Here is a 528,025-nt window from a genome sequence, read left to right as displayed (position 1 = left end):
TCTGAGTACAGCATAGCTGTTTTTGTAACCTGTGGCTTTAATTGCAAATGAGCTGCTTCTCCCTGCCCACCTTTCACATGTGCATGTCTGCTTCTCCTGCGTTACATCAGATAAACAGTAGTCAGTGACAGAGAAAAAGCTGAAATACAACTCAGTCACAAATGCCAGGTAAGTTAATTTGATTTAACTGTGGTAGGGTTTATTCAAGCCTTTCGGAAATGAGTCTCACACTAGTGTCATATGCAGTACATACACACATATTTAGCATTTACTGACACTATGCATGATGATAAATATAATCACATGGTGATTATAGCGGTTAAAAATTAGATAGTGGTTTCGCTGTCTTTATTACAAACATGCCATGTCTGGTACCAGCACCTAAGCTTTTGATGTGCTGATGATGATGTGACAATAAAAGTTATTTGATTGATTTGATTTGATGCTCTGTTTTAAAATTGTTTTCAAGAGTTCACACTTAGCTGATGATTGATAGTAAAGCTAGTTTGGCGTGCTGTCCTGGGAGAGAGCCCTGAGCTTATAAGATCCTCGAGCCCTGGGCTCCCTCCCATTGCAAGGCGAGAGGGGAGTTTGAGCTCAGGTAGTTCTCGATGACTCCCCTTCTTGCTTGTTGTAGCTAAGTGTCGGATATGCATGCTGAAAGGTGTACTCAGAGTTTAGCTAATGTATTTTGATTAATTGTTTAGAGTGCTTGTTTTTGAACTGTGGGAGGAAACCGGAGGACCCGGGGAAAACCCACGCGACCACGGGGAGAACGAGCAAACTCCGCACAGAAATGCCGTCTGGTTTGGAAAGGAATTAAACCAGGGCCATTCTTGCTGTGAGGCAACAGCGCTAATCTCAGGCCACCGTGACGCCTGTTTGAAAGGAGGGAAAGTAGGGTTGGAGGGGGGGGGGGTTTCTTCAAGACGAAGATATTGAGATGAGAAAAGTCTGTTTATTTATAGTGAGTTAAGGATCGTCTGATAGGATAATCAGTCATTAGCTAAAGTTGGAACAGCTGTGAACAATCATAAGCACGTGATTCTCTCAAAATTTGTTTATGAATAAACTTCACTTCAAGAGTTCACACTTAGCTGATGATTGATAGTAAAGCTAGTTTGGCGTGCTGTCCCGGGAGAGAGCCCTGAGCTTATAAGATCCTCGAGCCCTGAGCTCCCTCCCGTTGCAAGGCGAGATGGGAGTTTGAGCTCAGGTAGATCTTGATGACTCCCCAAAGAAGCCTTTTACGCACGGGACAGCAGCCGCGTATCGAAGAAAACCCCCCAAGAGGCATAACACAATACTATATCCGGCTGCTGGATATAACTTTGTGGAAGGAAATAGAGGAGAGATGCTCTGCTAGAGCAGAGTTTGAAAGCTACTCCGTGGGAGTCTAGGCAGTGGTGTGGGAGGGGTTGGGAGTGACTCCTGCGGGAGTCGAGACTCTGGGGGGCTCCTGCGGGAGCCAGAGCCGGGGTGGGCGAGGATTCCGTGGGAGTCAGGAAGGGTTTTTGGGCGGTGTTGACTCCGGTGGAAAAGGGGTGTGAGTTGGGGGGGGGTAGGAACTCCTGTGGAGTTGAAGCTAGGGGGATTCCGTGGGAGTCTGAACTAAGAGAGTGAGGGCCTATGCGGAAGGAAGAAAAGGATAGCAGATGACTCAACACTACAAGAAAGAGCATTAAACTTATGCTGAAGGAAGAAAATTAGCGGAGGAACTCAATGCTGTGAAAGGAGGGGGAATGGGGGGAGAAGTGGGAGTAAAGGTTTAGGGGGGAGGTAGCAGAAGCGCTCTGCGCTTTAATAAAGAAAAGGAGGGGTGCATAAATGCCGGAAGGGAGATAGAAAGAGGGACGGAGGAAAAGTTAGGAGAGAGATTTTTTTTTTCTCTCTAGTGGCCGGGGAGGGGAAGTGATTGACTCCTGCGGGAGTCGAAGCTCAGGGCAACTCCTGCGGGAGTTAGAGCTGCGGCGGCCATACTCTTGCTGGAGTCTGGGAGAAGGGAGGGGGCTGGTGAAGACTCTAGTGAGAGGTAGCCGTGGCGTGAATCCTGCGGGAATCGAAGCTCGTTTTAGTCACTCCTGCGGGAGTTAGAGCTGGGGAATGATGGCCTAAAGAAAAGAGGGAGAGTAGCAGAGGAACTCAACACTAGAAGAAAGATAGTATTGCAACTGAACTGGTCCCTAAAGAGAAAGGAAGCGGAGGAACTCACGCTGAAAAGATATGCGGGTGGGGGGGGGGAGAGATGGGAAACGGAAAAGGGGATCAGAAAAAGGGGGGGACGGAAAGCAGAATTACTCAACGCTGAAAGTAGAAAAGAAGTGGCTATTAAATGCCGTAAGGGAGATAGAAAGAGGGGCTGAGGATCTTGAAGCCGGAAAAGGTAAAGGAGTGGGGGGGAACTTGTGGCTGTGTGAGGGGGGGGAGGTGGCAGTGAGACCCCTGCGGGGGTCGAAGCTCGGGGCGATCCCTGCGGGGATCAAAGGCGTGGGGGAGGCAGGGTCAAGCAAGAGATGGGAGGAAGGAGGGGGCTGTGAGGGCTCTTGCTAGCGGGTGGCTGCTAAGAGTTGGGCTGGGGATGGGCTTGGCAGGACCCCTGAGGGGTAGAGGTTAAGAGTAACTCCAGAGAGTTGGAGCGGTGGAGGGCAGGGAATGAGGGGGAAGCAGAGTATAGCTCGCGCTTGAGAAAAGATAGTAAGAAATGTAGCTAAGAGGCTACTTAGAGGGAAAATAGGAGGAAATGGCAGAGTCGTGCTCGTGCCCTTGAACTCTGGTGGTTGGGTGTCGGCTGGAGAGGATCAGCTGGGCTTCCTTGAGATGGTAGTGGCTGAGGCGGATGTATGATTTGAAGGCGTCTGATGACCATCGTCCAAGGGTCTGGATCTGTTGTTGGGAGAGCCCATGGTGAGCTGCTGTGGTGGCTGCCCCTATTCTGAATGAGTGGCTGGAGAAAGGTTCCGGCGGGAAGCCTGAGAGGCGGAGTATTTCTTTTAAGTGTTTTTGGAACCAAAAATGTGTTACTGGACGGTTAGCGTCATCAGTAAACAGGGGGGCGAGAGGGTTGGGTCCTTCATGTGCTTTTCTAAAGTGTAAAAAAGCTAAGAGTGTTTGGAAAGGGAGAGTGGGGGAGGGGATGTCAAAAATGTAAATGTAGTGCCCCCTCCCGGTCTGGTGTGTTTTACTTTGCTTAATAAAAAAGGAAAGAGTTTCCTTATTCTGCAAAGTCAGATCGGACCCAGTGGGGTGGATGGAGGGGTCAAAATTAGATGTTATTGTTAATTCGGAACATCTTAGGAAGCCGAAAAAGCCAGGGTGAACATGGCATCGAGTGTGCGGGCTGTGTGTGTGGAAAGGTATCCTTTGCGTAGTGTTTGTATGCATTTGGACAGTATGTGGAGGGTAATGGGCTGTCTGGGGTCAGGGGGGAGGGGTGATTTTTCTGGATACCTTTAATGAGGAGGGTGGTTTGGGAATTAGTGATAGTGTCTAAGGGGGAGCCATGGATCAGTTTGTGAAAAAACTGGATCTTGCTGAGGTAGCTTCAAATTGAGCTGGCTTGGATGTTTTTTGCTATGTGTAGGTAAGAGATAAATGAGGTGATGGAGATAAGGGAGAAATCTGAAAATGATAATTTGTAAAGTGAATGGAAGTGCTTGAATGAACTCCATGCAGTAAGATAAGACTGGATGGTTCTAGGTGCTATCGCCTGGAGAATAAGGGATATGGAGGTTGTGTGTAGGTGATAAAGCGGGTGATTTATTGCAATATCATTTCTGAATAGTGAGGGACTGGTGTTGGATGGGGATCCGCCTCTGGAGCCAATCGCCAAAACTTCTGGAAAGAAAAGTGAGACAGAGAGTCAGCAATTTGATTTTTGTAATCTGGTACATGTTCAGCAACTATACAAAACTGTTTTTTGGCTGCGGTCCAAATTAAGCGTCTTAAAAAGGGCATGAGTGTCGGAGCTTGGGAACACCCTTTATTAATGCATTGGATGCTGGATGCTGCCCATTCATCGCCCCATAGGATGGCCGCGGCGACGATGGGGTATAATTCGAAAAGGGCGGATGATTATTTACTCTGAGGGATTTCAAGCATTTGGGGGGGCCATGGTGAAGCGAACCAGCGACCTCGGTAATATGCCCCAAAACCGACTGAAGGGGCGGCGTCGGTGAATAACTTAATATCTACCAGCGACTCTATCAGGTCGCTGTAGAAAAAGGAACAGCCGTTACATTGCTTAAGGAAGGAAATCCATAAGCTGATTTCGTCGCGGCTGGGTTTAGAGAGAAGGATTGTATCTTCTAAACCGGAAGCTGAAGTGGATAGCTGCAGGAGGTGAGTAATAAATGGGCGGCCTTGGGGAATTATTCGCATAGCGAAATTGAGATGTCCAAGAATAGAAAGGAGCTCGCATTTAGTGTGTGACTGGCTTTCTAGGAAAATTTGACATAAAGATATGATGAGGTCGATTTTTCTTTTGGGAGAGACGCTTCGAATTTATTGGAATCTAGCTTGATGCCCAGGAATTCAATAAAAGTGCCTGGTCCTGAGGTTTTTTCCTCTGCGAGGGGAATTCCTAGATCAGCGAAAACCTTTTGGGTGATCACTAGATGCTTAGCAGGGGGGATGACGATGGAGAAATAATGAGGAAATCGTCTAGTAAGTGGATGAGGAAAGGGATGCCGTAATTATTGGATAAGATCCAGCATACGGCTTCAGAGAGCATGTCGAAAATTTTGGGGCTGCTTTTGCAGCCGAATGTTAGTCGGACTGCAAAATAGAATTGGGAGCGCCAGTGGATGCCAATAATCGGGGTGAATTGGCATAATTTTGAATGCAGATGCAATGTCTATTTTTGCAAGCCACGTGTTACGGCCGGCTATTTTGATGAGTGAAATCGCTTGATCTATGTTGTGGTAGTGTAATGAATATTCGTCGATTGGAATTGTACTGTTTACGGGTGAAAGGAGGGTGAGGAGATCGATATCTGCACCTGAAGTAGAGATGGGCGGAGGTTCCATTGCTAGAGCGTTAGAAGGCATGGGAAGGGGCGTGGCTGTGGAAAGAGTGAATGGGGGGCATGGTGCAGAAGCTTGTGTAGGAAGGGTGGAATTATGAATGGGAATGGTGCTAGAGTGTGGGAGGAGTGACTGAGGCAAAGAGGAGGGCGGGACTTGAAAGGAGGGGGGTTGGTTTTGAGGCATAGAGCGAGAAGCAGCGGGTTGAGGAGGGAGGGAAAAGGATAGGGTTTGAGGATGAGCTGGAGTAGTAGGAATATTAGGGTGAAAATGGGATACAGACGTAGATGGGATATGAGGGCTAGGCAGAGAGTTAGAAAACGGAGTTGAAGGCCAAGATAGAGCAGGGTAGAAAGGAAGGGAAGAGTTAATGTTTTGGCTGGTTGCCTGGTGATGGACGGTGAGAGGCGTGGCTTGTGGAGACTGGGTGTCCTGAGGGTGTTGTCTTGGAGGCGTGTGGCTTGCTGTGTGTTTCTGTTTGTTTTTCTTCTTTCCAGGTTGAGAGGTGTGAGGATACGGAGTGAAACGGGAGCTGGTTTTCTGGGTGGTTTGACTTGCTGGTGGAGTGAGAGAGTGATGCAAGTCCGAGGTGGCGTTGGAGTAAAGTTTGAGGAGTTCCGGTTTGTTCAGATGATGTGGAGCGTGGATGACGAGATCGGACAGGGGCTTTCAGAGTTCGATAACGGTGATTCTTTTGGCTGGTTGGACGGATGAAGAGGCTGAGACGTATGAAGTGGTGGGTGAGATGTTTTGGATTCTAGCTGTAGATGGAGTTGGTGATCCTTGGAGGCGTCTTCTACTTATTGAGCAAGTCAGGCGGCGGCCTCTTGTCTGAGATGCGGGCTCGGCTTTAGGGCCATAAGAAGCTGAGATTTCTTGAGTTGTTGGTGATCCAGAGATAGGGATTTCATCTGAGGGGTTGTAGTTATTAGCTGGATTGTCGATAGGATTATTGCCGTTGTTGTTGTTGTTGTTGTTTTCCATTGTAGTGGAGTTGGTATGCTGCTAGTTTGCAGGGTTCGTTTCTTCAAGACGAAGACATTGAGATGAGAAAAGTCTGGTTATTTATAGTGAGTTAAGGATCGTCTGATAGGATAATCAGTCATTAGCTAAAGTTGGAACAGCTGTGTACAATCATAATCACGTGATCCTCTCAAAATTTGTTTATGAATAAACTTCACTTAAAAATCACAGAAATGGAACAAATATTTTAATCCTAGTTTCTTTGCATATAATGTTCTGCGAATGTGTATACGTGTTATTATAGAAACATGGCACCTGTCAATCAATTCGGTAGGCAGGGAAAACCGCACTCCTACTTTGTTGCAGTCGGCCTCAAAATCACTGGAATTTAGGTCCTAATGTAACTTCAGGAAATTAAAAAAAAAAAAATTTTAAAGAGTGACTTGTGTTTTTATAACTCCAATATGACAGTGGACACACTATAGATACACCCAGTTCTGTCTAAACAGCTTGAAAATTTAGATTTTCATCATAGGTGCTTTTAGGACATTTACTAATAGAATCGTCTTGGCTCTTGAATACACAGACCAGATGTCAACAAAGAAAAGTGCCAGAGTTTCTTTACCTTTATGTTCCACAGGATAAAAGCACAGAGATGTTTTGTCCAGAGAGTATCTGAAACACAAGCTGTAAAGACTCCGCCTTCCTCTGGAAGCTCATTTCCATTTCAAGAAAACAGTTTGTTTTCGCTTCAACAAAAAATCTTTAGCATAGTATCATAAATGAACAGGGGAGCATTCTGAGCTGAAACTTTCAGACAAAGTCTGTCAACTCCAGATACAGATGTGTATATAAAGGGCCTTCTTTAAACAAACAGCACATTCTGAAACATCACTGATGACATTTTATTGAAAAAGGCCACATAAATTAGATAAGTTCCCCTTAAGCATGAGGTTTGAGATACATTAAGACAAAAATCTATAAACATTCTGTTTGCTGTTGGAAACACAGCAAATCAAAGTACTTCACTGAAGTCTGATACACCAATAAAAGTGTTATTTTCGCTTGGGTTGATTTGGTCCAATATACTTTATAGGAGTGTATTTAGGCTTTTCTATCACTTCCATGCCGATGTACTGCTGCAACACCTCAGGAACCTGAACTGTTCCTTTCTGATGGAACACAAACGGAGGGAAAGATTAAATTAATAGCATTAATACTGAAAAAGGTATATATAGATAAATATATATAGATAAAGGGCTAAATATAGAATTCATCTGATCACAGGGATGTGGATGTGTTTGCACAAGCTCTGCAATGCATGGCAAGATATCAAATCGATTTATATAATTTGATTATGAATGATATTTACAGATATACTGCAGACAACTTATTTTTTCTTTTAACGATGCATCAGCATCAAAATTATACCATCTAAATATATTGTTTGTATAAGCTGTTCACACATTGGCAATAAAAAAAGCGTTTCATACAAGTTTTCTCTAAATGGTACCTTGGTTTGGTATGTCTCCAAAATAGCAATGATGGTACGTGGAATAGCACAAGCTGTAGCGTTCACCTGAAATAATGAACAAAAAATTAAAACAAACAATGCTCTTTATTCTATACTATGATCCAACTTAATATTTCACAGCACAAAAATGGAAATATGAACCTCAACATGGTGGTTTTACCACACTAGAAACACTCTTACTGTATGCGCATATTGAAGTTTTCCATCTTCTCCCTCATATCGAATATCAAGACGGCGGCTCTGGTAATCTGTGCAGTTTGAGGCACTGGAAATCTGTTATTATTTAAGAAAGAAAGATGATATTATAAACTAAGATGCAAAGCAGACAAGTATTTCTCCCAAAAAATATATATATATATTTTTAAAAAACAGTGCTTGCTGCAACTCGTTGACTTCCATAGTATTTTCTTTTTCCTATTATGGAAGTCAATGGGTGCCAGCAACATTGTTCAAAATATCTTCTTTTTTAGTGTTCAACAGGGGAAAGCTTTTTAAACCAAATTATTTTAATTTTGGGTGAAATAACCTTTTAAGATTTTTCCCATTTACTTTCATTAATCAGTTTCTTGTTTTTCAGAATTAAAGCTAACATTATATTATATTAGCTCTGTAGTCTTCAAATTTACAATATCATTCTAACCTCTCCAAAGCTGCCTCTGCCTGGCATCCATGCCTCAATATCAAACTTTCGATAGGCAGGAGGCCCCAGTTCTTGAGTGGGCATATCCAAGACCCTATGAGGGGAAAAGGGTCATATCATTATTACATTACAACCCACAGGAGAGGGCAAAATCTTCAGCAGGATAGCGCTCCTTCTCAAACTTCAGCCTCCACAGCAAAGCTCCTGAAAACAAAGAAGGTCAAGGAGCTCCAGGATTGGCCAGCCCAGTCAACAAACATGGACATTATTAAACATGTCTGATGTAAGATGAAGGAGGAGACATTGAAGATGAATTTAAAGAATCTGGATGAACTCTGGGAGTCCTGCAAGAACGCTTTGAGTCATTGCAGAGATATATGGATGCAGTTGTCTAAACTTATGGGAGTCATACACAATAATAATTATTTTCCGCTACACTATGACTTTATATTCTATACTATACATTATTTCTGTTAAGTGACAAGACTTGTTTAGGCAAAGTCAGAACTTTCTGTCCTAATTAAAAAACTAAATATAAAGGCATGATTATATTCTATTTTGGTAAAACAATTATCTGGAGGCCTTTACATTTGATATACGCCACTTCTGATACCAAACGATCGACTAGAAGTCAAGTTATTATTTGTTGTTCGAAAAACTTGATAGGCAACAAGATTTTTCTCAGGTTAGTTAAGTTTTTCAGGCAGTGTATGCTTGTTTGTTTGTTTATTTGCTTGCTTGTTTGTTTGTTTGTTTATTTATTAATTTATTTATGTTTTATCACAGCTTTATCAGCTGCATTAGCTATATTCATGGAAACAGTGATAAAACATTTTTAATAAATAATTTACAATCATAATTGTTTCTTAATAATCATGCATTATACAAAAACATACATAACAACACTGATTAAAAAGTCAGACAATATCTTTCAATTTGATCAATGACAAATATTGTAAAATTCCTCCAAAAGACACATTTAGCATTTACCTTAAAATATTTCCTGAATAAAAATGTTCTATAATGTCATTTAAAAACATACATTCTATTAAACTATGTTTTTAAAGTAAAAATATTCTTTACACAAGTTACAAACAGGTCGTTCTCCCTTTGAAATTTTACATCTCATCTGTACAACCTGGACATGTATATTTTCAAAAAGCTAAATATTTCTTTCATTTACAAATGGATTCATTTCAGACAATTTATTATTTACAGATTTCAACCCATTCCATTTCTCATTAATGTTGGTTCCAACAAAAGAAAGTCTTATTTCTTTAAAGAGTGCACTATTTCTATTATCTATGCTTAGATGCAATCTGTAAACAATGGTTGGACTGTAGATGCACCTGTAGTGAAGCTGTAGAGATGAGAAAATCTCTTTCTGTAACGTGACGAACTGATCCAGCAACTGCGAGCTCTCCTCCCCAGTCTCATTTGCACTCACACCGAACATCTCAATCTGGGAGAATAGAAAGAAAGCACAGTCTTAAACAGGGCATCTGCAGGCCTTTTAAAATCACATTTAAGATTTTTTAAGATTTTTCTTTTTACTAAATAAAAGCCTTTTGATTTTTTAATGGGGCGGCGAGGTGGCTCAGTGATTAGCACTGTCGCCTCACAGCAAGAAGGTCGCTGGTTTGAGTCCCGGTTGGCCCAGTTGGCATTTCTGTGTGAAGTTTACATGTTCTCCCCGTGTTTGCGTGGGTTTCCGCCACAGTCCAGATATGTGGTATTTGTGAATTGGGTAAATAAAATTGGCCGTTGTGTGTGAGAGTGTGTCAATGTAAGAGTGTATGGGTGAAATAGCTGGTTCATTTTTTTATAATAGAGTGCATTTTCAGAGGCATAACTCTGAACATAATTTTATCTATTAAATTTATCATTAAATTTATTATAAATAAAGTATTTATCAGTGTTAAGTCAACAAAACCAAGCAGGTGACTTTGATTTGAAGCTAAATATTGTTTGAAGGCATCACAATGGCACAGTGGGTAGCACAATCACCTCACAGCCAGAAGGTTGCTGGTTCGAGCCTCAACTGGGTCAGTTGGCATTTCTGTGCCGTTATTTTTGCTGTGGCAACCCCAGATTAATAAAGGTACTTTGCCGAATAAGAAAATGAATGAATGAATATTGTTTGAAAAGCATACGAAGTAACAAGACAACCCTATGAAGCATTGCAAATAATTAAAGATAAAAAACTATTAAACTGTAATACTTTAAAAACATTATTAAAAGCAAAATCTGTCGCAATCTAAAGATCAGCATACAGCGATTAGATTTGCAATACTTTTAGCACATACATAGATTTTACTTCACTGGAAACAAAAAAATAATAATCCTCCACACTGCTGAAAAGGAAAATAAGTTATGTCCTGCATGCAGCTTGAAAAGCTCAGGCTTTCCCTTAAAAAAAAAACTAAGAATGTTTGGAACTTATTTATTTGAGTACTTTGAAAGCAGTACTTGAACCCTAACAGAAACAGCACAGCATATTTATGCATTTTCCCCTTTTGTCTCGTTAATAACAACAAGTATTGATATGATAACTTTGTTCCTATTTTTTCTTTTTTTTCTAAGAATTAATTTTTTCACATCTCCTCATATACAGTACATGACGTTAAATACTGTTGTAAACACATGTAAAAGTTTGTATCAGAATTTTAGTGCCAATTAATGTAAAAAAAATAATTAATAAAGCAAAATGTACAACTGTGTGTACAAGCACATCTGTAGATCTATATATTCTAAGAACAGACAGACAGATGCATGCATACGTGTATATATACAAATACATCCGTTTTACGTGCATCAAAATAAACTATAAAATACAGCAGCCACAAAAAGTATTAAAAAAAAAATACATGCGGCGCAAGGCGTGACGCAATTGTTGTTTCCAAGTTTCAGCTCGACGCAAGTCCTTTTGACGTTCTGCACCATGCTGTTTAAATAGCAAATGCATTTGCGCTCATATGTGTGCATATAGGTGTTCAGGTCTAAAAAAGGAGGCGTGTTAAGGCGCATTGCTGGTGCGTTGCTATTTTGAGGAACTTAAATAGACTGCACAATAGACCAGCTAAGAGGTCTAAAGTCCAGTGCAGAGCGCGTCAGTTGTGCGCCTCACTTAAACATTGCTTAATACACACTGGATGTACAGCAATATACAAATATATTTAAAAATGAAAAAATAAATAAAAGATTGAAATATTACAAATATTATTATTTTCAAAAATAAATATAAAAAAATACTGCCTTTATCCCTTCTTTATCTCAGGGAGCTTTTTCAGTTTATTCATGACAATTTGTTTTTGTATAATGTTATTATTATTAGTAGTAGTATTTATTATATATATATATATATATATATATATATATATATATATATATATATATATATATATATATATATATATATATATATATATATATATATATATATATTTGTTTTATTAAAAACCTTAGATTTATCCACCTGCTATGTTTTAGACCATATGAGGCATAGCATGTGTGTTTGGATATAACTCAGTTTTTTGAGCACACTCCGTTATTTTTGTTCATTTATTAGTTTGCTGAAAATTAGAACTAAATTTAGAAATAGTTTTGAAACAAACCTTTGCGCTTAATAAACAAAATTAAAAATGTATAGGCTAATAGATGTCTGTGCGTACAACAATTTTCCTTAAAGAAAGTAAAGAATGAGGAGGCTCGTTCTCTCATTCTTGCGCTGCAGATGGTCGTTTAACTGTTTTCTCGCAAGTGAAGTTTTCAGTTTTTCCACTTACAATATCTGCCATGTAACTAGCAAATGCATAACATGATTTCTGACAACTACTAAAATCTCCAGTTTTAGTCATTTCCATAAATCATGTTTTTTTGCAATTGTACTCTTCAATGCACAACATAAAACATGACCTCTCTAAAAAATAGAGTAATCACTTTTTGCAAATAAACTCTTCATATATATCCTGCTGCTGCTGTGTAACGAGAGTCTGGAGATTTTGACCAGTCTGTATAGACAGGAGTATTATTAAATATGTGTGTCTAATATACTGTATTGTGCCACTTTGACATCTTTAGACAGACATCTTTCCTGTTAATCAGTTACTGTTATTTGAAACAGGCAATGAAGTATTGTAGGAATCGCCACCGTAGGACTTATTTTAATGTTGTTTGCCTTATTTTCTTCACATCTACATTAGCAATACATCTAAAACTACTATTATTTGTACAGTATACTCATTTTCTCAAAATAATTTCAGTTCTTCTTTAACTGGAAGAGTCTTAGTTTACCCTCTTAGTGAACACCAGTACAGTCTTTAGGTGTTTTTTAGTTCTAAAGTTCCTCTGCCTTTCCACCTGCAGCACTAAGACTGATAATGATTTTGTGCTGAAGGCATCCTGTTCTTAAGGACTGATATTTTATTCCATCTCATTTTTTAAGCAAATATGCTTTTGCATTGTACACTAAACTGCCATTAATTATGACTGGTCCTAGCATTGTGCAGTATACTTTTCCAATGATTGTTGACTTGCTCCCAAATATACCCATGCCATTTATCAGTCGTTATTTTTTATGGTTATTGCATAATTTCCGTCCATACTCCAAGCAATGACCACCTTCTTAATCAATTTTCTGGTCTGATCTCAAATAGGCAAATAATTAATACAGCACCAATCAGAGGCTGCATTTTTATGATGTCATTATAGACTTCTTACCAAGTACTTTACAGTATTTTGAAAACACAAAATACAAGACTAAAGTATTTTAATACAAAATATTAAAACCCATTTTCACAAACCTTATGAAATACAAATTACAAAATACTATTTTGTATTTAAAATAGAAAGAAATACTGCCCATCCCTGATAACAGTTCTAAAAGACACAAATGGTAAAACATAACAACAACAAAAATGTTCTGATAATCCAGATATTGAGAGCAAGTGATAACTCGCTTATCTTTTTCTTTCAGGCTCTACGTAATCCACGCTCTCTCCTGTGTTTTCTGCTCACCTTGGTAAAGTGGTGAACTCTGTAGAGCCCCCAGGTCTCTCTGCCAGTGTCTGTTTCTGCTCGATAGCATGTGCTGCTACAGACTGTCCTACAACATAGAAAAACTACGGTTTTCATGTACTGTAGGATTCAGACAATCAATTTATTAATTAATCAATAGCTATTTTATACAGTACCTGACAGGTAAATCCTTAAAATTTACAGCATGATCCATGAAATATCCTAAAAGTTCAAATAAAAAAGAAGTTCCAATTTAATTTTACAACTATTTCTGAAAACATTGAATATTGGTGCCTCATGGTTTACTGTAATTCATTTTATTTTAATAGTACATTTAGCTCAATTGAGTATTTTCAATTTAGAAATTAGACTTTTATTGTAATAATCGAGATACACAAATATGTCTAGTCATTTTTTTCTGTGTGCTTTTCCAGAGATTGCAACTTTTTTGTTTTCTTTTTGGTCTACCTAGTCATCAATACTCAGTACTTATAGATAGTATCTTGTTTTTTTTTATTTTTTTTTTATCTATATATTTTCCCTCCATTTATTTATCGCATTATTTTCTTCTTCAAATTTGCATTATTTACATATTTGTTAAATTATTAGTTCATTTATTTGTTATTATTTGTTTATGATCTGATTTTGAAGTTCATTTTTCAAGTCGTTATGTCTTTAAAATTGCATTTAATTGATTGTATTTAATTGAAGTACACAACACATTCATCCTAAAAATTTAGAATAAACACGTCACTAAAAAATTATTTTTTATTCACACATTTATAATATCATAATTACGTTTTAATATACAAGTTGATGTTTTTCTCACCTGCGACTCCCACTTCTCCTGTACCAGCAAGATTAAGGTCAGGAGAGCGTTTGGGATTCAGAGAATAAACCTGAGATTTCTGAGCATGAGGCTGCATCCCACAACCCTCCTGAAAACAGATGGAAAACAGCACCATATAACACTTTTAGTTACTAAAGTATTATACACATCACTTTTTGAACATGGTTCTATTATGAATCCTAATATGAATACAGCTGCATCTAAACATCAAGTGTAAATTCATTTGATTGTAGAATATACTGCCAAAGCCTTTAATCATAGTTGTTTAATCATGAATGCCTTTAATTTCATCATCCATTTTTAATGTATAACATGGTTATTCTGCATCTATAAGCCATGTCCTGCCTATATTGTATCAATCCTAGTCCCATTATTATTTCAGCAAACGTCTACCTCACAAGTTTACATAATAGCTTATTACACAACTTTCTGATTTACTTTTTTGATTGAAATTTTCTAATTTACTGAATACTTTTGATTGGTCAGTCACAACATTCTAAGGTATGTAATTACCACATAACAACCACTGAAACTATTAACACAGGCTCATTTGTGTACTACGAATCCTTTTGACCGTTGGGGAGTATATTTATATCCATATTTTAAGGTTCACGAAACCCTCTCAAGTACTTTTTTTTTTAGATTTTAACAGATTTGTGTGTTGAGCATCAAGCATCAGTTAAGACAATGTTAGCTCCTGTAAGCTTTAACTGTGGGGAAAACTGGATAATTTTAAGCTTTTGTCAGCTAATTTTAGCTTCCGGGTTTAAAATGATTTTTGGGGCGGGATCAAAATCGGCGACGTAGCGTAGAACTGCAAGTGCAATGATGATGTGTCGGTTTCTCATTATTATTCATAGCTGAGTTTTCTTATCCTATGAGAAAACCCTCCTTCTTAATTATTCATGACTACATGTGCTTTCCTAAGGCAAGGCAGACCTGCCAGTGCAAAGCTGTGAGACAAGTTGATGACTGGGTGAGACCCATGGCACACAGTATTTAGCTGTTCAAGAAAGGTTGTATGTGTTTGTTTCCATGATCCACAAGGTTTGTTGCACTTTTGTTGCATTTTTCTCGCGATGCTGTCAGGGCCAATACAGCAAAGCTGTTTGTGTGCATCAAGCATTTTTTTCAGGAGAGCAGTACGAGGATCGGAAAATGGCGGAAGTTGTCTTTTATCAGGAGTTTGTTTACATTTAGACACATCGGCGTGCTGCTGTGTTTGCCTAAATCCTCTAGATTACCAGCAGGGCTAATGGTAAAATAGACAGGGCAAGAGACCTGATGCGCTGAGTCTGCATTCAGACCCGGGGATTGAGGGAAATGTCCTCATTTATAGTGTTTATATGAACATGATTATCTTTATAATTATATAAATTGTGGTTATGTGTATATGAAATTACAAATAACAAATGTATTTCTTTGCATTTCAACTTTAAAAACTATAAACTATATAGTATACTATAAACCAGTGGTTCTCAAACTGTGGTACGCGTACCATTAGTGGTACGCGGGCTTCCTCCTAGTGGTACGCGGAGGAACCGCTGAATAATGAAAGAAACAATTAACACTTAATCCTTTAATGCGTCATATAACATTGATGTGATCAGCATTGGCTGTTTAGTGAAGCGTACGATCACAACGCTGTGCTTAGAATGTTTATTTTAGTGCACTGTGTCATAAGCTGCTGAAAATCAGTTTCCAAAGTTTAAGAATTGATTCTGAAGCGTGATTTGACTGACATGAAAAGTAGCCAATCACAGTCGACCTTGTCTAGTTGCGTGAAACGTAAGGGCGGGACAAATGCTTTCTGTGTTGCAGAGACAGAAAAAACAACTTAAAAACAAATGTTTTGTTGGAATAATGCTTCTCGGATGTTTTCACTGTAGATATGTTCAACAGAGTAATTAAACCGCGGACATATGTCCTGCCTTTTTGATGATCTACATACACGTTTCGCTCTCCGACAGCCAGTCTGACCTGTCACTCCTCCAAACACATTCTGAATGGCGGCGCGGGAATTGAGGTATTGCGCAATTATTCATTTCTGCAAATGCGGCGAGTGCTTTATTTTAACACGAGAGCGCATTCATGTACGCAAATCGCTAAAACAGATATGCGAGCTCTTAAATATGCTTTTTTCAAATGAACTGCAAGACCTCTCATGATCGCCTGTGTGCTCAGATTGAATACAATCGCGATCTCTCCACTATTAAAGCAAACATTATTTATCTTTGCTCCTTGACTAAATTTAGTCAAAAGTATTAAAAGTTATCAAATATTTAGAATTAGATTGATGCATGATCGATGACAATGCTAATGGTCTTCTTATTTGGCTGTGTTGTGAAGTGAAACTTACTTTTAGCAAAGGTGAAATTTTTTTTATTTCTTTACGACAAAAGAATTATGCTGGAAATGTTTCTGGATGAGGTATTTGTGTGATTTACACATTTAGCTGTATTCTGATCTGTCCTAAAGCATTACAGGTCAAAGCAATTCTTTGTTTCTTATTGTTTATTTATCAAAATTAACAATAAGGCTCTGAGGCTTAAAGCACTGTTTTGATAAATGTATTGTTGTCATATTTCAAATACCTCAAGTAAAATGAAGCCATTTGTTTTATTTTTTTACTGACAGTGTACTTGTATTTTTTTAAAGTTCTATTTTAGATTAAGATCAAGTGTAAAATAAAATCTACATGTGATGTACAGCTATTTAAGAAACAAATTTGTCATATTGTAAAGAAAAATAGTGTAAAATATGTAAATAAAAGGCCAAATTAAATCTTTTTACCATATACTTTAATTTAACCTTTCAAAGCTTGAAAATATCGTTTATAAAAATGGGCAAAAAGTGTCTCTATGGCCTTAAAGATTATGTGGTAGTTTTACCAGTGCTATTGAAAAAGATTAATTGTCATGAAAGGAAAAATCGACCATACTTCCTTTGTTAGTACAAATTCCTATACATGTAGCTTTGGATTTAAGCAATTAAACCATTCAATCAGGTTTAAACTTAAAAAAAGTGATTTCATAATGAAAATCTGATTTTTTTTTTTCAAAAGTAACCAACTAGTACTTTTTAAAAGAGTACTTTGTACTTTTACCTAATATTAGTATTATTTACTAACATTTTTGTTATTTTAGCAGTGTAATAGTACTTGAGAAAGATTTCACAAGCATTTAATGCAGGTTTATTATATTATTAATATATGATTCATAAATATTATTATTAAGTGTTTTTATTTGTATCTATTCATATGCAATGTTTTATGGGTTGCTGAGAATACATTTCAGGTCTTCAGTACATAGCATGTCAGTCTTGAAAAAAAAAATAGGTGCTGGAAAAAGTGCTTAAAATTCCTTGATTTTCATAAGGCTGTGCCTGTATGAACCCTGTCATATGTACATTGACCATATATTTCAAGATTTGTCTGAAAGTGTAGGAATATGACATATAGCCTATATTCATAAGGTCCAAGCAACATGTCCAGCTTTTGATGAATAGGCTACTATGAATACTTTAGATTTAAGTACAGCAGTTTTCCTTTTACTTTTTATCTTTTTACTTTTTTTCATTTTTAATGAACTTTTAAAAGCATATTTTAACTAAAACTTTTTTTTTTTATCTGCAAGCACAGTTAATGTTCAGACTATTTCAAATGTTTAAAGTGATTGACAATAATACATATTCTTAATAATAGGAATTAATTTGCATCATTTTTAAACTGTGCACACCTGTAGCTGCTTAATTAGGCCTACGACGCTATTTTTTAATACTGGTTAAAAAATAGCATCGTAAGGTGGTACTTGGAGAGACAATTTTTTTCTAAGGTGGTACTTGGTGAAAAAAGTTTGAGAACCACTGCTATAAACTATAAAATCATGCATGTTCTCACGGTTTGTGTCCCATTTTGTGAGCCAACTGACAACAGTTGTTTGCTCCCCTCCTGGCCAAGCCCACTCCTGCCCTTTGTTTGCGGAGCTCCATGCCCATTATGATGCATCTTTTAAAAAAATTTCTGAGGTAGACCTGAACCGAAAGTGGGGGGCTTAATGGCCCTTTAAATTACTGATCTAGACCGTTTGGCACCATCTTGTGATTGAATAATGCATAGGTTTGATTGGGTTTCCTTCAACTGTTTCTCTTTGTGCATTCTTTGTGTTTAATTGAAGACTTAGAAGTCATTTATTACACAGCTCAGATTGGTGTTTTAGGTCAAATTGTACTTTTATGGCAAATAATAAGCAGGGTAATGTACATCTAGGCAGTTGTTTTCACATAATAAAGCCCTTCAGTCTTTTACAGCCTATCAGACTTTATTCTGCAAGAACAGCCACCTAAATGTGCTGACAACAATACACAAATAATGTTTTGCTCAAGTTATACTTGCAAAGTTGCTTCTGAGAGATCTGTCTCATCATTTGCATTGACAGAATCTGACTTAAAAATAATAAAGGACAATACTGTGAAACAAACACCATTATCAATAGTTTGTGTTGACTGTCGCTTAAGGTGCTTTCACACCTGCCTTATTTAGTTCGATCGATTCGCACCAGAGTTCGTTTTCCATTTTGGTTAAGTTCGTTTAGGCAGGTGATATTGCAGCAATTGTACTCGAGTGCGTACCAAAAGCGGACCAAATAAGCATACCGAGACCTACTTGAAGAGGTTGTCTCGGTACGCTTTCAAACAAACTCTGGAGCGGTTCGTTTGTGGTGAGAATATGATCCGTACTAAAACAGGTCCAACTGCAAAAAGTACTGCACCTTTTGGACTAATCCAGCTGCCGTAGGCCGATGCGCTGTGCATTATGGGATATTGAGGAAAAATATTTTTTGACAGCACTTTACCAACAGAGAGAGAGGGGGATAACATTACCTGATGGATCGTTGGTAATATTTGCGAAAGATGACCATGTCGCAGTTTAGCTAAATTAATTCACGCCGCCTCCTGAAGTGATGAGCAATGCATTAAAACACTGTTTTCCAGCCGCAGCCGCGCTTTATTCTCGAAATGTTTAACGTTAGTCTGTCTAAAGCAGGCATACAATCAGTCAGCGCAGTCTTCCCTCCAGAGTAACGACATTTTGTGTCTGCCGGTTTGTTTACTTGCGGGAGTTCACTGGCATTTCCCCGCATGTGAATTTCAACCAATCAATAAGCAGTTTAGGAAATATGTTCAACAACATCTGGTCAATGAGTGATGTGTTTTTTATCAGATGACTGCATTTTGGTTCGTTTCAACTGATTTGGACCAAAGCCAGCAGTGTGATGTAAAAATGACCCAAAGACGGCAGAAAATGCAACAATGTATCATTTATTGCCCTTGATCCAGACCACATGAAGCGAACTACAGATGTGAAAGCACCCTTAGACACTTCCCTAGACCTGGAATATTTATCACGAAAACTTATTGTGCGAATGTGCCCTCACAATGTATTAAAAACAGTTGCCACATAATGAATAAACATACAGCAGTAGATAAAACAGTACTTACAAAAACAACTGATTTTAATATGTCAGGAACAACCATAGGAATAAAGCCCTGTAGAATAAAGCAAATTCAAAACAGTGAATTAAGTGATTTTAACTTCCAGGAAGAAACTTAAAAAGTTTTTCCGGAAATACTTTTCAAGTTCCATGTGCTTCAGTGAAACAAAAAATTATTAAAGTACATGCAATTAAACCTAAACTAACTGGCATTCCAAGCCTATAACAACAAAGTAAGTCCATGTAATTAATTAAAGGGTTAGTTCACCCAAAAAATTTTACTAATAATTGACTCTCATGTTGTTCCACTGAGACCTTCGTTCATTGTCAGAACACAAGGTAAGCCGCATTTAAGCTGCAAAAATACTTTTGTGAGCATGTGAAATTAAAATAATGACTTTATTCAACAGTTTCTTTTCTTCAGTAATGGATGCATTACTAAGGAATAGGGAAAATAGGGTGCATGTTATAAAGAGCGATGTGCTCTTTATGTGTGTACCAATATAGACAAATATACTTTGGATATATACGATATACTTTTTTGCTGCTCATGTTTTGTTTTGTTTTTGTTGCTCATGCGCACCCTATACTGACACTGAGAACGAAAAGTACTGTTGAATTATGTCATTATAATATTAATAATATACAGATTAGACCACTGAATGTGGCATACTGTCTGTTTGAAGATGTTTTTTGTATCTTTCTGGACTTTTATTGAGTCTGGACCATTGATGTCTATGAAGAATGAGGAAGCGCTCCGTTTTCATCAAAAATATCTTTTAAAAATGAACAAACGACATGAAGGTGAGAACTTAGTGAGTTGAAAATGCAGTTACTAAGTTAAATAAATAGCCAAACTAACAAGGACACCTTACAGTTTTTTTGGATTGCTTAAGCACGATTTTCAAAACAGGGCCCGTGTTTTCAAAACAGTACACACAATTAGCACAACCACACACCCAATTAGCAAAACATTACAGATCCTTTGCATAATTAAACACTCTTATAAAAACTATAGACTTATGTTTAAAAACCACACTTTTTTACCATAAGAAACACACATTTTCACATTTACTATACACTGTTTGCATGAGTTACACACTGCTGTGATAAACCTAAAACACTTTTAGCACTTCTGCTTCCCTATGATTAGAGTAGGCTACCATCAACAAAGTACAAATATAAAGTTAATTCACCAAACACTACTCAAGAACAATGTTGCACCTTGAAGAAACTCATTTATTCCTCAACATGTCCAACATGTTGGCATGAAGATTCAAAGTACTGTAACATGTCACTTTACGTATTGAACTGTTAGATAGATCTGGCACGAGAATTATCAATTGCAATGTTGTCCTCAGCAAGACACCTTGGAAAGAAGTGTCTTGAATGTACAATCTTGTATTGCTGCTACCTCCATCTGGTCACAGGCCTCCTCCATGGCTTGGATGCGGGGTACCTCAGCTTGGAGACGAAGATCATATACTTTCCACCACCATGCTGAGAAAAACTCTTTAATAAGGATGAGGAATGAGAGTATGGTGGAAGATATACATGTAGGACGGTAAAATGTGGATGTTGCTGAAACCAGTTCTGAACCAGAGCAGAACGGTGGAAAGACACCATGTCCCAGACAACAATGTATTGCGTATGATCGATTTCATTTGCTGCTGTTATGTTGTGCAATTGGTCCAAGAATGTAAGTATATGTGTTGTGTTGTAAGGGCCTATATGGTCATGGCAGTGGAGGACCCCATTCTTTGTAATGGCTGCACAGAGTGTTACTGTATATTTCCCCTATGTTGCCCTGGGACATTGACTATAGCCCTGTGGCCAATGATGCTTCTTCTACTCCGTGTTCACGTCAGGTTGAACACACCTTCATCTACGTAAGAAAACTCATGCTAGATCTCCTCTCCATCCATTCGTAAAACTACCTGAAGAACAGTGTCAGGCAAAATTGTGTAGTTCAGTGTAGATCTAGTATTACAGTACAGTAAAAGATTATGAGACAGTATGCAAGATCACACTGCTAAAGTGAATACATACCTCTGCATAATCATGCCACAATCTTTTCACCCTTTCGAAATTGTGCTCGAAAGGCACACCATAAATTTGCTTCATTTGAATATATATATATATATATTTTTTTTTTTTATGGTGTGTGACAGTATTGATATTGAGACCTGATGGTTTTCATTGAAACTGGCATTTTATAGTGCTTAAACACCTGATTGATGTGTCTACAATAAATCAAACAAGTGTTTGCACACCTGACGACTGTGTTGAACCAATTGGTTGGACAGTGCAGTAATTTGACAGTCTGTGCTTTGGTATTGCAAGGAAGTGACTTCATGATAGATTTTAGTGTGTAATGTATGTTAAGTGTGTTTAGTGTTTTGAAAATCACTGTGTGTAGAGATTTGCAACAAGTGTTAAGTTGACAATGTGCTTATAGTTGTGCAAATATGGGCGGATGTTTTGATACTTGTGTGTAATATTTTGCTAATAGTGTAATACTTTTAATTTTAGTGTGTAAGCAATCCTAAAAAACTGTAAACAAATAATAAAATAAAGTCAATATGAAATCAAAACTGACCTTGACCTTGTAACCTGTTTAGATATTGACAGTCCAATACTGGTCTTACAGTATGCCATTCATGAATGTAGATGAAAACATACTTACCCGTTTCTGAAGAAGATCCATAGCGAAGTTCTGCAAGGCAAACTGCAGTTGAGCCCCTGCCCCTCTCAGATAATAAGATCTGTGTCCTGACACGTGAGACAGCCGTCTACCAGGAAACAAATACAAAAGTACTTAAAATAATTAACTAAATTAAATCAAGAGAATCAGAAATGATAACTAACCTTTGTCTTATGATGTCAAGACTCTCTCCAATTTGCAGGTGGCCTTTTGGTTTAAAATCAAATTCTATGATGGACAAACGTAAGAGTATATTACAAGTTATCATGCACAATTTACATACAACATTTCATCAGCTCTATTCAGTTCAATTCATCTTAATTTCTGTAGTGCTTTTTACAATGTAGAATGTGTCAAGGCAGCTTTATATAGATGAAAAAAAGTAATAGACATTATATTTCAAACTGTGGAACACTACAGTGGGCGACGTGGTGGCGCAGTAGGTAGTGCTGTCACCTCACAGCAAGAGGGTCGCTGTTAACTGTCACTTAGTTGATGTTTCTGTGTGGAGTTTGCATGTTCTCCCCACATTCGCATAGGTTTCCTCCGGGTGCTCCGGTTTCTCCCACAGTCCAAAAAAATGCAGTATAGGTAAATTGGGTAGGCTAAAATGTCCGTAGTGTATGAGAGTGTATGGATGTTTCCCAGAGATGGGTTAAGGCTGAAGGAGCATCCGCTGCGTAAAACATATGCTGGATAAGTTGGCCGTTCATTCCGCTGTGGTAACCCCAGATTAATAAAGGGACTAAGCCGAAAAGAAAATGAATAAATGAATGAATGAATGAATGAATGAAGGAACACTAAAGCAATTCAGGCGGCAGGAGAGTATTGTAGAATGCGGGTTTAGTTCTAGTAAATTGAAGCTGTTTCAGTTCAGTTCAGCTTTGTATAAATGTCACTGTTGAAGTTTAGTTGAAGTCATTAAAATTCAAATGACACTGCTGAAGGTTGATTCACTGAAGAACAACTCTATCAATGAGCTATACATTGGTCTAAAATATTGAAAGTAGGTCACACTGCATATTGACTGAAATAGAAAAATTGCAAGCAGAAGCCATAGAATTTGTTTAAAGATAATACAATATAATTGTATTATACGTTTTATTAAATAATTGAATCGCATACATTTAGTACTGCATGAATCAACAGATATGCAACACATATTGACAAAAAAATACTGCTTTAAGTACATCTCTCACTGATGTTGAAAGAAAAAATAAAAAAATAAATTTCCTCAGCATTTAATCATACTCAAGTGGTTCCAAACTTTAAAGTATTTCTTTCTTCTGTTAAACACAAACAAGGATGATATTCTAAAGAATAGCAGCCACTGCCTTCCATAGTAAAACAAATGGCAAAAAATCTTCCTTTGAATTCAACAGAGAGAAAAAAAACTTAAACAGGTTTAAAACAAGAGGAGGATTAGTAAATGAGGAGGGAATTTAAATTTTTGGGTGATTGTTTCGCTTTTTCGCCCTCTTGTGGCAACTGCAAGGTACTTGATTATAATTTAACCATTGACGTTTCTAATGAATATAATGTAAATATCTAAAACCAAATGACCCCATTACATCTAAAATAAAAGCATTGCTGGTTAATCGACATAATGTTTTAAAGTAATTATTCCTGCCATAAATACCCACAATTACAGACATATTGCGGATAATTATTGGTAATTCTAACCTTGTTTTCATAGTTTTTCTTAGATTACATCAGATCCAGTTAGGGAGTTGATTGCATGATCATTTTACACAGAAGTTTAACTATTTTAAAACATCCAAAGCTTGTAATGTCTTCCAAACAAGTTTTAAACTAAATTTTACTAAACTGGTAGTTTGAAATAGATTACATGGTTTATGGCTTTATTTAAATAAATAAATTATAATAATCACCTCGTTTCTCACCAACTACTTCAACCACTCTTGCCTGGCTCTCATCTCCAATGGGCTAGAAGAAAACAGAGAATTAAAAAAGACATTACTTTTAAGTAAACGCACACAATTCCTGTTTTTGTCCACCAGTTATTACAAAATATGTTGTGAGCATTCATTATCATGCTTACATTTTTATATACTACTATTATTGCATATTGTGTTGTTGCATATATAATAACTGGATTTGATTAATATATCATTTATACTGATGTTTAAATGATTGCAATAATTGCAATTTTTTATGTTGAAAAAATAAAATAACTTTCAATTTTATAGAAATAATGTGGATAAATATTGGTAATTCTAACAAAATCCTTCAGAAGTCAGATATTAATTTACCATTATTAATATTAATGATCAATTAGTAATAATAATGGTTCTTATTAACATGTTAACTTATTAACAATGTTTATTTTATTTGCAGATACTGGTACTTTTTTTGTAAAATTAGTATTTTATTAATATAGTAGTTTTAACATAGAAATCTTTTGTAACAACAACAAATGAACACAATTAAATTGAAATTAATTGTAACTCTACATTTGGTTGTATCTAAAACGTTCTTGAAACATTTGATTTGAAGAGAGTCAAAGTGTACACAAAAATAATCAGATCCACAACTGTTTATCAATAATCTAGTCCTATTAATATAGTGAATAATACAACTTGAATGACTGCCTTATTCCCAGGGGCTTTAATTTTAATCACGATGAGAGATCTCGTACCACACTTGGATGAGTTCTGTTGGGCAGTCTTAAAGCACGGCAGTAATGCTCTTTCTCCAGCTCTTTCTCTTGCAGATACAGCTGATTGAGTTTCTCTCGGATCGCTCTGCCCTCTTCTCTAGCGTGACCGTACTCCTCAAGCTGTCCTCCAGAAAAATAGAAGTGTCACACAAATATCCCAATACATATTACACAAACAGAAACAAAAACAAGCACTAAAATATGAAAAGCTTTAAACTATTCTAAACTGATTTTACAAAAAAAAAAATCATATATTTAATTTTTACATATATAATTCTTATGGCTACATTTAACTAATAATTATCATATAAAATAAAATATTAAATTAAAAGCATATTCAAATAAAAACATTTAAGCTTTATACTACTCTAAAAAAACTTATTTTAACAAAATAAGTGTAATTTAATTCTTTAAACTACATTTAATAAATAAATAAATAAATAAATAAATAGCTGGAACTTACACTAGACAAGGTGGATTTGTCGTGTTTACCCTGTAAAATAAAATGTGAGGAAAATTAAGTACAACATTTTCAACAGTTTTATCCAGAATTAAATAACAAATGACATCAACATCCATAACATCATGATTAACTTGAAAAAAAAAACACATTATTTGCCAAAAAGCAAAACATACTGTATAAAAGTTATGTAAAAATATCACTTTCTTCCCACCACAATGTGTTTTTTAACCTGATTACCACAAATGTCGGTCCCTATACACAAGCTTTTATAGTGTTTTAACTAAATAATCATACTACTACTACTACTACTACTACTACTAATAATAATAATAATAATAACAACAACAACAGCAATAATAATTCGCACACAGTTTCTCAAATCGTTAAAAACCTTCAACATCCAAGTGTATAAAGTAACAAGTCAGAAATTTACCTCACATCTACCTAAAATGAGCAGATAAAGTATATTTCAAGTATAAATATAAATAAATAGGAAAATACAAGCAAAAAATAACATACAGACAGATAAAGTACTACAACCTAATAAGTACTTATATTGAATGAATAAAGAATCTAGAAACTGATTAATAAGCACTTGTTTGGGCATAGTTCACCCAAAAATGAACAAAACTTAACGCTATACAATCTCTCTCAAGTGGTTATAAACAGGGCTTGACATTAACTTTTTTGATCACCAACCCCTGTGGCTAGAATTTTCCAACATTACTAGCCCCTCGCCATTTTCACTAGCCACAATTTTAATGTTGGGAAAATATATTTTATACACATAAATATGACTTTGACTAAAATGACTTGATTTAGATTTTGTGTTATCTCCACATGCCTCCTCATTCATTTCACGTTTTTTGTGTTGTGTATGAGCTTGCTCAAAATAATCACGAGCAAATGGGTCATGGTTTCATAGTATTACAATTAGTTTTATTTCACATATTTTCAAAGCTCAATATAAAGAATTTTCCATTTTTTTTGACTACACAAACATAAACAATTAATTATTTCTTCATTCAACATTTTGAATGTGCCGAAACAGGCAAAATATAGCTGTATATCATACCTTTGATTTAACAAAACATATGCACAGTAATCTGTCCTGGCTAGAAAGCATCCTGACCAACTGCATCACAGTCTGGTATGGAAGCTGCTCTGTTGCTGAGTGTAGGGCACTGCAGCGGGTGGTGAAAACTGCCTAACACATCACAAGGACCACACTGCCAGCCATTGAGGACATCCAGAAGAAACGCTGTCTGCACTGAGCACACAGTATTCTTAAGGATTCCTCTCACCCTGCTCACAGGCTGTTTTCTCTCCTGCCTTCCAGCAAGCGCCTCAGGCTACCCCAGACAAAAACCAGCAGACTGAGGAACAGCTTTTTACCCAGAGCTGTATCCCTTTTGAACTCTGCCCCTCACTGACTCTTTTGCCCCCCTAATACACCCCACACTCTCCTCTAACCACTCTAACCACTATCCGCCACCGCTGAAATCTACCCGCATTTGGCGGGGTTAATGTCAAGCCCTGGTTTTAAACCTTTATGATTATCTTTCTTCTGTTGAACACAAAATAAGTCTGTAATTCAGTCTGTAACCATACTTTGATACTATTTGTTTTTAAAACTACAAATGTCAATGGTTACATGTTTTCAGCTTTCTTCAAAATATCTTCTTTAGTGTTCTTTAGTTAGAAATTTATAAGGGTTTGAAACCACTTAGGTGTGAGTAAATAAATAGTGAGATGTTCATTTTTGAGAGAACAATCCTTTTAACAGATACTAATATGTATGTAATAACACAAGGAAAACATAATAATCATATTTTATAGATTACATACAGTTGAAGTTAGAATTATTAGCCCCCCGTCTTATTAGCCCCCATGTTTATTTTTCCCCAATTTCTGTTTAACAGAGAGAAGGTTTTTTTAACACATTTGTACTCATAATAGTTTGAATAACCCATCTCTGATAACTGATTTATTTTATCTTTGCCATGATGACAGTAAATAATATTTTACTAGATATTTTTCAAGACACTTATATACAGCTTAGTGACATTTAAAGGCTTAACTAGGTTAATTGGGTTAACTAGGCAGTTTAGGGTAATTTAGGGTAAAACTTATTTTATAATGATGGTTTGTTCTGTAGACTATTGAAAAAAAATAGCTTAAAGGGGCTAATAATTTTGTCCTTAAAATGGTGTTTAAAAAATTAATAACTGCTTTTAATCTAGCCAAAATAAAAAAATAAGACTTTCGCCAGAAGAAGAAATATTATCAGACATACTGTAAAAATGTCCTTGCTCTGTTAAACACCATTTGGGAAATATTTAAAAAAGAAAAAAAAAATCTAAGGGGGGCTAATAATTCTGACTTCAACTGTATACAGTACGTATACCACTAATAAACTGAATTTTGAGCATGATGGACATAAAGTATACCCTAAATATATACTTGAATATGACATCTGCGTATTTTCGCAAATGTGTGGGTCAAACTTTACAATAAGGTTTAATTAATTAATTTACTTACTAACATAAACTAATAATGAACAATACTTGTACAGCATTTTTAAATCATAGTTCACCATTTACTAATGCAATATTAACACCCAAATTCATGCTTGTTAACATTAGTTAATGCACCGGGAGTTAAAAAACAAACAATAAACAACAGTATTTTCATTATGTTAGATAACATGAACAAATAATGTAATAAATGTATTCATCATAGCTAGGGCTGTAACGATACACGATATAAAATCGAAATCGCGACACTCAGATCTACGATCCTGTGTCGCGGTGTGATAAGGGAGAATCGCGACACACCCACCCCGTGATACCTTTCCAATAACGTCACGTGTGCCTGCAAAAGTTGAGCTAATTAACACTTTTTTTCGTTCGACATTACAAGCACTGCTCCGTTTAAGCCCTCGCAATATTTAGCCGGGAGAGCTCGCACGGAGCTCTTAGTAAGGGGCCGTCTGAATGTGTCAAGAATATCAAAAACAAAACCAACTTAACCCCGCTTGACAACCGACAACGCCAGAAACATTGCCAGTGCTGTCAAAGCGACCGGATTTTCAGCGCATATACGATGATTTGCTCACACTGTTAATGTGGCTGCGCAGAGAGGGATGGGCGTTCACCAGATGTCAGGTAACAGACAAACTTTTCTGTAACCGTGCTGTGCGCTTTCTGTTTGAACCTTTGAGAGTGCTGACTGACAGGTGCGTGAGGTCAGAAAACACGACGAAGCTTTCAGTTAAAATAAACACAGTTTCTATAGTTATAGCCTACTTTATTTAGAGATAAAGGTATATGGCTCTGCATACAATCACTCTATCTTGCTGGAGTTTATTGCCGTTTCGCTTTACTTCACATTAATGCCGCTCTGACGGTCTAATCGCTGTTTTAAGTTATCCAGAGCTGTATGAATATACAAATCTTGAATATCACAATAGTATTAAATATTAAAATTGTAACAACACAGACAGCAACACTTTTGCACAATCGATACCCAGCTGATTCAGTCGTTTCATAAGAGGACCGCGCCTCTTCTTTTTTCCTTGTCAACATAAAGGCAGTTAGGTGCGCCTCGTTTTCGGCCACTTGTTTAACTGCAAGGCATACTTAATTTGCGGGAACATAACGTATAACCCGTGCCTACAGACTCATTTGCCAAAGAAGCAAAATGGAAGAAGAATATTGCTGTTTGATACAGACCTGTTGATACTAAACCAGCGCTTATGTTGACCTGGATCTGCGTAATAAACGCAACAAATAGGCTTTACTTTTTATTTTACAGCTTAAAGCATGTACGCAGATTAATGCAATATCATATTTAAACAACAAAACTGTTTACAAAAAGTCTACATATGCGCGCGTGTTGTTGTCTTTTCATCAGGCAGCGCGCGCACTTGAACCGCGAGGGAGAGAGAGGAAACCATAGGCTATATCAGGACATAATCTTTAAAATAATGATTTCTATTAAAAATGTAAAGGTTTTGTGATTATAATAATAACAGCGGGGCATTAAATAAATGCATATTTTCCGTGGAGCAAGCAATTTGAGGAAGTCAGCTATTTTTATTTGACGGAAGAAATAAACATATGATTGGAAAAAAAAGCCTATGCCGGTTATTAAAAAGAATCAGTCAGTATTTTCGTTTTGTAATATAAATTAATTATTTAAGTGAAAATAATTTAGGGCAGTCCTATTTATTTTATTCATTTTATTTAGATTATTCTGCTCTTCTGTGCTAAACACTGCAGATGCGTGAAGATGCTCTGTTATTCTGTTCTATTATTAATATGCTAACATATAAAAAATAAATCAGTATTTTAAAATGCAATATTTAATGTGTCAGACACAAAATAGACACGTCAATTTGTTTAATATAAAATTAATAGTAATCTGACCAGTTAACCGTTAATAACCGATTAATGAGCGGCGGTTGTCGGTTAGCAAAATTAACGAAATGAGCATCCCTAGCTATTTAATTTACTTTTTCTTTGTAAGAGAACTTGATTGAAAAATAATTTTCAACATGCTTGAACCATCTAAACAATGGAGTTTAGTACTGTTTGGTTTTTCAACAGTATTTTGTTACAAAGAAAACAGAAGTGGTATAGCTTTGGCTATTTATTTATTTTATATATGGCTATTTATATTGTTAATAATATGCATAGTTAATATTGTTCTTTGATGTTTAGTTTATAAAGATTTTTCAAATGTTATTTAATTAAAAATAGTTTTAAAAATCTTTTTTTTCCCACCCCACACGAAAAAAATAAAATAAAAAATCGTGATACGAATCGAATCGTGGGTCAAAAATCGTGATACGAACCGAATCGTGGGTTTGGTGTATCGTTACAGCCCTAATCATAGCTTGTTCATGTTAGTAACTGCATTAACTAACATTAACTAATACAACCTTATTGTAAAGTGTTACCAATGTGTGCGTACACTTACCACAAGCTCACGGACTGTAGAACTGACCACTTGCTTTCTGCCTTCTAAATGTGATATTTCTTCTTGCACCTTCTGTAGATTCTTCCAGACTGAAATCTATTTAAAAAATAACACTATATTTAAGTATTCACATTGATGAACTGAAATTTTCTGAAACAGTACTGTTTTAATGTGTATGTTGTGCTGCACTTAAAAAAGATTTTTCTTGCTAAAGACTTTTTGTCTTGTTTCAAGTCCAAACATCTACAAATTCTTAAAACAAGAAGCCATTTCTAGACAAGCAAAAAATATTGTCTCGTTTTCAGAGATAGTCAATTATATTTACCTTTTTCTTACAACAAGCAAAAATAATCTGCCCTTATACCCAGAAAACTTAAATTATAATAGAGGCAGACAAGTATTTATAGACCTCAGCTTGCTTCATGGCAAAAGATGTGTATCTTTGGACAAAGATGCAAAGACCGAAAATAGATAGATTCAATAGATAAGACAGATGTTGTCAAGCCTACCATTAAAAAGATAACTTGTAAGATAGCATTATCCCTGATTGTATCACCTATTGTTGTCTATTTATTTATTTTTATTCTTTTTATTTAATAAAACTTTGCAGTTTTTTTCTTAACCAGCCTAGGCTGGTTTAAGCTGTTTTTTCAGTAGGGTTGTGAATATAAAACCAACTTTATCCCAATGTGTGGTCTTACTATGAGCGGGACATCTGCTGGCCTCAGGTCTCCTCTGCGGTCCTCCAGCTCTGCTGTCAGCGCCTCCGCCTCCTCGCACACTCGCTTCATGTCCAGCTCGGGTTTGTGACTGTACCCGTCCAGCACATGCTCGTAGAGGCTGCTCTTGACCGAGGCGGAGGAGCAGGACCGGCCGGACCATCTGCAGCCACTGCTGACACCGTGTCTCGAGGACAAAAGCAGATAGAAAGAGCAAACCCGTGAAGCTACCCTTGCAGAGGACGCCATGCTGGATGGGATGACAGTTGAACTGTAGGGAAGCCGAAAGGGTTCATTTCGTGTAAAGGACTTTACCTACAAACATAAACAGCCCTATATAACTATAATTTCTGTATTTTTTTATCAAAACAATCCGGAAAAAAATAATCTATTATATAATCGAGTTTTTGTTATTATTGTTTTTATTATTGTTGAATTGATTTATCAAACTATTCACAAAATTATCAGATCTATCAAAATACATCACTATAATATTACAGGACTGCAAAATTCATACTAATACCTGTAATTTAAATAATAAAATAATAATAAGTGTTGTTCTTGTTATAATTATATAAAACAGTAATAAACACCTTACTAACGTTATGACGTAGGATAATGCATAATATATCTTTAAATGAATATTAAACCATAATGGAAAAAAATAAGCAATTATTCACATTTTAAATTGTATTTCTTTAGCTTACAGAGTAAACTTTGTGAATTGTTTTACGTCTGCAACGGAAGTAAATACTCTTCGCATCCGGTTCCAGGGCCGATGAGAAAAGCGGAAGTTTAGTGTGTTGTTCCGGCAAGTGACAGAATCCCTCAGCTTGCTTCGCCTCCAATCATGGAGCAATTCTGGCAGCTGTGAGCAATAGTGGACGTTACCGATCAAACCATCATATATTCCCCGCGGGCCTGCGCTCCCTCCACCGATCCCGTGCTCCGGCCTCTGCTAATCTGCATGGAGCGGCGGCCGTCGCGCTGGATTTATCAGGCGCGCGCGTGTTTTTCTGTGCTCGTGTGCTAAGTATGGTCAACGCACCGTAATGAGCCCGACAATTCGCGCTGAAACTACCCAGGAAGGTCAAGGCGTTGTGAACGGGCCGAAGGGTGTAAGGCCGACCGAAGCAGCGAGGCACCCGCAAAGCCTTCAGGCACAAAGTCGAACTCAAGAGTACCGCAGATTGAGGAAAATCTCCGCCAACCAGAGCTGAGCTGAACTGAGCTAGGCTGCTGCTGGGTCAACTCGCCGTCTGAGGCACATCTTCACTTCTCATGGTAATGTTTTCTGTAAATGCGTTTGGCTAATGTGTTCTTGGATTGAGGCCTTTAGCATATTTGCTAAATAGCAGTATCGCTATTTATTGAAATGTGACTGAGGACGGTTCAATCCAAACAGCTCTAACCTAATTATATATTCTCTAGTTAGATAAAGTCTAGTCTGAACTAAAATATAAGATTGATGTTAAGTTGAATTTATATTTACACTTTCAGACTTTCTGTTTAACGTTAATATAATTTCAGAAATTGTTCTTTGCGAATGCTAAATAGTAAAATAATATTAGCAGCCAATAACTAGCAAAGCACAACATTGTTTACAGGCAAATTTACTGTGCTAATGTTGTTTTCAAGTCGTACTTGCATGTGACCTCAGACCGAATATTAAAAATACCATGGTAAACGGTGTAGGGACTGTCACAAGTTGTCACTGAACCAGTATGCGAATATGAAACCAACTTTACCTTAATCTTTTTGTGGTATGCACAAGTTTTAAAACTATAAATCAAAGCTTTGCTTCTCAGTTTTGTTTGTAAACCGCTACATTTCTTTTAAATATTTAATTTGTATAAGACTAAACAAAATTGAAAAGCCAAACATGCTCAAATCATTGAACTGAAGTATAAAATACAGTAATCTGTGTATCAGTTAAAGGTGTTGTCAGCTCTGGCATTCTCATCTCAGGGTACTGATGGTCTCAGTATCTGATATGGAAAAGTCTTAATGATTTATACTCCTATTGACCTCATCTTCACTGATGTAATTTGAAATCTTCCAAAATGGCCAAAGTTTTCTTATCAACTTTAGTATGCTGAATTAAAATGGCTGATGTTCATTTAAAGGGATAGTTCGTCTAAAAATGAAAGTTGTCATAATTTACTCACCTGTAACTTGTTTCACCAGTTTTTTTTATCCGAACAGTAAAGAAGTGAAAACCTGTAACCATTCACTTTCATAATATTTGTATTGAAGTCAATGATTACAAGGTTTTCAGGGCAGTTTCTTCAAAAATATCATATTTTGTGTTTAACTGATAAAAAAATATCTCGCATTGATTTATAACCACTTTGAGGGTGAGTAAATTTTCATTTTTGGGTGAACTAGTTTTTAAAGTAAGGTGTAGAACCACTTACACAGACACACACACTTCTGTGTAATGCAGTAAACCATTTAATCCTCCTCATAAGCAGCCATATAAATAACGAATACTGTAAATATCTGCCTGTACATGTAAAAGTATGTGTAAAATCATTCAACATAGAGGCAGAAAAATATAATTTTCCTAATATTGTACAACAGTGTACTTTAAGTAAGGGTGTGTAATACTTAAGGTCTGCTATATTTAATAACGTAGTTAAGTGAGGTTAAAACGGATGTTATCAAATAGACTTTGCAAAAAAAACATACAAAGCACAATTTAGTTTTCTAGGTATATTCACTGTGTGATGAATCAAATTAGAAAGCAGTTTATATCAATTTAAAAAGTTTTATATAGGTTAATAAAAGTAAACAAGCTTTGATATTTTCGTAATCACATTGACGTTATACAACTTTTTCTTTTAATATTACTACTATTACAGCTATTGAGTGAATGCAGTTTTATTTCTGTGTAACAAAACGAAATAGTTTTAAACAAAGCTAGAGCAGTACATTAGAGCATCTCAGAACAACACTTCAGAATCTGGTATTGAAGGATTCATTTGAGTCAAAGATTCAATGACCCATTCATAAAAACAGTCGCTTGTTTTGAGTCTAAACGAATCAGCCATTTTGAATGAATCATTTGAATTGATTATTTAATGAAACACTCATTAATACCTACTGATAATTTTAGTGTAGTATTTATCCATCAGTGACTGATGTAAATCTGCCAATGAACCATAACAAAAACACACTCAGGATTTGTCTTATTGTCATTGAAAAATGTCAACAACAAGTTACTATTGTTTCCTTTGAAAAAACAGAAGTAATATTCATGTGTTTGTACATCTCCATAAATTGGGTTAGTATTATTCATCTAATTATCAGCTTATAGCTTTGTTAATGAAATTGAGCACTTTATTTTTGTATCTTGATATTTTGTTTCTCTGCTACAGATGAATACAGTCAGAGGTGGAGGGGTTACATGGAGACCACAGCCATGGAAGGATGCAGACAGAGGTGGTGGAGAGCCTCTTTCAGACAGTGACTCTGAGGAAGAGGATTTTCCTGATGACTACTCCACCCCCCTGGGGGAATATGTAACTCAGGGTGAGAGTATGGCTCTGTTTTAAAACATTGATTGATTAAATGATCTACATTTTCAATATTGGTCAGACCTTTTGGACTCCACAGCTTTAGGGCTCTATTTTGACAATCTATGCGCAAAGTGCAAAGCACAGAGCACAAAAGCATTAAGGGCGTGTCAGAATCCACTTTTGCTTTTTTAAAGATTGAAAAATCCGCTTTGCGCCATGGCGCATGGTCCTAAAGGGTTGAGCTTATTTTCTTAACGAGTTATTGGTGTGTTTTGAGAATAAACCAATCAGAGTCTCATCTCCCATTCCCTTACAGAGTCAGTTGCGTCGCACCATAGCCCATTTGCTATTAACATGGTGGACTTTTTAATTGGAAAAAATGTGCGTTTCACTAGCAAGAAAACCGTTAAACAGAGCTTCTACAGTGTCAGAATGAGAGATAAGCCTCCTCATTATTTACTTTCACTCTCAGGAATAGGGAAACTTCTGTTATGCACAGACATCTGATAGCCTATAAATAATTATTTTGTTTGTTAAGCGCAAAGATTTGTTTCAAAACCATTTCTAAATTCAGTTCTAATTTCCAGCAAAAGAATAAATAAACAAAAATAACTCTTGTGCCAAACTGAAACTAGCAAACAACAATTGCGTCGCGCCTTGTGCTGCATTGCGCCAGGTGTATGAAAGGGCCCCAAGTTTTCACATTATGAACCAGAACGGCAACAAATTCATACCATCTGTTGATTTGACTTTTACTAAGGAGACTAAATGAATGAGCTACTTGAATGAATCTGTCTTGTATTCCCTCTTTTTTAATGAATTTAGGGTTGAAGCAGCTTCTTGATGCTCAGCAGTTGTGTGATGTCACTCTTTTGGTGGAGGGAAAAAAGTTCATGTGTCACAGGTGGGTTTTGTGTTTTCTCTGAATATGTTGTGCATAAATATTATATTTTATAACTTGGGCTATTTGAAATTGTAATGTGCACTGTGCCAGTCCAAACTTCTGTGTGAGGGCCCCTGTCAGCACGTTTCTAAAAACCCTAAAATGACCCTCAACTAGGAGCAGTGTGATTAATTGAAATCGCAATTTGTACATGTGCGATTTCTAAATCGCCTTACAGCTTGATTTTTCCTCAGTATGCTTTTTAAACCAATCATAACGAGCGAGTCTAAATAGAGCACGAGAACAGGGCTTTATGACAAATAGCCTGCATAAACAGGGATGATTTGTTTAGCATGGGTGGACTTGGTGCCAAAAAAACTCAACATCTATGGTGTGGGATTACTTTGGATAGAAGGCTGGTGCATCGCAGAATCAGGTAATTTATTAGACCTGTCAGTCACATATTGCACCCTAAAAGCGCATAGAAATTGCGAGGAGCAGCACTTGCTTCAGCATTCAACGCGCTTTGCGTTCGTGCTTTTTTGTCATTACTAGGTGACCATCAACAGTTTTCTCAGAGGATGACAAACTTACAAAACATTAAAAACCACTGGGTGTTTGGGTGTTCTGTGTTTATCTGCAGTAATTAGTCTACCCAAATGTGTATATTCCATACAAAGTATGAAGCTGATCACTCAGTTTTTGTTATGTGACTCGTGGTGCGATTGCAGCATTCTGAAAGTAGAGATGTTTTCAACTGGAAGCGCCTGGAATACACGCAAGCGTCAATCCCTTTATGCACGCAAGCCGGGCGTCTCCATTGAAAAGAAACTTGTATGTGCAAAAGATGTGATATGTGAACGGCCTACTTCATGGCAGCATCACAAAGAGGTCTATGATCTATGCATGGCAAAAAAAATCTGGACACACACAAGTAAAAAAACTGCTTTTGATGTGGTCTAACAGAACACTGGAGCCTTGTGTTTGATGTCATGCGCGCACACACACAGTAGTCTATTAATTTGTTGGGTTTTATCTAGAGACAATTTATTACACCTTCACTAGGTGATTTTTACTTTTTTTTTGCCTTATGTCTGTTTTAGAGATATGTTAACAGTCTTTGATAGATTTGTTTTACTTTTGAAATAGGTTTAAGATTCACACTAAAACATCTGTGTGTTTCAAAATTGTGATTAAAATCAAAATCGCGATAGTGTTCAAGAAAGTCATGATAGGTTTCTTTGGCCCATATCGCACAGCCCTGCCCTTAACACTGTAAACGGATCTTAAATGTTAACAAATAACGGTGAATAAAACTGTAAATAAATTAAAAATGTTAAAAGCACAAAGACAAAAGATGAGACACAACTATTAACATAACATTTACATTTACATAAAAACACTTTACATTTTTACATAAATTGAATCAAATAGTTTAATGTAAAAACACTGCATAGTCTTCACAGTATGAATCAAATACACAATGGTTCTTATTAAAGTTTCTGTGGTTATTCAGTGAAGAGCAGTGAATAATTTCTTCTAGATTTCTTGTGTAAAATGCCACGGTCACTTACAGACTCAATGCACAGACCTGTACTGCAAGCATTAATTACTTTTCTAAGTGTTTATGCTATGTTTGAGTTAAAACAAGGCAGGACCAATGTTCTGACCTGTGTTTTGTATTTTAAGCCCACAAAGTAACTGTATATGTCCTCAATGCAAAAATGGCAGCTAGGAAACAGGGTTTTTTTTTTTTTTGTTTTTTGTATCAACACATTGTCAAAATGTTACATACTGTAGTAAGGGCAACATCTTATCACTTCAAAAAAAGTTATTGAAACTAATATTAAGATTTTATAAGCATTAAAAGGAGAAAATAAAACAAAAATTGTATCAATTGCCCAGCCCTGTTCAATAATCATAGAAAGGGGGCCCCTGTAGTGGTTTGGCAAACTTGCACACTTTGCCTTTATTGTGGGCCATTACTGAATATACATACAAAACTGTTTTGTTTTATGTGCACTGTTTTTGTTTTTTCAGAGTTCTTTTAGCAGCAGTCAGTCCCTATTTCCGTGCCATGTTTACCAGTCCTCTGGTGGAGTCCCGTCTTACTGAGATCCGACTGGAGGAGGTGACGCCCTACGTTATGGAGACCGTTATCCACTTTGTTTATACAGGGGAAGCAGGTCTTAGTCTCGACACAGCGGAGGATTTGTTTGTAGCAGCCCATCGTCTTCAAGTGATGCCCTTGCAGGACCTGTGCTCTCGGTAATGTGTAGATGTGATTTCAATAGCCATGTTTCCATCCAAAATGCGGATAAAAGCATAGTTTTCATCCAATAAGTCAAAGTAAACAAAATCATCACTTCCAGATAAACTGGTCCCAAATATCAAAAGGAAAAAGGGAATTTGCAGTGGTAGCAGAAGCCACGGTCTGCATTTTCTTATATAATAAATTACTTTAGCCTCAGAAAATAAAACGCAATAAACATGCGTTGGCTTTTGGAGTTGCAAGACTCTCTCTTTGGAAGCACTGGGAGGTAATAATACTGAACCACTGTGATGACGGACTTGGGCAAAGGGATTTTAAAATTACATTTTGGATTTTAGTCGGTCTGCTGGTTTGTTCATCAATGCCATCCCATTGTGACCGTATTTGTTGTCTCATGATCTGTTAAAACAAAATGATATTATGTTTTTAATGCACATGCTGGAATTTATTCAGTTAATGTGTTTACATTATAGTTTATAGAAACACACACACATAACACCCTGCAGCCCAAGACCAGTTACTTACTAAAGCTAAGCAGGGCTAAGCCTGGTCAATACCTGGATGGGTGACCACATGGTAAAACTAGGTTGCTGTTGGAAGTGGTGTTAGAGAGGCCAGCAGGGGGTGCTCAACCTGCAGTCTGTGTGAGTCCTAATGTCACAGTATATTGATGGGAGACACTATACAGTCAGTGGGTGATGTCTTTCGGATGAGACGTTAAACCGAGGACCATTGACCATTAAAAGACTCACAGCACTTCTCGCAAAGAGTAGGGGTGTAACCCCAGTGTGCTGGCCAAATTTTCTTCATTGGCCCTTACGCCCCATTCACACAGGGCATGAGCGTCAACGCTTTCCATTCACTTTGAATGGGTGATGTCAGTCATAGCCGAACTGCATTGTGGATCTGTCGGTGCCACTTCAAAGCCCTTACTCGCTTCAGAAGTTGGGACTAGCTTAACTTTTCAAGTGCCGACTGAAGCGTCAGCCAATCAGATCGCTGTATTAACATACACTTGCTAGACAGTGGCCTATTGCTGACTGAATTTCATTGGCTGACGCTGCTATGACCATCGGGTCAGCCCAACTTGACACTGAAGTCCTGTGTGAATGGGGCGTTACCCATCATGGCCTTTCTATCATCCCCATTCACTGAATTGACTATCAATCTCTGTCCACTCGACCTATGGCTGGTGTGTGGTGAGTGTGCTGGTACTGTTGTCCTGTGGCTTCTGCACAATGGTGGTTGTGTGGAGAGACCCCTCTCGTAATTGTGAAGCGCTTTGGGGGTATTGCAGGGGTGTCCAAACTCGGTCCTGAGGGGCCAGCGTCCTGCATATTTTAGTTCCAACCCCAATTAAACACACCTGAACCAGGCTCTTTGTAGATATACTAAAAAACTTCCAGGCAGGTGTGTTGAAGGAAGTTGGAGTTAAACTATGCAGGACACCAGCCCTCCAGGACCGAGTTTGGACACCCCTGGTGTATGGCCATATAAATATTATATAAACACACTTTACATTACATTGCATTGTTTGTTCCTATTGAAAAAAAAGTTTGTTGTCCTTTGCTGTTTTTTATGTGCAGCTTCCATCAAGCAATTGTTTTATGTGAGATTCCAAAATGAGCATAGAAATAGGTGGATGGAAACAGCTTTTGTGGTCAATCTGTAATCATCTTTTGTCTGGAGCTCATTTTGATGCCTTCCTGTTTTGTAGATTTCTTTTCGAACACCTGTCTGTGGAGAACTGCCTGGGCATGTACTCTTTGGCTCGTTCCCATCATGACCAGCTGCTTCTTCGGGCTTCTCTGAGGCTGGTGGGCCAGCATTTCCCTCGAGTGGCCCGGCAGCAAGACTTCCTCCTTTTGGACCCAGGAACTCTTGGCAGTTTGTTGGAGTCTGATCGACTGGGTGTCGAGTCTGAGACTGAAGTTTATGATGCAGCAAGACGCTGGGCTGAATTCCAGCCCGCTGATCGCTATATTCACATGCCCAATCTGCTACGCCATTTACGCCCTGGTCTTCTGGGTCCCGATGAGAATCACAGAATGAACAAGGAGCTTGGGCCTCGAGCTAGTACTGAAGGCATGGGAGGACCGCTAAAGCCTCGAGAAGGCATGTTCGAGAAGAAAATAGTCTGTGTAGATCTCAAGCCTAGAGAGGACGAGTCTTTACAGGAGAGGGACTTCACGGTGGACTGCTTTGACCCTCGTACTGGGAAATGGGAGAAGCTGGCGGCCTTGGGATCATTGCTTTGCCCCGGCTGCACTGCTGTTGGAGGTCGATTATTTGTGGCAGGAGGTATCCTAAGGAGTGGCCAGGTCTCGTCATCACTGCATGAGTATGACGTTGTACTCAACCGATGGATTTCAAGACCGCTTATGGCTGAACCGAGAGCGATGCTGGGTCTTCTTGGCTGCGGTGGGTTTTTGTACGCTCTTGGTGGCTGCAATCGAACCGCTTTTCTGGATACGTGTGAAAAATTTGACCTTAATGCACTGACCTGGGCATCGGGACCTCGTTTGCCATTGCCATTGCGCTCTTTCGCTTGCGCTGCCCTTCGATGTCGCCTCTACTTGCTAGGTGGAACCACATTGGAGCAGAGCAGGGCTGTGGTGCATGCTGGCGTGCTAATTTACCACACTGTTACAAGGACCTGGAGCCGCGTCGCTCTCGACTCTGGCGCCACCTGCCTGGCAGGAGGAGTAGCAGTGCGTGGTGGTGTTTGTGCCATAGGAGGTTACTTGCGTGATGCCGCTAAGTTCCTCGACGGCAACTACACCCAGGCAGAACCACTGGATGCCACAGGACGTGTGCTGTTCTTCAGAGAGGGCCGAGGATCAGGAGTAGAGCGGGAGGTTGCGGTCGGTGTAGAGCGAGGCGGTGGCGGAAGCGATCGCGCACCGAGTCCTGTGGTTTTCCCAGGCCTACCGAGGCGCATTGCTGCCGGTGGTGTGGCTAGATGGAAACGCAGGATTTACGTTTTGGGAGGTGAGAACGGATCAAGATTTTATGACAGTGTGTACTGCTGGAAGCCTGGCTGGCGAAGCTGGGTCCAGAGACGGGAGAAACTACCCGGTGATACCGGAGGGGTTAGCCAATTTGGATGTACCACCCTGAAGTTCCCCAAAAAACACATTTTAACACGTCTCCGTGCTGCTCAGCAGAAACGGGGCAAGGAGAAACGGCCAACCAGGTCATGCAGAGTCCTGCGGTACGACCGGGCAAGTCAGGAGGTGTGATTTTTCAAAGAGACAAGTAGGCATTTCGGACTCGTTTATGCACCTACTTCTACATCCTTTACTCATGGTTGATGTCTAGATGTTTTGAAAGTCATGATTTCATTTCTGCAAGCTGAACGCAATTTTTGTTTACTAAGTATTGATAGAAGATGTGCATATGATTTCTTATTTGTAAGTTCTTCACTGATGCCCAGTTAAGGTTTTGGATATGGTGTCATCTTGGAGAATAATAAAAATGTTTGACTCACAGCAAGAAAACAGGTTGTAAACCAGTTTGAAGAGTACAGTCACTGAAGTTTTGGAACATTTTTTATTTGCTTAATTCCTGTGAAGCTAAATTTATCTTTACTGACATTAATTGCTACCCTAAGATCAGTTGTTTCTACTGTGAAGTCACCATTTTAATAGGAGATCTTGAAGTAGAATCGCTTACATTTTTATTGACTACAGTGGTGATAAATGACACATATCAAAGCAATGTTGAGCAACATCATATGATTAAGCCAGGTCTCTGACATTATAGATGCCAAAATTTGCGTTTAATGCTGGATGGAAAAAGCAACCATAATGCGCTTATTAAACGTTGCTTGATGTGGATGATTTTTCTTTTAGATCAAATTTTTTGACATGCATCCCTCATCTGAATGAATAATCTATTTGAACGAAAAAATTATTCTGAAAATTTGGAAATTTTACCTTGATTGTGAACAAATTCATTTTAAAATGCAGTGCATTGTTGCTTCTGTGCACTTTAAAGCAAATGTAATTTATTATAAATTTATAAAAGGGAAGCGAGTTTCCTCATTTGCTACAATAGCCATGTACACACTAAAGTAACGTTTCAGGATTGACAACCACATTTAATTTTATTGAATACACATCGTGCACCCGCTATTTTTGCTAATGTTACTGCGGTGTCAATGATACAGCAATGTCAATTTTAACTAAAGCATTATCAAAAGAAAATCTGGTTACCCGATGTCCCAAGGCTATTGCTTATTCAAGCCCGCTACCAAACTTTATCAACAGCATTCCTGGCAGGCTACCTAGATTGCCTGCTGGGCACGGTGTACATCGATTTTGGTAGCCAGACTTAAAAAGCAATAGCCCCGGGACTTCAGGCTACTAGATTTTGCGAGGCCTAGTTTGATATTAATACGTTTCCAGAACTTTTGAAGTGCAGAAGAACCAAGTTGTATTCCACAAAGAATGCTGAATCTAATGAATTTTACAGATGTAAAAGCTTCTTCATAAAACCTTTACCAATAAAGAAATGCCTTTAAATAGTGTCAATTATTCTTAGGTGACTCCGTTTTGGAGTAATTTAATTTTCAATGACATTTTAATAGTTTTTTTTTTTTTGAAGATCTGACAACATTAAAGAGCTTAGACATGCTCATCCAATGTGATTTTGCATTGAATTATCGCGCCATTGACAACTAGTTTTAGTTGTTTAGTTAGTTTTGTAGAATTTTTCAGTTTATTTTGTAAAACAATTTAATGACTAAACGATGACCTGGCAACCGAATTTCCCTACGACATGTAATTGAGCAATTTGCAACATTTAGTTTGTCCTCTTAAGCATATGATGTGGAAACAGTTTGATTTCTAATTTATTGGTTCATTATTCAGTTTGACATACAGATTCATCTGCGATGGAAAGACAATTGCTAATAAACATCAATGCGCTATTAAACAATGCTGTTGCTAACTCTGCTGTATCTCAAATGATATTAACAAGTTGAAATGTAATTCTGCAATGCATTTGCTATACCTGTGCTTTTTTTATTAAGGTGATGAATGATATTCAAGAAACACAACTTTCGGAATGAGGTTTCTGTCTTTGATTCTTACATAAACTAACATTGAACAATAACGCAGTCATAACATTAACACTGTCCATGTGTTGATTCTTCAGTATCTCGTGTGATTTCTTTTTTTCGTAGGATTGCGTTAATCATAACATAGTGATTGATCATTTTCTGCACATGGTTTTAACGCACTGTTCAGCTTGCCCTCAATGCCGTGGATCAGTATGCGTAAATGTAACGCTTTAATGGCATCTTTTTTGGGTTTAGCTGCTCATCATCTCATCAGAAAATGTTTTAAATCTAGAATCGCAATAGAAACCAAATGACTGCTCTTTGTCTGACTTCATTTTCTGTTCTTTTTAATCTCTAAGTTATTGTAGCTTCGACTTACAGTAACATTGCTTTCTCACAGACAAAGGGGACTCTGTATTTTCATCTGATGTCAAGCAGGTCTGTTTGTTTTTAAAGACCTAAAATTGTCAAATATTGAACGTCGTTTGAATGGAAAATTCTGTGCTCTGGTTTGCATTAAAATAAACTGATCGCAAGTAGTTCTTTTGTGGCTTTTTCCATTAAAAGAAGTGAAGTAGTGATATACTGTCACACACCAAAGTTCAAGATTATTAACTAGACCTGGTGACACAACTGATTCATTCAGGACCTGCTCATCCATAAAAGCGTTTCAAACACTTCTTTGTAGTGATTTCCAAATAAGGTAAAGGTAACAGAACTGTACTGCTGGGAATTTATTAGTTTTAAACTAATAAATACTAGGTATTATTTTTAAATTGGCGACAAACAAGTGCATTTTACCATAGTTAGAACAAATGAACAAACTAAACTAGTAATACATCATATAATCTGCTAAATTATAATGTTTAAAGGAACACTCCACTTTTTTGGGGTTTGAGTCCCCTAGCACTGAACAATTGAGTTTTACCTTTTTGAATCCATTCAGCTGGTCTCTGGATCTGGTGTCAAAACCTTTAGCTTAGCTTAGCATAAGTCATTAAATGGGATAAGACCATTAGCATTTGAAAAAGTTTCGATAATATTTCTATTTTATTCTTAACTCTTCTTTTGCATCGTGCACTAAGACCGATGGAGTTAAATGTTGGTGTTTTCTATGTCAATATGGCTAGGGATTATATTCTCATTTAGGCATAATAATTGCAAGACTCGAGATACCACAAATATTTTGATCTCTTTGACAATTCAAACATGAGCTTAAAACACAATCGGCTCCACAACACACTAGGTGGGAATGCGGAAAAAACTAGCTCCTCTCCTTTCCTTGATTTACATTTGAAACATCTCCCGAAACCCCCTGGTCACTCGGCCCCTTTTCACTCTACTCGCACAGAATTATCATTACAAAATATGAATGTTCTATATTAATTCAAGTGACTTTATCATGTTTGATATCATTTGAAATGTCTCAGTGCAACTGGTACAATGGTCTCATTCGCTCAGAAATAGACATAATCAAAACAATAGATATATAACTTCAGGTATCTGTTGAATCACTGCCAAGGGTGTGCCTTTCCTATAACTCTTCCACTAAATGCAAATATTTGACACACCCCTTTCCTCAAGGAGATTCTTGGAATGACTTCTTAAGGTAAATTTTCTAAATGTTCAAGGCGATTCTATAATGACCCCATTGTGTAGAGCTCCACACTTCATGCTATGTGTCTTCTCATCTTCTGAGAATTTGATGTCTTAAATTGATTGTTTATTAATTGAATGAATAATTGGCATAGTATTTACCTGACTATTAAACTGTTATGTTTGAACATATTTTGCTTACTCTGTAATTATTCATTCTAGTAGATTACGCTGTATCCTTGTTTCTCCTGTGTCAGGTCATTAAACTGACTAAAGTCCAGTTGTAATGGAGCATTGGGCACACTAATTGTATTTTAGGGATCCGACTGATTGTTGATATTTATTCAAATGTACTTAGGTGGAGAGCGCGTTAACTTCGTCTAGGACATCATGGAGTTGCACGACTAACCTACCTGACCCTTGTTTGAAAGTAATGTTAATCTAAATCAAGTGTATATGGGAAACCATGGGCTTGGCTAAATCAAAATTATAATAGAGTACAGTAGTCGGTTACATTTAAAATAATGGCCCTAACCTCTGATTGGAAATGATATTGTCTACCTCTGTTTAATATTCAAGACTGACAAGAGTGTGACCGTGAGGGACGCAATTGGCCGGGGCGAATACTCTTGAGTGACATGAGCACCTGAATGAACAAATCCAATAGTTACGTGCGAAGACAGAAGGTTCAAATATTGATCTAAATTATATATTGATATAATCTTCTTAATGTTTTATGATTGGAGTCAGATAAAATGAAAGATAAATATATTAATATTCTAAACCACCTCATATTCAAATTGGAGTCAGATATGAGTTAAATTTGAAGTAAATCATCATTGAGCACTGGTAAGACCGAACAGGCAGTGAACCTGCAACCACCTGTGGAAACTGCCATTTGGCCAACTAGGTGGACTTTACATAATCAACTTTGTTGCCGTACCAGGGCTGCAGCAGATGCAATGATATTTTGCAGCACCTGAAAATAGATTCAATTAAAATCATCTTTATTTCTATAGCGCATATACTATGTAATTTTTGTCAAAGCAGCTTAACATTGAATTTCAAGTAAATTGAAACTGTCAGTCCAGTTTTCATTGTTCAGTTCAGTATGGTTGAATTTTCAAAACAAAGAAGAGCAAATCCATCGATGCGCAGCTCCACAAATCCTAAACCAAGCAAGCCAGTGGCGACAGTGGTGAGGTAAAAAACTTCACCAATTGGTGAAAATGAAGGAAAAAACATTGAGAGAAACAAGGCTCAGTTGTACACAACCATTTCTCCTTTCCCAACTATACTGTAAAGTGCCTTTATTAATATGCCGTAATGAGAGTATAGTTTCTTTTCCCATAACAACACAATAAGTATAAGTCAAAAGTATTAATGTATTACAAACATCTATTTAATAAGTATGAGTGAACCCTGCTAGTGTTATGTTACACTAAATCACTCATCTTAAATTTGAAGCCCATGGTCAATTTTTGTAATGAGAGATAAATGGCATATAATGGCCATATACATTTGTGAGATTGTGTAGTGTGACGTGTGTTCTTTGGCGGTTGAACAATAAAAAAGTTGAATTACAAAAAAAAAAAAATGATGAAATTCATTCATTCATTTTCTTTTCGGCTTAGTCCCTTTATTAATCCGGGGTCGCCACAGCGGAATGAACCGCCAACTTATCCAGCAAGTTTTTACGCAGCAGATGCCCTTCCAGCCGCAACCCATCTCTGGGAAACATCCACACACACATTCACACACACACACTCATACACTATGGACAATTTAGCCTACCCAATTCACCTGTACCACTTGTCTTTGGACTGTGGTGGAAACCGGAGCACCCGGAGGAAACCCACGCGAACACAGGGAGAAAATGCAAACTCCACACAGAAACGCCAACTGACCCAGCCAAGGCTCGGACCAGCAACCTTCTTGCTGTGAGGTGACAGCATTACCTACTGCGCTACTGTGTCGCCGAAATGATGAAGTTACCATATATAATTCACTCTCTGTGAAAGTCTGGCCTCCTCAGCGTCCAGACCTAAACATTCCCAGACATTGTGGGATTACTTGGACAAAGGGAAAAGAAATAAATAAGACGCCTAAAGCTGAAGTTTATTTATTGTTTACTGTTATTTTCTTAAAAAAATGAATATATGAATCTATGTATATATACTTGTAGCAGTGTGATATGGCTGTATATCGGCACTGGTGGGAGGCGTGCGTTGGTTCGAGGCCGCAGGCCAAGTGCCTTTGTGCCCTCCACTAGTGCCGATATACAGCCATATCACACTGCTACGAGTGTGATATTGCGTTTATACAACAGTTTAACACCATAATCATGTATATAAAAAGAAAATTAAACACAGAGAGTCTCAAAAACCCTTTTGTATGAGGAACTACTTTCTTCCACCATTCATTCATATCTGCAGCCGACCGTCACAACAGCAGTCATCGTTGCTACTTCAAAAACGTCATTTTAGAGCTAGTGTTTGAATGATTCTCCAGCATTATGTCTTAAGTAAAAACAAAACAAGTGATTTTGCTTCACATAAGATTAAAAGGCTGAACCTGACATGAAATGCCATCAGTCTACAGACATTTCCCAGTATTTCTTTGTTGCAATCAATCAGCACATCACAATAAAAAGCCAAACCAAATCAGACACTACCAGTTTCTGTTGAATAAATACAGCACAACAAAATAAAAAAGAGAGATCGACTTAAAATAGCACTTACCTGATTTATAATGATTTGTTCAGATGTAGTTTGAAACTTATACTGAGAAAATGAGGACTTATTATACGTTGTCTGTATCATATTATATTATATCTGTATTATCTTATATTATATATATAATATTACAAAGGACTTATTATACTCAAACAGGCTGATGGCGGCTGATGCAATGAATCCAATGCTCAGAAATTATAAATACTTTAAAATAGGTACTATCCTTATAGCGATTTAAACAAATGCCTTCTTGAATAAAAAGTCTCAAAAGTACGTTAAGTTGTCCAGCAGAAATATTTGTCATACTGTAGTGTCATCTGCTTGTCGCTGTATGTGGGCGAAGTCATACACAAAGGGTGAAGAGGCGGTATGAGTGCTGTTATTTGCAGAATATTGCACAGCTAACTGTTTTGTGTGTGTGTGTGTGTGTGTGAGTGTATGTATATATATATATATATATATATATATATATATATATATATATATATATATATATATATATATATATATATATATATATATATATATATATATATAGTTGAAGTCAAAATTGTTAGCCCCTTTTGAATTTTTTCTTTTTTTTTAATATTTCTCAAATAATGTTAAACAGAGCGAGGAAATTTTCACAGTATGTCTGATAATATTTTTTCCTCTGGAGAAAGTCTTATTTGTTTTATTTCAGCTAGAATAAAAGCAGTTACTAATTTTTTAAACACCGTTTTAAGGACAAAATTATTAGCCCCTTTAGGCTATTTTTTTCTTGATATTCTACAGAACAAACCATCATTATACAATGACTTGCCTAACCTGCCTAGTTAACCTAATTAACTTAGTTAAGCCTTTAAATGTCACTTTAAGCTGTATAGAAGTGACTCAAAAATATCTAGTCAAATATTATTTACTGTCATCATGGCAAAGATAAAATAAACCAGTTAATAGAGTTATTAAAACTATTATGTTTAGAAATGTGTTGGAAAAATCTGCTATATATATATATATATATATATATATATATATATATATATATATATATATATATATATATATATATATATATATATATAAATGAATAAATAAATTCATGGCTGAATTAATACTATTGCTGTCTTTTTTATGTTATAAATTAACATGTAGGTTTAATATGTCATTTTCTGCAGCATTTATAGAGCTTTGTGATATGTGCCATTTTTATTCATGTAACTAAACAACTGAATAGTTTTTTTTCCTCGTAAAAGTACCACAGCATAACGTTCCATTAACATTAGATGCTGTACACTGTTCCCCCATGAGTGCCTAGTAATAAGTTAATTATTGTTGTTAATAATATTCCTTCATCAGCTTTTTTTTTTTGTCATGTGAGCAAAGATCATGGATTTTACCCTCAAATGCGGTATGAAAAACACTTTGCCTCATCCATGGGATTTGTTTTGTGCCATTTCATGAATGAAATCAGCAACACATCCGTCTCTCTTCAAACATGGAAAACACTACAGCGAAACACGTCACCATCAACAATGCAGCAGACATCAGTGTGATCATCATCTACTTTCTGGTGGTCATTGCAGTAGGAATTTGGGTTGGTGAAAACTTGTTTTTATGTGACTTGTTGCTAATAGATATAACTGGGAAAATGTGTTAAAATTTTTCTATATTTTTAATCCTAGTCTACATTTAGGACTAATCGTGGCACAGTAGGCGGCTACTTTCTTGCAGGTCGGACGATGGTGTGGTGGCCTGTGAGTATAAACTAAATTAATATTTTGATAAAAATTATTTTAGATTTTAACACTTATTGTCTCTTATTATATGTATTTATTTTCCCAACATAGGTGGGAACATCTCTTTTTGCGAGCAACATTGGCAGTGGACATTTTGTTGGTCTTGCTGGAACAGCAGCTGCGAGTGGAATTGCTGTCGGGGGGTTTGAGTGGAATGTAAGCTGTTTTAAAAAATAAAAATACATTATATTTTGTCACTGATATAAAGACAAGACATACCACTTTGTTGTCCTCATGTTAAATTACAAAAATGATTTCAAATAAATTTAAATAATATTAAATGCAGGCAAAGTGTCTTTATATTATAGTGTATTATAGTGTCATTATTATTTCAAATACCTTAATAAAATGGCAAAACATCACTGAAATAATGGCATTTAGTGTACATATTTTTCTAAAAGTAAAACCAATGTAATTATTTAAGAATACTTATTGAATGCTATTGAATTATTCTAAACTGTGTTATATTTAAAATATTTTAATTATGTAAAACTCACAAATGGGTAAAATGTTGTATTTTGTATTGGTATAATATATAAATATATGTATAAAAATATATAATATGCTTATTTTACAACTACCCCAGAGTTAAACTGTTGAGTTTTACAATTTTTTAATCCATTCAGCTGATCTTGTAAATATTATGAAAAGCACTTTGAGTTGCCACTGTGTATGAAATGTGCTATATAAACTTACCTTGCTTTGCCTTGCCTTGCCTTGATCTCCAGATCTGGCAGAAGCATTTTTTTGCTTGGATTAGCAATTGGATTAGACCATTAGCATCTCACTCATAATAAAGTGTTTTGATAATCTTTCCACTTGAAGTTTGACTCTTCTATAGTTACAGAGCGACGAAAAAAGAAAAAGTTGGCAATTTCTAGGCCCATTTGGCTAGGAACTAAACTCGCATTCCAGCATTATAATCAAGGAACTTTGTTGCTTTACCATGGCTGCAGCAGGCGCAATGATATTGTGCAGTGCCTGAAAATAGTCCCCAGCGGTTACAGCGCTGGTAAACTGGGTAAATGATGCTAACAGTCTAATCCAATTCAATGATTTATGCTAAGCTAAGCTTAAAGTGTTCTTACCACACCTGCTGAATGGATTCAATAATGGTAAAACTCAACTGACTTTTTTTTGTTCTATTAGAGTGACCGATTAAATATAGTTTTTGATTAAGACATCAAATTATTCTTGTTCCAAATATGCCAAACAGTATTTTAAGTATATTGTTACACTCACTGAATTACATTTGTTTTTCAGCGAGTGTTTTTCAGAGTGTTTTTTGTCTGTAAATCCTGGTAAAAATGCTAAAACCAAACAACAAAAACAGTTAAACAGGACATGTTCTAACCTTTCTTTAATTGTTCTTTGTTTCACAGGCACTATTTATTGTTTTGTTGTTGGGCTGGGTGTTTGTACCAGTTTATTTAACTGCAGGGGTAGGTTCATTTTATGTGTATTTTATGTGTATTTATAACATGTCTTTTATGATTTTTGACTTATTTAACATACCCAATCTTCTTTTTCAAAAGGTAATTACAATGCCGCAGTATCTCAAGAAAAGATTTGGAGGGTCTAGGATTAGCCTGTACCTCTCAATCATTTCACTCTTCCTTTACATCTTCACAAAGATTTCTGTAAGAACACTTTTACAGTCAATTTAATTCATGACAAAGAATCATAAATAACTGTTGTCTTTTCTACATGAGAAATGTAGAAATGAGAAACATGATTTTAACTCTCCATGGTTTTTCTCTTCCTGTTCGAGCGCAGGTTGACATGTTTTCAGGAGCGGTTTTCATCCAGCAGGCTCTGGGCTGGAATATCTATGTGGCAGTGATTGCTCTGCTCTGTATAACAGCTCTATATACGGTCACAGGTAACATCAGCCACTGATTTGTCTCATTTATTTTACATTTAGCACAATCTTTTATCTAAAACAAACTACATTAAAGAAACTGTATACATTACCTGACAAAAGTCTTGTCGTCAATCTCAGCTGTAAGAGCAAAAACTAATAACATGACTTAGTTGATCTTTTGGAAAAGTGGCAGAAGGTAGAGTTTTCTGATGAATCATCTGTTGAACTGCATCCCAATCATCACGGATACTGCAGAAAACCTATTGGAACCCGTATGGACCCAAGATTCTCACTGAAATCAGTCAAATTTGGTAAAGGAAAACCCATGGTTTGAGGTTATTCAGTATGGGAACATGCGAGAGATCTGCAGAGCCGACGGCAACATCAACAGCCCAAGGTATCAAGACATTTGTGCTGCACAAGACTTTTGTCTAAGCAAAGTCTGACCTTACTGTATTAAATAAATAATTAAAAATCAAGGCATGATGATGATCATATTTTATTTTGGTAAAATAAGTGCAATCTAGAGGCCTTTGCCTTCCACTTCTGATACCAAACGATCAACTAGAAGTCAAGTTGTTATCTATTGTTCCTAAAACTTGGATAGGCAACAAGACTTTCGTAAGGTATTTGTCATCTTCTGTGTGTTCCATGTGCTCCTTTCTTCTGTTTTCCCGCTACTAGTTAATGTTCATTAGTTCCACCTGTGTTCCTCCCCTGTGAGTTATCAGTGTCATCATGTCCTGTGTATTTATACTCCTGTGTGTTGTTCGGTCCTTCGTCCAGTATTCTACGTTATGTTCTGTCTACACCCCATGTCATTTCTGAGTCTCCTGTGTTTCCAGGATCCTTCTAGTGAGTGTTTGTAAATAAATCTACATGTTCCATAACTCCTGCAATTCTTTGGCTTTCTGAGAGAGCCCTGGTGTGACATAATACTGGACCAGAACAGAACAGAACAGAAAAAGTTAGCGGCATCATTTTCCCCATTTTATTTCTATAGTCTTCTGGCCCCAGTGTTTTCTTTTCCCTCTCCCTCTCGTATCCCATGGACTCTATCTACATCCTTGAATACCTCATCCTAATGCTGTAGCAGGGGGAAAGCAGCCTCTAGGACCACATAGGACAGTTTCTGTTACTAACAAAACACTCCAGCTGGCTGGACGATGTGCTTTGTGGGTTTTACAACTCCAACCTGAACACCGATTGCAGAGCACTGTCCGAAGATGGTCCTTGTGGCAGTCTTGCCGCTTTTGTAGTGTGGACACTGGTGAGGAATGGATCATCGTTCACGGTCTGTGTGGAGGACGCCCTCGTAAGTGCCAGTTCAGACCCAGGGACTATCCAATCACCAGCCGCAAGTGTTTGCCAGAGCCCACTGCAGACCACCAGAGGCACCCGCGGTGTGTGAGCCATCACCATCATGAGCAACAGAGCGGAACAACACGAAGCAGGAGAAGATCAACAACCTATCTGACTTGGTGCATGAGCCGACAACATCGCCAAATTTCCAGACTGCAAATGTTTAATTTCGAGCTGTTCCCAGACAGCATCCCAGCCTCGTTGATCTCCGAGGACGATAGCTCCAGCGTCATGAGCAGCATCCCACCCAACCCACCCTCTTCACCTCCGCTGATGTCACCGGCTACAGCCATGCAGCCAAATCCAGCACTGCTGCAGTCAGCCAGTCCCCCAGCTTACCCTCCAGCTCCAGAAGAAGAGGTCTTAATAAGGATCTGCCTACCTGCATCACCAACCAGAGGTTGTCGCCTGACATCATCTTTTCTGCCCTCCGAGCTACAGACTCTACCTTGGCCCTCTGACTCTATGGCTCTACGTTGGCTCTCTCCTCCCTCATCTCCTTTGTGGGCCGTCAGCCCACCAGCTCCACTATGCTCCCTCATCCCTCCGGTTCCACCTTGGTTAGTGGTCGCCCTGCCTCCACCTCTTGACTACGCTCCTCTGGCTGCGCCTCATCACTCCATCCTTCTAGCTACGTTGAGCTCCTCCTTACCTCCAGCTACGTCTTGGTCCTCTGTCGCTCTGGCTCTGCAGCGGGCTTCCAGACCCTTCCAGACCCTTATTATTATTGTCTAGTAAGCCGTCTGCTCCACCTCGGCCCTCCAGGACCTCAATGTCACCTTCCCCCTTCGGCTCTCCGTCTCCTCCTCAGGCTCCAGCTACGGGGTCTCCCAAGGTGGGCCAACTGTAGTCAGCAAACATTACCACTCCATGGCTCCTCCCTCTATTGACTCCACCCAGGGTCATCCTGCTGGCTCTGTCCTGGGTCCTACGCCTTCTTCTTCCTGTGACTCCTCCTTGGCCATCTCCTCCTTTCCACGTCCTCCAACTCATCTCCTGGCTCCTCCCTCCTAAGAATCTTCCCCGAGCGGTGGGAGGGGGGGGGGGGGGGGTAATTACAGGTTCTGTGAGTTCCATGTGCTCCTTTGTTCTGTTTTCCAGCTTCTAGTTAATGTTCATTAATTCCACCTATGTTCCTCTCTTGTGAGTTATCAGTGTCATCATGTCCTGTGTATGTATACTCCCGTGTGTTATTCAGTTCTTCGTCTGGTATTCTACATTATGCTCTGTCTACACTCTATGTCGTTCCTGAGTCTCCTGTGTTTCCAGTGTCGTTCTAGTGAGTGTTTGTAAATAACTCTACGTGTTTGATAACTCCCTCCTGCGATTTCTGAGAGAGCCCAGGCGTGACAGTATTGTGCAAAATAATACCACTTGAAAATTCTCAATTTCTCTGGACTTACTACATTAATTAGCCATATGGGTTTTTTAATATTATATATAATGTTATTATTTGTTTTATTCAATCAAATTCATTGCTTCTTGTTCAAACTACTTATTTAAAACAAGCTGAAACATCACAATTCCTGAAATTTTTTTTGGGAAACTTAATTGTTTTATGTACAATCCACATAAATCTGTAAAAACAATTTAGCAAAATGAATCCGTTCGTGTTGGGAAAACAGGAAGGAAGAGTGTGGAATGCTGAATTTTTTACATTGTATAAAGTTTTGATAATACTTCTTCCACATTTAAAAAACAGTGAAGTTTTGAGTGATCTCAAATTGTTTTCTACTCATATTCCACAGTATATGTAAATGTATATAAACAGATGTCACATTAATTGCCTTTTTTTCATCTTGGGAGATAATTTTGCTGAAGTAACAAAATACAAGACAAAACATGTTAGTAAACACGGCTTTAAAAAGTTACCTCTGTATAAAAAGACCTGTACTGTTGATTTAATTAATACATTTAAAAAAAAAACACAAACCCTATTATTGTAAAAGGTTGTCCAATTTCTTGAAAACTGTTGTGGCATCTTGAAAAACTCTTTATTTTACTAAGTGATGATATGCTGATGTGTGTATATGAGGCACCTGTGCATTATATATACAGCTGAAGTTAACATTATTAGCCCTCATGTGATATTTATTTTTTGTTTTGTCAAATATTTTCCAAATGATGTTTAACAGAGCAAGGATTTATTCACAGTATTTCCTATAATATTATTTTCTCCTGGAGAAAGTCTTATTTGTTTAATTTCGGCTAGAATAAAAGCAGTTAAAAAATAAAAAATAAAAATACATAGTTATACAATAATTGCCTAATTATCCTAACTTGCCTCATAACCTAGTTAAGCCTTTAAATTGCACTTTAGGCTGAATACTAGTATCTTGAAAAAATATCTAGTGAAATTTCATGTACAATGGCAAAAATAAAAGAAATCAGTAACTTACAATCTTTGTAATATGATCACTTTTGGACAGGCAATTTTTAGAACAATAATCTATTAAGCTTTCCCCATTTATGAAGGTCAAAAAAGTGTTATTACTTGACACATAATGTCTCTGTAGGAGGACTCGCTGCGCTGATGTACACAGATACGGTACAGACCTTTGTTATCATCGCTGGAGCCTTTGTCCTCATGGGATTCTGTAAGTACCCGTTGTTCGGAATTCAGAACTGATCGGCTTATTACGACTCAGGTATTTTGGTGACAGTTTGTACTTTGGCAAAATCATATTTCTGACAACACATTGGACAGCATCTTTTAATGGTTGTTTTTTTGCAGTTAAACATTATCTAAGTTTATTGAAGGGGAAAAACGGTTTTAACAAGTAGAACTGAAAAGGCATTCAAATATAAAGTCCTAAAGCCTGTTTATATTAATTCATTTTCTGTGTAGATTTTTTCACCACAGTTGAAACAATGGAGACGACAAATAAATTAACAAATGGAAGAAAATTACCCAGACCTTTTCCACCGTTCTACTTAGCTTTCTTAATGTGTTATTGTACAAATTAAACATTCAATCTTCACTTATACACAAAAAAAGGGTTTAAATAGGACACTGCAGGCACAACCTTTCTAAAGCAATGCTTACCCTGCATCAAAGCAAGTTTGTCAGCACTGTAAAAAATATTAGGACAAAAAGCCATCATAAGAAAAGCTTTTATCTTTTTTCTTTAACTTATTTTATGAGATAATTGGGTTTTAATTAATATTTTTTATAAGTCGTACAAAGTTTAACTTAATATTTTTAGTCAGTTTGACTGATGTAATTTGAAATGGCAAGAAAAAATAATTTAATTTAACTTAAAAAAAAGGGCATTAAGAATTTCTTACAGCTATTTGTAACTTTTTGATTTAATGACTAATTTGCATGAATTTATACAATCTCATTTACACATTTTAAAGTTTCCATGAAATCTAAATGTACTCTTCCTATTTTTATATGAAAATTAATTTGCCCTCATAAACTTCAAAAGATAATCAAATACCATCAACTTCCCTCACTTCCTGGTCACATGGAATGGCTTTAGGGAAGGGTTATCAGTCTCGTTTTTGCTCTGAATTTGTCTATTCTCCAATCGTACTTCATTTAGTTAGAAAAGCACATTTTTCAACTATCCAAACATTGGTTCCTAAAAAAACCCACATTTTTTCTCAATTGACCCTTCGCTAAGCCACACCCAAAAACCGCCAGACACCAATCGTGGCTTAGCAACCATAGCTACACGCAGGAGGCCTGTCAAGCTTTCGAGCGAGGGAAACAAGTTAAAGCATTGTACATACGGATTGTGCAAATCTGATACCCGGTATCCTAAGTTTGGACGGTGTGAAGGAATTTTTTTCCCTTTCCAAAATCTAAAACCAAAAGGGAGAAATGCCAGCGTTTCCCTGTTTCAAGCTACACATATTTAGATCACATATTAACAGAACAAAACAGAGATGTGATCACTAACTGAGCACTTGCGATCAATATACTTCACCCGCAGCTGTTTTTCAGTCATGTCCATGTCAGAGCTACAATTCACCAACGTTTTCATCTGTCTTTTGGAGATTTAGTCATTGGTGATGACGTTATAGCCCAGGGGTGTCAAATCCAAACTTGGTAAGGACCGAACTGAGTGTTGTGAATAAAGTCAGGGGGCGTACATACACATTTTTAAAATGTATTTATTGAAGAAAATAAAAGTGTATTAACAACTGTATAACATCTCTATAACACTTAAAACCACATTTATCAAAATAGTAAGGTTTCACGTTTAATTTTAATTTGGTCCACATTTGTGTCACAGCAGGTTTTATCTCTATCAAAACACGAAATATACAGTACAGTAGGAGGGAAACTGTTAAACCAGGGGTCACCAACCTTTTGGAAACTGAGAGCTACTTCTTGGGTATCGTTTAATGTGAAGGGCTACCAGTTTGATACAAACTTCCTAATAACAAATTTGCTCAATTAATATTAATAATTAATGATATTCATCTATGTGAAGACACTGATCATGTTAATGATTTCTCACAATAGTTGTCAACAATGACTGGAAACAGATAAATATCAATATGCAACACTTCATTTGTCTGAAATTGTTTTTAAAGTTTTTTAAATATATAATTTAGTCATTTTCAATTTTACACCAATGCAAGTGTGATTTAAAAAGAATAGCTACAAAAAAAAAATATTAGATGCAGCTTACTGGTATGTGGTGCTATGGTAAGCTAATTTTATAACAGGCCCAAAGGGCAACTCATGTGATCCTCTTTAACACAGGGGTCACCAACATGGTTCCCGCGGGCACCAGGTAGCCCGCGGGAACCATGTTGACGACCCCTGTGTTAAACAGTACATTTAAGGAAAAAAATAAAGCAATATATTTATTAGTAGGCTATTATAGATAAATGGTGGCCTATGTAAAAAAAAATAAAGTAAAAGTAAGAAACTGTATTATGTAGATTATTTTGCTCCAAAGGACACTTGAACTATTATATGTCAAACCTAAGAAAATTAGGGATTTTTAACTTACCAGACACTCTGCATCATTTCCTAGAAACAATCTCATCTATTTTAGGTGTAATGTCCCTTGCCACGGCTACACTGTAAAAAAAAAACACCTAATTTTACAGAAAATATCTCAAATTTTTTTACAGTAATTTTTATGTCATTTCAAGTTATATTTAAAACTTAGTAAAATGACAAACAATCTCTCTAAATTAACAGTTTGCCTTTCATTTTAGGTACTTTTTCATTAAAGACAAATTACTGACATTTTTGTTTTCATACAGGAAAATTACATTATTATTTATACAGTATTTTTTCTGTAATTTTAAATTATACTCAAAAGTCCATAAAAATTACAAACAATATCTGTAAATTAACAGTTTGACTGTTATTTTATGTACTATATATGTACTATGTACTATATATGTACTATATAATTAATTTTAAATTAAAACATTTTAAATTAAAGTTATACATTGTAATTACTTGCTCTGTAAAAAAAAAAAAAATCATTAAATGTAAATCATTAACAAACAAAGCAAGGCAAAAAGAGAAGCGTATCATAATGTTCACAGTAACAGTATAACAAGACTTAGCAATTGGTGCGTGCATCTGTGCTGCTTTTAAAGTCCATGTCATCAGTTCATAACGATCCTTCAACTATGTGTGTGTGTTTGTGTGCACTCAAGCATACATCGGAATCCGGAACAGGTGCATGTGAGCGGATTTTATCTATTTTATTTATTGAACAGGTTTGATCAAAATAATCTAGGAAAAGTCTGTAAAATAGTGTTTTTTCTGTAAACTTTTATTGAAAATATCTGTAGATTTATTATTTTTTGCACTTTATTTCAACAAAGAAATTTTACCGTAATATTATGTTTTTTGTTTGGCAGCCATAGCTGCCAGTCATTTGACCTTTTTTTAAAGATTTTTTTTTACAGTTTACTTTCCTTACAGACATAATATGGTGGTCTGTGAGGCGTGATCTGTGGGATGTTTTGGTCAGCTTCATTATTGAGAACAGCACCCCCTGTGTCTCATTATTGTATATTATTATCACAGACCTTATATTTAAAGTGAGCGTGGGCCACTTGAACATCATTACCAAAACTTGTTGTCGGGCCTAATTAAATGTTTTGACGGGCTGCATTTGGCTCGCGAGCCTTGTAATTGACACATGTGTTATAGTGTGTTAGTGTCTGCTTTTAAATTTGGTGTTTGATTAATATTTGCTGGTAAGGAAAATCTATTTATTCACTTCTGCTATTTATACTTTGATTTGCATTTCAATTACTTTTTTTCCACTTAACTGCAAATTAAAATAGAAACTAGATAAAGAGCACACACTACAGGTACTTGTTGCTAATCAAAGCTAGTCAATGATGCTAATATTTGGCACAAATCCATCAATTTTGCCTTTTTGGCTGTTCTAATGGCTGTTTTTACTGTAAATTTCTGTAATTTAACCTCTGTTGTTTTACAGTAAGTTTCCTTTAGTTTAACGTCTGTTATTTTATAGTAATTTTCCTTTAATTTAATGTCCGTTATTTTACAGTAAACTTCTTAAACTTAACGTCTGTTGTTTCACGGTAAATTTCTGTAATTTAACTTTTGTTATTGTCTGCAAAATTCTGTAATTTAACATTTGTTAATTTACTGTAAATTTCTGTGATTTAACATCTGTTGTTTTACGGTAAATTTCTGTAATTAAATTTTTTTATTATTTTATGGTAAATTTCTGCAATTTAACATCTTTTGTTTTATGGTAAGTTTCTGTAATTTAACTTTTTTATTTTACTGAAAATTTCTGTAATTTAACATATGTTATTTTACAGTAAACCTTTCTTTTGATTTATTGTCCATTATTTTACAGTAAATTTCCTTTAATTTAACGTCAGTTATTTTCTGGTAAATTTTCTTAAATTTAACATATGTTGTTTTACGGTAAATTTCTGTAATTTAACGACTATTGTTTTACGGCAAATTTCTATAATTTAACGTCTGTTGTTTTGCGATACATTTCTATAATTTAATGTCGGTTGTTTTTACAGTAAATTTTATCGTAAATTTCTCTAGTTTAATGTCTGGTATTTTACAGTAAATTTCCTTTAATTTACTGGCCCTTTATTTAGAGTAAATTTCTGCATTTTAACATCTGTTATTTTACAGTATATATATATATATATATATATATATATATATATATATATATATATATATATATATATATATATATATATATATATATGTAATTTAACTTTTGTTATTTTATGGTAAATTTCCTTTAATTTAATGTTTGTTATTTTACAGTAAATTTCTGTAATTTTACATCTGTTGTTTTTTATGGTAAATTTCTGTAATTTAACTTTTTTATTTTACGGTAAATTTCTGTAATTTAACGTCTGTTATTTTACAGTATTTTTTTTTTTTATTTATTGTTCGTTATTTTATGGTAAATTTCCTTTAATTTAACATCTGCTATTTTACGGTAAATTTCTGTAATTTAACGTCTATTGTTGTACGGTAAATTTCTATAATTTAATGCCTGTTGTTTTTACAGTAAATTTTACAGTAAATTTCCTTTAATTTACTGGCCGTTTTTTACGGTAAATTTCTGCATTTTAACATCTATTAATTTACAGTATTTTAATTTTTTTTTGTAATTTAACGGTTCTTATTTTATCTTTTTTTCCTGGTAGCCCAGCTTTTTTTAACAGTGTAAAATAAACTTATCATTGTGTTGTCCCGCACAGCTTTCTATGAAGTTGGAGGCTACAGTGCTTTACTGGAGAAGTATAATTCATCACTGCCATCTCAGACATTGTCCCTAAACCCTAATGAGTACAACATCTCCCAACATTGTTACATGCCACGAGAGGATGCCTTTCATTTGCTTAGGGATCCCACGACTGGTGATCTGCCATGGCCCGGTGTGATTTTTGGCATTGCAATTATTGGTAGCTGGTACTGGTGTACTGATCAGGTAACGACAGGGTATTTCAGAATTATACATAATGTTGTCTACTTCTTTGTTTAACTCTTTGAATGCTGTATTGTGCAGGTAATTGTGCAGCGCTGTTTGGCCGCTCGCAGTCTAACGCATGTAAAGGCTGGATGTATTTTGTGTGGATACCTCAAATTGCTCCCAATGTTTCTAATGGTGTTTCCAGGCATGATCAGCAGAGTGCTTTACCCTGGTGTGTGTTTTAGTAATGTCTCCATTTTTAATATCTTATGTTTTTATAGTTGCACTTTTGATCAGAGTAAACAACAGTAACAATTTTTTTTTTCAGATGATGTAGGTTGTGTGGAGAAAAGCGTCTGTAATAAAGTGTGTGGTACTGAAGTAGGATGCTCCAACATTGCCTATCCAAAACTGGTGGTTTCAGTCATGCCAACAGGTAATCAAAAAGCTGTTTTGATATTGAAAGTGGTTTTTAATGATTAGCTTTCATTCCTCAGATTACCCAAAATGAGTTTCTTTCTTCTGCTGAACACAAAGGAAGATATTCTGAAGAATGTTGGAAACCAGCAGCCATTGGCTTCCATATTGTTTTTGGTTCCAAAGTATGTCAATGACTGCTTTTTTCAACAATCCTTAGAATATCTTGTTTTGTTTTTAATAGAAGAAAGTAATGGATCCTTTTCAAAAGTCCTTTTTCATCAGCATCTTAATTCCTTGAAAGTTTTTAACCTTATGAAAATATCTGTACATTTATGCGTTATATCATCTTTGCATTAAATTACAAAAAAATAATTACCCTATATGTGAGGTGTTTCTAATGCAGCATCTATGGGAGGGACATAAAATTTGACATTGTTTTGTCTTCTGGCTGTCGTTATCAGTCACAAGTTTTTCTTTTAATATTGGATCAAAGAGCAATAGGGGGACGAAAGTAACGTTTATCATGAAAAACTAATTTTAAAGATAATTTTTTAGCAGAAATCATTTTTTGCTGTGGTTACTAACTCAAAAGAGTGGTCTATCAAAACCAGGTGTTATTTTGTATCAGTGTAAAACAACTCCAGTATAACTGTTTATTTTAAATACATCTGACTATGACCTTGTTAATGACGGGAAGCTAGCTCTTTGAAACTCTTACATGTTCGCCCACTGAAGCTAAGCAGGGCTGACTCTGGTCAATACCTGGATGGAAGACCACATGGGAAAACTAGGTTGCTGCTGGAAGTGGTGTTAGTGAAACCAGCAGGGGGTGCTCAACCTGCAATCTGTGTAGGTTCTAATGCCCTAGTATAGTGAAGGGGACTCTACTGCTCAGTGAGTGCTGTCTTTTGAATTAGATGTTTGACTGAGGTCCTGAATCTCTCTGTGATTGTTAAAAATCCCAGGATGTCCTTCGAAAAACAGTAGGGGTTTAACCCTGTGATCCTGGCCAAATTTACCTCCTGGCCTCTGTCCATCATGGTCTCCTAACCAACCCCATATTATAATTGGCTTCAACACTCTATCTCCTTTTCACTAATCAGCTAGTGTGCGGTCCTTTGTCCTTTATTTTTGCAACAAATAAAAATTGAACTGTGTTTTCATTTTCAATTTCACTTCCACTAAAAATTTCAAAAGCAATTTAACAATGCAAAATATAAAAAATTCTATAATTCTTGAATGTTTTTATTATTATCATTGGCAATATCCATCAGTCATAAAACAAATATGTCAAAACACTAAACACTAATGTGGAAGTGAAAAATAAGGCATGGCTTTAAGCAGTGGGACATAAATAGCAGTGTTACTTTTGTCCCCACAGGAATTCTTGCCATTTAAACCTGATTTACTTTCAAACTGAAAAGCTTAGGATGTGTTATTGCACTAAATATCCTGTAGATTGATCTGTAGTGTGAAACATAAAAAGAGAAACACAACTTGTAATAAAAAAACAACCATTACAATAATTTACTTTTTTGCACTTAAAAACAGAAATTCAGACCTAACCACGGGACACGGTCCCAAAATCACATGATATTTGACAGCTCCATCAAGAGTTGCATGCTGAATTTGCTGTTATAGCCTGGAAATTAAATGATGTCAGGGCTTTGAGGAAAATCGCTTTGTTACTTTCATCCCACGTTACTTTCGTCCCCGCTCTCTCCTACAAAACATTTATTTCTGGCACTCTCCCATTGACTGCTCAATAAGTTTACCCGACTGTTATGTCTTCTGCTGCAGAGATACCCAGAAACATGGAAAGGTTCAATACATAAAAGTTTAGAACCACATGAATGTGAGAAAATGTTGAGGAAATAATCATTTCTGGGTGAACTATTCCTTTAATTTCTGTTCTTATTTCTGTTGCCTCTGCACAGGTCTCAGAGGTTTAATGCTGGCAGTCATGTTAGCAGCTCTCATGAGCTCACTGGCATCTATCTTCAACAGCAGTAGCACCTTGTTCACCATGGACATTTGGACTCGTATCCGGCCTCAAGCTAGGGATAAGGAGCTCATGGTAGTTGGAAGGTTTGGCATCATTCAGCCAGTATCAGTGGTATATTCATCGCCAAGGTCTGCCTGTGCAATAGCATCAAATTCTGCTCTTCATTAATGAGAGGAAACATTATGACCACCTATTTAATAGGCTGTCTGTCCCCTTCGTACTGCCAAAACAGCACTGACCTGATAAGGTATGGACTCTTTTTGACCCCTGAAGGTCTGTGGTGTCTAGTACTCAGTCATGCAAGTCCTGTAGATTTTACGGTGGAGCCACTATGAATGGAACTCGTTGGTCCAGCCCATTCCACCAGGTGCTTTATTCAATTGAAATCTGAGAAATTTCAGAAGGCCAGAGCAACACCTTGAATCCTTCATCATGTTCTTCAAACCAATTCTGAACAGTATGTGCAGTGTTGCATGGTGCATTATCAGCTTTAAATGTCCACATCCAACAAGGAACACCATTGTTATTGAGGGTAGTTGGTCTACAACAATGTTTCTCTAGACCAGAAGAGCTCAATCCTGTTGCAACTGAAATCTGAAAGAAGGTAGATCTACAGCAACAGGGTTGTTCACCCCTGATCTAGATAGAAAGATACATTTCAGCCTGAAGGTTTCCCTGCAGTAAATTGGCAATAACGTCAAACTCTCTCCATTGGTTAACCTTTATACACTGCTCTAGCGTCCATTTCCAGTGCTCGCATTCACATTGTAGTTACATTTGATAGTGGACAAGGGTCATTGTAGGCATTCTGAAAAGTCTGGGACCCCATACAAAACAGGGTGATGGACTGTGACTTGAAACATTCCTCACATAACTATCATTAAAGTTTTGCATGACATCTGCTAGCATAGACCAGATGGGACTGTCTCTCTTTAGAACACCACTGTTAAATTCTCAACACTGTAACACCTTGCTTTACCAGAGACTCCTGCATTGTTAAATAACAAATTGGTTCTTGTCAAAGAGGCTCAGATCATAATTCCTGCCCTTTTATTCTTTTCTACTGCATTCAACGTGGTGATTACGAGAACTGATTGCTTTCCAACTAGATCAATATGAAGATGATCAATATTCTCTTCACCTTTGACAGGTCACAGGTCAGAATGTTTTGTTTCATCAGTGAAAATAGCATGAAATTGTTTCTGAATTTAACCAGTTCTGCAAAATCTGCTAATGGGCATTAATGGGCTTGGGTTTAGAGACAGGCAATCAACATAAAGCAGCCCTGATTAAAAGAACTGCTTAAACCAGCCTAGGCTGGTTGGCTGGTCGGCTAGCCTGGTTTAGTTGGTCAGGCTAGAAAATGACAAGCTTAAACCAGCTAAAACCAGCTTTACCAGCCTGATTTAGGCTGGACATATCTGGTATTGGCTGGGCTCCCAGCCTGGCTATGTTGGTCAAGCTGATTTTAGCTGGTCATCTCCCAGCTAAAACCAGCTGTATTACGTCCAAGTTCCATTAATACTACTCACATTCATATTGTATAGAACGTATTTTCTAACTGTCTAGTAGTAAATTCAAATGCAGTACCTACTCCTAAGCTGCAATCACACTGCACTTTTCTCCCCGATAACACAAGCTCGTGCGACACGTTTCACAGTTCGCTGCATTGAAAAGTTCAAGCTTGGTGAACTCTGACATGCGAAATCGCATCACATGATTGCATGAGACCAATTGAAGATCAAATTATGACCTCTCTGGACAGGAATTTAAAACATGGACCAATCGCTCACTTTTTAAAATGTCTAATCACATTGTTCGCCGCTTTTCGCAGCGCTGTATGACAGAATTTCGCACACAAACCCTCGTGTGACCTCAGCATTGCTAGGATTTCTAGAAACATTCTTGCAGTTGTGTTGAGGCAAGTTGGAGCTAAAATCTGCAGGAAACTCAATCTCCAGGACTGATTTTGAGAACCCCCAACAAAAAGTATAGGTAGATTACAAACTGTAAAGTAAATAAATCAGGTTAACATTTTCATGGTTGTAAATAATATTACTGAAATTAATTTAAAAATTAATTCATTTTCTACCATTTTTCTGGGGCCGGGTCACGGGGCAGCAGTATTAGGAGACAACTCTAGACTTCCCTCTCCCCAGACACTTCCTCCAGCTCCTACGGGGGATCCCAAGGCATTCCCAGGCCAGCTGAGAGACACAATCCCTCCAGTGTGTCCTGGGTCTTCCCCGAGGCCTCCTCCCGGTGAGACATGCCTGGAACACCTCCCTAGGGAGGCATACACGAGGCATCCGAAACAGATGCCCGAGCCACCTCAGCTGACTTTTCTTGATGTTGAGGAGCATTGGCTCGACTAAGAGCTCCTTCCGGGTGTCAAAGCTCCTCACCCTATCCATAAGGGTGAAACCTGCCCCACAGTGAAGGAAACTTATTTCGGTCGCTTGTTTCCGAGATCTTGTCCTTTCGGTCATGACCCAAAGCTCATGACCATAGGTGAGAGTAAGAGCATAGATTGACCAGTAAATTAAAAGCTTTGCCTTTCGGCTCAGCTACTTCTTCACCAAAACGAACTGGTAAATCAACCGCATTACTGCTGCCACTGCACCAATCCACCTGTCAATCACACGTTCCATCCTTCCCTGACTCATGAACAAAACCCCAAGATATTTGAACTCCTTTACCTGCGGTAAGGACTTTCTTCCGACCTGGAGATGGCAAACCACCTTATTACTGTGGACCACCATGGCCTTGGACTTGGAGGTGCTAATCCTCATCCCAGCCGTGTCACACTTGACAGCAAAACACCCCAGTGCATGCTGAAGGTCCATGCTTGATGAAGCCAACAGAACAACATCATCTGCACCCCCTCCAGCCCAAGGTTGTGCCTTGAAATTCTGTCCATAAAAAATTATGAACAGAATTGGTGACAAGGGCCAGCCAGAGTCCAACATGCACGGGAAACAAGTCTGACTTATTGCCAGCAATGTGAACCAGACTCCTACTCTGTTCATACAAGGACGAGACAGCACTTAATAGTTATAGTTATGTAAAAACAACAATAATTAGTCAGTTCTTTGTCATTTTTAAACATATTACTTAAGTTCAAAAATGAATTTGGTACTTGGAGTTGAATGTGCATTTGGATTTATTTTATGTTCATGATTTTCATTGTTTTAACATTCCTTAACAGGGTGTGGATACTCTGCATTGTTGGCATAAGCATATGCTGGATCCCAGTCGTCCAGGCAGCCCAGAGTGGTCAGTTATTTGACTACATTCAATCTGTGACTAGTTACTTAGCCCCTCCTATAGCAGCAGTCTTCTTCCTTGCCATTTTTGTGAAGAGGGTTAATGAGTCGGTAAGAAATTCTCTGCTTACCTATTCATATCTTTTTCTGCAACAAAATGTACCAAAAGCCTACTGTTCATTCCTCAGGGTGCTTTCTGGGGCCTGATGGGAGGACTGGTTATGGGTCTGTGTCGTATGGTACCAGAGTTTGTATTTGGCTCAGGAAGCTGCCTTAAACCATCCAACTGCCCAAAAGTCATATGTGGAGTCCATTACCTTTACTTTGCCATACTGCTCTTCTTCTGCACTGCTATTCTTGTGCTCTTCGTAAGCTATAACACACCACCTATAAAAGACAAACATGTAAGTTTTTTATCAACTGCTAAAGCTGTTTTAGACTACTACTTTTTAATAATAGCATTCACCTTTCACTCTTTACCTAGCTCCATCGCCTTGTCTTTACCCTGCGCCATTCTACAGAAGAAAGGGTCGATCTGGACTGGGAGGAAGAGGAACGAGGAAGGAAAGCTCGAAGAGAGGCAGATGAAAAGAGGAGGGCCAAAAATGATGAAGATCAAAGTAAGATGACCCACACCATTTTAGTACATGTTTGTGTTGTAGATTACTTGTCCAATCCTGCTTCTGAAAGGTCGCTATAATGCAGATATAAGCCCAATCCTAATTAAACACACCTCAAGTCATCCAAGCATGACTTTAAAGATAAATACAAATTTCTAGTTGTGTGTTGGGGTAGGCTGAAGATAGTGGCAGCATACTTTGTCACCTTGGATTTATAAGGTTCTAGCAACAAAAATGTTGACAAAAATGCCAGATAGAACCTTATAATTCTAAGGTGACCACTTCCCTATTATCAGTGTTGGGGTAACACATTACAAGTAACACGAGTTTCGTAATAATAATACTTTTCTAAATAACGAGCAAATTAACGCATTACTTTTAAAGATTAAGCAATATTCTTTTTGTTTAATTAATTTGTAAAAAATAAATAAATAAATAAATAGCTGAATTTAAATGAATGTAGTCATGTTGAATCCTGCAAGCAATTAGAAAGTGCAGGAACAGACAGAAAACAAGATGGCAGAAGCTTACATGTCTGCAATGGAAGTTTTCTTAATATTCTGAACGTATCAAAGAAAGGAAAATGGGGATTGTCTCGATGGACAGTGATCTTACTTCACTAATAAGACAAAAAGTACAAAAGTAGCAAATACATTGCTTTACACTTTCATTAATCTCTGTATATGATATGGATACTGTAGCTCGAGAGTCAGGAAGTTCTCAGAACATTAGATTATCCTACATTATTATTTTTTGAGGTTAATGAAGGTGTATTGCATTGTTAATTGCAGAGCTAGTTATAAAACAGATCAAGCCTCAGTCAGGTCATAAAACGTAACGCAAAAGTATTGTAACACATTACTTACCATAAAAGTAACCAAGTAATGCAACTAGTTTTCTTTTTGGAGAGTAACTCAATATTGTAAGGCATTACTTTCAAAAGTAACTTTACAATAGCAGTTTTCATCCACATATTTTATACACAATTTGGAATACCAAATAAAAATGCTTATTAAAAAGCCAAGATGCACATACATTTAGAAACCAAATAAAATAAACTTTTTATCAATTAGAAACACTATGCATAATCTATGATGGAAACAGATTTGCAGTTGTGCATCAAAAAAGTTATGATTTTGTTGTAACAGATCATGTGATAACAAAAATGGGTGATGGGCAGCATTAAAGGTAAAAACAGCAAATTTTTCTAAATCTAAAAAATCCCTTAGCCACTACCTATGTTTCCATCCAAAAGATGCATATTAAATTTATGTGCAAAACCTGAATATTACGTGCAAATAAAGCAGTGTTTCCATCCAAGGAGTCAAAGAGAACAAAATCGTCACTTGCTGAATAACTGGTGCCAAATATCAATAGAAAAAAGGTAACTTGTTGCAGTAGGAGAAGTTGCGTGAACCTTTTTTTTTAATTAATAAATGACTTAGAAGCCATTATGCTGACATGCAATGAACGCGTAGTGGTGTTTCAAGGCACAAGATGCAGAGCGCAGATGCTCTTGACAGTTCTCAAGTATGAATATAATATGAGATGGTTAAGGCATTTTAGAATGACCAAAACAACACTTCAAATGTTTTACAGTGTGCTCAACCTGCTGGTTTATTCAGTCACACACATCTTTATCATCACATGAGCCCTTAGAACAAAATCACAAGACTTTTTTATGCGCATAATGGAATTTGTTCAGAAAAAGTGTTTCCATCATAGTTTATGCACATTTACACAAATAAAAAGTTTATCCTACTAATTCATGTACATTTTCAAAATTTATGCGCAAATCCAAAATGTGCATAAAAATAGGTGGATGTTAACTTAGCTACTGTCATTGTCAAAATGGTTGGTATTATTACCTCCAGTCTTGAGTGAGGTCTTGCACCTCTAAAATTTACCACATGTTCATTGCGTTGTCTTTTGAGGCACAAGTAATTTATTACTTAAGAAAAAAACACCCACAGTATCATCTCCTACCACTGCAAATTTCATCTTTTTTAAAATTTGGCACCGGTTTATCTGGAAGCAAATCTTTTCATTAGATCTCTGATTAATTGGATTGAGGCATTGCTTTATAGGCAAAGAGTATGTGCAATTTGGAGTTTTGATGGAAATAAATACTGACCTGTGTTGGGGGTAACGCATTATAAGTAATGCACGCTATGTAATAATACTACTTTTTTAAAATAACGAGTGAAGTAACGCATTAATTAAAAAATAAGTCATAATATTTGAGTTACTTTCTACCTTGCTTAATTGGTTTTTAAAAAATATATTGTGGAATAAAAATGACCTTAGCCAGGTTGAATCACACACCGAGAGCATGTGGCGAGGGAACAGACAGTCGGCTTGCACTCATCATCAACGCTGTGTACGCACAAAAATTTTGCATACGCCAGGTTTTGCACTCATGTTTGGATTTACTAACGATGAAATTAACATGGTCCATGCCAACTTCATGTTTGGCGTCCGTGTATTTATTTGTTTGTTTTATTTCCATATGCGACTCCTAGAGGCAATTATGTTCAATTGTACACTAAAGTATCGCACCAACACATGTGAAAAACATTGCTATTAATTTAGTCGATGGTCGATTCTGAAGAAAACGCATTTTTAGGGATCACAGTGATTTTCTGGCCCACGATGATGACTGGCTTATTAGCCGTTTCAGATTTCAAATAGCTAAGCTCTTGGAGCTGTGTGCTGGGAAAGAGATACAGCGAGGAGGCTCCAAGGTGGCAGGGTGCGAGATGGGTGGCTTCTTGGTGAGTTATGTATTTAAAGATATTATTCTAGCTAAGTTTTTATTTAATTTTATTTTATTGAGCGTAGTTATTTAACTGCATATCGGGCAGGTTATACCCACGGTTATCCATTAAAGACGTGGCTGTTAACCCCTTAACAACCCACAAACTGTCCAAGAGCGCAGATACAATTGTGCCCATTTTCGCACTCGGTCAGTTGTAGAGTGGACGATTGGGCTGCTGAAATGCCGATAGGAGCACCTCCGATTCACATTCTGTAAAGTTTCTTTTTTCTTGCTTTTGCCATTGCTTTTTCATTTGATTTTGCCAAAGTGGATTACCATATTTACCATATTTTCAGGGGAGGAGGCAGGGAGGGGTTTTGTGCCTGTGCATGTTGCACTCAATTTCACGTTAATTCGGATGTACAAAGAGAATATGCATGGGATTCCGCGTACGCAGCGTTTCCTACATCTGATTTTTTTTACTGCATACGGCCGTACGCACATTTACAGCTTTGTTTGTACGCTATGTTTTAGTATTTATTCAACGTAAGTCTTTGTACATGAGGCCACTGGTCTCCTTTTTCACAGCAGATAAGTGTACTGTTCTAGTAACTGAGTAACTTAGGATGTTGGTTTATATCGAGTCAGAGGGGGTATCCAGATATGTTAAAAAGTAAGTAAGTACTTACTGAAGACGCATACTGTTTCACAAAAACTCAGTTCAATTTAATGAACTGGTTCGATCGGTTCACTAGAAGATCCAGTAAAAACAAGTGAATCATTCGTGAATCGCCCATCAACACTACATGGAGTCAAAAACAGAAATAATGGCAGGCTGCAGACTTACATTTTCGCAATGGATTCTTGTTATTTTGAACTCATTGAAGAAAAGAAGTGGATTGTCGTTAAGTGTAGATTATGGCAAGTAAAACTGTTGACAACTGCAAGAAAAAAACCTAAACTAAGCGCAAAGCACTACACCTGCACCCCATCTCCAGCTAAACAACAAATGATTGACATCAGTTTACATTATTGTAATGTAAACAAAGGTTATTGTTTTTATTGTTGAGGAGATGCAGCCACTGTCGACTGTAAAAGCCACTACGTTTTGTAATATAGTAAGAATTTTTCTCTTTTAAGAAACAATTTACACATTTGTTAAGGCCTCGTGAAGCAAATTATTTAGTGTATAAACTTTGAAGATTTATTTTGATTTGGGAATGGTTTTATTGTCTTACTGTTTAATTTGTTATTAAACATTTTAAAGATTTTAAATCTGTTTTTGTTTCAATATAAATTATTTTATTTTAGTATTCTTAGGCTTTATTGCAGTCTTTATCTCAATGAACAGTGAATTTACTTTACAAATAACACAAATAATACAAAAGTAGCAAACACATTACATGCTTTCATCAATCTGTAATTTTATTCTACATATTTAAAGAAAAATAAAGGTGTAGGTTATATAGGTGGTTGTTAAATGCAGAGCTTCTCAAAAAAATGCTGAACAAACACCTTCAAGATCTGAGAGATAAAACCTCAGCCAGGTAAGAGAAACTAAAACAAAAGTTATTCAAATGTAATATAACATTACTTTCCATAAAAAACAAATTAATGCAATTAGTTACATTTTTAGGGGAGTAACTCAATATTTTAATGCACTACTTTCAAAAGTGACTTTCTCGAACACTGCTACTGACAATACCCTCATCAAGAGGTTAAGCAGTTTTGGAAGTAGACAAACATTGCATGTTTGAACACTTTGTTAGTGATCAAACTAAATTTACTACTGTTAATAAACATCATTCTTTGCTTTTGTCATAGTTGAACGAGGTGAACAATCCATCATGATGAAGATTATTGGCTGGTTTTGTGGCATAAGTGATACACAAGCTCCAGAGCCTACAGAAGAGGAAGTGACTGAAGCATCAAAACAATTACCCGATATAAGTGAAAACCCACTTTGGAAGAATTTAGTCAATGTTAACGCACTTATAATGATGACTGTGGCCGTTTATTTTTGGGGATTCTATGCATGATGGGGAACATGCTAACCTGGCACATGAATCAGTGTTTCCCAATCCTGGTCTTGGAGTAATTCGCAACACTGCATATTTGGTAGATCTCCCTATTCAAACACACCTGATAAACTCATCAGTATGTTATTGGCGACTGTGGAGACAAGAGTGTCGGATAAGGGAGAAATCTAAAGTGCAGACTTTTAGGTGTGCAGATCAAGGTTGGGAAACACTGAAACTCTTTGAATTCTTCTACACAATCTGTTAATCAGCGCATTTGATAAAATCTGCCAGTGAAAATACTTTATTAAATCACTGAAAATGCAATGGAATTATAATTTGGTATGTAGAATTTCACTGTTGAGATTGTTAAACAAAATAATTTGTTTAAAAACATGAGATTTTTGTCAATGAATAAAATGTTTGTCAAATAAAGTAAAATAATTACCCTCCCCCACCAACCCTCAAGAACATTTCTATAAAATAAAAGGTTCATTATTGAGTATTAAATATAACAATATAATCATTTGTTCTAAATTCAATACTTATAGTTCTAAAGCACAACAAACTGAAGAAAAAAGTTTAATGATTCGACTAAAGATAAATAAAAAGACAATAGTGTGCTTACCCAGACCAATTCAAACTCAGTATGTCCCAATTCATATGAATATTGCATTGGAATACAGTGGTCCCTTGCCATAACGCAGCTCACCTTTTAACGGCCTCGCAGTTTTGCTGATTTTTTTTAGTGCATTGTGTTTTCGTCCTGATTGGCTGCAGACCAGGACGACCCAGGACACTGTTCATCTGCTGCGCCACAGAGCACCCTTTGAATAATTTCATTTGAAATAACATGTGAATGTGAGTGCATTCACTGTGCGACCCCCTTAAGGCCTGGTTTATACTTTTGGTTTATACTTTTGCATCGACTACTCAGCGTGTCCCACAAAACATGCCTTGCATGTTGCTCTGCAATAACACTTCTGAAACGCTTTAGCTTTGTGGATCAGTGACTGCAGGAAAAAGAACATTACACTGGATGCCAACATTATCTCACAAAAGCTAAAAAGCTTTATGAACCTTTTGCAGACAGAAATGAATGAAAAACAGGTTTTGATATTTGGTTTCATTCTATAATACGATACTAATCTTATTTTTCTACCAAAGTTTGAACTTTGAGAGTGTTTAAATAGAGAAACGTGTAAAAATGGTAATGCCTGTCTGGGAAAAGTGTATAATAGTTGTAAAAAAATAAAGCGGACAACTTCATGGATTGCGGGTAACTTTTAGAACGTAACTTTCGTGATAATCGAGGGACCACTGTATTTGACTGTTGAAATACTAAGAACTAGGGCTTAGCTCGGATTTATTAACCAAAAATCCGATTTTGACTTCTAATTAGTATGTAAAACCATTAATCAAGATAAACGTTTACTGCATCATATACTGCCCCTTTTCCAGTTGTACACATTTGTTGCTCTTAAATGCGTGAAAGGCTGCATGCTTCTGTGTGTGTGCGGCGCGCACGCAGTCAGAAGCATGCGGTCAGCATTCGGTCTCATTCGCACTGAGACGAGCAGAGCGCACACATCTAAAATCATTTTAACATGAGCGCTTTATTGGTCAAATAGGTGTCAAAATGCGGTGTTTAGTGATTATTCATATTAACCTTAATTTTTGCAAAAAAACAAACGAGTTGAGAATCAAAAGACGTGTAAAGGAGTGACAGCGTGCAAAATTCCTGCTGCCGCCTGTTTTTATCATTAATCAAACTACAAAAGGACAAAATCCCTCGCTGCTCTTGACTGAAGGACTTTTGTAGCTAAAGTGTTTTTTTTTTACGGTAAAGATGCTTAAAGCACAGTTAGTTTCATATTTTTTATTCTATTGTGTTTATTTCTCTTTTCTTTGCAGGGTGGAAAATAACTATATATACAGTTGAAGTCAGAATTATTAGCCCAACCCTATTCCTCCCCAATTTCTGTTTAATGGAAAGAAGCTTTTTAAAATTTATTTCTGAACATAATAGTTTTGATATCTCATTTCTAATAACTGATTTATTTTATCTTTGCTATGATGACATTACATTTACATTTTGATGACACTATGATATTATATTTTACTACATATTTGTCAAAATACAAGCATTCAGATTCAAAGTGCGATTTAAAGGCTTAATTAGGGTAATTAGGCAAGTAATTGTATAACAGTAGTTTCTTCTTGCAGACAATTAAAAATATATTGCTTAAGGGGACTAATAATATTGACCTTAAAATATTTAAACCTGCTTTTTAATTCCAGCCAAAATAAAACAAATAAGCCTTTCTCCAGAAGAAAAAAATATTAGAGGAAATGCTGTTAAAATTCCTTGCTCTGTTAAACATCCTTTGGGAAATATTTATGTAAAAAAAATTCTCAGGAGCGCTAATAATTATGACTTCAACTGATAATCATTTTAAATAATCGTGATCATAATTATGACCAAAATAATCTTGATTATGATTTTTCCCAAAATCAAGCAGCCCTACTAAGAACAGCAATGGCACAGACTCCAGTTTTAAATAACTTTTATTCACTTTAGAGGCAAAGATTCCCAATAGCAGATTGACGGTGAAACCTATAACGGTCTCCCAAACCATAGGGATCAGCATCAATGTTTCTGTTTGTAAGATTTCACAGACTGGTGGAATGAGCAGAACGAACAGGGTTAAGGCTAGAATCAGGTTGAGTTGTCCTGTTCTTTGTTGTTCTTCTTTCAGCCACATGAAGCTAATTACTGCTTTGGCAAAAGCTGCCTTTGCCAACAAGCACACAGACAGCCTGGCAGGCAAAGAGATAGAAAAGAAGAAAGGTTTGGTCAAGAAATAAAGACTGATTTCATAAATCAATTTGAAGGAGAGGAAAAATGAAGCCCACCAACAAGAAAAAAAAATATTATTCACTCACATTCACACACGAAAACAGAAAAATCCAACAAGCAGTCAAACTGTTGATTACAAAGTGACATCAGGGATTTGTAAAGTGACATCATTTTGCGCGCTTTTGACCAAAGAGACAGCAAATTTTAACTTGACAACAACCCCACAAAGTTTTACTCACAAGTCCTGTGTCTAGCCTGCAGGTTATTTTTTGCAAGGTTGGGGTCAGAATCAGAGCTGGTCTTTAAAGATTGCCAAGCCATCAGAATTTCCTAACCAAATCAAAACACTAGTCCCATGCAGCAGACTACCTCATTTAGGGTTTTCAACTTCCAGAATACTCATCTGCGCCCGAGGGGACAGATAATTAAGTATGGTGCACTGATAAGAACTGATACTGACAATGATAGCAAGGTTAACAAGCTAAGATAGGAGAGGCGAGCTCAACCATAAATAGTACAGTGGCATGAGGTTTCAGTAGAGCAAAAGCAGGGAGAGTAATGACAATCCCCCGACCCAATCCTTTACCTCGCATCATCTCTTTTGCGGGCCTGAACCAGCTCACATGGCTGTACCCAGTTGTTATCATGTAGCCCAACTCGACAGCCAGGAGTGTCCTTATCTGTGCGCCGACAACACATCCAGTAGGAGCGTCCATAAGGCAAGTCGTGGTGGTAAGGTTTCGGATGCCAGCGACAGAGCGACACATCTCCTCGCTCATACTGTCGCTTGCACTGCTTGCAGGGGTCGTCACGGTACAGCGGGTCCTGGTTCCAACGAGAGTCTGTAGCACGCACACCGTAGGTCTCAATCAGGGTCTTGAAGTCATGGCAGGTGCATTTGAGGGCTGCTAAAGAATGGGTGGGCAGATAGCTGAAGATGTTGACCATGATGTGGTCCGGAAGCGAAAGCATGTATTGCCGTGGCTCCAGAAGCCGCTGGATCTGAAAGCGAATCTCGAGGAAGTCATGGGAAACGTGACGGTAGAGGCGGCACAACGGAGGATCAGAACAATCATCCACAGTCGCCAGTGGGGAGTCTGGCCTCTCAATAGTAGCCCCCAATGGCCCATTGTTGTTTGCACAGTCTAAGGACCGCATCCCACCGTTTACCGCTGAACAATTCTCATCTTCAGTAGCTGCTGACTGCAGAAAAAACAGCTGGCCAGGAGGTGGGTCCTCTGAGGCATCAGTTGATTTAGCTCCATTGGGCATAGCAAAGCATACAGTCTCTTCTTGAACATTCTCTGTGCTGTCTTTCCCATAGAAGACACATTGGTCTACTGCACCTGTGACCACAACCTCAACATGGAAGCCAGTCACCCGCTCTCGAGCAACTGTTGCTTTCTCTCCTGAGGCAGGGTCTTGGTTAGGATCTGGCGTTGTTGAGGGAGGCCTATCAGTGATACCTTCCCCAAGAGGATCGGCCTTGGGTGACCCAGCCAGGAGGGCACCTGGGTCTCGAGATGAGGGACTAACCAGTTGATAAAGGTCACAAGTGATCTTTTCTTTGCCTCTGGCTGCTGCCTGCCCTCCTCCAACTCCACAACTCATAAACATGCATTTAGGGCGGCCAACAGGTTCAGACTGGGTGCGAGGGTCCAAACTCGAAACCCGAAACGCGATCCTTACTTCCCCTCTGCCATGGCTTGGGGTTCCAGACTCACCAGTCTGTATGCAGTCTCTTCCTGAACCATTTAGTTCAGGCCGCAAAGTTGTACTGTCAAGATTCTGCTGCCGAGATTCAAACTGCGCAACAGTCTGAGCAACGCGTCTAGATTCCTGTTGTTGCTGCAGCAGATCAAAGTCACTTTGAGAAGCTGGTGTGGATGAAGGAGGTTCTGAGAGGATTACAACAGGTTTCTGATGGACTGTGTAAGGACTAGTTTGACCTTGTGCAACCATGCCCTGAAGGGCCAAGGCTGTACGCTGTTCTACAAGAGCCACCATTTCTGCCACTGAGAGCAAATCAGTCTCACTAACTACAACACCATCATCCGTCAAGTTAGGTTCTGCTGGTACATCAACTGTAACATTTTGCGCTTTAGTGGGAGGATCGTAAGAGGAGCAGCGACGACGGCGCTTGGCCTTGGTACAATCAGTAGCCCAGTTTCCCTTGACTTTCATGGCACTAGGCCTGGGAATTCCAGCACCATTACACTGGTGAGCTACAAAGAAGGCAATTTTCTCCTTAGTGTTGCCTGGTTTGATGACATACCAGGTATCAAGCAATACTCTGCCATCTTCCATCTGTGAATTAGGAGAGGGTGATGCAGGTAGTGGTGGGGCCAGAAGGGTAGATGAAGCAGCTGGTGGGGTGTTTTCAGTGCCAACATCCTCCTCTTGCTCCTCACTGACTCCATGGGTCTCTATAGCTGTAAGTCCTGAATCATCGGCCTTGCAGTGGGTGGTAGTTGTTCCATTGAGAACTGTACCATTGCTGTATGGCTTATTCTGTGAGTAGGTGCCAAAGGGGCGTGGGCACCACAGTCGGATATGGGAAAAGGTGTCACGGTTCATTGTGAGCCCATGGGGAGCATACCTGCCTCTATGCTGGGCAGCTACTTTGCATTTCACCAATCATTCTCACTTTTCAGGTCTACAAGTTCCAGCTCAAGAGATTACTCCATCTGAGGACTGAGAGGGAAAAAAGGACAAGATTTAGATTTTGTGCATTTATCTTAATTGTTAAAATGTCTTAATTACAGCAATATTACCAGTAAGAACTCTCTAGACCACAGGTGTCAAACTCAGTTCCAAAAGGGCCGCAGCTCTGCACAGTTTAGTTCCAACCCTAATTAAACATACCTGATCAAACTAATTTAGTCCTTCAGGCTTGATTGAAACCTACAGGTAAGCGTGTTGGAGCAGGGTTGGAACTAAACTGTGCAGGGCTTCGGCCCTCCAGGAACTGAGTTTGACACCCCTGCTCTAGACCAAGGATCACCAACCCTGTTCCTGGAGAGCTTCCTTCCTGCAGATTTTAGTTGCAACCCTGACCAAACACACCTGTTTGTAATTATCAAGTGCTGCTTTAGGTACTATTAATTGGTTCAGGTGTGTTTAATCAGGGTTGGGACCGAATTCTGCAGGAAGGTAGCTCTCTAGGAACAAGGTTGGTGACCCCTGCTCTAGACACTCATATGAGTGGTGAATCATCTAAAACGAATGCAAACAATATATACATTTTGTATTACCAGTGTTTGAAATTATTCTGTTAACTAATATTACAATTAGCAAAATAAAAGGCTTCAAATCCCTCTTACTTTGGAGGCTAGAGAAATGTCAAACAAAGATTGTGAGTTAGTTTCATCTCTATAGGTGTCATTGCAATAACTTTGTTTGATTGCATGACATCACAATTGCTCTACGAACAAAGATTGAGGTCCTCTGAGCCAGCTGTCACAGCTCACAAAGCATTACAGAACAGTTACATGAATCTGAAATAAAATAAAGCCTTACTGCCATCTACTGTTCCAGAAAGACAAAGGTCTACAATCTATTCTATTAATTTAACTAAATGTCAGTGGACTTTACAAGTCACCTAAAATGACATATCCTCCAAGCTAACAGAAAGAGGCATGGGCATGTTACTGGAATATCTGTATTTATCTACAAAAAGCCATTCATGTATAACTGAAAATTAAAAATCAGTAAAACTGCTTGCTTTGAATATTTACTTGGTCTAAAACATTTTAACGGCATCTCTTAGATATGCTTGCATGCCAACACATGTGGTAACTATTAGTTTAATTTAGCCTTTTCATTTTTGGTGTAACAGAAGTTCGTAAAATCCATTAAAGACGTGCATTCAACCTATTGACAACAGACATAATATTACTTCAGACAAGTCTGGTCATGTCAAACACACTGCTTTACTTATCTCTTTAATAAACTCTATTATTGTGATACAGAAAACTGAACGACCATAAAAAGTCTTGTTTCTAACTATACTGCATGCATGTTTTGAAAGACCATACAAAACCCTTCAAAGCACTAATGGGTACAGCCTTCTGGAGTGCTTTCAGGCTGCTATTTTTAACCTACAACATATTTTAAAAGCATTTATATTGGATTTGAAAGATTACACCACATGTCTACTAAGATACAAACGAATATGAGAAAATCTAAACTGGTTGAACTAAACAAGAGTAAAGTTTTACCAGGTTAAAAAAAAAATATATATAATACCATTTGGTTTGGGTAGTGCTCTTCCACAGCTGACAATAAAAATTTTATATATCATCATATTTACATCTATCTATGTTTAAAACGCAATATCTATACACATGTACAGTGCTCAGCATATAAGTACACCCCTCACAAATCTCTCTTTTAAATTTATATTTTTAATAGGAGGCTATACAATATTATGTATACATAAGATTAGTAGCTAAATCTGGAGCTTATCTCATTAAATAACTTATGATAACGGTCCAAAAACAAGTACACCCAAATTTATGTTATACAAAAATATATTAATTGTATTATCTTTCAATTTCTAACTTGGTGGCTAAAATATTATTTTAATAAATATATTTGTTTAACTCTTTGACTGCCACTCTAGCAAAGGGTTGACCATGTTTTTAATGTTTTAAATAATGACTGTTAAAGTAATTTAAAGAATCACTGTTTTAAATAATGGTTTACACACAGCATTATTGGTTAACAAAATAAATAAATCAAACAATCCTGTTGCACTACTACACGTTTTTTTATTTATTTTTATTTTACAATAAATCCAAAATCAAGAAAACATGATAAATGAGAATCTGAAATATTTTATAGCATACTTCAAAAAATGAAAATGATTTAATAAAAAAAATATATATTTTAAATATTTTTTTAATAAATTGGTCTTACACTTCATATTTTCGGATTTTTCATAGTATATGTATTAATTCCAGTACTTTTCCTATAAAGCGACAAATCAACCATTTGGTGAGGTTGATATTTAAAAAAATTATGGGATATGTTGAAAAAAAATGCATTGACTGCGTTAACTGGTGACATTAAGAGTTAAGGAATGCAATTCAAAAAATTTCTTGGTGGGACAGTTCAAGGGTTAAAGTTTTGTTTAAATCCACCAAAATACATTTCCTATATTGACTGAGAAATAGTAATAAATATTAGTTTTCAAAACGGGGTGTACTCCATTATGCTGAGCACTGTACATGCAGTTGAGGTCAGATTTATTAGCCTCCCTGAATTATTAGCCAACGTTTAATTTTATCCTCAATTTCGGTTTAACCGAGAGAATATTTTTTTCCAACACATTTCTAAAGATAATATTTTTAATACCACTTTTAAAATAACTAATTTATTATATCCTTGCCATGATAACAGTACAGAATATTTCTGTACATTTCTGTACAGCTTAAAGTGACATTTAAACTAACTTAACTAAGTTAATTAGGTTAACTAGGCAGGTTAGGGTAATTAGGCAAGTTATTGTATAACGATGGTTAGTTCTGTAGACAATCAAAAAAATAAAAATAAAATAAGCTTAATCACTTAATAATAGCTTAAAGGGGCTAATAATTTTGACCTTAAAATGGATTTTTAAAAATTAAAAACTGCTTTTATTCTAGCCAAAATAAAGCAAATAAGACTTTCTCCAGAATAAAAAATATTATCAGGCATACTGTGAAAATTTCTTTGCTCTGTTAAACATCATTTGGGAAATACCTAAAAAAGAAATCAAAGGGGGGCTAATAATTCTGACTTCAACTGTACAAACCACAATTCTCTGTGTGTGAGAGAAAAAAATATACATGAATAAATAAATTCAAGGAAGTTTGTTGAACCGGTGGAATGTATTTTGTTATTATCAGGAAAAATATCCTATCATAAAAAGGAATCCAATTCTGTAGAAAAATAATCTCATTACGTGACAAAGTACCGTAAGATTTGATAACTCCAGTGTGCTTACAGATAATGACGACAAGCAAAATGTTTAAGGACTTGTTAAACAAGTCATTCGACGAGATGATTCACTCAGAAGTGAACAACACTGGGGAATTTGCATAATATTTTCTGAATGCCTGCCAGTTTTACTTTATAGAGCAAAACGTTCTTTATCCATTTAAATGTTAATATGATACAAATATTAGTCCCGTACACAATAGCAATAAACATAAAAATAACATAATAAAGATAGCAAATACTCTCATAGTGCCAATGATTAACCCCAAAACCACCTTGATCCAAACAGGAAAGTAATACAAGTGATTTAACATGTTATCCTACTAACATGATAAATATCAAGTGAATTATATTGTCATTGATTACGTGTTTTTCCTCAGCTTCCCCTTTTTACAAGGCCTTACCCATCAAGTTAATCCATGTCTTAACATAATCGCTTGGCATCTTCGGTACTTTAAATTCAATTTAACATGTTAACTAAAAACATTTTAAACTGAAAGACAAAGCATTTGTGCTCGTTTGACTTCACGCAGATTACACGTTAAGGCTAAAAAAACTGACCAACGCTAGTAAAGCTATTGCAGACGATTAGCTTCCTCTAAACAACCGAAAATGAGTGAACTTCTCTGATTTAGGTTCAATTAGCAATCATGTCAACCAAAATAGTCGGAAGCAAGATAGCTAATACTAATATATTCTGTACTAAATAACCGCATATTATTGCTGTTGGTATATATCTGCGCCAGTGTTTAATTAGCATATGTTTAGCTTGGTTAGCTAAGCTGTGAAACCCACGCTGGCTGACAAAAGTGTATTATCTTGTCTAGTACTGTATAGAACAATTTTAGAAACTATAAAAAATAAAAAGTGGACATATGTGCTTGTATAAAAGGTTTTGAAGTATTTCAACTAGATGTCATCATCAACAATAAATTAAAATGTCTGGCTAAAGCAATAGCAGGTCTGCTAGAATTATATCTCCGCTTACCTTGTTCTCATTTTGACAGCGTTACTTTTGTAACCAAAAAAGGGGTTACTCTGTTGAATTTCAACCAGCAGTTGTTCAAATTTCACTGCGGGGTTTTAAAAACAATCACACCGATGAAAGCTGAGGTCGATGGGGGTTTGCAGGTAGACTGTTAGCTCCTGTTAAGCTAACTCGAGAATAAAACCAAAAACCATAACATTCATGTGGACAGACCAACAGTGTCTGTCTTTTATGAACACAGCAATGAATTGACAAATGCTGTGTTTTAAAAAAAAAAAGAATGCTCGCCTCTATTGTTCAACCAGATATCAGTACTGTTTTACCAAAACAGAAGTAGTCAGTAGGTCCTCGAAAAGCAATTGAGGAAGGCCATTTTGTTGACAAGCAGCTGCAAAACGCTAGCAGCCAATGGGGAGAGAAAACTGATGGCGTGCCCATATATGGATGTTCAGACTCCCCCTCTGTCTCTACACCTCTACCCACAAAGAGGAAAATTCTTCCAGCTCATCATCATAATGATCGGCAGCATCTTTCACTTTCGCTACAATTCACCGCAAGTGAAATATGAGCTCACAATATCACTGTGGACTCTTTATTGCTTGGCATATTTATGTAGCCTACTGTATGTTGACACAACTCGTATGTCGACACACCGATTTCAGATGTTGCAGTCTGCAGAAAAATCTTTACAATTGAATTATATGAAGTTAGGTTCACAGACTAACATTTACAGCACTACTTCAGCACAATCTCAGCACTTATTTAACACATATATATATATACTATATATGTACTATTTCACTATTACAGTAAAATTAATCACACAAATTCTGAAGAGTAAATTGACTTTGAAGCAAACATGATTATTTGTTTACTTATTTATTGTTAAGATTAATCTTAGTAGTTAATCTCTGACATCAATAAATAAAAAAGATAACACTTCTGAAACACTTGATAGATAGATAGATAGATAGATAGATAGATAGATAGATAGATAGATAGATAGATAGATAGATAGATAGATAGATAGATAGATAGATAGATTATATATTTACACACAGATAGACACATACAGGCCAAAGCCATTACATGCACACTTAATGCAAATTATACAATAATGTTTAAATATCTATGTTTAAAATGAAATGTTTTTCCCAGTGGTGAGTTGCAGCTGAAAGGGCATGCGCTGCGTAAAAAATGTGCTGGATAAGTTGGCGGTTCATTCTGCTGTGGCGACCCCAGATTAATAAAGGGACAAAGCAAAAAGAAAATGAATGAAGAATGTTATTCTTTGGACGAAATAATGTTCCTTTTTTGTATAACAGATATATTTAAATAAAATGCAACAATATAAACAAATATTGAATTAAATTTATTGTTAAAACATACGTGATCACACTAAAGTTTATTGTTAAATATGTTTTACACGAGAAATGTTAGGAATGGGTGAAAGCTAGAGGTCTGTAGGGTAACTAAAATATTATGTATTTAAAATGAAAATTGAACAAAAATTTTATTTTAGGGTTTTACTGTGATCATTTAGTCTTTTAATCTGTCATTAATTATTTTTAATTATTTATTATATTATTTTATAAATTATTTATTCATTCTTTCATTTTTTTTTCAACTAAGTCCCTTTATTAATCTAGGGTTGCCACAGTGGAATGAACCTCCAACTTATCCAGCATATATTTTACCCATCACTAGGAAACACCCATACACTCCCATTCACACACAAACAAAACGGACAATTTAGCCTACCCAAGAAATGCCAACGGTCCCAGTAGAGGCTCGAACCAGCGACCTTATTGCTGTGAGGCGACAGAGCTACCCGCTGCGCCACCGCATTGCCCATATATTATTTATTTCTGTCTAAATTTATCTAAATAATATTTTGGGGCATACAAATTCTTGTTATGGTTAAATTTTAATTTGTGTTATATCACTGTAAAAAGTGCTGTATCTTTTTTTTAAATGGGTTTTAAAAAGTTATTAAAAACTAATTAAAATAATCAAGCATATATTCAGTTTTAACAAATGCTTCTCAACTTATTCATAGAGAAGAAAAAAATCACAAACTTATCGAGTAAAGGTACAAATAAGTGAAAATTTTCATCATTTTGCACCATCTGAATTGAGTTATTTTAGTAATGTTTTATTTCAAAGAGTAAATGTTTGTTTCAGCATGGATATCAAGTAAACTGAATAATATTTAACTAGATAACCACACTCAGAGCTGTTTTGTAGTAAAATTCTTCTTATTCATCTTGAGTGTCACGTGAAAGTCACTTTACCGTTACTCCACGTGCTGTGCTTCACTCAAAACATTCACGGAGACAGATGGCGTTATGCTACATTGGGCACGCCCCCTGCTAAAATTCTATTGGTCCATATCAAGAACAAGTCAAAATGTTAAACATGATTGGTTGTTAGCAGAAACATTTTTATGGCAAGTCATTTTAACATAATTAAAAAATATATAAGCATTTATTAATATTTATTATTATTTTAATAAAACTAGTAGCCTACCTTTTTTTAGATAGGCATTTCCCCCATTCAGTGTTTATTCTTTAAGTAGCAGTGCATATTCAATAGTACATTTTTAGTTTTTTTTTAGTTTTACAGTTTTAACTAGTATGCAAACTTGACACTAACAAATAATAATGATGATGATGATGATAATATTAATAAGAATAAGAATAAGAATAAAAATAATAGTATGTTATTAATTATTATTATTACGTATTTTATTATTTTTATTTTAGTTATTTAAGTTATTAGAGCAGAGCATTGTGTTTATTTAGAGAGTACTTGATCATTGCATACAACGTATTTATTTGAAACTCTAACCTAATAAACAGCTGGTGAAAACTAGAACTGCTGGTCCACATGGCTGGAACTGTTTAGGGCTCCCAAATCACCAAATCTGCCCCAACTAATGAATAACTACTCGTATCCATTTAAAATGATTTACTATTATGGTGGTACGTTTTTTAAAAGTTTTTTTTGTTTTTAGAGCCTTTTAGTTATGTGACAATTGGATTAATAAAAGGTGTTGTTTAAATCCGTTCATAAAAACCCCAAACATAGGTCTGGAGTTAGAAAATTTTGACTTATGAATGTGAAATTTAGCAAGCAGTTCATCACATAACACTTTTTAATTTTGGGTTTTTATTTTTGGTGCTCATACGCAGTAAAGCCCAACACTACATTCATTATATATAAACCGGCTTGCCATATATCGGTTAAAACCCACCCTCCTTTGACGTTTCAAATCCTGATTGGTTATGTCGGCTGTCAATCATCAGGGCCTTTCCGTGTCCGGTAGTGTTGCAAAACAGAGGTTTGTGGAGTGAAAGGACACTTCATAGAGACGCTGAGGAGACTCTAAACTCTCAATACGAGTAAGTAACGATAACATTACTGGTAGGAAACTACACTGCTGTGATAATTTATGAAGACTATGAAAGCAACAGTGTAGTTTGACGTGCACGTGAGTAAAAAATGCAATGTTATTCAAAACTTGTGTGTTGATACATATTGGATACATGGCCTGAATGGATTTATTTTAATAATGCAATATTTTTACACTATCATAAACACATATGACAATGTATGGATTGGGTAAATAATCTGTAAAGCGTGTTAACTTTACATCAAACGTAAACTTAGTTTTATCCAATGCTTCTCAACTCAGTCCTTGATAAGGGTGAAAAAATATTCAGATTGACAGAGGTAGAGTGAGTGAAGCTAATACGTTTCTGACTAAAAACATTCCTGAGTAAAAGTAAAAATAAGGACAAACCTCGACTTGTTTGTTTAAAAAAGCAGCCTTACAAATATGAAACAGTGAAAGGTCATAGTAACTTATAGAAATAATATTGTCATAAGTATTCGTTTTCTGAGGTAACGTAAGATTAATATAATTATTTTATTAATAATTAAGATTAATAATTAAAAATATTACATTATATATTTAGTCAGGCAGACATAAAGACATTGAAGTAAAGTTGGTTTCTCCTTAAAATAATTTCAGAAAATAATTCTTTGCAAACTCATTCATTCGTTTATTATCGGCTTAGTCTGTATTTTTAGATGTCTTCACAGCCGAATAAACCGCCAACCCTTCCAGCATATGTTTTCTGCAGCGGATGCCCTTCCAGCTGCAAACCAGTATTGGGAAACACACACACACACACACACACACACACACACTATAGTCAGTTTAGTTTGTTCAATTGACTCTTTGCTAAGCCACACCTAAAAACTGCCACCCAACAATCATGGCTTAGCAACTGTAGCTACGTGCAGGGGCTCTGTCAAGCTTTCGAGCAAGGGAAACAAGCCACAGCGTTGCACATATGCCCTCCCATATGGCCTCCTAAAAGTTTGGACGGGGTGGTGGAAGTTTTACACTTTTCAAAACCAAAAAAATCAAGGGGAGAAATGCTGGCGTCGATCAAGCTCTGTGAGTGGAGCGGAGTTAAGTTGTGTTGTTCTCGATATTCCTGACACATTCAATGATAGACGACAATAACTCACACACCTCTTACCCTAAACAGATCTAAACTGTGTTTCCTACAAAAATACAAAGCAGGTTATGTTTCATAGCTGTCTTTTTTTTTTCGCCGCTGATATTATAAGCACCGCTCCGTTTAAGCCTTCGCCATAGGAATGTAAGTCATACTAATATCGAATAGGTCATGAGTTATTGATCCGGAAAATACAAATCTGCTGCTAACTTTACTGAACTTCATTTTTCCATCTGTTTTAAGCTACGAATAATTGAAATTACAAATCAACAGAAAAAAACATAACAGAGATATGATACAAACTGAGCACTTGTGATCAATATACTTTACAAACAGCTGTTTTCATTAATTTATAAAGAGCACACAAACAAACTGACAGTAATGGGTAACTTACTGTACAATGTTATGGGTCAATGATGCTAAGTTAATATTCAGCACTAATCTATCAGGTTCCCCTTTCTGGCTGTTCTTTCCATGCGTGTTTCCTCGTCGGTTAGTAACGCTATATTTCATTGCACAACAACAGTTTATCAGGCTTTTTGGCTAAAAATAGAGAAAACACGGTTTAATTTGTTATTATTAGATTATTTTCAAATTTCTCTCTTGCTGTGCATGAACTAAGCTGTTGAATGATCAGCGTATGAGGCGGCTAGGCTAAGCTAGCTTAAATTTTAATTGTATTATTCTCTAATTGGTCGCCAATTATGTGGTAAATATACTCCTGTAATGCATATGTAGCAAGTACGATTGATTTGTCGCGATAGCGTATTTTTCAATGTGGGCCAATTGGTCAGAAGAGAAAGAACGGCTACTGGAGAGAGAAAAGCAGCACAGCAGGTGAGTGAATAATCAGACACAGTCAGTTTTTTCCTTCAATATAGTTTATATAATTAGAAATATGTTATGAGTTTGTGAATTTCTGTCCAATAAGCATAAGTATTTATGTATATATAGGTTCGATTATAAATTATAATAATAAAAAGTAAATAATTTTCTCTTTTTTTCTTTACACAGATGAACGTGAAGTCAATATACAGTTAAAACAAAGTTGTGATCAAGACAGTTGAGAAATTTCAAACACTTGTACAAAATGAAAATAAAAATCTTAGAAAGCTACAACACTGTGTTACCCTTTGTATAAAACAAAGTAAAGAAGGCAATAAATTTGTGATAAAAAATACTCTGTATTCTCAAATGTAATAAATAAAAGAAAATAAAGAAATAAATCAATAATAAATATACCAACTCTACTCAAATGCAGGCTATAATTCAATATTCACACTTTTAACTCAATAAATCATTAATGTGCTCAAATAAATCACCTCTCTGTTTAAAGAATCAATACACGGTTCAAATGAATCACCTCCCTGTTCAAAAGATCGCTACTCTGTTAAAATGAATCACCTCACTGTTCAAAGACTCAAAACTCTGTTCAAATGAATCGTTCGCTACTCAAAAGATTCGTTTTGCTGTCCAAAGGATTTGTTTCGCTTTCAGATGATTCGTTCCACCGGTTGCCGTTCACAGTTCAATACCAAGGATTTCGTGAAAGAGAACTGTTGATTCTCTTAGCTCAGTTCCAGTAAAGGTTTTCAGTTGAGGATTTTAGGAAAAGTAAGAAGGAAAAGCGGAAGGTCGCGATGAGTCCGAGTCTCGTTTCTCCAAACAATCAAAAGAACTCTCCTACCAGTCCGGTGGCACAAACACACAGTCTAACAGGAGAGTCGGTTGCGTGGGTGGCTCGCCGTAAGTTTCTCCTCGAGTCCAACGTGAATTAGGGACTCATCACAGATGCTTCGACACACACAAAAAACCCAGCCTTGCAAAACACAAGGCAAATATCAATTAATAGAATGTCTTTAACAATAAATCTCATATGTACACGCTTCATATGCACATTTACTTAACATATATACACACATTTTTGACACTACTTGAAATCATGTTAAAATGAAAACAAAAATAAACACAAACTCACCAAGGAAATCACTCAAAATCAAAGCGAAAACCCAGGAAAACTCCAGGTGGCACTCGTGTGCAGATTTCACTCTCATATACAAATGACGCTTTTTCTCTCAATCCTTCATCAAAAATATATTATATAAATCATTGCAGCATCTTATTAACGGTAAAATTGCACAGTTAATACGAATTTAGAACATTAAAAGATATAAATCTAATAGTTTTCTACTGATAATACAATAACAACTTACTTCTCTCACTCCCTTGCAAACACTGAATCACCATAGCAACAGTAAACACAAACTAACAGACAAGAGAGATTTGTTATAGTTTGTAAAGTTGTTCTGCTGCTATAGCAGAAGGCACGATGATGTCATTCTAAAGCAATACTCCCTTGAATGCTGTATAATACTCTTTTATAAATTATTTATATAAATAAATAATTTTAATGTATATTATTTAATCGAGTATTCTGCCAGTGTTTTTTCTCATATTCATAAGGGTATTTCTATTTTTTCTATTGCTGTGTACTACCAACTAGTAACCTGGGTTATCCGGGTTACATTCTCCCCGCCTGGAATCTATGCAGGTCCCTCTGCATCTTTTAGGCTGCGTAACGGCAGCAGAAGGGAACATTTTCTGCATTAAAAGAGAGGCTTCTCTGGGGCAATCAGACTCCTCTAAAGATGCAGTGACTGCTGTACTGAGACCTTGTAGTAAGGATTGTATAACCAGAGAAAGAGGATTCCCTAATTGAGAGTACTGTAGCCTTTGTGGTGGCTCACGGTGTCTTTGCGAACGTCTCAATGTATTTCTTTCAACCTGGTCGATCACTGCCTGGCCACTGTGAATATTTCTCTGATCAGCTTCATCATCTATTTCACTCAATATTTCCAGTTCATCTCTCTGTTCCAATAGTTCTTGATCATTTACAACAGGTACGTTTCTTAACATATCTGGTCTAACAGAATCCATTACAGGTGTGTTCTCTCTTTCAGGTTCACTCATGGGACAGTTTTCATCTTCAGGTAAGTAAGGTAAGTTCTCTTGTGGTATCTCTATTGCAGGACAGTCATTGATTTTACTTTTCACGACTCTTGTTTTACTAGAAAGTTCTGCAATCGGCCTGTCTCTTGAAGGCTTAACATGTCTTGGATTGAAGAGGATTCTGCTCTCTACTTTTGGTAAGTGTCTACGTGAGTAGTGATCCATTGAATCATCCTCAGAGTCAGAACTCTCAGTCATAGTATCAGGTTCTCTTGCACTAGTGTTTGCTCGAGTTCTAGGTCTGCGGGGTGGTTTAGGTTTTACTGGCTCAGGCATGCTTTCTTGTAAGAATCCACAGGGCAGCAGCAAGTCTCGATGCAGTGTGCGAAGTGGGCCATCCCTGCCTTCTGGACTAACAGTATAAACAGGTAAGTCTCCCGCCTTCTTTAACACAACATAGATTTCTTTCTCCCACTTATCAGCCAATTTATGCTTTCCTCTTAGCTTGACATTCCGTACTAGAACACGATCTCCAACCTCAAGGAATGAGGTGACTACTCGCTCATCAAATCGTTTCTTGTTCCTTCTTGCTAATTTTGAGGCATTCTCAGTAGCTATTCTATAGCTTTCCTCTAAGCGATCTTTCAGATTTCTCACATAAATGGAATGAGATGGGGATGACCCAGTAGCAGGTAAACCAAATGCTATGTCTACTGGCAGCCGAGGCTGTCTCCCAAACATCAGCTCGTAAGGTGAGAATCCTGTTGTGTCATTACGAGTGCAATTTTAAGCATGGACTAATGGTTTAACAAAGTCTTTCCAATAGGTCTTTTGTTTGTCCTCCAGGGTCCCTAACATTTGGAGCAATGTTCTGTTGAAACGTTCTACAGGGTTGCCTCTGGGATGGTAAGGCGTAGTTCTTACTTTTTGTATTCTTGCTATGCCACACAGTTCTTTGATTATTCTTGACTCAAAGTCGGGCCCCTGATCACTCAGAATTCTTTCAGGAAACCCGTAATGGATGAAAAAGTTGTCCCATAAGCATTTGGCCACAGTTTCAGCTTTCTGGTTTCTAGTGGGCACTGCAACAGCATACTTGGTAAAATGATCAGTAATTACAAGGATGTCTTTAGTGTTGCTTCGATCAGGCTCTAGTGACAAGTAGTCTATGCAGACTAGTTCAAGGGGTCTGCTGGTTGTGATATTCACCAGGGGTGCAGCCCGCTCAGGAGGGGTCTTTCGTTTTACACATCGCTCACAGGTCTTTACTTTCTCTTCCACAGTTATTGCCATTTTTGGCCAGTAAAAACGGGCTCTAGCCAGGTCCAAAGTCCTTTCAATTCCGAGATGCCCCATGTCATTGTGCAGATTTTTTAATACATTTCCTCTGAGCTTTTTGGGCAAGGCCAACTGATACAATACGCCTCTTGGGTCCTGTCTCTTTCTAAATAAGATTCCATTCTTGAACTCAAAGCGGTCCCACTCTCTTAGCCACAAAGCTACTTCTGCAGGCTCTACTTTCCCATGAGGTTTCTTTCCAGAATCAAGGTGCCTAATTACTTTTTCAAGCACTGGATCAGTTCTTTGACATTCTTTTAACTCTTCCTCTGACATTTGGGGAAGTACTGGAAGGCCTCCTGCCTCCTGCTGGAATTCTTGGGGTACTGCATCAACACTTTGGGACAGTGATTCTACCACAGTAAGTTGAGAATACGGTAGGTTAGAATCACCACAGCTCTGATATACTTGGTGTCGTTCACAGAGGGCTTTTACTGCATCGGGCAAGATAACTTGTTGTTCTGTCTCAGCTAAGTGATGGAGAGTGAATTGTTTGATTCTTTCACGTTCTTTCTGAGAGGCGAAATCATCAATCTGTTCATCATGGGGCCGTCTTGAGAGTCCATCTGCATCTAGATTTCTTTTGCCTGCACGATACTGGATCTTAAAATTGAATGTTGACAGGCTGGACAGCCATCTGTAACTGGTTGCATCGAGTTTTGCAGATGTTAATATGTAGGTGAGTGGGTTGCTGTCTGTAATCACAGTGAACTCTCCTCCATACAGATAGTCACTGAATTTGGCTGTGACTGCCCACTTGAGTGCAAGGAACTCTAATTTGTGAGCGGGGTACTTTGCTTCACTTTTAGTTAGTCCCCTACTTGCAAAGGCAATCACCCTCATTCGACCTTCCTGCTCTTGATAAAGAGCTGCTCCAAGTCCAACAGTGCTGGCATCAGTGGTCAACACATAGGGGAGTCTAGGATCTGCGTATCCTAGGACTGGAGCAGAGGTCAACTTCTCTATGATTGTGTTAAATGCCCACTGACAATCCTGGTTCCATCGCTCTCCAAACTGTTCTTTAGGATCCAGGTAAGGTGTACTTTTTGTGGGGTTTCGTTTCTGATTTTTCTGCAGTGGGGGATATCCAATAGTAAGGTCATTAAGGGGTCTTGTGATTTTTGAGAAGTCTTGAACGAACCTTCTGTAGTATCCTGCAAATCCAAGAAAAGATTTCAGTTCTTTAAGGTTTTTAGGTCTTGGCCAGGTTTTGAGAGCTTCAATTTTGGTTGGATCTGTTTCAACACCATTCTGAGAGACTATGTGGCCTAAGTACTGGACTGATGTTTGGAAAAACTTGCACTTCTTGGGAGAAAGCTTTAATCCGTATTCTTTTAGTCGTGTCAGGACTTGCAAGAGTTTGGCTTTGTGCTCTTCTAATGTCTTGGAAAAGACAATAAGGTCGTCTATGAAAACTAGGACGTCTTTTCTGTTAAGATCACCCATGCATCGCTCCATCAGCCTCTGAAATGTACTTGGTGCATTAGTGACGCCTTGAGGCATTCTGTTGAATTCATAGAATCCTAAAGGACAGACGAATGCAGTCTTTGATTTATCAGCCTCTTCCATCTCAATTTGATAAAAGCCTGATTTTAAGTCGAGAACTGAAAACCATTTGGAGCCAGATAGAACAGAAAAGGCTTCCTCCAAATTAGGCAGGGCATATGCATCTTTTACAGTTTGCGAGTTTAACTTTCTGAAGTCAATGCAGAGGCGTACATCATTGTTTTTCTTTCTTACTACTACAATTGGAGAAGCAAAAGAGGATTCAGATTCTCTGATGATGTTTGCATCAAGGAGTTCTTTAAGATGCCGTCTTACAGCATCGACATCCTGGGGATGGATAGGCCGAGCACGCTGCTTGAATGGGGTGCTATCACTGAGATGGATATGGTGTTTTACTTTGTTTGTGTGGCCATAATCCAAGTCATGAAGTGCAAATACATCCTGCATGGAGTTTACAAGATCAGTTATCTTTTCCTTCCAAGCATTTGATAACGGAGAGTCACCAAAGTCAGGGATGATTCTATTTTGTGCAGGATTTGTAACTTTGCTCACAGAAGCATTTACTGGTTTTCTTCCCTCAGTCACACTTTGTACAGCATGTACTTCGGCCAATACTGCTTTTGGAGGAATAGTTAAATCAATTTGTGTCTCATTTCTTAGCACTATTGGTATTTGGACATTGCGTTTTGCAGGTAGAGAATGCAAACTGCTTGCCACAAGTAATCCACCAGGCAAAGATGACGATACTGAGGGTTCAATTGTAACACAAGTCTCTGAGAGTGGCCCAATAACTTTGACGCATCCATTAAGAACTACAGTACTTCCAGCTGCTATCACTTCAGGCATGTCTCCTTTTACTTTCACTTGGCCCAGGACATTCACACCAGCCTGCTGCAGTCTTGCTTCTAGAACTCTTATCACAGCTTGATACCCTTGATAACGTGTCATAACTCTGGGCTTGACTGTTTGAGCATGACCAGCATATAAGACATCTAGGGTGTTAGTGCCAATAAGGATTTGGGGTGTTTGTGTCAGGTCTGGGACAACTAGGGCCAATGTTGGAACTTCGGCCTCAGATCCTAAAAACTCTTGTGGAAACTTTAGAGTCAGTTCAACATATCCAAGGTAAGGAACAGCTTGGCCGTTTGCCCCTTCAACCTCTAACAGATGATTCAACGGCTGCATAGGATGCCGTGACAGGTAGCGGTTGTAGAAAGACATGGGGACTGTTGTGACTTGAGACCCTGTGTCTAGCAAGCAATTCACTTCCTTTTCTTCAATTTTGACTCTAGCAGTGCACTTCATTCCCACTAGTCCGGCTGGTAACTTTAAGGAGTTCCTGGTATCTGTATGCTTATTAAGTGCTTGTTGATTATTTGGGCTTTGTTTTCTCTTAGTCCCCATCCGCCCTGCGATAGAGACTGATTTTAGTTTAAAGGCACTGTGGCTCCTCAATTTCTAAGATCCCACTCAGCTTGTTTCTCTCTTAATTTTTGTCTCTTTTCTTCAACTCTTAATGGGTTTGGTGCATTTTCACAGTAAATGGCAAGATGACCATCATCTCCACAGCGAAAGCAATACCATGGTCTGGGTCGATTGGTTCTTAATTCAGTGTTTTTTTGCCTTTCATTTCTCTCTCGACTGACACCAAAATCACTAGGATTATTACTCTGTTGAGGGGATTTCTGAAACTGCTTTCTCTGTGCTCCAGAAGTGGCAAGTTGGACTTTAAGCTCTGCTATCTGTCCTTTTAGTTGCTGAAGCTCACTTGCCTCAGTTCTCTCCCTTGCTTCCTGGTCAGCTGCTGTTTTAATGGCAGTGATTTGGCTTTGGAGAGCTATAATCTCCTTTTTCAAAGCATCAGCTTCAGATGTTTCAGGACACTGGGTTTTACTTTTCTGTTTAGAGACTTTCTGTTTTGGATTGTCAAATGCTAGAATATTAGTTGCATCCACTTCAAGTGAGTTATTAAAGTGAGCAGACTGTTGGTGAGTTATTGTTCTTAATTTGAGTGGGGTTGGTGAGGGTCTGCCCAAACCAAGATGCTTTCTCATTCTCTCTTCTTTTGAAGTTTTCTTCTCCTCAGCTGTTCTTAAGAGTACTGCTAACTCAGCAAAGGAGAGTGGATCAGCTTTTATTCTCTCTAGCTGCAATTCAACTATCAAGGCATTGTCCCAACAGCCACGGCAGAACTGTTTCAGGAGATAACGGTCTCGTTCACTCTCCGCAATCCCTCCACGCCTAATGGTAGTGCACAAGAGCACATACAATCTATGAAGATAGGCAGATGATTTTTCACCAGGATCCTGCAGAGTGTTTATGAACTTTGCTAATAATTCATCTCCATCTTCCACTGAACCGTAAACAGACTCTAGTAACCTCAGACACTCTGATGCTGGAGCATTGGGGCTCACATGCTTAATGACATCTGAAGCAGGCGGTAACAGGCTGTCTAGAATTTTTTGCATTTTATGTGACTCAGAAAGGGATAACTCATTCAACAAATAGTCAACGCTTGTCCGCCATGTGTCGAAGTCAGGCTCATTACCTGGACGAGGCATCCGTCCAGAAAAGGCTTTTAAGCGGAAAGAAGCACTGTGTTGGGGCACTGTTTCACTCATCTTCACAACATGTTCCATAATTACTCTCTGAATGTCAGGGGGGTGCATAGAGGATATAGGAATTCTCACAGATACAGAATTGGCTTCTGTTAAACTATGGGGCGATGTAGTACTCATGTTCACCTTGGCTGGGTTGTTATTATCAATTTTTAGAGCAGATGGCTTGAAACTTCCAGTTCGCTGAGGGGTGTTAGTTACACTTGTCAAGACTTTTGTGCTGGATTTTAAATTTTCAAGTCCACAATCTTCTCTGTGTGATGCATCATCCAAATGTGTCACTCCATTCATTTTCATTGAATTTTGCTTAATGATATCTTGTTGGGATTCTACATTTTTATCCTCTAGTGACTTCAGTTGCTTTGCTGTGTCGCTAGATGTGGCTGTGCTGTAAGCAGTACTCAATTTGTGTATGCGGAATATAACGCTCATATCAGTAGGGCTTACGATAGTCAAAGGCAATTGAGGCTCAATGTTGCAAATGGCGGAGTTGTGTGAAAACTCAACAACTGCATTATGATGAAATACAGACTGCGGATCATCAATCAGAAAGTTTTGCCGTATAGAACCAAATCTCAAAAGGTAGGATTCTACGACTTCATCTGTTTCAGTTAGGGTTAAACCACTAATAATCACTGCATTTTCTATTTTAACGTCTTCTCGTTCTATGACATCCATTGTAATGTTATATTTTCACTATATATGCGTATTTCAATAATTATTCACCTCAAAAGCTGCTGCTTTCTCGCTCCTGGCTGGCTCGCCAAGATTGTAGCAAGTACGATTGATTTGTCGCGATAGCGTATTTTTCAATGTGGGCCAATTGGTCAGAAGAGAAAGAACGGCTACTGGAGAGAGAAAAGCAGCACAGCAGGTGAGTGAATAATCAGACACAGTCAGTTTTTTCCTTCAATATAGTTTATATAATTAGAAATATGTTATGAGTTTGTGAATTTCTGTCCAATAAGCATAAGTATTTACGTATATATAGGTTCGATTATAAATTATAATAATAAAAAGTAAATAATTTTCTCTTTTTTTCTTTACACAGATGAACGTGAAGTCAATATACAGTTAAAACAAAGTTGTGATCAAGACAGTTGAGAAATTTCAAACACTTGTACAAAATGAAAATAAAAATCTTAGAAAGCTACAACACTGTGTTACCCTTTGTATAAAACAAAGTAAAGAAGGCAATAAATTTGTGATAAAAAATACTCTGTATTCTCAAATGTAATAAATAAAAGAAAATAAAGAAATAAATCAATAATAAATATACCAACTCTACTCAAATGCAGGCTATAATTCAATATTCACACTTTTAACTCAATAAATCATTAATGTGCTCAAATAAATCACCTCTCTGTTTAAAGAATCAATACACGGTTCAAATGAATCACCTCCCTGTTCAAAAGATCGCTACTCTGTTAAAATGAATCACCTCACTGTTCAAAGACTCAAAACTCTGTTCAAATGAATCGTTCGCTACTCAAAAGATTCGTTTTGCTGTCCAAAGGATTTGTTTCGCTTTCAGATGATTCGTTCCACCGGTTGCCGTTCACAGTTCAATACCAAGGATTTCGTGAAAGAGAACTGTTGATTCTCTTAGCTCAGTTCCAGTAAAGGTTTTCCGTTGAGGATTTTAGGAAAAGTAAGAAGGAAAAGCGGAAGGTCGCGATGAGTCCGAGTCTCGTTTCTCCAAACAATCAAAAGAACTCTCCTACCAGTCCGGTGGCACAAACACACAGTCTAACAGGAGAGTCGGTTGCGTGGGTGGCTCGCCGTAAGTTTCTCCTCGAGTCCAACGTGAATTAGGGACTCATCACAGATGCTTCGACACACACAAAAAACCCAGCCTTGCAAAACACAAGGCAAATATCAATTAATAGAATGTCTTTAACAATAAATCTCATATGTACACGCTTCATATGCACATTTACTTAACATATATACACACATTTTTGACACTACTTGAAATCATGTTAAAATGAAAACAAAAATAAACACAAACTCACCAAGGAAATCACTCAAAATCAAAGCGAAAACCCAGGAAAACTCCAGGTGGCACTCGTGTGCAGATTTCACTCTCATATACAAATGACGCTTTTTCTCTCAATCCTTCATCAAAAATATATTATATAAATCATTGCAGCATCTTATTAACGGTAAAATTGCACAGTTAATACGAATTTAGAACATTAAAAGATATAAATCTAATAGTTTTCTACTGATAATAACAACTTACTTCTCTCACTCCCTTGCAAACACTGAATCACCATAGCAACAGTAAACACAAACTAACAGACAAGAGAGATTTGTTATAGTTTGTAAAGTTGTTCTGCTGCTATAGCAGAAGGCACGATGATGTCATTCTAAAGCAATACTCCCTTGAATGCTGTATAATACTCTTTTATAAATTATTTATATAAATAAATAATTTTAATGTATATTATTTAATCGAGTATTCTGCCAGTGTTTTTTCTCATATTTATAAGGGTATTTCTATTTTTTCTATTGCTGTGTACTACCAACTAGTAACCTGGGTTATCCGGGTTACACATACTGCAGTCCTTTTTTGTCTGTCTGTCTCGTATGTCTCACCTGCTCGCCAAAAGTGACTAATTATATCCCGAATGTCTGACACCAGCGCATACACATTGAAAAAGACGTGCCAGGTACGAAAGCTTGACAGGCGTAGCAACAGTAACTAAGGAGGGCGGGGTTTAGCAAAGGGTCAGTTTGTCTATAGACCAATTACCAACCTACGTCACACGGGTCCCCGGTTGCAAAAAAAAGACAGGCTGCAATGGGAAAGATGTCGTGTTGTGCGGTAGGATGCCGAATTCGAGTCCAAAAATAGAAAACTTAACTTAACTACATATGTATATACACACAAACACACATACTAACACACACATCCTATTAAATGTCCAGTTATAAACCTTGACACCGGTGATGTACAATGTAAATTTAATTGTAAAATGGCTTTTACAATATTTGCAAATTTGTAAATATTTGTTGCAGCACCAAAAATTATTTATATTACAATAAGTATTGCCTGATAAGTTTATATATTGATTACTGTGACGGGCCTATAAATGAGTGACACACAATACTCACTTCCTCAATAATCACTTCCCTTTCAAAAATTACTTTTCTTGTTAATTTGGCACAAACATATTGATAAAATGTGATATTTGAGTTTTGATATGATGATTGAAGGGCCCTATCTGCACCTGTGTTTTCAGTGCTGCTGTCTGAAGTCCTCCAGGTGTTGAGGGGGGCTGGTAAGGTGGGCGCTGCGTTTACCAGCACTCAGGGTGAGCAGCTCCGACTGATGGCCTGCAACTCCACGTTTGGCGCAGGAATGAAAGCTGCAGCAGAAGCAGTCGAGGGTGTGATGGGAACCGTCATGGGAGGAGGAGACATGGTTAGTGAACACAGAGATTTAACCATATGCATATTTATCCACCTTTTTCGAAAACATGGCCACTGCATTTTACATTATAGATTGCACTTTTAGTTTGGGCGACTTCTGTTTCAAAAAACTGAAACAAATAATTTTAAACAATAAGGGCCCTATCATACACTAGGCGCATCATGTTTGCTAGTTTCAGCTTGGCGCAAGAGTCGTTTTGACGTTTTGCGCCACGCTGTTTAAATAGCAAATACATTTGCCCTCATGTGCGTCCATAGCTGTTCTGGTCTGAAAAGGGAGGCGTTTTGATACGCATTGCTGGCACATTGCTATTTTGAGAACCTATAATAGTCTGTTCTTTAGATCAGAAACAAACCCGGTCTAAAGTCCAGTGCAGAGCGCGTTAAGCCTAGTTCACACTACAGGATTTTAAACATCAGCAGATCGCTGTGCTGTTCACACTACATGACTTGACTTTGTGTCTTTTGATCTCTGTGGTTTTCACACTACGCAACACTCCGTGAACGATCCACAAGAGGGGGGTCACACACTACATGATCTGACAACATCTCATTTCCCATCAGCTCATTCAAGCTACCAAACCACAGCCAATGAAAATTTGAGGGAGGAGTCGTCAGAAAAAAGCTGAACACTATTGGCTGCTTGTGTGCTGATGACATCACTGACAGCTTTTCAAGCTTTGGAGAAAGCATTTAAAAACATCAAATCAGCTGATTTATCAGTGGATTAATCACTCATCTGCAAGGTTTGAGTGGATAGATACACAGAGAGTTTTTAATTTTTGTAGTTTTATAACTCTTTGAAATAAAACTAACATATTTATAACACCCTGCCGTTTTCTAACTATCAGTGTATTTCTTTCTGACATTGTCATTTTTTTAAATTACAAAACAGTAAAGAACTGAGCATTTCTGCCTTAAATTACCATATTGGTCAAAATGACTGCATGCATGTCTGATACTTTTCGCTGTGACTTTAAATATGTGTGCATTTTCTTGCCTGGCAACTTCCTGCTAACATAAACAAAACTTTCTGATGGCAAAAACATCAATTTACTTCAGATATCTTTCAAAACAGCATATTCTGTGCTGTTAAATAGCTCCTGTTTGAAAGTGAAAATGAAAGCCAAGCCTTTAAGTGTTTTAGTATCTTAACTACATATTTATAGGCTGTATTGCCAAAAAAATATTATATTTTTAGGGTAATGGTGTCATTAAATATGATGCCAGACATTCAAAGCTTAATTTTAATATCTCAATAATAGCTTTGAATGTAAATATGTTGTGACAATATGGCGTTTCATATGAGAACGATCAGAATGAGCAGTATGGTAATTCTAATAGTTACAGAATTCTAGTTCCACTGTTAATATAGCCTACTCTCATGTCTGTGCTAACGCAGAATGAAGTGAGTGCACTGATGCCCATTCTGACCAATCACAGATGTTTCTGCTGAGCTCCTGAACACACAGGCACGCGGCTCATGCTGATATGCTCTCTCATTGGCTGCAGCTCGTCACTACATCTGACCACACGTGGGGTTGAGTCGGCCGACTGCTCTGGAATATTTAGCATGCTGAATGTTGGATTTCCGTCTGCGAGGTTTCGGCGACGCGTCAGCGAGCCTCGTTGATGCGTTGCTCAGTAGTTCACACATAAAGAGCGGCGAGCGCCGAGCACCCGCAGATTTCTTCCCGATCACAGCCCGATCCTTCGGCGAGCTCGTTAACTTCCAAATCGGGCTCAAATCAGGCTTAAAATCCTCTAGTGTGAACTAGGCATTAGTTGTGTGCCTCGCTTACACACTGCTTAATACACACAAGATGAAGAGCAATACGCAAATATCTTTACATATGAAAAATAATTTATATATTAAGGATATAATAAGGATATATATAGGATATAAGTATAAAGGATTAAAATATTACAAAACATATTATTTTCTAGCCTACATAAATATAAAAACCTTTCATGCCTTCTTCATCTCGGGGGGGCTTTTTCAGTTTACTCGTGACAATTTGCTTTTGTATAATGTTATTATTATTAGCAGTATTGTTTATTATATCCATATTTATATTTGTTTTATTAAAAACAAGCTTAGATATGCCCACCTGTCAGTTTTTTTTTACCAAATGGGGCACAGCTGTGTATTTGGATATAACTCATTTTTTTTACCACACTTTGTTATTATTGTTCATTTATTCGTTTGCTGGAAATTAGAACTACATTTAAAAAACAGTTTCGAAACAAATCTTTGCGCTTAACAAACAAAATTAATTATTTATAGGCTAATTGATGTCTGTGCGTGCAAGGTTTCCCTATTCAAGAGAGCGAAAGTGAAAGTAGATAATGAGAAGGCCTTATGACTCTGATTGGTTTATTCTGAAAACACACCTATAACTCATTAAGAAAATAAGCTCAACCCTTTTAGACCAGTGATGGGCAAACTTTTTAGACCCAAGGGCCACATCAAGTTTTGCTAACCAACTGAAGGGCCACATGTCAAATCCTTTAAAAAGCAACTTTTATTTATAGTGGACAGAAACATGTCACATTAACACAAAATAGATGTCAAATGAATTTGCACTGCTATTTATATTTACTTATCAATCATCATGAAACAATACAATAATCTCTTATAAAATATAATGATGATAATAATAATAATAATAATAATAATGTAATACTAGAATAGAAAAGATATTGTCTAATAGAAAAAAAATCTTATATTAACACATTAAAAATAATTCTTAAAGTTTACTATTCAGTCAAATTTACAATTATCTAATCTGCACCGCTTTTAGAATTATACAGATCAATCATCATAAAAATGGATAAAGCAACAAATCTTTGATAAAATAACTTTTTAAAGTGGATGTATGCTTGGAAAATATATTATATGACAAAATTAACACATTTAACCAGCAGTTATTATAAAATTTGGGTCAATATCACAATAATCTCATTTGAGCTTGTATTAATATGCTCATATCAATCAATCATAAAACTATGAGATAAAACAGAAGAAGAATCTTAGTCTTTGTTTTTCCAAGTCATGTTATTATAAGTGTGTTAACGTGAACAATGAGCTGATTGCTAACGTGAAAAATACCCAGCTGATTCAGTTGTTGCCGACATGAAAAAGCGCACCTAGCTGTGTGCTCGGCCCCTTAGGTTGTAGTCTTTAAAAACAGCAATATTTTCTTGGCATATTAGACTTACCGCTTTCTGCCCGATATTGGTGAGGTATTTTGTTGTCCATTTTTCCTTAAACAAATGACATTCAGAGTCCATTTTTTTGCCTGATTTTACATAGGGTTCACTTATAATTGCTTAATTAATTTACTAATTCTGGACCAAACCGTTACTCAGAAGCAGCATTTTTAAAAGTTCCTTGTGGGACGGACGAAAGTGTTCAGCGGGCCACATATGGCCCACTGGTTGTAGTTTGCCCACCTCTGTTTTAGACCATTCGCCACGGCGCAAAGCGGATTTTTCCTTCCTTATCTTAGCAAAATTGGATTCTGACACGCCCTGCGCTTTGCACTTTGCGCATGGATCGTCAAAATAGAGCCCTTCGGTTGTGGATCAAATAATCCATATACACTACCTGACAAAAGTCTTGATGTTGTTCCCAGTTGTAAGAGCAACAAATAATATTTTGACTTCTAAAGTTGATAATTTGGAAAAGTGGCAGAAGGTAGATTTTTCAGATGATTCATTTGTTGAACTGCATCCCAATCATCACAAATACTTGCAACCTGCATGGACCCACAATTTTCACAAAAATCAGTCAAGTTTGGTGAAGGAAAGGTGATGGTTTAGGGTTACACTAAGTAAGGGGGTGTTCAAGAGGTCTGCAGAGTGGATGGCAACATTAACAGCCCGAGGTATCAAGACATTTGTGCTTCCCATTACTGTACATTACAAACCAGAGGTTAGGGCAAATTCTTCAGCAGGATAGAGCTTCTCCTCATACTTCAGCCTCCACATCAAAGTGCTTGAAAGTAAAGAAGGTCAAGGTGCTCCAGGATTGGCCAGCCCAGTCACCAGATATGTTGAGCACCAGATTATTGAGCACGTCTGGGGTATGATGAAGGACTCATTGAAGATGAATCCAAAGCATCTTGATGAACTTTAGGAGTCCTGCAAGAGCGCTCTTTGCCATTCTAGATGACTTTATTAATAAGTTATTTGAGTCATTGCAGAGATGTATAGATGCAGTCCTCCAAGCTCATGGGAGTCATACACAATATTAATTCTTTGTCCACTGCACCGTGACATTATATTCTACACTGTATATTATTCCTGTTAAATGACAAGACTTTTGTCTAAGCAAAGTCAAACCTTACTGTCCAAATTAATTAATTAAAAATCATGACATGATCTTATTTTATTTTGGTAAAAGTCATATAAGCCACTTCTGATACCAAATGATCAACTAGAAGTCAAGTTGTTTTTTGTTCTTAAAATTTAGATAGGCAACAAGACTTTTGTCAGGTAGTGTACAAAGCTTGGTGCTTTTTTTTTATCCGTCATGAAAAGAAACGTATGCTTGGTATTTAAGTATGACCAAAAGCCTTTTGAGTTCACCTTTTGTTCTTCCAAATTATTTTCTCATTTTTTTCCCTGCAGTACAGTTATGTTTAATATATGTGAATAATATTGCTGCAAAAAATCTTGTGTTTTTGTGGTTATTTATAGTTTTCTCAATTTTTAAAAATAATTTCTAATAAGTAGTTTTTTCCTGTTAAAGGAACAATCTACATTTTTTGAAATAGGCATATTTTACAAGTTGCCTAAAACATTTGTGTTTTACCATTGTTTTTTTTTTTGTCCATTCAGCCAATTTCCTGGTCTGGCAGGAGCACTTTTAGCTTCGTATAAATCATTGAATTAGATTAGATCATTACCGTCTCATGCAAAACATTTTTTCCTGTTAATGTTTGATATTTTCTCCTGCTGCAGCTATGATACAGCAGCAAAGTTCCTTTATTATTACACAAGAGTATAGCTCCTAACCATATTGACCTAGAAAAGAAGCAACATTTAATTTTCCATTGCTTTTAGTACATGATGAAATTACGGAAGTGTCAAGCTTTAAATGGGAAAACTATTAAATCTATTTTGGATTTTTTTTTTTTGTGAGATGCTTATGGTCTAATCCGATTCAATGATTTATGCTAAGCTAAAAGTCCTGGAGTATGACTTAATCGATGTAAAAATAGTAAAACTTAACTGTATAACTCTAGGGGACTTTAAAAGTAGCCTAATTTCAAAAACCGTGGAGTGTTTCTTTAACAATTTATTGGACGTTACTATCATAATTCGCAAAGAGCAAAACGGGGGAAGATATAAATAGACAGAAATAGAGACCACTTTGCTGATTATATCTTATTTTAAATGAACATTTTCAGACTTCTAAGACTGATGAGTTTGCTGGAATTGAGAAGTGGGAGGAGATGGACCTGGATGAAGCTGCAAAGTGGTCGGTCGCCTCAGAAATGCCACCAGACTTTTCCAGTAAAGACGGAAGGGGTGAAACATCAGAGACACCTGTTGGTGCTGCTACTGGCACCATTAAAGGAGCCGGCTGGCCTGCTCAAAACACTCGATTCTTGCATGTTTCAGCATCTCAACACCATTTTAGGTTTGTCCATGACTCTATAGTGGCCAGGTTGAGTCCTGAAGACATTCAAAGGGCAAGGGAGGCAAAACAGAACATTGCCAGGCCTGTTAGACAAAAGGTGAGGACATCTGAATTTTTTTTTTTTTTTGTCAAACATTACAAGGACATTTTAGCCAATAATGAAAAATGAACTCATCCTCAAGTGGATCCAAACATTAAATGCAAAAGATGACATTTTGAAAAAGTTTAAAATGTCCGTCCTTTGACTGCCCTAGTTGGGAAAACAAATATTGAAAACAAATATTATTGTCAAGTCATGGTTACAGTTCTCCAACTTTCTTTAAAATATCTTCTTTGTGTTTAACAGAAGAAAGAAATGCATAGGTTTGGAGCAAGTCTAGGTTGTGTAAATGATGACAGAAATTAAATGTTTAAGTGAACTATTATTATTATTATTGTTGTTATTATTATTGTTGTTGAACTAATATTATTGTGGAGAATAATAAAAGGAGAACAAGGTAATCATATTGAGAATCATTATTCTTATCTAAAACTTTTTTAGGAAACCTTTACATCAAGGCCTTTTTGTTATAAATAATTACCCTTTTAACTTGCATTGAGCAATTTTATTTAGTTTAATTTTTTATGTAGCACTGGTATTTTCGAATGTATTTGTCAAAGAACCTTGTTTATTGTCTAATCTGTTTACATTTTAACTTTTACTACTTTTTTGTTAAATTAAGTTAGTTTAGAAACTGCTTTAATGTGAATATTTTATTGCTTTTACTTTTTCAGCTTAATGAACGAGCCAAAGAAAGGAAGGTACCTGCTACACGCATTAGTCGACTTGCCAATTTTGGGGGTTTGTGATTTTTTTTTTTTTTCATTGGTAGAACAATGTTTTCTGTGTAACTTTTATATTTTGTGGCAAGTAGCCATGTAATAAGTGGGATAAGTACATCCAAGACCTGTTTTTGCAGAATAAAGCTTTTCAGTCTTTATTTTATTTACTTTACTTAGTTTGGCTTTACTCGGTGATAACCTCTTGGATGTACTTTATCCTTAACTTAACAAGCATCAATCTGGATTTTAATAATCTATAAGTAAATGCCAAACTACAATTGATACTTGCCATGCAAGTATTGTTCATTTTTTGTTATATTAGCAGGGCTTAAAGTATTCCGGCATTATTTTAGAGCCTGTGCATGGGGTTTAATTAGGGATGCTTAAAATATTCGATGACCGTTAATGTAATTTGTAACCAATAATGGCATCAGTTTTACTATTAAAAGAAAAGTTAAAGTTTGGCTGCATAAGGAACCGATCACAGCGAAAGTGCTTTTTGCGTTCAGAGGGGCATCTTTTGAATTGTTTACTAATAGGCGCAAGTGTTTTAACGCTGCTTATGCACCGTGCACCTTACATTTAGCTGTTGCACGCTGTGTGCTTAAGCAGAAAAAGCATGTTACATCAGTCGCATCTCTTCATTCTTCAATCCATTGAAAGCACTGCAGGGTTTCTGTTGAGGTGACTGCAGTGTTTGTGTTGTCAAGGTCGACTATGGGCAACTTTTAATGATGTAGGAGAGAGACTTGTTGCTGTTTCAAGTTATCCAGACTGTATATACTTTACAGAGCTTGAATATCACAATAGTATCATTCATTCATTTTCTTGTCGGCTTAGTCCCTTTATTAATCCGGGGTCGCCACAGCGGAATGAACCGCCAACTTATCCAGCACGTTTTTACGCAGTGGATGCCCTTCCAGCCGCAACCCATCTCTGGGAAAATAATATTATTAAAAATTACAATTATACCAGACTCGCGCACAATACGGGTCAGCTGATTCAGTCTTTACCTAGTGACATACAAAACAGCATTGCGCTTCTTTTTTTTTTCTTGTCAACATAAAAGACAGTGCAGTGCCCCTTGGATTTTTAGAAAATAAGGCGTGTTCTTTGTGATTGTCCCCTACATGTGCAACAAATATTTGTTAACTCTTGGGACAGTAAAACATGCAAAATCACGGGTCTACAGACTTATTTGCCAAAGAAGCAAAATGAAAGAAGGATAATTCTGGTCAGTTTGACACAGAAAGATTTGACATATACCAGCGCTGATGCTGATCGCCTGGAGCCGCGTCATAAACTCAACAGACAGGCTTTTGATGATTTAGTGTAGACTACAACCAACAAACCAACCTTTTTTCATTTATAAAATGACAGTTATAAATAGTTCTTATATAATATCAGTTTTTAAAATGGCCTACATAATCTACTAATCAAACAAATCCAAAGATTTTCTTGATTTTTGTATAATGATAACTCTGCACCAAACTGAGCTTCATTTTACAGCTTATAAAACGTGTGCAAATTAATGCAATATTATATGTTAACAACAAAATTGTTATACAAAAAGTCAGCATATGAGCCTTGAGGTTCATTGTCATTTTCTTTTCATCACGCAGCGTGCGCACACATGAACCAAGTCATAATCACATATTAAGTCATAATCATAATACATAATCTTTATTCCAATGACTTTTGTTAAAAATGTTGATAGAGGTATTGGAAATAATAATAACAGCAGAATATTAATTAATACATTTTTTCCAGTGAAGTGATCGATTTGAGGTAGCCTGATATTTTTATTTGACGGAAGAAAAAAACAACAGCAGACCATCAGCCTCCTCCACTGTACCAGCTCCATCTACTGGTCCAACTGTTTTAAAAAGAAAGAGTTTGCAGGACGTTGCTTACAAACCAGAAAAAAAGTGATAATAGCCTTGATTTCCCTTCTAATCTTTAGTATAGCAGTTCAGGTCTTTAACACTAAACTTGTTATTTAAGCACTTGTTTAACACACCCTCTTACCCCAAAAGGCTAATGAATTTTATTTATTTATTTATTTTTTTAACTTAAAGCCCTGTATTAGTAAATAGACAAAAACTCTTTGGCTTGAGAGTTAAAACTGTTTGAGACATGTTTCTTACATAACAATTTACTGTAAGAATTATTTTAATTCCTTGCTCCAAGGTTGTGAACACATTTTAGTAATACCTTAGTAGTCTTCACTGCAGTAATGCTTCAACTATCTTTTGTAGGATTAGCTGTTGGGCTTGGCATTGGAGCCATTGCTGAAGTGGCGAAACAATCTTTTGGTGGAAAACGCTCTGGTAGTATATGTTTGTTAGCTTTTGTGTAGTTTAATATTTCTTGTCTTGTTACTTTGATTAAATATTTGACACTTTATTTATATCTCTTGTGCCTTTGTCTTTTAGAGGTGGGGGCTCTTTTAGACTCTCCTCTGCTGTCGGAGGCCAATGCAGAGAGAATAGTGAACACGCTGTGTAAGGTTAGAGGAGCGGCCCTCAAGATTGGACAGATGCTGAGCATTCAGGGTACATGGTTGATTTTATTGTGAATAATCTGATACTGTGTGCAATTATTTGTTCATATAACTGATAATGATGCATAAATATATTTTCAAGAGACCCAAGTAATGAGAAATTTCATCCAAAAAGAAATTTTTCACTCGCCCTCAGGTGGTTCTAAATATTTTTAGGTTTCTTTTTTCGGTTGAACACAAAAGATTTTTTAAGAATGTGACACAGATGGTGATTGAAAAAAAAAATACTATGGTTGCTGGTAGTCTGTGGTTTCCATCATTTTCTAAAATATCATCTTCTGGGTTCAACAGAAAAAAAAAAAAAAAAAAACACTCACGGTTTTGGAAAAAAAAAAAAAAAAGGTGAGGCATTGAGGACACTGACAGTTTTTGTTTTGGGTGAACTATCTCTTAAACTCCAGATGTTTTCTGTGTTGCGCAATACTATTTGGAATAAAATAAATATTATATTACAATATTATTTCAAAAGCACAAAAAGAGCTGTATGTGTTCGATTGTTTATGAGTAGGAAAATGCCCACTGTTATGTTTCTAATTTTTGTGTTGCCTCAATAGACAATAGCTTCATTAACCCTCAACTTCAGAAAATATTTGAGAGGGTTCGACAGAGCGCTGACTTCATGCCAGCCTGGCAAATGCATGTAAGTTACTCAAGCTATTACATTGCTATGTAATATATTACATATCAATATTGGTACATATTTACATAAATAAATGCATAAACGCACACAAGCAGGGTTTTGTGAAATATTTACCACATAACTAAAACTCAAAAAACATTAGAAAACATTAAGAGACCGTTCTATTAGTCATGGTAAGATTTTTAGGTTTCATAATTTCTAGTTCCACCTCATTTATATATTTGTATTTATTTTTTCATAGCTTTATTTCAATAAATGCTCAAATTAGATACTTTTTCAAGTCCAACCCTTTGTAGGAAGAAATTCAAAAGGTGCTCATGGACATTTACTTAAAGAAGTAGTTTTTCCAAAATGTCATTATTACAATGCAATAACATTTTCAATGTAAAAAGCTTCCCTTTAGTATGGCCTATTTTCTTATGTAAAAAGACAATGATTTATATCTTTAGACACTATATGTGAATTTTTATTAAATCTTCGATTTTTATCTTATTCTTTATATTATTTATTTTTGTTGATGTCGTTTTATTGTTTTAAACCCATGTAATATAGAAAGATGTAAATTTGATCTGCTTTTGCTAGGAAATATCCATAAAATCTGATATGGCTATATATATATATATATATATATATATATATATATATATATATATATATATTTTCACACACACACACACACACACACACACACACACGCATACACACTCTCTCACTCTCTCTCTCTCTCTCTCTTATTTAAATGAAATATAATTCTCTTTATAGCTTGCAGAAATAACAACACTTTCATAGATAATCTTTTTTCCCCACTCTGTCCGCATGAGAGTGCTAGTGCATTTTTTCTTTTGCCTAGTCCCTTTATTAATCAGAACTCGCCACAGCGGAATGAACTGCTAACTTATCCAGCATATGTTTTACACAGCGGATGCCTTTCCAGCTGCAACCCAGTACTGGGAAATACGCATACACTCTCACATTCATACTCCTACACTACGGGCAATTTAGTTTATTCAATTGACCTAGACCGCATGACTTTGGACTGTCGGAGAAACTGGAGGTCCCAGAGGAAACCCATGCGGTCACGGGGAGGACATGCAAACTCCAAACAGAAATTTCAACTGACCCAGCCAGGACTCGAACCAGCGACTTTCTTGCTGGTAGGTGACGCTGCTAGCCACTGAGCGACCATGTCGTCGCTTGTGCATTTTGTACATCATGGATGTACAGTATTGATGCCTCATTAGTTGCTGTTTCTTAGTAAGCTGGTATTTGTAAGCTATCTGATATATTTGAAATGTCAACGGCTACTCTGTGAAAACTTAACAGCAAGCTGTGCATCTTCAAACTATAGTTAAACACACATATGAATATCTACATCTGCAAAACCCACAAAAATATCTAAATAAATAGTAATATATGCAAATGTCATGTGCGACATACAAGTTCATATTTGGATTTCACATATATTAAATAAACACTCACCAGCCATTTTATTAGATACACCTGTCCAACTGCTTGTTAACGCAAATTTCTAATCAGCCAATCACATGCCAGCAACTCAATGCATTTAGGCATTTAGACACGGTCAAGACGATCTGCTGCAGTTAAAACTGAGCATCACAATGTGAAAGAAATGTGATTTAAGTGACTTTGAACGTGGCATGGTTGTTGGGCTGGTCTGAGTATTACAGAAACTGCTGATCTACTGGGATTTTCACGCACAACCATCTCTAGGGTTTACAGAGAATGGTCTGAAAAAGAGAAAATATCCAGTGAGCAGCAGTTCTGTGGGTGCAAATGCCTTGTTAATTCCAGAGGTCAGAGGAGAATGGCCAGACTTGTTCATTCTGATAGAAAGGCAACAGTAACTCCAATAATCACCCGTTACAACCAAGGTGTGCAGAAGACCATCTCTGAACACAACACATCGAGCCTTGAGGCGCATGAGCTACAGCAACAAAATGCACCACCGGGTGCCACTCCTGTCAGCTAAGAACAGGAAACTAAGGCTACAATTTGCACAGGCTCACCTAAATTGGGCAATAGAAGATTATAAAAACATTGCTTGGTCTTATGAGTCTTGATTTCTCCTGCAACATTCTGATGGTAGGGTCAGAATTTGGCATCAACAACATGAAAGCTTTTATCCATCCTGCCTTGTATCAACGGTTTACTGTTCTCAAATGGCCTCCACTGTCACCAGAACTCAATCCAATAGAGCACTTTTGGGATGTGGTGGAAAAAGAGATTTGTGTCATGAATGCGCAGTCGACAAATCTGCAGCAACTGCGTGACGCTATCATGTCAATATGGAGCAAAATCTCTGAGGAATATTTCTAGTAATTGTTGAATCTATGCCACGCAGGATTAAGGCAGTTCTGAAGGCAAAAGGTGATCCAACCTGGTACTAGCAAGGTGTATCTAATAAAGTGGCTGGTACTGGTACTGTATTTGCATATATTACCAGTTCAGAAGCCAAAAAATATGATTTTGGTAAACTAATACAATACAAGATGACGGTGTTGAGTAACGCAGCATGAAAAAGTGAACACGGTTTTTATCAGAACTGCCATTTCAGACGTTTAGTTGTTGTTTGCTGATATTAACTGATTTCTGCAGAAAGTGCTTGAGGAGGAGTTAGGCTCTGGATGGAGGGAGAAACTCTCATCAATTGAGGAAAAGCCTTTTGCTGCTGCCTCCATTGGACAAGTTCATCATGGAGTTTTGCCTGGTGGGAAGGAAATCGCTATGAAGATACAGGTCATAGACTCGATTTTTTTCTAGATTAAGAATATGTATCGATATGACACAGCTAAACAATACTTTTTTGTTTGTTTGTTTATACAGTACCCTGGTGTTGCTGAAAGCATTCATAGTGACATCAACAATCTGATGTCTGTTCTGAAGATGAGTGTTGTTCTGCCTGATGGTGAGCACTGGCTAATGCTTTCACTTTTGAGTTTCAGCAAGATGAAGTGTGCATGTCGTAAACCTTAACATGAGAGGTAAGTTCTGGTGATTAATTTCTGCAGGTCTGTTTGCTGACAGTAGCCTTGAGGTCCTTCAGAGAGAGCTGGCATGGGAATGTGACTATGAAAGAGAGGCGAAGTGTGCCAAGCGCTTCAGGTATACTTGACTATAATAAATATCTATGATATCATATCTATGTGGGCAACTTGGTGGCTCAGAGCAAGAAGGTCACTGGTTTGAATCCCGGCTGGGTCAGTTGGATATTTTCTGTATTGAGTTTGCATGTTCTCCCTGTCAGTTGAAGATTTAGGCATAGGCAATAAAGACGATCGCCCAGGGCAGCATCTTGCTAGGGGCAGCACAAGGAGACTGCAAACAAAAAAACGTGCCCCAGTATAAGCTTTGAGATACGATTTACTTTATGCAAATATTAATTTAGAGTAACCCCAGAATAAAGACTTTAGGGACCATTCACATTGGTTGTCTTTTGCATGTGCAAAATTGTTACTGTATGTGCAACCAAAACAACACTGATGAAACCAAACTGATGCATGCGCGTAGAGAACCATTCACGAGCACATCACGCGTTACTTCTGTGGATCACGGTTGTTTACATGCACAGGGATAAAATACGCGCCACTCTGGGGCTGTGAAACCGGAGTAACAGCCTTTTATGCAGAGATGTCGACACACAGCAAGTGTTGCAAGTCAACAAAACTAAAGTTACATATATTAAATAGGTTATTGTATATGTTATAGATAATATGAGTTATATGCAATTGAAGTCAGAATTATTAGTCCCGCTGTTTATTTTTTTCCTAATTTCTGTTTAACGAAAATATTGTTTTTTTTCAACACATTTCTAAACATAAAAGTTTTAATAACTCATTTCTCATTGAACTCTATCTTTGCCATGATGACAGTAAATAATATTTGACTAGATATTTTTCAAGACACTTCTATAAAGCCTAAAGTGACCTATTATATTGTATAACAGTGGTTTGTTCTGTTGACTATCAAAAAAATTGCTTAAAGGGGCTAAAAATTAAAAACTGCTTTTGTTCGCCCAGAGTAACACTTAAACCAGAACCGCCACTGCTCCCTGTTTTGCCGTTGGTTTTCTCCGGGTGTTCCCGTTTCCCTCACAGTCCAAAGCCATGCAGTACAGGTGAATTGAATAAACTAAATTAGCCGTAGTGTATGAGTGTAAATAGATATTTCCCAGTACTGGGTTGCAGCTGGAAGGGTATACGCTGTTAAAAACATATGCTGGATAAGTTGGAGGTTTATTCCACTGTATCGACCCCTAATGAATAAAGGGACAAAGCCGAAAGATGTTTTTAGAAAGATGTCTTTTAGGCCCTCATTAAACTTTGTTTTAAAGGGATAGTTCACAAAAACAATTACTCATTATCTCTCAAGTGGTTCTAAACATTTATGCGTTTCTTTATTGTTTTAAACATAATAAGATATTCAGAAGAATGTTGAAAACCACTGTCCATTGACTTCCATAGTATATTTTTTTCTACTATGAAAGTCAATGGCTGCTGTTTTCCTTTTTTATTAACATTAATTGTAATTTTAAGGGAGTTTTCACCTTTATTGGACAGGCCAGTGCAGAGTATAGACAGGAAAGTGACAGTGGTTGCCATATTACAATATTCTTCAAAATATCAGCTTTTCTTCAATAGAATACATAAGCTCCTTTGAAACTACTTGTGGGTGGTGAGTAGATGATGAGTAAATTAAATATTTTTGGGTAAACTACTTAATTTAGATTTTGAAAGAAGATTTTGTCAAAACTAAATGCAGGTGTAAATAGAGTAAAAAAAGCTAATAATAAACAAGTAATTATTGACAGAATTAGAATTTTTCAACAAAGTAACCCTTTGATTTGTAGAAACTGGAAAAGCACAGTTGAGTGGTCATGAACACAATTGGTTCAGAGAAATGTATTTGCTTAATGTTTTTCTACAGTGCTGTCTTTTCTTTTGCATGGTTCCTTGTGTCTGTTTTTTTATGTAAACCGTTCTTGGTTTGTTCATTGGCCTCTATAATTAAAAACTAAAACGTATTCTTTTGTTGCAGTTCTTTATCTTAGCCCTGTCTATTGTTGATTTGTGTTGCTTAAAAAGATATTAGAAGACTCTTTAAAAACACACATGTATGCTATATTAACATTATGTGAATTTTCTTCACTGTCACAGGAATTTGCTGAAAGGAGATCCAGTGTTTGTGGTGCCTGAGGTGTTTGATGAGCTGTCGGCTCGTCGTGTGATCACTATGGAACTAGTCAATGGAGTTCCTCTGGATCGCTGTGTTGATCTGGACCAGGAGACTAGAAATGAGGTAAACTGAATGCTTTTAGCTTGACATTTAATAATAATAATAATAATAATAATAATTATTTTTTATTATGTTATTATTAATGCTATTTTTGCTTTATTGGTTTAATTTCGCACTTATTATGTTTAAATCAGATGTACTATTTTAATGTGTAGTAATCAATTGTTAGAATTTAGTAAATACATTGATTGTCACTATTTCTCCTGGTTTACAGAGATTTGTTTGCCTTCTATGTTGTTTTACTGTGTTTTAGGAGGAATTTATGAACGAATAATTCTCCTGCAATTGTATTCTGTAGATCTGTTTTAACATCCTGCAGTTGTGTTTGAGAGAGCTGTTTGAGTTCCGCTTCATGCAGACGGACCCTAATTGGTCCAACTTCTTTTATAATAGCGAGCAGAACAAGGTGAGCAACCACTACATCAATGATGGCAAACTTGTGTATGTAAATCTAGACATAGTTGATCTACGGTATCTTTATCTACACCTTTAGTCACAAACGGGCTGCTATTACATTGAAAATTATTAAACTGAGCAGTTTATGTGGATAATGGTTGTGTAGAAATATCCACAAAGTTTTGGAAAAGCCATGGAAAACGGATATCTGTTTACTTGAATATAGGTTACTTCTTTACTGTCCTTGGCCAATTACATACTCTCACATTATTGGTGTGGTGTAAGCATTATCGAAATCAATTTTACATGGATATAAATGTAAATTGAAACTAAATAGATTGTTGTGTGTTTTACGATATGCTGTAATAAATTTGAACATGCATTGTTTTTCTTTTACAACGCAAATGTAGACATTGCATGAAACATTAGGTCATGAAAATTTACTTGAAAGTCATGGAGAAGTCATTGGATTTTAGTAGTAAAAATTTATATGAACCCTGGGTCTAACCATTTCCTTTAAGAGTAAGTTACGTCGCGCCATGGTGCATTTGCCATTTACATGGGTAAATGTGTAACTTTGTAAGTGTAAATATGGAACGCTTCACTAGTGAGAAAACAGTTAAACAGACCATCTGCAGTGCAGGGATAAAGAACGTGTCTGCTCCATTTGGCTTCTTTACTTTCTTTTTACTTTACTTTTACTCTTCACTCCTTTACTGTCGTGGAGTAAGAAAACAGTGTTGAACTCACTACACTGAAGACATCCATCATTCAACATATTCTTTACATTACACAACATACATTTATTATTTCCTTTGTTAAGCGCAAAGATTTGTTTCAAAACTATTTCTAAATTCAGTTCTAATTTTCAGCAAACTAATAAATGAACAATAATAATGAATTGCGGTCAAAATTATGGAAGAATTATACAGTGTCATATCCAAACACACATCCTGTTCTTATGGTGATGCATACGTCTCCAAAACCTGAGAGGTGGATAAATCTAAATGTGTTTTTATTGAAGCAAATATAAATATGCATATAATAAATAATGCTGCTAATAATAACAATATTATCATAAAAATGCAAATTGTCATGAATAAACTGAAAAAAGCCTCCCGGGCAAGAAGAGGGCATGGAGGTAATGTTTTTTATATTAAATATTAGTTTCTGTAACAGTTTAATTCTTTATTTTTTTTTAGATATTTGTGATATTAAGATATATTGATATAAAGATATTTGTGTTTTGCTGTATATCCTGTGTGTATTAAGCGTTTGAACCTGGATAGTGCCATAACTAATGCCGAGTTCAGACTGCATGATTTTCAAACTAGTCGTGTCACAGATGTTTTCACACTGCATGACTATCTGGGCTTGCGTTTCGTCGCTGCTTTGTTTACACTGCAAGATTGTTCGGCGACATGGACATTCACATTGCATGACTTTACTATAGGGAGAATCGCAGACAACTTCGTCCAAACTACGTCTCACAGCCAAAAACATGTAGTATATCTTTTGTTATTAACTACATAATGAGAAAGAAGCCTTTAATGGGGTAGAACATGTACATGTTTGCTCACCTGGGTTTAAAGGGAATTAGCCATTTCTCCTCAACTTAAGTTGATAATAAGCTAATTTCTTTCTGTATGAAACGTCAAACAGACACGGTTGCTCCTGAGTCCTGTCAAACCTCCACTAGTTTTTCCTCCATTTCGTGGGTCCAAATAAACCGAAAAAGAGCGCTTTTAACTTCTCCCCCAGCTTCCTGCTGGCCTGCAGCAGGTACACACACGCACACACAAGTGAAAGCTGCTCTCTCATTGGCTGTAGGCGATCGCTGATGTTATTTTCAGTCAAAACTCAATTCACAAGGCATGATTTGAATCGCCGACAGCTCCAGATATTTAGCACGCCAAATATCTCACTAGCATCGGCGACTCATCGGCGATTCTCTCAAATCGCGTCTTTGATAGTTCATACTGTGTGATTGTCACTCACGTGCACGAGCAGCGATTTGCCTGTGATTTCAGGCATTTGTCGGCGATTTATCAAAACCTGTCGGCGAGCCAAAATCAGAGGTAAAATAGGCATAACGCGTTCTTTGCCCTGCACTTTAGGCCTGCTATTGCTTGGTCAACGGCACGGTCTAATTCAGTTTCTCAAAATAGCAACGCGCCAACAATGCACCTTAACACACCTCCTTTCTAGACCGGCACACCCATGAGTCCACAAAGTAGTGAAATTGGATTTGCTATTTAAACAACATGACACAAAATATGAAATTTAGGGTTGCGTTGGGCTTAAAATAGCAACAAATCGCACCAAACACATCTAGCACCTTATTATGACAGGTGTATGATAGGGCCCTAAGTATTTAAAAAAGAATACGATAGCCATTTTCACCATTACTAAAAAGTAAATCATCTTATTTAAAGCATTTCTGTAGAATCATGTGAATTTCAGTTTAAATGAACAATTTTAAATAGAAAATTGTATTAATTTGTAATTTTGGTGTGGAGTTTGCATGTGTTCCCTGTGGTTGTGTGGGTTTTCTCCGAGTTATCCGGACAAAAGTCTAAAGACATGTGGTATAGTTGAATTGGGTAGGCTAAATTGTCCATAGTGTATGTGTGTGAAATGAGTGTCTGGATGTTTCCCAGTGATAAGTTGCAACTGGAAGGGCATCTGCTGCTTAAAACATACGCTTGGCGGTTGGCGGTTCATTCAACTTTGGCGACCCCAGATTAATAAAGGGACTAAGCCAAAAAGAAAATGAATGAATGAATGAATAAAATAAATTCTAATTCTGTTTGACAGTGTTACTCTTTTTGCTGCATGTTAATATTTCCAAAAACCTGTTAGCATTTAAAATCTTTTTAACCCAAACATTTTGGACCGCAGTTTCTGTTGCCAAATTTCTTTAGGTTCTTAATTGCACGTCTGATATCTGTGAGCTGGTATGCTTTTCCATCTCTTCCAACGGAATCCTTGTTTTTTCTAATGTGAAACTTTTGTTCTCCACCGTAACAGATATTCTTGTTGGATTTTGGAGCCTGCCGGGATTACCCAGAGTTATTCACAGACCATTACATAGAGGTACTTTGAGAATATTAAGTTATAAAGTTATTACTATGTGATGTGATATGAAGACTTTTTGCTGATGGGGGAGAGTATACCCAAAAATAAAAATAATTTCTTGTAATTTATTTACCATCACATCATCCAAGATGCTTTGATGATGTGAAACTTTAAACTTATTATCAGCTGTAACTGGTGTCAGCATTTTGATAGTCAAAAAATTGTTTGCAGGCAACACACAATAAATACAAGTGTGTGTTGATGATACATTGAGACAATGGCTATACATAAAGGTAATAATGTTGTAAATACTGTTTGATTTATTGGACCTCAGTAAGACCTCATTGTATCAAAAAGAGCCACTGGTAATAATTTTGTTGCCTGTAAATGTTTCTTTTTTAATACTTCCATTGGCTTGCATTTAATAAATCAACACAGACACCATTTTTAGGTGACATTTTTGATAGTTTACCCAAAAATGAAAATTCTGCCTTCTTTTACTCAGCCTTCACTCGTTCCAAACCTGTTTGACTTTCTTCTGTTGAACAAAAAGCAAGATATTTTAAAAACTATAAGTAAAGCTATATAAAGCTATAGTTTCTCTACTATGGAAGTCAATGGTTGCATCTTTCTACCCCCCCCCCCCCCAAATATCTTCTTTTGTGTTTTAAAAAAAAACATCTAAAATGCATAAAGGTTTGAAATCACTTGATTAAATAGAGAGTAAATTTTCTTTTTGGGGGTTAAATGTTCAACTGAAGAAAAAAGTTAACTACTGTACATCTTGGATGGCATAAGAAAATTAAACAGCACATTTTATTTTGGGGTGAACTATATCTTTTAACAGGACTTCTATTATAAAACAGAGTTCAGATCTAAATATATATGCATTATTTAAAAATTCTAAATAAAGCTGACAATGTAAAATAATGCAACACTATAATCTAGACTACTATTTGAGTATATGAGTCCAACTCTTTGCACAGAAAAGAACATTACTACTATTATTCTCTCGTTTCATGTACCTTGTTTGAAGTGTGCACATTATTATATCATATTTCCTTTAAAATTATGACTATTTCAAGGTGGTACATGCCGCATCAGTCGGAGACAGAGCTACAGTTCTGAAGAAATCTAAAGACCTGAAGTTCCTCACCGGCTTTGAAGCCAAGGTTTGTGGATTTATACAACATTCAATTATTTCTCAACAATATTATATCTCTAAGGAATCAAAGCTATTAATTTCTTAAAGGGACTGTTTATGCAAAACTGAAAATACTGTCAACATTTTCTCCCCCTTCACCTGTTCCAGATCTCTTTGTCTTTCTTTTTCCTGTTGACAGGGTATCCGCGGGGTCTTGAAAAGTCTTAAATTCATTGAAATATTATATTGTAGTTCTTAAATCATTTTAAACTGGTCCTAATTTTCCTTTGCCTATATTATGCTACCCAATCAGGCTGACACCCACCCAATCACTATCATTCCATCTCAATAAAAGATTTAACAAAGTAGCCTCTATGTATTAACTCTATTTACCATCTCTATTTCTGTTTATAAACATGTAGTTAAATTAGCTTCCTTATAATAACATTTAAAAAAAAATGCTTTTTAAAGCGTTTTAACTGGACGGAAAAGTCTTGTGTAAGTCTGAAATTCCATTATGATGGCTTTAAAAGGGTCTTAAGTTTTAAATTTGACTTTATGAAACATGTAGCATCCATGTGTTGAACACCAAAGAAGACATTTTGAAGAATGCTGAAAACCTGTAACCATTAGCTGTGTCCCAAATGGCACACTATACACTATGCACTCATGCACTATGTACTTATGCACTTACACACTCAACAGGGTAGTATATGTATGTAGTGTCGTCCCAAATGGCACACTAATGTTATTTTTACTAAGCGAAAATTCAAACCGTTTCCCTGATGACGTTTGACGGTTGCCAAATCATTTAAGTAAACGGCCGAATTATCAAATAATACCTGCCGTGAGTGTTGCCGCAATCACTATCGGGAGGCGCTATAATCACTCTCGTAAAAGAATTTTGCTTTCACCATCAAAATTAAATAAAGTTATTCAACATGTGCGTCCGATAGCTCCGCCCCTTCCGCTACGTAAGCAAACCTGCGGTCGTTGAGTGCGTGAAGTGTCCATCATTACATCATTACTTTAGCGGCTGAATCAATGCATCATCCGGGTAATTAAAGTGCACTTATTATTTTTAGAGTTTTTAGTGTGAACGCACTACTTACACTATTTATACTACAAAATGGCGTAGAATAGTGTATAAGTATGCGATTTGGGACGCAGCTATTGACTTCCACAATACTTGTTTTTCCTAAACTGTATAAAAAATCCATTCTTTAAAATTATTAGTTTTATAGTATAGTATATTTTGTGTTTCACATAGTGTTTTCTGTTTGTTTACTATTGGGAATTGCATGATAGCAGTTTTATCTCTGCTCTGTTGACTTTCAATGTTAAAAATTATTATTTAATATTCTTAGTGTCATGATCACTAGCGATGCAGGCTTGCTGGTAAACATGCAAGATCACACGGACTACAATTCTGTCACTTTATGAACCACATGTCCCATCATGCACCTCACACACTCCTGTTTCCGGATCTCTGATGATCACACACACACACACACACACACACACACACACACACACACACACACACACACACACACACACACACACACATATACCTGGTATCTGATCAAAAACTGATTACATGGACTATTTATACAGCTCACATTCCCACATTCTTTGCTGAGTCTTGTTTTGCTGTTACATTACAAAGTTTTCTCTGTGTCAAGTCTTTCTGTGTTTTTTAACCCTAGCCTTCATAGTTTGCTTCTTTGTTATTGCCGCCTGCACTGATCTTATCGCCTGTGACTTGAGCTAGGACTATGCTTCTGGATTGCCTTCATGCTACTGTTTGTACCTGTTGTCCGTTGACTACCTGACCATTCTCTGTTAACTAAAGGTGTGCATTGGTCCTCATTCCATTGTCACCTGACTTCCTGGTTACAATTAGATTACAATGTTAGATAATTGATTAGATGTTATTTCAGAAGCATCAAAACATCAAGATCCCATAATGCAATTTTAAAGCAAAGCAAAAAAAAAAAAAAAAAAAAAAAAAAAAAACACACCAAATAGGAAAAACTGCTATTCTAAAAAAAATTTTACAGTGTACTATGGAAGTCAATGGTTGCAGGTTTCCAGCTTTCTTCAAAATATTTCCTTTAGTGTTTGTCTGAAGAAAGAAACCACTTTGACGGTGAGTAAATACAGAGTACATTCACATTTTTGGGTGAATTATCCCTCTTCTGTTTTCCACAGGCATTTGAGGATGCGCACGTGGAGGCAGTTATGATCCTGGGCGAAGCGTTCGCATCTGCAGAAGCATTTGACTTCGGCACTCAAAGCACCACGCAACGCATCCAGAGCCTGATCCCAGTCATGCTCCGCCACCGCCTCACTCCTCCACCAGAGGAGTCCTACTCACTGCACCGCAAAATGGCCGGCTCCTTTCTCATCTGCTCCAAGCTGAAGGCCCGCTTTTCCTGCCGAAACATGTTCCTCGATGTTTATAACGCATACAAGAGACAGCAACAGGAGAGACGCAGCCAGGTTTAGAGTTGTTTTCTTGTGGACGTTAATTAACTGAACGGACTTTACTGCACTACATGTGCAGTATTTTCTTTTATGTGTGATGGGAGTGAATAATTGGGTGGCTTATTTGTGTCAAACAATTAAGATGTTTATTTAGATTTACACACTACAAGACAAATTTTTGGAAAGGCTAAGATTTGTTAATGTTTAAAAAAGACAATTCTGCTCACCAAGGCTGAATTTATTTGATAAAAATAACAGTAAAATCAGTTTAAAACATTCAATTTTTTTAATTACTAAATTATTGAATGTAGTTTCAAATGTAATTTGTTGCTGAATTTTCTTCATCATTAATTCAGGTTTCTGTGCCACAATCCTTCAAAAATCATAATATAATGATTTATTACTATTATTATTATTATTATTATTATACTATTATTATTATTGGTACAAAAACACTGATATTAATGATTCTTACAGTTATCAGTGCTGAAAATGTTTTTTTCTTGCTTCATAGTATCATGGAAAAAGATGCATTTTATTTTTAGGATTTTTTTTTGATAAAGAAGAAAATAATAGTTTTAATTTGTGTTTTTTTTTTCATTTAAAATATTAACCATGTGTAAAAATATAGAAATAGTATAATATAAATAATAATAATAAACTTTTAGAATTTCAGCACTGTTAATTATAAGATTTATTGGTATTAGTACCAATAATACTACTATTTACTAGTACTATAATAACTGATCATAAATAAAACCGCAAATCATCATATTTTAATGATTTGTGAATGATGTGACACCGAAGACTGGACGGAAATTCATCTATGACTCACTGAAATAAATAAAAATTGAAACTCCATTCAATAAGAAAACAGCTATTTAAAAGTGTAATAATACCTCAAAATTGAATAGTTATTTGATGAAAATTTTATTGTATTTTTCTTCAAATAAATGCAGTCGCAGTAAGCAGAAATGGTATCTGTTAAAACATTGAATAAATCTTGCTGTTTCCAAACTTTTGACTGGTAGTGTACAAGTGAGGAGTTGAGTTGTTCAGTACTGCGCTGCTGTATCTATGTGCTTCGATAGTTTCTCTTCTTTCCACATTCTCATTCACTTCTAATTGAACATCTCGCTGAGCATATTTGTTTATACTGTAGGCTGTTAGTATCATTGCAAAAAAGCTTTTAAAATCTGGACATTGCAACTAATTGAAGACTCTAGCTCCAATTGAGTGGCTTGAAGAAGTCTGTGATGAAAGATGTGCTTCTTACAGTGGAATTAAATGTAACAAATTGAATTGTACCATAATTGCAATTTATCTTTCACTGATTTAGCAATAAAAGTGACTGTCATACTCCAACTAAAATCGAAGTAAGTAGCGATATTTGAATATGAAAATCATGATCATCCATACTTTAAAGCTGGACTTTGCAAACAGGCTAGGCATAAATAAAACACTTGTTTAAGAGATTTGTTTGATCAAATATTTGATCACAATTAAATATGTTTGGATTAATGAAATTGAAAAAGTTTGACTCATTTACTCTACTTACTAGTTATGATTCATATAGATAATCACACATTTGATTAAATACCAGATTAAAACAAACACGCAAGTTGATTTCCCATATTAAAATGACAGATTAGAAAAAAGAGGGCGAGGCAGTGGCGCAGTAGGTAGTGCTGTCGTCTCACAGAAAGAAGGTCGCTGGTTCGAAAATTGGCTCAGTTGGTGTTTCAGTAAGTTGGCAGTTTATTCTGCTGTGGCGACCCCGGATTAATAAAGAGACTAAGCCGACAAGAAAATGATTGAATGAACAGAAAAAAAACTTAAGATAAAATTGAACAAGATATAAGTAAATTAGTAAATAAATAGAAAATAATAATAATTGAATACTAATATATTAATGTAAGTAAAAGATTGCAAGATTAAGGTGATAAATCTGTGGTAATACACAGATATTCTGGGTATTTTCAGAAATATTTAAAATAAAAAATAAAAAACAGTATTTAATAATTGTTTTTATGTTATGTGGTTTTTGACCCTTCATACGATATTATGTTATGCACTGTATTTGTATTTAAATGCAACCTTTTTTTAACCAACATCTGTAAATTTTGAATAGGAATAGGCTGTTTATTATTAAAAAGAATCCTGAAAGCAGCAATTGAAGAAAAAAACCCCACTGTAAACGTTGAGAAAAGCGCTCAACCGTTTGGCCTCTAGATGACGGTGTTTTACTCCTACCGCCTGATCCATTGCATCCCATTCAGACTCTTGAACATCAGCGGGAAGAGGATAATTTGCATAAACGCCCGTCTGCGCCAATGAGCGGGCCGAGAGGGCGGGGCACGCGGGTGGAGCCGCGGGAGGAGCGCAGTCTATGCGCCAGTGGCTGCTGCTCACTGAATAACAAACGCAGAGATTATCCCCAAAAAATCCGTCCATTTCTTACGGCCGTTTTACTAAATTTACGACCGTCCGAAACGCCTTAGTCCACGTGCCTCCAACCGAGCGTCAGTTTCGCGAGGGATTCTCATGTAGATTCATCTGAAGTTATTTCCCCCCTCATATTTCTGTGGATTACACAAAAGGCGGCACGGACACTCATTGTAGTATTCTTCTATTCGGTAAGTGTCTGTGCTCTCATTTTACATGCATTATTTATAGTTTCGGGATATCACAACATGCGGCTCATGTGGCTCGAGATGGCATGATTCTGATTTCATATATCTATGCTGAAGTGTGCAGATGTGTGTTCAACAATAACAAATAATGCTGTTATTACTGTTAGGGTTTAGGATGAAAAATGTAATTAACCATTAATTAACCACTAGGGTCCGCGAAGACTTGCTGAACAAACAAGAATGTCAGTGCGACTACAGCCAGATGTTTCTGAACACATTAAACAGAACCTTATGTACATCAAAATAGCTCGATAGTGTAAAATTATGTAAGAGACTCGTAGTGTTTTAGAGAGTGATTATGTGTTTATTAGCGACGCTTTACATACGGGAGCCTCATTAATAATTAGATGACTGTTATTGATCCATAATGGTTGGGCCTTTCACTGAGGAGTTTGTCACTGAAATAGTATGAGCAAGACTGCAGTGTTTAGAGGCTTTACATGTGGGCTCTATTGACAATAAAAATGTTACAACCGGCGAATAATGTCCATTTCCATTCCACGAACGGTTGTTGTAGTGGAAAAATGAGTTTTAGAGTTTTAGACTGTTATTTACAGTAAAATATTGATTGTTTAAAGAACTGAAAGAAGACCCAATATTGAAATATTTTAAGAGTTTCTTTGGTCACACTTTACAATTTAACGTTACTTACGTGAACTAAGAACGAACAAAACATGCACGTGATTAATTAATTCTACATTTATTATGCATTATTACAATACAAAATTCTATTCATTATAGTTAATAATGTGCGAGCTAACGAGAACTAACAATGAATGACTTTATTTTCATTAACTAACTCTAACAAAGATGAATATATACTGTTATAGACGTGCTGTTTATTGTTTGTTCATGTTAGTAAACACATGAACTTACATTAAACTAATGCAACCTTATTGTAAAGTCTTAGCATCTTTTATGTAGGCTACTCAACTTAGTTGATGGAGTCATATCTAAATGTATTGTTATGGTGATGAAATAAACTTATGATTAGAATGTTAATTTTGACCATTTTAAATCTGAAAGTATTTGAAATCAAATGTGGATACATTCAGAAATTCAGTTTAAGTTTTATGCTAATTACTTTTTCGAAAGATGTTCAAAGAAAAAGATTTTTGGCGAATAGATTACTCTTTCAAATACGGAAATTGCTAGTAAGCTGTCACAAAAAATGGCTAATAACATCAAATAAAACATGAAATTTCGAAGTAGAAACAATTTTCAAGTCTTGTATGTTTTGCCTGATTACACTATACGACATTAGCAAATTATTCACTTGAAATGAGAGTTTCCTTTTTGAGTTTCTGTCTCCCGTTGAACTCAAAGAAGATATTTTTAAAGATTGCTGGTTGGTGATATCTACAGTAGAAAAAGAAATACTTGCACCAGCTGCTGAGTGCCTGGAGTTGTAACGTGTGCGTATGCTGCAGCGCATGTGTGTGTGTGGTCACGTGATGTGCGTTTTCAGTGGTATAGTGTTGACGGAAGGCTGTTCAGAAATGTTCAATGAAACGCAAGTGTGGACGTGGATTGTTTTTTATTTTAAAATGGCATTTTGAAACTAAGACGTATTAGTGTAAACAGGGACTAAGTGTGTATTTTTCACGAGCGGGTCGCTGCTGCTTGGCCAACTTGGTTGGTTAAAAAAGGTCAACAACCAACAGGAACTAACCAACAGAATCTGAGGTTTTTGCTAAAATTACTAAGTACCAGCGTGAAAGTGAAAGATTGAAGCAGTCTACTGACGCTGTGACACGTTAGCTGGTACATCCTTGATAAACTGTTCAACATGAACTGCTCTCTAGCGTGATTGCTGGAGCTCAGAGTCAGATGCGTGCATAGCCTTCACTGCAGCGCATTACAGTTTGTGGTCACGTGATGTGTGTTTTCAGCGGTATTGTGGAAGGAGGGCTTTTCAGACATGGTAGGTAATACGCCAGTGTGGACGTGAATTGTTTTCATTCTAAAATGCTATTTTAAACTATTGACAGTAGGGTTGGGCTGATAGACAATGTCATTGTTCATCGCCGATGGCCAACAGACACCTGTCACGCTTGTACTTATTAATTTTAGTGAAAACTTCAGATACTGTTGGTTGTTTCCTGTTGGTTGTGCACCTTTTTTACCAACCAAGTTTGTTGATGCCATTATAACAACACATCATTCGGCCTATTCACACCTATTCACGAGTTCTGAGGATAAAGTGATTGACAGGTGGTAATTATGTTTGTAACTTATCTTTATTAATTTATGATTTGGTTATGGGTAAAATAAAGACCATGCGGGTCAGCTAGTTAAAACGGTAGGCTACAAATAATTAATTTGTTATGAATTAATTAATTATTCATAATTAATTCACCGCCACCAATGACGAGGATGCCATCGTCCATCGTGATGTTTCATATTAGACATTGTACGATGCCAAATTGGTCGACATCGCCCAACCCTAATTGACAGCAGATCTCTCAATGAGAGAGAGAGAGAGGGATTGTTCAATCCACTTAAATTTGTTATGTTAACTTCATCAATTTGTGTTGGGACAACATGAAGCAATTGTGTGGGACTCAGTATTTATTTACAGTGTAATTCACCACCCCCCAAAAAACTGCAAGCGCCTCTTCAAGCAACTTTTCCGGGTTGCACTATTTAATCACCTGTCACACACCGTCTGAGAACCGTCTGTTCTGCTTGTCTGTGGCATAAGTCTGCGTCTCATTGTTATCCAGATGGACGAACAAGAGGACACAGCAGCTGAAACTGCAATAGCAAGAGGGCAAAGGGCAATTAGAAGGCTGCCAGTTAATCTGTGATGCTGGAGAAGGATGCGATTTTCTGTGTAATAATAAGGGTGTGACTTTGGAACAATGGACTACAATTTTAAGCCACACAGAGAGTTGCTGCTTGAAAAAAAGCCATTTCCGTATTCCCTGAGCCATTCATCAATCACAGTGGCTGAGTTGTGAAGAGGGATTTGCGATTTTGTGATTTGTTTTTCTTTTAATGGTCATTTCTTTTATTTGATGAAAGATTTTGGCTTATCTCTTCAGAAGGCCTTTATAATGTGTGAAATGATACAATCAATTTTGTTCAAGACACCAGTTGACAGCGATTTGTGTGGATTGACTGCTTGATAGATTGTATTTCACATTTGATGCACACAGCAACATATTGAAGTGATTCGTTAGATTTTTTTTGTTGTGTTCAAAGCCATTAATTACGTTCATGTCTGTCTAAAACTATCTTGCTGCCATATCTAAAACTGCAACATAGGCTCATCCTGAAAATGTAGTTCTATACACATTTCTGGAGATTGCGAATTATGTAGCCAGAAGTATGTATGGCTGCATTTCGTCTTTAAAACGAACACTACAGGGCGATATGACACTGTTGTTTTTTTGCGCTTACCAGCTGACCGCTTACCTCCGTGTGGACAGCATTCATGCTGTTACCAGTTTTACCAGTAGCTTGCCATGTATGTTGGTGGACTTGAGATGCAGAGAGGAATTGACCATGAAGACGGGGTTCGAGTCCGGCAAAGAACAGTTACAAACAGCAGGTAAAACACAAATAGAATCCAAAAAAATTAAATAAACAAGTAAATAACAGGGTGAGAATGTGGTAAAATCTGAAAATGTGGCAAAAATCAGGCGAGGGTTATTTTTTTCTAGATTGCTTTTTAAAACTGTCGGTTGAGTTTAGAGAATTGGGTGAGCGGGTCAATCTGTGCTTATGAAAACACTATTGGTTGGATTTAGGGAAGGAGAAAGGTGGGTCAGTCGATTATTCTGTCAGTCCGTCGACTTCGGCTTCTGGTGGATTTACACAAAAACAGCAGGCAAAATGGCACTTGCAAGAGAATTTTGAGATCAAAAAAGTGTACAAAGCGGCCTCTGGTGGATTTGCGAAAACAAAAACTATAACAAAACATAGGTCCTGGGACAAATTTGCTACTCTCCAGAAATGTATAAGTGGTACGTTTTCAGAATGAGCCTGGGTTGTAAACATGTGATATATGTTGCTGTTTGTTATAGTTCATCACAGTTTTAGATGGCAGCAATCAGTTATTATAAAGTATTAGTATTGCTTATTGGTTGCTGATTATATATGTGCAGTGGCGTTGAGGATCCCCCCCACCATATTTAGGGTCAGAAAATGCTTTTTATATGTATGTGAAAAGTTCAATTGCAAAATCCTCTATGCTCTCTGAAATTTCTATTGAAAATAAACATTTTTCTCAGCCTCTTTTGTTAATGTTGAGATATATTACTTTAAAGACCAGGAAAAGGACTTATTCTTTGCTATAAAAGTGATATTATTGAACATACATACAGGAGAAAATTTCAGACGGCATTTAGAGGTTTTTGTGTATTTATAGTGTTTATACAGTATAAACAAGTACACCCCTTTTTATATTATTTATATTTTATATTTATATTTTCTCATAAACGATAAACATAACAAATTTAAATGAGGGTTTGCAAAAAACAAATAAACAACAACAGCAACAAAGACCTTGAAAATTTAAGATAAATGTAATATCTTATGGTTCTTTTGATTCTTCATCTTTATTAAAATGTTATAGGGGTAATATTTACCCCTAACATATTCAATGGGTGTACTGTGTAAGGTCCAACCAGTTAGTCCAATGATGGTGTCTACTGGTGAAGAAGGTTCACTGAATGTTCGGTGGTTTAAAATATTAATATATTTATCCTCGTTTTGTCTGACTCCATTTATAAAACATTGATAAGATTATTATTTTTTTTAAATATTACTTTGGTTTATGATTGAATATTCTCTTTGATTCGTTATTTTATATTGTTCTCGTTTATTTGGATCCCTATAACATCCTGAGTCTTGTATTGACCAAATATTCAATCTCTTAAACACAAGCATGCCAGTCTTGGTCATTAAACTGAGGTGCTTAACCACAATTCTAAAAAGGCAGAACCCTACTAAAACTCAGTTTAGAATATTTTGTTGTGTGGTCCCCATAGATCTGCTATCTACTAAATCAAAGCAAAACTATTTAATCATGCCATAATCATTACTATAGAATCAAGCTGACTAATTTACTTAAAATATTTGTAACTTTGATATATCACCATATGATTTAAATGGTATTATAAGTTCAGAGATGAAGTCCCACCCACATTTAGATTGATCCCAACAATATTTTGTTGTTCTAAATAGAAAACCCAATTTTGGCCTTTTACAGTCTAAGTACACTTGAATTAATGCCAATGTGTTAGTCGGAGCTCTAAGAACATCTTAAAGCGTGTCACACTGCTCCTTCTACCGTGTTTTAGTCCGTTACTAACCTGTACAGCAGCTTGTGGTGTTATGGATTTAACGTAATCTACTAAAGATAACAACACAAAGTCTGTTTCAACAATTCAAAACATAACAATTTATTAGTCAGGTAAATGTATATTATGCCAATTCATTTAGTCAATTCATAAACGATCAATAAAAGACATCAAATTATCAAAGATAAATGCAAGATTAAAAGATGCATACCTGACTTCAAAATTTAAAATCAAATCAAATCACTTTTATTGTCACTTCATCAGCTGCACGTGTGCTATGTATGATGAGTGAAAAGCTTAGGTGGTGGCTCCAGACAGTACAAAATACAGATAGTGTAAATACAACTGCATACTCCTCAAAAAATAAATAAATAAATAAAATGCAGGACAGTGTAAAATTGACAGCGATATGTACAATGAATAGGTGTCCTCATAGTTGTAGGACATATACACATATACATAACTACGGGTCACACTACGGGCTGATTTGAACTGAATCGCCCTGAACAATTAGAAACTTTACCTTAAGTTGTCAATCCAAGAATCTCCTTGAGGAAAGGGGTGTGTCGAATATTTGCATTTAGTGGAAGAGTTTCTGCCTATAGGAAAGGCACAAACTCTGTTTGTGAGTAAACCTGTTGTTAAAACTGCCTACTTACTCACTTTTTTTAAGTAAAGGCAACTTAAAAAGCAATAGATTTACACATTTTTAAAGTAAGGTCAACTAACCACTTTTTTACTATGATAATGATACTACAAAACATAGAAATAGCAGTATTTTGTTTTTATCATTCATTTTCTTTTATCTTAGTCCCTTATTTATCAGGGATTGTCACGTCGGAATGAACTGCCAACTATTCCAGCATGTTTTACGCAGCGGATGCTTTTCCAGCAGTAACCCAGTACTGGGAAACACCAATACACACCCACATTGTCACACACACGCTCATACAATGCAGCAAATTTAGTATACCCAATTCAACTTGTACCACATATCTTTGGACTGTGGGGGAAATCGAGAACCTGGAGGAAACCCACACCAACATAGGGAGAACATGCAAACTCCACACAAAAATTCCTACTGACCTAGCCGGGACTCAAACTAGTGACCTTTTGCTGTAAGGCGACAGTGCTACCCACTGGGCCGCCCCTATTTTGTTTTAATTCATTGATTTTCTTCTTGGCTTAATCCCTTTATTAATGTGTGGTCGCCACAGCAGAATGAATCAACAACTTATCCAGCATATGTTTTAAGCAGCAGATGCCCTTCTAGCTGCAACCCATCACTGGGAAACACTCATTCACACTCATACACTACAGACAATTAAGCTTACCCAACTCACCTACAGCGCATGTCTTTGGACTTATGGGGTAAACCGGAGCACCCGTAGCAAACCCACGCCAACACAGGGAGAACATGCAAACTTCACAAAGAAATGCCAACTGACCCAGCTGAGGCTCAAACCAACGACTGTGTTGGCCATTTTGTTTTTATATTATATATATTTTGTTTCAATAAAAACTTTCACAATATGAGGCTACATCTACTCTAATCTGGATAAATTTGAAAACAGAATTTTTGTCTACAAAACTTCCATACCGACACTATCATTTCTATTCTTTCTGTTATCCACACGAAAACGATACAATAGTGTCGACATGGAGTGTTTTATGGAGCAACATGGAATGTAATAAGATTTTACCTGTGTCATATACCTGCCTGGGGTTTATTTACTTTTTGTCTCTTTAAAACTTTGTAGAATGTGACTACTGTGGTCTGCTTCTGCTGCTAAACAACAGCTTCCAGTAAACATTCCGTACCCTGTGAAGAGAGGCAATATGGAGCATGTACAAAGTGACATTAACCTTTAATAAAGCTATCAAAACAAACAGCATCAAAAACAGCTGCTTTACAAAGTCGTCGACCTTGGTAGCCAAATTGATCACATGACTCCGTCACATGACTAAAATACATCATTGTTTTCGAAAGCCTCCTTTTTCATAGTCCACATTGCAGCACAAAAGTGGTGTTTTTTCAAATTGAACCTATTTATACTTTTTTCAATAAAATATGTTTTCATTTAGCTTATTAGTGTGGACATTGCCTTGAGTTACTCTATTTGGAAAGATTTCATCATTTTACAATGATTGAGATGTTTTTTTATGGGAGTGCATCTGCAAAAATACAAAAATATAAAAGAAAACAATAGAACATCGTAGAGCTGCACGATTCTGGCTAAAATAAAAATCACAATTTTTTTTGCTTAAAATAAAGATCACGATTTTCTCACGATTCTGTTGATGTAAAAAAAAGGTTAATATGAGTCGGCTATTATTATTATATTACTATAATAATATTATGTGCAGGTCTACTGTTGGTTACAATGCTACATTTTGTATAGACTTGAAATGGTGGACTTGAACAGACATTAAATTTGTCCTGGTCATTAATGCACAGTAAAGTGATGACATCAGAATATAACTATTCATAATTCTGATGTTAAATTATTGTGTTTGAGACATGTGCGTGTAATCTGTCATTGACAAAATTATTAGACCATTTTTTTCTACTGGTAAAATCAGACATTTTGTCTTTGTCAAATTCCCTCTTGCGTTATATTCAACATTATAGGCTGGAGTAGTTATACTTACAATGGTAAACATTCATTCTCATGGTCAACACTGTGTTCGCTAAGAAAGAAAAGAAAACATATCAAATGCTTGTCGTAATCATAACTCTATAATGCAACATGATTATTTAAATGATGTGTGCGCTTTCGGTTTCATTTTCACTGCTAACTGCGGTTCATACTTCCTGCGCAGCTCCCAAATGATCACTCTTTGCAACAAACTGAAAATTTTTGTTCAGTTTGCCAGTTATTCACAGCCTTTTCAGGTTCTGTTCACTAGACTTCATTCACAGGCGTGCACCCACCCTCTCTGTGGTAACAGGTCACGGTCAGCTTGCGTCACGTGTGATTTCCCGGCTGTGAATAAGTCATTACATGAAGACAGAAATGGCATTTTTGGGTGAATTATATCTTATAAATACAGTATTTGACTCTTTCAACACCATTGGTGTCCACGTTGCTGAACAACAGATGTAAAACAATGTGAAGACTTGTGCGGCTGCCTTTGGTTTTCTCCTGAACTTAAAAATATGATTGGCAGAATCGTAAAAATGCTGGATTAAGATCGTCTAAGAGGTCGAATAGAGATTGCGATCTTTTTTCGATGAATTGTGCAGCTCTAGAACATAGATAAAAATAAAATAAAGAATGCTTCATGTTTTATGGTTTTTGGTGGCATTTAACAGTACTGAAGTAAAGAAATGCAATAATTAATTTTAAAATAACAGTCTTTTAACTTTGTCATTATTTCTTATTTTTATAAATAATTAAACACAATCAGTTTTTGTTAAACTTTGTTAAAGTGGCAAACTTTATTATTTCTTGTGCCTAATTTCTTGTGTGTATCAGTATTGGCTGACAAAAGGTTTAATCAATTTGGTCCCACTAACAAAAAATGCATATTTGCTGATGGCTGATGAATTATGGATTATATCCTCCAGTTGGCCCATTTTGGATTTTGGATGTGTGCTACTGGCCACGAGGGCTTTGACTGGTGCCTTTCACATGATGTGCCACACACTACAGAAGAAAGACAAGATGTCAACAGTTTTTGGAATGATTCACTGTGAAAAAGAGGACAGCAGAAAAATGTAATTTATCAATCATTTTGTGGAAAGAAAGATCTGGAAGTATATATGCAGTTGTCCACTGTTTTTGTTTACATTTATTTTTTGTAATCATGCTGAGAATGTCACTTTACAATTAAATTCTATTAGTTAATGTTAGGTATTGTATGTAATAATAAATTTATTACACTATTTTTGTCTTTGTTTAGTCAAAAGCATAACATTTGATTTTAATAATGCAGTAGTAAAATGTTGAACTATGATTATTAATTCTATGCAAAAATTGTAAATTCTTAGTTCCTGTTAGTAAATACCACATTAAGGAATCGGTTAACGCTAGTTTAGGTCACAATTTATCGTATTAACAAACCATTAACTAACACTACTAGCCTAATAAACTACTAATTAGCTCTTTATTAATAGTTAGGAAGGTAAAAGTTGGGTTTAGGTTTTGGGTAGGATTAGAAATGTAAAATAAGATCATGCTTTATAACTACTAATGAACAGTTAATATATTAATAATAGGCAGGTCATAAGCAAGTAGCTAATAGCATGACTTGTGAAGTAATCTGAAGTCTTACCATTAAACTTTATTGTAAAGTGTGAGCATGGTTTATTTATCACCTTACATATTTGTTATCGGCTTCCAAATATAAATCCTTCAACGCAGGCTCATTGCGTATATGTACCCATCCAGGTCTATATTTCTGGGGACAACGAAATGGCGAGAGGCCGCTGTGTCTGCTTTTTGATAACGTTCGAGGTTACAGAAGTAACCCTTCGTTCCCCGAGGAGGGGAACGGAAGTGCCATGAATGGGAGGATTCGGATCAGAAGCCGCTTATCTGGAGAGTATTGAACGGGCCAATGAATGAAATTAATTGGCAGCGTAAGCTTGCGCAGGTGTGCGACATCTGCAATTATCTCAGCATATAAGCACACCTGAGCCAGCAGACGCCATCCTTTTAAGCTGAAGAGACTTTCAAACAGCTAAGGGACAGTCATTATGGCGACGGAATATGGCACTTCCGTTCCCCTCCTCGGGGAACGAAGGGTTACTTCTGTAACCTCGAACGTTCCCCTTCGGTTGGGGAACTTCAGTGCCATGAATGGGAGAATATGGAAAGCGCCATAATGACTGCACCTTACCAACACCCCCGATGAGGAGATAGTCAAGCAAGCGTGACGCACCCACATCATGGGGGGCGCGGTCCTCCAACGTGTCCCTGGCCCTAATTTATCCTACTTCAACAGAAGTTTTACGGATTTAGATATATTTTTTGGGAAGTCGTGAGCATCTAGATAATTCTAGGAAATACGACAGTACGTTGGGAAGCGTGCAATCCCGATAGGGAGGACGCTGCGGAGGCCATCCGTTACCCAAGGGGGGGATAGATGGCAGAATTTACCTATGGACTAGCCCTAAAAAGGGGGAGTACGCATAGCAAAGAGTGGTTAGCGGAGAGGGAAGACACGGGTCCGCCCAGGGGGGGGACTTAACCGTGGCGGAATAAGCATATGGGATCGCCTAGTGGGGATCACGCATAGCAGGCACCTATACCCAAAACGCGGGCTGACCAGCGGGCAGACCTACAACGTAGTGGGCCAGCAAGTGACTCCTCCGCTGAGTCAGTGCTGGGGGCCACGGAGGAATCTGCAGGGCTCACCTGACGGGGAACTTTACTGACAGATAAAAAAGGCGCACGTACCTCCGTGTTAGGGAGAATGGCGCAGCAAGCGTGTTTCAACACCCTACCGAGTTGCCTCCTCAATCACCAAAGGGTTACCTAATACCCTTGAGGAAACCGGCTCCACTCGCAGATTGTAAAACCTTGCAAATGTGTTGGGTGTCGCCCAGCCCGCAGCTCTACAGATGTCTGTTAGAGAGGCGCCGCGTGCACGCGCCCAAGAGGATGCAACGCTCCGAGTGGAGTGTGCACGTACTCCCGGGGGACACGGCTGACCTCGACTCGAATAAGCGAGTGAAATGGCATCCACAATCCAGTGGGATAATCTTTGTTTCGATACGGCACTTCCCTGCTGCCGACCGCCATAACAGACAAAGAGCTGCTCAGATGATCTAAAATTCTGAGTACGGTCCACATAAATGCGCAGAGCGCGAACTGGACAAAGTAAAGAAAGGGCTGGGTCTGCCTCCTCCGGGGGCAGTGCTTGCAGGTTCACTACCTGATCTCTAAAGGGGGTGGTAGGAACCTTGGGCACATAACCGGGGCGGGGTCTCAGGATAACGTGAGAGTAATCCGGCCCGAATTCCAGGCACGAGTCACTGACCGAAAATGCCTCCAGGTCCCCGACCCTCTTGATGGAGGCCAACGCAACCAGCAGAGCTGTCTTCAGGGACAGAAATCTTAGAGATACTGATTCGAGTGGCTCAAAGGGATCGGATCGCAGACTCGTGAGAACGAGGGCGAGATCCCAAGAGGGCATGAGAGGGGGGCGAGATGGATTAATTCGCCTAGCACCCCTAAGGAACTGGATGACCAGGTTATGCTTCCCACGGTGCCGCCAGCTACCGCGCTATGATAAGCGGAGATGGCGGCCACGTAAACCTTGAGAGTGGAGGGCGACAGCCTGCTGTCCAACTTCTCTTGAAGGAAAGAGAGCACAACACTAATCTGGCAATTTCGGGGGTCTTCTCTGCGAGAGACGCACCATTCAGTGAATAGACTCCACTTCAGGGCGTAGGCGCGCCTCGTGGAGGGGGCTCTAGCCTGAGTGATGGTATTAACCACCGCAGTCGGTAGGTTACCTAAGTCTTCCTCGCGTCTAGGGACCACACGTGGAGGTTCCAAAGATCGGGGCGAGGGTGCCAGATGGTGCCCTGTCCCTGAGAGAGTAGGTCCTCTCTCAAAGGGATCCGCCAGGGGAGGGCCGTCGCGAGGAGTGAGAGCTCTGATATCCAGGTCCGGTTGGGCCAAAGGGGCGCAACTAGCAGAACCTGTTCCTCGTCCTCCCTGACCTTGCACAGAAACTGCGCGAGCAGGCTCACTGGGGGAAACGCATACTTGCGCATGCCCCGAGGCCAGCTGTGGGCCAGTGCATCCGTGCCGAGAGAGCCCTCGGTCAGGGAAAAAAACAACTGGCAGTGAGCGTTCTCGGGGGAAGCAAACAGATCGATCTGGGCCTCCCCGAATCGCGCCCATATCAGCTGAACAGACTCGGGGTGGAGTCTCCATTCTCCAGGGCGTAACAGCTGTCGTGAGAGCGCATCGGCTGCACGATTGAGCGTGCCTGGGACGTGAATGGCGCGCAGCGATTTCAGCCGCGGGTGACTCCAGAGGAGCAGACGGCGGGCGAGCTGAGACATGCGGCGAGAGCGCATACCCCCCATGCGGTTGATATACGCCGCCGCCGCCGTACTGTCCGTCCTGACCAGCACGTGTTGCCGCTCCAGCACCGGTAAAAAGCGGTGGAGAGCGAGGAACACTGCCAACAGCTCTAGGCGATTGATATGCCAATGCAGCTGGGCACCCTTCCAGAGGCCCGCAGCCGCATGCCCGCGACACACGGCCCCCCAACCCGTGTTGGAAGCGTCTGTTGAAACAACAACATGGCTGGACGCCTGTCCTAGAGGCACACCGGCCTGTAGGAACGAGGGGTCGTTCCAAGGGCTGAGGGCGCGGCGACACAGCGCAGTAACCGAGACCCGGTGTGTGCCCGCATGCCATGCGCGTCTGGGGACCCGATCGTGAAGCCAGTGCTGAAGTGGTCTCATATGGAGCAACCCGAGCGGCGTGACGGCGGCTGCGGATGCCATATGCCCCAGGAGCCTCTGAAAGAACTTCAGTGGGACCACTAGTTTGCTGTCGAGCTCCCTCAGACAGTTCAGCAACAGGCGAGCGCGTTCCTCGGAGAGGTGCGCTACCATGGTGATCGAGTCCAGCTCCATCCCGAGAAAAGAAATCCTCTGCACGGGGGCGAGTTTGCTCTTTTCTCGGTTGACCTGAAGCCCCAGTAGGCGGAGATGCCGAAGCACCTCGTCCCTGTGCATAATCAATTGCTCCCGCGAGTGGGCTAAAATCAGCCAGTCGTCGAGATAACTGAGTATGCGAATGCCCGCGAGCCGAAGGGGCGCTAGGGCACCCTCCGCGAGTTTGGTGAAGACCCGCGGAGACAGAGAGAGCCCGAAGGGGAGGACCTTGTACTGCCACGCTCGACCCTCGAACGCAAACCGCAGAAATTGGCGGTGGCGTGGAAGAATGGAGACATGGAAATACGCGTCCTTCAGGTCTATGGCTGCAAACCAATCCCGAGGACGAACGCATTGGAGAATGCGCCTCTGCGTGAGCATTCTGAACGGCAGCTTGTGCAGACAGCGGTTCAAAACGCGCAGATCTAGGATTGGCCGTGACCCACCGCTCTTTTTGGGTACGATGAAGTATGGGCTGTAAAACCCACTCTCCATCTCGGCTGGAGGAACCGGCTCGATTGCACCCTTCGCCAGGAGGGCAGCAATCTCCTCTCGCAAGACAGGGGCGGACAGGGGGTTGACCCTGGAGAAATACACGCCCGTAAACTTGGGGGGCCGTTTCGCGAACTGAATCGCGTAACCGAGTCTGATTGTGCGTATGAGCCACCGCGAGGGGCTGGCCCGCGCTAACCAGGCAGGCAGAGCCCTCGCTAATGGAGTCATCGCTACAATCGCTGACGTACCAGCGGTGGGGCAGCGCGGAGTGGGTGTGCTGATCCGGGAAGCACGAGGGTCCCGCGGAAAAGCTGGAGGAGAGCGATTCGCTCTGGCTCCGCACCCTGACTCCGGAGAGGGGGCTGGAGGGCTGAGGGAAGGGAGACCGTCCCCCCAGCGCTCGTGAGCCACTGGCGAAGCACGTAGAGTCTGCGAGCCGGAAGGCAGCGCGTCCCGGACTGGCAGAACTCGTGCATTCACATCCGGGGAAGGGAAAAAGTGCTCTTTTACTGATGTTTTGGTGGCACTGAAAAGTACCGTTGTTATCGGGGCCCCGCCCTCCAGCGGGGAAAGAGCAAGTTTCCTCTTCTCCGGATGGCCTGTCTCAGGGACGCTTCGCGGTCCGTTTACCGGACTTAACGGCGCCCTGGGCAGGAGGGGCTGCCTGCTTTCGAGGTGAACGCCGCGCCCGCTTGGCCGGAGGCGCAGGCGGGGGCGGGGCAGCACTCGTTGGCGGGCGCCCTCGGCGAGGAACAGCGGAGGTGGATGGCTCGGCGGGCGGAGCGGGCTTACGGCCACGCCGATAGATGACATTGCCCATCGCATCCGACTGCTCTTTCACCGCCTTGAATTCCTGGGTGAATTCACCGACGGTGTCGCCGAACAGGCCAGCCTGGGATATGGGCGAGTCAAGAAAGCGAACTTTGTCAACGTCGCGCATATCGGCCAGGTTTAGCCAGAGGTGGCGTTCCTGAACCACAAGTGTGGACATCGTCCTCCCCAGGGCACACGCGGCGGACTTAGTAGTCCGAAGAGCATAGTCGGTCGCGGTGCGCAGCTCATGTAATAAGCTTGGGTTGGACCCGCCCTCGTGCAGCTCGGCCAGCGCCTGCGCTTGGTAGCGCTGGTAGGTGGCCATCGCGTGCAAAGCAGAAGCAGCCTGGCCCGCAGCCTTATAAGCTCTGGCTCCGAGGGAGGCAGACAACCTACAGGCTTTGGACGGGAGGCGGGGCAAACCCCGCCACGTAGAGGCGCCGCGCGGACAAAGATTGACCGCGATAGCGCGCTCCACTGACGGGATCGCCTCATACCCCCTGGCAGCTCCGCCGTCAAGGGCGGTGAGGGCGGAGGCACTCGCAGCACGGGCAGAGAAAGGTGCCCTCCAGGACTGCGTGAGCCTACTGTGCACTTCCGGGAAGAAGGGGACGAGAGGCTTCGAAGGCTTCGCCTTCTGGTCCTCTACGTAGCACCCATCTAGTCGGTCCGGCCGCGGAGCTGGGGGATAAACCATCTCCAACCCCACGGCCGAAGCAGCCCGGGAAAGCACGGCTAACATGTCCGCTTCAGGATCCGATTTGACAGCGCTCACCTGCCCGGAGGGGGCGAGCGGGTCCGGATCTTCGTCGGACAGTGAAAGCCCACCCTCCGATGCCGCGGAGGACATCTGATCTCCGGTGTCAGCGAGTGTGAGAGCTACCATCTGGTTAGACGGATCACTCTCACCACCCGAAGCTTGGATGGAGCGCCGTGAGGAGCGAGAGGTCCGCGAGCCCGTGGGCGGCGGATTAGCTCCCGCTGAAACCCTCAGATCTGCCCGAGCGCCCGCTGCTTTTTTAGAACAGGAGGCAACTGGGGTGGCTCGCTCTCTTGCGAAAGTTAGCCGCGATCTTAGCTGTGCAACGGTCATGGCATCGCAATGACGACATGAACCGCCCGCGAGCACCGCATTAACATGCTGGACCCCCAAACATGCAATGCAGTGATCGTGTCCATCATCCGGAGACAGGAAACCCCCGCATCCAGAAACGCACAGTCGGAGCGCCATCCTGAAAAGGACGTGCTGCACGACTGTGTTGCTCTTTTAGGAAAGTTGCAACTATACGCACCGCTCTGGAGGACCGGACCCAAAGAACCGCAGGCAAGGGAGTAACCCAGCTCGACCGTCTGCCACCGCGAAGACCCACTCTGGACCGGGAGACACACTCGTTCGCTCTGAAGTGCTGATCAGCAAGAGGAACCCTCATCGACTCACTCAGAAAGGATCTGAAGCGAAAAGGATGGCGTCTGCTGGCTCAGGTGTGCTTATATGCTGAGATAATTGCAGATGTCGCACACCTGCGCAAGCTTACGCTGCCAATTAATTTCATTCATTGGCCCGTTCAATACTCTCCAGATAAGCGGCTTCTGATCCGAATCCTCCCATTCATGGCACTGAAGTTCCCCAACCGAAGGGGAACCTAAAATTTCTCTTGTATGATAGTGTTTTCAAAAGCAATCTAGGAAAAGAATAGCCACCCGGCTGCATGATTTCACCAGGTTTCGCAGCCTGTTGTTTATTTATTTATCTTTTTTTGCTTTTGTTTTACCTGTTTTTTGAAATCGTTTTTCACCGGACTCAAACCCCGTTGTCGTAGTCAACTCAGCTCAGCAGATGTACGTGGTGACCAACTGGGCAAACTGGTAACATCGGAAAGGCATCCTTACGGTGGTAAATGGTCAGCTGGTATTGTTAAAAAGAACAGAATCTGTCAGCGGCGTCATACCACCCTGTAGCGTTCATTTTAAATTCTAAGTATTCATAATTTGCGCTCTCTAGAAATGTAGACGGGGTACGTATCCACAATGATCCTGTGTTGAAATCATTAGCGGTATCGGCCAAAATTTGCATATCGATTCATTCATAACTTCCTGTTTCGGTAATGATATTCAAAAAGTCGTGTAACCATTTTGACAGGAGAAAATTTTACATTAAACTGGAGAAATATAAAAGATTTTCTTTCCTGGCAGTCATCTTAAAACAACTGGCCCATGTGCTTCTTTATACAAAATTAAACTTTATTTAAACTCTTTATATGTGTTTAAACAGCACTTTAAAATGGTTGCGGAGGATGAGAACATCTGTCACGGACAAATAATTTTTCATTTTTTTCTAATTGTCATTATACATGAATATTCTGTAAACTATTTGTTTTGTCATGTAAGATAATCTATTAAAACAACTCATTTTTTTATTCAAAAAGTTTTATGCTAATTTATTTAAATTACAACATAACACACGTTCAAACATGCATGGACACATTTCGGTAATGAGAATTTCAGTAGAAAATGCAGTAAAATGATTAAAAATAAATAAATAATGTTGAAATTACACATTGTGCTTCGTAGAGAACAGCGTTGTCTTTATTATAATGTTTTTTTGTTAACAAATTACTAAGTTTTATATTTAAAATCTTAAGTGCCACGTTGTTTTACTGGTTTCGTGAGAATAACCAACGAAGGGGTACTTATTAGGGGTGTCAAAATTAATCGTTTCTTCGGTGCACCGCGATGCAGACACGGACAATTCGGTATCGGTTCAGTAATAATTATAACCTGTTTATTACTGATGTCATTTTACAACGCTCTAACTACTTAAAACTCATAAACTGTGCACAATTTCACTGTGTGTGTTTGCTGGATCAGTCTTTCACTGACATGTACAACAAAAGCCCCTATTTCACTGAGATCGAGAGAATGAAAGTACTCCATTTCTCTCTCTCTCTCTCACACCACACACAGTGGCCCATTTGACCTGCTGGCGTGGCTTTTCTTCTCCTCTCGGCTGTTTTACACCGTTACTTCTGGATAAAGAAACGAGAGCGTGTCTGCAGAGTTTTCTCCACCGTGTCTATCATACATCAGCTGTGATCGCCGCTGCCGCCTGCCACTCAGTGTCACTCATCTATGAAGAGCGCAGCGTGCAAGAGCCAATCGCAACCGTTTTTGTTGAGGGTGTGACCAATCAAAGAGGTGTAAGAGAACTAGACAAGGATCAGAAAGTGAGCTGGATATTTATATTTGTTTATATTATTTGCTAAATGCTCGTTTTGTTTAAAGTTACAGTTTATATATCTGACTGTGTGTATTAAATGACAAAATTGTATTACAAATAATATATAAATATAAATATATTCATACATTTTAATACAAGAACTGCTGCTGAGAAGAAAAATTAAAACTGTGTTTGAAAAACACAGTTAATGCACCGGGATGCACCGAAATATCGAATTGAGCCGAATCGATGGCATGATAATCGTTACCGAACTGAACCATGAGACCAGTGTAGGTTCACAGCTCTAGTACTTATTAATAATAAGCTTGGGTTGGATTAAAAATAAGATTATTTGTGTTAACACAGGTATACAGTAAGTATATGTTAACCTTAAACACTCAAACTCCCCAATAATCATTTATCTGTGTAGAATTGAGCAATTGCCCTTTTTTACCAATTTCTATAGAAATCTTAATCAGCAGTTGCAGATTGCATGAAGAAATGATGCAAAACCGAAGGCAGAACGAATTGAGCAGCTTGTTTCAGTCATAAACAGAAGTGCTTTACAAGAGCTTGTGCACTGCTATACTCTTATAAAGCGTCTGCAGCAGTTCTGTTTGTGTATTTATGTAAGAGCGAGAGGGGACGAGAGCTAGAGGAACAGAAGTCGGATAAACATAGTAGCGTCTCTGTGTTTGTGCCTCAGAGAGCTCCCCTGTGTGGCACAACTTCAAAGTCAGGGACAGCGTAATTACGAAATGAAATCAAATTCCCCGCTGATTACAGTGCTGAGGCGCTCCTCATATATGAAGGAGCATCTCCTGTCTAACGCTTTTGTTCTTTTTAGCATCCACATCACAAATCCTGAAATAGCAGGATGGCATTTTTTTTTTTTGAAGATACATTGCTGTTATCTATGCTTTTACTGCATTTCCATCATGTCCAAAATGCTTACAAGATGGAAAGGAAACATGCATTATACGAAGATGTTGATTATTTTCTTTTGTTATTCATTATTGGCATCAAATAGGAATTTTAATGGGTTTTTGATGAAATGACAAGGATAACATAATCGTTCATATTTTTAAGTTGGTCTTGATTTTTAAAAGATATATTTGAATATAAGGGTGATGCGGTGGCGCAGTAGGTAGTGCTGTCGCCTCACAGCAAGAAGGTCGCTGGTTCGAGCATCAGCTAGGTCAGTTGGTGTCTGTGTGTGGAGTTTGGCATGTTCTCTTCACGTTAGCGTGGGTTTCCTCCGGGTGCTCCGATTTCCCCCACAGTCCAAAAACATGTGGTACAGGTGAATTGGGAAGGCTAAATTGTCCGTAGTGTATGAGTGTGGATGGGTGTATGGATGTTTCGCAGAGATGGGTTGCAGCTGGAAGGGCATCCGCTGCCTAAATAGTGCTGGATAAGTTAGTGGTTCCGCTGTGGCAACTCTGGGTTAATAAAGGGACTAAGCCGAAAAGAAAATGAATGAATGAATATTTAAATATTTGAATATATTGATCATGATTTATGTATAGATACAGTATTGATGTGTTGTATTCTGAATAGTGATACTAGACTACTTTTGTAACTTGTAAGGATAGCACATAATCCACCTATTAATGGGGTCATGAACTAAGAAACCAAAATTCCCTTGATCTTGAACATAATAGAGATTACGGTAATAGAAACACATTCTGTAGTTTTCAGAGCTCAAAACTTTGTGGTTTCTCTAAAATCGGCTTATATTGAAGCGAGTCTGACTAAAACCACAGGTTTTGTATTGTTCTACTCTGTGATGCATTTGGCTGGAAAAGCTCCGCCCCTGTAGAAGATCTACACCAACTTTTAATTTATTGCCTGTTTAGTGCTGTTAATATGCAAAACTTGGCTAATTAGGGCAGTCTACAATCGGCCACGCCTATTAAACAAATTGTCAAAAACAGCACAGAAAAGAGTCAGTTACTTCTAAATGATGATGTTATTGCGTAAGAGTTTTGATAACATTATAAGTGGATCTCAGAGAACAGTACAAAAAACTGAGATAGTTCATGATCTCTTAAAAGGGATAGTTCACGCAAAGCTGAAAATCACAATCCACATTACACTCACTGAACACTTTATTTGGTACGCCTTACTAAAATTGTGTAGGCATGGGCTGGTATAAGATTCTGCCGGTATGATAACCTTGGATAAACAGCTAAATTGTCCGTAGTGTATGAGAGTTTGTGAATGTGTGTGTGGATGTTTACCAGAGATGGGTTGCGGCTGGAAGGGCTGCGTAAAATCTTGCTGGATAAGTTGGCGGTTCTTTTTGCTGTGGCGACCCCGTATTAATAAAGGGACTAAGCTGACAAGAAAATGATTGAATGAATGAACACAATATATTTTGGAGCAGTAAACATGTAAGGCTAAATAATTAAAATGAGTCATTAACTTCTGCTGTCTTTATTTCAAAAACACAGATTTCTTTACAATCTAAAACAGCATCTTTTGAGATCTTTTTTGCTAGAGATACTGTTGTCTCAAAAAAATGTAAATAAAAAAACAAATATCCTAGAAGTGGTATAGCAGTAAATTTTGGCGGTTTTAAAACCTTGACTTTTACATACCGTGGTATACCTTGAAAATGGGTATCGTCCCATGCTTAGTACAGAGTTGGACCCCCTTTTGCCTTAATCCTTCATGGCATAGATCACAGGTGTCAAACTCAATTCCTGGGGGACCATAGCTCTGCACAGTTTAGTCCCAACCTTAATTAAACACACCTGATCAAACTAATTGAGTCCTTCAGTCTTGTTTGAAACCTACAGGTAAGTGTGTTGGAGCAGGGTTGCAACTAAACTATGCAGGGCTGTGGCTCTCCAGGAACTGAGTTTGACACCCCTGGCATAGATTGAACAAGGTACTGGAAATATTCCTCAGAGATTTTGATCCATATTGCCATGATAGCGTCACGCAGTTGCTGCAGATTTTTCGGCTGCACATTCATGATGTGAGTCTACCGTTCCACCGCATCCCAAAGATGCTCTATTGGATTGAGATCTAAAGACTTCTAAGGCTATTTGAGTACAGTGACCTCATTGTCATGTTCAAGAAACCAATCTGAGATGATTTATGCCTTATGCCTTGGTGCGTTATCCTGCTGGAAGCAGCCATCAGAGGATGGGTACATTGTTGTCATAAAGTGATGGACAAAACTGTGGTGTAAACACGATGCTTAATTGGTACTAATGGGCCCAAAGTGTGCCAAGAAAAATATCCCCCACATCATTACACCACCACCACCAGCCTGAACCATTAATACAAGACAGGATGGATCCATGCTTTCATGTTGTTGAGGCCAAATTCTGACCCTACCATCCGAATGTTGCAGTAGAAATTGAGACTCATTAGACCAGGCAACGTTTTTCCAATCGTCTATTGTCCAATTTTGGTGAGCCTGTGCGAATTGTAGCCTCAGTTTCCTGTTCTTAGCTGATATGAGTGGCACCCAGTGTGGTCATCTGCTGCTGTAGCCCATCTGCCTAAAGGTTCGACATGTTGTGTGTTCAGAGATGCTGTTCACGGCATACCACGGTTTTAACGAGTGGTTATTTGAGTCACTGTTGCCTATCTATTTGCTTGAACCAGCCTTGCCATTTTCTTCTGACCCCTGGCATCAACAAGGCATTTGCACCCACAAAATGCCACTCACTGGATATTTTCTCTTTTTCAGACCATTCTCTGTAAACCCTAGAGATGGTTTTGCATGAAAATCCCAGTAGATCAAATCTCGTCTTGCACCAACAACTATGCCACTTTCAAAGTCACTTAAATCACCTTTCTTTCCCATTCTGATGCTCAGTTTATACTGCAGCAGATCGTCTTGACCATGTCTACATGGCTAAATGCATGAGTTACTGCCATGTGATTGGCTGATTAGAATTTTGGGTTAACGAGCAGTTGGACAGGTCTGCCTAATAAAGTGGCCGGTGAGTGCATATCATTTGTCATATTGTTACCATCTCACAAGTGCTTCTCTTTAATGTTATAGTTATTGACCCAATAATATTCAAATACTGTTTAATAAATTATTCAGTATATCTCTTACAAATCTGTTAATTCAGACTCTTGCTGCCTGCCATTTGTATCAGGAGCTGTGTTTATATCAGTTTTTGGCTTCTGAATATTTTTAAACATATTAAACATTTTAAGAAGACGTTTAATTAATGGATCTACAACAGACTAACAGCCTCTGAGATCACAAGAGGTTTGTCCTTCAAGGTTTATCAGCTGTTGTTAAAAATCTATTTCCCAATGAAGAAAATCAATAAAGTTTATACATACTGAACCCGTCTATTGTGCTCAATAGCAGAGCTTTATTGGCTATTGACCAATCAACATCAAGGACTGGAACTGTCCATTATATAAACTACATACACACCAAATAGTCTATAAGCCTATGGATTTGCTTTAATGAATTATTTACTATGAGGGGATAGAAATCTTCCTGCTCTCCTGGCCTGGTCCTCAAACTTACGCCACTTCTTGAGTCAATGTGGTTCTGTCCACGGAAATAAAAAGAGCAATGTTCAAAGTGCTCGCAGTGTTTACACAGCATGGATATAAATCTACCAATGGCTTAGTCATTAGTTTCTTATAGTCTCTGTTCAGTGAGCTGGAATAGGAAAGTAATGTATTAAAAAAATGTACCGAAAATGATGGCATATGCACCTTGATTGCCAAGGCATTTAGATTTTTTCTTCGGACTTTCCACAAATACTCTTCTGAAAAGGTTATAGGTTTCGGATGTCTGTGAGTCGGTTGGAGATGGGCAGGGTTTGTAATTACTCTGACTCATGCCGAATGCTAACATAGACAAATGACGGAGGGTGTGGAGGCTTTTTTCTCCTTTGCCTATTCTGACATTGCCTCGCTTTCAGTCCTCCCCTTTCCAAACATCTGTCAGGAGGAGCGTTCAGCTGTTGAGCAGATGTTGTGGATCCTCTCATCTGTAACCGAGGATCCCGCTGGAATGAGGGGGAGGAGGATAAGGTGGGGGAAACAAACAACTGCCTTAACATTTGCTGGTTTTGTAGTACAGTTTAACTCAAATATGAAAACAAAAGTGATGGAGCATGAGTGATTCTAGTAATCTGAGGGTTTTATACTTTAAAGTGTTCATGGGACGTGAGAAATCAGTTTTACATTGATTGATAAATTGGTATTGGCTGATAAAGGATTACATTCATTGTTATAAATATTGGTAAATAAATGATTGGCTAATAAATTATGGATTATTTAAATTGGTTGATCTTTATACATGTTAGGAATTTCAATTTATACGTTATTTTAAGAAAGGAATATTTCATGTTCTTTTGGTAAATATGAGTTAAGATGAGTAAACCATTGAGTCTTTAACATTTTGCTCAAAATATTAAGCACAAACTCTGCTGCGTTTTCATCTGGGTTTCTAAGAATTGCATGAGAAACAAGTGATGTAAACGCCAAATTTTAATAAAATTAGAAATGTACAAATTTCACCAATGTAATTTCATTATACTTGCCTTTTTTACTGTTGCTTGCTAGGTTACCAATACTACAGTCAGCTGCTCTAACTTCATGGAAACACATTAAAAGTTCACATTTGGCTTTTTATTTTTATGATCTTTGAAAAGATTTGCTTCACATTAGAATCAAAACCTGGCTAATGAGAACAAACAGATTTGTCAAAATACAATTGTTATTGTTAGACATACTGTTAAGGGCAAAATTATTTTTCAATAATAAGTGATGTGTAATAAAGCAAGGAAATGTTCACAGTGTTTCCTATAATATTTATTCTTCTGGAGAAAGTCTTAGTTCTTTTAGTTTGGCTGGAATAAAAGCATTTTTTATAAAAAAAAATACAAAATTAAGGTCAATATTATTAACCACCATTTTTTATTTGCTACAGAACAAACCACTGTTATCCAACAACTTTCTTAATTACACAAACTTGCCTAGCTAACCTAATTAACCAGTTCGTTTGACAAGTGTGAGTGATCCGAATCGGGCCCAGGCGCAGTTTAGCTGGCCGGCTCTGGCCTGGTTGGCCAGTGTTGTCAAAAGTATCGAGTTTGGTACCTATAGGCACTAAAATTAAAAAAAAATTCCATTTCCTGCTAGCATTTGAGAATTGATGACAATCACTGTCAAATATGTTGCACACGTGCAAGCACAACGGCTAATCAGTGGTGTTTAAGAACGTGCTCAACATCGCTTAAATGTTAGCGGGAAAATGGCTTTCTAAAAATTTTACTACAGATTGGTACCAACGTCGCTATTTTTGACAACGCTATTTTACAATCCCTTAGCCAAAGTCTGTCATCAAAGCGGTTCAATATTATTATCAAATGCCACTGAGTGTTTATTCCATTTTGTTTTAGTCTTTTAGGGTCAAGGAATTTATTATATTAGGAAAAAAATGAACAGTGGCTTCTCCTAACAGGAGAAATTTCGTTTTTTTGTTGTTGTTTTTTTATATTCGATGGCAGTTAAACAGGAATTGACAATTGACGATAGAAACTGCTTTATTCGCATTTTTGGATGGACACATACAGTAGCTACTGACACATGCAAACACCAGCTGTGAGCACTGCATTGCTTCAAAAGCTAATAAAATTGATTATTTATAATCACACACTGCCTACAGTGGATACAGATCCCAGTGTCAAGAAGAAGTGGAAGGTTTATTTTTAATGCCATCTTCAGTTTAAATCAGATTATTTTAGTGATACCAATAAATTGGTATCGGCCTATAAATGCTTGTTTTCAGTGTTATCAATATTGGCCTGATAATTAAACAAGTTATCGGCAGATACATTACTGATTATTTCTGTTGGTCAATGTTCTATATTCATGCTTTAAGGCTTTATTGAATTCATGAATCATTTTAGAAAAGGAAAGTTCTGAATGTTTCTTAAGTTCTTCACTTAAGGTTTTAAAATAAAATGTTTTTATTAATCAAGCTTTGGAGCTTTGAAAAATCATATCAAGTCTTATGTTCTGTATTTTGGCTTGTGTGTATATATCGGTTATCACCTTCAAAATACGAAGAGTTATCGGTATGGGTTATATGTAAAAGGCTCTCACAAGTAAACTTATTAAAGACATTTTGTTTGTGAATGGAGATTTAATATGTATAATATTGTCAAAACACTTCAAACACTAGTGATTTAATATTGTTTCTAATCAAAACTATGTTCATTTACTGCGAAAAAACATTTTCACAGTATGTCTGATAATATTTTGTCTTCTGGAGAAAGTATTGTTTGTTTTATTTTGGCTAGAATAAAAGCAGCTTTTATTTTTTTTAAACCCATTTTAATGTCAAAATTATTTAAGCTATTTTTTTCTGATAGTCAATAGAACAAACCATCATTATACAATGACTTGCCTAATTACTCTAACCAGCCTAGTTAACCTAGTGAAGCCTTCAAATGTCACTTTAAGCTGTATAGAATTGTCTTAAAAAATATCTAGTAAAATATTATTTACTGTCATCATGGCAAATTTAAAATAAATCAGTTATTAAATATGAGTTATTAAAACTATTATGTTTAGAAATGTGTTGAAAAAATCTCTCCCTTAAACAGACAATGGGGAAATATACAAGGGGGGCTAACAATATAGGGGGGCTAATAATTCTGACTTCAACTGTATATTTGCTTTGTGTTTCTTTTTGATTGCAATGATCCATATCATAACAACTTTAACAGAGTTTTGCAACACAATAGCATAAAAGCAGGATGAAATCCGATTCAAGTGCACCATATCTGTCTTGTCTGACCATGTCTGATCAAACCACATGATGGCGGATGTGGAGGTCAATGAGGTTGTATTTGTTTTTGCTGCTCTCTTTTCATACCTCTCTCCAGTATCATTCCCACAATCCATTGGCTAAAGTGTCAGGATGAAGTTTATGGAAAGTTGGATTTTTTGTAAACACAGAAAGTGTAAACGTCTTAGGGAGGAATCTTGCCGTCAAAGTCAGACATTGTGGAAACTATTAAAGAACATCTAGAGTACAAAATAAAAAGAAAAAAATGCTTCATGCTATAGAAACGTAGCACAGCCGGAGAATGCTGGATTTCTTCTTTTCTTCTGTGGTATGCTAAATCACATCTGTCTCTCCAGTTTTCTGTTTAGCCTCCTGCCCTCGATCAATACTTCTTGCGTGGAGCCCATCTCATTCATTATTGCAGCACTTGCTCGCTATCTTGGTCTAGTGGTTTCACTTTTTCATCAGTCTGAGAGAAGCTGGAAAATGAAAATACTGTGTTCAATTCCACTTAAGATTTCCCTAACAAGAAAACCTGCCAATGGGTTTAGTGGAAATATTGAAAAATATGAAATAAATGAGAGAGATGGCAGTAAAGTCGATGAGTTGTGTTTCACATCAGCCAGAACACAAACATATGCTAAACCACTGCTAGGCTACACATAAGCTAATGTTAGCCTGTTAGCTTAAAATATACTATGCACTTCTTACTCGCTCTTTGTCAAATACAGTAGACCTATATGCATTTTGAATAAGCATAGTCTAGTTTTCTAGCCTAGGCATTTTTTTCTTTCAGCAGGGTGCTTAATTTACAAACTAATTTGCTTAGCATGCTCATCAATGAAGCATACCTCATCTGTGCATAACAAAAGACAGATGATGGACAGAACTCTGATTGAAGCCAATTCTTTACTGACAATAACTTGTCGAGTCTTGCCAAGATGAGTGGGAATGATTCATTTATTTATTTTTTTGGATCTGATTTTTAGCTGGAAAGAACAAATGAAGTATTTCAAGACCCTTGGTGCTTGCCAGAGCTTTATCTATACTGTTGGTTTCTGCAACTGCATCCCATACTAGACATTGTTTGCTTGTTGTATGCTAAACCAAACCCTAAATGAGACATTCCAGGCTCATTGGAATTAAATGCCTCAGCCTACTTTTTTTATACAAAAAATATATTGAAAAAGTTCATTTAGACTAGGGTGATCCAGTCTTTTTATGCCTTACATTTGCATAAAATCAAATAAATTAAGCATAAATATGACAGAGGTTAAATAAACAGTATTGTGGTTATCTGGACTAACAGATAATTTTATTCAAACACAAAAATTAAACAATCCAACATAAAATAACTTGGTCATTATCATTGTATATATCTATATATAAATATGCTGGACAAGTTGCCGGTTCATTCCGCTGTGACAACCCCAGATTAATAAAGGGGCTAGGCTGACAAGAAAATGAATGAATGAATGATGAAATATCTGTTATTTTTCTTACCCCTTAACCATGGTTTTCAGGCATAAAAAATATCAGTCTATACAGGTGTTTTATATTTAAAATGATGGCAAAATGAATGTGTTATGGACATGAAAAAAAAAAGAGAAGTTTTGTGAGTTAACATGCTTTGTGGAAATTCTGTGAATAAAAATGCAGAAGCCAAAATATATATATAACAGTCAAAAGGATAAGGCTTGGCTCTGCATGTAACATATATAATTTGTTTTATTTAGTTTTTCATATTTACGGACGTGACTTGTCTTCGTTACAGACATTACTTATCTTCGTTATGGACATGAACTGCTCTGAAATTGACAGTTGACACATGAAAATCAGATAAATACTTTCAAAACTTTAACAAAGATCTATTTGTGGATATCTTTTGGGTATGTAAACCAACAAACTTTAACCTCTGAATGTTAAGGTTGCACAATTAATCACACTTAAATAAGGGTGTCACGATCCTCCAAATCCTCGATTCGATTACATTTTCGATTCTAAAGTCACGATTCGATTCAATTTTCGATTATGAATAATTAATTAATTAATAACGAACTAATTATTAGTAGCCTACCGTTTAAACTACCTGACTTGCATGGTCTTTGTTTTACCCATAAACAAATCATACAGTAAATGAATAAAGGCAAGTTACACACATAATTACCACCTGTCAATCACTTTTTTTCTGCGGGACTCGTGAATAGGCAGTGATCTGTGTCGTTATAATGGCGTCGGTAAAAAAGGTGCACAACCAACAGAAACCAGCCAAACAGTATCTGAGGTGTTCGCTAAAATGACTAAGTACTTGTGTGAAAGTAAAAGATGGAAGCAGTCTACTGACTCGCTGACTGCCTTGACCCGCTGTCTCGAGCGCATGACAATGTGTGTGCGTCTGTATCTGTGTGTGAATAAGTGTGTGGTCACGTGATGTGCGTTTTCAGTGGTAGTGAGGAAGGAGGGCTGCTCAGAAATGCTACACGCCAGTGTGGATGTCCATCGTTGTCGTTCTAAAATGCCATTTAAAAACAAAGACATATTAGTGTAAACAGGGCCTGAGTGTGTATTTTTCGCGAGCGGATTTGCAACGGGTGCAGGGCGGAGGATCACGATGCGCCCATCATCTATCATCCCAACCGTAATACGTACATAGCAAAGCTTGCAAACTGTGTTTTTTTTTTGTCGACAACACGAACGTTGTCAACATAACTAACTGGAAATCCAAAATACTTTCACACCGGCGACTTCATTGAAAGAGGAGAGGATTTAAGCTCTGTCGACGGGTCTCCTGCGTCTGCAGTTTAACAAGCACTTCAACAAGCATGTTTTTTTCCCGCTTGGCAAGCCAAGCTAACGTGACATGGGGGCGTGGCAGCATCGACGATTCTATTTTTTGATTCGATAATCGAAATTGAGCATAAATTTCGATCGAATCGTGACACCCCTACACTTAAATAAATATTACCTTGTTATATTTAATTTGTATTAGGGCATGTGTGTTGTTAAAGGTTAACGCACGTTAAAATGTTTAAAACTCAATTCGGAAACAATGTTGCATGTAAACATGGAGCTTTTATACCCTGAATAATATAGAATTGCTAATAAACATAATTATCTAAAATAGACCTATGTTTATCAAGCTCCTTATGTTAGTGTTTTCAGACGAACTTGAATTGAATCATTGGCCGACTGTGCATGTGTGCTCTAGAGGAGGAAGCATGTTACCTCAGTTGCGTCTTTTTCATTCTTCAATTAAATGAAAGCAGAGGCGGGATTTCCTTTGAGGTGACAGCAGTGTGTTGTCAAGATAACAATGGCGAACTTTTATTGATGGAGGAGAGACTTGTGGTCGCTGTTTCAAGTCATCCAGAGTTGTATGACTTTACAAATCTTGAATATCGTAATGTTATTAAAAATAAATAAATTCTGACAACATTGACAGCAACACTCGCGCACAATACGGCTCTGCTGATTCAGTCATTTCCTATAGTGACATACAAAAGAGTACCGCACTTCTTTTTTTCTTGTCAACATAAGGCAGTGAGGTGCGCCTCACGTTTTTGGAATGGAAAAGCGCGTTTGCTGTGATCGGCTCCTATGTGCAATACATATTTGTTAACTTGCAGGACATTAACACGAGCAAACACAAGTGCCTACAGATGTATTTTGCCAAAAAAACTAAATGAAAGAAGGATATTTGACACAGAGGAGTTGACAAACCAGCACTGATTTTGATCGCCTCTGTGCTGCCTGGAGCCGCGTCATAAACTTAACAACTAGGCTATATGATTTAGTGTAGACTGCAACAAACAAACCAACCTTTTTCCATTTGTAAAATTACAGTTATTAATAGTTCTTAACTTCTTATATAATATAAATTTTTAAATAGCCTACATCTACCAATCAAACAAATCCAAATATTTTATGGTAACTTCGCACCAAACTGAGGCTTTCATCTTACAGCTTATAAAACATGTATGCAAATTAATGCAGTATCACATGTAAACAACAAAATTGTTATATGCTTTGTATTAGCCTATACTTTACAAAAAGTTCAAAGCCTTATGGTTTATTGTCATTATCTTTCATTTAACGCAGTGCGCGTGCACATGAACCACGAGTGAAACAAAGGAAATAGGCTAAGTCATAATAATAATTAAGACATAATCTTTAAACTAATGACGTCTATTAAAAATGTTAACAGGTTTTGTAATGTGATAACAGCAGAGCATTAATTAAATGCAAATTTTCTGTGAAGCGATCTATTTAAGGTAGCCTAATATTTTTATTTGACGTAAGAAAAAAACATGATTGGACAAACAGCCTATGCTGGTTCTTAAAGAGGATTCAGTCAGTGTTTTCGTTTTGAAATCTAAATTTGTCACTTAAGTGAAAAAGATCTAGAGCAGGTGTGACGCAGTATTTTAGTGCTGTCGCCTTACAGCAAGAAGGTCGCTGGTTCGAGCATCGGCTGGGTCAGTTGGCGTTTCTGTGTGTAGTTTGCGTGTTCTCTCTGCGTTCGCGTGGGTTTCCTCCGGGTGCTCCGGTTCCCCCACAAGTCCAAAGAAATGCGCTACAGGTGAATTGGGCAAGCTAAATTGGCCATAGTGTATGTACAGTATGTGTTCGATTGAGTGTGTATGGGTGTTTCCAAGTGATGGGTTGCAGCTGGAAGGGCATCTGCTGCATAAAACAGATCCTTACACTGTGCGGACCCCAGATTAATAAATGGACTAAGCAGAAAAGAAAATGAATGAATGAATGAATGAATAAATTAAAAGGGCAGTAATTTTATAAAAAAAAGTGAGGGTAATTATTTATACTACAGAGCCCAATCCTTCTGCCGAATGATTACTGTTAACATAAAGCATAGAAAATGTGGGTCTTTAACCCTTTTTTTTAAAGCATGAAATGTGGTTGGATGAAAATGAAATTTACCATTGGCACAATCCTCACATTTCATGGATAAACAAAGCAATTTCCTTAAAAATTTGACAAGAGCACATCAATAAAATATAGACCTTAATGAGCTAATTAAAATTGGTTTTGTTAGTTTAGTCAAATGTTTAGTTTTTCATGATAAGGTTGACATTTGACATTTTCATGAAATATATATATATATATATATATATATATATATATATATATATATGTGTGTGTGTGTGTGTGTGTGTGTGTGTGTGTRTATATATATATATATATATATATATATATATATATATATATGTATACGTGCTACCAATTACATTACAAACCACCGGAGAGAGCACATTCTTCAGCAGCATAGCACTCCTGCTTATACTTTAGCCTCCACAAGTTCTTGAAAGCAAAGAAGGTCAAGGATTGGCCAGCCCAGTCACCAGAATAAACATTATTGAGGATTTCTGTGGTAGTGAATTTAAAGAATCTTGATGAACTCTGGGAGTCCTGCAAGAATGCTTTCTTTGCCATTCCAGAGGCATTTATTAGTAAGTTGTTGCAGAGATGTATGGATGCAGTCATTTAAGCTCATGGGAGTCATACACAATAATAATTGTTTTCCCGCTGCACCATGGCTTTATATGCTATACTGTACATCATTTCTGTTAAATGACAATACTTTAGTCTAAGCAAAGTCAGACCTTACTGTCCTAATTAAGTAATTAAAAATCAAGACATGATGTTATTTTATTTTGGTAACATAAGCGTAATCTAGAGGCCTTTGCCTTTCATATAAGCCACTTCTGATACCAAATGATCAACTAGAAGTCAAGTTATTATTTATTGTTCCTGAAACTTGGACAGACGACCAGACTTTTTTCAGGTAGTGTATTGTTCAAGTTTATTATTTATTCAAAATAATTATTGTTTCAAAGCAGTTTTTCAAGAGATGCACATTATTGCATTACAATCAAATTCAGAAAAGTAAAGCTTATTAGTTACCATAACTTTATTAGTTACTAATACATTTAACTAATTAACAAGTGACTAATTACTTACAGATTCTAAGAGTTAAAGTTATTATATATAAGCATAGTTAACCTGCAGTTATATAGTATATAGGTGATGTCTATTAGAGCTGTGAACCTACACTGGTCTCACGGCTCGGTTCGGTAACGGTTATCATGCCATCGATTCGGTTCAATTCGATATCTCGGTACATCACGGTGCATTGACGGTGCTTTTCATACACAGTTTTATATTTTCTTCACAGCAGCAATTCTCGTATTTAAATGTATGAATAAATGAATAGACTATTCATATACAAAAAAGACTGTATTAAGCTCTTAGCTTATCAGAAAAGGAAATGACTTGTCATATTGCCAAGCCTTAACCTAAATTGAACACATATGTATTTATTATTTGTTATGAGTTGAGCAAAATGCTGATGGGTAACGGCTTTAGCATAATGATTAACACAATCATTTAAACAAAAAGGCATTTCACTTTGTAGGTGGCTCAGACTCTGTAATTGAGGTTTCAATGAAGTGGAGATTTTACATTTGAGCTTCCTTTTTAATACTAGCCTGCAAATGAAAAGTGTTGAGCTGGATTTCAGAAGACAATTTCAGAGACTCGATTTAAAAACTAAAGTGTAAATATGCTTAATAGGGTCTTTCTAGTTTATACGTGTCATAGGTATTCCTCATGCTCAAGCACTCATTAGCAATCCACAGTGCAGACCTGACTTGCAAATATATCTGTAGTGAAATGGTGCCTGCGGGCTGTCATTGCAGAAGTCTGGAAACATGATGTAGTGTAATAAGAGCTCTGCTGGAACTCTTCTTGCATAATATAGCGAATAAGCCTCTCCATGCTCCTGATTTTACAGGACATTCTACAATCTAACAGCTCGGCGTATGGCCACTTTAGCATCCATTATGGAGTTCCTATAGACCATAAGCAGACCTCCAAATGGTTAAGTGAGATGCGTCTATCAATAGTGCCAAGTCTTTCCTGACAATGCACAGCCTCTGCAAGCCTTGAATGTAGCCTCTGGTTTACGGGCAGGGATGCTGGGATCAATAGTTTCACTTTGTAAATGTTTTAACAGCTTTTAATGCTGAAATAAAACGAATCGTTCCTAGGTAATCTGGTGACATGCATTATGGATTTAAGGCAGATGGTGTCAGATGGCAGGAAGTGGATTGCATAAGAATCTTTTACACGTCGTAGACCTCCATAAATCATGTATGTTTGCTCTCATTATTTGGCGTAGAATTTTCTGTTCAAGTGTTGCACTGATTATTGGCCAGACAACATCATTTTTGTTCAACGTGATATAAATGTATATTGCTAGAATCACCAATTATTGGAGATTTAAATCACAATTACTTTGTTTTTATGGCTAGCCATCCTTCTAATACTAACACTAACACACACACAAAAGAGTTATAAAATAACTCTTAAAATGAATTCAAATTACTTTCAAAAGTGGAATAGTGGCTCACTGATTTGCTGCTCAAAAAACATTTCTTCTTATTATTGTATTCATTATAATGCCTAGATTAACTTGTAGTGTTTGAATTGACTGATTTACACAGTGCTTGACTTGATTTTTGATCACCAGCTACTGTGGTTAGTAGTTTTCCAACATTACTAGCCACTCGCTATTTTTACTAGCCACACTTTACTTGTTGGGAAAATAAATTTATACACATAAATATGACTTTGACATGCTAAAATGACTTGATTTAGATTTTGATCTCCACATGCCTCCTCATTTATTTCGCTTTGTGTGTCGTGTATGAGCTTGCTCAATAATTATGAGCAAATGGGTCATGTTTTCATAGTATTACAGTTAGTTTTTATTTCACATATTTTTGACGACACAAACATAAAGAATTAATTATTTCTCAGCCACAAATTTGAAATGTGTCAAAACAAGCTAAATGTAGCTGTATACTATACTTTTTATTTAACAAAACATATGCACAATAATCTGTCCTGGCTAAAGGTCCCAGTTAACTACGCATAAATGGGGAGTTAATTTCCTACTAAAGCAACGTTATTGTAAAAAAAAAAAAGGATAATTAAACTATTGACACAAAAGAAAGCAGGTAAAAAAACATACCGTGTGATAATGAAAGGATAATCACACACGCGAGACCCATAAATAATCTGCCGCTAAAGTGAAAGCAACCGGTGCTGCTTACAAAAAGACAAATCTGTAAGTCTTGAAAGCAGCAAAACTGTGGGTGCATGTTCATCACTTTTTGCTTAGTCTATTTGAAAGAGAACAGATCACATCAGTTGTGTTTCTAGACACACTTGCTTAATGCTAGAAAAAGGGAGTGCGCATCACCTCAGCTGTTAGCGCAAGTGATTATGCTCTTATTAGGTATTCACCTGCTTTCTATTGCTCGCGCGAACACAATTATTTTTGTCAGTCGTGTTGCTTACCAATTCTAAGATCGCCTTTGCATGCATATTGGAACATCCTTATTGTCGAACCCTGCTTTTAAGAATTATTATCCGGGAAAATTATTTTCAACCAGCCAAAGTGGCTAGTGGGAGTGTCTGTCTTACCCGCCACCGCTAAAATCTACCTGCATTTGGCGAGTTGGCGGGTGTTAATGTCAAGCCCTGGGTTTGCATATATGTCTATATTAAATATAGCTTTATCAAACTAATTTTCAGTCAAGAGTTTCAGTCCATGATTCTGATTGGTGCAGTTTGCAATCGCAGTGGTTTTGTTGACCTCATCTTCAACAATATTGCATTTGTACATGAAAAACTTAGACTTTTATTTTGTTGGCACTGGCTTCATTTGATTTAATTTGCCTGTTTTATGTTGTCTAAAATGTGTGGTTAGTGAATTTTGCTAAACAATGTTGATATTTAAAAGGACCAAAACAAACGCATAACTCAAGCAGACATTGCCCCTTTTTGATATATTCACTATAATTTTTAAACACATCCCTTACTACTAATTGGCTGAAAATGTGTTTTGGAACTGATGTTTTTTAAAGTATTGCTTAGTGTACCGATAAGGACAAGGACAAACCAACACAACCATCGACGGTCAGCCATTAGGCAGTGTCAAGGCATTGTGTCTGTCAGGATAGTTTATTTGGCTGTTCAGCTTCGAATTAGAGTAAGAGAACAAAAACTAAAGTGACAAAACTAAGTAAACAATACCAATAAGTCAAAAGAAAACACAAAAAACAGCTGTTGTTTTGTCATATTTAGTAAATATTTTAAAACTATATTGATTATCAAAATATATATAATTGCACGAGTGATTTTCTTTGTGGTGAATGAACAAGTAAATAGTATGTAAACACTGGTTTGTCTGAAATCTGTCTGTGTATAGTTTCATTTTGTGGAATAACAATATAGACAACTGCCCCCTGCAGGTATAGAAAGATACATCCTCTCATGCAAGTGTCCAGTTGGTGTGTTCACATGCAGCTTTTTAGTCCAGACAGGACCAGAATGTTACAACAAAGTAAAATTTTGTCTCCGTTATTCTTTGAAGTCAGCTTGGTGTGTTTCAGAGCAAGTCCAAGGATAGTTACATCTTCAGGAGGAGAAGTGAGGTACAAATCATATTCCCACATTCAGAAGTAAAGCACACACATTAAGAATAAATTTAGGGATTTCCTGAATCAGAATACTTTTTAAAAATAGTAAAAGTATTAAAATTGAAGAATCAATATTTTTTCCCAGCCCTAAAGGGATAGATCACCCTAAAACGAAAATTTCTTGTTAATTTGCTCACCCACAGGTCATCCAGGATGTAGGGCCCTTTCTTTCTTTGCAATTACAGCAAAAAGACTACAATTGGACTACGTTCACACATGCGTCGACAACTGTTTGACCAGACTGTGAATTAAAGCTAATAATATTGTAATAAATGTACATTTTTTACACGCACTTATTATTTCGCTCTATCAGGAGTCACTTGTGTGTGTTTACATTTAATCTCAAAAGACTGTTACCCTCGACTACTATTAAGGCTAATTTATACTTCTGCAACAAGTGCATGTGTATGGTCCGTTGCAGCCTTCGTGTGGTTGCAGACTCCTCGCCATGGATGATGCCGATGCTGACACGCACCTCTTTAAAAATATAATTACATGTCGCAATGACGCATAACACAAGCTCTGTGATTGGACGGCTTGGTAGTAGTGAGGAGTGTGGGCGGTGCTAAGCCCGACGAATCAAGTGTTTGCAAGTGTCAAGTCCTGCGAAGAAGCTCTAGATGGAAAGTTTTGTTTTGTGTTTACCTTATGTTTAAAATTGTTGCACGTTTGCCAGTTCCCGCGTTTTAGCTACTTGTACATTAAGGTAGCGTTCAGAAAAAACAAAACACCCACAGAGGAACATAAAAGCCTACTGCCAGACAGCATTTCGCAAGAATTGTTGCAGAGCAACACAAAGAGCGCGCAGAAGTATACTGTAAATGCATGACTACGTCCAAGACATGCTCCATTGGGTCATGCCAATCACTCAACGCAGAAGTGTAAATCAGCCTTAAGAATTACCAAGGACTATAGATTCCGCTAAAAATCTTCTTGAATTTTCTACTGAAGAAAAAAATGCATGTACATCTTGGATGACCTGTGGATGAGTAAAATAACAGGAAATATCTTTAATAGAACCTAGTGAAAAAAGCAATGCGTCCTGGCTGACCACTTGCGATTAAATAACTGAAAAGGTGGAAAGGGCCTTAGATGTGAGACATATCCTAAGGTCTGGACACTGTATGGACACCTTCCCCCAAACCGAGTGAAATCCCAGACTCCTCCCTTATGCAGCTGGTTGTGTTTGGTCAGGGAGCGGGATGGGGGACGGGGGGGTCAGTGGAGGCACAGCTGGTCTGACCTCCCCTAAACCAGCTGCCGTAACAAAGGCCCCCTGTCAGGCTTCTAGAAAGGTGGCCCGTCTACCCATCTTTTTTTTTCCTGTCCCATTTCTCTCCTGCCGCTCCCCTCCCCCACCCCGACTCCATTGTATCCCTGTAGATCTGTCCCAGCTGTTAGGATCTTTTTATGTTCCTTTCTTTTGGCGTGACCTCCCTTCCACTGAATTAACCCCGCGTCCATATGCATTCACGTCTCATACGCAGACACGCTTTCACAAAACTGTTTGCAGTGCTATTTTTAAGGGGCTCCATCAGAATGACAACAATTTGGGTCTTGTGAGAATTGTCTTTTATTGTATTAAATGCTGTTAAAACTGTAATATTTAATTATTTTATTACAGTTAAAGAGACCTTTACTGTTTTTTTTATAAAATGTATACTCTCAAAAAATATTTTTGCTGCTTGTTCAAACTCGTTCATTCATTTTCTTTTCGGCTTAGTCCCTTTATTAATCTGGAGTCGCCACAGCGGAATAAACCACCAACTTATCCATTACATGTGTTACGCAGCGGATGCCCTACCAGCTGCAACCCATCACTGAGAAACATCCATACACACTAAAGGCCTACTCACACTATGCTATTCGAACCATGCCCAGGCCCGTTTCCCGGATAGTTTGAGAAGTGTGAGTGCTCTGAATCGGGCTCAAGCACGGTTCACTTGGCCGGCCCTGGCCGAGTTGGAAGTGGTGTGTCAGAGCGCTTTTCATGTTGGCTTTGGCGCGGTACAATTGTGAGTGCAAAAACTGAAAGTAAGACGTAACTTTTAAGAGACTGTTTTATATGGATTAATTAATCGTTCTTACTGTTCAATGGACACAAACTGTAATAGTTTATTAAAGATGCAAAGCCCTCACTGCACAACAGCTGCGCCTTCAGCAAATCTCCCAATTCCTGCAGCATGAGGACTTTATGATTGTTTATGAGCGTCAAAAGTGGCTGATCTGTCCGGTGAAATATTTGACTGAGTGTCATTGCATATCAAACGACTAAAACAATATAACTATAGAACTCCACTGTGCTGAGCGAAAGCGCTTACCGAACAGCGCATCATCGATGACGTAAGCGTGTGAGTGCGAATTTTTGTGCGAATGTAATGTGAGTGCGGGCTGTCGGGGGAGACAGGAGGGGGGACATGCGTGCTTTGGCCCAGTTCAAGGCCACTGTACATAGTGTGAGTACGCCTAATTCACACACATACACTATGGACAATTTTCAATTCACCAATTCACCTATAACGCATGTCTTTGGACTGCTGGGGGAAACCCAAGCAAACACGGGGAGAGCATGCAAACTCGACACAAAAACGCCAACTGAACCAGTCGGGTCAGCTCGAACCAGCGACCTTCTTGCTTTGAGGCGATTCTGCTACCACCGTGCTGCCCTCAAACTACTTTTGTAAAATAAGTCGAAACAACAGACTTCTTAAATTTTTTAGTTCAGTTAACTTTTGTTTTATAACAACATGAATGAATTGTGTGGAACCCTGCATTTTTTACGAGGGTTGGTTACCCATTTTACCAGGGTTGGGTATCGGTACCTATGTAACCGATATGCACCAGACCGAATCAGCATATGAATTTTGGTGCCTGATTTCGGTGCCAATGGTGCTGTCACAAGGACATAAGAAGCATCAATGGGTGCATTAAAGTCACACATAGGTATGCGTTGTATTGTACCATCTCTAAGTATTTAATTCTAAATAACTTTTAGGGATATGGACACCATCTACGATGTTGGGCGTTTGTTATTGTTTAGAGCAGGAATCTTAAACTGCCGGCCCGCAAGCCACTTACGGCCCTCCCTCGTCCTCTCTTTATTTCACGTGATCATAAGCATCACCCAACCCCACCCACCAAAACCCCCTGCCCCAGTCTTCACTTCATGCAACCATAAACATAACTTAAACAGCCTAACCATCCACCCCCCACCCGTCTTCACTTTGCGCGATCATAAGCATCACGCAAACACCCAGCTAAGTTAAGGTTGAAAAATGTAAAATGAAAACACCTGAATTACATGAATCTCCTGAGGACACGTGTATTGTGTGGTGACGCAATGACGCTAATTGATCTATGTGCTAAAACATGTAAAACAGGATCATAAAAAGGAACATTCAAAAAGCAACTCATATAAACACAATAATATTACAGTCTTATTCACAGGTAAGTAGTAAGCTCATGTAATGTTAATTACAAAATGCGAATCTCAAATTCATACTAACAAACAATTGATTAAAAGAAATATATTAATGCAATCCATATATATAAAATAGGGATTGATGTATACTTTAAACTTTTATTTATATTGTAAAAATAAAATTTTCAAATAAAAGATTTTTCTAGAGTCGTCCACCATTATTTTGTGGCCCAAAAGTATCGGTTCAACTTCAGGCCACGTTTTGGCACTGGTACCATTTTAAAAGTATCGATTTAGCACCGGTATTAAAATAACCCCAAACCCAACCATATTTTTTACAGTGTAATATATCATTTCATTCATTCATTCATTCATTCATTCATTCATTCATTCATTCATTCAAACAAAATATAAACTTCTTTGGCTTGTTGACAAAGAAAATATTTCTCATTTCATTTAATGTAACCTAAAACAAAAATGCTACAATTTTTCCAAAACTATATCAGTTACTCTCTGATTTTTTGTTTAAAAAACGTTCATTTTCTGATTATTGAAATCAGTTGTAAGTAGGGTTGTAACGGTATGAATTTTTCACGGTATGATAATCGTCTAAAACAATACCACGGTTTGACGGTTTCGCGGTATACGGTATGTTACAAATGTTACAAAATAATAGAACAGTGAAGCAAATTTGACTTTTTCCAAATAATATATTTTTAGTTACTATAAACAACACCACTTACAATGAACAAATAAAAAAATAAAAAAATAATAAATAATGTGTCAAAGTCCAAATAAAGTCCAAATAAACATGGTGCAAATCCTCAGTAAAAAATAGATATAAATATTTACTATACTATAAATAGTTACATAACGAAACTAGATTCAATATGGAACATCCTTAGGTTTTATGTGCCAGCATGGATATGGTTGTCTATCGATATGGATTTGGATATGGTTGTCTGCAATGCAGACAAACAGCTGCATCTTCATTTGCGTCTTTTGAAAACAGCAAGAGCAGCAGTTCGTCTTTGCTGTGTCACTGTTTTGTCATGTTTCTGTGCTGCTGTGCATGCAAAAGTACTTAGTATGAGAATTATTTCATGAAAAACTTTTTTTTTGCGTTTTATTTAGCCGCGCATAAATGTATGCCTATCTCTCAATCCGTGTTGTTCAAAAAGCTTGGTCCACAAACAAAAGCGAAACCTATGCTTATTGGTTTTGATATAGCGAGTTTGAACCAATCTGGGCATGGAGGAGGGACAATGCATCAATGTATCATGTCTGATTTGTCCGGAGACACAGTGACGAGCGTTTCTTTGTCAAATCAGCGTTGTCAAATGTTGATGACGTAACCGCACTGATTCCGGAGCCTCTGAAAGTCCGCAAATGTTATGTGATACAGCACTGGAAAGCTGAGATTCTCTTCTTTATGCCAATCTTTAAATTGTATGAATCGGATCAGCGGATCAAAAGTTATTAAACATTTAAGAGCAATACTTATTTTTAGCCGCGGGCGGCTGTCTCGGTCTTTAAGGGTTAAAACCGTTGATATGCAATTGTTCATGGTATGATAATCGTGCACGTTCAAATCGTGGTAAACCGTCATACCGGTATATTGTTACAACCCTAGTTGTAAGGCTTAATATTGAAACCATGATTTTTCAGAATATGTGATAAATTTATTAGCTTTTATTTAAAAAAGGTCTCTAATAAAACATACTCATTTTATTTTTATTCAATTTAGAGCATTCTTGATGTGAATAAAAAAAAAAAAAACAATTTGCAAAATCTGTAAGGCTGCCAGAATGTGGCCCGACAGAATGCTGATGGTTTTTGGTTGGAGAGCTTGAGGGTGGGCCATGTGTCGGCTTGATGCCACCCAGTACCCGTCCCGTTCCCTATTGTTCCAAGTTACGCGTGCCTTGCAATTCAGAGGGCTTGTGTTGGTGACAGGAGGCCGGCCGTGTGTCTTTGTAGCCCAGCCATTGTTCCCCGACACACGCCTGTGTTTGACAGACGCACGTGCTGACAAAGGCCCCTCAGCAATACCTCCGCTAATGATTTGCTGGGGCCCAGTGAAAGATGAGACGCGGTGGCCATCTGTGATCCAGGCTTTAATCGCAGTGTGCCCACCAGTCCGGCCCCTTCATATCCTCACATTTGTCAGGCCACACCTTTTATATCTTCTCCAGTCTCTTCTGTGTAGAAAATGACCAAGTAAAATCTAAATCTGTTTGCTCTCATGTTGAAGACCTGCATTAATTAGCATAATAAATACTATTTATTCTTTTAAGTTAACATATATTTTTCAAATATATTGCAATTCTTTGCTCTGAGCTTGGTTGGTAACACTTTAATTTAAGGTCAAATTCATTCTATTAACATACCATTAACTAGGACTATTAGCTCAGTAAGCTACTAATTTGCTGCTTATTAATAGTAAGTTAGGTTGTAGTTGGGTTTAGGTATTGGGTAGGATTAGGAATGTAGAATACAACCCTGGCCCATTCTGATTATGTAACCCTATATAAATTTCTGGAGTGTGCCCAATGGCGACGCAGTGGCGCAGTAGGTAGTGCTGTCGCCTCACAGCAAGAAGGTTCAAACCTCGTTTCTGTGTGGAGTTTGCATGTTCCCCTGGGTGCTCCGGTTTCCCCCACAGTCCAAAGACATGCGTACAGGTGAATTGGGTAGGCTAAATTGTCCGTAGTGTATGAGTGTGTGTGTGTGTGTGTGTGTGTGTGTGGATGTTTCCCGAGATGGGTTGTGGCTGGAAGGGCATCCACTGCTGTGGCAACCCCGGATTAATAAAGGGACTAAGCCGACAACAAAATTAATAAATGAAGGAATGGAGTGTGCCTAATACGTCCTAGGAGCTACACAAGTGCAATTTTGTTTTTGTGAATCCACCAGAGGCCGCTGTGTAAGCTTTTTGAGATTTCAAATTTCTCTTGCAAGTGCCATACGTGCCTGCTATTCCCAGTTCTTTCCCTAAACCCAGCCGATAGTGTTTTAAAAAGCACAGATTGACCAGCACCCACCCACTTCCCTAAACCCAACCAACAGTGTTTTCAAAAGCAATCCTCAAATCGAAAATCCTTCTTTTGAAGCCTGATTTTTACCAAGTTTTTAGATTTTACCACATTCTCACCCTGTTATTTACTTGTTTTATTTATTTTTTTGGCTTCTGTTTTTTCTTACCTGCTTTCTGGAACCGTTCTTTACTGGACTTGAACCCCCTCATCCCAGTCATCTTCTTTTTGCTTCTCAAGTCTGCCAGTGTATGTGGTGAGCCACTGGACAAACTGGTTTTAACAGTGGAAAAACCGTCCATATTCAGATAAGCAGTCAGCTAGTAGACGCGAAAAAGAAACGTTCATTTTAAAGAATACGTATCTCGCGATCGCCAGAACTGTTTATGGGGTACATTTTAAGAATGAGCCTATGTTGGTAGAATAAGATCATACTTTATTAATATTAATAAACAGTTTATACCTTAACTTTACAAAGTTAATAGTTTTCACAGATCTGAGGATTGTTTGGACAGTGTTATCACCTGTACAAGAAACTTTCTAATAACATGAAGCCAAAAAAAATCAGTTTTTAGTACATTGTTTTGTAAAAGTAACCCAAATCTGAAAATTCACTTATACGTTCAGAGATCTCAAAATATCTTATGAAATAAAATGAAGTAACCAAAAACAGGCTGGGCTTCCCTGACAGAAATTTGCCCTCATTTATGCCTTTTATCGAGTGGGGAAAATTCACAGGAAGCATCTCAGCCTGCTCTGAATGAGTTTTTGTTAAGTCAGAGGCCCCTTTTCTCTCGCAAGTCTTTGTTTCCTAACAACCAGACAAAACAGTCATGGTAAGGTGCGCTTCCCCGGCTTAAATGACTTTCACTGACTGGTTGAGAGGTGGAGATAACGACTGTCTCGCTTGTCCATGGAAGGCTAACTTCATTCTGTCTGCTGCGCGTTTTAGTTTGAATCAATATTTTGTATCTGCCTAGCGAAGGCCATCTGATGCATTGGGTAAAGTGTGTACTCAATATAGCTAAAGCATAATCCATCCAGTCCACAAATAACAGACGTCTGTTACCTCTTGATCTGGAGTATTGAAGGATGAGGAAGGCTTTTAAACGGATATTTTGGTTTATTTTGAATGTTTTCAATGGTTGGTCTAATAGCGTAATGGATTCTACTTGTCAGTGTAGACGACAGCTGCGTATACTGCACATATGGCAAGGAAAATAAGTATTGAACGCGTCATGTTTTTCCAGGGAATAATATTACTAAAGGAGCTGTTGACAGTAGAGCTGCACGATTCTGGCTAAAATGAGAATCGCGTTTTTTTTTTTTTGCCTAAAATAAAGATCACGATTCTCTCACGATTCTTTAGATATAAAATAAAGCTTAATATGAGATTATTGTTTTTTCTCAAACATATGATAAAACAACAATATTAAGTGTAGGTCTACTGGTTTCTATAAATAATTATATTCTACTTTTAATAATTCTGATATTGAATTATATATATGAGATATATGCTTGCAATCTGTCATTGACAACATTATTAGACCATTTAATTCACTGGTAAAATCAACATTATATAGGCTAGAGTAGTTATACTGACACTGTAAACATTTATTTTCATGCACAACTGTGTGCTCGCTTTGAAAGAAAAAACATGTCAAATTCTTGTCGCAGTCATAACTCTGAAATGCGATATGATATTTTAAATGATGTGTGCGCTTTCGGTTTCATTTTCACTGCTAAGTGCTGTTCATACTTCGTGCGCGGCTCTCAAACGATCACTCTGTGGCACAAACGGAATATTATTTACAACTTCATTACCTGTTACTCACAGCATATGCGGGTTCTGTTATCTAAAGTAGACACGCGCGTCTATCATTAAGTTGGTTGCACGCCCGGCTGCAAATACATCATTATATGAAGACAAAAATGACATTTTTGGGTGAATTATACCTTCTAAATACAGTATGTGGCTCTTTTAACATCATTTGGAGGTGTGCATGTAACTGAGCAACGTGTATAAAACAATGAAAAGACTCGTGCAGCTGCCTTTGCTTCTCCCCTGAACTTGAAAATATGATTCACAGAATCATAGAAATAATGGATTTAGATCGTCTAGGGGTCGAATTGAGATCGCAATCTTTTTTCGATTAATTGTGCAGCTCTAGTTGATGGCGACGCTGTGGCGCAGTAGGTAGTGCTGTTGCCTCACAGCAAGAAGGTCGCTGGGTCACTGGTTCGAACCTCAGCTCAGTTGGTGTTTAAGTGTGGAGTTTGCATGTTCTCCCTGTGTTCAAGTGGGTTTCCTTCGGGTGCTCTGGTTTTCTCTACAGTCCAAAGACATGCGGTACAGGTGAATTGGGTAGGTCCGTAGTGTATGAGTATGTGTGTGTGTGTGTGTGTGGATGTTTCAATTAGAGTTTCCTTGCCTGTGTTTTAGATCATTGTCTTGCTGACATGTCCATCTTCATCATCCTGCTGATGTAGATGTTGAACAGGAGCAGCTAATATTCTTTTACAATGTCAGAGGGTTGCTGAAAATCTACCGAAAATTTCTTCTGCAGTCTAAGCTTTAACTGCCTATTTACACATCCCTTTTTTCATGTCTTCAATACTTTTTCCATGTGCCGTTTTATTTTATTAGGCATAACTAGGCCCACACGGAATCTGTGCTCTGAGAATTTCGCAGATTTCCACAGATATTTAGCCCATCATTAATTTTGTTTATTTACTTGAGTAAATGTGTGTAAATCTATAATTATTAAGTTTTTTAAATTAATTACAGTAATATTAATGACTAATGTGAAAATGTTTATCTGATTTTTGTACAATGCAGTTTGTAAAGTACTATTTTCTGTCTTTTAGTAGATTTATTATATGAGAGACTTGCTTTGTTTACCAAATGAAGTGAATCTAATTGGATTTGCATTTTAAACATTAAATAGAAGTTAAAAAAATATTATTTTTAATTTCACATATTAAAGAGCCCATATTATGGGTTTTTGAAAATTCCCCTCCATGTAGTGTGTAACACAGCTCTAAGTGAAGTGAAGTATCCAGCTAAGGCTTAAATCTGTAAGAATACAGTGTTTAAAAGGGTTGATTCATCTATAAAAGAGTCGATTCATAGTGCTTCAAACGAGTCGCCTTGATACCGATTCATTAGGTGTTTCGCCATGACGTACGAACGAAACCAAGTTATTCACGTGCACGCGCAAACCCGGGAGATTTCAAACCTGAGGCCCCGCCCTCTGACGCAGAAACCCAGACACACACACACCCACAAACACACGCACACCCACAAACACACGCACACAAACATGCCGGTCGATTGAAGTCACACTGCAGATGGATATTATATTGAGTCTCTACCCAAAGATGAAACATCAGCATTATAACCAAGCAGTTGGAAACTTCTGGAAGCTACATGCTACAAAGAATACTTCATCTGAGTTTGTTAAAGGAAGGATCAGTAAAGAGTAACTGATGGACATCAGGATGGGTTTCTTCCATTTCTCAAGTGTAAGTACGTGCGGTTAAAGTTGTTGCCTCGTTTACTCTAGCTTGCAAATGTATTTAGTTGTGATTTGTTACTTGTAACCGCGTGTACTGTATCAGGTTAACTGGATATATTATCTTATCGCGTGCAAAGTCACGTTAAAAACGCGACGCGTGCTGTTTGTTTATGGAGCTCCGTGCTAGAGTTCTGCTCCCGCGATTTATTCGGAAATTTATTCCTGCGCCGCAGAAATCTGGCGCGGGGACAGCCGCGGGAATAAATTTCCGAATAAATCGCGGGAGCGGTCGGTAACGGGTTTAATTTGGGACGGGAGCGGGCTGTCTACCAATATCACGGATATTGCTATGCGAATTAGAAAGAGTCTGCTTGGTGCTTGTGTGTGTGTGTTAATGCGCACGCGCGCGTATGAGCGAGAGAGAGAGAGAGAGAGAGAGAGAGAGAGAGTTTCACAAATTACCATTAATCTATTTTTATTTTTATTAATATTTTTTAGTTTTACTGATATATTGTTGTTTTTATTAATCTATTTTATTTTTTTACATTTCTTTTCTTTATTTCTATATTATATTTTATGTTCATATTTGTTTGCACTACTGCCCTTTTTGCACCGTCTTGTCTGTACGCAGCGACGCTGCACTGCTTTGGCAATACGAATGTACAGTTATTTGTCATGCCAATAAAGCACCTAAAATGTGAAAATGTGAGAGAGAGAGAGCGAGAGAGAGCGAACGAACGAGCTTTGTGTACTTTGTGCTGTGTGTGTGTGTTTATACCAATGGTTTATACAGACAGCTTGGCTGTCTGGACTGTATACTGGGTGATATTTGGTTGTGTTCTCCGCTCTAGCGGGACCGGGCGCGGCGGGCAGAAAACGGAGCGGGTTCTCAGGCTAAAACCTGGCGGGTGCGGGCGGAAGCGGGAGCGTTGTCATCCGGAGGTGTGTGTGTTTTTGTGTGTGTGTGGTATGGCGAGTACACGACTGTCTCCTTCGTTCGGTTATCTGTGGCACTATCAACTCGCCATAGTGTGGCAGCTAAAATCCACGCCTACACTATCGAGCGAGTATGAACTGTGATTACTTTTTAAATTGCTGATTAGCTATTGGCCATTTCCCTCTCTGACTGAAGGCAGTCGACCAATCGCGACAGACTGTCATCGGTCCAATCAGCGCAGATTAGCTCCGCGCTAAGGAGGGGTTTGGGAACAAATGAATCACTGGACGATTCATACAGGAGTCGCTGGGATAATTAGGTAAAAATAAATGCAGATTATAAGACCATGAAAGTGTTTTTTGACCTTGCATGCATATTAAACTGTTGTTGGAGACCCTTACAACCAAGATATGACCCTATTTCATGTATAATATGGGCTCTTTAAGGTTTTAGTTATGATAGAAAATAATTCCGCAGAAATTCACAGATTCCGTCTGGCCCTAGACATGACTCTGTATTGTTATTATAAGTTATTTGCAGAACTTTTGAATTTGTAAACTAGTTCATTTTGGTTTATTTGCATATTATGGTTTCTTTGGTTGTTACCAACATCTGGAGAAAATTTCAAGTCAACAGCACCTTCAAAAAATATGTTTTCTGAGAAAAAGGATGATGTTATCAATATTTAATTTCCCGGCTACACCTTTATTTCCATTGAAAAATTGACATTTTAAATAGTCTCTGAATAAAAGAAAATTTTGGAATTCAGCGGATATTGTAAAAATCACAATTATAAGATAATGCACATGATCATCATCAAAAGTTGATGTTTATGTGAGAAAACTGTAAACTCTAAACTTAAACCCTAGTTGTTAGAAGCATATATTAAAATGGCAATTCATATTTCATTGCACTTGGCATTGTGCTAAGGAGGAGTATGGGAACAAATGAATCACTGAACGAATCATATGGGAGTCGTTTTTAAAAGTGTTTTTTGACTTTGCATGCATATATCAGACAAGGGCTTTGCATTTAATCGAATCGCAATCGCGATTAAAAATGTTGCGATTAGCTAATCGCAAGAGGCTGTGATATGAAAGAGATATCAAATATATATAATCAAATTGTTTTAGGACAACAAGAATGAATTGTGTGAATCCTTACATTTTTGCAGTGTAGTGGATTAATTAAACAAAGCTAAGGTAGACTGATTATTGTGTACACCATATGCAAATAGGTTGAACTTTGCATGAAATAAATCACACCTAAAAACTATCATGACTAAAGATACATCCCTAAATTAAAAGACATTCTTTCCTCATTTAAAGGCACACATAGGAACCATGGTCATCTATGATCTTGATGATGATGGGTTCATCAGGGTTTTTTCATTCCACTCATGCTCTGGTGACGTTGTAAGTTCATCTCGTGACCCCGGGCAGCTGTCTTATTCCATTAGCATAACAAAGTTGTCCACTTCTGCACCCTGTGCTGGATGCCATGAGCTGTTAAGGAGGAGCCATAATGTGGCCTGTCCCGGCCCTGCTGTGGGCCATCTGTGGGCCTGTCCTCCTTTCCTTACACTATTCCTGACTCATTCCTTTCAGTGTGGTGGAAACCTCTACAAAACATGCTGTCCATCTGACAATCGTGGGTATTATTAATTGATTAAAACTCTAGTGTTTAGAGGTCCTGTCACGCTGATATTTGTCAGTCACTAGCCTTTTTCTTGCCTTCCAACTGTGCATTGTGTATTTCCTGTTATGAGCGTACTGTAAACTGGTCACCCAGCGGCATTTAATTACAATTTTTTCAGGAAATGTGGCCTTTATGGGGGAGAATCGAATGGAAATTAAGTGTTAGCTTGTCGGTGAGCACTGTTGATATTAACTGTCAACTGCCGCCTTGACAGAATCAAGAGACAGAATGATTCACTGAATGGTATTTAGATGTTTTTTGGAGATTATCAGATGATTAAAATGCCTCAGATAAATGTTGCTTTGTCTTTTATTACCGCATTTATGTCTCGTTAAAGATTGCAGTTTTGTCAAAAAAAAAAAACTTTATTAATCATTATTATTTGACTTATTCTTTGTCTGATTGAAATACATACACTTTCACATATTTTAGAATCGAAATCAGATATTTCACAACATACTTATGAGGTTTCTAAAATTTTGGAGAAAAGGGAAATAGAAATAAAAAAGCAAAATATGTATAAATCCTGTATAAATATGAATAAATATGAATAAATCCTGCAATAGGATGTGGAAATACTAACATGTCGATATGGAATCCTTATAGCCATGCATTCTAAATAATGGGGATGGAGTATTTAAAAGTTACATGTAAAATAGAGCTGTAATCGGGCCTTAAAAGTTAGGCCCGACGGAGCCCGAGCCCGACAGAATTCGGCACGAGCCCCATAACTACATTTTGATTGACTGCTTTTTAAAAGCTCAAACCCGTTTACAGCTTGACATTATTCAAATGTGCAGCTCTTCTGCCTTTTTTTTTTTTTTTGAGAATGAGTTGTTTATTTGTGTTTTAACATCATTTATTATAACAAACGTATAGGCCACTTAGAGTCCCCTGCAACATCATAACATCTTAGCACTCTAAAAAGGCCTAGGTACATACATTTACCTTTAAAGTGGCCAGCACATTGATAAAAATAAGTCTTTCATAACAAATTCAAATAAATTCTAAATTATGATGGGTATTTGGCAATAATGAAATTAAGATAAAGGCTCTGTGGGTTTGTTTCCCCACAAACTGCCATTAAGGCAAAGGTGAAGCTGATTAATAAAGAATAATGGCAACATTAGTCTATATACTCTGTCTATATTATGCATTTAGGATTTAATTAAAATTTAGTTATAATTTAAAATCTTTACTTACCAAGATTAGGCTAGGTGTTTTTGTGGAGGAATGTTATTAAATTCACTACGCGGTTTTAGCGCTGTCCTAGATTCACTGATGGTGCCTCCAGCTGCACTGAACACCCTTTCACTGCTGCTGCTACTGGCCGGGATGCATAGTACTACTGATCTGGCTAATTTAATTTTGTTCCTTCGGGTTCGGGCAAAGATTTTCAGCTCTAATGTGAAAGGGTTAAAAAGGTCCAACACTCAAAAAATGACTTTTTCTGCTTGTACGGACTACTTATTTAAAATTGAAAAGTTTTATGGGGAGAACTTAATTCTTTATGTTTAATCAACTTAAATTTGTAAAAACAATTAAGCTAATCGATTTGTATTAGACAACATGAAGGAATTGTGTGGATCCCAGCATTTTTATAGTTTAGTTGAAAATTTGTTGAAATTGTCACTTATTACGAGGAAACTATTTAAAAGTAAATATCACTTGGGCAGTGAAAACTGGGTTGCAAATTAATTAATTTCTGAAACAACCAGAAACCTCATTTTCTACTTTCATTGTTTTCACATAAAATAAACACTGAAGTTCGCATGCATTTTCCACAATTTTGTGCCTGATGCTCTTAGCCAACAAAAACCACAGCACTTTGCCATTTTCCAAAAACACTCTCAGTCATTTGGCAAAGAGATTCTGTGTGTAAATATTATTGTTAGGTACGTTAAACTTTCTCCTGACACTTTGAAGTAGCTAAACTGTGAATTTTCCTCCACCATGTGCCAGGAAGTAGTGTCAAGACAACAATTATTCAAAGGACGTTTGCAATATAGCTGTTCTCCTGCAGCAGGCACTGGTTCTGGAGCGGTTGCCATGCAGCCGGAGGTGTGTGTGTGTTGATGTAGACCAGAGTGAGGGATGACGAACAGCGAGGACTTTTAGCGTGACAGACCTCTGGGTATGATTATGCTTTCCGTCTATTGTCAGATCCAACGGGGACTGCACTCACACCCGAAGCGAAAATAAGAGCGAGCGAGAAGCTGCATTAGGGATAATGAGTTGTTTGAGAGCAAGATTTCGAGATGCAGTGGAGTGAAAGCGAACAAACAAGGAAGTGGCATCGCTACTGGTTTCAGTGGGTCTTCGGGCCTTGCCTGAGGCTCTCGGATGCCTGATATCAGTGCTTATGCGTCAGATAGGCTGCTTTTTCTGCCTTCCGGCTCTGAGAATAAGCACACAGGGCCAGTGTGCATGTGTTCACATGAGCCTGGGGCTCCCCTCCATGGTGATGTGACTGAATGCAGGAGAAAAGTCTCAACCCGGCCCTCTGTTCAGATTATCAGAAACACTGCTGTTTAAAGGCACAGTTCACCCAAAACATTTAAAACCAGCCAATATTTACTTGTTCAAGCACCCTTAAACTTCCAAACATTAGTTAATGTATTTACTAACATAAACAAACAATTAGTAATACATTTATTACTGTTTTTAGCACTATATATATATAAATACCTTTCTTTCTTGTTTAAACACTCTCAAGACTCTATTTCAAAGGATCAAGGCACAAATGCTGAAGTGCAGGGTGCAAAAGCATTAAGGGCATGTCAGAATCCACTTTTGCTATTTTAAGGACAGGAAAATACGCTCTGCGCCATGGCGCATGGTCTTACAGGGTTGAGCTTATTCTCTTAACAAGTTATAGGTGTGTTTTGAAAATAAACCAATCAGAGTCTCATCTCGTGCCATTGCACATTTGCTATTTACATGGCGGACTTTGTAAGTGTAAAAACTGAACCCTTCAAAACAGTTAAGAAAACAATTAAGGCCCAATCCCAATTCTATTTTTTTAACCTCTACCACTTCCTCTTCCCCTTGGCTGTTACAACCGGAGGGTTAAGGGGGAGGGCTTCAAAATGTACCAAAGAATTGGGACAGCACTACAGCACCTGCACCCATCATCATATGTCATCGCCATCTCTTGCTTCATATGAGATCAGACGATGATCACGACTGCTGTAGTTATTCTATTTTTTGGTATTTATATTCAGGAGATCACTAAAGGCATATATTATGTCATCATAATGATATAATGTGGAAATACAATCGTAACTGTACTGTGCATTTACACAGTGGCCATATTCATCTATGTAAACACACCAAAGGCAACATTAACACTATAGTAGACACTGTAAAAGGCTCGTTTCCAGCCACTCGACTTTTCTGACAGGGAATGGGGGACTGCTATACAGGAGTCATTATTAGGGATTATAGAGAGCGAATAGATAGCGAAATTTAGCGGTTTTTATTTTAGCGTTTTTTTTAAAGCATGACAGTTAAACATGAACGTGGTTATGAATATATTAAAACGTGAATGTTTGTTGTAAAAATGCATAATAATGACAAAAATACTTATTAGTGGATCTCCTTACTTTGAATACATCAATACAGCTGTGGCTGGTGTATTCTGGGAAATTTTTCTTACCCCTTGATTTTGAGTGTGGTCCTGAAAAATCTTCATTTGAAGGGGTGTATACCCCTTGCCCTTAGCCCTACGCCTTTAAGCTAAAGAGATTTGGGACTCCACTACCCCTTCACTGGCACGCGCAAAACGAGGGAGTAGGGGTAAGGGGAAGGGCTAAGGGGTAGAATTGGGATAGGGCCTAAACAGCATCTGGAGCCAGAAGAAAATGAGCCTCTTCCACTCGGCCTTTACTTTCACTTTCTTTTGTGGATAAGGATATGGTGTTGAATGCTCTCCACTGAAGACATCCTTTAGCCTACATAATTAATTAAATGGGCGAAGCAGTGGCACAGTAGGTAGTGCTGTGGCCTCACAGGAAGAAGGTCGCTGGGTTGCTGGTTCAAGCCTCGGCTCAGTTGGTGTTTCTGTGTGGAGTTTGCATGTTCTCCCTGTGTTCGGTTGGGTTTCCTCCGGGTGCTCCGGTTTCCCCCACAGTCCAAATATATGCGGTACAGGTGAATTGGGTAGGCTTAATTGTCCGTAGTGTATGAGTGTGTGTGTGTGTGAATGTGTGTGTGGATGGTCCCCAGAGATGGGTTGCGTCTGGAAGGGACTAAGATACTAAGCCGACAAGAAAATTAATGAATGAATTAATGAATTAATGAGAATAATTACATTAAACAAAACCAAGCTGTCGTAAATAAAATGAAAAAAGCCCCCCGAGATGAAGAAGGCATGGAGGTTCTAGTTTTAATGTTTTAAGAAAATAATAATTTTTGTAACATTTTAATCCTTTAATTCTTTTTCATTTGTAAAGATATTTAATACTACTAATATGCTCTGCGCTGGACTTTAGACCTGCTTTCAGCTGATCTATTAAGCATTTTATTTTAGTTTCTCAAAATAGCAACGCGCCCACAATGCGCCTTAACACACCTCTTTTCTGGACCAGAACACCCATGAGTCTATGAAGTGGCGCAAATGGGTTTGCTATTTAAACAATGTGGTGGAAAACGGGAAAATTAGGGTTGCGTTGGTCTGAAACTATAAACACGTTGTGATAGTTCAAACCTTTGTAGAAAAATAGGTCTTGTATTATACAATGAAACCAAAGATCAAAACCATTTGATCTTCATTTAGGGTGCCCCTTTATCGACATTGTGGGAAGAAAACTTGCAAACATACATAACAGCACTTCAGAATCACACTGCTAGCGTTTAAAGATTTATCTCAATTTGATTGAAGTTGAATGCATTCTGTACTGTACAAGAGACACGGTACGGAGGAGATGGATTCACAATGTTCTACAGTCAATCAGGATGCAGAACACAATGCGATGCAGAAAAAAGCATGTCAAATTGTATGAAAAAGTGAACCGCGAAAAGTGAACTTCATTATAGCGATGTGTGTTTGTGTGTGTGTGTGTGTGTGTGCGTGTGTGTGTGTGTGTGGGAGGGGGGGGGGTGAATCATATAACCATATGATTTTGTTAGTTCACTTTGCTATTTTTGTTATTAACAATTCCTCTGTGCATGTCATAAAAAAAACTATAGTTTGCCCTTTTAATGACATCAAACAGAAATGGTGAAAAGGATTTGTCTATTAGGTTTTTGTGACTCTTCCGAAACCCTTGGCCTGATCTTTATGAATCAAATGAATCAAATTTCTCTAGGAACTGCGTCACTATGCAGGGGGAAAAATGGTCACAGTTTCTGGTCATAATATCACACATATAATATTACAATCAATATCACACACCCCTGTACAGTTAAATAGTTGATTGTTTTTTACTTTTGCACAGCATTCTTCATTTATCAAATTCATATTTTGATGATTGTTACAGCAGAATATGCAGCTTGCATTGATAATTTGCAAACTAGATGACCACAGTTGTATATTATGAGGGATTATAAGTGAAGTTGTTTTGATTTTAAACATTAATGCAGTATGGTTGAGTTTAATAAAGGTTATGTGTTAGCACACCCCATTCCAGCAATAAAATGATCTAATAAAATAAAAAAATGCAATGAATTTATAGTTTAACCCTACTGAATGGTTTATACAGATATTTTGTGTGTATTGGTATATAATATAAAGCTGAAGTGACAGATCCTGACAGCTCAGTGACGATAAGCAGGCTTTTGTTATATTGCCGCTCAGTGCAGGTAGAGGGCAATGTGCCACTGAATCATTGTGATTGTCACTCTCTACTGTGCGGCTCATACAGTCCAACTACATAAATCTGACCCCACTTTTCACTGACCTACTAGAGAGGAGGACACATTGACCGACTCTTATTTAACAGACTGGCAGTTGAAAGCGTATTTGTTGTAACACGATTCTGTTCATATGTGGGGAATTACTTGCAGAAATTATCATTTAGTTTTTAGAGTGAAGTCATTATTTGTGAAATTGTAATTATTCATTTCAAATATTTCACAAATCCACTGATAAAAAAAAAACAATGATTCAGTGGATTTACACATTTTGTTTGTTATGGTAACTATTTCAAATTCTTAGTATTTATATTCATATTTAAATAAAGAAATGAAGTTGAACATTAGTAAGTTTACTTTGCTTGTTTAAATTCAGCTTATATAAATTGTTTGCAAACCAGTTACCTTAAAAAAACTGAGTAAATCCATTGAATATTTTTTTTCAGTCTGCTGTTAATTTAGAATTTTATTAACACATTAAAAGAATAACTAATAATAGCTAAATTCTAATATTTTTTTTTGCTTTTGCCATGATGATGACTTTACTAGTTATTAGTATTCATCTTAAAGTAAAATTTAAAAGCTTAACTAGGTTAATTAGATTCTCCCCGTGTTTGTGTTGGTTTCCTCCAGGTGCTTTGGTTTCCCCCACAAGTCCAAAGACATGTGCTATCGGTGGATTGGGTTAGCTAAATTGTCTGTAGTTTATGTGTGTGAATGAGAGTGTATGGATGTTTCCCAGTGATGGGTTGCAGCTGGAAGGGCTTCCACTGCGTAAAACATCTGCTGGATAAGTTGTCTGTTCAATCCGCTGTGGTGAACTCTGATAAATAAATGGACTAAGCTGAAAGAAAATGAATGAATGTAAGTTTGACACCTAGTGGTATTCCTTGCCAGACTGAGGACCAACAGCCTGACTATCGAGCCTAAACGCTGATTTAAATTGTGTTTTAAATAAAAGCAACGGCATGCGATAGAAAAAACATTTTCATTTTAAAAGTTTTTGCTCAAACCAACACCTGAAATTTCTATTTTAGTTTCTATTTTTTTGCAGCTGAACAACATAAAACTTTGACAATGATCAGCACAGGTACACTTCACTTGCTTTTTACAGTGTCAAATGCTAATAATGAGTTTGACTGCCATTTTACATTTATTGCCATATAATGAAAACAGCAGCGGCAGATAGTTCACCTCAGTTCTTGCAAATAAAATAAACCGTTTGAAATTGAACTTTAGGCCTGTGAAATAATGCAAACCAACATATATCAGTGATTCGATTTTAGCATGTACATTTAAGAATGCTAAAGAGGTTTAATATGTATTAATCATAATATAAACTTTACAATTTCGTTAATGAGTGCATATTTTGTGCTTCTGAATGGCTGTATTTAAATTTCTGTTGTGTTGTGTCTGGTGCAAACAGCCAAATTGCTTATCACGGCAAATCTCATCACACATCGTGTGTTAGGACACAGGGCTTACAATGTAACCTGCTAATGTTTACGGTCGTAATATTAATATTTTATTTGCTAATTAATAACCACCTAATGGAGAACTCTGAGTCTGTGTCTCATTTTGGAGTCTGCTACTGTACACCAGAGGTCACATTTCGGTCACAGACGCATGCTTTGAGAGCCTTTCTTAATAGGGTCGGGCAATGTCCTATTTGGCATTGTACGATGTCTAACGTGAAACATCACGATGGCATTGTTGTCATAGGTGGAAGTGAATTAACTATTTATTTGACCATTAAAGCTCTCACATTAAGATGGCAGTAAATGTGTGTGCTCTGCTCGTCTACGAGCCTGTCTGAGACTAAACGCTGTGCACACACACACACAAAGCATGTGCCCTTTCATGCTTTTAAATATGTGAATGATGCGCATCCCGTGCTGCAAAAGTTACAGTACATGCTTTTAGTCCTTTTCATGTGGAACTGAGCTTTGCAGAGCAACAAATGTGTTTCAATCTATTGGCGATGGACGATGGCATCGTCTATTGCCCAACCCTATATTTCTGAATGAATGAATGAAATACGCTGTTTTCCAGCTAGGCAACCCAGGGTGCTGAAATATAATTGGCTAAAGTGGCATTGGCTAAGTAAGATAACCAAAACAAAGACAGAAGTTCCGGCACGTAACGCTCATTTTCGAATCAGAATATCTGACTTAAGCATTATTTTTTAGATAAACAAGAATGTTCACTTATTTCCCTAATATCTGCAAACATAGTATGGTATTTTTTATACTTTAGAAAAGTCAAAAACCTTCATACGGCAGTAACGGCACCTTTAAATAAACTGAAACTATGCAATTCTTAAGTTTTTTGGGAACAATCTAATTGTTTTATGTTCAAGTTAACTTAATTCCTTCATGTTATTCTAACACTAATCGATTGTTTGAAAACCAGCATTTTTTACAAAGTAGGCAAGTTATTGAAAAAATGAAGAGGGCTAATACTGATTTATTTTAATTCCAGCCAAGTTAAAAAAAACACGACTTTCTCTAGAAGAAGCATTATAGGAAATATCTTATCTTATTACTAAAATAATTGAAAAAGAATTTTAAATAATTTTGTCTCAACTGTATGTACATCTTAATTAACAAATAAATGACCTTATATAAATTGTGTCAACAAAAGTGTCAAACTGGATAGCTGTATAACCCTAAATGGCTTCACTAGATATGTGTATAAACATGTGGAGATTAAAATGTGTGATAAAAATATACAAAGTGTTATTTAATTAAGTTTTATTTCAGACCTAAATAAATACCCTTGGGAAACTTTGTACAGTATGCGATTTTCGGAGCTCAAGTTCCCCTCAGTTTATTGACTCCGGTTAAAACAACTAGACAAAAAATACTGGACGTGATTAGACTGGTTAAATGTCCATGTGAACGCATCGATCTGGCCTGCTGGTGGACTCTCATTTGGGTCATAAGAATTTAGGACAAGTTCAGTCAACAGAGCATGATCAATTCAGAACCAGAGGGGAGCTCCACCAGCCGGCTCAGGCCAAGAGACTCTTTTCCAGACTAGAAAAGCAGCAGCAGCATGATTTAAAAGATAAGCGACGATATTATACAGTCAGCACAAGTTTCTGCTGCCTTCAGAGAAATTTTCAATAAATAATAAAATAACAATTGTGAGGCATAATCAATATTTAAAATGTTTTTTTTAACTTTGCACTGAGATCAGGAAGAGTTTTTTGTAGAAATATTTAACACTGGAACTACCAGAATACTATAACTATACTGTAAAAAATGCTGGGTTCCACATAGTTTTCCCCCACACAAATCCATTATGTTAACTTAATCATTTTTACAAATGTAAGTGGATTTAACATAAAACAATTAAGTTGTCCCAAAAAAGCCTTCACTCTACATAAACACAAACTAGGGGTGTGACGGATCACAACCCCCAGTTCGGAAAACACGTAACCCACGGATTAATAACATTTTTGAACTCGTAGGTTAATCCAACATTTCTAACAATTGCAGATTGATTGCCTCTGCGTTATTCAAATCGCATGTATGAAAATATAATGATGATGGAAAAAGTTGTGTGCTTTCTTAGATTATAAATCAAAGGTGTTTTCTGTCACTGTTTGTTTTGCAGTTAAACATTTGTTTAACAGTTAAACATTAAAAGATCTAAATTCAAACCTGTGCAACATGAATGATTAATGATTTGCATATGTTTATGAATGGAATAATGAAGCATTGCATTCAAATCTGCATTTGATTGAGAGAGATTTAGTTTTTACACGTTTTCAGTTTGTTACAAACAATTAAATAACACAAAAGTACTGCGAGAACAGTTTATCAGTTTATAGTTCAGATAAAAACACTGATGTTCATGGTAAAGATAAAAATCACAGTTTAATCACAGTTTAGGGCCGTGAAACCACCTTGTTTCAGCAGGGTTTTTTCACACCTCTACTTTGAAAAAACTCAGAAAGGTGGGCATGTCCAGCTCTGTTTAGGGGGGAGTGTCAGAGGAGCAAAAGAGGGAGGGTCTGTAAAAATTTGCATAAAAATGGGAGTGTCGAGTTGGTCACACGCTGATTTTCACAGTCAAAACACACACACACACACACAGGGGAGTAAGACAGTGACTGTGTTTACATGGACATCAGTAATTGAATTATTTGACAAATTATTAAATGGTGGACTTTACTCCAGTTTGGCTCTTTTTATTCAGGGAATTCATTCATGCCCCTCGTGACAAACGAGATAATCGATTCGAGGAACTGCTCTAAGCGTGTATTTTTCATGCAGTGTTTGATAGCGCACGCGAATGAGAGAAAACCCTCCGCATTTCCTGGAAACTTAGATGCATTCGGCAGATAGCGTCAGAAAACTGTGTGTGTTATTCCTGTCACAAAATTCGGTAAGTTTGATTGTGGTGCTAACATGTTTACACTCTGTGTAATAGTTAGTTCAATACAAACTAACTTTGCCATCTGAAAAAACAAAGACCACTGGTCACTCACTTAACAAATCTGTAGAGTCAGGACAATCAAAACCAACTAGAGCAGCATCTTCTTTATTAAGAGGAGACGAGCAGCAAATCCAGATCTCACCGTTTCCAGATGAGAAAAGCTCTCGGGTAAATAATGTTCCTTAGACACGTATTGTCGAGCGTCGAGTGCACTGTAATCAACACGAGAGTCCAGCTGTGCTTTCATGGAGAGAAAATGAAAACAAAACCTTCACTGCAGCAAATTATAAAAGCAACACTGCACGCTTGTTTTGGCAACACAACGTGGCATCTCTCTGCCGGCTGAACACTGTAAGTTGCACAATAGAGTGCGCTGATTGGTTTGAACCAAGTCTTACTCATGCATTAATACAGCACACTCAGAGATGCAATCAGGCATTCCTAGTTACAGACGTCCAGTCTACACTCTGGAATGCATGCTAGGATCTCCTGGCCGTGACGCAGCTTCAAAAATTTGTTTCATACTGGAAGTATGAATTTGCTCAAAATAACGCAAAAACAACCAATTTTCACTTTTTAGTGAAAAATAGGTGTCCTAATAGTGTTTTTAGCAGTATGGGACACATATATGACTGTCGACAGCTCAAAAATTTAGATTTTAGATTTAAGTGTTAAATGTCTGTATTTTATGTCTGTCATCATTACTCTAAAAATACATTATTTTTGGTAATAAAGCTTAATATTGTGTACAAGTTACTAGAACATGGTGAAGATATACACATACCTCACTTTGTTTGGTAAGCGGAAGACCAAAGATTTTTCAATGTTTCAATCATATAGGACCTTTACTATCCTTTACTGTGAGGTGAACCTAGAGCTGAAAATATATTGTAATTCTAGGGAAAAGCAAGGAAAATGATAACAGCCCATAAGAATTGGAATTTCAGTCGGTTTTCAGTCATTTGTGGTGTTTAAAAGTCTAAATGTTTGCATCTTGACATTGTTTTTAATTTAATCAGCTCAGAAAATATCTATAACCTGTTTATTTTTGTATGATCATGACATGAATCATAACATGAATGCAGAAAAAATTGCATTTTTCAAGTTAGAAATACTGTGAGATATTGTTTGCCCAACACTCAACAACAATATTGCATATCGCATATTTTCCCAGTATTATGCAGCCCTAGTCTTAAGAAAAGTTTTTGAGTTGTTGCTAGATCAGATATGGTTGCGGCTGGAAGTTAACGAAAATGATTTATATTCATTCATTCATTCATTTTCTTTTCGGCTTAGTCCCTTTATTAATCCGGGGTCGCCACAGCAGAATGAACCACCAACTTATTCAGCATGTTTTTACGCAGCGGATGCCCTTCCAGCTGCAACCCATCTCTGGGAAACATCCACACACACTCATTCACACTCATACACTACGGACAATTTAGCCTAGACACTTCTGGCCGGCTGCATATCCTTTCAAGAGTTTACTTTGTTTTTCCTATCAAAATGCTATGTTTTGGTTAGCAGAAAGTTGCTAGGCAACAGAAGCATGCATATTCATAAGCATGCAAAAAAGTATCGGTCACTGAAATCGAAGAGCAAAGAATCACCAAGAGGCGACACTCTAGTGCGATTGGGTAAACAGCCACTAGATGGCACAGCAGCCATTTTGGAATGAAAATTCCAATAGAACAACAGCATATTATAAGTCTGTAAAATAAATAAACTATTAAAAATGCTGATGATTGGGAAGTGTTGTATTGTCGTCTTTCAAGTTGTATCTCAGCTTTAATGCAGTTTTTTAAATAAATAAATAAAAACAAAGCAGCTGCTTGCCATCGCGGCGGCAATAAGATACAATGGACGAACGATCGCTTTCACTTCACAATGGCGGAGTCGTGGGGCTGTTGCTGGCGCTGCTGTTGCAATGAAACGTTCTATTAAGTGTCGCCTCTAGGTCATTCTAAGCTCCTTGCTAAAATGCATCTGGTCAATTTGACTGTTATGTCATTCAAGATAGAAATACTCAGAATACTCTATTGTGATTTGTAATTTTAATAAAATAACAATTTTAGAATAAAATACACACACATTTAGGAAAAATCTGGGTACCATGGTTCTATGGGCTTTATTTTAATAAAGTTATTTAATTACAAACAGTCAAAATAATTGCCTGGTTAGTTCTAGTGTTAATGGTATCTCACACTGCTTTGAAACATGCCAACTGAAGTGAGCAATCTCCAGATAGCAGTGTGTCACGTCTCAGACAATCACGACCTGACAAACACTGACTGAACATGTAGAATCGGCTAAAACCACTGCAGACCAGCAGCAACAGACATTAATGGTGATCCTACAAAAGCTGACAAAGTGTCTGTTGTTGTTTGCATCTGTCGGTGCAGTGTGAACTGACCTTTACAACATAAAAAGGATAAACTTTATTTGAACGCTTTCTCAGTTGATTGTGTAAAGATGGCTATACATACAGTATGGTTGTTTGAAAAATAGTAATATCAGTTTACATTTAAGTTTACATTTAGTCATTTAGCAGACACTTTTATCCAAAGCGACTTACAAATGAGGACAAGGAAGCAATTTACACAACTATAAGAGCAGCAATGAATAAGTGTTGTAGGCAAGTTTCAGGTATGTAAAGTGTAAGATGCAGAACATTAGTCTTTTTTTTTTTTTTTTTGTAATACAGTTAGCGGTAGAACCAGAGAGGCAATTGCAGATTAGGAAGTGAAGTGGAGACTAAATAGTTGAGTTTTTAGTTGTTTCTTGAAGACAGCGAGTGACTCTGCCGTTCTGATGTAGTTAGGGAGTCCATTCCACCAACTGGGCAGATTGAAAGCGAGAGTTCGGGAAAGTGATTTCTTCCCTCTTTGGGATGGAACCATGAGGCGATGTTCCTTCACTGAACGCAAGTTTCTGGAGGGCACATAAATCTGCAGAAGTGAGAGCAGATAAGAAGGAGCAAAGCCAGAAGTCGCTTTGTAAGCAAACATCAGAGCTTTGAATTTGATGCGAGCAGCAACTGGCAGCCAGTGCAATCGGATGAGCAGCGGAGTGACATGTGCTCTTTAGGTTTATTAAAGACCACTCGTGCTGCTGCAATCTGAAGCAGCTGAAGAGGTTTGATAGAGTTAGCTGGAAGCCTGGCTAGTAGAGGGTTGCAATAGTCCAGTCTGGAGAGAACAAGAGCTTGAACAAGGAGTTGAGCTGCATGTTCAGATAGGAAGGGTCGGACCTTTCTGATGATGTAGAGTGTGAATCTGCACGATCGAGCAGTTCTAGAAATGTGGTCAGAGAAGTTTAGTTGGTCATCAAACGTTACTCTAAGGCTTTTCACCGTTTTGGATGCAGTAATGGTTGCCCCATCCATCTGGATTGAAAAGTTATGATGTTGAGTCGGGTTGGCAGAAACTTCAAGCATTTCTGTTTTTGTGAGGTTAAGCTGAAGATGATGATCTTTCATCCAGTGTGAAATGTCTGACAGGTTGGCTGAGATGCGACTTTTAATTTGCAAGTAAACCTGGGTTAAGTGCTTCCGTTGAACTGTATGTCACTGTTCTTTAAAAAATCAGCAATCTCAACTGGTTGAGTGATATCCGATATAAAGTGGGTCTCGGATTGTACAAGAAGCACTGCATTAAATTTCATTTTTCCTCACCATGTCTTTGTCATATGAGCATTTATTTTACCCCAGTATAGTCAATGAAGCTTTTGCGCAAGCCTGCCAATCCTGACGGGCATGTGCAAGTAAAGGTCTTTTTGTCTTGTTTTATGATTGAGCAACTAAATGAATCCCGAAGTCTGTTTAACTGATTGTATTTTAATTACATTATAACATTGATGCTGTAAAAGGAACCGTATAAAATGAAAAAAAGTCACAATAACCGGTCACCGGAAGTTTATCAGTGTGGGAAGAAACACTAGCTCAGCATATACCCTATAGCGTGTGTTTGAGTGAAACAGATTTGTAAACATGTATATATACTGTATATGCAAATGTTATAAGAGTACTTGAGAAACCTGTTATAATTTCATTTTGCTCCACTCATGCAGAGTTTACTTGAGGACTTTGACTTTATATTTACTTTTGTTTCACAATTCTTCATTGGGTATTGGATTATTGTGTTTCCATTCGTGTAGGCTACAGAACCAATAATAAAAAATGAGGGAGGAGGCAACGATCTGTAAGTTATTTTTAAAATATAGTTGTCCCTTGTCATAACGCGATTCAACTTTCACTAGAGCTGCACGATTCTGGCTAAAATGAGAATCATGATTTTTTTTTGCTTAAAATAACGATCATGATTTTCACCCCGATTCTATAGATGTAAAATAAAGATTAATATGAGTAGGCCATTATTTTTTGTCATTATATTTCTCAAACATATGGTAAAACAACACTAATAATATTAGGTCTGTGTGACTGGTTGAATAGACTTTGAATAGTGGACTTGAACAGACCTTAAATTTGTTCTGGTCATTAATGCACAGTAAAGTGATGACATCAGAATATAACTATTCATAATTCTGATGTTGTATTATTATGTTTGAGGCATGTGCTTGCAATCTGTCATTGACAACATTATTAGACCATTTTTTCTACTGGTGAAATAAGACATTGGTCATTATCAGATTCCGTCTTGCATTATATTCAACATTATATAGGCTAAAGTAGTTATACTGACACTGTTAAACATTTATTCCCATGCACAACACCTTGTGTTCACTATGAAAGAAAAACATATTAAATGTTTGTCGCAATCAAAACTCTAAAATGCGATATGGTCATTTCAATGATGTGCGTGCTTTCGGTTTCATTTTCACTGCTAAGTGTGGTTCATACATCCCGCGCAGCTCCCAAACGATCACTCTGTGCCACAAACTGAATATTATTTACAACTTTTTACTTGTTATTCACAGCCTATGCATGTTCTGTGGACTAAAGTAAAAATCATTCACAGGCGCGCGCCTACTCTCTCTGTATGTAAAACAATGTGAAGACTTGTGCGGCTGCTTTTGCTTCTCTCCAGAACTTGAAAATATGATCGGCAGAATTGTAGAAATGCTGGATTAAGATTGTCTAGGGCAGGGATGTCAAACTCAATTCCTGGAGGGCCGCAGCCCTGCACAGCTTAGTTCTAACTCTGCTCTAACACACTTACCTGTAGGTTTCAAACAAGCCTGAAGGACTCATTAGTTACATTAGGGTTGGAACTAAACTGTGCAGGGCTGAGTTTGACATCCCTGATCTAGGGGGTCAAATCAAGATCACAATCTTTTTTCGATGAATCGTGCAGCTCTAACTTTCGCTGTTTTGTAGTTTCGCAGATATTTTTTGTGCAATTTGATATGCATTTTTTACAGCGCTTTGCGTTCTGCATCCTGATTCGAGCATTGTGTTCTGCGTCTTGATTGACTGTAGACATTGTCAATCAATCTCCACTGTGCCGTGTCTCCTGTACAGTACAGAATGCTTTCAGCTTGCCAATTTGACATAAATCTTTGATCACTAGCAGTGTGACTCTGATGTGCTTTACTGTATGTTTGCAAGCTTTCTCCCCAACAAACCTCATAAAGTCGATGAAACATTCTGCACCATCAAAGGCAACCGCTGTAGCACCGAAAAGGCAGAGGAAGATGCTAGCCATCTCACAAAAAGTTGGACTTCTGGACATGCTAAAGAAAGGTTGAAATGCAAGTGTTAAACGGGAAAACTGTTTGAAAATGTTAATGCCTGTCTGAGAAAATAGTGTAGGGACGAGGGGTTTTACAACTGTAAAATATCTATAATGATTGTAAAAAATAAAGCAGAATACATTGCGCATTTCACTTATTGTGGTATATTTAAGAATGTAATTTCTATGATTAACTAGGGACCACTGTACCTAAAAATAATCATCCTGCAATATTTTGAGATTGTTATTTTGTAGTAATAACTTTAAAATAACCATGATGGAACATTATGTATGTTATTTTATTTAAATATAACCTCCCTGCAATGTTATAGAAATGTTATTTTACAGTTGTAAAAAGATACCCTTAAAATAACCATTAGGGAACGTTCTATGTAAGTGATTTCAGGATATATTTAATAAGAAGCATAAAAGAACAGTATTTTGTGCTTACAAAAATAAAGAAAGTGCGTTTACCAGAACTTTACTGTTTAGTTTTTTAAAGAATCACTAAAGAGGAATTAAATGGAAATTTTTGAGAAATGTTTGGGAGAACATGTTTACACAAAAATTTGCAACAACAAACAGCTAATTCGAACGTTGCATGAGAGAAAAATCATAAAATGGGCCTTTAATAAACCCCCCTGGTGGTTTGTGAGGGAACTGCGAGTTGATTAACTGGAATAACTAATAACTAAATTGCGTAATGAATGTATAAATAAATACACTCAAATAATTCCTCATAATATTGTAAAGGTTTTTTTTTTTTTGGTCTGCATGTCTCGTGATCATTAACTGACTTAAAGGGACAGTACACCCAAAAATGAAAATTTACTCGCTATTTACTCAAGTGGTTCTTACCATTAATTTGTTTTTTATATTGAACACAGCGGAAGATATTTTTAAGAAATCTGAAAACCAGAAGCCATGGATGCCTATAGTAAGAGAAACAAACACTATGGAAGTCAATAGTTACAGGTTTACAACATTTTGCAATACATCTTTTCATTTTTGGGTCAGCTGTCTCTTTAAGACTATCGTAAACATGCACATACTGTATAATAATACTCATATTAGTGTATTATTAACAATATGTTTGCAGTCCAATAGGCTTACAAAATACATATATACAGAAAATATCATGTTTCCTTTTAATAAAAAAGTTTTAAAAAATCACATCTTTAAGTTTTGAAGGCGTTTTGTTATGTAAGTTCAATCTTGAGAAGTGTCCAGCACACTGAGGTCATTCTCCACAACCATAGCATTAATAGGCTTATAGCCAATGTGCACACCATGTGCCCTCTCTCCACACAAACTAATCTTCTGAAATAACACATTTATTTAGTCATTTACATAATCCAAGTACAAATGATGCCCAGGAGTGATCTGAGTACAGCTGAAGAACACAGCAAGAGTACAAGCGCGACAATAATAATAAAAACGCAGACAACTGGCACTGCAGATGGGCGACTGAAAGTGTGTCATCACCATCTCCAGTCTAATCACCTCCGCCCGCGCTGCTCCTCCTCCCTCCCCGTCACTCCATCTCTCGCTCTCCATCCTGCCGTCGCTGTCTGTGCAAAAAGACAAAACACACACAAAAAAGAAAAGTTTATTCGTCCCTCAGAGGCTGCAGCTCCAGATCCGCGTGTGTTTCTGTGGGCGAGGACACATATGGTGATGAGCACATGAGTGTTATTGTCGCCTCCTCCAACTTAATCTCTGAAGAGGAGGTGCGGCTGCATCCTCTTTTTTTCTCCTTCCTCCCATCGGATACCAAAACTGAATATTCAACAGCGTTTTTGTGCCTCAAGCTCATCTTGGAGCATCAGTTTCGACTGGGAAACACATCCTCCGGTGGCTTTGTTTTGATACTTTATCTAGCATCGGTCTAAAATGAGTTTCAGCAGTGACATGGATGAGACTGAAGATGGGAGGTGAGTTTTTTTGGTATTTTAAACACTGGATGTTTTGCTTCGGGTTGTGAAATATGCGTTTTGTTTAGGAAGAATGAATCGTGTGGGCCTTTAAATTCATTAATAAGCAAGCTTATTCTCAGGGCTTGTGTTTGGCTAATAGTCTTACAGGAAGTAGCTGTGTGAGCCTCCATATGGCTTAGATTAAATGATAAATTTATGTACCAACTGAACGGATTAGCTGATACTTATCTGTCTGTCTATTATTAGGTATATTAGTTGTTGTTGTCACACTAATGTGCAATGTAGGCTGGTTATAATGAACGGAAAACAAAATGAATTTTGTGTCCTGAAAGAGCATCATTACTGTATTCTCATGTCTCTCTACCTATCAGTTTCTCTTACTGGTGGCCTTAAAGGGCCACAGTTACACACATTGTATGCAGAAGGCAAACTAAACTAGGTCATTTACATTGTGTGTGAGGAATCAGCATTTTTTACACAGAAAGTCCCAATCCCAAAATTTTACTTCCTTAGCTAATGGAGATTTATAGCTAATGGAGATATATATATACACAGTGTATTAATTTAAAATGATAATACTATTATAGTGAGCAACAGGAAGGTTCCAGAAGTTAAAAGTTCCTTCGTTTTCTCAGTGGTAATTTATTGTTTAACAATAGCTGATAAATCTTTAAAAACAGGACATGTTGTTTATTCATTGAATTTGTTTGCAATATGTGAGATTATTAAAAAAATTAAGTTTAAGTAACAGAATTGGGGAGAAAAAATCATAATGCATTAGCTCAAAATTCCACCAATAGGAAAGTCAGTAAAGAAATGAAACAGATATGTAACAGATACAGTTAGCTCCACCCACATCCATAGATTGTTCATATTTTTCTATACACTTATACTTAAACTAGATGTTTTATATATATTTTACTGATAAAATTAGTAGATTTACATGAATAATCATTTTAAATTTCTTTATAGATTTTAATTTGATGTTAGTTCTTTTGTGCACACTCTTGTACGTTTGATTTTTGGCTCTGATTGTCAGAATAAATGGGAATAGTACTTACTGCAGAAACATTGGATGAGCACTAATATAAGATTTGCAATATATTTAAACTATCAGTAAATTTGTTCGATTTTTCCAAAGGTTTTTTAGTCTTTTGCTCTTGTAACATTTGTGCCAAAATTACATAATTTTCAAAATAGCGTTTTCTGTAAATATATTCAAACATTCTTAAAACAAGATACAGTTGTGTGCTTCCAATGTTAAATGCGTAATAAATAACTTTGTTTACATGTAATAAATCTTGAATTAGGTTTATTATTATGCAATTTAATGCTGAAAAATGTGAGAAATTTGCAAATGAGGAAAGAGATATGAACATTTTCAACATATAATCTCTGAAAACGAGTACTAAATGTCTGCAGGGAGAAAATTATAAGAATTTATACATTGTATAAAGCCCTAGAAAATATTTACTTAATATTTATTTATAAGTATTAAGTTATTTTTCTTTTAAAAAAACTTGAGTTAACCGCTTACCTTAAAAAGTTGACTTTAAAAAGCTGACTTTACTTAAAAAAATGAGTAAACCTATTGTAACTATACAAAAAAAAGGAAAAACATTGACTTAACTTAAAATTGTAAATGTGACTTGCTGCACAGTCTTTTTGAGTTGACTCAACTTTTAACCCAAGTACTGCACTTGACTCGATTTAAGTTGAGTCACCTAAAAAAAAAACTCTGAAGCAAGTTGCCTTACAATTTTGGAATTGTTAAGTTAACTCAATTTTTAAATTATGCACACAGTTCATTTACAGTGGTCTCTCGTTGTTTGGAGGAGTTACGTTCTAAAAATAACCAGCAATAGGCAGAACCCACGAAGTAGTCTACAAAAGTTTTAAGGCTGCACTTTATACACTTTTCCTCAGACAGGCATTACCATTTCCACACTTTTCTCTCTTGTTTTAAAACTCTCAAAGTTCAAACATTTGTAGTAAAATATGTCCGGTAGAATGAAACCAAAGATCAAAACCTGTTGAGGTGCAAACATTCATTGCTGTCAGCAAAAAGTTCATAAAGCTTTTTAGCTTTTGTGTGGATATAATGCATCCAGCGCAATGTTCTTTTTTCTACAGTCAGCTAAAGCTAAAAGGGGTCGCACATCGGATGCGCCGATTGGCGATGCGTCACACCAAGCAGCACCATGCATTTTAGAATTCTAAACACAGATGTCTATCGGGGTATGCACAACAATGCCGCAAGTTGGCAGCTGTCCACTGAGCCCAGCTACGACTCAGGACACAGATCAATTTTCTGCCACGCCACAGAGCGCTATACAAATAGATTCATAGTAAATAACTTGCGAATGTGCGAATGTCGTGTCGCGGCACCGAGCAGCACATCCGGTGTGCGACCTGCTTTAAAAAGCGTGTTTGAAGTAACACACACCGAACATGCACATTCGCATGTTATTTACATATAATTTATTCAGATGATGCTCTGTGCCACAGCAGAAATATGAACAGTGTCTTGAGTCATAGCTGGGCACCACATAACCACTCACTTGCGGTGCCAATGTCCGTACCTTGATATAATCATATGTTTACCATTCTAAAATGCGTGGCGCAGCACCACTGGTGTGTGACCTCCTTTACGATGGTCTTGCTGCAGACAGTTCCTTCATGTAGCTCACACTGCTAGCAATCAAAGATTTATGTTAATTTGGCAAGCTGAGCACATTCTGTACTGTTCAAGAGACACAGAGGAGATTGATTGACAATGGTTTGCAGCCAATCAGGACACAGAACAAAAAAAGCATGTCAAATTGCACAAAAAAAAATCTGAAACTGCGAGGTCAACCTTGTTATAGTGAGAGACTACTGTACTTGATGGGTTTAATCACTTTTTTAAAGTAAAGTCAACTAATAACAAATAGTAATACTAACTAATACTTTTTTTTTTAGGAAATCACTTTTTTACAATGGAAATTATGAAGTTTTTAGAGGGGAAACCAAAAAAATCTCAAATAAATTTTAAATCAAAATTCTTTAATTTGCAAAAAAAATATTTTTTGTCTGATGGAGATGGAAACACATTTGCTGAATAAACTGACGAAGCGAACATTACACCCGTCTCCTTGCTTGCATTGTTTACTGTTGGTTGCTAAGTTACCAATACTACAGTCAACCTCTCTAAAACAAAAATAATCACTAATAAAATGTTACTATTTAAATGTTTGAACAATTCTTATCTGAATACTGTTTGATGTTGATCCACAAGACAAATTGATGTCATGCAGCCATGATTTGGCCAAGTAGGACAACATCCTGGGTCAACATCTTCTGTTGGTCTTAAAGCAACAATCACGTCAACAAGCCATGGCCTTAATTCATTTACCAACCATTAAACTGCAAGGAGATGATGTCGTTCCAACCTCTGCCCTGAGCTTAACCCTACAATCTGATTAGTTAACAGGGATGTTGTTTCTGGTCTAACAGTGATGTTGCTCCAGTAATATATCCCAGAAGCCAAATCACAGTAAACTACTTTGAAGACCTCACTGTGTATTACTGTTGAGAAGAACAAAGGCTGTTTCACCCTATAAACAGATCATTATTTGTTCAAATTATATTATACTGTAGCTACACTCAATGTGATCATGAATTGGTTTGAAAAACCAAGGTGTTAAATTTTATATGAAGGTCGAAGTGTTAAAGGGCATCTCACGCTTGTCTGGACCGCATCAGAATACAGTAACCAGTCCACTGGCAATCGATGACAGACTGTGGACAAGATTGCTGTTTTGTTGGAAAAGGAACCTCAGAGCTATTTTCAATGTCTTGCCCTTCACCTAAAATAAACAAAATCAATAATTCAAGTGAAGACTCCTGAGCGAGACCTTCACTATTCTTACACTGCAGTGCTGGCCTGATTGAGGAGAAGTGTTTTTTATTTCATTTGGTTTTTTAATACACTTTATGACTACAAGTGTGCCATTCACAGGTTAATTTATTGTAACATGAATGCTGTGGCTCCAAAGTGCAACGTTTTTTTTTTTTTTTTTTTTGGAGTACTGTTACTCATCAGTTTTCCTTCAATAGCATGGTGTAAACAGCATTTTTGTCTGACAAATCCTTGGCTTACATTCTTTCTGGGAATTTCAGTAAAGCACACGCTAGCTGTGTGTCCATCTCTTCCAAGTATCGTATGATAAAAAAGTTTAATGTAAACGTCAAATTTTAGATGTCTGTTGATTTCTCAGTTTTTTTTCCTCTTGTCTTTTGATGTGAGATGTTTTCCACGATGTGTCTTTGAGTTGTTTCATTATTGATTCTATTGACTGTGTTTTTTCCGCACGAAACCCTTGTTTAACCATGTCTATATAGGCCTCTTCAGCTGTATAATAGGTGTGGACTCCATCTTCATAGTACACCCATAATCTTGCTGGATATGGGGTTTGGAATCGGATCTTCTTGTCTTTGGGTACTTTTTTCACCTGCGAGTAATCCTTTCTTTTCTGGAGAACTGCGAGAGGATAATCATGATCGAAATAGATTTTTTTGTTCTCCCATGAAGATTTCTTTTTTCGTCCATGTAATCAATCAACTGGAGAAGTATGCTGCTAACTAATAGTTTATTTAAAAATAAATCTTATTCACCTGCAGTGTCTTACATTAGCAAGATGCTAATAGTCTCTGATTTAATTATCTATGCTAAGCTATGCTAGGCGAAAAGTGCTCCCGCCAGACTCGCAGATGGGCTAATGGGATTTAAAAATGGTAAAACTCGACATTTTAACTCTTGGAGACTTGTAAAATGAACCTATTTAAAAAAGTGGAGTGTTTCTTTAATAAAGCACAATGCTGGTCTCTTTTATTGTAGTTTGTATAAATGTAGAATTCTAATACAATACATATTTTTAACCCTTTAACTACCCCATCCAGAAAACAATTTTGGATTGCATTACACTCCTAATGTCGCTAGTTAACACACTCAATGCACTTTTTTCAACACATCCCATAATTTCTAAAATATCAGCCTCTACCAAATGGTTGATATGTCGATATTGGTTGATATGTTGATATGTTTTTTAAAGTATGCCATAAAAAATTTAGGATTCTCATTTACCATGCTTTTTTTATTTATTTATTTTTGCCAATAAAACCAAAATCAAGTGTAGTTGTGCAATAGGATGTCATTTTTTTATTTTGATTTTGTAAACCAACAATGCTGTGTGTAAGCCATTATTTAAAACCATAAAACATGTCAAAGAGCCAAAGATTTAAAGACAACTTTTTTAACACTTTGTAAATACGATGGGTGTTGATTTTAATCAAGTGTTAATCATATAAATCAAGTTTCACACTAGTGTTCGTGTTGATTATAATCAAACAACTGGAGAAGTAGGCTGCCAACTAGTATTATTATTTTTAAAATTGTATTCACCTGCAGTGTCTTACATTAGCGAGATGCTATTGGTCTAATCCGATTCAATGATCTATGCTACGCTAAGCTAAAAGTGCCACCACCAGACCCGGAGATCGGCTGAATCGATTAAAAAATGGTACAACTCAATAATTTAACTCTTGGAGACTTGTAAATTGAGCCTATTGTGTAAAAAGTGGATTGTTTCATTATAAAAGCACAATGCTGGTCTCTTTTATAGTAGTTTGTATAAATTTGTGCCTGTAGATTTCTATTACAATACTACAACATTTTTAAAGACATTTTTTTAACACTTAGTACATGTGGTGAGTGTTGATTATAATCAAGTTAAAATCATATAAATAAAGTGTATAATCAACACTTATGTTAGTGTGAATTATAAACAAACAGCTGGAGTGGAGAAGTATGCTGCTAACTGTTAGTTAATAGTTTTTTTTTTTTTTTATTCACCTGCAGTGTCTTACATTAGTGAGATACTATTGGTCTAATCCGATTCAATGATCTATGCAAAGGTAAGTTAAAAGTGCCCTCACTAGACCTGGAAATCAGCTGAATGGATTTAAATTGGTAAAACTTCACAGTGTAACTCTTGGGGACTTGGAAGCACAATGTTGGTCCCTTTTACAGTAGTTTGTATCAATTTGTGCCTTTAAAATTCAATTACATATTTTAAAGACCATTGTTTTAACACTTAGTGTAGATTATAATCAAACAACTGGAGAAATATGCTGCTGTTTCTTTATTAAGTCACAATGCTGTTTTTTCATCAGAAACATGAGCCGTATATTTAAAAAAAAAAAAAAAAAAAAAAAAATATATATATATATATATATATATATATATATATATATATATATATATATATATATATATATATATATATAAAAAGCTGTGGGTTAGTAAATAATGACTAAATAGTCATTTTAGTGTGAATTTTTGCATTAATCAAGTGCTACTAATAACCTCTTATTTAGCCATCCCTAAATACACTTATCCCACCTCTTAAAGTAAGCCTTGTTTAAGCTTGTGGTTGATTGAGAGGAACTCTGGTTTGGAAAAAAAGCTGCAGAAAAGCCGCATTGCTTAGACAAAACGTCAGTCGAGCAGCGCAGAAGACTCAGATTCAGCCGTCTCACCGCATTACAGTCTAACAACATCCATTTTCTAGGGAGATTGTTTTACTGGGACATGGCTTGACTGAGCACATTCATCAGCTTATGCCAGTGAATTCTGATCGAAAACTCCTACGCCACTGAATCGACATGTACTGCAAACCCACATTTTCACACTGCATGGCTGGTCACTGTGTCACTGTCTTTCTGTATTGATGATATTAGGAGGAACGTTTGGTCTGACCCCCTTTTTTTTACCCTTCGTCATCTGCAAAAGCAATTAGTCAGGTCTGTGTTTGACGCATACGGGTGTCGTGTTCATGCGGGCATTAAAAACCTCGGTCTGAGCAGGTGTGATGTGCTGGAACTGCTTTAGACGCGCCGCGGCAGATGGCCAGAGAAACGTGTCGCCTTTGCTCTCTGGGTCAGATGATATTTGCAAACAGGGTTTAGAAGGTCCTGAAACTGGGTCACTGGTGGGCAGCTCTGCATCGTCGCTTTGCAAAATGTGTTTGTATTTTAGCTCCTATTGGACTGAGGCATAAAATAAGGCAGAATGAGTAATACTGTCAAATATTATTACAGGTCAGAAGAGTTTTGTTCTAATTTAATATATTTTTGAAGGGAATTTCTTTGTTGGATTTGTTTTAGCATAATTCTCCAGTTTTCAGTCACATGATCCTTTAAAAATCTTGATTTGATGATAAAGAAAAATTTCAATCATTTTTTAAAGAATGTTTAATTAATAAGTTATCAAAACAGCATTCACAGAATGTGGGTTATAAATATGTTGTAACATTTCTGCATTGCATGTATCTTTATTATCGCTTTAGATCAATTTAGGTTGGCGTTTTTTTTTTTTTTTTGTGAGGAATTATATTCACTCCAGATATCTGAGCTGTGTATACTGAATTTGGCCAATATGATTTTAGCCAATATTTATTATTTTTTTATCTATTGTATGAGTTTGTATTAGGGCTGGGCAATTAAATTGCTATCAATATTTATTGACTGAATTTCATTGTCAGTATTGATAAAAAAAGATTCGATATGAAGTTTCAGTTTGAAGCGCTATAGTTTAAATAAAATGTGGCTGCTGAGCGTGTGCTATGGAAGCAATGCTAATAACAGGGTGTCCACATTGTCTTAAAAAGTATTAAAAGTTGATAAATCAATAATGAGAAAATTAAGGCCCTTAAAAGGTATTAAAAAATCTTAATCACGTTTTTAATGAGGTCTTAAAATTTTTTCAAGCGTTGTCCAAAGTGTTTGACTTCAACAAAGCATAAACATATGTATTTTCCTCTTAATAATAACAACGGCATGCTCAATCCAAAGGATTGCTTTGGGCCGGGGTGCATCCAGCCAAGCTCCTCCATCCAGGTGGTATCACGTAATTTGCAACAAACGAGGAAAGGTGAAGTGATGTGATGCTCTTCACATGTTGCGAAACCATAGAGCAAAACAGATGGCAAAATGGGAAAATGTAAGTTTGCATACTCCTGTTTGGCGAAAGACGAGTTTTAAACAGGGGCTGAAGTCTGTCGATGAAAACAACAGCTTAATTTATTCTTTCAAGCTTTGTTTCTTCCAAGCTCATCTGAGTTCTGTTGCATGGTTTTGCTCTATTGATTTATTTAACTACCACTGTGTATTAACAGCTGTTTATTAAGTTAAAGGTTTGATACTGATTAGTAGATGAAGTGGCAATGAGGCCTTAAAATTCAAGGTATATGGGAGCAACGCTCACATGTTGTGCAAGTGGCGCACACATTACGCTAGCTGAAAAACATCTGAACTTTTCTGAATGCCACGAGCGCATCAGGATTGATGTTAGTAGAACAACTAATCTACTTCACGCTTTGTTTGGAATATACACATTTCAGTAATAACCGCAGATTAATTATCTCAGACAAACCCAGCGCATCCAAACACTGCAGTAGTTTTTACTTTTATCCATAAACTTGCATCTGAGCTGTAGCAATGGTTTCTCCATTTAACATCCTCTTGATGGTCACCTAGTTACGAGAGACGCCAGGGAAGTGTGAATGCAAAGCCCATTGTAAATGGTCAAGGAAACCAAAACCGCACACTTGCGCTTATTATCTCAGGTCAGAATAACAACACATGCGAAAATGAGTGTGCTTGCTAGCAACAGTGAAGAGATTGTAAATAAAAAAGGATGTCACCAGAGTGGCTTTTTGGTTTCTTTTCTTGTGCATCCCAGCCACTAGCGCCCCATGTGAAAGAGCTTTTTTAGCATAGGGTGTAATAGTCACTTATCTTCGCAACTTGTAAAGTTGTAGTATGTATTTGAATAAGGATGGTCGGTTCTTTTACTTGAATGCTCAGACTTGATTATCATTATTTATTTTGCTTACAGAGTTTGAGCTCTACTGTATCATTATTATTCACACCTTAGAGATGTTGACCTTAAAGTTTGGTTTGATTGTTTAAATATTTTTGTTTTTGACTATTAAAAGTATTTGCCTTAGTAATATTGGTAAATTAAAATGAAGTAATTAAATAAAAAAATCCTAATTTTCCTAAATGTATTGTTTTAAAATATTCAAAAATTATTTATATAGAATCACATTAAACATGAAAATTTCTTTGCAATATTGCCCAGCCCTAATTTGTGCTTAATTGTGCAATTTCTTGTGTAGTTTTACATTTATATTATCATTTACAAAACAGTCAAGTAACTGTAAAAATGCATCAGATTAATAGTTTGATTTAATTCAATTTAAATATAATATAGTTTTTACATTTCATACTGTACATTAGAAAGTTGCAACATCTAAATTCACATTTAAAGTGATTTATTTTGTTCAATGTAAATTTGTTTTTTTAGTCAAACTAGTAGTTAGTTGCAAATAAAGACTGATTACTCAGTCATGTCATTTTCAAACTTAACATAATAATAATTACATTTTTCAACTTTTGTGATTCTGAAAAAAATCTGTCATGATTAGGGTTGCAAAGTGGCTGAAAATTTCCAGTAATATTACAGAAAATGTCCAAGGGCAAACTAGTCTCGGCAATTTTGGGAAGTTATATAAATTACTTAGTAATTTAGAGGAGATTATATAAACTGTATATATTATAAACTGGCGAGGCAGTGGTGCAGTAGGTAGTGCTGTTGTCTCACAGCAAGAAGTTTGCTGGGTTGCTGGTTCGAACCTCGGCTCAGTTGGCGTTTCTGTGTGGAGTTTGCATGTTCTTCCTGCCTTCGCGTGGGTTTCCTCCGTGTGCTCCGGTTTCCCCCACAGTCCAAAGACATGTGGTACAGGTGAATTGGGTAGGATAAATTGTCCATAGTGTGTGAATGTGTGTAAATGTTTCCCAGAGATGGGTCGTGGCTGGAAGGGCATCCGCTGCGTAAAAAAAACTTGCTGGATACGTTGGCAGTTCGTTCCGCTGTGGCGACCCTGGATTAATAAAGAAACTAAGCTGACAAGATAATAAATGAATAAATTATATTATAAACTTAAAACTACAAATGTTTTAGTCATAAGCTGACACAAACAAATCCGTATTAAAAATGGCCTGATATTCAGCACAGGGAAAACGGGGTAGTGGATTCCTCTTAAGTGACTTTAAGAAGAGGATGGTGTCTTCTTGGGGCTTATTTATACTTCTGCGTCGAGTGATTAGTGTGACCCATGGTGCCTACCTTGCACATAGCTGTGCATTTAAACAGTACTTCTACGTGCTGTTTGTGTTGCTCTGCAAAAACACTTCCGAAAGTCTCCATCTGGAGCTCTTTCACAGGACTCGACACTTGTAAACAACTGCTCCATTGGGCTTGTGGCTCTCAGCACCGCTCACACTCATCACCGCTACCAAGTCGACCAATCACAGAGCTTGAGCTACGCGTCGTTGTGACGTGTATTTACATTTTTTGAGAAGTGGGCGTCAGCACCGGCTTCAGCTGTGGCAAGGGCTATGCGGCTGTGCGAAGGTTGAGCCAGCCCATACGCATCCGCTTGACTCCAAAGTATTAATCATCCTTTATTGTGTGTGTGTGTTTTTCACCTCTATGTTCGATCAGTCAGTGTTTTTGTTTATACAATGGTAAATTATGGTGCACAATAGCTTACAGCACAAGCACATTTTATGTTTATAGAATAAATGTAAGTAATTTAAATGGACAATTGACAATTATTTTGTGTGCAGAATATAAGAAAATATCAGTGCATGCAGTGATTTAAGGAATATGCAGGGTAGAGAACTGCATTAAATCTGGTTGTTTTAACTAAAATTATGCAGCAAGACATTTTTTTAATTTACAATTAAGTTCCCTGTTTAACTTCAGTCAACCAAATTCACAGTTTATTCCCATTAATTTCTATATAGTCCCATATTTTCTCATGGAAAGTTTCCAGCCCAAAAAAATTCCCAGAATTTTGCAATCCTAGTCATGATTCATTCTTCTTCATGTTCATCAAAACCTGTATGACTTTTTTAAATGAACACAAAATAAGATATTTTGGCAACACTTTATTTTGATGGTCCATTTGAGTATTAGTAGACTGTCTGCTTGATATCTGTTGATACAGACATTTAACAGGCATTTAACTGACTATAGGAAACTTTGCAAGAACATGTCAACTTACACTAACACTAACCCCAACCTGATAGTCTCTAATCTTCAATTTAATGAGAATTAGTTGGCATGTAAATGCATCTTAAATTTAACAAACGAACCATCAAAAGAAAGCGTGACCAATATTTTGAGAAATATCCGATTTGCTGTTTGCTATGCATTGAATGCATTCTGAATTCAGGAGCTTTAGAGCTGCAAAAAGATCAAACCGGTCAATATAGAAATGTCCTTAATGGAGCTCGACATGCACGATTACTATTCCTGTTCACTGAGCAACATTTATCAAAATATCTTCTACAGGTGAATTTATATATGTTTGAAACAAATAACGAGGGCAGACAATATTATAATGAAATCACAAGTAGCCCTTTCTCCATCTCTCCCCTAAATGCTTGTGAAGAGGCCCGAGCACAGCCTCCCATAAGAGACTGAGTGTCACGCTACAATTACTCCCTTTTTCAGAAGCACCCAAAAAGCCTCTATTACTCTGTCCACCCACAGTGTCTTTGAAATGAGCGCAGGCAGCTGCTGAGAGCATTGATTTCAACAATAATGAAACTCGTCTTACTGCAGGCTTTGCCTCATCGGGATCAGTACAGTCAGACTGAAATGGCGCAGGAAGCTTAACATGGTCTGTTGCAGATTTACTGCCTCTTGCTCGAGGGATGCTTTCTGAATGGTTGTTTACATGCGTCCTGTGTGAGTTTTTAGCTCCTTCTCTGCACTGGTTCTCTTGCGTTTTTTATTTATAAATGAGAATAAATTAAAGGGTTAGTTCACACAAAAAATGTACTTTATTTTATTAACCAATTATCCTCAAGTGGTTCTAAATTCCTAAGATCTTCATTTGTTTTCAGAACACAAATCAAGATATTTAAGATGAAATCTGAGAGCCCTTGCATTCTCTATAGATAGTAATGGTCCTGAGGCATTCAAAGTCAAGAAAAGTAATCAGTCAAAACAGCAGTGCTAATAATTAAACTATTTTTTCATTTGAAAAGGACACAAAACAATACAGAAAGCGCCAGTTGAACTCATGCAGTAGATAGTAACTAGTTTTCTGAAGCCAAAACTCCTAAACACCAAAAAAACAATAATTATATTAGCATCCACGCTAACAGTATTTGCTTTGTGAGGATATTGAAATATTTTTATCTACATCCATTTTTTTAAAATTCACTTTAAACACGTCAAGTATCCAATATGTTGTTTACATTAGTTTTGGTCTAAAATCATTTATTTAGATGGCAGGGATAGTGTACAAAAATTGGCATTGCTGCAAATGCACCAGAATTAGTCAGAAGGCTATTTTTCATCCATTGTCACTGGACAGATTTTAAAATTGTCATCCTAAAAAATATATATATAAAAATTATACAATCAATCAAGTTCATAGTTAAGAAGCACTAAAATAGATATAGTTACATAGATCCTAATAGAAATATGTATATGTATTAAATAAACTATGTATATGTATTAAATACATATGTATATGTAATAAATAAACTAAAAACACCAACATTATGCATCCGGTAGGGGATTTTTTTATTATTGATATGGTTGACTATCAGGTTTTGAATGGTATGTTATTAAAATTATTTGAATAATTTATTATTTTATTGAAAATAAAATTATTTTGACTTGCCATTAATTGCTTGTAATCCAATATAAATTTATTGGGAATCGCATTTACACATTTAGATGCAGGTAAGATGTCATATACTGTATGTATGTGATTTATAACCACATCTGAAAGTGGCTTAAGACAGATGTAATTTAAAAATTGGATTTCAGACAAGTTTTTATGTACATGTCTAACTAATTCCAATCTGCGTCAATGTGAGTTGAAAAATCTGAAACCAATTTTAGACAAGTCTAAAGTAGCCAAGGTAACAGCACAATGACACAAAAAATGTGGCCAAAATATTGTTTATTATTGTTAGTGGAGAAATCCCCTAAAATATTTTTGACCGTATTGCAAACCTCTATTTGTACATCATTTTTTATTCAGTGTATGCTTTCTAGAGAAGCCAAGAACATTTGCAATGTAAAAATGCAATTTTTTATGTGCTGTTTATTCAATTTGGGGGGGTTTCTGATGGGGAATGACATTCAGACACATAAAGAGAAATGATCTGCCAAATGTTTTGTGTATGAAGTCTTGGACGTGTTGTTTTGATTTAGTCTTGGTTCGCTCTACCCATGTTATTGCTCCAGCTGGTTTTTATTTGGTGATGAAATAATTTCCATGGAATGACTTGGGTGGCTCTTATGGCTCTTGTGTGACTTTCACATGCATGTTTAGGAATTTTTTTCCAGCGAGTCTCATAAGAACGGTTTAGGAACAGATTGTTTTCTTTGCCATGTATTTGTTGATGAAGACACCAAAATATTTGTAGACAACTGCAAACTGCACGATTAACTAAACCACTTAAGATACCACAGCGCAAAACAACATGTTACTAAAGAAACTATTATATATTTTTAGTTCTATATTTACTTGCAGAATTAAAAATTCCTTTAAATTTTCTGTTTGACCAGTAACCAGGCAGTCAAATATAGATTATAGGAACACAGGAAGTGTTGACCTACATTTATGACAGTGCCGTATTTATGCACTCAAAACACCAATTTTGAGAATTTCAATGTGCATGTGTTTGAAAATGATGACATCATGGATGTATAATGGGTTCAATCTATCTGCGAGTATGCAAATACTTGACAACAATAAAGTAGTGTAGTCACGATACTGTAATTTGGTAGCAATCGGTACAGAAATGTTAAAACCGTTCTCCTGTTAACATTTAAGCGTTGTTGAGTGCATTCTTAGACAGTCCTGATACGCCATTGTGTTCACATGCTCAACAGAAAAAATTACTAAAATTGGCCATGACGGTCATGAGTTCACAACACTTCGCTGTTTACTGAGAGCAAACACAAATACAGGGACACTGGAGCATTTTAAAGCAGCAAAGATTGACTTGTCTGTCTATGAGCATTACTAAAAGTGCTGGCAACGAATTTCATAATCGATTCGTTGTGTCGCGCGACAGGACTTTTGATTATTAAAAAAAAACACTTTAGTTCAGCGCGGATTGGAGTGAACACGGTCTCTCTCGCACACTGATACAAAGTTCGGCACCTCATAGACTCCGATGAGGTGGAAGGGAGTTCAACAGCAGAGTCCTTTTTTGTTTCGTTTTGTGTACAGTCCCTGATGCTGATGTTTTACTCGTTATCTAGCTCAACATGAAAAATGGTGTTAGCTCGTTTACCTATAGAACAGCAAATGAGAACACTGAGCTTTGGCGCGGTGTTTGGTGCTGAACCAGGGAGAGCTCGCGCTGAGCAGAGCTCTCAGTAAAGGACTGTCGGAAAAGTGCTTCTTTTTTTTTCAAAAACAAAACCAACTTAACGCCGCTGAGAAAGACGTGTCATATTATCACAATTATGCAGCGTTTAAACCGCCTAATGCTTATTTTATTATTTATACATGTATAAATGTATTCTTTTACTAGTACATGTATGTAAATACAAACATGTACTAGTAAAAGAATGCATTTAGAGTTCGTAAAACAAAGAAGGAAATCTAACAATCCATTCAAATATAATTTGCCGATGTGTTTTATTCATATCAGATACACATAGTGAAAGTAACTATAAAGTTGAATCTACCCTTCTCTAAGTTCACCAGCCACTTACTTGCATGTATTTGGGGAGTAACTGGTGAATTTAGGTGCTGAATCCTGCGTGTTCTGCTTTTCATGTATGAGGCAAACGTGCGGCCGCAAGTAAACATGGCAACAACCATCTCACGTTATAGATCACGATCACTTACCCATTTATGTGAACTGGTAAAACTTCTGTTTGAGATTATATCCCACTAAGATTATTTTTAGAGAATATTTTACCCAATTCACTAAACATTTAACTTGTTTTAAGCAAACAATCACTTAATTTTGAGATGTTTTTTTTTTCTTTAAGAAAACAAGACATACATTTTTATGCTATTTCATGTGTCTAGTATGTATCTTGATATAATAATATTTAGATATTTGTATTGAAAAAAGGACAAAACTACTTTGTTTTTTTATTTTATTATTATTATAATTATTATTATTACTATTAATAATAATAATAATAATAATAATAATAATAATAAGGGATGATTTTTTTGGATAAACGGTTGGAAATTAATGCTTTTCTTTTTTTTTATCCGATTCATCAATTAATCTAAAAATAATCAACAGATTTGTCGATTGTTAAACTAATCGGTAGTTGCAGTCCTACACTAAAGTCACATCTCTTGTTCAGTACATTACATATGCACTAGCAGCAATTTGTGGCTGCAGTCCACTTAATGGCCACTGGTGTCACTAAGAAAGCTGTCTGAATTGTATAAATATAAAAACTGATTTGTCGTTTTGTCGTCTCAAGCATTGACGATCGGTGTTGCAGCATCAGTCAGGACATTAGTGTGTGAGCGACACACATTAGGACAGTGACCTCGATTGGATTCAACGAGTGTGTTTAGCGCTCATCTCCATCCCCTTCAACAGCTCAAGCTCCCTCTTTCTTCTCCTCATAAAGTCTCTTCTCTTTCTCTCTCTCTGGCATTTTGCCTGTTCTCTATCTCCAAATGTCTTCTCGCTCTCTGCTGATCTGTAACTTTGGCAGCCGTTCAGCTGTTAGATCAATCCAGAAAGTGGAACAGAATCTCGGAAGTCCCTCCTGTTCCTCTCCTCTCGCAGAAGCATTGGTCATCTTTTTGGCCATTGTATTAAATTAAGCCGAGCAATGGGTGTTATCTCTAATAAATGTAATTAAAATGTTCATATCACCAGATATACAGTTGAAGTCAGAATTAATAGCCCCCCTTTGATTTTTTTTTAAATTTTGTTTCCCAAATGATGTTTAACACAGCAAGGACATTTTCACGGTATGTCTGATAATATTTTTTTTTCTGGAGAAAGTCTTATTTGTTTTTTTTCCAGCTAGAATAAAAGTTTTTTTTAAATCTTTTAAAAAACATTTTAGGTTAAAATCATTAGCCCCTTTTTTCGATAGTCAAAACAAATCATCGTTATACAATAACTTGCCCTATTACCTTAACCTGCCTAGTTAACCTAAATACCCTAGTTAAGCCTTTAAATGTCACATTAAGCTGTATAGAAGTGTCTTGAAAAATATCTAGTAAAATGTTATTTACTGTCATTATGGCAAAGATAAAATAAATCATTTATTAGAAATGAGTTATTAAAATTTTTGTTTAAAAATGTGTTGAAGTAATCTTCTCTTCGTTAAACAGGAATTGGGAACAGGGGGCTAATAATTCTGACTTCAACTTTAAATCAAGTCAATAATTATATATTGGTATAATTATATTGATATATATTGATATATTGATATATATATATCAGGGCCTAATGCAGTCAAAACCTGTCTGGAACTACTTTAACTGTGCATTTATCTGAAATTATTTCACACCTTAGAATGTTCATCAATCATTCAGAATGAAGAATTGAACAGCCCTGTAGTGTAAATTGCGATAAGTATAATTATCCTCCTCTTTATTAGTTGACTCATTAAAAATGCCTTGTGGTTTATTCGGCTGTTTGTTCCTGGACAGACGGCAGGTGTAAAGGGTCTAAAAGCTCAGCAACAGGCACGTGCCGGAGCAGAATAAACCCTCTGGAGAGACCCAGACGCCAGAGAAATAAAGCACACTCATATGTAGCAGCATGTGGCCTGAGTTGAGTATGCGGGTGTGTAATGGGTGCGGGTATTTGGGCTGCGGGCCAGACATGTGTAATGGTACAGGACTTCCGGTGCTCCGCGCCTGCCACCTGTTAGCCTCAACGCTTCAGGCTTCTGGGAAACGTGCGCTTGTAGACACTGACGTGATGCTATAAAAGTAATGGTGGCATGTGGTTTACATCAAGAAGACCGTACAACAGTTTGTGTTGCGGTTTACAACTTCTCAACGGGAATATTCAATGGCAAATTGTGCGAGAAGATGGTAATGATGACATTAAACTTTTAAGACTAGCCTTTGTTTTTGTTTTTTTACATAAAAAGTAAGAATATAGTGTCTTTTCATCTTTCTTTATTTCTATAGCGCTTTTACAATGTTGATGGTGTCAAAGCAGCTTAACATAGAAGTTATAATAAATTGAGACTGTGTCAGTCCAGTTTTCAGAGTTGAAGTTTTGTTCAGTTCAGTGTGGTTTGATTTTCACTGCTGAAAGTCCAAAGACTTAAGAGTAAATCCATCGATGCACAGCTTCACAAGTCCCGAATCATGCAAGCCAGTGGCGAGGAACAAACTTCACCAATTGATGAAAATGAAGGAAAAAAAACTCTAGAGAAACCAGGCTCAGTTGGGCACGACCATATCTCCTTTGGCCAAACTTCTTTGGCAGAACTGCAGTCTAGGCACTGGAGGCTGAAGAACACTGGACGTCCATCATGGAGAAGCTGCAAATGGGAGTAGGCTGCTGTACAAGCTGGCCCTTCAGGATCAATGCAAAGACCCTTCTGTCACTGGAGTCGTACAGGAATCAGTCTTATGCTCTTCACTCCTCCATGACCACCACAGCATCTGCTCAGGATACGGCCTGGTCCAGGATTATGGAAACCTCTGGAAAAATAAAAACAGACTAAGATAAGCGCAGATGTCGTTCAATTTATAATGTCTTTTGGGAAGTGTTCCCAGCTCCGGTTGCCCTAAATGATGCAGACTAACAATCCTTTAGAGGATTTGGATTTCAAAAGCATTTGTGTTTTATGTGTATGCTAATGTAAAGAGATGCGTCTTTAATCTAGTTATCTAGTTTTATCTAATGTACTGTGGATTTAAGCTGAGGTATTTGAAATAAAGTCAAACTGAAACTAAAATTAAAACTAGTTTTAAATAGTTTTCAAAAGTCTACAAAATTACTAAAATTAAAATTTAAATGGTAACTGAAAATACACAGTTACATTATATGTTACATTATATAATAATATTTAACAAATTGAAATACTGTAATAGCATGTACACTGTAAAAAGTGATTATTCACTTTAAAAAAGTGAGTAAACCACTTGTCTTAAAAGCGACAAGATAACATCACTTAAAAACCCATTGTAACTTTTTTTGGAACTCTTCTCTACAAAAGGCGTCCAGCGTCTCTAGCCTCCTGTGCCTAGACTGCAGCTCTGCACAAGCAGTTTGGCCAGAGGAGAAATGGTTGTGCCTAACTTAGCCTGGTTTCTCTTAAGGTTTTTTTTTTTTCTTCACTTTTGTCATTTGGTGAAGTTTGTTCCTTACCACTGGCTTGCTTGGTTTGGGACTTGTGGAGCTGCGCATCGATGGATTTGCTCTTCAGTGTTTGCACTTACAGCAGTGAAAAATGTAACCACACTGAAATATAATTATATATATTTATATTTCACTGAAATGAAATTTAAATATTCTCCTTAAACTTCATGATAAAAAGCAATAGCTGCACTGTAAAAATCCAACTTACAAATTGTTAATTCAGTTTAAAATGATAAGTTAGGTGGACATGTTTGTGAGCTCAGAGTTGAATTTAGTCATAAACACTATTTAACTGCATGTTTGGAACTGTTTGTTCAATGAAAGTTAAGAAAAATCAGTTGAGGGGACTTTGAATTTAGATTTTTTAATTTGAGCATTTACCACTGTAAAAACTTTAAAGCTAAGTTAACTTAAAAATTGAAAGCAATTTTGATTTTATTAAGCTTCAGTGCATGAAGTTATGCCAAATTATTCCATAAGGTATACTTGACTTTAAACAGCCTTTTCAGTCAATAAAAAAAAAAAAAAATGCCACAACTTTAACCACTGAAGCTTAATAAACTCAAAATCTTTATGTTGCTTTAAAGTTTTAAGTTAACTCAAATTTGTATTTTTTACAGTGTGGGTCTTTAAATAATTGCCTTCTTCCGAGCGGCCTTGCTTTCTGAATTTGAAATTACCAATGCAAATTAAGGCTAGAATGAATGACCCAATTATGCTGCATAAACAGGGCTCTTGGGCATCAAACAATTGTTTTGAAAACAGAGGCCAATACATTCTCTGCGATTTCAGTTTAATCCAATACGCCATGCTGCTTTTAATTCCATAATAATACTCAAAAAATATGTTTGGATTTAATTAGTGTTGCTATTTTTTATTTTGGTTTTGATCCAAATCAGAGTGATTACTCCCCGCTTGTCCAGCATGACTGTAAATAACTGTATAAAACATTCAGCAGGATTTGTCCTGACGATAAATTTAACTAATAGTCTCTAATTTAGAAAAAGGGCTGTTTGTTGATGTGTCTTGTTTCTTGTCCTCAGCACCAGAGAGTTTGAGAGCGTGGAGATGAATAAGCTGCGTCAGAGCCTGCGCAGGAAGAAGCCCACCTACGTGCCAGAGGCCAGTCGACCACACCAGTGGCAGGCGGATGAAGAGGCTGTGCGAAAGGGCAAATGCAACTTTCCTGTCCGGGTGAGTTGAGAAATTAACTTGCTCTTTGAAAGGGCTTCGATTATGCTTCTTACACTTCCTTTAGTGCCTAAAAATGTGCAAAGCTGCAAAGCACAAAGTCTGTTCCTGAGGGTATGCAGTTACATAAATATTATGGGCCATATGCAAATTCAGGATGCATAAAATTGGCCTAAAACTGAAACTTTGCTTTGTAATGATTTATTATTTATTATAATATGAAGTAACATGTAGGACTGTTTACATTTAACTCGGTAACTGAAAATTATACTATTTTTACCCCTTGGTTAAACAAAATAATGACCTCAAATCTGAGGTGAAGGCTCCGCCCTCTTCTGAGGAGCAGAGGCTCATTTGCATTTAAAGAGGCACCATGTGAAAATATGTGAAAACCTTTTGACTTTCACCCAAAAATGGCCATAAACATGTAAAATATGTAAAATGTGAGGTATTTTAAGCTGAAAATGTACAGATGCATTCTGGGAACACCAGACAAATGCACCATATGACTGCTTTAAGGCCTTGTCAATATATTTTTAAATGAAAATGGACAGTGCATGAAAAATGCTGATGGCAGGCTTCCAAATTCATCAAGATTGTTTTTAATAGACAGATTGCTTTAATAATTTATAACAATGAATATGATCTGAAAGTGGGGTCACAGAAGGCCTTTAATATGTGAAATTACTTCTGGCTAGTACTGGCTAGAAGATTCTAGGTCTTTTAGATTAAGTATTTCAAAGATGCTTTCTTGTTTTATTGATGCTTTTTGGGTCACTTTATTTTAACGTACACTTCAAGCTATTAACAAACCATTAACGAACCATTAACTAAGATTTTTGTTCAATAAACCTCTAATTAGCTGCTTATTAGTAAGATAGTAGTTGGGTTTAGGTATTGGGTAGGATTAGGAATGTAAAAAAACATACTTTTTAAGTGATAATAAACAGTTAATGTCTTAATAATAAAGCAGTAGTAAATGAAATTAAATGAGCTAAATAAATAGTGTTTGTTTCATTTTCATTAAACTCATTTGAAATAAACTCAGCTAACATAAAATATGCGTAGAAATGAGAGGGTTCATTAAATGATATAATATATTTTCGGCTGATACATTTTCGGTGACTGATCTCTAATATCTACACACTTTTAGATTTTCATTGTTGCACATTTTTGCGGTTTTAGAACAATATAGAGTAAAAATTAATCTAACGTAAGGGGTCATAATCCAATAATTTTTTTTTATTATTAACTACTACTGTTTTTTAATATTTTGTAAAATATTGATCAAAGTACTACTAATAGTTTAATAAAAATGAATTAGATTTTTTCAGAAATCACCAGGCGACCCCCAACACTGTCATTCGAACCACCATTGTTTCTCAACCCCCACTTGGGGAACCACTGTTCTAGACAAGCAAAAACATCATCTTGTTTCAAAAATAATAGATCAAAATCAAGTGAGTTTCTCATTAAAACCAGCATGACAGTTTGTTTTTTGCTTTTCCAGAAAATGCTTCTTGGTTTAGGCTTTTTTTATTTTTTAGATATTTAGACTAGAAAAAACACACACATACATATAGGTAGGGCTTGACATTAACTTTTCTGATCACCAGCCACAGTGGCTAGTAGTTTTCCAATGTTACTAGCTTTTCTGCATTTTTACTAGCCACAAATTTCTTGTTGGGAAAATATCATTTATATGCATAAATATGAATATGACATGCAACAATTACTTGATTTAGATTTTGTGTTTTTGTCCACATGACTCCTAAATTATTGCACGTTTTGTGCGTCGTGTATGAGCAAATGGGCCATGGTTTTGTAACGTTGCATTACAATTAGTTTTTATTTCAAATGACTTTTCAGAACTCAAAATGAGGGATTTACACAAAGACTTACAAAAAGACACATTTGGAGCTCTTGAAAGCAGCAAGACTGTGGGTGCATTAGCATAACATTTTCTCTGTTCTAAATGAACGAGAACCTATCACAGTTGCGTTCCAGACACGGTTGCTTCAAGCAAGGAAACAGGAGCACGCACGCGCTTTAGCAGTCGCGCGCATCACATCAGCTGTGTGCGCGACTGATCATCCTCTCATTCTGTATTCACCTTCTTTCTATTGCTTGCATGAAAGCAATTGTTGTAAGTCGTGCTGTTTCTCGATTCTAAGATCACATTTATTCACACAATTTGTCATCCTTATAGTCGAACACTGCTTTTAAGAAAACCACTATTTAAAAATTAATTCAACCAGCTAAAGTGGCTAGTGGGAGTGACTGTCTAACCTGCCAAAGCTGAAATCAACTTGCATTTGGCAGGTTGGCGGGTGTTAATGTTAAGCCCTGTATATAACATGTATGTACACTGCTATTTACCAGTGGTGTAAAGTAACTAATTACAAATACTCAGACAAGTGTAAATAGTAGTGTTTCTCAGATACTGTAACATATTAAGTAGTTTTTAAAATGTGTACTTTTACTTTTACATTTTTAGTGCTGTATCGGTACTTTTACTTTACTATTTTCCTTCAACCTGCAGTTACTACTTTATTTTTTCTTGTCTATGGGGATTAGAAAAATCAGTCCTGTGATTCCTGTCCAATAAAATCGCATATAAAAGGTGAATCGCCTCATAATGAACTACCTAATGGACATGGGTGATTTATAATTGCAGCAAACTTTTAAAAGCATTAAAAGTGTTCAAGAAAATGTCCAAAATCTTTACACGTATTGACCCAGAAACTGTTTAGAAGCATGTCACTGATGAGAAGATGACAGATCTGTATGATGACTGAAATGGCCTTAAACATCTAGCAGGCACAGGACGTCCACATAGCTTCAGATTGATGTTGTACCTCAATTTTATAGTGAGGTTGCATTTTGTTTAGAAAAGAAAATCCGGTTGACATCAGAACCCTACATCAGGCTGACGTCAATGTCTTAACGGCCAACCTATAATAATGATGTTACAGCTTCACATTGTGTGGACGCTACCACTATGACGTCTGTCAGACGTTGGATTTTGGTTGCCTTACCTGACGAATAAATGTCAGTATTTGACATCAATATGATGTTGGTTTAAAATGTTGGTTTGACGTTGGATTGTGTTCACTTTCAAACAACCAAAAATCAACCAAATAACAATGTCATTTGACGTCGTTATTGGGCATCAAAATAACGTCCTTAAATGCTGGCTAGACGTTGAATTTTGGTCACATGAGATCACAACCTAAATCTAATCTAATATTAATGTCTTATGACGTCATGTGCCTGCTGGGCAATAACTAAATGCAAACTAAATATGTTTACAGTACACACATGCACAGGTTACATGTAAATGCATCAGCTTTTTACAGCGTAATACTCAATACTCACTACTCTTGAGAACTTTTGAAATGTCTACTTTTTACTCATACTTTCAGTAATATTCACAACAGATACTTTTACTCTACTTGCACTACAATTTTAGGCAAGTGATGGTACTTTTACTTAAGTGTGATTTTTCAGTACTCTTTCCACCTCGGCTATTTAGCAATCAAGGAAATTGAAAAGAAAAAGGACAGCATAACAGTCATATTTAACCTAAAAAACTAAGACAAACAAAGAAGTGGACTGACTTTTTATCATTTCTATATGGGTTTTCTCTCAAAATATTGATAAACATACTTAACGTAGTCAAAATATTTCTTAATTAATTAGATTAAAATCATTTGACAGTCGGATTGTGTAATGAGAAGGGGCTCTTTGAAGACCGAAGAAGGTCTTTATTATTAAATAAAGTGGAGGAAGTATTGCAGTGAATCTTACATAATTAAATTCGTCCTAATTCCGCTGTCCGGCCTGAGGCATCAGGGGTCTGATATGTGTGCTTCTGTAATGGCCTCTGTCCTCGCGGTCCCTGTAATCACATAACTCTGGCCTGATGACTATTAATTGTGTTCCTGTGAGGACATTTTGATTGGTTTACGCTGGAGAAAATGTCACGAAAAAACATCCTCATCTGCATGTTTCTTAAAGGGGCACATCATGAAAATCTGACCTTCAGCTATTAGCTTAAACAGCTATTAGCAAAATGTCATAAAGATATCATAAAAATAAAAAAATTGATCAGTCTAATCCGAAACTAAAGGAAAAAAATTGACTTTTTTCAATAATCGGGAGCATCTACTGTAATAATAAATGTGAAAAAAAAACACAAGTAATTATTGTCTTGATTTCAGCAATTCATTTATTAATTAATTTTCCTTCGGCTTAGTCTCTGATTGTCACCACAGTGGAATGAACCACCGATTTCAGAAATATTATGTCAAATTTAAGTGAGTTTTTTTTTTAAAACAAGCAAAATTACTGGCCAATTTAGGTGTGCAAAATTTGTGCCGATTTTTTTGCTTACTCCATTGGCAGATTATTTTGCTTTTAATGCTGTAAAATGCCAGTCTCCATGAGGATCATTTTAACTTCAAAACACTGTTTTAAAACAAAAATTCACCAATGTGAACAGAAATGTCATAAAAATATCATTAAAATATTAAATTGATCAGTCTAATACAAAACTAAGGGACAAAAAAATCTGACTTTTTTCTATAAGTGGGTGCATCTAAATGTGAAAAAGCACAGCTATTACCTTTGTTTTGGTAATTATTTCTCTGCAGGAATGTGTATAAAATGAACTGTTTAGATTGTGCACTTCTAATGATGAAAGAATTTGATCCTTTATTTTATCAGCCTTTAATTTGCACCACCATTGCAGCAGTTCTACATTTCTGTTTTTCTCGCTGTAACAGCTGAAGATTTACAATGAGCAACATCCAAATAAGGAATACATTAAGATTAGATTTCAATATTGAAGAAAATGTGTTGAAAAATGTTGGTAAAGTGTCATATATTTGCTCAGGATGAACAAATACATTGTTAAATATCTGTGTGGTTCAGATTTGTGAGAAGAAGCGCTGTAAAGTCTCTGGCAGCAAGGAGTAGGCAAAAGATGCCATGTTCAGAGGAACTGTTCATAATCTTCACTCAATGTTCTATTAATGTTCAGGACACTTCATGTTCAGAAGAAATAATTAAAACTGTTAATAATGACATTTGAGGACTTTTTTTTGTGAAATCACTTATGCGGCCCAGCCTCACCCAGACTTTGCCTCCTGCGGCCCCCAGGTAAATTGAGTTTGAGACCCCTGAGCTAAATAATCTGCCAATTTGGGTGAGCATAAAAATATTATTTCAAAGTGGGGATTAAAAGTGATTTAAAAATCTGACTTTGTTCTATTATCGGGTGCACCTACTGTACAAAACAATGTGAAAAACTATTATTTTTGTTTTGGTAATTCTTTCTCTGCAAGAATGTAGGGAACTGTTTAGATTTTGCACTTCTAATTATGAAAGAATTTGATCTTTTTATATTTGATCAGCCTTTAATTTGCACATTTCCACTCACAGCACCAGTTCAGCAGTGCACAACTTGGCATTTATGTGTGGAGTTTGCATGTTCTCCCCATGTTCGCGTGGGTTTCCTATGGGTACTACGTTTTCCTCAGCAGTCCAAAGATATGTGCTATAGGTGAATTGGATGAACTAAAATTAAACATAGTGTATCAGTGTGTGTGAATGTAAGTGTGTATGGGTGTTTCCCAGTACTGGGTTGCACCTGGAAAGACATCCGATGCGTGAAAAATATGCTGGAGTAGTTGGTGGTTTATTCCGCTGTGGTGACCCCTGATAATCAGTGACTAAGCCGAAGAAAAAATGAATGAATTAAGTTAATTTTATCCAGGAGTATGTTTAATGTATTTATAAGGTATAATTCAACCAAAAATACAAATATTGTCATCATGTACTCGTCCTTATGTTATGTTTCCAATCTGTATGATTTTTGTTGATCTTCCAAACACAGATAATACAATTTTAATGAGACCTGAGATTATTTTCCCTCCATTTTAGGTGATTCCTCTAAGGTGCCATTTACACTAGTGCATTTTCACTTTAAAACATTTACGTTTTGTCTGGTGCTTAAACTAGTCTGCCATCTTTCATACACAAAACAAAACACCAAAAACCCAGTATTTGTTTGGAATAGGTATTTCCATTTCAATATAGTCTAACTTAAATGCAGAATTTTGAAAATGGAGGCATAGCTAGCCACAATCCCTCTTATGGATGAAATTTCTTGTCTTAATTTACTATTTGCATCTACATATTATGCATCTTCCATTTATGCATCATGTACAGTTGAAGTCAGAATTATTAGTCTTCCTAAATTATTAGCCGCCTGTATATTTTTTTCCCAATGTCTGTGTAATGGATAGATTTTTTCAACACATTTCTAAACATAATAGTTTTAGCAACTACTTTCTAATAACTGATTTCTTTTATCTTTGCCATCATGACAGTAAATAATATTTTACTAGATATTTTTCAAGATACTAGTTAGTATTTAGACAAAAGTGACATTTAGAGGCTTAACTAGGTTAATGAGATTAACTAGGCAAGTTAGGATAATTCATTGTTAGGCAAGTCATTGTAAAGACAATCAAAAGAAAAAAAAAAAAAGAAAAAAAAAAATATATATATATATATATATATATATATATATATATATATATATATATATATATATTTCCTAATGGGGCTAATATTTACCATAAAGTTAAAAAACTAAAAAACTGCTTTTATTCTAGATGATTTAAAACAAATAAGACTCTCTTCAAAATAATACAATATCACATGAAATACTGTGAAAATTCCTTGCTCTGTTAAACATCATTTGGTAAATGTTTAAAAAAGAATTACATTTCAATAATTCTGACTTCAACTGTATGCATGTAGTGATAGATTCATAAAAGTCTGTATGAAGAATTTTTGTGAGTATAGAGCATGAGAATAGAATGCATTTAAGTCTGTGTGTTCACATGAGAAAGCACACTATCTGTTCGAAAATGACCATGAAACCGTATTGTATTATAACAAGTCCCGCCACGGTTAGGAAACAATGAAAGGAGTTTCAGCACAGATGGCGTCTGCCAGGAAGAGGAGAGAGATAATGGTGGCAGGCAGATGAGAACCACTAAGGAGTAATACATGTTTCGATAAAGTATCAGAAAAGAAGGATTTGTGTCATTAAGTTGACGAAGACCGGCTACAGTCAAAGAACTAGAGGTACGGTTTAATTGGGGAGAAACAGAAGACTCGGAGAAATGGGAAAAAAACTCAAGATAAGAAGACAGGTGCAGATAGAGGAAACATACAGTCTTGCAAAAGTAATGCAAAAGTCTTAGGCCACCATCAGCTTTGGGAGGCTATCTATCTAAAATGAGCAGGTTCATTACTTTTGTGTGAACAACTGAATACCTATAAATATACAAACAGAAAATATGGGAAATATGGACACACTGTTCAGAACAAAATTACTTTTGGAATCAAAATACTTGCATCAAAAATCTGTGTTTAACGTGACCTCTTTAGCACCAAGCAATTTGTTGTTGAGTCTTTTCTGAAATGATGTGCTATTTACCTAATATCAAACATCTTTCTGCATTTCTAAGAGTCCTTCCTTAGATTTAGCATATTGTATCTTTCTTTTTTTCTCTAGGTGAATCTCATACTCCCTATAATTTTGCCTATGCATACTGTACATAATATTCAGGTCTGGACTTTGTGGAGGCCATTTCATGACTGTCTTTGCTTCATCAGCTGTTTTTCTCTCCAAATATGATTTCATTACATTAGCAGTGTGTTTGGGATCATCATTCATTCATTCAGCAATGCGTGACCTAAACCAGCAACTTTTTTTGCTGTGAGGCGACAGTGCTAACCACTGAGCTACTGTGCTGCCCGTTGATCATTATCATTTTGATATATAAAACTATTACAAATTAGATATTTCTAGCAGGAATTACATGACGGATTAAAACCTGTCTGTACTTTTCAGCATTCACAGAAAATGTAAAACACTGTTAGTAAGAAATTAAGTAAGTAAGTAATGTGCATTTATATAGCGCGTTTATCATGTATGGCCATACACCCAAAGCGCATTACAATCAGACTCCTTCTGTTTTAAAACAAAATGGCACTGGAGTAAACTACCTAAAATGTCATGAAAGTATCATAAAAATAACAAATTGATCAGTCTAATTCAAAACAAAGGGAAACAAGGTCTTGATATGATAACATGTCTACATGCACATATTGCAGTAACCACACATTCAAATGTGTGAGTGATGTTTGATAGTAACAGGAGAGTAAATGGAGACAGAATAAAATTTGTAAATGAACTAACCCTTTAAAGATTAATAATAGTCATGTTGGTTTGCTTTGGAACTAAAGAATTGTGATGTATTCAATCAGCTGAAGTCAAACATGTGCTGGATTCAGACTTCGAAAAAGTAAAAGCAGACATGTCAGTTAAATTACCATATCACATTGTAAAAGTGTAATTATTAAAGGCATTTAAGGTGGTTTATTCTTTCATATGAACACTGAGAGTTGTGCACAGTATTCATTCATTGCTTTTCTGCAATTATGGCATGAGAACAGAAGAATGTTTATGGTTTCAGTGGCCATACTGCATTAAACTAGACTACGTAACAATAAATATAATGTTTAATTATGCAACAGGTAGTCTGATGCTGATAATTGTCTGATTTTACTGAGGAAATGCTTTGTAAATACAGTATGTTGTCACTGACAGATTGCAAGCTTATGTGTCTTTAATAATTCATAATTATTATATATATATGTATATATATATATATATATATATATATATATATATATATATATATATATATATATATTTTTTTTTTTTTTTTTAAATAATTGTTTTAGGATTTTTTCAACTATTTATTAGACAGAAAAATTGAGAGTATAGACGGGAAAGTGTGATATTTTAATTCAATTGTAGGCCATTTTATTTATTTATTTATTTTACCAGATATTTTATTTCTATTATTATTATATTTTGTTGTATTTGGAGTGTCAGAATAGGAGGAAAGGCTCCACACTTTTCTGAAGAGGAGCAGCTCATTTGCATTTAAAGTGACAAGCCCAAAAACGGCGTGTTTTTCTCACTCCCAAATAGAGGCACATTTAACAAGCTCTAAAAAAGATATGTGGAGTATTTCGAACTAAAAATTCCCTCGCATTGTTTCAGACGCATTCTAGGCACACCAGAGATGTATTTCACATCTTATGAAAAAGGCATGATATGTCCCCTCTAATAGAATCCTCATTGAAATCCAGACTAGTGCTGTTTGTGCCAAGACAGATTTCCCTAAAGAAAAAAAAAAAGTGTTTCTGTCATTTCTGTATGTTCTTGTCAAAATAATAGCCTCAGCAAAAATAACGCAGAAGAGTGCTTCCTTTTCTGTTCAGGGAGCTAATAGTGTGGTAGGTGTAGAGCATGAGATATAGATAGTGTGTGTTTCGTCATGCTGATCTCTTGTGTTGTGTGTGTGCAGTATCTCGGGCTGGTGGAGGTGGATGAATCCAGAGGCATGCATGTGTGTGAAGAGGCAGTGAAAAAGCTAAAAGTGGTGAGTATCGGATCCTCACATTATAAAACATACGCTTGCTGTAAAAAGCAGACTGGCAGCAAATGAGCCAAAGCCCATTTTTGGACGTACAGTCAATTTTCTGAAGCAATAGAAACATTTTATGATTGTTATGCACATTTGTGTAATCAGCAGTAAATGGGGCTTTCAAAAACAAGATGGAGCTGCATTTACACATAGCCATAGTTATATATTATAGTTATTTATATTATAGTTATATTATTATGTAATGTTATTTAATTAATATCACATTCATTACATTAATTTCTGTGATCATCTCTGTGAAAATATCACTTTGAATAAGATGTTTTACCTTACTTTAACATCAGTCAAGTGTTTGAAATAAATACTTCTGTAAGATTAAGCTGTATTCATGTGAATAAATGTCATGCTGAATCAATAAATGTAGTTAAATCTTCTGTTTATTCAGCAACTGCTATGGGGATTTTCTGGGTTTTTCCTTTTTCGTGGTGTATTTCGAAGTGTCCACACATGAGCGCCCTCTGGCTTTTAGAGGACATATACTACTGATTACAGAACTAGAGATCTGTGCGGGACTCATTTTTTAGTCCCGATCCTGCACGGTTTTATTCCGCACTCGACTGCTCCTGCTCCTGTTGTATATTCAGCCTTTGTTCACCCACACTGCCTGAGTCTTGTGACTGCTAAAGAATTAACTTTGAGGTATTATCACATCGCGCAAAGGGTTATCTTTTTATTTTTTCCAATTTGCTTATGACTCATGAAAAAGACTCCCATACATTAGACTTGCCTGATGTGGGTTTCCTAACAGTAAACTGGCCATTTTCTAATGCAGGCTGAAGGACAGCGCATCTTCACTTAGCCCTCGCATGTTGGTAAAGCCCGCTCTGGGGACAGTTATGTAGACGATGCACACACAGACATGCACCTGCAGAAATCACTGGTCAAGCATTCATCATGTGTAACAGTCGTAAGCACTAGCTGTACCAGTGCTCAAAAAGAATGAGGAAATCACAGATATGCTGTTTCGAAATACCGTTGGGACTCGGGAGCGATATATTGTTAGAACGCCCACTTCCATTCAAATTACACTAGAGTTACTAGAGTTAATAAGTTAATGTGTGTTAGAGTAAGAGTTAGAGTTAATGTGTGTGTGGATGTTTCCCAGAGATGGGTTGCGGCTGGAAGGGCATCCGCTGCGTAAAAACTTGAGGGATAAGATGGCGGTTCATTCCGATGTGGCGATCCCAGATTAATAAAGGGACTAAGCTGACAAGAAAATGAATGAATGAATAATATAATATAATATAATATAATATAATATAATATAATATAATATAATATAATGTAATGTAATGTAATGTAATGTAATATAATATATATTATGAAATAAATTAAATAAAAAAGATAATATAATTACTTAAAAATGATAAATGATAATTTAATATAATATAATATAACATAATATAATATAATTAATAGAAAATTATAATATAATATAATGTAATTAAAAATAATAATAAAAAGCATAATATAATGTAAAAAAAATAATATAATGAAATAAAAATAATAATATAATTAATTAAAGCTATGATAATTTAAGTTAATGTATAACATAATAAATAAATAAATAAAAGACTGAAACACTTTAATGCATAATTTTGCATAACCATTAAAAACCAAAACCAGACACTAAAATCAGCACTTCATTAGTGAGGACTGATGATTTAATGCTTTGAGAGTCTACAGAGTCTCCTTTGTTTGGAAAATCAATGGATATGGAGCGTTTTTGTACTGTCAATTGTCATATCCTGAGCCTACAAATCTCGTAGCAGACCAGTAACACAAGCATTCTTTTTGAAACACACTTTTGTTTGTGAATCTTGTCTTGTTTCCTCCTCTGTGTGTAATTCAGACAGTGTGTGTGTGTGGGACTCTAATGTTTTGGCGCTCCTCCATCTGTCCATGCACACTTTCCTCCTGCAGAGTCTGTCTACACACACAGTGACTTGATTTATTTTCTGTTTTTTCCCCAAACCCCCAAACTCTCCACCTCGTTCAGTCTCATCTCTCTTCTGCTGTCTGCTCAGGTCTCGATTCTGACTTTCAGGCTGTTTGTACCGTCGACTGAATCTCCTCGGTTCTCTTGATTTATCCCAGTCCTTCACTTTCACTTACTCCTCCAGTTGTTTCCAGATTAAAAGCATATTACAGTGTCTAAAGCTTTGGTCTCTGGGTAGACAGACTCAATAAAAGATTTAAAGCCTTTCGGTAATGTGCACTATACACTAAAAAAGATTATTCACTGGATTTACTATGTTATTTTAAGATAAGGGGTTGCAAACAATTTATATAGGCCGAATTTAATCAAACAAATAAATGTATGAATATTCAACTTAATTTGTTTGTTTGAATTTACATATTTATAGGTAACTAGTGCATTGTAACTTTGTTTTGGTGCTCTAATAAATGTTTGTTTGTTTGTTTGTTTGTTTGTTTGTTTGGTTGGTTGGTTGGTTGGTTGGTTGGTTGGTTGGTTGGTTGGTTGGTTGCACCAAAACTATATAAATATATTTCAGTTTTTGGAGAAATTTAACTATAAGGTTACTTTAGTTAATGTTAGGTAATGTATTAATTTTTAATAATGAAGTGGTGAATCAATTCATGCTGTAGAAATGTTGTTAATTTTTGTTAATTCGTGTTAGTAAATACATTAATTAATGGAACAACATTGTAAAGTCTTACCAAGTTTTTAATATAAATATAATTTGAAACATATACATTATTGTTTAATACACTCAGCCCTATATTAGATACACACGTCCAACTGCTTAACGCATATTTCTAATCCGGCAATCACATGGCAGCAACTCAATGCATTTAGGCATGTATAATAATAATAATAATAATAATAATAATAATAATAATGCATTGTCATTATTATAATTATAGGTTCAACAAAACTAAAAAAGTTATTAAAATGTTTAAACTTACAACAAGAGCTGCTAATAATAATAATAATATCAATAATAATAATAATAATGATAATAATAATAACAATAATACATTTTAAAAATTAACATTATAAATAAAAAATTATCATTTTTAAAACCCATTTTACATTTTTCAATTTGAGAAATGTCAAACTTAGTAAATAATAAAGGCAGTAGTAGTATTAGTACAGTATAGAATGTTAACCAATAAGCCCTCATCACTGAAATGTGTCTGGTTTCTGCATTTCATCACAGCTCAGCATGTTGTTGGACAGCTCTATGATAAGTTGTAGGAAAGAAATCGAGCTGACAAAAGCTGAAACTTTCACAGAATTTTTTTATGCTAGCAAATCAAAAGCTCTGTGGTACTGCTGAGATCCCAGTGTGTCTAAAGATTGATGTTGTTTCAATTTTTCTACCCTCAGAGTGGGAAAAAGACAGTGAAGGCTGTGCTCTGGGTGTCTGCTGATGGCCTGAGAGTAGTGGACGACAAAACCAAGGTAAGTGTGCTTTGGTTTTTTGTGCTTAAGCTTGTTTTGTAGAGCGTTCATTGAAATCCATTAAAGAAGCCATAAACTCTAGAATCACAATTCCCTTGATTTTTTGATATTTAAGAGGTCACTGTACTACAAAATCATCCTGTATGTTTCAGAGTTCAGAAATTTCCCGTTTTTATAAAACAGCTTATAATTAAGATATTATATATGCAATTAAGTGGATACTACTACTATAAAAGTTAAACATGCTAGTTTTTTTTATCTTTTTGGTGATGATCTGAAATGAAACCGAAATTGATATTTTAAGTGTGACGCTGTTGTCATGACAACCAGTTAGTATAATCGAACCAGTTTGTTGTAACTGGGTGACACTCTTGATTGTGTTCAATTTGCTCCTGTCCAAAAAAGCGTTTTGTTTGATTTTTAAGAAATAGTTGTATTTGTTTATAGGGTTGGGCGATGTCGACCAATTTGGCATCGTACAATGTCAAATGTGAAATGTTGCGATGGAAGATGGCATCGTCATCTTAAGCAGCGGTGAATTAATTATTTCTGAATAATCATTTAATTCATAACAAATTAATTATTTGTAGCCAACCGTTTCAACTAACCTGGTTTTTGTTTTACCCATAACCAAATCATACATAAAGATAAGTTACACACAAATTACTACCTGTCAATCACTTCCGTGTGACTCTGGCATGAATAGGGTTCTGTGTCGTTATAGTGGCGTCAACAAACTTGTTTGGTAAAAAAGGTGCACAACCAACAGGAACCAACTAACACTATCTGAGGTATTTGCTAAAATTACTAAGTATAAGCGTGAAAGTGAAAGATTGAAGCAGTGTACTGATGCTGTGACACGTTCCCTGACAGATTCAAAAGACCGAAGAGTCACCTGCTGACTGCTGGAGCTCAAACGCGCGCATACACTGCAGCGCATGCCTGTGTGTGTGGTGTGTGTGTGTGTGTGTGTTTGTGGTCACATGGATTGCGTTTTCAGCAGCATAATGCGGAAAGAGGGCTTTTCAGAAATGCTAGATGAAACAGCAGTGTGGATGTGGATCGTTTTCATTCTAAAATAACATTTTAAAGTTAAGATGTATTAGTGTAAACGGGGACTGAGTGTGTATTTTTCACGAGCAGGTTGCTGCTGCAATAGGGGCGGAGGATTGTGATGCCGGCTCAGCATGGTGAAATCTATTGGCCATAGGCGATTGACGATGGCATCGTCTATCGACCCAACCATAGTTGTCCAAAAATTTTTCTTTGATTTGGTTCCTTATTTACCATGGGTCGCCACAGCGGAATGAACCGCCAACCATTCCAGCATATGTTTGAGGCTAAAGATGCCCTTCCAGCAGCAACCCAGTACTGAGAAACACCAATACACTCTCACATTCACACACACTCATACACTACAGCCAATTTAGTTGATTCAGTTTGCCTGTAGCGCATGTCTTTGGATTGTGGTGAAACCGGAGTACCCAGAGGAAATCCATGCACAGGGAGAACATGCAAACTCCACACAGAAACGCCAACTGACCCAGCCAGGGCTCAAACCAGTGACCTTCTTGCTGTAAAGCAACAGCACTACCTACTGCGCCTCCGCGTCACCTATGTTATATTATTTTATATTAATTTGCTATGAGGGAACTAGGGTTGGGTGTGTTGACCAATTTGGCATCGTAGGATCTCTAATGTGAAACATCGCGATGGACAATGGCATTGTCGTCATAGGTGAAGATGAATGAACTTTTTGTAGCCTACAGTTTCAACTACCTGACCCGCATGGTCTTTATTTTACTCATAAACAAATTATAATTAAATAGAGATAAGTTACCACTTAAATTACCACCTGCCAATCACTTTTTCCACGGGAGGTTGGTTGGTAAAAAACCTCAGAGGGGCTCATGACACTGTGTTTGGCTGTGTGTGTGTGTGTGGCTGTGTGTGTGTGTGTGTGTAGTCACGTGATGTGTGTTTTCAGCAGACGGAGGGCTGTTCAGAAATGCTAGGTAAAACACGGTGTGGATGTGGATCATTTTTGTTTTTAAGTGACATTTAATACTAAGACCTATTGATGTAAACAGGGCCTGTTGTGTGTATTTTTCGCAAGTGGGTTTGCGACAGGGCGGGGCTGAGGATTGGCTCAGCATCATGTTATCTATTGGCCATTAGCAATGGATGACGGTATTGTCTATCAGCCCAACCCTATGGGAATGATGCACAAAAAAGCCCCGCCTCTAGTTTTATGTCATGCCTACACAATGACATAAAAGTCAACTTAAAAACTTTCGGTTCACACTGATTTTAAATGAATTATGACTTGTTTTTCAGAGACTTAAAAACCTGTTATTAATTTATTTTTAAATACAAAACACACTTAAAAATGATTTATGTTTATGCATATTTATTTAAACCAAGTTTTGCTATAATAAGCAATTGTTCTAGACATTGATAACTTTGATAAAATTAACAACCCCTGATGTAGACCCTCAGACACATACAGACGTTTACATCGGTGGGCATGCAGCCATCCTGTCAAAAATGTTACAAATGCAAAACTGTCAGCTAACCATAGCAGTGGGTGTTTACCTCTGATCTACACTCAGCCATACCTATTTATTCAGTGTGTTTAGAAGAGGAGTGCTAAAGCAGGACAGAGACATTCGTTCATTTTTCTTCAGCTTAGTCCCTTATTTATCAGGGGTCACCACTGTGGAATAAACCGCCAACTATTTCCCCATATGATTTACGCAGAGGATGCCCTGCATAAACACCCATACATTCTAATTTTAGGCTAATTTAGTTAATCCAATTCACATTTACTACATGTTTTTGGACTGTGGGGGAAACCAGAGCACCCGGAGCAAACCCACACAAAAACTGGGACAACATGCAAATTCCACACAGAAACGCCAACTGACCCAGCCAGGACTCGAACCAGCAACCTTCTTGCTGTGAGGTGACTGTGCCACCGTGCCACCCAGGACAGAAATATTTGCTTCTAAATAAAGTTTTTCATAAAAAAATCTAGATTCCATCAAAAGTGAACCACAGAGAACAGTACAAACTAAAAAGGCAGTTCATGACCCCTTTAATAAGTTTAAAAAGCCTTTAAAGACCCAAAGAGCCGTCAATTAGCCGAGTCTGTCAGTGCAAGAGAAAAACTGCAGGAAACACACAACAAGCGGTAGGAGGAAGCTGGCTGAGCTCCAGAAGAGCCGTCACATGATCGTCCCACTCCATGATGCATCACTCAGACACGACATGACTTTTAAGGCCAAGGGTTCCCATGCCTCTCACGGCTGGATTTTTCCTTTTCAAAGTTTGGGGATTAATGTAACATCCTTCCCTCACACAAAACCCGGAAAGTTAACCAGAAAAGGTCAAAGGCCTCCCATAATAGCTTCAATTATGCCCTGTTTTTCCTTTTCAATGCACACAGTCAAAGGCGGAAAGCCACAAAGTTCTCTTTTTTTGTTTCTCGTCAGGCCTCAGACTCCAGCATTCACTTGCTGTGCTCTTCTGGTAATCGTCCTGTATGTATGAGTCAACAGGGACAAATAATCCTTCCTGCCGCCGTCACACACACACACACCACCTGTGTGTCCTGTTCTGCTCCTCCACTCTCTCCTGATAAACTCACGATTAATCAAATTTTGGTTACATTCTGATTCTGTTTAAGCTTTCGTTTTAGGTCAGGTCAGGATCTCAAAAAACATGACTGCAGCAAGACTGTATAAATCACAACATATTGCAACCCCAAATCACAAAAATGTTGGGAATGTATGGAAAGTGCAAAAAAAAAGAAAGTAGGGATTTCCAAATTTATTTTGACTTGTATTTCATTGCAGACTATATGAACAAAAAATATTTCATGTTTTGTCTGGTCTACTTCATTTGTTGACATCAAAATTTCATTGTAAATGTACAGTGCATCCAGAAAGTATTCATAGCGCTTCCCTTTTTCCACATTTTTAATATTACAGCCTTATTCCAAAATAGATTAAATGAATTTATTTCCTCAAAATTCTACACACAATACCCCATAATGACAATGTGAAAAAAGATTTTTTTTAATTGTTGCAAATTTATTAAAAATAAAAGACGTGAAAAATCACATGTACAGAAGTATTCACAGCCTTTGTTTAATACTTTGTTGCTGCACCTTTACCAGCAATTACAGCCTCAGATCTTTTTGAATATGATGACACAAGCTTGGCACACCTGTCTTTGGGAATATTTGCCCATTCATCTTTGCAGCACTTCTCAAGCTCTTTCAGGTTGGATTTTTCTGATCAATAGGATTAAGTCTGGGCTCTGTCTGGGCCACTCAAGGACATTCATCGAGTTGTTGTGAATCCACTCCATTGATATTTTGGCTGTGTGCTTCGGGTCATTGTCCTCCAGAAAGATAAACGTCGCCCCAGTTTGAGGTCAAGAGCACTGAAGTAGGTTTTTTTTCAGGATGTCACTGCACATTGCTGCATTCATATTTCCCTCTATCCTAACCAGTCTTCCACTTCCTGCTGCTGAAAAACATCCCCACAGCATGATGCTGCCACCATCATGCTTCACTGTAGAGAGGGTGTTAGCCTTGTGATGAGCGATGCCTGGTTTTCTCCAAACGTAACGTTTGGCATTAACTCCAAAGAGTTAAATTTTATCCTCATCATACCAGAGAATTTAGTTTCTTATGGTCTGAAAGTCTTTCAGATGCCTTTTGGCAAATTTCAGGCGAGCAGTGGCTTCCGTCTGGCTCCTTTATCATACAGGCCTGATTGGTGGATTGCTGCACAGATGGTTGTCCTTCTGTAAGGTTCTCTCTCAACAGAAGAACACTGGAGCTCAGACAGAGTGACCATCGGGTTATTGATCTCCTCCCTGACTAAGGCCCCTTTCCCCCGATCACTCAGCTTAGATGGCCGGCCAGCTCAAAGAAGAGTCCTGGTGGTTTCAAACATTTTCCAGTTACGGATGATGGAGCCTCGCGAGCAGTGCGAGCTCGATGGAGCGATTGTTTACAAGTGTGGAGTCCCGTGAAGGAGTTAAAGTTGTTGCATGTCCGCCGGTTCCTGCCTCAAAACGAGCGAGTTTGAGCCACTTGTACATTCAGGAAGCGTTCAGAAAAAAACAAAACAGCAGCGAAGAAACTCGACACCGAGGAACATTAACACCTCACTGTCCACTAGCGTTTTGGAAGTGTTAATGCAGACCAACAGTGATTACGCGCAGAAGTATAATGCAAAGCTACACGCATTGCATGCACCGTGGATTAAGCCTGGTTTATACTTCTGTCCGACGTAACCCATGGTTCATGCATCGCACGTAGCTGTGCATTTATACTTCTGTGCGCTGTCTCTGTTGGTCTGCATTAACACTTCCAAAACGCTAGTTGGCAGTAAGGTGTTAATGTGTCTTTGTGTCAAGTTTCTTCGCTGGTGTTTTGTTTTTTCTAAACGCTTCCTGAATGTACAAGTGGCTCAAACTTGCTCATTTTGAGGCAGGAACCAGCGGACGTGCAACAACTTTAACTATGAGGTAAACACAAAACAAAACTTTCTATCCGGAGTTTTTTACAGTACTCTGCACTTGTAAACACTCGCCCCATCAGGCTCGCGCAGCTCTCGGTCCCACCCTGACTCGTTATCGCTACCAAGCCGACCAATGACAGAGCTTGCGCTACGTGTCGTTGTGACGTGTAGTTACATTTTTTGAGAGGTGTGCGTCAGCGACGCATTATGGGATATTGTGTGTAGAATTTTGAGAAAATAAATGAATTTAATCCATTTTGGAATAAGGCTGTAAAATAAAAAAATGTGGAAAAAGTGAAGCGCTATGAATACCTTCTGGATGCACTGCTTATATTTTCCTGTCATTCAGATTTACAACAATTTTATGTCTTTCTAAATATTTTCCAATTAATGTTTAACAGAGCGAAGAATTTTTCACAGTGTTTCCTATAATATTTTTTATCTGAAAGAGACTTATTTGTGTTAGTTTGGCTAAAATAAAAGTTTTGAATTCATTTAAAACCATTTTGACTGAGCAATATTTTTTTTCCCGACTGAAGTTCTACAGAAGTATCGTTATACAATAACTTGCCTAATTAACCCAGTTAAGTCTTTAAACTGCACTTTAAGCTGAATACTAGTATCTTGAAACATAGCTAGTAAAATATTATGACAAAGATTAGTTATTAGAAATGAGTTATTAAAACTGTTATGTTTAAGAATGTGTTGAAAAAAAATCTTCTCTCCGTTTAACAGAAATTGGCAAGAAAAATATACAGGGGCTAATAATTCAGGAGTGCTAAAAATTCTGACTTCAACTGTATATTGTCCACAGTAATCAAGCAGCTCGGCTTCACTCATCAGTAGTCATTCTAGTCAAAGTGTTATTGACAGGAGACTAGACTGTTTTATTTTTGAGTCAGCTTTCCTGGACCTATAAACTTGATTTCCCGTCCGCTGTAAAGCCCATTGAGCAGGCTTTGAGAGCTCTGATGGGCCCTTCAGTCAGTAATGGGCTGACAGTGAACCGGGCCCCTCACCTCTTGTACTCGTCTCTTTAGCTCATGCATTATGGAGGAACTGTGGCCCCTGACTAGGAAACACTAGCCACTGTTTCACTGGGAGGTCCAGGACACACAAAAGTCTTCACTCATGTTAGGACAATAGTCAGGAAAAAAAAGCCCAGCGTGTGGTGCTTTGGTCAGAGACGGAGGATCATGGACACGGACTCCTAGTTTCTGTGAATTAAAATAAATGTTGGTTTCGTAATTGTTTTTATTTATTTTTTTGTCATTTGCACCAAATGTATTATATTATATTATATTATATTATATTATATTATATTATATTATATTATATTATATTATATTATATTATATTATATTATATTATATTATGTTATATTAATTATATTATATTGTATTGTATTGTATTATATTATATTATATTATATTATATTATATTATATTATATTATATTATATTATATGCATTTATTTAAGCTTCTGAAAAGAAATTGGGAAATAATACTAGTAATAATAATCCATATAACAATTATTTACAAATAATGATTAAATAGATACTTTCAATATACTTTCCATTGTATTGTTCCTTAAGATGCCACAAACAGTTTTTTTTTTTCTCTGCAGGACCTGATTGTGGATCAGACGATTGAAAAGGTGTCATTCTGTGCCCCGGACCGTAACTACGACAAGGCTTTCTCTTACATCTGCCGTGACGGAACGACCCGCCGCTGGATGTGCCACTGCTTCATGGCCCTGAAGGACTCGGTGAGGAGAACAAAACGATTAATCCTTCATTCCCCGCAAAGTGGGATTAAACAAGGATTATAGCAGTGTGATCTCAACCCGAAGAACTGCTTAAACACCATTATCTGCACTTGGGAAACACTAAAAATAAGATCATATCACAACACACCATTACTAGTCTAGACAAAAACAACATATGATGTTTTTATCCATCCCATCCCAAAACAAGAAACAAACAAACACTGACTAATACTAAATAAATAATAAGAAATATCTAAATATTTAAAAATGGTTGTTAAAATAATTGTAGTGTTTTTCAAATTAAAGTGTCAAGTTTTTTTTCCTGAATCAAGTTTATTTTTCACATCTTATGGCTAACAGTTTTTTCCTGTATTAAATCTATCGTCAAATTTATGTATCTTTAAATCTACAGTAAAATTTATGTGTCCTTAAATTTATAGTCAAATGTAGGTATCTTAAAATCTATAGTCGAATATATGTGTCTTTAAATCTATAGTCAAATAAATGTGTCTTTAAATCTGTGGTTAAATATATGTGTCTTTAAATCTATAGTCAATTATATGTATTTAAATCTATAGTCAAATATATGTGTCTTTAAATCTATAGTCAAATATATGTGTCTTTAAATCTGGAGTCAAATATATGTATTTAAATCTATAGTCAAATATATGTGTCTTTAAATCTATAGTCAAATATATGTGTCTTTAAATCTGGAGTCAAATATATGTATTTAAATCTATAGTCAAATATATGTCTTTAAATCTATAGTCAAATATATGTGTCTTTAAATCTATAGTCAAATATATGTGTCTTTAAATCTATAGTCAAATATATGTGTCTTTAAATCTGTAGTCAAATATAGGTGTCTTTAAATCTATAGTCAAATATAGGTGTCTTTAAATCTGTAGTCAAATATATGTCTTTAAATCTGTAGTCAAATATAGGTGTCTTTAAATCTGGAGTCAAATATATGTCTTTAAATCTATAGTCAAATATATGTCTTTAAATCTGTAGTCAAATATATGTCTTTAAATCTGGAGTCAAATATATGTCTTTAAATCTGTAGTCAAATATATGTCTTTAAATCTGGAGTCAAATATATGTCTTTAAATCTATAGTCAAATATATGTCTTTAAATCTATAGTCAAATATATGTCTTTAAATCTATAGTCAAATATATGTGTCTTTAAATCTATAGTCAAATATATGTCTTTAAATCTGGAGTCAAATATATGTCTTTAAATCTATAGTCAAATATATGTGTCTTTAAATCTATAGTCAAATATATGTCTTTAAATCTTTAGTCAAATATATGTCTTTAAATCTATAGTCAAATATATGTGTCTTTAAATCTATAGTCAAATATATGTCTTTAAATCTTTAGTCAAATATGTGTCTTTAAATCTATAGTCAAATATGTCTTTAAATCTTTAGTCAAATATATGTATCTTTAAATCTATAGTCAAATATAGGTGTCTTTAAATCTTTAGTCAAATATAGGTGTCTTTAAATCTATAGTCAAATATAGGTGTCTTTAAATCTGTAGTCAAATATATGTCTTTAAATCTGTAGTCAAATATATGTCTTTAAATCTGTAGTCAAATATATGTCTTTAAATCTGGAGTCAAATATATGTCTTTAAATCTATAGTCAAATATATGTCTTTAAATCTATAGTCAAATATATGTGTCTTTAAATCTGTAGTCAAATATATGTCTTTAAATCTATAGTCAAATATATGTCTTTAAATCTGGAGTCAAATATATGTGTCTTTAAATCTTTAGTCAAATATGTGTCTTTAAATCTATAGTCAAATATGTCTTTAAATCTTTAGTCAAATATATGTATCTTTAAATCTATAGTCAAATATAGGTGTCTTTAAATCTTTAGTCAAATATAGGTATCTTTAAATCTATAGTCAAATATAGGTGTCTTTAAATCTAGTCAAATATAGGTATTTTTAAATTTATAAACAAATATAAGTATCTTTAAATCCATAGTCAAATATATGTAACTTTAAATCTATAGTCAAATGTACAGTTGAAGTCAGAATTATTCACTATACCTTTATTCCTATAACAAGGAAATTTTCACAGTATGTCTGAAAATATATTTTTTCTTCTGGAGAAAGTCTTATTTGTTTTATTTCGGCTAGAATAAAAGAAGATTTTTATTTTGTAAAAACCATTTTAAGATCAAAATTATTAGCCCCTTTAAGCAAATTTTTTTCCCAATAGTCAACTGAACATTCGGGGGGCGATTAATTCAGGAGAGCTAATAATTCTAACTTCAACTTTATGAGTCTTTAAATCTAAAGTCAAATATTGGTATATTTAAATCTATAGTCAAATATAGGTATCTTTACATCTATAGTCCGATATAGGTATCTGCAAATATATAGTCAAATATTGGCATATTTAAATCTATGTATTAGGGACATTCTACCACAAACGTAAATTACCTATCCTTTAAATGAAAACATAAATACAGTGAAGAAAAGTATTTCATCCCAAAAATTTCTAAAATTGTTTTATGTTTAATCAACTTAAAATTTTAAAAACTATTAAGTTAACTTAATTAATTTGCCTTGGGACAACATGAAGGGAATGTGTGAAACCCAATATATATTACAGTTATAGTGTATATTTACAGTTATTGTGTATATTTACCCAGTATGTATTACATATACAGTGTATACTTAACTCAACACAAATTATTAATGTTTACATTTTTATTTGGAGCATATTGTATTGTGATGATGCTAATGTGAGTTGATTGTCCTGATGGTCAGGGCGAGCGTCTCAGTCATGCAGTGGGATGTGCGTTTGCCGCCTGCCTGGAGCGGAAGCAGCGCAGAGAAAAGGAGTGTGGCGTCACAGCCTCTTTCGATGCCAGCAGAACATCATTTGTGAGGGAAGGTTCATTCCGCGTGTCCTCCGCCGCACAACAGAGTGACCGTGAGGACATCATGAAGCAGATTCAAGACAAGAAGAAAGGTCAGTCCAACTCACAAACACAATGCTTACTGGGAGGAATGACTAAACTAGTAAAACTGAAACCAGAGTCTATCATAAATCAAAATAAAAATACAAATTTCAGAACATTTGAAACATTTCAGAACATTTGAGCCCCGCTTACTATTACAGAAGCCAATCATTGATTGCTATAAAGTGATGATTCTCCAGGGGAGGGGCTCAGAACACCTGTGAGTTTCTGCAAATGTTGTGGGATTCTAGCGTTTAGAAATGAAACTAAAGAGACAGTTGTTGTTTAATTTTATTGGCGATTCCTAATTTGTAATTTAATTGTAAGCTTGGCAAGCTATTTCGTAGAATTAAATAGTTTCCCTATTCAAACAGTATCTTAAAGCATACTGCCCAAGAGGTGCTTCAGAGATGGCTGCCAGGTGAAACTTGCCCTAATCCTTTTATGCATACGATCACACCGGTGTGATCAGCCTTTGCTTGTCCCTCAAGCATACGATCACACCAGATCACACACACAAAAAAAATGCTGTCAATGATTTGAATGGTTTGTTCATCTGCCAAAAATGTTAATTACTAGGCAGTAACTAGGCATGTTTAACAACAGAAGTTTGTTTGTTAAATGTATTTGTTTTTAACTGTAATATGTTGCCTTTATATTGCTTTGAGTTCAGTCTTTGTTTAAAAAAAATATTTTATTTTTATAACAAATAGGTTAAATAAATAAAAAATACTCAATTAAAATTAAACAAAACCATTAATGAAGTAAACTAAATTTAAACTGAAATTTAAAATTATACAGAAAATACTATTGAAATGATATTATAATTGACAGATCAATGAATTGTCCTCTATCTAGAAATGTGTGGGATTTCTGCATTGCCGCCTGGAAATGCATCTCCTCCAGAAGGGGCGGGGTCACCGGGTGAGAGGGCGGAGCCAGGTGGCCCTCACGCCATTCCACGCAGACACGCCCCCATCGAGCAGCTGGTGCGACAGGGATCCTTCAGAGGCTTTCCTCAACTCAGCCAGAAGAACTCGCCGTTCAAACGACAGCTTTCTCTGCGTCTCAATGATCTCCCGTCAACCCTGCAGCGCAAGACCGACTTCCAGACCAAGAACCCAGGTTAGTTTGTGTACCTGAGCAGCACTTTGATAGAGTAAACACTCATGTGGTCTAATGTTTAAACAGCTACTCTTCAGTTACTGACCAAACACTTCAGATGTTCATTACTAAATGAAGCAGTATTTTTGAAAAATCTCTTGAACTATTCAGTGACAAGTACATTTTAATGGGTACACCACCTACTGGCAGAAGAGTGTAATTGCTACAAACTTCATTTGAAAGGTCAATCTGAATTATAAGCATGTATACCAGAAGCCTTACTGTAATCTGAATGTTTGCGATACAGAAAAAAATTAGACAGATTGAAAAAACTAAAGACCATTTCATTCAGTCTGTTACAGATTTAAATGTATCATTGTAATCATAACATGCAAATCATATTTTTGTAGGTTTTTGAATCAAGATTGTAAACGTTTAAAGATTAATTGTGCCTCTATTTCAAATAAAGGGATCATTGATTCAATTGAGTGATCAGTTTTTTTTTAAAGACAATTACTTGCTTCATTTCTGAATGAATCAGCTGTTTAAAATGAATTGCTTGATTAAATGATTCAGTGATCCACTTAAGACAGGCACTTATATATAAATAAATCAAGTTTTAAATGAATCACTTAGATTAATGATTCAGTAAATCACCTAATCATCTATTTTAAATGAATCACTTGAATAAATAATTCACCTAATCACTAAAGTCAGGCTTACTTTCTAAATTAATCAATTAACAATGATTCAGTGACTCATTCAAGACAGCCACTTAATCAGCTGTCTTAAATGAATCTTTTGAATGAATGATTCAGTGAGTCACTGAAGACAGGCACTTGCTTAATTTCTAAATGAATCAGCTGTTTTAAAGTAATCAATTTGATGAATGATACAGTGAATCTCTTAAGACAGCTACTAAATCAGCTGTTTTAAATGAATCGGTTGAATGAATGATTCAGCGAATCACCCAATAAATACACTTACTGGTGGTTTTAGGGTTATATTTATTTATTCATGACAGTCCTTAACGAAAATACCACCACAAAAAAATACACTGAGTGAAATATATAATCTAATATTCATTCTGGAAAAAAAACAGCAACAATATTATCTCTTTTTTATATTGTTCATGCCTAGTATTTGTGCATCCCTGTGTTGAACTAAAGCACATGACTATGATCCAAGTGTAAATGTATATTGACTGAGTACAGATTCTCCAGATAATAGCCCTGAGCATCTTATCTCACACCATTTACCATATGTGCATCATCAACCTGAGGACTTCAGCATGTAAAATGCTCCGTCTGCATACAAATAAACACAAAAGCACTTCTCCGTTTACGCTGAAACCTTATGATAGCAGCCATAAAGTCATTTAAGCAAACCATAAACTGCAGCATTTAGCAGTATATCTGTGCCTTGCATCGATCTGTTCAGTGCGGCGCTGTATTAATAACATGTTTTGCAGAGAATTGTGCTGCTGTTTCTAATCTTCGACTTACTTCGCTCGAGTAGATTGGAAAAGGGCAGTTATGAGTCATGTCTTCAACAGCACTGTATGACTCTGGTTCAGCCGTGAATAATGTAAACCACTAAATGTGTACGCTTGAGGACGTCACTTCGTGTAGTGCAGATGTTTGTGGAAAAGATGCTTTGTACTGTAGCTGAGACTGGAAAAACATAACTGGACATATTCCATTATATTTATCATGAAAGATCACAGAATAAAACAAAAGTAGTGCTGTACAGCAAATCGAATGACAAAAGTGCATTCTGTGAGATTATATAAGTCTTATAGGGATAGTTTACAAAAAAAGTCAATCCTGTCATTATTTACTCACACTTGTTACAAACCAGTTTTGAGTTTTTTGTTTTTGTTTTGTTGAGCACAAAAGAAGATACACTGAAGAATGTTGGAAAACTGTAATCACTGACTTTCATAGTGCTTTGTTTTTTTCTTACTATTGAAGCCAATGAGGTTTTTTACATATTTTTTTTTTACATATATTACATATTACATATTTATTATTAAACTGAACAAAAAAAACTGTTTTTCTTTTTACTAGTAAAGAGTGAGTAAATGGTGGCAGAATACTTTTTTGTGAAGTATCCCTTTCAACTCAATCTTCTTCATGACAGAACCATGGTTTAACTGTTAAAGTTTCACTTTGCTCCTCTGAGTTCAGGCAACCACGTGACTATAAAGCCTAAAGGCTGATTTGAACCGTTATCTAAATAAAAGCAACAGCACACGATAGATGAAATATTTACCATACTAAAAAAGTTTTTGTCCCAACCTACACCTGAAATTTCTATTTTAAAAATGGCATCTATTTCCCACTGGTGAACAACAGTATAAATGAAAATGATCACCTCAGGTACAGGTACACCTCATGTGCTTGATTGTGCACCTCATGAGTTTGAATGCCATTTTACCTGACATTTATTGCCTTATACTGAAAGCAGCAGTGGATAGTTCACCTCAGATCTTGAAAATAAAATAAACCGTTTAAAATTGAACTTCAGAACTTCAGGTCAATCTACGTAAACACATATCAATCATTCAGCATGTACAAATAATAATGCTAAAGAGGTATTAATTAGATTGTAAACTTTATTATTTCTCTGGAGTGCAGTGCAGTAATGTTTTTCTGTGCTTCTGAATGGCTGTATTTAAATTTCTGTCACATTTTTTCTGAACAACCAAATTGCTTATCACTGCAAGTCTTGTTACGTAGCGTGTTGTTAGGACACAGAGTTACAATAAACTACTGTTCTAATGTTTACTTTTGAAATATTTAGATTATTTGCTAATTAATAACCTCATGTGGAACTCCGGAGAACTACATGCATTTCGGTCTCGGACACATTCTCTGAGAGCCTTCATGATTGAATGAAATACGTCGTTTTCCAAAAAGGCAAACATGGCTGCTGAAATATAATTAGCTAAGGTGGCATTGGGAAGGTAAAAAGAACCTAAGGAAAAACAGAATTTCTGCCATGTAACAAACATTTATAAAACAGATTAATTCCAGTCAATCCTTAAGGAAACAATTCTAATATAATGATTTGGCACACAAGAAACATTTACTGTTATTATTATCAGTGTTGAAAACAGATGTGCTGCTTAATGTTTTTGTTGAAAATGGGATGCATTTAATAGAAATGAAAAAAGAACAGTATTTTCTTGCTACTCCTTTTTTTTGGTCATTGCATAGCTAACTAAGTAAGTAAAAAAAAAAAAAAGACAAGATCTGCATGCATGTCCTGCAGAATGATGCTCAGAGCTGTGATTGAGCTGGAGTCTGTGCTTTTGTCTCAGTTCCAGAGATGGATCTGACAGTGGCTGGAGAGGCGGACAGCATTAACGCTCTGTGCAGCCAAATCAATAGCTCTTTCACCAAACCATCTGAAGACCTGTGTGCCAAAACCACCAACAACTGCTTACCCATCAGCTGCGCTCCACCTGCCATCCCTCCTCCACCTGCCCCTCCTCAAGGTACCAGACCACACCGGCCAACACAAACACATGATGCAGAACATGGGCTGAAATAAGCCTCACACTGATATGAGTAAAAAAGATGAGGACTCGGATGAGGAAATAAACATGAACTGAATTATCTGTAGAGCTGCTTCATAGCTGAATCAAATTTGGTTTCTATCTGATGTATTTTGCAACATCAGCACTGTTACCATTTAAAGGAAGTGCTCTGCATTTATTGCTTTTTGCTCTGTGATATTTACTAATGGTTTGAAAGCTTAAGGTCCAGGTGAAATCAAAATTTACTATGTTTTGCTAGCGCACTTCATTATTCTTTAGGTGAACAATTAATCTAAAGTGAAAGAATTTTGTTTTGATAATCTTTAATCAAATCTGCCCATTTGTTTGTTTGGCAGTCCTTCTTTGTTGACGTCAGTTTGATGACTTCAGCCTTAATATTTAGGAGTGTGAACCTACACTGGTCTTATGATTCGGTTCGGTTTTGAAGTGTAGTGGATTTGAAATGTATCAAACATAAAAAAAATCTATTACAATTGACAATTTAGGGGCTGATCAGACCGAACATGCTTTTCGTGTTGAGAGTCACCTTTTTTGAGTGGTTTACTAATAGTCGGGAGAGTTTTGCCTGCTGCTTATGTGCCTTGCGCGCCTTGCATTTTTGGCCGTTACATGCTGTGCACTCGCAGTTAAAATAGTCAACTCTGAGCAGAAAAAAACACGTTACGTCAGTCGCATGTTTTACCATCTTCAATCAAATGAAAGCAGAAGCGGGGTTTCCGTTGAGGTGACAGTAGTGTTTGTGTTGTCAAGATGATTAGGAAGACTTTCAAAGATGGAGGAGAGACTAGTGGTTGCTGTTTTGAGTTATCCGGAGCTGTATTACTTTACAAATCTTGGACATCACAATATTATTAAATATTAATATTATACCAATATCAACAGCAACACTCAGGCACAATAGGCAGATGATTCAGTCGTTGCATAGTGACATAAAAAGTGCACTGCACTTCCCTTTTTCTTGCCATGGCTGTGTGGTGCGCCTTGCGTTTTTTGACTGTAAAAGCGTGCTCGGTGTGATCAGCCCCTTATTCTGCAGTAACCATAGATACCATCTCAACTCCATCTTTTCTTATTTATACTTTTTGTACCAATTGCCCTAAAATGCTTGTTTTAGCAGCAAGAAAATCTTTTTTATACATAAAAGAGTCAAATTGTTTAAACATTTTGGTTACAAATTTTGGTTACTAGCCAACCAGTAGCGGTAACACCCATCAAACTGCTAGCCACTAACGGCAAGTAGCGATACAGTTACTGGCGGTGTGGATGGGGCTTAAGATATGGTCTATATTCATGTTTGAATATGAATGATTAATTCTGTGGTAAAAAGAGAGTGACTGTTAAAACAATATGTATTATAGTGCTATAGAAACATTATTCCATTGACCTGAACAGGACAGGCATATTTTAACATTCTCACCCCCTTTCTGTTCCTCAGCTACAAATTTATGGGTCCAAATAGAGCCCCCGGTCCAGTCTTCTCCACCCATTCCTCAGGGTGGCCACAAACGAACCCCGTCCGAAGCAGAACGATGGCTGGAGGAAGTTGCTAAAGCGGTGAAATCCCAACAGCAGACTCCACCTACTTTACCACCACCACCCACTCAGCAGCCTCCACCGGTGCCCACCATGCCCATTGCACCCGGTTCCCTCCCAACATCCATGCAGCCATTTCCGATGGCTTTTGACGTCACTCCTGCTCCCGTTAGTATGTTCACCCAACAGCCGCTCCAACCGGCGTTTGTACCTATGCAGCCGTACATGCCCACTCTAGCCAACAGCATGACCTATCCCAATGCAAGTGTACCCGTGGTGGGCATCACACCCTCACAGATGGTGGCGAATGTATTTTGCAGTGCAGCCGGTACAGGAGGTGGAGTGGCAATTGGGGTCGGGATGGGGCCTAAGACGGGTACGCTTGGCGGGAGCCAACATTCAGCATTTCCCACCCTTCCTGGAGGTCTTCCAACCACCACGTTCGCTTCTCCTCCAACAATCAATGGCCACCCACAAAACTCCTTTCCATCAACGACCACCAGTGTTACGCAAAACGGTACTGCCGTTAAAGGAGGTTCTGGTTGGCCCATGGAGAATCCGAATCCCACAATCAACTCCAAGGAAGCCGAGCATTTCGATGCAAAGTGGGCCGCCCTGGAGTCCAAATCACAACCCAAGGCGCAAAACCCATTTTCCAACGACTTGCAGAAGACTTTTGAGATTGAACTATAATTGTAAGGAGACTCTGAAAAGAAGGGACTATTTCATACCCCCCTTTTTTGTCCCTTCAAGGATTTTCTTATATGCTCCTGGTCTGTTTGAGGGCATTAGTTGATGTAAGAGATCACACAAGAGTGTCATTTTTAGATATGGAGAATGGGAACAGACGTCATAACATGTTCGGCACTTACAGGACAGCTTAAAAGAGAAACCTGCACATGACTTTCACCAGTAATGACACTTGCTTTTAAAGAAATTAATGATTTTTTAAAAGTAATATCGAAATTAAGAGACGTTCGGAATCTATTTATTGTTTTTACTTGATTTATAGTGCTTATTTCTTAATTGGATTTTGAATTATTCTTGGTTTTTCCGTATTTATTTGTCTTGAACAGGGTGACAAGATTACAGGTGGAATGATTGGCTACTTGAAAATGGACTCACCAAAATGCTTGATTTAAAAATCTACAGTCTCTTGAGTTTACTTTGTGGTGTAAATAGCATGCTTTGAGTTGACTTTATTTATTGCCCTTTTTGTGGCCATCTTGTTTCATTGATTCCAAATTGTGAACTATTTACTCTGAATACCAAAAGTTCCACCAACAACACATTCCAACCTTGTTTATACTATTGAGACTCGTAACGCGATGCAAAAACTAGACCGAAAGGCCACCAGAGTGTCCTTGCATCTGTAATTGAATATGTGGAACATTTCTGAGCGCAAAAGTTTTGTACTTGTTTAACCAGTAATGTTAAAATGTACAAATCTGTTCAACCAAAGTGTACTTCAGTTTTTAACGAGTTTAACATGAGGGTCTGCTTACAGTGCATGATATAATTACCTTATCTGAATAGGACGCATGTACTGTACATACATCACCTGGTTTATGTAATTGTACAAAACTTAGTATGCAGGTCGCACATCAATTTTTTTTATGAATTATTTTGTCCACATGTTGGCAGCACTATTCTGGTATGTTGATTCAAGATAGTTCGAGAAAAACTACAGAAGCTTCTAACAGCGCTTACTTAGTGAAGTTTATTTATAAACTAATTTCGAAAGGATCACGCTCATGATTGCTTGCGGCTGGTCCCGCATTATCCAATTTATCATTCCCCAATCAGACAATTCCTAGCCACTATAAATACCCTAGGTTTCATACCACAGTCGTCTTCGTTTTGAAAAATCCCCCTTTCACCCCTACTCCTCCTCCTTTCCTTGATGGGGTACGGTGGCCCAGTGGTTAGCACTGTTGCCTCACAGTAGGAACGTCTTTAGTTCTGGTCATTACCCAACCAGCCGACGTCTCTGTGTGGAGTTTACATGTTCTCCCCGTGCTCACATGTGTTTCCTCCGCTTTCCTCACACCGTCCAAAAACATGCAACTTAAGTTAATTGACTAATTAAAATCGGAACTTTAGACATGCACCTAGTTATCTGTTAAGAGCAAGCACTATCTGTTCATTAGCTACTACAGCAGGGGAGTTCTCGAGTTCTACCAGAGCTCAAACTCCCCTCTCGCCTTGCAATGGGAGGGAGCCCCGGGCTCGAGGATCTTTTGAGCTCAGGGCTCTCTCCCGGGGCAGCATGCCAAGCTAAGTGTGAACTCTTGAACGGCCAGTTTATATTTCTGCACATAGTAGATCCAGCATAACCTTTGCATACACAACCACACACACAACTTCATATCACCAAAAAAGCGGAGTGCAAGATCTGTGATTGGTCGGCTTGGCAACAGTGATTATTGTGAGAGCCATGGAAGCGGAATGAGGCTGATGACATGAATGCCATGAAACCCCTGTTTCAGCAGGGTTTTTTCACACCTCTACTTTGGAAAAAATCAGGAAAGTGGGCGTATCCAGCTCTGTTTAGGGGGGAGTGTCAGAGGAGCAAAAGTGGGAAAGTCAAAAAAATTGCATAAAAATGGGAGCGCTGATTTTCACTGAGGCAAAACACACACACAAACACACACACACACAGGGGAGAAAGACAAAAGCCCCTTTCACACATACAGACCTTTCCGGAAAATTGCCGGCAATTTTCCGGAAAGGTTGTATGTGTGAACAGGTCCTTTTTGAAAATACCGGTAAATTCGTTCTGGCTATTTTCCGGAAAGAGAAGTTGTAACATTACCGGCAATTTGCCGGAATGCTGCGCTGTGTGAATGCAGAAGGAAGATTCCCGTAATAAGCGCATGCACGTCTAGAACGTGGTGACGTGGGACGTCTGCTTTAGCCAATCACAACAGTCAGACGCATTTACGTCCGCGCGGTTTGTGAGAATAAAAGCCTTTGAATATTTTTTCAGACACATTTAGCTGCTAGAAGTTAGTCAGATCACGTTTATATGTTCTTCTTAATGCCAACTGTGTAAATAATCATCGATGAGATGCTTATGATAAGCCGTTGTTTGTTTACCTTCAAGCTTTGCGTGCGCATATGAGCGCCTGCACACGCAGATAATATGAACATCTCGACATGCGAAAGTGATCCTGCGAAAGTTGTTCACAATATTGGTCATCCACAGAGTTTGTAATTTAGTCAAATGTTTACAAATACAAGCGCAGCCGTTTAAAGCTCACTTGTGGTGAATGATGTCAGAATTTACCTGTATTTTGGAATGGATGTGTGAATGCTCTTTTCCGGAAAATTTCCGTAACGTCCTCGCCTGTGTGAACAGCGCTTTTTTGAATATACCGGTAAAGTCGTTCCGGAAATTTTCCGGATATTTACCGGTATCACTGTGTGAAAGGGGCTAAAGACTGTGTTTATATGGACATCAGCAATTGAATTATTTGACACATTATTAAATGGTGGACTTTAACCGCAGTTTGGCTCTTTCATTCTAACATGTTTGCACCCGAAGAGCAGCATTTACAGCGGATCTTTCAGTCCATAATATTGTAGTGATATTAACGTACGGTAAACTTTAGTAACTTTAGGTCCGTCTTTAAACACTGAAAGAGTATTGCTGACGATAGGATTTAACTTTGTTATCTGAATAAACAAACAAAGACCACTGGTCGCTCACTTACCAAATCTGTAGAGTCAGGACAATCAACACCAACTAGAGCAGCATCTTTATAAAAAGGAGACGAGCAGCAAATCCAGATCTCACCATTTCCAGATGAGAAAAGCTCTCGGGTAAACATTGTTCTTTAGACAGGTATTGTTGTCGAGCGTTGCGTGCACTGTAATCCACACGTGAGTCCAGCTGCGCTCTCATAGAGAGCTTCAATTCACTGCAGCAAATTATAAAAGCAACACTGCACGCTTGTTTTGGCAACACAACGTGTTATCGCTCTGCCATCGGAACACTGTAACAGGTAAAAACATACACAATAAAGTGCGCTGATTGGTTTGAACCAAGTCTTACTCATGCATTATTGCAGCACACTCAGAGATGTAATAAGGCACTCCCAGTTACAGACGACCAGTCTACGCGCTGGAATACATGCTAGGATCTCATGGCCATGACGCAGCTTCAAATATTAGTTTCAAACCAGAAGTACGAATATGCTCAAAGTAACGCAAAAACAACCAATTTTTTCTTTTTAGGGAAATATTTGTGTCCTATTAGTGTTTTTAGCAGTATGGGACACATATATGACTGTCAACAACTCAAAAAATATTTTGGTGTTTCATGACCCTTTAAATGGATGCTTTTGTTTTGTGTTTACTTTATGATTCAATTTGTTGAACGTTTAACGGTTCCCATTTCTTTCTTGAGTGAGTGTGTGTTCAATCTACTGCTACAGTAGCATTACATGCATTTCCAATGCAATCCCACAATTTGTAACTTTTTTTCAATTTAGTGGCTAATTCGTATGAATTTGTATCATTTAATTTGTACAATTTAGTACGATTTGGTTATCACTCAATGATAGTTGGGTTTAGGGGTGGGTTTGAGTGCCACTTTTTAAAATGGTACATTTTCGTACGACTGAACACATACAAATTGTGCGAATTAGCTACTGAACTGATAAAACGTAAAAATACTTACGTTTTCTCGTGAGATTAGGCTGACATTTATGGCCTAACCCCCAAAATACCACCAAACAATGCTTACTAGTATTCTGAAAGTGTGAGTGCAGAGCAACACAGACAGAATCCAAAAGTGTAATGCTCATAATGGCTTTGGCTACGTGCACGGTGTGCTCTGTGGACTATAGAAATCCCTCAATGCAGAAGTATACATCAGGCTAAAGTAAGTTCTACATTTTTAGGGCTGTTAAAAAAGAACGTTCTGCATTGTATTTGTATAGAATATGTCGAATTCGGAGGTACTATATCCACTACAAACATCAGTTGTGCCTCTTTACTACCATTCATAAATTTGAAACCCTAACCATCAGAGTGTTGCTGGAAGTTGTAGGTCAGCTAGGTTCTTCTCGTCCACTGTTTTTTTAAATACTATGAATTCAGAAGTACTGTTTTTTGCATACTATATATTTTGGAAGCATGCAAATGGTCCAAATGATGCCTAATTAGATGAGGAGAGATTGTTTCCTCAGCTCGAATTTGGTTTTGCATTACTTAGTTTGTCCACAAGGTGTCAACATTGAATTGATCAGTTGGAAAAGATACTCAAGACTACTCAATAGCTGCATTCCAATACAATTTTTTACGCTCTTCACTCGCTAACTTCCCTCCGTCTCATTCACTCTGATGTATGTCATTGGTCACGTTACACAAGATCTTGTTCCACTGGTGGAACATCTGACTGGGTTTAAATGGAATGCCCTAAACCCTTGAGCACTAGGTAGCTACACTGTTGTGATGTCCCAATCACATTGCATTCTGGGACATATCGGTGCTTGAGTGGACATATGAAGTCCACTTGATCCCTCTGTCATAATCGAGGGATTGTGGGTATATCCATGTAAACTCGTTCACTTGATCAAATTGAACACACTTTAAGACAGTGTCAGGGTTTCCTCAAGGGAAGGGAAGTTTTCGAGTGCGTGTTTAAAAGTGGAACAGAACCAATGTTTTACTGTGTGATTGGACAACACATTAGGATGTCCCCTGGTGGCTAATTTTGGTGCAACACCTAAAAAAAGCCTCGCACAAATGGCAGTTTTTTGTGATATCAATTTCAAAATTGGAATAAGGGCTCTTTTTTGTGTACGCCATGTAATATAGGCACGTATGCTGACAAAAGCATAAAAACTGAAGTATACTTTGGGCTTAAAATTAACTTCAATGGAATCATGTGGTTTTTCAGTTGTCAAGAATGTATTTAGGCAAGATTGTGACCATTTTAGGGCAGTAGAATGGCTAGGAGGTATCGGAGAAATGCTAACGATGGAAGTTTTTATAGTGTTCGTTTTTAGCAAGCAGTGACAACAGAACGACAACACGCACTCCTAAAGGGACGGAGTCATTTTAGTCCCGCCCATGCATGCTTAAAATATCTCATATTTCAGTATGTTAAAACATAGAATATGCATAATAGTCTTGGCTTTCATTTTGTACCACCACTGTTTTACTCTGCTTAAGAAAGGGAATAATTGTCTTTGATTGCAGAGAACAATGTCACACACTCTACGTAATAAGAGCTTGTGCTTTTAATCTGAATCAAACCTATATCTTTCTCATTCATGTTTTCTGGAACGCGGTGCACAGTTATAGTTTTTCTAAGTGAAAATATCACGCAGGTGTGTGTGTGTGTGTGAATCAGATGGCCTTTCTGGAAAGCTAGACGATCAAAGTCAGACTGCACACTGTGCTCAGTTAAAGTCAACTCCAGACTAAAACATTCACAGCAAAGGACATTCAAGGCAGGCACAATGTTCTTAACTCCCGTTTCAAAAGGCTGTTTTGACAGTAAATGTGTTACAAATTGACCACCTGAATTTTTAAATCTTTTGTTTAAAACAGGGTTAAGCAGGTCTTTTGTGGCACAATGAATCTTTTTTTTTTTTTACTCTAAAGCAATGCATTTGTAATTTGGCCACGCGTTATATGTTGTATGGCGATGAATGGATGAATTTCTTCTGCTCTCTTGCCCTGGTCTTTTTGTCCACACTTTCTCCCCCACAACAAAATCTGGGTTTCTTCAGAACCAGGGAACTAAATTACCTCATAAAGTTGATTGTAAACTTGTAGTGTAGTGGTAACAAGCCAGTGGAGTTTATTTTTAATCTTTATTTACAGAATTTTGTATTTAAACCTACATATTTCTATTGTAATTACATTGTATAAAAGATAAATAAATAATATAATATAAACCGTGTTGCTTTTGTTGGTGGTTTTATGTTGGTTGGTGTCACACATTCTTTTAAAAACTGATTTCTTTCTGAATTATGATGGGTCGTTTCAAACAGCCGAAGACAAATGTAATTTATGTTAAGTGCAGCAAGTTATTGGATGTTTATTTAAAATTATCTGAAATAAAATGCGGCAACAAACACTCCTACATTTCAGATTGAAGAATAGTCTGAATGGCTAAAATTCAGTCAAACATTACCTTCAGACACATCAAAGATGATTTAAGATGACCTACAAGTTCAGTTACAGTCAGAATATATTTGATTCAGCGAGAAGCCCACATTAACCACTTTTTATAAAAATAACAACTAAAAATGGCCAAGATTTTTAAAAAAATCTGTCTTCAGATCTAGCTGACTTTGACAGTATATCAGATGATCAACCAGGAACTAAATTTAAGCTTTGGTTCACTGTGAAGACACAAGAATCATGGTATGGACTATTTCACATATAAGCATTGTAGGGTCCACCCAGTTGGCCCAATGCCGGTGTCCACTGGTGGATGAAGGTTCAATGCCTGTTCGGTCTTTCCAGAGCACAATGTTGATTTACCTTAAATTTAACTCATATCTGACTCCAATTTTAATATGAGGTGGTTTAGAATATTAATATATTTATCTTTAGTTTTATCTAACTCCAATCATAAAACATTAAGAAGATTATATCAATATGTAATTTAGATAAATGTTTGAACCTTTTGTCTTCACTAGTAACTATCACATCTGTTCATTTGGGTGCTCATGTCGCTCAGAGAAATCGCCTCGGCCGAAGGCGTCCCTCGCGGTCACACTCTGATCAGTCTTGAATATTAAACAGAAGTAATTGACTAATAAAGCAGGTCGCACACCAGAAGTGCCGCTCGGCGCCGCGACACGGCGCGTACATGACAGTTTAAAGTATCACACACCAGACGCGCACATTCGAATGATATTTAACATTAAACTAATCAGATGGCGCTCTGTGGCGCGGCTGAAAAATGAACTGCGTCCTGAGCCGTCGCCGGGTGCCGCCGGTGTGTGTATCCTGATAGAAACCTATGTTTAGAATTCTAAAATACATGGCGCTGCGCGGCGCGCCGCCGAGCAGCGCTTCTGGTGTGCGACCTGCTTTAGGTGTACACCCTTGAGTTAAGACAATATAATTTCTAATTAGAGGTTAGGGCATTATTATAAATGTACCCGACTACTGGACTCTATAGTAACTTTGGTTTTCACCAAGCCCATGGTTTCCCATATGAACTTAATTTAGAATAATATTACCTTCAAACAAAGGTTGGGTACCCAATCTAGGTTAGTCGTGCAACAACTTGTTGACCTAGACGGAAGTTAACGCCCTTTCCACCTAAGTACACTTGAATCAATATCATGAGTTAGTCGGATCCCTAAAACACAATTAGTGTGCCCAATGCTCCATCTCAACTGGATTTCAGTCCGTCTACTGACCTGACGCAAGACGTGCGGAAACAAGGATACAGCGTAATCTACTAGAACTAATAATTACAGAGTGAGCAAAATATGTTCAAACATTACAATTTATTAGTCAGGTAAATGTATTATGCCAATTCAATCAGTCAATTAATAAATGATCAATACAAAACATCAAATTATCAAAGATAAATCCAAGATGAAAAGATGCATACCTGACTTCAAATTATAGCTACATAACATGGAGCGTAAGCTCCATGTTACGGGCTGATCTGGTTAAGTAGAATCGCCCTGAGCCTTTCTCAAACCTTACCTTAAATAATCCAAGAATTCCCTCAAGGAAGGGGGTGTGTGCATAACAAAAGGCATTCACATTCAGTGCTGCCTGTGGAAAAGTCACACCCTTCACAGTGGTTCAAAAGATGCCTGACGTTATATTATTGTTTTGAAGGTATATTTATTGTTTTGATAATGTCTATTTCGGAGAGAATGAGACCATTGTACCAATCGCACAGAAATTTCAAAAGGTATCAAACATGATAGACAAAATCACTTAATCTAGAGCATTCAAACATTGAAATGACCATATGTGTGAGTTGGGGTGGTTAAAGCCGAGTTTCAGCAGACTCAGATGCAAATGCAGCAGGAACTGGTTTTTCCCGCATTCCCACCTGCTGGGTTGTGGAGTCAATTGGCTCCGCTTTTAGCTCATGTTTGAATTGTCAAAGATATCAAAAAAATTTGTAATATTTCAATTCTTACAGCATCATAGATCAGTACATTAAAATAGTAAAAACACTTCTTAAAAGTACATTAAATAGATTATGTTTCCCTAAAGCAAATGCCTCTGAAATGAATGTTTTAAAAAGACCCCAACTCCAAACACATGAGTAATCAGATAAAACATTTATGGCAAAAAAAAAAAAAAACAGATTGAGGTAGGCAGACTCAATCACCTGACCTCAACCCAATTGAACAATCAGGGGGTGATAATAATCAAGCAACAACATTACTGGCAAAAAAATGGATAGAAGTAATGGAGTAGCAGGCTCAATCCCCTGACCTCAACCCAATTGAACAATCACAGGGTGGTAGTAATCAAGCAACAACATTACTGGCAAAAAAACAGACTAAAGTAATAGAGTGGCAGGCTTAATCCCCTGACCTCAACCTGATAGAACAATCACAGAGTGATAGCATTTAAGCAACAATATTTCTACCAAAAAAACAGATTGAAGTAATGGAGTGGCAGGCTCAATACCCTGAGCTCAACCCAATAGAACAATCATAGGGTGATAGCAATCAAGCAACAACATTACTGGCAAAAAAACGATTAAAGTAATCGAGCGGATGACTCAATCCACTGAGCTCAACCCAACTGAACAATCGCGGGATTATAGCAATCAAGCAACAACATTACTGGCAAAAAAACAGATTGAAGTAATGGAGTGGCACACTCAGTCCCCTAATGTCAACCCAATAGAACACTCACAGTGTAATATTAAAAATGTAAATTCTGTAACTGCTAGTGTGTTCATTATGGGTTGAAATCTCTGCATTGCTTCAAGTTAGCTGACTCGCAGAGCACGTGAACACGGGCATCAGATGGTTAAAATGGACCAGAATAAAGCTCTATAGAGCTACCCTGTAGAAGTGGGAGACAGTGAGGGAAGACTGGTGACTGGTTTGGGCAGTGAAGCCTCTCTTCTGACTGTCCAGAACCCACAGGCAGAAAACAGGACACAGTATAAGTCACTATGCACACACAACCATAACAGCCATTAATAAACAGCGGAAAATAGCCATCTCAAGCAGAAAAACACTGGAGCCGGATATTAATCAAATTTTCAAAGGCCAGCAGTATATGAGAGAGAGATAGAGAGAGAATGAGTGGAGTGTATAGTAGTCTACATTCATGCGTCCACTGCAGGGATTTTTGACAATGTGCTTCATTCTATAAGAGGACTATCTGCAGTCCATCTGTTCTAATTCTATGCAAGTAGTAAAGTCCAAATTACATATTTACTAATAAAATATGTTAAAAAAGCTCACTTATTCAATTTAATTGCAAAAAAATAAGAGTACAATTATGAGTACAAGCCCCTCTAGAGTTAAATTGTTGAGTCTTACCATTGCTGAATCATTCAGTCAATTACAGGTTTCTGGCGGAAGCACTTTTAGATTAGCTTAGCATAAGTCATTGAATCAGATTAGACTATTAGGATAATTTTTTTTCCATATGAAACTTAAATAACTTAATTAACTCCTAAATAGTGTACTTAGATTGACAGAATATGAAAAGATGCTACACTGTTTAGAAACTAACCCCTCATTTTAGCGTAATAATTAAGGAACTTTGAAAATATTCCACATCAAGGTAACAATGTCAAGCTGACTGCTACAGCCACGGTATGCTAGCAAAGTACTTTAATTATTAAAACAGAATGAAAGTATAGTTCCTCGCCATAATACCCTAGAAAATAGCAACTTTTCTCTTTGCATTGGTCTTATTACATGATGTCCTACATGCAGTCCTGACCTAAACCTAAAAGGGATTGAGCTTTTTTTGTGGTTGGGCCCTGGTTGTGGAACAAACTTCCTTTTTTTCATTTGCAAAAACTATTATACCAAACAATTATCAATTAAAAGAGTATATGTGAGTATAAGTTGCAATTCTGAGAATAAAAATGCTGTGCTGAGATTTGCAAGTTTATTTCTCACTATTTGATTTTTAAACATGGTACTGCGATCTAACCTCTTGAAATTTAAGAAGTTTTACAAACTAATTTCGAGAGGAGCATGTGATATGATCGATTTCCTCCCACAGTCTAAAAACATGTACATAACAGTCACAAGCACATAACATATACAGTTAAAGTCAGAATTATTAGCCCCCTTCGAATTTTTTTCTTATTTTTAAAATATTTTCCAAACGATGTTTAACAGAGCAAGGAAATTTTCACAGTATGTCTGATAATATTTTTTCTTTAGGAAAAATTCTTATTTGTTTTATTTCGGCTAGAATAAAAGCAGTTTTTAATTTTTTAAGCACCATTTTAGGAACAAAATTATTAGCCCCTTTACGCTAAATTTTTCCTCGATAATCTAATGAGCAAACCATTGATATACAATAACTTGCCTAATTACCCTAAGCTGCCTGGTTAACCTAATTAACCTAGTTAAGCCTTTTAATGTCACTTTAAGCTGTATTGAAGTGTCTTGAAAAATATCTAGTGAAATATTATTTACAGTCATCATGGCAAAGATAAAATAAATCAGATATTAGAAATGAATTACTAAAATTATTATGTTTGGAAATCTCTCCATTAAAATCTCTCCAATAAAAAAAAATGGGGAAAAATTAAACAAGCTTTCTAGTAATTCAGGGGGGCTAATAATTCTGACTTCAACTGTATATATATATATATATATATATATATATATATATATATATATATATATATATATATATATATATATATATATATATATATACTGAATCAATCAGAACCAAAATATTAGCCAAAACATAATCGGGGCACTCAAGAACTACCTTATCTCGTATCCTCCTAATGCTCATTGACCAGGCGGGAACCTTGGGCTCATCTATCTCCAAGCTTAGGGTTCTCTCCCGGGACACCTGCTATTATAATCGAGGATTATCTAAGTGTGAACTCTTGAAATTATTCATAAAATTAAAAGTTTGTATAAATAACTAGCTTATAAACTCGTAGTGGTATGAGAACAATTGTAAGAAAGCCTATCTACAGAACTGTAAAAATAAATAAATACATAAAATAGCAATACTGAGAAAATAAAATTCTGAGAAGATTTTTTTCAACACATTTCTAAACATAATAGTTTTAATAGCTAATTTCTAATAACTGATTTATTTTATCTTTTCCATTATGACAATATGACACTTCTATACAGCTTAAAGTGACATTTAAAGGCTTAACTAGGTTAATTAGGATAACTAGGCAGGTTAGGGTAATTAGTCAAGTTATTGTATAATGATAGTTTATTTTGTAAACTATTTGAAAAAATAAAAACTGCGTTTATTCTAGCTAAAATAAAACAAATAAGTCTTTCTCCAAAAAAATATTATCAGACATACTGTGAAAAATTCTTTGCTCTGTTAAATATAATTTGAGAATTATTTAAAAAAGAAAAAGGGGGGTTAATTATTCTGATTTCAACTGTATATGATAATGTTGATGTATTTGTTCTTGGTGGAATAGATCTGCTACACTGCTGCTGCTGCTTTGATTATCATGGCAGAGCGATTACAAAAACTTACTACAGCCATAGAAAGTTGTAAATAAACAAAGCTGCTATTTTGAAAATTTTATTCTGAGAAATAAAATCAGAATTATGTGAAAACCTAAAAATTGTAAGCTTGACGATAGCCTGGAAACTTGCAATTGTGTGAAACAAACTCAAACTTAGGAAGTAAAAATGCAAAACAAAAGTCAGGAATTGATAAATAAAAACAGAATTGTGAAAATAAGAGCCTGAGTTGCAAGATACAATATCAAAACTCATAACTGCAAGCCATAAAGTTTTTTTATTCTCCCCAAAAAAAAAAAAAAAAAAAAAGTCAGATTTACAAAATATTTTTTTCGTCGTGAGGGGAAGAGTTCTGAGAGCCATTTCATTCTAAGGGGCCTTTCATACAATATTGTTTGAACCATTTTGACTTTTAAAACAATATAAAGGAAATAAAATGCAGTGCTAATAAACAGAACATTATCATGCCTTAATGTGGATGCTAATTGCTAATTGTATCAAAAGTTAAACCAAAGTTCAAATCAAATAGAAACAGTCTGCTTGTCAGAGATGCTCTGCTGAAGTAATAATGTGTGAAATGAGGATTAAGGAATTACAATAATACATTCTGCTGAAGTGTCTTGTGGTGTTCATTCTGTGGCTCACGGTCCAGAAACACGCGTCTGCAGGACAAGATAAACACACATTTTACGACACGTCCAGCACTGAACTAATCTGCCCATGCAAATGATGCTATGCATATTAAGAGACCGATAAACAAGCTTAAATTCAAAATTCACTATCCTGCCAGAAGTTTTGGGACATCAGCCTTTAAACGCGCCTCAACTTTAATGACATTCCAATCTTAATCCATATAGTTTAAAGGAATGTTCATTTTACAAGCCCCCAAGAGTTAAACTGTTGAGTTTTACCGTTGTTGAATCAATTCAGCTGATTTACGGCTCCGGCGGAAGCACTTTTAGCTTAGCTTAGCATAATTCACTAAATAGAATTAGACCATTAGCATTGCTAACTTACATTGTGTACTTAGGCCGATGAAAAATGAATAGCTGCTATATTTGGCTTGGAACTATACTCTTATTCCAGCGTAAAAATCAAAGAATTTTGCTGCTAAACCATGGCTGCAGCAGAGGGCAACGATATTACGCAGCACCTGAATATGGTCTGCATCTAGGTAACAACGCTGAGTAATATCATCGCCAGCAAAGTACTTTGATTATTACAACAGAATGGAAGTATATTTTCTAGACATATTGACCTAGAATATAGCAATTTTTCATATACGGTTGATCTCATTAGGCTACACTATGTCTTACATGTAGTCCAGACCTAAACCTAGAGGGGATTGAGCTTTTTCTGTGGTTGAGCATGTTGGAACAATCTTCTGCTAGAGATTATAGTGACCCTTTCCCTATCCATTTTCAAGTCCTTTTTACAAGCTAACTTGTTGGATTCTTCACTCAATAGTTTTTTTTTTTTAAAGGATTTTGATCAGGGATGTCCGCACTCTGTCCTGGAGGGCCAGTGTCCTGCAAAGTTTAGTTCCAATCAGACACACCTGGGCTAGCAAATCAAGCTCTTACTAGGCTTTCTAGAAACATCCATGCAGGTGTGTTAAGACAAGTTGGAGCTAAAATCTGCAGGACACCTGCCCTCCAGGACCGAGTTTGGACACCCCTGAATTAGATGATCTCTTTTGTTCTTTTTAAATGTTGTTTTATCTTCTCCACTTTATGTATTGATGGTTAGACTGTGAGCAGATAAATACAAGAACTTGAACTTTTTGTGCAACAATATGCATAAGAAAAACTGTTAAAAATGAAGTATTTTGTTGTTTGATCTTTGTGTTGCACAATAATCTTGTTTGTGTACTTAAAAGTATAAATAATAAAAGACCGGTGGATTTAACAGTATTCATGTAACATAGTGATCCTTTTATCATTAAATGAACCAGTTTTTTTTTCTTTTTCTGGTCAGGTCTTTTTCATGTATTTATTTTAAAAGCAGCCTTATTTTGTCTTATATTTGAACCCCTCTTTCTTTATATATATATAATGTTTTGTTGTTGCTGTTGTTTTAATTAACTATGTGCAGTACAAATGTCCAATAAATGCAATATCCCACAAGTGAAATGTTAACCTCGCTCCTCTCAGTATTTGTGTCACAGTATGGTATAAAATGTGTTGTGTGCCTATAAATTCAGCATGGGACTGGGTATCTGATGCTACCCTCTGCTGGTTATAGTGTGTTAGTGCAACTTGGTTTTCAATGAAGGACCTTGTTGTTATTCACGTAATATTATACTTTTTACATTCAAAATAAAAATTACACTATTTCTATAAGTAATACATCCAGCTGGTTACTTTGTTTTAAATAAATCAGGATCATGATTATGTTAGCATGTATAAGTTGTTTTCTTTTTACTTTAAATACTATTATTATCATTATAATACTAATATTGTAGTTAATATGTATAGGCTTATTTTTAATTAAGAATAATAATTTAAGTGTTTATTTTTCCTACTATAAATTAAAAATTTATTTTCTGCCAAAATTTCTATTTTTATTCTTTTTTTCTTTGTTTTATCAGGACTCTGTAAGTATTCAGGCTTTCTATTGCAATATTTATTAATATCATGCACTTTAGCTTTGGATATTTGTTTGGTGTTACTTTATTTTTACCTTCACATTTAGCAGTCTACTTTAGTTGCCAAGAAAAAAAAATGCTTTTATTTGTTCTGTATGTGATCTTGCTATAAATTTTCCAATTTTTGTTTCAACATTACTTTAATAAATCAAACATCATTTGAATATTTAGTTTTATAATAGTGTTTCCCCATTTCATCTATTGTTTGAACTATATATGCATATAATTAACATTTATTTGATACCATTTCTACATGTACATAAGTGAAGTTAAAAATCTAGAGCAGCATGATGGCTCAGTGGTTAGCACTTTTGCCTTACAGCAAGAAGGTCGCTGGTTTGAGTCCCGGTGGAGCCAGTTGGTGTTTCTGAGTGGAGTTTGCATGTTCTCCCCATGTTTGCATGGGTTTCTTCCAGATGCTCCGGTTTCCCCCACAGTTGTAATACATTTGCTACAGGTGAATTGAATTAACAAAATTGGCATAGTGTGTGAATGTGTAAATGTGTATGGGTGTTTCCCAGTACTGGATTGAGGCTGGAATGGTATGTGCTAAACTAATTGCTGAAATAGTTGGTGGTTTATTCAGCTGAGAAAACCCTTGATAAATAAGGGACTAAGCTGAATGAATGAATGAATAAATGAATGAAAGTTAAAAATTTGATGCTTTGTGAATGGGTTAAAAAGCGTTTTTTTTTACTGATTTCAGTGATTTTATGTGTTTGACATTTAGTTGTTTTCATTATTTTTTGGACAAGTAAGATTACAAAAACAAAACAAAAACAAGAGTAACAAAAAAAGAAAATTAAACAAAATAACACCACCAAACAAAACAAAATGACAAAACACAAAACAAACTCAATGAAACAACAAAAACAGCAAACAAATATAACAAAAAAATGAAAAAACTAACAAACAAAACAAAACAAATTGAAACAAAAACCCCAAACAAATGAAATGATAAAACTAAATGAAAAAATGAAACAAAACACCAAAAAACTAAATTAAATGAAAGAAAAGAAAACACAAAGCTTAACCAAAGACTAAACAAAACATAACATAAACATAACATAGCACCACACCAAACAAAACACCAAAAATAAAACACCAAATAAAAAATAAATCAACAAAATCAACAAACAAAAAAATATAACATGTAACACCATGATCCCAATTAGAGGCCTTTGATAAGCCCAGCCAAGCACCAGCAGGACAGCGTGTGACGTTCATAATGTTCAGAACAGGAGAGTTAACATTAGCATCAGTGAAGCCCTGAAGACGAGCTTCCTGCAGATGTTTACCAGACACTAATCTTACAAATGGAGGAAATGTGAGCGTGGTTAAATCTGATTTCGTCTATTACAGGCCCAGGAGCAGGAAACACAGACCTGCACCTCTAGATGACCTGCAGATCTACAGCCACACACACACACACGCACACGCGCACACACACACACACAAACACACACAACCAAATCAGCTCATTTTCAAAGACTTTTTAATGTTTGGATGAATCAGTACACAGACCCAAGATTGTCGTTTGCTTGTGTGCTATTAAACCCATTGCTTTGGTTTAAATCCCTTCACTGAAGACTGATGCTGAATTCCACATAAAAACACAAACAGAAGCAGAAATGTTTTTTAAAAAAGTTGAGATATTCCTCTTGGATTTGCTTAAATCAAATAAAAATAAAGTGCCTTATATAAGCTATTCATGAGCTCAGCGCTCAGTCTTCAGCACTGGGTTTAGTGTAAGTCTGCATTATGAAATCATCCTCTATTTTTTTATGCATAACAGTGGTTGAGATCCATTAGGCACCGCTGAATTAAAGTCCCTTTTCATTAGATATGTACAGTTTGCATCTTACGGAATTGACTACATGGCTCTTGGCTAAAGTTAAAGATTAGATAAAGTGCAGTCGGCATTTGAGAAAAACTAATACAAATAGAACGAGATAGGAGCCGATTGCATGATGAACTGCACTGACCCAAACTGGAATGTAAATTTTCTAGGTTTTATTCGTCTACTGTTGCTCCATTACTGGAATAAAGTATAAAGTGTCTCAATAAAAGATAAAAATGAAAGCTTTTATTACACGTATATAAATGCATCTTTATTTTTGAGATATAAATGCATATGATTTTTAAGACGCCAAGCATCTCTTCAACATCTCAAATGATAATTTACTTTGCATTGCGCATGTTAATATTTACTGCTCTTATTCTCCGTTGATCAATATGCTTTCTTATCTGTCTTTAGAATAAAAAAAGAGTTATTATTATTTATCTAAAAAATTATTTACAGAAATGCACTTTTAGAAGGCGTTCGTTTTTCAGTGCCAGCACTAGAGCTAGGATCTATCAAAATCTATTAAAATTAGTTTTTGCCTCTTAAGTATATAAGTAAATATCTTCTTTCAAACATTATTGTTTTAGAATGAATTGTTATTTTTGCATTGAAATATTCCTATTATATATGAAGAATGAATCTATATGTATATATATATATATATATATATATATATATATATATATATATATATATATATATATATATATATATATATTCTATTATATTTGTGACCATTAAGGCACATTTGTCTCCGAATTGTATATACAAGTTAGAGTTGTGCTGGAAAGTTTACACACCTCTTGAAGAATTAGTTAAAATGTGAACAATTTTAACAAAATAAGAAAGATCATACAAAATGCATGCTGTTTTATTTAGTACTGTTCTGAGTATGATAATTTACATAAAGAATGTTAACATTATTAAAATGTGATGCGATATCCTGATGATCACAAATTAAGTGCAATTTACCTTGATCTTCAGATCCTAAAGGGTTTCACCCCTTTTAATGTCTCCTGTTTCCTTCTGGAGCATCAGTTAGGGTTTAAACCTTTTTTAACAGTAGTGTTCGAGTCCCTCAATCATCCTCTGAGTGAAAATATGAATCTCACAATCATGCAGAAGATGTTGGAAAGGGTTTAGATCTGCAAAAGATGCTGGAAAACTGAAGAATCTGCAGGAGATTGAGGATTTTTCTGTAGAACAGCAGTCAGTTTAACTGTTCAGAACAAACAAGAGACTCATGAAGAACCATCTCAAGGCAGAAAAACACTCAGAGATCATCAGTATACCACTAACGGTACTAAAAACCAGGAATGTAAACTTTTGCACGGGGTTATTTTAATAATTTCAGCTATATTGTTGTCTATTGAGCCATATAAAAAAGTCCCTTATTTATCAATTGTTGTCTATTGAGCCATATGTAAGTACAATATCTTACTCAAAACAGTAGTAAATAAAAAAATACAGCATGCATTTTGTATAATCTCTCTTATTTTGGTTAAATTATTTACATTTTTGCCAATTCTTTAAGGGGTATGTAAACTTTTTAGTACACACACGCAGGCACGCACACACGCATATTTTATTAGGAAAAAAACTGTTTTGCCAGAAAAACAATGTTTTTTTTTTTTTTTGTGGTTGTTGATATATGAAATCATCACATATTGATTTTTGAACTTCTGAACTTAAAATTGTGTGTTGGGTTGTCTAAAACTGCATTTAAAGATGTATACAAACATGTTTTAATTACAACTATTTTGTTTCAAATGAGTAATTAATAGGAAATCTCATCAGTACTTTACAAGACAAAACTCTTTACTCAAACACATAACCAGGGTGCGAATTCTACACTGATGATCGGGGGGTGTTATCTTTTTCAGTAATGTTTGTGTAAAACAACCTTCAGTTAAATGTATTTATTCATTTCAATTACATCTCATTTATTAATAAAACATATTTAACATTTCAGTGTTTTGAGAGATATTTGGTGTATTCTGATGTATAGTATACTATATATATTTGCTATTTCAGAGGTTACTGCAGGTCAAACTTTACAAACTCTGCAGCAATTTTACTTTACTTTTAGGCTGTATGTAGAAACAAACAGCTATCTTACAAGAAAAGTGTCTTTTTAACACTGTCTATCGGTGCTGTAGATCTGCCAGTTTCCGACTTTTCAATGATTTTTCTCTCTCGCATAGACTGATTTTGTTCACAATGGTATGAACTGTTATAGGGGTGGTCAAATGTGCGTTTATATTATCTATTATTTTAATGATAAATATTATTTAGAATACAGATCAGAGAAAACTATTTCTCAGTATTTAAAGGACTGACCCACATACATATTTTGACGGCCTTCATGGAGGATCCATTATTAATTGGGTGGTCAATCTCCCCCAACCCCCCCTGTAATTTGCACCCTGCACATAACTATAAACTGTTAATCCAGAGAAACAGACTTTTTCCATAGCTGTGTATGTAGAAAATCATGTATAGTGAACTAGGTTTTGGGGTGTATAAAATGTGCTTAATTGTCATCTAATGTATTTCAATAACACAAATTATTGTCATTTTGCAACATATAATTATTAGATTTTCTCTTGATTCAAAGATCATCCTTCTAGCCTGAGTGTTTGTCTATGTTCTGCAGTGAGTTTCATCTTCCTCCAGCTTCGTGTAAAGCTTGTAAACTTCCCATAACCTGGATGTGAGCAGCGGGACAGGAGCTGGAGGGTCACAGTGAGTCCCGGATTTCAGCGCAGGTGTAACAAACTCGCACTGGATGGTCCCAGCCACGGGATGGCACAGCTCTGGTCTTACTAGAGCAGTTTCCACACACACCTTCTCCACATGCCCGGCAGTGGTGTTTAGACATGCTGGGGGTGAAAACTTTAGCACAGCAGTGGCACTGGGTGATCTCATGGTCCGGGACCCAATAGTCCGGTCTCGCAACTCCCTTTATGAAGCCTGTAGACAGCATAACACATTCAATTAAACTTTCCACATTCAGTTTTTTGATGTACTTTATTAACGTTTTATGACTTTATTTAACGTAATTAACATCACACAAGGAAAACATATGATAGTCATGAAACATAAGTATTATTTTCTCCATTTATTCTTCAATGATTTAAGTTTATCTACACTTCCTGTTTCTTTTGTTTGTACTTATTTTATAGTGCAAAATATAAACGTGCAAAACTTTTTAAAAATGTTTTTGTGCAAAAACATTTTTTTTTTTTAATGGGAAATACTACACATGGGTTTTTGCTTTCTGGCTGACTATTTTCTTAATTTCTGGCTAAATGACTAAATATGGCAGTTAAATCATTGTATAGTGCATGCGGAAAGTTTTCATAGCGCTTCACTTTTTCCACATTTTTAATATGTTACAGCCTTATTCTAAAATGAATTAAATTCATTTATTTCCTCAAAATTCTACTCACAATACCCCATAATGACAATGTGAAAACAGAGTTTTTGAAATTGTTGCAAATTTATTAAAAAATAAAAAACCTGAAAAATCACATGTACATAAGGACTGACAGCCTTTGCTCAATACTTTGTTGCTGCACCTTTGTGCAATTAGAGCCTCAAGTCTTTTTGAATATGATGCCTCAAGCTTGGCACACCTGTCTTTGGGAATATTTGCACATTCCTCTTTGCAGTACTTCTCAAGCTATATCAGGTTGGGTGGGAAGTGATGGTGTACAGCCTTTTTCAGATCTCCCCAGAGATGTTCAAGATTTAGGTCTGGGCTCTGGCTGGGCCACTCAAGGACATTCACTGAGTTAATGTACAGGCAGGCAGTGGCTTCCATCTGGCCACTCTACAGGCCTGATAGGTCCCCTATTGATCACCTCCCTGACTAAGGTCCTTCTTCCCCCGATCACTCAGCTTAGATGGCCGGCCAGCTCTAAGAAAAGTCCTGGTGGTTCCAAACATCCTCCTATTACGGATGATGGAGACTACTGTGCTCATTGAAACTTTCAGAGCAGCAGAAATGTTTCTGTAACCTTCCCCAGCCTTGTGCATCAAGACAATCCTGTCTCAGAGGTCTACAATTCCTTTGTCTTCATGCTTGAATTGTACAAGCATACACTATTAACATACACTGTCAACCCTGGGTCCTTATAGACAGGTGTATGCCTTTTCAAATCATGTTCAATCAACTGAATTTACTACAGGTGAGTTCCAATTAAGCTGCTGAAACATCTCAAGAATGATCAGTGGAAACGGAATGTACCTGAGCTCAATTTAAAGCTTTACGGCAAAGGCTGTGAATACTTATGTTCATGTGATTTTACAAAATTTTTATTTTTTAACAAATTTGCAACAATTTCAAAAACTCTTTTTTCACATTGTCATTATGGGGTATTGTGTGTAGAATTTTGAGGAAATAAATGAATTTAATCTATTTTAGAATAAGGGTGTAACATAAAATGTGCAAAAAGTGAAGCGCTATGAAAACTTTCCGAATGCACTGTATATCAAATATACAGTTGATAAGGGAGTAAAGCAAAATGATTATGCGCTCGCACACACACACACACATATATATATATATATATATATGCGAAGGTCAATATTAGTAGTATTAGTCAGACATTTTTTGCTTTCCAGCTTTTAAATTGCACTTAAGCTGAAAGCTAGTATCTTGTAAAATAAATAGTACAATATTATATTATAGTAAACTAGTGAAATGGTACTTATCAAACCTAATATTATATTTATTCGACCTGTGCTGTTTTTGTTGACTAAATTTCTTGGCAATGTCTTTGTCAGACAATATAAGTGTATTAGTACCACTCACAGAGCGGATAGTCGACTGCAGTGGACACCATGTCAAGAGTGGACTGGGCCACTTCTGTCACTTTGCGGGCCACTAGTGTCCGGGGTTCAGTACTGGACACTGTAGGGAAGAACAATGCATTGTTTTAGTTCAGCAAACCAGTCAGCATCCAGTAAAGAGACAAAGTCAACTGAACTCTATAACCCTGAGAGAATATTCAATATTGATTTGACAACGCCAGGCTCTGCACACATGAAGTGTTAAAACAGACAATAAAACACCTGCTGAACGAGTCAACATTTGTGAAAATACAAACAATAACTCCGCACATGTAACAATCACATGCAGCTCTTTTACACCACTGATACTTATTTATTGTTGGATTGCACAAAATAGAGAAATGGCTCAGTGTTACTGCCATTATAGTGTGACCTGTGATTAATACAACTCTGTTTTATTGTTAGTGAAAGAGGCTTGTGTTGCTTCTTGTAACCAAAGTATGAAAACCTACGGTAAAAAAGAGATATTTAAATAGTCGAAAAAAGAGTCGCTTTCTAGCTTTTAAAAATATTTAAATTCTTATTTTCCCAATAAAAACAACCCAGTCATTTGTTTTATTTGAATTCAGTAATTTATTTTTTTGTTTGTTAATTTTTATTTTATTAAATTGATAACTTTATTCTGCAAAGACACATTCAATTTCTTTAGAATGTCTCGAAAGATTCTATTTCAATAAATACTGAAATATTTATAAATATTTCACAGTACTACTGTTGTATTCATAGTTTCAAATTATTCATTAAAGAAATACAGTCGTGGTGAGCATAAGATAAGTTCCTGTCAATAACAAAAATAAAAATCACATGTTCTTGGGTATTTCAATGCATTTCTTATTATTTAATTCATTTTAGTCCTAACATCCTACACAACATAAGAACAGACAAATAAATTTATTAATAATAACAATATTAATAATATAGTGGTATGATTAAAATAAATACACTATTATACTTATATTAATTACATTTATATATTAAATTATATTTTATATATATATATATATATATATATATATATATATATATATATATATATATATATATATATATATATATTATTATACATATTATATTATTAATACATCTAAAGCACCGTTCTAAAGAACCTTATAAAAAATATCTTAAATAAAAAAAAAAAACTTGTATAAAGAATTTATCAGGATTCTGCTATTATTCCAATCCTTATTTGGCAGCAAATCTGCTATGGCACAGTGTTTACATGGTTCACCTTAAAAATGTGTTTTTAAAAAGAGAGCAGTGTCCTCACCCTGTCCGCAGTGCTGTGGTCCCCCCTGCCGGTAACAGGCATCACACACTCGTACAGGGGTGCCGCCCCATCCTCTCTCGGGCACTGGCATGCTGTGAGTGGAGCAGGCCTGACAGAAACCCTGACCACAGGCCCGACAGTGATGCTTCCTCTCCACCTCCTCAAACACTCGCTTACAGCCGTGACACTCCTGAAAGCATAAACAAACTGCTGTTTTTACATGAGAAGCCAAAAGATTTGTCATTGCTTCATAGAGCTTTCATTCAAGTTCTAGGAAGTTCATACAAATTTAAGTGTCCAATTCTGTTTTTTTTTTTTTTTTACTATAATAATGTTATATGGATGTTTGTGAATCTAAAAGGTCTGCTCAGGTCAAAGTGTATGACAAATACAGTTCTGTAAAATCTATAATCTAATTTTAAATGTTTTTTTACTAGTGCACAATATTATTATTTAAATGATCAACCAATCTGCAAGTTAATCCACTGAAAAAAAACAACTTTGATTTGCTAATCTTAAAAGTTTGAAGACCATTTGCTTGTGCATTTGGAATGGCTGTTCTTTTCTATTGACATGAGTATGATGTGTCAATCATAATATTCTTAGCCATGCTTATAGTTGAATGATGAGCAAAATGAAAGTCTCCTACTCAATATGCCATTTCAGTTGGAAGTACATCAAAAAGTCTCAGCAACTTCTGGTTCACGTGGACTTTAAAAGAAAGAAGAGACTCTGACCTGCCTGAAATTAGTTATCATTTATTCTTGCTTTACCTCCTGCATAATTTAGTGTTCAATTATTGTAGTATTTTGTATTTACACATGCTTTATATAATATATACTTAACTTAAGCAAAAAAGTATTTGTTCAGGTATGTACAGTTAAAGTCAGAATTATTAGCCCCCCTGTTTATTTTTTTCCCCAATTTCTGTTTAATGGAGGGAAGATTGTTTCGGCACATTTCTAAGTATAATAGTTTTAAAAACTTCTTTCTAAAAACTGATTTATTTTATCTTTGCCATGATGACAGTAAATAATATTTTACTTGATATTTTTCAAGACACTTGTATTCAGTGACATTTAATTTAATATTTTAAGTGACATTTAATGGCTTAACTAGGTTAATAAGGTGAACTAGGCAGGTTAGGGTAATTAGGCAAGTTTTTGTAAAATGATGGTTTGCTCTGTAGATTATCGATAAAAAAATTAGCATAAAGGGGCTAATAAGTTTGTCCCAAAAATGTTTTTTTTTAAATTAATAACTGCTTTTATTCTACACGAAATAAAACAAATAAGACTTTCTCCAGAAGAAAAAAATATTATCAGACATACTGTGAAAATTTCCTTGCTCTGTTAAAAATCATTTGGGAAATTTAAAAAAAAGAAAAAAAAAATCAAAAGGGGGCTAATAATTCTGACTTCAACTGTACCTGTTAGTTACCAGTACTGTTTTTAAAAGTATCGAATTTGCACTGGCTATGGCTGGTCGATTAAATAAAGATTCATTTCGAGAATTTATTTAATGTGCATTTTGTCAGTAAAGCTGGTTGGGTAATCAGTAGTAAATCTCTAGTACAAGATTTAAGATGGAGCAGCATTTACTACACAGAGACATAGTTAACTGACAGAATCACATTCATTATTACAGACGATTTAATCACCTGACAATGAAATCTAAGATACTAATTCTGCCATTTGGGAGCTGTCTGAATGGCTCATTAGTGAACTACGGCTCTGTGCCGTTGCTACATCTGAATGCATGTTAAAGAATTGCATTTAATAACATGTTTTTACTTAAAACTCACTTTATAACTTCAGTTGAGTGTTTGAAATTCAGTGAGATCATTCCATATTCATTTGATTATTAGTCACACTGAATCAATGAAAGCAGTTAAATCTTGTTTATTCAGTAATTGCTGGAGATTCATAAATTCTTTTTCTTTGTTTTTGGAGTTTCAGTTCCTCTGGCTTTTTAGAGAAGATTTACTATTGATCACACAACCCTGCACTGAAAAGATGTCAGTGATTTCAACGGTAAAAACTGTAAAACTGCTACATAAAAAAAAAAATCCTGTTTAACAGAAAGTTTCCTTAATATATGTGGTGAAAAAACGTAAATAACTTTCCCAGAATTCCCTGCATGACATTTTACTTTTTTAATACTTAACAATTTTACTGACATTACTATGGTTCTTAGGTTTTCCTGCAGTCCTTATGCACTCCTGAGTTTTATGTTACATCTAATGTTAATAAATAAAGTTGATTGCATTATTGCTTTAATTTTATGTGTTACCATGATGGTGTGTATCAGTTGTTTGAATGACACTGAGCAACTTCTATACACTATCTGAAAAAGGTCTTGTCGCCTGTCTAAGTTTTAGAAACAACAAATAATAATTTGACTACTAGCAGATCATTTGGAGTCAAAAGTGGCTTATATGAAAGGCAAAGGCCTCTAGATTACACTTATTTTACCAAAATAAAATATGATCATGCCTTCATTTTGAATTATTTAATTAGGACAGTAAGGTCTGACTTTGCTTAGACAAAAGTCTTGTCATTTAACAGAAATAATGTACAGTATAGATAATATATATATATGATAATATATATATTTATTTATTTATACACACACACACACACACACACACACACACACACACACATATATACATACATATTTTTTATAGTGTGCTTATCTGACAATCTCAGATTGCAGAATTTTATTTTGGTGCTTTTGATCTTGAAAATATGTAAACCCACTATAGGAGATCTCCAAACTTTTAAACTGTGCTCAACTGTGCTATAGGTCTTTCCCATACCACCATAATTGCAGCTCAACAATCTTTCTCTCATATTCCAACCGAGCACATGAACTCACGCTGATTTCAGCATTGGGTTTCCAGTAAGGTGGAGCCACCTGGTCTGTGAGCCACGCAGCGACAGCTTTGGTCGGCCCTGAACTGTATTCTGTCACTGACTGAATAATGTAGTTCATTCCATCCAAAACCCGCTGAGCAGCATTCTGATGGTCAGTCTGGAAGGCATCAGTCTACAAGCACAAACACAACATTAACCACTGTGAGCATCAGCAGACTGAACACATGAACAGAAACACTCACCCCCTGCCAGACGTGCTTGACCTCTGGCCGCACCACACTGCTCTCCGGGTCCTGGTTGCCCATCCAGTACTGTCTGCTGCGGTAGATGATGCCACAGCTTGCACACTCTAAAACGTACCTGAAGAACAAGAGCTGGATGAGGAATGTGTATGAGGAGCAGCTTCATAGACAGCAGAATACAGCATCTCACTCACCCAGACCACGCATACTTGGCCAGACCAAACCACGGGTTGTCTGTGGAGGCAGATGTTTTGGGGATGACAATCACTTCCCTTCCGCCCTCATAGCACTTCTGGAAGGGGCAAAAGAAATGGTTTATGGAGGCTATTAAATCATTCTTTTGATGAAAATTGAGTAGTTTCATCCAAAGTGGACTGCTATTGGAAACATATTAAACTGAAGACATAATTAACTGAGAAAATTACTGGCAAATCAATGTACAGGGCTGGTCTTTATTTTCTACTCAGTTCCACTTTGTGTGAATTAGTGATATGAACAAATGCATGTTTGCAGCATAGCTAATAAATTGGGCAATTACTTTTTTGATAGTATAGCATATTTAAAATAATATGTAAAATAAATTAAACAAACGAGTAAATGATAAAACAAAAAAAAAAATAATTAATTAATTAAGTTAAATAAAATAATAAATCAATAAACAAAAAAATATTTTTTTAAATAAAACACCAAATAAAAAGAAACAAGAATTAAACATAAAAAACTAATATCGTAACTTACCAGTAGCCATTAAATTTCATTATTTTTTATGCTACTATGGATGCCATTGGCTATCGTTTTCTAACATTCTTTAAAATATATTTATTTGTGTTCAACAGAAAAAAACAGCTTTGGAGTAAAACAAAACCACAACAATTTTAAGCAATAATAGAGTAAAAATAATATCATAATAAAGATAAAAAACAAAAAACAAATAAACACATTTTTACAAAAACAAAAATAATAATAATAGTTCAACAATATTTTTATAACTCAAACAGCTTTGGAGTAAAAGTGTACCACAACAAATCTAAGCATAAAAAGTACGAATAATATCATAATCAAGATAAAACAAAAGTAAAACAAATAATAAAAAAATGTACAAACAAAAACTTAAATTTTAACAAACAAAAGACCCAAATGTGTTCAACAGAAAAAAAACTCAAACAGCTTTAGAGCAAAACACTACAAAAACAAATTTAAGCATTAAAAAAGTAAAAATAAAAACAATCACGATAAAACTAAAGTGAAAAAAAAAAAAAAAATTTTACAAACCAAAATAACCAAATTTTAACAAACAAAACACCCAAATGTGTTCAACAGAAAAAAACTAACTCAATCAGCCTTGGAGTAAAACTACACAACAACACATTTAAGCAATACAAAAATTAAAAATAATCACAATCAAAATAAAACTAAAGTCAAACGAACAAAAAAACACAAATTGAAAACACAAGAACAAAATAATGAACTCAATTAACGCTCAAAATAATAATAAAGCTAAAATGAAACAAACAAAAGACCCAAATGTGTTTAACAGAAAAAAAGAATCTCAAACGGCCTTGGAGTAAAACTACACAACAACAAATTTAAGCAATAAAAAAGTTAAAATAATAACAATCAAAATAAAACTAAAGTAAATCAAACTGAAAAAAAAAACACCACACATTATTTACAAAAAAACAAAAAAAAAAAACAAATGTGTTCCACAAAAATAAACTCAAACATCTTTGGAGTAAAACAACATCGCAACAAATTTAAGCATTAAAAAAGTAAAAATAATAACACAATCAAGATAAAATTAAAGTTAACAACAAAGAAAACTAAAACAAATTAAAACTACAAGAATAATGAGCTCAATTATAGCTCAAAATAACATTAAAAACAAAATGAAAAACAAATATGATCTAAATAACAATAATAAAAAAATGCAACAAAACAGCAATCATAACCTTACAGCAGAGAGAAGTCATTACCTTACAGATGAGGACTTTATTGTTGTACTGGTGGGCATATTGGCATAATCCATCAGCCATGTGTGGGACCCCATCTTTCCGGTGGTTCATGCCGTTCTTACACCGAACACTAAAGCCATTGATTTTTGGAGAGGTTAGAAATGCTTTTCTAGTTATAAAGGACTCTTGAACAGTACTGCTCTATTAAGTCACACACACAATAAGCAAAAACAAATGACTCAAGATCTAACCAAATTCAAGTGTGCAGAGAAATCTCTCTTCTACTCATTTGCATGTATTAAATTTACATGCTGAATTAAGATCCAAGTTCTAACTGTGAATTATCAAATTAAAATGTGACTCAAGGCTTGTGGGATGAAAACAGAGTGTGATATTTGACAACGCAGCAATTTCTTTGATTTATGATGTGTCAAACACACTGCATCTGTGTGGAGCATTCAACAAAACCTGCACATTTTAAGGCAAGACACTGCAGGTGAATGGAGTAATAAACAAAACCGTAATAATAGAGCCTTTTTGACAAGTCTGTTGTGACGCGTTTAATGGTCATCAGTATCTTAAATCCCTGAAAGTTTTAAATACATATATATATATATATATATATATATATATATATATATATATATATATATATATATATATATATATATATATTTTTTTTTTTTTTTTTTAATGTATGAATATTTATATGCATTTATGTATGTAGTAAATCATCTTTGCTTCAAATTACAAAAAAAAAAAATGAATTACCGATTATGCGAAGGACAGTACAGTAAATTTGATGTTATTCCCCCCTCTGGCTGCCGTCATCAGTCACACACTATTTGTTTTCCTTTTTCTGAAAGTCTTGATAACACCTTCGTAGAGTTTTTCTTTTATTATTTCAGCAACTAAGATTGTTAAAAAAAATTGTAAATAGTTTTATTCTCCCATACACTGCGCTCTAAGTTTACCCAACTATAATGACTACTACTACTGAGAAACACGGAAATGTGAAAAGGGTCTATCATCATCATCATCATAAATCCCCAGTTGGTTGATTACATTAATAATAATTGCAAACATTTTCTTGTAATATAAGTCAAAATTCTTGTTTAACAATTTGACAGTTTATTTTCAAAATGATTTTTTAAAGGGCATGTAGGGAATCTCTTTTATCACTCCATAATAATATACAAAAACTGCAAATAGACACGGAAAAAGACACATTTTCACACCTTTTTTAGAATAAAAATGTTGTATAAAATCAAGGAAATATCCCATCTGTAAAGACCTTCAGAACATAGATATTAATAAATTCGGTCACACTTTATTTTGATTCCGTTTGTTGAATATAAGTTGCATTGCATCCATGCCAACTAATTCTCATTAGAAGCAGACAGTCTACTAATACTCAAATGAACCAATAAAATAAAGCTTTACCATAAACCCCTTTAAAATAGAGCTGCAGCAAATTGGAAAAATATGCCTTATGTTTCTTAAGAAATAACATTTCCCTAGAAAAATACTATTACTTTTAGCTGTTTTGGAATATTTTAAATATTATTTTAATGATAAAATTACAAAAGTCCAATTCATTTTAAAAACTGTGTCAAGGTCTTTCAAACACTATGAATAATTTAAAAACCTCAGCAGATATTTTGACTCTGATTAGCTGTGGTCATTTTTCTCCATAGATATATACACTACATATTGTATACGGACCCTGAGTATGCGTCAATAGCGCCGCCACATTTGTACAGGACTCCCAGGACAAAAGTCATTCAACCACACAAGTCAAGACCAGTGGTGTGAAGAGTACTAAAAAATCATTCTCAGGTAAAAGTACCACTACTTGCCCAAAAAGTAGAGAGAGTAGAGTAAAAGTATCGGTTCTAAACACTACTCAAAGTATGAGTAAAATGTAGCTCTCATAAAAGTACTCAAGAGTAGTGAGTATTACACTAAAATAATTCCACCTTATATCCAGCAAATTAAAAATGTAGCTTACCTAAGAACCATTTTCTTTTAAGGGTGATTATAAGTATTAGTGATACAATTTCTTTTTCCCCCAACAGTTTTATTTATGACTGCGAGCACTGAACATCCTGGCATGTTATGTTTTAAAATATCAATAATAACAATAAGCAGCCTATAATCAGTTATGATAACCTTTCTACAAAAATATTCTTGCAGGCCAATTTAAAAAAATAAATAAATAAAATGTTGAAAAGAATTGTACATAAACATAAAAGTTGAGCCTGTAGCACAAATTAGGAAATTAAACAAATGAATACAACATGGGTTAACCGACCCCCACAATATGAATGTAGACTTGCAATTTTAAGTGTAGGGGGGAAAAAAACAACAACTAAATTTTAAACGTGTTGTTAAATTTCACAATGAACTGGTTCTCAAAATTTGTACTGTCCAGTCTTGCTCGTTTTGTTGTAAACAGTTGCCCAGCACAACTAAAAAGATGCTTGCATGCTGCAGAAGCAGGCAGGGGTGTGTTTGAGGCTTAGTTTTTTCACCAAAGGAAATGAGTAAAGCAATCCCATCTCTTCTGAGGCACAAGCCGAGTACCCATCCAATTCAGATTCAGTTGGGGATGGAACAGTCTTAATGGAAGAAAAAAAGTAATCCTCGTCAGAAACATCAAGTTGTGCTTCATTTGGATGGGTGCACTTAATGGAATCAAGATGGTGAAGGATGTAGTCCATACCTAAAACACAAATATTAAGAACTACAACAACAGTAGATAATGCAGATAGAAAAACGATGGCATGTTTACTAGCGTGTTTTGTACCAACTACTTGTTGTTGTCAGAGATATTTTACCCTTAACCCTCACCCTTTTAATTTAACAAAAAACAATCGAAAATACTTGTAATATTTTACCTGCTTTTATGATGTAGGTCTTGTCTGTCCATGACGTTTTGAATTTTGGAAGAAGAATTGCAGCACTGATGAGTTCTGTATCTTCCATGAACTCCCCGAAGCACTTTTGTAGACCTTTCCGGAGAGCATGAATAAGGGAAAACATACCTTGACTGAAGTCTCAATCTTTTTGAGCTTGGATTCAAGAAGGTAGATGGTGGGAAGGAGCCACCCCATCTGAGTGTTTGTTTCAGACTGAAGAATGTTTAAAGCCATGGACACAGGCTTCGTCACGATGCAGTATTCAGAGAGGTAAGACATTTCAGCAGGATTTAGCCTATTTCCAGAAAAAAAAAAAATCTGAAATAAAATCACAGAAATACACTGCAAAAAATGCTTTTCTTATTTAGATTTTTTGTCTTGTTTCAAGTCCAAATATCTAAATAGTCTTAAATAAAGGAGAGTTTTCTAGACAAGCAAAACATATTGTCTTGTTTTGAGAAATAAAATGCCAATATTAAGTGAGTTTTTCCTTAATACAAGCAAAATAATCTGCCAATGGGGGAAGCAAAATAATCTTGTTTTTCCTTTTGACATAAGATTATTTTGCTTACCCCATTGGCAGATTATTTTGCTTGTATTAAGGAAAAACTCACTTAATTATGGCATTTTATTTCTCAAACCAAGACAATATGTTTTGCTTGTCTAGAAAATTCTTCTTGTTTTGAGATTTTTTAGACATTTGGACTCAAAACAAGACAAAAAATCTAAGTAAGAAAGGCACTTTTTGCAGTGTACCTTATAGATGACAATAAAAATAATTGGGAGACAAACGGACTTACATTTTGATTTTAAATGATGCACAAATATTCGGAAGGGATGCTTCTCCCTGTTCCTTTAGGATCCGTATTTTCCTCTCTGCAGAATTGTACACCAAGTTCTTGTGCTGTTGGGCTGAATGAACTGTATTTTTTGACTCTTCTTGGACGATCTCAGCATTGATGGCAGACCTGCTGGTTTTATTGTATAATGCCTGGCATTTTGCAAATGTTGAATGTGTAAGCTTCTTGTATACCTCACTGCTGTCCTCTCAATCCTCTGCTTTGAAATCATCCACAGTAGCTACCAAATTAAGAAGATGACATGCGCAATGCTGATGCTTGGTAGATGATACTCTAACCCGTTGTTTGTTTTTAAGATTGAACAGGTGTACTGAACCTCAACAACTTCTCCATCTTCTTTGCTCTCCAGTGTCACTGGCTCCGAGTCAACATCAATCAACTCTTCCTGACTCTTTTTACCATACACCTTAAAAGCTTTAATAAAATTCGACCCACAATCAGTTGTTCTTCTGATAAGGAGCAGGCCTCTTTTCCAGTGTAGACTCATCAATCCAGTGTGCGGTTACACCGATGTAACTCCACTGTCAAGCAGTCCAGCAATCAGTAGTGGTACCTATATGGCTGACCTTTGCCATCTCAGCAATGGCTGCATCCTAAATTCTCAGCTTCACAGTTGGTCTGGACATAACTGTACAGCTAGGCTGCATAGTGTGTATCAGATTTTTGAGTGTTGGAAGTTCAACTATGGTAAACAGATAAGGGCTTTCACAGACAAACGCAACTACAAGCCTGTCAATTGTGGACTAAGAAACCTGCCTGCATGACATGGAATGGTCTTTGATCTTCATCTGTTTTACAGCCGAATCACACTTCTGTTCTTCTCAGCTTTTTCTTTTTAAGATGAGTTCTGTGTACCGCTTTAACTTCAGTGGACGTTTTCTCTGCAAAAAAATTGATTAAAGAATTAAGTAACTGACAGTGTAACCAATAATAAAAAGCCTGAATCATTTAAAAACAAACACGGCTTAAATGTAAAACAGATGAGCACATCCCCTTTTGAAATTGAATGTTTTAAATCAATTTTCAGTGAATACAGACAATATATTTTGGTTCATTTAAACAAAACTATTTTATTAAATTAAGTTATATTAATTATAAGAGTTTGGTCTCATAACTAGGAATATAAAGATAATACATTTAAAATACAAATGAGGTGTTGCAAAAATTTACAAACTACAAAATTGCTTTTTTTAAATAAAAATACAATTCAGTATTGACTGATGTTATGTATATAAACAAATAGGTTATAGCATCCTATAGAAAGTTTACATTTAAAAGAAATCAGCACTCATTTATGCTGGGCATTAAAGATGCACATATAGTTAAAGTGAGAATTATTAGCCCCCTATTAAAATTAAATTATTTTAAAAATATTTCCCAAGTGTTATACAAGTGTTAAATATTTTTAATAAATCATTTCTAATAACTCTTTTTTGTGCTTTGCCATGATGACTGTAAATATTTTACAAATTACTAGTATTCAGCTTGAAGTGCAATTTCAAGGCTTAACAAACTCACGCAACAGGGATGTAATGCAAGCAGTTTGTACATACAGATGTTACTACTTCAATGTGTTCCTTGTGCCGCCATTCATGCCGCGGCGACAGCGGTACTTGATGCGCCAGCAGCATTTGACCGCTGGGTGGCACTTTAACCACAGATATTCAGCTTTGCCTTTTCACAATGCTAAACAGACTGTTCTGTAGGCGTAACTTACTGTATGTGATGTTATGTGTTCAATTAAAATATAATTTTAATTTAGTTTTTCTGGTAATAGACATGCTCTTACACTATACTATGCTGTAGAAAAGATACATGGTGAGAAGTCAAAAAGCAAATATAAGAATTAAGTTATTAGCCTTCAGTGCCCGATTAAATTGCGTTGGGGTGAAAATAATGTTTTGATTTCTTTGACTATCATGGCAATGTTATAATCTCAAATCTTAAACGTGCGCATATGAAAAACAGCAAAATAATATAGATTATCCTGCCGGTAGAGCACATCACCTCACAGTTGTGAACTTGCGATCACCTCAACTTACATTTAAATTTTTTTTACCTGGTTTATTGTAAACTTATTAAGTGCAAGGAGGATTCGTTTTGGAAAATAGAATTGAAGAAATGAAAGACAACTAAAGTGAAAGCATAAACATTCAGTACAAATAAGTAGTCTTAAATAAATAAATAAATAAATAAATAAATAAATAAAGCAGTCTTTTAGTACAAATATAGAGAGATGTAGTGTTTGCTATTTTGATAGAACTAAGACTAGACATGTTCATTTATATTTTTAATTTACGTTTTTATTTACATTTTCGTTGTTGATTATATTTACGATCTCATTTTATGTTTCAATTATAGTACATAATAATAAACGAATAATGAAAATAAATGAATAATGAAAATAGGACATAAATTAAGTCTGGCAGGTTTATTTTTAATAATTTAGTTTCAGTTCCGTTTTTTGTTTCAAAACGTCAATGTTCTGCTTTAAAGTATAACTGTGGTTTTGTTTTGTTTTTTTACTTAATGGCTCAGTATGTTTTGTATTTTAATTTCATATTCAGTCACCTTGCATATGCGTGTGAAATATAATGCCGCATAACCGCGGAAAAAGAAGAAAAGGCTGTCAGTTAAAGCTAATTAATCAAAATTGGCTATATTAAAATACAGCATTTATGTTAATACAGGCAGAGTGTGAACAAACTAAGGCTAAGATATGTGCTTGCCTTTTAATGCATTTAAAAATATTTGCGTCCTTCTTATAGGCTACAGGCAACTGGTGTATAATAATGTTTTTTTTTTTTTTTTTTTTTTTTGTATGGTAAAGGACAATGCACATTATGTTATTGATGTAAACTTAGGCTAAAACTTACCATTGATAAACGTGACCTACCTCAAGCAGATCACTTAAAGTGTAATAAAAATAATGTTGCCGCAGGACATAAATGAAGTCCCGCAAGTTTATTTTTAATAATTTAGTTTCAGTACTATTAATTTTTTTCTCAAAACGTCAATAGCACCTTCAATAATCTAAACATTAAAGATGGACCGCAAGATGTGTTGAGTGGCTATGTGGTGAAGAACAATGGCAAAGCTAAGTGTGATTATTGTAATAAACTAATAAGTTATAAAGCAGAGTCCCGACCAACAGGACTAAGCATATGCGGTTGGCTCATTCTTCACGAATATAGAATTAAAATTATGGCGCGTTAGGTACATTGTGCATCCCGCAGGTGCCACCAACAAGGGTTGTGCATTTGAGTTTAACTTTTTGAGCGTTATAAGCAGCTCGTTGTTAGTTTTTATTTAAATATATCGAGCCGAAACTAAGCAGCGCATTCTCTCCGCCTCCTCGTTTATAACCAGCTGGACACGCCACTGAAGCAGGAGAGACACTTCGTCGTTCATAATCTTAGCTGATGTGTCGGAGTCGAAAGAATATATCAAAGAGGAATGTTCTTTTGACAGTCCCGATATGTTCAATCTTTTTTTCCCTGTCATTTCTCTTCAGCAAATTATATTTTTAAAGCTGCTTGATTCTTTTAAAACCGAAAGCAGAGCCCGTCAATTGGTGTTTTTTCATAAGATACTCCTTTATTAATGTTTTATTTTATGAGTGTCTTTAATGTGCTTTTTAATAGTTTTATTTTATTCAAAGCAGCACCTAAAAGCGAATTTATCCTTAAAACGTGGCATGAGAGCGATGCATGTCATGTGTCGCATATTGCCTTTTTTTCTGATCTTTTTGCATAAAGGTTTTAATCAAAAGACAGGTAATTTAATTACTTTCGATGTGCTAAAATATTTGTTAAATAAATGTTATTTCAAAAAAAGCATATGCAATGTGCTCTGACAGGTAAAATCCGATTCTTTCTCTCTTTCAAGTTTAAAGCAAATTTGAATGCCAAAGGATTTTAGATATGCATATACAAGACTATGTAGTATATTAACATCAACAAATTAATAAAATAAGTAGCAAATGAGAAATAAATGACAGACAAGTTCATAAAAACAGACATTATCTCTAATTATCAAAATTGCAAGATTAAAACAGCTGAATATAGGCCTAAATAATCTAGAAAACAACTACTGCGCGCTGATATTTATTCTTCTTTTTTTCCGAATAACGAACAATTTCAACCGCGGGGAGATACCGACAGCTTGATTTGCAGTATTTTCTAACATGTTAGAAGCGGGCAGCGGACATCAGCCAGCCGTAGAGACGGGCCGGCACAAAAAAAAACATGGCTGCCGGTGGAGAAGCGGCTGTGCCCTCAGCAGCTGATTGAGACGGAGCTGCATATCCTGAGTGCACTAAATACTCCGAGATCCGGGAGAAATTCTACCCGATAATCCAACACATACAAAACAACTTTGAGTCCCTGTCGAACAGAACCCATCTTACTGGGGGAGTGTGTGTGCTGCTGTGTGTTCACCCAACAATACCCGCTCCTGTCTTCAACACACAAATACTGGAACTCTTTATGTGGACTTACTTTTGATAATAGGCTACTATTAATACCTTTATCCTGTTTAATGTTATCAAAAATCTATTTTTATTTTTATTATTATATTTTTATTTTTTATTCTATTTTTATTTTTATTAATCATTTTTTATTATATGTTATTTTCATATTTGTTTGCACTACTGCCCTTTTTGCACTGTCTTGTTTGTGAGACGCGCACTGCTTTGTCAAAACGAATGTACAGTTACTTGTCATGCCAATAAAGCACCTCAAATGTGAAAATAGCCTAGGCAACAAATAAATAGTAGTCTAATAATAACAAAAAATGCCCTTTTCATTTTCATACAATAGGCCCATGTGTGGGTTTTGACAATATGTGTTTAATTAAGCTATAAAGATCAGATGAAATGCATAGTGAAATATGAAATAAATGTCTCTTTCTATTTATTATTTTAAAAATCAACTCATTTTTGCCCAGAGAAAGAGGCGCGCGGCACTAGCGGACATGGGGTGCTTTTCCAAAAAAAGACGTACAGTAACTTGCAGCTGAACTATGCACAGTTTGGGGAAAAAAAAGGATATAGTGATGCATGTCCCCTAAAACCCCTAGTTTCTCTGTCGCAGATCCATCATTTGAATCAGGTTAGTTATAAGTAAAACGCACATAATGATAAAGCACACCATCATCACGAGGGCAATTAAATAGACAACCTAAACATATTTTTAATTGTTTATTTATGTAATGTGAGTTTTTATAACTTTGTTCTTTAAATTATTTATAACTTAGGCTATTCTATCGAGATGACACCATAAAAGGCCTTCAATGCACTGAAATAGGTAATAGGGATACAATGAAAAGCCGATTTCACTATTGACCCTGTTTTTATTCATTGACGGCTTCCCAACGCCGCATTTCTGTTGCGCGAAAAAAAGCTGCTTCAAATAAGCAAATTTATGACAAAACAATTTTAATAGTTTCATAGTAGTAGCTGGTGTGCTTCATCTGCGTGATTCTGATTTGACATTCTTCCGCTAAACTTGCACTGTGATGATGTGTAAATGGGCTATGATCTTTGCTATTGAGGCTACATCAAGGTGTAAATGAGCTATAGTTCTCTTTGCAACTTTCAATTTCGAGGTGGGGGAAGTGGGAAGAGGCAATTCAAATGTACCATCTCTAAAAAAAAGGCCACTTACATTACATTTGTGTTTATTATTACCTTATTTTTATTTTATTATTAATAATTTATTCATTCATTCTTCATTCATTTTCTTTTCGGTTTAGTCCCTTTATTAGTCTGTGATCGCCACAGCGGAATGAACCGTCAACTTATCCAGCATATGTTTTACGCAGTGGATGGCAGGAGGGCCAGCTGGGGCTTTGGGACGGAGTGAAAGGAAAGGCGGAATTTGCCCCGAGTCTGGGAAAGATTGCTTGCCGTAATTACACTAGTTTTCCTATCGCACACATGCGCCAAACAAATAAACAAATAAATAAAAAAGGAAAAGAAAACATCTAGACTTATAGGCTGAGGTCTTTTTGCTTATAATCGCCCTTATGTTTCCGTTTTAAATGTAAGGCTGTTGCATAGAATAATACAATTTTAATTTATAAGTGTTGCTGCGTCCCCCTTGATGTTTCAATAACGCATAATAATCTACACACCATATTAAAGACACAGCAGACATAAAGGTTGTGTGTGAGAGACCGAGCAAAAGAGCGCTCTCTTCACAGCTCTGTTGATGCTGCTAGCGGCTTCTTTCTTTTTGTTATTTATTTTGCAGATAATACACCATATGAATACAACAGAAAGACATAAAACTTTACAAATTACCTTTTGTAGACTCAAAACAAGTGTCATATCTTGATAAGCCTAAGCCACATTGAAATATAATTTAAAGAATTACATTATCGGATATAATAAAATCGCATTAAATAAATAAACCAATATAAAACAAGCAAAAGCAAGCTATAACAGTTTAGGTAGGCCTATACATAAAAAAAACCGTTAAAGCCAAATCAAACTTTTATTTTCAAGATATTTTCTTTTAAAAGATTTTAGATATTTTCTAAAAACAATAAACACCAGAGAAGGTTTAGAATATTATTTATAAAGTATTTGGATATGATGATAATAATCAAATCGTGCAAACAGAGCATTTTTGGGAACACGTTTCAGGTCTCTCCAGTGCATTTGGGCTGAATGTTTGACTGTGTCTAAATGAGGATGTTATAAAATACATTTTCTACCGAGTTATTAACGGATGCACGATGCCAACAGTCGGGGGACGTTCTAGGGGCTGGGTTTGCGTTACGCGCTGCGAGCTATAGGCCGACAGTGGAAATGCGACATGACTTCGGTCTCACGATGCCCATTAACACCTGAAAGACAAGCTTTTGGTTATGAGATGGGGGAAGGGGTATGTCTCCTCCCTCAAGTGTTTTCCACAAACATGGTTACACAAAATCCAAAACTCCCGAGGACGGATGGCGTAACCGTAGCAAAACCTATGCGTTTTAAAACCAAACCGCATATGGGGCCTTATGAAAATGAATGTTTCTATGCACAACAACTTCTGGACTGAACTACTTGTTATTTAAAATATCTCTATTACGCTCTAGCATTCGCCAAAACGAATTTGTACATAAAAACACCGAACATAGCCTAGCTGAATAGGGTGTTGCCTGCTGAGCCATGACAGCAGCAGACAATTCCGCACGACCATAAAGCCTTCACCCGACAGTTATTTTCTAATATTCACAACGCGAGCCACAACAATAGACATGCCATGCCCATCATCCTTACAGACAACTTCGCTTTAAACTGTATTAAGGTCCCATTTACACTGCACATCAGTTTTATATAAAACGTTAATGATACATATAACAGGCTACATTTTGATGGTGAAATAACCTTTTAAACGATGGCTTTTTATTTCAGTATTCAAACATTAAATAACGAATGCATCAAGTGAAATAACGAATATGCAAAAACACATGTATATAAATATAAAGGACTATTATAATTAGCAAAATGCTGCTCTATTTATCTTTGTATTTTTATAATTTTATTATTGTTGTTTTTAATATGTTGAATTAATTAAAGCTATAGACAAATACTGCTTGACATTTTAGAAAATGTTTTGCGTATACCCAGTACCGAGAACAAACAAACAAAAGCACATGGCTTGTTAATCAATTTAATCAAGCTCTAGCCACGAATAAAATAATAGAATATTTTATTATTTTAATATTTTAGACGACGGGTTAGTAATTATATTATAAATGGTTATGTTCAGATCAATGAAATAATAACTTTAATAATTCTGCTTTGCATTTTTCTATGCATTACTAACATCACTAAACCATACATTTGTTTTATAAGTTAACCAAATATTTGCAGAGATTCAGCAGTTTTTTTTCTGACGCGTTTGCCAGTCATGCCAGTCAGTGAAAAAAAAAGTAACTGTGGCCCCGTTTGCAGGTATTCAGATTCGATTTTATTAATCTGATTCAACTTTTATTATTTACAGGACATAAAAATGCAATTAAAAGTTTCAAATCAATGTGCATTGTCCTTTACCATACAAAAAAAAAAAAAAACATTGTTGTACACCATAGCCTGTAGCCTATAAAATGGCCGCAAATCTTTTTAAATGCATTAAAAAGCAAGCGCATATTAGCCGTACCTTGAGTTTGTTCACACTCTGCCTGTATTAACATGCATGCTGTAATTTAATATAGCTTATTTTGATGAATTAGCTCTAACTGACAGCTTTTTCTTCTTTTTCAGCGGTTATGCTCGCATTATATTTCACACGCATATGCAAGGTGACTGAAATTGAAATTCAAATACAAAACATACTGAGCCATTAAGTAAAAAAAACAAAACAAAACAACAGTTATAGCTACTTTAAAGGAGAACATTGGCGTTTTGAAAAAAAAAAAACTGAACTGAAACTAAATTATTAAAAAAATAAACCTGCTAGACTTAATTTATGTCCTGCGCAAAAATATTTTTATTATAATCTGCTTAAAATAGGTCAATTTATTTATTTATTTTTACTTTTGATGAAGCTGCATTCAACTTAAGCTCAATGTCGGCAATGTCTTTAAATAAATAATATATCTAGGCCTATTTTCATTATTCATTAATTTTCATTATTCGTTTATTATTATCTACAATTGTTGAGACATAAAATGAGATAGTAAACTATAATCAACAACGAAAATGTAAGTAAAAACAGAAATAAAAACATAAATGAAAATGTCTTGTCTTAGTCCTGTCAAAATAGCAAACACTGAACATCTCTCTATATTTAGGTTAAAAGACTGCTTTATTTATTTATTTATTTATTTATTTATTTATTTATTTATTTATTTATTTAAGACTACTTATTTGTACTGAATGTTTATGCTTTCATTTTAGTTGCAAAAAGATCAGAAATTGATCTCGCACGCGCAGGGAAAAAAGGCAATTATGCCACACATGACTTGCATCGCTCTCATGCCAAGTTTTGAGGATAAATTCGCATTTAGATGCTGCTTGAAATGAAATAAAACTATCAAAAAGCACATTAAAGACTTTAATAAAAAATTAAAACATTCATAAAGGAGTAGGCTATCTTATGGAAAAACACCACGGGCTCTGCTTTCGGTTTTAAAAGAATCAAGCAGCTTTAAAAAATATCTAATTTGCTGAAGAGAAATGACACGAAAAAAAATAATAAAAAGATTAAACATATCGGGACTGTTAAAAGAAAATTCCTTTTTGATATATTCTTTCGACTCCGATACATCAGCTAAGATTATGAATGACGGAGTGTCTCTCCTGCTTCAGCAGCGTGTCCCGCTGGTTAAACGATGAGGCGGAGAGAATGCGCTGCTTAGTGAACCTAACGCGCCATTATTTTAATTCTATATTCGTGAAGAATGAGCCAACCGCATATGCTTAGTCCTGTTGGTCGGGACTCTGCTTTATAACTTAGTTTCTTCACATGTTGCCACTCGGCACATCTTGCGCTCCATCTTTAAACAAATGTTTACATTATTGAGGTGCTCTCCGGCGGCGAAGTTTCTGGCAGAGTAGCGAGTGAAAAAATGTGCTTGCAGAAATTGGAATCAAAATTTAAATTATATATAACAAGCATCGTATTCTTTCTTATCCTCGCCCAGTTTTAATACAAGTTGTGTTTTTTATATTTGTGGCTGTGAAGTTTATTAAGAAAATATATATATATATAGCCTACTTTATTTTTTTTATACTTTAAGTGATCTGCTTGAGGTAGGTCACGTTTATCAATGGTAAGTTTTAGCCTAAGTTTACATCAATAACATAATGTGTTGCCTGTAGCCTAAAGGCCGCAAATGCATTAAAAGGCAAGCGCATATCTTAGCCTTGAGTTTGTTCACACTCTGCCTGTATTAACATAAATGCTGTATTTTAATATAGCTTATTTTGATGAATTAGCTCTAACCTTTGACAGCTTTTTCTTCTTTTTCCGCGGTTATGCGACATTATATTTCACACACATTTGCAAGGTGACTGAATATGAAGTTAAAATACAAAACATACTGAGCCATAAGTAAAAAAAAAAAAAAAACAACAGTTATAGCTACTTTAAAGGAGAACATTGACGTTTTGAAAAAAAAAAACTGAACAGAACTGAAACTAAATTATTAAAAATAAACCTGCAAGACTTAATTTATGTCCTGCGGCAAAAATATTTTTATTACACTTTTAGTGATCTGCTTAAGGTAGGTCAATTTATTTTTCTCAGTGTTTCACGTACTGTACGGCAATGTCTTTAAATAAATAATTTATTTAGGCCTATTTTCATTATTCATTTATTTTCATTATTCGTTTATGTACAATTGTTGAGACATAAATGAGATAGTAAAATATAATCAACAACGAAAATGGAAATAAAAACAGAAATGAAACATAAATGAAAATGTCTTGTCTTAGTCCTATCAAAATAGCAAACACTGAACATCTTTCTATATTTAGGCTGCTTTATTTATTGATTTATTTATTAATTAATTAATTTATTTATTTAAGACTACTTATTTGTACTAAATGTTTGTGCTTTCATTTTAGTTGTCTTTTACTTCTTCAATTCTATTTTCCAAAACGAATCCTCTTTGCACTTAAAAAGTTTACAATAAAGCGTGTTAACAAATTTTAAATGATTAATGAAGGAATTATAATGCTTTGACTTATTGTTTAATATCATTTACAAGCACAGTAGCTGTATGGGCTATTTCTGTCCGTTCGCATCCCGTCCCTTTGCGCCCCCTGGCGGCTCATTCACAAACTGCGGTCATACACTAAAAACAGAGCGGCACCTATTTCAAACGGCGGCGGTACCAGCCGCGGCGTTAATAGCCACTTTGAACTCTCACCTACTGTATATTTGAAAACGTGACATTCCTAAATGCAATAACAATATTAAGGCAATTTGCCGTAGTCAGTAGTCATACTCATCAGTGATAATCTAAACAGTCTCTCGTTTGTAGTGTGTAAGTTAATTTTAATGAATGTTAATGTTAGGAATTTCATCTTGAAAGGGCTCCCACATTATAAATTTGCAGTATCTATAAAGCATCCATGCGTTTAACGTTACGTATTTCGGTTTACATTTTTTGTAGCATTTAACACATTGGAACATACTCGAAACTTACCTCAATGTGTTTCTTCAAATTAGATGTAGAATTCTTGAAGGCTGAGATTTCAACTTGTCTGGGCAGACAAAGTTGGCACGACATGATGACACAATTGCCCTTCTTTTCCTTAACTTCAAAAATCATCTTCAGGTACGACCAGGGATGCTGAATTCCTGTATTTGTGCTGACGCATAGTAACCCTTCCACAACAGTCTCTCCATACTCCATGATTGATCTACAAATGTGGTGCTAGCAGGTGTCTTGAGGTCAGTCTGCGTGTGTTTTTTTTTATGCGTGATTTGATTGGTCGGAATCACGGGACTGAGCCCATCACCATAGAGAAATAATAAAGAAATAAAAATAAAGTAGCGAAGGCAGGTTAATTAAAAACAGCGCCGTTAGATAACCAATACTGCACAAAAAATGTACTCAATTAAAAGTAAAAGTAGGCACTTTTTAAACTCATTAAATTACAATTTCTGAGAAAAACTACTCAATTACAGTAATTTGAGTATTTGTAATTTGTTACTTTACACCACTGGTCAAGACTAAAGCCAATCTGAAGAAGCTCAGCTTTTGTGTTGCGTACGGATGCAATAACGAGCAAACAATGAAAACTAAGCACAAAGGCAGAACATTTCATAGGTAAGATTTAGTTTTTTACGATTCAGTATGCTATGATCTGTTGTGCAAAACAAGTTAAGTTATTGATAATAATATAGTCACTTACTGCATTGACCATAAGGCAAAGTAGCACCAACTTGCACTAAACTGATAGAAATACGACAACAAGATGCTGTGTTGCTAGAAATTATTTATTATTATTATTATTATTATCGGCTAAATGAAGTAACAGCTGGTTTTTGAAGTAACTTACAAAGGTGTCTGATAACATAACAGTGCTGTCCACTCTAAATAATTAAATAATACAGATTTATATACCATTTAGATCAGAAAGGTGGATATGCACATTGAGATATGCAAATGGAGATCCATTCACAAACGAATTGCACCGTCCGTTAGAATTAGAAGTGAAAGCAGAATAGAGGATAATATATTTCTATATACACAAACACACACTCTTTGTCATCAATAAAACTGATCTAAAATGATCATTTTCTGAATTTAGTAAAATATTTGCATACTGACCACCAGGAAAACTCACAATCATAGATATATGTATAAATGTTTAAGTATCCATAGCTCCGGGTGGCCAGTCCTCCACTACACCTTGGTCCAACATTCATTTCAAAGGAGCGCTACCCTGTTCTAAAATAGAGGCTCTATTAACACATTGCTTCCAACAGACAACAACAGGGTAGGTGACATCTAATGTAAATATCTATGATATTCCTCTCTCTTGTCACGACTCCCACGATAAATATTTATTTTCAGCTCAGGGTTCATCCTTTGGCCACTTCAGCCAATAATAGAACAGAAACAACTGGGGAGGTGAGGTTAAAGATAGTATTGCCCCATCTAATTGGTAAACAACCAATAACAAACAACCACTATCTGCAATATGTATATTGTATATGCTTACTTAGTTAAATTCAAGCCTATTTAACAAATTTTTAAGAGCATTTTGAAAGAAATTTTAGACTTATTCAAAGCTAAACGCTAAGGATTTTTTCAAATATCCCAGTAAAAAAAGATTTTACTTGCCTATCAAAAAATGATTACAATTTATTACATTTAATAATACAATAATAATAGTTATTAATAGTAATTTTCAAATATATCTATTCACAAATCCCATAACCCTTACCAAGAATAGAACAAAACATAGCTGTCAATTAATTCAGTCTACAATAATATTCATTTAATAAAAAATATAGGTCAGGTCAGTTTCCTCATCAATAAATAAATGGAGAAGCAAATGTTACTGTAAGGAAAGTAATTAAATGCAATTTTTATATAAAAAGCTAAAAGTTTTATTGAAATTGGGATTGTTGGTGATTGTATGGGTGTTAATATAAATGAAGAAAAGGCTAATTAGGACCTGTTAAAAAAACATTTAAGACCTGCAACATAACATTTCAGTAGATTTAAGATTTTTTAAGGCCTAAAATTTAGCTTTTGAGATTTAAGACATTTTAAGACTTTTTAAGACATACCCTGAAAATATTGTGCAGGCCTATTTTAAAAGTGTTTTTAAATTTTTTTTTTTTTTTTTTATACTAGACTGAACAAAACACTTTATACAAACCCAAAAATCTGTTTGCTTTTGCCTGTAGTGTCTCGCCTTAAAAAATGGAAAGTCCATTTATGACGTGGAACATGAAGCCTTTGTGGACTTACTTGCAGCTGAGACAGACTGATGGGCAAGTGAAATATTCATCAGGAAAGAAGGAGCATATGCTGAATTTGTCATCTGAGATCTCTCCGCAGAACCTGTCGCTCAGGGCCTGCGTGAGAGAGCAGAGCAGTGAAGCGACACTCACAGACATGCTCGGTGGACCACCCTCAACACATACATGCAAACACAGACCCCCAAAAACATTTCTAGACACTTCAGGTAGGGCTAGGAGAAACTGCAAAAATTTTGTATTGATCCAATAGCAAACAAATACAGGGCCAGTATCGCAAATATTAATACTCTTTTTTTTTTTTTTTTTTTTACTTTTAAAAGCAAATACTATTTTTACTGTTCTAACCATTAACATGTATAAGCAGAACAGGTTTAACACTAAGATTTTGTGATTTATGCTCTCCAAACCCCCATGATTAGTCACGATAAAATCCAGGATTGATATTTAACACTTTTAAGCCAAATAACGTATTATTAATAATATTATTAACTGCAATTTATATTAAAAGCAATTGCTAAATGTATAAAATGTAAACATTACATATTTCTTTTTTCAGTCTAAGAAGTACATTCATTCATTTATTTTCCTTTCGGCTTAGTCGCTTTTTTAAATTTGAAGTCAGCACAGTGGAATGAACCACCAACTTATTCAGCATATGTTTTACACAGAGCATGCCCTTCCAGCTGCAACCCATTACTGGGAAACACCCATACACTCTCATTCACACACATACATTTCAGACAATTTAGCTTACCCAATTCACCTATAGAGCATGTCTTTGGACTTGTGGGGGAAACTGGAGCACCCTAAGAAAACCCACGTCAACACGAGGGGAACATGCAAACTCCACAGAAATGCCAATTGACCCAGCCGGGGCTCGAACCAACAACCTTCTTGCTGTGAGGCAATTGTGCTATCCACTGTGCCACTGATGCCCTCTAAGTACAATAAAACTAAAATTCTCTCTTAAGACCTCACCCTGTCTTTTAATTAAAATGACTCTGAAATTTTATTAAGTAATAAACATCGTAATTTGTATAGTTTTCATCCACAGGCATAAAAATGTCCTCAACATTATGCTCCTACTTAAGCCCAATTTTCACTTCTGCGATTTATCCAACTGATCTCGCAAACGGGACCAAAGCTGCGATTGTTGAGCAAAGTTTCTCAAGGAAGCACAAAGTGATTTGTAGTAAATCTCCTCCGAAGGCCAGAGGGCTCTCTCACTGGGACACCCACAAAAAACCTGTCCAAATAAACATGAAGAACCCCAGGAAATCCCCTGGGGAAAATAGCAGTTGCTTAAAGGGCGCCTATGGTGAAAAATCTACTTTTCAAGCTGTTTGGACAGACATGTGTGTAGGTATAGTGTATGGACTGTCATATTGGGGTGATATAAACACACAAAGTCCCTTTTTTCAATTTAACAACATAAAAACGGTGGACCAATTAGAGAAGTTTTTAGATCAACCGCAACTTGATGTAGGAGTGCGGCCCTCCCACCCACCAATATTGATTGAAAGGCGTGCATTACCATATGCTCAGTTTGTTGTTTCACATCCGCCATTTTCAGTGTGTGAGTCAAAGCTATGTCACCTAAGGAACACCGTTGCTGGATTTTTAGATGTAAGGCTCATTGGGCTCAACATAAGATTAACATTTACCACATAATCGCTCTCATTCCACACATGATGGTGTCTGGCGTGCCGAGTCGTGGCTGTGAGAGGTGCATCTGGTGCTTCGGTCAAAGTTAATTCAGTGTGCGTGGTTATTAGTCTTAGTGTACAAGCTGGGATCTTTAAACTAGCACACAGTTGGCTGTAAAACTATACAAAGACACAAATGATTTTGTAGTCTTTGCTTGGTCTGTGTCCCAGTCGTACATGTACAGTTGAATGTCCCTTCACTCATGCTGCTTCTCTCTGTCTGCCTGTTGCCAAACACAAAGCGGGAGCTCTTGGCTTCGCCCCCTTGTTAAGTTGGTCGGGAATTTGAAACAAATTTTCATATGAAGCAACATGCAAATGCAGATTCGCCAGGTCTCAAAACGGTTCTGAAATGACCAATGCTTTGCATTGCTTTAGTCACATGACCAGGGTGTTTTGTATCACTTTGGTCATGTGACCTAAGTGTTTTAAATCACTATAGTCGCAGAACGATTATCTTGATGTCATTGTTGACAGATTCTGCTCCGACTAAACGCATGTACAGGAGGTTTACTAGAACTGGCTTTACTGATAAAATGTGCAGGAAATTCAACAAAGAATGAGGTGGGAATTGGTGAATGTTTAACAACTTTAATCATAAGATTAACACAAAATCAAAAATATCCATCCAGAGCTTCTCAGTTGGAGTCGAATTTTGTTAAACCCTCACGTCACTGGCACCTAGCAGACTTTTTACGCAATCGGCATTGTAGTTAAATTTTTTGAGAGGTGCGAGGCAGGGTATGCGACTGTGCGAAAGCTTCCTCCAACCTACCATGTGCTCTTGATGCAGAAGTATATATTGGCCTTTTTGGTTTCGTAACAGTTAATATTTTTGAAGTTAAGATCAATCCCCACCCCTAACTTACCAGTAGCATTTAACTTTCATTGATATATTATCACGGTGGCTCAGTGGTTAGCACTGTCACCTCAAAGCAAGAAGGTGGCTGGTTCAGGCCAATTGGCATTTCTGTATGGAGTTTGCCACTGGGGAGAGAGGGTGTTGAGTTAGGACGATTCTAAGGGCCCACGCATTTCGTCAACTGGACACCCCACCATCACACAGTTTTCACTTTCGTCCGCTACGAACCCCCCCACTTCGCTCTTCATTTTCGTCAATAACATGCACTATAGATGATTTGGATGAACTAAATTGGCCATAGTGTATGAGTGTGTGTGTTTCCCAACAAAGCTATCCACTGCGTAAAAACATATGCTGGATTAGTTGGCAGTTCATTCCGCTGTGGCAACCCTTGATAAATAAGGGAATGAAAAATTCATAAATGAATGAATGAACAATATCTTTTCATACTATAGATGCCAATGGTCATTGCTTTCTAACATTTTTCTAAATATCTTCTTTTGGGTTCAACAGAGGAAAAAAAGACAGCTTTGGAATCACTTGAAAAATGATGAGTACATTTTTCTTTTAAAGTGAACTACCCCCTTTAAGTGTCTAAAATGTTTTTGAGGCCACTCTTACAAAAACACACGTATACCTGCAGTGCACTGAACACAATGGCAGGCTGGCGCGGGGCTCTCTGAGATGTGTTGCTGACTTGCTGCTGGACCGTGTGCTGTAGCTGTGAGTAGTCTGTGGGGGGAGTGATGGTCTGTGTGCCCACATACTGAACCGAACTGAAGGCGTCTGTGCTCTGGCCCAGGTCATGAAAGCGCTTCTGCAGCAGCGTGTCTGCCTGCCCGAGGCCTGAGACGTCTGGAAGACATCAAAACACACATTTTAGAAGCCTGGCACACCTCTTCAGATGACACTAATTCAATCATTTCAAAATAAAAAAAGATGAACGACAGTTTTAGGAGCGTTAACAGCTTATGTGATTTTACAATTCTTTTCGTGAAGGAGGATTTACAGCATGAAAACAGGGGGTTTTGCCCAAGGGCATCACTGTTGTTAAGCTGTATTGTGATGTCTACAGCACCTGAGTCATTGCCTTTGGGATTTACCTGAAATCTGGGTTAGATAACAAGCTGATTAACCATTGTGCTGCTTTTAATGTTTTCAATTCTGTCGGAGAAATGACAAAAAGTACTTTTTGTGGCCTTTGAAAATGTGACCAAATCAAATATTTTACTGTATAGTAAGCGTTTATACATGCAATGAGAAGAAATAAAATGCTGCATCACATCTTGTATATCTTTATTGTTTTGTATTCATGCTGCTTTCACATTATACTTGAAAATGTTGAAAAGTGGTCTACACAATTGAAAATAAAACTGCAAAATGCAATAGAATGCAAAATCTTCAAATGTTTTAGTTATTTACACTTGTTTTTTTTTCAGCTTTTGATTCAGAAAATGTAACTCTTTGGTTTAACAAAGTGACTTTTATTGCCACTTTTTATTAAGTGACTGTTTATTTCATAATTAAATATTGCAAAAGACTATATAAAATTAAAATTAAAAGTTGTCTCCGAAGATTACAGTATATTTAAAATTCTGTTGCATGGGTTCTGACACACAGATCATCACACCACCACATTACTCCTGTACTTCAACAACTACACTGGCTTCCTATAGAAGAATTACCAACCTTTGTCACACATGATGTCACACGAGCTCCCGGTTGCAAAAAGAGTCCTCTGGGAATAGTAAACATGTCATGTTGTGCAATAGGATGCCAAATTTGAAAGTCCAAAAATAGAAAACTTAACATTACCCGTACAACACACTGCTTTTAATGCCAACCGCAGACGTCTTTGGCTAAAAGGGAGCTGAAGGAATTGATGACCTAATTAAAAATGCTGGACTTTGCAGTTCTCGTGTTATATCAGGTAAGTTCAGAATCAAACGCATTACTCTTTTTTTGATTGCAGCAATGATTTCAGCAAAAACAGTTACATATGGTTAATTAAACTGCAGACACTGAATGCTAAAAATGAAACGTGAAAGTTTAAGTAATTAAGGTAAACTTGGTTTTACATTCACACATACATTCTGTGACAGCTTGTGACAGTGACACACTCCCTATATTGTTTACCATGGCACGTTGTATATTCGGTGTAAAATAAACTGCAAGTGTGAAGTGAAAACAACATTAACACTGTTTATTTGACTGTGAACAATGTTGTACTTTGACAGTCCTTGGCTGCTAATATGATTTCGCTATTTAGAGTTTGCAAATAAAACTTTTATGAAATTATATTATTACGGAGAAAGTATGAATGTGCAAATCTAAAACCAACTTTACCCCTATGTGTAAGTTCACATACCGTGTCGTACAGGTGTAGTTCGCTGTCCGAATGGAGTTGTTTTGCTTGTTGATGATTAATTACCCGGGCCTTGTACAGTTTGCTTGTACGAGTTTAGGAAAATATCAGACTTTTCATTGTCATTCATTATCAGGGTTTAAAGCAAAGGATTTTTTCCACTGGTCCGATCGGGCCAATGGTTTAGATTTTTACTTGCACGACCAAAATTTCCACTGGCCCCATCAAAGAAAAAATACAATTTAATAGCTATTTTTAGCCACATATTTTAAATAATGTGTCAAAAATAATGCCTATAATTATTTAAATGTTAAAAATTATTTAAATAATACTTTTAAAATGTCAATATATGTATAATGAGCAAAATTATGTGTTAACAAAACAAAAAGAGCAGTATGGAAAATATAGGTATTTTATTTCAGTTCGAAATTATTTAACAAAAAGGTGGCCCCAATCGGGCCAGTAATGATCCTGTCTACTGTCCCAAGCATCTCTCACACTGGCCCCGGGTCATCGGGCAGTCCTTATCGTTAAGCCCTGATTATGGTTTTTAATGACGCGCGGCTCGCATTGACAGGTGAAAATCCAATCTACCAGCTTACACTGCAGAAACGAGAAAACAGATCCAATTTATAACAGATAAATTTCCACATATGAACAAGGCCTGAATCTGATTTGAGTAAATCGGAATCCATGTGATTTGTTCCTGTTTACACATACATGGCCCATATCCGATCTGTGCCACATGGGAGAAAAAAAATTGGAATTGAGTCACTTGAACAATGCAGTGTAAATGCGGCCTAAATGGTTAAAAGAGACGTGCTTAAGGGATTATATGCAGCATCCTTCATTTATACTCTTAGATAAGGAGAGATGTCCACTTAAGTATCATACTTAGAGGGGAAAATGTGCTTTACGCATTATAAAGCTTGAAGCATCAGAATCAAATCTCAGTATCGGCCGATCACCATGACAAGGTATCAGGGCTCGGTATTGGCTGCAAATATCCTGATTGGAGCATCCCTAATATATAATTTTAAAATCTGTAAAATCACAGAAAAAAATATGCATTTAATAATGCATAAGTGAATATGAATGAACTATATGCATTAAAATGAGCTATAGTTAAAATAATCATTTAAAAAAACATTCCTGTCAAACTACTTTAACTTTTAATAGGGCTATTTCCTCAATGAGATCAACACAGTTTAAAATGTACTTCAACGTTTATTGGAAAACACAATAATTATGCTTTTAAGTGTTAGTATGCATGCATAATATCTGTATCATGCATACATATTAAATCATTTAAAATTTAAATAGTATATAAAAATGAGCAAACATTATTATCTATTAGCCCACACATTTTTGATTAGAAACACAGAAACAAATTAAAATTCTCATCACTAAGCAGACAAAAATAAAAGAGTGAACAATTGAGTTTGAAATGCAGCCATTGCTTTAACTGACAGCTCATGTTTATCCTGTGGGACTCTACAGCAGTCTAAAATTCAAGACTTCTTCAAAGACCCCCCTGTCTATGTGTTTGGGCCCCATGAGGTTGATGTGCAGACCCAAGTTAAAGCACCAATCTCTACGCCCCAGGCTAATCGTACAACAGCCTTTGGCAACAACATGTATCAGAAAATGCTGTGTTCATATGGATAAACACTGCAGACCTTGTAAACAGCACTTGTTCTGACTCACCCTGGCCCAGCAGCTGAGTGCGGGACGTCTCCTGGAAAACAATGATGGCGGGTCCAAGGCTGGAGAGAGGCACGTCTAGCCCACATCGGCTCGACAGCGCCCGGAGCTCAGGTGTGAAGTGCTTTAGGTAAGCGGCGGATGCACTGCCGAGGAACTGGAACATGTCATTGTGCAGCCTCTCGGCCCGTGTGCGGTAAATGACCACGTCTGATACGGCCAGGACCTTGAGCAGCAGACGCATTCGGCGATTCTGCTGAGTGGCGGCCCCGAGTAGGCCTTCAGTGTCCAGCACAATCAGGTTCAGCTGTGGGTCATAAGCAGCCCAGACACCCACAGTGCAGGAGGATGGAGAGGGAGACGTGGCAAAAACCTCCTCGCGGTCAAAAAGGACGTGGTTGAGAGTGTGGGACTTGCCGTCGCCCGTGTTGCCAAAGATGGAAACCACTTTCACTCCCTGAGCGCCACTGCAGCCCAGCTTCTGCAGAAAATGAGCTTCATTTTTCACCTGAGAGAGTATGAGAGAAATCAAGATCAGATCATCTCTCTGTGTCTCTATCTATCTACGTTTCAATCGTTCTCTCTCAATGTTGTCTATCCATCACCTATATGTTGTCTATCTATCTACCTACCTATCTATCTATCTATCTATCTATCTATCTATCTATCTATCTATCTATCTATCTATCTATCTATCTATCTATCTATCTATCTATCTATCTATCTATCTATCTATCTATCTATCTATCTATCTATCTATCTATCTATCTATCTATCTATCTATCTATCTATCTATCTATCTATCTATCTATCTATCTATCTACCTACTCATCCATCCATCCATCCGTATCTCTATGCTGCCACATATTTAATATGCAAGTTTTCTGCTACAAAAAGTCCAACAAGATTAACAAATATTAACTATGCACTATAACTATGCAAATGTAATATCATAAAAAAACTCATTCAAAACTGAAAGTGGCTTTTTTCTTTAGTGCTTTCCACACATAAACTTTACTTGGGCAGGCCCAGGCCACCCATGTATATTAACAGCCACCCAAGTTTATTTGGTGACACTTTTTATTTTATTTTTTAACTATTATTAACATCAATTTTTAATTATTTTTTTGTATCTGCCCAATACAACCAATCATCCGCGATCAATTTAGTGGAAAATCTTCTCTTGTTTACCTGTTTCGTTCTGTGTGTGCGAGACCTGTCAACACTCCCACAGACAGACAGTCTCACATGCACTGCAGACCCACAGAGATGCGCCTTTATGGGACCTAAAAAATGAGTCAGGCCTGAATTGCTAAACCTCCTAAAATGTCCAGGAAATCAGGGATTCAACTTTTGCTTTCTAATGCTTGTATGCATTTTTGTATTACCTTTTTACTTAAGCCTATTTTCGCTTGGCTTCACAGCTGACTGCACACACACAGTTGCGAGAGCAACATCAAATAATTTTTTTTTAAAACTTTACTATATACTCAAAGAGGACGAAATTGGCTGCAAAATATATGTACACCATTAGTACTGGTTAACTGGTTAAATAATTTACACGTTTTAATCTTGTAATTAAAATGTTTTTTAGGTACATTGTCTGTTTTTATTCCTTTTTCTGTCATTTATTTCATATTTGCTGATTATTTTATTAATTTGATGATGTTAATATATTACATAAGCCATTTTTTATACATATCTAAAATGCTTTGGCACTCGAGTTGACTTTGAAGTTGAAAGAGAGAGACAGAGAGAAGCAGATTTGACTAGATTTGAGTGGGTGCACATGGCTCCTGAATAGTATAAAAGTAAGAGAAATAGTGGATTACTTTTTTTATCTCAAGTCTTTTTTTTTTACTTTAATCCATTGGAAAGAAACAGTGTATACAGTAACAGTGCCATAATGAGTTAAATTATTGCTAAATGAAATTATGTTTTGTTTGTCGCAAATAGTCAACTTTTTATGTCATGTGGGTAAATGGTGTGTGTAAATCCAGCTACCACGGCAAGTCTATTTTAATTCTGTGGGAAGCACTGAGTCATCATTCAATACATGGAAAAATAGTATGCATCTCAAGAATGAAAGAAAAGAAAATGAAACAAAAGAAAACAATTCCACCATTTTATAAGTTTAGGTTTGTGTTCATCGCAACAACCTGCACACACACGCTTGCGTTTAATAAATAGTGCACGAGCGTGTGCATGCTCGGCTTACCGTAGATTCTCCTGCTTCTCCCAATAGACACCCTAAGTCTGTGCACTGCTCTTCTTTTTCATGAACTGCAGTGTGAGTTAAAACAGTAATAAAGGCAAGCTTCCTTAGTGATGATGTATGCAGCATTAAACTGCATTTAGCTGCCATTTGCACTGAACGCACAGTGAATGCAGAACCATTTTTAGCACAACCACTCCAAATCTTTCAAGCACACTCTGAAAACTCTGTGCTCTTTTGGCTGGTGGATCAACATTCACCACATGATTAGCACCACCTGTACCATTTGTAACTTTAGGTGGTTTACAAACCTGTTCTTTTCATTCCCTCTTCTTCAATCCTTTGCACAGTCTACCAGTCATCTGACATCAGAAAGCAGTGACTGAGTGATTGACAGCTAATATCAACCTAAGACAAGTTTCATCAGCCTGGCATTAGCACACAGCGGAAAACATTTTAGAGGAATGAAAGCAGGCTGCACTATAACAATTATATGCACTCTCATGAATGCTCCCAAGCATATTTTGAGGCCGCATAGATTGCATTTCAGGTGCATAGGTGACCAAAATGTCTGCAAATTCGAGCCTTGCACATTCAAGATTACAAGTGTGAGATGCTGTGGGGTAAAGGACATCACTACTGACCCTAGAGCAGTAAAGACATGTTCTCTGGAGTGACCAATCAAGCTACTCTGTCCGACAATCAGATGGATGAGTCTACTTTTGGAGGTTGCCAGAAGAACAGTACTTGCCTGACTGCATTGAGCCAAAGGTAAACTTTGGTGGAGGGAAATTATGGTTTGGGTTTGGCCCTTAATTCTAGTTAAAGTAACTCTTAATGCTTCAGCATACCAAAACATTACAGACAATTTCAGCCTACCAACTTAGTGAGAACAGTTTTGTTATTGCACCTTTCTGTTCCTTAACTGAGCACCAGTGCACAAAACAAGGTCCATACATATATATGAACAAGCGAGTTTGGTGTGGAAACACTTGACTGGCCTGCACAGAGTCCTGACCTCAATCTGATAAAACCCCTCTGAGAAGATTTAGAGAGGAGACTGTGTGCCAAGCATTGTCATCCAGCATCAGTGCGAAGTGTGGCCCAATTCAATATTAAACCCAACCGATTAAGATGTCATTAAAGATCTTGTGCATGAAAATGTTAACGTGTCAAAACGTTTGTCAATTTTGTCTGTATTTCTATCTATCCATTTATTTACATATCTACCCTCCCACCAAAACACCTCCTTCTATTTATCAATGTCTCTATTTGTTACTCGATATCTTTGTTGGTCTGTGTTCTCTGCCACTTTCTATTATCTCCATCTATTACTATACTTATGTTCAACAGTTTACTGGTATAACAAAATTATTACCAAAGCTTTCTAAGTATATAAAAATAGAACAACAATATATGACGTACTCTTACACAAAGTATCCAAAAAATAATAAGATATATAATCTGAATATTTGTGATCAGTGTTAAACAGTTACAGAAGATCACAAAAATGTCTACATACCTACATATCCATACTGTGCAAAATAGTGGTTTATGGAGCTAATAATATGTCAAATTAATTTGAATTATTGACAATTGTAATTTAACAAATCTGTATTTTACGCCATTAAAAAATTATTGAATTTGAATTTCTTTATTTGAATTTGAATTTCAGAACTTGAATAATGAACATTTGAAATGTAAGAAAACTGAATTTTTATATTTTCAAACTTCATTTTTTTTGTGTGTGTGTTCTGAATTCCTAGACTGCAAATATCCAGTTTGCAAAAATACTGTTTCAAGTTTTCAAGATGAAATTCAGAACATCAAATTCAATATCCTAAAATTAAAAACCAGAAATTCAGATCATGAAATTCAGATTTAGCAGAAAGTAGGTCAGGGGTGATCAACAGGGAAGAGTAGTTTAGATCAGAGGTTCTCAACCTTTTCTACTTCAGGGCACAAATGAGTTTTTGAAGGCCCACCTGTCTGAAATTTTTTCTAAAATGTTTGTATGAGATAGGGTTGGGCCGATAGACGATGCCATCGTCCATCGCCGATGGCCAATAGACAACACGATGCTGATCCAGCATCGGCGAACGCAAACCTGCTTGCGAAAAATACACACTTAAGGCTCGTACACCGGCACGCTTTTCGTTTGCGCTTATCATCAGCGTTTTTCATGACGTTTTTCCAGATTCAAACCCAAGCAATTTTGACTGGCGTCGAGCCGAAGAGTATGCAAAATCACTCCTTGATGTTAGATGGCGCTACACAACTTTAAGCATCTGACCCGCTTGTTACATAGAAGAAGACAAAGTTGACACCTTGTTGTTATGGATGGTTTAAGTAGCAGCTCCAGCTCTAGCTATGAAAAATTGATTATTGTTCACCAGAGCAATAAGCAGCTCCACATTCATAACATCTTCTTTAATGTGTGCTCGCATTGACAGTTTTGCGCTCCAAGTGCTGATTACTGTAATTTCAGCAGCTCTGTGCACGTGAACAAAAGTGCAAACCTGGTTGGTGGAGAAGGTTTTAAAGTGGGGCGTCAAAGAAAAAAAAAAAAAAAAAAAGAGCACGAGGCGTTTTTTTTTTAAATTGACACTTTTACTTCTGGCGTTTTGCGTGTTGGTGTGCACGATCACATTGGCGCCCTTTATTTAGTCACGACTCATGAGGCAGAAACACGCCTCGCTAGATCCTCCTGTATTGGTGTGCATCCATTATAAATCACTCACAGGACATTCATTTGGACAACTATGCAGATATATTAAATAGTTCACAAAAAATACACAAAGAGAGAGTTTCACTTTATGCAGTTTGTTTATAAACAGACTGACGTGTAGACTACTAGTTGCAGACGTGATCATGAGGCTGTTTTTGAGCATTTTTAACAGCATATAAAAATTTAGATTTATCAAATTACAATCGTCAATAATTCAAATGAACACTATTCACATTTAGATTGTTTTGGCATATTATTATCTCCATAATGGTTCAGCTGACTGATTTGTAACACTTCCAAATGAAGTATTTGGATACATCTAAAATACTAAATGTATGCATCTTAATAATCAAAATATCTGCCCTGTGGGAATTCTCGGGTCAATGTATTTTGTAACAGGATGAGTTAGCAAGTTTTCTATCTGTAGGGATTCAGCCTTTCTTCATTTGAAAAAAAAAAAAAAAAACTTAAAGGGACAGTTCACCCATAAATTCAATTATGTCATCATTCATGACTGATGAATGAGTCATCCTGGCTTTTGTGTTCCACTGAGGAAAGAATGAAAGACATACGGGTTTGAAACAACAAAATAATGAAGAGTGAGTGAGTACATATTGAAGCATTATTTTTATATCTCTCCATAAATATAAATACAGACAGTAACAATCTCTCAGTGTCAGTAAATAATCATTTTAAAACTGGTTTCAGGTCAAAAACAGCTGTAAACTATCAGAAAGAAATTACACTCTTCTCACTGTTAACTCATTATTAAGACTATATAACAGAGAATTACTACACCATATCTTGTTATTTTACTTAATTAGCTGTACTTTATATCATCATGACGTGTGCAAAAATATGTAATATAACACGATATATCCACACACTAATGGCAATACCAACTTTGTAAAGTTAAAAATAAAAGCACTATTGATTATGATCGATGAAGAAAGATGTCAGTGACAATGTTGTCAAGACAGCTCTCTCCTGTGTTTCAATAATGTTGACAGTTCAACGTTACTCATCCGATTATTCTTTACATTACACCTTTTATAATACGCAATGGACCTATTTGTGAATTGACAAACACCCAATCAAAGTGTATAACAACAACAAAGCCAAGACATGTGCTGCTTACCAAGTAGCTTGATGGCTAACTCGGAAGCTAACAAAAACAAACCTGCAAGCTTTCGTTTTCGTCCACCAGGAGAAAACTCCGTCCATTTTCCTTCTGCTCGTCCATTTTAACAGGCCCGAGAGAAATCTCATCCATGTCTTTCAACAGCATTTCAGACATGGCCAAAGATTTAAAACCATCACAACTCCGTCTAAGCTAGTTAGACTACTGTCCCAGGACTTACTGCTGCTGCTACAGTAGTGCTGGCGGTAGGTGATTTTCCAGCTGAACTCTTGAGGGCGCCGTTGCTGCTCTACCAGGGGCCTTCATCGTATATTAATGAACGCATAGTGACGCCCTCTAGAGGCTATTTTCTTTGTGTGTGCACAAGTTTTTTCTGTACTAAGAGGGAAAATAAGGCATGTCTGAATAAAATAACCTGTCAAATAATCCTATTGTATAGAAAATATTTTTTTTTATAATGTTGTACAAAATTTGTATTTTTTACAATGTCAATCGGAGAAGAGAGGATATTGCTGATGCTTTAGTTTTATGATTTCTTGCATTGCATTATTTAGAATCTAAAATCCCCTTTAAAAAGTGCAAATTTTGTATTCTGCAGAAAATCCCTCATGAATCAACAGGACATTTTTGTGTTCAGTCTTTCCATAGAGCTTGCTAAGGTTCATTAAATATTTGTTAGCAGGGATCTATAAATATCACATGTCACAGAATGCCTTCAAAGTGGCGCCATTGCAGTTTAACTGGACTGAAGAGCCCTTTATAGTCATTTCCATTTCTTTTAGAGGTCAGAATGGCCTCTTGTCACAATATTCAAATGTACACCATTGAAAAATTCACATTGAAGAATAACTTCAATGTTACTGTCCACAAGTATTTCACACTGTTAAAATGTATTTCCCTATGTACAAGCAGATTCAGAATGTTGGACTTTTATGAAATTATCAGTTAGAATAGGGCTTAAAGGACTGACTATAATAATGTGAAGGAATTTTCCTTTTTTACACATTTATTTCAAGTGTATTATTTGTATTTTTAACTTGCACTACATTGCATTACATATATACAGTTGAATTCAGAAATATTAGCCCGCTTGAATTATTAGCGCCCTCGTTTATTTTTTCCCAATTTCTGTTTAACGGAGAGCAGATTTTTTCAACACATTTTTAAACATAATAGTTTTAATAACTCATTTCCAATAACTGATTTATTTTATCGTTACAATGATGACAGAAAATAATATTTGACTTGATATTTTCAAGGCACTTCTATACAGCTTACAGTGACATTTAAAGACTTAACTTGGTTCATTAGTTTAAGGCAAGTTAGGGAAATTAGGCAAGTTATTGTGTAATGATGGTTTGTTCTGTAGACTATCAAAAAATATATGAAGAAAAAATATTATCAGACATACTATGAAAATTTTCTTGCTCTGTTAAACATCATTTGTGAAATATTAAAAAACGAAAAAATAAAAAACAATTTAAACGGGGCCTAATAATTCAGGCTTCAACTGTGTGTGATGTTAATAAAAGAAATACATCTAATAACTTTTTTGATGCATTTTCCCACTTCATTTACTAATGTCATGATATATTGTGGATGGTTTTCTTGTGATATATTGATCGTGATCTATCACAATCGGGAAAAACATCATGATAATGTTGTATCATATCGTAATACCTGGATATCTGACTACTTATTTCACTTTTATCTTTGCTCTATCTTATTTATTTATTTTTGCAATATCTTTGATTCTCTCCTCTGCAAGATTATTTCAATCAAAGTTAATGATTTCATTCCAAATAGAGCTATTTAAGTCATCTGCTGAAATTGTATTCATATAAAATATCGCAATGTTAGATTTTTCCAATATCGAGCAGCCTCAAAATACATATATACTGGGGTAAAGCTGGATTTATACTTGCACATTCTGACTTTTTGCTTAATAATATAATTTCAGAAAAGTATTATTTGCAAATTCTAAGTGGCGAAATCATTTTAGCAGCCAATGACTATCAAAGTACAGCATTGTTCACAGTCAAGTAAATAGTGCTGATGTTGTTTTGAAGTCATATGTAATTTCAGACCCAGTATTCAAATTAGCGTTGTAAACAATATTGAATGAATGTGAGAATAAAAAACCTACTTAACCTCAATAAATAATAATAAAAAAAATTATTAATATATATTTATATATATTAGGGTTGCACGGTTTATTGGTACTATGGTAGTGTCGTGATACTGTGGCTTCAAAATGGTGCCACTGTAGTTTGTCAACGGTAGTATCGTCATTAATGGTTTAGCTACAATAGATAATGTTGCATGTCGTAGAGACACTAAAATGCTCACACGCTTGTGGAACAATAGACCATTTTATTTTAATAGTCTGTGGAGCCCTTTAAGGTTGCAAAACAGTAGAATTTGCGCCTTATATGGTAGCCTATTGCACGTTTTCTCACGCTTCAGCTCAAACGCACATCGAGTCATTTCTGTTCCTGTTAATATAATTTAGTAGCTACAACAACTGCAACAATCTCTTTAAAAACACATCTCACAAAGTGACGTTTTGAATTACTTTGGATTGTTACCTGAAACCCAAAATAGCAAATAGTAAAGAATTTTGGACCACTTCATATAGCCTAATTTAGTTGGAAAAAATGCACTTTTGTAACAAATTTCATTTGGTATCATTTGTATCTTTATATTAATGTATTCTTGTTGGTCAGTTTATCTACAAAATAAACCAAAAGAATGAATATATCTTAGTGAGGTGCAAATAATACTTTTTGGCTTTAAAGTAATTATGAATTTAATTCAAGTAGGCCTATTATAACATAAAATATAGTATTTTTGACAATTTTCTTTTATTTTTGACAATTTGACATATAAATTACAGTATCACAATACTACTTGGTATCGTGATTCTTCAGCTGGTATAGTATTGTAGGATTAATTATTCATTTGGTAACAACCATATGTATATATGAGAAAAACTGCTTTACCATAAAATCAATACATAAATTGGTGAAATAATTGTTATAAATGATGCAGAAAAGATTGATCAGGGTTCAGATATAAATATACTGTTTATAGTATATTTATAATATACTATACTATTTAGCCCAGGCACAAAACCCATCAGAAGTCAATGGAAAAAAATGTGTATTCAAATATACATGCATCTGACTAAACATAGCACACATGCAGAAAAATGCTGTGTAATAAAATAATAATGACCAATGACTACCCAAATCTGCTAATCTCAAAGATGAAATATACAACACAAGAACGAACGGCTTGATTTTGCTGCAATCACTCTGAAACTATTCCTCTGCGAATCAAAGAAGCTACCAACATGAGGCAACAAAAAATACTGACAGACAGTCCAGCAATCCAACCTTGAATTTACAGTAGATGTTTTGGCTTACCCACACAAAATCAAGGCGGGACTAGAATACAGTTAACCGCGGTGCATTGTGGTATTTGTAGCACGCGCGCCGACGAGTCCCGACTGCTTCAGGGAATAAAAACTACATTTCCCCGCACTGACCATCAGGCAGCCGCGCTCCCATTGGCTGACCGATCCAGCCGCAGCCCCAGAGAATGAATGAAATTGAAATTGCTGCTATATTACATGTACAATACCGGGGATCTGCAGTCTTACATTGTATCATTCTATATCAAAATGGCCACAGTGGTCCAAAATCCTCTGAAATCGTAAGTAAAAAATATTTCTATTTTGATGCTTTGACTAATGCATGCCATGCAACAAACAGCGCTCGCTCTTATTCACAAATATGCAAACACCTTTAAAAAGTATAAAATGCCGGCGAGGCTCAAACTACCAATGCATGTTGAAATGCAATAAATCATAATGCATGCGACGACATTTTGTCATCTGGGCAAATGTGGCACGTTGTAAAGTGCAGAGTCTCGGGTGTCATTTCTGCATATGCACAGTGATATGGAGGAATGTTGAGAATGTTGACCCGGCGTCCCTGCTCGGTATTGATCACTAGGAACTTACAGTTGTTGCTAATGGAATCGCAGAGTTCACTGGTCACCGACTCTCTGGACAAACGATGATGATGATGATGATGCTCGAACATTTTTTTGCACACGTATGCGATGCCAAATGAAATGAGCATGCAGAAGACAACACTGGCTGTCTAGCTGCATACTAGCCAATGTTACAATTTAACACAATGTGTTTTAATGGTTACATCGCACGCGTTGATAACGTAGATTGTAGAAATGACATTGTAAATACGAAACATCAATGCTAATCCTGAAACAAACACATGTTTTAGCGTGACATTTTAGTTGCGCGTAACATTTGCTATGTCTGGTGCGCCGTTGCATCAATGCACATTCCGTGAAGTTTCCATTAGATTCCTTTGTGCACACTGACACATTTTTTCGGCGTGCGGCACGCAGACGCCACACGGGCTCAGTGCCAAAAATTGCTTTACATTCATCTGTTAGAGACGGGGACCTTCCGAGTGAGGAGACGTGTTTGTATTTGGCAGGAATATGAGACTGTAGCTTCAATATCTCATAAAGGGGCATAGCACTTGTGCCGGGTTTCCTAACCTGAGAGGTTGTATCTCCCTCCGGTAACTACCACGACTGCCTACCTTGACCCAGCACGTCTCCACAACGTTGTATTTTGGTCACAATTGAGCTCAAAACACACTTTAAAATGTTACCCAAAGGTAAAATCGTGTGTCTAAATATGTTTAATATAGTAATACGGTATCTATGTATTAATTTATCTATGATATTTGGAAATTTTTGAAGACTGATTTGGTGATCCATGGTCACATGTAATTGACATTGTGGATTGCACATCTTGTTTTTGTTGGATTTATTGTAAAAATATATACCTGAAATAAAGATTTCGCTAACAGCTTAAATGGAATATGAATAATTTTGGCTATAGTGGAACATATTTGAGAAAGACTGTTGAATTAGTTAAATTGTACTATTATATATATGAAGACTCAAATACATGTCTAAAGTAAACTTAATTCTACACAACATCCTGTTTATAAGCTGATGTATTGATATATTTCTTTTTGAATCAGTGATGGGACGATTAACCCTGCATGCTGTAACTAATAAAGAGAAAGCAATGCTATAACTAGTAGTAGACTTGCGCTACAGAGCTGAGGAGCCTGTACACCTACACGTTACACAATTCATGTGACCCAAAGCTAAAATCGTATGTCTATACTATATGTATAATATATACACATGGTATCTATGTATGTATTTATCTATGGTTTTAGATTAACACAATAAATAAATTGATAATATTGTTGTATACACATCACATAAGCTTTTTTGCATGATGGTGTGAGAAAATGTGCATGCTTTGAAAACTAATAACAGTGCACAGGACAGGGTTCAAGATTTTAGGTACAGTAAATAAGACTTTACATAATGATAATAATCTGAGAATACTAGTGTAATGTAAATGAATAATGTGTTACTATAGTGTTATTCTAACGTGTTATTAATGTGTTATTATAGTGCTTTAGTTCAGGTTTGCACAGCTTCAAATTATGTTTGGCAACTTGAGCTTGACAGGAGTGCAGAAAATATTAGGCCTACAATAACATTACTGCTCTTGTGTCTTTGTGTAGAATTTTATGCTTACTTTATCCTGTCGTAAATACAGACATTCTGAATGCATGGTGGAAGCCATTGGCGTAACCAGTCCTGGGAGAGTTAGTGCTAGATGACATTAAATTGCCATCTGTAGTACCCAATGTACACTGTGTACAAACATGGTATTCTTTGAAGTGTATATATATATATATATATATATATATATATATATATATATATATATATATATATATATATATATATATATATATATATATATATATATATATATCCTATTAGGGCTGGGCAATATGGCAAAAATGCAATCTCAATAATTATTTTATATTTATCTTATATTACGATATAAGTTGTTTAGGCTTCCAGATTTAAAAGAATACCCCTAACAATTACTGAAGCCACAAAAATTTAAGGGTCCATTAAATGGCATAATATATTTTTGGCCGATATATTTTTAGTGTCCAAAAATCTTGTACATCTCAACACACTTTTAGATTTCCATTGTTGCACATTTTTGCAGTGTGATTGGCTCCTAGATCAATATAGAGTAAAAAAGTCCATAGTTTATCATGGTTATTGACATAAATGTTATCATGATTCAATATAATATTGTTTATTTGCCCAGCCCTATCAACAATTCAGTACATTTCTATTTGCAAAACACTTTTAGATTCCCATTGTTGCACATTTCTGCTGTGTGATTGGCTCTTAGATCAATATAAAGTAAAAAAAGTTCAGAGTTTATCATTGTTATTGACATAAATGTTATCGCAATTGGATAGAATATAGTTCATTGGCCCAGCATTGCTGAAAATTCAATACATCTCTAATATCAGCACACTTTTAGATTTCCATTGTTGCACATTTCTGTGGTTTAATGGCTTGTTTCCACTGACTGGTACAGTACTGTACAGTTCGGGTCAGTACGGGTCACCTTTATCAGGCTTGCGTTTCCACTACCAAGGGTACCCTTTTGGTGGGCGTGGTGTATGACAGAAAGTTTCAGTCGACGTCATTTTCGCTCAAGAAATCATCTTTCGTTCACATATCATATGAGAAGCACTTCTCACAAAACAGACGCTTTATACACATAAATACTTCTGTATATATGTTTATAACTAACTTTTCCATCAACATGATTTGATTATAAATGCAGATCAATTACAGTGTCAAATAGTCCACTGTAAATCTGCTCTTTTTATTGGTATTGTGGCTGTTCATCAAGATGATGACAAGGTTTGTTTGAGCTCGGGTCGACCATGGCTCGTTATTATATGTATATATTATGCTGTAATCTCTCGGCTGTGTATTTAAAACATGGCAGTTCCTTTGTTTTCATTCTGGTTCGATTCGATATGCCTTTTGACAGTGGAAACGGTCATTAAAGTGTATTAAACTGTACCGCACCGTACCGTACCACTCATTGGAAATGGGCCATTATCGGCTCTTAAAAAATCCAGAGCTTATCATTGTTATTGACATAAATGTTATCGCTGTTCGATATAATATCGTTTATCATTCCAGCCCTATATCTATATTATATCTTCTGTTTCTGTGTTTTATATGTGGGTGGAGCTAGAAATCACTTAATACACTTTTCTTGCTGTGCCTCTCTGATTAATGGAATGTTCAGTACAGCAACATGGGTAATGTAGTTTTTTGCTCAAACAATGGTTTTGAACACAGCTGTTAAAATACAATAAAAGTGGTGAGACAGAGAGAAGTCTAATTATCACGTTTAACAACTATAGTGAGACGCGATCCAGTGGTACATCCTTGATAAACAGTTCGATGTGCACTGCTCACTGGGTTAAGACGCTGCAGCGCATGACTGAGTTTGTTTGTGTGTGTGTGTTCATGTGATGTGCGTTTTCAGTGGTGTGGACGGAGAGACCTTTTCAGAAATGTTGGATGAAACGCCATTGTGTACGTGGATTGTTTTCATTCTAATGCCATTTTAAAACTAGTATGTATTAGTGTAAACGGGGCCATGTGTATTTTTCGCAAGCTGGTTGCTGCTAAGTTGTGTGCTCCATAAGTTTCCATTTGTTTATACATGTGTTAATTCATTAATAACTTACAATGAAAACTACATTTGAAGCATTTTTAAATACATTAGTAAATTTAAAAGTTGCATTTGTCTTTATAATAGAACTGAGGTAAAGTAACAATGATCAGCAATATTAGCTAATGTTTACAGATACTGTAATGAATGTGAATTTATTCATTAACTAATGAAATTCTATTGTTCAGTGTGATTGTACGTGAATATAGTAGCACAATTAACTCCAGTACTATTTGTAATTCTGTTCAGTAAAGGAATACAACTCCAGTAATGTGGATTTTGTAAATCCGCAGTTTTGATTCAGTGGCTCATGTGAGTAACTCATACATGACAAATCCTGCAGACAGTATCTTACTGGTTTCTCTTAGCTTCAGTCAAATTTATTGAGTTGTGAACTTTGTTGTTGAGCGTGGAGGGATTTTTTTAAATGTATATGTAAGGTCAGGTGTGCATTTTCGCTGCATCTGAAATATTTGCATGAGAATCATGAATGAGCAGAAAGAGGGGCCTGCAATCAGCGTCTGAATTGCTGTGATGTTAGGCTCTTCAAAAGCCTCTTCAAAGAACCCAGTTAAAGTGCAGTACTTCTGGAGCCATGAGGAGATATCTGTTGAGGAGCCAATCTAATTTACATTACTGGCTTTTATAAATCACTCATTTTTAAGAGATGGTGATTAAATTATGCCTCCCTTGATTGCTGATTATCTACGAACTGGCATGGCTTCACCAAAACGATGGCATTTGGTTGGAAATCTTTTGAATCTTTGGATTAGTTCCCCACTGTTCCTGAAGCTCATTTCTCTTTGTTCGGTCTTGCTGGTCCTCGCGTCTCTCTAGTAATTACTCAGGTTCACTTACTGTCTATATTTTTCCTCTATCTTCCACTATCTGTTTCCGAAAGTGATGGTGTCCTGTCTCTCCGAGTGATTTCGCAGGATGCGAATTGCGGACTTCTTGGATAGTTACTCCGCTTTGCCTCACTGATCTGAGAAAAATGAATTCTAGATAATTCCTCACACTGTCGCTCCTAACCCTGTCATCCTGTCCTCGCCATCCAGGCCTGTTTTACTGTTTGTCTGCATACGCCGCTGCATCTGTAAGAGCATTTTTCTTCTTCTGAGGCTGGTGGGCTGTTCTCTTCATTTCACTCACTTATTTTTTTTCCAGAGAGACTCTCTTTGTCTTCAAGAGGAGAGAGAGAGAGGCACAGATAGGTATTTTTAGCTCTATGACCTATTTCTCCAAAGCTACCTAACTCACTGTCAGTCATCACACTGTTGCTCAGGGATCTTATAGTGCGCAGCTGGCATCTATAGTATGAATATGAAGTGAACCGTGCTTTTGAACTTGAACTTAGGAGTTGTTTAGAAGGTTAGAGAAGCATGGCGTCCTCGCTTGCACTCTTTTTTGGGGAGGTGAGACACCTTTTAGAAAGATAGTCAGATATGGACTGAGGAGAAATGAGGGAGGGTGTCGCTTCTTGATGATTCAGGCTTGTCCGTGTGAACGTCAGAGCTTGAGAATGAGAGCATTCGTATAGTGGCTGTACATTTTAATTGCTGATAGGATTATAGAGAACAAGGAATCATTTAATAATTAATGTTTTTTTTTATGTGTTTTAGAAGAAATTGTACAATTAATGAGTATGAAAGAACAAGTTCCCAATATGGGAGCCTTCAACACCACCTGAAATCTGAATGAATAAGATTTCAACTGATGTATGGTTTGTTGTGATTGGGCACAATTTTTGGATGACATACAACTATTTGAATATCCTCCATCTGAAGGCTCATCAAATTTAAATGCCTAATAAAGATCCTGTTAAATTAAAATAAATACTTTAGGTGTTAGTTTTAGTGGATCTGCATGATATTGAAAAAATCTAACATTGCAATGATAACACTGCGATGATTCTGTAGGGGAGTGCATTTGCATAAAAAATAAGAAACAATACACAGGCATAGATAAATTCCATAAAGAAAAATGTACAATTAAATAAACAGCATTTTATTGTTTTCAGAGGAGTCGAACTGCATTCAGGTATACATTATTTGAATAATCAAATGTAAAAATAATACTGCATAGTCAGTATTTTATAAACAATTTAATAAAATATATCGTAATTTATTTGTCAAAGTTACAAATGATTAAAGTGCTATAACTCGTTGTCTCAACCACGTTGCTGGAGGACCACCAACACTGCATGTTTATGTTTGTCACTCATTACAGATCTTTCAGTCTCTGCTAATGAGCTGATGATCTGAATCAGGTGTGTTTGGTGAAGAAGACATGGGCTGTGTCTGAAACTGCATACTTCCATACTATACAAAACACTAAAATCAGTATGCGAGCCGGGTAGTATGTCTGAATTCATCGAAGAGCGCATCCCGTGCACGCTGTGCTCTCTTATGATTCCCCCCGAGAGAATTCATGAATGTGAAAGAAGCAACGCAACTGACGCAGGTAGGTCACGTGACCATGACAAAATGGCGGATATAGTACGGCCAAATTTCATTCATACTTTTCACATTCATACTGTAAAGAATGTACTTTTCTAACCACCGAGTAATACGTTTAAATTCAAATGCTGTACATACTGAGTAGTAGGCGGTTTCAGACGCAGCCATGTGCTGTGTCCCAATTTACTTATTATCTGTCCTAAATAGTATTTGAAAATAACATTAGTATGAACCAAATCGTATGTTGAAAAGAGTATGCCAAAGGTTCCTGGATGGTTTAGTATTTCCTGTAAACTCGAAGTGTAGAACTGTCTATATAACTGCTAATATTGCTTATATAACTTCAGACGCTGGTGAAAAGTGCAAATAAACCACAAACATGGTGAATGTGTGAGACATACCGTTAAGCAGAGAGGCTTCGGTAAAGATGTTTGCATGACTGTTAATTAATAATAATGGAAAAAATTATAAAATAATTAATTATGGAAAATATTTAAATCACATTTTCCATGTTATATTTCATCTGTAACAACAATGTGACCTTATATAAAGATGTGTTTGGACATTAACTTCTGAATGCATAATTACACAAAGACCTGAGGAGGTTTCTCTGCATGAAAGACTCGTAAATGGCAGATTAACCTGCTGCTGCCATGAAAAATGTGCAGAGCTGGTGGTCCTCCAGGAACGTGGTTGAGAAACACTGCTATAACTAGTAGTAGACTTGCATCACAGAACTGAGGAGCCTGTTCATGTACAGTGATATGTAATGCTATTTGATATGTGACTTATAGAATTTCTCAACCTTGCGTTAAATAAATCACGCTACACATTCATATGAACACAGTTATACTTTAAGTCAGGGGTGTCCACACACTCAGTCCTGGAGGGCCTGTGTCCTAGAGAGTTTAGCTCCAACCCTAATCAAAAGCACCTGAACAAGCTAATCAAACTCTTACTAGGTATACTAGAAACTTCCAGGCAGGTGTGTTAAAGCAAGTTCAAGCTAAGAGCTAAGAACAGCAGGACACTGGCCCTCCAGGACCGACTTTGGATAACCCTGCTTTAAGTAGTGTAGTTACAGTTAGAGTCTGATGAGCTCTGACAATAAATAAAAATATTTTTAATGCATTAACAATGGCATTTTTGCTTAACATAACTTAGTTCACACAGTTTCAGAGTCAATTGAAATCGGACGTTACCTCCGGATCAGGACTTGTATATTCTCATAATATTTTAACACATCAATAGTTTTGTGGTGGCACAGAATTAGAGAAACAGCAATGTGTGCAGCATGATATCACTTTGTTGCAGAGATGCTATCAGTTAAGTGCTGACAAAGTAGAAGACGGAAGTAGCTTGAAGCAGAAAGCGCGAATATGTCTGCGACTCTGCGATCTGGCGGCCTCATAAAGTTAATGATGACAACATTGCCATAGCAAACTGTGCGATATGTAAACTTGGGATTGCCTGCCGGGTATTTTAAGCTGAGATGCTCTTAGTTTTTATATTGGATTTTTGTTGTATTTACTGTTGCACTGAAGTCCAAAAGTGAAGAAATTATGTTATTTATTATTTGTTCAAGCTACCTTACAGAAGTGCTCTGTTTGTTAACAGAGTTGTTGAATGTTAAAATTTGGTGAATTAAATAAAAAATAAGGATCATCGTGGATCTGTTTCTTCTCTCTTCTTTATTTTTTTATGTATTATAGAAGTATCGGATCGGGTTTAGGTATTGGTAGATACTCAAAATCAAAACAATAGTAATCTAAGACTTTTTTACATGGTTGGTAAATTCTGTGTTAAATACATAACAAAAATACAACGTTGACATTGTATTTGCTGTTATGAATGGTATATTTGACACATTTTGACAATAGGCATGAGACGATAACCGTGTTTAAGGTATATTGCGGTTTGGAAAAGTCAGGGTTTTGAAACCGTCAAAATTTTCTGCTATACCGTTCCAAAGGTATGAGTAAGATTTTTTTATTTACATTTTTATTTTTTTAGGACAGCAGTATCTCCAGCAGAAAAGATCTCCAAAGTTGCCGTTTTAAATTGTAACAAAATCTGTCTTTTTGAAACAAATGAAGGCAGCATAAGTCCACAACTCATTTGAATTATTAAGCCTGACATGTTTACTTCTCTAAAATGTTTAAAATGTTTCTCAAATTAAAATATATTGTGTAAAAAGGGGAAAATGTTTTGTTTTTTATCCAGACATTTAAAAAGAATATATTTTAGAGCAGTTATCTCCATACCATGAAACCGTGGATATTTATTTCCAAGGTTATCATACCATCAGAATCCTATACCGGCCCATGCCTACTTGACAAAGATAAAAAAGAGATGAGTGGATTTAAGTAAAGAAATACTGATTAAAATGTACATACGTTTCTGGCATGATATGCTTATTGTATACCATATTGGTAATGCAGTCTGTGGCTTTTCATTTCTTCAACGACAATGATCTCCAGTAAAATCTCAAGATGTTCATTTGGGTTCGGATCTATTGTTGGTTAATTAATGCATACAAACAAATTGTCTTAATGTTAGCCTGAGGAATCCATTGTTATCCTAAAACATGGTCGAAATGAATGTTAAAATGACCATTGCCTTAGATATGGCTAGATTCCTTTTATAAATGTAAGGAATTTTTTTCACCCATTTTGCTGTCTGCCAGGCGAAAATTGCAAGTCCTTTGACTTCGAAAAGTAATATCACACCTCTCCTCAACAAGGCACATAATTTGAGTTACATCTTCCTCCTACCAAAAAGCATTGTTTGCAGGAGAAAGTCTCCGTCTTCAGCGTGCTTTCAGCATGAGCTGCTGGTCTGCACGCTTTACTGCATAACGCAATCAGAGGCCGACCTGAACTGAGATTGCCTATAGGGCAGTGATTTAAACAAATAACGATTGCGCCTCAGTACAGCCTCTAGCAGATTATAGTATTACGATGCTCTATATCCAAAGGAAAAAACGTCCCAAATGCATAGATTCCACACGCAAGGTGGACATCTGCATCCATCAGGGACTTAGCGTTAAATCTCCACTGCATGCATAAACATCTTTTGAATGTTTGGTCACTCTTACATGTTTCTACATGGCCATCTTCAAAGACTGTGTGTGTGTTTTGTGCTGAGTGCAAGTGTGTGTCAGAATGAATCAGAACATGCATTTGGAGCAGAGGAGCATTGCTAAATGTGGGTCCATCAAAGGAGATTTATAGCTGTTCTTCTTGTGCCGTTATTAGGTGGATAGATTCTCTCCCAAGATTTCAGATGTTATTAAAGTGCAAAGGGCCGAAATATCTATCTCTCTACCGGACAAACCGTCCCGCTAGCCATTTTCACTGGAGATCCAATGTGAATACTCGTTTGAAGGAAGCTATAGATGGTGCAAGAGGGAAACATAAAGGCTTAAATATGATCTGCAAAGAGCATCATGCAAGGTGGAGGGCAAGTACGCTCATGAATCAGTTGATAGGTCCCCAAATATGTATTTTATGTGGTACAAAATGTAGTTCTGTGAAGAATGATAAGGGTTGGGATTGGCCCCATGCGCAGGTGCACCTGTACGCGTACCTTGTCAGACCTGCAGTCTTTTCAAGCAGAGGAACATGCGGCAGGACATCAGGTCCATGTTACACCACAGGCAACGATTTATGTGAACACATAGCCTGTGCCAGCAAACACAGCAGGGCAATTCAATATAGCAGACAAATGCCTCTGAGGATATATGGTTCTCCACAGCGGCGGCGGATCCTGGGTATACCGTTTGAGAGCATGTGCTTGCAGTCCATCCATGGCGAACGCAGGTGTCTTAATCTCTGAAAAAATTCATCGAGCATCTTCGGCTTTAACACTTCTGGAGGGTTCGTTTCCAATAGCTCATTTGGATCTGCATACAAATGAGGTGTTTTGACACTTTTTAAAACTGAAACCCCTCTCCAAGGTGATACTGATGAATATGGAACTAATTTCATGCTGCTTTGTGCATCCTTTGGCTTTGTGCTTTCCGAACTCGGATGAATTCTCCACTGATAGCGGTTGAGAGTGAAAAGCAAATTCTAAAAGTGGCGTGTTTTAGATTGATAAATGAATATGAGCTGGTATCTTTGATGAACTTAGCTAAATACCAAATATTTGGCAGCATTTGGTGAAATTTTAATATAAGGCAATCAGTCATTCTGAAATGACTGTATATATCAAACCTGTTTTTGAAAAAATCTCATTTTTGTCCTTCTAACAATTTTTTTTCTTCAACCTTATGGAGAAGTGCTATGCTTTCATAAGCAAGTCTTCGCTTTTCACCTACTGCATATGAAGGCTGAATAGATTTAAAGGACCTACGGAGAAAGAGAGGTTTAAAGTCTGCGGTAGGGACAGATCTTTTCATTGTATTGTTGGATGAATCAATAGTAAGACATATACAGTAATGCATTATGAGCAAGAGGGAAATGTAGGACAGCAACTTGCTTCTATTCATTGGTTGTTGGCTGGATTTTGAGATGTAGGCATTGCACTTGAATGCAGGATTGCAGTCGATTGTGGAAGGGCAGGGTTTAACAGGATAGATCTCTAAAAAATGTAAATGAACTTTTTATATGACAGATTTTTTTATTTTGGGTGGAAACCTTTTTTTGTTTTTAGTTTTTTAATGTGAAGCAATGAAGTGCAGTTTATTTTTATGTTATTTTATGTTTTAGTTCATGATTTTATGCTAAACTTTCATTCACCAAATTATCATTGCTGAAATGCTCACTAAATGTTTCTTGTTTGCAAAAAACAATCTTTGTATGGAAACATAACTAGTAGTTATAAAAAAGCAATTTCAGTTTATATTGACACCAAAACTAATCTTAAAATCATTCAGTTCATTTCAACATTGATATGATTCCTTTCAGAATTTTTCGTTTTTCAAGCTGATTTACAATAAAAACATTGACAGCAAATTAGAAACTAACAGGGTATATGGAGAAGCATGCAGAAGGACTTTTAATTTGTCAGTAACCTGGGTCAAACGCTTACGGTGAACTGTATGCCATTACAAAATCAACGTTTTTTACTGCCTAAATGATATACACTATAAAGTGGGCCTCAGAATGTACAAGAAGCACTTATTTAAATTATATTTCCCACTCTGTGTCTGTAAAGTATTTAAATTGATTTTAATCCAGTATTTCCAATGGTGTTTCCGCACTAGCCTGCTGATCCTGACGGGCGAGTGTGAGTAAACGGCTTTTCATTTCGGTTTACGCTTCAACAATTAAATGAATTCTGAAGTCTATTTAACTGATTATATTTTAATCACATTACAACATCAATGCTGTAAAAAGGAACTTTATGAAATTGAAAAAGTCACATCAACCATTCACCTGAAGTATATTTGTATGAGAAGAAACACTAGCTCTGCACATACCCAATTGATAGCGACACCAGTGGCCTTTATGTGAACTGCAGCTAGCAACACTTGGCTTACAAAAACAGAGCGATTCAATCCATAAAACACTCATATACTAATACTCAGAAACACTTTATTTTTAATGACAAAATAATCCCACAAAAAAATAACCGTGGTGAGAAAACAGCAGTTTGGATATGTTTGCAATTCACTGGCATCATGCTGACAATTACAATGAAAACCTGATTAAATGTATATTTATATCTGGCTGTGAGTCTAGAGTTCGAATTATTGCTTTTCTTTGCATGGCACATTAACTTTACAGGACAGAGGGACTCTTTTTGGAATTACCTTATACATAAATATTAGTGCATCTGTCAGTTGGAAGAAGTCAGAAAAGAAACACTGAAATAGAATCACAACAGTACTATTTAAGATGTCGACTAGCTGACTAGTGCATGTGCGCACGTTGTGCAACTTGCTAGTTTTTTCCCAGGTGTGCCTACAGTGCAGTGAGTTTAAATTTTCAGATTGCCACAAGCAAACCGTGAGTCATGTGACAAACACCAACCAATCAGCTTCACACGTTGTATGGATAATACACATTTCAGTTATAACGGTAGAGTTATTACCTCAGAAAAACACTGCAGTACTTTTTTTCCCCCATGAATACAACGGCAGCAAGAGTTTGTCAGTGGTGGATCCCCAGAAAGCATGGTTGATTGTTGCTTAGCAATGACAGACAACACAGGAGCATGAACCCAGAAACATGGTAAAGTCTAGATACAAAGCGGGCCGGAAGTGCGATATGCACATCAATATAGCAGCATTTTTTATTATTAATTACTATTTTAACAGTACTGTGAAGGTTGGGTTCACGGTTGGGGTGGGGGTAGACGATATAAAATCAAATTTATTGGGTAATTGAATAGATAATAGCATTATTTAATAGCATAAATAAAACTCAGTACAACCACTGTTTTTACGTTACCGTGACGATTGGGTTTAGCGTTGGGGTGGGGGTAGACATTAATAAAATACAATTAATAGAAAATTAAAAAAATAATATAAATAATTCTCACTAACTTCAGGCCGTAACCATATTTGATCTAGCAACAACACAGAAACACTTTGAAATTGGTGAAGGAAATGATGCGCCTTATGTTTTACATGTGAAATGTCACGGCGTCATTAAAATTCTCCTTTGTTTGTTGTGAATAGGCACCCTCTAGTGATGAAAATGACATGCTTTGCCTTTCGCTATTTGTTGCATAGCAATGACAGATAACACAGGAGCACAAGCCACAAGCCTGTGTTGAAATTGGTGAAGGAAGTTATACTCCACATGTTTTCCACAGTTTTAAATGCAATATGTTACAGCGTCATCAAAATTCGCCTTTGTTTGTTGTGTTTTTTTGCATCCTCTAGTGGCGAAAATGAAATACTGTGCGTTTAGTATATTGCTGCTTAGCAACAACAGACAAGCATGACCCCCGAAACTTGGTGAAGGAAATGATGCGCCTCATGTTTTTCACCCTGTTACATACTCAAATTAATTTTTTTTTGCTGCTTATTTAAACTGCTTATTTAAAATGAGCTGAAACCACACAGTTCTTGAGGGTTTTGGGGGACAACTTAATTGTTTTATGTTCAATCAACTTAAAATTGTAAAAACCAATAAGTTAACTTTTTTGTTTGTGTTGGGACAACATAAAGGGATTGTATTAAACCCAGTATTTTTTACAGCGTAGATGTGATACGTCACGGTGTCATCAAAATTCACCTTTGTTTGTAAATACACACCCTTTAATGGCAAAAATGACATACTGTACCTTAAGTATATTGTTGCAAAGCAGTGACAGATGACACAGAAACACAAGCCCTGAAAAAGTGTTGAAAGTAGTAAAGGAAATTATGCTCCTCATGTTTTCCACCCTGTTTTAAATGCGAGATGTCACAGCGTCATCAGCCGTTAGTATATTGTTGCTGAGCCAATACGGGAGCACGAGCCCAAAAACGCATTTAAATTGGTGAAGGAAATGATGCGCCTTATGTTTTCCACCCTGTTTTATACTCAAAAAACTTTTTTGCTGCTTATTTAAGCTACTTATTTAAAATGAGCTGAAACAACACAGTTCTTGAGGCTTTTTCTGGGCACAATCTTATTTGTTTTATGTTCAATCAAATTAAATGGTAAAAAAACATATAGTTAGCTTATCTATTAGCGTTCAGACGACATGAAGGAATTGTGTGGAAACTAGCATTTTTTACAGTGTAGATGCGACGTCACAGCGTCATTAAAATTCACCTTTGTTTGTTGTGAATTTTCAGCCTCTAGTGGTGAAAATACCTAACTGTGCCTTTTTTAATTTAAATTTTAAATTAATAAAATTTTTATTTTAAATTTATTTACCATATTAATTTGGCACATAAAACTAAAACCAAAAAAGCTAAAGCAAACAAAGTGAATCGTGTGTGAAAGGGCCCTTAGTATACGAGCCCTCCACTGTCCAGCACAATCAACATGCTCTTTCATTGAAGTCGTTGAGATGCATAAACGTTTATGTAACATTCGGCCTCGGCTAATGCATTGCTGAGTTTTGAGTATGCATCTGTTAACGTGCCGCAGTTCTTCGAGTCTGGAGGAAATGCACCAGCACATCTGTGGAGGGAGAGAGGCAGATGAAGAAAGAAATGAGATAAATCATTTGACTGGGTAGTCTAGTGAAAAAGAGGGAGGGGAAGCGGGGCGGATGACGAAAAGGGTGAGGTGCTCGAGGAGGTTGCTATTGCAAAGTGTAATCTACAGTGCTGTTGGGGGATGGGTGTGCCAATATCCTCTCTTAACAGTCCTAAGCTCACGAAAATACTGTGGGCCACATCAACATATTAGTCAGCCTCCACCATCAGTGGCACCCGGCGCAGCAATTTAGTCCTTTACACCCACATGTGATGCTAAGACCCACTTACAAAGAAGTATCATAGTATTCTTTGAAGTGCAGAGTATGGAAATCAGTAACCAACTGATGTTGGAACTGTTTGGTAAGAAGAATTCACGCCTATGTAAAAATGGCAGATTTGGATTCTTATATGGCCTTTTTCATCACACTTTTGTGATGTTCAATAAAGCATTAGAGTTTTTGCAGGAATGCTATTGAAGAGCCTTTTTTGGTTCCCCCCAAAAGCCAAAATATCTTAAAGCTTATTACATGGCATGATGGCAGCAAGAGTGTTACAAAATAATCTATAGCAATACTTCTTCTGGCACAATCATACTATGCTTATTTCAGTTTCTTTTATAATTCTTTTTTCTAGAATAAATAATGAGGAAAGAGCCACAGGACTGTAAAACTGATACTAGTTTTAGTTTTAAACATAAACATTTTCTTAAAATAGTTATTTTCTGTTCTTTGTCAGCTGTCAAAACCAAACAATTAAAACAAATGCATTCCAAATCATTTGTTGAACTGATGTCCAGTCCACTGCAGTTAAATGAAATGTACTCAACTAAGTACCAAAACTAAAATATTTAATGCTGGTCTGACCAGCATTGAGACAAGTAAGACTGGCATTGAAACTAGCAAGACCAGCATACCAGCATCAAAACATTCCTTTCCAGCATATGCTTTTTTTTCAGCAAGGATACCTCTAACTATTTTTTTTTTCTTTCACAAAATGAATAAATAAATATGGTTGATAAAATTGAATTGAAAAAAAAAAACGATAAAATGTATTTTTGATATGGTTATTAAACACAGTTTTCATTATTTTATTTTGTAGTGATTTTCTAAAATAAATGTTAACACATTATTTTTATACATACACATAAGAGAACTGACTACATTCAAAAAGCTTATTTTGAGGGATGTAAACGAAAACAATGGTCCCAACATTTTTAATTTCTATTTTCTATTGCTTCCAAGAATCCAGAGACACATATTGTATAGTAGTATAATCTATCACTACAAAGTAAACAACAATATATTGTGAGTCTTTAATGGGCATGTGTGTATGTGTTTGCAATTCCTGACGAGGTCGGCCTGTGTAGTTCAACAGGAGTTGATTTACTGATTCAGTTGTTGTTTTACTGACACTCTGCGGCCTCTAGAGGGAGCTCAATGTTACTTTTCTAAAGGACCACTGTTAATTGAGACTAATTGGCACTGCAGGGAGTTTTCTGCTAGTGTAGTGAGAACAATGAGGAATGCAGCAGCAAGTTTTAAGATCAATTTGGACTAAACATCTCCCTCTGCCTCCTTGCTGGTTTCAATTAAATAGGCTACAGGAAAAGACCTAATTTGGGAGGTTGTTCTATTTTCGTGGGTCATAGTTGAGCTTTGCACAGGAGTGACAGTGCGGATGCTCCAAGCCATGAGCTCCTCTCCAATCATTTCTCTCTCTCTCTCTCTCTCTCTCTCTCTCTCTCTCTCTCTCTCTCTCTCTCTCTCTCTCTCTCCCTCTCTCTCTCTCTTTCTCTCTCTGTTGGTTTGGAGTAAAAGCATCAGGCACTTGAGCCTCTTGTTTTTCTTTGTTTGGCCTAGTATGTGTGTGTGTGTGTGTGAGAGTCTGACTTTCTTTGTATGAACTGTATGTGGTTTTTACATGCGTCATGTATTTATACCATATTAAGCATACGATATCAGTGCCAAACACATTTTAGTGCAGGATTTTACGTCGACAACACTCATCAGGGCTTAAAAGCATAGTTCAAAAAAACTCTTCCTCCACTTGTTTCAAAGTCTTTTTTTTTGTTGAACACAAAGGAAAATGTTTTGAAGAATGTTGGAACAAAAACAGCCACTGTTTGTGCTGAAGAAATTTTTTTTTTTAGTTAAACTGTCTCTTTAAGTGAGTAAAGATTTTTTTAAAGACATAATTCACCTCAAAATTTAAATTCTGTAATCATTTGCTCGCGATTTACTTGTTTGAGTTTCTTTCTTTTGTTGAACACAAGTGAATTTAGATGAAATCTGGAAACCTGTAACCATTGACTTCCATAGGATTAGTTGTTCCTGCCATGGATGTCAATGGTTACAGCTTTTCAGCTTTCTTCACAATTTCGTCTTTTGTGTTCAACAGAAGAAAGGAACTCATAATGGTTTATAACTACTTGAGGATGAATAAATATCGAGTACATTTACATTTTTTGGGGAACTGTTCGTTTAAATGGAGTGAAGTAAATTACATCATAATTTATTTATTTTATTATTTTTTTGAGTGTACTGTCTCTTTAAATGGACAGAATTATTCAAGTGTATTTGTCTGCGAACTGCAAGACGGGGTTGTAAGATGAAGGAGGTGTAATTTGTAATTAGTTAGAGGCGTAACTTGCAGTTATCGAAATCCCATTGAATCAAATGAGATGTCACAATGAGAGGTTGGCAAGATGGCGGATATACTTACCAGAGAACATTTTCACCAGTTTTTTCCAAAGTTATCTAGTTCATTTGATATAGTATTATAATCATTAATTTAGCAACTCCAACATGCAACTCCCTTGCTAACTTCTTCATTCGTTTTCTCAATGACAGTTATGTTGGTTGATCGTTGGTTGAACGGTTGGGGTAGACATTAATAACGATGATGGTTGGGTTTTAGTTTGGGGAAGGCGTCGACGTTAAAAACAATGATGGTTGAGTTTAGGGTTGGGGAAGGTGTAGATGTTAATAACTTTGATGGTTTGGTGAGGGGTTGGGGTAGACATTAATAGTGATGATGGTTGGGTTTAGGATTGGGGAAGGTGTAGACGTTAATAACGATGATGGTTGGGTTTAGGTTTGGGGAAGGTGTAGATGTCAATAACGATGATGGTTGAGTTTAGGATTGGGGAAGGTGTAGACGTTAATAACGATGATGGTTGGGTTTAGGGTTGGGGAAGGTGTAGACGTTAATAACGATGGAGGTTGAGTTTAGGATTGGGGAAGGTGTAGAAGTTAATAATGATGATGGTTGGGTTTAGGATTGGGGAAGGTGTAGAAGTTTATAATGATGATGGTTGGGTTTAGGGTTGGGGAAGGTGTAGAAGTTTATAATGATGATGGTTGGGTTTAGGCTTGGGGAAGGTGTAGACGTTAATAACGATGACGGTTGAGTTTAGGATTGGGGAAGGTGTAGAAGTTAATAATGATGATGGTTGGGTTTAGGATTGGGGAAGGTGTAGAAGTTTATAATGATGATGGTTGGGTTTAGGGTTGGGGAAGGTGTAGACGTTAATAATGATGATGGTTGAGTTTAGGATTGAGGAAGGTGTAGACGTTAATACCTTTGATGGTTGGGTGAAGGGTTGGGGTAGATATTAATAACAATGATGGTTGGGTTTAGGTTTGGGGAAGGTGTAGACGTTAAAAACAATGATGGTTGGGTTTAGGTTTAGGGAAGGTGTAGACGTTAAAAACAATGATGGTTGAGTTTAGGGTTGGGGAAGGTGTAGATTTTAATTACTTTGATGGTTTGGTGAGAGGTTGGGGTAGACATTAATAGTGATGATGGTTGGGTTTAGGGTTGGGGAAGGTGTAGACGTTAATAACGATGATGGTTGGGTTTAGGGTTGGGGAAGGTGTAGACGTTAATAACGATGATGGTTGGGTTTAGGGTTGGGGAAGGTGTAGACGTTAATAACAATGATGGTTGGGTTTAGGGTTGGGGAACGTGTAGACATTAATTACGATGATGGTTAAGTTTAGGATTGGGGAAGGTGTAGACGTTACTAACGATGATGGTTGGGTTTAGGGTTGGGGAAGGTGTAGACATTAATAACGATGATGGTTGGGTTTAGGGTTGGGAAAGGTGTAGACGTTAATAATGATGATGGTTGGGCTTAGGGTTGGGGAAGGTGTAGTCATTAATAGCGATGATTGTTGGGTTTAGGGTTGGCGAAGGTGTACTCATTAATAGCGATGATGGTTGGGTTTAGGGTTGTGGTTGGTAAAAATCTTAATAACTGTGATGGTTGGATTTAGGTGTGGAGTAGGTGTAGACGTTAATAACTGATGTACAGTGCCATCTTGCCTATGACATAGTTTTCACATAACTTCCAATTATGGCTCTAACATACTACAAGTGTTGCTCCCAAGGCCTCTTCATGTTACGCCCCTGTCTTGCAGTTCGCAGACAGACCCTACTTGAATTCTTGGAGGATGAAAAAAATCAATGTAGTAATAAGACAGTATTAAGTTATGGCATTTTGATTAAAAGCTTATTTTTTTGTTATCTGAAGTAAACTTATAGAATTTCAGTAAAGTAAAGAACATTTACTGATTAAATTAACATTTCTATTTACTATATCAATAAACAGTGTTATTCTGTAAAATATATTTTTTGCATAAAACCTTTGTTACAAGGAAACTTATTCAGTTATTAAACAGACTCTAAATCTCATTTTCCTCAACAGACAAGGCAGTTTCAATTTATATTGATATTACAAGTCATTTTGCATTGTTTCAAGATCATTCTTAACTTTAATGTGTAGTTACAGGCCAATCTGAACCATTAACTATACCAATAACTATAATGTTTCATTTTATGAGGAAAAAGCGGACGTCTACAGTACAATAGTGACACAGATGTAGATTAAATCACTTACTGAACTATTCTTTTTTTAAAAGCAGCATTTGACAATCACAATTCATGCACCTTTACGAGCTTGAGCATTAATTTAAAGCGGCTGAAGATGAAATGCTATCTTTAAAAATGGCCACCCTCTTGAAGTTTTTGTTTTCCTTTTGTTTAGCCTGTGTTTATGTATGTGCCTTGTGTTCCTGATGTTTTGTGGACTAAGATTTGGAATTTTGTTTAACCCATGATGGCTTATAAATTACACAGAATGATGTATTTTGAAAATGTAAAATGCAGATTGTTTCCTGTGAGGGTTGGGTTTAGGAATATGGTTAAAGTAGGGGGATAGAACATTGTCTGTAGAGTAACACGATTTGTCTATGAGAAGTCCCTGTAAAGATTGCTGTATACGTGTGTACATGTGTTTTTGTGTAATACTGTGTGTATGTATGTGTGTGTGTGTGTACTTGTTTATATTATTTACATTTATTCATTCATTCATTCATTTTCTATTCGGCTTAGTCCCTTTATTAATTTGGGGTCGCCACAGTGGAATAAACCACCAACTTATCTAGCATGTTTTACCTTCCAGCTGCAACCCATCCCTGGGAAACATCCACACACACTCATACACTATAGATCATTTAGCCTACCCAATTCACCTGTACCGCATGTCTTTAGACTGTGTGGGAAACCGGAGCACCCGGAGAAAACCCACGCATACGCAGGGAAAACATGCAAACTCCACACAGAAACGCCAACTGACCCAGCCGAGGCTTGAACCAGCGACCTTCTTGCTGTGAGATGACAGCACTACCTACTACGCCACTGCATCGCCTATATGGCTTACAATAACACACAATTGTGTCATGACATATGACTTTTACAATTTACAAGAACAATCCTTTGTGTCCTTGTAATGCATAATGTATAAAAATCATACCTGACGGAGTGTTTTTTCACATGCTTCCTGTGAGGTAGGGTCATATAGTAAAAACATGTAACCATTGACAGTATAAATATAGTAAATTATATAGTAATTAGGGCGATGCAGTGGCGCAGTAGGTAATGCTGTCGCCTCACAGCAAGAAGGTTGCTGGGTCGCTGGTTCGATGGGTTGCGGCTGGAAGGGCATCTGTTGCGTAAAAACATGCTGGATAAGTTGGTGGTTTATTCCGCTGTGGCGACCCCGGATTAATAAAAGAGAATAAAAGAATGATATAGTAATTATTGGTAACCTGTTTTATTTTACTCAATTCTTTTTAAGCTTTTAATCAAAACGCCATAATTCAGTTCTGCCGTACATTGAACATTTTCATCCTCTTATAATTTTGTCCATTTAAAGAGACAGTAAAGCAAAAACATTCTGTTATTATTTACTCATCCTTGTCTTAAAGGGATAGTTCACTCAAAAACTACAATTTACTCACTATTTACTTATTCTTATTTTTACAGTATAAAATACATTACACATATAAAGAGTCACAAGTGTGTGTGTGTTAACTTGGCTTTTTTTGTATGAGCTGTAAGTGATTATTATGCATTTATATATTAAATGCATGGTTCAACCAAAAATGAAAATTATGTCATCATTTATTCATGATTTACTTGTTCAAACCTGTTTCTTTCTTCTGTTAAACACAGAGAAAAATATTTTAAAGAAAGCTGTAAACTTGTAACCATTGACTTCCATAGTATTTGCTACTATGGAATTCAATGGTTACAGGTTTACAGCTTTCTTCAAAATATATTATTTTGTGTTGAACTGAAAAAAAAATCTCATGAAGGGTTGAAACCACACCTGGTAGAGAAAATGTTGAGTTAATCTTTTTTTGGGGTGAACTTTCCCTTTAAGAATGCAATATCAATGGCAAGCACATTTTAGTGCATAATTTTGCAAAGGTTTTTCAGCAGAGATAGGACTCTTAAGTGAGCAGCTTGTGTTAAAAATAGCTTTAAGAAAGTAGATGACAATTTAGATGCGTTCTTTCATTAGCCTTTGCTTTGATATATGCTGCCAATATAGCAATGTGGTGCACCAAACTCAAATGTAATGAAAACAAGAGTAATCGCCTCAGATGCATACCTGATTAGATCTGTGCTCCATTCGTCACTGATGCTGACAAATTAAAGTCTGGTTTCGTCTAAATTCTCTTTCATGATAAACATGGTCCATCAGTTCTGTTCAAGTAATCCATATGTGCTTATTCACAGCTGAATGTCTGTCACTGTTGAAGAACTAAACTGTATTCAAAAATGTTTTACTCTTATTGTGTGTAAAAAATATGGTAAAAATAAAGTTGTTTATTTTACAGTTCTGACTCTACATTTCTGATAGTTCTCACTATTCTGAGAAGAAATGTCACTAATTATTAAAAAAAAAAAAAAAAAAAAAAAATATATATATATATATATATATATATATATATATATATATATATATATGTATATATATACATACACACACACACACACGCAACAGTTCTGTCTGGTCCTTAAATCTGATTGGCTGATAGCCATGGAGTAACTGCACTCATCTAGCCTCTTACGCCCTATTCACATGGGGCTTCAGCATCAACACTTGACTAATGGCATGTCTGAAGGTGGGGCTGAAGCGATCTTCATAGCAGCGTCAGCCAATGAAATTCAGTCAGCAATAGGCCACTGTCTAGCTGGTGTATTTGCACACAGCGATCTGATTGGCTGGCATTTCCGTTGACGCTTGAAAAGTTTAGCTAGTCCCAACTTCTGCAGCGAGCAATGCCTCTGAAGTGGCACTGACGGATCCACGATGCAGTTCGGCAATGCCTGATGTCACCAAAGTAAATGGGAAGCATTGACGCTGACGCCCCGTGTGAATGCATGTTAACCATTCACCCTTGAGTTTTAGTCCGCCCACATACAGTGACAAGCTGAAGACACTCTACAGTTTGACAAATATCGCTTCTGTTGGGCAGCATAATTTTGAGGCTTTTTTAGTCAAGAATTTAGTTGTTTAGATTGCAACTATGCAGTTTATTTATAAGCAAAGTGCCTATTTTAAAATATTTATAATTTCTGAGAGACAGCGCGTTGGTGGCCATAAGCCTGTCTTTGAAGATGTTTGACGATGTTCATCCACAAGATGGCGAAAGAGATCGCATAATAAGCCTTAAGAGAAATACAGCGTGATTTTAAACTACAGCTGATCAAATCATTATTAAACAGGTAAATGACTTTTGTATGTTGCAGTGCTGTATTTAAATCATAGTAATATTGTGATCTCCCGATTGCAACAGAAATACAAGGAAATCTCTGCAGACTGAGATGGCATTTTATGCTGTTCAGCCTTATAAAATGTGAGCAAAATCACCTGTTTTGTCACCTCTTTAGACATTACGCTAGAGAATCATTTATATATTAGCTCTAAAGTGATGTTAGTGAATGAGCAACAGTTGCTGTTGTTCTGCTGTCAGCTGCAGAAGAAAGTAGTTCCTCTTACAAAAAGGTTTTGAGACTCTTCGTGCTTAATTTTCTTTTCTATACTCTCGATTATTTCGTTGAACTGTTGTATAAATGCAATATCACACTCGTAGCAGTGCGATATGGCTGTATATTGATATGGCAACACACTCCTCCCACCAGTGCCGATATACAGTCACATCACACTGCGACAGATATATATATATATATATATATATATATATATATATATATATATATATATATATATATATATATATATATATATATATATATTTTTATGAATAAGTTAATAGCGTTGTTGTTGATCAAAAAAATAACAAATATCCATTATCCAAATTCCAAGGGAAAATGAGTATTTTGCTACAAATATTTGGTATTAGTATGTTATATTGACAAATAGTTTTAATAGATTTTTTCCTTTACAAAAAGTTTGTCTTGCTCTGCGGAAAGATGTTTGTTCTTTTTTACATAGACATTTCAGAAAACAAAACTCATACTTTCAAACCTGGACCACAAAATCAGTCATAAGCGTACATTTTTTTAAATAATTTTTTATACATTACATGAAAGCATATTTGGCTGAAATACAACCAGTGTTGCAACTATGAGGATTCCAAAAATAAATAATAAAAATACTGAGAAAATGGCCTTTAAGGTTTTGTAAATTAAGTACTTCGAAATGTACATTGTTAATCAAACATTTTGTTTTGATATATTTACCGTAGGAAATTTCCAAAATGTCTTCAAGAAAGACGACCTTTTCTTTATATTCAAATGATTTTTGGCATAAAAGAAAAATTTATTATTTTCACCAATACAATTTATTTTTGGCTCTCGCTAAAAATATACATCTGTATAAAAAGGGACAGTTTATTTTAAATAAAGTGACTTAAACAATAATGTAAAGTATGAAAAGAAGAAAAAAAGTGTAGTAAATAAACTTCTCTTTAAATATTTTTCCCCGGTTGGCTGATTTTTTAAAATATGATTATTATTGTTTTGAATTAAGCATAAAGTCGCTAAACCTTGATCATTTGTTTCAACAAACAAGTCTTAATATCTTCAGTAATTTTATAAGTATCTTTATCTTAATTTTAAAATACATCAAGAACATTTATACTGGAGACAAACATAAGTAATTGTGTTTTAAAATGACATTATTCAGATATGCTGGAAACAGTGGTGATGGAACAATAGTGATTGAGCAGTTCAGCCTACTTTTAGACTGGTCATATGGCCGACTTTCTGTCGTCTTCCAGCAAGACAAGGCCACAGCTTCCACAGCTTTCAAGGCCACTGCCACAGTATAATATAATAAGATTGCTTTCAAAAAAAAAAAAATGCAAAAAAACTGAGAGCGGCCATTTTCTACAGCTGTCAACTTATTAGTGAAAGCCGGAGCAGTTTCAGCAGCCGCAGTGAGCTGGGGTTTGACGGCTCTGTGCTCAGAAAAAGAAAGAAGGAGGAGAAGTGGAGTTCATTGAGGCTCTTTACATTTTACTGTTTTTTACTTGCTATTTTCCTTACTAGGGCTTTAAATTTATACTCAGGTCAACTTCACAGTAATCTGCCTGGGTCACATTTTGCATATGGAGACTGGGGCTTAAAAACAATAAAGAAAAATGTTAATATTGTAATGTTTATTTTTTATTTTTCAATGTTATATATATTTTTAATTGGAAATTGATAAAAAACAAATAATTTGTTTGCTAAAAGATTATATTATATTATATTATATTATATTATATTATATTATATTATATTGTAATATTTTATATTCGACACAGTGGCGCAGTAGGTAGTGCTGTCGCCTCAAAGCAAGAAAGTCGCTGGTTCGAGCCTCGGCTGGGTCAGTTGGCATTTCTGTGTGGAGTTTGCATGTTCTCCCTGCGTTTGCGTGGGTTTCCTCCAGGTGCTCCGGTTTACACCACAGTCCAAAGACATGCGGTACAGGTGAATTGGGTAGGCTAAATTGTCCATAGTGTATGAGTGTGAATGAGTGTGTGTGGGTTTTCCAGTGATGGGTTGCGACTGGAAGGGCATCCGCTGTGTAAGAACATACACTGGATAAGTTGGCGGTTCATTCCGCTGTGTAGACCCCAGATTAATAAAGGGACTAAGCCGAAAAGCGAGTGAATGAATATTATATTATATTATATTATATTATATTATATTATATTATATTATATTATATTATATTATATTATTTTATATTATATTATATTATATTATATTATATTTATTAATCTGCGGTCGCCACAGCGGAATGAACCGCCAACTTATCTAGCACGTTTTTACACAGCGGATGCCCTTCCGGCCGCAACCCATCCCTGGGAAACATCCACATATACACACACACACACACTGATTCACACTCATACACTACAGACAATTTAGCCTACCCAATTCACCTGTACCGCATGTCTTTGGTCTGTGGGGTAAACCGGAGAACCCGGAGGAAACCCACGCATTTTAAAATGTCTTAAAGTTCAAAATCAAAATTTTAGGCCTTAAAAATGTTATATATTTACGTTTTTATTGCAAATACATTCAATTTACAACAGCTGTTAGAAATTTTTACAGCAAACTTTCTTCAGTAAAAGAAACTTGTCATTTAAAAAAAGAAACATTATGTTGAAAAAAGTGTTTACCACTTGAGTTTCTTATTAAAATATGTGGTTAAGAAATAACTCTTTCTTTCCAATTCCATTGACCCAACCGAGCCATTTAAAAAAAAAATCCTTATAGTGTTTAGCCCTGCACAAGTCTGAAATTTTATTCATAATGGTCTTAAAAGGGTCTCAAGAAGCCTTAAATTTGACTTAATGAAACCTGCAAGATCCCTGAATTATATTATATTTAGCAGATGCTATATTCAAAGTGACTTACAAGTGCACACTCAGAAATAAAGGTATAAAATCTGTCACTAAGGCTGTACCTTTTCAAAAAATACACTTTTGTACCATACAGGTGGATATTAGTACCTTTAGGGTACACTTTTGCCCCTTTAAGCTACTATGAGGTACACATTTGTACTTCTTAGGTAATAATTTGTGCCTTAATGGAACTGTTACGTGCAAAAATTTACCTCTTTAAAAAGGTAACACAGTGACAGATTTTGTACCTGTCCTTCTGAGAATGTGAAGATACAAGAAGCACTTTAAATCATCAGAAGTGTAGTTTATAAATGCTATGGCAAGTCTTTTAAATTTAAATTAATTTAGGCGAGGCAGTGGCGCAGTAGGTAGTGCTGTCGCCTCACAGCAAGAAGGCTGCTGGGTCGCTGGTTTGAACCTCGGCTCAGTTGGTGTTTCTGTGTGGAGTTTGCATGTTCTCCCTGCCTTCGTGTGGGTTTGCTCCGGTTTCCCCCACAGTCCAAAGACATGCGGTACAGGTGAATTGGGTAGGCTAAATTGTCCGTAGTGTATGAGTGTGTGTGAATGTGTGTGCTGATGTTTCCCAGAAATGGGTTGTGGCTGGAAGGGCATCCGTTGTGTAAAAACTTGCTGGATAAGTTGGTGGTTCATTCCGCTGTGGTGACCCCGGATTAATAAAGGGACTAAGCCAACCAGAAAATGAATGAATGAATTAATTTAATTATTTTGTTTATTAAATTATGCTTGTTTTTATTTATTTAAGAATTGTTTGTAATGCAAAACAAGGCAAAAAAAAAAAAAAAACTCCTTCCTTTCATTATTTTTGTCATGTTTGGTATTACTATCTCTCTTCTTTTCAATTAAAATCAGAAGCAAAACAAAGATGTCTAGTTATGTTATCTGACAAATTAATGAAAATTAAGAGACTTAAACAATAAAAAAACAATATCTGCCAATAATATAGGAAATTATACTTCTCTTAAAAAAATGTTTCTCCCCGTTGGCTGATTTGAAAAATTATTGTTATTATTTTAAATTAAGCATAAAATCACTACATTTTAATATCTTTATTTTACAACAAACAATAACTTGACTTAATATCTTCAGTAATTTTGCTTTTTGTGTACGTTTATCTTAATTTAATTCAACTGTGTTAATGATTTTAATTATTTATTATATTGATATTTTTTCTATTTTATATATCTGTAGTTAATGAACTACTGCATTCATTTAAATAAAGTAATAAATAAAAGTAATGTATATTTCATATATGTAACTAATAAACATTTGCGTTGTTGCTAATATTCAATGGCTGCTGTCATATATGAATTATAGTAACATTTTAAACTTACCTAGCATGTAAATGTAAATTTTTAAATAAGTGTTTAATCTGTTATTTACTTAATTTTTTTTTATATAATAATTTTTTAGGGTTTTTTAGCTTTATTGTGATAGGACAGTGGAGATTTAGAGACAGAAAAGTGTGGGGAGCAGAGATAGGGGAAGGGTTGCCAAAGGACCTCGAGCTGGGAATTAAATTGCTATGTGTCCACGCACTAACCACAAGGCTATCGGTGCCGACGTGTTATATACTTTTTTTTTTTACATGTTTTATTTGAAAAAAGTTGTTTAACATTTTATTGTTTGTAAAAAAAAAATCTTATTACAAATTTACTGAATCTTTAAACACAGAAATGTAGTCTCATATTAATTATTAGTTAATATTGGCTATTTAGTGTAATTTAATAATGTCACTTCTAAGTGTCGATAGAAAGTGCCCGCCAACAATCTGTTAATGTGTGGTTTTTCAATCTGTATTAAGCAACACATAAAACAGCCGATCACTTCAGAATATGCCCAATTATTTTTAGTATGGTTTAAGCACTACTAAGCATTACTCTTCTATGCTATCATACTAAATGTATTATTGTTTGAAGCAGAAACGATTGTCAAAACTAAATCACTGTGTGGTTCGTCCTCCTTTTTCATTGGTCAGTTAGATCAAAGTGAGATCATAGCAGTCAGCATCACTATCTGAAGGCTAAAATCGAACACACACACGATCACACATACAAAGACACACACTGACCTTTCACTCCCTCTAAGCATAGTTTTACTCACAAAGACGTGCGAGCTTTTCCTCGTGGCACACTGGCATGAACATTTCTCCCCGTGGATGCCATTCCTGGCCGCCTCTGCCCGCTCGCCAGCCAAAAACTCAGCTTGGGTTGCTTCGGGCTTTTTGCTTCCTCTTATTGATTTTTCTTATATTAGCTATCCTCAGCCGTTCCTCCATTCTGTCAGTTTTCCTCCAAGATACCTACTGTTTTTGGAGCTCTCATACAGTGCGAGTGCAGTGATTATAAAATAATGTGTCTCTCAGTAATGTAGTTAAAGAGGCAATAAGATGTGTTTTCTCTTTGCTGTTTCTGTAACTGTTTTTTGTGAGCTGTAAACCCGCTGCATGCTGCTGCCTCATGCTGCTTGTCTGGAAAGTCAGAGGATAGAAACCAGTCGAGATATCCAGGTTTTGATTCCTAAAATAAAGAAAGCCACACTGTAAAAATGCTGATTTCCACTTTCCACAAAACTCCTCCAAGCTATCCCAACTTAAATGAATTAAGTTAACCTAATCATAGTTACAAATTTAGGTGAATTGAACATAAAACAAGTTGTCCCCCCAAAAACCTGAAGAATTGTGTTGTTTCAACTATTTTTGATATGCCTAGCAGGCACAGGACATCAGCATGTCAGATTGTAATTGTACCCCAATGTTGTGGGATGCTGCATTTTTAGGCGGAAATGAAAATTGGCTTGAAATCAGAACATAGTGTCAAGCCGACGCCAGTGTTCAGCATCAGAAAGACGTTGCATTTTGGTTAATTTCCAACGCAACCTAAAAGCAACCAAATATCAAAGTCTAATGATGTTACAGCTTTACATTGTGTGGACGTTACCAGTATGACATCAAGGGCTCTATTTTGACGATCCATGGGCAAAGCGCAGGGCGCAAACGCTTTCAGGGCGTGTCAGAATCCATTTTTGCTAATACAAGGACGGAAAAATCCGCTTTGCGCCGTGGCGCATGGTCTAAAAGGGTTGAGTTTATTTTCTTAATGAGTTATAGGTGTGTTTTGAAAATAAACCAATCAGAGTCTCATCTCCCATTCCCTTTAAGAGCCAGTTACATTGCGCCATAAGCGCATTTGCTATTTACATGATGTAAAGTAAGTGTAAGTGGACAAACTGAGCATTTCACTAGCAAGAAAACAGTTAAACAGAGCATCTACCGCGCGAGAATGAGAGATAAGGCATCTCATAATCTAGTTCCACTTTCGCTCTCGTGGAAAGGGAAACCACACAGAAATCAATTAGCCTATGAATAATTAATTTTGTTTGGTAAGCGCAAAGATTTGTTTCAAAACTATTTCTAAATTCAGTTTTAATTTTCAGCAAACGAATAAATGAACAATAATAACGAAGTGTGTTCAAAAACCTGAGTTATATCCTAAAACACATGCTGTGCCTCATATGGTCTAAAACATGACAGGTGGGGAAATCTAAGCTTGTTTTTAATAAAACAAATATAAATATGGATATAATAAATAATACTGCCAATAATGATAACATTATACAAAAGCAAATTGAATGAACTGAAAAAGCCTCCCGAGATGAAGGCAGTGGCTTTTAAATTCATGTAGACTAGAAAACAATATGTTTTGTAATATTTTAATCCTTTATATTTATATCCTATATATACCCTTATTATATTCTATATATTTCCTAATATTTTATATCTTTTTCATATGTAAAGATATTTGCGTATTGCTCTACATCTTGTGTGTATTAAACAGTGTGTATGCCATGCGCACTCTGCGCCAGACAATAGACCGGCTTTGTTTTGGTCTAAAGAACAGACTATTATAGTTCCTCAAAATACCAACGCGCCAGCAACACGCCAAAACATGCCTGCTTTTTTAGACCAGAGCGCCTATGGGCGCACATATGATTTAAGTTTAAGATGGTGGCTCAATGTTGGATTGTGGTCACTTTTCTTGCACAAAAGTCATTTCATGATGTTATTGGACGTCAAAATAACATTGTCTTTAGATGCTGGCGACCTAAATCTAACATAATATTAACGTCATGTGTACTTGTGTGTCTGCTGGCTGTGTGAACAGGCAGGAAAAGTAATTTTTTTGAGTTCAGTTTATCAGCTTGTTTTGGGCCTTTTTCAAAATAATCAATATTGGCTGATTAAAAAAGTGTGTTTGCTCCAAAAATTTTAAAAAATAAAGGTTCTGAAATGTTTTTTTAGAAATGTAATTAGGGCTGCACAATCAATCTGAAAAGTATCGTTATCGCGATAATAATTTTGCAATATCCATATCGCAGAAAAGTGCACGCATAGGTTGTTTAGCCAAACATAATCAGATGGGCATTTACTATCTTTATCCCATCCTCTCCAGCTGCAAGCTCTAAAAAACAATCAGAATTTCCACCAAGGTTTTTAGTCATTTGTAGTGTTTTAATGTCTAAATGTTTGCACCTTCGCATGGTGTTTTTAATTAGAACAGAAAATATCAATTACTTGTTTAATTTGGTATTATCATAACATAAATTTATATATATTTTTAATTGCTGATAAAATAGCGTTTTGTGAGTTAGTTATATTGTTAGTTATATCATTGTAGAAATATCGTTATTGCAACGCTCAACAACAATATCGGACATCGCATATTTTTCTCAATATTGTACAAACCTATTTCTAATAATCAGAGTATAATCATTCACTCTAAAAGCCTTTTTTGGGGGGGAATGAAGAAGCCCTTACAGAAAAAACACATGGAAATCACATGTATTATGTGAAAGATAATGAATCTAGGGCTGGACAATATCGATAAAAATAGTTTATTCTTTTTTATTCAGCTTAGTCTCTTTATTCAACAGGGGTCGCCACAGAGGAACAAACGTGGTAAAAATTGATATTGCGATATTTTGTTTTTTTGTGATACCAATACAATGTCAATTAAGAGATTGAAGAGATCAATTAAAGAGCTCTACTTGGGAAAAATTTACCTTTTTTTACATAATTGAGATAATTTTATAAGGCAGTGCATTTGCATAAAATATAATAAACAATTACAAGCATAGATACATTAATTGTCACCTTGGACTTATAAGGTTCTATCTGCCTTCTGAATGATTTTGAGATATTGAGCAAACAGTATGTGTGTAACATTTGTTTTATTTTTTATAAAAAGTCTTTAAATGTAAATAACTTCTAAAAAAACATCCCATAATGTAAATAAGATGTCACTTAATAAGAAAATGTCAATATCTTATTTTTGAAAAAAATGTCAGATAGAACCTGATAATTCTAAGGGGACAAAATGCAATAGAGCAAAGATGAATAAACAGTACTTTAGGGTTTTTTAGAGTCTAATAGATGTCAGGTAAAAATAATATTGATCAGTTGTAAAATAATATTGTATTATTTCTTTAACATAAAATGCTGTGGATAGTCTAAATCTGTGGCGGGATACTTTGATTTTTAATGAATAGTTTGATCAAAAAATTAATTCTGTTATGATTTACTCATTCTCTTCTTGTTACAAACCATTTTGTGTATGTTTATTGTGTTGTCAGAAGATATATTTCAGAATGTCAGAAACTTGTATTCATTAGCTATGTTTCCATCCACCTATTTCTGTGCGCATTTTGCAAAAAATGGTTGATGGAAACGCCAAGATGCACATAAATTTTGAAAATGCGCATAAAATATGTATGTAGAATAAACTTTTTATCCGAACAAATTTCAATATGCGCATTAAAAATCATGTGATTTTGTTATAGGCGATCATGTGATGATAAAATATGAGTGATTAGTCAAAACCAGCAGACTGAGCACTGAGCACATGAAATGTTGATTTGGTCATTTGAACCATTTCAGTATTAGTGTTATAATTATTAATGACCTCCAGAACTGTCAAGAGCATCTGCGTCTCATGGCTTCAAATGCCACTACACTACAAAAAATGCTTTTCTTACTTAGATTTTTTGTCTTGTTTCTAGTCCAAACATCTAATCTTACGTCGAAAGAAAAAACAAGATTAATTTGCTTACGCCATTGGCAGATTATTTTGCTTGTTTTAAGGAAAAACTCACAAGTTAATATGTTTTGCTTGATGAATTTTAGAATTTTCGATATTTAGACTAGAAACAAGGCAAAAATTTAAGCAAGACAAGCATTTTTTGCAGTGTAGGCGTTCATTGCATGTCATCATTGTCTTCTGAGGTGAAAGTGATTCATTAAATAAAGAGAAGATTCAAGGAGCTTCTCTCACTATATTACTATATTTTACTATATTTACTGTTGATATTTAGTAGCAGTTAATCAGGAATTGACAATTTTGTTTTCCTTGTCTCGTTGAATGTAAACACTGCTTTATTTGTAATGTAATGTGTATTTATATAGCGCATTTATTGTGCATGGCCATACACCCAAAGCGCTTCACAATCATGAGGGGGGGTCTCTTCATACCACAACCAGTGTGCAGAATCCACTTGGATGATGTGACGGCAGCCACAGGACAACACCGCCAGTGCGCTCACCACACATCAGTTATTGAGGGAGTGGAGAGACAGTGATAGAGCCATTTCAGTGGATGGGGATGATTGTGAGGCCATGATCGTAAGGGCCGATTGAGGGACTTTGGCCAGGACACGGGGGTTACACCCCTACTCTTTAAAAGAAGTCCCATGGGAGCCATTTGCACATCTTTTATGCGATATTCCTGTTTTGCACATACATTTAATTAGCAGTTTTGGATGGAAACAGTGATTGGCTTTTAAACTCTCCATTTTTGCCTGATTGTCATTGGTTATAGGTTTCCAGCATTCTTCAAAATGTCTTAGATAGATTTTTTTTGACAGACCTTTCAGGCAAACTTTTCTCTTTAACATTCTCTAAAACATATTATTTTGTGTTCTGAGAAAGAAAGCTATACAGGTTTTTATTTTTGAGCTGTACTGAATTAGCATGCTGTTTGTTAGCATTACATTTGTAAAAATGCAGAGTTCCCCTTCAGTTGGGGAACTTCAGTGCCATGAATGGGAGGATTCGGATCAGAAGCCGCTTATCTGGAGAGTATTGAACGGGCCAATGAATGAAATTAATTGGCAGCGTAAGCTTGCGCAGGTGTGCGACATCTGCAATTATCTCAGCATATAAGCACACCTGAAGCCAGCAGACGCCATCCTTTTCGCTTCAGATCCTTTCTGAGTGAGTCGATGAGGGTTCCTCTTGCTGATCAGCACTTCAGAGCGAACGAGTGTGTCTCCCGGTCCAGAGTGGGTCTTCGCGGTGGCAGACGGTCGAGCTGGGTTTCTCCCTTGCCTGCGGTTCTTTGGGTCCGGTCCTCCAGAGCGGTGCGTATAGTTGCAAACTTTCCTAAAAGAGCAACACAGTCGTGCAGCACGTCCTTTTCAGGATGGCGCTCCGACTGTGCGTTTCTGGATGCGGGGGTTTCCTGGCTCCGGATGATGGACACGATCACTGCATTGCATGTTTGGGGGTCCAGCATGTTAATGCGGTGCTCGCGGGCGGTTCATGTCGTCATTGCGATGCCATGACCGTTGCACAGCTAAGATCGCGGCTAACTTTCGCAAGAGAGCGAGCCACCCCAGTTGCCTCCTGTTCTAAAAAAGCAGCGGGCGCTCGGGCAGATCTGAGGGTTTCAGCGGGAGATAATCCGCCGCCCACGGGCTCGCGGACCTCTCGCTCCTCACGGCGCTCCATCCAAGCTTCGGGTAGTGGGAGTGATCCGTCTAACCAGATGGTAGCTCTCACACTCGCTGACACCGGAGATCAGATGTCCTCCGCGGCATCGGAGGGTGGGCTTTCACTGTCCGACGAAGATCCGGACCCGCTCGCCCCCTCCGGGCAGGTGAGCGCTGTCAAATCGGATCCTGAAGCGGACATGTTAGCCGTGCTTTCCCGGGCTGCTTCGGCCGTGGGGTTGGAGATGGTTTATCCCCCAGCTCCGCGGCCGGACCGACTAGATGGGTGCTACGTAGTAGACCAGAAGGCGAAGCCTTCGAAGCCTCTCGTCCCCTTCTTCCCGGAAGTGCACAGTAGGCTCACGCAGTCTTGGAGGGCACCTTTCTCTGCCCGTGCTGCGTGTGCCTCCGCCCTCACCGCCCTTGACGGCGGAGCTGCCAGGGGGTATGAGGCGATCCCGTCAGTGGAGCGCGCTATCGCGGTCAATCTTTGTCCGCGCGGCGCCTCTACGTGGCGGGGTTTGCCCCGCCTCCCGTCCAAAGCCTGTAGGTTGTCTGCCTCCCTCGGAGCCAGAGCTTATAAGGCTGCGGGCCAGGCTGCTTCTGCTTTGCACGCGATGGCCACCTACCAGCGCTACCAAGCGCAGGCGCTGGCCGAGCTGCACGAGGGCGGGTCCAACCCAAGCTTATTACATGAGCTGCGCACCGCGACCGACTATGCTCTTCGGACTACTAAGTCCGCCGCGTGTGCGCTGGGGAGGACGATGTCAACACTTGTGGTTCAGGAACGCCACCTCTGGCTAAACCTGGCCGATATGCGCGATGTTGACAAAGTTCGCTTTCTTGACTCGCCCATATCCCAGGCTGGCCTGTTCGGCGACACCGTCGGTGAATTCACCCAGGAATTCAAGGCGGTGAAAGAGCAGTCGGATGCGATGGGCAATGTCATCTATCGGCGTGGCCGTAAGCCCGCTCCGCCCGCCGAGCCATCCACCTCCGCTGTTCCTCGCCGAGGGCGCCCGCCAACGAGTGCTGCCCCGCCCCCGCCTGCGCCTCCGGCCAAGCGGGCGCGGCGTACACCTCGAAAGCAGGCAGCCCCTCCTGCCCAGGGCGCCGTTAAGTCCGGTAAACGGACTGCGAAGCGTCCCTGAGACAGGCCATCCGGAGAAGAGGAAACTTGCTCTTTCCCCGCTGGAGGGCGGGGCCCCGATAACAACGGTACTTTTCAGTGCCACCAAAACATCAGTAAAAGAGCACTTTTTCCCTTCCCCGGATGTGACTGCACGAGTTCTGCCAGTCCGGGACGAGCTGCCTTCCGGCTCGCAGACTCTACGTGCTTCGCCAGTGGCTCACGAGCGCTGGGGGGACGGTCTCCCTTCCCTCAGCCCTCCAGCCCCCTCTCCGGAGTCAGGGTGCGGAGCCAGAGCGAATCGCTCTCCTCCAGCTCTTCCGCGGGACCCTCGTGCTTCCCGGATCAGCACACCCACTCCGCGCTGCCCCACCGCTGGTACGTCAGCGATTGTAGCGATGACTCCATTAGCGAGGGCTCTGCCTGCCTGGTTAGCGCGGGCCAGCCCCTCGCGGTGGCTCATACGCACAATCAGACTCGGTTACGCGATTCAGTTCGCGAAACGGCCCCCCAAGTTTACGGGCGTGTATTTCTCCAGGGTCAACCCCCTGTCCGCCCCTGTCTTGCGAGAGGAGATTGCTGCCCTCCTGGCGAAGGGTGCAATCGAGCCGGTTCCTCCAGCCGAGATGGAGAGTGGGTTTTACAGCCCATACTTCATCGTACCCAAAAAGAGCGGTGGGTCACGGCCAATCCTAGATCTGCGCGTTTTGAACCGCTGTCTGCACAGGCTGCCGTTCAGAATGCTCACGCAGAGGCGCATTCTCCAATGCGTTCGTCCTCAGGATTGGTTTGCAGCCATAGACCTGAAGGACGCGTATTTCCATGTCTCCATTCTTCCACGCCACCGCCAATTTCTGCGGTTTGCGTTCGAGGGTCGAGCGTGGCAGTACAAGGTCCTCCCCTTCGGGCTCTCTCTGTCTCCGCGGGTCTTCACCAAACTCGCGGAGGGTGCCCTAGCGCCCCTTCGGCTCGCGGGCATTCGCATACTCAATTATCTCGACGACTGGCTGATTTTAGCCCACTCGCGGGAGCAATTGATTATGCACAGGGACAAGGTGCTTCGGCATCTCCGCCTACTGGGGCTACAGGTCAACCGAGAAAAGAGCAAACTCGCCCCCGTGCAGAGGATTTCTTTTCTCGGGATGGAGCTGGACTCGATCACCATGGTAGCGCACCTCTCCGAGGAACGCGCTCGCCTGTTGCTGAACTGTCTGAGGGAGCTCGACAGCAAACTAGTGGTCCCACTGAAGTTCTTTCAGAGGCTCCTGGGGCATATGGCATCCGCAGCCGCCGTCACGCCGCTCGGGTTGCTCCATATGAGACCACTTCAGCACTGGCTTCACGATCGGGTCCCCAGACGCGCATGGCACGCGGGCACACACCGGGTCTCGGTTACTGCGCTGTGTCGCCGCGCCCTCAGCCCTTGGAATGACCCCTCGTTCCTACAGGCCGGTGTGCCTCTAGGACAGGCGTCCAGCCATGTTGTTGTTTCAACAGACGCTTCCAACACGGGTTGGGGGGCCGTGTGTCGCGGGCATGCGGCTGCGGGCCTCTGGAAGGGTGCCCAGCTGCATTGGCATATCAATCGCCTAGAGCTGTTGGCAGTGTTCCTCGCTCTCCACCGCTTTTTACCGGTGCTGGAGCGGCAACACGTGCTGGTCAGGACGGACAGTATGGCGGCGGCGGCGTATATCAACCGCATGGGGGGGTATGCGCTCTCGCCGCATGTCTCAGCTCGCCCGCCGTCTGCTCCTCTGGAGTCACCCGCGGCTGAAATCGCTGCGCGCCATTCACGTCCCAGGCACGCTCAATCGTGCAGCCGATGCGCTCTCACGACAGCTGTTACGCCCTGGAGAATGGAGACTCCACCCCGAGTCTGTTCAGCTGATATGGGCGCGATTCGGGGAGGCCCAGATCGATCTGTTTGCTTCCCCCGAGAACGCTCACTGCCAGTTGTTTTTTTCCCTGACCGAGGGCTCTCTCGGCACGGATGCACTGGCCCACAGCTGGCCTCGGGGCATGCGCAAGTGTGCGTTTCCCCCATTGAGCCTGCTCGCGCAGTTTCTGTGCAAGGTCAGGGAGGACGAGGAACAGGTTCTGCTAGTTGCACCCCTTTGGCCCAACCGGACCTGGATATCAGAGCTCTCACTCCTCGCGACGGCCCTCCCCTGGCGGATCCCTTTGAGAGGACCTACTCTCTCAGGGACAGGGCACCATCTGGCACCCTCGCCCCGATCTTTGGAACCTCCACGTGTGGTCCCTAGACGCGAGGAAGACTTAGGTAACCTACCGACTGCGGTGGTTAATACCATCACTCAGGCTAGAGCCCCCTCCACGAGGCGCGCCTACGCCCTGAAGTGGAGTCTATTCACTGAATGGTGCGTCTCTCGCAGAGAAGACCCCCGAAATTGCCAGATTAGTGTTGTGCTCTCTTTCCTTCAAGAGAAGTTGGACAGCAGGCTGTCGCCCTCCACTCTCAAGGTTTACGTGGCCGCCATCTCCGCTTATCATAGCGCGGTAGCTGGCGGCACCGTGGGAAAGCATAACCTGGTCATCCAGTTCCTTAGGGGTGCTAGGCGAATTAATCCATCTCGCCCCCCTCTCATGCCCTCTTGGGATCTCGCCCTCGTTCTTACGAGTCTGCGATCCAATCCCTTTGAGCCACTCGAATCAGTATCTCTAAGATTTCTGTCCCTGAAGACAGCTCTGCTGGTTGCGTTGGCCTCCATCAAGAGGGTCGGGGACCTGGAGGCATTTTCGGTCAGTGACTCGTGCCTGGAATTCGGGCCGGATTACTCTCACGTCGTCCTGAGACCCCGCCCCGGTTATGTGCCCAAGGTTCCTACCACCCCCTTTAGAGATCAGGTAGTGAACCTGCAAGCGCTGCCCCCGGAGGAGGCAGACCCAGCCCTTTCTTTACTTTGTCCAGTTCGCGCTCTGCGCATTTATGTGGACCGTACTCAGAATTTTAGATCATCTGAGCAGCTCTTTGTCTGTTATGGCGGTCAGCAGCAGGGAAGTGCCGTATCGAAACAAAGATTATCCCACTGGATTGTGGATGCCATTTCACTCGCTTATTCGAGTCGAGGTCAGCCGTGTCCCCCGGGAGTACGTGCACACTCCACTCGGAGCGTTGCATCCTCTTGGGCGCGTGCACGCAGCGCCTCTCTAACAGACATCTGTAGAGCTGCGGGCTGGGCAACACCCAACACATTTGCAAGGTTTTACAATCTGCGAGTGGAGCCGGTTTCCTCAAGGGTATTAGGTAACCCTTTGGTGATTGAGGAGACAACTCGGTAGGGTGTTGAAACACGCTTGCTGCGCCATTCTCCCTAACACAGAGGTACGTGCGCCTTTTTTATCTGTCAGTAAAGTTCCCCGTCAGGTGAGCCCTGCAGATTCCTCCGTGGCCCCCAGCACTGACTCAGCGGAGGAGTCACTTGCTGGCCCACTACGTTGTAGGTCTGCCCGCTGGTCAGCCCGCGTTTTGGGTATAGGTGCCTGCTATGCGTGATCCCCACTAGGCGATCCCATATGCTTATTCCGCCACGGTTAAGTCCCCCCCCTGGGCGGACCCGTGTCTTCCCTCTCCGCTAACCACTCTTTTGCTATGCGTACTCCCCCTTTTTTAGGGCTAGTCCATATGTAAATTCTGCCATCTATCCCCCCCTTGGGTAACGGATGGCCTCCGCAGCGTCCTCCCTATCGGGATTGCACGCTTCCCAACGTACTGTCGTATTTCCTAGAATTATCTAGATGCTCACGACTTCCCAAAAAATATATCTAAATCCGTAAAACTTCTGTTGAAGTAGGATAAATTAGGGCCAGGGACACGTTGGAGGACCGCGCCCCCCATGATGTGGGTGCGTCACGCTTGCTTGACTATCTCCTCATCGGGGGTGTTGGTAAGGTGCAGTCATTATGGCGCTTTCCATATTTCTCCCATTCATGGCACTGAAGTTCCCCAACTGAAGGGGAACGTTCGAGGTTACAGAAGTAACCCTTCGTTCCCCGAGGAGGGGAACGGAAGTGCCATATTCCGTCGCCATAATGACTGTCCCTTAGCTGTTTGAAAGTCTCTTCAGCTTAAAAGGATGGCGTCTGCTGGCTTCAGGTGTGCTTATATGCTGAGATAATTGCAGATGTCGCACACCTGCGCAAGCTTACGCTGCCAATTAATTTCATTCATTGGCCCGTTCAATACTCTCCAGATAAGCGGCTTCTGATCCGAATCCTTTCATTCATGGCACTTCCGTTCCCCTCCTCGGGGAACGAAGGGTTACTTCTGTAACCTCGAACGTTCCACAACCTTCATCCATGTTGTCCCAACAAAAATTTATTAAGTTAACTTAGTATTAAGTAGTAATAAAATCTCACGAATTGGGTTGTTTCAGCTCATTTTTGACTGTAAATTGGTCATATGATGTTGCTTTTCTCCAAACATGGCACTCAAATTTGCTGACAACAAAGCTTATAACATTTTACAATTACTGCTTGGTATCTTTCTTTATATTAAGATTTGAATGCAATGCCTTCTTATTTAGTGATGTTTTGGTGTTTTATAACCCCTACTGCTTGAAATGTTTTTTCTCCATCTGCTCATGTCAGTTTCTGTCTTTTCTTCTCTTCTTAGGCAATCAAGTGGAACCGTCATAAAGAACAGGTACGCCAGCTAAAACAATACACAGATGTTTCTGCTCTTCACTGGTGCATGTCCAGAGCACTGAGGTTCAGTCATATTTCATTTACATCACACCGTTTTCACCTAAAATTGAGAAACTTTGATGTATTTTGACTGTTCATTAACACAACAACTGCAATTCAGAGGCCTGAAAATGCAAACCTTTGAAAAGGTTTTACAGTTCTGACTTTTGAAAATGATACCTTCATGGGCTGCATCTGAAAGCTTTAAAAAGGCAGCATTCCAAGGCTGGAGGGCATCAAGGGACGTCTGAATCCAAATTCTGTTTTACTTTCTGTCTTGGGAGATTCCTTTTTATTCTTATCGACTTTCGAAGGCAGCATAGATGTGTTCTTCACTGCATTTTGATATCCCAAAATCCTGTCAATTGCAGTTCTGACAGTTAATGCAGCTAAAAAAATTAACAAGGAATCTCAAAGAGCTGCTTGGGTGTCATTTTCTGAATAAATGTACAGATTTTGACCAGTGTTTTCCACATTTGATGTTACTTCTTGCAAGAAGTTAGTAATATAGTAAGTAAATATTCCCTTATTTATCACCAAAGCTCTCTTTATTTTGTGTTGTAAATTGATATGCTGTCTCGGAAGTGATTGGTCAGCAAAGTAACAAGTCAGCAGCCCAAGCTTTCAGATGCAGCCACAGTGTCTGTATAAATTGAAAAATTGTGATTCTTTATGAAAATGTTAATACTAAGCATGAGTATTAGGTGTTCAGTGTATAGAGGGGTTTGCATTTTTGCTCATTTACCCAAATGCACAGGCAGTACTGGCGGTATTTTGATATAAACCTATATGTTGTTCTAAACCAGACGAAAAACCATGTGGATGTTGCTAGATCATATAAAGAAGTATTAATAAGCACGAAAGGGTGCAATATATTGGTAAACTGAATACAATAGGTGGTAAAAAATGTATGAGCAGAATTCATTAAAATATTAGGTTAAAATTGTAATTACTTGAATGGAAAATATAAGAACAAACAGTGTTCTGGTCCAGTTTGGTCGAACACCTTGTTTCTCAGGCAGGTTCTTTTTCTCTCTTCTGCTTGGTTTGTTATTACTTTTGGCCGTCTTTATTGATCCAACTGATTAACACAACTCAAAATGTGACTGTAGTTGATCATTTTCAGCATCAATAATCAGCAAAATAAACAAGTTTTGAAGTCACAACAAGTCATGAAATCACTTGTGCTGTGTTCCCACCAGATGCGGAACGCGTGAATAAATTGCAATATTCCTGTGTAAATAGACGCTTGAACATTTGAGTTTGCTTGCTTTATTCACACGTCAAATTTGCTTTATTTATGAGTCAATTTGCTTCATTCGCGCATCAAATTCACCTCAGAACAGACGTGGATTGACGTGATGGCCAGGGCTTCTGTTTGCCCAGTAACTGTAGCTTAGTTGCTAAATGGCTAACATGGACTTTATTGCGAAAATAACTGTGTCTATGTGCTTTATAAAGGCTAAAAAACAGCATCGATTCATTTGGAGCAGTGTCTGAGTCCACTAGATCCTTTCAGAGGTGCAGCCAGCTCTGTGAGATCATAAACTCCTCCAGAAACTTAACCTGGATGATGGAGGCTTTTAGCGGTGCTTCTGACTTAGCCGAGCCCAGTTTAACAAACTGTTGTCGGTGTGTGCAAGAGGATTTTCCCCCGGGACACCAACAACAGGCGATATGTCATAATCACGCCCCCACAAGAGCAAGCTCCTGATTGTTTAATGCATTGCGAATGTTGGGCGAAAATCGTAAATTGGCTCCGCCATTCGCACAATTCGCTTCGCGTCTTTTGCTCGTATCGCGCCGCAGGATGTTTATTTGCGCGTTTGCATTGACTTAGCGTAAATTACTCGCGCTTCACGCTTCTTCCGCGTCTGGTGTGAACACAGCATAAGGCATATACCACTTGACAACAGGACCAGGGGTGGACAGGCCATAGGAGACTGGGAGCACTGGGACCACATTTCCCGGTGACCTGATTTTCAATTGTGAATTTGGCCGGACCAACACTCCCCAATCCTCCACCCACCAACAACCAAAAAAGCTGCACTTCCAATCCAGTCATATTAATATAGATCAAGTTTAGTAATCTGAAAATATAGTAATTTCTAGTACTCTAGTAATTTACCTCACATACATAGATTTGACATCGGGTTCAAGCTCACATGGCCAATGATTTGTGATTGCGGCTGTACTAAAGCTCCAGTAGATTCACAGCAGTAGGGATACTGAGCATGCACTAGTTTGAGGAAGCTATAAAAACTTGACGGTTTAAGTGACTGTAACTTACTTGCTTAACATGATTTCTCTACCATGAAGGCAGTTGACCTGAAGGAGAAAACTGACTATCCACTTTATTCTGCAGAGCAAAAATGTAAATGTGTGAATGTGTGAGGGTTCCGATTCATTAACTAATGAATTAGTTCAATTATGGATTAGCTAGATCAATAACAAAACACAGCTATTTGTGCTACACACACCATATACCAGATTTGGTTAATAAAAAATAAATAAATAAATAAATGTATACCTACGCGCACACACACACACACACACACACACACACAAGCACGCACGCACGCACACACGCACACACACACACACACACACACAAACACACACGTAAGTTATCTGAAATAATATAACATCCTGTTTTTGGACAGCTAATATAACTGGAAGTGTATGACATTGAAGCACAACGAAAGACATTTTGAATTGATTCACATATTTTTTTCAATTATTTTCTCTTTTTTTCTCGTATATTTTATGATAAACAAAATAGTATTGAAAAATCATGTCTATTAAATTGAATTTATGAAACTGAATAATACTTTACTAAGAATTAAACAGCAAAAATACAGTTTCCTAACAGTATAGTTTAAGTAGCAATTCACACTATTAGCTAGTGGCTTATTACCTGCTTATTAAGATATTAACTGTTTATTTGTTCATATAAAGTACATTACTGAATGATCTTATTCTACATCCCTTGTCCGACATACAACCTCAAATTAACTAATACCTTATTTAATTCATTAGTTAACTTGTCATAAAGCCGTGATGAGGCCATTAGTTGTGTCATGAGTTATAACGCTGTTATTATCAATTCTCTTGACCTCAACAATGGTACAAATTAAATATGTCATTAAAATGTCATCAAATATTAGTGACACTGTTATAAAATTATTTGACAGAGTATTGATACTATTACTGAGAAATCTTTATGACAAATTAATTTTGTTTCACAGAAGAAGTGGTCAGAAAACACTTAATGACACAATTATAATGGGATAGTGTCAGTCATGTTTATGACAGATTTATGACTTTATGAGATTATGATTTGTCTTAGTAATTTCAAGTTGTCATGACAAAAATGGGTTGAAATGCATTTGCTTGTCAAGTTGTCATAACAAAGGCATCTCAATTAGGGGTGTAATGGTACATGTATTTGTTCCAAACATCACAGTAGTAGGGGGTTTTGTTTCATGCACTCTGTGTTTTCTGTTGTATTAGAAAATGGTTGGGATCTTCTAAAACACTTGTTTAATGCATAGGGCCCTATCATACACCCAGCTCAATGTGGCGCAAGGCAGGACGCAATTGTTGTTTGCTAGTTTCAGCTGGGCGCAAGAGTCGTTTTGACCTTTTGCGCCACGCTGTTTAAATAGCAAATGCATTTGCGCTCATATGTGCGCCCATAGGCATTCTGGTCTAAAAAAGAAGGTGTGTTGAGGCACATTGCTGGCGCGTTGCTATTTTGAGAAACTATAAAAGTCTGTTCTTTAGACCAGAACAGAGCCGGTCTAAAGTCCAGCGCAGAGAGCGTTAGTTGTGCGCCTCACTTACACACTGCTTAATACACATAAGATGTAGAGCAATACGCAAATATCTTTACATATGAAAAAGAATTAATATATTAAGGATATATATATATATATATATATATATATATATATATATATATATATAGGAAATAATGAGGATATATATAGTACATAAATATAAAAGAATTAAAATAGTACAAAACATATTATTTTTTTAGACTACATAAATATAAAAACCATACTTTCATGCCTTCTTCATCTCTGGGGGCTTTTTTCTGTTTATTCGTGAAAATTTGCTTTTGTATAATGTTATAAATATTAGCTGTATTATTTATTATATCTATATTTATATTTGTTTTATTAAAAAAAAGCTTAGATTTGCCCACCCTGTCAGGTTTTAGACCATATGGGGCATAGCATGTGTGTTTGGATATGAATCAGTTTTTGACCACACTTGGTTATTATTGTTCATTTATTCGTTTGCTGGAAATTAGAACTGAATTTAGAAATAGTTTTGAAACAATTCTTTGCACTTATCAAAAAAAAATAATTATTTATGGGCTAATTGATTTCTGTGCTTACAAGGTTTCCCTATCCACGAGAGCGAAAGTGAAAGTCAAAAATAGATTCTGACACTTAATGCGTTTGCGCCCTGAGCTTTGCACTTTGCGCATGGATCGTCAAAATAGAGCCTATAGTGTCACGGAACAGAATGAAGGGCAAAAATAATGCATTTCAACAGAATTCTTTAATAAGAAAAAGGTCAAACAAGGCAGTCTGTCGTATAGCAAAGCACACAGAGCTGCATCTTCAGGAAGGTAACTCAAAAGGCCACCCACTTGACCGTGAGAGAGAGAGAGAAGGAAGTTGGATGGTCCTGTAAGCCCACCACTGCGATGAGAAGAATGTCTGACCTCCAAGTGTTGATAATCTGAGCAGATTCGCATTATAATCGAGATCATACAATTCGTACCCACAACGGAGAGCACAGGAGAACAAGACAAGACAGGGCTGGACAGAAAAACATAGGTTAGTTGAGTGTAAGATGCACTTACGGTAATGCACAAAGTACCAATAAACTGACAACGGAGGGAATGAAAGGGAGAGAGATATAGGAACGCCAATAAGGACAAAGCGAGAACAGGTGATACAAGAGCTATTAGCTCAGAGGAGGACACAGAGGGGAAGGAGTTAACAATAATAAAACCATATTCATGACACATAGTCTCGTAATTATAGATTTTTATTTTTTCAATTTATCTTTTACTTTTGCGTCACAAGAAGCTCTTTAGTTCTATAGCGGATTGTGACAAAACTACTCTGCCAATTTAAAATAAACAGAAAAAAGCAAGCACTCAGATTTTTTTGCTTATTCCTGTTGGATCAAACCCATATTGGACCGTGACCCCAAAACCGACATTCATACCCCGAACCATGACTTCAGTGTACCATTACACCCTTAATCTCAAGCAATGTCATCGTTGTATTTGAAATGATATAATTGAGCAAATGACACTTAATGACAGTTGTCATTAGTATGCATAAAACCCCCTTAATATTCATGACGTGTAATATTATGATTATAAAAGTGTCATGGCAATTTTATGAATACCCTCTTCAAGTAAAGTGTTACTGTATTTGTATTACTGTATATTACTTTATTACAGTATTACTGTTCAACATACCTGTCAGCATTGGGATGTGAAAATAACGGATATTCACCTACTTACCTCAAAACAATTATCTGGTTCATCTGGAGCTGTTTCAATGTAAATAAACAATTAAATGGTCAGTAATATGTTTTTATTACTATTATTTACAAAAGAAAAAAACATTGTACAATACAACAAATAAATTAGCAAACAGTTTAGCTTATTAAAATTAATAGCTATTATAAAGAAAAAGAATCAAGTTAAAATCTCAATTCTCATTAATCTTTTCTTCACTGTAAATCTTCCACTTTCTGATTAAAGAGCAACAAATTAATCTCTCATTTATTTAGATTTTTTTTGTTTGATTACATTAAATAATAGAAAAATGCACACATCTAACATCTTTCCTAACTTTTTATGCTAATTGCAGACTAGATTAGTTGTGTTAAAAAAACCCTACCAAGTTCAACATCTTTAGATGTTATTATAATTGTATATGTCTGTTCAAACACGTACCCAAAACCCAGACTTTTGCTTTGCTTCAAATCTCGTATACAGAATCTGTTTGTGAAACAGCGTCTATTTATCACAATGGAGTGCGTCAGCTGACAGTCACGCACTGCTTCATGACTGTTTTGAGGATTGCATGGGAGAGGCGATGGCGTCTGTAAAGAAAAGGAAGGCAATCCCGCCATTTGTATATATATTTTAAAGTGTTTTCATGCCTAAATTAAACAGAAGCACAGATCAGACTCACATTTAAGAGAAAGGAGTGTCCCTGGTGGTTCGGCGGTATGGGTTGCATATAGGGAGGATCGGCTCTTTAATGTTTATTGGCCACGCTTCATAGAAAGATTGAAAATACAGGAGAAATATGGGTAAATACCTTGACGGGATGATAGTGGGATAGAACTGTAAAATACGGAAGAATCCCGGGAGGGTTGACAGGTATGCTGTATACTTATTTGTATTACTGTTTTATTTGTATTACTGTGTTACCATATACCATACAATATTGTACAAATGTATTTCTCTACATATTTCTTATAAAATATATTGTTTCACACCACTGAACTTGTCAATAAAACTTTAGTAAATCCAAAATTTGCTTACTAAATAATTTAATTTATAACTCTTTCTTCACTTCGACGTTTTCCACAATTCCAAAATCAAAAGGCCGTTGATTTGAAAACAAACAGTACAAAGAAACTGCCTTATCAAACATATTCAGAAAGTTCTTGAGGGAACTGCTGGTTTGCTCTCACATTTTTTAGCCCGAGGAGGCCCATTGTAGAGAATTGTGTTTAAAACACACTCCAATCAAACAGCCTTTCAGAAATTACAGCAGAAAGTCCTGAAAGCTCGTCTGACGGCGTCTTTCTTAGAACAATTCCTCACATAATCACACAGACCTCAAACTTTGTATTTTTTTTACTTCCTCACTGACCTTTAGATATTGCCGGCCCATTGTGTGAGATTGACCACAGGCTGAGTATCTGCTGAGTGTAGAGGTGTCTAAATGGAGCCCACAGCACTTCACTGCAGGACTTAATATTTCGCCTCTGGTGGACCTGAGCGCGTGACATTCGCCGCACTGTAATTTACTGCCCCTGCACACTTAGTGATTTTTCAACCCACATGTCGAGGATTGATTCCAGCCTGCACCGAATGACCAGAATGTGGTTCCCCCTGAATCAAACACAGGCTAATTTAGGTATAAAATGCAGTGTTTTGTTGTGGCCGCCATTTTGTTGTGGCAAAACGAAGGTTATTTATTTCAGCCTGACTGAGTTGTTAGTCTTGAGCCACAGGGCCCTTCATCATTTCCCCGTCAAGGAGAAATGGATGAGTTCACCAATCACAATGGTTTTACACTTACATCATCAACATCACCTCAAGCCTCTGTCAATTTGTTATCAGGCTTGTTTCAGGGATGCAGTCATTGTTGCATGATGCAATTTTCCTTCATTCCTCACTCCCGTTTGCACACCAGCGCTTTTGATTACAATGAAACAAATGACGACGCGTCAGCAGAAACTACTGTTTGTGTTCCAAAACTCCTGTCCTCACCAAAACTTGTAATACTAATAACACTTTTTTAGTTAACTGACATTTATTTAGCTGGTTTGCACAAGGAAGGAAAGAAAAAAAGGCAACAGCAGGAGAGCAGGGTTAAGAAGACTATTGTCAGGACTTTTTTAAGCATCCCCCAATTATTTCTGCTCTCTTGATCTTGCCTTGTGTTAACAATGGGAGAGAAAACGGTGAAAATCTTTAATGTGAAATAAACTGAAGCAGAATCAAAAGAATATCTAGACTGCATTCAGTAACATGTTGATTTATGACATTAGCACATCTTTGTTTGATTGGTCAGTTGGCAATTTCTGCCATTCATTCATGCAAAAATAGTTTAATTGCGTTGTTCGCTACATAACTATTTGTAATGTAAAAAGTAGGATACTTGGCTAGAACTTTATTATTGTACTATTGAAATTGTTAATGAAATAGTATAGCCAAGAAAATACAAGACTCATCAGACCAGGCAATGTTTTTCCAATCTTCTATTGTCCAGTTTTGGTGAGCCTATGCGAATTGTAACCTCAGTTTCCTGTTTTTAGCTGACTGCAGTCTTTGTGTGATCTTCTGCTGCTGTAGCCCATCCGCCTTAAGGTTTGACCTGTTGTGCATTTAGAAATGCTCTTTCTGCATACCTCGGTTGTAACAAGCGGATCAAGAAGGCATTTGTGCCCACAGAACTGCAGCTCACTGGATATTCTCTTTTTCAGACCATTCTCTGTAAACCCTAGGGATGGTTGTGCATGAAAATCCCAGTAGATCAACAGTTTCTGAAATACTCAGACCAGCCCGTTTAGCTCCAACAACCATGCCACGTTCAAAGCATAGACTGTAAAATATATGGATGTAGTATCCGTGACGTCACCCATAGGTTTCTGAAGAGCGCAAAAGAAGCCACAAGTAGGCGCGGCCAACCGTCGCCATTTTGTTCGCACGTCATCACACCCACGGCGGGATACCAAACAAGGGCAAAGAGGCGGAGAGAGAGCGGAGCTACAGACACCTGCTGGTATTTAGCTTGGACCTGGTTCAGACACACTTTACTTTGGGAGAACGCTTAATACTTTATCACCTGTGACTCGTTTGTATTCTGACCACTTGTGCTTGGTTGTACACTATATCAATAAAGTGTTTAGACTTTAAAAAACACTGCTGTAATACATTGAGCCACTAAACATTGTTCTTATGACGTTTTTCCACAGGAGGAAAACGCGAAATACTTCCAAACACTTCAGATATAGTCTGTGTTAGTTAATGTAAGACTATTGATGAAATCCAGCATAACACTGAATGACAACGCTTCAGATGACTGTTCTAGAGCCTACAGCTAATCAATCTGACAGATTATGAAGTGCATTACAGCTCTAAATATAAATATAAACGATAATTTATCTTAAATAAAACAAATACATGTATAGAGATGGTATATAAGTATGTAACTTTACTCACATGGGAAACGGAGGCCACGTGAATGGTTTGTGAGCACAATTAAATTCTCTCAGCATGCCATGCCATCTAATAATTGTAGGAAACAAGTCCAAAAGGCAGTCGACTGTATAAAGCCATATAAAACAACACAGAAATACGATAAATATGCCTAGTTCAGTGGCTAATCAGCCGGATTCAGCTGAGGTGACGTGAAGGCGACCAACGAGACCTAACTGTCACTCAAGTGGCCACTCCCTTAATTATGCAAACTTAATATAACTTAATTTAAAGGAAATGGATGAGTTATAAAAAAATTCACCCCCCTCACAGTTGTCATGAAGGGTAATATTAGCTGTATTAAGGCAAGGCAAGTTTATTTATATAGCACATTTCATACACAATGGCAATTCAAAGTGCTTTACAATTCAAAGTGCTTTATTAACCAAAATCTTTTTTGTACCAGGCTGTAAACACCTTTTTTTCTGCTGTAAAGTTGGCCATTCCAACAGTGGGCTCAATTGAAATTTGCTCTGTTTTGGAGCTAGGAGCGGCCACGACTAGCGGAATTTCGGATGAATTGCAGTTTTAGTTACTTCCGTATTGGCTTTCTGAGAGAGAGCGGGAGGTTGCCGCTTGGTTCAAAGTCACTTAAATCCTCTTTCTTCCCTATTCTGATGCTTGGTTTAAACTGCAGCAGATCATCTTGACCATGTCTACATGCCTAAATGCATTAAGTTGCTGCCATATGATTGGCTGATTAGAAATTTGCGTTAACGAGCAGTTGTTCCTAATGAAGTGGTCGGTGAGTGTATATGTGTGCAGTATGTGTGTGTGTGTGTGTGTGTGTGTGTGTGTGTGTAAAATTATTAGCCCTTCTGTGGTTTCTTTTTCAAAATATTTCCCAGTTGATGTTTCACAGAGATTTCCAATTTTTCACTTTTACACACACGCACACAAGCACAAACATAATTATTAGTTAAAAATAGTGTTGTGTTAATGTGTGTGAAGTGTGAAGTGCTTCAAGTGCATTAAGTACTTAAGTAACTGCAATTTGGTAACTCCTATTCATATTAGTGTTTTTATTAATTAATTATTAAGAAATGTTTATTTATCAATTATTTTGAAGCAGCTTTTAAATTAGAAATGCACATTCAATACAACCAAGTGCCCTTCTTTTTCCTATTAAATCCTATCCTATCCTATCCTTTGCAAAAGAAATAAAAGCTAATTAAACTCACAGTCAAATGTCTTTTATATATTCACACATGAATGCAAATCAACTGATCTGTAAAGCAGAATAAAACAGTTGTTCCTGACTTATTCATGAGAGTTTGTATAAAATGTTTCCCTGATCTTAAAATTGTTCCACAAATGCAGCAGTTTGCCAAGCAGGTTTCTCAGTGCAGCCTCAGCATTAAAATCACTGTTCGCTACTTTTGTCCTGGCTAGTTTCAAGCATGTAAACATACTCCTGAGGACAGAACTGTTGACTGCGCTCTTTTTTTATCAACATGAACTGTTAATGCTCGACACCGTTCTCATGCTGCAGTGTTTTTAAACAGCAGGTCCAAACACCTGAATCCTCGAGCGAGATTCTGTGCAATACATTGCAATGCAAATGCAGTAAAGTATGTTTCAGTGCAGAAAGGAGATTTATATTCCTAATTAGGTGCCAGCAAAGAATGTTATTTACTTCCTGCATGTCAGTACAGAGAGTTCTCTGCGTAGATGGATGAAAATTTAAAGACCCTTGAAGTTACTTGGACAAAATCTGTTTAGCGCAGCGTGACTCATCAATATTTTTGCTCTAATTTCCCAGAAGAGAAAAAGATGTTTAAAATGCATATATGTGCTAAAATATGAATTTTGTTAATGTTCACTGTGAAGTGGAAGATATCCTAGCAAGATTAAATAAGCACATTTTATAAGTTCCACATATATTCTGAAACACAGTATAAACAATATGAATGAAATATTTGAAAAACAAACAACACTGATCAAAATTAGAGAATACTTTCAGATCCTCCCAGTTGTTGGTGTTAATCTGAAACCTGCTGGTAATTTCTGATGGGAAACATTATGTTCACATTTTAACTGGGCAAAGACTGAACCCAATGGGTTTGGAGAAGTCAGTAAAGCTGGAAGTGTAGTGTCATAGTTTGGGGTTTGTTTAAATGCAGCAGCTACAGTGCATCCGGAAATTTTTCATAGCGCTTCACTTTTTCCACATTTTTTTCCACATGTTACAGGCTTATTCCAAAATGAATTAAATTAGTTTATTTCCTCAAAATTCTACACACAATACCCCATAATGACAATGTGAAAAAGATTTTTTTTTTTTAGTTGTTGCAAATGTATTAAAAACAAAAGACCTGAAAAATTAAATGTACATCAGTATTCACAGCCTTTGCTCAATACTTTGTTGATGCACCTTTAGCAGCAATTACAGCCTCAAGTCTTTTTGAATATGATACCACAAGCTTGGCACACCTGTCTTTGGGAATTTTTGCCCATTCCTCTTTGCAGTACCTCTTAAGCTCTATCAGGTTAGATGGGAAGCAATGGTGTACAGCCATTTTCATGTTCAATAGGATTTAGGTCCGGGCTCTGGCTGGGCCACTCAAGGACATTTACCGAGTTGTTGTGAAGCCACTTCATTGATATTTTGGTGGTGTGCTTTGGGTCATTGTCCTGCAGGAAGATGAACCGTCGCCCCAGTCTGAGGTCAAGAGCACTTTTAAGCAGGTTTTCATTCAGGATGTCTCTGCACATTGCTGCATTGATATTTCCCTCTGACTAGTCTTCCAGTTCCTGCTGCTGAAAAACATCCCTACAGCATGATACAGCCACCACCATCCTTAGGGATGGTGTTAGCCTTGGGATGAGCGATGCCTGGTTTTCTCCAAAAGTAACACCTGGCATTCACTCCAAAGAGTTAAATTTTATGCTCATCAGACCAGAGAATTTTGTTTCTTATGGTCTGAAAGTGCCTCAGATGCATTTAGGCAGTTTCCAGGGGGGGGGGGAGCGGCTTCCGTCTGGCCACTCTACCATACAGGCCTGATTAGTTGTCCTGATTAGCTGATGGTTGTCCTTCTGTAAGGGTGTCCTCTCTCCACAGAAGAACGCTGGAGCTCAGACAGAGTCACCATCAGGTTATTTATGACCTCCCTGACTAAGACCCTTCTCCCCCGATCACTCAGCTTAGATGGCCTAGGAAGAGCTCTAGGAAGAGTTCTGGTGGTTCCAAACATCTTTTATCTATGGATGATGGAGGCCACTGTGCTCATTGGAACCTTCCCCAGCCTTGCGCCTCGAGACAATCCTGTCTTGGAGGTCTACAGACAATTCCTTTGTCTTCATGCTTGGTTTGTGCTTTGACATGCACTGTCAACCCTGGGACCTTATATAGACAGGTGTATGCCTTTTCAAATCATGTTCAGTCAACTGAATTTACCACAGGTGAACTCCAATTAAGCTGCTGAAACATCTCAAGTGTGGAAACAGTGGAAACAGAATGTACTTGAGCTCAATTAAGAGCTTCACGGCAAAGGCTGTGAATACTTCTGTTCATGTGATTTTTCAGGTTTTTTATTTTTAATAAATTTGCAACAATTTAAAAATTTTTTTTTCACATTGTCATTATGGGGTATTGTGTGTAGAATTTTTCCATTTTGGAATAAGGTTGTGACATAAAAAGTCTTAACATACAAAATATAAAAAAGTGCTTTGAATACTTCCCGGATTCACTGTATATGACGGAATAAATAAAAGCGTTAATCAGAGGCAACATTCAGTTCCTTCCCTGCCAACTAGCTAGCAATTTTATGCAGGACAATTAACCTCATGACACAGCAAAACAAGTAAAGCAGTTCCTTAAAGTTTTATTCTTTAGGTGATGAATTAATCTATAGAAAGTTAAAGTTGAAAAGGAAAAGTTAGTTTTGGTAATCTTCCTTTTGCTTCTTTGTTTGGAGTGATGGTCTTTCTCTGATGAAGTCAGTTTGACAGCTTCAGCCACAATATTCTTAACCACGCCCCTCTTACTGTTAATTTGCTATGAGGGAATGATGCACTGAAAGCCCCACCCCCTACTCAATATTCCGTTTTAGTTGAAAGTACATGAACAGTAATACAGGGGTAAATAAATCTTTATTAACATTGGTAATAAAAGTCTCAACAACTTCCAGTTCACATGGATTTTCAAGCTATTAAGGCGATTGTGCTACCCACTGCACCACCATGCTGCCCCTGAAGTCATTCAAAGCAATTCAAATCTGTCATTTTTGCTTTAAATTATTTAAAACCTCATTGTTATTTTTGTGGGAATGACGATCATATTTTCTCATGTAACATCCTAATAAAACAAATGTATAAAAAAGAAAAGGTTACAGTAATGCCGTAATAAATGAATCTTTGTTAACATTGGTAATAAAAGTGTCAGCAACTTCCAGTTCACATAGGTTTTAAATAAAAATATTGACAATATGAAAGGACAGCCTAGAGTCCTGATTTACACTTGATTGAAAGTCCTTAATAGGATGTTAAGGTCATTTAAAGCTATTTAAATCTGTCATATCTGCTTTAAATTATTTAAAACCTCATCGTCATAAAACAAATGTATAAAAAAGACAAAGAATTTAAGTAATAAATTAATCTTTGTTAATATAAGTAATCAAAGTCTTAGCAACTTCCAGTTCAAATGGCTTTTTAAAAATACTGACAAAATGAAAGGACAGCCTAGAGTCCTGAACTAAACCTAATTAAAAATCCATGGTGAGATGTCATTCAAAGTTATTCAAATCTGTCATATCTGCTTTAAATTTTTTAAAGCCTCATTCTTGACACATAGGTGAAACCTACTGGTTTGAAGAATTTGAGAAAGTACAAGGATTTGAAATGGCAGTGAATTAGTATTTTGGTATTTTTGTCATGCTTAAAGGGTTAGTTCACCCAAAATTGAGAATTTGGTCATCATTTACTCCATTATTTACCCCATTATTGCTTCAAATCTTAAAGAGTTTATATATTTTTTTCTGTTCAGCATAAAAGAAGATATTTTGAAGAAAGCTGGAAACCTGTAACCATTGACTTCCATAGTATTTGTTTTTCCAACTATAGAAGTCAATGGTTGTTGGTTAATGGTTTCAAACATTTTTCAAAATATCTTCACCAGTGTTTAAAACAATAAAGACTCTCACAAAGGTTTGGAACCACTTGAGGGTAAGTAAATTTACATGTTTGGGTGAACTTTGTTTAATTAGAGCCTTTAATATGTCGTGAAATGTTTCATTTTGTGACAAGATTTTTGGTAAATAAACTATTGGTATACTGAATGACTTGTTAGTTTGCATCTTTAGTCGTGGCTAACTGATTTTCATAGTCATTATTTCATTGTTTAGAGAAAATAAAATGAAACAGGCCACAATCTCGTACATGAGAGGAAAAAAAATAACCTGTATTAAACTTAGATTGTTTTTGAAATGTTTCCAGCCTTGGTGAGGAGTTTTATCGTGAGGCGATTGAGCACTGCCGCAGTTATAATGCTCGACTTTGTGCCGAACGCTCCATGCGCCTGCCCTTCCTCGACTCCCAGACAGGTGTAGCACAGAGTAACTGCTACATATGGATGGAGAAGACTCACCGTGGGCCAGGTGTGTGTCTGTGTGTATCCTACTACACAGGTGACTTTAACATAAGTTTTGGGTTTTGGGTGTTTATGTGGCCACTCTGCATCTGTTTGACCCAGGTGTGGCTCCAGGGCAGCTCTATACCTATCCTGCACGGTGCTGGAGGAAGAAGAGACGGTTGAACATCTTAGAGGATCCACGTCTTGGACCCATCGAGTTTAAAATCGGTAAAATTAAACTAAATGTTTGATGTTTTTGTAAGTATGACAATCGTATTTTTCCACATATCATCCTAATAAAAAATGTATAAAAATTAAAACGGTTACAGAAATGCAGTAAGAAATGAATCTTTGTTAACAGTTAATGAAAATAAAGTCCTACATTGTTAGTTAGCTCACAGTGCATTAACTAATGTTAACAAGCCTAAAGATATTTTAATAATTCATTATTCTGTGTTGAACGATAACAAAAGGCAACACACTGTTATACTACATAAACTTATTATTCTCTTTCCATCTTTTTCTGAGACTAGTTTCTATATGCATCTCCTCCTAAACCATTCAAGTTACAAAGACCAAACTAACTGCAAACCTCCAAACTGCTCTGACTCGGGTTGCTATATCTTTTCCAACTTGTCAGAAAAAATGACCCGGAAGTTTCGGAAAAGTCCCATTGACTTAACATTAGACCAAACTATGTGACCTCATAACTCTGCTCCAGACTGTCATACAGAATTAAGTTTGGGCTCATTTAACTCAGACTACTAATCTGCCAATCAATGATATATTTTAACTTAGTAGCCACACCCTAGCAACCACTTACAGTACCCTAGCAACTGTTCCATAGACTTACATTGTAAAAAAATTGCCATTGACTTTACATTGAACATACTAAAGACATACAAATTCATAATAGCAATATACTAATCCATGCTAGAACTATGCTAATTCAAATTAGAATCATGCTAATTTATGTTAGCAACTGCCTAGCAGCCACTCAGAACACCCTAGCAACTTCCTAGCAACACCTTAGCAACTGCCTAGCAACCACTCAGAACATCTTAGCAACCGCCTAGCAATTAATCAGAACACCCTAGCAATGACTTAGAAACTGCATAGCAATCACTCAGAGCACCTTAGCAACTACATATCAACACCTTAGCAACCACTTAGAACACCCTAACAACCACCTAGCAACACCTTAGCAATGACCTGGAGTATCCTAGCAACCGCCTAGCAAAGCCTTTGCCACCACTCAGAACACCCTAGCAACTCCTTAGCAACTGCCTAGCAACCACTCAGGACACCCTAGCAACCACTCAGAAAATCCTAGCAACTGCCTAGCAACACCTTGCAACCACATAGCAACACTTTAGCGACCATACAAAACACTCTAGCAACCGCCTAGCAAGAAACATGCCAATCCATACTAGAAACATGCTAACATATATGTACTTATCTATCTATGCCAACTGTTTCTTAAAAACTACTTTAGGTATTTAAACTTTAAAACTACTTCAAACTTTCAGACTAGGCTTTCTCAAGCCACCATAAAGTTACGAGTGTCTGAACTTTACTCTTCTAGTTAATAAATGATGTATAATGCATTTTTCATCATTATTAGTTCAAGTTGGTAAATTCATTAAACAGCTTCAACTAATGGCGATGCAGTGGCACAGTAGGTAGTGCTGTCGCCTCACAGCAAGAAGGTCGCTGGTTTGAGCCCCGGCTGGGTCAGTTGGCGTTTCTGTTCTACCCGCGTTTGCGTGGGTTTCTTCCGGATGCTCCGGTTTCCCCCACAGTCCAGAGACATGCGGTACAGGTGAATTGGGTAGGCTAAATTGTCCGTAGTGTATGAATGTGGATGAGTGTGCATGGATGTTTCCCAGAGATGGGTTGCAGCTGGAAGGGCATCCACTGCGTAAAACATGTGCTGGATAAGTTGGCGGTTCATTCTGCTGTGGCGACCATGGATTAATAAAGGGATTAAGACAAAAAGAAAATGAATGAATGAACTTCAACCAATGAAACCTTAATGTAAAGTGTGACCAAAACATTTCTTGAAAACAGTGGTAAGCAATGTATTTTCATGTTTGCTTCTGTACTTTATCAAAGTATTTCTATTTTGGGAAACTTTACCTTATTTCATTGCATTTCATAATTATGTTGTGGTGTGAAAGTAAGCTAATAATGCTGAATATTAGGATTTATTTTCGTAAATGAAAATCATATTTAGGGTACTACTGTTAGCTTGTAAAATGCTTGAATGTAAAAATGTCTGTTTATTTACAATCGCAACACAATGCTAATATAACATTAGGTAATGTTAATGCATCTTCTTGCTGTCATAGCACTAACTAGATACTAGAATGCTAATTAGTTTGTTTTTAAGAGCCCTGGCTAGTTGGAAATATGTACCTTAGCTTACATATTTGTGAAATATAAAATACAGTTCTCGGGTACATTTCAGTTGACAAATTTAGGGCACTGCCTAGATTTTTGTTAATCTTGTGAACAAATTACTTAGGGTATATTTTGTTGGTCATTTCAGATACACGTTTTTTTACATGTCCATGAGAAGTACAGGTCACCTAGTGCAGTGGTCCCCAACCACCGGGCCAATTGGTACCGGGCGCATTAGAAAAAATCATTCATTAATTAACTATTTAAACAAACTCTTATTTTGAAACATGACTGTAATCTCTCGCTTACATCCCGGTCATTTGAGTGCCCAAATTTAAACCACAAGCTAGCAAAATGAGTAAGAAACAGACGTCTTTGGAAAGCTTTTTTGATAAGAGGAAAAGGCCCAGTGAACTGCCATGGAATAGATCTGCAACCCATTTTTCAACAATTTAGGTGAATCCAGCATGTCTGTGCAACAAGATCAACTGCTGGAGAATGAAAATGATGGCAGGCTTTTAGGGGCCGTTCACATATCGGGGCTTCTCTGCACGTAAGTTGGTTATTTTCAATGGAGATGTGCGGCTTGCACCTGCAAGCGGCGGGATGTGCTCGCGCCTTCCAGACGCAACCAGTTAAAAAAATGCTGCGAGCGCACCACGAGTCAAGTGACAAGAACAGTCCAATCAGCTTCATACTTTGTATGGAATGTACACATTTCGGTAAACTAATTATTTTAGACAAACACAGAGCACGCAAACACTGTAGCGCTTTTTCATTTTCTCCATAAATAAAACTTGTATCAGAGTTAAAACATTGTTTTGTGAGCTTGTCATCCTCTGAGAATATGGTTGGTGGTCGCCTAGCAATCTATGTAAACTCCCCCCTGCCCCCTTGGTCCCTGGTAAAATTGTCCAGCGTTGACCGGTCTTTGGTGATAAAAAGGTTGGGGACCACTGACCTAATGAACCACTGACGTCAACCCTTCCCTAAACTATAACCAATAGTGTTTTCAACAGCAAAAGTATAAGAAAAGATAGTTTTATCTATAGCTTTTATCTCTTTTGTGAACCTGTGCCATTTATTTGTCATAAGTATGCTTTTGTAATTACAAAGCATGCTAGGTACAAGAAACCTGCTGTGACTTATTTATTTTAAGTAAAAAGAACTTTCATTAATATTTGAGTTAAAGTTAAAACTCATTTAATTGAATTAATTGCACTTTGATTTTACAGTGAATGAGTGCTTTTTTATTATGGTATCTGTATATTTCTCAGATTCTTGATTTGTGTACTTTGTCCATGCTTGGTTGTAACCAATTGTACTTTTTAATATTTTTGTGTTACATTTTTCTTTCATCAAAAGAAAGTTTAAAGTATTCACATTTTTTAAACCTTTTTTGGTAATAATACTTGCTGTATTACTAATGAAAATAATTAAATAATACTCACTATTCACTCACTCTCAAGTGCTTCCAAACCTTGAAAACCTTCTGAAAACCTGTAACCATTGACATCCATACTATAGGATTAACAGATACTATCCAAGTTCATTTTTAGAGGTTACCAGTTTTCTTCAGAACAGCTTCTTTCGTTTTCAACAGAAGAAAGATAGTCAAACATGTTTGTGTCACCTGAAGGGTTGGTAAATGGTGACAGAATATTCAGTGTTGGTTGTGTTACCCTTTTGCTGTATTAGGGCCAGATTTATTCAAATAATGTAAGACGGCAATCTCATAAAATTCTGCAGATGATCTAATGACAATTTTAAAAACACAAACACAACCGTTATTTGGCCACTGTAATCTACAAAGAGCACCGCAAATTATTGATAATGTGGCTTTGTAATCGATATGTTGGCATAATGACGTCTTCTAGCATTACAACAGTGAAGAACATCACAAATCTTTAAATGCAAGTTCATCCTGACAGCCCAAACTAAATGGTTTGCGTTGTTATAAGATGACATTTATTTGCCTTGTGTGTCCAGACTATGAAGCAGCGCTAAAGAAAGAAGGGGGTGTTCCTGATGGTCCCGTCCTGGAGTCACTCCTCAGCGGTGAACTGCTGGATAAAAAGGTGGAAACAAAGGAAGAGGAACCCATGAGCGAATGCCAGGTAAGAAAGATTCCTCCTAGGATGACTCTTTTTTTTGCAGAAACAAACACTCGACAGTCAACTAGATAAAGACTTCTTTCACACTCTCTTCCATGAAGACACTGTCCCTGTGTGTCGTTTTCTTTTTTCAGTACCCTCTTTCCCACCATTCAGAGTTTCCGTCTGCTGGCATCTTCCTCTCTTCAGCTCTTCCCTCATTCTCTTCGTCTTCCTCTCTGATTTCTCTATAGTACTTGTGTCTCTTCTTGGCAGAAACACAAATGCCTGCAGGGCCGACACGCCTCCTCTGGCAGACTTCCTTGTTAACCACAAAGTGTGTATATATATATTTTGCGAGTATACATTTGTTATCGTTGTGTGAATATGCCGGTATGTTTGACAAGTCGGTTGTATTGATTTTGCGGAGAATGCTTTCTTCAACATCTCCGGGTTTGCGGGAAGTAACGTTTATATAACCGCTTTGACACACGGATGCTCATAGATCATAATGAAGCGGCGTGCATTTAGATTGAGCTGTCAGTAGTGTCGCCACCCTCGCTGTTTAGCACACAACATGACATCTATCCCAGAGGCGGACAGTTAACCAATTAGCACTTCAATTAAGAGTCAGTCTTTGGAGTGCCGCGTCTCCTGGGAGTGGACCTGTGATCCTGCTGCTTGTGTCGCCTCAGGAGTTAAACAGCTGCGCATCTCCCTGCTATTTCACTTCTGCAGCCGCGCATTATGAGTGCACTCACAGTTGTCCACTTGTTAGGCAGTTATCATCAGAGTCAAGGGCTTACTTTCAACCAAAAATGGACATGTACTGTTATTTTACTGAAAGGAATGGGTCACCTAAAAATGAAAATTACCCCATAATTTACTCCATCCTCTGTGTAAATGACTTTTTTCTCGGTCAGACAAACAGAGTGAGTAATTTTAAATTTTATCCTGGCTCTTCCGTGCTGTTTAATGGTGTTGGATAGTGGCTTTTATTTTGAAGCTTACAAAAAGTGGGGGTTAATGGATGTCTGTGACACACCAAACCAATCCTAAACAACTAGTGCAGACGAAAATGGACGTGATCTTCCAACCATCAAAATTCACATTGTGTACACCTGGCTTTAACCTTCATCTGTACAAGATGTGGGTGACTTTTAGTTTTTTTTTAGTTGAATATTAAAAATAATTTTTTAGATTAAAATGTGGTCATTGGTGATTCATATTAGGGCTGCATGATATTGAAAAACTTTGATATTGCGATGTTTAATATTTCTGTGATTAAATATTGTGATATTCAATTTGATTTATCGTTATTTCTTTAACCGCCACAGTGTCTGCTCAGGATACGGCCTGGTCCAGGATTATGGAAACCTCTGGAATAATAAAACCAGACTAATATAAGCACAGATGTTGTTCCAATTATGTCTTTAGGGAAGTGTTCTCAGCTCTGGTTGCCCTAAATGATGCAGAATAGCAATGCTTTATGTTATGGTTTCATGGCTAGTATACTGCATAGCTTGCTCTCTGTAACTCTCACATGGTCGCCCACTTAAGCTAAGCAGGGCTGTGCCTGGTGAGTACCTAGATGGAAGACCACATGGGAAAGCTAGGTTGCTGCCGAAAGTAGTGTTAGTGAGGCCAGCAGGGGGTGCTCAACCTGCGGTCTATGTGGGTTCTAATGCCCCAGTATATTGATGGGGACTCTATACTGCTCAATGAGCGCCATCTTTCGAATGAGACGTTAAACTGAGGTCCTGACTCTGAAAAAGTAGGGGTTTAACCTCGGCGTCCTGACCAAATTTGCCCACTGGCCTCTGTCCATCATGGCCTCCTAACCATCCACATATCATAATTGGCCCTTCACCAATCAGCTGGTGTGTGGTGTGCAGTCTGGCGCAATATGGCAGCCATCACGTCATTCATGTGGATGCTGCACACTGGTTGTGAATGAGGAGATTCCCCTCAAAAAATGCGTAAAGTGTTTTGAGCGTCCAGAAAACCACTATATAAATGTATAGAATTAATAATTATTATTATTAAGGTAAATATGAACTGAGGCTCAGATCAAATCCTGTTGGTTCTTACTGCAACTTTAACCTGACACATGACACACAAGAGTGAACCCTATCGGTTCTCATGCATCAAGCAAGCATACTTCAAATGTTGAATGCTGTAAACATGTTTTTTGTTCAATGAATAAAACCCTAAATTAAATTAGCTCTTTAAAACCAGTCATATATCTTTTCTTATGGATTTATTATTTCTAGAATTGCTAAACCTGAAATAGTTTAAAGAAAGAGCTTAGCCAAATAGCAAAGCTCTCAATTTACCGGTCAATCTACGTTCCTACTTTCACCTATGGTCATGACTCATGGGTCATGGCCGAAAGGACAAGGTCTCGGATACAAGGGGCTGAAATGAGTTTCCTTCGCAGGGTGGGAGGGCTCACCCTTATAGACAGGGTGAGAAACTCTGTCACCCGGGATGAGCTCTGAGTAGAAGCCGCTGCTCCTCCACATCGAGAGAAGTCAGCTGAGGTGGTTCGGGCATCTGTTTCAGATGCCTCCAGGAAGCCTACCTAGGGTGGAGTTCCAGGCATGTCCCACCGGGAGGAGGCCTCGGGGAAGACCCAGGACATGCTGGAGGGACCATAGGCTGATTTATACTTCTGCGTCAAGCACATGCATATGCTACGACGCAGCCAACGCGTTGACACATAGCTCTACGCCGTGGCGTCAGCATCGCTGACACGCACCTCTCAAAAAATGTAACTACACGTCGTAATGACACATAGCACAAGCTCTGTGATTGGTCCGCTTGGTAGCGTTGACGAGTCTGGGCAGGGACGAGGGCCGTGCGAGCCCGATGGAGCAAGTGTTTACAAGTGTGGAGTCCCATGAAGGAGCTCCAGATGGAAAGTTTTATTTTGTGTTTACCTCATGGTTAAAGTTGTTGCACGTCCGCTGGTCCCTGCCTCAAAATGAGCGAGTTTAAGCCACTTGTACATTCAGGAAGTGTTCAGAAAAAACAGAACACCAGCGAAGAAACTCGACACAGAGGAATATTAACACCTCACTGCCAACTATTGTTTCGGAAGTGTTATTGCAGAGCAAAAGAAACAGCGCGCAGAAGAATAATGCACAGCTACTCGTGTTGCATGCACCGTGGGTCACACCGATCACTTGACGCAGAAGTATAAACCGACTAGCCTGGGATCACCTCGGGATCCCCCCGGAGGAGCTGGAGGAAGTGACTGGGGAGAGGGAAGTCTGGAGTTCTCTCCTAAGATTGCTGCCCCCGCGACCAGGCCCCAGATAAGCAGATTAAAATAATAATGATGATGATGATGATGATGATGATGAAGTTTCCCATTCAATTTTGCATACAAACATTAACAAAATAACAGTAACTCTGGTGGCACATATAGGATTTACGATTAAACCATAGTCCCAAATTGCATATGTATACACTATTCTATGCCATTTTGTAGTAAAAATAGTGTAAGTAGTGCATTCACACTGAAAACTCTAAAAATAATAAGTGCACTTTAATTGCCCGGTTGATGCACTTAGGCCCAATTCCAATTCTACATCTTAGCCATTCCCCTCACCCCTAGCCTTCCTTTTGCGTGTTTACATCAAGTTGTAGGGGTGTCCCAATTCTCTTTAGCTTAAAGGCGTAGGGCTAAGGGGAAGGGGTGAATAGCCCTTTGAACAAAGATTTTTCACTACCACACTCGAAACCAAGGGGTAAGAAAATTTCTCAGAATTCACCAGCCACAACAGCAGTATTGCTGAACCCGGAAGTAAGGAGATTTATAAATTAGTATTTTTTGTCATTATTACAAATATTTACGATAAACAAACACATGTTTTAATATATTCATAACCATGTTCATGTTTTACCGTCATGCTTTTTAAAATAAACGCAAAAAAAACTGCTAAATTTCGCTATCTATAATCCCAAATAGCATTTCCTGTATAGCAGTCCCACAACATTCTGACACTCGATGACACTCGAATACCCTGTCAGAATAAATATGAATGCAGATGCAGATGAATATGGCCACTGTGTAAATGCACAGTACAGTTACGATCTTATTGCCACATTATGTCGTTATGATAACATAATATATGCCTTCAGTGATTTCCTGAATAGAAATGCTAAAAAAATAGAACAGCTGGAATAACTACAGCAGTCGCCATCGTCTGATCTCATATGAAGCATGAGATCCCGATGACATATGATGACGTGTGCAGGTGCTTTAGTGCTGTCCCAATTCTTAGGGGTAAATTTAAAGCCCTTCCCCTTAACCCTCAGTTGTAAGGGCCAAGGGGAAGAGGAAGGGGAAGAGTAGGGGTACAAAAATAGAATCGGGATTGGGCATTATTCAACTGGTAAAATTAAGTGTGGAATGATGGACACTTCATGTACTCCACGAACGCAGCTTTGCTCATGTAGCAGAAGGGGTGGAGCTATCGGGCACACATGTTAGCTTACTTTAGTTATTTTGAATTGTGAAAGCAAAATTCTCCTACAAGAGTGATTATACCGCCTCCCAATGGTGAATTCTTATTCTCATGGCAAGTATTTTTTGGTACTTTGGTCGTTTACTTTACTAATTTGGCAACCATCAAACATCATCAGGAAAATGGTTTGAATTTCCACTTAGTAAAAAAAAACTTAGTATTCCACTACACTTCATACATATACAATGTTGTTGAGTGTGTAAGTGCATAAGTATGTAGTGCATAAGTGCATAGTGTATAGTTTGCAATTTGGGACGCAGCTCATGTCTAGACCAGTCAGAAATACTGCAAACCGAATAAGAGATGAGGCTGTTGGTGCTACTAGGAGGAGATAGACAATAGAGGAAAGGATTATAGAGCCATGGCAACAAGACTCCTGTCTTCATCATATATTTTCTACACTCTTGATAATTCAAGTCAGCCAAATGTTCTACCTTCTCAATGAAATCACCCATTAATTAAAGCAAAAGATGAATGTTTGGAAGGCAACATGTTGTCTGACGTTTCTCTTAGAGTTTTGTTGTCAGAATCAGATCATCTTTTTGTGTGTGTATTACAGTAACTGCAACCCCAACAATTGTGTTTTGCCATTACAAACCAATGTTTATTGCGAACCGATGTGAAGCTTGGTTTCCCTATAGTTGTTTTCAAGGTCTGGTATTCTCCCACTCTCTCTTGTCTTTCCTGCAGCAGCTTGTTTGCCATTCCAGTGTTGTTCATGTAGTGCGGCTGACTCATGTGTGCTGGTCTTTTCTTGTGCTTACAGAAGCTGCTGATGGGAGAGTTTCCTCATGAGCTGGACATGGAGGAAATGGAGGAGGACGTTCCCAAACGCAAGAATCGCACCAAAGGACGGGTAAAACACATGCAGCTGTTACATGCAGTCACTAATTAATAATGATGAATAAGGATCATTCCTATACTACAGTGAATCATTCTGTTTTGCAGGCTGATTACTTACAGCACTTTTAAAACTCTGCTGGTTTTTCTTTGGGATTGATTTTAAAGTGCCCCTATTTTTAAATATTACCTTTCATACATCTTGTAGCTGTAGCTATGAATGTGAAAAGTCTGAAATATCAAAGTGCACATTGAGTAAAGTCATAGCCTTCTAAAAGAAGAATGTAATCAAAACAATTTGTTATCAATACCAGTTTCACTTCTGTAACTGATCTATGTAAATCTGTAACACATTTGCATTGTGGCTCTTCGTTATCTGTCTGCAAGCAATTATTATCGAAACATTTATTCTTGTGTGAGAACACACAGTGAGAAACCATGCGAGAACATGTTATCACTGTGTTATTTGCTGAAAGCACTGATTCATCCAGGAAACATGCAAATTCATGCTAACAATATGCTAACATTGCTAACAACTTTGTTAAATCATGCTTGAAATATTTTATAAGTGTCCAAAACGTTGATAGCAACTCTTAAAATTTTTAATTGTTGCTAGAAACATGCTGACAACATTAGAAAATACAGTTCATACTAGAAAATGCATGCTAACAATATGCTAACCCTTGCTAACAACTTACTATATCATGCTAAAAATATTTTAGAAATGTTTAATCATATAACAAGCTAAAATGTTAACAATGCTAGATCATGCTAGAATCATTCTAGCAACATTTTAATTGACACTAGAATTACACTAACAACATGTTAATTTATGTTAGAATTGTTAACAACTGGCTAACCTGTCTGTAGAAACATGCTAAAACATGTCAGTTGATATTGGAAGCATACTAGCAGGATGTGAATTAATGCTAGTAACATGCTAACAACATGTTAACCTTGCTAACATGTCAGTTCATACTAGAAACATGTCAGTTCATACTAGTTTTTGCAATACTTGATAAAACATGCCAATTGATGTTGAAAAGATGATAACAACATGCTCATTCCTGCTATCACCGTGCTAATTCATTCTTAAAAAGGTTACTTGCTGGTTGTTGGTGTTGTTGTTTTATTGGTCATGTGCTGGACCAGCAAAGTTCCAGTAAGGACTAGCATATGACTAGCAAAGGCTAAAACCAGCTGCCATGTTTTAGGACCTACCAAACTAGCAAAGGTTGTGCTGTCATTATGCTAATTCATGTCAAGCTAACATCAAAATGTGTCATCAAAGTTTACTCATCTAGTGTTATTTACAACGAGTATTGTTTATTTCCTTGTGTCTGTGTCAGAAGGGACCTGCTATGCATTTTCAGGTGCCAAATGTCCAGCGATCCTCTGCTATGGGTAGCAATTAGATCCACTACCCAAACTGACGGTTTGATAGCAACATATCAGATTGTTATTCTTGCTAGAAAATAGCTGACAACGTGCTAATCTTGCTAACATATAGCATATTCAAAATAAAACATGCATATTTATGCTAACAGTATGCTAACCATCGATGACAACTTGTTATATCATGCTAGAAACATTTTAGAAAATGCTTAATCATATAGCAACAAGCTAAAGTGTTAACATGCTCATTCCTGCTATCAACATACTAATTCATTCTTAAAGATGTTATATGCTGGTTGTTGTTGTTGTTGTTTTAATGGTCATGTGCTGGATCAGCTAAGATCCAGCAAGGACTAGCATATGACTAACAAGGACTAAAATCAGCTGTCATGTTTTAACCTACCAAACCAGCATAGATTGTGCTGTCATTATGCTAATTCATGCTAGAAACATGCTAATTCATGCAGCTTTGTCAGGCTAACATTAAAATTTGTCATCAAACTTTACTCATTTAGTGTAATTTACATCTAGTATTGTTTATTTCCTTGTGTCTGTGTCAGAAGAGACCTGCTATGCATTTTCAGGTCGCAAATGGCCAGCTGGGATCCACTGCTTTAGGTAGCAATTAGATCCACAACCCAAACTGACGGTTTGAAATGAATATATCACAGACCTGTATGTTTGCAGTGAGGCCTGCAGGGTCTTTGTTTAATCTAGGATTCCCATTTCTTCAAGGCTGCTGTCTGAACAAAGCAGGCCATTGTAGCTCATCAGCCATTGATCCATTATGGCTGTTTAGCACATCTCCAGGTTTGATCCCAGCGTACCTTTCATCATTGCGTTCCTCTGGCTTTGTGTTGATTCAAAGCAGCTTCTTCCCAACCGCATGAAAAACATCTTTTAATACCACTTTAAAGACAACACCTGATGTGTGATAGCACACCGAAGACATGGCCGAGTTCATCTGTAATTATAACCCCACATACATGAAAGGCTGGGGTGGAAAGTGGTCCTGTGTAGAAATGCATGCAACTGCAGTAACAATGACAAAAGCTCGCCTGACCGAGATACTCATGAGTTATTATTATTAAGCAGGGAGTGTGGATTGAAATATGGTGGTTGATGTATTTGACATAAATTTGCATGTTAGATTGATACGTTTTCATGCAAAAATTGGAGTTGCAAAATTGTAAAATGTGGAAATTGTTGTTATCAAAAGATCCTATCATAAGACGTAACAATTTTAGTTATTTCAGCATACGATCCAGTAGGCAATATTGTCTCAAACAATGGCAGTTCAAGGCAATAGCATCAGTTTGTTGAGCAATGTAGGACACACAGGCCCCAAATTTTTTTTTATAAGCTGATTATGTAAATATTTTTCTGAATTTAGTGCTGTCAAAACAATTACAAAATCAAAACAATTACTGCACAGCATCATGTTATGTTATGTTATATTATATTATATTATATCATATTGTATTATATTATATCATATTGTATATTCATTCATTCATTCATTTTCTTTTCGGCTTATTCATTTTCTTTTCGGTCCCTTTTTTAATCCGGGGTCGCCACAGCGGATCGCCAACTTATCGAGCACGTTTTTATGTGGCGCATGCCCTTCCAGCCGCAACCCATTTCTGGGAAACATCCACACACACTGCGTTGCCCCCATATTGTATTATATTATATTACATTATATTATTTTATATTATATTATATTATATTATATTATATTATATTATATTATATTATATTATATTATATCATATTATATCATATTATATCATATTATATTATATTATATTATATTACAGTATAGAATATGACTATAACAGTGGTTATTGTACTCTTTTACTTTCGTTCAGCTTAGTCCCTGATCTATTAGAGATTGCCACAGTGGAATTAACCACCAAGTGTTCTGGCATACAGTATGTTGTGTGTAGCTGAGTATTGTAGTTAACTAAAACAAAAATTGAACTTCATTATAAACTTTAACTAATAAAAATATTACAATTTTCCAGCACAGTGCTGGGTTGCGGCTGGAAAGGGCATCCACTGTATAAAATATATGCCAGAGTAGTTGGCAGTTTATTCCGCTGTGGCAACCCCTGATAAAGTAAAAAAAAATATTTGTAAAAATTTCAAATGTATTTTATTTTAGTTAATTGTCAAGAAATATAACTTTGAGTAAAAATATGGTTAAACCAATACCTAGCCTTGTTCTATTGCATTTTTACTCCATTTACATGCTTTGAATAACAAATTGTCATCTTATTTACTACTTTAATTCAAATTCATCAGCAGAATTCCCATGTCAGTGCACAGAGCTCGTTCCTGGCAGAAATGACTGGAGTTTCAGTATTCTAGTCTAGCAGATTTCCATATGAGGATAACAAACAAAAAGTCTTGGCCCGCATCCCTCGAATCTCTCACCTTCTGTGCTGTTAATTGGGGCACACAACTTCCTGTAAGATCTGTCACTCCCCACACAGAAGAGATGCTGTGATAATGGTGTGTGAGGTATAATTAATGCTGTGTAAGAGGATTTGCTGTAAGAAGGAAGAAGGAAGTGGAGTGGGGGGCTGCCGAGGGGACTAAATAACCATACTTCCCCATCCGCACCTGTGTAAAATAAACCAGTCGCCAACTGTAAATAAGCTTTAATAAATTTAATGACATTTTTGTGGCCTAAAATGACCAAAGTTTACAACAATATTTTGCAGAATTTATGTTGTACATGACACAAACCTCTTTTACATAACCACCATTAAAAAAATGTACATATCAGAATCATGACGTGTCCATTCACGCTGGTCTTCTGAGGTAATAAACTTACTTCTGAAAGCAAATCTCCTCCCAAAATATCACTGACCCCTTTGTTTACAAGTTTTTGACTGTTCATATGGCCATGTGAAATGCATTTGAATGGCAGAGGTGGAAAGTCCTTCAAAATATCGAGGCCACATTGGCTCGATTAAAATTTAAAAAAAAAAAATTTATTAATTTTTTTTTTAATTTTTAGTGTAGGAAAATGGATAAACTACTTTAAAATTAATTATACACATGCTGAAACCTTTTATCCTTTTATTTTCTAATTGTTCATCCAAACCTGAGCTTGTGACGTCGCCTTTAAAACAATAGTCCTTAGCGGACCATTAGCGGATCCAGGCTATTAAATATTATTACTTAATTATATATATGTATGTTAGCAGGCTTACATTCATTGCATATGCATAAATTAAATAAAAACATAAATTAGTAATGTTATTACACATTTGTTATTAAAATCATGTCATATTTTGCTGACAAACATCTTGCTGCTGTGCACCTGAGGCTGAGCAAAGATAGCCATTTCCGAGCAGAACCTGGTTTGCATGATTGCTTCCGAGCAAGGCCTATATAACAACAACAACAACAATAATAATAATAATAATAATAATAATTAATATTGTTTACTTAGGTTTTTTATTAGTTGTCAGAAGAAACAGAATAAGAACACATTAGGCCCTGGGGCTTTAACAAAGAGTACAATTTGTTTTTATTTTATTTGCTCCTATTTATATATATATACAGTTGAGGTCAGAATTATTAGCATTTTTTTCTTTTTAAATATTTCTCAAAAGATGTTTAACAGAGCAAGAAAATTTTCACAGTATGTCTGACAATATTTTTTCTTTTAGAGAAAGTCTTTTTTGTTTTATTTCGGCTAGAATTAAATTAATTTTAAAAACCATTTTAAGGTTCAAATTATTATCCCTTAATAATTAGCCCCTATTAGCTTTAAGCTAATTTTTCTTTCGATAGTCTACAGAACAAACCATCGTTATAGAATAACTTGCCAAATTACTCTAACCTGCCTAGTTAACCTAATTAACCTAGTTGAGCCATTTAATGTCATTGTAAGCTGTAAAGAACTGTCTTGATAAATATCTAGTCAAATATTTTTACTGTCATCATGACAAAGATAAAATAAATCAGTTATTACAAATGAGTGAATAAAACTATTATGTTTTATTGGGACTGCTAAATGAACTTGTGCATGTTTACATGTGTGATTTTTGTGTTTTTATGTGTCCAGGCATGTGGTATTGGTGGGATGAGAAAGAGACAGGATCCAGCATCTCTGGAGGATCGAGACAAGCCATATGTGTGTGACAGTGAGTATCATGCTAAACTAATAAACACAGTATAGCTCTGTTGTTGAAGCAGGCAGTGGGAGACTAGTACTAGAGCACCATAGATAAACGTGTACAGTGCTGTCCTCCCGATAATGGCATGCTTAATGACAAGTTTCACTATGGCGATTCATCTTGTGTGACAATAGCCCATTTCACACATCGATACCGGTAAATATCTGTTAAATTTGTCCGGTGAATTCAAAAATGTGCTGTTCACACAGACAAGGATGTTCAAGAATTTTTCTAAAAAAGACCCTTCACACATCCATTCCAAAATATCTGTAAATTCTGACATCATTACCCAGATATGAGCTCTAAACGCTGCGCTTGTATTTGTACACATAGAAGGGGTCGGGCTTTTGTTGATGGTTTTAGTTTTATTTTAAAGCTTTAGCATTCGTGCAGCTGCTTTGTCCCAGACGCATCCAAAGGCAGAAGCGCGAACCGCAGCTAAATGTTTACACATTTGATGACATTACAAGTTCTGTGGATGGATAAGTATTGTGAATAACTTTGATGAAAATATATGAAGGGACACCTTTACATGTCGAGATGTTCATAATATGTGTGTATGCTGGCGCACACTGGCTGCTTCACGTGCACACGCTTTAAGCAACTGAAGCAGAGCTTGAAGGTAAACAAACAGCAGTTTATCATAGGCATTTCATCTACAATTTTTTACACAGTTGGCATTAATAATGAACATAGAAATGTTGTCTGACTAACACCTAGCAGCTAAATGTGTCTGGAAAAATATTCCAAGGCTTTTATTTTCATAAACAGCAAGGATGTGAGCATGTTCTAAGCATGAACGTGCTCTTTCCGGCAATCTTCCTTCTGCATTCACACAGAGCAGCATTCCGGCAAATTAACAGTAATGTTACAACTTCTTTTCCTGGAAAATTGCCAGAACGAATTCACCGGTATTTTCAGTAAGAGCCTGTTCACACATGATCCCTTTCTAGAAAATTGCCGTAATTTTCCAGTTAGGTTTGTATGTGTGAAAGGGGCTAATGTTTTATATGCTCTTTTTCCATGGGCAATAAGTCAATGAATGTTTACATGCATTAATTAAAATAGATAGAATTTTAAATATTATTTAACAAATATAATACATTTAATAAAGTGGTTATTGATCAATTACTAATATTAAATATATATATATGTGTATATGATCTATTACTATATAAATATTTTACTTATTATTGTACTTTATTATATTTGAAAGTACATACAAAATACATTTTTTTTAACTTTAAGTTATAAATGTAAACAGTATTTAAGTATTAGATTAACTATATTTGCATAGTTATAATTGTATTTAAAACATTTGTTCTACATTTTATTTTTTAAATGTTATATTTGCATATTAAATAAGTTAAAAATATAGTAAATTAAAATAAGTTAGTAAATAATGATGTATATATTTCAAATAAAACACTTGTAAGTCATTTTATTAACCTATATTAAAGGTTAATAAAGTATATTATTTCTCTGATTAAATTAAAATACCAACATAACAATCTGTTGATATAAACATTTCAATTATTGATATTAAGTGAAGTTTAATATCTTAAACTAATTTCGAGAGGAGTACGCGCTCATAAACCAGCTGGCTCACATCAGCTAATCACGATCCTCCAATCAAAGGTTCCTAAGTTCCTATATATATGCTCCTTTTCTCTTTACAACTATCTTCGTCTTGAAGAAACCCCCTCCTCCCCTTCTTCCACCTTTATCCAGAATAGGTGGCTCGGTGGCCCAGCGACCAGCAGGAATTCCAATGGCTCTGGCTCCTTGCTGGAGCATCTGGCGTTTCTGTGTAGAGCTGACGCATTCTCCGTGTGTCCGCACAGGTTTCTTCGGTTTTCTCTCAAAGCCTAAATACGCTCTATATTTTAGTCCACTTAAACCTAAGTCTCTTTTACTAGACATCTTGCTCTCCGGAAGTTCACGTTGGCCCTAGCTCCGGGAGAGTTTTGAGATCACCCTGAGTTCAGTCTCCCCTCGCCCATTATAGGAGGGAGCCCTGGACTCGAGGATCCCTTTAGTTTAGGGCTCTCTCCCGGGACAGCTTGCCTAACAAGCTTTGTGAGTCGTGAGCTTAGTGTGAACTCTTGAAATAATATAAAAATTTATAATAGCTGCTGCTATACAAATATAATTATTAAACTAAATGATTTATTAAATAATTTTTACAGATAATACTAACTAAACAATAATGTACAAATGATTAAAAAGTACTAAAAATGTGATAGTAAATAATAATAATAAGTTAATATAATAACAACAATAATAACAATAATAATAATAAACAGCTGAACCTTTTTTTGACTGTCTGTTTGTTTCCTTGTGTGTTTCTTTGTGTTCAGTTTGTGGAAAGCGATACAAGAACCGTCCAGGTTTGAGTTACCATTACACTCACACACACCTGGCGGACGAGGAGGGTGAGGAAGACTCTGAACGCCACACACTGCCCTTCCAGCGCAAGAACAACCACAAACGTGAGCGCAGCATCAGCCTCAACAACGGATTACACACTCATACCACAACCCATAGAGTACCACTATTCTAACACAATGACCCACTCTCATACCCCTTTTCCACTGACCCCCCGGTGCTGGTGCTGGTGCTGGAGCCGCTGTCCAATCCGGCCCCATCCCGTGCTTTTCCAATGAAATAACCAAGGACCAAATTGACTCCATCTCTTAATCCTGCTGGTCTTTAAATAGCCACCATTATTGCCAGGGACCAAAGGGCGGGATAAAGTTTCCAAAACAGCAACTCATGACAGGACTAGATCGTTCATTTTTTAAAATCAAGAAAAGCTAAATGGAATTGCCCAATGCAGCTTCTGACTTTCTGTTTTGTCCTCTTTTTTTATGTTCCTACTTTTGCTGTGCTGCAAAGCTACTCAAACCACTTTATTTTCCCCATCTGTCTGAAATAAAAGATTTTATTTACAAATATGTGTCAATTGATTGCTATGAATTTTATTTATCATATACTGAACTCCTAAAACATTTATAGTTTGCTTTTCTCATTGTTTTTAAAGCATTGTGGTTACATTAACATAATATTTTGTCACTAAAAAGAGCTTTTGGTTTCATCTTAGTAAACATTTTGGTTTCCTTTAACAAATATCTGGTTTCAAAGACGTCAACGTAGTATAGTCCTTTTTTATTATTTTAATTATCATACAAAACATACAAAAAGACATTCATACCACACACAACTATGATTAGGATGTTTACACTAGTTGGGTTTCCATCACCGTGTGTGTTAAAGCGCATTTTGAAGTAGCGCATGAGAAACAAGTGATAGAAACTCCAAATTTCCAATATAAGATAAACTTAATTTGCTTATTCAATGTTTATGCTTATCTAGACATGGTTTTGATTTGTATGAAAGTAGTTAATGCCCAAAATAGGAGACAAAAACTTATTTGACGAATAAATGCTACTTTACTTCCCTTACAACTCCATTATACATGCTTTTTGCTGTTGGTTGCTAAGTTACCAATACCACAGTTAGCTGCTCAAACAGCTTGATGGAAATGCACTCAATTTGCATTTGTTTTTTGCAAACTTTAGATTTTCATTTGGTTCATTTTGGATTGGAAACCTGGCTAACGTCATTTCACAAATTATAAAATTCAATTCATTTTACAGACACTGCTCAGTCTCTATATCTACATCTGTAGCTGCTACAGTAATGAGTTGAAACTCATTCAACAACTAGGGTAAATTGAACATTTAGTTTGTGTTTGTGTTTTTTACAGTCAGATTTTAATGCATACACTGTGTCCAAAAAAAAAAAGATGACTCATATTTAGTTTCCAATGGCTTAGATATGTTATAATTTGAGATCCAATGGACTCCGATTTGGATTGGGTTTGTAATCATGGGATTTATTTGTGTTTTTCTCTTTTAAGCCTAAATGGATTTGAATGGGATATGCCCAGAAATCTGCCTGTCTGAAAAAAGACATCTGGGGAGGTTATGGATAAACAGTTATTTCACTCAAGACAATGAAAACGTGGTACAACGCCCCCGAGCACCAGCACCGTTTTGGTGGAAAAGGGTATTAACCATTTCATACATGCATTCTATTAAGGACTCATGGCAGTTACATAATCAGTATTTTGTCATTTTCAGTAAAACTCATCCTAAACATCACAAAACAAGATTTTTTAAAGGAATAGTGCACCCAAAAATTTTAATATGCTGTAAATTTACTCACTTTAGGATGTCCACGACATGTTTTTTTGCTGAAACTGTGGTCCTTGGGAATTCATAAAAGATGTACATAATGTATTGTCACCAAAATGGTGTTAAAAAATTCTAAAATTTATATACAAAAATAAATAAAAAATTATATAGAATATATATATATATATATATATATATATATATATATATATATATATATATATATATATATATATATATATATATATATATATATATATATATATATTCACCAAGGACCATGATTTCAACTAAAAATCTTATTTAAAGTTTACTGAAGAAAAAAATATCATCCACATCTTGGATGATCGGAAGGTGAGTAAATAAACAATGATGCACTTTCATATTTGGGTCAGATATGTCTTTGAATTACATGTATTTGTTTTACATTATTAATACATCATAATATTAATCTAACACATTTCAGTGAGATTTACTATTGCATACAAAAGTTTGTACATAGCCTTTTTGCTTATTAAAATATGGAAAAATGGTTTGCCAAGACATTGGGTTTTTGAAGTTTGCATAAAAAATGGCAAAGCAATCTCTACACATACAAATGTGTGAAAAAAAGTTACAATTCTGTATTATGCCAGGCCAGTAGGTGGCAATGTCACTTTGTAAAGAACCCCTATTTTTTTGCACACATGCAGTCCTGTAGTCTACCATTGCTGTTTTGATTGACAAGTACTCACACATGACTGCAGAGCGAAAACGTAGGTCTCATGTGCATGAACTTTGTACAAATTAGCTGTTTTTTTTTTAAAATGATAACATTTTCAAATGCTTGCACTTTAAAACTAGTTTTTGTTTGCAGTGTTTATGCAACAAAACAGTTGCTATATAAATGGACAACAAAAATTGGTAAACATTTTAACCATTTGACGATCGCAACAGTGTGGTTAGAAAGTTTAGTGCATCACGCGATCAGCTGCTGAAGTCAAATCTACTTTCCCGTGATAGCTCGCACTGAGCCAGAGAAAGACCTGTGGTGCTTGACATAAATCAGTTTATTCAGACATTTAAATACACATCAATACTAGCAAAACATAACATTTATGGTTTATAAAATACACTCTGATATCTATGGAGATGACAAAATAATTATTTTGAAACCTTATTGGACAATATACTTTATTCATATCAGATATCAGACACTCTTTAGGCTACTAGAATGTTTACTCTTTTCTTCTCCCAGTTAAACAACCATATTTTTATGTATTTTGGGAGAAGTTGAGCAGCCATAATAGATCAAATAATAAGAACACTTAAGCCAGGGAGTCCAAACTCGGTCCAGCTAAATAAGCTCTTTCTAGGTATAATAGAAACTTCCTGGCAGATTTCGGATATCAGATATTTCACAACCTATTTAGGACATTTGTCAATATTTGCAGAAAAGGGGAAAAAAGACATGAAAACAATATTTACAAAAATCATCGAACTGGAGTGAACAATGAAAACTTTAAAGGGGCACGTTCTAAATAATGACGGCAATAAAATTCATTCAAGCAGGGACAGCATACTTACATATGAAATGTTTAATTCATGTGTAAATGCTTTTTAAGTCTTAAGCTGCAGTCACACTGCGATTTTTTTTACTCTTTTGACTTCCATTCATATGCAAATAAATAGTCACCCTGGAATTATAAGGTTCTATCTACGTTCTCAATGAATTTGAGATATTGAGCTTTAAAGTTTTTGCAATCCATAGCAAATGTTTTAAAAAAAGTCTTAAAATGTAAACAACTTATAAAAAACATCCCATAATGTATATAAGTTGTCATTTAATAAGAATATGTAAATACCTCAATTTTGACAAAAACGTCAGAGTCTTATAATTCTAACAAGGTGACAAAATGTGCTAGACTGGAAACGCAAGCTTGTGGGACATGTTTTGCGTTTTGTTGCATTCCAAAGTTCAATCTTGATGAACTCTGACATGAATGTGTGAATTCTGCTGCGTAAAATATATTCCAGAGTAGTTGGCGGTTCATTCCACTGTGGCACACCCTGATAAATTAGGGACTAAGCCACAGGAAAATGAATGGATGTGTGAGACCAATAGCAGATCAAAACATGACCTCTCTGTGCTGAAATATAAAATATGGATCAATCGCTCGTTTGATCAGTGTTGTATCATCTTGTGTTTTATCCCAACTATTTTCGCAGCACGCCAACAGAATTTGACCACAGATTATAGTTAGGCCTACACAGAATCTGCGCACGCAGAAATCCGCAGATTTTCGCAGATTTTCAGCCCATCATTGAGTCTATTTATTTAATTGTGTGGAAATGTGTCTACATTTATATTTATTCACTTTTTGAATTAATTTTAGTAATATTTCTGACCAATATAAAAACGGTCATATGATTTACTAACAATATAGTTAGTAAAGTAATCATTTCTGTCTAATATGACAGACTTGCTGTTTATCAAATAAATGGATCTAATTGGATTTGCATTGTAAACATGAAGTAAAAGTTAAAAAGGTACTTTTTGTTACATATTTGTAATAAGTTACAAAATTATTCCGCATAAATCCACAGATTATTTTTACAATATTCTAGAATATTTGCAGAAATAGCAAAAAATGTCCGCAGATTCTGTCTGGCCCCATTCATAGGGTAGAGTCAAAGCTTCTATCACCATTAGTGTTGTAAAACTCACACAAGCTTCACAGATAAGTCGACTGTGACGAGAATTCCTTTTCATGAAACCGCTGGATTCATATTAAAGTGACTAGAACGTCCCTTTGAAGAAAAACAGTAAACGTGTCTACACATTTTTACAGTTTCTGCACAATTAAAATATATCTATAATTTGACATTTCTTTGCTTGTTCTCCCTTTGTTTGCATGGGTTTTCTCCACGTGCTCCGGTTTCCCACACAAGTCCAAAAACATGTGGTATAGGTGAATTGGGTAAGCTAAATTGTCCGTAGTGTTCTGCATAAACATATGCTGGATAAGTTGGTGGCTCATTCTGCTGTGTTGACCCCAGATTAATAAAAGAACTAAGCCAAAAAGAACATGAATGAATGCATAAATTTAAGATTTCTGTATCACACTAAAGTCATGTAACAGTATCAGTATCAAGATCTTCCACCCCTTGTTTATGGCTCTGCTGTGTCCGCTAACTAGTCTTTTGCCAGACAAAGCCAAAGTTACGATGACCTCTCCTGCCGTCCTCGTTAAATCATGCCCATTTACCTCCTAGAGAGATATCTCGGCTTAATTGGCCTCTGTTTTCCCCTCACCACCCCATGCTTTTTGCTTAGAAAGCGACGAATATTTAAATCCTTTTAAACTTTGCTGAATTTTTCAGACAGAACGCAAACACGAGCGTCTGCAGGATCCTACATATACCCCCTTCCGCGTTTTCGCATTTCAAACACACCCCTTATTCCCATACTCCACCACGAGCAGTATTATTAATAAGAGAGGTTTTAATGAAACCTAGGCCCATGCATTATTCATGCAATATTTAGAGGGAAGGAGCAAGATGTAGATGTAGGCAGGATAACTAGAGACGTCCAACTCAAGATGGAGAATTGGAGCCAGACCAAATCCGAAATTCCCATCGTCTGCCTTTATTTGGTTTCGCAGCTCTGCTAGCTCTCTCTGTTCTATCAGTTTGATGAATGACAGATTATTCAGCCAAGAGATGAGATTTCACCTCTCATTCTCTCCCTCTGTCTTTCCCTTTTGCCATCCCTTTCTTGCTTTCTCTCTCTCTTTTCCCCCATCACCCTTGTCTTCCTGCCGTATGCTCTCTCTCCTCTATCTCCTTTTGATTTAAGATTCATCCATCAGTTCTCTGTATTTTTTCCTCCTCTCTTTATTTATTTCTACTGCAGAGTTGAGGCTGCTTGGCTGAGATGAGCGACTGCATTAAAATTCATGCCTGCTCATATTCTTTTTCATATAGTGTTGTGGTGGTGCTGCTGCTGCTGCTGGTGGTGGTGGGACGGAGGGGGTTTTGGGGGCTGTCCAGCCACGTCTGGGGGGGAGGGGTGCCGTCTGGTGTCAACGCGTGGGGAAAAGGGTAGAGGGCTGGATGGCGGGGGGATTGCTGTTTGCATTTGAGGTCGACCCTCTAGATGTGCACCTGAAAATTGGATTTTGTGATTTGGGAGTTCTAGTTAAAATCCTCCCCCACATACTCTCGCTCTCTCTCTATATCTCTCACACACACACACACACACACACACACACACACACACACACACACACACACACACACACACACACTGGTAAAAATGGCTGGATTTGACAAGATTAAAACCTATATTTGTACAATAAAATGTAGTCCTTATTTTAGTTTAAGTACTTTGCTGTTTTCCAGCACAAGAATGTAAATATCTAAAGCACAAGATGCATTTAGCTGAGAAGACTTTTAATAATATTAATGTGTCCAGGCTATTCACAAACATATCTTTAAAATTTTACATGACGATTGATCAAAAATGTATGTTGGCAGTGTGTAGCTACATTTATCCTCTCTCTATCCCTCTCTCTCTCTCTCTCTCTCTCTCTCTCTCTCTCTCTCTCTCTCTCTCTCTCTCACACACACACACACACACACTCACTGACTCACTTGTTTTTATTTCTAGTAATCATAAACAGTGTCTCAAAACGAGTAATTAGACTTTTCAATATAAAAGATGGCGTCACTGGCACAAGTCTTGCTCACATTTACCTTAGCCCGTCCCCCAAGTGACAAGTTTTCTTCTTTGTAAAGGTTAATTTATACTTCTGCATCAAAAACATGCTATGGAGCAGCCTGCACATTATCGCAGAGCCCTTGCCGTGGCCGTCGCAGATGCTGATGTGCACCTCTCAAAAATTGTAACTACACGTCGCAAAAACACGTAGCGCAAGCTCTTTAACTGGTCGGCTTGGTGGCGCTGACGAGTGTGGAACCTGTTGGAATGAGTGTTTACAAGTGTCGAGTCTCGTGAAGGAGCTCCAGGTGAAGACTTTTGTTTTGTGTTTACCTTATGATTCAAGTTCTTGCACATTTGCTGGTTCCTGCCTCCGAATGCCTGCCTCAACACAGAAGAACATAAAAACCTCACTGCCAGCTAGCGTTTTGGACGTGTTATTGCAGAGCAACACAAGCAGCGTATAGAAGTGTAAATGCACGACAACGCGCAAGGCATGTGCCATGGGTCACGGCGATAACTTAACTCAGAAGTATAAATCAGCCTTAAAGTATTTACAAATTGCACTGAAGTGTAATTAAAAATTTTTTTTTCAAGCTACTAACATTATTAAATCAAAGGCAGTCAGTGATTTTTTTCTGAAGACTATATGTATGTGCTGTATATGCTCTATAAAATATGATATTGTCATTTTAATACACATACTGAATATAAATATGCTCCATTCTAGCAGTTCACATTCAGACGCACATTCGATTGTTAATGTGAAGTTTCAGCCTAATCTCTTGAAGAAACGTACACTAAAAACGACTTTTGCTGCTCCTCTGAACTGTCTGTTTATGTGAAGCAACACAATTCTTAAGGCTTTTTTGTGACAACTTCATGTTTTATGTTCCATTCACTTAAATGTGTAAAAACGGTGAAGTTAACTTAATTGATTTGGGACAACTTGAAGGAATTGTGTGGAAGCCAGCTTTTTTTTACCATGTAACTATTTTACAGATACGTATTTTCAGAAAATTTGTTCATATCCCGGACCCCCATCTATGTTACATTTCCAAGGTTGTTGTTCGATGTTAGATGTAGATGTAGACTGATGTTTTGTCTAGAAAATATCTAAAACACATTCTTCTGAAAGGGGGCGGGGAGCTGCAGCTCATTTGCATTTAAAGACACATGAACAGCGCACAACTATAAATATAACTTGTAAAGTATTTGGATTTCACAGTGACTTAAATCTTTAGTATTAGTGACACTGATGGCTGTTAAGTAAACTTCAAGTCAAGAATTTATTAAAGGTTTACTCGATTTTTTAGGTTTTGCTAAGCTGTTCACACAACAACAATAATAATGTTTAATACACACAAAAAATACACATAGGTCTTTTAAACTGCCTTTTTTTATTTACTGATAAATTTGCTTGTTTTATTGATAAATGATTCATTGTTAGCAATTTTACACCAACAAGACAAGTTTCAACCATAATAAAATAACATTTTAAACATTTTAAAAAGGGCATATTTCTTTATTGCCTATTATAACTTTACTACTGGGAGAAAAAAAAACGGATTAAAAGAAAACAGTATAAATAATTGCTGATTTTTACATTAGGATAGGCCTCCCTTTGTCTGGAAAGTTTTCACATTTTAATGACTCTCCCATCCAGTGTCATTGTGTCACAAAATGATTAATTTTATTTCATTGTTTTACATGGAGAAAATAAGCCAAACATTGAGATTAACTCTCAAATACGATTGTAAATTATATTTAAGTTGTTTGTGGGAATATGACATGTTGAAGTGCAAAAATAATTAATTCGTGCATGAAGATTTAAGAGGAATAAGAGGATTGCAATATGTTAAACACGGTGCCAATCAACATACTGGTAATAAAATAATCTCTGAAACACATAAGCTAAAGGGAAGAGAACAACAGCAACAGCCGAATTGCACCCAACAAATCAAAATGCAGCCACTTCATTTTTTATTTATGCTGTAGTGGATGCTGGAAAGATAAGCAGCAGCATAATACTGTGGATCATACAGTCATTTTTATTTTTACAGTTATTTGTGTCTTATCAGCTTTGTTTTAGTACTTATATTGTTTATATTAATATTTAAATGGTCTTTTATTTTTATATGTTAAAGGTTTATTTTATTTAGCTTATACTAAACAAAATAAATATTTAATCATTTTGACATTTCAATTATTAGTAGTTTTCTTTCAAAAAAATACTATAGGAAAAATTCAGTTATATTTTTCGATTTTCAATTAATATTAGTGCTTCAGTTTGAACTTATTTCAGTTTGTTATGTTAGTTTGAACTTATTTCAGTTGCTTGTCTAGCTTTTAATCCAAGATTTATTTTTTATTTAATTGCTTCAGCTTTATGTGCAGTTATAATAATCATGTTTGGCGACGCGGTGGCGCAGTAGGTAGTGCTTTCGCCTCACAGCAAAAAGGTCGTGGGTTCGAGCTCTGGCTGGGTCAGTTGGCATTTCTGTGTAGAGTTTGCATGTTCTCCCCATGTTAGCGTGGGTTTCCAAAGACATGTGGTATAGGTGGATTGGGTAAACTAAATTGTGTGTGAATGAGTGTTTATGGACGTTTCCTGGTGATGGGCTGTAGCTGAAAGGGCATCCGCTGCAAAAAACATGCTGGATAAGTTGGTGGTTCATGACGCTGTGGTGATCCCAGATTAATAAAGTGACTAATCCAAATAGAAAATGAATGAATGAATGAATAAATTGCCAAATTCATAAATGATGTCACTGATTTGGTGTAAAAACAATATCACCAATATCATTTTCAATATAAAAAGTAATTGTGGACTAGATAAAAAAGTCACAGTTTTGGACATGTGAGAGATTAGTAACAACATTTTTGCCCCATTGACTTCCATTATAACCACATTTTTTGTTTTGCAAAACCATGACACCATATAATCATGCATTTTTGATTGTTGGGACGAGGTCAAATTTGTCACTTTTACTGTTGATCATCATTTGGCACCAATAACCCTTTAGCCAAAATAGCTTAGTTATTGGATTTTATATGGAGTTAAATGAAGTATAACAGCAAATTAAAGTGCGTAAGAGTGACCTTTGAATACTTACCTTGATGAGTCTGAGAAAATCAAAATATGCATCTCAGCTCTCAGAAGTACATGTAGTAAACAAAAACAAAGACTCAACAAAACAAAGAGTAAACAATGACTCATCTCTAACATAACAAAAGGTAATAAATTTAAAAAATTTGAAGGGTTAAATATATTTTTATTTCACATTTTTATAAGCTATTATTATTTTATTAAACATAAAAAGTTTAATATATTATATTAAGAATATAAAATATAATATATTATTAATCCTATAAAAGTCTTAGGCACAGTTTACACTGCCAGTTATATGTGACCCAATTCCCAATTTTTCTAGTTCTTTGACCGTGTAAACACACACACAAAAAATAACGCATGCATTCGGAAATTCAGAGATCGCTTTCAGGCCTCCTTCATATGTGGAAATAAATCAGATATAAATATATCAGATATGTGACAATGCGACTATCATGTAAACAGGCAGATAGGATTTATTGAGGCATTCTGTTTTTTACGTCATCAAACTTGCGACAATGTGAAACTTCTCTGCAGTTTAATGACGGAGAAGGAAGAGCGTGTGTGAAGACGCTGACGCAGTAAACAACAACAACAGAGGAAACATGGAGGAGGAATGTGGTCAGTCGCCACAATTTGTTCCCACCGGACCTGAGATCTCTCTCGTACCCGCAAATTCCTCTAAATGGTGGAGGACGCCATATAGAAACCATAGGCGCAAGCTGCGATGATGGCTCTTTTCCTCCCCCTCAAAATCATTTTAAAGTTGGGCGAACTTCGCATATTTCACAGAGCTTAAAGCAAGACAATTTCTTCCATCGTGGCTAGTGTGGCGCAGATACTAGATCCTGTCTTTATGCATACGTGACGTCGTAAATTATATAGCAAGTGTAAACATATAAATTGGGTATAGATCACAATTAAAAGAACGTGTAAACGGACAGGCCAAAATTCAGATATAGGCAACAAATCGGAACTCAGCATCAAGACCTGACAGTGTAAAGGGGCCTTATATATGTCACTTAAATGCTTCTAAACAAACTAATTTCAGTTTGTCAACACAGCATTTCTCATTTCTGATCTATTGTTTTTATCTTTTTTTATTTATATTTTAGATTTATTTCAACTTATTTATTTATTTATTTATTTATTTATTTATTTATTTATTATTTCAAATGTTTTTAATTTCTTACATTTAGACAATTATTGGAATTTTTAAAGTGGGCCTTTTCATTCAAATGTCTTTACATTTTTATATTCATTATTTTAGAAAAAAACTTTTATTTGTCTTTTATTTGACATGTACCATTGTTAGCGGTTTAAAAAAAGGGAGTTTGAATGCATTGAGATCCAGACTGAGGTTTATGAAGACGAGCGATCAGCAGGAGGACAGTTGGAGGATGGCCTTTTTTTTTAAGGAACGGTAGTGGGGGGTTGACGTTTTTCATTGCGGTGAAGGTCAGATTTGATCCATCTTTCCGTCTGTTTGTTTGCTTTCCACATACATTCCTAAAATTTGACGTCTGTCCCCTCTCCTCTAGCTTTTTATTTTTCCCCTCCACATGCGACACGTACACGAGCACCTGAGTAATCACATACTCTCTTTTTTATGAACAATTGCGGTGATTATGGCTGGTAAGCAAATGGCTCTGAAAGCTCCGAATGACTCTCTTCTTCAGATGAATTCCCTCATGCTGTTTGTACGAGAGGAATCGTGATTGTGAGGCTGAATCACGCCACTAATAATAATGGCATATCAGCACACCTGGGAATGAGAGAGGCTGAACTTATCAACAGCAGCACAAACAGTCAATCGCAATAAACCCAAGCCCAAAAATCCCACTGTTTTGCTTCAAATAAAGCTCTAATGAATGGCATTATGCTTTAAAGAGCATCTGTGCTTGATAAGAAAGCATCAATCCCATATACAGCCTATTCTGAAACTATTGTATCAGGTTTATTTCAACACATAGGTAATTTGATCATGTGCATTTTATCTATCTATCTATCTATCTATCTATCTATCTATCTATCTATCTGTCTGTCTGTCTGTCTGTCTGTCTGTCTGTCTGTCTGTCTGTCTGTCTGTCTGTCTGTCTGTCTGTCTGTCTGTCTGTCTGTCTGTCTGTCTGTCTGTCCGTCCGTCCGTCTGTCTGTCTACCCATCCATCCATCCATCCATCCATCCAATGTTCAAATGTTCAATTACAGTTTCTCAGTGGCTTTAGTGCATTTCTCAAAACAATTAGTACAAACTGCAAAACCTATCTGATAACCTGCAAAAGCATGTCCCGTGCTCAAAATGGATAGCTCATTCCCCAAAAGCAATGTCAATGATGTCAATGAAAGTGTCAGTGTCATCAAGATGAAAAGTCCTGACACCATTGTTTATAAACAAGATAGTCTTGCAATGTTTTTATTATGACACTTTACTCTGTAATTTTTTTCCATTGCAAAAAAGGTGACACTTCCTGAAAATGCAAGACAGCACTATATACTATTTGCACAGTCATTTGAAAACTTCAGTACAGTTTGACATTACTGCATTTAGTGAGGTATCTGAGTACAAGACACTGAATATGTATGTTTCAAAAGATTGAAAGATTTTTCTAAAATTAGCTTGAAAGATTTTGACAACTAGTTCAACATTTTTGTTTGTAATGACTCAAGTAATGAAATGAGGACTATTAGTTTTATATGGAATGACTATTCAGCATTTACAAGTTTAGTTCATTTTGACTTACATAAGCAAATGAGAATGTTATAAACAGCAGAGAGTTGTATAAAAGCAATTGATGCATGTCCAAAAGCATTTACAATTTGTTGGAAGGAATGAGAAACTGCTACTATGATGTGCACAAATGAATAATTGTTTTGAGAAATGCATTGACTGTTGTGCAAATGTAAACAGTGTTGTGAGAAATGCACCAAATCCACTGAGAAGAACTGTAATCGCGATTTTGATTTCAGGCTAAATCTCCAGCCCTACTTAAAAGTGTTCTTTCTTTTTATCTTTCTTTCTTTCTTTCTTTCTTTCTTTCTTTCTTTCTTTCTTTCTTTCTTTCTTTCTTTCTTTCTTTTTTTCTTTCTTTCTTTCTTTCTTTCTTTCTATCAAACTGGTGGAAAAAACTTTTATGAAAAGCCCCCCCCCCAAAAAACGAAATTTTAAACTGACAGGTGCATGAAAAAAAAACACTGTGTTTCTGCCTGCGGCGTTAGCTTTATGCATAAATATTAATCTTAGCATAATGCTTGCGTAAGCATGATACTTTTTAAACATTAGCATGCAGATATTATAATGTAATATTATAACTGCCTAAGTAGCCACTCATGAAATGTCTTTTCATAAAGTGTCTTTTTCTGTCTAATAGGGTAAAAACATCATACATCATTTCCTTTGTCACATGTGTAGACTGAAAAAGAGGGTTTAAGGATGATTCCTTGGATTTACTACATTTTTTAAAGACTCCCTATTCTGCATTATAAAAGGTCATATCACCAACAACAGGCTGCTATGCATACAAGGTCAAAAACACTTTTATTGACTTATAATAGCATTTATTTTTACCTAATCATGCCAACAACTTCCACTTGATTTGTTCAGTAAACCATTTGTTTCCAAACCCCTCCTTAGCATGATGGTCCGATGACCCAGTCTGTTGTGATTGGTCGACTGCGTTCAGTGTGAGACAGAGAGAAATGCCTACCACGGCTTATCAACAATTTTGAAGTAGTCAGAGTGTTTGTGTGAGCCCAATGCATGAGTGCATCATAGTAATACAGTTAAACACCAGCATATAACTCTATTTATATAACTTAATCCTGACACACATTGAGTATTGAGTATTGAGTATTAATCCACACAGTGGCAAAAGCTGAACTATTTTGAACCTTGACCGCCGCACGTGTGTAGGAACAGCTGATTGTGGCCATAGCAACAACAAACGGCAGTGGATTGCGAGCTCACAAATGCATTTAAATCCTTCAACGTGGTTTTAGACACGATACGAGAATATGAAGAGTTAACCAGATATGATACAAGCGGTTGCAAGTAACAAAACACAATTAAATACACAATTTGCAAGTTAAACAAGGAGGCAACAATTTTAATCGTACTGAAGTTACTTATGCTTGTGAAATAGAGGAAGAAACTGGTCCATGAACTGTGTACTGTAAAGTTCCTGTCAAGCTCTGATAAAGTCCCACCCATCAATATTCTTTTCTGATCCTTCCTTTAACAAACGACAGAGGAGTCCTCCATTGTAAGAATGTAGATTGCTAAAGCACTCATCAGAAAAATGATGGGAACACAGCACAAGGCTGGGGCTATAATGTTGAGGTATTTTATATTTAAAACAACACTAACTTTCCCTCACACTTCAAAGCACAGTGCCTTTGTTACATGATTCATCCGGGATCTGCTGCAGTGTTTGTCTTCTTCTTTTTCTTTTTGCTCTGTTTGTGGGCAGGGCCAGGGGTTTTAATTTACCCAGGTCTTTGCTCGCAAAAAATGGGTGAGGCTTGAGTTCCATATCGACATCATGCAGACACGGTTAAAGATTCGTTACCTCCACGATTCATTTGAAACATTATGAGTTGACTCTTTTATGAATGACCCAATAGTTTTAAACATGGCACACTTTCAGATTTAAGCTGGATATTTCATTTCACTTAGAGCTATGTTACCCACTGCATGGAAGGTCATTTTTTAAAAACTCTCTTTAAGGCTCTTTAAGTTAAGTGGTTGTAAACAATTTATTTGGGTTAAATTTAAATAAACCGTCACCTTACTATTATAAGGTTCCATCTGACATTTTTGTCAAAATTGAGATATTGACATATTCTTATAATATAACAACTTATTTAAATTATGGGATGCTTACATTTTAAGACTTTTTATTTAAAAAAACAATGTTACAAACATAATCTTTGTTATGGATAGCAAAAACTTTAAAGCTCAATATCTCAAAATCATTTAGAATGCAGATATTAAGTTGAACTACTACATTTAATTTGTTTGTTTAAATTCAACACAACAATTTTCCAGACGTCGTTTGTCTGTAGTATATATATACACAGTTGAAGTCAGAATTATTAGCCCCCTTGAATTATTAGATTGCTTGTTTATTTTTTCCTCAATTTGTGTTTAACGGAGAGCAGATTTTTTCCAACACATTTCTAATCAAAATAGTTTTATTAACTCATTTCTAATAACTGATTTATTTTATCTTTGTCATGATGACAGTAAATAATATTTTACTTGTTATTTTTCAAGACACTTCTATACAGCTTAAAGTGACATTTAAAAGCTTAACTATGTGAACTAGGCAGGTTAGGGCAATTAGGCAAGTTATTGTATAATGATGGTTTGTTCTGTAGACTATCGAGAGAAAAAAAGCTTAAAGAGGCTAATAATTTTGTCCCTAAAATGGTGTTTAAAAAATTAAAAACTGCTTTTATTCTATCTGAAATAAAACAAATCAGACTGTATCCAGAAAAAAATATATATTATCAAACATACTGTGAAAATTTCCTTGTTCTGTTAAACATAATTTGGGAAATATTTAAAAAAGAAGAAAAAAAATCAAAGGGGGCTAATAATTCTGACTTCAACTGTATATATTTTTATAAACCTTTCCTCAAAATGTTTTTTTTATCACAGACCTCCACTTCAGCAGCACATACACACACCAGACTGTACATTTGTATTCATATCTGTATTCTGAAGGTTTCGCTGTTGATGCATAATTTGTCTGTTTTTGTTTTATTCGACAAAACAATAATTTTCTGAAATATAGAGTGACAAAGATATTTTCAAAATCCCATCCTAACATTTTTATGAGCCATCTGTTAAAACCGTTGCCTCTTATACAAGATGAAGCTAGTATTTTAAACAATATTCAGATTTTTGTGCTATAAAATTTGCATATTTCACTAATTAATCCAAGATTTTCATGCACTTAAAAAGTAATCCTGCCCAATTGTTACAAACAATTTATATGTGCTGAGATTAAACAAACAAATTAAATGTAGTAATGTTCAACTTAATTGTTCGTTTAAATTTAGCCCAAATAAATAGTTTACAACCACTTAACTTATAGTTTTTTTTTAAAAAGTAAATTCAAAGAAACATCTTTGAATACATTTTTTTCAGTGTATCTAAAAATAACAACTTATATAATCAATCAACTGTGGAGGAAGATTGAGGAATACTGATTGATGTTTTATTTTTTGCCCATACTCACCAGCAGTGTCCTTAAATCAGCAATATTATAAGGCATCATGCATTCCCAGGTCATGCATTATATAAAAGGACTGAAGTTAAATGTAGTTTCACACTCGGCTCAGGCTCAGTCTAGGCCTCGTCTGCTCTGCAACAAAGCGGGCAGAGCAGTGGCCGTTGCCTAGCGATGGTGTTGCTATGGAGACTGGCCAGCCAGACTCCCGCTCTAAAGAATAGGCTGTTATATGTACACGGAGAGCAGGAGGAGGCAGTGGAGTTTGGAGTTTCTCTGGGTTTGAGGATGGAGAGCTTCATTAAATCAGAGAGAGAGAGAGTGAGAAAGAGAGAGAGAGGAAGACTTGCTGAATTCTCTTTATGATTTGGCATATATATGAGCGCAGACAGGGCTGTTGAGTTATACTCGTTCTGCCTCATTTGTGATTCTGTATTAAGGAGAGGGCCGAGGGCTGTTTGGCTAGACCGAGTCCTTAGGATAATGTAGACTCTCACTACGCCGTCCTGTCTCTTTTCTTCCTTTCATTTTTCTTTTTTCGTTTCATTACTGTCTTTCTTTCATTTGCATGCAAAAATGCTTGTTTAAAAAAGTTTAGACCAGAAACTGATTAAAAGACTAACTGAGTTTATCATGGCTGCTATCTGTAAAGTTATATATTGTGGTACATGTTTGTGTGTGTCATATATATGACAGTTTTATTATTTTATCATTACTATTTTATTATTAATTTTATTAATTTTATTAATTTTATTATTCTGTATCTTGCATTGTTATATGATACAGAATAATACAATTTAAAAAAAATTATGAAATAATAAAACTATCATTAACACACACACACACACAGACACACACACACACACACACACACACACACACACACACACACACACACACACACACACACACACACACACACACACACACACACACTCAACAGCCACTTTATTGGGTACACCTGTCTAACGCAAAGTTCTACTCAGCCAATCACATGGCAGCAACTCAATGCATTTAAGCATGTAGACATGGTCAAGAATATCTGCTGCAGTTTAAACTGAGCATCATAATAGGGAAGAAAGGTGATTTTAATGAGTTTGAATTTGGCATGATTGTTGGTGCCAGACGGGCTGGTCTGAGTATTTCAGAAACTGCTGATCTACTGGGATTTTCACACACAACCATCTCTAGGGTTTACAGAGAATGGTCCAAAAAAGAGAAAATATCCAGTGGGCGGCAGTTCTGTGAGCACAAATGCCTTGTTGATGCCAGAAGTCAGAGGAAAATGGCTAGGTTGGTTCAAGCTGATAGAAAGGCAACAGTAACTCAAATAAGCACTCGTTACAACTGAGGTATGCAAAGAGCATCTCTAAACGCACAACATGTCGTACCTTGAGGCGGATGGGCTACAGCAGCAGAAGGCCACACCGGTAGCCACTTCTGTCAGCTAAGAACAGGAAACTGAGGCTACGGTTTGCACAGGCTCACCAAAATTGAACAACAGAATATTGGAAAACGTTGCCTGCTCTGATGAATCTTGATTTCTGCTGCAACATTCAGGTGGTAGAGTCAGAATTTGGCATCAACATGAAAGCATGGATCCATCCTGCCTTTTATCAATAGTTCAGGCCGGTGGTGGTGGTATAATGGTGTGGGGATGTTTTCTTGGCACACTTTGGGTCCATTAGTACCACTGAGTATTGTTGCTGACCATGTCCATCCCTTTATGACCACAGTTTACCCATCTTCTGATGGCTACTTCCAGCAAGATAACATGCATGTCATAAAGCTCAAATCATCTCACACTGCTTTCTCGAATATAAAACAATGAGCTCACTGTACTCAAATGGCCTCCACAGTCACCAGATGTCAATCCAATAGAGCACCTTTGCAACACAACAAATCTGGGTTTTTGCACAAACCCCATATATGGTAAATTATAGTAATTTTTACTATTTAATATTCTAATATATTATTAATACTATACTAATGTTAACAAATGCATCTATATTCTGTCTGTCTATTTATAAAATGAAAAACACCACCTCACACAAACATACTTGTATATGTTGACTATATATGTAAACTTCATTGACACAATAAAATTTTTACTGTACAAAACTACTATTACGTGGCCGTACCCCTATTCCAAAACCCAACCTTCACAGGAAACCGGCGGCACAATTTTAATGTCAAAAAAGCCCATTAAGTATGTCTTTTAAGCATTTTGACACAGGGCATGTCCTCCTAAACCATCTTAACATTGTCATACAAACGTCACACCCAATTTCAGCAAATTGTATAGACTTGTGAACTACATATAATCATCTTTTATCTTAAATATCTTAGTCAGGACAGTTCTAAATAAAAAAAAATAACAAGCAATGGTAAGACTTTAAGTTAAGTCATAAATCACACTATTAACAAACCATTATCTAAGATCTTTAGCTCAACAAACTACTAGTTAGCCACTTCTTAATAGCTTGTAAGGTAGTCGTTGGGTTTAGGTATTGGTTAGGATTAGGGACGTAGAATAAAAATACTAAAAACTATTCATATTGCAGCAATAGATAAAAAGCCAATAGTTAAGCATGAATTGTGAAACTAAAGCGTTACCCAAGCATTTTGTGCGATCTCTTTTGTTGTGTATTCACATTTTGACAGATTCTTTTCCCAAACTCTATATAGTAAAATATATGCATTTTATTTGATATATGTGCACTTTTTATTATTTATTTTACACATATGACAGAGAGTAAAAAAAAATATTGGGAGTTAGTGGTGTCGTAAGTCTAATATATATTGCATGAGGTTGTTCTGGATTCACAGTCCCAAGGTTCTGCAGCAGAATTATTGATTTTCAAACGTTTATACTTTCCATCTCTTCCATGAAAGCTGGAGAGTCATGCTGGAGTGTGTTTTTCCCAGTACAGTACAGTACAGTACAGTACAGTTAATGCACAATTCCTAGATTCATCATGCGAGTGTGTGTGTGTGTATTCCTGACTTTATGTGGAGCAAATGTTTATATGAGTAGAACAATAACAGAAAATGTCTACTTTTTGGGGACACAAGGCCCATAAATCACACAGAAAGAAGTATTTTTAAAATGTGAAAATGCAGATGATTTATTTTGAGGGTTGTGTTTAGGGGTAGGGGATAGAATATTCAGTCTGTACAATATAAAAATCATCACATATATCGGAAGTCCTAACAAAGATAGCTGCACAAGTGTGTGTGCGTGCGTGCGTGCTTGTGTGTGTGTGTGTGTGTGTTTGGTGGTGGTGTAGTTTTGCTATCGTGAATAGATTAATATATATGTCTGTGTTTTTGGTTGCAGGATACATTTTGCATGTCTTGGTGCTTCATGGTGTTGACTGTTATTTACTATAGCGCTTTAAGTCACCACGTATCTCACATCAGCCTTGGTTGATGTGTGTGTGCGCATGTGTGTGCATGTCAGACTGACTCCACTGCAACCATAGATCAGGTTTTATTATGCACCAAAAGCTGATCCTCCTCTTCCTCCACAATGTCATTCTGTTTAAGGTCTGTTATGCAACTCAGTCCACTTCCTGGACATACAGCTCAGGCCAAAACAGCCACGCCATATACAGCATGAATGTATTCTTTTTCTTGTATGAATGTGCACATTTATGGCTTGGCATCATAGTCTACAAAGACTAATATGTGAGTGCTAATAAAATAATCAATATTCATGATTTAAAAGTTAGCCTACTTCATAAAAAATGTTGTTATTTACCCTTTAAAAAGTGTTGAGTTCCAAACAATCCATTTGTGTTGGGACATCTTCATTGAATTAAAGACTCCCTATTATGCATTATAAAAGTTTATATTTTGGTTTCGGGGGTCACCAACAACAGGCTGATATGCAAGGTCAATAAACACTTTCACTTATAATATGTGTTTAATTTTACCTAGTTATCCCAACGACACTCATATGATTTGTTCAGTGATTCATTTGTTCTCAAACCTCTACATAGTGAAATGTTAATCAACGCTGATTGATCTGATGACCCAGTCTGTTGTGATTGGTCGACTTGGTTCAGTGTGAGACAGAGAGAAACGCCCACCACGGTAATGAATAGCAAAAGAGTATATGTGCAGGATTGCATTAAAGCAATGTAGTTAAACACCTCCATATTACTTTACTCTTAACCCTAAACCCAAATAATAACAACAACACGCATTCAGTATTAATCCACTCAGAGACATTTTGAAAAATGACCGCGCCACTCGTTAGTAGGAACAGCTGATGGTGGCCATTGCAATGACAAACGGCAGAGTTCAGAAATACATTTAAATCACTAAAGGAAGAAGCACGTGTCGCGTTTTCAATGTGGTTTTGGACACAATATGTGAAAAGCCCATTAAGATTTAACTTGAGAGATACAGTCCAGACAATATATTAGATAAGGGTTCACAAGCCACACAGAGCGATTACAAGTTACAACACACAATTAAACATATTTTGCAAACTACATAAAATGGGGCAAGAATTTTGCTTACATGTTATGGTCCGGAGGAAGAAGAAACTGGTCCATATGAACTGTTAGTGTTACTGACAAAGTCCCTGTCAAAAGCCCCTTTCACACAGTGATACCGGTAAATATCTGGAAAATTTCCGGAACGACTTTACCGGTATATTCAAAAAAGCGCTGTTCACACAGGCAAGGACGTTACGGAAATTTTCCGGAAAAGAGCATTCACACATCCATTCCAAAATACCGGTAAATTCTGACATCATTCACCACAAATGAGCTTTAAACGGCTGCGCTTGTATTTGTAAACATTTGACTGAATTACAAACTCTGTGGATGATCAATATTGTGAACAACTTTCGCAGGATCACTTTCGCATGTCGAGATGTTCATAATATGTGCGTGTGCAGGCGCTCACAGGCTGTTTCACAGGCACACGCAAAGCTTGAAGGTAAACAAACAACGGCTTATCATAAGCATCTCATCGATGATTATTTACACAGTTGGCATTAAGAAGAACATATAAACGGGATCTGACTAACTTCTAGCAGCTAAATGTGTCTGAAAAATATTCAAAGGCTTTTATTCTCATAAACCGCGCGGACGCAAATGCGTCTGACTGTTGTGATTGGCTAAAGCAGATGTCTCACGTCAGCACGTTCTAGATGTGCACGCGCTTATCACGGCAATCTTCCTTCTGCATTCACACAGCGCAGCATTCCGGCAAATTGCCGGTAATGTTACAACTTCTCTTTCCGGAAAATAGCCAGAACGAATTTACCGGTATTTTCAAAAAGGACCTGTTCACATATACAACCTCACAATAAAGGTATGTATGTGTGAAAGGGGCTAATGTCCGACAAATTCCCATAATAGTATTTGCTGCTACTTCCTTTAATAGCTAACGGCTGACGAATCCCACATTGCAGCATAGGTTATTGTATCAAAAATCAAAAAAGTGACAGGAACAATCACAGCACTAGGTTGGCTATACTGTGGCATTGTTGTAAAAATGAACTTTAACTCTTTATTCCCCACAGCAGAATCTTCATCAGTCAGTGATCGTCATCTTTGTTTCATGATCAGTCCCGTGCTCCCCAGCACTCTGCTAATGTCTAAAAGGACCGCATCAGGCACTGCATATTTGGTGATGTACTGTATCGACGTTGATGCGTTCAGGCAAAAGATCCAAACCAAACACGATTAATTTATTCAACTTAAAGTTGACTATTTTGTTAAAAAATCAAAAGTTTTAAACACTGTGCAATTTTAGATTTAAGTGAAGTTTATTTCAGTAATTTTGAGAGGATCACATTTGTTAAGCTAACGTATGTTGTTTCACAAAAATTGTGTTGTTCCAGCTCAATTTAAATAAGTAACAAATTGTATTGTTTTTGAGTGTAATGAAAGCTGCTAATGTACACTTATTAAACAAAAAGTATAACTGTACAATATTTAGGTCTATTTATTTACTTATTTATTGGGAAAATAATAGCAATTAGTGATCACAAGACAACATCAAAAATTTTCACAGGCAAAATGATAGACTTTAAAAGTGGACAGCGCCCACAAAGTAAAACAATGCAGGGTTCCACACAATTGATGTTAATGTTAATGTTCTGTCAACACAAATCAATTAAGTTAACTTAACAAATTTAAGTGGAATGAAAATAAAACAATTAAGTTGTTCCAAAAAATCTCAAGAATTGTGTTGTTTCAGCTTATTTTATATAAGTAGTTTGAACAAGCAGCAAAATCATTTATTTGAGTGCAAGTGCTCAGCTTGCCTGTCTTTTCACCTTCACTTTAAGTAAGCCATATATGATTATATTTATTTGAGATAGCCCACAATATGTACCGTAAATATTGACAATTGTTTTTCTATTGACAGCACAGGTGCAAGCAGAACAGAATGACAAGGGATTAAAATTGCGCTAGAAATGTTAAAAAATAACATTTATGCAATCAATATGTTCAGACGATGTGTTCCTCCGGCATTTCAGAGAAATATGTGTGTAAAAAATCTTCACCCTTATACAACTAACTCTCTGTCCTGTGCAGTTCCTTTCCCAGCAACAACACGTCCAGCCATTTTAACTGCAACATTTTAGACATGATTTTTTAGGGATTAAATAATGGCGCAAATATAATTTGAGGAGTGCAAACATTAGTAAATTGTATTGTTTGATTCATATAAATACTCCCCTGCCATAAGATTTGCATCTGACTAGGAATCTCCTAAAAACATACAGAATTATAAAGAGAGCTGTGTCCACATCTTTTTAGTGCTATTCTTCTCTGCACATTTTTAGTAAATACTAACAGTACTGTTTTAATGCTTGAAAGACAGTTTGCATCCCAGTAAATCTATCCAATGAAATCTTTAATAAATCCTGTATTGTAGAACCAGTTCAAGCGGCTGGTGGTGTAATGGGGGTGCGGTGATATTTCCATGGCACACTTTGGCCCTCCCTAGTAACAACTGAACATCCTTTAAATGCCACGCCGCACCTTAGTATTGTTGTGGCCCAATATATTGAGTTCATTAACTGCTTGTCTGGTACCCCAAAATACAAATTTATTTACGTGTGACCATACATGTGTGTGTATTTCTGTGGTAGTATGATGAAGGGGGTTATTAAAGCCAGGAGTCCGTCCCATTTGTCATGGTCAAGAAAAGGGGTGCAGCATGCAGGCAACCTCAAAAAATGATTAGGCAATAGATGTAGTGGTAATAAAGCTGAATTCAGGAGGGGGTTTGAATGCGGAATGTGTCGTTTGTTTGTGTGAAATCCATTCACGCTGCAGCAAAGCTTAATGAGGTGCCTCGTATGTCCTATTTTAAATCTGCTTTGTTTTACCAGGCTCTATTGTGGGAGGGTTTCTCTATGATAAGGTGCATTAAAGCATTGGTTTAGTCAAAAATGGAAAATTTTTTGTGAAAAGTTATTAATTACTCATCCTCTTGTCATTCCAATCCTCTGAGGCCTTCGTTCAACTTGAGCACACACATGAATATAATTTAGATGAAATCCGAGAGCTCCCTTATCCTCTAATTGACAGCAACGATCATAAGATGCTCAAGGTCCAGAAAGTTTCATGTGACTTCAGTGGTTCAACTGCAATCATAAGAAGCTCCAGGAACACATTGGAGCCAATTGGTTTGCCAATAGCTATTTTTCCATCCACCTATTTTTATGCACATTTTGGATATGTGCATAAAAAAAACTGTCGATAGAAATGCCAAGATGTGCACCAATTTTGAAAATGCACATAAAAATGCATGCGCATAACTGAGTAGACTTAGAACTTTTTATTCGATAAGACAAAATGAGCATAAACTACGATGGAAACACTTTTACAGAACAAATTCCAGCATGCACATTAAAAAAGTCATTTGATTTTGTTATAGGAGATCATGTGATAAAAAAACGCATGTGAACGGACAAATCCAGCAGGTTGACCACATTTTAAAACGTCAGAAACGTTGTTTTGGTCATTTTAAAATGCCTAAACCATCTCAGTATTCATGTTATTATATTATTAATGACCTCCAGAGCGTTAAGAGCCTCTGTGCTCCACGTCTCACGCCTTCAAATTCCACCACGCATTCACTGTGTGTCAGCATTGTCTTCTGAGGAGCAAGTCATTTAATAAATTAAGAAAAGATTGACGCAGCTTCTCCTACCTCAGTAAATTCTGTTTTTACTTTTGATATTTGGCAATAGTTAATCAGGAAGTGACGACTTTGTTTTCTTTGGTTTGTTGGATGCTTTATTCACACGTCTTTTATGCGATAGTCCAGTTTTGCTCATATAATTTATTCGCATTTTTGGATGGAAACATAGCTAATGACTTGCACATCAGATCAGGGTGCATGTTTACTATGAGCGATACAACACTTGCTGACTTTATATTGGAAATATGCCGTACTGCTTGTATGTACTTACATTATCAGGCTGACATTATAAGATGTAGACTTTATAAAAAGCAAGGAAACACCAAAGACACTTTAATATGTGTGTTTTATTAGATTATACAGAGCAGCAATATTACAGAACCCTAAAATGTTTTTATTATAATAAAACAGCTTATTCTACATATGATCACGACCAAAAAACTGCAAGCGGTGGACTGTGACATAATAAAAGCGTGGCTGCTTTCATTCTACGTCGTATAAGTCTCTCATCAGCAATTCCTTCAGCTTTCAGCCTAACGCTGCTTCATACTACTATGAAAATATATCTTGAATACTCATTCATGAACATGATTTATGCAGGAGTCCTGTAAGAGGTAATGAAGACCACAACTCCCATTGGTTAGTCATCAATCTACACCTTTGTTTGTTGTGAATATGTAACCTCTAGTGTTTTCTGTGCTGAGAACTAAATTCGCGTTGCATACACTTCTAAGACCCCATTTAAACTGTCAGGTCTTGATTCCCAGTTTCAGTTTGTTGCCTTTATCTGATTTTTTACTTTCATTGTGACCCATATTGATTTGTGTGCTTACACTTGCCATACAATTTACAACATCTCGTATGCATAAAGGTGGGTTCTAGTATCTGCGCCACACTAGCCACAATGGAAGAAATTGTTTTGCCTCAAGCTCTGCGAAATATGAGAATTTTGTCCAACTTTAAAATGATTTTGAGGCGGAGGAGGAGGAGGAGGGAAATGGCCGTCATCGCAGCTTGCGCCTATGGTTTATAAATGGCGTCCTCCACCATTCAGAGGAATTTGTGGGTATGAGAGAGATCTCAGGTCTGGTGGGGCCAATTGTGGCGACTGACCACTTTCCTCCTCCATGTTTTCTCTGTTGTTTACCACATTGGCGTCTTCACACATGCTCTGCCTTCTCTGTCATTAAACCGTGGAGAAGTTTCACATTGTCGCAAATTTAATGATGTACAAATTGGAATGCCTCAATAAATACGATCCACCTGTTTAAATGATAGTCACATTGTCACATATCTGATTTATAACTGATTTATTTCCACATGATAGAGGCCTGAAAGCGATCTCTGAATATCCTAATACATGCATTTTTTTTTGTGTTCACACAGTCATAGAACACATCCAATCTGTGTCACTTATGAGCAAAAATTGAAGTTGGGTCCTATTTAACTGGCTGTGTAAACGGGCCCTAAAAAATGAGGACTCACATATAAATTGATCAAACTAATGCCATTGTTGCTGTTTATACCACAGTGTTTTTAAATTCAGAGTAACTCAAATTTGATAAAGAGCCTTTAGTTTCCCACACACAATGACCAATGAAAGCACACTAGGCCATAGTCTGTTCATTCAGAGCAAAGTATACTATCCGAAATGTTGGGTTTAGTTAAATAAGTGAGCAACTATTTGAGAAACTGAGAGCGAAGATCTAACGCTGCACTGTATGTATTTCAAATGAACCTTAAATGGATTTAAACCTACTCGAAAGCAAAATTAGGACCCTTTAAAATAGCACAATGAGGCACTTTAAGATCTTTGGTGCTGAATGCTCTCAGTTGGTGAGTCATCCGTCGCTCGACTTCCTAAATGTGCATGTGTCTTTCTCCCGAAGCTTTAATCGAACCCTGATTTCACAGTCACAGAAATGTAGACGTCAGAGCCGGCATGCGGAATCATCTGCTGCTAAAAGGCTACATCATAATTGCCTCATGTTTTCGGTGCATCCGGGACGTGTGACCACTCAAAAAGTTTGTGCCAACAGGTTCTTAAGGGCACGTCCTACGGTTCTGTTTCTTGAGCTGCTTTCAATTGTGTCCTAATTAGCAACGTGTGATCTTGCTAAAGCAGAATGGTGTCACTATGGGATGGTTTTAGCGAGCGGGAAATGATAAGGAAAGGAGGTATTTGAGGATTCCTCTTTCCTATCTCTGTCTTTGGAGTCCCGTGGGGCTCCAGACACACTTGAAGGCTGTGAAGTGTGCTGTTCTGCCTGTATTCTCCTCGTAATTGGCCAAATGCCGCATTGGGGAAGATTTAGGGAGGTAGGAAGGCATGGCAGAATCTGTGAAACTCCCTATCTGTGTTTTTTCTTCCTTTTGGCTCGACTCGTCTCTCTGTGCTTCCCTTCTTCCTTTTTTTTTTTTTGCGTTGATGTTGGGCTTTGTTCCAATACCTAGTGCGCTGCTTCACTGTCTGCTGCCTGCATTGACAGATGTCTTCAATAACTGTAGCATCCGTACTGTCATGAAGACTCAGACATGACTGACTTGGAAAGTCTTGGTTGACTGCAACACAGCAAAAGAGATTTGAGTTATCTGATATAAAGTTGGGTTAATAGGCATGGTACTGAGTTAATGACGTGATGCAACTAAAAATACATCATTCACACATACTATGTACTAAATATTTAACTGAATTAGATGTAAATGTTCACTACCTAACAAAGTCTTGTCGTTGATCTTAGTTATAAGAGCTACAAATAATAACTTGACTTCTAGTTGATCATTTGGAAAATGACAGAAGCAGGGCCGGAGTGGGACACCTTTTCAGCTCTGGAGTTTCAAGCCTCAGACCGGCCCACCTCAGTTCACGACAGACTATATTAAAATAAGCAAATAAATAAATATTTCCATATCAGTTTCTAATGACACTATCACGTCTTTTTTTTTTTTTTTTTTTTTTGAGAAAACAGCTGCTTTAGAACTTCAAATGTTCAACAATCCTAACAGTATTATATGTCTTATCAATAAAAATGAAAACACTAAATTTCTCCAACGAGGATCGAACCCGGGTCCACGGCGTCTTAACCTAGCGTACTATCCACTCGACCACAACAACTGTTTTATGGATGATGACACAACTGAGTTTTATATATATATAATATTTATGAATAAAAAGGCTGTGGTCAATTAAATAAATAAATTTAAAAAGTGTGATTGCTGAGAGCAACAGATTCTGGAGCTAGGGACACCGGCCCTCGCGGCCAAAAAACGGACCGGCCCACCGGGAATTCTCCCGGTCCTCCCGATTAGCCAATCCGGGCCTGGACAGAAGGTAAATTTTTCTGATGTATCATCTGTTAAAATGCATCCCAATCATCACAAATACAGCAGAAGAACTACTGGAACCCGCATGCACCCAAAATTCTCAGAGAAATCAGTCAAGTTTGGTGAAGAAAAAATCATGGTTTGGGGACACCAACAGCCTGAGGTATCAAGACATTTGTGCTGCCCATTACATTACATTCCACAGGGTGGGGCAAATTCTTCAGCAGAATAGAGCTCCTCCTCATACTTCAGCCTCCACATCAGAGTTCCTGAAAGCAAAAAAGGTCAAGGTGCTCCAGGATTGGCCAGCCCAGTCACTAGTTATGAGCATTATTGAGCATGTCTAGGGTAAGATGAAAGAGGAGGCATTAAAGATGAATCCAAAGGATCTTGATGAACTTTGGGAGTCCTGCAAGAAAACTTTCTTTGCCATTCCAGATGACTTTATTAATAAGTTATTTAAGTCAATGCAGAGATGAATGGATGCAGTCCTCTAAGCTCATGGGAGTCATACAAAATATTCATTCTTTTTCCACTGCACCATGACTATATGATCTTTACTGTACATTATTTCTTTTGGGTGACACGACTTTTGTCTAAGCAAAGTCAGACCTTACTGTATTAATTAAATTATATATATAAAAAAATTATTTTATTTTGTTAACATAACCGTAATCAAGAGGCCTTTGCTTTCAAGTCATTATTTGTTGTTCCGAAAACTTAGGTGACAAAACTTTTGTCAAGTACTGTACAATCTAGATGTATAATAAGGAAACATATATTATATTATATTATATTATATTATATTATATTATATTATATTATATTATATTATATTATATTATATTATATTATATTATATTATAAACAAGGTGATGAATTTATTATTACAATTATATATAATTATTTTGGCGTAATACTATATATATTTATAGCACTGCACTCTCACAAAATATATTTCTGCTTATTCAAACTACATATTTAAAATGAGCTGAAACAACATAATTCTTAAGTTTTTTTTTTTGGGAAAAACTTCATTATTTTTTGTTCAATCCACTTAAATTTGTTGTTAACTTAGTCATTTTGTATGGATCCCAGCATTTTTTACAGTAAAATGAACATATATTTTATGTTTAATTAAATGTATGGCTTTTACTTAATCAACATAAAATAATATTGGATTTTTTTTGCAAATAAACTAATTTATTTTATCTTTGCCATGATGACAGTAAATAATATTATTGTTCAAGACACTTCTATACAGCTTAAAGTGACATTTAAAGGCTTAACTAGGTTAATTGGGGTAACTAGGCAGGTTAGGGTAATTAGGCAAGTTATTGTATAACGATGGTTTGTTCTGTAGACTATCGAAAAAAAATATAGCGTATAGGTGCTAATAACTTGGACTTTAAAATGGTCTTTAAAAGATTAAAAACTGCTGAAAAAAAACCCAAACAAGACTAATGTGTATATATATATATATATATATATATATATATATATATATATATATATATATATATATATATATATATATGTGTGTGTGTGCGTGTGTGTGTGTGTGTGTGTGTGTGTGTGTGTGTGTGTGTGTGTGTGTGTGTGTATATATTTATAGCAAAAAACTGAATATCTACAAAAAATATTCAATTCAGTTCAAGTTTATTCATATAGCGTTTTTCACGATGTAGACTGTGTCAAAGCAGCTTAACATAGAAGTTCTAGTAAAGTCTAGATATCAGTGCTGAAAATCAGTGTAGTTCAGTTCAGTGTGATTTGAATTTCAATATCTGCTACAAAAATCCTTGTTCCTCTAATTCTGTGGTTTCTATTGCAAAGACGTGTGTGGCTGAAAAGTGTTTTCTTAGCATCATAATGAAGCTGTCTTTGCATGAGAATCACACCTTCTCATGCCAGTAGGATAGATTTTGGAGGAGAGCGTCTGTCTGCATGCCTGTTTCTCTTCTGCCATCTTTCTTTCTGTGTGCGTGTATGTGTGTGTGTTCATTTCTGCACTTATGCCTACAAAAAAAGTCCCCGCGGGTTAAGTAATACCAGTAATTTTTGATCTTGAAGAAACACTTGGTCCTCATGAGGAAAAGAGTGCTTTAAGGATAGGGTTTGTCCAGCTTGTCCAGTATAAAAATCATTACGCCTATGAAGTCCCTACAAAGATATCAATACATTAGTGTGTTTGTGTGTGTGTACTTGTTTATGTGATTTATGAGGACAGTTTTTTTTTATAATGACATGGATATGATCTAGTTGTGCTCTATTAAGCTGGTTTATGAGGACATGCAGTGTCCTTGTAATTCAAAATGCTTAAAATCATACTTGACAGATTTTTTGACTTGTAAATTTGCCACAGGTTTCTTGTGAGGGTAGTTTTTAGGCATAGAGGTATGGTAAGGTCATATAAACAGTTTTTTTATGTATAAAATACAATGCAAATGTGTGTGAGTGTGTTCAAGAAAGCAGGACTGACTGCCAGTGGCTGACATCTGAACGCAACACCTTAAACAGGACCGCAGGCTTTAAATCATTCATGGTTCTGCTGGAGTCAGGCAGAACAGCGGACAGTCCTGCGCTCATATACACAAACTGCTGATTCACTCTCAGCTCTTTCAGATTGAGTGTCTTATACAGTACACGCATGTAGTTTGTGTGTGTGTTTTGTTCATGTGCGTTCATGTGGTAAATGTGAGTGCTTAGGTATGTGTGTATGAATGTGTGTGTGTGTATGTGTGGGGGGGTTAAATATGCGTTTTCTCTCCATAGGGACTTTGAGCACAGTCTGGCTTTGAGAGAGGCATGAAAGACACAGAGAGAGACAAAAGATCAGATTTCTTTCACAACTTCTCGCATTTTTATATGAGATCAGCTGGAAAACAGGGTGTTGCAGTCTATGCTGGCTTGTTTTTCGTACTGTTTGACAGAAGAATCTTGCCGCAGTGCTGTGTGCTGCAGATCCTTTTTGATTTTTCAATATTACATTTTAACAGAGGAACTGATCTGCATTCTTTACATGTACAGTTTATTTCCTTTCAAATGAAAATCAGTCATCATTTAGCAGTCCCAAGTCACATTCTGCTGTCAGAATTTGTTTTAATTACACTTTTAACTATGATGATGATGATTATTAAACAATGTTATTATATATATATATATATATATGTGTGTGTGTGTGTGTGTGTGTGTGTGTGTGTGTGTGTGTGTGTGTGTGTGTGTGTGTGTGTGTGTGTTTGTTGCCTTTCATAAAAGCTTTGTCTGATAACAAAGGGATCAACTAGAAGTTAAGTTATTATTTGTTGTTCCTAAAACTTGAATAGGCAACAAGACTTTTGTCAGGTAGTGACAAAAAAAGAAAACATATGATCATTTTTACCATAAGTTTAATTATAAGTATTAATATTAATAAAAAGTTTGCTTTGTTTTTTACCATATTCAATACAGTAACTATAAACCGTCAGATTTGTGAAATATTACTTTAAAACGTTTTCACTATACTTTTAGGTTTTAAATAAATAAATAATTGTACTTTTTCTTTGTAAGGTTAATGTGCTTCAACTTAAAAGTTTAATGCAACCATTGACTTTTAACAGTGTAAAATGAGGAGCAGAACAAAAAAATAAATAAATGAAGTAAGGTAAAGCCCAGAACATTTTCTGCCTTGTTCGGAATTTGTGCGAGACAGTTTGTTAAATTCACTCCTTCGCCAGTGTTCATGCTTTAATTATGCAGTGTGAATGAGATGCTAACCTTTGGGTCTGAATACTGTACAGCTCTGCGGCTTTATTTCCAGCTGTCAGTGTAATTGTCCTATAGCCCTCTTATTCTCTGTTTAAACTAGCTTTAACTATTTTTACACACTGGTTATTAACTGCAGTGGTATGGCAAGTGTAAACTGGTGCTCATTGTTTGCTAGACTAACCTCTGGATCTTGTTGTGTACGAAACCAAAAAAACAAGTCTCAAAACAGATTTCAGATCAGTTTACAAAGACATAGAAATTTTAGAAGAATATTGTCTGAGTAAATAAATAAATAATGTTTTAATTAAAATTCACATGGTTATGACATTATTTGTCTTAAAAGGTATTTATCTATTTGATTTATTTATTTGCATTTAATTTTATCATGAACTGTATTATTTATGTTGCATTTTTATATTTTTTCTGCACAATTAGACCATCATTATTATTATTATTATTATTATTATTATTATTATTATTAAAAACATTTCCAGAGGAAACATTACAATGTGTACAGAAGTAGTATTTGCCACCACACCGGACCCCCACACACTCCTCGGCTACGGGTGAGCTACAATAGGAAATATTTTTTTCAATACAAATCTCCCACTTCCTCCTCTTCTGTCTGTTCAATGGCGCTGTCTCTGCCCCAGAACTGTTAGTACATGGTTGTTTTTCATAACCTCAGGATTGGAGGATTCTTAAGGATTCTTTTGGTCTTAACCTCCATCTTGGTGTCCTGCTACCTTGTCATTCCCTTGTCTCTACTCTTGGGCTCCACATTGATCAGTCTCCACCCTGCACCTAGGCTTGTGTAGCCTGACTGACTGATTAAATGTCTGGCGACTTTGACTGTTTAGACTAGTCAAGGACTACCCACGATACTATATAACTGATATTCAACCAATCATATTTCGTCCTGTGCTGCATCATGTTTATTGGTGTGGAAACGTCTGCACAATAACAGCCCGATATGCAAATAGTGCCTCACTTATGTCACATGCCTGCTCGGTTTTTTCATTTCCTTTGTTCTGCTTTCCCGCCATCTGATTAGTCAATTCATTTACATGCTTGTTCCATTTTGTCCCTTTTGTATCTATTGTGTAAGTTCCTAAATTCTCTCTGTTCCGAGTGCGGTCTCGTTTATGTTAATACATTGAGCTACAATTCCCTGAGTATGGATTACTCAGTAGTATAGCAGTAGTAGTTGTAGTAGTAGTGGTAGGAGCGATAATAGTAGCAGAATTAGAAGTTGTTGTAGAAGCAGCAGTATTAGTTCTTGTTATAGTATTAACAGAAGTAGCAGCAGCAGCGGAAATGCTAGTAGTGGTAGTAATAGAAGCAGCAGAAGTTGTAGTAGTAGTAGTATTAGTAGTAGTAGTTACAGCAGCAGTAGTGGTAGTAGTAGTAGTAGTTGTAGCAGCATCAGTCAGTGGTAGTATTAGTAGTAGCAGCAGCAGTGCTAGTAGTACTAGGAGTGCTGGGAACAGTTGTAGCAGTAGCAGTGGTAGTAGTAGAAATAGTAGAAGTGGTTGTAGTGGTTTTAAAAGTAGTTTTAGTAGTAGTAGTAGTTGTTGTTTTTGTAGTGCAGTAATTGTTGAAATAGTTGTAAGTGTAGTAGTAGCAGCAGCAGCAGCAATAGTTGTTGTTGTTGTAGTATTAGTAGCTTTAGTTGTATTAATAGCTTTAGTAGTTGTTGATGTAGTACATATTGTAGTAGTGATAGTAGTAGTAGCAGGAGCAGTGGTTGTAGTGGGGGGGTGTATGAAAGTGATCACAGATGAAAGAGAAGAGCGGAAGGGGGGGGGGATTGGTGCGGACCCTTGATAATGTCTCTGGGGTCCACCTAAATGTACTGTATGGTCTCTTTGAATCGTCCTAACTCCCCCAGTAGCAGTTTTTGTTGTAGTGCAGTAATTGTTAAAGTAGTAGTAGCAGTAGCATTTGTACTAGTTGTTGTAGTATTAGTAGCTTTAGTAGTACTAATAGTTATAGTTGTTGATGTAGTACTTGTTGTAGTATTAGTAGTAGCAGTTGCTGTGCAGTATTTTTTGAAGTAGTAGTAGTAGTGTAGTAGCAGCAGCAGTAGTGGTAGTTGTTTTTGTAATAATAGAGATGTAGTTGTAGTAGTGATAGTAGTTGTAGTAGCAGTAGTAGTGGTGGTAACAGTGGTATAGTGGTATTAAAAGTAGTGGAGTTAGTATAAGTGGTTGTAGTGGTATTTTGACATCATTTTAATCCATGTCTTCAAACAGTACAGTCTCTAGGCATAGGTGGACTAGAAACCACTCCCCCACCCCTGGTTCCCGCCCCTCTTATATCACATTTTAGATGGGACAACCCAAGGAATACAAACCAATGCATAGTAATTAATAGTCAATACAGAATGTAATGATTGAAATCTCTCACAAAAAGGCTCCAAAAGTAAATTTGCCATTAATTGTGGAAATAAACATATATTTACACATATTTTGTACTTGAAAAAGTACAATTTCAAAAACCCTCTTCATTTATTTGTTAAATTAGAAAAGACAAATTAAATGTAGTGTGTGTGTGTAATTGTGAATTTCTGTTCGCATTAATGAGAGCTCTGGATACAGTTTTAAGCTTCATAATAGTGCAGACTGTCAGCTTTCTTTCCCGTGGTATTTCACACTGAGCTGAGCTGAGCTGAGTGTGGATTCACTGTCAGCACCATGGACACTTCCAGAGCACACAGTGTGCTTCTCTTTATCATTACCATCTTCATCATCATCGCTCTCACTGAAACTTCAGCACTGCTGCAGCTGCAACACAATACAACACACACGCACACATACACACACACATACAAGCTGCTGTACGCCTAATGGCAGGCGCTCACTCCTGCTCTCTCTGAGTTGTTTCGTCTTCCCCAATTAAAGGTGAAGTTCACCAAAAAAAAGAGAGAAAATCTTTAATTATTCATGCTCACTTTTTCAAAACCAAAAGGGAACACAAAAGAAGATACTTCAAGAAATGTTGGAAACCATTAGTCATTGACTACCATATATATAATTTATATATAATTTTTTTTCTTTTTTTTTCTACAATGTAAGCCAATTACTGCCGTTTTTCAACATTCTTCAAATTATCTTCTTTTAAGAAGAAAAAAAATAGTTTGGAACCACCTGAGGGTCAGTAAACGACGAGTGTGTTTTCATTTTCGGGTGAAGTTTGCATGCATTGGTGTTTGGAGTTATTTGAGGATGTTTCCATGCGGAGCAGGTTTTAATACTCGTGTGTCTCTTATCTTCTGCTGGTTCTCTCTCTGGAGATTAAGGAGTGAAGCAGCACAGATTCTCTCTCGCTCTCTCCTCCCCCACTGATAGGATCTCTGGAGGATGGAGTGGATTAATGACCTCGCTGGAGAGGACCAGAGCTCTCCAAATCACCACACACCGCTCAGCTCCACTGCACCACTGTTAGTGTGCGTGTGTGCGTGTGTGTGTGTGTGTGTGTGTGTGTGTTGGGTTTTACAGAGGCACATATACCCACGTTTCCACTATACGCTGACAAAAAAAGTAAAATAAAATATCCAGTTGTTTTACAGGAACAAAAATGAAAACTTGCAACTATATGGGGATGTAATTGTGCGTCTTTCCCTCTGGCTCAAGTACAACCCACCATGTGAAAAGCAGATATGAATTTAGAAGCTGATCATGTGACACATGTACAGTTGAAGTCAGAATTATTAGCCCTCCCACATATTTTTTCCCCTAATTTTTGTTTAACAGAAAGAATTTAAAGAGTTTTAATTTCTAAACATAATAGTTTTTAATAACTCATTTCTAATAGCTTATTTCTTTTATCTGTCATGATGACAGTACATAATATTTTAGATATTTATCTTGATACTAGTATTCAGCTTAAAGTGCAATTTAAAGGCTTGACTATGTTAATTAGGTTAAATTAAGGCAATAGTTATAGTATACCAATGGTTTGTTCTGTAGACAATTGAAAAAATATATGGCCACACAGTGGCGCAGTAGGTAGTGCTGTCGCCTCACAGCAAGAAGGTTGCTGGGTTGCTGGTTCGATCCTCGGCTCAGTTGCTGTTTATGTGTGGAGTTTGCATGTTCTTCCTGTGTTCGCGTGGGTTTCCTCTGGGTGTTCCGGTTTCCCCCACAGTCCAAAGACATGCGGCACAGGAATATTGGGTAGGCTAAGTTGTCCGTAGTGTATAAGTGTGTGTGGGAATGTGTGTGTGGATGTTTCCCAGAGATGGGTTGCGGCTGGAAGGGCATCCGCTGCGTAAAAATGTGCTGGATAAGTTGGTGGTTCATTCTGCTGTGGCGACCCTGGATTAATAAAGGGACTAAACCGACAGGAAAATGAATGAATGGATGAAAAAATATATATTGCTTAAGGGGGCAAATCATTTTGACCTTAATATGGTTTAAAAAAATAAAAACCGAAATAAAAGAAATAATTCTCTAGAAAGATTATATAAAATATTATTGGAAATACCGTGAAAATCAGACTGTGGAACGTGTGCAATCATACAAATACCTTAATTGTTTTGCACAATTATTGACTCTAAACCAGGGTTACCCGGACTTTTTGGTTTGAAGAGCCAAAAACCAAATATCATAGAAAGTCATGGGCCGAATATAAATATACTTAACTATTTTAAATTAAAGTTGGCCATGGGTAATTTCCTAATTAATTTTATAATATTCATAAATAAATAGTAAATATCACTTTGAATCATATTCGCTACTGCAGTTTAACATTTTTAAGTATAATTAGTCAAGCACTAGTCAAGCAGAATCTGCCTTTGCTTTGATTCGCAGTCTCTGCATTGTCCTCTATCCATCGGGGGACCATATCTACATGAAAACTAAATCTGATCAATTCAAACAATTTCACTTGAAACATTTCATTCCAGTTAGCTGTTTTGTAGCTGAACAATAAAACAAACAAATAAAAGGTTATGTAAAGTTTGAAATGATAATCTCTAGACCATCCCCATCATTCTCCCTCTCTCTCCCTCAGATGGGCCAAATCAAAGGTTACCATGGGCTAACTTTGGCCTATAATACCTGTTTTATAACTTTAAACTATCAACACACCACTGCGCTATATTCTAGCGATAATTCTTCCCGCTCCGTGGTGGATTTTGGCATAGTTCATTTCACATGAGATGGCTGGGGTGAGTGGAAGAAACCAAGTTGCGGGGGGAATTTTTCTACAGAAATAATTTATGATTTCTTATGTGGCCCGGTACCAATTGTGGTTGGGGACCACTGCCCTACACTACATCCCCTACAGTTTCAGCTCCTTCCTTCTGGTCGCAGGTTTTTAGTATCAAGCTCTAGAACTATAACAAAAATAGTTTCATACCAGCAGCCATTAGACATTTAAATAAGGCATAGACTAAAGCAGATGTGACGTAGGAGTGAGGTTTCCCCGCCCACTGAATTGATTGACATGTCTTCGAAGTAACACATATAATCATATCCACAAGACCGGATGTGCGCAAAGCAGCTGGGTTTAAAAGATCTCAGCTCTCTGGGATCATCAATCATCATTAAATGTGATCAAGAATGAGTTTTACAAGTTTAAAACATTTTTAAAACAGTGCATGTTTGTTATGAGTTACTTTTATTTGATGTATGAGTTACTTAGTTATTTTACCGCCTTTATCACAACAGCCGCATGTCAGAACAAGTAAGAAATAAAAGAAGACGCTTCAATCCTGGTTTGTGGACACTAAATTAGGCTTATTTTGTACATTAACATAACAGATATCCACAGCAGTGGATATTAACCTGTATCCCGTCACATTTGGATGCAAAAACAGTGCAAAATTAAACGTGCATGCTGTATGTGTGTGTGACTCATTGTTCCAACTCCACAACAAATACATCAAATAATCATTGGGAAAGTTCTTATTGTAGTAATTCTCATGTTACGTGAGATCTGCTTCCTTCATGTCTGTCACTGTACCTGTTTATCTGACGCAGTCGAGGCGGAGATTGAGGCACACTCTGACAGTCACGTGGGCGGGGGGAACCAGCATTGAAGCCACAGGCAACAAAAACAGCTACATTGTGTTCAGAGCAGAAAATTCAATATTCTTAAAGATATAATGATAATCTGATGGATGTTTTGAGCTGAAACTTTATCGACATATTCTGGAGACACAAAAGACATCTTAAATCATGAAATTAAATACAATAGGTCCTCTTTAAACATTTTTTTATTGGGGGCAGGGGTGGGGTTTGCTGGACACTTAAAGAAATGATTTATTTATTTATCATTACTATTATTTTTTGAAGAGAGTGTTTTGTATTTCATTAAATGTAAGGTTTGATTTGTTTACCAACAAACAGGTTTTGTTATATTATTTTTACAATTAGATTTCACATTTTTTCCTTTCTCCCCCATCGTAAGCTGCACTGTGCTGCATTTCCTTCAAGCCACCAGAAGACAGAGGCGCTCAGCCATGAATTGAGGCTGATCTGAGAGCCGCACAGAGATGTCCTTGTCTTCTTGTTAATTATATCCACCAGTCTCCTGCTGCGTATTTGTTTCTCTCTGCAGCAGTTTCCTCTCTTCCTGTGACAATATTTAACAGACCTCCAGTTCTCCCAGTGGAGCGCATGTGTTCCCCTCCCTCAGCTCCAGCAGGCCCGTACAGCACACTGACACACACATACTGAGCATAACAGCAGCCCGTCACACTCCTGCTCACATTTACCTAGACGAGACACTGCAGGCAAAAACAGTGTACCTTTCATGCACCTGTCAGTTTGGGGATTTTGGGGGGTGTTTTCATTTTCCCCAGTATAATGGGGAAAAAACACCATAAGTGAAGTTTGTTTCTAAACGAATTTCGAAAGGATCATGTACTTATGATTGCTTGCTACTGGTCATGCATTATCCAATTTATCATTCACTGATCAGACACATCCTAAGCCGTTATGAATACCCCGAGTTCCATATAAAAGCCATCTTCGTTTTGAATAATCCCCCCTTCCACCCCTACTCCTCCTTTCCTAGATGGGTGGCATGGTGGCCCAGTGGTTAGCACTGTTGCCTCACACCAAGAACGTCACTGGTTCTAGTCCTAACCAAACCAGTCGGCGTTTCTGTGCAGAGTTTATACGTTCTCCCCGTGCTCACATGGGTTTCCTCCGGGTTCCCCGGTTTCCTCCCACCGTCCAAAAACATGCAACTTAAGTTAATTGACTAATCCAAATCAGCACCATAGACATGTGTAAGAGGCTAAATTATCATATGCATTTGTTTCTATGACAAAACATGTCTTTTTGACTACAAAGGCAGATACTGATAAGATCAGGGCCTGTTATGTGGATGTCGGCTCAGGTGACGTTCTGCGTGGAGTTTGCATGTTCTCCCTGCGTTTGTGCGGGTTTCCGCTGGGTGCTTCGGTTTCCCCCACAGTCCAAAGACATGCGGTACAGGTAAATTGGGTAGGCTAAATTGTCTGTAGTGTATGAGTGTGTGGATGTTTCCCAGAGATGGGTTGCGGCTGGAAGGCGGTTGGATGAGTTGGCGGTTCATTCCACTGTGGCGACCCCGGATTAATAAAGGGACTAAGCCGACAAGAAAATGAATGAATGAATAACACTATAGGTAGTTGGAAACTCTGTGTAAAAGGCCTGTCACCACAGCTGGAAAAAAACCTTTATTTAAAGAGCCCATATTATACATGAAATAGGGTCATATCTTGGTTGTAAGGGTCTCCAACAACAGTTTAATATGCATGCAAGATCAAAAAACACTTTCATGGTCTTATAATCTGCATTTATTTTTACCTAATTATCCCAGCGACTCCCGTATGAATTGTCCAGTGATTCATTTGTTCCCAAACTCCTCCTTAGCGCGAAGCTAATCTGCGCTGATTGGACCAATGACAGTCTGTTGTCATTGGTCGACTGCCTTCAGTGAGAGAGTGAAATGCCCAACAGCTAATCAGCAATATAAAAGTAATCACAGTTCATACACGCTCGATAGTGTAGGCGTGGATTTTAGCTGCCAGTGGGTCAATGTAAATACAGACGACTAGCTATTTTACTGAGCAAAAACTCCAAAAACTGTTGAGGAGATCTTCTAGCTTGTCTCACTCTGCTCTTTTCACAGACACACATACACACAAACACATATTGCTCTCGTCCTTGCGTGTGCGCACACACACACAAAAACACACACACACCTCCGGACGACAGTGCGTGCGCGCGCACACACACACAAACACACACACATACCTCCGGACGACAGCGCGCACACACGCACGCACACACGCACACACACACACTACCCTCCTCCACGGAGCTCCGTAAACAAAGCAGCACTCGTCGCGTTTTTAAGTGAAGTTTATTCATAAACTAATTTCGAGAGGATCACGTGCTTATGATTGACACGGCTGGCCCCGAGTCAAGCTAATGTACGAACCACCAATCAGACTACTCCTAACCAAGTATAAATAACCAAACACCTTACCTTTAGTCATCTTCGTCTTGAAGAATCCCCCCTACCACCCCTTCGCCTCCTCCTTTGTCTACAGGGCAGCACGGCAGCCCAGTGGCTAGCACTGCAGCCTCACAGCAAAATGCCTCCGCTTCGGGCATCTACCCAAACGGTCAGCATTTTCGTGCGGAGTTCATGTTCTCCCCGTGCTTGCGTGGGTTTTCCCCGGGTCCTCCGGTTTCCTCCCACACTCCCAAAAACATGACACTTAAGTAAATTGACTAATCCAAATTAGCACCAAATTTGATTCAATTCTATTAGCAACGCATGACCTTAGCAACCCTCACGCAGCAGGAGGGAGGGGGGTTCTCGAGATCTACCCGAGTTCAAACTCCCCTCTCGCCCTGCAACGGGAGGGAGCCCCGGGCTCGAGGCTCTCATGAGCTCAGGGCTCTCTCCTGGGACAGCATGCCAAACTAGCTTATTACCAATCATCAGCTAAGTGTGAACTCTTGAACGTGGCTTTGCACGCGATAGGAGAATATAGCCAGTAACAAATCACAACTAAATACATTTGCAAGCTAGAGTCAACGAGGCAACAACTTTAATCGCACGTACTTACACTTAAGAAATGGAGGAAGAAACCCATCCTGACGTCCATCAGTTAGTCTTTACTGATCCTTCCTTTAACAAACGCTGATGAAGTATTCTTTGTAGCATGTAGTTTCCAGTAGTTTCCAACTGCTTGGTTATAATGCTGAGGTTTCATTTTTGGGTAGAGACTCGATAATATCCATCTGCAGTGTGACTTCAATCCACCAGCATGTTTGTGGGTGTGTGTGTGTCTGGGTTTCTGTGTCAGAGGGCGGGGCCGCAGGTTTCAAATCTCCCGGGTTTGCGCGTGCATGTGAATAACTTGGTTTTGTTAGTACGTCATGGCGAAACACCTAATGACTCGTTATCATGGCGACTCGTTTGAAGCACTATGAGTCGACTCTTTTATAGATGAATCAACCATTTTAACACTGTACTCTTTCAGATTTAAGCCTTAGCTGGATACTTCACTTCACCTAGAGTTGTGTTACACACTACATGGAAGGGCATTTTCAAAAACCCATAATATGGGCTCTTTAATATATTGTACTTGTCTGGATGCAGTGATGCAGATGTTTGAGTTTGCTAAAGCACGGCTCCACAATAAAAAATAATTAATAACAATTGAAAAATAAAAGCTATGTTAAATCAATGTGAAACTACATGGTCACAGTACACTTTTCTCTTACATTGGCTTTTAAAAACACTATTGGTTGGGTTTAGGGAAGGATTTATCTGACATTTTTTAATGGACATGTCCAAAAAAGATGTGAAGTTAAAACATACATAAAAAAATACGTAAATGTATTAACATTTTTCTAATTCACAAAAATGGTTCAGCAGGTTTGCTGGACTCACAAGGTGTGGATTTTTTAGTCTGTCCTCATCTACTATTTCAGTATTTTGAAAAATGACCTATATACTAGGGATGCAACAATACGTTCAATACATTTAATACATCGATTTTTTTAGCACAATGTTCAGTTTGGTTCTGATGGCTTGACACATAAGTGTTTTTTCTATGCTTAGGCAATAGAAAGAGTAAGAGATTAAGGAGAAAAAATAACAATTTCTTATTTTAAGACTACTTTATTTTACTTCAAAGCCAGAAAAGTATAATAGTTCCTAGTGTATTGTAAAATACAAAAATTAACACTGAAATCTCACAGCTGCTGGTAGCCTATGTACAAACTGGGTAACATAAATTTCTACATTTTGAAAAAAAAACATACATGTGAAGTTAAACATAAATTGACCATTTCAAGTAAACATATTTGTACTTCAGTAAACATAAATAAACCATCTTAACTAAATTTAACACTGCCTTTGTTATTTTTATGTGTCTTTCGGAACACATTCGGTTGGGTATGTTTGCTGGAAGGATTTAGCGAGGGATTGTTGTTTTTTAGAGGCTTTTATTACCTTCTCTGTTATTCTGCCTTCAGACAGTGATACTGCTGGGTGATGGCACTGCAGATGTGCAGTCATGTTGGAAGTGTTTCCGTTTGAGTAGGCTATACGTGTAACCGAAATGTCCCCACAACGAGAATTTGAAAGACACCAGGGCTTTCTCGTACTGTTGCCTCACTTCACTGCCGCTCCCCATGTTGAAGTGTGGAATGATGGTTAAGCTAACCCCTAACTTTAAAGCATGAGCATGATTCAGCATGTAGGCTTTCGGTGAAAGAGATTGCTCTGATTGGCTGTTCAGCTACAAATCAGTGCAAAAACTGAAGTGACGAAGCTTTGATTATGGTTTGTATGTGTGCAGCACTAGTTTCGGTTTCCCCTTTGTGGAATGACAATGCAGAATAGTGCCACCTGCCGGTATGGAAAGACAGATCTACCCATGCAAGTGTAGATTGTATGCTCCCATTTTATGTGGCTGTTGTCCATTTGGTGTGATCATGAGCCACTTTTTGGTTCAGACGTGACCAGACGCAGTCGATGCGAGGCCACTACATAGTTAGTTTTCATAGCAACTAGTTCTTAGTGTGTTCAGGCATGTGGTTTGCATTTCTGGTCCCCAGGACCCTGCCCTGTGCATTTTGTATGTGTCTCTTATTTGACACACAGATCAGTTCATGGATCTCTCTGTTAACAAGCTGTTGATCTGATTCAGGGGTTTTTAGTAAGGAAGGCAAACAAAATGTGCAGGGCGAGGGGTTCTGAGGACTGGAATTGGGAATGTGGTCTAGGCATATGTGAGTATCTAACAAGCAAAACTACAGGACTGTTAACGAAATGTCATGGCAATTCCTTATCTGTTTCTCAATATTGGTTCTTGTCTGTACTTGCGTTCTTGTGTCCTCGTGAACGTCATCAACTGTCGTCAAAGTACTGTTCCAATTCAGAGTTCACATCTCGCCAAGTACAGATAAAACTCCCGCATGTGTACTTGCTCTATCCCTTTGGCCAAGGATGCTTCAAGAGGTGACTTGCGAAGCTCAGGTATCCCAGAATACATTGCAGCTAAACCAGCAAATGCTAATGGTGGAGGAGAAACCCCACATGGTTTTAAAAATACTCCTTTACTGTGTCACAAAATAAAGTTTTAGGAGTTTTTTCAGGGGAAAATGTAGTTGTTTTAAACTCGAATCGGCAGTTTATTCACAAAGATAACGCATCTTTGGCGATGTGCCTCAGCTTATGTGTACTCTGACCTCCAGCCTGCCAGCAGGAGCTTCATCATCAACTCCCCTGCCAATAGCAGCTTTACATCGTTAGTCTATCTCTGATGTACCGCTGGATCTCATCTCTCCATTGTAGTTAAAACATGATATTTAATACATCTTGCGTATATCGAACGGACAGTTTTTGGTCTTATAATATTATTTGTTCCCAGGTGTGTTATTTTGGCAGTTTTATTTATAATTGTCTTTAATAATGTTACTGTGTTGTATGCTGTTTGTTTATCAAACTTAGCATTATCTTTATTTCTTATTGTGTTTGTTTGTACTTTATATTTTAATATTAAAACTGATAATCAAAGGCACGTGTTTGTGTATAATAACCCACTTTACTTCACATTTATTTGGATTTATGTGTACATTTTCCTAATTCAAAAATATAGATTTATAATATTAATATAATATTAATTATTTTACTCTATAGAATTAAATCATTTTATTTTATATGGACAGTGAAAACAATGAATTCATGGTGAGTTAAGGGACGTTATAAAGTGCACTGCTGTTCTTTTTGAAGAAGAACCCGACTTGTGTCCTTGCGTCCTCGGGAGTTTGTTCTTCCAAGTCTGAACTTGGCAAGTCTGAACTTCCAAGGATACAAGTCTGAACTTTGCGTACTTGGTATTGAGAAGCCATTGATTTAATGGCTAACTCGTATTCATTTGAACGATCTCATACGTAATGAGGAGTAGGGTTAGAAGTGAGGTTTGGAAGCATGTCTCCTTTTAAAAAGTTTATTTCATACAAATTAATTCTTACAAATTATATACTTTTCTGACAATACGTAAAATAGTTACCTTGTGAGATCGTGATTGGGCTTATGTGTGTACAGGTGTGGAGTTATTCTTCATAACGTGACATCGCCACCAACTGGCCTGGCATGCAAAATACAGCAGTTAGTTGTTTTTTTGAATGTCTCAAAAGGTCTTACAGTAAAAATTTCTAAAAAGCGTTGTACATGATCAATCCATAAACTTATTGTTTTTCTTTTCATGAACACATTTGCTTTTCTCTTTTCAGCCAAAAAAGCAGCCGATGGTTCCGTCATCCCAAACGGCTACTGTGACTTCTGTCTAGGGGGCTCAAAGAAAACCGGCTGTCCCGAAGATCTCATCTCCTGTGCGGACTGCGGCCGATCAGGTGAGGCCCTGACGGACCCAAACCCTTGACAGCTTGACTTGCAAATGTGATTTATTAATTTTCTTTACACATTACCTCTTTCATGGCTGGTGCAGGTCATCCGTCATGTTTGCAGTTCACGGTGAACATGACAGCGGCTGTGCGGACCTACCGCTGGCAGTGCATCGAGTGTAAATCCTGCAGTCTGTGCGGCACCTCAGAGAACGATGTAAGTCAACTGAACGAAGCAATGCTCTTTCTCTCGGTGCATTGTGTGTGTGTTGTGTTGTGTTTCTGGATGCCGAGCCCCCAGCACTGGTGTTTGGGGACTTGTTCATACAAGATTCAACTTGCATTATTTTTACAGGATCAGCTTTTGTTCTGTGATGATTGCGACAGAGGGTATCATATGTATTGTCTAAGCCCCCCTATGTCAGAGCCTCCGGAGGGTATGTGATGAGATGTCTTTTATATTTGGTTGTTACATTTGAGTGCACTGAAATATTAAGTAATAAGTAACTAGTAAGTAGATTATATAATTATTAATAATACATTTTAGCTCAATCATTTTTTTATAATAAAAAATGTATAACGCATTTATCAGGAAAAAAACATGGCCAGAAAAAGAACATTATATTTACAACTTTTAACTTAAATATTAATAAAATACACTCACTGTCTACATTTATTAGGTACACCTTATTAGTACCGAGATTGATTCCCTTTTGCCTTCAGAACTGCCTTAATCCTTCGTGGCATAGATTTAATGAGGTACTGGAATTATTCCTCAGAGATTTTGGTCCATATTGACATGATGACATCACACAGTTGCAGCAGATTTGTGGACTGCACATCCATGAGGCGAATATTTCATTCCACCACATCTCAAAGGTGCTCTATTAGATTGAGGTCTGGTAACTGTGAAGGCCAGTTGAGTACTGTGAACTCATTGCCCTGTTCAACAAACCAGTCTGAGAAGATTTGTGCTTTATGGCATGGCGCGTTAGTCCAATTGCTGAAGTAGTCATTAGAAGATGGGTACAATGTGGTCATAAAGGGATGGACATGGTCAGCAACAGGTAGGCTATGGTGTTGAAACAATGCTATATTGGTACTAATGGGTCCAATGTTTGCCAAGAATATATCCCCACACCATTACACCACCAACACCAGCCTGCACCATTGATGCAAGGCAGGATGGATCCATGCTTTCATGTTGTTCACGCCAAATTCTGACCCTACCTTTCGAATGTCACAGCAGCAATCGAGACTTATCAGTCTAGAGTGGCACCCGGTGTGGTCTTCTGCTGCTGTAGCCCATCCGCCTCAAGGTTGGACGTGATGTGCATTCAGAGATGCTCTTTGTATACCTCAGTTGTACCGAGTGGTTATTTGAGCTACTGTTACCTGTCTATTAGCTCGAACAAGTCTGGCCATTCTCCTCTGACTTCTGGTATCAACAAGGCATTTGCACTCACAGAACTGCCCCTCACTGGATATTTTCTCTTTTTTGTACCATTTTCTGTAAACCCTGGAGATGGTTGTGCGTGAAAATCCAAGTAGAGTACCAGTTTCCAAAATACTCAGACCAGCCTGTCTGACACCAACAGCCATGCCACGTTCAAAGTCACTTAAATTACCTTTCTTCTCTATTCTGATGCTTGGTTTTAACTGCAGCAGATTGTCTTGACCATGTTTACATGCCTAAATGCATTGAGTTGCTGCCACATGATTGGCTGATTAGAAATTTGCATTAATGAGCAGGTGTACCTAATAAAGTGGCTGGAGAGTGAATATACTACTTTTACAGAGGTTGTGTATTAAACAAGCAGATTTGGTAATGGAAATAACAAAAAAAAAATTGTTTTAATTTGAATTAAAAAATCACTTCATTTATAATTTTACATTGTTATACAGTTGTTATTGTAATTATTATAAAAAAAATAATTAATATCTAAGTTTTAAGAAAAACCTTGCACATTTTAGAGAGTTGTTTGCTCAAAATAAAACACAGTTTGAAGTTTGAAGACGATTTGCCAAGAAAGACTATAAGACAAAAAAAAACAAATCTTGAAATACATATTTACAGCCATCATATTTCTATTTTTGCCAGTATTACAAACATTGCTATATTATGTGTGTGATTTTGATTTAGTGTGGTTTTAATTTAGTGTGGTTTAAACAAGAAAGCACTATTTGATAACATGACAGGCTACATGTGTAAAATTAAGATGAATACTATAAATGATTTAAATAATACATTGTTTGCATTGCACAAATACTGCTATTTAAAACCTGTATTTCTAACTCTGGCCACAATATTAATACAGGGCTCAACATTATGCAACATTTGTGTCTCTTTATTTGCAGGGAGCTGGAGTTGCCATCTGTGTCTGCGGCAGCTAAAGGAAAAAGCATCCGCCTACATCACACTAACCTAATCTCCGTGCCCTACTTCACCCTAGCAGTCTCATCCTCCTCTATCCCATCATCACCGATCCAAAGAGACTCCCCAACATCCATCAGAAGACAACACACTCCATCTGTCAATGTGGACTGCAAGGAAAAACTAGGGTGCGACTAACATTTTAGCACGTCAGGTGGGACTCAAGCAGACCTTTCCTCGCCAGTCCCTCCAAAGAGCTCTTTCCTTGAGGATTATTGCCCGACTCCATCTTTTGGCATTTAGACAAGTAGTGCCAAACCGTTTGTCACTGACGGGACATTTTGCACGAGTTAGAAGGGGGTGGAGTCTCTGTGACATCATTAGATGGTGCACCAAATGCAGATAGGCGGATGTCACATGATCTAAGTGCAGGTTTTGGTTTAGTTTAGCTCTGGTGCCATTGGATTTTAGTGGTGTATCAGACACCACCACGTAATGAGATCATGTGTCCTCATTCAATTTGGCCTTATTCTAGCTGTAATTAGACTTCTGTTGTGAGATGAATGGATTCTTCAATAATTGATGTCCCTTGAAGGTACAGCTTTTGGTTCTTGAGACACGTTACACTGAATTTTTAAAAAAGGTGATTTATCATGAGCGCGGTCTGTGGTCAGAGGAATATTCTGGGTTCAGTTTAAGCTAATCTTATTTGAAAGCACTTTTGAGAAGATGTTGATTACCACAAATTCTCCCTTCTTTTCCTAAAAAACAAAACACAGTTGGGGTTTGTAGTGTACGCACAGTCTACATATGCTCCATATTAGTCTTTCTTAATTCAAAATAGACTATTCAGTGGTTGCCAATCATGTCATCATATATTTTTCATCATATAAGGAAAAAAGTTACCAACCAATCGCATTTCCATATCGATCAGGTTTCAGTGAATGTAGGACCTATACCATATGGTTTCACTAGCTATGTTTCCATCCAAAGATGCAAATTAAATTTATGAGCAAAACTATGATATCACATGAAAGACGTGCGGATAAAGCAGCAATTCCGGTCACTTTTTTTGATGGTCCATTTGATGGTTACATTGCAACTAATTCTCATAAAATTATACTGTAAGTAGACTGTTAGGTTGGGTTTTGGGTTAGTTAAATGTCTGTTGAAGGAGCAGTTTCAACAAATATTAAGCAGACAGTCTACTAATACTCAAATGGACCATCAAAATAAAGTGTTACCGCGTTTCCATCCAATAAGTTAAAAATCGTCACTTCCTGATTAACTGGCACCAAATATCAAAAATAAACATGAAATTTGTTGCAGTAGGAGAAGCTGCGTGAATATTTTCGTTATTTAATAAATCACTTGCTCCTCAGAAGACAAGGACTGTGTTTCCATCCAAATATACAAATTAACTTTATCCGCAAAACTGGAATATTGCATAAAAGGCGTGCGAATAAAGCAGTGTTTCCATCCAATGAGTCAGAGCGAACAAAATCATCACTTCATGATTAACTGGAGCCAAATATCAACAGTAAAAACACAATTTGCTAAGGTAAGAGAAGCTGTGCAAATCTTTTTGTCATTTAATAAATGACTTGCTTCTCAGAAGGCAATCCTGACACGCAATTAACATGTAATGGCATTTGAAGGCGTGAGACGCAGAATCCAGATGCTCTTGATTCTGGAGGCAATTAATATAGATGTTTTACAATGTGGTCAGCCTGCTGGTTTGTCCATTCACATACATTTTTATCATCACATGATCTCTTATAATGAAATCACATGACTTTTTTTAATGCGTATACTAGAATTTGTTCGGTGAAGGTGTTTCCATCGTAATGTATGCACATCTTTTGTTATTGAACAAAACGTTTATTCTACTCAGTGATGCGCATACGTTATATATGCACATTTTTAAAACTCATGCACATCTTGGCTTTTCCATCAATCATTTTTTATACACACATCCAAAATGCGCCTAAAAATAAGTGCATAGAAACATACAGTTGAAGTCAGAATTATTAGCCTCCTTTTGAATTTTTTTTCTTTTTTTAATATTTCCCAAATTATGTTTAACCGAGCAAAGAAATTTTCACAGTATGTCTGAAAATATTTTTTCTTCTGGGGAAAGTCTTATTTGTTTTATTTTGGCTAGAATAAAAGCAGTTTTTAATTTTTTAAAAACCTTTTTAAGGTCAAAATTATTAACTCCTTTAAGCTATTTTTTTTTTCGATAGTCTACAGAACAAACCATCGTTTTACAATAACTTGCCTAATTACCCTAACCTGCCTAGTTAACCTAATTAACCTAGTCAATACTTTAAATGTCACTTTAAGCGTCTTGAAAAATATCTAGTAAAATATTATTTACTGTCATCATGGCAAAGATAAAATAAATCAGTTATTAGAGATGAGCTATTAGACTATTATGTTTAGAAATGTGTTGAAAAAAATCTCTCTGTTAAAACAGAAATTGGGGAAAAAAATTAACAAAGAGGCTAATAATTCAGAGAGGGGCTAATAATTCTGACTTTAACTGTACACTCTCAGAAGTAAAGGTACAAGAGCTGTCACTGGGCCAGTACCTTTTTAAAAGGTACATATTTGTACCTAAAAAATCCTTAGTGGTACCTCATAGTACCTCGAAGTACCTCATTAGTACCCAAATGTGTCTAAAATGTACCTTTGAAGTACTAATATCGTTTTTTTCAGGTACAAATATGTAACTTTTGAAAAGGTACTGCCCCAGAGTCAGCTCTTGTACGTTTATTTCAGAGAGTGGAGCTAGTGTCATGCCATTTACACGAATGCGTTTTTGTTATAAAACCATAGGTCTTGAAATGGTGTCCACACTACTCTGGCAAAACTGGAACATTTTAAAGATGCTTAAGATCCTGTTTTAGGTCAGAAATGCTGGAGTTCTGTTTAAGTATAGACAGACTGAAAACAGAAACACAGTTATCCGCAATAACTCTTTTTTTTTTTTTGCCTGGACAGATTGGACTATTGTGTATCGTTCCCTGATTCATCACGCATCATGTGTTTTAGGCTGTATGTGGATGGACATTGTTTTTCTTTTTTAAACACAATAAATGCACCAGTCTGTAAGAGGAGAGTTTTCATTCTAAAATGCCATTTTAAAATGAAACTGCACTAGTGTAAATGGTACCTCAGTGAAAGAGAGAAAACACATTTACTGTAGTTATAGCAAGATTAAAACATAATTGGCTAAATTAGAAAGTAAGTTTTAAGAAACAGCACAACATCCTGAAATAAACTGGATTACAAATAATCAGTGAATCAGTGTTTTAACAACGTCAGGAAAACATCTTGTAAACTCAATGTCATGTAACATTACATTTACCCCTGGAAAGCCATTCAGAATCAAAAACTGCCTTCCACAACCTGTTTCCATACAACTAGGCTTTTACAGATAAACGTTTTGGTGTATGGCAACAGAAATTTGCCCTTGAGCCGTTTAAATTGCAAATAACTGTCAATTTTTTCTGACATCTGAAATACTGACAAAGAATTATTGCACTAAAGTTAAACCCAAAAATATTTTGTTGACCCCTGTTTAATTTATTTAATATCTAGCTTTGTCTGTAAAGACTTGAATCCCTTAAATAGAAATTAGGGATGGCGACTGCTAAACTGACGTGTCGAGATCTCAAATCAAAACACTGCTCCGAAATGTTTCAAAACACCCAGGTCACATGACTTAACCAATTCAAAGGATCAGGAACTGCACAAGCATACCGAGAGCTGGCGAATCTGCTTTTGATTGACAGGGTTGGTTGTAGCCGAGTGGACTGTGAGCGGGCATAATATATCCGAGTGACCATAGTTCGAATCCCGGCTTGAGCATTCAGATATTGTGACTTAAAGTCTTTTATTATTAATATAGATTTTTTTAATGCCCAAAACAACACATTTATTCACAAAGAGTTTATTTGGATATCAGACTTATGTTAAAACAAAATGCACAAGAATGGAGCAATAAAATAACACATTTTAAAAGATTATTAATATGAATAATTGTTTCATACTGGATTCAAACCCAGTTCATCTGCATGCCAGTGAAGAACACTTACCACTCCAATAAATCACTTCATGTCTCATCCAAACAATGTTGGGTATAATACCTCAATTTGCTGTCTGTTTTTTGAAGTTGGTGGTCACTTAAAATGATCCCTAGGTGCCATTGTAGAGACAGCTTTTGAAACTTTCGAAACCTCAACACATATGATTCGAGTGTTTCAGTGCTTCACGAAGCCTCGCTTTGCCCACCACTAATGGAAATCTGGCTGTTCTTAGCAGAGGAGCAGATCCAGTGAGAGCAAGATGGGGTGATCCCAAAGCCAAAATGTCGACCTAAAAATGCAGCCTGGGCCTCTTGTTTTTGCTGTCTTTAGTAGCTTGTTGTTCTAGTTTCTTCTCTTGTTTCTTTTTCTGACTGTAAACAAACAGCTTGGTTTAGTGTTGACAGCCTGTGGACAAACATATTTTTGGTTATAAAAACGCGGTGGTGCAGTAGGTAGTGCTGTCGCCTAAGAGCAAGATAGTCACTGGTTTGAGCCTAGGCCAGGTAAGTTGGCATTTCTGTGTGGAGTTTGCATGTGGTACAGGTGAATTGGGTAAGCTAATATTTTCCGTAGTGAATGTGTGTGAATGAGAATGTATGGGTGTTTCCCAGTGATGGGTTGCAGCTGGAAGGGCATCTGCTGCGTAAAACATATGCTAGATAAGTTGGTGGTTCATTCTGCTGTGGTGACCCCAGATTAATAAAGGGATTAAGCCGAAAAGAAAATGAATGAATGACAGTTGGGCTGAACATGTGCAATGCACACATACGGATGAAGAAATGTGTGTCAAAGGAATTGTACTCTCAAGTAATGTATTCTACGATTACACTAGGATCTGTACATAGTATGTAAATACTTATGTGCATTGCTGGATTTATTTATAACCCTGCATACACGTGTATGTGTAGCTTGCACTGACACTTTGTTTGTGTAAACTGCATTTTTCCCACAAGGTGGAAACAATAAGTTGAGGATCACAATCAGAAAAAAAAACCTAAAAAAACACAGGAGACAGAAAAACAAAGAACTCGTGATGGCAAAAATGTTGAAAGATGCCTGTGTTGACCAGTGTCTGAGAGATTGAAAGATGGCCACAACCAAAAAACAAAACAAATATATATATATATATGTTTTTTCAATCTGGCATAAATTTTGGAAAGAAAGAAAATGATCATGTAAAACTATTTAAAGTTACAAAACTTGTCTATTGTGCTACAAAAACTTATTTAGAAGTGCAGGATTGGATATTCGTATTATTTAAACAATAAGATTGGATATTGATTTTATTGTTTGTATGTGACAGCGAACATCTGAAACAGCAAATTCCTTTACCCTGCTGCGACAAATGCAACAAGCACAAGTCTGGGACTTGATTTCTGAAGCGGATAATTGGTGGAAATTTGAAAAAAAATTGTCTGGGACACCAAACTGAGAGTGAAAAATGTGTAGAGCTCTACCTGCAGGCCTTTGCAGTTGCAAAGCAGGACATAATGTGACGGCTGTGGGTATGAACAGGACAAAATAGACAATAGAAAAATCCATCCTGCACAGTAGATTTGTTCACTTAATTTACAGCACCATCCATTTTCGGATTCTGAAGCTTTTCATGCAAACCCCAAACATTCTAGTTCACATATTCATTTACAAGAGCTTTCTTTTAGCAAAAATATAGTAAAGGATCTTATCTAATAAGACACAAGATGCAAATAAACAAACAATAGGTTAAAAAAATACACAACATTTCAGTTTTTAAAAATGTTAAATACTCATATTAAAAGATGTAGTTACAAAATGCAAACATTATGTATTTTACCATTCAGTGTAAAAAAAACAACTAAATTTTCTATAGTTATGCCAAATTACTGTCAATAAACATGGCCAATATATATATATATATATATATATATATATATATATATATATATATATATATATATATATATGACTAATCTATATATACACATATCTATGACTAAATCCCTAAAACATCCAGAAAGGATTAGAACGTTGGTACCAATAACCTAGTGGTTAAGTGCGCTGACATAAAGCACCATGATGCTCATGACGAACTGAGTTTGATTTCTGACTCGAGGCCCTTTGCCGACCATTCCCCTCTCTCTGCTCCCAGTACTTATAGGTTGTTTTGTGGTAATCAACATGACACTACAAATCCTCTTGAAGAATTTGGAAAATTCCATGTTGGTTGTCCCAGCAGACACACAACGTCACCAGACATTAATCTTAGGTTAGATTTAGATACCAGCTTCTAAGGACAATGTTAATTTAATGTCCAATAACGACGTAAAATGGCGTTGATATTTTGTTGATTTTAGGCTGTGTTTAAAGTGACCAAAATCCAATGTCAAGCCAACGTCTTAAACCAAACATCATATTGAATATATGACATTTATTGACATTTATTCGTTACGTATGGCAACCAAAATCCAACATCTGATAGACATCATATTGGTAATGTCCACAGAACGTTAAGCTGTAACATCATTGGACGTTGATTTTTGTTGTTTTTAGGTTGCGAAGTAGTAACCAAAATGCAACATCTGTTCGATGTTGGACATTGACTTTGGCCTGATATTGGGTTCTGACGTCAACCCAATTTTCATTTCCAAGCAAAATGCAACGTCCTAAGAGAGAGTAATATCCGGTGGCATGTGTCAAAAAAGTTTGATTGATGACGGCCACGCCCCTTTTAGGGCGGGGCTTCCGGTGTAAACCCCGCCCCTTTCCGTTAATTAGATTCTTATCAGTTGAATTAAATTAATAATTCCGTTAATCAGATTCTTATCAGTTGAATTAAATTAATAATTCCGGTAATTAGATTCTTATCATTTTAATTAAATTAATAATTCCGTTAATCAGATTCTTATCAATTGAATAAAATTAATAATTCCGTTAATTAGATTCTTATCAATTGAATAAAATTAATAATTCCGGTATTATTACATTAAAATGAGATATTTTAATATTATGAAATAGGTTTTAATGAAATAAATTATATCAACCGTTATTAAATCTATATTATTTAATATTATACAGTATTATATTTTAATTAATGTAATCAATTCAGTTATTATAAATATACAATATTATATTGTCATTATTGTTTTAAATTATATATTATGTTAATATATTATGTTAGAATTAATAAACTAAGGTATATGCACCGGTGTGTTGCCTTTGCTCTGTTATGGTCAGAACTGCGTGTCTGTGTATGTGTGTGCGTCTCTCCGGCTCGGGTGTGGGTGTGTCGAGAGGCTATGGCTGTGCCTGTGTGTGTGTGTGTGTGGGCGGGAAATTTGAACCGGTTGAAGCGTGCCTGAGAAAGATAAAATACATCTGATGACTGTTACGCCGTATGCGTGTATCTGATAAGTGAACATTATGACATCGGTTGTTAAATAAAACGCAAACGTCCGTTTACATGGTTATCGTTCAGACCGGCTCTTTCCGGCTGTTAAAGTGTGAGACTTTGTGTTTTTATATCTGTTTGCGTCTCTCTGGTACGGCTCTCGGTCTGTTTGTATGTCTCTCTATCTGTGCGAATGAGACAATGATTGTTCAACATTGAGAAATATTCATCCATCGTGATTATTATGGTTGTTTAACTTTATTTCAATGTTATAATAAAACAATAAACGATTAACTGTGTTGTATGATCCATTTGTAATGTAAAGATTATCTCATGCTTTTTTTAAATCTATCTATGATGCAAACTGTGAATAAAAGTTCAATTACAAATATTTTATATTCCTACACAATGAATATCAAATATTTAACTTTAATTAAATGTTATAATAAAACAATAAACGAATAACTCTGTTGTAAGACCCATTTCTAACGTAAAGTTTATCTCGTACAATTTTTTAATCTATCTATCTATGATGTAAGCTGCGAATAAATGTTCAATTACAAATAATTTAAAATCATACACAATGAATATTAAATATTATTATAAACACTCGACACGATTTGAATGTTATATTATTTTGGCTCAATATAGAGATATAGGAAGAAATGAATTCAAGAAACTGTAATTAATAAACCATCATCATTTTGGTATGATGTTTAACTCAATACCCCGTTGTTACATATTTTAATCCATGCTAAAGATAACCTCTTACATCATTTTAATGATTGCCGCAAGTAGGATGTATGTTGTTTACGTTAATAATCTGACATACGTCAGATAATCATTACTGAACGTCTTGTTTTAGTCTATTTAATTTTATTTGATACAAACATTAAACTGCGTTTACGTTTCTTTGAATTTGGCTGTCTGTTATGCAAACAGTCGTGCGGCACCTCAGTCGAACTAATTTCCTCAGCGCTGCATGAAGCGCCTACAGGTCTCTACGATAAGGTTATAGCCGTTGTCCGTTGTAATAAACACAGTAAGGATCCGAACACATCTGTGAACACGAACAGCGGGTGGTTCCGCTAAGGTCTTTTGATGCCGATAAGCGCCATGGGTCTCTGAGCACAAACATAGACCTCTAGCGCCATCTAGTGTTTACTCAGCAAATACATAAATTCGGTTATTCACTTATTTTCACCCTGTTAAATTAAATATGTTTAACCTTATCTAAATAATAAACGAGTGTATTACACCAACTTGGATGCAATAGTCTAAAAGACCGTATTAGCTACAATTATCATGTACCATGTTTTATCTAAACACATCTGATATTTTAATTAAAATAACCACGTATTTATGCAGCCATTAAAACATTAATATTACTTGTTAAAATGTTTCCGGATGCTTGATTATATCCGACTACAATGTTAGAAAATAACAATGTTTTTAATTTCATTCATATAAAGTGCAATGATTCAATATTAAAGATATGCGTTATATAATACATACACGACTATATATATATACTTTATTTAACCCTACATTCGAGTTATTCCATTACTTTATATCAGGTTTTAACGATACTGTTTAATAAATTAAATAATCTATAAACTAGCTGTCATAATATATAAAAGATATTTTTATTTCTACTATTATATAAAAGTCCGTGTTTGTGATCTTGAAAGTAATACATTCGAGTAGTTTTTATGGTTCTTATCTCTCTCCGACACCTGGGCTCGACCCCCACATCTTTATACTTAAATACAGCAGACAACCAAGGGATAGTTATTCATCTGGTCATCGCCTGTTGATGTGATTCGTCTCCTTCACCACCTCTTCTAGTCTACACTAAACTTTTTGAGGAAGCATGGCTCGTCGTAAGTAAAATAATATTATTATGCTGTAATACATTACATTAAGTAATACTTCGTCAGTCATACTGTGACCTGAAATATTTTCAATCTATCAGCTTTTATGTTACAGAATTAAATTCATCAGAGATTGATGCTTTTGAAGCCATCAACCAATTCTGTGAGTAAATACTGTTTTATACGGATATTTTATATGTTATATAAACGGCTGTTTTAAATCATACATTTCTGCTTTATCTCGTAGCGTGGCCTCGATCCAATGCTGACGCCCAAAGGGAAGAAGGTAAATGTTTTATTTAAATATAAAATTCTAGGCCCTTTGTATCCTAGCGTGTATTCGAAACCCGATTAGAAAACACACGTGGCCCGAAGACGAGCGCTTTTCATACAGGCCACAGAAATAGTCGTGTGAATTTGGTCATTCAATATCTCTAGAATGCTGCAGCTATAGATAATCTAAACGTTATTAATACAATATTTTCACTTTTATGTTTCAGATATAATCGAGGTCATTGATTTAACAGCGGAGGACGAGCAAGAAGCCACCGATCTGGTCCAAGCCACGTTGGTCAGCTCGACACGGCCGGAAAAAAGACGCCTTGATTATAACTTTAGCCCTGTTTCAAACAAGAGGCTGAAAATTTATACCGCCGTACAGGATCAACATATTGAATACGATGGTGATGATGAAGACGAAGCTCGTTTAGGTAATGTATTATCTTGTTTTATACGGTTTAAATCTATGTAATTTATAACTGTTGAATTGTGCGCTCCGTCCATGCTGAATGTTTCATGCTAGAGCTAGTTTGAATTTTTTTTTCTGAATATGCACTATCTGCTTCTACTCTAGTTCCGCGATCACCGGATACCAGCCCGCTCGGACCTCGGGAAAGTGTTTTTGAAATACAACAACGTAAGTGTTTTATTAACTGTGAAAATACATTAATCGGATATGATGTGTACACATTTCTGTTAATTTAAATTACATTATATATGCATTTCTCCTCTAGTTCCCACGTCTCCGGCTAGCAGCCCCAACGGACCTTCTGAATGCAGTATTGAGGCACAACATTGTGAGTGTTTTATTTTATTAAATGTAAAATTATGACTTTCTAAACAATATATTAAAGACTTTTTCTTTTTAATGATGTTTTAGCACCAAGCCCTCAACGTTGGTCGGATGACGGTGAATCCAGCGATGGTTATGCCTCAACGCTAGGTGGCGGTCGCAGTCCTGTATATACACCATACCCGTCTTTAGTAGTAGAAGAAGAAGACGAGCCGGAAAAGGAGGAAGAAAACAATCATGGCGGCGACCACGTTTTCCAACCACAACAAACCGATGATCTCACACTAACAGGACCCAGCTCTATCGTCGAACCCGATTTTAATCAACTAGTTCTGCAATATCTGGAGCGAAACCAGGTAAAAATTGATCAGATATCTGAATATGTTTTACACCAGCAGCGTGATATAGATGAACAATTAAGGGCTGCAAATCAGAAACTGACTGATGTGTTAAATTTACTGAACAAAGCTGAACGTGATCGCCGTGTTTTAGGTTCAATACTCTGTTCAATTAAAAATGCTTTGATACGTAGATGATTCACCAATAACACTGTTTTTATTTACTCAATGTACTTTTATTACTAGATTTTGATTCATGTTAGCTAGCCTTATGTTTTAGTTATTCGTTTTGATCAAGTGTGTTAAGTTTGTGTGTAATATCTGATCTCTTTTTGTTTGATTAGTTAGATTTTACATTTTCCCCCTGTATTAATTTTCTTAATTCTGTTTTGATTGTACATTTTAAAAGATTTATAAATTTTCAATTTGAGTTTACAATTAAACATTGTATTTGCTTTGTTTCATACTGTTTCAATGTATACATTTAATCATCTTTGATTAAGATATAAATTCTATTTAATATTATTAATACTGTTTTAGTTATTCAATTAAAATATTTCTATTTCTTTAATTTTTTCTGTTTTACATTTTTTAAAATTCGATTCTATATTGTTTAATACTGTTTTTAGTTTCACATTTAAAATATCTGATTTGTTTATTTCTGCTTTTAGTTACACATTTTAAAATTTAATTAATTTTGTTTCTGTTTTACATTTTTTAAAATTTGATTCTTTATTGGTTAATATTTTTGCTGTTATACATTAAAAATATCTGATTTGTTTATTTCTGTTTTAGTTTTAAATTGGTTATTTCTATCGATTCATACTGTGTATTTCTTTACAATTATCTGTTTATACCATAACTGATATTGTTGTTAATGCCTTTCTAATAAAATAGATTTAGATTGTGTCCGTTTTATATGACTAAAATATAAAATAATAAAAAACAATAATATAACCATAAAGTATACCTGAAAATAAAATTAATAAAAAAAGCCAGGTATACATCAATAAATAAAATAAAAGAAAAATAGTAACACATTTAAATGTAATACCCAAAATAATTAAATAGTCATACCTAAATAATTAAAAGTAAAGAATAAAAAATAAAATATTAATAATACTAAAACAACCTTAACTATAAACAATCAATAAAAGCAATATTATCAACATAAAAATTAAAAAGTAAAGAATTAAAATATTAATAAAACTAAAACAAATCTGATTATAAATATTAAATTAAAAATTAAAATAAAATCATTTTAAAATAAAGGATAAAAATAATTTTAAGTAGTCAATAAAAATAAAAGTTTGTAAAAAATATTAATTAAACATAACTATAAATAAAACTAAAAGATTAAATAATTTCTATGGTACGATATTCAATAAAAGTAATCATTAATTTAAACAATAAAGTAAACATTTTAAATTCAAAATAATTATCAAGTAAATAAAATAACTGTAATGGGTAACGTAAATACCTCAGATGATGCACACAAAAATCAACCAGATCAATCATTATCTGTTACACCACAAAGGTCTATCGATCCTGACACAGATAGATTCTTAGATGATCTGCAGTTAAATTCTATGGACGATGCTTTTAACTTCGATTCTTTATTAAGTCCAAATTTAGATGAGATGGATCAGGAAAGTGAATTTAATTTATCAGACTACGTACAAACGTTATTATCTACCGAACAGGGCGGTGGGGCACTAACTCAGGATGCCACTCCTTATAACGACACTAACGGTATGCCGTCAGCTATCGCGATTGATCATGAACAGCCGTCGACTAGTCGCGCGATAAATGATACGTGTAATAACAAAACACCGCACCCGGCCGTCGACAATGATCAGCAACCATCAACATCCGCTAATGTTGAACCTTTAGGTCAGCAACATATCGACATTGAAACATTGTTGAGAGAAGGTGGTAGTGTAAATGAATATCACGTTTTACCAAGACCTCGTTTCAACAGCGTATCGCTGCGTAGGTCTTTAAACATGAGAGAAATAAGATCACAGGATTTAGCGACGTACCACATACGTTTACACAATACAATGGATGACATAGTGTCATTTGCTAGACAGATTGGCGGTGACGGTAGCGTTATCAATTTATGCCTTAGAACCCCATCTCTGAAATCCGATGTAAACGCTGTTTTAACACCGAGTAATAATTATGACGTTAATCTTTTTATGGACCAAATTGTGAAAATTCTACAGAGCGATGACCAGTTAGCAGCTAACGAAACTGTCGAGATTGAAGCTGATGTTGTAATGAACAGACTAGGAGGCGGTGGGGCTCGTCGTAAACTCACTGATTTGGCATTTGATCAGGTAATCAAAAGAAAAAAGACGAGCTTATTTATACCTACAAACATATCAAACAAACTGTGCTTCTCTATATGTCTAGCACATTTTCTAGAGCCTGAATTACCTGAGTGTGAATTAGAAAACCGAGCAGCGATCATACACAATAAAGCTGGTCTTGCTATCCAACAGGAAGTAGGTCTTCATGACATTGATAGATTTGAACGACTGTTTGATGTAAAAATTGTTGTTTTTTATAGGTTAAACACTGGCGTGTTACAAACCTACGTAAATAACAAAGAGCCGCACCTAAAAACGTTGTTCCTTTATCTACAAGACGAACATTACTACATGATTCTCAATTTGACATCTTTCATAGGTGCTAGCTATGTGTGTGAATTTTGCTATAAAGGGTTCTCGAAGCTTAACCAACACCAATGCGATTACGTCTGTAATGTCTGTTTTGACAGTGATTGCTACAAGCATCCTAAAAAAACCATCCATTGCCGCGATTGTTTGCGTTATTGTAAATCGGCGTACTGCTACGACGCTCACAAGAAGCCGGTGCTCGAAAGAGATCAAGCTCCTTGTGACGTTATAAAATATTGCAAGGAATGCGGTAGACGTTACGAAAAGCGTAAGTCACCGCATGAGTGCGCCCCGATCCGTTGTTGGGCATGTCGTGAAGAACTTACAAGCCCCGGGATTCATGAATGTTTTATCAATCCTGAAAGACTCAAAAAACCACAGAAAAAATATGTTTTTTACGATTTTGAGACCCGTTATGAAAATGGCAGGCACGTGGCTAATTTTGTCTGCGCGATAACATTTCGCGGTACACAATTTGTAGCTGAAGGAACTGATTGTGTTGAAAAAATGATTACACATTTCAGAAAACCCAAATACAAAGGCTACTGTTTTATAGCTCATAACGCGTCCAGATTTGACTCCTTTCTAATTCTCGAATATTACTGCAAAGCCGGTCTAAAAATGGACATCATCATGCAAGGTTGTAAATTAATATTAATGATCGATGATGTGTTCGAACACCGCTACATCGATAGCATATCATTCATCCCGATGGCTCTATCGAAGATGCCCGCGGCATTAAATCTCACCACGACGGAGAAAGGTTACTTTCCGCATCATTTCAATAGAAAAGAAAATGAGAACTATATCGGTCCGATCCCAGACAAAAAGTTCTATGGGTATGACAACCTATCTGAAAAAGATCGTGCAAAGTTCGACGCATGGTACACTATTGCTTCACGTTCGGTCTTTGACTTTAAGGAGCAATTATACCAATATGGTGAAAACGACGTTATCTTGCTACGCGAAGCGTGTATGAAATACCGCGAATCCTTCATAGAGTGTACTCAAATCGATCCGTTCAGTTTCACGACTCTTGCGAGTTGCTGTATGGGGGTCTTCAAAACTCATTATCTCGTAGAGGACACTGTGGCTCTAACCCACAATAATGCGTACATTCAACAAAATAAGACGTTCTCAAGCGTGTCGATCGAATGGTTGGAGTATGTAAAAAAATCTAGAAATGTCGACGTTCATCATGCTCTGAATCATGGTGAAATGCAAATCGGTAAATTTTTCTTAGACGGTTATTATGAACAGGGCGGAGTTAAGTATGCTCTCGAATTCAACGGTTGTTTCCACCATGGGCACGAATGTCGCTACGAACCCCACGACCTACACCGTCTGTCGTTGGTCCCGTACGGTGTTCTCAGAACTCAGTCTGACGAAAAGGTCGAAATTCTACAAAGTCTGCATGGTATGAAGGTAGAGGTTATCTGGGAATGTGAATGGACTAAGATGAAGCAGACAAACGCTTCAGTGATGGAATTTATGAGCACTTATTCGGCTCCCGAGAGACTGAAACCCCGAGATGCTCTTTTTGGGGGGCGCACGAATGCTTATAAGTTGTATCACAAAGTGTCCGATGGCGAGAAGATCAGTTACCTGGATTTTACGTCTTTATACCCGTTCTGTCAATCAAGAAAGAGTTACCCGATAGGTCACCCGGAAATAATTTTCCACGATTTTCAACCGATTGAAAATTATTACGGTCTTATCAAAGCCACAGTGTATCCGCCACGTAAATTACTACACCCGGTCCTACCTTACAGATGCGGCGGTAAACTCATGTTCCCGCTATGTCGCACATGCGCGCATGCAGAAAACCAGACATCATGCTGCGATCACACAGATGACGAGAGGGCTCTTTCCGGCTGCTGGGTCAGTATTGAGCTCTTAAAAGCGATCGAGAAAGGCTATGTAGTCGTCAAACTCGACGAAGTTTGGCATTTTCCTGTAAGGACGGATAAATTGTTTAGCGAATACGTTAAAACGTTTTTGCGTTTGAAACAACAAGCATCCGGGTACCCTTCAAACGTAGTCACCGATGCTGAAAAAGAGACTTATATTCGCGAGTACTACGAGAAAGAGGGGATTCAACTTGACCCCTCAATGATTTGTCATAACCCGGCCCAGCGTGCCATAAACAAGCTATTGTTAAACAGTTTGTGGGGGAGGTTCTCTATGCGTGAAAACCTTCCAGCTACCAGATTGGTGCATGACCCTGAAGATTTCACCAGGATCGTTTTTGGCAAAACTAATAATTTGAAATATTTCACATTCATCTCAGATGATGTGGCTATCGTCCAGTATCAACAGTCTCAAGACACTCCAAGTACTACTAGCGACATTAACGTTTTCGTGGGAGCCTTCACGACGGCGTTCGCCCGGATGGAATTGTACAATTTGATGGACAAACTCGGCGAACGTTTGTTATACTCCGACACGGATAGCGTTATTTTTGTATCTAAGGATGGCGATTGGATACCGCCTCTCGGTGATCATTTGGGTGAGCTGACGGATGAAATAGGTGATGGTGATTATATTACTGAGTTTTGCTCCAGCGGTCCAAAATCATACGGGTACCGTACCGCCGGCGGTAAGGTTTGCATGAAAGCTAAGGGTATAACTCTGAATGCTAAAAATTCAGAATCGATAAGATTAGACACATTGATTGGTCTGGTTGACGGATATGTGACATCCGGTGATGACACTCAATACATTTTAGCACAGGCTGACAACATTGTCAGGAATAAAAAACAGCTCACGCTGCACAACAAATCAGTCGTTAAAAAGTTCAAGGTGGTGTATAACAAACGTAGACTTTTACCCGATTACACGACTCTGCCATATGGCTTTTAATTCAATGCATAGAGGAATGCGTGAAGCGGTTGATTTTGATTTCAGGCTTCAACATCCGTTTTCGTGTGTAATAAGCGGACCATCCAATTCTGGAAAGTCCTTTTTTGTGAAAATGCTTTTGGAGAATGCTGTAAATATGGTTTCTAAAAAAATTGATAATGTTGTTTTTTTGTATGACTGTTGGCAACCTTTGTATGATGACTTGTTGAAATTGTATGACATTAAATTTGTTGAAGGTATACCTCAGAGTCTGAATGATGATCATTTACTACCGCGTGATAAAACAAACTTGTTGATTATCGACGATATGATGAAAGAAGCTACTGGCAATTCTGAGATTGAAAAAGTCTTCACGCAATACGTGCACCATCGTAATCTCTCTGCAATTCTTATCGTGCAAAATTTGTTTGTTCAAGGCAAATCCAGCAGAACCATTAGTTTAAACACAAATTATTTAATTTTGTTTAAAAACCCTCGTGATGCAAACCAAGTAGCGGTGTTGGGTCGTCAGATGTATCCTGGTAACACAAAATATTTTATGGAATGTTATCATGATGCCGTCAAGAGCCCTTTCGGCTATCTCATGATAGACTATAAAGCTAAAACTCCGGAACAATATCGTCTCAGAACTGGATTGTTTTCAGATCGCCAGGTAGTCTATCTCCAGAAAAAAAGAAGAACGTAATAACGAACCATGTCCTCACGACTGTGTAAACATCTACCTGTATTAAAAATGTTACATAAATCTAGTCCTAAACAAAGACGACTTATTCTTCAGTCGGCGTCTGACGAACTCATTTTAGCGTTGTGTGAATTAGCTCTCAACATCCTACACGGAGTTATCCCTATCAACAGACAGCAATATAGAAAGTTGAAAAAGAAGAGGGCTGAGATAAAATTGCTTGCTAATAAAAAAATCAACATTTCGTCTAAGAAAAAAGTCTTTAACCAGACCGGTGGATTTCTTTTGCCGCTGCTAAGTGTCGCTATACCATTTATTTCAAGTTTGATTGCGTCTAGACAGAGTTAAAGGATGGAGTATGCCGAGAAAATGTACCTCGTACCACAGAATCAGCTGGATAAAATACAATCAACAAATACTCGCGAGAACATTCAACAGGTTGCAGAGAATGATCTTGATACGGCTATAAGAAATATTTTACTCAGGACCGATTTGGATCAACGTGAAAAAGTTAAACTTTACTCAAACATCTTAACCAGATATTTAACAATTGTTAAGCTAGGCGATCGCGAGAGTAGTGTTTTAACACTCTCACTACCGACCGACGAGCACGATCATAAAGTTATCTCTCTGGAAACACATGGTGAAGACAAGCCAAAAGATGTTGTGACGTCTGAAGTTCTAAAGAACGTACCGTCAAAACGTGTGAAAAACAGCAAGTATATATTAGACAAAATGTCTAAAGCTAAAGATCTCACCTCCTGGTCCGAGTCTGGTGAGTTTGTGTTTAAGGGTAAAGCCATACCTGGTTCGCACATGCTCGATCTAATAAACAACGTTACAGCACCGCAACAAGTACGAGATGACAGAAGACCTAAAGGTTGGACTGAGTTTCTTCAAGCATGCGCAGAATTAAACATACCTTTTTCGACCGTGCCAAACCAGCAAGTTAGGAGTAAGATTAATAGTTTAAAAAATGAACCTATTGACGATGATCATGAGCCTCTGTCTACTAAAAAAACTCGTAAAAAGAGAAAAAGCCAACAAAGGACACAACTGATGGATGAGGACGTGTTTGTTTCACCGACTCGTGAAAAGAGTCGATGGTTAAATTTTTAAATGTTTTATGTTTGTGTATCACTATATTGAAATAAAAATGAACAAAACAGATGATGATTGTAAGCTGTTTTTATTACTCATTAAATTGATTTATGCATCATGAAAGAATCACAAGTCTGAACACAATGGGTACACAAATACATGTTTTCGCTACATACATTTGATTTTAGTTTTTTCACAAAAAGTTCAACCATTTTGTCATTTTTAACATAATTTTTACTATACAGTTTCATCAGATAACTGTAGTCACGACCCCTAGACAGATGATACAAGAAAAAAACACAGTGCTGACCACACACATTTGACATATAGTCCTGAACACGTTTTGTAGAATATCTTGTCACTGTAGTATTTGTCATTAAAAAGTTTTTGATGGATATTGGAAACCGCTCGCTGTCCGGTTTGTTGCCGAAACTGTCAAAAAAACATCCGGTACCATCTCGCGATAAATATACAGCTAACCAATGTTCGCCCGGTAGGTCTGAAGGGTGTGTGTTAATAATAACCATCGTCGGTAAGTTTGTTAACGGTCTTTCAGGTAGTTGATCAGACGGTAGAGTTCCAAGAAAATGAGTGTTACATGTAATTTTATCCATAATAGCGTTTAACTGTATGGTGTTCATAACCGATTAATAGTAATCAACCAAAATCTGCCTTCGGTTAGACACCTCAATGATACTGTCAAACACAGAGTAGATGATGAGGTTTATGGTATTTGGCAATGGCTGCCTGAAGCGGACTTCGAGTCTGATATTTCCAGACTTTATAAGCGATACGTGTTGTCCGCAGTCTTCGTCCGGTGTAAGGTTGAACGCGTAAAGGGTATATCCCCTGGAGAATTCAGATCTGCTGATAGACAGAGCGTGATTTTTAAGATGTCTGCCGGTAGCTGATACGAGTTGATAATATTCTCGCACCACGGAACCGTCTGTAAAATTTGGCTGCAGAGGTTTAGCAGGAATTTGTTGACCATCGACGTAGATGGCTAGGAACTCCAAATCGTAATGATTGAACGCAAATGGGTTTTTATCATAAGAACCGGTAAATGCATCGTTATCGGTCATCCCCAAGACTATTGATTTCGGTAAAGTACCCAAAAATAGATTTTCCTGATTTGAAACTCGGGCTCCTTGGGGTATGGAGAAATTTTTCAGGCAGACCCTGTCAATCGGATACTTTGCATTGGTCGAGAGTAACGCCTGAGCATGGGCCAGCCGAACGTTCGGTGCGACTGATACTTTCTTGACAAATAGCGATGCAGACACAATCTTTAATTTATAGGCTATGTCATCACTCCTCATCAGACAGAACTCATCTTTACCTCTGATCATGCGTATTTTTATATCGACGCCATTGAGCATTAATTTTTCTTGGAAGAAAATATCACTGTGAATAGGACCCATCAGCTCGACAATCTTACTCTTGCTCGTGTATGTTGACCTTCTCAGCAGACCCTGGTTATTGGCTAATGGGTCTTTGTCATCCATATGACCGGCCGTGTCTTTGAAGAAGAGACCAGCGCTGAATGACGATTCCAGCGTGTCTTTACTGTAGTTGATGAGACTCTCGATGATACAACGGTAGGGATGTGTGCTTGAGCTTTGGGAGATTAACCGATCGCCGAGACTGACGTCTACTTGTGAGAAAATGGTGGCCGCCGGGTAATTGATTAATCCGACTTTTGCAGGATCAGCTATTTCACCACCATTAGGCTTTGTGATTTTCAGTCTTAGATGCAGCATTGTGTTATTTAGATCGATGTATTCCTCGCCAGATCCTGCTATGAAAAACTCCAAAGGCGACGAATCTGAGATGGCAGATAGAGGGGGTATCTCCACATACGTATTTTTCTCTATAGCCGTCTGTGTAAAAGGTACTGTAAATAAGTCAAGCTCCGACTTGATACACTCTCCAGACATGCGATGCAGTAGAGCCATGTTAGAAAATGGTGTTTATGTTTCTTTTAGCGAAGGTATTTCGTCTCACAGTCTTCTTACGCTTCCTGCGTGTGAGTGACAATTTCCTGACAGTGCGCTTTTTCTTTATAGGGTGACCACGCCTTCTGACCCCTGGTGGTTTAGACGTTCTCTTACGGGCCATGACCATAAGACCTGAACCGTCTTGCTGCCTATCGTCACGAGTTCTTGACAACACGTTTGAAATAACGTCCGATGCTATGTTTTTTGCAGCCGCTTTCAAGTGAGGCTTAGCGATGTTGAACCCTGTTTTTAACAACGGCACAGCCATTCTAAACAGACCTCTAAATAACCCACCGAGGCCTGATCCGTACATGACGGCGCCGCCTGCATACCCGGGGAGTCCACCTCCAGCTTGATTTTGGTAGTAGTTGACATAATCGTTGATTTCGCCCCGGTGTGTATTGTAATAAGGCATTTTAAAGAGCAGACTGTTTCACCGGTCTAAAATGTAGTTTCACTGTAACTTTACCGTAAGCAAATCGGACCTCTCGGTTTTGATCGTCTTTTATTTCTAGTTTTATGTCTGTGATGATCGATTTGTTGACCGATGCGTAATGCGGTTTGTCGTATCTGACACTGACGATGTCGTTGTTTTCACCCGTTATATGTACGCATCTTAAAAGTGGTACGTAGGAATCACCGACTGATTGGTACTCGATGATATCAGAGTAGACATATAATGTGTAGAATCCACCTCTGATGTCGGCTTGATGGGGTGCATATGTGGTGATGGTCTTGGTAAAATCAGCTTTTTCATGGTAGGACGAATGACCTAGTCCCTCTTCAGGTCTCACTCCTAATATAGCACCTAGTTTCTCATAGAAACCTATAAATACGGTAGGTTTTGCAACCAGACTAATTTTATTTTTTAATTTATCGTAAAACAATATCCCTGTTGGTTTGATGGTATCGTTTATCATTTTGATCACGGCCGGTATATCCTTGTAGTATCCTCCGGGTATTTGATACCGCCTCGAAACAAAGAAACCGGGTATAACTGTAAGTGCATTTGTTTCTAGTTTTTTTCTCTCTTCATTATCAGGGTCAGGGTATGTGTTTAGGTTGAATATACCATCATCGTCTGTAATGTTATACCAACTTCTAGGATATTCAATTTCAGCGAGACCTACTTCCCATTCCCCTTTCAGATGTATAGTTTTAGCCAAATTAGTCTTATAACTAGATATACGGTTTTCAGGATAGACGGATAAAGATGCGTTGCATGGGAGCGTAACGTAGAAACCGTTGTTATCCATAGCTAGATTGTACAATAATAAATAGCATGAAAAAGAAAATGGTAATTTAAGGTTTTTGCAAATCCATAAGAGCTTTTTTGTCTATATAGCTATTAAATTTAGAGGGCCATCCCAACCATTTCACTAAAACGAGTGTAGATCTTCCTTGCTTTTTCTCACCTAAAATTTTTTCCACTTTGAACGATTTGTTTTTATTCACAAATATTTTCTGTATCTCTTGCTCATAAAAAACTCCGTCGATAACATCACCGTCATAATCTTTGAGCCTGTAGACGGGTGGTTGACGCTGTATACACTCAGAAACGGTGAAAAATTCTTCGGTGTAGTTCTGTTCGTAACCTTTGGCAAACGGTCCTCTTACTTTAGAAATCCTAACCACATCGCCAACTTTGTATTTGAACACCGGTTTCTGAATCTTTACGTTACCGTAAGAGTTTTGAAACACCGTAGCTTCATTTTCTTTGCAGACATCAATGGGTCTCATCTTGATAGTCTTGTGATAGCTGCTGTTGTAACCAGTCATAATATCTTGTAAGACATCGACGTATCGCCGGGAATTAGTAGCGGTTAGAAAACGCCACATTCTACTTTTTAATGTTCTATTAAAACGCTCCACAACACTGGCCTTTAAATCACTAGCTGTTGCGAAATGATTAATATCGTGTTTTTTCATGAGATCTTGAAAATGTTTATTGAAAAATTCCTTTCCCTGGTCAGTCTGCAACTTTCGCGGAACGCGACCCTCCTCGAGTATAGACTCGAACGCTTTAGTAACTTCGATACCACTCTTATTCTTTAACACCCGACTCCAGGCATACTTGCTGAATATATCGATACACGTCAGCATAAATTTATTACCGTCGTTTTCCGTAGAATAGGCTGACATATCGACGAGGTCGGCTTGAAACTGGGTATCAACTCCGTATACCACAACTCTATTTCGCTTGTATTTTATTGGCGCTGTTTTATGCAGAGTATATGCATCTTCCCCGGCCAACCAGGCCGATACCTGTTTATCACTTAGTCGGACTCCACTGTCCTTAAACACGGCATCTTTTAAGCGTTTTTTACCTCCTAAAGCGCCTGGGCTTGATGGATCATAATAAACTTTCTTCATGATATCAGACATGTCTTTGTTTTGATGGTTCTCAAAGAATAATGCAAAACATTGGATGTACGAGTCTTTTTATTTAAAGCATGGAAACATACATGGCATAAAATCAGAAAATGATTACATAATGACATTACATACTGTCTAGGTAGCAAAGAAATTGCACACATGATGACATGTTTTTATCTAGAATGTAAGTGACCAAAGATTCAACAATTTCAGTTATGTCATCAACATCGTTTCTCTCAATCAGCGATATACATACATCACACACATAGGTAGTCATACACAGGACATCACCGACTCCAAACCGATCAGATACTTCAGACATGGCATCTAGAACTCTTTTAATCATAAAACAGGTTGGTTCAGTACCGTTAGCACAAACATTAATCATATTGTCCCATGAATTATCCAGAGTTCTCACAATTTTCATTTCATTCTTGAAATTTATCACCCGTCTGGACCGAGATAATCGGTCATCATTCGTAGCATCGTTAATGACTTTACATAAAAGACCATTTAACTGATTTTTGTAATACTCTTTTAAAAAATTTTCAAGTATCTTACTAGGTTTACATGTATTCCCCATTGTTGAGTTTCAGAGGGTTCGAGGTCTAGCCACTGCGCTGCCAGAAATCGACAGCGTCGCTGACGATTTTCTCACAGGAGTCGTCCAGAATCTTGGTCCTGATGTCTTCCAGTCTTGCAACGATGAACGGCTCGCTCCTCAATTCGTGTAGAATGCCGAGGACTGTTCCGTGGATCATCTGAGGGTGCGACTTCAAACCAACACGCATCATAGCCTGTGACACAGCCGTGTGAAACTCCGGTTTGATCAGTTTATTGACGAGTGTTGCAAAGTTTGAGTCGAAGTAGAATGGTGATGGTTCAAACAGACAGGTGTGTTGCAGCTGGCTGGGGTGGTCGATGGCACAACCCTCACATTCCTTTTTCAGCTGAGCGTCGATGATGTGCTGCATGAGCACAGTGATCAGAGCTTTTATGAGCTTGAAACCGGAACTGGAGAAACACCCATCGGTGACGTCAAACTTGGTATTGTCATCTTTTTTGTACTTGTTGGTCAGGTATGTCAGGTTGCGGTATCCTAGTTCGGTGCAAAATTTATCCAGCCAGTTTTTTTCATCCTTGTTTGCTCCTGAAGATTTGATTAGCTCGAAGCACGGTAAGTCGCGGTCTAGTGCTGAACCTGCGAATTTCGGAAAGCATGGTAAGGCGTTGTCATCAGGAGGAATTGAATTGGGATCCTCGGGCCTGAAGATGGCAAATTCTGAAGAGAGTTGTTGAGACATTCTGTAGTACTGCTGTGGTCGCTCCCGGATTAGGCCTTTTTATGCGCGTAGTAGATGGGCGGGGACAATTGCGAATGATCCCGCCCGCTGCGCACAGACCTCTGGGGGTGGAACAGCTGAACTTTAATATTTCTGTATCGATCATTCAAATCACACCATTTGAACAGTTTGTTTATGGTTCTAAAAATTTCATCCATCTTGTCGACGTCTCTCCAGAGGATGGGTAGAACCATTTCATATTGCTCATTATGTTCGTCAGCATGTATTATTCCAGAACGCTCACGAAGCTTTGACTTGTCATCACACAAGAATATGTAAATGCAGTCTTCAGGGTTCTTTTCACAGTTGTTTCCAACCAGTCGAAACCGATTGTTTGGTTTTTCAGAATCCCACTCGGCGATAAACAACGGCTCCTGTTTAGATTCCCGTACATCTGCCCAGGCATGATTGTAGAATAAGAACCAGTCTTTAGCCGTTAGGACCAGACAGGGGTCCTCCAGACTGTGCGGCTCTCCAGATTCCGTTATGTACAAGGTAACAACCCGCTGCTTTTTGTCAAATAGGTAATGACAAATGAGTTCGCTGGGCATAACAACCTGTTTTTTCATGTAACGTTTATTCTCATGAAGAAAATATGTCAGCTTCAGGTTGGTGATCCTTTTTCTAGGAGCCATCATCACCCTTCTCATTAGGTGGTCGTCCCACTTTTCTTCCATAGAGATAGGGTTACCGTTTAAGTCGGTATTGAGATCATCGGTCCAAATCTGACCGGGTCTGCTAGCGCTCACTTCAAAGTCAGACATGGTTTTGACATAAGTCAGCCTATTACCGGGTCTATATTTATATACACAAATATATGACACACCCATGTCCTGTCTGTTGTATGTTGTGTCAGCATTTTCTTATCATTGATTAGCATTAGGACAGACAATGGTTTATCATTCTATCTTGCTAGAACATCCGACTGATTGTGTCTAACGGTCAACGATTTTTACTTATCTCCTAACAGCATACCGGAAATGTGTTGTTACAACCATCAGTTATATATCACTTATCTGATATGTCATCTATCTTTCACAAACAGACGACCAAAGGACAGGTAACGGTTTCCTTATCAACACATGCACACATATGCCTGGTGCCAGTTCTGACCATAACAGAGCAAAGGCAACACACCGGTGCATATACCTTAGTTTATTAATTCTAACATAATATATTAACATAATATATAATTTAAAACAATAATGACAATATAATATTGTATATTTATAATAACTGAATTGATTACATTAATTAAAATATAATACTGTATAATATTAAATAATATAGATTTAATAACGGTTGATATAATTTATTTCATTAAAATCTATTTCATAATATTAAAATATCTCATTTTAATGTAATAATACCGGAATTATTAATTTTATTCAATTGATAAGAATCTGATTAACGGAATTATTAATTTAATTAAAATGATAAGAATCTAATTACCGGAATTATTAATTTAATTCAACTGATAAGAATCTGATTACCGGAATTATTAATTTATTTCTACTGATAAGAATCTAATTAACGGAAAGGGGCGGGGTTTACACCGGAAGCCACGCCCTAAAAGGGGCGTGGCGGTCATCAATCAAACTTTTTGACACATGCCACCGGATATTACTCTCTCTGTCCTATGACATTGCAGTACAACATCAATCTGGCTTCATATTGATGTCCTGTGCCTGCTGGAATTTAGCCTATGGAATCTGAATGCTACAAACTGTCTTCATGTATAGATGAATTCCTTTATTAAGAAGGGTCAGGTGCATGTATGTCAAGCAGAGTCAACCTCTCTCTGCATGAACATGAAAGAAAAAAAAGAAAAGTAAATTTTAAAAATCTGCTGATTTATTCCGCACTTCCAACACGATCCCCACCTCCTCTTCCTACACTGAAAAAGCCAACATTGAATCCCCTCTCAGCCAGGGTGCATTTATAAGAGTGTATATTCGTCGGGCAACATCTGTCCTTGTTTCAAAAACAGGGCGTTAAATGTTCGATTGTTCTCTTTTTTTATGATGACTTGCTTGCATGTTGTAATAGTATCGTTTTTAAATGATTTAAGGACAAAAAATGAAGAAAGCACACTTATTCTGCAATAATGTTTTTGTGTTTGTGGCCCTCTCTGGGGAAGTTGCGTCTGTATGTATGTGCGCTTTAAAACTCTCTTTTGAACCATACAGTGGGCGGGGCATTTAAAGAGGGAGGAGTTTTTGAAATTCTGACGTTTTCAGACGCCACCATGATTTCTCAATTTTCCTGGAGAAACTGGAGAAAAAGACCAGCTTTGGAGACTCCTATTTTTTTCTTTTGGTTTGGTCCCGGTCTCCGTGGAGGGGCATTTTTCCTTCATTGTGCGCCTCTTTTGTAGAATGAGCTCTTTACTATCTGTAAGTCTGCTTTGTGTTCTGAGACTTGCTACAGCAGCCTGCTTAAAAGAAGAAAAAATGTCAAGCTAAATCCAGGGGAGAGTTTCGGGGGACGGCAGCATGTGAGTGTGTGCGATTATGCTGAGGTGACTGTTTTTGAACCCAAAGTCCCCTCTTTACCGTGGCCTAACTGAAAAGACTGCCTGACATTTTCTCTACACCGAGTCCTTGAGCTTTAAGTTGCGAGACGTTTGCTGTAAATAGATAAGTGCTCTGTCTTTCCAGAATCAGTCCATGTTATAGACTGTAAGACAATAAGTGAATTGTTCCATGTGCTGTAATGCATCAAAATGTGAAAACAGCCTTTTCTACGCTGTCTGTGGAATATTAATCCATGGTATTGGGTTATTTCTATTTTTGTATCATTTTATGGTTTGAATGAGCACTACACCATTGGCTACTCTGATGCCAGATATGTAAATCTCCTCACTTCTTTTTAAAAGAATCCAGCATTTTGTCTTAGTAGAACTAGTTTAGATTTCACATTTTGATATGTCAACCTCTCTGTTCGGCCGACTCTTTGTTGTTTCTTTTTTGTACTATTTTGCACAGTCAGTTTAGTTTTTTTGGAAGGCACTGTTAAAGTGTTTTGATAATAAAATTCAAGCAATTACTCCTGAGACAAAATTCTAGACACGTTTTGCATGTGCTGATATCCATAACACATAATACTTACACATGAAATGTGTTGATTCCTTTCCTCTGAGTTCCTGAAGCCAAAACACTGTGGCGTTTTCAAAACATTGCTCTGTTTGTTTGAGTATCCCGGCATAGCAACACTGATCAACCAATAGCAAGCGTCTGGAGGCGGAGCTATCAGTCAGTGTGACCAATGGCTGATGGAATTTGTCACTAGTGGTTCAGAAATGACACACTTCACTTTTCACAGTGTTAAGAGGGAAATATATTTTGATTTGCCTGCCTTGCTGAGATTTCTTTGGGTTAGAAACTAACCTTCATGTTCTGTAGTATTTTCTAGAAGGATTGTCAAGCTGTTTCTCATGTTCCCCCAAAGTTTGAACGAGGGGCTGTGATTGGTTCATGTGAAAATGTGTTAGTTCACAGGCCTTTAATGAAGAGGTGCGGAGTCATAATGATGTGATTGTATTCTTAGTAATGTGAGAGTTTGGGTGGCATTTTGTGGGACAAAGGCTTATTAAAATGGCAAGAAACGACATTTCTGTTTCAGTGTGGACCAGCTTTGTTTGAGATCTTGCTCTATTTGTCTTTAATCTGTCTCACTGATTTCGCAGGGTCTTCTCTACCTGTATATTGTTGTGCTGTGATTTCCGCTTGCAGTTTTTTTTTCCATTCCCAAACACACACACACAAAAGATACTCTTGTGCGAGAGGACGAGTGAGTGTTTTCCTTTCTTGTAAATGTCCATAGAAAAATAAAACTGATGTATGGAGAAAAGAAGCGTGTTTTGACTCAGGTCTGAGTTGTACATTTGTTTTCACTGAACTTGAAATGGGTGCTCCTCGTGGCACTGAGTGGCTCTGATGATGACTGCTGCTCAGTGATCCATTTTAAAGAATGTCCTCTCTTTTATTTCTGTCCATTTTGACAAGCAGGAAATAAAAAAATGTACTATTATCTGATTTTGTCTACTGTTATGTTTCCAGCCAAGCAGCTCTGAAATTAAGAATTTAACTTTGTCTGTCCACAGAGTATCATCTGATTCGTATAAAAATGTCGTTTTAGAATAAGAGTATTTTCTCTATAATAAAAATGCTTCTTTGAAGGATGTTCGAGTTTCTATTTATAAAAGGAATATTAATCGTTTACTATTTGTTTGGGGTTAGTTCATCCCAAAATTAAAATGATTGATTACTCACCCTCAAGTTGTTCCGAAAACTAAGACCAAAAAATAGGTGGAATCTGAGAGCTCCCTCATCCTCCATGGACAGCATAGTCCAGTAAAATCCTCAAAACATATAATTTCAGGCACTCGTTTATGTGTTGTGCTTGGCAGTGCCTCTGATGTATTGCTTCAGATGCACCTGTGCTATGTTTAAACAGGGGAGGTTGTGTGCGGGCATCCAAAGGGGGGTATACACAAAGACTATAGAATACAAAAGACATGTCACTCGTATCATTTCGAATGGGGAAAAGTCTCACGGTTAATATGGTGAATGAAGCCCCGCCTTTTAGTACAGGAGCCTATCATCGATCAGTATATTGCGAATAAAGCCTGCCTTCTAGTACAGTAGCCAATCATTGATCAGTACAAACTGACGATACTCTGAGGGAGGAGCACAGACCAGAAGTGAGTTTCTGAAGATTTTGTGTGATTCGGACATTTAGAACTGAAACTAAAGAGATTGTTGTTGTTTAATTTTATTGATGATTCCTAATATGAAATTCAACTGTAAGCTTGGCAATCAGTTTTGCAGAATTCGATGTTTCCCTATTCAAACAGAATGTTCAAGCATACTGCCCGCGAGGCGTTTCAAAGGTGGCCTCCAAGTGAAATGTCTTGTCTTAAAAGGACTTTGGTATACATCACTGCACAGTACTTGTGAACATTGCTAGCACCCTATACTGACATCGAAGAGTAGAAACTGTTGTAAAAAAATCATTGTTTTTGTTTTATATGCGCTCAAAAGTATCCTCGTAGCTTGATATTATTCTGATTGGACCACTAAAAGCACATGGTCTCTTTTTGTGTACCTTTCTGGACTATGGAGGATAAGAGAGCTCTCAAATTTCATGTAAAATATCTTCATTTGTGTTCCAAAGACAAACAAAGACCTCAGGGGTTTGGAACCACATGAGGGTAAGTAATTATAACATCCTTTTCATTTTTGGGTGAACTAAAACTTATATATTGATAAAAACTATTTGTGAATGAATCAGTATTTTAAACATATCTTTAGATCACAAAACTGGCTTACACATTGCATACATTATTTTATGAGCATCTGCAAAAACTGACCACTAAAAGAGATAATTGTCTATTTTATAATAATTTACGACAAATTTGTGTGTTGTAATTAAAATGGAAACTTGTTCCCACAATGTACATTTTTTGCTGTAGTTTTTAAATTGTGACTTTTATTCTCCAGTTGAAGTTTTCAATTGTGATATGTGACTTTTAATTGTTGAATTTGTCAGGAGTTTATATTCATTTTGAGCAAAAATATTGCAATTGTGGGATATAAAGTCTTATCTCTGTGAAATGACTTTCCATTGTGTTTTTCAGAGATTTTCAATCAGGTTTAATCAGGACTCTGGGCTGCCATTTCATTATTTTATTTTGTTCAGCTTTACCTGTATTGCTGCATGACAGGGTTCATTGCTCTCTGAGAAAATTGCAGGCTGATTGATGAAAGCAGGAAAGGAACACCATGTTTCTAATACACATTCACATTCACTCTAAATGTAGCTTTGAAAAAGGCTCATGCTGCACATACAAAAATCCAAACCATGACACTATACCTCCACATTAACTGACTTGGCTCACTTTGGGTTGAATCTTTTCCCAGTTTTAAGATGAATATAATCTTTTCAATCAGATCAATATAGATTAAACTTGCTTTAAAGTGAACTTCGGAGCAGTTCTCTGTCCACCCAACATGCTCTTCAGGTCTATTGATTCTTTCTCCTCATAAAGTTTTGGTGCAGGGTTTCAGTACAAATTCTTTTGAACATTGATACACTTTATGTCAACATACAGATGCTCTACCCTTCTCAGAGCTAAAGTAATGATCAATTCTAGCTCCAGTGTTAAACTGAATTGAACTGTCCACTCCTGCATTTGTATTTGGACAACCTGCATTTAGGGTACCTGAATGAGTGATTGACACCCTAAAGATGAGATTTTTGATCAGTGCTAGTTTTCCATTGTCTCATTTAAGTTTTTTTTAAAGTGCCGATTATATAACTAATCAAATATTTGTAAAAAAAAAATGCTCTTTTTCTCATGTTAACATTTTCAATATTTAGGAAATTGTATGTTGTTCTCTATGTTTATCTCCACATTGCTTTACTAAAACATAAAATTTGGACTGGCAGTTAACTAAATTCTTCTTCTTCTTCTTCTTCTTCTTCTTCTTCTTCTTATTATTATTATTATTATAGTTGTAAAAGCTACCCAGAAGAAGAAGTCAACCTACTGTTGATTAAAAAAAAAAAAAAAAAAAAAAATTTACAAGTAGCTTAACTTTTATTTTAAATCTTGGATTTTATTCATGAAAGAAAAAAAATTACCAATAAAAAGGTCTGAAACATCAAAAGCGACCCCTATTAAAGTTAATAAGCTGTTGTTGGTATTGATGAATTTTCACATATTTTAACATTTTGAAGCTTTTCATTATTATTATTATTATTATTTTTATTATGCTTTAATACTTTTTCATTCAAATGATCAAATTCTGACTACGGAAAGCTGAATGTGTCGGACAGTTATTGGTTTTTGTCTATTAAATGACAAAAGGCTACATTTTCTTTCTTTATGATGTAATAACTTTGTATTTATAATATAAGTTGTTGTTGTTTTTTTATATTTCTTTTTTATAAATCTTTAGGAAATATTTTAGGTACATCAAAAATTGACCATAAGATAAGCTAATCCAGCTAAAAATAGTTCTTAAAATGTCACTAAATGTAGTATTTAAACCTTATAATCAAATAAAAAATAATAACTGCAAAAAGGTCCACTTTTTGAAAAAAAAGAACCACCTCTTTCAGCAGGCTGGCTACTGGCCTGAAATACCTTGGCTGAGACTGGTAAAGGCAAACATTAATACTAACAAACTGGTCAGAAGGGGCTTGCTGCTCTGGTTTAATTGTTTGTGAGATAAAATAAGGCATTTTTTTATGAAGGTAAATCCGTTGCGAAACTCGAGAGCTTGCAAATGTAAATGTGAGCACTTGTGATAATAATATTTGTATGTGTAGGTTGAAATGTACACTTACAGCTCTGATGTGAACAGCTGAAATCCTCGATTTGCACACACACACAACAACCCACACACTTGTGTTTTAAATTGGAAGTTGCAGATTAATAGTTGTGTATTTGTAAAATGTCATTCACAAATACAAAGTGACAGACACACGTGTGCAAGGCAAATTTGATTGCATCTTTGCTCTACAACCACAGGTCGGCACTCACAACCTCTCAGATTCGTCAGTACAACTACAAATCTCCCGCGCTCTGACTTTTGCAACACATCTCCCGCGATCTCTGTAGCAGAACTCATCTGTGCACTCGCAGATGCAGAGGCGTGAGCAGCGCGGGCGGGGGAGGGGCGGGGCAGGTGTAAAGCTGTTTGATTGGCTGAAGCCTGACCAATGAACAATGCCAGCAGCCAACAGGACTGAGGTGCAAAATAATCATTTCCCACGATTATTTTATTAGTTAGGGTTTATTTAAACTCTTTTCTGAAGAGATTCTTGTTAAAAATCATAAATTCTACTGTAATGTACATACCAGTAAAAGAGCAGCAAAGCCAGTTTATTGGCTACAGCCAGCCAATGAGATGGGGCGTTTCTGTTTGTCAGCACACAGGGCAGCTCACGTTGTTGGAGGCCTCGAGCAATCAGAGGGTAAGTTATGATTTTTTAATAATTATCTATATGTTCAATACTGTTAGCTAAGCTAAGGACTGTGCTGGGTGCTTCTCTTCTTTGTTTCTTATATAAGAAAACAGTTATGAGTTATGTAGGAGTTGCTTTCTATCATGTTATATGGTTCTAAAGATACGATTCAACCCACATGAAATAAGTTGTAATAGCATTTATAGTAAACAATATTACGTTTTTGAACCATACTAACTATAATAAACTGTATTATACTGTATATATTGCAGTATCTACAACTTTGTTAATGAATGCAACAGCACACTGTAGTATTAACTAGCATGAACTTTAATGAATTGAAGTATATTTACACACACACGCACACATTAATAGCAATTAAAAATAACACTAGGCGTTTCAGTTTCTTACAGATCATACTGGTTTTTGTTATTATAACCTGCATCATATCTATCTATCCATCTATCTATTTACATGTTTGTGTACAGTGTGTCCTTTATATCACTTTTTTAATTATGAAAGTTACTACCTTTATTTCTCAGTTTCCTGTAAGGATGGAGTGACAGGAGAGATCAGGATGTTTCAAGTCGATGAGGAACTCAGAGAAGCTGCATAGCTTGAAAAGGATGTTATTTATGCTAAAGATGACATGATGATCCAGCTCATCTACAAACACTTCAAAATAATTCAGATCATTCAAGAGGAAGCCGACTTTATTTTCTCTTTTTTCTTGCCAAGATGACTACAGATTTGAACAAAACACACACTCACCCACAAACACAACTTTTATTTTGATAATTGTTTAATGTAGTATTTTTACACTTTACTGTAAGGCAGGGGTGTCAAACTCAGTTCCTGAAGGGCCGTAACCCTGCACGTTTTTAGTTGCAACCCTGCTTCAAAACACTTAAGTGAAAGTTTCAAACAAACCTGAAGGACTCAATTAGTTTGATCAGGTGTGTTTAATTAGGGTTAGAACTAAACTTTGCAAAGCTGCAGCCCTCCAGGAACTGAGTTTGACACCTGTTCTGTAAGGGAATGTAATTTGTCAAATAAAATTTACAGTCCAAATAAGTGTAGTGCAAATGTCTAGTTACTTGTATTGAAATATTTCAGGGTTTTTCCTTGTTCATAATGAGATGGAGGTGGTAAATCCAACTTCATTAGTACCCATCAAATGTTATCTCCTCTTTAATACTTTGCTCAAGCCTTTACTAATGGTCAGAAAGCAAGCCGTTGTGTAAAGCTGGTTGATGCTCGCTGTAATAGAGAGAGATGATGACTGTTCAGCTTATGTTGCTTAACCCTGCAGATGAGATGCTCAAAGTGGACCCTCTGCCGAGCGATGGACACTGTCTCCCTCACCTAGTTGCTCTTCCTTTGAACACACATATCATGTTGAAGGATGCAAGTTGTGGACCTAAATCAGATGTAATGCATGTAGATGTATAAATTAGAAAGAAATGAAACTGCTTTAAAATGTATTAGGTTTTACATATATACTTCAATTCATTAAAGTTCATGCTAGTTAATACTACAGTGTGCTGTTGCATTCATTAACAAAGTTGTAGATACTGCAATATATACAGTATAATACAGTTTACTATAGTTAGTATGGTTCAAAAACGTAATATTGTTTACTATAAATGCTATTACAACTTCTTATTTCATGTGGGTTGAATCGTATCTTTAGAACCATATAACATGATTGAAAGCAACTCCTACATAACTCATAACTGTTTTCTTATATAAGAAACAAAGAAGAGAAGCACCCAGCACAGTCCTTAGCTTAGCTAACAGTATTGAACATATAGATAATTATTAAAAAATCATAACTTACCCTCTGATTGCTCGAGGCCTCCAACAACGTGAGCTGCCCTGTGTGCTGACAAACAGAAACGCCCCATCTCATATTAGGCTCGTTTGACTTGGCCAAAATCTGCGCAGAATTGATCACCGGTGATCACCGCAGGATGCATGCCGGTTAGAAATGTGTCCGCCTTGCCTTCGCCTCGCTCTGATGTCACGCTGACGTGCGCCAAAAAAACTCTCGCGATCGCGAGGCGGGTACCTCGGATAGAGCAGTCGGCCGCAGTTGCTCTCAAAAGACGGTACGCACTAAATTCCAGGGGTTTCATTACCACGACGTAAAATGGGCGTGGCTCGGTCTGTGTTTGGGAAACGCCCGCTTAAAAAAAAAAACAATACTGAGAGGTCACCGATCATGCGCAGTACAGGTTCTTTTTTAGCGCGGTCATTTCAAACAGGATGATTATGGATAAAGAACCTACCGCGGTGGATAACGAAGGAAAAAACAATCATACAGGTTATTTTTTTGTTGTTATAATGTTATATTTTAAAGATTTCATTAGCAAATACAGCTGACCTCGTTTTAATCCGTATTACTCCGTTTTACTGTCTCTGGGCTTTTGTACTTCCATTTTAAACCAAATAATAATGGTTGTGGTAAGATTAACCGTGTTTTTGTAGTTTAAAATATGGTATTCAGTCATGTTTAAACAAATAAATACCACATTTTCTTTAATAAATCGTGGTTAATTTTTCTTTCTCGATCTTAGTTAACTAACATAACTCATATTTATTTTCTATTTTTATTTAAAGTCATCATACTCAAAACACCTGGGATCAGGACAGGTATCTGATGTTAACTAATATAAAAGTGATCATACATGAAACCCCTGAGATCAGGACAGGTATCTGATGTTAACTAATATAAAAGTGATCATACATGAAACCCCTGAGATCAGGACAGGTATCTGATGTTACTGTATATAATATAAAAGTGATCATACATGAAACCCCTGGGATCAGGACGGGTATTTGATGTTAATACATATAAAAGTAATTATACATGAAACCCCTGGGATCAGGACAGGTATCTGATGTTACTGTATATAATATAAAAGTGATCATACATGAAACCCCTGAGATCAGGACAGGTATCTGATGTTAACTAATATAAAAGTGATCATACATGAAACACCTGGGATCAGGACAGGTATCTGATGTTACTGTATATAATATAAAAGTGATCATACATGTAACACCTGAGATCAGGACAGGTATTTGATGTTACTGTATATAAAAGTGATCATACATGAAACACCTGAGATTAGGACAGGTATCTGATGTTAATGTATATAATATAAAAGTGATCATACATGAAACACCTGAGATCAGGACAGGTATCTGATGTTACTGTATATAAAAGTGATCATACATGAAACCCCTGGGATCAGGACAGGTATCTGATGTTAATGTATATAATATAAAAGTGATCATACATGAAACACCTGAGATCAGGACAGGTATCTGATGTTACTGTATATAAAAGTGATCATACATGAAACCCCTGGGATCAGGACAGGTATCTGATGTTAACTAATATAAAAGTGATCATACATGAAACACCTGAGATCAGGACAGGTATCTGATGTTAACTAATATAAAAGTGATCATACATGAAACCCCTGGGATCAGGACAGGTATTTGATGTTACTGTATATAAAAGTGATCATACATGAAACACCTGAGATCAGGACAGGTATCTGATGTTAATGTATATAATATAAAAGTGATCATACATGAAACACCTGAGATCAGGACAGGTATCTGATGTTACTGTATATAAAAGTGATCATACATGAAACCCCTGGGATCAGGACAGGTATCTGATGTTAACTAATATAAAAGTGATCATACATGAAACCCCTGGGATCAGGACAGGTATCTAATGTTACTGTATATAATATAAAAGTGATCATACAAGGAACCCGTGAGATCAGGACAGGTATCTGATGTTACTGTATATAAAAGTGATCATACATGAAACACCTGGGATCAGGACAGGTATCTGATGTTACTGTATATAATATAAAAGTGATCATACAAGGAACCCCTGGGATCAGGACAGGTATCTGATGTTACTGTATATAATATAAAAGTGATCATACATGAAACCCCTGAGATCAGGACAGGTTTCTGATGTTACTGTATATAAAAGTGATCATACATGAAACACCTGGGATCAGGACAGGTATCTGATGTTAACTAATATAAAAGTAATTATACATGAAACCCCTGAGATCAGGACAGGTATCTGATGTTACTGTATATAATATAAAAGTGATCATACATGAAACCCCTGGGATCAGGACAGGTATCTGATGTTACTGTATATAAAAGTGATCATACATGAAACCCCTGAGATCAGGACAGGTATCTGATGTTACTGTATATAAAAGTGATCATACATGAAACACCTGGGATCAGGACACGTATCTGATGTTAACTAATATAAAAGTAATTATACATGAAACCCCTGAGATCAGGACAGGTATCTGATGTTACTGTATATGATATATAAAGTATTTGACACAAAAGCCATGGGATCGGGACAGGTATCTTAAGTTATAACAGTATTAATGTAATCTGAGAGGTATCTTAAGTTAATTTGTTTAATATAACATACACTGACTTCACATGAAACACCTGCAATCAGGACAGCTATTTTGTACTGCATATAAAAGGTATTGGACACGAAACCCCTGCGAATACGTACAGGTATCTGAATCAAAACGGCTGTTTTCACAATCTGCGCATGATCCGTGACCTATGCAAATTCACAGATAGGCCACGCCCACCCGATGACGTAGTAGCGGTTACGCTGTACTGAAACCCCTGGAAAAAAGTGCCTGCCCTCAAAAGACTGCGTTACCAAAAGCATGATGGGAAACGACTGGCTGACGACACAGCTTAATGCTGATTGGATGAGACTGACACATTACACTTTATTATCTTGTTTTACTAAGGTTTATACCTGGATTTGTTGAATACCTTTTTTTTTGTATTTTCGTTGATAATTAAAAAAAAAAGTCATAAAGAGCATTACATATGGTTATTTATTTAGATTTACACGCAAACAAAAACAAAACACATCTTTGTAAAACATAACGTGACCTATCCAATATAACTAAATGTTACTAATAAATCATTAGGATGTGTGTGTGCTGTATTTTATTTCTCTCTCAGTTTAAAGTGCTGCTTGTTGTCATTTTCACTTTTTGTATAATTGTGTGAATTTTGTATTGTAATTTTTATGCAGCATTATTCAATGAAAGTCAATCCAATATATACATATATTCAGACATACAAAGGTAATCAGACTGTTTTGTCATTATGCCTCATCTTTGTGTGGTTTCATATGAGAAGTGAAAAGGGTGTAGTAAACAAGACACACACACACACACACACACACATATGTATATATATATGTATGTGAAGTCAAAAGTCATGTTTTTCCTACAGTCTAATAGTTTTTATTCTGGAGAAAGTCTTGGGCTGTTTATTTTAGTCTGGCTGGAGTAATATCAGTTTATATAGACCTAATAAGCATGTCAATATAATTAACCCCCTAAGAGTTTATTTGTCAAACAAACATTTGTCATGACCCGTCACTCAAAAGCATCTATGGCTCCTTCATTTATAATGTAGCCAAATTAGGTTTCTTGAAAGTTTTCTTGCTGTATAAGCTGTTTATTTTGTTATTCTTTTAACGTTTGTTGAATATACAGAATTATATTTTAAATACACCCTTTTAGTTAATGAGCTGTTCATCTTCTGTAATTCTGAACATTTTTTTTGTAAAAACTGTGATATTTCTATTGCATCCACTCCCATATTTAAAATACTATAGTAATGTATACTGTAGTGCTTTTGAACCATGTTATAAAATAGCCTATTTAAATTTTATAGTTCTGGTATCACAACAACTACAAACACAACCCAATACTGAATAAACATGTTCAAAAATGCAGTAATATTTACTATAAATCACCATAGTATTTTTTCATGAGGTCATTCGTCTGCGATAAGAAACGCGAACGAGAACTCCGCCACTGGTGACGACTCCAGGTGGCTAAACTGCGAGATTCAGCAGGTGTCCGACTTCTGATGTAATTTTTGAGCCCTCCTCTTACTGCACACGCCTGCTCTCGTTTACAATGCAGTCAAGGCGAGGCGCACCTCAAACGAGCCTATTCTCATTGGCTGGCTGTAGCCAATAAACTGGCTTTGCTGCTCTTTTACTGGTATGTACATTACAGTAGAATTTATGATTTTTAACAAGAATCTCTTCAGAAAAGAGTTTAAATAAACCCTAACTAATGAAATAATCGTGGGAAATGATTATTTTGCACCTCAGTCCTGTTGGCTGCTGGCATTGTTCATTGGTCAGGCTTCAGCCAATCAAACAGCTTTACACCTGCCCCGCCCCTCCCCCGCCCCGCGCTGCTCACGCCTCTGCATCTGCGAGTGCACAGATGAGTTCTGCTACAGAGATCGCGGGAGATGTGTTGCAAAAGTCAGAGCGCGGGAGATTTGTAGTTGTACTGACGAATCTGAGAGGTTGTGAGTGCCGACCTGTGGTTGTAGAGCAAAGATGCAATCAAATTTGCCGTGCACACATGTGTCTGTCACTTTGTATTTGTGAATGACATTTTACAAATACACAACTATTAATCTGCAACTTCCAATTTAAAACACAAGTGTGTGGGTTGTTGTGTGTGTGTGTGCAAATCGAGGATTTCAGCTGTTCACATCAGAGCTGTAAGTGTACATTTCAACCTACACATACAAATATTATTATCACAAGTGCTCACATTTACATTTGCAAGCTCTCGAGTTTCGCAACGGATTTACCTTCATATTTTTTTCTCTCTCCTATAGAGCTAGCATCACATCCTGATAAATGACAAGCAGACAAATGGCACTATGAAGATGTGCTTTAAACTGGAAGACTAAATTGTAAAGCAGATATTGCACCTTCTGTTGTAGAGAAACACAAGTAAACTGAATGGCTTATTTGTGCTGCTCTATTTTTATTTTAATTATTTAGATTATTGCTCTGCAATCTTGATTCACATTCAAGGTGAGACACTGGGGACAAAAACACTGTTCATGCCACTGTCAGTGTTAAGGTTTTAGGCTTTTTGCCTTTTCATAAAGGGATTTTTCAGGTTTTTTATTTATCACTATGGGTCAACGTTTAAATTACAATAACTATTTTAAATGCAAAGAAATGCAGTCAAAATAGTGCATATTTAATTTTAAAACACCTAATTTATAAAGATTTTTTTTGCAATTCCAGTAACAAATCAGCTAGGGAAATTATGATGAGGACAATTAATTAATTAATTAATTAAAATTTTTTTTTGCAGTGTCTTACTTAAAAAAACAACAACAGATTAACATAAACAAATGCTCAACACTATCTCAAAACCACAAAACCAGACAATTTAAACATGATCAGAATTTTGGTAGTATTATTTGTACATATTTGTACATATATGATAAATGACAAGCAGACTAGTGGCAATATGAACATTTGCTTTTAATTGGTAGACTGAATTGTAAAGCATATGCTGCATCTTCTGTTGTGGAGAAACACAATTAACTACTGTAAATGGCTATTTTTATTTTAATTATTATCATTGCTCTGCAATCTTGATTCACATTCAAGGTGAGACATTTAGGACAAAACACTGTTCATGCCCCTGTCAGTGCTAAGGTTTTGGGCTATCTGCCTTGTTTTAAAGGGATTTTTTCAGTCCAATGGAGAAAAAAACATTCAAATGCACTTAGAATGTTTATAGGACTTTATCATTTTGTGTCTATATACAAATTACAATAAATATTTTAAATGCTAAGAAATACATCCAAAATAGCACATATTTAATTATAAAACACCTCATATACAAAGAAAAATTGTAGTTTTTTGCAATTCCAGGAACAAATCAGTTGCTGCAGTGTCTTGCCTAAAAAACACAGGTGAACACATACAAATGCTCAACACTATCTCAAAACCAGACAATTTAAACTTGATCAGAATTTTGGCTGTTACATTCGGCTCTAAATAAATGCCGTCTGTGCATTCTGCTGCATTATTTGTGCATATGTGTTCGCGTTTGTGTGTGTGTGTGTGTGTGTTTTGGAAGGTGGGGGGGGGGGGGGATTGGAGACTCCAAGCCAATTACCACATCCAGCAGACAGACTCAGACTGCCTGAGCCTTCCTTCCAATGAGAGCACGGCTGCGAGAGCCGGGGCCCGACGGGGTTGCCATGGCAACTCAGGAGCTGCTTGCATGGCGGATGATGCTGGGGTGATGGATTACAGTAATGGGATGGGGTGAGTGCAGAGAACTCATGCATAAATATATCGGAAATGTATGAATAAATCTGAAATGCATAGACTTAAAGGACACCGAGGAGGAGAGAGTGGAGGATGTTTGAATTCGGCCTGTTCCACACCTTTGGGTCTGACAGTCACAGATATTGCCTTCATGAAAGTCTGCTGTCTCAAGGGATTCCTTATGAAAGTATTTTCTAAAGATATTTGGGATTATGGACTTGGAAGGGCCTTGTGTCATGGTAATATTTAACATTGGACTGCTTCAAAAGATGTTTTTTATGTTAGTCTGCTAAACCATCTGTTTGGTCTTTGACTATATATATATATATATATATATATATATATATATATATATATATATATATATATATATATATATAGTCTAAAGCTGTTCTTATTTTTCTACCTTTTTCTATATACTGATGGAATCCAAGGCCCTGCTGAGTTCTAATGCTTTCCTGAATTCTGTCACTGTTTTGCCATCTAGTGTTAGATTTGTGACACGACATGAGTAGAACTTGGATTCATGCACATTTGCTTCCAATAGTATTTTACACAAGGGTTTTTGTCCTAAATAAATGGTCTTATTTTTAACAAGCTTTTTAAAATTGATTTTATGTTTTTTATGTTTTTATTTTCATGCAATATTGTTATCAGTATAATTTTTTAGGGGTGGCTAGAAGAGGCCACACCAAATCTTAGGGTGGCACACAAAAAATAATGAATTCAGTGGAATGTTAATTTTTTTTATTTCGGGTTATTAAAATAATGTGGGTTTTCATTTAATTAATTAATCTTTAAATATTGCAATTGATAACTTTTCAGTTGTTTTTTTCAGTGTACATCATTATATGCCATGTCTGAAATTATTGAAGATTAATAAATGAATTTAATAAAAATCAACAAAATGAACAAAAGACATATATACACACACACACTTACCATACAGACCCATATATGATCATTTATCCATATTCCTTTTTGAGCCACAATATTATTGAAAGGCTACAGCTTCTTCTATTGTCATACCTTGAGGTAAATATTAAATTGCCATATTGAAGATCTGAGGGGCAGTGAATAAGCTACGCCAGTGACAATCAATCCACGATAATTTAGTGGCTGCTATTTTTTTATTGAAATATTATGAATTTACGTAAGTACATTTAAATTAATAATATCAACAGCAAAGGGAAGGGCACAGTGGTGGCCAGAGTTTACAACAGTGGTGACAGTAGCCACCTCTTGGGGGCGCCCTCGTTAAGAAATACATTATCAGCGGAAAATCACAACACAGCATATTAAAGCTGTTTCCCCCTAACTGACTCGGTTTAATATAGTAACTCACAATTGCGAGACACTCGTAACTCAAATTAGAAAGTTAGAATTGCCTGACAGATGGATGGACAATAACATGTACTAAAGTTGTTCTGGCAGTTCATGCCGCTGTGGCGACGACCCCTGATGAAGGACTATAAGCCGGAGGAAAATTAATGAATAAAAGCTATGATTCCACAATTCAGAATTCAATTTAAATGAATGAAGATTGAAAAAATAGTTATAGGATCTATTTTAAATATTTTTTTTGATAATAACGATTGTTTTTTTTTCCCCAAAATTGTCAAGCATTTTCAAGAATTTCTGCAATAATCAACGATCTATTGAGTTGTGCAACAATTATGAAAAGCATAATGATATAGAAGAACAAAAAAATTAATAGGTAAAATAAAATAAAAATAACAAATAAAGAAAAGATTACAAATAATTCTAGGCCTTACTAACTCACTTAAGTGTCAAACAAATACGCGGTTTTACAGCTATTTTTGTTTGTAGCTAATAACTACTCTTTTAAGAACCACAAAAAAGGTTTCTGGTTGCTAAATTTAGGTCGATGGTTATAAAAATTAATTGGAAAGTACAAAATAATCAACGATCTAGTCTTATACACTATAAATATTTAAATATCTATGGTCTTGACAAGTTACGGATCGACTACGTCATCTCCGCCAACTACATCATCTAAAACAAACATGGCAGATGGGTGGAGCATGTGAAAAAGCAGAAGAAAAAGAAGCGAAATGTTACTAAATTTCCATTCCGTTCATGGCTTCAAGTGCAGGTCAGTTGCTCATCTCTAAATAGGTCTACTGTAGTGTTCCCCTTTTCCTTTAGCACTACGTTAACTGCTAGAAGTAGTAGTGAAGAATAGCACAACATGAGTTGAAGTTAGTGATGGTGAAATGAAGCTTTCTAAACCAGTAAAGCGCTCTACCCAATTGTATCGAAAAAAGGTTCGTTACTCGAAGCCGGCAGCCGCCAATAGTTACAGTAAGCTCAACTTTCCTTAACTTTTCCCATTCATTCTCTATGGTTGTGCTTAACACTACTGATGCAATATACTTTTGGCCACACGAAGATTATTTGGCGCTGTTTCGTCATTTCCGTCGCGGGGAATTAAAAAAGCCAGTGTTTGCGAAAGGAAAGGTTTGTTTACTGAATTGTCAGGTAAAAAAAAAAAGTTTTGTGTTGTACAACAAACGATTACTGACCAAACCATCTTTACACAAACTTTGCATATGGTGTTTTAACTAACGTGATCAAACAGAAAAGGTAAATATATAAGTATAAAATTTGTATAATTTATAAATAATATTGTATAATAAAAAAATAGATTATTGAACAATAATATAATGAGAAATGGGATATTGATTAATATTAAATGTTAAAATAGAATGAAAATTTAATTGCATATTAATAAATGTTTTGTTTTCAAGGGACTTTGCTAAATACATATACATGTATTTATTTATTGATACATTTTAGATTAATTTATTTATTGATAATTTTATTGATACATTCATTATTTAATTATTATCTATTACAATCATTATTTTAAAAAATTGTTACACACACACACACACACACACACACACACACACACACACACACACACACACACACACACACACACGTTACTAAAAATAAAAGATGGCAAAAAAGTTTTCATTTTAGTAGTATTATATTTATCATAAAAACAAATTATTAATAGAATACAAAATTTAATATTGTAAAATATTAGTAAATGTTGAAATTGAATTACATATTGATTTATTTTATTTATTAAATTAATTATTTATTTTTCAAGAATTGTATTTATTCAATTTAAATAAATGTATTTATTGATATAAAAGTTATAATTACATTATTTCAGATTATCCAGTTACATTAATTGTTTATTACAAAAAGTAAATCATTTGAATCTCAATATACATATTTGTTTAAATAATGCAACACAATATTAACAATAATTGCTTTATGTGTATAGCAAAGCAAGAATAAAGGCAAGATTCAAGTGTGCTTCAAAGGACCAACTAAATATCGGAGACAAGATTTACTTACATTAATTTATTTTAATTTGTAAAAATGTAAATTATTTTGCTTATTAATTACATAATTATTTATTTTAAACTTCATTCTATATATTTACTTTTATTATTATTATTTATTAACTGTACTGTAACAATTAAATTTTTCAGTAATATGTTGCTATTGTGCTCTATTTAATGAAACAATTTTTGGTATCTACTGGTTGTATTTTCTATGGATTCTATACAATGATCTGTGATTATATATATTTATATATATATATATATATATATATATATATATATATATATATATATATATATATATATATATATATATATATATATATATATATATATAAAACCAGTATAACACACACACACACACACAATTTCAGCTAATTTTTTATATATTTTCTCTGCTTCTTGATTTTTTTTAGCCCGTTATTAAAATTGTATTGATTTTTTTCTGCCATGTTTTAATTTGGCTGTACAATTTTTTTGGACTAAGATATTCAGTTTTTTTTTGTTAGAGAAAATGTTAATTTAAAAGAGAGATCTGCGAAGGGTGTACTCACTTATACTGAGCAATATGTATATATATTAAGGGTGTCACGATCCTCCAAATCCTCGATTCGATTACATTTTCGATTCTAAAGGCACGATTCGATTCGATTTTCGATTATGAAAAATTAATGAATTAATGACCAATTAATTATTTGTAGCCTACCGTTTAAAATACCTGACCTGGATGGTCTTTGTTTTACCCATAAACAAATCATACAGTAATTGAATAAAGGCAAGATACACACATAATTACCACCTGTCAATCACTTTTTCTGCGGGACTCGTGAATAGGCAGTGATCTGTGTCGTTATAATGGCGTCGGTAAAAAAGACGCACAACCAACAGGAACCAGCCAACAGTATCTGAGGTGTTCGCTAAAATGACTAAGTACAAGTGAGTGAAAGATTGAAGCAGTCCTCTGACTGCCTGGACCTGCTCTCTCGAGCGCATGGCTGTGTATGCATCTGTGTCTGTGTGGTCACGTGATGTGCATTTTCAGAGGTAGAGAGGAAGGAGGGCTGCTCAGAAATGCTACACGCCACTGTGGATGTCAAATCGTTGTCGTTCTAAAATATAATATATATATATAATTTTAATATATATAATTATTAGCCCCCCTAATAATTTATATTATAATTATTAGGGGGCAAATAATTCTGACTTCAACTGTATGTACAGATTTAAGATTAATTAAGCAATCATTTTTTATTTATATAGAGCTTTTAACAGCATATTGACAAAGCAATGAGCAGGATCAAACTAAATCAAATATACCCTATATGTTATATTCCAAATACATATTTACATCACATTTCGTAAATGCTACAGTGTAAATGAATGAATAAATAAATTATTGTTATCATTTATTCATTTATATGAATAAATAATGACACAAGCACATTTGTTTCAAGATTGAATGTATCTTTATGCAAAATGATCATTTATTTTATTTTAATTGTACTTAAAGTGTGTCTAGATGAAAAGCAAATACAAATTCGTTTTATATTATTTGTGGCCGAGACGGGATGTGAACCCATAATTTTGTGAATTTTACTTGTCCCGCCTACCTTCGTTCCTATTGGCTAGACATCTCTCTACACCTACGTGCGGCTAGCTTCTTGGAGGAGGCTATGTGAGCGGTGCTTTTGGACTGCACTCGTCATAAATCCTAAATCATTAACATTTTTATTTTTATTTTAAAATATCCCTCATGGTATTTATCAAACTAATGTTGAAGTTTTCGAAAATGATGTGGCCGGTTTATGAGGTGTAAAACTTTTTAGTCTTTCAAATTGTTATATTTTAAGTCGCACTAGTAAACTCACAGTCCTCAGAAAAGCTTGAAACAAGATATTTCCTGGTTCTTCAACAAAGAGTGAATGTGTTAGGAGGAAATGGTTGACAAACAGTGAAGAGTCTCACTCTTTATACTGATATGTTTGACAAATTTATTTTTTCAAATCAATGTTCATCTACCAAAACAATGGCCGGGATGGATGTGGCATTTCCCAGCCTCAAATTGTGTCACAGTACACCCCTGGCAAGATGTAATCTTAGTGAGAAAATCACAATGCAAAAAAAGTCTGAATTATAAGATTTATAGGTATTGGATGTCTCTGAAATATAAACTTAGAATTCTGAGGAAAAACAAAACAGTTGTGATAAAAAATATAAGAAATTAAAAGGTAGAAACTCAGTATTGCAAGATATTAGCTTGGAGTAGTGAAAAATAAGCTCAGAATTCCACGATATAAACTTGAGAATTGTGAGATTAAGTTAATAGTCATAAACTTAGCTCTTTTAGTTATTGTTATTTATATAATAGAATCGTTTTACAATAAGAAAACTACAGAGCATGTTAAATAAAAAATCCTTCAGTCTTTTGCAACACATTGTATCACAACAGTCAGAAAAACCTGTTTCTAAAAATGCTTTTTGCATAGAAAAGGGTGTTAGCAACTATATGTAGTACCTAAAAGTCTGTAAAAGTTCACAAAATAAAGATTGAGTGCGCCCTTCCAACTGTTAGAAGATAAATCTTCAGTTTACACAAGATAGGATATCCTGCTAATAATTATATCTTGATAAACAACTTCTTTACTTAGCATAATGCAAAACAAACAGATCAGTTAAAATTGGCAAATACAAAAGAAAGAATAAATAAGATGGCTACCAATTAAGAATTGTTCCCAGGACTTGTAGATGTATATCAAATATGTTTGACATCCTCTGTCTAGAATTAACGACTGGTGCTTAAATAAAGTGTTTGTGCCCATCATACACTATGCATATTTCTGTCCATTTTTTCAACTTTGACATCTCAAAATCTGCAGACTGGCTGTGACTTTTAGCAAGTAATGTCAACTCACTTCTAAAGTTTTATTTAAAAAGTTTAGGAGGAGTATGATAATCATGCAAATCAGCACAGGAATAACTTGTTTACATAACTACTTTGATATGTGTATACATCCAGCCAACTCCTCTCGTTCTCGTGAGATTTTTCTGGCATCCCTCTTCCACCTCTGCTCCTCGGCCTTAATCTATTTCTCATCCCATTTTATGGATAGGGGGAGTTTTCTGGGTTCGGGCTGAATTTCAAGCACACCAAATATACTTACTTGCTCAATCAGATTATATGTGAGGGTGAACTTTTGAACTATTCATTGGGGGGAAAAGCTATGTAGTGCATTAACTGAGGAAACAAGTGAAGAAAACAAGTTGTGGGAACAAAATCTTAAGATCTATTTACAATGTAATGTGCAGTCCTATATGGGTATATACAATTGCATTTTTATTTTAAAGCAGTGCTGCATATTTACTCAAAGCAAGCATGTTTACCTTGCTTACTCTCCTTGCAGTACACTTGTCTGTACTTCAAGGAGAACTAAATAGGGGATTAAGGCTGAAATAAATTTCAAATTGTGTAGAAGGAGTGGTTGATTGTGGTTTCTGGATGAACAAACAAGGTGAAAAAGGTGTACTTATGGGCGTGCTCCTTGGGTGTGCTCCTATAGGTGAGCCACAGTCGTAGCCACAAGCACATTCTCTTAGTAGTTAGACAGCTCTGACGGAAAGTCCGCTGATGTGGTATGTCACTGCAGACGAAGGTGAGTATGTGTGCTGAATTCTCTATTTAGGATAAAGTAGAAATTCTGAGATTAGGTTTATATATGTATTGACAATTGTGATCGATCTATTGATAGTTCTATATATAAAGCAATGTAGTACAACTTCATGAATTACATGAACAAAACGTTTTTAAATATGTGCAACCTTTTCCTTTCATTTTCTGTTTTTGTGTAGGAGTGAAAATTGATCACTTTCATTTTTACTGCATACACAAGCTCTGGTTGAACAATTCAAATTCTCAGACTTTCTAAAGCTGACTGTAACCAAAGAGAGTTTGTTTTGAGTCATCTTACTAAACCGAAGTAATCCACCATGGCACGTGAACAGGACTACTACACTCTCATGTCTGGTATGCAACAGCTTGATTTGCAGGGGAACGCAGTCCCCAGTGATCTTGTACTAATAGGAGAGCATGCCTTTCCACTTGCCATGAATCCAAGAGGTCAGGTGCTCATGGCTGCATCTCATTACGGTCGGGGTCGCATTGTAGTGCTGGGACATGAAGAATACTTAACACGATTTCCTGGGCTGATAGAGAATGCCATAATGTGGCTCATGCCATGTACCGGAGATGCTGGAGTTGTAGGGATTCAGAAAAGTTTACGAACAGTAGCTGAAAACTTGAACTACAGCCCTTTCAAGACAGAACTAGGAGACTTTCAAGATAGGTTCGCTATATATATCACTGATGCGTACAGTGTTGAGAGCTCTGCAAAGGATCTGATTGCTTTCCTCAAAGCTGGGGGTGGTTTGATCATTGCTGGACAAGCATGGAGTTGGTCTTATGAACACCCACAGGAAAACACTATCAGGAACTTTCCAGGAAACAAGGTGTGCAGTGTTGCAGGCATTTACTTTTCAGAGCTTGAAGGAGAAGTCGGCACCTTTCCTGTTCCTCGAAATATCCCTTCTAGTTGGCTTGCCGTGGCGTAAGTCCAGGAGACATATTTAAATATTTCCCACTGATCCTTTTTTTTTTAAATCAAAACCAACATTTGACTAATTGTGTTTATTTGCTTCTTTTCAGAATAGGCAAAGACTTTAAAGAGGACCTAGAGTTCCTGCTGGAAGGTGTGTCTGAGTTTGACACTCAAGGTGGGGCTATAGCATCAGAGGTGATGGTGCACGGACCATTAGCGTTTCCCATTGCGGTCACTCCAAATGGAAAAACATTCATTGCTGGTGCCTATTATGGACAAGGGCGAGTAATTGTGGTATCCCATGAAGGGTACATGGGCCGAGACTCTCTGTCCTCTTTTATGATCAATGCTATTAAGTGGCTTGATGAGGGTCGCAAGGGTGTTGTAGGGATCGTACCCAACCTCACTGCAGCCCATACAGTACTGAGCAAATCTGGTTTAGACTGTCAATTGACCGGTTTCAGAGAAGATCTAAGCGTCTACGTCTGCACTTCCTACAGTGATGCACAGTGTGCAGAGATTCAGGAATTTGTTGCAGAAGGTGGAGGTCTTCTTATTGGGGGTCATGCCTGGTACTGGGCTCAGACCCACTGGGGCTCCAATGTGATGACTGAATACCCCGGAAATCACATTCTTAACAAGATGGGATTGTGCCTCTTGGGAAACACCTTGGGTGGAGGGTTATATAAAGCTCCAGAAATAGAGCATAGTTGTAAACATGGGTACCACTTTCGAAGCATGCTGCAGAGATTTGCTCAGCATGTAAGCCAAGGGCAAGAGCTGACTGATCGAGAACAGGGCTGTTTGAAGCAGCTGGGCACTGACTGTGCCAGTTACCTTCAAATGCGTTGTCATGACAGTGCTGCTTACACCTCAGTGGTAGCTCTTCTTAGTGACATAGTAAAGGAAGTAGGTGTTCCACAGGTGTGTAGTAACTGCCCTGTTGAAAGTCCCAAAGACCACCTGATGCTCCACATTGGTACTGAGGTCTACAAAGTGACGCCTGATCCCGACGCCCTTCTTCCCTACATCATCAAGGACAGACCCAACTTGCCAACTTTGTCAAATGCAAGAGTTCGGATTACTGCCAACACTGGAGGTACAGTTTTTGCACCAAATGTAAGGGGAAAATGTTCAAGTTTGTAATTTATGTGCACTCTAAATGTTTCAATTACTTGTTTCAGGTTGTGAAGAATGGATAAGCACAGGCTTATATCTTTCTCCTGGTATGAAGACATACATAGCAGTACCTCCAGAGATTGTTGGAAAAAATTGGCAGGTGATCTAAAAATTTTGTCATTTGTCATGTTAGATAAAGTCCTGATGCTCATAGAACTTTGAGAACTTTATTTACATAAGGAGACACTCTATGCAGGTGCAGCTTGGTTGCCAGACAGACAACATTGGTGGATCAAACACCCTGAAGCGGGCACCTGTAGTCCATGCACGATTCCCCTTGGATTCAGAAATGGTGCAGGTCTGGAATTTGTGGGGAGGGCTAATCTACCTAATAGCACCTTCCCAAACCAAGGTGGATGGGGTGGAAATTGTTGTGCAGACTGCAGTACAGGCTCCATACTTCAAGTCTGGTAAGAATTCGGAAATTTCAACAAGCATTACAGTCGATTGCCACATTTAAACATGTATGGTAAAACCCTTCAATTCTAAATTGTTTTGTTCCACAGGAGAGACAAGCGTAGCAGACTGGGTGAGCCATATTCGTCAGGCACCTGCCCCCTGGGCGGAGCTTGAGTTTGAAAACCTCATCATGACATTTGATTCAGCTTTCATAAGGAATCTGGACCGCCCTGATGAAGTGGCTAAACTTTGGGATACCATAATGAGAACTATAACTGACTTGGCAGCAAGGCCACCCAAATTGCCTCGCAAGGAACGTTTTGTTGCTGATGTTCAGATCTCTTATGGTCAGTGGTCCTATTGAATAATCACTGTGTATGGTTAATAATCACCACTACAGCAACTTAAACCATGGTATTTATTTTAATTACATTTCATACACTGTTGCTCCTCCCCCAAGGTTTCATGCATGCTGGATATCCCATAATGATGCACTCCGGCTCTGCTCCAGGACTAGTAAATGTTGAGGAAGCCTATAAATGTGGCCTCTGGGGAGCCATTCATGAGCTGGGCCATAACCAGCAGCGTGGAGTTTGGGAGTTCCCTCCCCACACCACTGAGTGCACATGCAACCTGTGGTCATTGTATGTACATGAGCAAGTGTTCGGCATAAAAAGCGCTAATGCTCATCCAGCCATCACTCCAGCAGACCGCCAGGCTCGTACCAAGATGTATTTTGATGGTGGTAAAGATTTAAACAGCTGGTGCATGTGGATGGCACTTGAGACTTACATGCAGGTGCGAATAGACTGCCAGTTTTTTTTAATCTTGTTGTGGATTATAATTGTGTTTTATTTAAAGCAATACTGCATAATTGTACCCATTTCACTCATTTTCCATCATCTCTATTTATATTTTCTTAAGCTTCAAGAAAAATTTGGCTGGGATGCTTTCAAGAAAGTCTTTTCTCTCTACCATGACATGACCGGTGTGCCAAATGACAACGCAGGGAAGATGAATCTATACGCCCAGACCTTCTCCAAAGTGGTCAACCTGAATTTATCCCCATTCTTCAAAGCATGGGGTTGGCCCATCCAACCTAACACAGAACAGAATCTCTCCCATCTTCCTGCATGGAGTGACCATCCTGTTAGCCAGTATGCATAAAAACACATCGAATAGCTTTTTCAAAGTATATGCATATATGAAGTGGACATTGTAGTAATTACATTTTGCTATTCGTTTAATAGGTGGAAGAGCAATTAACTTATATCAGTGTGATGCACGTTTGCTCAGCACAGTGGAGATTTCTTTAGTTGTATCGTTTTAGTCGTTTGGGATGCGGTGACACACAGTCAAATATTTCACCTAACAGATCAGACACTTTTGACGCTCATAAACAACCATGAATTCCTCATGCTGCAGGAATTATGAGGTTTGCTAAAGGTGCAGCTGTCGTGCAGTGAGAGGTTTGCGTCTATATTAATCTACGACAGTTAGCGTTTATTGAACAATAAGAATGATTAATAAATTCATATGAAACTGTCATAAAAAGTCACGTCTTGTCCTCAGTTTCGGGCTCAGGCACGGTTTGCACTCAATACAAGCGTACCGCGCTGAGCCCAAGTAAACCGCGCTCTGGCACACCTCTTCCAACCGGGCCAGGTCCGGCTAAGTGATCCATGCCTGAGCCTGATTGAGAGCACTCACACTTCTTAAACGAAAGGGCCTGGGCACGGTTTTGGTGGCATAGTGTGAGTACGCCCTAAGTGGGCTAAAGGTAAATATATACCAGAATATATGCTCAAAACACAAAATCAAACTATTATACTGCAGTTACAAAAATGATTGCCTTTTCAACTATATTACTTGGCATTTTGGTGTATTTTGAATCTCTTTCTTAATCTCCAAGAAAATAAATCTTATAAATTATTCTAAAATAAGTCTCTGTGTGTAATGTTGATGGGATTTGAAAACACACACGTGCTATTACTAATGCTTAACAGATTTCTTTCATTTATTTGAAGCTGTTAGTTAGCAGCTTTGCATTGGCCGCTAAACAGCTCATTCACCGGTGCATCAGAGAACTGCTGTATGAAGTCGACCATCTCATCTAGGCTTCTTTCCACAACAACATTCAGCTCTGTGTTGAGGGCAGTCGCAGCTCCGCTTAGGATGGGCCGGCCATTTTGATCAATGCAGCAGAAAGCATCCCACAAGTACTCTGGGATGTTTACCCTTTTCACATTGTTCTTGATGATCCAGTTGTTAGAAGAAGGGATGGCACCAACCAGAACATAGGCCTGATGACAGTTTGCTTTAAACAAGCTGGTCAGTTTAGACTCGTGTTTATTCCAAGCATTCTGGTTCAGCGTTGGGTTTTGAGGGACCACATTCGTCAAGGTAAAGGTGGCATTACGACTTGGAACTAACACAAAGGGGATGTTACAAAAGAGAGAAAAAGCAAACATTAGAAACAAATTTTAAGATATTGTGCCAATGTAAGTCCAAATAATAACAGATCTATCTGAAACAATGTTGTGGAGGCTAATTGACCATTTACACAGTAACTGGACTTTGATTAGTTAATCTGAGCACTTGAGGTGAACTGTCATGCCATTTAATACTCACTGTGTTTAAATTGTGCCTTGTTAAAAATTTCAATCTACACTGCCTTATTGATACCAACACTTAATTTCTTAAGTAATATGGATGCTTGGTTTATTTAAATGCTTATATTCTGATTATTCTTTTTAAATATTACACTATCAATGTTGTTAAAAAAAATCTGATCATATTGAAACCAAAGTGACACCACCTTTCAGTGAGTTTTTTTTTTTTTTTTAAGATCAATTCTTTATTAGTTTTACCTGCATGATGTCCATTAGGGTTTAGATGGCCTCGATCAAATCCTGAGTTTGTGTAGTCTTCATTCAGAGCCTGTTTCTCTCCCAGATAGATGTCTGGGTTCTGCTGAGACAGCTTATACCCATCTTCCATTTCAGTGGACCATGCGGGACTCACCAGCTAGCAAAACATAACTGCTTATTCAAGAACTGTCAGAATTACAATAATATATAAGTCTAAAATGTATTAATTAGCACTACTTACTTCAACAAATTACCATGCCACATGAAAACATACAATAGTAATTTATAGTAAATACTATATTGTTTTGGATCCATAGTATAGTGCAGTAGTGCTCAAAGTTTTTTCAGTAAGAACCATCTCCGAAAAAAAAAAAGTTCCACCATAATGACCAGTATTAAGGTACAGTAGCATAGTAGGCCTAATTAAGCAGCTACAGCACTGCACAGTTCAAAAACGTGGCAAATCAATTCTTATTAAGAATGTTTATGGTAACGCAGTAGGTAGTGCTGTCGTCTTACAGCAAGAAGGTCGCTGGTTCGAGCCTTGGCTGGGTCAGTTGGCATTTCTGTGTGGAGTTTGCATGTTCTCCCTGCGTTTGCGTGGGTTACCTCCGGGTGCTCCGGTTTCCCCCACAATCCAAAGACATGCGGTACAGGTGAATTGGGTAGGATAAATTGTCTGTAGAGTATGAGTGTGTGGATGTTTCCCAGAGATGGGTTGTGGCTGGAAGGTCATCCGCTGCGTAAAACGTGCCAGATAAGTTGGCGGTTCATTCCACTGTGGCAACCCCAGATTAATAAAGAGACCAAGCCGAAAAGAAAATGAATGAATGCAGAATATTTATTTTTGTCCGCCACTTTAAACATTATAAATAGTTTGAACATTAACACTACACTGTGGGTACAGTTAAAAAAATGAATAAAAAGTCAATGTTTAAGTTTAAAGAGCCCATATTATGGGTTTTTGAAAATTCCCCTCCATGTAGTGTGTAACACAGCTCTAAGTGAAGTAAAGTATCCAGCTAAGACTTAAATCTGTAAGAATACAGTGTTTAAAACTGTTGATTCATCTATAAAAGAGTCGACTCATAGTGCTTCAAACGAGTCGCCTTGATAACGATTCATTAGGTGTTTCGCCATGACGTAGAGAAGGCTTTGTGTGTCAGAAAAGCAAGTCATTACACCATACAGTACCTGTCAACATTGCGATATAAAAATATGGGATATGCCTCCAACATCTGTTACAAATATCGAGAGGAAAATCAGCTTCAGTGATAGAATACATAACAAACTTTAGAAAATTTAAAATGAAATAAATGTTTTGCCTATAAAAATCAAGTTACTGATCGGTGTTAACGAACGCGTCAAAGGGTTAAAAGTGTTTATTTTTTTAAAACTTTTAATTTTTCAGCGATTCCTCCGCATACCAATAGTGGTATGCGTACCACAGTTTGAGAACCACTGGTATAGTGTATTGTACTGTATTATTATGTTTATAACACATTGTTAATGAATGCTACAGCATTCTGCAGTATTACACCTTGTAAACTGATACACTGGATTAAATACTGAAGTATTTAATCTAAGTATTTAATTTAATATTTACTACAGTAAACTGATCTGTTTTGGTATATACTGTACCCTATAGTTTAGAGAAATAAGAGTATTAGGTAATGTTTAGGTCCTATTTTATATGAAGTAGCCTTTACAAATATGCACTTACACTACATATTAGTTATTAATCGTTTGTTACAATGTTCTTATTGTGTAAATACACGCTTTTTACATTGTGCTTTTTACATTGTGTTTAAAGCTGTCCCTAACTATACCCATATCCCACCTCAAGAACACCAGAAGTGTTCTGCAATACATTATGCAACACTGTTAGTACATTGCGTTTATATTTTGATGTACATGCATCATAGTTTAGGCCCCTTAAAATAAAGTGGGACCACTGTTAACTATACCCTTTCTTGTTGTATACCACAGCAGCTATTGAATTACCACAACAGATTAATGCAAGTACTTTACTACATTATGGTTCAAAAATACATTACTATAAATCACTATAGTCATAGGATGTTTCTTTTGATATATTTCTCAGGGTAATGCACTCCACTACATTATATAGATGTTTGATTGTTTGTTAATCCAAATATCCAATGAATCAGAAATTTACTCACAATTTCTCTGGGAAAATTGTTTGTACAAAATGATTTGAACAATGCTTGAATAATTTAACAAGTAAAACAGAACTTTAACATTAAAAAAGCCTCATGTGGCCAACTGAAATGTGCTGTGGACAAATAAACTTTAGTAAACTCTACCAAGAGAAACCAAATAGAATTGTTCCTTATTTGTTAGCACAACAAAACAGACAATTTGATAATAAAATTGTATTAGTAACTGTTAAAATGACCCAAAGAAGTCTGATTTTAAATCGTTAGATTAATAAACATATTACCTGTGGCTCCACAAACCAGCGTTTCTCTCTTCCTCCACCACTGCTTGGCTCAAAGATATAAGCGGAATATACAGCAATGCGGTGGTAAGTGTCATACAGTGTGGCGAAGTGATAGGTGTTTAGAAAGCGTTGACAAATCCGGACCAAATTTGGCTGGAAAGCTCCCAAATCTGGAATTTTCTCCTTGTAGAAAAACTTGACGCAATCAGGTGAATCCCAGAAATGATCCAGCACATGTCCATCAGCTGGACTCAGGAACAACCCAATGAAGACAACAAAAATAAGAGAAACCTCCATAGCAGACTAACTACTGAGTATAACTAAGCTCTCCTCTATCATAGTTCTCTGTTTTCACTCCCATCACTGATAACACTAGAGATAAGTAAGATTACATGGAGACAAATTTAGCAACATTTGGGGGTTGATATAATGGAGTTGATAACATAAATGACGCTGCACAATAATTTGTATTTGCACCAAAAAAAAAAGTAATTAAATTAATTATATATTCTATTCATTCATTAATAAAAGTGCAACATTTTTTATTTAAATTATTATTTGAGCTCATGCTATGTGTGTGTCACAGTGTGTCTGTATCCCATGACTGGAAAGTAGTGACCCTGTGTGAGCAGCACTGGTGTTTGTTCATGATAAAATCCTAGTAATAACAGAAAAAATGGCTCTTGTAAAGTTTGTGTTTGCTGTTATCATTCCTTAATATACGTCAAAGTTAAATCAAGGACATCTGACTTATTTTTAACACTAATATGTTTAACTTCTTACTAAAAAATAAGTACGGATGAAAATATCTCCTTAGGAAATGGGGCACCATTACTACACATGCACACATCATCATACAGTATGTTGTCATTTGCGGTAGTCATTCCAGAAGTCGCAAGCATGTTTAACGGATTAATCACTCATCAAGTTGTATTAGGGACCTCTGGGCTTCCTCAGGTCTCGTGGTGTTTACACAGTGCTCATACTCATAGATGTAACCACAAAAAAACAACATTAACTTTATATCAAACAATTTGATAGTATTTGAAAAGTGCTTCCTATAGAAGGAATGCAAGTAGCCTCAATGGAATTCATACATACCACATCAACCATTTGTCATTATCACATGGACGACTTGAGTCATTTGAGTCAAAGTTCCTTTCAAGGAAAGTCTGTTCACTCTGCTGTCTTTTTGCAACATCTTCAAGGAGTTCATCCAAGACCAAAGTCCTATCTTAAAGAGCCCCTATTATGCATTAAAATGGTCATATTTTGGTTTTGGCGGTCTCCAACAATAGTCTGCTATGCATGCAAGGTCAACTGCAACGTCATTTTCTTATAATAAGCATTTATTTTTATCTAATCATCCCAACGACTCCCATATGATTCGTTTAGTGATCCATTTGTTCCCAAGCCCCTCCTTAGCGTGATGCTAATCTGCAATGATTGGTCCCATGACCCAGTCGGTTGTGATTGGTCGACTGCGTTCAGCGAGAGACAGAGAGAATCGCCCACCATGGCCAATCAACAATTTCGTAAGTCAAGAGTGCAGAGGGTATGTGTATCCCAGTGCAGGAGTGCATTAAAGCAATGCAGTTAAACACCAGCATATTTCTCTATTCTTAACCATAAGTAAAAACAGTGACTCACATTCAGTATTAAAGTTACTTAAAGTTACAGGTTCATTTGACTAACAAAACAAACAAACAAACAAACAAATAACACTCAGCAAAGTGTGTGAGCAAATGTGGTAAATAAATAGTCTGTGTGATTAGTCCTTGAGCAGCTTCAGCTGTGAGTGTTTGCTATCAGATGAGATTAGGAACCGGTGTGTGTGCGTGCTGCATGCTGTGATTTGTAGTCCATATTGTGACAGAGTTGTAGTTCTCCAGCGATCCGCAGATAGATCGCAGGTAATTGTAGTAATATCAGTATGCCATAATAGGGGAATTACCAAACCTACTTCTCACATGATGTCACACAGGTTTAACCGCTCATACCGGTTGCAATAAAAGACTGGTTGCAATAGCAAACATGTCGTGTTGTGCGTTAGGATGCCAAAATCAGCTTAGTCCTTTTATTAATCTGGGGTCGCCACAGAAGAATGAACCGCCAACTTATACAGCATGTTTTTTTTTTGCTTCAGATGCTACAGAACCCATCACTGGGAAACACCCATACACACTCATACACTAAGGACAATTTAGCCTACCCAATTTACCTATACCGCATGTCTTTGGACTGTGGGGGAAACCGAAGCACCCGGAGGAAACCCACGCAAACATGGGGAGAACATGTAAACTCCACTAAGAAACACCAACTGACCCAGCCGAGGCTGGAACCAGCGACCATTTTTGCTGTGAGGTGAATGTGCAATCCACTGTGCCACCATGCAGCCCCTTAGTCCAAAAATAGAAAGCTTAAATTTTACCATACACCACACTGCTTTTAAGCAAACATCTTTGGCTAACAACCATCAAAAGAGCTAAATAGAGTGAAGACCTAATTAAAAATGCTTGACTCTGCACTTCTCATTTCATATCAGGTAAGTTCACACTATGGTGAATCATACACAGTAATTGTTTCAGATTGCAGCAATAATTTCAGCAAAAACAGTTAAATATGGTTAATTAAACTGCGGACTCTGAATGCTTAAAATAAAATTTTAAAATGTACGTTCACATACTCTGCCATAGGTGCAGTTCGCTGTCATAATGCAGTTGTTTTGATTGCTGATGATTACCCAGGCCTTGTACAGTTTGCGTCTTCTTTCCTTGACTTTGGCTAGGCAAAACCTTGATTTTAAGCACTACAAAGTTTTGAATCAGATAATCGTAGAACATTGTTTCTTACACATGACCAAGCAGAAAAAAACATTGTCGGCTTCCAAAGACTTATAGGCCTTTAACTTCTCTCTTGTTACAACACTCGGAGCTTCAATGAGATAGTATATATTTGGGGCTGGATGCTTGGCCATTTCGTCTTATCCAATATCCATTTGGTGGGTGCTATTGCAAATGGACCTGTCAGGCACGAACTTTAACGTAATTTTGCAGAATTACTGTTTTTATTACTGGGTGACAAGCTGTTATAATACGCTGAAAGCATCATGTAAATAATATATATATATATATATATATATATATATATGTATGTATGTATGTATGTATGTATATATATATATATATATATATATATATATATATATATATATATATATATATGTAATCAATATAACTTATCTCTAATACAACAACTCCGCATCGGATGTTCCTTCGCTGTAAATGCTAGCGATCCTGTTTTTTTCTGCAACCTTGCTGTGCACGTATCCTGAATGTTTGTTAACCAAAATTTGCCTATAAATATTTTTTATTTATAATTTTTTTACCCATTATTATTTTACCCATCTATTTTTACCCATTAATTTTAAAATGAACATTTTTTCTTTTTTTGAAAAAGACTGAAAATCATGAACACTTACTAGCCTATTATTAGTCTATTGTTTTTATGCAAATGGTAAAATCCAGAGTTCTGAGGAATGTTCAATGTGTCAGGCAGTTTATTTGCCTAATAGGCTACAGTTTTTAATTTTACACAAGTTTTACTAACTAAAACTTGTGATATATTGATGTTTGCATTTTTGTATTTGAAACAATAGGGACTCCGTAGTACGGATGTAGTTGATATAGTTCTGGCAGTTTCGGATGAAAGCAGAAAGTAAAGCTGTTGCTTAATACGGACGCTCCGACTCAAGTGTATCTTTTACAGTCAGATATATCACAGTAAAAGTTGGCGACGAGGATAAACTAATGCTCGGATGATGGCACTCATTGGAAGTATAGGTGAATTTGCTCCGAAAGCAGAATCTTGGTCGGCCTACATTGAACGGCTGGAACAGTTCTTTGTGGCGAATGAGATAAGCCAGGAGAAGCAGGTTGCAACACTCTTGAGCGTGATGGGGGCAACAACCTATGGTTTACTGAGGAACTTGGTACAACCAGAAAAGCCAAAGGATAAGTCGTACAAAGAAATTGTCGACACCTTAAAGAGTCATTTTGAACCAAAGCCGTTACTGATTGCCGAAAGATTTCGTTTTAATCATTGCAATCAAAGAGCCGATGAAACAGTTACGGAATATGCAGCGGAGCTGAAACAGTGTGCTGTGAGTTGTGAGTTCGGGGCAACGCTGGATGAAGCATTGCGTGATCGATTCGTGAGTGGAATCCGCAACGAAGCCTGCCAGCGACGGCTGTTGTCAGAATCTAATCTGACGTTTGCACGAGCGTTCGAAATCGCATTAAGCATGGAGACAGCTGAGAAAGACACGCAGCAGTTGCGAGGGCATGACTCGCACTCGAGTGTTGTACATAAGGTGGAAGTGCGACCTTTCAGTCAACGAGAGAAAAAGTGCTATAGATGTCATGGGAAAAATCATAGCGCTCAGGTATGTCATTTTAAGGATGCAAGGTGCCATAACTGCGGAAAAATTGGGCACATTAAGAGAGCATGCAGAGGAAAGATGGAAGTTGGAAAAAGGAAATTGTATGCAGAGAAGAATACTAAATATGTGGAGGCAGAGGAAGCTGAATTACCCATGTTTTCACTACGGGCTGAGGAAAATAGCAAAAAGTCATTCACAGAGACGTTTGATGTAAATGGCAAGGAAATTATGATGGAAATTGATACTGGCGCGGCCGTGAGTATCATATCTGAGAAAGAATTTAAGGCGGTATTCCCAACTGAGCCACTAGAGGTCGCCAGAGTCAAGCTAAAAACTTATACAGGTGAGCTTATGCCTGTATTAGGACAGTTTGAAGCAAAAGTGAGCTATGATGGGCAAACTGAAGTGCTAAGTTTGATTGTGGTGAAAGGAGAGGGGCCTTCGTTGTGTGGCAGGAATTGGCTGCAAAAACTCTCATTGAATTGGAGGAAAATTAAGCATGTCAGTCAAGTGCAACAAGTCACGTCTATTGAAGAGGTGCTGGAGTCATGCTCTGAGGTGTTTAAAGAGGAATTGGGCACACTCAGAGGGCTTAAGGCAAAAATACGAGTTAATCCTGAAATTTCTCCACGTTTTTGTAAAGCTCGTCCACTGCCTTTTTCAATGAAAGCTCAAGTTGATGCAGAATTAGACCGGTTGGAGAAGGCTGGCATAATCACGCCTGTTAAATACAGTGAATGGGCAGCACCCATTGTGCCAGTGGTAAAAAAAGACAAGACTCTAAGATTGTGTGGAGACTACAAATTAACTGTGAATCAAGCAGTCACTACAGAAATTTATCCACTACCGCGGATTGAGGAGTTGATGGCTACACTGAGTGGAGGTACCATGTTTTCCAGGATTGACCTGGCTTCCGCGTATCAGCAGGTCCTTCTTGAAGATGAGTCCAAAGAGTTGCTAACCATCAACACGCACCGAGGATTATTTGTCTATAATAGACTTCCCTTCGGTGTCAGTTCAGCGCCCTCTATTTTTCAAAGAATTATGGAGAATCTCATGAGAGATCTTGATGTTATTGTTTACCTTGATGACCTATTGGTCACTGGAAAAACAGAGCAGGAACACCTGCAGAGACTACAGGCGGTGCTGAAAAGACTCCAGGAGAACGGTTTGAGGGTAAAAAAATCTAAATGTGAATTTGGAAAAAGCCAAATTGAGTATTTAGGATTTGTGCTAAACAGCCAGGGCCTTCATCCATCCCCAGACAAAGTGGATGCAGTCAAGAATGCACCAGTACCTACCTGCGTGAAGGAGCTGAAAGCTTTTTTGGGGTTGGTCAATTACTATGGCCGTTTTTTGCCCAACCAGAGTACTATGGCTGCCCCGCTCTACAGACTGCTGAGAGATAACGTGCCATGGGAATGGAAACAGTCTGAGCAAGAAGCTTTTGAAAAATGTAAAGATTTGCTGACAAACGAAAAGGTTTTAATTCACTATGATCCTAGTCTACCACTTACCTTAGCTTGTGATTCTTCTGCCTATGGGATCGGCGCTGTGTTGCAACACACCATGCCCACCGGAGAAGAACGTCCCATTGCTTACGCCTCGCGGACACTGTCACCTGCTGAAAAAAAGTATTCGCAGATTGAAAAGGAGGGGTTGTCGCTGATCTTTGGAATAAAAAAATTTCACCAGTACCTTTGGGGAAGAAAGTTCAAGATGGTAACTGACCATAAACCTTTGTTGACTTTGTTTGGAGAGCACAAAAGTCTACCCACCATGGCAGCAGCCAGAATTCAAAGGTGGGCAATCATTCTGTCCGCTTACGATTACCACATTGAGTACTGTCCCTCAGAGAAAAACAGTAATGCAGATGGCCTTTCACGTGTTCCCTTACCGGAGATGACTGATGGGGGCACAGCTGCCCTATCAGAGCATATTCATGCACTAATAGCGGAGCACTTCGAACAAGCTCCTTTGAAGGCAGAACATGTGTCTCGTGTAACACGCAGAGACAAGGTGTTATCCAAGGTGCTTAAATATGTCATGGAAGGTTGGCCAATGAATGTGGATGAAAATCTAAAGGCCTATCACTTGCGGAGGTTAGAACTGTCGGCAGAGAGAGGATGTGTACTTTGGGGCACCAGAGTTATAATTCCTGAAAAACTGAGAAAAATTGTGCTGAAAGAGTTGCATGTCGGCCATCAAGGGATGGTAAAGATGAAGGCACTTGCCCGCAAGTATGTGTGGTGGCCTAAAATGGATGCAGAACTGGAACAGGTTTGTAGAACCTGTGAGCCATGTCAGATGGAACAAAAAGCACCCCGCCAGGTTCCTTTACACCCCTGGGAATTTCCTGGTCAGAGCTGGAAGAGATTACACATAGACTTTGCTGGTCCTTTCTTAGGACACACATTTATGATTATTGTGGATGCATATTCAAAGTGGCTGGAGGTATTTAGAATGCCTAACCTTACTTCACAATCCACCATTTCAAGGCTGAGAAGGCTGTTTGCAGCATACGGACTTCCGGAACACATAGTCACAGACAATGGAACACAATTCACTTCGGAAGAGTTTAAAAATTTTATGCAGCAAAATGGCATTCTTCATTCCACAAGTGCCCCAGGTCATCCCGCTACCAATGGCCTTGCAGAAAGGTATGTGCAGACATTTAAAGGGGGAATAAAGAAACTTGCACACGTGACAATGGACTTGGAGGATAAGATCTCACTGTTTTTAATGCAGTATCGCACTACTCCGAACTGCACTACAGGGCAATCACCAGCCGATCTTTTCCTTAACAGACATGTGCGCACTCGGCTGGACTTTGTTCACCCAGATGTCACTGTTGCTGTTCGCAGGAAACAGTACCTACAAAAGTTCCATCATGACAAAAGGTCTGTGGAGAGATCATTCTCTGAGAAGGATGCGGTTTACCTTCGTAATACCACAGGAAAAGGGAACAAATGGGTTCCTGGAGTGATAGTAAAGCAAACCGGTCCTGTGTCTTATAACGTTCAGGGACAAGACACAGATGGCACTTTCAGGAGACATTGTGATCAGTTAAGACCACGGGTTGTAGTGGATGATCCTGTTGAACAGATGGACTGCTCTGAGACTGGGACTGAAACTTCCGTTAGACCCTGTGCATCAGAAGAGGAGGAACCGGTCATTTCAGAGACTTCTGAAAAGGACAGTGTAGGAAATACAAGCATGGCACAGGGTCTACGTCGCTCATCTAGAATTAGAAAGACACCAAAACGCTATGACCCATAATGCTTAGGAATTACAACTGTGCAAATGCAACCAAGTTTAAAATTTGCAATGGTCTCGTAATATACTAGGTTTAGTATTTTTTTTTTTCTCTCTGCTGTTGTGTTAATGCAAGAAGAATTTAACAGCTACTGTTAGTTTTGATAGTAATGTTGTTGCATGTGCAGTTTTTTTTTATGTGAAGGTAACAGTAAATGTACTGTGTTTAAAAAGGGGGGTAATGTGATATATTGATGTTTGCATTTTTGTATTTGAAACAATAGGGACTCCGTAGTACGGATGTAGTTGATATAGTTCTGGCAGTTTCGGATGAAAGCAGAAAGTAAAGCTGTTGCTTAATACGGACGCTCCGACTCAAGTGTATCTTTTACAGTCAGATATATCACAAACTATTTGTGTTTTTTATGATAGACAGGACTAATAAACTTGTCGATACTGTAGTACCAACATATTTCTTTTTTCATAACTGTAAATTTAAAACACTAATCTCATAAAATTATTCATAAAACTGTAATATAAAGCTTGATTTTAAAAGAAAATAAATACTGTAGTAGTGAAATAATATGAGATAGATAGATGGTTAAAATATTATGCAGAAAAAAAGCATGCACATTATACCAGAAAACAAACTAATAGAGCAAATATTTATGCTTAAATTTTCACTAAAATGCAATATTTAAACCTCATCAAATTTATGGTATTACTTAAACTCAATGCTTAAACTACAGAAATACGGCGGATGACGCCCAATGATGTAGGAACCAAACAATGGATGCCGCTCTTCCCCACCGGAAATATTTACGTGTCGCGTCAGAAGAGCGTGTAAAACGAATGAATCACAAGTTTTTGTAAAGCTTTAAACGGTGCGTAAGTGATTTTTTAGATCTTATCTTATGTATTTAGCTATATTGTCTCGACTGAAATTTAGGTTTGAGGACATGTGCTTGGATACGCAGGCTGTGCAGGTTATATTGCATATAGTTGACCATATAAAGTGAACCCTTGGTAGTCAAAGTCCGACTTGTTTTATTATTTTACCACAAGACGCATTAAAAGACGTATTGTAACGAAGAGACGGAATGTTAGAGTTATGTGGTTAAACTTTTGTAATTCACGTATTCGTTTTATACAAATGTAACGTTAAAGAAGATGATTAACTTAGAGTTTATTCTGATTTTATAAATCTCAACAGTAGTAAGTTACATTTCCTGGAGTTCTGCAGTCTTGTCAGTGAATGGAGATGCAGTGCACACTAGTAAGTGTGGACGGAGATCGGGTGGTTTTGCCTGATGGTCGAGCTCTTATGTTTGGTCGAGGTCCTGAATCTAGAATTTCAGACAAGAAGTGCTCAAGGCATCAGGGTGGGTTTTTTTAGATAACACACCTATCATAGTTATTTTGAAGGCTTTACGTGTCATGATTGATCATATCTATTCATAATGGAAGTGCATCTTTGTTTCACAGTCAAGCTTGTGGCCGATTATGCCAAACAAGAAGTTCTGGTTACACAGGTAAGTTTGTCAGCTCGACATTGTGAAATCATATTTTGTATTATATTGTAATTTATATTTCATATTTTATTGATCAACAACTAATCACAGTATATGAAAAATTTGAAGAATATGCTACCATATCATTGTATGTTATTGATACGTTTACATTTGATATAAGATGGATATATTCTTTGATATTTATATTTATAAGAATGTAGTGTGAGAATTGGAATGATTGGATTAAACTTTATATGGCATGTTTGACTCAAAACAGTTAAAATTTATTAAACTTATTGATTTATTCCTAACAAAAGGCAAAATTAATCATGATTAATCGCATCCACAAAATCCAAAAGTTTGTTTTGACATAAAAGTCTGTGCTGTGTGTGTGTGTGTATATATATATATATATATATATATATATATATATATATATATATATATATATATATATATATATACTCACAGGTATGCATATATTTGAGAAAATGTTTATTTATATTTACATATAAAAATATATGAATAATGGTGAAAATAATATATACATTTAAATATCAATGTAACAAAATAGTTTTGTTTAGTTTTGTTTCTATGTATGTGTGTGTATTACCTATACATAATACATATTTATATAACACACACACTAATATTATGTCAAAATAAATTATTATTTTGAATGCAGTCAATCGTGATTGATCTTGCCCAACACTAAAAAGGACTATAAAATGAACAATAATATTCAGAAAAAAATCTATTTGAATAAGTTTTCAAAGTAAATAAGTAAAATTTTAACCAGTGAAGGCATGCGTATCCATTTTTATCACCATATGTATGAATGCATTGAAACAGAATCTTCAAAGTGAAAATGGACCTAAATGTGTAATAAGAATAAGGTGCATATTAAAATATTAGGGGTAGGAAAGCATACATGAGTAAATGATACTGTTTTTTCACAGCTCGGCCCCAACCCTTCTTCACTGGATGGTCAGTGTTTGGGTCGTGGTGAGTCTGGATGTTTGACAACTGGCCAAACGCTGTACCTGGTTAATGAGTCCTACCCGTTCACTGTGGAATTTGCCTTTCACTGTGGAATTCAGCTGTCTTCCTCTCCTCAGAAGAAAGAAAAGATTACTAATGAAAGCAAGCAAAGACAGAAAAGCTCCAAAGAAAGCTCGGGCAGCCTTAAAAGAAACATCCATGATTACTTTTCTAAATCCCCTAAAAAGGTATTAAATGTATGGTAAATATTTCCATGATACATTTGGACTACCATAAAAATAAATAATAATTATTAAAGTGAATACTTTTATTAAGCTACAATGTATTAAGTGAAGTAAATACATTTCAAATGTAAACATTTTGTGTAACTTTTACATTCATCAGAGAATCCTAAAATGTATTGTAGTACAGCACAACTGCTTTTATATAACTATATACACTGCCGGTCAAAAGTTTGAGGTGAGTAGGATTATTAAATGTTTTAAAATAAGCTTATCCTGCTCAACAAGGCTACATTTAAAGTACTAATTGTAAAATTGTGAAATGTTATTGTACTGTAAAATAACTGTTTAAAAGTAGTTTATAATTTAATCTAATAATTTATTCCAGTGATTTAAAGGATGAATTTATAGCTTTATTACTCAGGTCCTCAGAGTCACATGATCCTATAGAAATCACTACAATAGTAATTATTATTGTTATTGCTATTATTATTATTATTATTATTATTGTTATAATTATTAATGATAATAGTAATAAAAGCAATAATGACTGGAGTAATATTTTCATTTGACAATAAATAAAAAAGTAATAAATAAATAGTTAATAATTGACTATTTAACTTTTTTTTTACATTTAATAAATGTCGCCTTGACGAACAGAATAAATATGTTCTTATTATTAAATAAAATTAATAGTTTAAATAAAAACTGACCTCAAACTTTTGACTGGTAGTGTATATTAATAATGTTCTGAAACGGCATGTAAATGTAAAATATCTAAAATGTTTAAGTAATATAAATTATTTAATTTACCATATTATGTGATATATTATGCTATTAACACAGGCAGAAAAATGATTCTTTCAAGTATTAAGTTTTAATAGTGTAATTGTTTAAACCCATAAAAGAAACATTAGTATTAGAAAATAAGCAATAATAAAAATAAACCTATTTCTTTGGTTCAGACTGTTTTGGAAAAGGAAAAAAGCACTTCCAATGTTTTTAAACGACTATTATTATGACTATGATTATATTTTATTTCATATAATCAATTAGGAAATATTCCATTAAACTTTGGCTATCATTTCGTAACTAAAACTATTAAGAATATTCTTTGTTAATTTAAATAATGTCAAAATAAAATATGAATATGTGACGAATACTGTAGAAATGGTAATAAGTTGAAGTCAGAATTATTAGCCCCCCTGTTTATTTTTTCCCCAATTTCTGTTTAGAGAGCAGATTTTTCATCACATTTCTAAACAATAGTTTAAATAACTCATTTCTAAAAACTGATTTATTTGAACTTTGCCATGATGACAGTAAATAATATTTGACTAGATATTTTTCAAGATACTTCTATACAGCTAAAGTGACATTTAAAGGGTTAATTAGGTTAACTAGGCAGGTTAGGGTATTTAGGCAAGTTATGATATAATGATGGTTTGTTCTGTAGATCGGGAAAAAAATATTACTTAAAGGGGCTAATAACTTTGACCTTAAAATGTTTTTAAAAAATAAATATATTTAAAAAAAAAACTGCTTTATTTTAGTCACAATAAGACTACCTATAAAAGAATAAATATTATCAGACATACTGTGAAAATCCTTGCTCTGTTAAACATAATTTGGGAAATATTTAAAAAAGAAGAACAAATTAAAAGGGGATTTACTAATTGTCACTTCAACTGTGTGTGTGTGCATATATATATATATATATATATATATATATATATATATATATATATATATATATATATATATATATATATATTTAACAATAAAAAAAAAATAGAAAACCTAAAGCTAATATAAAACATAAATTATATAATATTGTTTTTTTAGGCAGCAAAGCGACCTTACAGCCCGGAGGATGATGTCCCTCAGCCGAAACGAGGACGTGAAGATGAGGATAATGAAGATGAAGGTACCTCAGCTGAGCAGAAGCTTCAGCAGTTGCAGGCGTTTGCCCAGAGTGAGAGTGACAATTTTAAAAGCAGCAATCCATCCTCCACCTGCTCTCAGAGTCACTGGCAGCAGATCGGCAGTCTGATGCTTTTCACTGCAGCCGGAGTCACTGCCAGCTCCAAAGTAAACCTTAAACTCACACAGCAAATACATACTGTCAGTGTTTCATCAGCAAAGTTAATGTATGCTTTATGTCTAAATTCAGATCGCAGGGTTTGACATTGATGGCTGCATTATTACAACAAAGTCTGGCAAAGTGTTTCCCACAGGTCCAGATGATTGGAGGTGAGTCTAGTTGAATGACTTTTACATTCTGGGTTGCACTTCTGGTTTGGGGAATTTCCATTGAAAAAAACTGAAACAAATCTTCTTTTAATAATAAAACCAAAACAGTGAGAGTGAGAGGATATTTTAGCTTTGTTTTTATTAAACATCATGTAAATAATGTTATCCTCAGTATTTTAAAGTTCATGTGAAACAAAAGTTGCTGCAGAATTTTATTTCAGTATGATGACATAAGTCCAACTAGAACGGAATATTGAATAAAGGGCGGGTTTTTTTTTTTATTCCGTCCGGACTGCCGTTTGATTTTTCAACTTGCATGTATAATCATTTACTTTAAGACAGATCAGTGTGCGATAGCTAAATAAACATTGCATTATTATATTTTGTATTTTTAACATGACATTAGTACCATAAGAATATCTGTGGCCAAAACACTTTTGAGTTCATGTTGTTTTGTTCCTACAGATTATATTCCCTATATAAAAATAAGTTATACTAATTTTCTCTATTTTTTCACATGATAATATTATTGACATGTTGAATATTATTGTAATCCATACATAACAAAAAAATCACATGCTTTTCTTTTGTTACATGCTTCTCTGTTTTTTTTTAAAGATGTTTTGGGATAATTATTTGCATGCTGAAAGTTTGTTTATTATAATAAGCATTATTTTAATATTCAAAGGATGTATACTGAGGTGAATAATTGCACCTTTTACTGTACACTGTTTTTTTTTTAAACACTTTGCTGATTGTGTACAGCTTAACAAAAGTAGCTCTCATAATTCACACAAAACATCACAGGCAGAGCAGGACATAATGTGGGGACATTGTTTTTGCTATTTCTGCACAGAAATATCTGGGGATTTCTGCAGATTAAATCTGAGAGAATAGTATCTTTAAAAAAATGCTTTAAAGCATGCACTTCAATCTCAACATGGTGCTCAGCCAAACAAGAGCTGGTATGCTTGAAACTGTTTACACACTTTTTAGGAGAATACATTTAATGCTTATGAAGCTTTGGTGTGGCTGCCTTTTCATATGCATTTTTGTAGATTATAGTAACTAAAAACATTTTAATAATAAACAAAATAATTTTTTAAATAAAAATATAAAGTTTACAATGCAAATTCAATAAACATCCACTTGTTTGGTACACATGCAAGTCTCTCATAAGATACATTTACTTAAATATTACTTTACAAACTGTTTTGGAAATGAAACATAAACATTGGCATATTGATCAATAAGATTGCTGAAATTAATATAAAAACTGATTAAGTATATATTAACGCACATTTACATAATTAAATAACTCGACTCAAAGATGGGCTGAAAACCTGCACATTTCTGTGTGCGCAGATTCTGCATGGGCCTAATCATGGGCCACAGGAAAAAAAAGTGGATACTCTGCATCTGTTTGGCTTCTCTCATACAATGTTTTTACTTTTGTTTAGGATTCTATACCCAGAGATTCAGCCCAAGCTGGCCAGTCTGTTAAAGAAAGGATATAAGGTGCTGTCACTTTATTTTGTGTACATCAGTCAATCTGTGAAAATGTCTGATAGCTGAAGATATTGTGTCAACGTAGAGAAACGTCTTCATTGCATTTGTCTCCTTCAGGTGGTGTTTTTCACCAATCAGATGGGTATTTCTCGAGGCAAACTTAGACCCGAGGTGTTCAAATCTAAAGCTGAGGACATTCTCCAGACGCTGCAGCTTCCCATTCAGGTTAATGATTCAACTTTCTGTAATAACGCTTACATTTTATTTAATAAAAAAATATTGTAAATATCCTAAAAGTTAATTTATTCCTGTGACATAAAACTGAATTTGCAACATTATTACTCCAGTCGTCAGTGTCACGTGATCCTTCAGAAAACATTTTAATAAGATTTGCTATCCAATAAATTTATAATCTTTTATCATCAATATTAAATAGCAGTTTTATAAAATCTGTGATGTGTTTCTGAGGATTCTTTAATGAATAAATACATAGTAAAACATAGCATTGTGAAACATAAGCATTTGTTTGTGATAGAAATATTTTGTGATATTATAAATGTCCTTATATAAATCTGTATGCTTTTTGAGTCATTAGAAAAACCGTTGACTGTTACCATGGTATTACTTAACCCCTTCTTATTCATTAAAATGTGTTTTTATTTAGTATTTTTATGAACACAAGTTTTATATGGAGTAGAACAATGTTGAAAACATGGCAATGGTCAATTTTGTTCTTACACAGACATTTAAGTTTTAAATAAAATAAATGATTAGTGTGTCCGCGGGTTTTTAAAAATTAATACAAGTTTATATCAATTATGAGAAAATTAAGGGCTTTAAAAGGTATGAAAAAGTCTTAATCACATTTTTACGAGGACTTAATTTTTGTTCAAGCGTTGTCCAAAGTGTTTTTACTCCAAAAAAGTATATAATATAAGTTTCTTCGCATCTGGCCAAGCTCCACCGTCCGAGTGTAGTGAAACCATAGAGCAAAACAGACAGGGAGATAGGAAAGTATATGTTTGCGTACTCCTGGTTGGAGAAAGATGAGTTTAAACAGTGGCTGAAGCCTGCCATTGAAAACAACCACGTAATTTATTCTTTCAAGCTTTGTTTCTTCCGAGCTTATCTGAGTTATGTTGCATGGTTGTGCTCCATTGATTTATTTAACTACAATTCTTTATTAACAACAGTTGATTAACATCTGTTTATTAAGTTTAAAGGTTTAATACTGATTAGAACTTTTTTTAGAAGTTTTGATGAGGTCTTCAAATATTCTGAGAAGGTCTTTTCCAAACTCCTAAAAAGGTGTTGAAATTACCTTTAGGATTCTTACATATACCCTGTTGATACATGCTGGCATGTTTAGTCAATTGTACATATTCATCTTTATATTCACTCTTTATATTTACTCTTACTTACAGTTGAAACCAGAAGTTTACATACACTGTATAAAAAGGCACATAACCATTTTTATGAAGTCAGATGCTAATTTGACTAAACTTTTTCTCTTTTAGGTAAATTAGGGTTATCAATTTAGTTTCTGTTATGCTTAATAGCAGAATATTGAGAGATATTTTTTGAGAACTTTTCTTGAAAGTCAAAAGTTTACATACAATACGATTACTATGCCTCTGAAAATGATGATGATGATGATAAAGATGATGGTGTCAAGGTTTTGGAAGTTTCTGATTGGCTAATTGACAAAATTTGAGTTAATTAGAGGCACAACTGTAGAATAGCATTTAAGGAAAACCTCAAACACACTGCTTCCTTGTATAACAACATGGGAAAATCAACAAGCCAGAATCAACAAAAAAAAAAGCCAGATTACAATTTGCTAAATTACGCTGGGAAAAAGAATAATTTTTGGAGACATGTCCTAAGGTCTGATTGGAACTAAGATTAAGCTGTTTGGCCATAATAACCAGTGTTACATTTGGAGGACAAAGGTGAAAGCGTACAAGCCTAGGAACACCATCCCAACGGTGAATGGGAGCGGCAGAAGAGTCTGGTCCAATTCATAGCATAGATGATATCATTAAGAAAGAACATTATGTAGAAATGCTGAAGCAACATCTCAAGACATCAGCCAGGAAACTACAACCTGGCCACAACTGGATCTTCCAAACAGACCATGACCCTAAGCATACTGCCAAATTCGTTAAAATGTGCTTGAAAAAAAAAAAAGTTGAAAAAGCTTGTGCGAGCAAATCTGCCTCAGTTACACCAATTCTGTCAGGAGGAAGGGGCCAAAATACCTGCAAACTATTGTAAGAAGCTTGTAGAAGGATACCCAAAACATTTGACAAAAGTTATACAGTTTAATAGCAAAGCTAAAAAAATACCAAGGAAATGGATGTAAACTTTTAACTGTTAAGAAATTAATAAAAAAATGTAAAGAAAAAAAATCTCTCATTATTCTGGCATTTAGCAAATGTAAATCATTTAGGTAATCCTAACGGAGCTAAAATAGTAAACGTTTAGTATGATTTACCATCAGACATTTAAAAAGAAATGGTTATGTTCCTGTTTTCAGAGTGTATGTAAACTTCTGGTTTCAACTGTATGTATAGAGAGGGGTACAGAAGTGAATATTTTACAGCAGATTTTTACAAATTAATTTGAAAATGAAACGTGCAGCATTTGTTATTTTATCTAAATGTTAACCTTTAAAAAAACTCTTTAAGATAAAGGACTAGAATGTATCTTGACAATTAATATATCTTTGTTTGACAAAAGTATTGATTTCTTGCTTTAAATACATTGACTTGTGGTGGAATAAAATTAAGTGTGGATATAATTTACAAATGAAAGTATATTGTCTTTTTCAGGTGTTTGTTTCCACAGCCCCTGGGATTTACAGAAAACCTGTCATTGGGATGTGGGAGCATCTGTGTGAGAAGGTAAATCACGATTACTTTTTTGTATTAGAGGGACTGCATTACTGTAGTGTTCCTATGTTATAAGCAGCAAGCCACATCATGTTTTGCTACACATTTACTGTGGTGTTTTGCAGGCGAATAGCGGAGTGATGGTAGACGTGTCAGAGAGCTTTTATGTAGGAGGTGAGCTCAATTGAATCCTTTTGAGTGTGATTAGCTTTGTAATATGATTATCTGTGATTAATATTGTACTTTTTTTTACAATGTGTAAGCTGAAATTACAAACGATGTCACTCACTTTTGCTTAAAACAAGCAAACTAAATACTCTATATTGATTGTGTGATGAAGACTATTAGAATGCAGTTAGAATGACCCCTAATTCAAGTTATAAAGCAAAAAAAAAAAAAAAAAAAAAAAAAACAACTCATGATTCTTTTTGCTATTTAAAGAAATAATAATATACAGTCAAGCCCAAAATTATGTATACCCCTGCCAAATTCTGACTTAAAATTATTTTTATTCAACCAGCACGTTTTTTTGTTTGACTGAAAATGACACAGGTTTTTCCAAAAGATAATAAGATGATGTACAAGAATACATTCTTTTAAATGTATTATGTGATAATGCAAGAAGATTCAAAATATTTTTGGTCATTCGTTCATTCATTAATTTATATATTCATGTACAGATGCAGCAGGACGTCCCGCTAACTGGGCCCCAGGGAAAAAGAAGAAAGACTTCTCCTGCAGTGACAGACTGGTAATGACATTAGGAGTCTTTATTGCTCATTGGATGACTGAAATAGCTAATTCAATACTGAATTACTGAATTGTGTATTCTTTTTAATTTACAGCATATGATTATTGCGTATAAAGTCTTTACTTTTTTTGGCCAGGAGAGGGCACAATAGGATTGTTCTTGCTCCATTTTAGTCAGCTTTACAGAATTTGAAATCCTTTAGATTTTTTTTTTCCTGTCCTTTGCCCACAGTTTGCCCTCAACATTGGTCTTCAGTTTTACACCCCAGAGGAATACTTCTTGGGCTGGAAACCTGCTACATTCAGCTTCCCAGAATTTGACCCAGTAAATGATTGCTTATTCCCCAATATTTATGTTTCGTATGTGTGTGCGTGTGGTGTGTGTGCGTGTGTGCGTGTGTGTGTGTGTGTGTGTGTGTGTGTGTGTGTGTATATATATATATATATATATATATATATATATATATCAATCGATTAAAAAAATTGACTAATTAATCGCACCTTTTAAAAAAAAATTTATTGCGATTAATCCTGCCTTCGAGTACAACAAAATTCATGCCAGGCTGCCAGCTCTAATCTTTTGAACAGTATTGAACAACATTACCAATATTCTGTCTTTCTATGCCATTGTCCAGAGGAAATTAGACTCTAAAGCACGTCTTTATGATCCGCCTGATGCCTCGCTCACCTCTACCAAGCAGGAAATCATTGTCGCTGTGGGATTTCCTGGAGGTGAGAGCTTTTTTCCCTTTGTTTTTTTCCCTACTCTAATCTGGAATTTTGTATAATCTAAACCTATTTTGTTTTTCAGCGGGCAAGTCAACGTTCTTCCAGACCCACATCATTCCAAAGGGTTATGCGTACGTGAACAGGGTGAGTAGTGATAAGCAACAGAGAACCAAAGGCCCTGTTTACAACTGCTAATATGTAATACACAGTTGAAGTCAGAATTATTAGCCCCTCTGTATATTTTTTTCTTAATTTCTATTTAATGGATTTTTCCCCCCCAATACATTTCTAAACATAATAGTATTAATGACTAATTTCTAATAACTTATTTATTTTATCTTTGTCATGATGACAGAAAATAATATTTGACTACATATTTTTTAAAATACTAGTATTCAGTTTAAAGTGCTTTTTTTAATGCTTAATTAGTTTAATTAAGCAAGTAAGGGTAATTAGGCAAGTCATAGTGTAACAATTGTTTGTTCTGTAGACAATTGGAAACAGTATTGTATAGGGGGTCTAATAGTATTGACCTTAAAGTGGTTTGAAAAAAATTAAAAACTACTTTTGTTCTAGCCAAAATAAAACAAAAGACTTTCTCCACAAGAAAAAATATAATAGCAAATTCTGTGAAACATTCCTTGCTCTGTTAAACATCATTAGAGAAACATTTGAAAAAGAAAAAAAAAAATCTCTGGAGGGCAAATCATTTTGACTTCAACTGGATGTAATTTGTGGTTTTGTCATTTTAATCACAATTTGACAAAGCTAAAACAGTTGCAAACTGGGGCTAAAGTACTCTGAGTTTGTGTTTTTGTGATCACTTCCAGGGTGCTTTCAAAGAGCAAAATTTAATGTTAGAAGCATTTTAACACCCACTACCTTCACGTAATTGTAAAGGGATGTTTTGTTGAAAATGTGTTGGAAAACAAAGGACTTATTATTTCATACCAAAACACATGGATTATGACTAAAATCTTAGTTGTAGAATAGCATTTGAGAGCACTTCCACCTGTGCAACTAAGTTCTACAGGTTGTGGCTCCAGCACCTGATTTGGTAGTTACTCATGCAATTTTAATAACTAATATAATATAACATTTATAACATCTTTGTCTTTTTTTGAAATGCACATTTGACAGTTGTGTGGCTTGGGAGTAGCAGGAGTGTGAGCTGGGGATCTGCATCACCTATTGTTTATCTGTAGATCGTCATGCGCTATTATAGCAAAGTTAGTAAAAGAAAATAGCTCAACTTTATGATTTTAATAACACTTGTTAGCTTTTACTTAAAGGAACTTCATACGCATGCAAATTCACAAATAATATTATTTATTAACAAATATAAAAATCTGTAATTAGATCACATTGCTTTTTAAATATACAGTGCATCCGGAAAAGTATTCATAGCGCTTCACTTTTCCTACATTTTTTTATGTTACAGCCTTATTCCAAAATGGATTAAATTTATTTATTTCCTCAAAATTCTACACACAATACCCCATAATGACAATGTGAAAAATGTTTTTTTTTTTTTACATTTTTGCAGATAATTAAAAATAATTAATATTACTTTAAAAATAAAGATTTAACTTTATTCTTATTACGAGTCCTGGCTGGGCCAGTTGGCATTTCTGTGTGGAGTTTGCATATTCTCCCCGTGTTCATGTGGGTTTCCTCCAGGTGCTTTGCATTCCCCCATAGTACAAAGACATGCACTATAGGTGAACTGAATAAACAAAATTGGCCATAGTGTATAAGTGTATGTGTGAATGCAAGAGTCTATGGGTGTTTTCCAATACTGGGCTGCAACTGGAAGGGCATCCGCTGTGTAAAACATATGCTGGAATAGTTGCTGGTTTATTCCACTCTGGTGACCCCAAATAAATAAAGGACTAAGCTGAAGGAAAATAAATGAATGAGTAAACATACAGGTTGCTATTAATGATCAGGGATGTGCAAATATAAGTTAACATAATATACAGGTTGTTATTTGCTATAAACAGTATTTTGGGTGTGAATTGCACAAAAATGTTTGATTGTTGTGTAAAAAAATCAACAAATGAGAATTCTTCAGTTATCCACCAATTTGCCACATTGTAAAATAATCATGAAACTATTATAAAAGTGTATTGATTAAGATATCTCTTTTAAATTGCAGGACACAATGGGCTCGTGGCAGCACTGTGTATCAGCTTGTGAACGTGCGCTAAAGGAAGGCAAAAGCGTAGCGGTGGACAACACTAACCCGGATCTAGAATCTAGAAAAAGGTGCCAGCCATTTCCAGAGCAGATGGATGCTTTTTTTTTTTTTTTTTTTTTTTTTTTAAACTTCTGGCCTTTTTATTGGCACCTAAATTGTGGAACTCTTTACTGATACAGATATTTGCAATGCAGAATCCCTGAGTATTTTTAAATCATCTCTTAAAACTCACCTTTTTATTTATTTATTTTTTATTTTTCTATTTTCTATTATTTTTCTATTTCTATTATATATTATTATTATTATTATTATTATTATTAATTTTTGATTTTTAATAAAAATTTTTATTGCACGTTTTTGCATTTATCCTTGTACTGCAGGGAAAGTATTGAACACGTCATGTTTTTTCTTGGGAATGACATTTCTAAAGGAGCTGTTCACGTGGAATTAAACCAGATTTTGTTAAAAAACTCAAACAATACAAGCATAAAACAAAACAAACAAAATCTGAAAAATTGTTATATGTAATAAAAATGAAATGACACAAGGAGAAAGTACTGAACTACTGGAATTTATTTAATGTTTTAAATTAAAGGCTTTTTAAATGATGGCAGCTTAAAGACACCTCTCACATATGGAGAATGAAGTCACATGCATTGCTCAGGTGTTTTTTTACAGATTTCAACAGTGTAAAAATCTTGAAGGTTCTGTGGGTCTCATCAATCAAATCTGATCTTTATTTTGTATAATCTATTGTATTTAAGTCAGGTGATTGGCTGGGCCATTATACAGCTTAATTTTCTTTCTCTGAATCTATTTGAGAATTTCCTTGGCTGTGTTTTAATCATTGTCTTTGCATATATGGGTTTGTTTAGTTGTTACCAATATCTGGGGAAAATTTCAAGTCAACAGCACCTTTAGAAATATGTTTTTGAGAAGAATGGTGGTGTTCAATACTTATTTTTCCACACTATGTATGTTTTTTTTGCTTCACATTTTACATGTCTTGAGATGTGACTATTAAAGGCGCCATATAAAAAAAAAGGTTTATTATTATTATTATTATTATAAAATTCTATCATATATGATTTTCAGATATATAGATGTGGCTCAAAGCGCTGGTGTTTCCTGCAGATGCTTCAACTTTACAGCCAGTCTGGATCAAGCAAAGCATAACAACAGGGTATCCGTCTTAACTGCAGTACATTAAATATAAAACTTTGCTTGGGCAAAATTATATAATAAAATTTTAAGCAGCAATCACTTTATTTTTCTTTTGGAAACTCTGTATCTTGACTTAAAATATGAAGGCAGAAATGCACACTCACTCTGATTGTCACACTTTCTTATCTGTCTTTTTTCCTGTCTTCAGTTTCGTGAGATGGTTCCTTCTGCAACTAAGCATGTTCCTGTCAATGACATGGTGATTCACAGCTACAAGTGAGTAAAAGAGCAGCAAGATGAGGTTATTGCAACCAAGATTATTGTTTTATTTCACTGAAACCATGTTGTTATCTAATATACAGCAGGTAAATGAACTAAAACTGGCATAAAATACATTGAAAACTTATTTAATTTCTGTTTGCCTAGGAAATATGTATTGTTTTCATTTAGCTTAATGTACTAAAATAGCAAACTATATTAAATCAATAAAAAATGTTCAATTCAACTCTAAATAAAATATTGTCTCATTACTGACTAAATTTATTGGCATAAATCTAAAACCATTATATTCCTTGAAATTGAATAATTGAAAATGTATTACAAATACTAAACAAACGAATAAGTATTGAATACGCTATGTTTTCTCCTAAGAATAATATTTCTTAGGGAGCTGTTGACATGGAATTGAAGCAGATTTTGGTCAAAACCCAAACAATACAAACATAAAAGTAAAACAAAACAAAAAAATCTGAGAGAGTTTCCTTGGCTGTGTTTTGGGACATTTTCTTGCTAAAATGTCCACTCAGGTTTCATTGTTATCATCCTGCTAATATAGATGTTGGACTAGAGCAGCTAATATTAATTTACAATGATGAAGGGCAGAGGGTTGCTGAAGAACTACAGAGATTTCAGCTGCTGTCTGGGCTTTCACCGCCTTTCTACACCTTCCTTTCTTCATGTGTTTAATACTTTTTCCCTGCATCATTTCATTTTATTACACATAACTTCATTTGTAAACTAATTAGATCTGTTTTGTGTGTATATATGGATTTCTTTTGTTGTTTTCAACATCCGGGGAACAAATCAAGTCAACGGCACCTTTAGAAATATGTTTTCTGAGAAAAATGGTGGTGTTCAGTACTTATTTTTCCCACTGCATGATACATGTTATGTTCCAGCTGCTAAGGGAATGGCTTATTTTCATTTACTTTAACTAAAAAAAGATTTGTTTATAAAAATTATTATGGTTAACTAAATATAGAACTATTAAACTAAATCCATTTTTTTTAAACGTTAAATACATGTATAAATAAAACACTGTTTTGTTCTTTTTAGGAAAAAGTTTGTGGTGCCCAGCTTGTCTGAGGGCTTTTCTGAAGTCCTGCAGATCCATTTTGTGCCCAGTTTCAGTGACAAAAGGTCAGAGTTCCTGTTCAAGCAATTCTCTGAGGGCTGAAGAGTGAAACTTGTGAGAAAAATCATGAAACACAATGGCTGACTCTAATTTGTGAAGAAAATTCTAGAACCTCATTTAAAATCAGAACATTAGTGCCAGTACAAGACTAATTATTATATTTTATTGTCTTCTTTAGGTGATTAAACTTGTCTTTAATGCTAGTTTTTAAATGTGGTGTTTGGGAAATGCATTCATGGCTGCTAAAACTGACGGGCTGTAAAGACAATAGAATTAAAATTGTCTTTTATGTATATTATTTTTTAAACTGGAGAAATAATTGCTTGTTTCAGATTGACATTCGCAATAAATACAATTAATATGCTTCAATATTGAAGTTTTTTTTTTCTTGTCTACAAAACATTTTTGTTTACTGCAAGATCTCAGAAATCAGAGAAAGCTCATCCTCTAAATGTTGTGTTTGTGTGTAACTCAATGTTTTTACCACAAACAGTGACTGTAGAACTGATGGGAGTGTGTCAATTGATGATTCCTTATCAGTTTTTCAACTTCTCACATTGTTTCTTAAACATAATTGAGTAATTATGGCTCAACACATGAGTTTGCATCAGTTTAAATGTGGCGTAATACTGCAGGTCATTAAAACACAAATATCTCCATTGTAAGAAAAAAAGATAATTAAATAAAATAATAAAATAAATAAACTGCAGACACTACAAAACAGTGGATAAACATACCGTATTAGTAATATTTTGCAAGTTTCTGCATTTGGTTTTTGTGTTTTGGGACATCTGCAGTTAAATTCACATAAAATTTTATGATATTCTACTTTTAATATGAGTTGACCACTTTTTTTGCATCAATAACAGATTTCCACAAAGTTTAGAAGTGTGTTTAGGGCAATTTTTGGCCATTGTCTAGAAGTGTATTTTTGAGGTCAGGCAATAATGGTAGATGAAAAGGCCTGGCAACATTTGTGCCAAAGGTGTTTTATTGGGTTAAGTTCAGGACTCTGTGCAGGCCAGTCAAGTTCCTCCAAGCCAATTCCACCCATTAATTTTTTTTTATGGATCTTTTGCACTGATATGCTGTCAAAAGTTCAGAAGAGGCATCCCAAGACTGTTTAATTGAAATTATCTATAATAATTTGATATGTTGAAGCATTAACAGTTACTTTCACTGGAACTAAAAACACTATTTGTATACATATATATATATATATATATATATATATATATATATATATATATATATATATATATATATATATATATATATATATATATACATACATATATATATATATACATACATATACATACATACAGTACAGTTGAAGTCAGAATTATTAGCCCTCTTTTGATTTTTTTTCTTCTCTTTTTAACATTTGCCAAATGATGTTTAACAGAGCAAGGAAATTTTCACAGTACGTCTGATAATATTTTTTCTTCTGGAGAAAGTCTTATTTGTTTTATTTCGGCTAGAATAAAAGCAGTTTTAATTTTTATTAAAAACAATTTTGGGACAAAATAGTAGTCTCCAGATAGTCTCCAGAGCAATTAAGGCAAATGGGCTCCAACCCGGTACTTGAAAGGTGTACCTAATAAAATGGCCGGTTAGTGTATATAGCATAAATATTCATGTGAGCCTAGAAGTCACCATTACTTTTTGAGCTTGTTAATCAAAAGCTAGATGTAGAAGAGGAGATGTTTTTAGAAATTTGGTCTCAGAATAAAAAGAAGCTTGACTAAAAGATCTGCATGGAGGATCTTTCTCAAACCAATATAATACATTGAATGTGTTCATAAAAATACATTTAAAATTTAAAATCTGCTATCTTATTGCAGTGTTATAGTCATTTCTGCAAATTGTCCTCATGTTATTTCATAGATAAAAATTGCAGAACTTCAGCGCCTGCTAGACGACTGAATAGTGACCGTATAATTTAATGATCATCACTGGCAGAGGTACAATAACAGTGAATGATCATAATTAAAATCTCATAACGCCATAAAGTCCTCATTTACAGCTCTATGACTGAACTCAAATGAAACTAATGATTAACAAATATCACAGTCAGCTATCTGAAGAGACATTGCCCTACAGGGATATTTCCGTGAAGTAATGATTCTCCAATATGGCACTATAAGACAACACAAGTTATGTTAATATCTGTAATTACATGTTTTTATTGGCTTTAAACCCCTGTCAGTAGCTCTACAAATACTGAGTGATCATCAATGACTGCTGAAAGTAAATCTTAGGCCATGCTTTTCTTACTTAGATTTTTTATTCTTGTTTCTAGTCTGAATATTTAAAAATTCTTAAACCAAGAAGAATTTTCTAGACAAGCAAAACGTATTGTCTTGATTTAAGAAAAAATATGCCAAAATTAAGTGAGTTTTTTTCCTTAAAACAAGAAAAATAATAGTGTTTAAAATAAAAAACAAGATTATATATTTTTTTAACCTTATTGGCAGATTATTCAGCTTGTTTTAAGAGATAACTCATTCAGTTTGGGCACATTATTTCTTAAAACAAAAAAAATGTTTTTACTTGTTTAGAAAATGCTTCTTGGTTTAAGAAATTGTAGATATTTGGACTAGAAACGAGAAAACCTCTAGGTAAGAAAAGCAGTTTTTGCAGTGTGCACACGCACATAGGCATTTTTATAAACAGAGTTTTCCCTGCTCTCGATTGCACAAAAATGGACTGAAGCATGTGAAGGGCACACCGAACCAACAGGCGGCGGTGAGGTTTTTATGCTTGGTTCACATTAAATGAAGTATTTTTGCAAGCAAATTGCATAAAAGTCTATGTTCCTTTGTTTCTTTCTTTTTTTTCTTTTTTTTTTTCTCTCTGTATCTCAAAAAAGGAAAGTAGATTTCCCTTGAAGTTCTCCTGAAATTGCATTATCAGTGTCAGTTTCTTTTCCTCCAGCATTGAAATTGTTATTATTTGGCCAAATGTGAATTCTGTGTTATCTTAATGCATGATGCTTGAAAAAACTCACATCTGAAAAAATGAATGTTCGCACCCATCAAGTCTGCAAGAAGATGGAAAAGTCTAGCTCATTATCATAAATCACTCCAACATTTATAATCTTGCCAACAGCAGTCGGTAGTATCTTTTCACCAGGTGCAAATTCAAATGACTCATTTTCATACTGTCATGTTATTATTATCATGTGATTTATTGTGCATAAAGAGTTAATGCCAAAAAAATATAACTCTGTGATTAATTGACATGTCCTTACATGTAACATCTTTGGTGTGGGATATAGAAAAGATTCGGATAGCCATCCTGCGTTGCAAACAATGCAGATTACTAAATGAGTTTGCTGCGAACGTGTAGAATTTGCATTAAAATCTTCACCCTGGCTGGAGTTTGATTTCAGTCACACAATGCTCAGTTTTAACTGAGTACAGTTGTGTGGACAGGGCTTAAAATGTTTGCCTTGTCAAGTCATTATCAGTTGTATTACCCTCGGTGGTTTCGTGTATAAACTTCTCTTTGGTTGTTGGATTTTTTTCGGTATAATGCTTATGTTACCCTGTTGTTTGGATGTATTTTATCAAGTGGATTTCAAAAGAGGAATTTTCTTAAGATTTCCTCCTGTGTTCCCCTGGCTCCCTATCTTCCCTCCAGTAACACAAGTATGACAGATTGAAAGAAACGTTTATAAATTGAATGGAAGCCATTCTGAGTAATAAGATATGTAATAAGAAATGTTTTTAATCATTAACAGATTACACATCTGGTGAACCTTTATGTCATTCTTGATACACCATGAAATCATTTCTTGTAGCTGTTTTGCTGTTATTTAGAACCATTTATTTAAACTTAATCACTATAAGTAATGATTCTAAAGAAAATGTTAGCAGCGCTTACTCAGGCAAAACTCTGCAATGCCAAGCAGCATGTCTCTATGAAGTTTTAGAGCTGATCTTTTTTTTTTCTTTCTTAATTTTGCTATTTGCTAGGGTGCACTAAATGGTTGCTTGAATACACTGTAAAAATCTGTAAAAACTGAAAATTTACTGGCAGAAAATTACCAGGACATTTTCTGTTAAATATTTAATAAAAAACAAAAAAACAAAACAGAAAATCCAGTAATTTTACAGTATATGCTCAGTACAATTGACTTTTTTCCATTACGGCTTATGCAAAAACTTCAGTAAACTTTACACAGAAGCATACATTCGTAAAAACAATTTACCTATATAAAATGTACCTTTAACATTTTACTAAAGTGCATTAAAATACAAGGCCAATGTAGCTTTCCAGATATAGTACAACTAATAAAGCACAATGCAACTGAGAATACAGGTAAAGTAGCTGTAAAATGAAAATCAGATATGTTTCTTCAATTACACAGTAGTTTTTTTTAGATTGTTTCTGGATTTTTTGTGTAGTTATTATGGTTATAAAATGGTTAAAATTAAAACAACTGTCACACTTTTTGTACCTAAGTTAAGTCAGTGGTGCATTATGGGCTGATTTTAGGCTGCATTTTATCACTGACCCCTAAGAAAGTCCTAACGCACCTCAACTCAACAAGACTGTCAGTTTGATACCTCATTTATGGGTCTACAATGAATAGTGCAGGATGAGTTACATGCCAAGGTGTTGTCTAGCTGGATAACTTAATAGCTGCCAATACAAACACTACAGGCTTCTTGATGGTATGAACAATATAAAGCAACCTCCATGCTTTAAAGATATTTAGATTTAAAGATAATCGACTATGGGTTTACAGGAGGTTTAAAGATGGTTGATCGGGTTTGACTCGAAAGCAATGAAGGTGATTTGTGAACTGCTTCCCTGTGTCATACGAGCCCCTTCCATGTTTTTATGATACAATAATCCAAAGATTGGATGTCTTTGAATTTAAGCCCAATGCGCTTTTATTGCTAAGGAACACAAATAGTTTTGCAAGAGTGCGGTTACAGATTGTGCAAGAAAATTTATAAGACTGATAGGAGTCAAATAACCCCTGTCCCATGTCTCTATGGCATTGTGTACCAAAGACATCCATTCAGTTTTTTTTTTTGTAAAGGCAGATAATGAGATTGTTTACTATAGGGTGCTCTAAATGCTTGATAGGGCATGGCCTGACAGCTTCCTGATGATCCTGAGAGTCTGATTGGTAGACTAAGCAAAGTGAACCAATGTCTCTATGATGTTGTCATGTAATGGTCATTAACATTTGAATAACGAGAGTCTATAGAATCTATTTACTCCAGTGGACTATTGGTCCACAATCCTCCACAACTTTGGGCTGCTTCAAGCAACTCCTATGGATCCCCAAAAGATCCTTTCTCAGGATCCCCATATTATGAAGAACGCTGATGGTAAAAGTCAATTTGTGACTATATTATTATTAACAATAATGCAGATTCACTGAAACATATTTTAATATTTTATTTTGTAAGCATTTTATATAATCTATATTATAAAGAAGCTTTAATTACTAAGGGTGCAAGGGATTTATTTTGTCCTTACCAGATATAAATAATTCAACAGATGTTATAATATAAAGAGGGGAGGATATTTGTTTATTTATTTGTTTGTTTATGCAAAGCACCTAAGACATATCATAGTCACCTTAGAATGATCCGGTTTTATCTGCTATTTTTGTCAAAATTGAGTTATTGACATATTCTTATTAAATGACAACTTATTTACAAGTTTTTTATAAGTTATTTATAAGTTTTATTTAAAAAACAAATGTTACACACATTCTGTTTGCTATATGGAATGCAAAATCTTTGAAACTCAATATCTCAAAATTATTCAGAATGCAGATAGAACCTTATATTTCCAAGGTATTACCATATATTGGCATTATTACACTAAAATTATAATGAAAAAACTGCAAAGAAAAAATAGTAACAGAATAAAATTGGTAAAACTTTAAATTTCAAATGTAAACAGACAAAATACAAATAAAAACTGATTCATAGCTTAAAAACAACAATAGTTACTGTGTGATGGTAAAGTACATCGTTTCCAGAGCACATAATAATCTCAAGAAATATATACAGTAATCATCATCTCAATCAAAATTCCCTCACAAAACATTTCCAAATTTACCCAGTTTCAATGTCTTCACCAAACATGACTTTTATTGAAAGCAGAAGGTGTACAATGCAGTTTTAAGATATAAACTTTTTCTTTGGGTTAATTTTAATGTTGGTTTATCTCTAGGAATCAGAAAGTTTCTTTCGTGTCAAAGCCCATGTTGTAATTCCAAAAATTCCAATAACCACCACAGACGCCAGGCAAACAGAAATAGCAATAAAAATCAGCTTCAGGTCTAGATCTCCTGTGTTTGGATTAGGGATAATCTGTAAACCTGAAGCCACGTTAGACATTTCAGATTTCAGCTTTTCGTTGTCCTCAGACTGAATCGCAAAAAAGAGTATAGTGCCATTTTGGATGGGAAAACTGAGATTAAACAAATGCTGTTCGACTGATCCAAACACCTGTGGTGAGATGACAGATGTGTTGACTACGTGAGCATTGCTGAAGTTGAAGAGGAGGTCTTTCACTTCAAAACTCCACCTGATGTCATAGGATTTAGCTTAAAATGAAAAGAAACACACTGTAAAGTCAACAAAAGACTTTATTTTGTGGTCTAACTTTGAAATTGCTTGTATATTGCATGCTTTTACCTGACCCTTCATCAAGGTCTTCACCAGGAGCCGTCCAGCTGAGAAGCACAGCGTCCTCCTGGATCTCAGCACTCAGATCTATGATTTTGCATGGAGGGAATTTTGGTGGCTTTGAGCTTGTTAGACTCACCTCAAAACTCTCACCAGTGGCTGTTCTGGTGAAGCTTCCAACCTCTGGTAGTTCCTCAGAAACTGAAAGCTTTGGTGGGTTCAGCTCCACTACACCTGAAATTAGAGGAACCACTTGGATTATTGTGAGAAATTGAGGTTGAGGGAATGTTTGTTTGCTTTTGGAGTCTCAGGGTTTACCGTTCACCACATATCCGGGTACGTATGGTGCACCACCTCTTTTTTGAAGAGTAAATCTGGCTTGTCCATCTTTATTTTTAACCCTTACTTTCAAGCTGCTTCTCCCCTTTTTCATCCGTGTGAAATATCTAGAATAGACTCCATCATCTTTGAAAGTATCTGCTCCTGTTAAATAAAAAAGTTATATTATTTGAGGACTTTTGAACACATAGAATTCAAAAGTTGAACACTATATTCTTTTTGAGTTGGGGTTGAGTGAGGTGTCTAATGAGCCATACAGTGTACCCTTCACACTTAATTTTAAAATACTCCTGTTGACCCTTAGGCTGATCTCACCGGTGTGATCATGTGCATGAGAGGGTTAAATTTAAAACTTTTGAGAAGGAAGACTGCTCCCATGAGAACCATAAAGGAGGCTTTATTCAGTTTGCAAATCTAATCACCTTCCTGTCACACTCTGTGCACTTTTTATCAAGCCAGCCTCAGGAAACAGTCACATGCCAGCTTGCCCTTTTGACTTTTCAAGAGTTTTGCCGTACATGTGAAGAGTTATAAGTATGCCCTGGGACACTGTAACCCCACCTGCCATTTTTTTTGCGATACAAAATTAGATTCCCTTCTCAGTAAGCTCCATATACTTCCATTCAAAGACCTTCAAAATTGACTTTGACTATTTGGATTTCACACTACTACCGATGAGAATGAGCTGGTGCTGGACAATGAAATTTTGGATTGTTTATTAAGGAGGATTTCTGGCTTCTTCTGTTCTTGCTGGTCCTGCTTAGCTCATCATCTCCTGGGTCTCCACAGGTCTCATCAAGCTCTATTTTACTGAGTCGCTTCTGGCCCCGTTTCACTTCTCGTCTCCTGAGCCTCTGCTGGTCCTGTTCAGATCCTCATCTGCTGATTCTCCGCTGGTCTCGTCGAGCTCTTTGTCCCCTGAAGGTGATGACCATAGAGCAACCTTCTTTCAAATTGACACCAAAACTGCCCATAAAAATTGCTATTAAGGTCTCATCTAGCTCTTTGTCTTACTCATCCCCTGAGTTTTCGCTGTTCACTTACAACTCCATTCCCTGATTCTTCGCTGGTCCCTTACAAGTCTCTTCTGGTCCTGTTCAGCTCCTCACCTCTGAGGGCCTACTCACACTATACTGTCCGAACAGTCCCCAGGCCTGTTTCCCGAATTGTTTGAGAAGTGGGAGTGCTCTGAATCGGGCTCAGGCACGGTTCACTTGGCCGGCCCTGGTCTGGTTGGAATAGATGTGCCAGAGCACGGTTCTGCACGGTTCAGAGCAAGCGTGCTTTGGCCCGGGTCAAGGAAACTGTACATAGTGTGAGTACGCCCTGAGTCTCCCCTGGTCCCATCTAGCCGTTTGTCCGCTCATCTCTTTAATTCCCTGAGTCATCCTTTTCCTGGATTACCTCTTGGTCATTACTACCCTTTAATTCCCCAAACCCAACCCAACTATGATGTTATGTAATTGTAGTTCTTTTTCCTCACAAAATCAATTCTATTAAGCAGACTTATTTTTGTGAGTGATATTCCAATGTCTTTCTATTTCAAATTAAAGTTTGTAATCTTGCAGTTCATCTCATATTTAGTCATGGCAAAATGGAAATAAACTTCCGAAACCATCATTGTGTGTTATTTACCTGCTCCATTGTCAAGGAGTTGTAATTCATGTACAGTCCCGGATTCAGACTCCAGCGTAGCCCACACTTCTGCCTTTATGAGAGGCTTGTAATTCTGAACTACTTCAGCAAACACTATCATGGGTTTACTGCCATCGCTAAACTGTTGGTTCATTTGGGCTTTGACAGTAATGGGAGGAACATTTGCACGTGCCGCTTGACTTGTCGCTGTTACAGTCAGAGACTGAAGTGTTGGGCTTAAGATACTGTATTTCCAGTCTCCAGTCTACCAAACACACAACAGCAGTATTAGATACATGTAAAAGCTTTTCTTATGAAATGTTCTTTGGGAATCTTGTGCCACTTGTCCTACCTGTGCAGTACCTGGAACTTTTAGAGTGACCGTTTTTGCTGGTTCATCATGACGCATCTGCGTTTGACTGTAGGTTAAACCACTTGGGGACTGTATGGAAATGCGAGGTAATTTGGTTTCATAGGTTATTGTAAAGCTGGTTTTGGTACCAATAGTCTGATCCACTGATACTGTCCCATTGAACCAGTCAGATGTTTTTATTCCCACACTGTCTATCTAAAGGGTGGAAGAGAAAAAAAAAATATATATATATATATTCACAAAAAGATAGTCCAGAGGTCTTCAACTCTGTTCCTGGGCACCCACCATCCAAATTTATCTCCAACATGGTTCAACACAACTGCATGCATATTTACAAATGATCCTGTGTGATTAGCTGCTTCAGATGGGTTGAACTAATAGCGGGTCCCCAGATGCAGTCTAAATGTAATTTGCCATTTAATTAGCAATCATTTCTCAAACCTGAACTGGATCTTTTGTTTGGTTTCCTGTTGGCATTATTAGTGAAGAAAATCCATTCAGTAGCTGATTAGAGAGAACGTCATCACTGGCTGTGATAAACTTCCCCCCTAATATCAACACAGAACACATAAGAAATTTACACCGGATAAAAAAACAGACATCGATAGTATGTACTGTTATATTGCTTAAAAGATTCGTAGGCCTATATTTTGTGGAAAAAGTGGACATTGTAGCCACACAAAAACTGATTGAACTGAAAAACCAAAATGTTAATATTATTGGATCAGTACATTTAAATTTATATGGCAAGTTTGTTCTGTGATCTATTATCATTTTCATTGAGATTTGTGACTTTATTTGAATCGTTTATGAGTGAACTGAACTACACAGATCACAATGCATGTTTCTATCTCTTGTGTAGCTTATTCACATCATTTGTGTATTACTGTATATAATATAGGGCATATCTAATCCATTCAGAATTTGAGTAAAAATGTTGCTTCTAAGAGGACCAAGCTAAAATTTAGAGCATTTGTCACATACAAGCTGCAGAATTACCCCCTCCCTAATTTTTCCCTTTTATAATGGGTTTCTTACATTTCTAATTGTTTTAAGCATTCATATAGTCCACAAAACTTTCCATGACGCTTTTAATTTGTTCATGTTTAACTCACCAGTTTTGTCAGCCATTTCTCTCAGTGCTTTATCTGCTTTATCACCCAAAGCTATTGTGTGTATTATGGCTCCACTGTTAATCGCTGCTGGAACACAATTACTAAGGGTATCCGTTGCTTCACCATCTGTCAAAAAAATGATTTCATCTCCCAATACATCTTGATTGTCAGTTTTGAGTACCTTAAGGTTTTGAAGACAAAAAACACTGGCATTTAACAAACAATCAGACATTATAAACATGCAAAATTACGCTTGGTTGTGTAACTAATATAGCACCTGCAAGCCTAGGTTAAGGCCTTTACACATATTTGTCGCTCCTTCTGCTACATTAGGCAACAATTTGACAAGATTCTCTCGTGTGGACTCTTTGTCAATAGTAGTCAAGGCACTGAGAGTAGAAGCATCAGTACTAAAGGTAACAAGTGCCACGCTGGACTGATCCTCAATGATGTTCTGCAGGAAATGAGCTGAAGCCTGCTGCAGTCGAAGAATACGTGAACCCTAGAAAATGGATGCAACTTTAAAAATCTTGGCATGTAATAGGCATGCCATGTAACATCAATTTTATGCATCAAAGTATTTAAAAACTATTAATTGGAGCACTAAAGTTTATATAAAGGAAACCTAGGGTTTTCAAACTATACTTTAAGGAGTTTAGATGACCCAGGGTTAACTTTTTCAGGTGTGAAAAGCATGTCTGTTTTTAGGTCAAGTGAATGCTTTTCCATACTTTCATGCTTCCAGAGACATCAAGAACCAGACAAACAGTTCTTTGCATCCGCTGCACAACTTTGAAATTTGGCGCTGGTGGAGTCGATGCCATTGGTTTTAGAGAACGAAGTGCGTCTTTATCCACAGAATCCTCAAATATTACGGTCCAAGTCGCTTTGTTGCTGCATTTTGCATTTTGCAAGTTTGGGGCTTCATAATTGTGCTCGCTTTCACGACAAAATGTGATCACCTGAAACAAAAACATTTTTGATGGAACACTGGTGGTTTATGCTGCATAGAAACCACTGCAGATGTGGAATTCTGTCCTTACAGAATCCAGGCTTGGCAAAGACATCATGGAGCTGTCTGTGCTTTGATATTTGTTGGGAATAAACCTGCACCCATCAGTTGGTAGTGAAGTTTGTGGATCATTCTGGCACGGTTGAAGAGGATCAGCTGTAACATCATAAAGCTGACCTTCAATGTTTTTGCTACACCTGATGAACAGTAAGAAATCAATAGTTGAGATCATTTTCAAATAGATTTTTAAAGAAAATACTTAATTTGTGTTAACATTCCTGACCTTGTGGCTTCAATCTTGCCACTGGCAGAGCGGTAGAATGGAGTTTTTTCACTATATTCATCATATACGCCCCATCTCAAATGAGCCCATTCATGCACCAAGACCTTTCCTGCAAAAAATGAACCATCCTCACTTATAATAAAAGCATATTGCAGTTTAAACTGTTGATGGATAAAAATTGATGTTTACCTCTTGACCCGTAAAGCCTAATGAGTTTGTCGTCTCGGAGGAAATTTGGTGTGAAATGAATGTACTGACCCTCGGCTCCACATTCACCATACTGGTTAGTGTACGGTTCATCACCGTATGCTGGATGAGGATTATCGATTCTTATCATGCCCTGCATTTCATACAGGAATATATCTTGTAAGTGAAATGAATGAACATTCAGATTTAACAAATAAGATAGTGGCGTAATTTGTCATACCGTTTCGAATAACTCTGTTCTTGCTTTGGTAAAGCCCTTACTATTCCAGTTGAGTGGCACTAGTATTGTAACTTCTTTGAAATAGACCTTTTTATCCAATGCTTTATACAGATGAACTGACCCTTCAGTGACCATGTCCTGTCAGAATGAAAATATTACAATATAAGCAGAGAGTACATGTGTTTATGTAAAGCAGTAAAAATTTATTGTAAATGTCGTACACAATTACGAATAGCATTTAACATTTTTAGTTTGAATGGGGTATAATAGTTGCTAAAAAAACTATTCTCTAATAAATGTAAGGCTATCCTTACTAATTAAAATAAGTTAAACATTAACACACACACACAAACACACTCATGCATATCATTTAAGTAAAAACTTCCACGGGCATGCGCTCCCGTTTATTTGCGCGAAAGCAACCGTGCCGAGAGGAAGTGCAAAGGGTGCGATTGGTTCCCTTTAAAATAGACTGGACAAAAAGCAATGATCGTGCACCCACGGTCCTGCTGCTTTCAAGAGCTCAAGATCTAAAAAATAAATACACATTCTTTTGTAAGCAGCAGCGGTCACTGCTTTCATTTGAATTATTCTTAGAAGAGATTGTTAACAGGCCTTACATTAACCGTGTGCACGGTATGTTTCACCTGCTTTCTTTTGCTTATAGTTATTTTTGTTAATATGCTTTAATTATATTTTTTACAATAACATTGCTTTAATGGGAGACAACTCCCCTTTTGTGTAGTTAACTGCTGATCTGGGACTTTTAACCAGGACAGATTACTGTTCATATTTTAGATACATGACAATAATCATTTTTTAAATGTAATGTTTTTTTTAAGAAAAGTTTTTTGAATTAAAGTGCACCTATAAAGCAAAATTTTCCTTCAAAAATTGTGGCTAAGAAATAACTTATTTGGTGTGGTCAGAGATGAATTTGGTAACCCTTAATTTTGAGTCCTGAAAAATAAAAACTCATTGCATTGCGACACAACCCATTTGCTCATGCACACTGAGCAAGCCAATACACAACACACAGAAGAAGTTAAATGAATGAGAAGGCATGTAAACATAACACAACATCTAAATCAAGTAATTCAGCATGTCAAAGTCAAATTTACGCAAACTATATTTTCCCAACAAGAAAAGTGTGACTATAGTAAAAATGGCGAGTGCCTATACTTTTAAAAAATTGTAAAAATTCGGTAAAACCTTATTTTGTTGGTCCATTTGAGTATTAGTAGACACTGCTCCTTCAACAGACATTAAACTGACTGTAAGAAACCTTGCAAATACATGTCAACTTGCACTTACCCTAACTCTAACCCCAACCTAACAGTCTACTTATAATCTAATGAGAATAAGTTGGTATGTATATGCAATGTAACTTAAATTCAACTAAAGGACCATCACAATAAAGTGTGACCAAAAACTCTAATTATTTCTCAATGATGTTAAATAAACAATTTAAATAAAATAAAAATGCAGTTCAGTACAAAATTCGAATTACAGGGGAAACACTGCAAAACTTTTTTTACATTTGTAATTTTTTTTTAATTCTACCTACTTCTTTCACATTTTAATAGAGTGCATATTTACCTTGATTTTATCAATGAGTTTGTCGTCCTCTGGAACTTTTGAACTGATTGCAATTGTAATGTCAATGTATCCATTTCCATCTAGTTTGATTCCAGTAGACGTGGACAACCGCAGCATCCATAATAAGACAAACACCGATCTTAAGTGCATGACTGCAGAGTCTATTGTTTTGCAGAGTCTATATTGTTTTAAACAATATCAGAAATGATCTTAAGGTATTTGAGTGTGGGTTTTTATGTCACGCAGGGGTGTGACTATATTATTTCAGCATCAGGGGTTGAGCCCATCGTCCATCACAAACAAAAAGCTGTATTTACTGTGATCTCATTCAGTTATCATAGTAAACTAATGCATCTACAACATTTTAATCCTTATAAAATGTTCTGATGTGATAACACAGAAATACTGATGTGAATAAAATATATGTTAGTAGTATCAATGTGTTAATCTGCAGCTAATAAGAGTTTTGACATCATGCTAAAAGACCAGAATCCCTGAGGCATGTTTCCAGGACTGTAGCTATGTTTCCATCCACCTATTTTATGCTCATTTTGCAAATGCGCATTAAAAAAAACAGTTGATGGAAACGCCATGATGCGCATAAATTTTGAAAAAAAGTATGCGCCTAACTGGGTCGGATAAACTTTTTATTTGATTAGAAAAGATGCGCAAAAACTGCGATGGAAACACTTTTACCGCACAAACTCCAGCATGCGCATTAAAAAAGGTCATGTGATTTTGTTAAAAGAGATCATGTGATGCTTAAAATGTGTGTGAATGGATAAAACGTCTGATTGAGCACATTATAAAACATCTGAAATGTTGTTTTGGTCATCATAAAATGCCTTACCATTTCAGTATTAATGTTATTATATTATTAATGACCTCCAGAATCAAGAGCGCCTGTGCTCCGCGTCTGACACCTTCAAATGCCACTTCGTGCTCACTGCTGGTCAGGATTGTCTTCTGAGGCGCATTCATTTAGAAAAGATTGATGCAGCTTCTCCTACTGCAGCAAATGCAGTTTTTACTGTTGATATTTGGCGCCAGTTAATCAGGAAGTGGCGATTTTGTTCGCTTTGACTCATTGGATGGAAACGATGCTTCATTCGCACAACTTTTATATGATAATCCAGTTTTGCTCATAAAATTTATTCGCATTTTTGGATGGAAACATAGCTTGTGTTGATCTATACCATGAAAAAATTAAGGCATTTCTGAAGGCAAAAGCGCCCAAACAGTGCAGTGCTATAAAACTTAATACAATAGGCAATGAAACACAGCAAGAAGGTCGCTGGTTCAAGCCCCCAGCTGGGTCAGTTTGTATTGGCAATTCTATGTGCAGTTTGTATGTTTTCCCCATGTTCGTATGGGTTTGTTGGTGCTCCGGTTTCCCTTACAAGTGCGAAAACATGTGGTTTAGGTGAATTGGGTAAACTAAATTGGCCGTAGTGTATGTGTGAATGAGTGTGTGTTGGTGTTTCCTTGTGATGGGTTGCAGCTGGAAGGGCATCTGCTGGATATCTGCTGGATAAGTTGGCGGCACATTCCGCTGTGGCGACCCCAGATTAATGGGACTTAGCCAAAAAGAAAATGAGTGGATAAATGACACTGAACCAACACTCATTAGTTGCTGACTTGTGGCTGATGAATATGCATAAATCGTGACAATAACCCCCCCCTTATGTTTACATATAGTAACTGCAAAAACCTACTCCAATACAAACAGTTTGATATATCAGTTTTATTTATTTGATATGCAGTTGTAATTAATGCCTTCTGTGGTACAGGTATGTTATTGTTTTACAAAATATTCTGAAGCATTATGGTCAAAATAGCATAAAGCATGAAGACTGATTTGATATAGATTGCATTAGATTACTGCAGATCTTCTTCGTCTCACTGCCCATGTGATTACACCAGCAATAAAGCATATGAAGATAGTTACCACAAACAAAGAAATAACAAAAACTTTCCAATTCAAGCCTGGGTTTGATATTTCCAGCAGTTTTGGACTTGAGAGAATCTTTGATGCTGAAGCAATGTTGGAGGTTTCAGATTTTGCGTTTTGTTCATCCTGAGACTGAACCGCAAAAAAGAGCGTGGTGCCATTTTGGATTGGTAAACTGAGAATGAATGTGTGCTGTTCAACTGATCCAAACACCTGTGGTGAGATGGCAGATGTGTTCACTGCATGAGCTTCGCTGAAGTTTTGTTGAAGTATTTTTAGGTCAAAGCTCCACCTGATGTCATAGGATTCAGCTTGAGGAAAAAAGAGTGCAAATGCAAGACAATGAAAAATAGTTTTCATGATCAAACTTGACAATGAAGATGTGAAAGAAATTAAAAACCTTGTTTTTTTTTGTTTTTTTTTTAAAACAGGCATGGTAATTGTATGCTTTACCTGTCCCTTGGTCAAGGTCTTCACCAGGAGCCGTCCAGCTGAGAAGCACAGCCTCCTCTTGGATCTCAGCACTCAGATCTGTGACTTTGTTAGGAGGGAAATTTGGTGTAATTGAGCTTATTACCTCAAAACTCTCACCGGTGGCTGTTCTGGTGAAGCTTCCAACCTCCAGTAGTTCCTCAGAAACTAAAGGCTTTGGTGGGTTCAGCTCCACTACACCTGAAAATAAAGGAACCACTTGAATTATTCTGCAAGATCGAGTTTGAGGAAATGTTTGTTTTATTTATTTAGTCTCAGGGTTTACCGTCCACCACATATCCTGGTACGTATGGTGCACCACCTCTCTTTTGAAGAGCAAATCTGGCTTGTCCATCTTTATTTTTAACACTTATTTTCAAGCTGCTTCTTCCTTTTTTCATCCGTGTGAAAAATCTAGAATAGACTCCATCATCTTTAAAAGCATCAGCACCTGTAAAAAAATAGATTCGAGTTAAAATAAAGTTCACTTCCTGTGAGCTGCTGTGCAGCTTGCAATAACTCTATATGTCTAGAGAAAAGACACTGTGCTTGACAAATCACCTGTAGAAACACTCTTCTCTATATGGACCAGACACTTTACTTAAACTCCATCTTAAAACAACTAGTGCAGACAAAACCCAATTGCGTTGTTTCCTCACTCACGTGCCTCACGCCTGATTCCATCAGGACCAAAAAGCTGCCCATTAACACACCAAATACAATGTGGTAAAAAAATCTGAAAAACATCCAGAGTAACCAGAAGACCTAGAAGCAACCAAATAGATAGAATGGGAATGTACTGGGAATGGGAAGGTACAATGAAGTGCAGATAAATCCAGGGAAAACCAAGTAGGTAATGGCTTGAGAAAATAGGCATCAAGTAAAGAGGGCTAAATCAATTGATTGAGATTGGGTTAAAGGATTGTGGATGTTGGGACAGAACAAAAAGTGATCTGTGTGAAACACAAGCTTGAAAACCAAAAGACTCAACTGATACTCAACAAACACCTTTGGCCAGAAATACATCTGATTTTCATCTGATTTAGAGATTCATTTTGACTTTTGAGAATATTTTTTCTTTATTGTCAGGCTGAACTACATCTTTGTCATGCATTGTTTGTCTTGCTGTGTTTGTGTAGTCTACAGGGAATTATGAGGTGTGGTGGTCCTTTGTTTGGACCTTTTCATAAAACTATTGGAAGCTTGTGTATTTTTATTGCTTTAAATTGTATATACAGTGGTGGACTGTCACTTTGGGGAATCTGCAGGGCATACCTAACGGGGAACTTTACTGACAGATGAAAAAGCACACGTGTCTCCGTGTTAAAACCTTGCAAATGTATTACGTGTTGCCCAGCCCGCAGCTCTACAGATGTCTGTTAGAGAGGCGCCACGAGCACGCGCTCAAGAGGATGCGATGCTCCGAGTGGAGTGCGCATGCACTCTCGGGGGACACGGCTCGCCCTGGCTCTGGTAAGCGAGGGAGATGGCATCCACTATCCAGTGGGCCAACCTCTGTTTCGATACAGCACTTCCCGGCTGCCGACCGCCATAACAGACGAAGAGCTGCTCAGATGATCTAAGCTCTGAGTGCGGTCCAGATAAAATACGCAAAGCACGAACTGGACAAAGTAAGAAAAGGGCTGGGTCTGCCTCTTCCAGGGACAGCATTTGCAGGCTCACTACCTGGTCTTTAACGATGTGATAGGAACCTTGGTCACATATCCCGGGCGGGGTCTCAGATAACGTGATAAGCCAGCCCTTATTACAGGCACAGAGTCACTGACCGAAAAATGCCTCCAGGTCCCCGACCCTCTTAATCGATTTCAACGCAACCAGCAGAGCTGACCTTAGGAATAGAAATCTTAAAGAGTCGAGGATCGAAGGGATCTGACGCTGGCTCATGAGAACGAGGTGCGAGATCCTAAGAGGGCATGAGAGGGGGGCGGGGTGGATTAATTCTCCTAGTGCCTCTGAGAAACTGGATTATGAGGTTATGCCTTACCACAGTGCTGCCAGCCACCGCGTCATGAGAGCGGAGATGACAGCCACGTAACCTTGAGTGTGGAGGGCGACAGCCTGCTCTCCAGCTTCTCTTGAGGGAAAGAAAGCGCAACACTGATCTGTCAATTTTTGGGGGTCTTCTCAGTGAGAGACGCACCATTCAGTGAATAGACTCCACTTCAGGGCATAGGCGCGCTCGAGGAGGGGGCTCTAGCTCGATTGACGGTATTAACCACTGCAATCGGTAGGTTACCCAAGTCTTCCTCGCGTCTAGGGACCACACGTGGAGGTTCCAAAGATCGGGGCGAGGGTGCCAGATGGTGCCCTGTCCCTGAGAGTATAGGTCCTCTCTCAAAGGGATCTGCCAGGGGAGGGCCGTCGCGAGGAGGGAGAGCTCTAACAACCAGGTCCTGTTCGGCCAGAGGGGCGCAACCAGCAAAACCTGTTCCTCGTCCTCCCTGACCTTGCACAGTAACTGCGTGAGCAGGCTTACTGGGGGAAACGCATATTTGCGCATGCCCCGAGGCCAGCTGTGGACCAATCCATCCGTGCCGAGAGAGCCCTCGGTCAGGGAAAAAAACAACTGGCAATGAGCGTTCTCGAGGGAAGCAAACAGATCGATCTGGGCTTCCCCGCATCGCGCTCATATCAGCTGAACAGACTCGGGGTGGAGTCTCCATTCTCCAGGACGTAAAGGCTGCCGTGAGAGCGCATCGGCTGCACGGTTGAGCTTGCCTGGAATGTGAATGGTGCGCAGCGATTTCAGCAGTGGATGACTCCAGAGGAGCAGACAGCGGGCAAGCTGAGACATGCGGCGAGAGCGAATACCCCCCATGCAGTTGATATACGCCACCGCCGCTGTGCTGTCCGTCCTTACCAGCACATGCTGCTGCTCCAGCACCGAAAAAAAACCGGAGAGGCAGGAATACTGCCAACAGCTCCAGCCGATTTATGCCAATGCAACTGGGTTCCTTTCCACAGGCCCGAAGCTGCATGCCCGCAGCACACAGCCCCCCAGCCCGTGCTGGAAGCATCTGTTGAAACAACAACATGACTGGACGCCTGTACTAGAGGCACTCCGGCCTGTAGGAACGAGGGGTCATTCCAAGGGCTGAGGGTGCGGCGACACAGCGCAGTAACAGTGACTCGGTGTGTGCCTGCATGCCATGCACGTCTGGGGACTCGATCGTGAAGCCAGTGCTGGAGTGGTCTCATATGGAGTAATCCGAGCGGCGTGACAGCGGCTGCCACTGCAGATGCGATATGCCCCAGGAGCCTCTGAAATAATTTCAGTGGGACCACTATTTTGCTGTCGAGCTCTCTCAGACAGTTCAGCATCAGCTGAGAGCGCTCTCCGGAGAGGCGCGCTGTCATGGAGACCGAGTCCAGCTCCAGCCCGAGAAAATAGATCCTCTACACGGGGGCTAGTTTGCTCTTTTCTCGGTTAACCTGAAGCCCTAAAATCAGCCAGTCGGTTAACCTGGGCTAAAATCAGCCAGTCGTGAAGATAATTGAGTATGCGGATGCCCGTGAGCCGAAGGGGCGCTAAGGCACCCTCTGCAAGCTTGGCGAAGACCCGCTGAGACAGAGAGAGCCTGAAGTGGAGGACTTTGTATTGCCAAGCTTGACCTTTGAACGCAAACCGTAGAAACTGATGGTGGCGAGGAAGAATGGAGACATGGAAATACGCGTCCTTCAGGTCTATTGCTGCAAACCAATCCCGAGGACGAACGCACCAGAGGATGCGCCTCTGCGTGAGCATTCTGAACGGCAGCTTGTGCAGACAGTGGTTCAAAACGCGCAGATCTAGGATTGGCCATGACCCACGGCTCTTTTTGGGTACGATGAAGTACGGGCTGTAAAACCCGCTCTCCATGTCGGCTGGAGGGACCGGATCAATTACATCCTTCGCCAGGAGGACAGCAATCTCCTCTCGCAAGACAGGGGGCTGACCCTGGGGAAATACACACCTGTTAACTTGGGGGGCCGTTTCGCGAACTGAATCACATAGCCGAGTCTGATTGTGCATATGAGCCACCGCGAAGGGCTGGTCCGCGCTAACCAAACAGGCAGAGCTCTCGCTAATGGACTCATCACTACAATCGCTGACGTACCAGCAGTGGGGCAGCGCGGAGTGGGTGTGCTGATCCGGAAAGTGCGAGGGTCCCAAGGAAGACCTGGAGGCGACAGATTTGCTCTCACTCCGCACCCATACTCCGGAGAGGGGGCTCGAGGGGTGGGAGAAAGGAGACCGTCCTCCCAGCACTCGTGCGCCACTGGCGAAATGCACCGAACCTGCGAGCTAGAAGCATAGTGACTCTCAGATTTCGAGCTGTCACATCCGGGGAAGTGAAAAAAAGCTTTTTCATAGATGTTTTCATGGCAGTAAAAAGTGCCGTTGAAAATGGGGCCTGGCCCTCCAGTGGGGAAAGAGCAAGTTTCCTCTTCTCCAGATGACCTGTGCCAGGGACGCTTTGCGGTCCGTTTACTGGACTTAGCGGCACTCTGAGCAGAGGGGGCTGCCTGCTTTCGAGGTGCTCGATGCGCTTGCTTCGCCGGAGGCGGGGCAGCTCTCGTAAGCAGGCGCCTTCGGCAAGGAGCAGCAGATATGGATGGTTCGGCAGGCAGAGCGGGCTTACGGTCCCACCGAGAGGTGACATTATCCATCGCATCAGCCTCCTCTCTCACCGCCTTGAATTCCTGGGTGAATTCACAGACGGTGTCGCCGAACAGGCCAGCTTGGGATATGGGGGAGTCAAGAAAGCGGACTTTGTTGACTTCGCACAAATCAGCCAAGTTTAGCCAGAGGTAGCGCTCCTGGTTCACTAATGTTGACATCGTCCTCCCCAACGCACACGCAGTGGACTTAGTGGTCCCAAGAGCATAGTCGGTTGCGGTGCGAAGCTCATGTAACAAGCCTCGGCCAGCGCCTGCACTTGCAGTGCAGGGGACAGCTGGGGTAGCTAGCCATGATCTTAACTGCGCAACAGTCATGGTATCGCAATGACGACATAAACTGCCCACGAGCACCGCATAAACATGGTGAACCCCCAGACATGCAATGCAGTGCTCGTGCCTATCATCTGTGGACAGGAAACCACTGCATCCAGAAACGCACGGTCAAAGCGACATCCTGAAAAGGACGTGCTGCATGACTGTGTTGCTCTTTTGGCGAAATTTGCAACTTTATACGCATCGCTCTGGAGGACTGGACCCAAAGAACACCAGGCAAGGGAGAACCCCAGCTCATATTGCTGGATATCAGCAGGAGGAACCCTCATCGACTTTCTCAGAAGGCTGTAACAGTCTCTGAAGCGAAAAGGATGGCGTTTCCTTGCTTTCCCTGTACTTATATGCCGAGCTAATTGCAATAAGGCACACGTGCACAAGCTTACGCTGCCAACTCATTTTGTATTTCATTGGCCCGTTATATTCTCTTTTAGACAATTGGCTTTCTGAAACGAAATCCCCATTCATGGATTAAATCCACTTATATCATTGAAGTTCCCCATCCGAAGGGGAACGAAGACATCTGAAATTAGAGGCATGTGTGAAAGTTAATAGGGCCAGACTTGAGTCTTTCTTAAATTTGATAAGAAGAATGAACTCCAGAGGACATGAGGGCAACTAAAACGCATCAGTGTAAACTGGGCCTAAGCCAACTTCTACATGTGAGCTGTACTCGCATTGCAGGGAAATAGAAACAACACTTTAGTTTTTGCACACTGACAACCCATGTCTCTGAACAATTCTTCCTCTTCTATCGGGTTTAATTGTGAAACTTGGAAGGTGCGTCTCTGAACACAATAAACTAAAAAGAGTCAATAAAGTCTCAGGCATAGTCATGAAGTTTAATATCATTCACAATAGAGCGCTCTGATTGGTTCAAACCAACTGTTTCTCATGAATTATTGCACAAACATGCTGAAAAATCAACAACGTCAATGTGTACTGCCCAGTACTGCCGGCCAGTGGTTTCCTTGACTGGTTTGTTAAGCGGTAAGTCCCTTCTCCTCCTGTGCCCTCCTATGCCCAATGCAAGTTGAAGAGAGCACGCTTCACCTCATGGCAGACAGGAACAATTCACCAGGACTTCCTGGATGGTTGCTGCCCTGACACATGCTGTGTGCCTGTGCCAGACCGATGGGTATCTCACCCACTCCAGTTACCTTCTGGACACTTTGTCAGGCTGATGGCACTGCTTTTTGTCTTCCCATAAGCTAGGGCATCTGTAAAGTGTGTCCCTCCTTCTCCTGAGTTTCAACACCACTGTAACAAGGTTCAAAGGACAACTGGAAGAAGAAGGAGGAAGGACGGATGTTTTTCATGTTTGAACCAACATTTTTTAACAGACGAACACACAAACATGGCATCTAGGCCTGGTCTTCTCTCATCTTCCTTTGTCACTCCTAATTTTATCCTTCCAGAGCTCCTATGTGGGACTCAAAACTGGTGTTGCACCCAGGGGATGCTCACCAGTGCTCATGCCACCAGCCTCACCATTTTTTCCATGGCTCTTGACCATGCTCCTACCTTGGTTAAACATTGTTATTTTAAAAAAATAAGTGAAATTAATTTGAACTGGTAGGTATAACAAAAAGTGTATCAATTAATTAACCTCAAAGCTCACAATAGGTCTACATTTGAAGATTTTTGCTGTTGCTAAATGTCTATTTTATAGAGAATAAATTACCTGTTCCATTGTCCAGGAGTTGAAATGTTTGTGCAGACCCAAATTCAGACTCCACTGTAGCAAACACATGAGCATTTATGACTGGCTTGTAGTTCTGATTAACCTCAGCAAACACTATCATAGCTTTACTGCCATCGCTGAACTGTTGGTTCATTTGGGCTTTGACAATGATGGGAGGAACATTTGCATGCGCCGCAGAACTCGTCGCTGTTACAGTCAGAACCTGATGTCTTGGACTTAAGATACTGTACTTCCAGTCCCCAGGCTACCAAAACACAACAGAATTATTTGATATAGGAAAAAAAATTGGTTTGGAAGTTAACAGTTGTCCTACCTGTGCAATTCCTGGAATTTTTAGAGTGACTGTTCTTCCTGATTCTTCATGATGCATCTGCGTTTGATTGAAGATTGAACCATTTGGGGATTGTATGGAAACATGAGGAAAACTGGCTTCATAGGTTATTGTAAAGCTAGTTTTGGAACCGATAGTCTGATCCACTGATACTGTCCCATTGAACCAGTCAGATGTTTTTTTCCCCACACTTTCTATCTAAAGGAGTACCACATACAAGGTTAAAAGGACATGTATATATATTGGAATATTCATCATGGTATTTTCTTAATGTAATGACATGCATTTGTCACACCTGAACTGGATCTTTTGTTTGGTTCCCTGTTGGCATTGTTAGTGAAGAAAATCCATTCAGTAGCTGATTAGAGAGAACATCATCACTGGCTGTGATAAATTTCCCCCCTAATACCAACACAGAACACATAAGAAATTGGTATCGGTGAGCTTTTGAAATGATTCCCTATCAGACATTATTAAAATAATTTGTTAGTGAATCAAACTAGACTAATCCATGGTCATGTTTTCATCTCTAAGTTTAAGCAATCCCCACCCTATAACTTTTTATTTCATTTTTAAATGTTAAGAGTCTATCTTTATGTCTTGGACACAATGACCAATCAGAGGTGTTGAGGCCCGTGCATACTGAGATGTTTTTTGCTCATGTTTTCCATTGACGTTTAATGCTTCGTGACAAAATAAAGGCCGTCAATGTGATCGTGCACACCAACACACAAAACGCCATGCGCAAAAGCATCATTAAAAAAACGCCTCATGCTCGTTTTTTTTGTTTTGACGCGCCGCATCTAAACCTTCTCTACCAATCAGATTGGCATTTTTGTTCACGTGCACGGAGCTGCTGAAGTTAGAGTAAACAGCACTTGGAGGCGCACAACCGCAAAATTGTCAATGTGATTGAACATTGGAGAAGATACCCAGAGGTGATATAAACGTGGAGCTGCTTTTTACTCTGGTGAACAATAATCATTTCTTCATCGCTAGAGCTGGAGCTGCTGCTTGAACCATCTATGCTTGTTCAAGTCACTAGTAACTTTTACAACAAGTGCGTGACCTTCCTCTCTTCCTCTTCTTCTGTGTTATAAGCGGGTGTGAGACGCTAAAAGTTGTGTAGCACCATCTACCGTCATGAAGTGATTTTGCATACTCTTCTGCTTGACGGCAGTGAAAATCACTTGGGTTTGAATATGGAAAAACGTCTTGTAAAACGCTGACGAGAAACGCAAAAAAAAAAAAAAAAAAAAGCGTCCCGGTGTGTAGGAGCCTTTAAAGTTAAAGTTTTTTGTTCAGTGCCAATTTCTGCTTGCAAATATCCTCTAATTATGACATTATAATTTGTAATATAAAAATAAATTATAAAAATATCTCACTTTCTAGGCTAAGACGTCCACAGTCACATCTGCTGTATGCAGCTTTAGGTTTTAGGGGTAACATCCACATATAAATACAGAATCACTCAGCAATACAAATGCTAAAATACTATATATTTACTCACCAGTTTTGTCTGCCATTTCTCTCAGTGCTTTATCTGCTTTATCACCCAAAGCTATTGTGTGTATAATGGCACCACTGTTTATCGCAGCTGGAACACAATAACTAATGTTGTCTGTTGCTTCACCATCTGTCAAAAAAATGATTTCATCTCCTAATACACCTTGATCGTCCATTTTGAGTACCTTGAAGACAAGGAACACTGGCATTTAACAAACAATCAGACATTATAAACTTGCTAAATTACATGGAAGCTTGCTTGTTTAATTATTGTATTACCTTTAAGCCTAGATTAAGGCCTTTACACATGTATGTCCAACCTTCTGTTTTTTTTGGCAACAAATTGACAAGATTTACTCGTGTGGACTCATTATCAATGGTAGTCAAGGTGCTGAGAAGAGAAGCATCAGTATTAAAGGTCACAATTCCGACACTGGATTGATCCTCAATGATGTTCCGAATGAAATAATCAGCAGCCTGCTGTAGTCGAACAAGACGAGAGCCCTAGAAAATTGATGCAAATTGAAAAGTCTTGGTAATTTTATGCATTGTGGCATTTCAAAATGATTAAACAGAGTATTGAACGTTTTAATAAGGGATAAATCTCTATTTTCCCCTGTGGGAGGGGAGCTTTAAGGCTACTGTATGTGGAAAACTTCCACTATGAGGATTTTGCCAGAAAGCCAATCATCTTAAGAGGAATAAATTGGACAAATGAAATGCCAATGAATTGAAAGCACCAGCGCATGCAGCTGGCAGCAATCACAGAGCAGCCAAGGGATGCGAGGCAATTCCCTAGGTCAAGAATGCTGTTGTGGTCAGTCTTGCCTGTATGGTGCCTCTTCCTGGCATGGTCAGCCTTAGCTCCTGTCCAAAGATCCGACCCAGGTTTAATGCACTATGCACAGCAACCGACTATGCTCTGAGAACCACAAAGACGTCTGTAAGTGCCCTGGGAAGGACGATGGCCACACTAGTGGTCCAGGAACGCCACCTCTGGCTAAACCTGGCAGATATGCTTGACCTTGACAAAGTTCGCTTTCTTAATGCACTCATGTCCCAGGCTGGCCTGCTCGGCGATACCGTGGGTGAGTTCACCCAGGAATTCGCCACGGTGAAAGAGCAGTCAAGTGCGATAGGAAAAGTAATCTATAGGTGGGCTCTCAAAACCGTTCTCCCCACTGACCCATCCACGTCGGCTGCTCCTCACTGACGGTGCTTGTCTGCAGCTCCAAATTCTGCTTCGCCGCCCTGTTGGTTCTAATGGCTAAGCAGCAGCATCGAGCACACCGCAGTTGATCAACCGCCCCTAATCCTTACTCTAGCTTTTATTTCTCTGAGGACTAACAGTTCTCTTATTAAAGTATCACTTATTGCCTCTTCACGTTGAATAGCTAAACCTCATTTGTAATTGTTTTGGACAAAAGTATCTACTATATTACTAAATGTAAATGTACAATACGACAATTAAAATAGTTTGATCAGCATTAATGTAGTTACAAATTATTAATGAAAATTAAGTTCAGCTTAAAATTTAGTTTTTTTTGTTAAGTGTGCTAGAACCTTAGCTTGTTTGGGCCAGACACTGGCTAAACAAATGACACTGTAACAACAGCAGATGGCGCAACATTATGACCTAATGAGATTCAAAAATTCAATCATTCAAACGAGGCGTTGGTCAGGTTAATCTTTTGGGCCGCTAATAATATCTTTTTGTGTCACCAAAACTACGTGGGCCCTTAAAATAGTCCTAACCACTGCCCTCTCCCCCCTCCCCCTAGTGTCACCCCTGGACAGATCCAAGAGCATTGTTCTGGAAGATTCTAACGAAAAGTTACTGACATTTGGTTTGCATAAAACCAAGTAATCACTAAACATTTAAAAACATTAACACATGCTGGATAAATTGGCTGTTCATTCCACTGTGGCGACCCCGGATTAATAAAGGGACTAAGCCAAAAATAAATGAATGAATGAATATGCAGTAGTGATGGCAAGTTCAGATCTTATTACTGACCTTTGAGTCTCGTTCAGCGAGACAAACAAATCTTTTATCAAGACATTTCATTTAAATTGTCAAAATATCATAACATTTTTACAAGTTGTTTCCAAACACATCTACACCTAACGCAAATGTTGACTACAAACAAATCAGAACTATGACGTTAATTCTATAAGAAGTAGAAAACAATTCACTTAATTTGTCTGTGATTAGCTCGGCTCCTCTCCAGTGACATTTCCTCAAATTAAATCATCACAAAGTTACTGTGGACAGCATCACTAAAACGTTGAGAATAATTTAAATACTCAGTTTTTAAAGCAGTTGCTGCTAATTACAAACTAACATTAAGTGAAGTTTATTGATAAACTAAATTGAGCGGAGCACGTGCTTATGATTGATAGCACCTGGTCCACATTAGCTAACACTGATTTATCAATCAGACAACTCCTTAACCACTATAAATAACCAGAGTGTCTTACTTCAGCCATCTTCATCTTGAAGACCGCTCTGCTCCGCGACACCATCAGCAGTTAATTTACAAGCTACAGCAGCAGCCACAACAACAACTACTACTACTACTACTTCAAAAACAACTGTGACTCCAACATTTTCAAAAACAACTTCAACAACAACATCAAAACCTTCCACTCCAAAGTGCCTCACACAACGCATCTGCTGTGTCTCCAATTGTCCAGCAAGATCACAGCAAAACTCCCAAGCTATTGCAATGAAACTGAACCCTCACCGTTCTCCTAGCAGTGCACCTGTGGTAACGTAAATAGCATGCATACTTTAAAGGGAAGCTGAGTAAAATAATTACACCAAATATTTAGACCAAACATTTATAAATCTCTTGAATAATGAGACTAGCGTCAACAGTATGATTTTAACAAAGATACTTACCTCTCAAGCTTCCTGCCTGTCCACAGATCTGTAACAACAGCTTGTTTGCTGGAATGCGTTCAGCAGTGCTGCATTTCCAGTAATTTAACAATAGTGATTTGATCAAAAAACCATCCAATGAGCTCTAAAAAACTGGAGATGCTCCCGCCCTCTCTCTTGACTCTGTTGCAAAGTCTTTATGAAAAATTTGGCCAGATAGCTTGTGATTTTAGTTAAGTTAAGATTCCAACAAAATGTTATTCATTTTCATATTCATATTCATTTCCAACCTATAACACTCCACATCCATTCCAAATACATTCACACTCTACACCAGGGGTGTCAAACTCAATTCCTGAAGGGCCGCAGCCCTGCACAGTTTAGTTCCAACCCTGCTCCAACACACTTACCTGTAGGTTTCAAACAAGCCTGAAGGACTCAATTAGTTTGATTAGGTGTGCTTAATTAGGGTTGGAACTAAACTATGCAGGGCTGCAGCCCTTTTGGAACTGAGTTTGACACCTGTGCTCTACACAAAGGATACATTTCCACTCACACAGCCCACACCCCGATGCCATGTTCACACTAACTTTTTTTAGTTTTGAGATGTTCTGAACTAATTTTAAATTTCAGTCTCACAATCCACCCCACCATATCTGATCTAATCTTCTTATTAAGTAAAGCAAAACAGATCAATTTCACAAAGCACATCCTCCTCCCCCCTTTACACACACACACACCCTTACCAAACCCTCTAAGCATTCTTACATAACAGGAGAGCAATACCGACTCGAGGAAGCCAAGCCGATCTTCTCCAGCCGACCTCCACCCACACGCATTTCTAGGAACAAGTATGACTTTGCTATTTCCCCCTATTCCCCCTCCTATTAACTAGGAGCTCCTCCACTACCCTCCCCCTTTTCTTCCCTACACTTTCCCTCCTAATTCGAACTATCCCATACTTCTATTCACTCTCATTCCCCACAGACCCACTTAGGGGTTGCTCAGAGTTTCAATTGCTGCAGCAACAGCGCTCTAAACGAGCTCAGATACACTTACATTTCCAAATACCACTCTTGTTACACTCCCCCACACTCATACAGCAGTAAATGCTTCTGCGGGACTGCACATTGCCTCCATTCTGACCCATAGCACCTCTGCAGCAGAGATGCTCCGCTGACCTACACTCATCCATAGCACCACCGCAACTGCAGTGACGCTCTAGCTGAGCCCTTATTCACATTCATATCTACATATCACTAATGACAGCATTTAACATCCTGCGGGAGCACTCATAAGGCTCCAATACTGAATACCACCGCACCTCTGCAACAGCAGAGACGCTCCGCCAAGCCTTATTTTCCCTTTGCACCACTGCCGCAGCAGTGACGCTCTGCCTGAGCTCACACACACACAATCCTCCATTTAGCCATACACTACCGACACACGCCCAGCACCGCCACAGCTGTTAAATCGTCTCTGCAGAAGTGTACTTGCCTTCCAATATTGGCTTCCACCGAACCTCTGCAATAGCAGAGAAGCTCTGCTAAACTTCTTTTCCCTCTGCACCACTGCGGCAGCAGTGACGCTCTGCCTGAGCTCACATACACCCCTATTTAACATATTACTTCAGACACGCTCCTCAGCACTGCAACAGCAGTTCAAACGCCTCAGCGGAAGCATATTTACCTGTTATTATTATCGACTTCCATTGCACCTCTGCAACTGTAGTGATGCTCCGCTAAGTTTAAATTCTCTTCTGCCCCACTTCATTCTATCGCACCTCTGCAGCAGCCTAAACCTCTCACACTCTGGACTGGTTCCACCTTTGCTTCTGTAAACTCTCTCTAGTACCATCATTATAACACTTTCCATTTAGCAGCCCCCATACTTAATCCTACTGCAGGAGTCTTCACTGCCCCGTCCCCTTTCCCGATTCTTGCAGGACACTGGCCCCACAGCTCACTCCCGCAGGAGTGCCACGCAGCCTACCCCCACAGGAGTAATACCCCCGCCCGGCCATTAGCCAACTCTTTATTCCTTCAGCATCGCGTGCTCCGTTTTCTTTTAGCGTTAAAGTCTTCCGCTCCCTTTTCTTCCTTCAGCATTGAATGCTTCGCACCTTTAAGCGTTGAAGTCTTCTGCTCCTTTTCTTCCTTCAGCGTAGAGTGCTCCGCTTCCTCCTAGCGTCAAAGTCTTTCGCTCTTTCCTTTCTAGCGTTGAGTGCTTCACTTCCTTTAAGTGTTGAGTATTCCGCCCCTCCTCCCTCCTTACTCCAGCACAGGAAGCTCCACTTTCTTTGCCGGGTTCCTCCACTTTCTTTTTCCTTCCAGCATTTATTCCTTCCCTACTTTCTGACTTAAGCAACATATTCGCAGCTCTATTCTTACTTCAGCCCTCATTCCCTAGCTCTGACTCCTGCTAGAGTATCCCTGAGCTAAGCGTCCATGCCCCGCCCCCTCTAGCAGGAGTCTAAACCGCCCCGTCCTTTTCCCGACTCCAATAAGAGAATGGCCCTGCAGCTCTAACTCCCGCAGGAGTGTCCCCGAGCATCAGTTCCCGCAGGAATCAGTCACTGCCCCCGCCTGGCCCTTAGACAGAGAGAAAAAAAAACTTTCTTCCTTTTAGCGTTGATGCTCCGCTTCCTTTAGCGTTGAAGTACTTCGATTCTTCTTTCTAGCGTCGATGCTCCGCTTTCTTTAGCGTTGAAGTACTCCGCTTTTTCTTCCTTCTAGCGTCAATGCTCCGCTTCCTTTAGCATTGTAGTACTCCGCTTTTTCTTCCTTCTAGCGTCGATGCTTTGCTTCCTTTTAGCGTTGTAGTATTCCGCTTCTCTTATTTCTAGCGTAATGCTCTGCTTCCTTAAAGCATAGAAGTACTCCGCTTCTACCTCTCAGCAACAAGGACTCGCTTCCCTACAGCTATAAGTCCCTTCGCTTCACTGCTTCCCCCTTTTTTCTTTTTAACCTCCAAGTCTCTTCGCCACCTTTTCTTTCTTCTAGCAAAAGCCTTCAAAGCTTAATTTCTTCCTTCTGCATAGGCCCTCACTCACCAGCTCTGACTCCCGCAGGAGTTTTTCCTGAGCTCGACTCCTGCAGGAGTTTACAGCCCCTCCCCGCTGGAGTCTTCACTGCCCCCCTAAACTGACTTCAGCGGGAGACTAGCTCCGCAGCCAACTCCTGCAGGAGTTCCTCAAGCTTGACTTCAGCAGGAGTTATCCCCGCTTAGCCTACCGCAGTAGCCTGTCCATAATCAATCATCAGCTAAGGGGCGGATCCTTGAAGTGAAGTTTATTGATAAACTAATTTTGGAGAGGAGCACGTGCTTATGATTGATAGCACCTGGTCCACATTAGCTAACACTGATTTAACAATCAGATGACTCCTTAACCACTATAAATAACCAGAGTGTCTTACTTTAGCCATCTTCGTCTTAAAGAATCCCCCCTTCCACCCCTACTCCTCCCATTTCCTTGTCATGGCAGCACGGAGGCCTAGTGGTTAGCACCACGGCCGCACAGCAAGAATGTCACCAGCTCGGACACTTCCTGGCCAGGGCGGCATTTTTGTGCAGAGTTTGCATGTTCTCCTCATGTGTGCGTGGGTTTTCACCGGGCTTTCCGGTTTCCTTCCACAGACCAAAAACATGTAACATAAGTAAATTGACAAATCTAAATTGACAGCTTAATAACATTAACCTACTTCCAAAATTATCAAGCAGGGGAGTTCTCAAGACCTACCTGAACTCGGACTCCCCTCTCACCCTATAACGGGGGGGGGGGGGTGGGGGGGGAGGGGAGCCCCGGGGAGCCCCGGGCTCGAGGATCTCACAAGTTCAGGGCTCTCTCCCGGGACAGCATTCCAAACAAGCTCCATAATCAATCATCAGCTAAGGGCGAACTCTTGAAATACAGGCTTACAGAATTTCTGTATGCATGATAATATGAAGATTTATTACTCACTGATGTTGAAGCACTTCCAGGTCATCAGAGATGTAATGACAGGACAGAATATGTGCTATCAAATGAGCTCTTGTGCAGCCTTTGTTGAAAACCAAGGTAGTATGGTCACCCAGTCTTCTTTAAAATGTTGTATAAGAATGTATTTGACAACAAGTTTTACCTGCAAAAGTGTGTGTGGAGTTTTCCACGGTCATTTGCAGTACTGTATTTAGATGCACAGTAACTGTTTTTATTTTATTCATTGAAAAAGCTACAGTAACATCCTGTTATTGCTATGTTCCTTCACCACAGTGATTGCACCTTAGCTGACAGCTGTACTTCAGCTAGAAAAGGTGCTTTATGATGCGTGGCTGGCATTCTTAAACACAATTGATTGTGATTGCTGCCAGCTGCGTGTGCTGGCACTGCCAATTCATTGGCATTTTGTTTGCCCATTTTTATTTCTCTTCAGATGATTAGCTTTCTGGTGAAAACCTCATAGTGGAAGTTTTTCACATAACATTTTGAAATGAGGGTTATATAGTAATCATTTAGTTTTTTTCACACTAAGCTTAATCCCAGGTTATTGATATTTTAAATACTGAGTAATTCCATGTAAAGGTGTGTTTCCATGGGCAGCTGTGGCCTAACGGTCAAAGAGTTGGAATAGTGCTCTCTTCCACCAATAATACCCACAACTGAGGTGACATAAGCCTCAGTTTCTTCCCTGCTTCCATAACAAAATGTTGCATACTGCTGTATATGTTCACTCACTTCATGCACATGCGTGTGCATTAAAATGGAAGGATAAATGCAGAGTTCAAATTCTGAGTAAGGGTTATTGGGTAGATTATTTAACTTTTTACTGTTTATGAGCAAGAACAATGCTGAATTGGAGCATATGGTGTAAAATGTCTTAAATGCAAAATTAATTGTTTCCTAAGTTTAAAGAATATAAGCAATTGATAAAAAATAAAAATGAAAAATTATAATAAATAATAAAAACAAATTTGTACAAAAAATTCCACGCTATTAATAGAAACAATAATTTTTAGTTTTTAACTAATTAACACTGACCATTTTATTTACAACTTTTAAAAAATATTTTATAAAATGTCATTTGAATTGAATTGGGTAATTTGCAATAATTAAAACAATAAAAACAGCAAAAAGAAAAAAAAAGAAATTCATCCTAAGATAATGATTAACATGGTAAAAACAGTGTGAAATGTGAATCAAGGTGTTTAGATAATCTAGTGTTAACAATTTTAAATGTGAAAAGCATATCTGTTTTCAAATGAATATAATGCTTGCATATATCATGCTTCGTGACGTATCAAGGACCAGACAAACAGCTCGTTGCATCCGTTGCACAACTTTAAAAGTTGGCGCTGGTGGAGTCGACGCCAATGGTTTTAGAAAACGAAGTTCATCTTTATCGACAGAATCCTCAAATATTACGGTCCAAGTCGCTTTGTTGCTGCATTTCGCATTTTGTAAGTTTGGGGCTTCATAATTGTGCTCGCTTTCACGACAAAATGTGATCACCTGAAATAGAAAAATTTTTAATCATTACCCTTATTTTATTTTCATTTAATTTATTATGCTGAACATAAGCACTGCAAATGATTAAAGAACATCTTGCATGTGTTAAAATTATGAAAATTTGTATTTACAGAATCCAGGCTT

At 37.0% G+C, this 528,025-nt stretch overlaps 15 protein-coding genes and 2 long non-coding RNA genes across 38 annotated transcripts in view; 9 read left to right on the top strand and 8 right to left on the bottom strand.

Annotated features, from left to right (window-relative positions):
- Positions 1-6,865: 6,865 nt before the first annotated feature.
- sars2 (seryl-tRNA synthetase 2, mitochondrial) lies at positions 6,866-32,326 on the bottom strand. 4 transcript variants are annotated; one of them, XM_073922885.1, is made up of 17 exons: positions 31,773-32,326; positions 31,048-31,336; positions 30,347-30,442; positions 25,364-25,393; positions 24,880-25,020; positions 24,113-24,167; positions 22,385-22,448; positions 22,203-22,308; positions 19,524-19,571; positions 14,004-14,112; positions 13,351-13,396; positions 13,175-13,262; positions 9,508-9,620; positions 8,159-8,252; positions 7,699-7,791; positions 7,498-7,563; positions 6,866-7,156 (listed from the first exon to the last, which is right to left on the bottom strand). In XM_073922885.1, the coding sequence occupies exons 1-17, from the start codon at positions 31,826-31,828 to the stop codon at positions 7,040-7,042; spliced, it is 1,611 nt and encodes a 536-aa protein (XP_073778986.1). In that variant the 5' UTR covers positions 31,829-32,326; the 3' UTR covers positions 6,866-7,039.
- si:dkey-260j18.2 lies at positions 31,822-41,252 on the top strand. The gene is given in 5 exon segments (NM_001079948.2): positions 31,822-32,349; positions 34,446-34,599; positions 35,412-35,490; positions 37,510-37,737; positions 39,459-41,252. Coding segments are annotated over 5 exon segments (1,989 nt in total). The 5' UTR covers positions 31,822-32,346; the 3' UTR covers positions 40,984-41,252.
- A 7,323-nt stretch (positions 41,253-48,575) lies between these two features.
- slc5a2 (solute carrier family 5 member 2) lies at positions 48,576-71,471 on the top strand. Its single transcript, NM_212926.1, is given in 15 exon segments — positions 48,576-48,713; positions 48,802-48,873; positions 48,967-49,071; positions 50,298-50,357; positions 50,451-50,555; positions 50,692-50,797; positions 54,658-54,738; positions 59,846-60,075; positions 60,154-60,289; positions 60,386-60,493; positions 62,415-62,565; positions 65,691-65,859; positions 65,937-66,152; positions 66,233-66,368; positions 70,951-71,471. Coding segments are annotated over 15 exon segments (1,989 nt in total). The 5' UTR covers positions 48,576-48,614; the 3' UTR covers positions 71,166-71,471.
- A 2,223-nt stretch (positions 71,472-73,694) lies between these two features.
- fbxo46 (F-box protein 46) lies at positions 73,695-81,367 on the bottom strand. Its single transcript, NM_001082831.1, has 2 exons — positions 80,975-81,367; positions 73,695-76,698 (listed from the first exon to the last, which is right to left on the bottom strand). The coding sequence occupies exon 2, from the start codon at positions 76,579-76,581 to the stop codon at positions 74,587-74,589; it is 1,995 nt and encodes a 664-aa protein (NP_001076300.1). The 5' UTR covers positions 76,582-76,698; positions 80,975-81,367; the 3' UTR covers positions 73,695-74,586.
- Positions 81,368-84,287: 2,920 nt separating this feature from the next.
- On the top strand, positions 84,288-120,825 carry coq8b (coenzyme Q8B). 2 transcript variants are annotated; one of them, XM_021466331.3, is made up of 17 exons: positions 84,292-84,378; positions 88,467-88,496; positions 88,578-88,652; positions 97,166-97,347; positions 102,773-103,102; positions 103,780-103,846; positions 106,086-106,157; positions 106,263-106,382; positions 106,945-107,030; positions 109,647-109,787; positions 109,875-109,956; positions 110,060-110,153; positions 112,205-112,346; positions 112,642-112,749; positions 115,770-115,835; positions 116,903-116,989; positions 119,176-120,825. In XM_021466331.3, the coding sequence occupies exons 2-17, from the start codon at positions 88,475-88,477 to the stop codon at positions 119,470-119,472; spliced, it is 1,971 nt and encodes a 656-aa protein (XP_021322006.1). In that variant the 5' UTR covers positions 84,292-84,378; positions 88,467-88,474; the 3' UTR covers positions 119,473-120,825. The 2 variants fall into 2 exon arrangements, with proteins under 2 accessions (NP_001410931.1, XP_021322006.1); NM_001424002.1 differs by lacking the exons at positions 88,467-88,496; positions 88,578-88,652 and having other exon boundaries at positions 84,288-84,378; positions 119,176-120,758.
- LOC141377793 (uncharacterized) lies at positions 86,235-87,748 on the bottom strand. Its single transcript, XR_012390672.1, has 3 exons — positions 87,720-87,748; positions 87,485-87,587; positions 86,235-87,325 (listed from the first exon to the last, which is right to left on the bottom strand). It is a non-coding gene; the product is annotated as an uncharacterized lncRNA (long non-coding RNA).
- Positions 120,826-121,847: 1,022 nt separating the features above from the next.
- On the top strand, positions 121,848-243,596 carry numbl (NUMB like endocytic adaptor protein). 4 transcript variants are annotated; one of them, XR_012390504.1, is made up of 10 exons: positions 121,848-122,087; positions 207,010-207,160; positions 216,619-216,693; positions 220,112-220,186; positions 227,351-227,491; positions 230,283-230,487; positions 231,335-231,601; positions 234,906-235,082; positions 236,581-239,355; positions 240,121-243,596. XR_012390504.1 is itself a non-coding variant. In NM_001012375.3 (9 exons), exons 2-9 carry the CDS (start codon positions 207,035-207,037, stop codon positions 237,369-237,371), a joined length of 1,857 nt encoding a protein of 618 aa, NP_001012375.3. In that variant the 5' UTR covers positions 121,891-122,087; positions 207,010-207,034; the 3' UTR covers positions 237,372-237,825. The 4 variants fall into 4 exon arrangements, 2 of the variants coding, with proteins under 2 accessions (NP_001012375.3, XP_005173435.1); XR_012390503.1 differs by lacking the exon at positions 121,848-122,087 and adding an exon at positions 187,379-187,498; NM_001012375.3 differs by lacking the exon at positions 240,121-243,596 and having other exon boundaries at positions 121,891-122,087; positions 236,581-237,825.
- Positions 243,597-253,471: 9,875 nt separating this feature from the next.
- si:ch211-11n16.2 lies at positions 253,472-298,504 on the bottom strand. 7 transcript variants are annotated; one of them, XM_073923421.1, is made up of 12 exons: positions 298,415-298,504; positions 290,094-290,188; positions 288,906-289,410; positions 285,471-285,688; positions 282,255-282,361; positions 265,058-265,166; positions 263,279-263,376; positions 263,085-263,202; positions 262,844-263,014; positions 259,964-260,153; positions 258,659-258,757; positions 253,472-256,812 (listed from the first exon to the last, which is right to left on the bottom strand). In XM_073923421.1, the coding sequence occupies exons 3-12, from the start codon at positions 289,144-289,146 to the stop codon at positions 256,580-256,582; spliced, it is 1,584 nt and encodes a 527-aa protein (XP_073779522.1). In that variant the 5' UTR covers positions 289,147-289,410; positions 290,094-290,188; positions 298,415-298,504; the 3' UTR covers positions 253,472-256,579. The 7 variants fall into 7 exon arrangements, 5 of the variants coding, with proteins under 5 accessions (XP_073779522.1, XP_691596.6, XP_073779521.1 ...); XM_686504.11 differs by lacking the exons at positions 290,094-290,188; positions 298,415-298,504 and adding an exon at positions 295,026-295,272; XM_073923420.1 differs by lacking the exon at positions 298,415-298,504 and having other exon boundaries at positions 290,094-291,769.
- Positions 298,505-298,515: 11 nt separating this feature from the next.
- On the top strand, positions 298,516-419,992 carry dpf1 (double PHD fingers 1). 4 transcript variants are annotated; one of them, NM_001328069.1, is made up of 12 exons: positions 298,516-298,703; positions 337,988-338,017; positions 352,532-352,692; positions 352,788-352,895; positions 357,060-357,187; positions 362,465-362,554; positions 368,018-368,096; positions 370,490-370,621; positions 414,391-414,510; positions 414,606-414,718; positions 414,857-414,938; positions 416,860-416,947. In NM_001328069.1, the coding sequence occupies exons 1-12, from the start codon at positions 298,594-298,596 to the stop codon at positions 416,928-416,930; spliced, it is 1,224 nt and encodes a 407-aa protein (NP_001314998.1). In that variant the 5' UTR covers positions 298,516-298,593; the 3' UTR covers positions 416,931-416,947.
- Positions 419,993-426,129: 6,137 nt separating this feature from the next.
- Positions 426,130-428,188, top strand: si:ch211-11n16.3. Its single transcript, XM_073923419.1, has 7 exons — positions 426,130-426,219; positions 426,326-426,373; positions 426,458-426,496; positions 426,711-426,920; positions 427,064-427,126; positions 427,224-427,286; positions 427,370-428,188. The coding sequence occupies exons 1-7, from the start codon at positions 426,210-426,212 to the stop codon at positions 427,816-427,818; spliced, it is 882 nt and encodes a 293-aa protein (XP_073779520.1). The 5' UTR covers positions 426,130-426,209; the 3' UTR covers positions 427,819-428,188.
- Positions 428,189-435,596: 7,408 nt separating this feature from the next.
- LOC110437947 (uncharacterized protein F54H12.2-like) lies at positions 435,597-436,709 on the bottom strand. Its single transcript, XM_021466558.1, has one exon. It carries the CDS (start codon positions 436,707-436,709, stop codon positions 435,597-435,599), a length of 1,113 nt encoding a protein of 370 aa, XP_021322233.1.
- An 11,731-nt stretch (positions 436,710-448,440) lies between these two features.
- LOC137487727 (uncharacterized) lies at positions 448,441-449,716 on the top strand. The gene is made up of 2 exons (XR_011006420.2): positions 448,441-448,651; positions 449,185-449,716. It is a non-coding gene; the product is annotated as an uncharacterized lncRNA (long non-coding RNA).
- A 6,990-nt stretch (positions 449,717-456,706) lies between these two features.
- zgc:162193 lies at positions 456,707-468,347 on the top strand. Of its 4 annotated transcripts, XM_073922751.1 has the most exons (9): positions 458,861-458,967; positions 463,795-463,887; positions 464,084-464,838; positions 464,937-465,928; positions 466,014-466,108; positions 466,205-466,418; positions 466,515-466,754; positions 466,868-467,205; positions 467,332-468,347. In XM_073922751.1, exons 3-9 carry the CDS (start codon positions 464,222-464,224, stop codon positions 467,572-467,574), a joined length of 2,739 nt encoding a protein of 912 aa, XP_073778852.1. In that variant the 5' UTR covers positions 458,861-458,967; positions 463,795-463,887; positions 464,084-464,221; the 3' UTR covers positions 467,575-468,347.
- Positions 468,348-468,400: 53 nt separating this feature from the next.
- si:dkey-243k1.3 lies at positions 468,401-472,073 on the bottom strand. The gene is made up of 3 exons (NM_001386296.1): positions 471,742-472,073; positions 469,278-469,434; positions 468,401-468,835 (listed from the first exon to the last, which is right to left on the bottom strand). Exons 1-3 carry the CDS (start codon positions 472,036-472,038, stop codon positions 468,438-468,440), a joined length of 852 nt encoding a protein of 283 aa, NP_001373225.1. The 5' UTR covers positions 472,039-472,073; the 3' UTR covers positions 468,401-468,437.
- Positions 472,074-480,248: 8,175 nt separating this feature from the next.
- pnkp (polynucleotide kinase 3'-phosphatase) lies at positions 480,249-495,455 on the top strand. Of its 3 annotated transcripts, none has more exons than XM_005173382.5 (18): positions 480,249-480,321; positions 480,651-480,819; positions 480,923-480,969; positions 481,908-482,177; positions 484,017-484,262; positions 484,345-484,424; positions 485,885-485,942; positions 486,051-486,158; positions 488,768-488,839; positions 488,953-489,001; positions 489,508-489,578; positions 489,810-489,902; positions 490,213-490,309; positions 490,389-490,450; positions 492,465-492,574; positions 493,602-493,689; positions 493,879-493,946; positions 495,006-495,453. In XM_005173382.5, the coding sequence occupies exons 2-18, from the start codon at positions 480,693-480,695 to the stop codon at positions 495,124-495,126; spliced, it is 1,767 nt and encodes a 588-aa protein (XP_005173439.1). In that variant the 5' UTR covers positions 480,249-480,321; positions 480,651-480,692; the 3' UTR covers positions 495,127-495,453.
- A 3,600-nt stretch (positions 495,456-499,055) lies between these two features.
- clca5.2 (chloride channel accessory 5, tandem duplicate 2) lies at positions 499,056-508,807 on the bottom strand. The gene is made up of 14 exons (XM_009291544.5): positions 508,536-508,807; positions 506,937-507,074; positions 506,699-506,849; positions 506,510-506,618; positions 506,258-506,423; positions 505,946-506,176; positions 505,492-505,716; positions 505,215-505,395; positions 504,541-504,647; positions 504,079-504,294; positions 503,727-503,991; positions 502,071-502,235; positions 501,762-501,986; positions 499,056-501,670 (listed from the first exon to the last, which is right to left on the bottom strand). The coding sequence occupies exons 1-14, from the start codon at positions 508,683-508,685 to the stop codon at positions 501,291-501,293; spliced, it is 2,709 nt and encodes a 902-aa protein (XP_009289819.2). The 5' UTR covers positions 508,686-508,807; the 3' UTR covers positions 499,056-501,290.
- Positions 508,808-510,261: 1,454 nt separating this feature from the next.
- LOC101886645 (calcium-activated chloride channel regulator 1) overlaps positions 510,262-528,025 on the bottom strand; it is a 22,991-nt gene continuing 5,227 nt past the window's right edge. Inside the window, 10 exon segments of the mRNA XM_017351143.4 lie at positions 510,262-510,797; positions 510,940-511,158; positions 511,244-511,408; positions 517,655-517,919; positions 517,989-518,204; positions 518,302-518,408; positions 519,517-519,697; positions 519,792-520,016; positions 527,651-527,884; positions 528,013-528,025. The exon segment at positions 528,013-528,025 is cut by the window's right edge and continues 52 nt beyond it. Coding sequence (XP_017206632.1) covers positions 510,409-510,797; positions 510,940-511,158; positions 511,244-511,408; positions 517,655-517,919; positions 517,989-518,204; positions 518,302-518,408; positions 519,517-519,697; positions 519,792-520,016; positions 527,651-527,884; positions 528,013-528,025 — 2,014 coding nt within the window. The 3' untranslated portion in view covers positions 510,262-510,408.

This window comes from Danio rerio, chromosome 15 (genome assembly GCF_049306965.1).
Source record: "Danio rerio strain Tuebingen ecotype United States chromosome 15, GRCz12tu, whole genome shotgun sequence".
NCBI classification, from domain to species: domain Eukaryota; kingdom Metazoa; phylum Chordata; class Actinopteri; order Cypriniformes; family Danionidae; genus Danio; species Danio rerio.
This window is presented reverse-complemented; position numbering and strand designations above follow the sequence as displayed.

Excerpts from the sequence above, each read along its gene's own strand:
- sars2 (XM_073922885.1), bottom strand. The coding sequence starts at position 31,828 with ATGCGAAGAGTATTTACTTCCGTTGCAGACGTAAAACAATTCACAAAG. Across the intron at positions 25,394-30,346 it reads CTACAGTCCGTGAGCTTGTG|GGTAAACACGACAAATCCAC; the intron begins GTAAGTGTACGC and ends TTTATTTTACAG. Across the intron at positions 22,309-22,384 it reads CTTGACATCATAAGACAAAG|ACGGCTGTCTCACGTGTCAG; the intron begins GTTAGTTATCAT and ends GTTTCCTGGTAG.
- fbxo46 (NM_001082831.1), bottom strand. The coding sequence starts at position 76,581 with ATGAACCGTGACACCTTTTCCCATATCCGACTGTGGTGCCCACGCCCC.
- coq8b (XM_021466331.3), top strand. The coding sequence starts at position 88,475 with ATGGGACAGTTTTCATCTTCAG. Across the intron at positions 103,103-103,779 it reads CCAGGCCTGTTAGACAAAAG|CTTAATGAACGAGCCAAAGA; the intron begins GTGAGGACATCT and ends TTACTTTTTCAG. Across the intron at positions 109,788-109,874 it reads AAATCGCTATGAAGATACAG|TACCCTGGTGTTGCTGAAAG; the intron begins GTCATAGACTCG and ends TTGTTTATACAG.
- numbl (XM_005173378.6), top strand. The coding sequence starts at position 187,458 with ATGAGTTTCAGCAGTGACATGGATGAGACTGAAGATGGGAG. Across the intron at positions 207,161-216,618 it reads AATGCAACTTTCCTGTCCGG|TATCTCGGGCTGGTGGAGGT; the intron begins GTGAGTTGAGAA and ends GTGTGTGTGCAG. Across the intron at positions 216,694-220,111 it reads CAGTGAAAAAGCTAAAAGTG|AGTGGGAAAAAGACAGTGAA; the intron begins GTGAGTATCGGA and ends TTCTACCCTCAG.
- si:ch211-11n16.2 (XM_686504.11), bottom strand. The coding sequence starts at position 295,142 with ATGTCTGAAATGCTGTTGAAAGACATGGATGAGATTTCTCTCGGGCCT. Across the intron at positions 282,362-285,470 it reads TTGTGTTCAGTGCACTGCAG|GCCCTGAGCGACAGGTTCTG; the intron begins GTATACGTGTGT and ends TCTCTCACGCAG. Across the intron at positions 263,015-263,084 it reads TCAAGCACGTCTGGCAGGGG|ACTGATGCCTTCCAGACTGA; the intron begins GTGAGTGTTTCT and ends TTGTGCTTGTAG.
- dpf1 (XM_073923151.1), top strand. The coding sequence starts at position 298,594 with ATGAAATTGAAATTGCTGCTATATTACATGTACAATACCGGGGATCTG. Across the intron at positions 357,188-362,464 it reads AACCCATGAGCGAATGCCAG|AAGCTGCTGATGGGAGAGTT; the intron begins GTAAGAAAGATT and ends TTGTGCTTACAG. Across the intron at positions 368,097-370,489 it reads CAAGCCATATGTGTGTGACA|TTTGTGGAAAGCGATACAAG; the intron begins GTGAGTATCATG and ends CTTTGTGTTCAG.
- si:ch211-11n16.3 (XM_073923419.1), top strand. Across the intron at positions 426,374-426,457 it reads TGAAGCCATCAACCAATTCT|CGTGGCCTCGATCCAATGCT; the intron begins GTGAGTAAATAC and ends TTTATCTCGTAG. Across the intron at positions 426,921-427,063 it reads TGAAGACGAAGCTCGTTTAG|TTCCGCGATCACCGGATACC; the intron begins GTAATGTATTAT and ends CTTCTACTCTAG.
- LOC110437947 (XM_021466558.1), bottom strand. The coding sequence starts at position 436,709 with ATGCTGCATCTAAGACTGAAAATCACAAAGCCTAATGGTGGTGAAATA.
- zgc:162193 (XM_021481341.3), top strand. The coding sequence starts at position 464,222 with ATGGCACGTGAACAGGACTACTACACTCTCATGTCTGGTATGCAACAG. Across the intron at positions 465,929-466,013 it reads GATTACTGCCAACACTGGAG|GTTGTGAAGAATGGATAAGC; the intron begins GTACAGTTTTTG and ends TACTTGTTTCAG. Across the intron at positions 467,206-467,331 it reads CACTTGAGACTTACATGCAG|CTTCAAGAAAAATTTGGCTG; the intron begins GTGCGAATAGAC and ends TATTTTCTTAAG.
- si:dkey-243k1.3 (NM_001386296.1), bottom strand. The coding sequence starts at position 472,038 with ATGGAGGTTTCTCTTATTTTTGTTGTCTTCATTGGGTTGTTCCTGAGT. Across the intron at positions 469,435-471,741 it reads GCTGGTTTGTGGAGCCACAG|CTGGTGAGTCCCGCATGGTC; the intron begins GTAATATGTTTA and ends ATGTTTTGCTAG. Across the intron at positions 468,836-469,277 it reads CCCTAATGGACATCATGCAG|TTCCAAGTCGTAATGCCACC; the intron begins GTAAAACTAATA and ends CCTTTGTGTTAG.
- pnkp (XM_005173382.5), top strand. The coding sequence starts at position 480,693 with ATGGAGATGCAGTGCACACTAGTAAGTGTGGACGGAGATCGGGTGGTT. Across the intron at positions 489,903-490,212 it reads GCTTCCCAGAATTTGACCCA|AGGAAATTAGACTCTAAAGC; the intron begins GTAAATGATTGC and ends GCCATTGTCCAG. Across the intron at positions 490,310-490,388 it reads CGCTGTGGGATTTCCTGGAG|CGGGCAAGTCAACGTTCTTC; the intron begins GTGAGAGCTTTT and ends TTTGTTTTTCAG.
- clca5.2 (XM_009291544.5), bottom strand. The coding sequence starts at position 508,685 with ATGCACTTAAGATCGGTGTTTGTCTTATTATGGATGCTGCGGTTGTCC. Across the intron at positions 506,177-506,257 it reads CTTTGCCAAGCCTGGATTCT|GTGATCACATTTTGTCGTGA; the intron begins GTAAGGACAGAA and ends TTTTTGTTTCAG. Across the intron at positions 501,987-502,070 it reads ACCCGGATATGTGGTGAACG|GTGTAGTGGAGCTGAACCCA; the intron begins GTAAACCCTGAG and ends CTCTAATTTCAG.